This window comes from Lagenorhynchus albirostris, chromosome 1 (genome assembly GCF_949774975.1).
Source record: "Lagenorhynchus albirostris chromosome 1, mLagAlb1.1, whole genome shotgun sequence".
Classification (NCBI taxonomy): Eukaryota; Metazoa; Chordata; class Mammalia; order Artiodactyla; family Delphinidae; genus Lagenorhynchus; species Lagenorhynchus albirostris.
This window is the reverse complement of record NC_083095.1, coordinates 153,062,066-153,638,781: the sequence shown is the minus strand read 5'-3', so window position 1 is coordinate 153,638,781 and position 576,716 is coordinate 153,062,066. Positions and strand designations below refer to the sequence as shown.

The following is a 576,716-nucleotide window of genomic DNA, read 5'->3' as shown; positions in this document are numbered from 1 at the left end:
AGGAACCTACAAAGGACATTGTGTAGTGACCACAGGTCTGATGGGCTGCCCAAGAGGCCATTATGCAGGCTTGGGCTGGGGTGAGGCTGGCTGTGCAGTATACCCAGGTCTTCCATTAAAAGGCTTGGACCAGCAGCTAATCCTAAGAGCAGTGACCAGGCTATTTTTACCTCCAGGTGACAGAGCTGGATCTACTTCTCTTCTTAGAGGAGCAGTCTATGCTGGACATGGCTGTACCTCTGAGGCCCCAGTCCACTTCTCGTCACTGATGAGTGAACTCCATTGACAGTTATTCCCAGCCTTCCCAGACCTCTTAGGTTTCTTCGGAATTACCTGGTAGTCTGGCATGGATTAAGGGGGATGTAATTCTTTGTGGGCAGGACTTTTGGCCTCCCCTGCTTAAGCCGTCTCTTGGTTCAAGTACAGGTATGCCTGTACTAGTCTCTTCACATAGCCCTAAATAGGAAAGCAGAAAGGGCTGGTGACCTAAGCCAGGTTTTGTTCTTCCATTAGTAGGGAAACTGAGGCAGAATACAGGGCCTTATCTGCTTACAGATAGTGTGAACTTTGGCTATATTTGGAAAGTTCCAGCCTCCTGGAAGTTTCAACATATGAAGATACTCATGAACTGACTGTTCTGTGTGTTCTTTTCTGCCAGAAGCTGAGCTCCTGGGGACTGATGACAAGGATAAAAGAAGTTATGTAGTTCTAGTTTCAAAGGGTCTAAGTTCAAGACTCAAACTAGTTTTGCAATATTGAACTTAGCTTCAAAAAGAATGTCCTTTAAATGCTTGTTTTGCCACTATCTTGCTGTGTTACTTAAGGCAAGTAAGTTCACTTAACCTATTTCAGTATTGGCTTTCTTATCTGTGACATGCTTGTATCAGTCAGCATAGGCTCATGCTGCAGTAGCAAGCAACCCTCAAACCTCAGTTGCTGAATACAGCAAAGATTTATTTCTTACTCACTTTTTGTGTCCATCTTGGGTCTACTGAGGGCTCTGCTACATGTTGTCTTTATTTTAGGACAGAGATGGACAAAAATAGTTACCATCAGAAACATTGCTGATTTCTGTGGTAGTGGGACAGGGAGACTGGGCGCAAATGATGGTACTTCCACCTGGAAGTAACACACATTATTCTGCTCATTTTTCATTAGTCAGAGCAAGTCAAATAGTCATCTCTAATTCCAAAGGTGAAGGGAAGAGCAATCTTACCATATGCCCAGAAAGGGGGAGATCTGGAAAGGTTTGGTGAACAGCACTACTGGCTGTCACAATGAGTATTATTATGTCAACTTTCCCTCCAGGTTATTGAAAGCATTAAAGGAGATAATAGAGGGAAAATCACTTGCAAATAGTAGACACAAGTAAGATGTTGTTCAAGTAGCATTTGGTGTCAGCTGTTGTGTGACAAACACTATATGCTAGACATTTTGTAACAGCAGCAACCCCCAGATGGAACTCTGGAAGGCAGTGGCTCCCCTGGCTTTGCTCCCTCTTGGCACTGGAGTCCTGACTGTAATCATCAGGCAAGGCGCACTAGCCCAGGTATGTGTGTGGAATGAGAGCTCTTCTTCAACTGGAGACTTCTGGATGTCGTCCAAAGTATTTCCTGGGAAGGGCTCACTCTTGTGACAGCTGACCAGTGATCTCCACAAGCAGAGACAATGTGGGCTGTCCTGATGTTGACCTCTGCGTCCTCTTCACTAAGGAGCAGGTCAGGTCTCTTAGCTCAGTGGATTTGAGACTGGTCGTGGTCTGGTGTGGATTTTGGTCCAAGTGCCCCTCTGTATTCTGAGGTCCACTCTGTGCTGAGATGCCTGCTTCTTGCTTTGAGGCCCTTGGAGTGGGAAGTCTTTGGTAATCTAGGGAGATCCTGTGATATTGCAGTGTCCTGTCCCCATCAGTGGCTTTTCTGGCTGGAAGAAAAAGCCCGTTGAGATCAGCAGTGTTGTGTTGGCAGCTGCACTCCATGCTGTCTGACCATTGGAATTTTGGATGTTAAGCAACTCCCTTTTTTTTGATGGGAAGAGTCTTAACTTGAAATTTAAACTAAAAAGAGATCCCTATGTCCTTAACATTTTGTGTGGGCCAATAGATACACCCCTGGCAACAGTAGCTCAGAACTTAGTCACGCCTGTGCTCAATATACACTTGCAAATGCATTCTCTTGTTAGAATTCCACAGGATTATTCTACTAAGAATTTTATTAGTAGTAATAAATTATTAATTTATTAGCAATAAATACTACTAATATTATTCTACTAATAGTCCTGTGAAATAGCTAACATTCTTATCCCCAATTTACAGATGAGGAGACTGAGGCTCATGTACCTTATCTGCCTTGTCCAAGGTCCCACAGGTAGCAAGTGGCCTGCATTTAAAGACAGGTCCTCAGACTCCAAGCCCATTGTCCATTTCACTCTACAGCTCTCCTTCATAGTGCTGTTTGCCTTTTTTTTTTTTGGATCCTGACTAACCATCAAAGTTTTAGAGCTAAAGGGGATTTTAGAGGTGATCTAGCCCAACACCCTTGTTTTATGGAGGAAGCTCCAGGCTCACAGATGGTTGCCTGATGGCTCACATTGAGCTGTGTCTCACTCCTTTGCTTTTTCTACTGTATCCTAACCATGATGATAGTTTTTTTTTTTTTTGCTTTATTTCTATCCATTCCCTGTCCCCCTTCTACAGCATCTCATCCTCATTTTGTAACATCACCTTCTAGAAGCCTCCCCTGATCATCCTTCTTCCCCCAGGTTAGGTTTGGTGCCTACTCAATGCAATGTAATAGTCCCTATAGCCTTCCAGATTATAGGATATACCCACTGAGTTGTAATCATCAGTTTACTGATGGATAACAATGGACCTCCCCCTCCACCCATCACCCTGGGGACAGAAATTATGTTTGTTTTGCTTGCCACTCCATACTTGGGGCTGGCACTCAATTGGTGCTCAGAAAATGTTCATAGATGGAAGGAAAGAAGAAAAGGAAGGAAGGAAGGGAGCGAGGACAGCTGACCAGGTGTGACTTTCAGTGTGGGCCCTCTCTTGCAGGGTTGGGGGGTGCCTCCTGAGGGGCTTTTCCTGTTGGGGTCTCCCAAGGGTCAGGGAGCAGGAAAGCCTCTCTGCTGCCTTTGTGGGGCCTGCCCCCTACCTCTGAGTTGTTCTTATTCTTACCAGCAGCTCTTGGAAAGGGAACTGAGCTGAGCAGGGGAGAGATCAAGAGAGATTGAGGGGGAGAGAGTAGAGGAGGGTGTGCTCCTCCAAGACAGGAGAAGAGCACTTAAAAAATGTCACTTAGAATCCCTGAAAGAATAAGCTGTAAAAACAACCACACACTCTCTGCTGGGTGACGCAAGTCAAAGAGAAATGCGATGCAATTAGTCACTGGTTCTGAGTAGGAGGCGGGGAGGGGGCAGGGAGGCAGAATGGGAGAATGGTGAAGGGCTGGGGGGCGGTGGCAGCCTCCCTCACAAACTTTGCATCATCTGCTCAGAGACAGCCTCCGTAGCCCTGGGGAAATGTTATTTCTTTTCTTTCAGCCCTCTGTGCTGGCCAGAGCCCCTCCTCGCCTTCTCCTCTTTCTCTCCCAAGAGGTGGCATCTTCCCCCTTGGTCAACACAGTCTTAGGTCTAGAACTGGGGAGCCCACAGTTTCTTGAGGGAAGGAGGAGGCTGGGAGACCAGAGTTCATGGGATTGTAAAGAGGGGAAACCTTTGACCTTGGGCCCACCCTGTGGACCTCAGCTCCCCACTTTCCTGCCCAGAGTGAAATGTTTTTCCTGTTCAGGACTTCAAAAGGGGTAATTTGTTCACCCTATTATGTACCAAACAGTTATTAAGCAGTCACTATGTGCCAGACCCTGCGCTCATGGAGCTCACAGTTTAAGTCGAAGAGATGGACAAGGCATTAGGCAAATAGGATGCTGAGTGACGGGAAATATGCTGGTGGTTTCCCATTTTATCCATCCATGAAGTAGCCTAGCTGCTGCACATGGGTCTGAAGGAAGGATCCAAAAGATACTTTCTCACAAGGTCCTCCTTGTTTTCCTGGGTAAGGTAGCAGTCAATGATGATTAGAAGTTCTGGGTATTACACGAACCTCACACTGCATGGACTTTTGGGTTCCCGGGCAAGAGAGGTAGATTCAGGAAAGACGTGTCCTAAGGGTACTTTTAGGGGCTGGGGTCATCCTATCTTTTAACCACTGTTATTCATAGCAGCATCAGCACCCCCTGGGAACTTACTAGAAATGAAAATCCATGGGCCCCACCCAAACTTGATGAATCACACTCTCAGGGAGTGGGGGCCAGAAATCTATGTTTTAATAAGAATCCAGGTGATTTCATTGTGCATGGAAATTTGAGATGCACTGTCTAAAGGACTAGCTGAAGTTGACTCAAATCCCCCACTCCTCTGTCTTTGGGAAGGTGAGGCCAATGTAGCTCCCTCTCTTGGTTTTTGTAAATTTCAAAAGCTTTCCTAGTCAACAATGGCTCTGATTTCAGGGGCAGGGGTGGGGGAGGGGGAAGGGCTGGGGAGGTTGATAATTCTTGTTATGTATTTAGTGCCATGGACCTTTATCTTCACCTGGGTTACAGCTCTGATAAGGGACACAAGCTTTTCTTCTTTTTTTTTTTTTATAAATAAATTTATTTATTTTTGGCTGCATTGGGTCTTCATTGCTGTGCGCAGGCTTTCTCTAGTTGTGGCGAGCAGGAGCTACCCTTCATTGCTGTGCACGTGCTTCTCATTATGGTCGCTTCTCGTTGCAGAGCACGGGCTCTAGTCACGTGGGCTTCAGTAGTTGTGGCATGCAGGCTCAGTAGTTGTGGCTTGTGGGCTCTAGAGCTCAGGCTCAGTAGCTGTGGCGCACGGGCTTAGTTGCTCTGTGGCATGTGGGATCTTCCCAGACCAGGGCACGAACGTGTGTCCCCTGCATTGGCAGGCGTATTCTTAATCACTGCACCACCAGGGAAGTCCCAAAAGCTTTTCCTGATCTGCCTTTTTGCACCTTCACACCTCCCAAATACAATTCACATGAGGTAGTTGTGCATAGTAGATTTTGCCTTGTGATTTGAAGGCATATTGTGGAAAGGAACATCCCAGCACTGCAGCCAGATAATTTAAAGTCGAATATTTCCCTTCCCTGTCCCTCAGATATATATTTTTTTCCTGGCCGCGCTGCACAGCCTGCAGGATATTATTTCCCTGACAAGGGATTGAACCCACGCTTCTGCAGTGGAAATGCGGCGGAGTCTTAACCACTGAGGGGAAGTCCTCCCTCAGCCATTTCTTACAACGTAAGCCCCCAGTGATGTTCCTAGGCCTTCTCTCTCCTCTGTCCTTTTTCTCTTCTCTACATCTAAGTTTCTATGCATTTAACTTGCCAAAGAGCTTAACTTTCTCCTTGTTTCCTTCCAATCCAGTTCTCCAGGATCCCACCTTGCACCACCTAAGAAACTCTGATGATATTTTCACAAACAAAGATAGTTCCTTCCCTAGGAGGTTCTCTGGTGCCATCTGGTAAAATAGTAATTTTCTTTATCCCCCTACATTAGCAATCAAACTTCTTATTTAATCCTAAGGGTGCTCCCACAACCATGGCCTTGGTAACTTCCTATTCCTTTAGGCTGAAGGGTTGTGGTCTGCCCTTTCCACACGAGCATTCTCTCAACCTGGGGTGCTGTCCCTTCATATTACTGACTTGGTTCTGAAGTGGATGCTTCACCCATTAAACAAATTTCTTAACAGTCTTTCCTTCCCTAGCTTGTCCTCTTTTATTGTTGTTTTTCTCCCAAAGACCTTTGTTCATTCAGCAAACTCTTCTTAAAATTCTTCTCAATCCCTCAATCCTTAAATGCTGCCTCCTTCCCCTACCAGCTCTGACCATTCCCTTCTTTCTGGAAGGAAGAATGTCTCTGACCCCAGCCAGGCCATGAGCACTGCCTCAGTGGTGACTTCTTATGCCCCTCAAACTTGTACCCATTTTACCTCTTCCAAATTATTGATTCAGGGGCTTCCCTGGTGGTGCAGTGGTTGAGAGTCCGCCTGCCGATGCAGGGGACACGGGTTCGTGCCCCGGTCCAGGAAGATCCCACATGCCGCAGAGCGGCTGGGCCCGTGAGCCATGGCTGCTGAGCCTGCGCGTCTGGAGCCTGTGCTCCTCAACGGGAGAGGCCACAACAGTGAGAGGCCCGCGTACCGCAAAAAAAACCCCCAAAAACAAAAACAAACTATTGATTCAGTTGATTCAGCTGATGTTATTTAAGCTTTCAGGGTAATAAATGAAGGTAAACCATGTCACAGCCTCATACCCACTCCAGAATAAGCATTAGTTAGAAAGGAGGACAGGTACTTCACCAGAAAGGAGACTCTACCTTCCATGAATATGTAGAAGCTCGTTAAACTTCTGTGCACACATGGGTGTCAAAGACTTTTTCCATCCTCACCTTCTTGACCTGTCCATCATCTGCAAGACTGTCAACCTCACTCTCTCCTTTCATTCTCTCTTCAGGCTGGTCCTGATGTTGGATCCTTCCGAGGATCTTCTCCTTCTATTTTGAGCATCCCTTTGAGTGTTCTTGTCTTGTAAGATGGGCACCTCTACTCCTCGCCCAACTTCTCTTGCCAGGAGTAAGACCAAATATTGGGAATCAGCTAAGCATAATGAGGAACGTGGAGGGCTGAGCCCTGGCCACACTGGAAATCATCTGGGAAAAAAAAACACTGGGGTGTTTCCCAGGACAGGTCCTTTGGGGCACGTCAACGAGTAGACAGAGATGAGACTGGGTTTTTCTGCATGAACAAGCAAGGCTCCTCCCTATGACCTACCTCTTCTTGGTCTGGAGACACCACATCCTTGAAGTGAAATCAACAATCCTTTCCTTAGATCACATCCTTTCCTGATGCGAAGACCAAGAGAGACTGATCATTTGTAATCACCTCTTTCCAGTTGATAACAGACATTGGAACCTTAACCTGGAGGATCTGAAGATCCATGATGAAGAGGAAGAGCATTTCCCTGGGAAACATCTGCCAAGTAAGTCTTTCCTCCAGGGTAGTTGTCAATGAAAAGCCTCCTTATCACTCACCCAGGCACAAAGCCCAGCAGACTGGGCAGGGGTACCAACTGGGAAAGCCAAAGTCATCCAGTCTCCTCCTCACATTTGTAGTGATTGCACATCTAGCCACTGTGGGAGTATTTTTCTCTGTCCCTTGTGCCTCTGCTGCCCCTACCCTCTCATCCATGGGGCTGAACCCTGGGGTAGATTTTCTATCAGTGCAGGGGCACAGATCCTTCTTTTCTTGGAAGGCCTTAAGGAGATGATTGTGAGGGTGGGGAGAGGGAAGCCAGAAACTCACAGATGTAATGGAACCAGATCTCACTGTCCAGAGATCATTATGCTAGTAGCAGCAGCTGAGATGCTTTCCCTCTGGGATGGAATCTTGGGCTAACATGAATCTAGATAAAAGAATAAGTCAGGCTCTGCTCCATGACCTCTGGGACACATGATCCAAGACTTAGAACTGAGGTGTGGAGGCCAAGAATGGAAAAAAGGAGCAGACTTTTTCTCTACATTATAGGAAAGCTTAGATTGTAGGGAACCCAAGGACTGGAATGGGGTTGCATCTCTCTCTGTGGTCCCAGAACTCTTGCCCAGAACTTAGCAGACCATTTAGTAAATGTTGAATGGATAAAAGAAGTGGCTTGGCTTCAGAGGAGTGTCAGGGAGGAGCTGATGTAGGCAACTACAGCTCAATCGTCAGGGGCTTCCATTCTTCCTATGTTCCAGCTGTGAGGCCTGATTGAGTCCCGTCACCTCCTAGAGTCCCCAGCTTCCACATCAGCAAAATGGTAAGTGTTATTGACTTCATGGGCTTGCTGTGAAGGTTCAGTGAGATGGCAAGTGTGCAATGGAGGGAGCACATCAAAACCACCCCCATCAAAGAGCAGCATGACAGAGTAAAAAAAGCCCTGGATTTGGAACAGTCTGTACATCCAAATTCCAATTTTTCATTGCCCTTCCAAGCTATATGATCTTAGACAAGTTGCTTTATATCTCTGAGCCTCGATTTTCTCATCTGATAAGAGTATCCATTTGTATTTGTTTTCTATTGCTGCTGCAACAAATCATCACAATCTTAGCGGCTTAAAACAACAGAAATTTATTATCTTACATTTTTGGAGGTCAGAAGGCCAAAATGGGTCTCAACTAGTTTAAAATCCAAGTGTTAGCAGGGTTGGGTTCCTTTCTGGAGGTTCTATGGGAGAATCTGCTTCCTTGCCTTTTCCTTACCCCCATTCTGTAGCTTGTGGCCCCTTCCATCCTCAAAGTCAGCACCAGCTGGTTGAGTCTTTCTCACATGGCATCTCTCTGACACCCACTCTTCTTCCTCCAGAATAATTTCCCTATTTTAAGTTCAACTGATTGGTAACCTTAATTCAATCTGCAACCTGAATTCCCCCTTGCATGTAGCATAATATATTCAGAGGTTCTGGGGATCAGGATGGAAACATCTTTAGGGTCCATTATTCCACCTGCCACACCTCAGAGTGTTCTTATGAAGATTAAACAAGACAATACATGTAACCTAGGCCTGTGATGACTTGTGATAAGAGTTTAGCAAATTGTGGCAGCTATCACCATCATCATCACCACCATCACCATCCTCATCACCATCACCACCACCACCATCATCATCATCACCCCCCCACCATCATCATTATCATCACCATCATCATCAACACCATTACCATCATCATCACCACCATACTATCATCATCACCATCACCATCATCTCACCACAACCACCACCACCATCATAATCATCACCACCACCACCACCATCATCACCATCATCACCACCACCATCGTCATCACCATCATCACCACCACCACCAGCATCATCCTCACCATCATCATTATTCTACAGTCATCTTAGTCCTCATTCCCTCCTTTGCTCTGCAGAAGGAAAGCTTGCCCCTCTGTGAGGACCACCAGGTGTGTTGGGGCAGACGAAGGCTAACAGAGCTCCCTGCATGTCTTGCCCTTGACTTCCTGGCTCACCAAGCCTCCAGCCCCAGCTCTCCCTCTTCCACAGGAGCTGTCCTGATCCTTGGGCCCTCACACAGGGGCCCAGGGACAGCTTCTGCTTCTAGACACCACATCCTGAACGAGGGGGAGACCAGCTTTGTCTGTCCCCCCAGCCCCACCGAGCTCTGTCTGCAGTCCTGGTTGGAGAAATGCTCCTGGACACACAGAGCAGTTGTGAGAACACATTTCTCTGGAAGTTCACAGCTCCCCTGGGCTCTTCCTGAGCACGAGGGGCTGCGCACAAAACCCCAATGCCAGTTAAAGATGAGTTAACAAAACGGCCTCTTATGTAATCTGCCTGATAATAATGGAACATGATATTCATTCGGGGAGGGGAGGGGATGCCCCTTACTTTCCTCCAGCTGTGGGGAGGAACTCTGTGGACTCCAGGATACTGGTAGAGTGAGGTGAAAGAACTTTGTTGAGAGAGCATGATTTGTGTCCTCCAGCGTTTGTGGGTATAGGGGTTGGGTCTGACTCTTGTGAAAAGCATCTAAAGGCTGGAACTGGCTGGAAATGCCTGTCCTGTCAGAACACAGAGAAAGAGTGAGGTGGGAGGGGCTTGCCCTTCCCAATTCCAGTGAACTTTTTCTGAGTCTTATGAGGGTGATGGGATAGAAGCCATTTGGAAAGGGCTCCATGCAAGATGACTCCCCCAACAAAAAGAGGTTGTGTGGTTGTGCCCCTGGATGTGGGCTCTAGAAGGAGTGGTGAGGCAGTCACCAGAGAGCACTTCCCTTGCATAAGGACGCCACGCCGAGAGAGAGGCTCCCAAAGGGGGAGGGTGGGGCCCTCAAAACCCCTACAGACTCCTACAGCTCCGCAGCAAAAACCCAGATAACCCGATTGAAAAACGGGCAGAGCACTTGAAGAGACATTTCTCCAGAGAAGACATACAAATGGCCAACAGATATATGAAAAGATGCTTAACATTACTAATTATGCAACTCAAAATTACAGTGAATTATTACCTCATACCAGTTAAGATGTCTATTATCAGAAAACAAAAAATAACAAGTGTTGGCCAGGATGTGGAGAAATGGAACTCTCATACGTTGTTGATGGAGTGTAATATGGTGCAGCTGCTATGAAAAACAGTATGAAAGTCCCTCAGAAAATAAAAAATAGAATTACCATCTGATCCAGCAATTCCACTTTAGGGTGTACAACCAAAAGAATTGAAATCAAGATCTCAAAGAGATTATCTGCATTCCCATGTTCATTCCAACATTATTCACAATAGCCAAGATGTGAAAACAACCTAAATGTCAATTGATGGATGAATGGATAAAGAAAACGTGGTATATACATGTAATAGAATATTATTCAGCCTTAGAAAATCCTACCATTTGCAGCAACATGGATGAACCTGGAGGACATTATGCTAAGTGAAGTAAGCCAGGAATCTATAATAGTTAAACTTACAGAAACAGAGAGTAGAACAGTGGTTGCCGGGGGTTGGGGGGAGAGGAAGATGGGGGTTTCTGTTCAGTGGGTATAAAAGTTTTCGTTATATAAGCTGAATAAGTTCTAGAGACCTGTTGTATGCAACATCATGCCTATGGTTAACAATACTTAATGTGCATTTAAAAATGTGTTAAGCATAGGTCTCATGCTAAGTGTCCTTACCGATAATAATTTTTTAAAAAAGCCATCGGTGGCAGATGACATCAGTGGCAGACCACAACAGAACCAATCCAATGAGAACTTCTCTGACCCTTATTTCCCCTCCCTTCCTAGCCCTCTATCCTGTTCTTAGAGGCACTAGAAGCAGCTGTGTGAAGGGGGCGGAGAAGGAGACAAGAAGAATGGAGGAACCCACTATGTCTTTGGGCTCCGGGCAGGGGGAATGGAGCCATTTAGATCAGATGAGACCAAAGATTTTCTATTAGACTCTTCCAGCCTTTCACTACATGTAAAAACTGTTAATACCTGAAAATAACCAGAAAACACAGGCGATCTGCTCAATGTACCACGGGCTGAGAAAGGAGGTCAGACAGTGTGGAGAATAAAACAAAAAGCAAAGGTGTTTGTGTTTGTAAGCCAGCAAGTGCAGCTTGTCTAGGTTGCTGGTTACAGTAATAATTGTTCACTTCATGGTCCTACTCAGGGGTACCTCCTTCTCTCATTTAATGCCTCCCACAGCACCATGAGATGGATCATTGTTTTACTGTTCCACGTTGGATGCAAAAGGCTGGGGCTAACGTGACACATCAAGGCCACTCCGCTGGTGAGGAGCTGAAATTTGCTCTCTGGGTCTGGCATCAAATTGCAGCATGAGCCACGGACACATATCAGTGGGGTGAGCCCACAAAGTCACGTGGCAGGAGACTTCCTTTTTCTGACCTCAGTGGTCTCCTTTCTTTGTCTGCCATTTCCCAGCATTTAGGGGGGATGAAGAAGAGGGTCTCCGGGAAGTGTGCTGAGCTTGTCAGAAGAAAGAGACAGAGGACTCAGAAGGTCTTTTCTGACCCCTGCTGTGTTCGGGTTTGCCTGTCTGCCCGGTGACAGTGAGACAGGTTTCCTTGGAGGTGCCCTGCGGTGGCATCAGGGAGTTCTGGAGGAAGCTGGGCTCCAGGTGAGCATGTCAGCCGCCATAATAGGAAAAGCATTGTGCAAACAGAGGCAAGGCCCTGGGTCCTCATCCCTGGCCCACACCACCTCTTGGCCAGGTGACACATCATCTCCCTGAACCTCAGTTTCCCATCCAGAGCCAGAATCCTAGTATCTGCTCTGTCCACCTTCCAGAAGTGTCCGAGAAAGCCCTTTGTGAGCTCTGTGGCTGTCACAAACCTGGGACAAACAGTGGCTCGGCATCTCAGGTGGACATTGTCTTTGTTTGGCTAGCCAGCATGCAGGCACACTTTTTATTTGGGAGAATCCATGCTTTGAGAAAATCTTGGTGGGAGGCAGGAACCCACCTTCTACCATGGGAGGCAAAAGATGCCAACCACTTCTTCTCCTGGAATCCACCCCCTTGTCTCTCTCTCTCTCTCTCTCTCTCTCTCTCTCTCACACACACACACACACACACACACACACACACACACAGCCCTCCTAGTCTGGGCTCCTTGGAGGCCGCTACCTGGACCTGTGAATGTGGAGGGAGTGGTGCAGAGACATAGGAGCGGCAGAGATGAATCACTGGGACAGGATGGCTGAGGAGAGTCAGTAGCCTCACCAGTGGGGTGTTGGTGCCAGGGTGAACTTGGGGAGCTCGTGGCTGCCAGGTCTCTACTGATTGCTGCCAAGTTCTCTAGGGCTGCCATTAGTTCTTCTGATCTCTTTCCAATATACTCCTTTCCTGTATCAGATATACTAACCAGAGTTGGCTTCTATTGTCTGCATTAAAGGACCTGTTGGGTACGGCTTCCATCCGTAGAATTTCAGGGACATTTACACAGACCATTGCCAGCCCTGAATTCCTCCCAAGGAGTTCCCAGAGTCCTTCGGGGCTGTGGTCCAGGACACAGCTTGCCCTCCTGCTTCTCCTTCCTGCATCCCTGATGGCTCCACTGGAAATGTTTGGTGTCTGTCCCTGCACAGGACGTACACACTTTACCTGTCCTCTTTGAAACCTTCTCTTTGCGTTGTGCAGTAGCAGAGACCTCCAGCTTGCAAGCTCTGTGGACAAGCTTTGGTTTCAGTAGGCTCTGTCTGGAATCACAGCTCTGCCACCTACTAACCCATCATGGATGAACTTGTTAACCTCCCCGGCCTTAGCTTCCTCATCTGCACAGTGAGGATAATGATAGCACCTTTTCATAGAGCCGTGGAGGGAATGAAATGAGAGCTCCCACCTGCACCCGATGCTCTCAACCAATGACTAGAGGCTGTTATTATTACTGACTTTAATGTTCTGCTCACACTAGAATGCTGGCTTCCTTTTCCTGCTCTGCTGTGAGTCTAATTTAGGGTCCTCCATAAACCCAGCTTTTTTATCTCGGAGGCATGGGAGGAGAGGTCTGAGGTTGAGTTCCTTGAGCGCTTGGGCTTTGCAGTAAGAAAAGGGCCCTGGAAGAAGGAAGCAAGGGGTTCAGGGATTGAGCCAAAGTTTTTGAGTTTCCAAGAGCCTCAGATCTGCTGCCATTAGCAGTGGATTAGTCATGCCTATGGCTAAGAGATGCCTTGCGTAATGGGCACTGCTGGCCTCCTCACCCTATCAGCTTCCCTATGCCCTCCCAGGACACTGCTGAGGCCCCTGTGGCATTGTGGTCTGGGGCCTGGGCAGGAGAAGTCTCTGTGCGCCAGACTTTCAGGGCACAAGGGGCCACCTTTAGGGCCACCTTTTTTGACTTTCTTGCTTTATGGATAAGAAGACCTAGATGCAGAGAAGGAAAGAGCCTCATGGAGCCCAGTCTCCTGACTGGAGAGAGGACCCTCTCTGCTCCCCATACTGCTTCCCAGAGCATCCTTGAGGCCTGAGCTTACGTGTGTGTGTGTGTGTGTGTGTGTGTGTGTGTGTGATCCTCCTTCCTCCTCCTCCTCCCTGTCCCCACCTGTGTGACCTCCCACTCCCTGTGCAGCCCCCTGGTTTGTCTCACCACGAGACTCTCAGGTGAGCTGCAGCATCGAAGGTGGATATGTTCCCTGGAACAGCTTCAGCTGACTGCTAGCTTGGGGTGTAGTAACATTTATCACAGGTCTCCTTCATAAATAGATCTCTTTCCTGAGCTCGCAATCCTAGTTCAGATGCTTTTCAGGGGCTTTGGAACAGACAAATCCGCAACCTAAAAATAAAGCCCAGTCCAAAGCAGGTCTTCACATAGTGGGAGAACAAGGGGAGGGAAAAAATGAACATCTTTTTGAGTGTCTACAAGGTGCACAAGACAAGCTCTCACTGAATTTTCACAGCCTCCTACAAGCTATTTCCCCACTTTACAAGGAGGAAACAGGTCCAGAGAGGCCACAGAAGCCACAGAGCAGGCAGAAGCCAGAGCCAGGAATCAAAACCAGGTCTGTCTGCCTCCAGGGTTCATGAGGACCTTTGATTACAACTTATTCAAGTTTCTGGAGAAGAATTTGACATGTTTGGGAAAAATTCATCATAAGAAGAAAGAGTTTCTCACTTTGTCCTTTTCTCTCCTCCCACAGAAATCCATTCCTTTTGAAACTAATGTCCATTTGTCATTTCTTCTTTTTCCGTCTCTCCTTCACACCCCCTTGCTTTCTTTTTTCACTCTTATGGCTGTCTACGGTCATCAAATATCCTGAGCTGAGTCCCCTGTTGAATCCAAAGCCCAGATGGGCATTTCTCTGGGTGGAAGGCTGGTGACAGCTCTGGGCAGGGAGCCGAGGCTGGCTGGTTGGTGTGGTCAGGCTGGGGACAGGCTGGGGATACAGCCGAGGATGTGTCCTAGCTGCTCCTAACTGCAGGACTGGCATCCTGGAGAGACACAGTGGGTACCTCTCACTGGTTGCCTGGTACATCTGACACTTTCTTGGCCTAGGGACTGCTGGCCACATGGAGGCACCAACAGGCTCATGGATGGAGGGATGCCCGCCAGGCAGAGTGCCAGACATCAGGAAGCCCTGTGCTGTTCTCGGGAGGAAGTTACCCTGGTCCAGGTGGTGGGCAGTTGGGATGGGAAGTCTGCAATTGATTTGGCTCCCTGAGACTTCACCAATGAAAGAAAGATGCCATTCTATAGTGTAGGAGTAAAGAATATGAACTAGGTTATTGATTCATTTACTCAACAAGTAATTATTGAGGATGTACTCCATACTAGATCCTTTTTTAGGTGCTAGAGACTGAATGAACATGGCAGATAAGTCCAAGGTCTCAAGAAATTTCACTCCCAGTGGCAGAGAGAGACAACAAACAAGCCCCATCTTCTGAGTGGCAAGCAGATGGAGAAAAAGTGTACGGCTGTTCAGATCTCAGACTTTAATTTCTCTTCTCACTGCCTCTTTAACCTGTTTCCTACCTGAGTGTTAATTTTCAACAGTTGTAGATTGCTGCCACCATCAAAGACGCTGGATGTGGATGATCAAAGATTCAAGATTTAAGCAAAACAGACAGTTTTTGGGCTTTCCTGGTGGCGCAGTGGTTGAGAGTCCGCCTGCCGATGCAGGTGACACAGGTTCGTGGCCCAGTCCGGGAAGATCCCACATGCCGCGGAGCGGCTGGGCCCATGAGCCATGGCCGCCGAGCCTGCGTGTCCGGAGCCTGTGCTCCGCGGCGGGAGAGGCCACAGCAGTGAGAAGCCCGCATACTGAAAAAGCAAAAAACAAACAAACAAAAAAACAGACAGTTTCTCTCTTGTATTTCAAAAGTTGATGATACCACTGTTCCCTTTGGGCAAACACCCATGCAGCCCTGTGTCTTCAAGGAACATCCATGATACCATGTCCTGGGTGGATAGAATGATCTGTGGACAATTTTTAAGGAGTAACTTTTAGGTCAAGGCATTTAATAGCAGGTCTTTTTTCCTTTTCCTTTTTTTCTTTCTTTTTTTTTAAATTGAGAATCATCTGCCATTCACAGGGCACTGCAATGTTCATGAGACCATCCAGGGGTCACTGGGGGCCATGAGGAACCTTGGCGCTCTTACTCAAGAGTGTATTCTTCCTATTGATACACCTGCTCTGTTGCCTTCAATCACCACCTGTATGGCTAAGAGGAGATTAGGGCCAGCACTTATTTTAAACTCTGGTTCTGTCATTTCCTAGCTTTGTGATCTTGGGTAAATTACTTAATCTTTCTGAGCTTCAGTGACCCCTTGGGAAAGAGTGTAATTGAATGGAAAGAACAGAGTCTTTGAAGTTTGATTCCTGGCTCTGCCACTTACTTGCTGTGTAACCTTATGCACGTAACTTACCTGTGGGAACTTGGTTTCTTCATCCAAAAAATGGAAATGAAAATACCTACTTCACAGGGCTATTTTAAAGATTAGATGAAAAAACGCATTTCAAGCACAAAGTCTGTATATTTGTTACTCAAAAAATGTAATTTTCTTTTAACTTTTCCTTTTCTATGAAATAAAACCTTCTGGGATAACTTCACCCCATCTCATAAATGGCACTATCATCTATCCAAATGCTCAGACCAAAAACCTAGAAGTCATCTCTGATTCATTTTTTATATCACCCGCTCCCCGGCTTTTTCTTGAGCACAAAATTCAATAGAAAGGTCCTTGGCTTGTCTTCTGAATGTGTCTTGACTCTGTCTTCTCCCACTATCTCTACTTCTACGGCAGTAGTCGTAGCCACAATCATCTCTCCCTTAGCAGTTTTAAAACATGGTCCTCAAATTCTTTGACACTCCTCTCATTGAGAGGTGAAGGGTGGTGTTCCCTCCCCTTGAATCTGCAAGGACCTGAGACTACTTTGACCAGTAAAGTATGGCAGAAGTGATACTATGTGACTTCTCAAGATAGGTCATACAAGGCTTCTGACTGATTCTCTTAAAACACTCCCTTTGGGACCTGAGCGGTCATGCTGTGAAGAAGCCCAAGAGAGGCACAAGTAGGGGTTCCAGTTGACAGTTCCAACTAAGCCAAGCTTTTGCAGTTTTCAGACGTTTAAATCATCCCCAGCCATTTGAAGCCTCCCAGCTGAGGATCCAGACATCACGGAGCAGGGGGAAGCCATTGTCCCTGTGCCCTTTCTGAATTCTTGATTCACAGAATCCATGAGCATAATAAAATGGTTATTGTTTTAGTGCTACTAAATTTGGTTTGTTGTGCAGTGATAGATAATCAGAACACTCCCCTTGTCTACTGCAGTGCCCTCCCGACTTCTTCCCCTGCTTCCACTAACATCCATTTCTCCACAAAGTAACCACAGGAATCTTTTGGGAATATAAATCAGATAACGTCACTCTGCCATATAAAACCTTTCCAAACTTCCTATCTTGGCCTACTGGGCCCCACATGACCCAGCCTCTGCTCTTAGGTGCTTGCTGGAGGTGGGACACTGCCACCTTCTGCATGGAAATCAGAGGCTGGCCAAAGCCGTATGACATGCGACACAAAAAGCACGTCTTGCAGCTCAGTCCCAGCTTCCTCACTTCAAGAGCCAAAGCAGGATTTCCTCTACCTATGTGGGTGTTGGAACCCTGGTCCATGACGCCAGACACTCTGTGGGTGATCATGACCTTGCCTATACCTTTTTAGCTCCGACTGCTCTCTCGATTGCTGGCACTATTATATCCTTCCCTTCCTCCATCTCCATCTCTCCCCCTTTCTTTCTTCTTTCTTTCTTTCTTTCTTTCTTTCTTTCTTTCTTTCTTTCTTTCTTTCTTTCTTTCTTTCCTTCCTTCCTTCCTTCCTTCCTTCCTTCCTTCCTTCTTTCTTTCCTTCTTTCCTCCCTTCCTTATGTTTTTCTTCCTTCCTTCTTTCTTCCTTCCTTCCTTTCTTTCTTTCTTTCCTTCTTTCTTTCCTTCCTTCCTTCTATTTTTCTTCCTTCTTTCTTTCTTCCTTCCTTTCCTTCCTTCCTTCCTTCCTTCCTTCCTTCCTTCCTTCCTTCCTTCCTTCCTTCCTTTCTTTCTTTCTTTCTTTCTTTCTTTCTTTCTTTCTTTCTTTCTTTCTTTCTTTCTTTCTTTCTCTCTTTCTCTTTCTTTTGGTGCAGCCATATTTTTCAAATAATATCATGCATTTCCATGTGTTTGTGACTGGAGGGGAGAACTCCATCAACTCAACAGCCCATGTTGCAAGAAGCCTTAAAACTCTCATTATTTGTATACAATGCCATCACCTACTTAAGAAATGAACTGAGAAGTAGTTAAAAGTTAGAGCATTTGGTAAGGTGGCTAGATATAAGGTCTACATACCCAATTGCCTTTTTGGTGAAAATGGTATTAATAGATTAAGCACAGTCATTTAAATTCACTGTGTTCTGAAATGCCACTAAAACTACCAGTAAAGTTTTTTTTCCCATAAATCCACAAAGATGAGGAGAACGAGAGTGGAGACAACATCATTTGGGGAGTTAGAAAGCAGATGGAAAAATGGTAATTTATGTAGCTAACATAAGAAAGAAGAATCCTAAGCCAGCAGAATCCTAAACCAGAAGAATCCTAAGAACCAACCAGATTTACACTGCAGAATGTAAAGGCTCAGAGATTGATTGCACCAGAAACTTTTAGAACTTGGAGATGGGGGGGGGGGAAGAGGATTGGTAGAAAACTGTTTAAAAAGCAGTTAGGAATGGGAGTTATTGCTTAATGGGTACAGAGTTTCTATTTGGGGTGATGAAAAATTTTGGAAGTAGGTAGTGGTCATGGTTGCAACAACATTGTGATTGTACTTTATTGCCCTCTCACAACGTGGCAGTGTACTTCTTCAAAGCCTACAGGAAAACCTTTCACTCCAGTCTAAGACAGAGTCTTATATAATGTAATCACATGAGAGACTGTCTCCCATTACCTTTGCTATAGACTGTAACCTAATCAAGGGAGTGACTCTTCCTTCACCTTTGCCATATCCTTTTGGCTAGAAGCAAATTACAGATTCTGTCCACACTCAGGATATACAAGGGTGTAACTCATTGGAGGTCATCTTAGAATTCTGCATACCATAACTGTAGACCAACAGAAGCTCTAATAAGCTCTCAGAGAGAAATCAATAGGTTCAGTCAAATAATCAGGAAGTAGAATAATTCAGCTTTCTCAACAACAGTGTTGGAAGCTATGGAGTAGTGCTATCAAAATTCTAAAGTGAAAGGATTTCCTACCTGTCATTCTATACCTAACCAAGCTATCCATTGAGTGTAAAAGTAGAGTACAGACATTATTGGAAATAAAAAGTCACAAATATTTACCTCCTACACACTTTCTTAGGAAGCTATGACCTATAAATCAGAGGAGTAACCAACAAAAAGGAAGACTACTGATCCAAAAGACACAAAATAAGGTCAGAAGGCTTGGGAAGGGGGAATTCAACAAGATGAAAATAATAGAACAGCTGAGATGAGTGAATGTGATGAAAAAAGATTTAGACAACTGGCAATGAGTTTTGAGTTGAATTAGTGAAGAGAACATAAAAAATTAAACAGAGTAACAAACAATTATTAACTCCAGGGATATAAAAAATTATTCAGGAAAGGAAATGGAAATACATGGCTCAGCTCTGAAGAATTGAGTGGTAGGTTCATTACAATGTAAATAGTGCACATTAATCTAACCAGAGTGATGATGTAATTATACAGTTCTGAAAGGATGGTGTTATGGGTTGAGGTCCTAACCCCCAGAACTTGTGAATTTGGAAATAAGGTCTTTGTAGATGATCAAGTTAAGGTGAGGTCACCTTAGGGTGGGCTCTGCTCCAATATGACTGATGTCCTTATCAAAGGGGGAAATCTGGACATAGAGACAGAGACACAGTGAGAACACCATATGAAGCCTGGAGTTAAGCTGCCACAAGCCAAAGAAGGCCAAAGATTGCTGAAAATCCACCAGAAAAGAGAGAGAGGCTTGGAGGAGATTCTTCCTCACAACTCTCAGAAGGAACCAACCCTGCCGACACTTTGATTTTTGATTTCTAACCTTCAGGACTATGAGACAATAAATTCCTGTTGTTTAAGATATCCAGTTCGTGGTACTTTGTTACAACAGCCCTAGTAAACTAATGCGGATGGAAAGTGTGTGTGTATCGGGGGGCGTGCGGGCAGGAGAAGGACGAGGAAAGAACTAGCCCTTCATCTTCAGTGGGACGTTAACAAATCATTCTTGCAAATAATGAATCAAGAAATAGCAGTATAAGCATGGTATTTATAAATAGCAAGGTAAATACCAAAATAATCATCTAAAAGAATTAAAATTTGTTTCCTGTGTGGATGAGTTAAGGAAGTAGGGAGGAAGAGGGCTGAAACTTGACGTTTATCTTTGAACCAGCTGACTCTTTACCTTAAGTGTGCAGAAGGATAAAAATAAAAACACAGAAAGTCCACTATATCAGCAATTATTAACTAGAAAATATAATAGGGAAAAAATTCCATTCACAAGGGCAGTAAAACCTAGATAATGGCACCCAAGAATAATTCCGAACAGGACACATGCCAGATCCTTCTGGAGAAAACTCTCAAATATTACTGAAGGACAAAAGTAAATAGAAACTGGACCCTGCCTCAAGCAGTGCCTGTGATGAAGGAAATGGCAGATGAACATTACAGCATGACATGCAAGGAGCTACTTGATTAGGTGGGAAAAAGCACCCAACTCTGCCTGGGGAAGTCAGAGAAGGTTCTGCAGAGGATGTGGCTCTAAGTGAAAACTTGAAAGACAGAGAAGACAGGGAGACCTTCCAGGCAGAGAGCACAGCCTGAACCAACCCACTGTGTGTTTGGGGAATCGTAAAGTGCTTGACCTGAGGGAGAAAAGTGGGCATGATGGAGAGTGTTGGCAGATGAAGCTGGCTATCGAGGCAGAAATTGGATCATTAAGAAGCCATGTACACAGTGGGAGTGTTTGCTCTTTTTTATAGGAATGGGAGTTTTCAAGTAGCAGAATGAGAAGAAGGTAATATGTGTCTCGTGGAATGAGCATGTGGGTGACTTCTCAATATAAGGTGCCGCTGTGGACAGGGAGCCTGTGTTACTGGCTTGAATTCTTTGGGCAGGCTCCTTACTAATGCTTCTTGACGGCAGCCCCAGACCTCAGTGAGCCATTGATCCAGGGGGTTATTAGGTGCTGTTATTCATCCACCTGAGGTGGGGAGCTCCGTGTCCATTGCAGACACACCCCAGGAAAGAGGCCCCGCCAAGCACTGTGTGTGTGGCAGACCACTTGACCGCTGGGAACTCATGGTCAGGAGGGTGCAGAACCCGCCCGCTGAGACACTGCAGTACAAACACAGGGACAGGAGGTGTGGGCTCTTCCTCCAAGGAGCCCCAAAAGCACCTGTGATCAGCCACCATATAAAAGAGAGAGATTATAAAAGCAAAAATGGTGCCTCGACTTCAGGAACAATAAAGTCTTTTGTATCAATGTTGGCAGATGGTCCCGGGTGCTTTGTGGCTGAGTGTGTCTCATCAGTGTCACACTGAGAGGGGCAGAGTGGTGGGAAAGAAGGTGGCACATTAACCTGCTTCTGTGCCTGGAAGTTTCTTACCTGGGTTGGCTTTCCCAGCCCCGGGGTCAGCAGACCTCAGTCTGTTTCTCTCACATTCTCTGCCTAACTGGCCACCTCCAGTCTTCAGCTGTGCTGACCTACCCTTGGTTCTCCAAACATCCCAGCTTGGTCCAGCCACAGGGCCTTTATCCTTGCTAATCCCATTTTCTGGAATGTTCTTTCCCCAGGTCTTCACGTGGCTGGCTCCTACTCATTCTCTCAGAAGGATCTTCTCATGTAACCTTAATAGCAAGTACTCTGGAGCTAGCCTGACTGGGTTCAAATCCCAGCTCTGCCACCTTGAACAAGGTGAGTATCAGGTGTGCCTGAGTGGATGAATTGTTGTGGGGATTAAATGAGTTGGTGTAAATGTAAAGTCTTAGGATAATGCCTATCCCATAGTAAATTTATGTGAGAATTAGCTATTATTATTGGTCAAAAATATATGTCACCTTTTATTAGAACGGTCCTCCACCCACCCTAGTCATTCTTTCCTCTTACCCACTATCTGTGAATATATTATTGATTTCTTTGCTTGTTTATTGCTTCCCTCTCCACCACTAGAATACAAGAACCATGAGGACAGGGACCCTGTCTGTCTTGTTCACTGCTGTATGCCCAGTACCTTAGTAGTGTCAGACACATAGCAGATGCTCAAGAAATAGGTGTTGAGTGAAGTAATATAGTCAATGAACTTCTCTGAACCAATAATTATTTCTTGGGGATTCTAAGTGGGTAAAGGGCTTCCAAATTCATGTGAGGCATAACGTGGCTTTTCCTTAAAAATTAATTCCCTACTTTGCTCCCTTGCTCAGACCCTTTAATAATATTACCACTTCAATCCACAGGACAGTGGACATTAAGATGGTAAATGATAAATTTATAAGCTACTGCAATCTAGACACATGTTTTTCTTTATTTTGTTTTATTTTCTTTACACCTTTATTGGAGTATAATTGCTTTACAATGGTGTGTTAGTTTCTGCTTTATAACAAAGTGAATCAGTTATACACATATATGTATTCCCATATCTCTTCCCTCTTGCGTCTCCCTCCCTCCCGCCTTCCTAATCCAACCCCTCTAGGTGGTCACAAAGCACCAAGCTGGTCTCCCTGTGCTATGTGGCTGCTTCCCACTAGCTATCTATTTTACGTTTGGTAGTGTATATATGTCCATGCCACTCTCTCGCTTTGTCACAGCTTACCCTTCCCCCTCCCCATATCCTCAAGTCCATTCTCTAGTAGGTCTGTGTCTTTATTCCTGTTTTACCCCTAGGTTCTTCATGACATTTTTTTTTCTTAAATTCCATATATATGTGTTAGCATACGGTATTTGTCTTTCTCTTTCTGACTTACTTCACTCTGTATGACAGACTCTAGGTCCATCCACCTCATTACAAATAGCTCAATTTCGTTTCTTTTTATGGCTGAGTAATGTTCCATTCTATATATGTGCCACATCTTCTCCATCCATTCATCCGATGATGGACACTTAGGTTGTTTCCATCTCCGGGCTATTGCAAATAGAGCTGCAATGAACATTTTGGTACAGGACTCTTTTTTGAATTATGGTTTTCTCAGGGTATATGCACAGTAGTGGGATTGCTGGGTCATATGGTAGTTCTATTTGTAGTTTTTTAAGGAATCTCCATACTGTTCTCCATAGTGGCTGTACCAATTCAAATTCCCACCAGCAGTGCAAGAGTGTTCCCTTTTCTCCACACCCTCTCCAGCATTTATTGTTTCTAGATTTTTTGATGATGGCCATTCTGACTGGTGTGAGATGATATCTCATTGTAGTTTTGATTTGCATTTCTCTAATGATTAATGATGTTGAGCATTCTTTCATGTGTTTGTTGGCAGTCTGTATATCTTCTTTGGAGAAATGTCTATTTAGGTCTTCTGCCCATTTTTGGATTGGGTTGTTTGTTTTTTTGTTATTGAGCTGCATGAGCTGCTTGTAAATTTTGGAAATTAATCCTTTGTCAGTTGCTTCACTTGCAAATATTTTCTCCCATTCTGAGGGTTGTCTTTTGGTCTTGTTTATGGTTTCCTTTGCTGTGCAAAAGCTTTGAAGTTTCATTAGGTCCCATTTGTTTATTTTTGTTTTTATTTCCATTTTTCTAGGAGGTGGGTCAAAAAGGATCTTGCTGTGATTTATGTCATAGAGTGTTCTGCCTATGTTTTCCTCTAAGAGTTTGATAGTTTCTGGCCTTACATTTAGATCTTTAATCAATTTTGAGCTTATTTTTGTGTATGGTGTTAGGGAGTGATCTAATCTCGTACTTTTACATATACCTGTCCAGTTTTCCCAGCACCACTTATTGAAGAGGCTGTCCTTTCTCCACTTTACATTCCTGCTTCCTTTATCAAAGATAAGGTGACCATATGTGCGTGGGTTTATCTCTGGGCTTTCTATCCTGTTCCATTGATCTATATTTCTGTTTTTGTGGCAGTACCATACTGTCTTGATTACTGTAGCTTTGTAGTATACTCTGAAGTCAGGGATCCTGATTCCTCCAGCTCTGTTTTTCGTTCTCAAGATTGCTTTGGCTATTTGGGGTCTTTTGTGTTTCCATACAAATTGTGAAATTTTTTGTTCTAGTCCTGTGAAAAATGCCAGTGGTAGTTTGATAGGGATTGCATTGAATCTGTAGATTGCTTTGGATAGTAGAGTCATTTTCACAGTGTTTACTCTTCCAATCCAAGAACATGGTATATCTCACCATCTATTTGTATCATCTTTAATTTCTTTCATCCGTGTCTTATAGTTTTCTGCATACAGGTCTTTTGTCTCCTTAGGTAGGTTTATTCCTAGATATTTTATTCTTTTTCTTGCAGTGGTAAATGGGAGTGTTTTCTTGATTTCACTTTCAGATTTTTCATCATTAGTGTTTAGGAATCCCAGAGATTTCTGTGCATTAATTTTGTATCCTGCAACTTTACCAAATTCATTGATTAGCTCTAGTAGTTTTCTGGTAGCATCTTTTTTTAAATTTTATTTTTCTTTTCTTTATTTTTTCTTTATTTATTTTTGGCTGTGTTGGGTCTTCGTTGCTAAACATGAGCTTTCTCTAGTTGCGGCGCGTGGGGGCTACTCTTCGTTGTGGTGCACGGGCTTCTCATTGCGGTGGCTTCTCTTGTTGTGGAGCACAGGCTGTAGTTGTGCAGGCTCAGTAGTTGTGGCTCATGGGCTCTACAGCGTAGGCTCAGTAGTTGTGGCACACAGGCTTAGATGCTCCACGGCATGTGGGATCTTCCCGGACCAGGCCTCGAACCCATGTCCCCTGCATTGGCAGGCAGATTCTTAACCACTGTGCCACCAGGGAAGCCCTCTGGTAGCATCTTTAGGATTCTCTATGTATAGTATCATGTCATCTGCAAACAGTGACAACTTTACTTCTTCTTTTCTGATTTGGATTCATTTCCTTTTCTTCTCTGATTGCTGTGGCTAAAACTTCCAAAACTATGTTGAATAAGAGTGGTGAGAGTGGGCAACCTTGTCTTGTTCCTGATCTTAGTGGAAATGCTTTCAGTTTTTCACCATTGTGGACGATGTTGGCTGTGGGTTTGTCATATATGGCCTTTATTATGTTGAGGAAAGTTCCCTCTATGTCTACTTTCTGCAGGGTTTTTATCATAAATGGGTGTCGAATTTTGTCGAAGGCTTTCTCTGCATCTATTGAGATGATCATATGGTTTTTCTCCTTCAATTTGTTAATATGGTGTATCACGTTGATTGATTTGCATATATTGAAGAATCCTTGCATTCCTGGAATAAACCCCACTTGATCATGGTGTATGATCCTTTTAATGTGCTGTTGGATTCTGTTTGCTAGTATTTTGTTGAGGATTTTTGCATCTATGTTCATCAGTGATATTGGCCTGTAGTTTTCTTTCTTTGTGACATCCTTGTCTGGTTTTGGTATCAAGGTGATGGTGGCCTCGTAGAATGAGTTTGGGAGTGTTCCTTCCTCTGCTATATTTTGGAAGAGTTTGAGAAGGATAGGTGTTAGCTCTTCTCTAAATGTTTGATAGAATTTGCCTGTGAAGTCATCTGGTCCTGGGCTTTTGTTTGTTGGAAGATTTTAAATCACAGTTTCAATTTCAGTGCTTGTGATTGGTCTGTTCATATTTTCTATTTCTTCCTGATTCACTCTTGGCAGGTTGTGCATTTCTAAGAATTTTTCCATTTCTTCCAGGTTGTCCATTTTATTGGCATAGAGTTGTTTGCAGTAATCTCTCACGATCTTTTGTATTTCTGCAGTGTCAGTTGTTATTTCTCCTTTTTCGTTTCTAATTATATTGATTTGAGTCTTTTCCCTTTATTTCTTGATGAGTCTGGCTAATGGTTTATCTATTTTGTTTATCTTCTCAAAGAACCAGGTTTTAGTTTTATTGATCTTTGCTATCATTTCCTTCATTTCTTTTTCATTTATTTCTGATCTGATCTTTATGATTTCTTTCCTTCTGCTAACTTTGGGTTTTTTTTGTTCTTCTTTCTCTAATTGCTTTAGGTGCAAGGTTAGGTTGTTTATTCAAGATGTTTCCTGTTTCTTAAGGTAGGATTGTATTGCTATAAACTTCCCTCTTAGAACTGCTTTTGCTGCATCCCATAGGTTTTGGGTCATCGTGTCTCCATTGTCATTTGTTTCTAGGTATTTTTTTATTTCCCTTTTGATTTCTTCAGTGATCACTTCGTTATTAAGTAGTGTATTGTTTAGCCTCCATGTGTTTGTATTTTTTACAGATCTTTTCCTGTAATTGATATCTAGTCTCATAGCATTGTGGTTGGAAAAGACACTTGATACAATTTCAATTTTCTTAAATTTACCAAGGCTTGATTTGTGGCCCAAGATATGATCTATCCTGGCGAATGTTCCATGAGCACTTGAGAAAAATGTGTATGTATTCTGTTGTTTTTGAATGGAATGTCCTATAAATACCAATTAAGTCCATCTTGTTTAATGTATCATTTAAAGCTTGTGTTTCCTTATTTATTTTCATTTTGGATGATCTGTCCATTGGTGAAAGTGGGGTGTTAACGTCCCCTACTATCAATGTGTTACTGTCGATTTCCCCTTTTAAGGCTGTTAGTATTTGCTTTATGTATTGAGGTGCTCCTATGTTGGGTGCATAAATATTTACAATTGTTATATCTTCTTCTTGGATCGATCCCTTGATCATTATGTAGTGTCCTTCTTTATCTCTTGTAACAGCCTTTATTTTAAAGTCTATTTTGTCTGATATGAGAATTGCTACTCCAGCTTTCTTGTGGTTTCCATTTGCATGGAATCTTTTTCCATCCCCTTACTTTCAGTTTGTATGTGTCTCTAGGTCTGAAGTGGGTCTGTTGTAGACAGCATATATATGGGTCTTATTTTGGTATCCATTCAGCCAATCTGTATCGTGGGAGCATTTAGTCCATTTAAATTTAAAGTAATTATCGATATGTATGTTCTATTCCCATTTTCTTAATTGTTTTGTGTTCATTATTGTAGGTCTTTTCCTTCTCTTGTGTTTCTTGCCTAGAGAAGTTCCTTTAACATTTGTTGTAAAGCTGGTTTGGTGGTGCTGAACCCTCTCAGCTTTTGCTTGTCTGTAAAGGTTTAATTTCTCCATCAAATCTGAATGAGATCCTTGCTGGGTAGAGTAATCTTGGTTGCAGGTTTTTCTCCTTCATCACTTTAAATATGTCCTGCCAGTCCCTTCTGGCTTGCAGAGTTTCTGCTGAAAGATCAGCTGTTAACTTTATGGGGATTCCCTTGTGTGTTATTTGTTGTTTTTCCCTTGCTGCTTTTAATATGTTTTCTTTGTATTTAATTTTTGACAGTTTGATTAATATGTGTCTTGGCGTATTTCTCCTTGGATTTATCCTGTATGGGACTCTCTGTGCTTCCCGGACTTGTTTGACTATTTCCTTTCTCATGTTAGGGAAGTTTTCAATTATAATCTCTGCAAATATTTTCTCAGTCCCTTTCTTTTTCTCTTCTTCTTCTGGAACCCCTATAATTCGAATGTTGGTGTGTTTAATGTTGTCCCAGAGGTCTCTGAGACTGTCCTCAGTTCTTTTCATTCTTTTATCTTTATTCTGCTCTGCAGTAGTTATTTCCACTCTTTTATCTTCCAGGTCACTTATCCGTTCTTCTGCCTCAGTTATTCTGCTATTGGTCCCATCTAGAGTATTTTTAATTTCATTTATTGTGTTGTTCATCGATGCTTGTTTCATCTTTAGTTCTTCTAGGTCCTTGTTAAATGTTTCTTGCATTTTGTCTATTCTATTTCCAAGATTTTATATCATCTTTACTCTCATTATTCTGAATTCTTTTTCAGGTAGACTGCCTATTTCCTCTTCATTTGTTAGGTCTGGTGGGTTTTTTATCTTGCTCCTTCATCTGCTGTGTGTTTTTCTGTCTTCTCATTTTGCTTATCTTACTATGTTTGGGGTCTCCTTTTTTCAGGCTGCGGGTTCGTAGTTCCCGTTGTTTTTGGTGTCTGTCCCCAGTGGCTAAAGTTGGTTCAGTGGGTTGTGTAGGTTTCCTGGTGGAGGGGGCTAGTGCCTGTGTTCTGGTGGATGAGGCTGGATCTTGTCTTTCTGGTGAGCAGGTCCACGTCTGGTGGTGTGTTTTCGGGTGTCTGTGGACTTACTATGATTTTAGGCAGCCTCTCTGCTAATGGGTGGGGTTGTGTTCCTGTCTTGCTAGTTGTTTGGCATAGTGTGTAGCTTGCTGGTCGTTGAGTGAAGCTGGGTGCTGGTGTTGAGGTGGAGATCTCTGGGAGATTTTCGCCATTTGATATTATGTGGAGCTGGGAGGTCTCTTGTGGACCAGTGTCCTGAAGTTGGCTCTCCCACCTCAGAGGCACAGCACTGACTCCTGGCTGCAGCACCAAGAGCCTTTCATCCACACGGCTCAGAATAAAATGGAGATAAAGTAGAAAGAAAGAAAGAAAGAACAAAAGAAAGAAAGAAAGAAAGAGGGAGGGAGAGAGAGAGAAAGAAGGAAAGAAAGAAAGGAGGGAGGGAGGGAGGAAGGAAAGAAGGAAGGAAGGAGGGAAGGAAGGTAAGAAAGAAAGAAGATAAAATAAAATAAAGTAAGATAAAATAAAGTTATTAAAATAAAAAATAATTATTAAGAAAAAAAATTTTTTTAAAAATATAAAGAAAAAAAAAAAGGACGGATAGAACCCTAGGACAAATGGTGGAAGCAAAGCTATAGTGACAAAAATCTCACACAGAAGCATACACATACACACTCACAAAAAGAGGAAAAGGGGAAAAAAATCATAAATCTTGCTCTCAAAGTCCACCTCCTCAATTTGGGATGATTCGTTGTCTATTCATGTATTCCACAGATGCAGGGTACATCAAGTTGATTGTGGAGCTTTAATCCGCTGCTTCTGAGGCTGCTGGGAGAGATTTCCCTTTCTCTTCTTTGTTCTCACAGCTCCCGCGGCTCACCTTTGGATTTGGCCCCAACTCTGCGTGTAGGTCGCCAGAGGGCGTCTGTTCTTCGCTCCGACAGGACGGGGTTAAAGGAGCAGCTGCTTCGGGGACTCTGGCTCACTCAGGCCGGGGGGAGGGAGGGGTACGGAGTGTGGGGCGAGCCTGCGGCGGCAGAGGCCAGCGTGACGTTACACCAGCTTGAGGTGCGCTGTGCGTTCTCCCGGGGAAGTTGTCCCTGGATCCCGGGACCCTGGCAGTGGCGGGCTGCACAGGCTCCCGGAAGTGGGGTGTGGAAAGTGACCTGTGCTCGCACACAGGCTTCTTGGTGGCAGCAGCTGCGGCCTTACTGTCTCATGCCCGTCTCTGGGGTCCGCACTTTTAGCCGTGTTTCGCACCCGTCTCTGGAGCTCGTTTAAGCAGCGCTCTTAATCCCCTCTCCTCGCGCACCAGGAAACAAAGAGGGAAGAAAAAGTCTCTTGCCTCTTCGGCTGGTCCAGACTTTTCCCCGGACTCCCTCCCGGCTAGCTGTGGTGCACTAACCCCCTGCAGGCTGTGTTCACGCCGACAACCCCGGTCCTCTCCCTGCACTCCGACGGAAGCCCAAGCCTCAGCTCCCAGCCCCGGTCGCCCCCGGCGGGTGAGCAGACAAGCCTCTCGGGCTGGTGAGTGCCGGTCGGCACCGATCCTCTGTGCGGGAATCTCTCCGCTTTGCCCTCCGCACCCCGCGGCCCCGAAGCTTACCCCTCTGCCACTCGCAGTCTCCGCCAGCGAAGCGGCTTCCTAGTGTGTGGAAAACTTTCCTCCTTCACAGCTCCCTCCCACTGGTGCAGGTCCCGCCCCTATCCTTTTGTCTCTGTTTATTCTTTTTTCTTTTGCCCTACCGAGGTACCTGGGGACTTTCTTGCCTTTTGGGAGGTCTGAGGTCTTCTGCCAGCGTTCAGTAGGTGTTCTGTGGGAGTTGTTCCACGTGTAGATGTATTTCTGGTGTATCTGTGGGGAGGACAGTGATCTCCGCGTCTTACTCTTCCGCCATCTTCCTTTTGTCTAGACACATGTTTTTCTAATAATTCATGGGACATATCCTAGTGTCTGAGCTTTTGCCCAATGGGCCATTTTCAGCTCTGGCAAAATCACAATGTGTCTTTTCCTCCCAAAGAAGAAGGAGATATGACCTCTCATAGACAACAGAACCCAGAGGGAGCTGAGGTAGGGATACAGATGAACAGCACAGCAGAGCCATGGAAACTGGGAGACAAAACTGGTAACAGATAACTTGCAGAGCTTGTTGGGTGAGGCAGCCCTTTCTTCTTCTATTTTTGATAGAGAATAAATTTACTGACTCCCTTGAAGCTAGGTATGGGCTATGAGTGGTCCTAGCTAATGGGATATAAGTGTAAGAGGTAAGTGCAGCTACTAGGAAGGTTCCTTGAAAGGACTTTCTTTTTCCTGCTCTCTGAGGGATAGATGGCTGGAGCTGGAGCAACCATGTTGGCTCATGAGGTAAACAGAGGCCGTGCTTGGGGGAGCTACAAGAGAGAAGGAGCATGGCTTCTTGAGGATTTGGTGGAGCAGAGCTGCCATTATCCTTGGACTATTCATCTCTCAGTTTTTATTTGAGAGAGAAAAAAACTTTCATCTTTTAAAACCTTTGTTATTTTGGATTTGCTGCTACTCATATGCAAGCCTAATCTTAGCAAACACAGCATCATAAATGGACGATGGATAAATGCTGAACTAAATTTTGACCTGTTAAATAAAAACTAGGGATTGTCTGCAAACAGAAGACCATGGCAAGGAAGTGCACACCAGTCTGGGTCCAGATCAGTGTAGGGAGAACAGCAGAGGCTCAGCAGACTCCTAGGTGCACAGGAAGAAAAAACCCAGATCAGGTTAATAGACAGTTCTCTTAGCTAAATCTAGTTAAACACTTCCTCGGTTCTTTAGTGGTAAGAAATTAAAAATTAGCACCACAGCCTTGCTAGTTAGCACACAGTACCTCCTCTACTTAATAACAGGTTACATTCTTCCTAAGTCTATTTGTTTGAGTCCGGAGGGACTGAGGCCCTGGGAGCATAACTTAATCAGAGAACGAATCCTTGGAAACATTAAAACCAGCAGACTCTTCTTCATGCTGATAAGTATTTCACAGGCAATCTTTTCTCCAAGTAGTTGGGGGCACTAAGGGAGTCTGCTGATAACTCCTTCTTGCCTCCATCCGCATCTCCTGGAGCACCACAGCCACCGTGATCATTGCACTTTCCACCTCCCCACTCACTCTGACGCTGTGCAGATTCGAAGGGCCTGGAACCTATGATCCTCCCCTGGTTATCAACTGTATACCACCTCCCACCCCACTTCCCCTTCCCTGGCTTTCCATCACTGCCTCCTATTTTGTTTCTTTCATAGCCCTTACAACATTTACACTTTAATGTTTTTTAGTTTATTACCTGTATCTATCCCCATCTCCCACTGACTGTAAGTTTTTCTTTTTTTTTTTTTGCGGTACGTGGGCCTCTCACTGCTGTGGCCTCTCCTGTTGCAGAGTACAAGCTCCGGGCGCACAGGCTCAGCGGCCATGGCTCACGGGCCCAGCCGCTCCGTGGCATGTGGGATCTTCCCAGACTGGGATATGAACCCATGTCCCCTGCATCTGCAGGCGGACTCTCAACCACTGCGCTACCCGGGAAGCCCGACTGTTAGTTTTTCAAGGGGAAGGACTGCGTTTGGTTTAGTCACCAACATGTTCCCAGTAGCCAGCAAGTATGTTTGGCTCATATTAGGCATTCAATAAAATAGGTGGTGAATGAATGAATACACACTTCAACAGCAGCACTTTCACCACACTCTGCCATTAGGTCCTTGAGCAAAGTCCCAGCTTTGTCCTGCATTAATACCTGGCTCATGGGCAGCCCATGGGGGTGCTCATCTTATAGCCTCCTACTCTCAAGTTCTTGCCTTGTTCTTTTCCCTCCCCTCTTGCTGATTATCAGCGATGGCGTAAGCATAGCAGGTTGCATGCTAAGCACTTTGTCCTTCCAAACTGTGCATCCTTTTGCAATGAATCAAGGCACATGAGCACAGCAGTCATTATTTTTTTTCTCAGCACTTTAAACCTTTTATGATTTCTTCTTTTAGTTTTACCACAATCACATACCTTTTATTTCAGGCACTTTAAAACTTTTGCTCTTGTACTTGCTGGATACAGTGGGATTAACCATGCTTGCAAACTACCTCAAAACTAAGAGGTAAGATTGCCACTTATTAACAAAGGTTCTATGGTCCAGACTGGAAGGAACTTGCACTACATCTATCGCCATCTGTTAGCAGGAGGCCGAATTAATGTGATCTTGTTTTGTAGCTTTTGTTTGTATCTATGAAAGTTTATAACTTGGAAATTCATAAGTAGAGTAGTTTTTTTTTTAATCTGTAGTTTGTTGGATTCAATTACACTTAAATTAAACCCGGAGTATAATCTCTTCTAATCTCTTTAGATAGTGCGTGAGTTCAAACATTCTCATTTATTCCTTTGTGTTGAATCCCCAAGTCTGGGGATCAAGAATTCTAGTGAATATTGTTATAGCTCAATTTGTCCCAAATTGTGCCCCATGGGGTATATATAGGTATCCCCACCTAAAAATTTTGATAAAATAAATTTGGGACTTCTGGCATACCTCATTCACAACGTGCATTATCATTTAAAAGGCTCTCCTTAGCCAAAGTGTATTATCACCTAAAAGTCTTTTTTTAAAAAAAACCTAGTGTTTTTCAAACTTGCTTAATTATAGAACCCTTTCCTCATATAACAACCCGTGTTCCAACATTACTAGGGACACATAGAAATCTATTATCTATCTATCTATCTATCTATCTATCTATCTATCTATCTAATCTGGTTTCTTGGAGTCAAGATTCTGGTGCAGAAAGGGCCCAGAACCATAATCATAGCACTCCTGAAAGAATACTCCCTTTGCAAAGTTTATTTCAGCCCTTGTGTGCATCACTTTAAACTAGCCCAGCAGCAGAAGACAATACCTGTTTGACGTTCTGGAAAGGGTCCTCATGCTGTCTAGTTCAGTAATACTGAAACACCTTTTCCCAGCAGGTAATACAGTATCTCAGCAATCATTACATTTTGTGGAAGAGAAACATGAGAAAATTCCAGCAGCTACAGGAAAGCTTGGAGCACTTGCTTTGTTTTTTTGAGTAGGCTCATCTTGGCTTGCACACGTCTTAGTTTGAGTTAGGCAAATATTATTCACAGTGTGGGTGTGGCAGCCCAGGAGGACAATGATAGAAGTTCCAATTTCACATTTTCCTTTATTTGGTCATACATCCTATGCATCAAAATGATAAAGAATGTTCCAATGGCCTTCTAAAAGTTCGAAGTGGGAAGACTCCATGGTTGAGGCATCCTTTAAATAATAGTCCTCATACCAGAATTTGTGTGTTTGCGTGGTGTGTGTGTGTGTGTGTGTGTGTGTGTGTGTGTGTGGTGTGGGTGAGTTATAAAACATTTCAAAATTTTCTTGGTGTTAGGAATTTAAAATTGAAGGACCCAAGTTCAGAAAACTGTGGGAGTGATGATATTATTGTGCAGTTGCACTCTCACCCTTGAGGTCTGCTTGCAAATGACCTTGTGAAAGGTCAAAGTGTGTGACTATCAGCTTCTAACTATTTTGTAAGAACAGTAGGAAATCAACCAACTGTGGGTACTGGCTGTTTAATTGCATTTCATTATACCTAATGCTCTTAGAGCTCCCTTAAATCCATATAAGTGATAGGTGTTTGTCTGGCAATGTTGCTATTACCAAGTGGCCACAGATGACCAATTCGATGATTTGTTTGACTTGATGATCAATATCTTCAACTTTCTAAACACATTTTTAAAGTTAAATTTCTGACTTTCAAGTGAACTGTTGCCTTGGATGAATCCAGAGGAATAATCCTTTTATGCATTTAACTCCACAGAGAATACTTTTGGAAATCTATTGATAATTCTGGTCCTTGGGCTGTTCCATTGACATAAATATCTTAGACATGAATTCCCAGAGTTGTGATCCAGTTCCTCTGCAAGAGGCTTTTGTGCTGCTCTTATAATAATCATCATCAGTATCATTACCAATCCCTGCATCTGTAAAACAGTACTCATCAAGATGCTTCGTGGCAACTGATAGCAAACCAATTCAAGCTGGCTTAGCGCAATGAGCCTTTATTGGCTCACGAAGCTTGAAAGTCCAGAGGTAAAGCTGGATTCTGTCACTCTACTTAAATAACACCTACCCTTCAGTCTTCATCTCTTACCCTGCTTTAATTTTTCTTCATAGCACTTATCATGAGCTGGCATGGTATTCCATGTCTACTTGGTACTTATTGCCTGGGGTTCCCACTGGAATGCAAGCTCCAGGAGCGTAGGGTCTTCCTTTTGTTCATCACCTAATGCCAAGCATCCAGAAATGGACATGGAATATAGGAGGAATGTGATAACTAGTTGAATTAAAGAATGAAAGAATCAGTTCATGCAGGTGCTCAAATGGCTTCATTAGAAATTTGTCTTTAAACATCATTTGTTCTGCTTCTTTCTGTGTTGCTTTCATTCTTTGGACTGCCTCTTCCCTGTGGGGACAAGATGGCTCCCAGCAGAAAGAGAACTTCTTTTTCTCAACAGAACCAGCAGAAGGCTCACTGACCAGCTTAGGTCATATGGCTATCTCTCAGCCAGTGAGCATGGCCAGGGGGATGCAGTTGGCCCAAGTGAACCACAGTGTCTGAGGGTGGGAGGATATAAGCTGGGCAGACCTCACAAGAACTTGGCTAAAATAATAAGAGCTTAATAATTGCTCTCAGATGCACTTTATCAACTGATCCTCACAAAACCTTGTGAGGAAAGAACAGATATTATTCTCCCCATTTTACAGATGAGGAAATTGAGGCTTGGGTAGGGTATGCTTCTTTAAGCAATTAGGAAGCGGTGGAGCTCTGTCTTGACCTCAGGTCTTCTTGGGCTTCACCCAGAATTCTTTCTAATGCAACAGACCTGGTGGGATAGCTTGGAAGAAAATGGCATGTGGCTTGTCTTTGCAGAAGGGGCTGAAAAGTGGGAAAGGTAAGAGATTTGATAAAATCCTTGAAGGGTTTTTACTTCTCTGGCTGAGTGACTTTATTTCTCTCAGTGGAGCCAGCTGGTTGGAAATGGCTGGTAATCACTAAAAGGTTTTGCCTTAGTACATGGAAAGCAAGGACTCAAGATGGTATGAGGAGGGAGTGGCAATAACAGCAAATTTTCTGAGCCCAATGACCTGAATCTGGAAAAAAGAAATGGCATCGTATTTAGGCAATGAACAATACCCTCTGAACCATGTGGAAGCACAGAGGTTTCTCTTTCTGCCAGTTTTGCACACATGTATAGAACACCAATTTTAAGAGATGAGAGGAATCTCAGGGAGCATCTAGACCTATAATTCTCACCCACTGTTTTATGGCCTCGTGAGCCAAATTTTTAGCACTTCATGCTTGTTCCTCTCCCTCTACTCTTTGTTGGTAACAGTGGCTGTGTTGCTTTTACTCTCTCATTCTGGGGTCAGCGGTAGAACGTTTATAGGATTTTCCAGTTCACGGTGTAATTTTGTCTAGAAAACATTGTACTGGTGGTTTCACAGTTAAGAACTGGGCTGGAAAAAAGGAAAGTCACTTGTTAAGATTGTCTGGCAATAAGCAGAGGGACTAAACCTTACACCCAGACTTAAAACAAACAAACAAAACCCCCCTTCCAGTTGTTTCCAGTAAACCAGTGCTTCTCAAGAGTTTGACCTGGCTGGGTCATACTCTAGGGGAGCTGATGTAATTGCTCTGAAGTGCAGCTGAGGTGTCTGGACTTTCACAGTTTCCCTGAGGGATTCTGATGGACAGCCGGGTTGAGAACCTGAATACTATCCACTGCCACTCCATATGCTGAAGGGCAAGGCTGTTGCCTGTTGCAGGGTAGGATAGAGGGTGTCAGGGTAGAAGCAAGTTGGAGATCATGTGAGAAGATTATAGGAGAAAAGAAGAGAGCTAAGACCTTTTTTTTTTAATAGTGTGTATCAGTAATTTATTCCTTTTTTTGAATTTTATTTTATTTGCTTTTTTATACAGCAGGTTCTTATTAGTTATCCATTTTATACATGTCAATCCCAATCTCCCAATTCATCCCACCACCACCACCACCCCCCCCCCCGGCGCTTTCCCCCCTTGGTGTCCATATGTTTGTTCTCTACATCTGTGTCTCAATTTCTGCCCTGCAAACCGGTTCATCTGTACCATTTTTCTAGGGTCCACATATATGTGTTAATATATTATATTTGTTTTTCTCTTTCTGACTTACTTCACTCTGTATGACAGTCTCTAGATTGATCCACGTCTCTACAAATGACCCTATTTTGTTTCTTTTTGTGGCTGAGTAATATTCAATTGTATATATGTACCACATCTTCTTTATCCATTTGTCTGTCAATGGGCATTTAGGTTGCTTCCATGACCTGGCCATTGTAAATAGTGCTGCAATGAACATTGGGGTGCATGTGTCTTTTTGAATTATGGTTTTCTCTGGGTATATGCCCAGTAGTGGGATTGCTGGGTCATATGGTAATTCTATTTTTAGTTTTTTAAGGAACCTCCATACTGTTCTCCATAGTGGCTGTATCCATTTACATTCCCACCAACAGTGCAAGAGGGCTCCCTTTTCTCCACACCCTCTCCAGCATTTGTTGCTTATAGATTTTCTGATGATGCCCATTCTAACTGGTGTGAAGTGATACCTCACTGTAGTTTTGATTTGCATTTCTCAAATAATTAGTGATGTTGAGCAGCTTTTCATGTGCTTCTTGGCCGTCTGTATGTCTTCTTTGGAGAAATGTCTATTTAGGTCTTCTGCCCATATTTGGATTGAGTTGTTTGTTTTCTTAATATTGAGCTGCATGAGCTGTTTATATATTTTGGAGATTAATCCTTTGTCTGTTGATTCGTTTGCAAATATTTTCTCCCCTTTTGAGGGTTGTCTTTTCATCTTATTTATGGTTTCCTTTGCTGTGCAAAAGCTTTTAAGTTTCATTAGGTCCCATTTGTTTATTTTTGTTTTTATTTCCACTACTCTAGGAGGTGGATCAAAAAAGATCTTGCTGTGATTTATGTCAAAGAGTGTTCTTCCTATGTTTCCCTCTAAGAGTTTTATAGTGTCCAATCTTACATTTAGGTCTCTAATCCATTTTGAATTTATTTTTGTGTATGGTGTTAGGGAGTGTTCTAATTTCATTCTTTTACATGTAGCTGTCCAGTTTTCCCAGCACCACTTATTGAAGAGACTGTTTTTTCTCCATTGTATATCCTTGCCTCCTTTGTCATAGATTAGTTGACTGTGGGTGCATGGGTTTATCTCTGGGCTTTTCATCCTGTTCCATTGATCTATATTTGTTTTTGTGCCAGTACCATATTGTTTTGATTACTGTAGCTTTGTAGTATAGTCTGAAGTCAGGGAGTCTGATTCCTCCAGCTCTGTTTTTTTCCCTCAAGACTGCTTTGGCTATTCGGGGTCTTTTGTGTCTCCATACAAATTTTAAGAGTTTTTGTTCTAGTTCTATAAAAAATGCCATTGGTAATTTGAGAGGGATTGCATTGAATCTGTAGATTGCTTTGGGTAGTATAGTCATTTTCACAATATTGATTCTTCCAATCCAAGATCATGGTATTTCTCTCCATCTGTTTGTATCATCTTTAATTTCTTGCATCAGTGTCTTATAGTTTTCTGCATACAGGTCTTTTGTCTCTCTAGGTAGGTTTATTCCTAGGTATTTTATTCTTTTTGTTGCAGTGGTAAATGGGAGTGTTTCCTTAATTTCCCTTTCATATTTTTCATCATTAGTGTATAGGAATGCCAGAGATTTCTGTGCATTAATTTTGTATCCTGCTACTTTACCAAATTCATTGATTAGCTCTAGTAGTTTTCTGGTGGCATCTTTAGGATTCTCTATGTATAGTATCATGCCATCTGCAAAAGGTGACATTTTTACTCCTTCTTTTCCAATTTGTATTCCTTTTCTTTCTTTTACTTTTCTGATTGTCATTACTAGGACTTCCAAAAGTATGTTGAATAATAGTGGTGAGAGTGGACATCCTTGTCTTGTTCCTGATCTTAGAGGAAATACTTTCAGTGTTTCACCATTGAGAATGATGTTTGCTGTTGGTTTGTTGTATATGGCCTTTATCATGTTGAGGTAGGTTCCCTCTGTGCCCACTTTCTGGAGAGTTTTTTATCATAAATTGGTGTTGAATTTTGTCAAAAGCTTCTTCTGCATCTATTGAGATGATCATATGGTTTTTATACTTCAGTTTGTTAATATGATGTATCACATTGATTGATTTGTGTATATTGAAGAATCCTTGCATCCCTGGGATAAATCCCACTTGATCATAGTGCATGATCCTTTTAATGTGTTGTTGGATTCCGTTGGCTAGTATTTTGTTGAGGATTTTTGCATCTATATTCATCGGTGATATTGGTCTGTAATTTTCCTTTTTTGTAGTATCTTTGTCTGGTTTTGGTATCAGGGTGATGGTGACCTCATAGAATGAGTTTGGGAGTGTTCCTTCCTCAACAATTTTTTGGAAGAGTTTGGGTGTTAGCTGTTCTCTAAATGTTTGGTAGAATTCACCTATGAAGCCATCTGGTCCTGGACTTTTGTTTGTTGGAAGAATTTTAAGCACAGTTTCAATTTCATTACTTGTGATTGGTCTGTTCATATGTTCTATTTCTTCCTGGTTCAGTCTTGGAAGGTTATACCTTTCTAAGAATTTGTCCATTTCTTCCAGGTTGTCCATTTTATTGGCATAGAGTTGCTTGTAGTAGTGTCTTAGGATGCTTTATATTTCTGCAGTGACTGTTGTAACTTCTCCTTTGTCATTTCTAATTTCATTGATTTGAGTCCTTTCCCTCTTTTTCTTGATGAGTCTGGCTAATGATTTATCAATTTTGTTTATCTTCTCAAAGAACCAGCTTTTATTGTTTTCTTTGTTTCTATTTCATTTATTTCTTTGCTATTGTTTTCTTTGTTTCTATTTCATTTATTTCTGCTCTGACCTTTATGATTCCTTTCCTTCTGCTAACTTTGGGTTTTGTTTATTCTTCTTTCTCTAGTTCCTTTAGGGTGTAAGGTTAGATTGTTTATTTGAGATTTTTCTTGTTTCTTGAGGTAGGCTTGTATTACTATAAATTTCCTTCTTAGAACTGCCTTTGCTCTATGCCATAGGTTTTGGATCGTCGTGTTTTCATTGTCATTTGTCTCTAGGTATTTTTTGATTTCCTCTTTGATTTCATCAGTGATCTCTTGGTTATTTAGTAACGTATTGTTTAGCCTCCATGTGTTTGAGTTTTTTACATTTTTTTCCCCTGTAATTGATTTCTAATCTCATTGCATTGTGGTCAGAAAAGATGCTTGATATGATTTCAATTTTCTTAAATTTACTGAGGCTTGATTTGTGACCCAAGATGTGATCTATCCTGGAGAGGGTTCTGTGCGCACTTGAGAAGAAAGTGTAATCTGCTGTTTTTGGATGGAATGTCCTATAAATATCAATTAAATCTATCTGGTCTCTTGTGTCATTTAAAGCTTATGTTTCCTTATTAATTTTCTGTTTGGATGATCTGTCCATTGGTGTAAGTGAGGTGTTAAAGTCCCCCACTATTATTGTGTTACTGTCGATTTCCTCTTTTATAGCTGTTAGCAGTTGCCTTATGTATTGAGGTGCTCCTATGTTGGGTGCATATATAATTGTTATATCTTCTTCTTGGATTGATCCCTTGATCATTATGTAGTGTCCTTCCTTGTGTCTTGTAACATTCTTTATTTTAAAGTCTGTTTTATCTGATATGAGTATTGCTACTCCAGCATTCTTTTGATTTCCATTTGCATGGAATATCTTTTTCCATCCCCTCACTTTCAGTCTGTATATGTCCCTTGGTTTGAAGTGGGTCTCTTGTAGACAACATATATATGGGTCTTATTTTTGTATCCATTCAGCGAGCCTGTGTCTTTTGGTTGGAGCATTTAATCCATTCACGTTTTAAGGTAATTATCGATATGTATGTTCCTATGACCATTTTCTTAATTGTTTTGGGTTTGTTTTTGTAGGTCCTTTTCTTCTCTTGTGTTTCCTACTTAGAGAAATTCCTTTAGCATTTGGCGTAGGGCTGGTTTGGTGGTGCTGAATTCTCTTAGCTTCTGCTTGTCTGTAAAGCTTTTGATTTCTCCATCGAATCTGAATGAGATCCTTGCTGGGTAGAGTAATCTTGGTTGTAGTTTCTTCCCTTTCATTACTTTCAATATGTCCTGCCACTCCCTTCTTGCTTGTAGAGTTCTGCTGAGAAATCAGCTGTTAACCTTATGGGAGTTCCCTTGTATTTCATTTGTTGTTTTTCCCTTTCAATAATTTATCTTTGTCTTTAATTTTTGCCAGTTTGATTACTATGCGTCTTGGCGTGTTTCTCCTTGGGTTTATCCTGTATGGGACTCTCTGCGCTTCCTGGACTTGGGTGGCTATTTCCTTTCCCTTGTTAGGGAAGTTTTCGACTATAATCTCTCCAAATATTTTCTCAGGCCCTTTCTCTCTCTCTTCTCCTTCTGCGACCCTTATAATGCAAATGTTGTTGCGTTTAATATTGTTCCAGAGGTCTCTTAGGCTGTCTTCATTTCTTTTCATTCTTTTTTCTTTATTCTGTTCTGCAGCAGTGAATTCCACCATTGTGTCTTCTAGGTCACTTATCTGTTCTTCTGCCTTAGTTAGTCTGCTATTGATTCCTTCTAGTGTATTTTTCATTTCAGTTATTGTATTGTCCATCTCTGTTTGTTTGTTCTTTAATTCTTCTAGGTCTTTGTTAAATATTTCTTGCATCTTCTCGATCTTTGCCTCCATTCTTTTTCCGAGGTCCTGGATCATCTTCACTATCATTATTCTGAATTCTTTTTCTGGAAGGTTGCCTGTCTCCACTTCATTTAGTTGTTTTTCTGGGGTTTTATGTTGTTCCTTCATCTGGTACATAGCCCTCTGCCTTTTCATCTTGTCTATCTTTCTGTGAATGTCAAGAGCTAAGATCTTTATGGAAGCTGCCTGCTCTGATGGAGGAAGCTGATACTGGCTTCTCAATGCAGACTATCTTGGGGACTGGGGACACTGTTACTGCGAGCCCATGGGTATTTCTGTGCAAATTAGAAAATCATTCCCTGCAGAGGCCTCAGTCCTGCAGGCACCCATCCAGGCTCACGATAGGATGGTTGCCTTGGAAATTTTCAAAGGAAACCTTCTGCATTAAGGATCCAGCTATGCACCAGGCACAAGCCCCAGTTAGCAAAACAGGGACTGAGTCTCGCCCCCACTTGCCCCCTTGGATGCGTGCCTTGTGCAGTGAACAACCTGCCCGAGAACTGAGGCAGCCCGGGATGGGGAAGTCCAACTAGAAATTCCATTCAGCTACAAGCTGATGTCTAACGCTTTTTTGACTTGCCTTACTGTTAAATTCATCTATTGTGGACAGGGAGAAACACATGGGGCCCTGCTATTCTAGTCCTTGAACTGATAAGGAGAAATTGGTTGGTAAAGAAGAAATGACTAGAGTCTTTGGCAAGCTCCTATGGTAACTAAGGGTGGATGAAGCTGGGCATAATCAGACATATTCCCTAAACCTTAAGAAGGTGGACCTGAGTAGAACTAAGGAAAATATGGCCAATCCATAGCATGAGACTTAGAAAAGAAGATGGCTGAAGAGAATTGAAAGATTGTCAAAAGTATAACTCTTTTAAATATTTTTTTCATGTTACAAAAGCAATCCAAACTAATTGCAGAAAATGTAGAAAATAGAAATGAGCCGAAAGAAGACAAGCCATTTGAAAACTTACTACTCAGAAATAACCACCAACAGTTTTTTGTTTATCCTATCAGTCTCTTTTCTATGCTTATAGATACATTCATACATACTGCAAAACAGGATCATTACGTATAGAATGTCTTGTAAGCTGCTTTTTAACTTAACAATATTCCACATTTTCCATGTCATTCACTGTTCCCCTACCTTGTTATTTTATGGTTGCATGGTAACTCATTTAATGATTGTGTCATAATATATTTAATTAGTTTCTATTTTGAAATATACATTGTTTCCAATTTTTTACATTATAAATAGTATTTGATGAACATTCTTTGAGTTATACCTATTGCCGTATTCCTGAATAAATGCTTAAAGGGGATATCAGGGTCAAATACATCTTGCCAAAGAGCTCAACAGTAAGAATGTACCATTTTCCGCTCCCACCAGCGATGGATGAGAAGGTGGGTTTCCTAGAAGCTCCTCCAATGCAAGTCAGAGCAATATGTCTGACTTAGCAGTTTGTTGGCTCTAAATGAGATGGAGTGGGATGTCCTTCCAGGGATAGAAGGGCAAAAATTGAGACCTTGAAAATGGGCAGTCCCAAAGAGCTGGTTCCAGGAGCGTGTTCTCACACTGCAAGGTTTCAGAATGATGTTCATCTCTTCTGCACTGAACTTACTGGTCAGAGGAAGTGACTAAGCCTGCATTGCATTTCCTCCCATGGTCACAAGACCAGGGGCAGAGTTCATTCTAGGCAATGTCTTCATAGGTGTCCTCACCGCTTGGGCCTGGGTGCCCAGTACCGCCTGCGAGCACAGTGGGAGGGACAGAGTGTGGGTGCGGACATGCTTCTCTAGCGGAATAAGAAGACCCGAGAAGGAAACGACAAGCTCCCTTTCTGAGAGCGCTAGGAGGCATTCAACACATTGCCAATTGAGGAGGACGCAGGCTTCTTTTCTTAGACACTTCTTTTCTTATTTTTTGGTAATAAAGTTTAATTTTTCATCATAAAAGTAATGCACATTCTCTAAAGAAAATGTGGAAAATATGGGATATAAAGTGAAGGAGAAATCATGCACAGGCATATTACCCAAGGATGAATGTCAGTACATGTCTCTCCAGTCTTTCGTTGTGTGAATGTGCATGTGTGTGTGATTGTTCTTTTGGTATAGTTGTAATTGCACTGTCTCAATTATTTTTCCATCCTGCTTTTTTCACTTTAACATCATATGCATTTTCCATGTTATTACATGGTCTTGATAAACACTTTTTGATTATGTAATTCTCAGTTGTGTGAATGGGCCACCATTCATTGTTCAGTGTTAATATTTAGACTATTATTTCTGTTTTACGGATGAGAAAGATAAGACCCCTAGGAGTTACAAGATTTACCCAACATCACAGGACCAGTAAGTGGTACCACCAACATTTCATCTGTTCATCTATTATTTAATTATTCATTAATTCAGCAAACATCTATAGAATACCTGCTGTCGTATCATGTACTATAAAGCCTCTGGGAGGCAAAAACGATATTCCTGCTCATGTGATTTTTATAAGTTAGTGGGCAGTACAGCCTCATTGGAGCTTTGACAAAAGAGTTCCTTGGCTCTTTTAGAGCTCAGAGAGGGATACCTATCCAGCCTGGGGTCCAGGAATGCTTCCTTGGAGGAGGTGATGTTGAAGCTCACTCTTACAGGAAGGCTGAGAGCTCCGGAACAGGGTAAGGGGGTGGCCACATAAACATCTCAACGTGAGAGGGAGCAGGGTGTGCTCTGGAAACCGCAAATCACGGGCCGCGGGGTTTGTTGGGAGTGATGGGGTTGGTAGGTGGGAATCAGCTCATGATGAGCTTCTGTGGCCCACCAAGAACTTTGCACCTTTTCCTGCAAGCAGTGGGAACCCTGGGTACAATGTAGGCAGGAGATTTGTACATCCTATTTGGATTTTAGAAGGAACCACTGATGTCACGGAGGAGAATGGACTGGGGAGACTGGAGTGAAGTAAAGCAGCTGGAAGAATATTCAGATAAGAGATGTTGGGGCTCTCAATGAGGGAGGATAGCTGGGGTGGAGGGGAAGATATGGATTCAAGAAATAACTGGAAAGCAAGACAGAAAGCAGACCCAACTTTGTGAAGTCTGTGCAGAAGACAGGGCAATATGATGAGGTCATTGGATTTGAGAATCCATGAGGAGAGGAGACAACTGGCGCTGCCTTACCTGCCATGGATTTGTTTTGAGGTGCCTGTGGGACTGAGTGGGTAGTTGTGTGGAGAGAGGTGAGAGGTTTGGGTGGAATAAAGATTAGGAGCCATCAGGGCATACGTGATGGTCAAAGCCTGAAGGAGGATGAGAATCAAGCAGGAAGAGTACACAGCAGTGGTTGGAGCCTACTGGCAATCCTGAACCCCTCCGTGGATTGTATGAAACCTGGGGACCCTCAATTCAGAAATCTACAAGCAGAGAAAAGTTCAAAGAGTTTAAATAACTTTCTTGGAGTTTGTAGGTATGCTGAAGCTCATCTGTGGTGTGGAGTGAGAAGTGAAGTCTAAGGCAGCATCCTGAAGGGCACCAGTATTTCAGGGGCAGGTGGTGGAAGAAAAACCTCCAAAGGAAACTGAGAAGGGCCTGCTTGGGTTAGGGGTTGGGGGGCAGGATGAAAAGAGTAAGAGAATGATGCTCTGGAAAGAGGGAAAGCAATTTCATGAAGGAAAAGGTCACCTACAGTGTCAGAGTTTAAAGTTAGGGTCAGCCCAGTGTCAAGTGGAGCTGAAGCTCAGTAGATTGAACGCTAAGAGCAATGAAAAGACCCAAGGCTTCCAGCACATAGGCCAGCGTTCTCCCTACACCCTACTTCTCTCCCGTGACTCCTGTTCCGTATTTCAGGGGAGAGAGCATTCATCCATCACAAGGGGCACCTCTTAGCTTACAACATGGCCCTTTTTGAGCACAGTTGGTATATGAGACAAGGAAATTGCAAATTGCTTTGGGCTGAGGCTCTCAGTCCTCTACCCGGGCATATATCTAGGTCCCTTGCTATGAAGCTTGGTAATTCCCCCCAGAAAAGGGCAAGTATATTTCCCTGCCCCTTGACTTTCGGCTCAGCCACATGACTTGCTTTGGCTGGTTGGATATTAGCAGACCTGGTGTAAGACGGAGCTAGGAATGCCTTGTGTGGCTCATCTTGTCATCGTGAGCATCTGCCGTTGCCCTGAGAAAAACCCGGCCAGCCAGCTCACTGCTCCTGGGAGGCAGGTGAGAGACAGGTGGAGCAGAGCTACACCTAGGCCACCTCCTGACTCATGAGTGACAAAGACATGCTTCACATTGTAGGCCTCTGAGATCTTGGGGGCCATCAATGAGTCCTACAGCACTCCTTCATAAAGCGCCCCATACCTCACAGAAGCTTTCACCTGTCTGCCTTTCCTGGGTCCTCTCCCCAGTGTCCCTCTGCCTGACTCCCAGCTGGGACATTGTTCCTCTGTCACAGACTCAGCTCCCCTAGCTCCTGGTCATGATATGGAGCAGGAGGGATTGAAGCAGCTGTAGCCCCACTTCCGTCACCCACGTCTACTCATTTCAGAGACAAGCCCAGTATGATTCAGCTCTCAGATTCATATCTGAGGTTTCTTGTTTATTCCCAAGGCCCAGTCCCAGTCAGGGGCCCTTCTGTTCTACTTGGGATAAATTTAATAATTCATTCAACACATTTTATTGAACTGCTACTAGACACCAGTCCATTAAAAGCAAAGTCTCCTCTTTTTTTTCAAAGAAAATACTTGTTTGTTTTCATGTAAAACACCCAGTGCAGTGCCTGATGTGTAGTTGGTGTTCCACTGATGGCAAACACGTTGCTATTCTAGAAAATACTATAATGGATATATTTGTGCGTAAATCTTGGTTTCCATTTTTAAAAAACTCCTTGTATTTTTAATTGCCAAAGTAATGCATGCCTGTCTTAACAAATTAAAATATCAAATTACATTTAAATTTTAAATTAATTGACAGGAGCTTGGGTTTTGTACCTCCCAGAGAACTGTCTGGTGGGTAAAATGAGGCTCAGCTATGGCTCAGTCTTGTGTTATATGTTTAGCACCAGGCCTGGCACAGGGTAAACTCCCAATAAATGGTAATTGCTATTTTTTTAAATTAATTTTTATTGGAGTAGAGTGGATTTACAGTGTTGTGTTAATTTCTGCTGTACAGCAAAGTGAATCAGTTATACACATACATATATCCATCCTCTTTTAGATTCTTTTCCCATATAGGTCATTACAGGGTATTGAGTAGAGTTCCCTGTGCTATACAGTAGGTTCTTATTAGTTATCTATTTTATATAGTTTAGTAGTGTGATTATGTCAAGTAACTGCTATTATTATTACCGTCACCATCAACATAATCAACAAGTAGAGCCAGATGCTCAGTCTTTGCTTTCCTCTGCCAAGGCGATGCTGTTCAGGCCCTTCCAAGCCGGCCTTCCTGCTCCATCTTCCTGGCTCCACCCTTTGTACCACGTTTGTGACTGCGGGTGTTGCCCACTTGCCAGCTTTCTCCCAGCAGCAGCGGGTCATGGTCAGTGGGAAGCATCCCTCCAGGCTCCCTCAGCTCCCTTCACTTTGTGGCCTGCGTTGCTCACTGCTCCCCAGAGATGAGGATTCCCCACTCAACCCTCCTCTCCTCCTCCATATCCTCTCATGGCTGCAGTCAGGGGCCAGGTCCTTGCAGTTCCCAATCCTCCTCTCCCTTGGGAGTCTCAGGGGACTGTTCTCTCCTCATTGTGGCTGCCACTCTCTGAGGTCAGGTTGGCAGAAACTCCTGCCAGGAACAGAGAAACAGTCTCCTCACTGGTCTCCCTTCCTCCAGCCTCTACCCACATTGCCTGATTAATTAATTAGAGCCTGAGAAATTAAAGTGTATCTCCGATCCTGTCTCTTGGTGCTCAAAGCCCTTCCATGGCTCCCTAATGCATTCCTGAATCACTCTCAGTGCTTTAGGGCTCATGAAGATCTAACCCTAAACTAATTATCCAGCCCCTTTCTCTTGGCTGCTCCTCACGAGGTACATGGCCAACTGGACAGTTCCTTGAATACACCCTTCACTTTCCACCTTCTAGGTCCTGCTCATGCTCTCTCCTTTGCTGGGGATGTCTTTGCCTCCATCCCCACATGTGCACCCTACCGATTTTTGAGAGCTGCTCAAGTGCCCCTTCTCCATGAACTCTTTTCTAATTTCTTCAACTAGAATTGATTTTGCTTTGCTCTGAGTGCCATGGCACCATCACTCCTCTGGATGGGGATTTCTCCACCTTGGCTCTATTGAGATTTGGGTGCTGAATAATTCCTTGCTGTGGGGGTTTCCTGCATTTCGTACAATGTTTAACCACATCCCTGGCTTTTATCCACTAGATGCCAGTTCCACCTCCTAATCCAGTTGTGACAACCAAAAATGTCTCCAGACATTGGTCCAAATGTCTCCAGACAGAGTCCACTGGGGGGGTGGGGGGGTGGAGCAAATCGCCACCCTCCCCCTCCTCCCCCAGTTGAGAACCACTGCTCTAGAACAATATTTATGCAACAAATCACCTGCCACACTCACTCGTGTCTTGCCTGGGACTATGCTACCTAATTATGTTAGGCCCTTTCAAGCCCCTGAGCATTGGCACATGCTGTTCCCTCTCCCAGGAATGCCCTCCCCCTCTCTCCTTCATCTGATGAGTTCCTCCTTAGCCTGTCAAGCCTGGATGACAGGCTGCCTCCTCTTGTAGCCCCTCCCAACCTGCCTCCTCGCTCCCTGGGCAGAATGGATGGTTCTGGTCGCTGAGTTCCACAGCATTTTGCACAGACTTTGATCATAGTCCTTACCAGACCATGTGCTGCGTTATAGAAAAATAGTTTAAGTATTTGTCTCCTGAAGTAGAACATGAGTTGTGACATGGCAGGGACCTCGGCTTGCCGAGGCCTCTGCAGCTGTGCCAGGGCAGGAGCTCACCAAGGACAAGGCTGGGGCACTGGAGTGGTTACGTGTGTCTAGGAAGAGCAGTGTCTGAGTTCAAGTCCCAAGTTAGGCATTTATAGTTGTGTGATTTGGGGTGATTTATTAAGCTTCTCTGGAGGCTTAATTTCACTCCCTGTAAAACCACCTTCAGGATAACATCTATCTTACAGGGTTTTTCCAAAGATTTAGCAAATTAACACATGTAAAATGCTCTCCTGGTACCTGGCAGATAGTAAGTGCTCAGTAAATCTGCGTAATGAATGAAGAATGAATGAATGAGTGTTGAACTGGGCAGTGCGAGGACGTGGATCCCATGGGCTGGTACACTCTCAGTAGTGCAGTAGCCTGGGTGCTGCTCCCGGACCTGAGCCTCTGTCCCGCCCCACCCCCGGCCCCTTCCAGCAGTCCTCACCCTGTCCTCCCAGCCTGGGCAGCTTGGGCTATGAGCACAGCCTGCTGGGGAGAGAGGGCTGTGGGCTCACTTCATGGTGAGGTAGCCAGTCTGGGCGGAACAAGGACAGATGTTAAAAACCTATTTTCTCACTGAGCATAAGTAATTGGCAAAAAAGCTCTAAATCCATAGCTGTCAGGTGAAGTCATTTCCGAGAAAAAAAGGAGCAAAGGAGCGAGGGTGGCAGCCAGAGGGAGGGAGTGAAACGCAGAACAAGGGTCTGGAGAGGCCGGGACAGAAAACCTTCTCCTTCCCTCTCCCAGACCAGACCCTTCTCCCGCTATCAAACTTCCCTCATTTTTTCTTTTTTTTTTTTCTTTTCTGGAAAAAGAGATTTCTAAGGTGGTAAAAGCAACAAAAGCCAGCCCTGGAATTATTTAATGAGCCAGAATGAATTGCACTTGAAATAATTTAAATGGGATCTGGGAGCATTTAACTGCAGCTTGGGATCTTAACTAGAGTGGGAAAGGATCTTTGTGCTAATTGCTGGCAGTGATAGTCCTACAGAGAGGGAGAGATAGCAACAAGCAATTAACAGACAAGGGGTAATTTCAGAGTCTGGGCTGCTCAGGCGGGGAGAGTAAGCACCTTGGTGTTGCTGCCTGGGGAGCCCAAGTCCCCCAGCAGGGGGCAGACACGGCCTGGGGCCCTGGGTGGGGAGGGAAGGGGGAGGGGGGATGTGGGGGGATAGGTAAGGGACCAGGACAGGGCTTCCAGCAGTGGAAGCGGGTCCATCATCTTTCTGAGGGATGGGCAGATGGACAGGGATCTCGAGAAGGGGGATAAAGTGAAGCTTCCCTGTAGTCCCCTGCCCCACCTTCTGGAACACCAGCTTTGGGAAGGCAGTGGACTTTGCCAGCTTCCAGGTGAGGGAACAGAGACAGCCACATTTGGGTTCTTTCTGTTTCATCCCACATACCTTCCCTAGAGGTCTCTCTACTGGTTGCACCTTTAATCACCAGTTTTGTTGTGGAGTGTAGGATTCTGTTCATTAGCTTTGGGATTGACAAATGACCCTGGGAAGGTATTCTTAGCCCCATTCTACAGATAAGAAACTGAGGCTTTCAACTGTGACTTAGTTGAGGACGCATAGTTGATGAGTGTCAAAGGGTGTGTCCTGAACCTTCATCAACTAGTAGTCATGGTTACAGTGTGCAGGCAGATGCGAATGTCATCATCCCTGTCCTCCGGGATGAGTCTACAAGGCTCGCACTCTAGAATCACTAATAATTACGACAGATTGAAGATGCTAACTTCCATAGGAAAGATACAAATGAAAGCCAGAGGAGAGAGGGCTCACTTCTGAATGGGTGACCAGCACAGGCATCACCTCGGAGTGTGGGTAGAATCTGGATATGTGGAGATGTAGAGGAGAGAGACTGCCGTAGAGGGCATTACTTGAGCAAAGACAGGAAGGGGGTAAAGCATGGGGCATGTATGGGAGACATCAGACATTTCTATAAGTCTGGAGAGGAGGGTAGAGCTAGGGGAAGAGTCGGGGTCAGATAATGGAGAGTTTTGCATGCTGGGCTGATAAGTTGTAAGCTCGCTTTGCATGCAGTGGGGATTTCTGGGTGGGTTTTGAGCTGGGGAGCAGCCGTGGGGGATTAATCTGGCTGTAGTGCGGGGGAAGGGCTCTGCGTGGAATGATGATGACCGTTGGAACCAGGTAGAGATCCTCATAGTTGCCTACAGAAGAGGCAGTGAGAGTCTGAATTGGGACAGTGGTGTGGGATGGAGAGAAGAGGACCCCCTGCCCCATCCACTGCTCTGCCCTCAGCACCACACTGACTGTCCTGGGTGTGTTCCGTGGTCCTCAGCATCAGTTGGGCCACAGCCTAGGTTGGAAATACAGATCACGGATGACATGTGTGTAACACGTGGGGCACAAGGCTGGTGTAGCCGGGAGGTCATCTGGGCATCTGGACTGGTCCTTGCTTTTGACAGGTGACGACCAAAGCCACCCAAAACCATGGTCACTTACCCTGTTTGTAACTCCATAATCTCTCTTCCCCTCAGAGGTCTGCATTTAATCATTTTGACAGTCCAGAAAGCCTACGCTAGAGCTTCCTCCACTTTGAGCACAAGAATTTTCTAATTCCGAGTTGTTGGCAGAAGGAAAGCGCTGCCTCCAAGGTGTGGTTTCGACTCATCCCTGGAACTGGGCAAACAAGACAGACCTGTGTGGAGCAGGTTTCCATTTAAGTGTGGGAACTGGGGGTTGGACTCATGATCTTTACGTCCCTTCCCACCCCTGATTCTTAAATTTCTCTCATTGTACTGTCTTTTCATTTTATTCTGTCCTCTGTGCCATCTCCTCCGGGAAGCCTTCCCTCCCCACAGCCACCTCGTGCCTCTCTAAAGACCTGCTTCCTTGGAAAGTTGCCTATGATAGATTTGTGCCTGCTTTGAGGGCAGGGCCCATGTCTTGCACATATTCCCTGTAAGACCACCTGAGGCATGACGGAGAGAAATTTGTTATTAATACTTTTTTTTTTTTTTTGCGGTACGTGGGCCTCTCACTGTCGTGGTCTCTCCCGTTGCGGAGCACAGGCTCCGGACGCGCAGGCTTATCGGCCATGGCTCACAGGCCCAGCTGCTCTTCGGCATGTGGGATCTTCCTGGACCGGGGCACGAACCCGTGTCCCCTGCATCGGCAGGCAGACTCTCAACCACTGCGCCACCAGGGAAGCCCTATTTTGCTATTTTTAATAAGGCTAATAATAATAACAGTTAAAGCTACCACTGCTCTGACCACGTGGTGAGCATCTCAATACATTATTTCTAATTCTCAAACAAACTGCAAGGGAGGGATCATTACTGCCATTTTCCAATGAAGGAAGTGAGACTCAGGTCAAGTCACTTGACCTCTGTCCTACAGTTAGGACAGGGAGTCATCGGGATTTGCTCCCAGGCTGGCCAGCTCCAAAACGCTCTTCCTCTCCCTCTTTGGTGGAATGGAATTATCATAATCATGCTTCCAAATATCATCTCATGGTTCCATAGCATAATAATAGCAAACCATATTGAGAGGGCTGAGCTTGGGCTATTGTCCATCTGAAGGTCCACCCAAGGGTTTAGCCCACGAGGAGAGGTTTGCTTGTTGTTCTAAATCCTCTGACCATACAGCTTTCCACAGCTCTATGTCACCAGGCAGAATGTTGGGGCTGGAAGCCCTACACTAGACTTTCCAACTCCGGGCAAAGAAGTCGCTGAGGAAATGCTATTGCTCTGGGGTCTTCCAGCCCATAGGTGGAGCTGTTGGACGCTGGGAAGTCCCAGGTTGTGAGGGATGGAGGGAGCGATGCAGGCCAGTCCCAGCTCAGCTCTGGAAAAGGGAAGGCACACATTGATTTTAAGAACGGACCCTGGAAACATCCTAAATGACCATCAAGATGAGCCGAGTTAAATACATTATAATATACCCACACAAATGGAATGCCATGTAGCCATTAAAAATTATGACATGGATTTATGTTGATTGTTATAGAAAGATACCTCACAATATATTTTGCTGAGGAAAAAGCATGCCTCGGGACATTTGATATATATAGAATGATCCCCAAGATACAAAATTGTGAAAGAGAGACAGAAATGGATAGTAAGCATGGATGTTCACCAAAATTATTAACAGTATAGATCTTTTTAGATGGTGGGATTTCAAATGATTTTTACTGTAGTCTTTTTATCTATAATATGTGAGTTTTTAAAATAACAAGCATATATTATCTTTGCAAGTGGGAAAAATAAAGCCTTTTCCATTTGAAAATGCATAGATCAAACCAAACTGAAGGTGTTACCCACTCTTCCCAAAGCTAGTCCTGTTCAGAGTGTGGCACCTCTGATGTCTCATCCGTGTGTCAGTGACTAGTTACTCCCTTGCAGAGGAGTGGAGACATTTGTCACCAGTGTTAGAGACAGAAAAAGCCGAGGAGGACTTTCCTGGGCCAATTCCAGGACCTATGTGGGAGCTGAGGGCCAGAAGGCGGTCCCCAGGACTCCCCACCCCTCCGTTCCGTCTCGGCCCCGCCCCTCCCTCTCCCGTTTCCACCCCCAGCCTCCTCTCCCCCATCCTCACCCTCCTCCCGGTGTCTCCAGCAACTTTCATCTCCACAAATTCTATTCAGCAGCGAGTCCCTGAACTTTCTAATTGAGATCAGAGATAAATATAGTGGGGAAGAAGGGAGGGAGAGGGAGGAGGCCTAGTTTTAATTTGCAGCATTTCCCATTAATAACAACTTCTAATTAAAAAGTCTATATCTCCCAGCCGGAGTCCAAGAGAAAAGTCTCCCCAGGTCTGTCTGGCTGGAACCTTTGTGCCAGTGAGTTCAGAGTGCAGATTTCTGCACCAGCTGAGCCCTCTCTGTCAGAAGCCATAATTAAGCTGGAAAATAAAAAGAAAGAAAGAAAGAAAAAAAAAAAGGATGTCATCTAAGACCACGGGGATCTTCCCTTGATGCAGTCCTAGAAGGAGGCCATACACCTTCCTCGGACAGCGGTGCCTGCTGGGCCAGTCCTGTTAGAGGTGGCCAGGCCAGATGAACGAGGAGGAAGCTGAGGGGGTGTGGGACATTTTCTGGAGCCGGAGGAACTGTCACAGGAGGTTGGAAACAGCTCAGAGAGAGAGCTCTCTGCCTCCATCCAGGGTGCGTCTGCCCCATCTTTTCCCTTTCTCTTCTCCCCCCATTTCCTCTACAGAGGCTCCATCCTTCTGTGGTTTGTGAGCCTTGTGTGTGTGTGTGTGTGTGTGTGTGTGTGTGTGTGTGTGTGTGTGTGTGTGTGTGTGTGTGAAGCGGGTGTGCTGGTGCTGCGGATGGAGAAGCGATGGCTGTTAACAGTCTAAGATAGTAGGACGTGCCATTTAGTATTGATCTAAACACAAGTACCAGTTTATATTTTTTCCCCAGAAACATTTTTATGCCTTTGCAACTTGCTGAACTGAAGTAGGCACTCAGTAAACAGCTGTGGATGAATGAAGGGCGGAATGAACATAAAGATCCTCTCTGAGCTTCAGTCTCATAGGCATCTCAGACTTCATGTGTCTCAACTAAACTCATGATCGTCCTTTCCAGACCTGCCCCTCACACAGTCTTCTCCCATCTCAGTTGAAGGGAACTCCATCTTTCTAGTTGCTCAGGCCGGAAATCTTAGTGGCATCCTTGACCCTCCCCTTTCTCTCACATACCACATCCTTTATCCACGAGGAATTCTTGTTGGCGTTGCCTTCAAAATATACCCAGCCACTTCCCCCCATGTCTCCTACAGTGACCTTGGTCCAGACCACCATCATCTGTCTTCTGTATCATCTCAGTAGCGTCCTGACTGCTGTGCCTGCTTCCTCTCTTGTCCCCTAAAGTCCATTCTAACCCCAGCAGCTGGAGGGAGCCATTTAAAGCACAAGTCAGATGATGCCCCTGCTTTGCTCAGATTCCCTCCAGTGCCTTCCCTTCATCATCCCCAAAGCCTTACTGAAGCCTCAAGCCCTGTAGGGTCTGATCCCTTGTTACCCCTCTCATTGTCTTAGTTCATTCATGCTGTTATAACAAAATATAGACTGTGTGGCTTATAAGTAACAGAAATGTCTCTCTCACACTTCCGGAGGCTGGGAAGTCCAAGATCAAGGTGCTGGCAGATTTGGCATCTGGTGAGGGCCTGCTTCCCGATTCATAGACAACCGTCTTCTCAGTATGTCCTCATGTGGTGGAAGGGGCAAGGGAGCTCTCTGGGGTCCCTTTTAAAATAAGGGCACTAATCCTGTTCATGAAGGCAGCAGAAATCCCTCAGATGAGAGAGCGTTGAGACTGAAAATCCATTTGCAAGAGCTCCTAGTCACTTCCCAAGTGCCCCACCTCCAAATACCATTAGGAGTTAACATACGGATTTTGGGGGTGAGGGGGGACACAAACCTTCACTCTGTTGCACTTACCTCACCTCCTACTACTATCTCCTTGGTCCTTCTGCTCCAGCCAGCTGGTCTCTTGGCCACTTTTTGACCCTGCTGGTCATGCTCCTGCCTTAGGGTCCTCGATCTTGTGCTTCCTCTGCTTGGAAGGCTCTTCCTCCAGGGGCCCATGTGGCTCAGTCCTTCACCTCCTGCAGGTTAGCTTCTCAGCAAGGCTGTTCTGACCACCCTGTTTTGTGACCCTGCCCCACTCCAGCAAGCTATTACTTCCTTGTTTATTTTATTTTTTTATTTTTTTACATCTTTATTGGAGTATAATTGCTTTACAAAGGTGTGTTGGTGTCTGCTTTATAACAATGTGAATCAGTTATACATATACATATGTTCCCATATCTCTTCCCTCTTGCATCTCCCTCCCTCCCACCCTCCCTATCCCACCCCTCCAGGCGGTCACAAAGCACCGAGCTGATCTCCCTGTGCTATGCGGCTGCTTCCCGCTAGCCATCTACCTTACGTTTGGTAGTGTATATATGTCCATGCCTCTCTCTCGCTTTGTCACGGTTTACCCTTCCCCCTCCCCATATCCTCAAGTCCATTCTCTAGTAGGTCTGTGTCTTTATTCCCGTCTTACCCCAAGGTTCTTCATGACATTTTTTTTTCTTAAATTCCATATATATGTGTTAGCATACGGTATTTGTCTTTCTCTTTCTGACTTACTTCACTCTGTATGACAGACTCTAGGTCCATCCACCTCATTACAAATAGCTCAATTTCATTTCTTTTTATGGCTGAGTAATATTCCATTGTATATATGTGCCACATCTTCTTTATCCATTCATCTGTCGATGGACACTTAGGTTGCTTCCATGTCCTGGCTATTGTAGATAGAGCTGCAATGAACATTTTGGTACATGACTCTTTTTGAATTATGGTTTTCTCAGGGTATATGCCCAGTAGTGGGATTGCTGGGTCATATGGTAGTTCTATTTGTAGTTTTTTAAGGAATCTCCATACTGTTCTCCATAGTGGCTGAACCAATTCACATTCCCACCAGCAGTGCAAGAGTGTTCCCTTTTCTCCACACCCTCTCCAGCATTTATTGTTTCTAGATTTTTTGATGATGGCCATTCTGACTGGTGTGAGATGATATCTCATTGTAGTTTTGATTTGCATTTCTCTAATGATTAATGATGTTGAGCATTCTTTCATGTGTTTGTTGGCAGTCTGTATATCTTCTTTGGAGAAATGTCTATTTAGGTCTTCTGCCCATTTTTGGATTGGGTTGTTTGTTTTTTTGTTATTGAGCTGTATGAGCTACTTATAAATTTTGGAGATTAATCCTTTGTCAGTTGCTTCATTTGCAAATATTTTCTCCCATTCTGAGGGTTGTCTTTTCGTCTTGTTTTATAGCATTGCCACCTTCTGATTTCTTTCTTATCTTATTTATGCCTCTTCCTCTCTCTCCTACCCCACTGGAAGGTGAGCTCCACCAAAGCAGTGATTTTTGCCTCTTTGGTTCACTGTTATTATCCCAGCACCTAGATCAAGGTCTGGCACATGTCATTGCTCGATGAGTCTTTTGTTGTATAAATAATGATTAAGTGAATGAGTGCAAATGAGCTAAAGTGTGAAGTGCAAGTCAAAGTTTACTGGGGACCATAGCTAAATTAATAACCCAACAAAGTCCTAGCACCTGGGAAGAGGAAAGCTGTTGTCATATAAGGAGTTTGGGAGTCAGTGGAACCTGAGTTTGAAATCTAGTCTTGTCCTTTGTGAATGTTTGACCTCGGGTATTTACTTTTCTGGGCCACCATTTCCTCATTTATTAAAATGGGGGTAATGATAGGATCTTCCTTGTAGGGTAGTTGGATGGAAACAAAGCCGTGATCTAAAATAAATGCTTATCACTGGCCAGGCTTATAGCAAGTGCTCAGTACATGTTAGCTAGTAATTGTGGTGTGATTTTGTTGTCAACAGGGAACACCTTGTAAATCAGCAGTGACAGTTGACCATGAGGAGGCCAGTGCAATCTTCCCCTGTAGAAAGAGGGGCTCACTATTAAGAAAAAGCAAGGAGACAAGTCTTATCCAGCCCCTGCAGGAGCACAGTTCTGGGATCACCTTTTTAAAAATGAACATAAATTAATGGGAGCTGTTAAGAGGAGAGTGATCAGGGCAGTGAAGGTGAAAAGACTCAAAACCATGCCCTATGGTGGTCACTGGCAAGAGCTGGTTGGTTCAGCACAGTGCTGAAGGAGGTATGGTCTATAACAGGGGTTGGCAAATTTTTCTGTAAAAAGCCAGATAGTAAATATTTTAGGCTTCTCAAGCCATATGGTTTCTGTCACAACTACTCAGCTTTGCTGTTGAAGTGTGAAAGCATCCATAGATGATACATAAATGAATAAGTGTGGCTGTGTTTCAATAAAGTTTTATTTATAAAAACAGGTGGTGGGCCAGATTTGGCCCTGGGCTTGTAGATTGCTGATCCCTGGTCTATAGGATTCTATCATAAGATGGTTGAAGGAATGTCTGAAAGAGGACTGGACTGTTCTGAGGGTCCTCAAGCAGGAGAAGTGGGGCTGAAGGTTGGAAAGTATAGGTCTATAGATGTTGTTCCCTTTAAGGAAGTTGTTTAAACAGCCAGGACTTCTGGCTCTGCACTGGACAGAAGGCTATAAGTCCTCATCCGTGGATCTGTTCAGACAAAAGTTAGGGCAACTTGGCAGAAATGTTGGAGAATGTATTCAAACATTGTGTAAGTGGTTGATTCAATCTTTCAAAAGGGGACTTTCAAAATCCCTGATTATTGGGATATTCTAAGGTATGTGCATATTGACATTCAGGGAAACAAAGTCGTCACAGGTTTGGCACCTCTGCAATGAATGGGTCATTGAAATTTGCAGATTGAAGACGGTTTTACTTTTCAATTATATCGCCAAACAGAATTTGTACACGTATCTACGGGTGAAAAACCACAAGAATGCATTGTCAACTTCATTTAGGATATAATCCATCTCAGTACTCATTTGGGTCTCTCATGAAGGCCCAGGCACTAATCATAAACTCTAGTCACTGTCCTACTAATAAAATAGCATGAGGAATGTATAAGAATTCATTTCCTTTTTAGATGCAAGAATAGAAAACATCTGGCACAGGGGCCACTACTCCCCTCAACTCTATGTATTTGAAAATATTGCTCATTGATCTTGACTCTCTTTCTTCCTGAACCTTGGCCTCAAAGAGTTAAGATTCCAGAATTTTTGTAATAAGAGAGATTTAGGGCCAGCTGCCTACTTGGAATAAGGGTTAGGCTATAGAATCAAAGCTGAATTATGTAAAGGAATGGAGGCAGAAATGATTGAAAACCCCAAATACCCCCTCCCCAAGGACCCTTCTTGGTCCCCGCTGCCCACTTCCCCAGAATTCTTCACAACACATTGCTCCAGGCAGCTAGCATCAATTTATTGGAGGCAGCTGTTTGTCATCTCAGGCTTAGAAAGTTCAAGTGCAAGAATTGACATTTTCTATAACCTCCTAGAAGTTGGCTAGTGGACAGTAAGTTGATAACTTAAGTTTCTCTACTGAGCACCCTGTACAGAAGGAATCAGAAGGATGGGATCTCTCAGCATCTTTGACATCATGACACCTTAATAAGATACTGGAAATGACTCCAAACTTTTGGGTGCAGGCATATCCTTTGGTCAGTACCCTGAGCCAGGTGCTAGCAAATGTGGGGTGACACTCATTCACCTAACCTTTTTCAGTGTGCTAGGACCACCTGTGTTTGTGCCCAAGTGAGATGTAGGCCTGAAGGATGAGACCTTTGGGAGGGCGGGATTCTGGTGAGAGACTTGGAGAGTGGTTGTCTTAATGATGTGTCCACACTTCTAGCCGAATATAGGGTGGAGGCAGGAGACCAAGGATGGGAGCAGAGGTAGTCGGGATGCATATTTGTGGAAATGGGATGAGCCCAGTGGGAACGTGTTTCAGGAGGGCAGCCCCAAGTTTAGAGGATTTGGGCATTGAACGGGAAATAGCCAGGGTCCTGTCATAGAAAATGGTACCCAACATCAAGCCCCAAAGGCCAAGGTGACAACGTAAATGGTAGAATAGGCAGCAAGATTATCCTTTGGAAGGGTTGGTCGCACATTGGAATTAGATATGATGGATGGATGAAGGAAGGTGGTTCTGAATTAAGGCAGAAATGGTGAAGGTGCTTGTGTTTGCATCTCACTCAGAATAAAATATGAAGACATCACCATTGTCCAGGGTTCCTTAACCTTGACATTGTTGACATGTTGGACCAGATAATTTTTTTTGTTGTGGGCGCTGTCCTGTGCATTATAGGATGTTTAGCAGCATCCCTAGCTTCTACCCACTAGATGCCAGTGGTCCTGTCCCCATTATCCGCCTCCCACATTGTGACAACCACAAATGCTCCAGACACTGCCAAATGTCCTTGGGGGGCAAATTGCCCCCAGATGAGAACCACTGCATAGCCTGCCAGGCTATGGTACACAATGCATATTCTAGGGTGTAGAGGAGACCTGCCAGTCCAGACTGGGATGGGGGATCTGGAAGAAATGGAAGAGGCTTGTGGGCCTGGAAATTTACTAATTTAAAAGCTTAGGACAGGTTTCCTTAGATCAAATTGGGTTCCATCTTCCTGACTTATAGAGGTTTCGTCTTTATCTCCTGTGCTCCCACTGTACCTCACACATATTCCCAATAAAGCTCCTAATTTCTTGTATTGTCAACGTTTGCATGCTTTTACCCCCATAAGACTTTAAATCCCTCTAGGACAAGATTACACTCTTTTATCTTTGTGTTCCCAGAACCTAGCATGGTTCTTGGCATATAGAAGTTGCTTATTACATGTTTTCCAAATGCATGCATGAATGAATGAGTTAGTGATTCAGGGATTGCTCCCTGGCCCTCCAGCACCACACACAGACAAGAGATGCAGATCCTGAATTACTGACACAGAGCAGATATCAGAACTGGAAAATGATAAGTCTTTCCCCTCTTCTGGAAAAACATAAGTCAGCCTAGGAATGAGGTTCCTGAGTCACTGAGGGGAAATGAACACAGGGTGGGGACAAGCGGCCTAGCTCGGGTTTGGGAACAGGCCAGGGAGATCAAGTCAGCAGGTCTGACATCCTGAGAGCAACCAAGCCCCAAGTCCCACTCCCTTCTGCGCGGTCCACAGCTGTGCTGACCACTGCAGCCTCGGCTCCCCCAGTGCCGCCGCTGCTCCCCTAGCCCAGCTCTGGGAGCACATCCACCAGTTAATGGACCTCTTGAAGGGGGGCCGAGACAGGAGCCATCAGCACAGCTCCCTAACCAACAGTCTACTGAAGCAGTGATTTCAATTAAAGGACCATTACCATGAAATCCTATCCAGCCCCAGATCCCATCGGCCAGCGGTAGGCCTTTCTTCTCCCTGTCCCAGGCCCTGCTCTGTGGTTACCGAGCGGCCCTCTCACTGGGGCCCACCGCCTTTGCTAAAACACAGCAGCTGCTGCTAATAAACAAACATATTGATCATACAGATATGGGATGTCAGGGACTTAATTCACGAATGAAGTGAGCTTTAAGAGTGCCCAGTGGGAGCTGGCTCTGTTTAAAGGGCCAGCAGCTACCTGAGTACCCTTGAGGTGGATTCCCGGACAGGCCAGAGAGGGAGCGTCTCCCTGACTCGTTGACCAGTTGGTGTGAAATGGAATCTTCTGCCCCATGGATACCACCTTACCTAGCCCTCTGCCCTTCTCCTCTGGGGCCCTCTTTGCAATCGGGAGGTAGTCAGGTGAGGCTGCAGTGCTCTGAGAGTACAAGCGCTGGAGCCAAGGCAGAGGAGGAGGAGAAGAGGGCTTGCCCAGGCTCCCCTGGCTTGGGTTCTTGGGGTCCTGCCCTGATGATGGTGACAATGGCCTCAGTCCTGATGACCGGTCTCCACCAGGACCTGCTGTCTCACTGGAATGTACTGTATAAGAGCCCTGGGAACCCTGATGAAGGGTCCACTTTGGGATACTGGAGTTGCTAGACATCCTTAATGCAATCATTAAGTGAGGGGCTGGGGACCCAGGTTAAAGAAAATGTTGTCTTTGGCCAACAGTAAAGTGACGGAGAAGCAAGCAAACAGGCGATTTGAATGCAATGTGGTAAGAGAGAGGGAGGAGCAACGTCTGCGTGGCTGTGGGAGCCGAGAGGCTCTTTGCCAAGGAAGCTTCCTGAAGCCAGTGGCTCTGAAGTCCAGATGAAATGGTTGCACAGCAGCGGTTGGCAGTGGAGGTGTGGTGGGCACAGCGGGTGCAGGGATGTGCCCTGCAGAGCAAAGGGGTGATGTTCTAAAGCAAGCCGGGAACACTGGGAAGCACACACGGTGCGGTTCTGCTGGAGGATGAAGGATTAGGGTGGCTGGAGTGGAGGAGGGAGGGTGGTCGAGGCTGGAGAGGGGCAGGGGTCCAGACGTGGAGTCGTGTCTGCCGTGCTGAAAACTATGCTACAGTGAGAAAACTCCTGAGCGGTTTGAGGCAGAGGGACAATGAGATGGCATTTGTGGATTAGAAAGATCACAGAAGCCCTGTGGTACAGAAAGACCTGGAAGGCAGGGAGGTCATTAGTGGTGAGTGCACAAGCTCAAGGAGAGAGGGTGCAGGCCTGGACACTGGTGGCCTGGTGCGGGGGGAGAGGAAGAAGAGCTTTGAGGATAACAACAGTCAAGCGTTACCCCGCCAGCGATGGGTCTCATTAATTTCAAACTTGAGATCACTTTTTTAAAGGCCTGAGCTGAACTTTACTTGTGTTCAGGAATCTTTCTGCTGAAAGGGCCTAGGTCCCCATATCTATCAAACACAACAAAAGCTGTTTGCAGAGGAGAACTTATAGCCTTAAATGCCTTCATTATTAATGAATAAAGCTCCCTTCCCCCCAAAAGGGGTCGCATTAGGTAATCATCTCAAGAAATTAGAAAAGGAACAACTGAATAAACCCAAAGAAAATGAGAATAAAGATAAAAGCAGAGATTAATGAAATAAAAATGAAAGTATATTAGAAAAGATAAATAAAACCAAAAGTTTGTTCCTTGAAAAGTCTAGCAAAATAGATGAATCTGTTTTAAGAGCCTGCTTAAGGGGAGGGAGAGATATTGAGAGAAAACAGAGATGATATAAATTTAATTGCCTCAGCAAGAATGTGGAGAGGAAATTAGAAATACAGAAACTGAGATCCAAGAGCCTCCCGCACTGTTCCTGCACCAGTAATGGATACGGCAGCCCCGATCCACACTTAACCCTCCCTTCCCAGAAGCCCAAGGAGACCAGCGATTTTTTATTAATGTGATTCTCCTTACCGTCATATAAAATAATAGTGACTCACATTTATCGAGCTTCTTTTTCTTCCTTTATGCCAGACACTACGTTAACTACTTTGTATGGATTTTATTTTAATCCTTCCAATAGCTGAACCAGATGAATCTGTGCCTCGTTTGACACCCATTTTACAGATGAGAAAATCAGATTTAACATGACATAATAATTTACCCCAAGCTCCTACATCTCTTGAGAGGTGGAGGCAGTCAGTTTCGGGCAGCCTGACTCTTGGGCTGGTGCCCTGACCCTGTTTAACTCACACCTCTCCTGTGCACAACATCGCCCCTGAGTGGGCATGTTTGGAGCTATTAAGGGTGTAGGAGCAGTATCTGGGTGCCCAGACAGAGATGCTCTGGGCCCTGGGTTCCAGTCATGGTTTTGTCACTTAGATGCTCAACTTTGGGGAGTTATTCAGACTTTCTGGAGCTCAATTTACTTTTCTTTAAGGGAGTTGGACTGGGCCCCTATGATTTAGAAGTTATTTTATGTCTTTAAAAATGCTTCATATTCAGACCTCATCACTCAGACAAGCCTCGGCATTCAGTGTCAGTAGGAAGGTATGAATGTTCCAGAACTATGCATCTTACTCACCTTCCATCAGGGACGCCCTGGCTGCCCTCTGAATAAACAGACCAGGACAAAAACTGCCACAATAGGTAGTGCCAGGGGTGGCATATGGCAGTACTGCCCGTAGAACTGGCAGCCCGGGCTCCTGTCCCAACCCCCAACCCACTCTGGCCCTCCTCTGGCTGCACCCTTCCCCAAGGGCCAAGAGGGACACACCTACCAGAACCCATACTCTTTTCTTCACCTCGCCACCTGGATGCCCGGAGCCCACTGCCAGGGCCTGTGTAGGCCTCTGGCCCTGGGCTGCTTCCCCAGAATGAACCTACTGGTATTTGCACCCCCCATTCCAGGGGGTGTCCAGGGGCACACAGGGCTGTGAACAGAGCCTGGCTTGGCTGGTCTTAGACTCTACAGGCAGGAGGGGACCAGGCCCCTTGTGGTGTGAGAATGAATGGGAGTGGAAAGAAAAGGGGAGCCAGGGCAGGGGACCCCCATGTGAAGTCTTATCCTGACATATGGTGCCCCAGGTTTTGTTAATAGAGGAAAATTTAGTTGTGTGGTAAGAGTTAAGGCCCCACAAAAGACATATATAGATGCGAATGGTAGGCAAAATGACAGGTCACATTGAGTTGAGTCAAGTCAACTTGACGATTAGGGGGCCAGGTAAGTTAACACCCTTACAAATAGAGAATCCCTCAGAAGGGAGACAGACTGCCTACAAGACGGGAAACCAGAGCTCAGGAAGCAAACGTAGGGAAACCAAAAGAACAGAAATCTGTCTTAGCTTTCTGATCTCAAAACCAGCTCATGCCTCTGGGCTCTGACTTGAAGCTGACCAGAGCAGTTCTCTGATGAGAATCTGGCCCTCCAAAGAGATGTGCCAGGGTGCATTCACATCTCCGTACGGTCATCAGCAAATATTTATGGAGCCCGCCCCAGGTGTGAAGCACAGTGCCAGGCCCAGTCCCTCCCAGAGTGGAAGTACAGCCTCATGGTGGAGGCAGGTGCTGGTAGAAGAATCGTGCAGATGATGTGGAACCGTGCTTGTGAGACACCCAGGGAGGGAAAGGACCAGGGTGCCCCGAGGCAGCACAGCACAAGCCCTGACCCAGCCTGGGAATCAGGGCTTACCCAAGGAAGTGGCGTTTGGAGGTGGGACAGTATGTGTGCAGCCTCTGGGGTGGGCAGCAGCCGATCTGGCTAAAGGCAAGCTATGAAGGGGGAGAGAAGTACCTGGAAGGTAGGCAGGGGTCACAGGGGAAGAGGCAGCATCAGGAGAGCCTTCCAGATTTGAGTTCACTTAACCGATTGCAGGTGATACCATTTCCTGAGACAGAAGGACACTGGAAGCAGCCAAGCTCAGGGCTGGGGGTTTGGGAGAGATTGTGTTTGGTTTTGGACCTGTTGATTCTGAAGTACTAAAAAAAAATTTATTTTGAAATAATTTCAAACTTAAAGAAGAGCTGCAAGAACACAAGGAACTCCTGTCTCCCCTCCTCCCAGACTTTCCTAAATGTAGTTAGCAGTTAATTGCATCTGTTCCATCACCTTTACTCCCTCAACAAAGACACTCTTCATTCCCATCATACAAGCTCCCTGGTCAGGAAATAAACCACAACCTGCATTCAAATGTCACCAATCCTCTGAACTAGGTCTTTTCCTTTCTGGCCCAAGATCCCATCCAGGGATACATGTAGCACTTGGCTGCCATGTTGTTTCTGTCCCCTTCAGTCTGGAGCATTCTCTCAGTACTTCCCTGACTTTCATGGGCAGTTGGAAGCGTACAGGCCTTTCCTCCGTAGGATGAACCTCAACCTGCTTTAGCGAGGCTTCCTCATGACAAGACTGAGTTTTTTGTGTCAGGTTTATTGAGGTTTAATTTACATACAGTAACATTTATCCTTTTTAGTGCATGATTCTGTGGGTTTTGACAAACACATAACCCTGTGTAACCACCACCACAATAAATAAATAGAACATTTCCATCCACGGCTGCTTCATGGGCACATGACCTGTGTAGTTACATAAGGCTGTGCTTTGAAGGGCCTGTGCTTGGCTTAATGCTGTCCTGTCACCGTCTTGAAATACTTAATAATTTTTAACAAGGGGCCCTGCATTTTCATTTTGCACTGGGCCTTGCCAATTATGTAGCTGGTCCTGTTTCCCATCACCCCCAAAAGTTTCCTCCTGCCCCTTTCCAAGATCTTTGGCAACAATTGATCTGTGTTCTGTACCTAGAGTTTTGTCTTTTCCAGGTGTCATTTAAACAGGATCATGCAGTGTGTTGTTGCCTTTTGAGTCTGGCTTTTTTCACCTAGCACAATGCATCTGAAATTCAGATCTGTTGTTTCATGGATCCACGGTTGGTTCCTTTTTATTCCTAAGTACTATTCTGTGATATGGCTATATTGCAGTTTATTTATTCATTCACCAGTTGAAGGACACTTGATTTGCTTCCAACATTTAGTAATTATGATTAAAGCCACAATAAATGTTCACATACAGGTTTTTTTTATTTTATTTTATTTTATTTAGTTATTTTTGGCTGCGTTGGGTCTTTGTTGCTGCACGCAGGCTTTCTCTAGTTGTGGCGAGCTGGGGCTACTCTTCGTTGCAGTGAGGGGGCTTCTCATTGCAGTGGCTTCTCTCGTCGTGGAGCACGGGCTCTAGACACGTGGGCTTCAGTAGTTGTAGCACGTGGGCTCAGTAGTTGTGGCTCACGGACTCTAGAGTGCAGGCTCAGTAGTTGTGGCACACGGGCTTAGTTGCTCCGCGGCATGTGGGATCTTCCCGGACCAGGGATCGAACCCGTGTGCCCTGCATTGGCAGGCAGATTCTCAACCACTGTGCCACCAGGGAAGCCCCACATACAGGTTTTTGTGTAAGCATACGTGTTCATTTTTCTTGAATAAATAGCGATAATCAATAGAGTGAGATTGTGGGTTGAATGGTAAGTGCATGTTTAACTTTATGAGAAACTGCCAAACTGGTTTCCCACGGGGCCGCACCATTTTGCATTCCCACCAGCAATGGATGAGAGGCCCAGCTGCTGCTCATCCTCACCAGCACTGGGTATTAGCCACATTTTTATTTTAGCCATTTCAGTAGCTGTATAGTGATTTTATTTTGCATTTCCCTCGTGACTAACATTGTTGGACATCTTTTCATGTGCTTGTTTGCCATCTGTATATCTTCTTAAAGTGTCTATTCAAATCTTTTGTCCAGGGCTTCCCTGGTGGCGCAGTGGTTGAGAGTCCACCTGCCGATGCAGGGGACACGGGTTCGTGCCCCGGTCTGGGAGGATCCCTCATGCCGCGGAGCGGCTGGGCCCGTGAGCCATGGCCGCTGAGCCTGCGCGTCTGGAGCCTGTGCTCCGCAATGGGAGAGGCCACAACAGTGAGAGGCCCACGTACCGCAAAAGAAAAAAACAAAAAAAACTTTTGTCCATTTAAAAATTGGGTTTGGGGGGCATCCCTGGTGGTGCAGTGGTTAAGAATCCTCCTGCCAATGCAGGGAACATGGGTTCGAGCCCTGGTCCGGGAAGATCCCACATGCTGCGGAGCGGCTGGGCCCATGTGCCACAACTACTGAGCCTGCGCCCTAGAGCCTGCGAGCCACAACTACTGAGCCCGCGTGCCACAACTACTGAAGCCCACGTGCCTAGAGCCCATGCTCTGCAACAAGAGAAGCCAACGCAATGAGAAGCCCATGCACCGCAATGAAGAGTAGCCCCCGCTCGCTGCAACTAGAGAAAGCCCACACAGCTATGAAGACCCAGTGCAGCCAAAAATAAATAAATAAATTTAAAGAAAAAAAAATTGGGTTTGGGGACTTCCCTGGTGGTGCAGTGGTTAAGAACCTGCCTGCCGATGCAGGGGACATGGGTTCGAGCCCTGGTCTGGGAAGGTCCCACGTGTTGCAGAGCAACTAAGCCTGTGTGCCATAACTACTGAGCCCATGTGCCACAACTACCGAAGCACGTGGGCCTAGAGCCCGTGCTCCACAACAAGAAAAGCCACTGCAATGAGAAGCCCGCGCACCCCAACAAAGAGTAGCCCCCACTCGCCGCAAGTAGAGAAAGCCTGTGCGCAGCAATGAAGATCCAATGCAGCCAAAAATAAACAAACAAACAAACAAGATAAAAATTGGGTTTGTTTTTTATTATTAACCTTTCAGAGTTTCTGAATGTATATTCTGGATACATGTCCTTTATCAGATATGTGTAACAAATATACTTTGTCCTGACGCACTTTTGAGACACTCAAGTGATTAGAGCTAATGAACAGAGGAAGGTTCTGGGCTGGTGATATGAAAATGTGACTTAACTGGTGTGTAAATTGAAATTGAAGACATGGGCCTGGGTCTGATTGCCAAGGAAGAAAGCAGAGAACTGAAAGAAGAGATAGCTTAAGAATGAGTGTTTAGGAATAACAAAATTAAACAGCCAATGGAATGGGATGAGCTAGAACAGGAGATTGAAAAAGAGGTGTCACAACTGTAGGAGAAACCCAGGAAAGAATGAAGCCACAGAAGAAGAGAAAGGAGTGTTTCAAGAAGAAAGGAATGTTCAAGAGTGATGGATGCAGTTGAAAGATCGAATAAGATGAGGCCTGAAAATTAGATTTAGAACAGATTTAGAACATGGTGGTCACTAATGACCTTAGCAAAGCTATTTATGTGGAGTCACAGAGCAAGGCCAGTATTCACACCATACCTAATGACACAGCCATGACACTTAATATTGGAATGATTAAGTATCGATTGGCAAATGGCTACCACCCCAGCCCACTGGCTGTTTCCCTGGCTCACCCTTGGACCTCCCCATGATCCAGTAGCAAAGTCAACCTCCCAGCCAGCAGGGGATCTTTAGGATTCCACTAGAATCTCTAGGACTCTGCTAGAACTCTGGGAGCCCAGAGCAGGGCTCTGCTAGGGAAGATGCTTCCTGTCTGCAATGTAATTGGGTGTCCTTCTCCCTAACCCCGTGTCTCATCCTCCTGGGACTCCATGCACCATTATTCATGTTTCAGACCCAAGAAAGTTGTATCTGGGGTGGCATCCCCGACCTTGTCCTTCCATCTGCCCAGCTGCACTGGGTCAGGATTGGGTCAGACAGCCATGTGCTACTTCCGGGACTTAGGACCTCACATCCTTACCTATTACTGTAGGGGCAATGAAAGTGGCAAATAGATTTTCGTTCATTTTGTTTCTCAAGGGGTAGACTGTTTTTGTACTTTGGTATGTATTGATTCTGGGTTCGAGTAGTAAGTGTACTTTGAGATTTTTAGTTGAAATATAGTAAACAGTGCTAGAAATATAGCTAAAATGCTAATTAATCAGGCTGATGTGTCTAATTGCGGCATACCATTAAGGAGAGTCTTAGCCCTCAGTCTTTAACTTAAAAGGTTAACGCTACCTAGCTTCTAAATGAACTTACAGCATTGATGCGGATCATTTTGCAAAGTATTTTAGGGGTCCTAGTTCAAGGACAATAGGCATGAAGCTATGATTTGACCCACAATCTCTGAATACTGTCCGTAATACAAACCTGGTTGTGTTGGTATTAGGGTTGTTTGATTTAGGCGTCCTGGGATTGCGTCTGTTTTTAGGCCTAAGGAAGGTATGGCTTGTGAGTGTAATACATCTTCGGAGGAGCTTAGTATTTGGATTGTTATCTCTATGGGTAATACTACTCGGTTGTCTACTTCTAGTAGTCATAATTCCCCTGGTTTTAAGTCTGATGTTGGGATTATATAGGAGTCGAAACTTAAATCTTCGTAGTCAGTGTACTCATAGCTTCAATACCACTGGTGACCTACAGTTTTTACAGTAAGAGATGGGTTATTAATCTCATCCATCACATAGAGGATTCATAGTTATGGCAGGGCAATTAAAATCAAAATAATAGCTGGTAAAACCGTCCAAATGGTCTGTACTTCATGTTCGTCTATTGTGCTGACATGTGTTAGCTTAGTTGTTAACATTAGTGAGATAATAGAAGGACCAGGGAACTAATTAAAAAGATAATTATTAGTGTGTGATCATGAAAGTGTAGTAATTCTTCCATGATGGGTGATGTTGCATCTTGAAATCCTAGTTGGAAAGGATGTACCATAGAGATATACAGGATTTTCACCTGTGACTTAACTTTGACAAAGTTATATAATTTTTTACTAATATCTCATTTATAGAGAAAGACATAATGGCTATGGTGTTGGCCTGAAACCAGTAGAAGAGGGTTCGATTCCTTCCTTTCTTAGTCATTTTAGGTTAACGTAAGGAGGTTCTTCAAATGTGTGATATGGTGGAGGACATCCATTTAATCACTCTAAATTTGTGGTAGTTAATTCTAATGTTAGGACTTCTCATTTGGATGTGAATGCCTCTCAGATAATGAAAATTATTAACATGACTGCTGTTAGTGAAATGAATGAGCCTATTGATGCAATGGTATTTCATGTTGTATAGGCATCTGGGTAGTCAGAGTATCGTCGAGGTATACCGGATAGACCTAAGAAATGTTCTGGGAAGAGGGTCATGTTGACACCTACAAATATGATTACAAAGTGGATTTTTGCTCATGTTGAGTTGAGTGTATACCCTGAGAATAGTGGGAATCAGTGCACAAACCCTCCTATTATAGCGAAAACAGCCCCTATTGAGGGTACATAGCGAAAATGTGCAACTATGTAGTAGGTATCATGAAGAATGATGTCTAATGATGAGTTACCTAGGACAATACCTAACTAACCTAGGTATCTCACATCCCTTCCTTCCAACTCTTCAGACCCTCCAAACACGGCAGTCCACCTTTGCCCACCCCTCACAAGTGATTTCTCTCCGCCTTATGAAGTACTGCCCCCACTTCAATGACTGACGGTTAGTAACTCTTCCAGGGTTGACTTGCCAAATCCTCAGGAAGTTTTCCCACCACCTCTTTCAGTAGAAAGAGAGGAAAATGCAAGCTTAATTCTCAGTGGAGCCTCTTTTTACAGAAAATATTTGCTTCATCCCAAGGGGAAGGCCAAGTTCCCTTTTTTGAATGAATTTTCTGTAGACTTCCATGTAGCTCTTTGCTCACACTGACTTACAAATTCCCAAGGTTTCCTTCCCTCTCTGCTCGCTTTCCCCGTCAAGCAAAGGAAGGAGCTGTACCAGATAGTACAGAAGGCCTCTTCCGGCTCTGACTTACAGAGACTTTGTCCTTTGTGGTTTGCATCCACCTTGAGCCAAGGACACCCAGGCACTGTCATAGTCATTGTCTACCTGCAAAAGCCGCCTACACGGGATACCACCAAGGGAGGCCGCTGTGGTCTTGTGGTGCTTCAATTGCAAGGTTACACAGTACGGATAATGGCAAATAATGCCTCCTCATCGTTTTTAACCTCTCTGAAGAATGCCTCTGTGCATATGCCAGAGGTTTTTATTTTAAAATCAATTGTGCTTATTGTGCTCTTTGGAAAAATAAATGAGAAGCTTGGAAGAAAGAAGTGGGATCCAGGGCTTATTAACACAAAGAGGTTGGAGTGGATGGAGTGTGGTTACACGGGCCTGCCTAGACGAGACTGCTATTGTCCTGGAGGACAGGGTTAGCAGCTGAAAATCCCAAGTGGTTGCTATGGGAGAAGAGAGCTTCTCATGCTACAAAAATGTACCAGACTTATGTGGGCAAAGCAGCTGTCTTCTATTAGCCTCAGGCGTCCTGAGAGCCTCCATCCCCATCCTAGGGAGAATGGGGCTCTCGTCCCACCGAAGGACTTTTAAGTCACAAAGATCAGATATCCAATCCAAGTTCAGCCATTTACTAGCTCTGTGGCCTTGAGAGGGCCACTTGACGTCTCTTCTGTACAAGGGAGGGAGCGACACCCACTGCGTAGAGTTCAGAAGATCATGGGAAACTTGGAAACACTGAGCCAATGGCTTGTAGGGGCCCATGGCTGTGAAAACCCCACATAGGCTCATTCCCAGGGTAACATGTGGATTGTTGGGGCTGGTAACCTGAGAGAACCAAGGCAAGATCTGTGGATACAAGACGGGCTGTAATTTTAGCTCAGACCCTAATCAGTTCTGCAGCTGCCTTGGGCAACTATGGCATTCCAGTGACAGCACTTGGCATAGTGGAAATGCCACCATGCTTGGCTCCAAGGTATTTGTGCTCCGTTCTCTGTAGAGCCACAACACACACACACACGCCACACCATCTGCCCACGTCCCCATCTCACCACTCAGGACCTCCTACTGCTTTTCCAAACCCACTTCCACATCTTAAAGTAGAAAGGAAGGGAACTCTTTCTATCACTTTTGCAGGGGGAAACCATGAAGAGGGTGGTTGGCATTAGACTCTGTACTGGGGCTTGTTCATTTTTACTAGTTACATCACTGTACATAAGATAACACCCTTCTAATGCATGGCACAGAGCAGGCTCTCCAAGAGGCCAGCTACCTTTTCCTTCTTTTTTTTTTTTTTGGCCCCTACAGATATCGATATGAGTAGGCTGGTCATTTGCCAACCTAGGCCTCAAGGATGGCAAAGAGATCTTACTAGAGAGCCCACATCCTCAGTTTTGTCCCAATGATGTGCATTTATCTGTTCTGCTCTTTTCTAGGGCTCTCATTGTAACCTAAGTCCTAATGGGACCAAAGGCAGAAGGGGGGAGTGAGGGATGAGGATGCAAACAATAACTGTTTTTTCTTGCTCATCAGAGATTAGTCATGAGGTTTGATCCATTGGGCTTAGGGGTCATTTTCATCGCCTGCCTGGTAAGAGGGGTGAGAGTGAGGGCAGAGTTGGGATGGGGAGCAGATGCTTGGGGGATGAGACTCTGGCAGGGAGACCTCAGACCAGGGGCAGTGTCGAAGGTTCTAATTGTTCTGGGGACCAAGGCCTTCTTCTGAGACTCTCTTCACTAACATGGACACCTTCTCAGTGCTCTGTCATTGCACCCTGTGTGGATGACACCCCCTGGAGTTGTGCAGCACGGAAGCCCTGATGCTCATCATTCCTCAAACTCCAGCTGCAATAGGCATCACTCTGTAAGTCTGCCATTTCTGCCTGCCATATGGTTAAGCCTTATGCCTGGAATGGCCTTTCAAAACTCATATCAACACTTGTTACCTAATATTTACACCATTCTGGACCCCAAATTCATTCGAGAAGCAATTTCACATACCTGAAAGACATTCATGCTCAACTTTACCCAGATAAAGACTGGTTGGGGCAGACACTGCTGGTTGCCTAACTATCAGAACTCTCTGCATCCCAAATCCTTCTTTGTTGGTAGAGCTAGACTTCTACTATAAGTGTTAATGTCACATACTCATGTTCCCAGTCTCCTTTGCATCAAGAATATTGACAGCAGGATCTAATCTTTGCCAATGGAAACTAAGAGGAAAAGTGCCAGGAGGTTTCTGAGAAATGTTTTCCTCCCTGATGAAAAGAGGAAGGAGGAAATGTTTTTCTTTCTATGAACATGGTTGTGTAAGGATGTGATGCCTGGAACCACAGCAGTCATCTTGAGACCATGAGGAAATAAGCCTGAAGAAAATTGATGATAATGGAAGAGTAGAAGGAAAGAAAGAACCTTGCTTTTTGATGATATTGTTAAACGAGTAGTTAGACCTTTGAACTCCCATGCTTCTGTAACTTGTTAGGTTAGGTAATTAAGTTCCTTTCTTGGTTAATCTTTGTTGAGTGTTCTTCCACATGCGTCCAAAAGCATCATAACTGCTGTATATTCATCTTCCCATCTATCGCTATGAGTGTGTGGAGCTGTGTGGTGGGGGGAAAGGAGTACAGGGTTAGGAATCTAGGTATTAGTTCCAGATCTTCTACTACCTTCTTGTGGCAAGTCAGGGATTGGTAGGAAATAGCTTAGAGGGTCAGGGTAGACCCCTATTTTTGATAGAACTGGAGTGAATTCAAGAACCAGACATCAGGGCAGAAGGTCATTCCCAGTGTGCTGAGCAAAGAGGATACAGCATTACCGTCTTGAAAGTGTTCAGGGAACTACTCTGACCCCATGTCCACCTAGAAGATGACATTCAAATTCTAGACACCTCTAAATGTCCTTCTTATAATGGAGTGGAGCTCTGAATAGGCTATGTGGCTGGCTCTTCTTGGCTCAGGGACTGGCCAGGATGAGCCTGCAGCTGGCAGGGTTTAGAACCCACACAGGACGTAGAGGAAATCTGAAAAGGCTTAGCTGGGGTGTGGTCTGAGACCATTGGCTAAATTCTGATCTTTGCTTTTTAAATTTTTCATGCTGTCCCTGCCCTCCATCCAGCTGGCCATGAAAAAGTTGTCTATGTTATACTTTGTCGGCTCAAGCTCAAATTACCCTTTGAGAAAACATCCTCGTCTAGAGCAGGAGCTCTCCCTGCAAAGCCAGGACCCTTAAAATTACATCTGCCAAATGGAGAACACCTTTTGGAATCACAGAGCATTAGAGCTGAGGATGCTTAGGCCCAAATGGGAATAGATGATTTTCTAAGGCTACCATCTGGTTAGTGGAAAAACCTGCCTTGGGTTAACATCCTGGACTCCAAGTTTAGTGTAACCTCCATGACACTAAATAATACATGGATCCATTTCCTGGGTGCCGAGAACAGCTGAAAAATGGACATGAGGAAGTGTGCTCATGAAAGCTGGGACTGAGGGCAGACATTTATCTAAGTATCTTACCGCCTTGGGATTTTTATTATCTTCCAAGACTTGGGCTCAAGTCACTGGGAGAAAGATGATATCAGAGCTTGAGAGTTCTCAGATATCCACATAAGAGGCCCTCCGATTTTGCTGTGTGCATCTCTTTTAGGATTAATTTTTATAAGATGACAGTGGATCCAATTTGCTGTGGCATGGATGAATAATTGACCTCTGGTATTTTCTGAAAATCAGACACCACTCCTTGGTGTTCCATCAAAAGCAGTGCCGGTCTTGCCATTAATTCTGGTGATGATTCTCATTTTCAGGAACCATGCAATAGGTAGCTGATGGGATCTTTTCCCCTGCTGAAGTGGTTTACAGGCAAAAATAATTCAAGAGGTGCTGTCATTCTTTGTGCTTTGTAGGTCACTCAAATGAAAATTTAAGGACCAATGAAGCAATCCATATTTGTCAGGGAAAGAGCAGCCCCTGATGTTAAGAAGTCCTCGGGAGGATAGGTTGAACTCCGAGTGACTGGAATAACTTACTCCAGTATGCTTTGAATACCGATGGCTCGCGTCTGCTGTGTGGAATGTAGATACACCTCCACACAGTCATGTGCTTATGACTGTAGCACCACCCACAAATTCACCCCTATACCTGCAAAGACTCCCAGAACTGGGACATGGTGTGGTGAAGAGAAAAGCGCGCAGACCTTAGAGTTAAGCAAACCTGGCTCCAATTCCAGCCCACCAGCTGATTGTCTAGAGCTAATCTCTTTCCTTCTCTGGGTCTCAGTTTCTCCATCTGAAAAGTGGGGATATTATATCAACCTATCCCAGTTTCAGTCAAGATTAAATGAGATCCCTTAACAAAAAAAGTGCATAGCATACAGCAGGGCTTCAATAAAGGCCAATTTCTTTTCTTTTTTCCTTTGCCCTCACAATCTACCAGCTGCTTGGGGAAATTTGGTCCCCACCCACCCAAAGTCCCCAGAAGTTCTGCGTGTCAGAAACTTCACAGTCATGTGGTAAAGACCCAGTGCAGCGACTAGAGAAGATGCAGGGAGCAAGGGGCTTTCCTTGGCTCTTCCCATCCCCTTAAGCAGAAGCATCTGCTTCTTGGCAAAAAGCAATCACATCCCTCTTATCCCCAAAGGGAACCTGACTTCTGAGACCTTTTTAGGTATTGGGTATCAGAGTAATAATAATAATAGCTTCCATCTCTTGTGTTTTTACTATGTGCCAAGCATCACGTTAAGTGCTTTATGCGCTTTCTTTCCACAGGCCTATCGGTGGTGCAGGAACGGGCAGCCTCAGTACAAGGAGACCCCGGCCTGGAGAGGTGAAGTTCCTTATTCAGAGCTATGCAGCTAAGAAGAACTAGGGTCAGGATGTGAGCCCCAGACAAAACCTTCACTCTTAACCAAGGGTCCCAGTAAAACGTAAGTCCATCCACTTTTTCATTGGTGTAGCATGTATTGTCTTACATTTATTGTCAATATTGCATTGGCATCGATAATGTGCATTTTAAAATTTCAGACTCTAGCATAAATCACACAGGTATTAGATAATGTTTGTCTCCCTCTCTCCCACTTGTTAAAATATATGTTTATAAATTATAGATAAGTGCTGCTCAAAGTGTGGTCTCAGCTTCACTGGGGATCCTGTTAGAAATGCATATTCTCAGGCTCCCCCCCAGCCCTGCTGAATCAGACTGGGATGCACCCAGAGATCTGTGTTTTAACAAGTCTCCAGGTGATTTGGAAGTGCGAGACGCACTGGTATGGATATTTCTTTGAGCCACTAGGTATACAGCCATGCAGGAAAAAGGAGAATTTAAACCCATCTTCCTCTGATTGGCCCAATCAGCTCTGGGAGTTTCCTGCATTGTGTTGAAGACCTTGCGATGCTCCTGTTTTGTGAGGACCCAGGACAGACCTGTTATTTTGCTGAGAGCTGATAAATGGAGAGTGAAACATCCGTTTCCTCTTTGACCAGGATGCTCCTCGTACCCCTTTCATCCAGCAACAATGGCAGCAAGCATGGCCACACTCTGAAAGATTTAAATACTCAATTAATCAATGGAATCTTCCATTAGTGGGATAATCAGTTGCCATTGCCCTGATCTATAGTTACATCTCGGCTGGGCCTCACAAATTGATTTCTGATGAAGTTCTAATTGACTGGACCATCTGATAAAGGGCCAGTTGGAGTTTATTGAAATACCAGTGAGCAGTCCCTGGGGCCGGGGCCTTCCTTAGGGGAAGGCTGGGGGTGGGAAGAGGGGCAGAGGAACATAATTTATGCCCAGTTCTCACTACATCTTCTCTCCAATACAATGTTTATGAGTCCCAGGTGAGGGATGTGCACTCACAGCTGGAGTACACAGATGAGACAGCCTCTCTGAGCCCATCCCCTGATCTGGGCGGCAGGTGGCCAGAAAGGGATTTGCCCAGGAACCCTTGGGGCAATGGTTTTCAGACTCGCGTGTGCTTCAGAATGACTCAAAGAACTTCCTAGAATGTAGAGTCCAGGTCCTAGTCTCAGGCATTCAGACTCTCTGGGTCTGGGGCAAGGACCTAGGAATCTGCATTTTGATCAGTTTCCCAATGATTCTGATACAGTGGTCTCCAGGCCTCCCTTTGAGAAATTCTGCCTTAGGAGCTGGTGGCTCAGAAACAGATTGTGTCTCCAGGGCGCTGCTTCCCCGGGGGGATTCGGGTTTCTTAGGCTTTTTGTGTGGGAACAAATGTGTATGTGTACTGTCAAAGGCTCCCAACCTCTTCATTGCCTAGCACCCCTTTCATTATTTTTTTCACTTATTCTGAGTGATTTTTCCTTTCAAATAATCTGCTACCCTACTGCTAATGGATTTGCCTTCATATTTTTATTACTCAAAGACACCAAGTATGTAAAACAGTATAGCGTGACCTTTATTTGTTTCATTCACTAATTCACTGGCTTATTCTCAGACATCTTTTAAGGATTATGTGGCAGGCATTGAGGATATCTTTTTTAAAAACATGAAATCAGGCAAATATATGGTTCCCAATTGCAAGGAGCTCATACTTCTTTGGGGAGACAGGCAGGAAAATGAAATGCAGCATTAGAGGTAAGTATAGGACCCCACTATGGGACTGCAGGTCATTTAGTAGGATTTGTTGCAGGAAAAAAATATATGATACCCATTAGGTTTTTTGGAAATTTGAAAACAATTCCCAGATCTCTGTATCTATCTTGGAGAATTCCCTCAGCCCAGAAAGTCCTGGTGATATGAAAGCCTTGTCAGCTAAAGATGCCCCTGGGTGGTCCATGAATGTGCATGGGGATGGCTTTTCTTGGCTCTTCCTGTGGGGACCTGAAGGCACTGGGTGGTCTTAGGAGGCTATATTTTGACATAAGTGGTCCAAAGTTCTACGTATCTAAAAAGGAGCTTGGATTTGTCCATATTATGAAGGGAAAATCACTGTAGAATTTCATGCTGGGGAGAGCCATGATTAGATTTCAGATTTCCTCCATTTTCCATTCCTTCTTTGCCTTCTCTCCTCCTGTTCTTCTTTCTCTCCCCCTCTCTTCCTTCTCTCTAAATACACTGTTTTGTATATATGCAGCTTGAATTTGTGTTTAGATAGAAATGTTCAATGTTCTCTCTGTGAAAATACATTCTGTTGTTTTGGATGATGTGGGACAGAGTTTGGAGACTCAGAATGTCTTAATCTGGCCTGGAGCTATTGAATGTTTTAATTCCTTTAGACACAGCCCTGCCCCAAAGTGCCACAGGAGGTTTTTGGTAGACGGAACCTTTAGTGTGGTTTAACATTCTGGTTCCATTTCCTTTGTCATGATGTTCTGCTTCTGACAGAAACCGCCAACTAGGTCAGAGAATGTTCCCGGCCATGCCGTCACTCATCTAACATTTATTAAGTGGCTCTGATGTATGAGGGTGATGTGACTGTCCTTAGGATGTGGTCTTGGCCTTCAGAGGTCCATAGTCTAAGATAGAGGCCCCCGGGTGGGTGTGGATTCCACTGGTGGGCACTGGGGTTAACTTAAGGTAGGATATGAACGGGCGTTGAAAGGCTGAATCACACAGTGGGAAAGAGAGTTTTCTTTTGGACTCTTTTACAATCCTTATGATTATTTTAAGGTGAAAGTCTCAGTGTAACATCGGTGTATTTTTAACACTTCCCCAATACTTGTTAATCTCCCTTTTAAACAGAGAAAAAAATAGCAAGTCTCAGGCTCAGAGCCTAAGACAGGCTGCAGATTCCAGCTAGATGTAAGTAAAATTGTTAGGTCCTAATTGTATTTACCTTCTGTTTGTGGCAAGTGTGATGGCTACTTTCATGTGTCAACTTGACTGGGCCACAGGGTGCCCAGACATTTGGTCAAACATTATTCTGAGTGTGTCCAGATGAAACTAACATTTGAATCAGTAGACTCAGAAAAGCAGATTGCCCTCCCTCCCATGGGTGGGCCCCATCCAATCAGTTGAAGGCATGAATAGAACAAAAAGGCTGACCCTCCCTCAAGTAAGAGGGAATTCCCACCTGCCTGACTGTCTTGAGCTAGGACATTCGTTTTTTTCTGCCTTTGGACTTGAACTGAAACATCTGTTCTTCTGGGGTCTTGAGGCTGCTGGCTTTTGGACTGGAACTTACACCATTGTCTCACCTTGTTTTCCAGCTTATCAACTATAGATCCTGGGACTTGTCAGCTTCTGTAATTGTGTGAGCCAATTTCTTATAATCAAGCGCTCTCTCCCTCTCTCTCTCCCCCCCCCTCTCTCTCTCTCTCTCTCTCTCTCTATATATATATATATATATGTGTATATATATATATATAATTGGTTCTGCTTCTCTTGAGAACCCTGACTAATACAGAAAGTAATACTAGTATTCCATTTAAGAAGCTACATAAAGTGTCCTTATTCAATACATTTATTTAAATAAAAAAGAGTCCATTTAAGGAAAGATATGACATAAATGACAATGGCAGTCACATATGGATTTGGCAAAAATGGTGAAAAGGGTTTGGGAAATGCAGAAGTTAGGACAGAGATGCAAGAGCCACAGACCTAAGCAGGAAGGAGGAAGGTTCAAGAAGAGAGGCTGAAGTCCTGGACACTTGCCCCCCCGCCATCTGGGAATAGGGAGGGAGGTACAGATGACAGGCAGCGGTGCTGGGCTCTGTGTCTAGAGCATTGGACAAGTGCGTTGTGGGGGAGTGTTAGGGTCTTTTAACTGCTGTCCCAATCAATCTCAAATCTCAGCAGCTTACCCAGTCAAAGGTCATTTCTTGCTCACTCACATTAGCTCTTGTAAAGGGCACTTGAGGAGAAGGAGATGATTTTGTTCTGAGCCCTTATTCAAGGGCCAGACTTTGCTCAACAGGGGTTCCATGGAGCGGCACCGTCCTAGAGCTTTCTGTGATGATGAACATGTTCTGTAGCTGCACTTTGATGTTGGAGTACTTGACATGTGGTCAGTGCACCTGAAGAACTGAATTTTAAATTTTCTTTTGTTTTAAGTAATTTAAATTTGAATAACTACATGTGGCTAGCTGCTACCATATTGGACAGTGCAGTCTGGAGCCTCATCCTTATTTGCAATCATCCAGGGGGAGAGAGAGAAAGGGAAAGAGTGCAGAAGAAGTTTTATGGGCTGGGCTTGGAGGCGAAGTACAGAAGTTCATCGCTTTCTCCCACATTCCTCTGGCCAGAATGCAGTCATTTGGCTGCCCTTTATTCCTCAGAAGGAAGTCTAGGTGTGTGTCAGGAGGGAGGGGGAGTGGGTTTGGTGAGAATCTAGCCAGTCTGCCACTACGGATTTGACAGAAGAGAGTGATGTTCCTGGAAACAAGCAGTCTTGGGGCAGGCACTGGGCAGTGACATAGTCAGGGGGCATCAGACAGGTTGGGTCCCTGGTGGCAGAGTTCTCATCCTGTGACTGCGGTTCAGGGTTGGAACTGTAGTCTCTGGGTAGAAGGAAGCCAAACTGTGGAGGATGTGGAGAACTGAGCCCACAGGTACGTTTGAGACTTGAAAAAGGATAGGTTTCAGGGTCAAGGCAGAAGCTGACCAGAACAGAGACAAGGATCGGAGTGGGCCCTTGGCAAGCTGACCCACCCCTGAGTCACTGCCTATAGGAGGGCAGCCATAGGCTCCTTATATTTCCTTCCCTTCTGTTGTCTCTTAGAGGTGGGGAAGGGTGTGGAGGGCAGGAGGGGCAGGGGGTTCTAGCAGTGGCGAGGGGCACGGTGGGAGGTACCGTGAGGGATCAGGTTGCTTAGCTCAGAGTGAGCCAAGGAGGGGAGAATACACCACTTATTCAGCAAACATGTGGAAGACATATCATGGGGCAGGCAGAGGACAGGAGATCTTGATGCACTAGTTTCAATGGTGAAACATTTTGATGCACCGTGAAACCAAACTTTTATACTCCCAGCTATTTTCCAACTAAGAAATGTACACACCAGATATCTGCACCTCATCTCCCAACCTCACCCCCTGGTCAACCCTCACCCCTAGGGAGAGTATCAGAGATGGGATGGGAATTAGGATAAGCTGGGACTCTGGGGTTCTAAGCACAGACATGGCTGAGCCAGATCAGTTGCTTTGCAAAGCCTGCGTCAAATTGGCCATGTGAAAATGTCTCGCCTTTCCCAGGTGCTAAGTGTGGGCAGTTTCGTGGAGGAGGTGACACCTGAGCTGGGCTTTGAAGACCAAGTGGGATTTGACAGGTAGAGATGGAGGGGAGGACACTCTAAGCTGAGGATTTGAATGATCAAACTCACAGGAAGGACGAGTGTGGGTGTGTGAGCAAGAGATGGGGAGTAGACCAGTTGGCCAGAGGGTGTGTGGGTTCTGAGAAAGATCCAGCTGGAAAGATTTGCCGGGACTAGGTTCAGAAAGGTCTTGAATGCCTGGCTAAAGGCATCACCTTTATTCTGGGGGCCATGGAGGGCCACTGAAGGGTTTTGAACAAGGCACTGGTGTAACCAACCTGGGCTGGACTGGCGGGGAGGGATGAATGGTGTGAGATGTGATAGGAGGCTGTTGCAGTGGTCTGGAGAGAGGCCTGGACACCAGTGTGCTGGCCTAGGCAATGGAGAAGTGTGTGAGAGAGAGAGTGTGTGTGTGTGTGTGTGTGTGTGTGTGTGTGTGTGTATAGGGGAAACGGGGAGAGGGGTTAGTCATTCAAGGCCCTAATGCAGGATTTACTTTGACATCTCAACAAATATGTATTTATGCCCATTCTGTGCTTGCTTGGCCGTCCCTGGCTCTTGAGTATGTGGACAGGTCAAGAGAGTGGAGATTGTCACATAGTGCCATCCTTCTTCCATAAGAAAAACTCAAGGAATGTGCTGCTTGCTTAGGGGGAAAAAGGTGGATCCCGGTGATTTCTTGTAAAACAGCCACCTCAACCTGAGAGAGGCTGCTACTGGGATGAAAGTCCCATGATTCTGTGTCTTGGGGGATTAAGAAAGGGCAAGGATGGAAAGTACTTCTCAGCATGGATTCCCCATGGAGATGAGAAGCAGTTGGTTGGAGAGGCTGGGAGGGAAACGGAGCAGCAGCTCTGAGCCAGGTGAAAGCACAGTGGTGGGCAGGTGAAATCCTCCTGGCTGCCTTGATGCCTGAAATGGCAGCAGAAACATAGTAGAATTGGGTGTTTTGCATCACATTACTGGACTGCCTGTGCAGGAAGCTGTCCTTTTGAAAGGAGAAATTTGGTGGTTAAATTTGAATCTACGACAGCAACCTGATTCTTTTTACCAAGGCCAGCTGGGGACTCGGGGAGAGTGACTTTCTTTGCCACTAAAGACTTTCAGTGTGGAAACCCAATTTCACTCCAGCAGGAATAACAGCCATTCCGTATAGGATCAAGAAGGCAATAATTTCCTCATTGTGTGTGTTTCTGTAACGGCTGGGAGAAGCCCACATTCCCGCCTTAGATAATTGCCCAATTAGAGAGATTTCAAAGAGGGGAAAGTCTTCAAGGTGCTTGGTTTTCGGGGCCTTTATTTATTTTATTATTTTTTTTGCAGTATGCGGGCCTCTCACTGTTGCGGCCTCTCCCATTGTGGAGCACAGGCTCTGGACGCACAGGCTCAGCAGCCATGGCTCACGGGCCCAGCCGCTCCACGGCATGTGGGATCCTCCCGGACCGGGGCACGAACCCGTGTCCCCTGCATCGGCAGGCGGACTCTCAACCACTGCGCCACCAGGGAAGCCCCGGGGCCTTTTTTGATTCCGTTTTTCTCTTCTTTTTTTTTCACTGTGGTTTTAATCCCAAATGGAACTGGCACGAAGAGGCAGTGTGTTATCTAGGCAAAGTTTATCTCCGGCTCATTACAGCACAGGGAGAAGCGGGTCCTCTCCTTCTCCAGCTTGAGTGGGTTATAAATGCACGGGCTGGGCTGGAGCTGCCCAAGCACCTACTCCCAGATTTGCAGAGAAATCCTGGACCAGTGATCAGCAATGCACCTCCAGCATCAGCATTACCTCCAGCTTCTGCATCACTCTCCCCGCCTCTGGACCCACAGTGATGAGCCCATACCTCAGGGCAAGTTCCCATAAACATCCCAGTGCCTCTTGCTAGGCCTTCTTCAGCCTTCTGCTCCCATCTCTCAAGGACTGACCAGTCAGAAATCTGTGACTCAACATCATCCACAGACGGGTCCTTGGAACCCGAGCTCTGCTCTGTGACTTTGAGAAATTGGCTTAGCTTTTCTAAACTTCAGGGTCCTCACCTGTAAAGTGGGGGTCTTTAACAAAAATCCAGTTCCTGGGGCTGCTGTGAAAACCAAATTGGTCCTGGGGTGGGGTGGGGGGCGGGCAATGACCTTGAAAGTTGGGCTTTGGCGAGGCTGGAACCTCCTGCAGAGTGACCTTGATGGAACAGGGCAGACACAGCCTGGGATGGCTCTTGTCTGTAGCGCCTATGAGCTGTGGGACTTGGGACAAGTGATCTCAGCTGCAGGAACTTAATTTTCTTCCTCTAAATAAGGGGAGTAATAATAGTACCTAAGGCATAGGGAAGTGGGAAGATTGAATGAAGCAGTCAATGAGCAAGAGCGAGAGGAGCGAACACAGGGAGTTTAGCACGTGCAAGGTGCATTTCCATCACTTCCCACACGTGGCCAGTTGACCAGGCAGACATCCAACCTGTATTATGCACCTGTGGCACACCTGGCGCCATGCCAGGCAATTGGGACCGACTGGGAACATGGTGGTGTGGTCTCTGCCCTCCCATGTTACAGTCCATGCGGGGACACAGGGTGATGGGATGCATCCATGAGGAGTGCTGTAGTGGGGGAGCATGGGTGCTGCGAGGATGCAGAAAGGGGACTCACTGTATCCGAGACACACTCAGCCCAGAAGAGAGGTTAGAAGGATGGAGTCTTTCTGGGAGCAGCTGCCATCTGCCTATAGGGTCTGGGGTCCTGCGCAAGGGGAGCTGACAAGCGTGGGTGAAATGGGGCTGCCTTTTGAGTGCGATCTGAACTGAGAGACAGGAGCCCCTGAAATGCCAGAATCTGATGCCAGGAGTGCATCTTGGAGGCCTCAGTTTTCTTGGCTCAGGGGGTCTTGTAAGGAACTGCTAGTTGCCCAAGCCTTGCCGGTCCCAGGGAAGGGTGGGTACAAGAGCACCCCCCAACCCCCGTGGCTGGTGGGCTGCATCTCTCCTGTTAGCCTTGGGCAGGCGTTTTGTAGCGGACATCTCTTCCCATTAAGTTTTCCCTCCCAGACCTGCATTCCTGAGCAGCTCAGCATATGGACGGAATCCTCAGGAGGCGGAGGGAGTGGGGAGGGGTGTCCAGCCCCAAGCATGTCGCAGATGCCCATGGAGAGCTGGGGAGGATTAGAGCGAATCATTAATTGCCATTAATATGCTGGGGCTTGACAGCCCCAGGTTTATTTTTACACCGAAGCCCAGACGTGCCTTGCACATGTCCCTGGGTTCCGGGCTCTGGGAGAGAAGGGGAAACTGGTTGTACTTATCATCTGCCAGGCTCTCCGGGATTGGACAGCCTGCTTTCAGCTTGGCTCCCTGGTCTGGAAGAAGCCATGGCTTCCTAGGGTCCCCTGCCTTCCTTCCCTCCTTGGCTGTCTCCCCTCCCCAGAGAGACTTCCTGCCAAAGAGGACCTAGATCTCCAGAGCTCATGGAGTTGTGTGCCAAGACCTTAGGGAGGAGGAGGGAGCCATTCAGAGAGAAGATGAATGACCTCACAGGGAACAGCATTCAAAAGGTTAAACTGCCACCAAGAAATGCATTGTTTCAGAAAGAAAATGCTGTACAGCAAGACTTCTAGAGCTGCTAATGTCTCTATGGGCAAATGGATCTGATCTGGTAGCCCTTATGAAAAGCAGATAGTTCTAGTGCAAGGCGCTGGTGGTGTCATTGCAGAGACACTCTGTGAGCCCACACTGTCCTGCGGTCTAGAGGCCCCATAGCGGGTCACCGTGGGGTCCAGGAAGCTGTGAGAAGCGGTGTTGAGCCTTTACTCTGTGCCAGCGCTGAGCTGGGCCCGAGAGATAGTCACTCTCAGCAAAGTGAGATGTGAAATGTTCCATCAACAGAGAGCAGTGGGGGCTACTCTCCCAAGTGGTAGGGGACCTGCCGTCTCTCCCCTTTCAATCCTTCTGCCAGCTTTCCTTCCAGCGCTGCTGTCCTTTCCCCTTTGTCAGCGTTTGGGAGAACTTCATCAGTTTCTTGTATTAGTTTCCTATGGCTGCTGTAACACATCACCACAAGTATTATCCTACAGCTCTGTGGGCTAAAAGTCCAACTCAGATCTCACTGGGCTGAAATCCAGGTGCCAGCAGGGCTGCCTTCCTTTCTGGAAGCCCTAAGTGTGAGTCTGTTTCCTTACCTTCTCCAGTTCCTAAAGACTGCTGCTTTCCTTGGCTTGTGGCTCCTTCCTGCATCTCCAGAGCCAGCAACACTGCCTCTCTGTGCCTTTCTTCTATAGTCACAGCTCCTTCTGACTCTGCTCTCCTGCCTCCCTCCTCCCCATTTAAGGACCTGTGTGTTTATACCGGGCCCACCCAGATAATCCAGCATTGTCTCCCTATTTTAGGGTTAGGTGATTAGCAACCTTAATCCTATTTGCAATCTTAATTCCCATTGCCATGTAACTCAGTATACTCACAGGTTCTGGGTTGAGGGCGTGGCTATCTTTGGGAGGCCGTTATTCGCCTTCTACAGTGGTGCATTGATAACCATCACTTGGCAGCATTGCTAGCCCCTCCTCCGTGCACACGTGTGTGTGTGTGTGTGTGTGTGTGTGTGTGTGTGTGTGTGTGTGTGTGTGTATGCAGAGGTCCTGGCACCGTTAGGGCAGAGGCTGGAGGAGCACAGTCATGACCTGGAGAGGGAGTCCTGCACTGGGCAGGGTTGAGAGCTGGTGCCCTCTGAGACCCCTCCAGCTCTAAAGGCTATGATTTGATGACCCTTTGCTGTGGACTGAATTGTGTCTCCCTCCAGATTCCTATGTTGAAGCCCTAACTCTCAGTGTGATGGTATTTGGAGATGGGGCCTTTCAGGAGATAGTTAAGGCTAAATGAGGTCATAAGGGTGGGGCCCTAATCCAATAGGACTGGTGTTCTCATAAGAAGAGGAAGAGACCCCAGGGATGTTCATGCACTGAAAGAAAGGTTATGTGAGGACACAGCAAGAAGGTGGCCATCTGCAAGGCAAGGAGAGAGGGCTCAGGAGAAACCAAACCTGCTGACACCTCAATCTCGGACTTCCAGCCTCAAGAACTGTGAGAAATACATTTCTGTCACTGCAGCCACCCAGTCTGTGGTACTTTATTATGGTAGCCCTAGAAACCAAGACACCCTGACTGGAACAATGTTCATCTTAGTCGACATCGCCATCTCGCCTGTCTCAGTGCCCAAGGAAAAGGTTTCTCACTGGCGTGCAACCTAATGGCTCCGTTGACCCGCCCCCTCCCTTCAGTCTGTGTTCTTGCAACTTCCTTCATCCAAAGCTGATTCTTTGGAACAAACATCACTTTCTCTGCCTGCATTCCTGTGGGTTACTTTTCTGGATTCTGGAAGGGTTATTGTGACCTGTTTGAGGCTAGCCTTGGTGAAATCAAGAACTACACATATCTGGGAGTATCCTGGACATGGTTTATAGTGGGAAGAGTCAAGAGACCATAGTAAAGGTCACTTAAAACACTTACGACACAAATTTACTTTGGATCTCACTTTTCTTACCTTGAAGCAGAGGCAGGATTAGATCAGGGATGGCAAAGACCAGGGATGACCAGTTCTAATCAATGCTGAGTGACCGTGTGGGACTAGTAGGAAAGAATCCTATAACCAATTAGCCATGTTTGCCAAGAGAGAAAGGTAGTCTGTACGTCAGGGCTGCCATCCCAGAATCAGATGAGTTTTAAGGTCTCCTCTAGCCCCAAGTTTCTAAGACCCTTGTTAATCAGAGGTTCATGCAGACCTAGGATACAAATGTTCCCTGATATTGTGCCTGCAGTCATGTCCGCATCCTGCTGCCTTGGACCACCCAGGCCCTTACACTGCTGCCGCTGTTGCTCTTTCATTGGCTCTCTTTCCCTGCTGGCCACTTCACCAGGTCCCAGGGATGCTCACTGCAAATGTCCTTCTCACTGCTAATTAAGGAATTTCTACTGAGCCCTATTGTTTAGCAACTCACATTGCTCTTCATCCCACAGTCCCAGGTTCCCACTGGAATCCAACTCTGATTTCATTAAGATTTGCTCTGTTGCCAATGACCATCATCTGAAGATCAACGTTTGGGCTGGAACACTGCAGAACCCCTTTGAAGTTTATCTTCACCACAGTCCAGTCGGGGAATGCAGGGGTTGGATTTTTTTCTCTTTTTTTAAAGGGAAGAGTGATGTGTGTATATGTGTGTTTTTTTTTTTCCAAAGAAAGCATTTCAGATGCTCATTAGGCAAAAATATCTATTTTACATACACTGTAATCATTCTACCTAGGATGAAATATGTTATTTTTCTTAACTAAAGCTACAGGCAGTTTATTAGCAGAGCTAATTAACCCACAATCAGCAACTGGCTCACCTCTAATCACAACCTGCTTGCATTCTTCGCAGGCAACGTGGTGGTGCTATAGCACTTATATTTATAAATATGTGCAATGCAATATGAACTATATTCATGCAGATGGCATCCATTTTTTTAGCCACAAAATCTGACCTACCTAAAACAGAGGCAAGAGGACTGGACTGCAGGTCTGAGGCTGGAGGCTGAGGCCCCTCATCTCGTTAGCCAGAGTCCTTCTTTTTTTTAACCTTTCAGCCTGTTAGGTTCCTTTTCCTCCTAACAAGTATTCCTGGGTGAAGGGTTGTCTTGTTCATAGCCTGTTGCAAGCTGGCTGTCTCCTTGTGGGTGGGTGTCAGCCTCTTCCACGCCTCCCTCATTTTCTACTGCAGGGAATGAATGGAGGCATCCTAGCCAGGGGAGTTTGTTGGAGGAATGTGGACAGGTCAGCTGTGGCTTGACCAAAGGTCAAGCCCAAAGGAATTCCTCCAAGCATCCAAGGAACACGGCAGGTCAGGCAGAAGTGTCCCATTGGTGGCATATATGAGATTAGAGTTTGATGGTATATCTGCCAGAGACCCCGGAATTCTCATGTCATGACTTGACAACTGTCCTTTTACAGGATTTGAAGGTAATAGATGGGAGTGAAGAACTAAAGGGAGAGAAGAACCACTTTACTGGTGCTGGGCTGATGCCGGGCTCTATGGTAAAGAACGCCTTAAAGCCCAAATGTGCATCTTAGGTGTTTACTACTTGTGGCCAGCTGAACAGAAACAGGCAGTGGAGAGGGGGACAGCCAGGGCCCAAGAGGGGCTCCTGCATAGACCGGAGGGAAGAGAGACCTGAATGTGGACTCACAACCTTTCAAAACAGTGACCCAATGCATGTGGCCCAGTGGATGCTCTACGCCTGGACCAAGCAGATACAGATCTCTTTCTGGGCGTGGGGTGGTTGAGAGGCAAGCAGGAAGGCAAATGCCGCGGGAGTCTCATCCCTCCATAAATTATGGCTCATTTGAAGAGAAAAGGGAATGAAGGAAGGAAGGAAAGAAGGAAGGAGAGGGGAGGAAGAGAGAGAGAGGAAATAAAGAAGAAAGTGATATTCAGAATCTACAGCATGTCAGGCAATTTGTCAAACACTTCTACATTCACTATGTCACTTACTTCCTCAGCCCTTTGAGTAGAACTACAATACTGCCTACATTTTATGGAAGTGGAATTAAGATAGAAGAATCTTAAAAACGAAAAATCAACCTTTGGACCTGGGTTCATCCAGACCTCTTTCTACTTCTCATTTTTCATGTGTCCACTTAGGTGGGACATGTCCATTTTATGATCATGTTGGATAATAAAACCACAAGGTTCTCAGTACACTTCTAATCCAGACTCTCATTTTTCACATCAGTGGGGCAAAACTTACCCATCAATTCAATCTGGGGAGTGTCAAGGTCTCACAGAATTTCTAGTTATGTCGCACCTGGCTCTTGGATGACCAGGCGATTTCACCTAAGTTAAAAGGGAATGTCAGGTATTGCATTGATTTTCTAATAGACAAGTATGGACATACTCGGTCAGTTTGGTTTTAACTTCCTGGCTAAGCCAAGGGGTGTCCTGTAGGGACAGGAGATAGGGCATGGGGATTTCGCTAGGCTTGCGTAGTGGAGAGAGACTTCGGTAGAATGGAATGGGAACATTCCGTAGAATGTTTGTGCCAGTGTTTCCTGTTGTTCCCCTGTGGGCCAGGATCGGGCAGGTGGGAGAACTGACTCTCTGGCATAGTGTCCATCCCCCCTCGCTGGCCTTTTATTTTGAAAACTGGAACTGGAAGCAGCTGGGCTCCAAGGGTGAATGTGGGCAGTGCATAGGGCCAGAGCAGGAGTCTCAGAAAACTGTCCAAGGGGATGCTGTGTTAGGGCTGGTGAAGCATCTACAAAGTGCTGGGGGCCTGAGACAGGGAGTGGTTCCAAGCTGCAGTAATAACTCACATAGAATCCAGGACAACTGGAGCAAGAAGCAGTGACTCAGGATGGATGATCTGGAAAAGTTTCACAAGTGAGATCCAGCATCCTCTGACGGAGTTTCTGTATGAGTGTGTCCGTGGGTACACCTGGTTTGCTTTTTTTTGGTGGGAGTCTTAGGAACAAAAGCTCAATTCTTTTTAAGGCCACATGAATTCACTCAGATAAGGTTTATTTTCTGAGACTGAGGCAAGACATCACAGTCACCCTGATGATACCTTCTTTAAATCAGCATCCGAGGTTGGTTGGAAATGGGAGGAGAGAGAAGCAAATCAATAGGTAGCTAAATTGTTCTTAGGGTCCGGGGACTACCTTCCTCTATTTGGGGAGGGAGGTGGTTTCCTGGGTGGAGTCAGCAACTGATTCCTTGTTGCTTATCAGAAAAGGATTTTAAGAGGGAGGCTTACCAGCTGTTTGAGGAAACAGCATCTCAGTTCCAGGAGTATTAATTCAGGTCTGCTGGAATTTTAGGGTGCTGGACCTATATTTAGAAATAGATATTCTCTTGTCTGAAGTTTACCTTCCCCAGGTGTGAAATAAAGCAGGTGAGTTGGCTATCCTAGTAAGAACTGAAGCTCCGCACTTAGTAGGTATGTTCACAGAAGATCTCAAAAGCTGTGTTGCATGGTTGAACCTTAAGAACATGCTCAGTGAAATAAACCAGTCACAAAAGGACAGATATCACATGATTCCGCTCATATGAGGTACCAAAAATAGTCAAATTCATAGAGACAGAAAATAGAATGGTGGTTGCCAGGGACTGGGGAGTAATTGTTTAATGGGCAAAGATGTTCAGTTTGGGAAGGTGAAGAAAGTTCCAGAGATGAATGGTGGTGATTGTTGCACAGCAATGTGAATGCACTTCATGCCACCGAACAGTAAACTTAAAAATGGATAAAATGGTAAATTTTATGTTGTATATGTTTTACCGCACACAAAAAAAGATGAGCTGCCTACAGTGGGGCCACAAGGTCAAGAGACCCAATTTGCAGAACTGAGACACGTTTGTGATTAGATGCATAGGTCAACCCCTGTCCTAGATAAGGCTAATCATGGCCTAAAAGTCACTTAAATTTGAAAAATAGTGGTGAAATCTTTTTCTCTAAAAAACCAAAACTTTCTTATAGTCCCATTACATTAAACAAGGAACAGAGTGGCCACAACTTAGTAGGGTGAGGAGCCATGCACAAAAGTCACAGTTGCACAGAGCAGGATGGGATCAGCATTTTGTGCTCTAGGGGAGTGTACCAAAGGGGAGAGGCCACCGCTGCCATGTGAGGCTGGACCCCAAACACTCAGAGAGTCCCATGTTGTAAGGGGACATACAAGAGGCTTGCGTCTGTAACCCTTGGCGTGCAGCCTGGGCTTCCATCAAGTGCGTCTCTCCGGCGACAAGGAGGCGAGACCAGGTGACAGAGATGCAGTGAAACCCCCCTCATGGCCCAGTCTGCTGGCCCTTTTGGCCTCCCATAGGATGCCCTGTGGAATCAGCTCCAGAAATACTCTGGGAAACCTTTCATCTGGCTAATGGACTTTCTGCTTCCCTAGTGTAAGTTACCTGGTTGGCATCAGCTAGAGATGACACCCTGTTTGGTCCTCTTTATTGGAGTATCTGGGTGAATCAAGACCCTTTGGGTTGCAAGTGACAGAAACTAAACCCAAAGTGGCTTAAACCCAAAAAAGATGTGTCGGCTTGCATAACTGAAATGTCAGGTACAGCTGGCTCCAGGGGTTCAAATAATGCCATGAACTCACTCTCTTTCTCTTTTTCTCTCTCACTCTATGATTTCTTTTCCATTTGTCTACTTATCTCTCATTCAGGCCCTCTTCCCATGGTGGACCTTTGGTAGCAATAGGCTTATGTCACGCTTTTGGCAAGTTTGTTTTTCTCAACAGGATTTACTCTCAGGCCTATCCATGGAGCTATTGGCATGGACAGGGGGATGGAATACTCTGATTGGCCAGGCCTAGGCCACTTGCTTACCTCTGAAGCTAGAGGTTGGGGCCGGCATCTACCCCCCTCCCACCCCCCACCCCAATCATGGGCTGAGTGTAGGGGAGGACTTGTCCGCGAAGGAGAAGGGAGCACCATTACCAGAGCAGGGGGTGGAATCGGACCAGGCAGTGACAACAGACGCACCTTTCAAAGCCCATTCATGATGTGTGTGAGGTGGGCAAGAGAGCTACCGTAGGTGCAGGATTTCTCCTGCACGGCCCTGCCACAGGCAGTGTCTCTCCTGGGTTCTGCACCTCATTTTAGCTTTTCTCCTGGACTCCTGCTCTGTCTCTAGCCCTGGGGTTGGTGACCCCATTGCAGGTCGTCTGGTCTGGTCCGTAGCCAACCTCCCTCCAGACAGGCCCCCAGTGCCTGCCCTCTGCATCCAGTGCTGTGCCCCAGCCCAGGCCACCTGACCCAGGAGGATAGTCCAGCACAGAGCCACAGGGATGGCACCCTAGTTTGGGGGAATTCACCCTTTGGAGACTTCAGGCGCAGCTCCCTTGCCCTGCCAAGACTCGGAGCCTTAAACTTTCTTTCCCCCTTCCAAGTTATTTTCTTCATTTGTCAGGTCCCTGTTGTGACGTATGGCGTTTGTTGTTGGGGGGTGTTGGTTTGTTATTTTCACTCTGCTCTGTGCACTGACACTTCCCAGAGGTGCGGGCACATTCTAAAATAATGATCTCTCCATGGTCAGGAGAGCCTGACCCCTCTGCAGGGGTTGTAGCAGCTCTGGTCTGGGGGAGGGGCCAGGGTTTTCACTTGGGCCCCAATATGGGAGGGGCTGGGATAGAAGAGCATGTTCAGTGCGGGTGCAGAGAGCCTGGGCTGGAAGGTGGAGGGGAGGGGGAAAGGAGTGTAACAGGTCTTGGTGCTGGGTCTTAGAGATGCTGGTCTGTGGGGACAGTACCCTGTCCCCCTCAGGTGAGCTCAAGGTCATCGAGGGCACCAGACCCTGAGGAAACCTGATGTCTCAGCTCACCAGCTGGTCCCGAATAGCAAGGCTGATTGACCATGGAGGGTCTGGGTGGGGAGAATGGGGTCGGGGGCCAGGAGCTGGAGTCCCAGGTCATGAATGCTCACAGGTGAGCCCCCATCTTGCCAGTCTCAGGGTTCAGGGGATCATTCTATGATTCAAAGGTGGCCCAATGTCTGTGCTGGTGGCATCTGCTCTCCCAGATCCGGTTCTTGTTGCGAGCAGTTTCCTGACCTCAAGGGGTCCCATGTCCTTACCTCAGGCATTTCCACAGCTACCGGCGAAGGGCCTTTCTCCATTCTGGGCCATGTGCATGCCATTCTGGACAGAGGAGGCTCTGGGGCTCTTTAAAGACACCCCCCATTCTTCCTCCCTCCTGCCAGTTCCCCACAAGGCCTCCATCCCCTGGCTGGTTCTGGCCATGGCAATTCACTCCGTTTATAACTCAGTGATATCTTGTTTAACATGCTACAAATCCCAAGTTTAAGATGAGGCTTCTTGGATTATGAAGAAAGAGAGCAGAGTGTCAGGATGAGGATGGACGTGAGCCCTGGAGTGAGATGGACATGGATGCAAGTCCTGGCTCCACTCCAAGTTGAGTGGCCTGGTCTAAGTTATTCAGCTTCTGCAAGCCTTAGTTTCTTCATCAGCACATTGTGATGACAGAACTGTCTTCCTTTGAGGGCTGTTGGGAGGATTAAATAAAGCAAACATTTATTCCCTCAATAAGTATTTACTGAGTGCCTAGTACATGTCAGACACTGTTTTAGCTCTTTGAGACACTGAAAAAATAACAGTTCTAGTGGCTGTAATGCATGTAATGGACATGAACAAACTTGCAGACCAGCAGATCCTCGATGAAAGAAAGAGGGGCACCGTGATCCCACCACACAGCAGGCCATTGCTTTTGGAAGGGTTTCCATTGTTGTGAAAGCTGTTGGAGACCCTGATGCATTCCTGCCCAGAGGCTTAATGGGACAGGCTTGCCACTAGGCATGGGACAAAGTCTGCAGCCCTCCCACTCCAGTGTGCAGACAACCCTGGTTCCCCAGGACTCCCTGAGCCCATGTCCCACAAACCTTTGGGGTCTTGTTCTTCAAACCAAAGCCAGGTGAAGATGACAGTGTGTAATCCATCAGCTTATGGCTGGGCAGCCTGCTTCTCTCCCAAGGAACGGGCTACAGTTGACTCCTGCAGCTTGACGCTTTGGTGCAGCACACACACCCACATACACACACCCTATTTCCCACACTCAGGCCTACGCTTCCGTATTATGGTCACCTCTGTGGATGTAGCACTGACCATGACCACACAGCTCAGCCAAGGATGGCCAGCTCAGGTACTCCTTGGGGGAAGCCGGGAGGCGGGGGGCGGGGTGCGCGGAGAGGGAAGTGGATGGGAGGGGCCTCCAAATTCAGAGAGAAGGAGAACTAGTTGACTAGCGATTGAAGATTCCTTTTGGGTTCAAAGCAATGGAGCAGGGCCTGGGGGGCTGCCTCCACCTTGGGCCTCCTACAGGCAACAGGCTTACACCTACTCCTTGCCCAGATCGTCCCCACCTCTAAGGCCTTACTTTAGAGGCAGAGTCTCAGGACCTGCCCTCCCCCCGCTTCCCACTAGGAAGGGAGCAGAGGTGCTAAGGGGTGAAGGAGAAATGGAGGATGTGTGCTGCCAGTGGGGCAGCTTGGCAGGGAGGGCACTGCTCCCCTGGGACCGGATTTTCCTGTTCTTTTTACATGCCTCCCTAGGAGGCAAGGGGCAGCCCTCTGACCCAGGAGCACTGAGCTCCTCCCACAGAGATAAGGCCTCTCCCCTGCTCTGGCTTGTTTCCCTGCCATGGTCAGAAATTCAATTTGCAAAGATTTTCTCTGGTCTGGGCTATGACTCCTTTGCCTTGTCTCTCTGGCTACTGCTGAAACCGGCCCCTCCCTTCCCTGTCTCCTTTCACATTTCTTGGATGAAATTGATTCTTTAAGCTTCTCACCCCAATGCAGCTCAGAGCAGTGGGGCCAGTGAGCATTTTCTTCAGCAAACTGTCTTCCTCATCTGATGAACAGTGTCTATTAAACCCTCAGATCTGGTGTGTGTGTGGGTGTGCCCGTGTGCGCCTGTGTGATGATGTATATGAAGGGTAGGAATGAATTGAAGGAAGGAGCACAGCTCTCTTAACAGAGGTGAATGTGATGCCCCCAAAGACAGCTGCTTCCCCTCCAGGACTGGCCAGGACAGGATAGAGCAGTAGGCTCTGCTGTGGTCATCTGCGTGGTATGCCCTTTCCCCCAGAAATTGATGGAGGCAGACAGAGGAAGTTTCCATCCTTGGAAGACCAGAAACAGATACTTCTAGGCAAAACTCAGGCTTGAAATGTAAAATCCCTCTCCACTTCTCTCCTTCTCTCTCTTTATCCCTCAGAGGTTGTTGATTGGGGTATTTCTAACGTCTGTGCCACTGGTGTCTTTTTGGGTCCCACGGCCATGAGCATCTTACCTGCAGGACCCCACATGCAGTTTGTTGCATTAGGCTCCCAGTAGGACCCTTCTCCTCTTTCATCTTCCAATCCTCCAACCACCCAGGATTTCCAGAACCTGCCACCTTCTTGCTCACCTGTGCCTTTACTCACTCTACCCTCCCTCCTCCCCTGTCCTTCCTGCATATCTGAGTCCTCTCCTCATTCAAGATGCTGGTAAAGTTGTGCCCTCTCCATGAAGTCTCTGTGGACCACCATCTCCATCAAGGTCTCTACTAGTAATTTGCCTCAAGTCTGCAACCTTGAGTTGTCAGAGGGGACAGCATGGACTTTGGTGCATTACCACTAACTTACCATGTGATGTAGAGCCAGTTTTGTTTTTTGTTGTTAAGTTGTCTGAGCCTCAGCTTTCTCATCTGGAAAAGGGAAATAAAAGTACTTACCTCATAGAATTATTGTAGGAAATCCATGAAATAATATACATGACGATCCTAGAACAGAGACTGGCACATAGTAGGGGCTCAGTTACTAGAGGTTCCTTTCCCCTCATGGATATGTATCATTTCTCCAATGAGATTGTAAAGTTCTAGAGAGAAACCACTGGATCCTATTTTATCTTTGGGTTCCCAGTGCCGAGCACAAAACTTACTACAGAGTAAGTGCTATGGACTGAATGTTTGTGTCCACCCCAAATTGTATGTTGAAATCCCCAACGTGACGGAATTAGGAGGTGAGACCTTTGGAGGAGATTAGGTTATGAGGATGGAGCCCTCATGAATGGGATTAGTGCCCTTTTAAAAGAGACCCCAGGGAACTCCCTTGCCCCTTCTGCCATGTGAGGACACAGTGAGGAAATAGCCATCTGTGAACCAGGAAGTGGGTCCTCACCAGCCAAATGGATTTTGGAGTTCCCAGTCTCCAGAATGATGAGAAATAAACATTTACATTTGCTGTCTAAGCCACCCAGTCTATGGCAATTTGTTATAGCAGCCTGAACTAAGATGGTAAGTGTTCAATAAACGTGATTTGCAGTCTTTGATCTAGCTCCTGCCTACCTTTCTGGGATTATCTCTCATTGGTTCCTCTTCTCTTCACACCAACCATCCTGAACTATCTACTGTCCTTCTAGACCAGATTTCTCAGTTTCTCAACCTTGGCAGTATTGACACTTGGACTGGATAATTCTTCTTTTGGGGATGGGGGCTGCCCTGTGCATTGAAAGCAGCATCCCTGGCCTCTACCCACTGGATGACAGTGACATGTCAAAGTTATGACAATCAAAAATTTCTCCAGACATTTCCAGATGTCCCTGCAAGGGCAAAATCACCCTAGTTGAGAATCACTGCTCTAGAGCTTTGTATTCTCTCATGTTTTTATGCAACACATGCATTCGCCTCTGCTTAGCACTGATTTCCCTTGTTCATCTACCAAACTCCTAATCACCTTTTGAAACCCAGGCCAGATGTGAGTTCCTAGGAGAAGATCTGTGATCCTCACTCTGATCCCCACAGAGGCCCTTCTGTCCTCCTAAATCCCACTCTCTCCCACTATGCCATCCCTCATTATTCCCTATTGCAGTTGCCTATTTTTGCATCACTCTCTTATCCATTGTAATTTGACCTCTTCAAAGCAGAGTCTGTGATTTTTTTCCACCTGTTATCTTCAGCACATAATATAGGGTCTGGTGGTCAAAATGTGTTGAGTGAATGGAAGAACTGATGAATGACTGGGTGAGTTGATGGATGGGTGGATGGGTGAGTTGATAGGTAAACTTGTAGGTAGGTGGGTGCGAGAGTAGTTGCATGGAAAAGTGAATTGGTAGATAGAAGAATGGATAGGATTTATGAATAAATTAATAAATAGATGGCCGAATAGGTGTGTGATTTGATGAATGGATAGGAGGATAGCTAGATGAATCGGTGCACGGAGAGATAACCAGGTGGATAAATGGATGGGTGATTAGATAGATGGGTAAGTGGATGAATAGATGGATGAATGAATAGGTGGAGGTTGGGTTGATGGGTATATGGGTGAATGGATGTCCATGTGGGTGGATGGATGGAAGGATGGATAAAATTTATGACTGAGTCAATGAATGGATAAATGGAGTGTGTGGTTTGATGAATGGATGGGAGGATAGATAGATGAATGAGTGAATAGATAGATAGGGGAGTAAATAGGTTAGTGGATAGATGGATGGGTATGTGGGTGAATGGATGTATAGGTGGGTGGATAGGTAAATGTTTGAATGAATTAACCTAGTTAAAGGATAAAAGTAGTGTATAAATGGGTGGATGAATGGGTGGAATGAATGGAATGGGAGAATATGTGAATGAATCAATGTGAAGAAGAGAGCACATCCTCCTGTATTGTCTCCTCATTCAGACAGACTGGAGGGAGAAACTGAATCAGTGGGATGGGGTGGGGAGGGCATCCTGAGGATCTGGAATCATGAGGGAACCCAAAATTCCAATGTTACATATATAGGCAATTTTTCCATATAGAATCTCCTTTTGAGTTTCCTCTCTTTATAATCCCTTGTACATTGGGTTAAGACAGGCTCTTTTAAGAAGGGTTCTTTTGTCCCATTTTAGAGATGGAAATTGAGCCATAGAGCAGGTCAAAGCCATTGGGTTTGGATTCCAGATTCCTAACTCCCAGGTTGCTACTCCCTGGAAAAGGATGCCCTGCCCTCTGCCTTTGGGGCTCAAGACAGCCTGGCCAGGGACTGGCAAAGTCTTCTATGTATAATAAAGAAGGGCCTGGAATAGTGGCCAAGAGTACAGTTTCTGAAGTCAGAGAGCCTGGATGTGATTCCTGGCTCCAATAATATCTTGCTGTGTGATCCTGTGTAAGTTGCAGAGCACCTCTGAACCCCAGTTTCCTCATCTGTAAAACAGGAACAGTATTAGTTCTTATTGACGTAAGGGTGAAATAATATAATCCACGTGAAACACAGCACAATGCCTGGCATGTAACACACTCTCAATAAATGTTAGTCTTCTTTTTTGATATATTTTTATTAATATCATTAGCATCTTGGTCATGATCATGTTCATTATCACCTCCTTGTATAAAGAATCCATGTCCCAGTGTTGAATGATGGAACTGAATGGGGATGTGACAGGTCATCTCGTCCAGCCTTCCCCATAATGCAGACCCCAAGGCTTAGAGGTGAAATGACCCATCTAGACCCATGCAGCTGGTGAGTGACAGAGCTGGGGTGCTTAAGACTCTACAATCTCTTTCCATTGCCCCCCACCCTACTACTGCCTCCCCTGAGAGCCCAAGCTGTGCTATCCTGGGGAGGAATAGTTACTTCTGTTAGGGTTGAGTGCTTCCCCAGGAGTTAAGAGACGCACCTTCCTTCCCGTGGGGTTTCCATGGAGCTGCAGGCTGAGGTCTCATCCTGCTCACCTCCAGAACACCCCTTTGGTCTCCTGAGTCATTCAGGACTCAGTTGCTCCTTTTTCCTGAGCTAAATGAGGTCTAGCAAATGAATAGGGGCACAGGTGACCTACTGAACCCACCAGAGTTTCAATTTCCTCATCTGTGAAATGGTCACAAGGATATTTCCAAGGGTTGCCTCGAGGATAGAGACCCTAGCACAGCGCCTGGCACATGGAAGCCGCTCAGCGAATGTTAGTTCCCTTTGCTTTTCTGAGAGGCTGGGGCCTGGGAGCCATGAGATGTCCAGCCGACCATCTCATTCTGGATTCAAATGGGAGGAAAGCTTCAGGACTCAAGGCTGAGCACCAAGAGGTGGAGAAGTGAAGAGACAGATTCTGGAAAAGTCAATGGCAAAGAAGACTCCCCAGCACCAGGGAGCCAGAGCCAGAACCTCGTGCTGGACCCTCTGATGACGGTCTGCCCGCCCAGCCAGGCTCCGGTCCGGGAGTGAAGGTGTTAATCTGCCAGAATCAGCCATGCAGGACTCAGATCCATTTGCCAGGCTCAAGGCTCCCAGGAACCAGTTGAGGAGGAGGCTTCCTAAATTAGAATCAGAGTGCAAAGCTGGGGTCACACCTCAGAGCAAAGGTCAAGCCGGGGAGCTGCTTCAGTCTGCAGGCTGGTGGCTCAGACAGGCTGCTGGGGAGCAGCCACTTTTGCCTCTGTTTACAGAAAGCAGGCTGGAGACCTGTGACCCGGAGGCCACACGTTACTCAGCCTAGGGACCTCACCCACGCCTGCCGCCCCCGCCCCCGCGGCCCCCCGCAGGCCCCTGGGGTGTGGAACCCAGCCCATTTAGCTTCTTGTAGAGCCAGAGAAGAGGGGGTGAAGGAGGGAGCCAGGGAGGGGCTGAGCTGGGGGGACAGGCAATTAGGCTGCCTGAGCTGCCAGCAGCTGGGATGCACATCCTCCCCTCCAGGCAGAGAGGGCCCTTCATTAGCTGCTGAGCTGTTGCCCATCTCCAGCACCTTTGGGCGGCCTCGGGAGGTGGGGATGGAAGAGCAGCCTCAGGTGGCATGGTTGCTGATGAATAAAAACACATGAAAAAAAAGGGGGTCATGAAGAACCTAGGATAAGACGGGAATAAAGACACAGACCTACTAGAGCATGGACTTGAGGATATGGGGAGGGGGAAGGGTAAGCTGTGACAAAGTGAGACAGTGGCATGGACATATATATACTACCAAACGTAAAATAGCTAGCTAGTGGGAAGCAGCTGCATAGCACAGGGAGATCAGCTCGGTGGTTTGTGACCACCTAGAGGGGTGGAATAGGGAGGGTGGGAGGGAGACGCAAGAGGGAAGAGATATGGGAACATATGTATATGTATAACTGATTCACTTTGTTATAAAGCAGAAACTAACACACCATTGTAAAGCAATTATACTCCAATAAAGATGTTAAAAAAAAACAGAAACAAAAACACGTGGATGCCACGCAGCCAAAGACTCCAGACACTCAAGGCTCCTCCAGCGCTGTGCCCGCCCAGGGCAGGGAACAGGCTGTGGCTGGAAACCAGTCCCCTGCCCAAGTCGGTTCCCTTCTCCAGCCCTTTGGCCAGAGCCTGAGGCACCTGGGCAGGCTGGAGAAGTAGGGCTGGGGAGTAGGGCTAGAGTTTGAAAAAGGAAAGGGAGCGCTCGAGGTTCTGATTCTAATTCCACAACAAAAGACGTGTGATTGGTAGGATCTGTTTCAGAACTGAAGACAATTTTGATTTATAGTCTATATTTTTGAGGGATATTCAGGTTCGTCTCATGTGTGCCCATATGCCTTTATTACTATTTTTTGGCAATCAAGTTTAAAGGATATTAACAGAGCCCTCTGCTTGATGTACCAGTGCTGTGATAGGTCTCCCATGTTCCTTTTTATCAGATACCCTGAACCCGACACAGGGACTGGTCACTTGAAGGGGTAAAAAGAAACCTGGCATGATCCAAGGGAGCCTGGGATGTTCCAGAATGGGGGGCTGTTGCTCTGGTTCCCGGGGAAATTTGGCTGGAGTTTAAACTGCAACTTTACATCTGTTGGAGGACAGGTGACACCCTCTGTGGACAGAGTCTGAAGATGGATCTGTGTCCTCCCAGCCCCTGAGGGAGGGGATGTGGGAGCCTGAGGGGCTGACGCCTCCCTCAGAGGCAGCAGCCCATCTGAGGGTCCTGTCTCTCCAGGCTCGGCAGGGGCATAAAGAAGTGAGCCCCGGGGGCACTGTTTGAGGTGCGGAGAATCTCAGAGCCAGGTGGGGGGAGCTTCGAGACCTCTAGCTGTCTCTCTCCATTTCATAAACTGGGAACATGGACACCTGATGCGGTAAAGAATTTAGTGATAATCTAGCAGAGCCCAGTGCAGAGAAGAGCCTTATGGTGAGGCCGAGGCCTTTAGGGGACCTGGGCACCCATGAACATGGAGTACAAAATTAGAATGGGTGTATGCATTTCCCCGGGGAATGGTTCTGGGGAGCTTTCTATGTTTGCAAGAAGCCTGCATCCAGGCTGATCTCACAGTGGACCCCAATCTAACGGGGGGCAGGGAGCAGGGATTGGAGGTGTCCACTAGCACAAGCTGGGTGGGAGGGCACCTGCTGCCTGCCAGGGGAGGGATGGGGGCTCGGGAGGCAGCCCCACGTGGTGAGAGCCCCCCTCCCGACTCTGAACAGCGCCCCACCCCCTCCCACCCTCTGAAGATACTGCAAGGCCCCAACAGATGAGCTGTGTTTGTGGCCAGACCAGAGCCCTTTTGTTAAGCAAACACAGTAGTCCTCCATTTAGCAGAAGTAGCTCTGGAGCAAAGAGAGAGTGAGTGTGTCCACAAACCCATTTGCCGTTTAGGTGTCAGAAATAAATTTTACCACTGGAGTCTGTAGCATCTGATTAGTGAATTATTCAGTTGGGATATTGCGTTCCCTCTGACCTCATTAGTAACCCTGAGGTGAGAGGGATGCATTAGAGTAACCACCAGGCTGTCGCGGAGGAGCAGAGTGGGGGCATTAAAGTGGATTAAAGTGCTTTACCAAGAACTACAGCACAACTCATAAAAACAGCGCATTGTTAAACCAGGGCTCAGCAAATAAACAGGCGGACACCACTGGGAGGGGGGCGGTGGACAGCAGGGCCGGGAGGGGGAGGGTGACAGCTTTGTAGCCGTGTTGGCAGTTCTGCCTGTCTGGCTGATGGCACTGGGGACCCGAGTCGGGGACAACGTCCTCTCCCAGCCCAGTTGATTTCTGTCTTTGTGTTAAGCCCTTTCTCAAAGTACCTGACTTCTTCCATGGTCGTTCTTTTTGCCCTCTTTCGCCAATGGGTCTGAAAGTGCTGGAGAGTTGACAAACTCAACGAGACTTTATTGCACATCTACTATGTTCTGGCCTCTAACTAGGAGTTTTCCATTTCAGCAAAACCTCCTGTTCCCTCCAGTTGATACACAGTCAGCCGGCAGAGCTAGGAGGCTGGGCTGGTCCTCCCAGAGCTCCAGCTTTCCTATTTACCTGCAAAGTGGAGAGACCCCAGCCCCCAGGTTCTGGAAGGTGTGCTAGAAAGATCTGGCTGGTCCATGGATCAAAGGGAGGCATTGGGTGGGGGGATGGATGAGCCTAATCTTTTGCTCCTGCTGAGGAATTCAGATCCCCTCTAGGAGTTCCTTGCGGCTTTACGTATTCCACACCCTACTCTTGGCCTGCAAACCCAGCCTAGTTGAGCAGACCTTTGGGTCCAGCACCTTCCAGAGTGACTGGAGTATGGAAGGGAACATTGGAGGACCAGCCCCCCTTCTGCTTATCCAAATCAAGGGCTCTCCAGACCTCCTGGCCTTTGTTTCAGGGGATGGAGCCTGTTGCCTTATCCTTAACACACAGAAACTGTGCCTCCCTCCAGCAAGGGAAACCCTAAGCCATGGATGGATTAGGTAAACAGGATCTGATTCTGAAAGCTGATATCTAAACAGTGGCTACTGAGACAGCAGAGCCCAGGAACTCATCTCTATTCATGGCGAAGCATTGCTTATGGAGCAAAAGGTGTCGGGGGCTCCTTGGCAATGGGACGGGAACATGAACGGGGAAGGCAAGGAGATGGAGGACTGCAGGGTTCCAGGTCTGGATCTAGCTACAGAACCCAAGACAGGGCTGCTGAGGGCACATCCTCTCTCCTTTGTTTGGGGATGGGGCTCTGGGCTGGAGTTCAAGGCTGTCTCAGGAGACCCAAGCCCCAGTTCGTGACCGGTGTGTTTGCAATTGTTTGTTCAGCAGCAGTCGCAAATGGATGCTAAAAGGCTTTGTGGTTCATTGATGGTCATGCTCCTCTCCAGCTCATTCTTCATCCATTTCTTAGGTGAGCCACAAGCCCTCCACTGGCAGCCCTCACTGCTCTTGCTTGGCGCTGGGTCCTAAACCCTGCCTGCTCTCGGCCCTCTGTGCCAGCAATCCTAAGAACTGGATTCCTCCATGCCTGTGTTTTGGAGACCCTCGGCAAGGCTAGGGTCTTGCTGTCTTTCCCCTGAGCTCCTGGCCTCCTCTCTGAGCTCATGGTAACTGGTGGGACAGGTTCATGTGGGAGAAGGTTCATGTGGGAGAAGGTCCAGTGTAGTAAGTAGTTCACTGAAGACACCCACGAGGCACTTAATCACACAGGGAGGGATGCCAGAGAGGGGGCTGTTGGGAGCTCCATTTCCCATTTCGCTTTGGAGCGTGGCCCCCAAATTTGGGATCCCGTTGCTGATCCCGCTGCAAAAGTCATAGGTGGAATGACTGGTGTGGGTGAAGGCAGGACCCCCTTTTCACACGCCAAGAGCATATTCCCCACAATTTGGAACAGAGGTGAGGGAAGCTGGAAGGATGTCTTTGTGTTATCTGCGCATCTACTGCAACACGGATGAACCTTGAAACCCTTAAATGCTAAGTGAAAGGAGCCAGTCATAAAGGACCACATATTGTATGATTCCACCTGTGTGAGATGTCCAGAATAGCGATATCGATAGAGACAGAAAGATCGCTGGTCGCCAGGCATTGGGAGGTATGGGGGACTAAGCAATGATGGCTAAGGGGTATTGGGTTTCTGTTTTTTTGTTTTGTTTTTTTCCTTCCTTTGCCGTACGCGGGCCTCTCACTGTTGTGGCCTCTCCCGTTGCGGAGCACAGGCGCCGGATGCGCAGGCTCAGCGGCCATGGTCCACGGGCCCAGCCGCTCTGCGGCATGTGGGATCCTCCCGGACCGGGGCACAAACCCGCGTCCCGTGCATCAGCAGGCGAACTCTCAACCACTGCACCACCAGAAAAGCCCGGGTTTCTGTTTTTGAGTGACGAAGTGTTCTTGAATTGACTGTAGTGATGATTGCACAACTCTGTAACTGTATATACTAAAAATCACTGAATTGTATACTTTAAGTGGATGAATTGTATGCTATGTGAATTACATCTCAAAGCTATTCAAAATAATAGATGCACCTTTTTTCCCCTCCCAGTGGGTATTGCACCTTTCCCTTCTCCCACTGAATTACGTCCCTGGCTCTGTGCTCCTTTCCCCAGGGGAGGGATGGTGGGAGATGTGAAAGGCCTGAAAGTCTCACAGGCTTTTGTGCTTCAAAAGCCTAAACCCTCAGCAAAGTTAGATGAGTTATGGAGATGATCTCAGGCAGCCTCGGCCTGTAGCCTCTTGAAGCAGGGTTTTGGTTTCCAGCCTGAGATTGAGGTTGGGCCACGGCAGTGAGAGTGCTGAATCCGAGCCACTAGACCACCAGGGACCAGTGGCCAGTGACAAGGTCCTGGCTCTTCGGCTTTGCAGAAAAGAATTCCCACAATGACAGAAAGTAGTGAAACAAGCAAAGTGTTTATTAGGAGGAAAAAGAATACAGTACATGTGGAAAGATACACGAGCGGACTCAGAGAGTCGCGCCTTCGTGATAGTTTGAATCACTTACATGGGGCATTTCTTCCAGGTTTCCTTTGGCTAATCATCTTGCTTTGCCTGGTTCTGAGTCCATATTTGGTTTATCTCAGGGTCCTCCCCTGTGTGCGGGTGCATCTCTTAGCCAGGATGGATTCCAGCGAAGATTCCTATGGGTAGGTTGACATCACCTACTATGGGATGGCACTCCCTCCCTTTTTGACTTTCAAGGACCTTTATAGTTGGGAAGGTCTCCTTGACCTCAAGAATGAGAAATATGTGGTCTCTATCTTTTATCTGGGCAGGGCTCAGCCTCTCCTATCTTCATCTTAGAGTACAAACTCCAGCTGCTCAGCCTGGGGCCCATCTATCTCCTGCCTCATAGACATGAAAGGAAGAAGGAAGAGATGCTTGGGTGCAAACCAAGTGTCTTGGAGGAGCAAAAAGGAAAGCTAGACTTTTCACCCTGGACTGCAAAGAGATCCCCAGGCAGGAGCAAGGAGGAGAGAGGTGTGCAAGTTCCAGATCAGTGAGGACTCCTGCCCTGTTTTTGGGAGAACCCCCAGCAACGAGGCAGGACCCCATCTGCATGGTGATGTTCTGGTGGGCGTTCCACCTACTATTGATACATAACAAACCACTCTGAATTTTGTAAAACAATCACTTTGTTATGCTCATGGGTCAGGAATGCAGAAAGAGGACATCAGGAACGGCTGGTCTCTGTTCCATGAAGTCTGGGGAGAGTCGAAGCCTGGGGACGACTTGCCAGTGGGGGACTGGAATCATCTGAAGGCTGTTGACTCCCACGTCTAGCAGTTGTTCTAGTAGTCGGCTGGGGTCCCAGCTGCGACCGTCGGCTGGAACACCCACGGGTGTCTTCCTTATGTGGCTGCTTGGCCTTCCTCATAGCATGGTGGCTTAGGATCCAAGAACAAGCATCCCAAGAGAACCAGGCAAAGCTGTACCTCCCTTTAGGGTCACATAATGTCACTTCTGCCATAGCCACAGGACCGCCACCTCTCGGTGGGAGGAGTTTCAAAGTCACACTGTAAGAAGAACGTGTGGGACAAGATGGACTAAGATGCCGTTTCTCCCAGCCAGGAGGGAAGGTGCTCAGCACTGGAGCTTAGGCAGAGTGTTAGAATTAACGTTTGCAAAGAGCTTGCACACTTGGAGTTTGTAGCATGAGCTTGGTTCTTGCTCTGCATTCATTCATCTCTACAAAGAGCTAACCAAGGGGACAAGGGAAGACACCCAACATGGAGGTAGGATTAAGGGCTAGATCAGCCTTTCAGCCTCCCCAAGTTTCAGGCCCTCCCCTCCCCGCAGCATGGCAAAATTCCATGATGTGTGATATGTAACCCATGGGATGCTGTCTCTAGCTCCATGCCCAGAACGGGATGAAGCTCAGTGTGCAGGAGCTGTCGTCACGTGACTGTCCTACAACCCGAAGGAGCCCAAGCGAGTCATATTCCTTCCCCGAGAGCCTCAGGAGTTGTCCAGAGCCACCAATCTCTCCCCTGTCACTTGAAATCAACCTGCCCACTGTCAAGTCAGTGGTCTTCAATGAGAGGCGATTCCCCCCCCCCAGGGGATGCTTGGCAACGTCTGGGGACATTTTTCATTGTCACAACTGTGAGGGTTGCTAGTGGCATCGAGTGGGTGGAGCTCAGGGATGCTGCTAAACATCCTGCAGTGCCCAGCCAACCCCTCAACAAAGAATGATCCAGCCCGAAATGTAGATAGTGCTGAGACTGTGAAACCCTGGCCCGGGCTTCCCAGTAAGAAATAGGTCTTTAAAGGAAATCTGGGAAACATTTGTCCGCTTTTACTCTTCCTATCAGAATGGCATCCCTGCCTTCACCCCAAGGTGGTGACAATTTTTTTTACCATATTCCAGAAGGAAGCCCAGCCAGGCAAAGTTCCTTGGACGTGTGAAATTTGAGTCAGTGGGTGATTTCTTTTTGACTTTTGCAATCCTTCTTATGCTAAATATAATTTTTTTATTTTTAAGGCATCATGAAATCTGCCTTCCTTATAGACCAAAACATTATCCAAGGTAACAGTGAGTTTTATAAATGGGAAAGATACGGTTGCTGGACAAGAAAAAGACGGCAGGACCAGGGTCCAAGCCACTATACCCAGAGGTGAGGGATAACGAGTTTGGAGAAACTGAAAGGGAGTGAGTTGTTGATTCTGGTTGCAGGGATTTCCAGGAAGGAGTAGTCAGAAGAGGCTGACCGATGGAGAATGCAGGGAGACAGAGGCTTCAGGAAGGGAGAAGGGCCAGCTGGAGGGGCAGGCAGTGCTGTTCTTGGGCCAAGTGCCAAGGGGGAGACTGGTCCTGGGAACTGCAGGGACCAGAGGTGGAGAGGCAGGTGAGGGGTGGCTTTGCGAAACTCAGAGTAGACAGAACTGGAACGTGGATGGGCTTCCTTGGGGATCAGAGCAGGATCTGAGCTGGAGAAAGAAAGGCAGAGAAAGATGGAGAAAAGAAGAGAAAGAAAGAAAGAAAGGAGAGGGAAGGGTGTGAGGGGAGAGAGGCAGAAGATAGAGAGCGTTGTCTGGAAATGGAGATGGAGCAAAGGGGTAAAGTGGTTGAGCGTGTGAATGACCCAGCTTCCCGTTTTGTTCCAGGTCTCTGTACACCTAGCCAAGGAGCTTTGTGTCCCAGACTGGCTTCCAAGGGGTGGTCTTCTTGGAGGGACCCCTACAGAAGGGGCAGAAAAGGAAGCAAAGACCTGAGATCAAGGTCAGGACATTTGGAAGACAGCTCTAAGCCCCTAGAAGTCTGGGCGCACTCAAGGGTGCAGCCTAGGAGCCTCCTGCCCCCAAAGCCGATTCCTTTGTGTTCAAGGATGGAGCCGTTTTTCTAGGAGACACACAGAGACATGGCAGAACCCACCAGAGTGCCCTCCCTTCCCCAGGGGATCGGTTGTCAGAGCCTGTCCCTCCCTGAGAGGAGGGGGAGGGAGGTGCCTGTGCAGAGGGAGGAGGGCTGGGGGCAGGGAAAGGTGGTGCCCCTCCCCAGCATTTGCTATTTCGGACCCACCAAAAGTCAGTTTCTCCTGGGTCTCTGCTCAAATGCGAGTGACAAGACTCCTCACAGCCATCTCTTTCCTTAACCCCTTTTGCTGGGCCATCTGTTCAGAACACTGATGTGTGTCTCTCCTCGGAGCCGGCATCCCATTATTCAGGCTCCTTGCCTGGCACAGACTCTGTCCTTCACAGCTGCCCCTGCCCCACACAATAAAACCCAGCCACTTGCTCACGTCCCGAGTGACAGGGTTGCTCACGGGTCCCTGGGCGAGCAGATCACAGTTGAACAGAAATCCCGGAGGCCTGTTCCCTGCTCAGCCTTCTTTCAGATCTTAGCTTGTGCCTCACCTCCATCCACTCCCCAAGCTGGCTTTAAGAAATGTCCGTCCTCTGCGTTGCCGTGGAGCCTTGTGTTCCTCCATCATGGTCAGCGGGGAGCTGGGCCATTTCACATCACACCCTGATCCAGCTGAAGAGCCTTTGAGGGACCTGCCTTCCCCCATGGGTTCTTCAAGCTTCCATAGTCTCAGTCTCCTGGGTCTTTAGACACACACTCTTTTTTCTCCTAACCCTTGTCTCCCTTGGTAATCCCACCATCAGGACGGGCTTCCTAGAGCAGCGTTGTCCAACAGAACTTTCTCCTGTGATGGGAATGTTCTTTATCTGCCTGGTCCAATATGGTAGCCACTGGCCGCATGTGGCAATGGAACCCTGAAATGTGGCCAGTGGGACTGAGCAACTGTATTTTCAAATTGTATTAAATTAAATTTTAATTGACTGAAATTTCAACTGACATAGTCCCAGAGCAGCTGCCACAGCTGCAAACCTAGAAACTTGCTAGAAATGCAGAATCTCGGGCCTCATCCCGGACCTCCTGGATCAGAATCTCTGGGGCTGGGGCCCAGCACCCTGGTGCCAATTTTAACCTGCCCTCCAGGTGGCGTTTATGCACAGAGGTTTGAAAACCACTAATCCAGAGCCAAGTCACCCACGACCCCTGGGCCTTGGGAAAGCCAGGGGTCCGGAAGTTGGCTCAGACCCAACGTGGGGCCTATGCACTGGGTTTGCTGTCCACACCTCAGGCAGAGAAGGCAAAACTGGCCTCGGCTGGTGCTTCTTACCTGCCCCCATAGCGGGCGCCAGGCTGTGGGAAGGTCTGAAGAATGAATGCAGCAGAGGGGCGCTGGCTTTTTCCATTCGCTTGCTGCGCGCCTTTCCCCGTGGGTGAGGTGTGCAGTCAACACCCACCCAGGAGCAACCTTCCCCGTGAGAACAGGCCTGGCCCCCGCCTTTCCCTCCTCGCCCACAGGAGGCTGGGAGCTGGCTGGGGGAGGCTTCAAGCCCTGCCTGGGAACGCCCAACAAGGGGCCCCAAGGTGCTCAGAGACAAAGTGGCCTGGGTCCTCTCTTTCCTTTTTTTCTAGCCAATATTTATTGAGCTCATCATCTAGGTCCTGTGCTAAGTGGTTTGTAGTGTTTACCCTTTACATCAGTCCTATGAATTGGCATTATTGTTCCTATTTCTTTATTTTTTGACTGTGCTTTGTGGCCTGTGGGATCTTAGTTCCCCGACCAGGGATAGAACCTGTGCCCCTTGCATTGGGAATGCAGAGTCTTAACCACTGGACCACGAGGGAAGTCCCAATGTCCCTATTTCTTAGAGGAGAAGCCTAAGGCTCAGAGAGGTGAAGGGATTTGCCCAAGGTCAACAGCTGCTCTGTCTGACTCCCAAGCCTGAGCTTTTGCCTACAGCCCCATATGCTCCTCCACAGGAAGCAGGTCAGGTGTGGGCCCCTCTTTCGAGCCCCAGGAATAGGAGGGTGCAGCTTCTGTTAGTGCCCAGGAAGCTCTCTTCTCAGCAGAAATTCCTGAGCCAGTGATTCATACCTGAAGGATGCTTACTTGCAATTTCCTCTTCCATAGGGAACTTTATATGTGATTCACTTAATATCAGATTGTGTTGAAACCTCCACCCCTGTTCCTTCTCCCTTTCTTGTCTCTTCCCAATCTTTTAAAATTTATTTATTTTTGGCGGCATTGGGTCTTTGTCACTGCGCACGGGCTTTCTCTAGTTGCGGCGAGCGTGGGCTACTCTTCGTTGTGGTGCGCGGGCTTCTCATTGCAGTGGCTTCTCTTGCTGCGGAGCACGTGTTCTAGGCGCACAGGCTTCAGAAGTTGTGGCACGCGGGCTCAGTAGTTGTGGCTCGCGGGTTTAGTTGCTCCACGACATGTGAGATCTTCCCTGACCAGGTCTCAAACCCGTGTCCCCTGCACTGGTAGGTGGATTCTCAACCATTGTGCCACCAGGGAAGTCCCTCTTCCCAATCTTGGTTGCTTTCTTCCAACTCATAAGAGTGGGAGCTGGGCATCAAGAAGTGTGCTTCCTGACACCAGAGGTGGTCCCGGGAGCAGCAGGGGCTAGTGCAGGCCTGCTTGAAGTTAAAGGCTGGGAGGAGTTGCCCAGAACGTCTGGGGCAAGAGGAGTGACATTGTCTAGCATGAGGGCACCTTTTGGCACCTGGCCTGCAGTGGCCGGAATGTGACCCCTTCCCGGGACATCAGAATGCCCATGGGAGCTTAGTCCTTCCTTCCCCAGGAAGACTCCATGTAACCTTCCAGCACCTCCCCTGTCTGGTTGTAACCCTTGTTCCCTTTCCTGCTCTCCCTTTTGTCCCCTTTCCCAGCTCCTATCCTGCTCTGCCCTCTTTGTCTCATTTCCCTCAAGTTCCTGGACACAGACTGTCCCGGGGATTGACAGATCCAGCTGTCCCCGTGACCTCCTGTTTCCTTCAGAGTGTCCATGTCACCTTTCAAGGTTGCCTTCTGCCTTTGGGATGGAGGATAGGGGTCGGGAAGTGATCGGGGTGAGAAGGGGTGTGACAGCCAGGCCAGGAGCGACTTCAAGGAGCTTTTCCCTGTGTGGCCAGTAGGTGGTGCTAGATGCCAGCCGAGGCCCTGCTGGAGCGCTGGAGCCAACCGCAGCCCTGGCTTACAGGAAGGGGCCCTGCCTGCCCAGCAGCCCTTCTGGATGCGGTGCCCGGCACCGCGGGCTGGAGGACTGATTCGGGACACCGGAGGGGCTAGGGGAATGTAATTGGTCTCCCCTCTAGGAATCAGAAATGAGTTGAAAAGAACCTGCCTCACCTTTTCCTCCCCAGAGAGGTTAGAACAACTGGGATACAGGAACTTGCCTCCACACTTGCTCAAATATCACCCTCTAAGTGCGGGTAGGCTCTCTTTCCTCCGGGAGCTCAGAGCAAGCTTTACTTCACCCTACTGGGGCACTTCACACATGGCAAAACTGAGTTGTTTCCACGGCTCCCTTCTCCAGGAGACTATCAGCTCCTGGAAGCCATTTCTAACCACCCCTCTATCTTCAGCACCTATCCAGGGCCTGGCGCACAGCACGTGCTCAGAATGTGGTGCATGACTGAGGGAGTGAGTCAGTGGCAGCATGGAGGCCATACTGCCCCTCCCCCTTGGAGGTCTTTAGAACATGGTAGTTCCTCTGCCTCGGGGTTTTAGCAATGATGGCCCAATGGAGAAACAGTGGGAAGGATGCTGTGATGGCCTTGAAGGCCATTGGAAGCCAACGCCTAGCTCCAGACTTCACACATTTGTTGAATATGCTTTATTTCCCTTCATCTGATGGACATCTCTCCAAGCAAAGAAGCCTCCTCGTATCTACAAAGAAACCTCCCCACATCCTCAAGAAGAGGAATGACAGGTAACCTGAGCACTGGGGCTCTGGGACTTTGGTCTTAGCTTCCCAGGTGCACAGACCTTGGAGAAATGCTGAACTTTGGGGGCTGGGCAATCAGAAAATGGAAAGAGAGGCCATCCTTGGGAGCTCTGCTGGACAGGAACTGGGCTGGTGGGTGCGTGTGCACATCAGCACCCAGAGGGAGGGGGATACTGTGTAGGCAGGGACATGAACAAGGATTGAAGTGGTCCGGGTGGGCACTGGCTCCTCAGACAAAGTTCTTTTTCTCTGGCTGAGACTCCAAGTCAGCAGAACGTGCAATTTGATTGAAGACTTGGATAAAGTAAGCCAAACAGACTTGTAACTGACCTGAAGTGGGAAAGGGGTAGGTGATTTTCTGGACCTGGAAAGATCTGGACAGACAAGAACAGAAGGATGTATCAATGAGGTGTGAAATAAGTCAAGTTCTAAAGACCAACTGGATGCGAGAGGCGAGGCTTCAGGGTTGCTCGCAAGAAGGCTTCGGTGCTTCTAATTGATCCGAGTCAGCCGTGGGATGGGAATGCAGCAGACATGAATTCGTGCTGGGAGAAGGTTCAGAGTGAAGTTCCGAGCTGTGGTCTGCTCTGGTCAAGCACTCTTGGTTGTTCTGTTCAGTTCTAGGGAACATTCTATGTGATCCATTTCATACCAGCTCACGTTGAAACCCTCACCTCTGTTCCTTCTCCCTTGGTCACTTTCCAATCTTCATTGCTGTGACCCAATGAAGAAGAGCCAGAGCTGTCTTTTAAAAGACACGATGCACTGAAACAGACACCGAGGGGAACAAGCAGGACAAAGAGACTCAAAACTCGAGAAAGCACTGAAGGAACCCGAGCTCTTCATCGTGCGGAGAACCAGGCCTGGCGGTGGTGGTGGTGGTGGTGGGCACTGGCTGTGAATGAGCCAGTCTCCTTGGCTTGTGATGACCGCGGAGCAGATGTGACAACAGGAGGGGTTGAGTTCCCTGGAGGTTTGCCAACCCAGGATGGGGTTGAGTCTGAAGCCCCTGAATTTCCCTCTGGGCCACAGAGACTAAACAAGTCTCTCTCCATCCCTCTACACCCGGGGCTGCCTTGGGGCCACTTAGCCACAACCTGAAGCAGCTGTAAAGGTCAGTGGCCTCACAGCTCTGTCTCTCCCACTGGCCCTGTGGCTGCACCCAGCTCTTTGTTGAGGCTGGGATTGCTAATTGTGATGAATTCCCTTGGGTCTCAGGATGAGGACACGGGCCATCAACAGAGCTTATGTGCTCCTAGGTCCCAGAGGCAGGACAGCTCAGATACGAAGGTTTATGCCACTCCCCTCTTGCCCCCTTCCCAGCAAGAAGCTGGGGTTCAAATTCTAGCTCAGTGATCTGGGTCAAGGTGACCTTTCTGAGCCTCAGCATGGGCACTGGCTGGGTGGTGGCAGGTACCCTTGACATTAGCCATCCTTAGGCGCCACCCTCTCTACCTCCCAGACTGTAGTATGAGCCCCCTACTCAGAGTCTGTTGTGTCCTGGCCCAATAATATCTGCTTGCCTAGAGTCAGGGTGACCAACCTGCCTGGTTTGCCCTGGAAGGAGGGCTCCTGGGATGCAGGACTTTCAGTGCTAAGACCTGGGAAGTCCTGGGCAGAGCAGGACCAGTTAGTTCGCTTAGCTGGAGCCAGTGGTTCTCTGAAGGACAGCTTGGGGCCGACGTTGAGGACTGGTGCTCTGTCCCTGCACTCAGTGCTGCCTGAAATCCCCCCACAGCTCAGGGACGGAGGGCAACACCTCTCGTGCTATGGGTTTGCCCTCCCTTTCTCATTTGCCAGCCCTTCATTTTCCCCTGGAATGTCTAATGCATCTGGAAATGAACCTGCTTTTCCCCCTCTGGTCACCCCATGCTGGGAAACAGTGCCTTGGGGTGTCTAATACTGGGGGTAGGGGGAGGGGCGGGAGGAGTTACACGCTCAGGCCGACCTTGCAGGGGGACAGCAGCCTCCGCTTTCTGTAGCCCTGTAAACACTGGTGGCCCTGTGGCCTCTAGGTGCTGGGCTCTGCTTCTGGCAAACTCCCCTTCTTTCAGGATGGGCAGAGTTGACGTTGGACTCAGTACCTGAATTTCCTTGGAGCCAGGAAATCATTGTGGTCGCTGGCTCTGTTCTCAGATATGCTGACTTCCTTTCAGGTTGTCCTGAGATCCTATAGGAACATGAGGCCAGTCTCCCAATGCCCAAGAGACCCACATCTCTGAGGCCCTATCTGTAGAAGCACAGTCTCTAACCTCACACGGAGTTGGGAAGGGCACTCAGCCCCACCTGCCTTCAACTTAAAACTCTGTCAAAAGACCACACTGCCCAGTGTGCAAGTTTTGTCCCTGGGACCCCAAGAAATATTCTGCTGAGGTAGAAGATGGGAGAAGGGAAAGAATAGGACACATTCTTTCCTGGTTTAATTTTCTAGTTTAGTTCAATGCATATTAGATCGACACAGGTTCTGTGCAAATGCAATAGGCCTGGTTTCAAGGCACCTATAGTTCCAGGAGGGAGGCAGAAACACGCATGGCTGCCTCGGAGCGGGGAAGGCTCTGATCGATGCTGTAACAGATGCTGAGCCGGCACTCTGAACATACAGGGCCAGAGGGGTTAGTAGGAGAACTTGGGGAGGCTTGTTAAGGATGTCCAAGGCTTTGAAATCGAGGCAGAATTTTGACAGGCCGAGGCCGCCGGGCCCTAGGAGCAAAAGGGCAGAGGTGAATGCAAGTAGGGAAGGTGAGGCAGGAAGTGTGCGGGAGCTGGGCATGGGGACCGGGCAGTCTGGGGACCCGAAGGCAGAGAAGAGAGGAGGGCCAGATCCGGGAAAGCGCTGGGTGCTGGGCGATGGAGCCTGGAGTCCTGCAGGTGGTGCGGATCCACAAAAGGTTTTAAAGCAGGAGAGAGCTGGAGATCCAGCCATCTCTCGACAAAAGGTCAGCTGCCCTGCCACTTCCACCCCCTGCTGGCATTGCCTTTTTATTCTTTAATGAGGAGCTGGACCAGCCTTGCCCCCACCCCCCGCCCCAGGGAGGGTCTGGCCATGGGCTCTGCTCCACTCCCAGGTTGGGAGCGTGACGAGGGCCCCGGGGCTGGAGTTGCCTGTTCTCTCCTTGCCTCTGACCCAGACGGAATCCACGGCTAGAGAGCCGTGGAGCAGGAAGTCCGACCTGGAGTGGGCAGGGCTCCTGAGCCCTCACCACCCTCCCTCACCGCTTCTGCTCCTGCTTTCTTCCTCCAGCTTCACCCCGCCTGCATCCCTTCCCTCTTCTAAATCCTCGGCCTTACCTTCCTTCCCCTTGTCCTGACAGCAGGGACCCTTCTCCCTGCTCTCATCCCTCTGTCCACTAGGTCCCACTGTCCCTAGCCACGTAGGAGGCAGGGCCTTGAGGTCAGACCGACTGAAGCTCGTGCCTGTCCTCACAGCGCGACTTCAGTCTCAACCTCTCCAAGCGGTTCTTCACCTGTGGAGGTCGGATCAGGAGAGCAAGCTCCCTGTGTGGCTGGAACTCCGCTGTCGCCTGCGCTGTGGGCATTGGTCACCGGCCCTCCTCGCCCCCACTTCTCCCTGTTCAGGCACGCTCTTGGCCCTTCAGGGCGCAGATCTCTCTGGCTGGGGAGCAGTGGGCAGCTCCAGATGGTGTGGAACTCCTTACTGGGCTTCCTGGGATGCCGCTGGCCTTTTCAGTTGCCTCCCTGTCACTCTTACAGGATAACAAGGCCATAAATCAGGAGCTCTCAGTGTTCATTTCCATCCTGGGGTGGACAGCATCCTCTCCTAGCGAGGCTCCAGGCCTGTCTGCAGAGGACCAGCCAGGGAGGACCACAGGCCAGGGCTTCGGGAGTCAGTTCAGGCCAGAGCCAGACCCCAGGGGGTTCACAGAGCTGCGTGAGGATAAGCCAGCATGTGCCATGACTCCCACATGTGTCCTCCTGTTGGGCCCATCCGTCTGGCCCACATCAGTCCTGGGTCAGAAACCATGAGCTACACACAGGTGGAGACTAGAACCTTCTCCCCAGAATGCTGCTGGGATGAGACCCCTAGGCTTGCCAGGGACTGTCTCTGCCAGAAATGGAAGAGGGAGTGTCTTCTACCATGAGCCTCGGGGAGAGAGAGCCCAACAAGGAAAGCTGCCCCTGCTGTGTCTCCTTCTAGGGGCTGGGAGGGGGCCGGAAGCAAGGCCAGCTCTGAGAGAGTCAGCGAAGATAAAGAGGGATAACACAGAACTTCAGGACTTGGTAGGAGTGCCCTGAACTTCAGCCAGGACCCAGCTGGCTGGCTGTCCCAGTTGGGAGGAGTTTGTGAAATCCCCCAGTTTCAACCTGCCCATTTTACAGATAAGGAAAATGAGAGCGGGCAGTACCAGACTCGGTGACCAGCATCTTATTCCCAAAGCAGCTGCAAAGGATCTCAGTACACAGAGCTGTGTACAGCGAACAGATGAATGAATGAATAAAAACAAAGGAAAGGACAGCTCTCTCCACCCAGAATTAACCTCTTCTTCATACCCCCTGCTGTTTGTCATCACAGGTGACAATCTGTTGTCCTCCTTGGCTGGCTGGCAGACCCTGAGGTGCATGAGAACAGAGACCAAGTCTGACTTTCCCATGATCTTGCCTGGCCTGCGGGTTGCTCTCTGTCAAGTCTCGGGATGGTCCAGGGTTCTTCTTTATCATTCTCACTGGATCCATCTGAGGTGAGGGATCCTGGGAGTGAGAGGATATTCCCATCCTGCCCCACTTCAGCCCAAGAGTCAGCTGGAGAGAAACAGGCGGCCTTTCTGCTCACTGGCCCCCAGCATGGAGTCAGCAACTTGGCTATGCTTAGGAAAGGTCAGCTGAATCAGGCCCCCCCACCCCTGCAAGAAACGTGCTTGGTATTTTTAGAAGCTTTTGTTACTGAGCTCAGCAGGAGGCACTCAGAGCCTTTGCCCAACCAACCCCAGCCCCTGCCCAGCCCCTGCCTCAGCCTCGCTATCTCATAGCTCAGGCTAGTGAAGGTAGCTGCCTCTGTGCAGAAGCGGATACAGTCATTCAGCTAGGGCTGGTGGGTAAATCCTGACCTCCTTTAAACTGTATAATATGTGCCTGCGATCCCATCCACGTCACTGCCCCAAATCTATCTTGTGACCTTGAGAAAGTCACGTTCCCACATTATTTCCACCTGTACGATGGAGAGGTCATCATATTTACCTGCAAATCCATTTTGCAGAGGAGGTGGGATAAATAGGAACCCTATAAGCACCAAAAATTGCTGTATTCTGCTGAACTCTGGGAGATGGTTGTAAGGCCAGGGTGTGGTGGTATTGGAGAATTTTGCGTTCCTTGGAGAAAGATGCTTAGAGAGATGATGTCATAAAAATCTGTCATAAAATGATGTTGTGCTAAAAAGGTAGCTCTCTGGTTGAGAAGAGAGGTATGTGGTCCAGGAGGGGCCAGCTGCGTTTGGGACATGAGGTTCTGAGAGCTCTAGCCTAGAATCTGTTTTTTGTTGTTGTCTGTTTGTTTGTTTGCTTGTTTGAACGGCAAAATGGATGCTTTAAATAGAAGCCTTTGGCTCTGGTCCTAACTAGCTCTGTGGCCTTGGGGACATAACTTAGTCATCTCGGGCCTAATTTTTCTACCTATAAAATGACAGGGATGGGGGAGGAAGGGCTTGGACTAAATATGTGCTTCCGAAAGTGGTAGGTTTCCACAGAGGGTTTTGTGTCAAAACCCCAGGGGGTCTCTGAGGGCCCAGGAGTAACACACATGACATGTACCTTCCAGGGCCACTCATTTTATTCCGTGGAGAGATTTTAAAACATTAGTTCACACCAAAACACACACAGACCTACTAGGCTGTAGAATGACACACTCGCTCAAATTTTGAAAGTAACATGTGAGACTTCAAAGAAGTTTCATGACTGCTGCAGCCCTTCCCCCAACTCCTCCTTTCCCTCCGCCACCCACGGTGAGGAGTTCATTTTCCTCTGGGCTTAGGGGTTCTTGTTGGAGAAACACCAGGCTGGTTGATCTAAGGTTTCCTTTTTTCAGATGTCAGCATTCTCTAATTATAATGTCTGCTTTATTATTATGGTTATTATTTGGCGTATATGTGCCGGAGGAGGTGGGGTTCATGATAAACTGACCCAACAGAAGACGACTGCATGTTTTCTTTCCTCTTCCCATAGTCCCAGGACTGGAAACTTCCAGTGAACTTAGAAGTTGAAGGGAAAGTGAACTGCCTTCCTCAGGCAGCAGGGATTGATGGGAGAAAAAAGTGGGAGTCCGGAAGGAGGGTTGCTATTTAAGATGTTCTATTCCACAATCTTCCTATCTGAGAGCTAACAGATTAAAAGCACGGCTTCTAACCCAGTCTGGCACAAGGCAATGAAGATTCCCCCCAGCATCCCGTATTAAGCAGCCTCATCTGCCCGGGCCCAGCAGCTGCCTTTACCACCCACCCACCCAGCCACGCCCCTCGGCCCCTGCCTTTCCTCCCCCCCTGCACATATATGTGCGTGCCCAGCACAGTCTAAATGCTCGCCCACCCGCCACCCGGCTCCCCCACGCTCAGCCTGGCCCTCACAGGTGCCCCCATGGGCTGGAGGCTCCCGCGCGTCCTCTCCCGCCCACCCCTCTGTCCACCCCTCCTGGCCCCCTCTCTCCCTTGCTGCCCACAGCCTCCCCGCAGGCTTCACACACACACTCATTCACCTCGTGGAAGATCAAAAATAAACACTCTCTGGAACCTGTTCAAAGGCTAATGTGCATCCTCTCTTAATTATTGATTTGTTTATTACAGACGCTCGGGTAGGACATTCAATGCGGCCTCTGTGTCAAAGGGTCCACCTCTAGAATTCCTACCCTTTGCCAGGAGAAAGCTGGGGCAGCGATCTCCTCCGGGAAGGGGTTAGTTGGACATTAGATGAACCCACCCATGAGGCAGGTGGCAGACTGATCATCCCCCTTCCCCCCGACAAAGGGCGCCTGAGCCCCCCAGCCCAGTGATAACAACTGGAGTCTTCCTTCCCTCTGTCTCTTCCCTTTTACTAGGGGAAGACAAGAAATAGGAGAGGGCTGTCAGGATGCAAAAGGGCAGTGTGTCCTAAGATGTCCCTCTCCCCTGCAGAGGGGCAGCCTCCCCTTTCCTCATCGCCTCACCAGGGGCCAGTCTAATGTAAGCGGTGGTTCGGTGCAGTGGGTGTGTTGTTAGGGTTTAAAACCGGGCTCATACCACATACCAGCTGAGTGACCTTGGACGAGGGATGTAACCTCTCCAGTTTGGTTTTCTCATCTGTAAATGGGGTTTGTGAGGATTCAATGAAACCGTGCCTATAAAGAGCATAGAGAAATGTTACATGTAGAAGCCAACGTGTTGCAGCTGCAGCCGTCACCATCTTCATGGTCAGCATCATTCTGCTCATCTTCATCCCTGGAACCCCAGGATCATAGGAGGTGGCCTGCTACGGTCCAGGGTGAAGCTCCCCTTTTAGTACGTGGGTGCAGCCTCTGGGTGGCCCCTGCTACATGTCAACACAGTGGGGCACGGAGCCTGGCAAAACCATTAACTCTGCAGGAAGAAGCTGGATCCTTCAGACCAGCGTGCTGGGGAAGGCTGTCCAGCCCTGGGCAAGCGGAGGGCAGAGCTGTCACTGGGTGCAGAGGAAGCACAGCCTCAGGCACACTGGGAAAGGGTCACGGCCATTCAAACACAGTGTTGGGCTCCTGGGCTCTCTTTCTTGGAGTCCTGAGGATGGCTCTAGATCTTGACACCAGGAAGAGGGCATCCAAGGGGAAGACCAAGTGTCCCCGCCTTTAGAGGGTCATCTGGCTTCTACCTGTTGGGTGAACTCATGGTGTCTCCCAGGTCTGCCTCCAGGCTGGGTCTCTGGGACCCCCTCCCCAACACCGCACCCTCACCCCATAGCTCTGGGGGTCCGATCCCAGCTCTGGTTAAGGCGCACCAGGGCTGGTTGCACCTTCCCCACACTGTCACCTTCGTTCCGTGTCCCACCCCCATCCCGGAACTCCCTGGGCTGGGCTTTTGTTTCCTCGGTTCCCAGGCAGTGCAGCTGGTGCTGTGGGCTGGGGAGGGGGTGGAGGATGTGGCAGAAAGCCCGTGGGAGGGAGCTGTCTCTTAGTTTCAAAGGCGAGCCTGGCTCCTCAGGCCCCACCCCCCATCATAACGCTTCCCCCAAATTCCCACACTGGTGTCTCAGCAAATAAGACTAATTTTTTTTTTTTTTTTGGTTTTCCACTTGCTCTTGATACCTATTTAAGTGTGTGTGTGTGTGCGCTATTCCCAGTCATCATCAGCACCAGAGGAAATTGGAGCCAATTTGCTGATTTTTTGCTTTGAGTCCCCGGTATGCTGGCAATCTCTTCCTCTCTGGTCCTGAGGACTTTGACACCTCTTCAGCCCTCTGAGCTGCTGGAGATCTGTGTAGCTTTAAAGAAATAGAAGCCAGGGTGGCTTCTAGCCAACAGGCAGGGCAGAATTTGTAAGTACCCTAGATATGGGGTCTGAACCACCTGGTAAAGGTTGGACATCCCCCCCCCCACCTCGAAGGGAGAATAGAAAGAAAAAGAAAGGAAAGGATAGCTACTATATGCCAACCCCTGGGTTAGGTGCTTCACGTACATTTTATGATTGCATTCCTGAAACTACCTCACAGGGGAAATATCCGTGAACAATACCCAAAAGTACATTTCTTTTAGGTGAGGAGGATGAGGCTCAGCAAGGCGACATAATATGCCCAGGTCTCCAGCTAGCAGGTGCTGGAGCTGAGGTCTGAATCAGATTTGCCTGGGGCCGACACCCAGGCTTTAGCTGTGCCTTTGAAGAGGGAATGTAACGTGTGGTGTGGATGGAAGCTGTTGCCTTGTGTTTCCCTCTCTCTGAGATCATCTGGTTGATAATTGCAGGCGGGTCAGGTATGAAATGCTGATGGAGTGTGCAAAGGTCCTGGGGTCCTCTGCCTGGTTAGCAGGAACCTGTGTCTGTCATCTGTACAGTGTTCAATGTTCATGAGGTGTTTTCATGTGTAACATTTTATTTGATCCTTGGGATCCTTGGGCCCCCAAGTTGTGGAGGAGGAAGTGGAGGATCAGAGAAGTTAAGTAACATGCCCAAGGTGACACAGCCCAATAGGCTTTTGATACTAAATGAGCGAATTAGTGCAGAGCTGGGTCTGAAAGACAACGTTCTGTGAGTCTGAGCCAGGCCAGGGGAGGGTGTGACATGGGCTGCTTTGGTGAGAAGCAGGTGGAGAAAAGGGCACCATGGGAGGTGTTGAAGGCATAGCAGCAGCCTGGGTGCTGAACAGGAGTTGGCTGGATTGATTAAGAAGGACAATGGGATATAGTGGGACCCTGGAGCTGGGGAGAAGGGTTTGGCTTTCTGTAGGACGGAAGCCACAGTAATGGGGCTGCTGGGCCTGGGTGAGGGGGGCCTAGTGAGGGCCCAGGAAGTCTGGAATTGCCCTAGAAGCCGCTATTGCCAACTTTCTCCTGACTTTGGAGCTGAGAACAGGAGCTACTCATCTTTCTGTTCCTGGAAGCCCCTTGCTATTTGCCCAACCAGGGACAAGTCTGTAGCTGCAAGTGTAACTCTGGGGTGTGGAGGAGGTGGTGAGCTCAGAGCACCCACTTCTGTCCCAAACTTCTCTTGGGGATATACATGGGGTTTGGGGCAGCAAAAGTGTACATTAAATCACCCCCAAACTGTGTGGTGTCTACTCCTGAGCTGGCATTGAGGTAGGTCCTGGCTCTCTCTTGGTGCTTACAGCTCTGGGGAAACAGACACCGAACCTTCATTTACAATGTGGTGAGTGGTTCAAAAGTGCGGGGCGTTGTTTAATAAATATGTACAGAGCATCTTTTATGTTTTCAGTGTCGTTTCAGGGGCTGGCAAATCAGTAAATAAAACAGGCAAGGTTCTTGTCTTCAATGAACTTACATTGTAAAAGCTGATAACAGGAAGAACATTCCCTTGGGAATCAGAAAGGCACCCAGATGTCTTTGCCTCCCACCTTGTCAATTTCAGCTCACCCCTCTCCAAGTGAAGATCATGGCCCCTGGCTACCCTCTGGTCAATAAATAGGTAAATGGCTGGGTATTGTGCAGAGGGGGGTGTGATGTAAGTTACTGTGGAGAGCTTATCCGGGAAGGCACATGAGGGTTGTGTCTATGATGAAGGTTGGGCGTGAGGGTGCATCCTGGGGTTGCGGGAGTGCGGTCCTCCCTGCCAGTGATGCTGCCTGAAGCCTCTTCCGAGCACCTTTCTGGTGCTCGCTTCTCTGGCTCCCTAGATGCCTGCTGATTACTGATTTTATTCCTGAATCCCTCTGACTGCTCTGGGCCCTGCTCTCTGCAGGATGTGCAGCGGCCCTGCCCTGGGAACTCCCATGTGCCAGGACGGGTGCCACACTGAATTCCCAGCCCAGCCCAACTGCTCCCAGCTAATGGCGACTCAGCAGGGGTTACCCCACTAAGGGCAGGCCAAAGCCAGCACCATGCCCTCCCACCTCGCCCCACTCCTGAAGGAGCAACAGGCTGGCAAGGGAACCAGGGAGGGCCGAAGGGTTCTTTCTCAATGGAGACATACCCCAGCCTGGACCAGCGCCTTCTTCTGCAGGGACCTGGGACTTGGACCCTCGCCATTCATGGCTCTGGCATCTAGGCGTCTGGCTGAGAGCATCCATGGGCAAAGGCTGAGCTCCTCAGCCCAGCACGATGCAGGAATTTGCCAGGGGGCACTGCTCTGCACACATGCAGGACGAGCTTTATGGGGGCAGTGTTTTTGGCTGTGAGTAGACAACCAGTGCTGGGGCTTCCTGGCCGGGGCAGCACAACCCTCTGGAAACCTCAAAAATGGAAAAATGAAGTTAACACTCACCAAGTATTTACGGTGTGTCAGGCACTGCTCAAAGTGCTTTACTGCATGATCTTACAATAACCTTGTGAGTTAGATGCTGTTAAACCCCTATTTTGCAGATGGGGAAACCAAGGCACAAAGACCTAAGTGCCTTGCCCAGGCTCAAACGCTAGTGGGTGGTAAATTCAGTTCATGACACCCTATTTAGTCCCATTAGAGCTGCTGACTCTCTTGTCCCCAGGGTCAGAGCACCAATAGCCTGCATGATTTGGAGCCATACTCTAAAGGGGCTATTGACAAACCTGAATGCATCAGGAATGACCAGAGTGGGGAAGGACCAGAAAGCTGTGCTTTTGAGGTACAGGGCAGGAACTGAGGATATTTTGCTCAGAGAAGAGGTGGATGTGGGCAGCCTCCTGATTGGCTTGCAGAAAAGTGACAAGATTTTCCCCTGGGCTTCTAGGTGCCAGCACTAGTACCAAGGGTGGAAGCTTCAGGGAGCCTGGCTTCATTCTTTCAAACTGAAGGCTATTCAAGGAATAAAGCTATTTGAGGACAGAATGGGAGGCCTTGGGTGGTATGAGCTTCCTGTCCCTGAAGGTGTTCAAGAGGGAACAGGCTGGATACTTGGGGATGTTGTTGAGGGGATTTCTACATCCAGTGGTGTTGCAGGTTGTTGGCGGGAGTCATTTCCAGCCCAGAGACTCTATGAATCTATCATTCTGGGTGAGTAGAATAAATGGAGAATCACCTGGGTAGCATCACTGGTCCCCTAAATGTCTCCAGACACTCCAACCAGGGCAGGAGAGGAGAAGCTAGGTATCCTTCAGGGAATCTTTTTTAATGGACCGGAGTAAGCAGTAAGGGGCTCTGACCCCTGGCAGGTAGTTCCAATCCCTGGCAGGTGTGTGCCTAAAATCTTGGGACTTAAATCTGGGTCCTGAGCTGGGACCTCCTGTGGTTGGATTTTCTTGCTTCCTTGGACCACCTTGGTGCTTGACTGTCTCCCTTCATGGGTGGGCTTACATTCTCCATATACAGTTGAAATTCCCTCCTTGGCTCCGGGCCTTCTGGATACCATTACATCTTCTCAGCCTCCAAATGTGCCTTTTCCCCTTGCATCTTGAGTGAAGGCCACCCAGAAAACAGGACTTTCTTTGACCCAAGTCCAAGCCTGCCAGCCCAGATACTCTTTGCAACAGCAAATTCTTCAGGGCTCAGTTTTCCCTTTGTCTTCTCCTGTGCTCCCCGCTCCTCACCCAGTCACCACCCAGAACCACAGTTCCCCTCCCAGCTCAGAGTTATGGTGGTGGGTCCTATTTCTGTTCAAACTAGAAAGTTCTGCAGCATGGTTCTTGGATTTAGGCTGACATCTTAGGAGTAGGGCATGGCGGGTAAATCTGAAATGTCTGGGGTCCGGCCTGCATCCCAATAACGTGGCCACTGACTCGGAGGTGTGGGTTCATTGGAAAAGGGGAGGTGGCTGGGTTAGAAAGGTAGACGTGTGAGCAGCAGGCCAGCAGGGGTGGCACTGGGAGGTGATGGTTCCCCAGGCAGCATGTCGTTTGTTATGCCTCCTGAGTCTCCACTCCCTTCTGCCTTTTCGAGGTGGCAGAAGATTTGGCTTTGGGGTTATCTTATAAACAAATAGTCAAGGAGAAATCTCAGGTGCTCACGCAGCTGGTATATGCCCTTTGGAATAAGATGTGTTCAGTTTCTCTAGATGTCACGAAACTTGGATCACTGTGCTCTGGAAGGCAGCCCCCGTTCTGGCCTGACTGGTGGGCGACCACATCCAAATCTTAGTAATGTTCCTGTCTTCTCCATACCTCTGGTATCAGATGGCGACTGCTCAGCTGTAAAAGGTTTCTAAAGCTTTACTTACTGTTCAAAGAACTCTGCCCATTCCTGCTTCTTATTGATCAGCATGGGATCCACTGGGAAGTTTCCTCCTTTCTAAGATGCTAGCTCTAAGAGATGGGAGGGATTATCCCCTGATTGGCAGGGTGCTGAGCTGGGTCACGATCTCTCTAGGACCCAGTGACGGCTGGAGATTGGGAATCACGGTGATGTGACAGCCATTCTTCCTTGTCAACCAGGACATTCTTGCCAAGCAGACAAGACACCTCAAATGTTCCGTACCCCTACTGACCAAGAGGAGGGCGTCTATGACACTTTCTCCTGCCCCCTCATCCAGATCTGGCTGTTCTCAGAGGTTAAGAATTAATGAAGCATCAGGATAGTTCCCTTGTGCTTGAAGTGAAACTGCACAGGTCTGTTTTTTGACAAGGTCCTTGCATCTGAAACACCCACTTTTTGTCACCCTGAATAATATCCTGAGAATCTACATCACTGAAACCTCTTTTTTGTCTCAACAATCCCTCCCACCCAGGTCCATGTAGAATCAGAGACTATTCAAGCTGGAAGGGACTATGGGAGTGATCTCAGTACTTCTCAAACTGTAGTGTGCTTATGAATCACCTGGGGAGCTTGTTAAAATGGATATTCTGGTTTAGTAGGTCTGAGGTGGGGCCTCGGATGCTGCCTTTCTAACAAGCTTCTAGGTGATGTGGATGCTGCTGGTCAGAGGGTCAGGCTTTGGGCAGCGTGGACCAACCTAGTCATTTTACAGACTGAAAGCTAAGGCCCAGAGGCTTAAGTGATTTGCCCGTGGTCCCAAACAGAACTCTGCTCTCGCCACTCCCGGCCCATCATCTGCTTTAAAAAAGGCCTTTCTCCTTGTAAATTGCCACTTCCTGCTCAGGCTCAGAGCTCTAGCATAAACGTAACATAACGTTCCATCTTAATTCCCATCTTACTGTCAGGATGAAAGACTTCTTGTCCCATCAGGGCCTCTTGCTTCACAGCTGCATTTGTACCATCTCCAAAGGGGTTTTACAAGTTTTTAAATTTGTTCTGATTTATAGACGCCTCCACTTCTCTCCTGGAAGTGTTAAAAATCATTTCTTTCTCAAAAAAAGTGTGTTGGGCACCTTTAAGACACAACCATCTTAGTTCCAGGCTGGAGAACTGATGCTGGGCTAAATCCACATGGTGTATTCGAGTCTTTACTTGGGCACACACCTGCCAGGGGTTGTAACTACCTGCCAGGGGTCAGAGCCCCTTACTGCTCACTCCTGTCCGTTAAAAAAGATTCATCCTGCTTATTGGAGTCTCCCCTGACATGGTCTGAGAAAGGTTCTCTGTGTTTCTCTGCTAACACCTGCCACCTCCTGAAGAAGGCCAAGTGACAGCTTTGACTACACCTCAGTTTCCCTGATTCTCAAACATATTCCAGAGCCAACCACGGATTGGCACTTATGGTGGACTAAGGCTATCAGAGATGGCCTTGGGCCAGTAGGAACTGGTTTGAGAGTCTAAGGAGGTCTCCACTCTCTGTCCCCTCCTGCTGGTGGGAGGGCAAAATGCCAGTCTGGCAACAAGGTCACACTGGCAACAGGGGGTAAAAGTCTCACTGAGGCCAAGGGAAGGTGGAATGTAAGGGGGAATCGGGAAAACTGCCTTTTATAGACACGTTCTTTTCTTCCTTCCTTCCTCCCTCCCTCCCTCCTTTCCTTCCTTCCTTCTTTTCTTTTCTTTTCTTTTCTTTTTTTTTTTTTTTTTTTGCTTCCAAGTTTACTCACAGCGACAGTGTCACTCGCAGGCGCCCAGCCAGTCTGTGATTGAGCCCGGGGCGGGCCGGTGGCCCCCCGCATACCCCTTCCCCCATCTTGCCCGCAAGTTGCATGACCTGCATCGGAATCCACAGGGGGGCGGGGGAGAATCCTTTCAGATGCTGGATGCAGTTGAATTCAGTGTGTTCGCTTCCTCGCCTGCCCTCCTCCAAGTCGGCGAGGAGAGCTGTGCTTTCTTCTGCGTGTGAATGCCGTAGTGTGTCTGCCTTCTCGGACTTCCCTAACCCTTTCTTTTCCTTTCCGGCAGCGAATGCTTCCGTGTTCTCAGCAAACATCTAACATTTGGCATTCTGACGTTTTATTAAAAAGAAATATCTCTACCAAGGCAAAAAGCGGGGACTCTCTCCTCCTCTCTCGACGGAAACTGAGCTCGCGTAGAAGGCTGCACCTGCTTTGCGCCCCTACCAGGAAGGGGTGCTTGTGTGGGAGGGAAGGAGGGAGGTCCTGCGCCCCCGAATCCGGAGAAAGCAGCCCGCCCGCCCCCTCGCCCGGCAGCCAGCTCAGCGCACCCGAGAGAGCCGAGCCCGAGAAGCCGGCCTCTGACGGTACTGGCCTGATGCTTGCCAAAAATTGCCCCTTGCATCTCAATTTCCCCGGCGGTTTCTCTCGCACGCGCAGCTCGCCTGGGGCCACCTCGGATCTGCAGCGCAGCCCTTTCGGCGCTAGTTCCTTCCTTCCTCGCTCTCTGTCTGCCCAAGGACGCAAAACCCACCGCCAAGAAGGCGCAAGGGGCGCGGGGGCACCAACCCAGCGGTGCCCCGCAGTCCCTTCCCAGCCGATCCTAGCTCCCGGACTCTCGATTACGGGAATGAGTGTCATTTAGACCGAGGACCGGGCGTCCGCGGCCCCGGTCCCCGGCTCTGGGTGCCTCTCTGGGGGTCCTGTGTGCTCCCGCACCCCTGATCGCCGTCTTCAAGCCAGTGCCCCCCACCCAGGCTCGGGAACGCTCCCCGATCACCTCGGCCGCGTTCATTTCACTTCCTCTCGCGGTCCGGATTGCAGCAAAACCGGGCAGCGCGAGGGCCAAAAAGTGGAAAGGAGAGCGCCTTTCCGCGTCGCGCCGCCAGCTCTCCAAGTCCCCCTCCCCAGTCCAGACCCTCGCAATCCCAACTGCAACTTTTTCCCTTCCGTCTTGCTTTCCTCTTGGCTGCGGCGAGCGGGCGCCGGGCCGCTAGGCTTGGAGCTGGCGGGCGGGCGGGCGGCCGCGTGGCTGCGGGTGGCTGTGCGGGCGAGAGCCGCGAGCCGGCGAGTGGGTGGGTAGGTGGGTGGGTGGGGAAGGAGGAGGGGAGAGGGCGGGCGGGGAGAGAGAGAGGGGTGTGGGGAGGAGTGGGAGAGGGAGGGAGGGGGGAGATTCCGCTGTCTTGCCGCTCCCAGCCGGGGCGGGTGGCGGGGGGAGGAGGCCGCGAGGAGGGAGGGGAGGAGGGTGGGGGAGAGAGGGAGGGAACCGAGGAAGACGCTCGGATAACCCGTGCGTTTCGTAAGGCTCGGAGCACTTGTACATTTCTGCAGGCGCGCAGCGAGCCATTTGCGGCGGCTGCTGCAGCTCCGACCGCATCTTCCTCCTCCTCCGGGCGCCGGGTGTGTGGATGTGTGAGTGTGTGTGAGTGTGTGTATTTTGCAGGTGTGTCCGTTTTAATTCTGCCCAGTAGGTGGGACTTGGTGACTTTAGCACCATATTTTCCTTTTCCTTGTATTTTTTTTTTCCTTTTTCTTTTTTTGCCTCCCCACCGTCTGTTGCAACCCTGCAAAGTCTCGGAGTCGGAGAGCGCGGCTCGCTTCCCGAGCCCCCGGACCCGGCGAGCCGGCGAGCGCAGAGCCGGCCACCATGCCAGGCAGACCGCGCCACTAGGCGCTCCCCGCGGCTCCCACCCAGCGGCGGCGGCGGCGGCGGCCGCGATGGTTTCAGACGCTGAAGGATTTTGCATCTGATCGCACGGCGTTTCAAAGGCAGAGGCCCCCCTCCCCCTTCCCCCCTCCCTCGCCGTCTTTGTTTCCTTCCCCCCCAGCTCTCCCCACTCCCCCCACCCCACCCCCCTCTCCTCTCCTCCTCCTCTTTTTTAGAAGCAGCGATCGGAGATGGATGTCTCTCTTTGCCCAGCCAAGTGTAGTTTCTGGCGGATTTTCTTGCTGGGAAGCGTCTGGCTGGACTATGTGGGTTCCGTGCTGGCTTGCCCTGCAAATTGTGTCTGCAGCAAGACTGAGATCAATTGCCGGCGGCCGGACGATGGGAATCTCTTCCCCCTCCTGGAAGGGCAGGATTCAGGGAACAGCAATGGGAATGCCAGCATCAACATCACGGACATCTCAAGGAATATCACTTCCATGTAAGTCAGGCGGCCGCTCCCCAGCCCGCCTCTCCCCTCGCTCCGCGTCTCCCTCTCGCCCGCCCGCCGACCCGCAGGGCGCGCGTCAGGCTCGCTGGCCCTCCGCCCGCCCCAGCTCGCCGCTGCCCGCTGCCCGCCGCCCGCCGCCCGCCGCCCGCCGGGCGCGCGTCAGGCTCGCTCTGGCTCGGGAGATGCTCTCGGGCTGCGTATTCCAGGTGACTCCGGCCTTGGCGAGGCGTGATCTGGTGATGCGTGTGTGTGCCTCTCCCGCGAGAGGACCCCAGCCGGCCGGGGCACGCGGGGCCCGGCTCCCGCCCCCGCCCCCAGGCGCTGCGGCTCGTTTCGAGGGTGCGAATCGGGTTCTTTGCCCCCCACTAAATAGCAACAGTTTGGCCACGCTCAAGTGGAATAAAGTAGACGAGGTTCAATTCCCCGGCAGCGGCGCCGGCAGCGACAGCGGTGGCGGCGGCAGCGCTTAACCGGGAGGGAAGGTGACAGGGACTGCTCGCGATCCAGCCCAGAGGTTTAACTGTTTCCTTTTGGAAACAGCAAAACACGCTGTCAAGTAAACAAGTTGGGAGTTGGCTGCTCGCAGGGGGACTTTGGACATGTCGAGGCCGTCATGGACGCCTACCTCTTCCCTTTCCTTCTCGCCCGCCCTCTCCAACCCCATTTTGGGCATTTCCGAGACACCCCCCACCCCCCCCCCCGCCCTTTCCCACCCTCATCTGCATCTGGGCGCCTACAGATCCTGTTCCTGTTTGAGCTTTGATAACTGTTCCAGTAATTCCGAGTCAGGATGATGAAGGGAGGAGGGAAGGCTTGCGTGTTTTGGGGATGGGGCTTCTTAAACGATCGTGCAGATCCCTTTATTTGGAAAATTGAACTCTGACTAGCGTTTGCTTGGTTCTGTCCTGTCTGAGTGAGACCTGTGGTGGCCTGCTCTTCCCCCTACCCATGGCCCCCCGCCGTTATTTTTCTTCGGCAGGGATGTGGGTTAGAAGCATGGGCGGAGAGAGCCTGTCCAGATTATCTTCCACTGACCTCAGCCAGGTGACCCCCATCCCATCCTGCCATCCAGAGAAGGGTGTGGATGGCACTGGGAGTGTTCAGGGGGTAGCTCTCACCTGTCTCCCCTCAAGGTCCCCACCCCTTGGAGACCCCTGAAGTGGGTGGGATGCTGAAAAGGGTTGGCACTGAAGTCCTGGCTGGGGTCTGAGGCAGGCATTTGGGCAGACTCCAGAGGGGCTGGATTCTGCCGTGGGTGCTGCCCTCCCAGGCATCAGCTCTCCCTTCATCTCGGCCCCAGTGCGATGGGGCTGTAAAGCCTGGAGGGACTGCAGTCCTGCTCTCTCCGAAGCCCACCACCCTCTTGGCTTCATGGAGACTCTGCTCGTGTTCTTGCAGCTAACAGTTTGAGGGAAGTGTGCAGCCCAGGAGGTGTCCCTGACTCCTGGCCCAGGAGACAAGCTTGACCCATATCTTGGCTTGACCGTTCACCCCCTCACCACCTTCAGCCCGGCTGGCCTGGGGTGACAAGATAAATAGCCAAGGGTGGGGTGGAGGGGAGGGCAGGAGAAACAGGATGGACCCAGTGCAGCTTCTCCCACCTGCAGGCCACAGCATTCCAGCATCCCCAAGGATGCAGCCAGGAGGGCGGGAGTGAGATTGTCAGGGAACCTCTGCCTTGGATGTGCACTGAGGGGTGGGGGTAGGGGTGTGTGTGGGATGGGAGGGGGGAGCCTAGCAGTGGGTCCAGGAGCTCAGGAGCTGGACCTAGGGATTTTCAGGGGATCGGGTGGGCCAGGGGTTGGAGGGACGGTGCCCCAGGTGCCCAGTGCGGGCCTCTGGGAGCTGGTGAGCCTCAGCCAGCTTGTTCTCTGTTCCAAGGGTGCGTGTCCCTGTAGGAAGCTGGTGGGAGGTGGGGAGGGTCACAATCACGTAGGCTCTTTATGGCCATGCAGAGGTGTCCCCCCTCTGAAAAGAAAGCTAGGGGAAGCAGTCTGATAAAGAAGAGTTGGGTTGAGCTTTCCAGGCAAAGGGCCCAAGGTGGGGCTGCTGGGAAGGTAATGATGGGAGGGGATGGGGTGGCTTCTTGTCCCCTTTGCCACTGAAGGACCCCAGAGGGGCAGCTGGGGTAGGTAATCCGGGAGTAGATTGGGAGTCCCTCTGTGTGTGTCTCCATCCTTGTTTCAGGACTCAGACACTTTGCCAGGAAGTCAGGACTCCTTTCCTTGAATCCACCCCAACACCTAAGAGCCAGGGAACTGGATTCCCACCAGAGCTGTGCCGGGTGGCAGGTGGGGGAGGGTAGAGGTCATGGGTGGGATGGCCCTTCCTCATCCCATCTTCTCCCCAGTGCCCTGTTATATCTATGGCTGGTATTGATGGAACTAGGGAAGGGCCTAGCCTTCTGGCCTGGAGGCAGAGCAGAGAAGGAGGGGAGTCCTGCTTGCCCTGGGAAGCAGGTGTCACCATCCCTGTCTTACCTCATGATGGAGGCTCAGGCTACAAAGTAACTTTCCTGGGGGCACATAGCCCCAGCAGTGAGCCAGGCTTAGGCCTTTGTCTGTTGGACCCCAAAACCCAGGTCCCCCACTCTGCAGGGCTACCTATGGACGTGGGCTGGAAGGAGGGGCTTGAGGACAGAGAGGAGCCCTCCAGGTAGGGAGGGGGGGCTTCCTTTAGTGGGACCTGGAGGTGGGGCTTCAGTCCAAGCCCGGGCTTTGCTGAAAAGGAATGTGTTCTTTAGATTTCTGATGCTATCAGAGATTTGGAGATCAAGGGGTCCCCCAGCCTTCCATCAACCTGAAGCTCTTGATGCTGGTGTATGTCTGGGGGTGCAGCTTGGGCAGACTCTGGGGGCCGAGGAAGAGGCTGGGGCAGAAGCTGGAGTTCCAGCGGGCCTAGCTAAGGGAACCTGGGGTGACCGCCACCCAGCCACCCTCCTGTTCTCGGGGCTGTGGACTCCTGAGGTCTCTCCCTCAGGTGCTGAACTGATCGCCCCTGAGTTTTCAGAGGGACCAGAGATTCCCTGTGGTCCTTCCTCTCAGGGGTGGCATGTGTGGTGGCTCCTGTGTCCCCATCGGAGGGCGCCTCTAATGGGGTAGGTGGCTGCCCCATCAGTATCAGGAGGAAATCCTCTGCAAGGCCTCAGGGCAGAAGTGTGGGTCTCACCTCCGCCCTCCCAAAGTGCCCTCCCTTTTGGCTTCTTTCTGTTCAAGAGGCCGATCCCTCTGCCGTTGGCGCTCTTGACACGCAGTAACCTTACCTAGAAGGGTCCATATGCGGCCGCACCCAGCCAGGCTCTGACGTCACAAAGGCAGAAGGGTGGTGGCTGGGAGGGGGGGCCCTCTGGCGTCTCTAGGCCAGGCCTGCCTGGGGTTGGGTTGGAGTAGCGCATCCTTGGACTGCTAGAAAGAAAATCCAGGGGGAGAAGATGGCATCGCTGGGCTGGGTGTTCCTGGGCTTGTGAAGACAGTGGGCTCTTGGCTGGGACCCTGAGCTGCCACCTGCGTCTCCACACGAGCCACCACAGGGTCCCTGGTGTTTACAGCACTCTGGTCCCTTGATTTCCCCTGTCTTCCCTGCAGGCCCTCCCCTGGCTAGGTGAGGGATCATTTGGGGCTTTGGCTGCTGTACTGACTTCCTGATTCTTAGCCTTTCTAAGGGTCAAGGGGAGAGCCAGCCTTGACAATTACCAGTGAGAGCTGGGCTGCAGTCAGGGGTGTGAACCAGGCCCCAAGAACATCATAGGGTTCAATCAGGAGCCCCCCACATTGGGGCTAGGCCTGAGGGAGGGAGGTAGAGATGTGAGGGGCCTTTGAGGTGAGATTTAGAAGGGGAAGTGGTTATAGCCCTGGGGAAAGAGGTACTTCCAGGATAAAAGCTGGGGACCCTGGACTGAAGAGGCCCTGAGATTTTGTATGGAGGCCAGGCTGTTGGTGGGTGGAATCCAGGCCTTCCCTGGAGGACCCTCCCTGGAGCCAGAATCCTCAGCCCAGGTCAGTCTTCCGAGGCACAGCCCGAAGCCCAGGGCATCAGCTCTGCAGCTCCAGGGGACCTGAGCACATGATGGATTTGGGTAAACCCAGCCCAGCCCGGCCCTAGCTCTGAGAGTTCTTGGCCTGGCTACCAAGGGCTGAGCATGCAGCCGGGGAGTCAGCCCAGCATCCTGCAAGAGGCTGACCACTCTCCTGCGGAGCGGAAGTGGAAAGAATGGCTGTGAAGAGGGACGGGCCTGACATCCGCTCCCCTGGGCAGCTCTCCATCCTTGCCTTACCTGTCCCTGGTGGCTGACTCCTTCTCTCTGACTGTAGGGGTGGACAAAGGCCTCCCTTGGGCTGGCCTTTGCCAGTATTGTGGCATCTCTGCTGCTGCCTGGGCTGGGGTCCCCATGTAGAGGGCTGCGTTCAGTGGACTGTACTGGGATCACAGACACCATCTCCAGCCTCCCTTTGGGGCCTCCAGTTGGCCATTGGCAGGGTAGGATTGGAGAAAGGGATGAGACACATGAGTCCCACACCTGGATTTACCCTTTATCCTCTGTGAGCCACAGTAGAAGACTGTAGTCTTTCTGAGCCTGGAAATTCAACTGTGAATTGAGGCCATGGAGCAGTGTCCTTTCCAGCTCAGACATATGCCATCCCGGGGCCCAGGGAACATCCCCAAGGAGGTTCTGCTAGGCCACTTCTAAGGGCACCATCCCTGGGCTTGGTGCTGACCCTTGTGATGCCACCCAGAGGAAGACAGCAGGTGCTCCCTCGCTGGCCATTTTCCCTTCGTTCCTTCCCCTTCCACCTCTAGAGTACTCTGGGCCACCCAGTTTGGAGTCCACTGTCCAAACCAAGTGCCACCCCTAGCAAGAATGCGCTGAGGCCTGCAGCCTCCCATTAGAGGCTGGATACCCAGCTTCGCGGCCCGCCCCCATGCCCCCCGTGTACCGTGAGCTCAAGGCAGGGAGATGTCCTTCTGCAGAGTTTCAGCTCATTGCCAGAGCAGGGGCCTCTGCTGGGTGTGAGAAGAAAACGTTAGAGCTTCTATTTCAAGTTATTCTCGTTGAGAAGAGGGAATATTTAATGTTTAATATATGAATCGAAGAAGTATAAGCATATAATTTAATAAATAGGAGTGTTTGGGGGTTACGAGATGAATTTTTATTGCTAAAGCATGCATAATCAAAAAAGCTTGGTGCCCAACGTTGTCGTGGCTGGAAGGGCCTGGGCTTGAGAGGGAGCTGGGTTGACAGTAGGAGGGGTGGTCCTGAAGCCCCTGGCTCTCCTTCTTGGCTCTGTTCCCAGGAGGGGTTGATGAATTGGGAGTAGGGGCAGGGGCATGTGAGGAGGGAGCAGGCTGGGTGGCAGAGGGGATCAGGATTCCTAAGCACCCCTAGTCCCAGGGCCAGGCCAGTTCTCAAAAGACGGTCCCTAGTAGCCCTCTGGGTCCTGCCCTTTGTCCCTTGTAGCACATCCTTCACCTCCATGAATCCCTCCCCCCCCCAAATTCATTTCTTCCTGCTCTCCAGTTTACAGTTATTGTGTTTATTATTTTTTTAATTAATTGATTAATTAATTTTTGGCTGTGTTGGATTTTCATTGCTGTGCGCAGGCTTTCTCTAGTTGCAGCGAGCGGGGGTTACTCTTTGTTGCGGTGCACGGGCTTCTCATTGCGGTGGCTTCTCTTTGTTGCGGAGCATGGGCTCTAGGCACACGGGCTCAGTAGTTGTGGCATGCAGGCTCTAGAGCGCAGGCTCAGTAGTTGTGTCACACGGGCTTAGTTGCTCCGCGGCATGTGGGATCTTCCCGGACCAGGGCTCGAACCTGTGACCCCTGCATTGGCAGGCGGATTCTTAACCACTGCACCACCAGGGAAGTCCCTGTTGTGTTTATTTTTTGCCACAGCTACTTGAAGTACCTAAGCAGCGATTATTAGCCCCATTGTCCTGATTAACAAAACAAACAAAATAAAGGACAGAAATTGAATCCCAGTGGTTGAGTGTCTCACAAAAGGAAAGATCCAGAAGGGTCTTGAGGCTCCTCCTCTGATGCTCCCTTCGTGGCCGCTCTGGTGTCCTGGACTCCATTCTCTCCCCGGCAGTAACCCTGTAGCTGGATACCCTCTGGCTGTTGGGAACGGAGAAGCAGACTATCTTCATCCAGAAAGTTCCTTCTTTCCCAAGGGGCAGCGCTATGGGAGCGGCCCATCCATGAGGGCCTTGTGGAGGGCAGCTGAGTGGCCTGGTGGTTGGGTCTAAGCGTGGCCTGAGTGGAGGCTGGACTCGGTCCCCCAGATCTATCGATGAGCAACTGAGCCCTCAGCTCAAGTCGTCTGTCATCCCCTGAGCCTTGCTGGCCTCCACTTTGGGAAACCTAAATACTCCTGGGGGCTGGGCATGCTGGCAGGTCCTCTTTGATGGACTGGATGTCAGACCGTCAGAAATGAAGACTCCAGATTCTCAGTGCCCAGTGGAACTCCCATGAGGATCCTCAGATCTCTGCCTACTACCTCCGAGGGCAGGGCTCCCCGGAATTCAGAGTTGGAAGGGACCCCTGCAGTCAGCTCCTCCCTCACCTTACCTGCGAGGGTCCCAGGAGAGGCGCAGAGAGAGGCGGGGACTTAGGGGTCCTCGGGCTGCTAGAGGACGTCCCTGCCCAGATGGCAGCACCGCCTTCTCCTACTCAGCTCTGGCACCCTTTCTGGGCACTCTGTCAAAGCCAGAGCCTCGCCCACGACTGTGTCTCCCTCTGGGGCAGTGATTCCAAATCTGGGGTCCCCAGAGGCAGCAACTATGCAAGGCTGGCAGCCCCAGGGCTCTTCGCAGCCTGCATCCCATGCCAATTAAAACTGCTCTTGGCGAGGGCTCTGCTGAGCTCTGTTTACACACAGGGCTCAGGGATCTGTGGGTGCAGCCAGTTTGGAGCCTGTCCTTTCTAACTTCACTTCTGCCCCTGTTCCCCCATCTGGCTTGTCCCATCATAAGTATCCCCCGTCTGGGTGGTGGAAGATTCAGGATTCTGTCCCCAGACAGAATCATCCAGCAGGGAGAGAAACCTGTCCCCAGCAGCTCCTCCAGACCTGGCCTTTTCCTAGCTTTGGACAAACCCCTTCCCTCCTCTGGGCCTCAGTTGCCTTCTCTGTGAGATGAGGATAATAATAACAACTACCTTTTAGCAGCACTCTGAGGGTCAGTGGCCTGTGTCATGCCGGGTAAAGAGAAAGCTGTCGATACATGATAACTCATGGCAGCTAGCGTTTACTGAGCACTTACTATGTTCCAGACACTGTTCCAAGCAATTTGGAGGTAATATAACCCATTACGGCCTCACACCAACCCTAGGAGATAAGTACTATTATTCGTCCCATTTTACAGATGGGGAAAATGAGTCCAGAGATGGAATGTGACTTGCTTCATTTCACGAAGCCAATCAGAGGAGTCTGACATTTAATGTTAAGCTCCATTGCCTATACTCTTTTGCTATATTCTTATACATGTGGATATATACTGCTATATATACACATTCACGAATCTATGATCATCAAGATAAATTAATAATAAAATAAAAGGGTAGACATGAAGGTCTAGGAGGATCCCTTATTTTATAACATTCCAGTTCCCTAGCTGAGAATTCCCCTGGCTGGGGTTGGAGAGGAAGGCAGATGAGACAGTGGTGGGTCTGGTGTTGGCCAAGCAGCCCTGGCCAGCACTGTCAAAGCCAGGTGCTAATGATGGGGAGGCTTGGGGAGGCCTCCCATGAGGCTCGTCCCAAGCAAGCCCTCTCCCCAGGCCTCGCTGACCACCCCATAGCATCCTGGTTTCTGAGGTCAGGTCAGCTCCCCCAGGAGACCAGGTGCCAGCTGAGGCTGACGAGTATTCAGGAAGCTGGTGGCTGGGCCCCAGCCAGCTCCACTCTGGGCTGAGACACGGTCAGCAGGACTGTGTCCCCAATTGCCCATGGCCAGAGAGAGCCTGGATGGGAGAATAGAGGGCAGGTTGGCTTCTCCCAGCTCGAGTTTTGGAGTTCCAAGGCTGCCACTGGATGTAGAGCAGAAGGGGGATGTCTGATGTGTCCACCTAGAGCTGGAAGCGGATATTTAGAGCGTCTTTCCTGGAGGGTGAATTCTGGTTCTTCCTGGCCCTTCTCTTCCCTCCTCCTCAAATGAGCAGCCTTTACTCCTCTCTACCCGTCCTCTTTGCTCCATCTCTCTTCCCCCCTTGCTCAGGGAAGCTCCATCTGTCTCTCCATAGGGATGAGCATGGGGGATGGCTACAGCTGTCCCTGCAGAGAGAGCTGGGGTACCCAGCAAAGTGCTACAATTGCAGGGCAGGAATTTGTGGAAACACCCCATTTTGCTGCTTCTTGGCTGGAAGAGTTCACCACATCCTAGAGCCTCTCTGGCCTTGGTTTCCCCTTCTGGGATTTGGGGTCACCTCTGGGAATTGGAGTTTATCTCCCTCTCAGGGTCACTGTCAGATCAGGGTGATCACATACTCGATGGGCTCCTCAAGCGGTAGGGCACTATGTTGCTTATTTGCATTTCCAGACGTCTGAGAGTGTTTTTGAGTTAGGAAAAAGATCAAGACTTTGAACCATAAATCATCTGACCTGGAAAGGGGCTCAGAAATAATTGGGGCCAAACACAGTTTTACAGAGAAGGAACCCAAGGCTCCAGAGAGGTGAATGGACTTGACTCAATCACCCAGCGAGTTCCTGGCACAGTGGGACCAGAACGCCTCGGAGGCCACCTCCCCAGCTGGTGTGGCTCTCATCCTACCGCCCTCTGCAAGCCTCTGCTCTGGGGCTGAGGGATCTGGGCTCTTCCAGAGGCAGCGAAAGGAGCCCTTAGCCTCCTGCAAACAGAGAAGGAGCAATCTTAGATGCGCAGTCCTAATCTGGGCTGCTTCCCGCGGTAAAGTGGGCCGTGTGCGCGCATCTGGAGGCGTCTTTGCGCACCCACAATTGCATCTCTTATGTGTTCCACGCACATCACGACTGAGGTCTCCCGTAAACAAGCCCTGAAGCCTTTGGCTTCCTGCCTACAAAGATCGTCTGCGTCTAGACTCCTGGTGGCCACCAGAGGGCAGTGCTGCGCACGAGACCGACCGAGGCTGGTGGTGGCTGCCTTTCCTGCGAGCTGGGGCTGCGGCTCCAGTGTGGTGAGATGTGCACCGGCTGACCTGGCTTTCAGAGCCTTTTTTGAGCCAGGGCTGAGCAGGGAGGTCAGCTCTCCCCTAGGCTGGGCCTCTCGCAGCCCTCATCATGGGGTCCTGCCTCCATCATGTCTGCAGCCCAGACATGTGAGTCTCCTGCACCTGAGCTTCCCAGGAGGCGGCTGGGAGAGTGCCCTGGGTGACCAGAAGTGGGCTGGAGTGCTCTCCTTCCCACCAAGTTTGTCTCAGCAGCAGCAGGAGGGGTCAGTGCATCTGCACGAGGGTCATGGAGATGAATGAACGGGACATCGTTCCTGCCCAGGAAGATAAGTCTTGATGGGGACACAGAGAAGTTGACAGACGGCTACACTGCAGAGTTAGTGTCATGGGAGCTTTATGAACTCCCTCAGGCCATTTCATATGGCGGTCCAAGTGTGGAGGCATCTCTCCCGTCTCTCCCCGCTGCCCCCGACCCCAGCCATGCCAAGCTTGGTAATTACTTAGACACCAAGTAGCTGCTCAGGAAGCACGGGGTCCTGATATTTACCAGACATGAGAGCTTGGTGCTGTCTCTCAACCTCTCTAGACCACCTCTGTTCTCAGAGACACCCATCTAAATTGATGGGTATCAAAGTGCCGTGCAAACCAGGGTCCTGGGCCCTGCCTGGACTGGCTAGTTTTGACTGTTTCCTTTCTGTGCGTGCTTTGAGCTCTTCTCTGGCTGTTCCAAGCTGTCTCGTATTTGAGCAGATGCTGTCTTGTTCTTTGCACTAGTTGGTTCATGAAGGAGCCTTGTCCCACTAACACAGCTATTCGTTTTGGAGACGGGATCTCCCTCTTTTTTAGTGGGTCCTGAGCTCTCAGATCTGGGGCCTGCAGCTCTGCCCTGAGGGCCATCCATAGCTGCTGGACCCAGGGCTGCAGGTGGGACCCTCTCTGTTGTGGTTAGTCTTTTCCCACCTACTTATTTCTGATACTTTTTTGAGGCTGATCCCTGAAGAACAGGGATGAACATAACATTTATGGCCGTCCTACTAGGCTGGAGATCATTTGCGTAGACAACCTTGCTAATGGATGGCACCTGCTAAATGAAGCTTGCGTTCACAACTCTGCCTCTTCCCAGCTGTGTGACCCTGGGCTGGATACTTTTTTGATTTCCATTTCCTCATCAGAAATAATACTGATAATACCGGGTTATTTTAAGATTTTGATGAGAACGTGCACTCCAGTCTGTGTGTGTAAAAGTCTTAATGCTTGTCTCTCCCTCTCGTTTTCTTCCTCTTCTCATCACCACTCTCCAGAACATCATTCCCACAGGTGTGGTTACTTTTTATGACCCTCATCTGTTCTTCCCGAGTCCAGCCTCTCCTACTTCCAGCTCATCCTCCACATCTTGACTGATTAATCTTTTAAACCAAGGGCTTCCATTAGAACTATTCCTGGGCCCCAAGACTTTCAATGGTTCTTTTGCCTCAAAGGCAACCCAGTGTCATAGGAAGAATAGTGGCTTCTTTGGCCAGATAACCTTCAGTTTAAATCCTGGCTCTGCCCCTGTGTGAGCTTAGGCAAGTTACTTAACCTCTCTGAGCTTCTGTCTCTTCATCTGAAAAACTGGGCTAACTAGATCCGTCTTCCTAGAGTAGTTGTGAGGATTAGATGAGATTATAGTAAGTGCCTGGCATATGATGGGTGCACAGAGGCCAAACTGGCAAATGGTACAATAGGAGTCTCTCAGAGGTGAAGGGCAGGGGGCGTTTCTGGGTCCTTGAAGAGTGGGATGAGAGGGGAGCTAGGACCTCCCCTAGGGCCAGAGCTCAGGGAGGCAACAGAAGGACTAACATGGCATGTATTTGGAAAAGGTGACAAAGTGGCTGAGGCACATGTCTGCCCAAGAACAGGGAGATTGTAATGGTTGCTACTGATAGCCTCAGCTAGGAAACCAAGTGGCAGTGTCCAGGCAGAGCCTTCCTGCTGCCCGCCTCCCCCACTCCCCAGCCTTGGGAGTTGGGATGCCAGGAACCTGCATGCAGGGTGACTCAGGAGCACCCAGCCCCTTGCAGGTGTTGCTCCTTTTGGTTTTACTGCTGTTCTTGCTCTATGTAGCTTCCCACTCACTGGATGATTCTCTTCCGGCTATTGTAATTGACTAGGCCTGTCAGCTACAGTTGGGGCTCCAGGACCAGCCCTGGGAGAAAGAATGGATGAGTCCACTGGGAAGGGGGTGACTGCTCAGTCCCTCCAATCCACCCTGAAGAGCCTCCCATGCGCATTCATTCCAGTTCTATGATCAGCCACAAGAGGGCACTAGACCATGATTTCTGCAGGAAGGGAGGTGCTACTTATCCTGCCCTATTATGATTGTGCCTTTGAACAGAGCTGCACGTGGTTTTCTCCCAGCACCTCCGAGGGTCATGGCAAACCAACTTGATATAACCAGAACCCATAGCACAGAGTCTGATAACTCAAGGGAGGCTAAAGTATGTTGTGAAAAGGTCATGGAATTTGATGTCAAACTCGGGTTCCAATTCTTGCCCTCCTCCTTGCTTGTTTTTTTTGAACTTTGAGTAAATTGCTTAATTTCTCAGGGTCTCATTTTCTTCACCTGCAAAGTCAGGTGTTGTTGGGAGGTGTTGCTGTGATGATTAGTTTATATGATGTGTGGAAAGTGTCTGGAACATGATGGATGGATACTCCATGATGGACTGTCTCTTTCTGGAGGAAGGATGGAATTAGGACACAGTGCAGGGGGTATGTATGGGATCCTGTTGGCCTGGTAGGATCATTTTACTTCCCAAGGAGCCCGCTATGGTTCTAGTTCATTGGGGACAGCAGTGACACCAAGTGGCCAGAATGGAGAACAGCAGTGTATTCTGATCTGGTAGGGTGGCCATGGTGGGCATTGCTGAGGCATATGAGACTGACTCGGCGTCAGGCTTCAGAGGATCCATCAGATGAATTTCTCTCCCCTTCAAGTGTGAGCAGATAGAGATGATACTCTGAGGACACAAGTGTGATGATGGCCATTGGGAGTGTTTATTGCTGGGCCAATGGCATGAGGCCACAGCTGCAGAACACACCTGTGCACCTGACTGACTTCATTGTAGCCAACCAATCCCGGCATCTAACAGCCAGACCCTTTCTGGTATTTTCCTTGGGTATTACTCTTCTTGAGATTCTTTAATCCCCAGCCTATCTGGTTGGCCTCAGCCATGAGACTCAAGATCTCTGAGGCTCAGTGTGTTTATCTGGAAAACGGCGAGAGGAGGGTAGGGCTGGTTGACATGGAGGGCTCTTCCAGCGTAGATTTGAGTGTCAGACGTCATTTCATATCCTTTACTCAGTGTGTGTGTGTGTGTGTGTGTGTGTGTGTGTGTGTGTGTGTGTTTGGGGGTGTGGGATCACATAGGAAGGAATTACTTTAGGCTCTACTGGTGCAGAAACTCCAGCCCAGAGAAGGGAGGGGCCTTCCCCCAGCAGAGGCGTGGCTCTGGGGCTGGAATTGGGGTGCCTCTGGCTCCTTATCTTCTGTAGTTTCTTTATGATCCACCTGAGATCCAGGAGGGGGGCTTGGCAGACATGCCAGGCTCAGGAAGTTATTTAATATCAGCTTTGCTCCAGATTGCGTTTTTGACTTCTTGCCACCTCTTAAGTGGCAGTCATTTTAACAAGTGTGGCTATAAGACACCAAGTGGGAAATAACATGATAGATGGGGAGGGGGGAGGGGCGTGGAGGAGGGGTGTAGTTCTGTACCCTTGGCAGAAACCTTGTCTTTGAGGCCCTTGGAGGAGCTAGGGCCCCTCGAAGCCCCTGGCAGTGAAGGGGAGGGTGTGGAAAGAAGTGCCTGGCTCCTAGGGCATGTGGCCTATGGCTGAAGTGTTCCCTCCTCCGTGGGAGGGCCCTGTGTCTTCTGGGAGCCCCCGGCTTCTGTCCCTGGGGCAGGAGTTGAAGGGGAGGCCTTGTATTCCATTTGTTTTCAAAGGATTGTCTTCCAAGTGCGTAACAGACTGCTAACGGGGGCCTGAAGCTGGCGGTGTGTTCCTCCCACCATGGATGCTGAGCTGCATCTGGCCGCCCGCCTCACTGCCTGTCCAGGCCTGTCCCAGCATCTGGACTATTGGGGAAGGATGGCCAGGGGCGCTAGCTGGCCTTCTCTCTGCAGCACAGGGAGAGGAGAGGCTCAACCCTCTTCTGTCCCAGCTCTTGGCTCCAGCCATGTGCTAAGGATGGTGCTAAGCCTTGGGACACGACACTGCAAAAATAAAAGGCCATAGTCCCTCCCTCCTTCTTGGAGTTTAGAGTCGAGTTGGGGTGGCCAGTATTATTAGCCAAGACATCTACAGCTGGAAGAGCTGTCTCAAGAGAAGCAGGGGCAGAATTTTAGAAAATGTTATCTAATGGGAAATTGAAAGAAAAATGTATAGATATGAAAATAGGGCTTCCCTGAGGAGGAGAGGGTGCAGTTTTTTCTAAATGGAGATTTAAAAATTCTAGATTTACCTGCTTTCGAGTTCATCTGATTGGAAATAGTAGAGCTGGTTGTCAGGGTGTAGTCCTGGCCGGCCGTGACCTTGACTCACCGTCCTGCTGCTGGTCCACAGAGGCCCCATGGTACTTTAGCAGATGCAGCATATCGAAGGCAAGAGAGGACAATTGTGTTTCGTCTCTTGTCACTTTCCAATTGTAAGAGACAAAGATTTGGGGGCTGGTGCTTATGGGGAAGGTGACCCCGGGCAGCCCGGAGGAGGGGGCAGTGAGAGGGGAAGGGAGAAACCCAAGGAACAGCGGGTTCCAGGTTCCAGAAAATGTCACCGAGTCTCTTCAAGGCACTCGCTCATTTCCCTATTTCTGCATTTATTCAGCATGTTTATTTGAGAGCCTCTGTTGGGCCGGCCCCTTTGGTGAGAGCTGGGAAAACATCAACCAGCCGGACAGATGGATCTGTGTTCTGCCCATAGTTACAGGATGTGTAAGGTCAAGCCCCTCTCTTTTGCCACCTGGAATCTACCTCCAGGCTGTGCGGGAGGTGGGCTGGGGTGCCGAAGGTGCAGCCAGATTCCCTGGGTCCCCCAGGCCAAGTTCCTGGGACAAAGTTCCGTCAGAGGGTGACTTGGCGGGGGGCGGGGGGACGGCGGTCAGCCTTCCTCCGCCATGTGATGGGGGGGTGAGCACCCGGGTGGGCAAGCGAAGACTGGCTGCACGTGCTGGTCCAGGGCTGGGCCTGGCTTCCCTCTCCCAGCAGCCAGCAGACCCTCTGTCTAGCCCGCTGGGGGCCTGCCCCTGCCCTGGCTGCGACCAAGACAGGCCTACCCTCCCTCTTTGCAGTTCAGAGCAGCGCCCTGGGACCTGGGGCAGCCATGGTGGAGGAGGAGCAACCTTATCCATCCCTGACCCTCGTGCAGGCGTCATTATCCAGGGTCACGTCCTGTCTCCGTGGAAATGACTGGTCACTCTTCCCTGCTTCCCACCCCGCCGCCCCCGGTCCTGGGCCGCAAGCTGTGTCCCCACCCAGGTGACTTGCCTGTTACCTGGACTCTGATCAGGCACCTGGCCTTGAGGCTCCACCCTGTTACCTTCCCAGGTACCAGTCCTCACCTGCCCGGGTGGGTCGCTGGCCAGAGAGGGTGGCTCAGCCAGCATCTTAGCCCAGGGGAGGCTCCCTGGAGCTGCACCCACACGCCCTGGGTGGCATCAGGCTCCTGGATATTTTTGTTTTCTCTCTGTGTGCTGTGTCAGAGGCAGGGACTGTGTTTTATCCTGTAGCCAGCACTTCACAGGGACTCCATAGAGACCTGCTGAATAGGAGGGGCTGATTTCTACCAGCATATCTCGCACACCTACCGCAGAACCCAGCTTGGGGACAGTGCATGCATCTGCCCGGAGTGCCGGGCACCTTGTTCTCATGGCTCCCACGCCTCTGTGGGCCTTGGCTTTGCCTTCAGTGGAGCAGCTGCTGAGGGAATCTTCTAGGGAACCTTAACTCATCATGGGGATGACAGACGCTGTGCTGTGACCGGGTCCCACGTGCTCTTCTCAGAATAGTCTTATTTTTTTAAATTTATTTTTTATTGCAGTAGAGTTGATTTACAATGTTGTGTTAATTTCTGCTGTACAGCAGAGTGACTCAGTTATACACACATATACATCCTTTTTTATATAGGACAGTCTGATTTTAACCATCCTTCATTCTCAGCACAACCCAATGAGGCAGGGACCATTAGCATCCTCATGTTAACGGTGGGGAAACTGAGCACAGAGAGGCTACAGCACTTGTCCTGGGTCATGCAACCAGGAAGTGGCAGACATGGGGTTTGAATCAGCAGGTCTGCTCCAGAGCCCCTGCTCACGCCCCCGCCCCGTGTCACAGATGCTCTCAGGTCCTGCCCCCCGCCCTGCAACCTGTCGTCTCTGCTTCTAGTCCTGGGTCCAGCGCCCTCCCACAGCTCCCACAGGGCACGAGGGGTTCTGTGCTATTCTGTTTTTGACACTGATAGTGAGAAGGAGGGAGGGGCAGAAGGGGTCCTGGGACCCAGTGGGGTTTGGCACCCTGAATTTCGTGGGCACAGGTATTTTTGGCTACATCCTGAGAACGTCCTCTAAGTGAGGACACCGGGGCAGGACGGAGTGACCTGTAGGGTCTGTCCTGTCACTGCCACCAACCTACTGGGTGATTCTGGGCAAGGCACTGGCCATCTCTGGCCCTCCGTTTTCTTACATTTTAAATCAGGGGCCTGACCAGGTGATCTTTGAGGCCTCTTCTGGCCCTGACCTGTCATACGTCTAACGTGGTGGTTGCAGACGGGGTGGAAGGTTGGAGGGCGCTGAGGCTGCAGGAGGATGTCTTTGGGGGTGGAGCCTGTGTGGGGGGAGCGGTGTGGGATCAGACCCTGGTGGTCCTCCTACTTGCATGCGTCCCCTTCATCGGGAGGCCTGGCTAAAGCACAGATTGCTGGACCCCAGCCCAGAGTTTCTGACTCCGATTTGTAGATCTGTGGTGGGGCCTGAGGATGCCATTTCGAGTGAGTACCCAGGTGAGGCAGATGCTGCTAATCCAGGGACCGCACTTCGAGCACGACGGTCGCATTGGCAGCTCTCCAGCTCTACTCCCCGAAGTGAGGCCAGAGGTGGTGTGGTATTCTGAGTAAGACTATTATGAAGTTTCCCAGGCTACAAAACGTTTGAACGCCCCCATTCCTGAAGAACACTACCTGCTCCCCAGCACATTCTGACAGCGCTCGCCCAGGTGCTGAGTTCTCTCTCCATTTCCCTTTTATCTCTTCTCTCTGCACCCCCCAAAAAGATGCCTGGCTCTGTCCTGACCTTGGCCTCCACTAACCTTTCCCCACAGGGCTGGACTTGACCGAACGTGCTCTGACCTATGTCATCTGATCTGCAGTTGAGAAATGAAAGCACAGCTGGTTTTGAGAATGCCCTCCAAGACTCAAAGTTGATTTTAAAAAACTATTTGGGCGGCAGGGACATAATTCGGTAACTGCAGCTCAAGAAACTTTGTTGGGTCCTAATTGGTCCCGGCGTAAAATTCAGCCTTCAGTGATCGTGTTCTGGCTGCAACATCTCTCTGGAGGCTTGCCTCCCATGATCCCCACCATGGGAGCCCTCTGCCCCAGCCAAACTCATCTAGTGGGCATTCCTGAAACATTCCCAAGCATTTCCCACTCTTAGTCTTCTGGTCAGGCCACTTGCCTTGCCTGGAAGCCGTCTGGATTTCATTCTGTCCACCTGAGTCCTACCTGTCACTGGTCCCATTTTTGAGATGGTCTTTGTTGTCCAGACTTGTGTTTATTGATTGTTCTGTCTTCCCAGTCTCTGGAGTGCACAGTAGTAGCAGTGGCTGGTTTTGAGCACTTGCTCTGGGCCAGGCAGTTTATGTGGCATCTCATTTAATCCACACGGTCGTATGAGCGGAGAACTGCTCTCATTTCACAGATGAGGCAATTAGGCCCAAAAGATGCAAGAGCTTGTCTAAGACCATAGCTGTCAATATTAGGGTTAGGATTCAAACCCAGGCTGACTCCAGAGCCTGCTGTTCCACATTCATCGCAAAATGATTGGGAACCAGCTCACATGTCTTCAGGAGGGCAAGGGGTGAGGAGCCACGTATGTTGATAGGCTGGAATCCTGCATAGCAGTTGCTTTGAAAACCTCGTTCTCTGTGCAGTAACATGGCTGCACTTTGAAAAAAACAGGTTGCAGAATGACATACCACATATGTAAGGTAAAAAAACACCATGATCTATATTCAACATCCTGGGATAAACTATAATGGAAAAGAATATAAAAAAAGAATGTCCATATATGTATAACTGAATCACTTTGCTGCACAGCAGTAATTAACACAACATTGTAAATCAACTATATGTCAATTAGAAAAACCTCAATGACCAATATAATGCACTGTTTATACACATAGATATATAGTAAAAAGATAAAACCATTGGACTGGATACAAATCAATTTCATGAGAGGCTTGGCTCTAGGAAGAGGGGAGAGGAAATGAAGGTAAATAAGGCTCTTAACTTCACCTATGATGTTTTCCTTCCTTTTTTGGAGATCTTAGCATCTGACAAAATGATAATATGTATGTCAGTTCCAGGTGATGGATAAATAAGGTGTTCAATATATAATCCTTTGGTTTTTTTCTCTATTAGAATAACACTTTAAAAGGTTTAAGCAATAAACAGATGACCACACTCACCAGATTTGTAATTTAAAATAAAAACAATGTTAAGCCTTTCTTCTTGGTTTGCAAATGGCCAATTCCTCCCTGTGTCTTCACATGGTCTTTTCTGTGTTTGTTTTATGACCTCAGTCATAATGGATTAGAGCCTGATGACCCCATTTTAACTTAATTACCTCTTTAAAGACCTTATCTCCAAATAGAGTCACATTCATTCAGAGGTACTGGGGCTTAGGACTTCAACTTATGAATTTTGGGGGGGATACATTTCAGCTCAGAACAACGGTAAGACAAAAACTTTGCATGTCTGCTGAAATGAAAATAGAGTCTCTCTGAGTGCAGAAGCCTGCAGAAGTTCATCAAAGCTGAATTGTCCTCGTTTTTTGGTGCCTCTCGCTGCTGGTGCCTTAAACATATCTATCTGCTTGTTTGGCCCTTGTGGGAGCAGCCAAGGAGCCCTATGGGGAGGGCACATTCGCAGGAGAAACCGAGAGGTAGGGGGAGGGACACACACAAACCAGTGCAGAGTCTGAGAAGGGCCCCCGAGGACGGCTGTCTGATGATCTGATGTTTAGGAGAGTGCAGGTGGAAATCAGAAAACAACTCATATCAAATGCACTATGCACTCTCTCTTATTAATTAACTAATTAATTATTTCAACAATTACCGGTGAGCATCTGATTTGTGTCACCACCAAGTTAGACACCCCTCTCATCCCACCGAAAATGTCAGTGGTCTGTGACCACAGCCTATGGGGATCTGGTAAGCAGTAAGGAAGAACTTCCCCAAAGAATGGGCCACAAAATAGGGCTATGAAATTGCTTTCCTTGGGACATGTAAATAAGGAGGATTCTCCCAATTCTGCCATTTCATCATGGAAAGCAATTTTCAAGCATACAGAAAAGCTGAAAAATTTACAGTGGACATCCATATACCCACTCCCTGGAATCTGCAATTAATATTTCACTTTCTTGCTCTGTCATAGGGTCTGTCCTTCTCTTTGTCCCTCTAGCCACTTATATCCACCTTGTTTTTCTGATGCATCTCAGAGGAAATTGTAGGTGTTGGTACACTCCCCCTGGATACTTTAGTATGTATATCATTAAACTAGCATTCAGTATTTGTTTTCATTGGAGGTAGTGTTTCCAGTCAATGAAATGTATAAATTGCAAGTGTATATCCTCTGAGTTTTGACAAATGTATACACCTGTGGAACCCAAAACCAGAAAGATCGAGAGTATTCCCATCTGCTCAGCAAGTTCCCCTGTGCCCCTCCCCAGTCTCTGCCCCCCACCTCCCCAGAGGTAGCCACTGTTCTCATATTTTCCCACAATAAGTTACTTTTGCTTGATCTACAGCTTCATATAAATGGAAACATACAATGTGTATTTGGCAAAATGTTTTCGAGGTTCATCCACGTCGTAGATAACAGCAGTCTGTTCTTGTCTATTGCTGAGTAGTACTCCACGTTATGAAATACCCGAGTTTGTTTAGTCTCCTAGCTGTTGGAACCATGACTGTTCCCAATTTTGGACTATTATGGATAAATCCACTCTGCACCTTCGTGCACAGGGCTTTTTGTGAACAAACACTTTCATTTCTTTTGGGTCTGTCCCCAGGAGTAGAATTCCTGGATTGTATGATATTTAACTTTCCAAGACACTGACAGATCTGTTCCAAAGTGGTTGCACCAGTTTACACAATAGGGCTGCTTTTGATGAATCTGGGTTAGGATAGACACACGTACATGACTCATCGAAACAGGTGCTATTGTATCTTTGTCTTGCAGATGAAGAAATTGAGGGGGACAGGGGTGGCAAGGTCACCCAGCTGGTAGGTGGCAGAGCTGGGCTCCTGTCTGACTCAGAGCCTGTGAGGTTTCTGTTGTGACACGCTGCTGCTTGCAGGAGGGGGGCTGAAGCAGGCAGAAGAATCAGGGTGCTGTTCTTGGGGGCACCTTCTGGTGTCTGCAGCCCAAGGATGTTCCTGGTGCTCTCAGAGCGCCCTTTTTCTCTCTGACACTGTGAAACCAGGGCCAGGGGGTGCATTTGGTGCTCTCTGGTCTGGGGTTGGCCTCTTTTCTTTGTGTTCTCCATCACCCTAGTCATGTGGCCCCTCTCAGGGCCCTGGGCTGGGTCCTGTGTACAATGGACAGATAAAGCCAGACCACAGCCCTGGTTCTGCATCTCCGTCCCGAAATGATGTAACCGAGAGGCCTGCTTGCTGAGTGCTCAGACATGGCGTATGGGGGAGCCTCAGCCCAGCGCGTGTCCACTAACTCCTTCTCAGTCTGAGGTGGGTGCTGAGTGCAGGGCTGTGGCATCAGCCTGCCTGGTCCTGCCCTCAGAGCCCTAAGTGAGTGGCAGGTGGGGACACAAACAAGCTTCATTCCTTCATGTTGGTGATGCCGTGATGCACAAGACAGATAAAGTTTCTGGCCTGGAAATTCAGTGGGCAGGGGCCATCAGTGTTGATATCTGGCACTCAGATAATGTCAGAGAGCCACAAGTCCTAGGAAGGAACCAAGCGGAGACATGTGATGGGAAGCCTGACCGGGAGGTGGGAGGTGGGGACTTCTCCTGGCAGGGGGCGGGCTCCAGGAGGAGATCGCAGCCCAGCTCTTATCTGAAGAATGAGCAAGAGGCAGAACTTCGGGAATATCCTCGAAGGTAGAATTTTCTGGCAAGCACAGCACTTTTGAGTTGGGAATGGACTAGATGTTGTTGACATGGAAAGGAGGCTGGAGGAGCGTAGGGGGCGATGGACTGGAGTAAGCAAGGGGGAGGGATGAGGCCGGTGAGGTCGGAGAGGTCTGCAGGCCATGGGAAGGGGATTCAATTTTAATCTGAGTGAAATAGGAGGCTCTGGAAGGCTTTTCCTTTTAAACAGGAGATGATTCAATTTATATCTTAAATGGGTGCAATAAATGTGTTGGAGAAATCTCACTGGCTTATAGGATCCTCTAGCTGGGGCACGCGGAGGAGGTCCCTAGAGGAAGGGACTGCTAAGTTGAAACGTGAAGGGTGAATTAGCCCCATGGTGGGGAGCACAAGCCATGGATGATACTCTAGGGAGAGGGAACAACATGAAGAAGGCCCTGGAAGCAAGGGAACCTTTAAAGAGCTTGAGGACGTTCATTCTGGCTGGAGAGGTAGGGAGGGGCCAGGCCAGGCCAGAATGAGGGAGGTGGGCTTCTCCTCGGGACAGTTGTGAGCTTGTTGAGGATTGGGGTCCCGTCTTGATTATCTTTTTTTTTGAAAAATTTTTTTTTATTAAAAAAATTTCTTTTTGGTTTTTTTTGTTTGTCCTTTTTTGATGTGGACCATTTTTAAAGTCTTTATTGAATTCGTTACAGTATTGCTTCTGTTTTATGGGTTTTTTTGTTTTTTTGGCCCCGAGGCACGTGGGATCTTATCTTCCCAACCAGGGATCGAACCCACACCCCCTGCACTGGAAGGGGAAGTCTTAACCACTGGAGCTCCAGGGAAGTCCCTTGATTATCCTTTTCTTTCCAGTGCTCAGCATCTGCCTGGGTAGATCAATGCTGGGCAACACGTGAATGAATGAATGAATGAATGAGGGGACCTGGAGGGGGTGGGACTTTTTTTTTTTGCGGTACGCGGGCCTCTCACTGCTGTGGCCTCTCCCGTTGCGGAGCACAGGCTCCGGAGGCTCCGGACGTGCAGGCTCAGCGGCCATGGCTCACGGGCCCAGCTGCTCCGCGGCACGTGGGATCTTCCCGGACCGGGGCACGAACCCGTGTCCCCTGCATCGGCAGGCGGACTCTCAACCACTGCGCCACCAGGGAAGCCCCGGGGTGGGGCTTTTTGAAGGTCAGGGGAGCTAAGAGGGAGCCTTGGGTTTTGAGAGGAGCAGATGTGGGTTGGACGGGGGTGGAGCCCATCACACGTTGATGCTAAGTCCGGGCTGCCAAGGGGCAGTGATCCTGGACCTCATCCACCAGCACGTCAGTGGCCCACGAGGAAGGCCCGGTCCCGCCTGGAAGGCCCTGAGGTGTGCGGTGGTGGGAAGGAGCTCCGACTGAGGAATGCCGCTTGCTAAAATGTATTTGTTTATTCAGAGATTTAATTAACATGTTTAAATATTAAAGAGTAAACAACGTGTGTCTAGTGGGACTCAACACTTACAACAGGAGTGCTGACTTATTTAATTATTTGTGCTTTCTAGGCCCTAAGGGTCATGTTTCCAGCTTTGTTCAAGGGAGGCCTTGTTTCTCCCAGGAGGAGGCAGGGAAGTGGGCTGAGCAGGGCTTGAGGGCTGGAGTGAGGGAGGAGCAGGGGGTGGGGAAGGAAGAGGGGGGAGGAGAGAGAGGAGGGAGGGGGAGGGAGGGGGAGGAGGGGGAAGAAAGGGGGGGAGGAGAGAGAGAGGGGGGAGGGGGAGTAGGGGAGTTTTGTGAAAAGGTGGAGCTGTCCAGGCCAAAGAAACCAAGATGCTGGATTCAGTGGTTTGTGCCGAGGGATGAGAGAGAGTGCTGAGTTTCAGGAGAGTGAATTAGGGAGTCTTTGAGGGAATCTCTGTGTCTGGGGGTTTGGAGGGTCTTTCCTCTGTTTTTGTGTGCTGACGTTTGCTGGGGGGCAGCTTCTCACAGCGATGCCTAAAAGGCCTCGCAGCCCAGATGGGAGCAGCCCTTAGTTGGTTGCCTTTGCTGGGAGGGACGGAACCAGGCAGGTGATAAGACCCCAGCTGCCACAGCAGGCGGAACTCTGAAACCGGAGGTGTTTTACAAGTGATCTGCATTATAGTATCTCTGCAAATGAAGTCCTGGATGCTGAGAGATTACTGGAGGTTATTTATTGGCAATGCGCTCTGCGGTTTTAATTTTTTCTTTTAACTTATTCAGGCTTTAGCTACAGAGGAAAATAGCCTGAGGTGGCTCCGAAATAGAGTCTCTCTGCCCCATTAACTTATTCAGTGAGTTTAATGGTCCTTTTTCCCCTCAGCCTTGAGCCATCATTAAAAGGCAGAGATTTATAAAAGCAAAGACACTGAGCTTTAGTCAAACTTCCACTCTGGGCCGGGGGAAGGGCAGGGGTTGGGGGGAAAGGGCAGGGGTGGGGGCAGCCGAGAGCCCCCTGCGCCCCTTCGCTGTGGGTGCTGCCCGTGAGTGAGGAGTGGGTCCTAATCCTCAGACAGAAACTCGAGGCTGGATGGATGGTTTCTCAGGGCTTGGGGTAGTGGCATCGCCGCATAGCAACTCTTTAAGGGTGAGTGTCCCCCGGCTTTCCCAGCTCTCCCAGGGCTGGGGTGTCTGGGAGTGCTTCTGAAGAGTCACTGAAGGGCTGGGGTTGAGCTTCCCTGGTCCTCAGGGGCCTCTAGGGCCTTTGCGAGATCCATCCCCCTGCCGCTCACCGTCTGCTCTGGTCAGTTCAACAGAAAATCAGGTCACTGCATGGAGGGATCAACCTGTCAGAAGCCAGTCCCCCGAAAGCCAAGTGACAGAGGGCCAGTTGCCCAAATGACCGAGGAGCAAATGGCTAATTTGCCTAGAGGCAACTCATTGAAAGCCTTACTGAATGCACAGTTTGCCAAATTTACCAAAACTTTGTATTAAGGAACAGAGCTATTGAATCAAGTCAAGCCAGAGCTGTCCAATTCAGTTCAATCCAATTCGATCCGCTTCACTTGCTCCATTATTTGAGCATCTGTGGTGTGCAAAGCTAGGTATTGCAGAGTCTACAACAGAGGGATAAACTATTCTGGGGGGAGGTCTGACTAGTGTACCAGCTCTTCCAGAGAAAGTGGATATGGGGAGTGGGGTTGCCACAGAACGGGATGTAGTGGTGGTGGAGTGGGGTTTAGGAAAACTTTGGTGAAGCAGCTGATATGGGGGTGTTCCTTGATGCACAGGTCGCATCTGGATTGGGAGGGAAGGGTGGGGAGGACATTTCGGGCTGAAGGTACAACAAAAGTGCCCAGTGCATTAGAGGAAATGCAAGGTTCCCATTCACGAGTATGGAGGGGTGTGAGGGACACAGACAGATGTGCCTTGAGACCCACTTGGGCAGGGCTTTGAATGCTGGACTGAGGCATCTGGACTGTATTGGGTTAGTGATTGGAGTCGTTGAAGGTTTAGCAACATCATCTTAAATAAAAAAAAAGTTCAAATGGCTTTAAAAGATGATACGGGGCTTCCCTGGTGGCGCAGTGGTTGAGTCCACCTGCCAATGCAGGGGACACGGGTTCGTGCCCCGGTCCAGGAAGATCCCACATGCCACGGAGCGGCTGGGCCCGTGAGCCATGGCCACTGAGCCTGCACATCCGGAGCCTGTGCTCCGCAACGGGAGAGGCCACAACAGTAAGAGGCCCGCATACCGCATAAAAAAAGATGATAAGTATGTTTGCTAATGGAAAATTAGAAATAACCCAAAGTAGAAAATAGACAAAGAAATCACTCAGAGTTGCAGCAACCTGGAAAAAAACCCATACTTTGGGGTGGGTTTCCTTCAAGTCTTGAGTAGGGTTGATTCTAGAGTCTGCATAAGGCAGAAGGTGACCTCTGAAGCCCCTTGTGCCCACTGTGAGGGGCACACAGGAGCTGGGGCCGGCCATGCGTACAGTGGTGGATTCAGAGCTTAGCCGGACAGAGGCCTTTATTGAGTGACATGGGGGGAGAAGCGCCAGCATCTTAAAAGTAGTTATTATTTTCCTTCTCACTCTTTCTGGGTGTGTAAGCTAAATTTGCATAAGTTCAGTGTATGGAAGAAAGCACACCATTGTGTGTGCGTATTTACATGTACCTGAGCAGGTCATTTTGATGTGCGTTTTAAGAAGAATAAGCAGAATGCCACGTGTACCACAGCTTGAGGAAGAGGAGAAGCAGATAGTAGAGAAGAAAGGCAGGAGGTGAGTGCAGTAACTCAGGGATGGGTGATGGGGGCAGGAGGCAAAGGGGATGGAGAGGGAAGGGATTTCAGAGACTCTACAAATATTTTCAAAGAACAGATTACACCTGTTGAGTGAGTGATGGAGCTGTTAAGAGGCACTGAGGTTTCCAGAACTTGGGTGAGGGGAGTGAAACAGGAAGGAAGGGGGCAGGGCACAACCTTTAAAAGAATAGCATAGCCATAGGACATCACAAAAACTGGTTAGAACCGACTAAGTCCAAGATGGCGGAAGATTCGACTTCCAGTGGATCTTGAGCCTCATTATATGCTCATTGTAATACATTAGCATAAGCTAAATGACACACCCACCAGCACCATGACAGTCCCGAGGCTGACCATAAAGGGCCAAAAAGGGGGCAGTGGCCCAATTCCTGGAAATCCCCGCCCCTTCCCTGAAATAATTGGAATAATCCTCCCACTCATTAGCCTATGAAATTACCCAGCCCATAAAAACTAACCACGCCATATTTCGAGGCTCTCTTGCCTTCTGAGATGGCCCACACTCTGTCTGTGGAGTGTGTTTCCTCTCTAAATAAATCCACTTCTTACTTCTCACTTCATCTCTGAATTTTTTCGCAACAAGGCAAGAACCTTAAATTCACTAGGAACAGGAGGACATTGCTGCCTTGAGCAGGTAGAGGTGAGGGTCTGAGATGGTGACTTCTGTTTGGGACCCCTGAGTCCGTGGGACTTGGGAGAGATGATTAGCATAGGTCGGGAACCGCAGCAGGACTTGGTGTCTCTGATCGGGACCCTTCTTTGTGAAGTCTCACCAACCAACAAAGCAGCCAGGATGCTTGTTAAAGAAGGGGCCGTGGCCACCAGGCAGCCTTCTTGATGGGTGTCCAACCAACCGGCATTTCTTCGGGAGAGGGGCTTTCACCTGGGAGAGCTTTGTTAAAAACGGTGACTCCAGAAACATCTTACCTTTCTGTCTTTATTTACGAGGTCCTTTTGGCTTCTCTGCCCCTCTCCCCCTTCCAGCCCTCGCCTCACCGCTTCTGCAGGTAGGATCCTGCTTCTTATCCCAAACAGGTATAGCAAGGTAATAGGAGTCAAGATGTTGGCATTTAGGTAGAATAACAAGGAGCTTGGTTGCTAGATGGGTATTAATAATCATGGGGAAAGTTCAAATGATAATTATTGACCTACACTCAAATGACTTTTCACAATCACTTTTTATTTATTTATTTATTTATATTTATTTTATTTTTTTGTGTGTGGTACACGGGCTTCTCACTGTTATGGCCTCTCCCATTGCGGAGCACAGGCTTTGGACGCGCAGGCTCAGTGGCCATGGCTCACGGGCCCAGCCGCTCCGTGGCATGTGGGATCTTCCCGGACTGGGGCATGAACCCGTGTCCCCTGCATCGGCAGGTGGACTCTCAACCACTGCGCCACCAGGGAAGCCCCACAATCACTTTTTACTACTCTATGAGGAAGACTGGCCAGACCTTATCATTCCATTTTCCAGAGAAGGCAAATGATTTATCCAAAATCCTCTGTGTGTTAAGAAGGAAAAGAATCCTTTCCACAATTTCCAGTCTTACCATGATCCTATTCTCTGACTCCAAAATGGGAACATGTGAGCATACTTACGGGAACAAAAGGATCCCATATGTGAACTCTGAAAATCTAGACATTCTCTTATCCCCTCTGATCAGAAGAAGTCCTTATAAATAATGATGTTGATGATGATAATGATGATGACAATGACAGTCATAATAATACAGTCACCCAACCTGGGGTGCTTACTATGTTCTAGGATCTATGCTGAGCACTTTTCATTTCATAGCCTTAATCTTCACATGACTGAATGAGATAGGCATTATTGGTCCCATTTTCTAGATGAGGAAACTGCGGCAACGAGAACTTAGTATATATGCCCAAGATCACGCACCTAGCAAGCAACTAAGAGGGTTGGAGCTCAGGCTCCCATGCCCACCTTTCTGGATGACAGCCTTGGCTGGCTCTGGACTCCCCATCCAGGCTACACCCAGGGTTGCTGGGACCACCCTTCACACCCCAGCCCCGTACCTCAGCAGCTGCCTTATAACTTGCTTAGATTTTCCAAACAAACATCAGTTCAATGAGAAATCCTGCTCCATGCTCCCTGGGCTACATTGATCCATTTGCCTCAAATAAAATAACTATGTGGGGAATGATATAAAATATTTGTACCATTGATTGCTTCATTTCATGTGGATGGGAGGTGGGGGGGAGCAAGTGCCCGTGAGCAGGTGAGGGAGGCTGCACCTGCCTTTGTGCAGAGAGCAGCTGGGACAGAGCCTCAGGACTGCTGAGGTCCCCCGGGCATTGCCTGGTATACCCAGATCGACTCTGACAAGGGACAGCACTGGTTAGAGACCACATTAGCTGCTGACCAGGGCACCTTCTTTTGGATGGGGAGGGATGAGGGCACCCAGCTGGAGGAAGTTATAGCCCTTTCCCACATCTCTGAGGGGGGTCCTAAGGAGGAGGATTTGCTAAGTGCATAATCTTTTTGCTTCTTGAGTCACTCAACAAACACTGAAATATAGCATGGCGAAGCAGGTCAGAAACAGACTGGGTTTAAGAATCAGGCAGATTTGATTCTGATTCACTCACTCATGGGCTCTGGGTTGTTGGGCAAGTCGCATAACCTCTCTGAGCTTCAGTTCCTCGTGTGAAAAATAAACGACCACCTTGCAGGGTGGCTGTTAGAGTTGAATGAGATCACATGTATGATCTTGCATTTGGCTGCAAGTAACTGAAAACTGACTTGGGTGATACCCAGATTTCTATGTGCTCCAAAGGTGGCCAGGGTGGCTGAGCGAGTGAACATGTGGCTCTCAGGCCTCTAGTGAGAAAAGGCAAGGGAGACGGTAGTTGAGAGAGGTTTCTGGGAACTGGAGGACGGTGTGTGCCACCATATCTAGAGGGCTTGTGAACGTGCATATGCTTTAGTTCCCTCTCTTACCTTGCTGAGGCACCACCCACAGCGTCGTGGAAGTAATTTTGAGCATCACAGTGATGTCCTGTAGGCATCTGTCATCCAAGGGAGGAGGGGAAAAGAGCTGGGGTCGGGTGCTGTGGGACTCCTGGGGAGGCTCTGGTCCTGCCCAGGGGAATCAGGAAGGACATGAATGGTGAGTCACACTGGACAAGAGGAAACAGGAGGACCAGGGCCAGCAATCGCCAAAGCTCTCAGGGCATTGGGTGCAGGCCAGGGCAGTGGGGGTTTCCCTATGGACTGGAGGCCAGGGCCGGGACAGGCACATTGATCTGAAAGCAGTCAGAGACGGATGCAGAGCAGCGGACATCTGGGGTGGGCAGACTCATTGGAAGATGGAGAATCTTCTCCAGATGGAGGGATGAAAATCAGACTTAGGAGGAGGGCATTTAGGGCGAAATTGAGGAGGGCATGGGAGAGAAAATGGCGTGGGGGTCAGACTGGCAGGATATGGGCCGAGGGGGCGTGGAAGGAGTCAGAGAGCTGGGCTTTCCAGTGAAGAGCCTGGGAGAGAGAGGTGTGATTGCCAAGAGACAGAGGCAGATCAGGCTGAGAGTGGGTTGGGAAGGAGCGGGATGCCTCTGGGTTCACACATGGGATTTAGGTTTGGCTTGGAAAATCCAGCGGCATACATCTGGCTGGTGGTTGGAATTTCAGGGCCGGCCTTGGACTTAGCTGGAGATCTGCAAATTCTGTGCCTAGAGGTGAGAGCTGAAGCCAGGGGTGTGAGTGAACAGTAAGAAGGGACAAGGGCCAGGGAGAGAACCTGGGCTGTCTCAATTTGGAGCTAGGAGTAAGGAGAGAGGCCAGGGAGGGAGCACGCTCGCAGGGACAGTGTGTAGCAGCCTCCAGGGTGAGAGAAGTCCTCAGCCAAGTCCATGGCCAAGTGAGGGTGGGCTGTAGGGAAGGGAAAGAAACAGGCACATGAATCAGTGATGCAGATCCTTCCTTCGAGGGCTTTGGTTGCCCAGGGACGGCCAGGGGTAGGTTGGGAGGAAACACATTTTTTTTTCAAGGGATGGGGAGACCTGAACGTGCCTGTGGCCAGAATGGAAGAGCCAGTGGAAAGGAGAGGCTGATGGAGCAGGAGACACTGGTCAGGGAGGAGACAGGGCTTGCAGAGTTGAATTGAGAGAGTGAGGGACACAGACCGAAGCTGTGCTTCCTGGAAGGCTGGACACTGGCTTGTGTACCTGAGTCTGCCGGACCTCACACAAGGCTGGGTCTTGAATGAATAAAAGGAAAGGGACCTTGTTTCTCCGGGAAAGGAAGGCAAGTGGAAAAGGTAAATATCCAGATTCATTAGTAAAGTGAAAATAGATGAGGAAGCTCAAATCAGATGTCCTAGATCTTCTCAGTGAGTTACGTAACCTCTCCGAGCCTCAGGTTCCTTATCTGTAAAATGGGGATAATCGTAGCACCTTCTTAATGGGTTCTTGGGACGATTAAGTTAGATAATGCCTGTAAAACGCTTGACACATGCTGAGGGCTCTTTAAAAGTTCTGTATTATTATTATTGTTACTAATTTTATTAAAAAATTTTTTTCACATCTTTATTGGAGTATAAATGCTTTACAATGTTCTGTTAGTTTCTGCTGTACACCAAAGTGGATCAGCTATATGTATACATATATCCCCATATCCCCTTCCTCTTGAGCCTCCCTCCCACCCTCCCTATCCCATCCCTCTAGGTCGTCACAAAGTACCCAGCTGATCTCCCTGTGCTATGCAGCAGCTTCCCACTACATTTGGTAGTGTATATACAACAATGGTACTCTCTCACTTCATCCCAGCTTCCCCTTCCCCCACATGCCCTCAAGTTTGTTCTCTACATCTGTGTCTTTATTCCTGCCCTGCAGCTAGGTTCATCAGTACTGCTTTTTAAAATTCCATATATGTGTGTTAGCATACGGTATTTGTTTTTCACTTTCTGACTTACTTCACTCTGTATGACAGATTCTAGGTCCATCCACCTCACTACAAATAACTCAATTTTGTTCCTTTTTATGGCTGAGTAATATTCCATTGTATATATGTGCTACATCTTCTTTATCCAATCATCTGTTGATGGATATTTAGGTTGCTTCCATGTCCTGGCTATTGTAAATAGTGCTACAGTGAACATTGTGGTACATGTCTCCTCTTGAATTATGGTTTCCTCAGGGTATATACCCAGTAGTGGGATTGCTGGGTCATATGATAGTTCTATTTTTAGTTTTTTAAGGAACCTCCATACTGTTCTCCATAGTGGCTGTAACAGTTTACATGCCCACCAGCAGTGCAGGAGGGTTCCCTTTTCTCCACACCCTCTCCAGCATTTATTGTTTGTAGATTTTTTGATGATGGCCATTCTGACCAGCATGAGGTGATACCTCATTGTGGCTTTGATTTGGATTTCTCTAATGATTAGTGATGTTGAGCATCTTTTCATGCATTTGTTGGCCATCTGTATGTCTTCTTTGAGGAAATGTCTATTTAGATCTTCCACCCATTTTTGGACTGGGTTGTTGGTTTTTGTGATACTGAGCTGCATGAGCTGCTTGCATATTTTGGAGATTAATCCTTTGTCAGTTGCTTCATTTGCAAATATTTTCTCCCATTCTGAGGGTTGTCTTTCATCTTGTTTATAGTTTCCCTTGCTGTGCAAAAGCTTTTAAGTTTCATTAGGTCCCATTTGTTTATTTTTGTTTTTATTTCCCTTACTCTAGGAGGTAGGTCAAAAAGAATCTTGCTGTGATTTATGTCATAGAGTGTTCTGCCTATGTTTTCCTCTAAGAGTTTTATAGTGTCTGGCCTTACATTTAGTTCTTTAATCCATTTTGAGTTTATTTTTGTGTATGGTGTTAGGGTGTGTTCTAATTTCATTCTTTTACATGTAACTGTCCATTTTTCCCAGCACCACTTATTGAAGAGGCTGTCTTTTCTCCATTGTATATTCTTGCCTCCTTTATCAAAGATAAGGTGACCATACGTGCGTGGGTTTGTCTCTGCGCTTTCTATCTTGTTCCATTGATCTATATGTCTGTTTTTCTGCCTATACCATACTGTCTTGATTACTGTAGCTTTGTAGTATAGTCTGAAGTCAGGGAGCCTGATTCCTCCAGCTCTGTTTTTCTTTCTCAAGATTGCTTTGGCTATTCGGGGTCTTTTGTGTTTCCATACAAATTGTAAAATTTCTTGTTCTAGTTCTGTGAAAAATGCCATTGGTAATTTGATAGGGATTGCATTGAACCTGTAGATTGCTTTGGGTAGTATAGTCATTTTCACAATATTGATTTTTCCATTCCAGGAGCGTGGTATATCTCTCCATCTGTTTATGTTATCTTTGATTATTTTCATCAGTGTTTTATAGTTTTCTAAATACAGGTCTTTTGCCTCCTTAGGTAGGTTTATTCTTAGGTATTTTATTCTTTTTGTTGAGATGGTAAATGGTATTGTTTCCTTAATTTCTCTTTTTGATCTTTTGTTGTTAGTGTCTAGGAATGCAAGAGATTTCTGTGCATTAATTTTGTATCCTGAAACCTTACCAAATTCACTGATTTGTTCTAGTAGTTTTCTGGTGGCATCTTTAGGATTGTCTATATATAATATCATGTCATTGGCAAACAGTTTTACTTCTTCTTTTCCAATTTGTGTTCCTTTTATTTCTTTTTCTTCTTTGATTGCTGTGGCTAGGACTTCCAATACTATGTTGAATAAGAGTGGTGAGAGTGGACATCCTTGTCTTGTTCCTGATCTTAAAGGAAATGCTTTCAGTTTTTCACCATTGAGAATGGTGTTTGCTGTGGGTTTGTCATATATGGCCTTTATTATGATGAGGTAGGTTCCCTCCATGCCCACTTTCTGGAGAGTTTTTATCATAAATGAGTGTTGAATTTAGTCAAAAGCTTTTTCCGAATCTATTGAGATGATCATATGGTTTTTATTCTTTAATTTGTTAATATGGTGTATCATATTGATTGATTTATGTATATTGAAGAATCCTTGCATCCCTGGGATAAATCTCACTTGATTATGGTATATGATCCTTTTAATGTGTTGTTGGCTTCTGTTTGCTAGTATTTTGTTGAGGATTTTTGCGTCTATGTTCATCAGTGATATTGGTCTATAATTTTCTTTTGTGTTATCTTTGCCTGGTTTTGGTATCAGGGTGATGGTGGCCTCATAGAATGAGTTTGGGAGTGTTCCCCCCTCTGCAATTTTTTGAAATAGTTTGAGAAGGATAGGTTTTAACTCTTCTCTAAATGTTTGATAGAATTCTCCTGTGAAGCCATCTGGTCCTGGACTTTTGTTTGTTGGAAGATTTTAAATTACAGTTTCAATTTCATTACCTGTGATTATTCTGTTTATATTTTCTAATTCTTCCTGGTTCAATCTTGGAAGGTTGCACTTTTCCAAGAATTTGTCCATTTCTTTCAGGTTGTCCATTTTATTGGCATGTAGTTGCTTGCAGTAGGCTCTTACGATCTTTTGTATTTTTGCGGTGTCAGTTATAATTTCTCCATTTTCATTTCTAATTTTATTGATTTGCATCTTCTCCCTTTTTTTCTCGATGCATCTGGCTAAAGTTTTATCAATTTTGTTTATCTTCTCAAAGAACCAGCTTTTAGTTTTATTAATCTTTGGTATTATTTTCTTTGTTTCTATTTCATTTATTTCTGCTTTGATCTTTATGATTTCTTTCCTTCTACTAATTTTGGGTTTTCTTTGTTCTTTCTCTGGTTGCTTTAGGTGTAAGATTAGATTGTTTATTTTAGATTGTTCTTGTTTCCTGAGGTGAGCTTGAATTGCTATGAACTTCCCTCTTAACACTGCTTTTGCTGTGTCCCATAGGTTTTGGATCGTCGTGTTTTCGTTGTCATTTGTTTCTAGGTATTTTTTGATTTCCTCTTTGATTTCTTCAGTGATCTCTTGGTTATTTAGCAGTGCACTGTTTAGCCTCCATGTATATGTGTTTTTTACTGTTTTTTTTTCCTGTAATTGATTTCTAATCTCATAGTGTTGTGGTCAGAAAAGATGCTTGATATGATTTCAATTTTCTTAAATTTTCCAAAGTTTGATTTGTGACCCAAAATGTGATCTATTCTGGAGAACGTTCCGTGTGTACTTGAGAAGAAAGTGTATTCTTCCACTTTCGGGTGGAATGTCCTAAAACTATCAATTAAATCTATCTGGTCTATTGTGTCATTTAAAGCTTGTGGTGTTTCCTTAATTATTTTTTGTCTGGATGATCTGTCTATTGGTGAAAGTGGGGTGTTAAAGTCCCCCACTATTATTGTGCTACTGTTGATTTCTCCTTTTATGGCTGTTAGCATTTGCCTTATGTATTGAGGTGCTCCTATGTTGGGTGCATAAATATTTATAATTGTTATGTTTTCTTCTTGGATCGATCCCTTGATCATTATGTAGTGTCCTTCTTTATCTCTTGTAACAACCTTTATTTTAAAGTCTATTTTATCTGACATGAGTATTGCTACTCCAGCTTTCTTGTGATTTCCATTTGCATGTAGTACCTTTTTCCATCCCCTTACTTTCAATCTGTATGTGTCCCTAGGTCTGAAGTGCGTCTCTTATAGACAGCATATATAAGGGTCTTGTTTTTGTATCCATTCAGCGAGCCTATGTCTTTTGGTTGGAGCATTTAATCCATTTACCTTCTAGGTGATTATCAATATGTATGTTCCTATTCCCATTTTCTTAATTGATTTGGGTTTGTTTTTGTGGGTCTTTTTCTTCTCTTGTGTTTCCCGCTTAGAGAAGTTCCTTTAGCATTTGTTGTAAAGCTGGTTTGGTGGTGCTGAATTCTCGTAGCTTTTGCTTGTCTGTGAAGCTTTTGATTTCTCCATCGAATCTGCATGAGATCCTTGCTGGGTAGAGTAATCTTGGTTGTAAGTTTTTCCCTTTCATCACTTTAAATATGTCCTGCCATTCCCTTCTGGCCTGCAGAGTTTCTGCTGAAAGATCAGCTGTTAACCTTATGGGGATTCCCTTGTATGTTATTTGTTGCTTTTCCCTTGCTGCTTTTAATATTTTTTCTTTGTATTTAATTTATGATAGTTTGATTAATATGTGTCTTGGTGTGTTTCTATTTGGGTTTATCTGTATGGGACTCTCTGCACTTGTGAACTTGACTGACTATTTCCTTTCCCATGTTGAGAAGTTTTCGACTGTAATCTCTTCAGATATTTTCTCAGATCCTTTCTTTTTCTCATCTTCTTCTGGGACCGCTATAATTCAAGTGTTGGTGCGTTTAATGTTGTCCCCGAGGTCTCTGAGACCGTCCTCAATTCTTTTCATTCTTTTTTCTTTATTCTGCTCTATGATTGTTATTTCCACCATTTTATCTTCAGCTCACTTATCCGTTCTTCTGCCTCAGTTGTTCTGCTATTGATTCCTTCTAGAGTATTTTTAATTTCAGTTATTGTGTTGTTCATCACTGTTTGTTTGCTCTTTAATTATTCTAAATCCTTGTTGAATGTTTCTTGTATTTTCTCCATTCTGTTTCTGAGATTTTGGATCATCTTTACTATCCTTACTCTGAATTCTTTTTCAGGTAGGTTGCCTCTTTCGTCTTCATTTATTTGGTCTTGTAGGTTGTTTTACCTTGCTCCTTCATCTGTAACATCTTTTTTTGTTGTTTAATTTTTTTTTTTGATGGGTGGGGCTGTATTCCTGTCTTACTGGTTGTTTGGCCTGAGGCGTCCAGCACTGGAGTTTGCAGGCAGTTGGATAGAGCCAGGTCTTGGTGCTGAGATGAGGACCTCCAGGAGGCCTCACTCTAATGAATATTCCCTGGGGTCTGAGGTTCTCTGTTAGTCCAGCGGTTTGGACTCGGAGCTCCTGCCACAGGAGCTCAGGCCCGACCTCTGGCCTGGTCGCCGGGGGTTCCTCCCGTCCCTTTAGGTGTCCATGGTCCCCCACGGGTGCCTGGTAGGTGCCCTAGTTGTGCCTATTGTTTTTGATTTTATTGGTAGTGGAATGGGAAAGAAGATCCTTTGCTGACGTGAGTGTGGGAACAAGGGCAAGGATGGGAGTTTGCTGGAGATTTGCATCAGCTACAGGTGGTACACAGAGAAGGCTCAGCGCTGTCCTGGGTGCTGAGGGTGGGCCTGAGAGCAGGGAGGAGGGCCTTCTGAGGCTGAACATCCCAGATCCCAAGATCTGCCGTGGTCAGAAGGGCCCTGGGCAGCCGACATCCTCTAGGAACCCACTAGGGGCCACATCTGGAACAACTGTGTATGGAACTGATGGAGCCAGATAGTATATTCTGGGATGAGAATATGGTAAAACTTGTAGGCCTCTTACCGTATGCAATCCCAAGCCTCCCTGGACATCTTAAGGCTGATGACATCCACTCACACCATCTACCTGGAACTTCCCAAGATCTACCTCTGAATGAGATCCTCTGGTGGCTGCAGCCTCTGCAGAGGGGAAGAGAGCAACCTTAGTGGTATGCTCAGGGGCCAGGGGTCGGGGGTGGGGAGGGAGGGAAGGACACGGGAGGGGCGCTGTGCTGCCTTGGGGCAACCTATGTGCTGCTTGGGTGTTAGGCCTCTCAGCCTCAGAGCTGGAGACCTCGAGATGGTCTGGTTCTCTTCCTTCAGTCCACAGATGAGGAAAACTTGTGACCAGAGAAGGGAGGTCTTGCCTGGAGTTACAGTGCGGACACGACAGGGTGAGGACTCACACCCATGCCTCTGACTCCATATCCAGTGCTCTCTCGACTTCTGGGTTGCTTCCTGGGATCACCCTTTGCTTGTCATATCTGCCCTTTTCAAGGGCCATCTGTCTGGGGTAGAGGGGCTCAAGGCCGAGGCAGAAGCAGCCGTGTACATCAGGGCAGCAAGTGACCACTGACTGCAGCCCATCAGGCCCCTAGGGTGGCATCTGGGCCTTGTTGTTTTGTCCCTTACATCAGCCTCCCAGGGCTCCGCGCCTCCCTTGCCTTCCACGAGGTGTTGCGTGCCAGGCCGTCAGGGGTCCTTGCAATTCTGGAGAGGGCTGAGGATCTGGTCTGCGTGTGGGAAGCACTGGTGCTGTCAGGACAGGGGAAGTGATCTGCACCTGGCTGGTTCCCATCACTGTGGTTCTGCTTTATGAACTGGGACTGTGGGATGACTTACAGCAGAGATGTCGAGAGAGAGGCCTTAGCACACGCTGCAGTCCTGCCCCAGATCCTTCTGCTTCTTTTCCCTTTTCCTCTCCCTCCATTTGCTTCACGCTTCATTCATCTGAAGGTCACCTTGGGGGCCTTCTCTGAACAGCATCCAGGGGTTCCTCCTACGGAGAGCGGAGACCGGAGCATTCTTGGGATTTGCCGAGAGGGGGCGGGGGCAGTGGCCTCTGTAGCTCTGACTGGTTTCAGATGGGGCAGAGGTGCAGCCTCTGGTCTCCCCAGCCCGGTGGAGAACCCACATCTGCGTCAGCCCCATATTTGATGTTTTCTGTGCCGAAATGGCTTCTCTTACTCAAGTGAAACCCTGACCCATATTGGAAAGAAACCCCGTTGGTGGAGGGGGTAGAGACCCACTGCGGTTTCTTGGCGGGTACCCCTCAGTTTCATCTTAAGGCTCTGTCCCTCTGATTCCCAGGAGCATGGCCCCCTACACAGCCCCTGTGAGAAACCCCATCTTTCTTGAGTCCTCTTGGTGGTACTGGCTGACATTTAAAAGAAAAAAATAAATGACTAAATACTAAGGGAGAATAAAGTGGGATCATTATAGGGAAAAAAAAGAGTAAACATTATCAAAATAGTCAGCGTTTCAAAGAAAAGGGCTGCAGTTGTGCACTTGCTAACCCTCCTCCCCGGAGCTCGGTATCTTTCTGTAGAGCCCGCCCCCAGGGGCTCCCCCCTGGAGCATGGGGGCTCCTGCAGACATCTGCCTGGCTCCGTGGTGCAGGACTGTTTGCGTAAAAGCCTCCCCAGCGAGGCGAGGACTCCTCAAGGTCAGGGGCAGGCTGGTCTGAGCGGCACTTGCCTTTTCAGCATCATAGCTCTCCTTCCTTGTGGGCGCCTGGGCCTGCATTCCTATTCAAGAAGGGGCGTCACTGGCCAAAAAACCTAACGAGAATAATAGTGACGGTTGTGAGAGCTACTGTTTATTGAAGTCTTAATATGATCCAGGCCCTGCTACCCACTTTACAGAGATGATCTCAGGAATTATTACTGTGCTGGCTGAAGTGGGAATTAATAACGTCATTAGCTCCATTTGACAGATGAGGAAACTGAGGCTCAGAGAGGTTTGTGGGTAACATGCCCCAGCCAGCTGGGAGGTGGGGGAGTGAGTCCCTGGACCTGGCTTGTTCAGGCCCCGAAGTGCAGCCTGCGGGGGCTTGTCTACAGTACTGGCAGGCAGGAGCTTGGAGATTCCTAACTACTTGCTGTCGGGGCCTCAGACTCTGACCTCCCAGCCTGCCCTGACCCTCCCCTTCAGTTCTAGGGCCTGAGCTCTGGTGCCAGGCACAGGGGCAGCCCCCCAACCTTGCAGGTAGAACCCTAATCTGAACTTAGGGCCTCATTTCTCTGAGGCCGGATGCTCACAGAGGGGCTTGACACTAACACTGCACGGTCTGTGGCGGGGTTGTTCCAGGGCTGTTGTCCTACAGTCTCTGCACCTGCTCGGAGAGGCGGAGTCTGAGACCCGAGCTAGGTGGGCATGTGGATATGTGGGTGTTGCTGGTGTCCCGTTAACTCTGCAGCTCCCCAGAGTACACAGAAGGAATGCACCTGACTGCTCCACCCTGCCTGCAACTCCACTTCCCCTGCTTCTTGTCCCTCGGTCCTTCGGTCCTCTGCCCATGGGGCATCGCCTCTGTCTCCAGTCTCTAGGCCGTAACTTTCCATGCCTTCCCCTCCCACCCCATTGATCACACTAACGACCACCTTTATCAAGCACTAGTTCATGCCCAGAGCTCTTGGTGCGCAACGTCTCATTTAACCCTCCAATGGCCCAAGGAGGTGGATGCTCCTATGATGGCCATTTTACATGGAGGGAAATAATGGAGATGCGGGAGTCTGGCTACCTTGAGAGCACACGGCAGGGCAGTGGGGATGCTGCCTCTGTACACAGGGCCTCCCCAGCCCTGCTGCTGGGCACCAGGCCACCCCACTGCCCCGGCCGTCCTCTTTGTCCCTGGTGCAACCCTCCGCCTGCCAGCTGCTCTTCTGCCTCCGAGGTGTGTGTGGCAGGGGCTCCGGGGAGAAAGGGAACAGGGCGGCAGCAGGGACACAGCTGTGACACCCGCCCGAGCACTCACGCCTGGTGACACAGGCCAGTGAACCCTCCTGGGTGGCCTTGCTGTGACACTGTGCCCTGGCCAGCTGGTCAAGGACAGTCCTCTGGGCTGATTCTGGGGAAGGTCACTGTGTGCCATGGGGCCCGTGTTCTGGGGGTGTTCCAGCTGGAGCTGCTGACATCTGCCTTCTGCTGACCGAGCCTCGACCCCCTCCCCGGCGCGAGGGCCTTCTCCCCTCCCCTTCCCTCCCCCCCACTGCTTGCTCTGAGCTCAGGGGGCACTGAGTGCAGGGGGTGAGGCAGTCCAGCATCCCAAAAGGATCCCGGTGGTCCCACAGTGACCCTTTAGTCTCACTCGGCCGCTGCCTGGCCATCAGGTCATGGCCTCTCCCTGGGCCTCAGCTTTCCTTGTCTGCTCTTTTTTTTTTTTTTTTTGCTGTACGTGGGCCTCTCACTGTTGTGGCCTCTCCCGTTGCGGAGCGCAGGCTCCGGACGCGCAGGCCCAGCGGCCATGGCTCACGGGCCCAGCCACCCCACGGCATGTGGGATCTTCCCAGACCGGGGCATGAACCCGTGTCCCCTGCATTGGCAGGTGGACTCTCAACCACTGCACCACCAGGGAAGCCCTCCTTGTCTGCTCTTAATCACAGCACTGACCTCCCGGAGTCGCGGTGAGAATGCCAGGTGCCTGGCACCTAGCCCTCTAGAAGTGGGTACTCCAGCTGTAGATTATGACTCTTTCCTCCAGGAAGCAGTCAGTCGGCATCAAAGTGCTGATAACCACTTCTGGTCCCCATAACGGCAGATTTATACAATTCCAGCCTAATAACTGGACAACCTGAACATTACAGGCAAGTCTTTGAGTACCAAGCGTCTGCCTCAGTTTCCCCACCTATCAAATGGGGTCACAGGACATTTCACGAGACGGCAACAGGCAGCTCTGTGTGAAACGGCATGTGAACGTGCTCTGTATACTGAAAGAGATGAGTCCAAGGAAGGGGCTGTATCATTATTATTTTTAAAATTATTCTTTTATTATTGAAAGGCCATTTCGGAGGCAAGAGCACAGGCTGACACCTGCCTTAATTTGAATCCTAAGATTGCTCCTGGCCAGCTGTGTGACCTTGGCCATCATGGAACCTTTCTTTGCCTCAGTTTCCTGGTCTGTAAAATGGGGATAACAGTGGTATCTGCCTCATAGGCTTGTAGTGAGGTTTGAGTGCCGGTTGTGTGCCAGGCTCAGGGCCAGGACATGTTGGGAGAATGTGTAGATTCGTGTGTGTGTGTGTGTGTGTGTGTGTGTGTGTGTGTGTGTGTGTGGGAATTGGGCTCTGGGATCCGTACCAATGCCTGTGTAACAGAGGATGTCTGGGTCCCAGCTGGCTACCACGCAGCCCCTTCCCTACGGCCCCACCCTGCCTGGGCTCAGAAGTTTGCTTTCTGGTTCCTGCTCTGAGGACTGGCTGGCCAAGAGATTCCGGCTGCATTTAAGGTCTGCAAGAAACCCTCGCTTAGGTTGCTATCTCTCCAGTGTCACATAAACTGTATTGATAAATTAATCTTATATTGTTGGGACCAAACAGCCCTGTAATTTTTCTATTGTGCAGCCTAATTGGTCTCCAGGACTGTGTCATTAGCTTGTTTGTTTGTAATCTGACTCCCTGAGCTGGCCCTGTGAGACAGCCAATAAGAGGACTCCAGCCTTGCTAGCCCCCTTCACCCATCCCTGGGGGGCTGATCTCAGTGCCTCTTCATCCTGGCCTGGACTCCTTGATAAAGTGTGACAGTTGGGGGTTGGCAAACTCCTTGGGTGAAGGAGTGAGCACCGAAGTAGGATCATGGTATCTGGGTCCCGGCCCTGCCCTTGGCATTCATTAGCTACTTACCTTGTTTTTTTACCATGTTTAAAATCTCTCCGTTTTTTCATCCTTATTGATTTTTCCTATGAATTTGTAATGACATTATAAAACACTTAACATAAAATCTAAGTGAAGGATTCAAGGATTCAAGGATTCAAGTTGTATATCCATAAGTATCTCATCTGCCCAAGAATGAAGATGAGAGAAAATGCCCCCAGCGCTGAGGGTGGTTATCTCTGGGAGACATGATTATGAGTGACTTTAATTTTCTTGGTATCTTTTCATTTTCCCCCCAAACATTCTGCAATGAGTCTCTATTCCTTTACAACCAGGAAAAGAATAATTGAAATTCATCATTGTTAGGTTTAGCAATGATAGAGTTTCTTCGTATAAAATGAAAGTGTTGGACTATGTTCCCAGCCCTGGCTGGCTGTGTACCAGAATCCCCAGAAGAGCTTGCTAAAAATTCGAGGACCGAGCCCCACCCCAGGGACTGTGGCCCCAGGAGTTTCAGATGTGCATCTGAGGTTTAGAGCCCCGGATGTGTTACTCTCTTGGGCCCTTTCTGCCGTGATCATTCCCTATGAATGTGTTGTCTTAGACCTTGGGCTGGGAACGGAGTCCTGTGGCCAGCCTCAGTCCTCTGGCTTGAGGGAGGTGCCTTATGAGGGTTCTTGCTCCAGCTGGGAAGAAGCTGGCTCTGGCGTGTGTGGCCACTGGCTGGAGATGGGTGGTCCAAAAGCTGCATGAGCTCCCGGCACTGCCTGGAGTGGGGCGGGGGGTTGGGGGGTGCCCTTCGCTTAGCCAACATCTCTTAAGAGCCTTGCAGAGCTGAGCCATTTCCCATCTCTGGTCATATTTCATCCTCAGTGACTCACACACTGGGGGTTTTCTCCCCATTTCCCAGGTGTGAGGCACAGGAAAGCTAAGTGACTTGCCCAACATCACACAGCTACTCAGTGGCAGAGCCTGGATTTGAACTGCCATCTGTACCTGCACATTTTTTTCTCCCTCTGTGCCCAGGCAGGTGCCACTGGGGGCTAGCCCACGGGTCTCTAGCTTGGGGGGTCTTTGAGGTCCTATTCGTCCCTCTGGGTAGCAGAAGCTGGGGTTTTATTTGTGGTTTTTCTTGTGGGCTGTCTCCCTTCTCCTTGCCTTTAGCTGGACCCCTGCCTCAGAGACCCGCCCCCATCCCAAATGCTTAAGCTGTTGGCTTGCTTGGGGAGATTTTGCAGTGTCTCTGTGTGTGGCCCAGTGCCACTGTCATTCTCATTGTCATCCCTGCTGCTGGCATTCTTCTTCTTTCTTATTTCATTTATTTTATTTTCTCTTATTGTATTTTGGTCTTCTGATGACATCTTCTCTTAAACCCAAGCCTGCTAAATTGTAGCCTGATCTACTTGGAGATTTTCTGCAGGCATTTGAAGCTCTTCTCTCCCGGCAGCATACAGGTGACATTGTAGGCTGGGCTAGTCGGAGTGAGGGAGGAGGTGAGGGCATTCCTGGGTTTGAAAGCAAGTTTTGCAGTGATTGCTGTGTGACTTCAGGCAAGTCACCCCCGGGGCCCTGGTTTCATCGTGTGTGCAGTGGGGTAATGTCATCCATCTCAGAGGGGTGTGCAGAGCACGATTGTAATTTACTCAGTTGCAGGGCCTGGACCTGGAAGTGCTCGATGTGTGTCAGTCACCGTCATCAATGTTCTTCTAGTCTTGATTTTGACCTTAATCACCCCTGGAAGCCCGGACAAGTCACCACTCCAGGAGCTTCAGTTCTCACCAGAATGAAGTGCTCTGTAAATGGAAATGCCCTCACAGTGGGGCTGGTGGAGGCCTGGGCTTGGTCAACCTTGTCCAAGGAGAATGATGACTTCTTGCTGAGTTCCACCCCGGGCGAGGGGAACAGGATTGGTTCTAACTCCTAGGCTTCTGCTGGGTTCCATGGCTGTAGAGCACCGAAGCCAGGAGGCCAGCCTTCTGCCCCGAGGGTACAGCCTCGAGTGGCTCAGGGATCCCAACACAGCTGCAGTGTTCTAGCTTCCCGGGATCTGGGTATCAGGGAGCTGCCAGGTAGGAGCGGAGAGCACAGTTATATCCGAACAGCCACACAGCTGGCTGGAGAGGATTAAACTTAATTTGCTGCAGATCAGAGGGATTTCCAGCCTCCCCTGTCCCTTTCCCGTTGATTATTTCCCTTCGATGTTTAAAGGGGAAGTTGGGCTTGGCTAATGGGGCTCCCTCTGTGCCCAGGCAGGTGGCGTCCCGCACATGTGTGCTCCTCTGGCCCTCTGCAGCCCTTCCTGCATACGTGGCTGGTGGTTGTTTACAAGTTTCCCATCGGTCTGTGTCCAAGAAGTTGTCTCGTGTCATCGTTGCTAGGGCTGTTGCTATGGCATCTGTCATCCAGGCTGTGTTGTGAGAGAGACCAGGTGGGTGATGTCACGCCCTCTTTGGTATGAAATGTTCTTGCAGCTGGGATGGAGAAAAGCCTTGATGGTGGGGCGCAGGCTGGGTTTATAGACAGGTGGGTTTGATGAGAATGAAGAACTCTTAGGCCAAGGGAGTCCCAGGCACCCTAAACCTCCTCCTCTCACAAGGGTTAACATAAAGTCAGACCCCTGTCTGAGGGGAGCAGATGCTGTGTCGATGCTGGTGGTGACGTCATCGAATTTCTGATCCTGGTGTGGGACACAGAAGCAGCACAGTCACATGTGGCCTGGGGGTAACATCTCCCAGGGACCCCAGCCCTGCAGTGGGCTGTGAGCCTGAGAGCAGGCACGTGGTTGCTCTGACTGACAGCTCGGGTGGTTAAAACTCAGAGTAATCACCATCAAAATACCACTTATTGAGTGCCTTCTGTGTGCCAGCTACGCAGCAAGCATCATCTCTCATCCTCAGAGCAGCTCTAGTTGATGAGCATTATTCTCCCATTTTACAGAGGAGGAAATCTAAGCTCAGAAGTCGCAGAGGGTCACAAAGCTAGGAAGTGGCAAGGGCAGGTTCAAATCCAGCTATGGCAGGTTCAAATCCAGTGGCAAGGGCAGGTTCAAATCCAGCTATGGACCCAGGTTCCATAGCCTGGGTCTCCTCCACCAATGACCATGGCCTTGTAGCAAAGGCCTGCTTATTTGCTCTGAAGCGGTTTTCTATGCAGGCTGCCTACAAACGTCCACAAGAGACCTCAACAAAGGGCACCTGCTTGTACTGAAGGCAAATGCCCTCCTCCTGTTTTACAGGTGGGGTGACATGTGACTTGCCCAGTGATGTGCAGTGGGGTTGGGCTAGATTAGAAATGACTCCTTGGGCACAGCTGAGTCCAACCTGGGGCCTGAGATGTTCTGGGCCCACAGAGGCCTTTGGGAAGAGCCAATTTCCTGTCCTCCAAGTGTCCTTCCAAGGTGGCAGCCCCTGAGGCCCTGCAGGATGGGCACAGAGTTTTGTTTTCCTTTTTTGCTTGTGGTAAAATACATAAAACATAAAATTCACCATCTTCACCATTTTTAAGTGTGCAGCTCAGCAGTGTTAAAAACATTCACATTGTTGTGCAATGGATCTCCAGAACTGTTTACCTTGCAAAACTGAAACTCTGTATGCATCAAACAATAATTCCCCATTCCCCCTTCCTTACCCCTAGCAACCACTCTTCTGCTTTCCATTTCTATGAATTTGACTGCTCTAGGTACCCCATATAAGTGGAATCCTACTATATTTATCTTTTTTGTTACTGGCTTATTTTACTTGGTATAGTCTCAGGTTTCATCCATGTTGTAGCACGTGTCAGAGTTTCCATCCTTAAGACTGAGTAATATCCCATTCTATGTATACACCACTTTTTGTGTATCCATTCATCCCTTGGGTTGACACTTGGGTTTCTTCAACCTTTGGCTATTGTGAATGTTGCAATGAACATGGCTGTACAAATGTCCTTGAGACATCCTGGTTTCAATTTTTTTTTTTTGAATATCCCTAGAGTGGAATTGTTGAATCATATGGTAATCTGATTTTTAACATTTTGAGGAAGTGCCTTATGGTTTTCCATGGTGGTTGCACCATTTTACATTCCTACCAATAATGCACAAGGTTCTAATTTCTCCACATTCCTGCCAACACTTGTTACTTTCTGTTGTTTTTTTTTTGATAGTGGCTGTCCTAACGGTGTGAGGTGGTATCTCATTAAGGTTTGCATTTCCCTAATGAATAGTGATACTGAGCATCTTTTCATGTGCTCATTGGGCACAAGAGTCAGGTTTTTGAAGATCTGTCAACTTCGAACCCTAAACTGTTGAGACTGCCTCACTCCACTGGTACTTTGGAGTCACAACCAAATATAGTTCTTATTCTGAAGGCATTTGTGGATAAAGACAAGTGGAGCTTGAAGCTATTCCACAGACAACTACAGTAAGGCTGGATGAAGTACATTTCCCAAGAGAGGGGCAGATAATGGATTCTGGAGTTCTTGGAGCAGGAGGAAGATGCGCATTTGACATGACCCTGGGCTCCCCTAAGAGGGAGTGAGAGTAATCCCCCAAGCAAAGAGCCACCACCTTTCTGGGTCACCCCCAGGGATGTGTCTCCTGGAGTCCTGTTCTAGGGGAGGATGGACGAAGTGACAGAAGGCACTTCCAGCCGCTGAGCTTGGATTAAGGAGACAGCTCTCCCTCTGGCTGTACCCATGTGTTTCAGCCCTCTGCCAGGTCTCCCTGCCAGTTTGGGGCTGGCAGAACTTCTTCCTCTACCCCGTCCTGGTGCTAATGGGGCCAGACGCTCAGGCTGGGCTGGTGAGCCCTGGGGAGCGCTGTTTGGGTGCATTTGATTCTGTAACCAGGTGTCTCTCCAGGTACTCGGGATGGCCTCTCTCTGAGCCGGGACAGGTGCCTGGGGCCACCCCGTGCGGGTTTTTAGTACCCAGCCCTGGTGTGACCAGGGTGTTGGACCTTAAGCTCCAGGGTAAGCAAATCAAATTTAGGAGGCTTTTTTTTTTTTTTTTTTTTTTTTTTTTTTGCGGTACGCGGGCCTCTCACTGTTGTGGTCTCTCCCATTGCAGAGCACAGGCTCTGGATGCGCAGGCTCAGCGGCCATGGCTCACGGGCCCAGCCGCTCCACGGCATGTGGGATCGTCCTGGACCGGGGCACGAACCCGTGTCCCCTGCATTGGCAGGTGGACTCTCAACCACTGTGCCACCAGGGAAGCCCTAGGAGGCTTTTTTGTTATGCCAGCAGTTTGCTTCTCTGGGATTGGGGATCAGCAACTTCTGCCCTCCTTGCCCCAGGTGACCTAGAACACGGCAGCCTGCCCCCACCCGTCATTTGATCGTGGATTAAATGGGAGTCCTGTGGGGTAGGACCACCAGCATCCCTGAGCAGACGTGGCACAGGCACCCACTTCACATACATTTCCTTACTCAAGTCCCACAACCTAATTAGGCCTGGGGTTTGTTTCCTCCCTGTGCTGCATGGCTTGCGGGATCTCAGTTCCCCGACCAGGGATGGAACCTGGCCCTGGCAGTGAAAGCCCAGAATCCTAACCACTAGGCCACCAGGGACCGCCCTCCTCTACTTTCTGATGGGAAGGCATAGAGGAGGGGTTAAGAGCAAAGACCCTTTGCATGAATATTTGCATTTTTATTTTATTTATTCTTGGCATATGTCACACTTTCTGGTTCAGTATTCAAAAGGTACAGTGAAAAGTTGTCCTCCCAGCTGCCAGCTCCCTTCCCCTGAGGCAATCGATGGCAAGTTTCTTACCAGAAGTGGTCCACCTTGCATTGAGTTTACAAAATGCCTCTTGCAGTCTATTGCTAGCATTAGAGCTGAAATTTCCCGATCTCTCATTCTAGAGTTCCTTAGGCCTCGTTTCTTCCCCTCTCTCATCCCCTGCATTAGCCTAACTCTGCTGAGAGCTGCCTTTTGACCCTCTGAGTTTCTCTCCCAGTAGCTCCCTCCCAGCCAGCACTGAGCGCTGCAGGGGGAGTGGGGAGGGGTGAGGAAATGATGGTGTCGAGCAGGGTGAATACTTGCACAGGGCGGAATAGCATCTCAAAGAGGGAGGGGGGAATGAGGACCAGAAGAAGCTGCGAGGGGCCTGCGTTTACCCTGCAGCCGGGCCTGCTGCTCTGGCCCATCCCTTGTGACAGCTGCTCTCCTTCCCGACCCCCGAGCGTGATGCTCCGTTTGAATTTCGGTTTGTCAGGGAAGCTGTGAACAAACTGGGATGTTTTCCCTCTGATAAACTGCCATCGCTGAACTTCAGAGTTGCTTCCTGAGCCTAAATGCTGGGTGAGGGAGGAAACCGGCACAGGGGTGGGGAAAAGAGAGGCTCAGAAAGCCCTCTGCTCCCCACCCCGTCCCTGAGCCCCTGCTGTGCGCCAGGAGCTGCTCTGGACACCAGACCGTGAAGCTGAGCCCTGGGAGTCCCCCGCTTAAGGAGCTCACCTCCTCGTGGATGGGCAGACCTGTGCCCAGCTGGTTATGAGGATGGGATGGCAAGTCTCTTCAAACTGGGATCCCACGGAAGTCGTGCTGGGTAAGCTGGTCTTACCTGGGAAGGATGCAGAGTGTTCAATGGGGGCTCATTTTCTGTCTTGATTCTCTCTGGCTTCATATTTTCCTGGCTCAGGGAGATCCTGGATCTAGTTACTTTTCCTTCTAGAAACAGTGTAGCATGGTGGTTCTACTGGGTTGAATAAAGTCCTAAAAGTCATGTCCACCTGGAAACTCAGAATGGGACCTTACTTGGTCTTTGCAGGTATAATTAGTTAAGATGAGGTCATCCTGGATTAGACTGAACCCTAAATCCAAAGACTGGTGTCCTTACAGGGGACTATACTCAGTATCTTGTAATCACCTATAATGGAAAAGAATCTGAAAAAGAATATATATATATTTGAACCACTTTGCTGTACACTTGAAACTAACGCAACATTGTAAATTAACTATACTTCAATGAAAAAAAAATAATAAGGGCTTCCCTGGTAGCGCAGTGGTTGAGAGTCCGCCTGCCAATGCAGGGGACATGGGTTCGTGCCTCGGTCCAGGAAGATCCCACATGCCGCAGAGCGGCTGGGTCCGTGAGCCATGGCCGCTGAGCCTGCGCATCCGGAGCCTGTGCTCTGCAACGGGAGAGGCCACGACAGTGAGAGGCCTGCGTACCGCAAAAAAAATAAAATAAAATAAAAGAAAATAAAAGAAGAGTGAAAGGAGAAAAACTATATTTAAAAAAAAAAAAAAGACCACATGAAGACCCAGACACACACAGAGGGAGGAAGGCATGTGAGGATGGAGCCAAGATTGAAGGGATGTAGTGAGAAGCCAGGGAACGTTAAGGATTGCTAGCAACGACCAGAAGTTAGAAGAGGCCAGGAAGGATTGGTCCCTAGAGCCGTCAGAGAGAGCACAGGCCCTACAGACAGCTTGGTTTCAGACGTCTAGCCTCCAGAACTGTAAAAGAATTATTTTCTGCTGTTTTAAGCCATCCAGTTGGTAATACTTTGTTGTGAGAGCCCTAGGATACTATACAGTGGCTAAAAGCATGGATGCCCAGGCCATATCACCTCAATTCAAACCCTGATTAAGCTGTGTGACCTTAGGCAAGTTACCTGGCCCCTCCCTCTGTGCCTCAGTTTCTTCTCATAAAATGGAGATAGTAGTAGTAGTGTTTATCTCAAGGTGTGTGGGGTGACAATAAGTTAGTGACTACCAAGCATTTAAAATAGTGTCTGGCAGAGAGTAAGCCTCATGTGCAGGCAATGATTATTTGAAATCCATCTACACATCTGCTTCTGAACCACAGAGCTCTCTTCACACCTCAGATGATGCCAAACTGCCTCGTCTGTCTGCCTGGACTTCGCAGTGTCAACTTCTGCGAGAGAAGGGCCAGGACAAACTTGAAAGGAACCTCAAGTGTGTGTGTGGGCAGCTTGTCCTTGTCCTTCCCTGTTTCATTCTAGGTTTCTTTATGTGTCAAACAGGAAAACAGGAATGATGCTCTGACTTTAGAACCTTGTGGGGATTGTGTGAAGTGAGATTTACTCCCCCAGGTCGTAGGTGATCAGTAAATGTTCCTTGCTGTTCCCTGTATGTCAGAGGAGGAGCCAGGCAAGAAAGCCAGTCCAGCTGATCTCTGGCCAACAGAGAAAAGGTATATTTTTACTACAGTGTAAACCTGGGGCAAACAGGTGCCCAGGGCAGGCCGCCTCCCGGCCCTGCGGAGGCTGGCCACGTGCATCTGTGTGTGTGTGTTTGTGTGTGTGTGTGTGGTGGTGGGGGGATGCTTCTGACCCAGGGAGGGGTGAGGATGGAGTGGTGCCCCACTCACTCCAGGGGCCCTGACATCTGCCCTTCAGGCACTGCTCTCAGCCCAAATATTTGGAGGTTTGCCTGCTGAGTTTCTTCTTGGCCCACAGCAGCCATGGGAGTGCTGACTGTAGAGGGCCTGGGGTGTGTGTGTGTGTGTGTGTGTGTGTGTGTGTGTGTGTGTGTGTGTGTGTGTGTGTGTGAGATGCAGAAACCAAAAATAGCTTTGATGAAGCTTGGACCAGGTTGGGAAAGAGGGAAGAGGTGGGAGAGGGTAGAGTCGGGGGCAGCCAAGCACACAGGTCTCAGTAGTAACATTGTTGCGGGGAATGGGGGTTCATTGACATAGAAGCTTCTCGTAAACCCATACCTGAATGACTGCTTTCCCTCTTGCTTGTCTCATGTCTAAGTTTAAGGTGTTCCTTGTAACCAGCTGCATAAAATATCTGCATCACAGGCATGTGTTAAAGAATCCGTGTGTTAAAAAGAGACGTGTGCTGAAGAAACCAACTGTTAGAGATTTTCATGGATGCTTCAAGGGTTATTTCTTTGGGCTGCTTCACGTTTGATTCATGTATTAAATTGGGCATTTAGAAAGCAATGTGTCTGGGCTGTATTTTCTTAGCCTTATCCTGCAAAATTGGCTTTACTGAATTACAGTTGAAATGTGGTCACGAGCCATATAGAGTTGATTAAAAAGAAAAAAACAAAACCACTCATATGAAGAACATTTCTGTCTCTTGCAGAAATATATAGAATCCGTTTTCTACAATGTCACAATCTTTTATACAAGGATCCGGATTACGGATGCCTTTCTGGATTTAATGTCAGGGAAAAAATGTTTATCTCTACAAATGACTTTTGGTAACTTGATTTGTTTTCCTTTTCACTTTAGCTGCCAGGAAACCCATGGCAAAATTTAGTGCTTGATCGTGGGAATTAGCTCATCTTGGATTCCTGTTAACATACACTCCTTTGTTCCCTTTTAAGTGTATGTTTTGCTTATGTACCAGATTTGCTATTTCATATTATATCTACATTATATGGTCCCTCAAATCCTTTGAAAGTTAAGTGGAATTCTGGTGTATATACCCAAAAGACTTGAAAATAGATACTCAAACAAACACTTAAACATGAATGTTCATAGCAGCACAGTTTTAAATAGCCAAAAGGTGGAAACAACCCAAATGTCCATTGACTGATAAAGGGATAAACAAAATGTGGTACATCTCTACAAGGGAATGTCATTTAGCCACAGAAAAAGAATGAATTTCTAATACAGGCTACAACATGGATGAACCTCAGAAGCATTATGCTAAGTGAAATAAGCCAGATACAAACATCATCATACATTGTATGATCACTTTTATATGAAATTTCCAGAATACGTAAATCCATAGATACAGAAAAGAGAAAGGTAGTTGCCAGGGAGTGGGGAGAGGGGAGAACGAGAGTGACTGCTTTACGGGTACAGGGTCTCTTTTTGGGGTGATGAAAATGTTTCGGAAGTAGATAGGAGCAGTGCTTGCATGACATTATGAATGTACTAAATGCCACAAAATTATATACTTTAAAATGGTTAATATTATGTTATGCAAATTTTTTTTCAATAAAGAAAGAGAAAATATTGCATTGAAATTTTAAAAAATGAGTGGAGTGTAGAAATCCAATTGGAATCTAAGTGAAGTGTTGGAGATCTGGATGGAACATCTATCTGATTGCTCTGGGTCGCGGGCAGGGCATGTCCCCCTCATTCACTGCTCCAGGTCTCCTCCAAAGCTGTGTCCTTTGCAGATGGCACCTGCCCCTGGTGCCCGGTCTTTGGTTAAAGGCATGGTACTGGTTGTACTCATTGCTACAATCTCAGGATGAGCTTTCACGGCCATTTGCAAACAAATAAGCCAGAAGGCTTTGGTGAGATTGGCTGTGGTGAGGGCAGGCCTGGGCTTTCTCCTTGAACTTGAAAGAGATGCACTTAGGGGAATTTCTAAATAAAACCAGAGGCAAGTGGCTCTGGGTCTCGGTGACCTTCTGGGCCTGAGCAGGACCCGGCAGCGCCCCCTTCAGGGGCACCAGAAGAGTTATTGCTGCTCTGAGCTTTCCCTCTGGCCAGTTTGTTCCGTTCCAAGCCATCATGGTGCAAAGCCAAGAAAGGAATTTAGGGATCACAGAGCAATAACTGCTTGAGATACAGAACATTCTGCAGTGTCCCCTTACTTCTTTTTTTATTTAAGATTTTTTTTTGATGTAGACCATTTTTGAAGTCTTTATTGAATTTGTTACAATATTGCTTCTGTTTTATGTTTTGTTTTCTTGGCTGCAAGTCATGTGGGATCTTAGCTCCCTGACCAGGGATCGAACCCGCACCCCCTGCATTGGAAGGCAAAGTCTTAGCCACTGGACTGCCAGGGAAGTCCCCCCCTTACTTCTTTCAAAACTTGAGGGTGGGGCAGTTTGGGGTTTCATTTGGAGAATTTCTTCCATCTTCAGGATTCTATGAAGAAGACAGGGCAGGCCATGCTTCCGCTTTGGAACCAGTTCCCTCTTGGAATTGCTTCTCTACTGTTGCTCCCAGGTGGTCTGCACAGTTCAGTGGGTCTGAGGCTGCCTCACCTTGACAGGCCGTCCCTGTTCTAGGAGAAGAACTCTCTCTTCCTAGGTGTGGCCTCCCTTTAATCCCTCTTTCTTAACTTTTTCTGAGAGCAGTGCTTCCCAAACATTTGTGTACCATTGCATACTGAGAAACTGATCATATTTGCTAGCAGCATGGGGATAAATGGGGAGGGTGTTTGCAGCTAGTGGTAGTCGGAGTCTCCCCAGCCCCTGTGTGGACAGTGTCTTCAAGATGTTGGCTGGGGAGCTGAGCTCCAGGCCAAGATGGAGTTTTAAGTGTAGGGAGAAGGGATGGGGGGAGGTAGGTATCCTCAGCCCGCTTTGGCCAGAGGGCCAGAATGAATCTGTCATTTCCCTGTAAGTGCTCAGATCCATTCCCTGCCCTTCAGGGCCTCACCCGTGACAGCTACATCTCCCAGGCTCCTTTGCCAGCTGGCTCTTGGCTGGATTTGGCTAGTGGGAGGCACTGATTGAGCTGGGGGGGAGGGGGAAGGGAGAAGGCCGGCACGCCCCCCCCACCCCCCCCACCGGGTATCATCTTTGCATCTTTGGCAATGACTGCCTCTCTTAGTAGTTCCGGCTCCTGCTGGGCGATCCCCACTGCTGCCAGCTCCCACCAACCGGCTCTGACCCTGGGCTTCATGACACCACCTCCTCCTTTCATCCCTTCAGCCTGTGGGCTTCCTGCTGTTGCTCGTCTCTGGGTTGCACTGTGGTTCCCTCTTTGGTTTTTCAGCCACTTTAACATGTCACTAGTTTCTCCATGAACTTTCCTTTATGAAGTAGAAGGTGTGGACTCTGTTCTCCTGATTGGACTCTGGCTTGAAGAGCATCCTGGGTGCTCCCGGCGGCCTTCTAAATAGCACCAGCCAGTAACAGAGAACATGCATTGGATTGACCTTGTACTTTGGGCTACACCTTCCTCAGGTACCTGGGGCAGCGATAGGCAGCTGGCCCAGAATACAGGACCCTGTGTCCTGGCCACACATCATCCCCTTGTGACCAAGAATGGGGAAGAACAGAAGTTTGGGACAGCTGCTTCCCTTGTCTACCTAGAAAACTCTTATTCAGGCTTTAAGGTCCAAATATCACTACCTCTTGATCTCTGCCTTTTTTTTCCCCTCTCTAATTTCCCCTAGACTGGATCAGTTGCTTCTTCATCTGTTATTCTCAATACAGCTTAGCTGAATAAGCCTTTTATTACTCTTTCCATTAGAGTCATGAGTGGACCTGTTTCCCTCATTAGTGGACACAGTCACCGAAGGCGGGGACCTGGCTTGCTCAATTCTTTGTGCCAGTGTCCCACTCAGTGCATGACGCCTGGCTCGGAGCAGGCAATGACACAGTCTTCCTGAATTCAGTGGGACTCGAAGCAGGCTTCATATTAGGATCACCTGGGAAGCTTCAAAAAATTCAAATGTCCAGGCTCTACCCTAGACCAATGATGTCAGAATCTCTGAAGGGGGGGCCCAGGCACTGGCATTTTAAAAGGCTCCCTGGGTAATTTTAATGTGCAGCCAGTGTTGCTAGCCGTTGGTTTAACTACTTCAATTTATCACTTGCTGTTTGTTAATGATTTCTACCATTAAACCCGGGTCCTCTTACAAAGTAATCCAACCTAACAAATCTTTTTGAGTGCCTGCCTTGGGCCAAGCTTTGTGTAGACAGATTCCTGCTACTCAAATTACGTTCTGTGGACCACCAACATCTGCATCACCAGAGCTGGTTAGAAATGAAGATTCTTGGGCCCCACCCCCGACCTGCTGAGTCAGAACCTGCCTTTTCCTCAGCTCCCCAACTGGCTTGAATGCATGTTACAGTCTGAGAAGCAGTGATGCAGGTATCACACAAACATCAAATTTCTTGCTCACCGTGCATTGCGCTTCCTTTCTTATCCACCCTGTTTTGCTTCCCTTTACGAGGGTATCATCTCACATTTCTTTCTCCAGCTCAGATGGCACGTCCCAAGGAAATGGAGACCAGGCAGGAGTTAGATGAAGTGGTGGATCCCCCGAGTGTGGAGGGGAGACGAGGAATGGGTGGTCTTTGGGAGATGGAAGCCTTTCAGGGCACACTGGGCATCAGTGTTTGGGAGGCCTCCGGATAGGCTGTTTGGAAAGAAAGACTCCCATTTCTGACATTGCCATTTCCTTGGGAATGATCCAGGCGTGCTGGAGGGATGCTCTGGCTGTGCCGGATGGAGGACTGCAGTAGATCCGATTGCTAGGGCGCGGATTGGCATTGATGCAAATAAAGCAGCCTTGCTTGCCTCGTGCTTTTGGGGTCCAAGCACAGTAGGGAGTTTCTGGAGGTTGGCTTATCGAGATCCGCAGGGTTACCTGTTGTTCAGGTTCAGATGGAACACAATGATCTGTGTCCACAGGAGTGGTGACTTTTTTTTTTTTTTTTTAAAGAAGATGTTGGGGGTAGGAGTTTATTTATTTATTTTTGCTGTGTTGGGTCTTCGTTTCTGTGCGAGGGCTTTCTCTAGTTGTGGCAAGCGGGGGCCACTCTTCATCGCGGTGCACGGGCCCCTCACTATCACGGCCTCTCTTGTTGCAGAGCACAGACTCCAGACGCGCAGGCTCAGTAGTTGTGGCTCACAGGCTCCAGACGCGCAGGCTCAGCGTGGCTCACGGGCCTAGTTGCTCCGCGGCATGTGGGGTCTTCCCAGACCAGGTCTCGAACCCGTGTCCCCTGCATTGGCAGGCAAATTCTTTTTTTTTTTTTTTTTTTTTTTTTGCGGTACGCGGGCCTCTCACTGCTGTGGCCTCTGCTGTTGCGGAGCGCAGGCTCCGGACGTGCAAGCTCAGCGGCCATGGCCCACGGGCCCAGGCGCTCCGCGGCATGTGGGATCCTCCCGGACCGGGGCACGAACCCACGTCCCCTGCATCAGCAGGCAGACTCTCAACCACTGCGCCACCAGGGAAGCCCAGGAGTGGTGACTTTTAAAAGTAACCTGGAGCGGGCAGAACTCTTCGCATATCCGACTACATCTCTGCTGTCTCCCCAGAGCCCGGTGCCTCTGGCCACAGTGTGCATTCAGGCCAGATTGGAGAGTAATGCTGATGGCGGGGCCGGGAAGCTGGGAGGGACAGTGACTTGTCTGGGAGGGCAGTCTTGGCTGGGAAGCTGCCTCTTCTGCCTCTGCGCTATTGCACAGTCAGTGCTGGGATTAGGTCATGGCGATAACACATAACATGCTTCAGAAGGACCGCTGTGTGTGTCTCGTCTTGAGCTCTTCAGATACGTTTAAGAGATGCTCCGAGAGAAATCAGGATTCATTTGAGAAATGATGTAGTACAAGGTGTGGTTGGACTGTGCGCAGGAAGACAGAAAGTTGGGGTGAAGGGCATCTTGCACGTGGCCTCGTTGTTACAACCGGCCCAGCAGTGAAAACTGGCTCCACCGCCCAGCTCACAGGACACACACAGCATCACCCCGGGGACGGGTGCTTGGGTCGTCCCTCCAGGAGCTGAGGCCACTGTCCCAGCAATCACCCTCCTGTAAAACTATCCCGTGTGGGTCAAGCAACTTGGCAAATTTCGTTGAGCAGGCCTCGATGGACCCACAGTCGAGTAGGGGAGATATGCGAAATCAGTGAGTACGGGATGAACTATAAGTTCTCTGAAGAGGAGCGTAGGTTTCTGTGATAATGTAGGTCTGGGGGGCCTAGCCTAGTCCTGGGGGTCTGGAAAGGCTTCTCTGAGGAAGTGTGTGTCCCCTGAAACTTGAAGGAGCTGGCCAGGTAGGGAGGGGTGTGGAAGGCTCATCTCCCAGGCAGGGGGACTAGTACACAGTCATGAAGGCCCCGGGCAGGAGGGCCCTGTGGCTGCAGGGCAGGGGTGAGGTGAAGCCTGGAGAGAGGGGCTGAGAGACGGGCAAGGTCCAGCCCCACAGTGCTTGGCCATGTTAAGGAGTCTGGGCCTATCCTCAGACCCTGGGGCCCCATTGAAGAGTTTTGCTAGTGTGCTTCCGGACCATCTCCAGCCGCTGTGGCGGATGGATGAGAAAGGGACCAAGCATGTCCTGGAACACAAGGAAGGCAGCCATTGCAGCTGGGACACCTTCTTTAAGCCATCTCTTCCCACGGTGCCTTCCGGTCTCACGGGTGAGGGCAAGACCCAGCCTCTAGACTCTTCATGGGAGGCCCTAGGCACGCGGTGGGGTGGGGGCCTGGGCAGGCTCAGCTATGGTAGGTCAGGGTCCTGGGGGACATCTATACAGCCTGCGTGCCCTCCCATCCCCAAACTATCCAGGATCCGTCTCTTGCAGTCAGGATCACTCTTATATTTATTCAAGGCCTGGAGAAAGAGGAGGGATCAAATGGGGGTGAGAGGGCTGAGCCTGGGGCTACCAGTGCAGGGGCTTAGGGTGGCCATTGCTCAGTAGGGCTGTGTGTGGCTGAGTCACATGTTGGGGCTCTGGGAACCAAGGGCTCTGGCTGGATACATTTCCTGGATCCCTAGGAAGACTGCCAGAGCTCATGTCTGTGGAAGTTCATAGCCTCCTATCTTTGGCAGATCCGATAATAAGTGTGAGTCCAAGTACGCATCAACGCCCTGCCGGACTCCCAGTTCCTGTGGAAGTTTGGACAAGTGCTTGCAGGAGAGTCCCCAAAGGCCTCACTGACGAGGGGGCCGGGTCCGAGAGCCCAGGTCCACATCAGCCAATCTGGACACAAGACATATCTTGATGTTGCCCACGTGCTTCCTGGGGCCAGAGAGGTCTGTGCCTGCCCCTATTTCTCACCTCACAGGGACGCTAAGTCATCAAAACTCCAGCTGAAACGTGTCTCAGAACCTGAATCAAAATCTGTTGTCTTTCCACCCTGTACAGAACCACATGCTAAGTCTAGCAGCAGGGGGAGAAAACCCCTCTTAATGAATGTTCCATGTCATCCCTGAATTGCTTTCTCCTTTCCCTCAGATTTCACGGCGCTCCTGAGGAATGCTTATTTCCCTGTGGGAAAAGCGTGGGTGAGGGGAGATATCGCCCAGATTATAAACTTAGTTTTTCATTAACAACGAATCTTAGAAATGCATAATCTCTGCCATCACCCCCTCCTGTCTTTCCCCTCACTTCCCATCAAAATGGAGCCCAGAGGGGCAAACTGGGTTTGATCCAACGGGACAGGGGCTGTGTCTCCTGGCCCAGATTGTCCTTCCCTGCTGAGAGGTGACACCTGATGAGTGTGTCAGAGCCAGGGACTGTGCCCAGCAGGTAGCAGGTCCTCGGTGGATATTTGCTCAGTGCCTGCAGCCTGCTTGTCTTTCTCAGCTTGTGGGTGTGTGCAGGGACAGCACCTGGGCTGTGCAGGTTCCCACCATCACACCTCCATATAATTGATCGGTTCATTCAGCCAGGATTTTTAGTACATCCTGTGGTGCAGGCAGGGGGCAGAGAACGGGGCCTCCTTAAGGGGAGACGAGATACACCCACAGAGACCTTCCCCACCAACCGGAATGTGATAAGGCTGGAAAGAGAAGCCCGACCAAGGGTCAGGAGATCAAGGCAAGACTTTGTGGAGGGAGCAGCATTGAAGGATAAGTAGAAATGATCAAAATATGACTTCCTGACCTTCCCATAATGTGTTATGGTTTCATATGGTTTTAGATTTTTTAATATTAGTCCTCGTAATAACTGTGAAACAGGCAGGACATATTTTTAGCAAGGAGATGTGGGGAGGGTAGACCAGAGAGAGGGGGAGTACAAGGAACGGCGGGAGGACCACGTTGACTGGGTTGCTGAAAGAACAATAGAATGTCGGGAATAAGAGCAGCTGCTTCAGAATCCGGCCAATGAGAGCTCACATCTGCTTCACATTTCTTAGCTGCAGGACATTTGGGAAGGTCACCGAACCTCTGGGAGCCTCAGTGCCTTTGTTTATGAACAAGAATGATAAAATCATTTTGTTAGGGTGGCTGTGAGATTAAAATGAAGTCTTGGGGGTAAGTGCAAGGCTTGGCACACAGAAAAGACCAGACAATATGGCTCTTTATTGTTTTAAGTGGTTTGTTGGGGTCCGAGTCATGTTGAAGGAAGGACAGCTGGAAAGGCAGATGTGGGTTCCTGTGTCTAGTGACTGATGGGCAAAAAGATGTCTTAGTTTGGGAACCCCTAGAAGCAGACTGAGAAAAATAGTCAAGGCAAGTAGTTTATTTGGGACACAATCCTAGGAAACCGAAGTGGAGGGGATGGAGAGCTGAGACAGGAGGCCAGAGAGGGTGTGATACCAAGCCAGCAACCACTACGGGATGGCTGGCCTTTAATCCCAGGAGGAAACTCTGGGAGGTGGTGTAGAGGACGGGCCTCGGTGTTATCCTACCTGAAGGAGAGGCAGGCGAGGGATCTGGGCTCTTTGCCCACTGTCACCCCTAGGAGGGTGCTTCTGGGGTGCTCAGTCCCCCAGACACTTGGCCTGCCCTGGAGAAAACTCTCAGGCAGAGATGCAGATGCTGGCAGCTGGGACTCAGCCAGCAGCATGAAGTGGGACGGTCCCAGGGACATCAGGGGGCACAGGACACGTAGTGTAGTGTTTGCTCTGGAAGGATTGCAGTGTCTTATCCAGCCCGTTCCTGACCGTATTTTTCCTGCTAGCTATTTCCATGTGTGTTTCCTAGTCTCTCATCTTTAAGTCTGTGGTCTTGAGCCTTCGCTGTTCTAGGCTTCCACCTCTGAGCTGAAACCAGGCCCATGCTACCTGCCCAGCCTCTTGGAGACATAGATTACCTCCTGCAGTTGGTAGGCACGCTGCAGACAGAGATGCTTTCCCTGGCAGCATCCTCCTCTCCAAGAAACATGCTGTTGTGAGAAGGGGGGCTGGACCAGTGATGGAGAGGTGGCCCCTGGAGGAATTCTAGGGCAGGGTCAGGTCTGGGCCCCAGCTGGCCACACCCTGAAGATGAGCTTGGATGGATCTCTTAGCAAAAAGGGTATGTTTAGGTATCTGCGCCCCGCCCCCCCACCCCCCACCCCCCCACCCCCCCACCCCCCACCCCATGACAGTCCAGAGGAGCCTGCTGAGTGCGTGCGGCCTTTCGGAAACACTGACTCACTCTCTGGGTTCTCTGAGGCTTCTGCTTTAGAGAATGGGGCATTCTGTCCGTCACCGCCAAGTATGATTTCAGACTGCACAGATCGGCTGGCTGGGAGAGGAGATGAATGACTAAAGGGAGAGGAAGCCAATGAACTGGGGGCGGGGTGGGTTTTCGACGGAAGTGAGGTGGGGAGAAGCTGGCAAAGCTGCCGAGAGGCAGGCTGGTGGTGGAGAGAAGCTTCCCCCGCCTCCCACCCGGGGTGAGATTAATTAGGAGAGGACCTGGAAGGCGAGAAATGGAGACTTGGAGGGGAGCTCCTGCAGGTTTGGGGCAGTAGTAGTCACCTGGGGAAAAGCCATTAAGGGTTGTTTGGGAATGCTAATCTGTGGACCCCTGACCTTCTTTGAATGCAGATAGATTTGCAAATTTCGACCCTAGTGTGATCTCTTTTCAGGAATCCAGACCTCTTGGAAATGTGTTATCTTTTACAAAGGAAAGAAGGAAAGAGGGAATAGAAGAGGTCAGAATAATTTAGAGCCCCTCTCACATTTATTTCGTAAAGCTGCTGTCCCTAAGAAGAGCTTGGTGTGTCCTATGCAAATGTTTATCCCAGGGAAATCTCTCAGGCCTAGATCCAATGGACTGGGCCCTCATTAGCAAACAGGCAGTTTCCATTAAGAAAAAGCCCAGCCTCTTGGTGTCCTGTCCTAATGTTCTGAAGGGTTGGGGCCCCCAGGCACCGTCAGGCAGTGGCAAACATCTCACAGATTTAAGCACTGGGCCTAGCAGACTCAGCACCATCTCCACCTTGGTGGGCTGGCCAAAGCCACCCGTGAGTCCAGATGGTGTGAATTGGGAGTGTTTGTTTGCCTCGGGCTCATTTGCACCTTAACCCCTCTGCACACACATAGCCTCTAGGAAGTACCCAGGAAGTGAGAGTCTGGTGTCACACGGTTTCCTTGAGGGTCTGATCTGAGTCCTAAACAGTTTTTCCCCTTCAGGAAATGCACAGGCAAGTGCTGTGCTGGCCTGGAACTTGCATTCTTGAGTTGCACGTGGTGGTTGTGAGGCTTGAGTGGCCCTACCATACCCTCACACACCCAGGGACAGGGCCCTGGGATCCATTGGTGGTAGATGCAGCTACTGGGCATTTCAAATTCCCAGTGCCATGCTGGTGAAGGAAAGGAAGAAAGCTAGGGACAGGGGAGTTCAGGTTTAAGGGAAACTGACACAGCTGTTGGGCTGGTCCCCAGAGTATAGCCAGCATTCCCTTTCCAACCTGTCATGGCGGAGTAGGGTATGGGGGCCTTGGGTCTGATCTGGGCTGGTGTGGCTGACCGTGGGCTCTAATATGGGGGTTCTGGGCAGCAAAGCTATTGATAACAGGAACCGATAATGCTGCGATTCCAAGGGGCCAGACAGGAGTCCACGTGATTTGAAATTGGTCCCATGAGCCGTTAGCAAGGTGGTGATGAGAAATCGTGAAACCTGGGCCCATCCGCTGGGAAAAGGAGGCTGATGTGTCCTTTCTGGATCGTTAGGGCCCAGCTGAGTGGCTAGAGTTTGGGCAGGACCCCCAGCATCTCACTGAAGTAACAACCAGGACCTGGGAAGAGCTTCTGTCCTATTGATGAGACACAGTGAGCACGAGGCAGCGACCACGGCTTGGTGCCACGGGAGGCCTCTCGGGGTACCCCAGATGCTGGGTGGAGGCAGCTGGTGCATAGTGGGTCCTTTATAAATGAATGACTGCAGTGGAGCTCCAGCCCCACCTGTGCTGAGGTTCGGCTCTGCTGGACCAGCCTGAGAAGAGCCCACAGGGTAAAGGTGCTCCAGGCAGCCAGAGACATCAAGTCCTTCCTCGTGGTGAGAGTAGCTGGGCACGGTCCAGCCCAGCAGCAGAGGCTCTGGTCAGTGCTCAGTCATGCTGTCAGCTTAGTCACTGTCACCCTCCATCCCGACAGCCATGGGCTCTGTGTTCCTTTCTCCTTGTGCATGGCTTAAGAAGAGAGCTCAAGCTCTCTTGGAGTGTGCCGGGAATATCCCGTGTCTGTTGTCTCTAGCTCCTGCCCCAGCTTGTAGATGTTCCTTTTCCCGTACTCACTGGGCATCGCCGCTACTTTCTGTCCTGTGCCATTTCTCCTGGAAGGGGGAGCCCGGGCCATCCCGCGGCTGAACTCCAGCTGGGGAACCTGCAGTGCAGTTCCACATTGCCAAGGCCCTTGGTGTCCTGAGCAAACCCCGCTGTCAGCAGCCTGGAAAGGAGGAATGCCTGCAGGGGCGGGGCCATAGGCTGGCTTCCCAAGAAGGTTCCCCCAGGTGTTGGAGCTGGAGGCCGAGGCACCACCTTGACCTTGGGGTTTCTATACCTCCAATGAGAGGGTTAGTCTCCAGGGATTGTGCGTGACCACGCTCCCTAACAGAGCACCACCAGTGTCTTTGTGGCATTCAGTTTTCCTGTCCTACAGGGGACTCCCAGATGGTGCTCTCGCCCCAGGGTGAAGCTGACAGCACAGGAAAGGAGAGCTCCTGCTGCATCCATGCCATGTTTATTGAGGGCTTTTTGGAGCTGGGCGCCCGACTTGGTGCTGGGGATGCTGAGATAAAAAACACAGTCCTTGCCCCGAAGGATCTCAAAGTCTTATGGGGAGACAGGGGTGTCACAGGGTACAAGACAACATGGTGAGTGTCCTGTGAGAAGCACAGCTTGTGTGTGGAGCTGATACTCTGTCAGCACATGCCAGCTAAGGTCTGGAGGTTGTTAAAATGGTGAAGTGCTTCCATGGCAGTGGTTAAATACCTGCGTCCTGAGCTCCCTTAGTGATCACACCCGATTCTCCAGCCACCCTGGCCCCTCCGGGATCCAGGAGCTAAGTAAGCATCAGTACCGGGCTTAGACGGAGGCCCTCGGGACCCTGATGCAGCCCTTTGGCTGGAGTCCTTTTTGGTCGGAGTTTGTGCTCTACTAGTTGTTACCTATCTTGAGTATCAACCATGGTTCTGGGGTGGACAGCATAGCCAAGTACCCAACATTCGTTGGGTACCCAGGAGCGGGCTGGCTGGCAGACAGGAACAGTAGCTCAGAGGAAGCAGGAGGGAACGAGTCCCAGCGGCAAGTGCTTTGTTGGGTTGACTTGTAAAGTGCAGCCTGTGTTCTACTAGAAGGCGGGGTGTGTGAGGGGAGAGATGGGAAAGAGGGTCTCACACTACATGCATGTCACAGCCTCAACCAGTGAAGCACGGTCACTCTCCTGACCAAGGAGGCCCCAGTTCCTGACCTCAATGCCTGTACAATCCAGTGACAGCTTGTGAAGAAAAAAACTCACTTCTTTTTCTCTGCTCTCAATACAGTTCTTCACTTCTGGCCATCTAACATGTGATTTCCCCCCATACTAATCAGTCATGTAATTCTCTCTGGTCACTGAGTGGGTGTCCCACAATTCAAAGCAATTCTGACACCACCTACCTGGAGTGAGTGTCAGATCCCACAGGTGAGGACTTGGTCTCATAAGACTACATCACCCCACTACTTCTGATGCCAATCACAAGTCCAGGTTGTCACCTGAGCTTCTGACTGACAAGCTATAGATCAGAGGTTCCCAGGACCCCCTCCTTGGGTTTGGTAATTTGCTAGAGTAGCTCACTGAACTTGGGAAAACAGTTTATTTACTGTTTATTATTACCAGTTTATTATAAAAGGATACCACTCAGGAGCAACCAGGTGGAAGAGATGCAAAGGGGGAGGTATGGATGGGGTCACGGAGGTTCCACGCCCTCTCCAGGTGCACCACCCTCCCAGCCCCTCCACGTGGTCATGAACCCAGAGGATCCCTGAACCCCACTTAGGATTTCTATGGAGGCTTCATTATGTAGGCATAATTGATTAACTTCTTGGCCTTTGATGATTAATTCAACCTCCAGTCAGGTGGGGCTGAAAGTTCCAACCCTGTAATCACTTGGTTGGGTTCCTTGGCTACCAGCCCCCATCCTGAGGCTCTCCAGGAGCTCCCAGCCAAGGGCCATCTTATTATCATACAAAAAGACACATCACAAAAAGACACAGCACTGGAGATTCCAAGGGTTTTAGGAGCTATGTGTCTGAAAATGGGAGCAGAGACCCAGTATATGTATTTTCTTATGATGTCACATTGCTTTTCTTTTTGGAAGGGACAATCATCATTCTTTGAGCTCTGGCATATTCCAGACAATGTGCTACGTCTTGTACAAACACTATTTTAATTCATCTTTATGATGCCTCCATGAAATTGGCATCACTATCCCTATTTTATAGATGCAGAAATTGAGGCCATGGGAGGTTACCCAGCTAGTCAGTGGCAGGCTGGAGATTCAAGTTCATTGCTGACTCCAAAGCCTATTATTTTTTATTGCACCAAACTGCTTCCAAAAGTCTAGAGAAGAACTAGGGAGGAGAAGGATGGTGAAGCTTGACAGGCTGGCTTCTCTGCTGAGGTGAGCACACCTCCCTCACACAGCCTGACTTTTTATTTTCTGTGACAGAAGCATGAGGGGATATATGGAGGATATATATGGAAGATGAGAGTTACAAAAGCCATTCATACAAGTCCAACTCGCAATCTCCCCTTCCTCTCAGCTTTGGTTTGGAGTTGAGCTTCAGGGAAACATTTCACCAGTGCAATGGGTTGGACACAGGAAATAGAGAAAAAGCTGCTTCTTTCCTCCAAGGATCTGTGCCCCTTTGTCCAACCCCTTCTCCTCAGCTACAGCTTTCCCTACAGACTTTAGCTTCCTAAGATGTTTCAGTTTGGCGTGAGAAGCATTTGTTAGCCATTGGAGGGTCTTGAGCCTTTAAGGGACAGGTTCAGTGTCATCATTGGGAGAGTAGAGCCTAGAACAGGCTGGAAGCTGAAAGGTCTGCTACGAGGTTGTTGTATCCATCTGGACATGAGGCTCTCTCAGGTAGGGGCTGTGGACATAAAAAGATGAGGGGAGCTACTAGAAATATCAGCAGAGGAGAGATTAGTAGGACTTGAATCTGAAAAGGAGTGAGAGAGAGATATCAAAAGTCTTCTTGGATAGATATGGTTAATAGATGGTATTTATGTTGCCCTTCTTTATCCTGTGCCCTTCTTTATCCTGTGCCCTTCTGTATCCTGTGCCCAGGGCAGACATCACTAATCAATCACAGTTCTTTTTTGGGCTCAACCACAGACTCCTTCTAAACACAGCAATCTGTGTTAACTCTCACTAACCCACTGGTATTGCACATAAGTTGAAATCTACTCGATCTCTGCTCTAATGTTTCAAGTCAGGAGGACTCAGCAGAGGTAGTTTGGGAGAATTCAGGAGGTAAGAGTAAGCTGTTCTGTCTATATTTGTGTTCTTAGGTGTCCAGGGGAATGCGTATTGTGAGAACAGGAAGACAGGACAGTGGAGAGGTTAGGCATTAAGGGTAGAGCTGTAGAGCTGGAATTCATCTCTAATTAGGCAGTAATTGAAGTCATATGAATGGAGGGATGTCTTCCAACAGAGTGAGTAGATGGGGAAGAGAACAGAGAGCTCATTGCCAGAGGATAGGAAACTGCTCACGATGCTGAAGCAAGAAAGTGAAAAAAGTTAACAAGAGAAAAAACTGCATCTCTCCAGCCCCCAAAGTGGAATCCTTTGGAAACTTAAGGAACTGAAGTGCTGGTTTCCTTACAGATTACAAGGGTTAATGCTGTTGACGCCTTCCTTTTAGGTCTCGGATATGAGCCAGTGTTTCTTCCAGCAGTGATGCTTTAAAGGAGCCTCTCTCCCTGCAGTCTCCCACTCCACATCCTGTTTCCGGTCTTGGGCCAGCTCACCCTTCTTCCTTTGTGCCGTGACTTCTCTCTTCTCTGTGGTTTGGTCCCATCCCAGCTTGCCGTGCAGAGGGAAGGCTAGGTACCACACTTGTGATCTTGTCTTCCTGATGGCTACCTTAACTAATCACTCTGAAACCCTTAGGTTCTGGGGATAATTATTCCCGCAAAGTCAAGGACTCCCTTTCCTTCCAGTGACCTGGAATTACCCTCTCGCAATGAAAGCACCCAGAGCTTTGGAGTGACTTCTCCGCATTAACTCTGAGGCCGAGTTGCAGCGAGGAAGTCTACCCTTTTAATAGGGGAAAATATTGCCCTCGTAAGTCTTTATGCAACACACTTGAGCCTAATGCTCACTTACCAATTTGCCTTTATAACTTCCATTTTGAGTGAATTAAGTCCTCCATACGGGTAGTTATTAAAGAAGTGATAAGTGCTTTATAATTCAGTAAAGGGTAGCCTGGCCATTTCAGATTTTCCTAAGGAAATTGGCCACTCGAAAGGCAGCACTTTCAGGACCGCTGCGGCCAGCTGCTCTTAGGCCCAGAGCTTGCACTATTGGATTACTTTCAAGCCAGCTGCTCCGGCCTAGACTAGACTTTCCTTCTCACTCAGACTTTCTCCTCCAAGGCCCACTGGGGAGAAAGGGTCAAAGCTAATGTGTCTCTCCCTGCCTCAGGCTGTTTCTGCTCTTGATCAAAGACCTCCTCTTTCTCTCCTAGTTCAAAGCTGAGATGTCTAGTAGGGACTGGAGGGTTTATGATCAATGTGGTTTGAGTCTCATCTGTAGACAAGAGGGGACTGTCTCCAAGGGGCCACAGGGCTGTGCCTCCCTCCCCTACCCGCCAGGCACAGCTTGCTTCTTTACACCTTGGTCTTTTCAAATAGTTGGAGAAAATGCTGGTCCCGTCAAGACCTTGGGAACCATAGCCTTTTCATGACTTGCTGCAAGGTCCCAGGGTTTTGAGGAAGTACAGTCATTTATTAATTTGTTCATTTAAATCTTCTACCTTGTACTAAGAACTGGGCTGAGGGTTGTGGATACAGTAGTGAACAATATAGGTTGCCTGCCCTCAGAGAGCTTGCATTCTGTTGGGGGAGAGACACAGTCAACAAGTAAACACATACATGAGGTAATTATAGATTTTGTCAAATGATATAAAGGATGTACCTAGAGTGACATTTCTCAACCTTGGCACTATTGACATTCTGGAGGGGATAACTCTTTGTTGTGAGGGGCTGTCTTGTGTTGTAGGATATTTAGTTACATCCTTGGCCCCTACCCACTAGATGCAGTAGCCCCTCCCCAGTCATGACAACCAAAAATGTCCCCAGACATTGCCAAGTGTTCTCTGAGGGCTTAAATCCACCCCAGCTTGAAAACTATTGATCCAGAGGAAGGTGATACAGAATGTCTTTAGGTGGTTGGTCAGGGAAGGCCTCCCTGAGGAGATGACATTGAAGGGGAGTCCAAGTGCTTTTAAGGGGCAAAACGAACTGCAAAGGTCCTGAGAGGGGGGAGGGAGCTTGATGTTTTGAAGACTAGAAAGAAGACCAGTGGGAGGAAAGCCAAGTGAACAAGGGTAAGGTTAGTCTGAGCTGAGGAGGGAGAGAGATGAGCCAGACATGGAGGATCTTGCTGGCTGAGGTGGAGTCTGAATTCCATCTCAAGTGCAGAAGCCATTGGAGGTTTCTTTTTGTGGGGAGTGGGCGGGGGAGGGGGACATGATCTGATTTATGTTATGAAAAGCTCATTCAGCCTTCTGTGTGAGGACAGGTTTAGTCAGGGGGGAGTGGAAGCAGTCGTCATGCTTTTGAGGCAGTGGTCTTTGTGAGGGGCGATGGTGGCCTGGGTGATCAGGGGTGATAAGAGTGGAGGTTCTGAGGAGCGGACAGAGCTGATGATCTCCTGTGGAGGTGCACTTGCTAAGGGGCGGCTGTTGGAGGGAAGGAAGGGAGCAATCAATGATGAAGTTTGACTTGGACAACCGGGTGGTACCAGTGCCATTTACTGAGATGGAGAAGCCCAAGTGGGAGGACAGCAAGGGCTGGTGTTGGACCTGCGGACGTATCAGGGAAGAGCCTGGAGCTCAGTGGAGAGGTCCGACTAGAGACACCTTGGGGCGCTTGGATGGTGTTTGGAGCCAAGCACCTGGGTAAGATCCCTGTGGCTGGGTGGGGGCAAAACCTGGAGACTCCACCATTGAGGGATCAGACAAAGACTATGGAACCAGCAAAGGAGACTAAGAAGGGCTAGCCAGGGAGATAGAAAGAAACCCGGCAGAGAGTGGAGTTAAGGAATTCCTAGAGAAGAGAATGTTTTCAGAAGGAGAGAGTAGTTAACTAGGTAAAATGCCACCAAGAGACTGGGAAACTGGGTGGCAGAGAAGAATTTGCCAACGTGGAAACCGCTGTTGACTTGACAGTGTAGTTTCAGAGGAGTGGTGGGAACAGAAGACAGATTGGGGTGAAGAATCAAAGGGAGGTGAGGAAGTGAGGCCTGGGAATGTAGACAATTCTTTTGAAAACATTTGTCCTACGGAGCTGGAGAGACATGAGTTGGTAGCTGGAGAACATGGAGTCCAGGAGATTTTCTTTGAAATGGGCTCTCCTAGGATGTGTTTGTATGCTGATGGAAAAATCTAAGAGGGCGAGAGTGAGGGGACAGAGGAGAGAGGGAGAAAATAGGAATGAGTCCTCGAGAAGGTGTCTCGAGGGGTGAGGGCAGGGGAAGGTCCACAGCGGGGCTGGTAGAGGGCTAAACACTTAAGCTCTGCTGTTGATCACTTCGGGGTTCATTCATTCATTCATTCCTTCAGCCAGATGTCACTGAGCATTTGGTCAGTGCCCTCCGAAAACTCATGTTCTGGTGAAGGTCATCGTCACCTGGGGAAGGGAAAGATGGAAAAGCTGAGCTCAGGTGTCAAGAGCATTCCCATCTCATCTGCTGCCATGTTTGCTGAGAGGAGGCCCTGCCCACTCCCCCACTCCTGATCCCCGTGGTGGGCAGTAGACATGACGTCTGGTCCTGCGGGGGAGATCTGGGCCTCCTGAGACCTCTGGGATCACCCCGTTTCTGGGCTCTGTAGTGATGCCCCAAGTTGCCTGTTCCCAGTTGGGATGTTGAATGGTGTGCCCTGGGCCACATTCCTCCTCAGAGATCAAGTTCAGGGTTCCTGTGGGATTGGCCCAGGGCTCTGGGCTGCTCAGCTGGGCCCAGGGTGAGGACCTTGCCTGTGCTGAGCCTGGAAAACCTCTGGCATGAGTTGGGGCATCGAGGCGGCTATTTAGCACCAACCTGGATGGCTTCCCAGTCAGGTACTTATCCTGGGGTAACTGCCCTTATTTGAGATTCTGGAGGTGAGGGAGTGGGGAAGAAGGCAGATAGGATCTCTGTTCTCAAGTATCATAGTTCTAGAGACACGACAAACACGTAATCAAATAAGACAATTACAGATGGTTATGAAAGGCTGTGAAGGACATAAACGGGCTTGCGTCAGAGCAGCTGGCGGGGAAGGGAGGGTGGGCTCACAGAGGAGCCGGCTTCTCTGAGAAGGTGACCTTGGAGGGGAGACCTGAGGGATTAAAAGGAGTCAGGGAAGAGCATTTCATGGAAGTTCTGACCGGGAATAAGCCTGGCAGGTTTAAAAAACAGAAGGCACGTCAGTGTGGCCAGGGCCTAGAAAACCAGGGGAATGTGTTCAGCGAAGGGACTATGGAAGCGGCTAACAATCAGCTCATGAGGGACCTCGTAGGCCACGGCCCGGGTTTTGGATTTTATTGTAAGGACCAAAGGAAGCAGTTGGAGGGTTATAAGCAGGGGAGAGGATGATCACTCTGGAGCAGAGACTGTGGAAGGAGAAGAGTGAAAGCAGGGAGGCCAGTTAGGAGGCAGTGGCCGTTTGCAGTTAGAGGCAGTGGCTCCCTGGCGTGCAGATGTGTGGACAGCAGTGAAAATAGGGAGAAACAGACAGACTGGTGATGGGCAGGTCAGTCTGATCACAGGCTGGGACCTGAGCGGGGCAGCTTGGACTCCCCAGTGAGCTGGCTGAGTTCCAGATGTGTGCCCTTGACCTTTTCTCTGTTAGGAGACGCAGCATTTCAGCACCTGAAGAGCACAGGTGTGCACACAAACATACCCCGTTCGTTCCTGGCACGAGCTTTGGAATTGATCAGGAAGCCAGCACAGATGCTGCCATCTTCCATCTGTTCACCACACGATCTGAATGTTCCTTTCTGCAGTCCCGGGGGTGTCTGTGATGTGGGGCTGGTTCACCGTGGTCCTTGGCGGGCAGCTGCTTGTAGAGCTGGTGTGCTCACGTGCTGGCATGCCGGGGTTGCCAGCCCAGGAAGGCTCCCCAGGCTTCTAGTATCCCCCTTGACAGCTGTCAAGGGAGGGAGAACCGGGTGACTTGGCTGGTGTGATCCGATGCAGCTCTCCTCCAGCCCCCTGGTGCCTGCACTCCATGGAGCTGTTGCTCCAGACGGTTTGTTTATAATGCTAAACATATCAGATAATTGAAAACTAATGCTTCTGTCTGGATCACTAGACATAATATGCCTGGATAACAAATCAATTTCCTCCTTGGCCTGCAAAGCTGGGAAGTCAAACACCCGGCACATCCTTTGTGTGTGCGCAAGTATGTGCGTGTGCGTGTGTGTGCACGCTCATGCATGTGTGTGCTCCAACGCTGACTTATTAGAAAATGAGGTTCCAGGCTAGTTTCTCCAGGCACCCAACTCTGTCTTAGAACAGGATTCAGGTGAGAAGGTGATGGGAACCTCAGGTCTGACAGGGGACAGGGGCATCTGGTGATGAAGCCACACCTGTCGAGCCTTGTTATCCAAAGCTCTTATGTTCTGTGTTGGAGGCGTGGAGAATTCGTATACAGAACATCTGAGAAACACCAGTTTCAGCTACCTCCTGCCAGGATACAGCTCCAAGAATGAATATACTGAATATAATACACTAGTGATGGTGCCACCAGGAAAATGTGAATTATGAATTACCAACAAGAATGCTTACTTATCTGGCGAGCTCAATTATCCGGAAAGGGAATGCGAAACAAAGAAAACAAGGGCAAATATCTACCTCTCTCTCTATGTGTGTGTGTGCGTGTGTGTGTGTGTGTGTGTGCACGCGCACGCATGTCTGTGCCTGAAGTTTTTCATATTCCCTTAAATCCTTATTCAGATTCCTTTTACTTTTACTGAAGGCACAGTTCCAAAGACGGTCATGGAATCAGCTATACATTGCACTAGTGCTAGGCGTCAGAGCCGAATGGAGGACGTGGGCATGGCCTCATCTAATCCTCATGGCCGTTGCATTTCCTATTAGGAAACTGAGGTCTGGAGAGGCTGGAGTAACTGGCCCAGAGGCATCAGGCTTCTAAGCACAGAGCTGGGTGTCCTCTCCAGGTCAGCCTACCTTCAGGGTGCCTGCTCTTGACCTCTGTTCTCCAATGGACTGCAGAGCAGACTGGTCTCAGCACGTTGCAAGGTCCCCGGGGGCACAGCCCAATAGCAAAGAAGAGCCAGAAAACCATTAAAAATGAAGGCAATTGCGCTTAGAATTCAAGAGTCATTTCAGGGTAGGACCACTTTGGGTAGGGGCGCAGGTTCTGCTTACTTTGAGAGCCTCTAGTGATGTCACTGTGCTACAGCTCAGTGGGCTAGGTAGGTTGATCACAATGATCCAGGATCATCAAGGAAATCTAAGCCATGTTCTGTTTACTCTGCTTCAAAAGTCAAGGAGGTGTGTAATGAATTTTTTGGGAAAAAAGAAACATTCAGCAAGGGAGTTGAACACGCAGAGGGTTTTTTAAAATAAATTTATTAATTTAATTTATTTATTTTTGTCTGTGTTGGGTCTTTATTGCTGCGCATGGGCTTTCTCTAGTTGAGGTGAGGGGGGGCTACTCTTCATTGTGGTGTGCGGGCTTCTCATTGTGTTGGCTTCTCTTGTTGCGGAGCACGGGCTGTATGCGCGTGGGCTTCAGTAGTTGCAGCACGCGGGCTCAGTAGTTGTGGCTCACAGGCTCTAGAGTGCAGGCTCAGTAGTTGTGGAGCACGGGCTTAGTTGCTCCGTGGCATGTGGGATCTTCCCAGACCAGGGCTCGAACCCGTGTCCCCTGCATTGGCAGATGATTCTCAACCACTGCACCACCAGGGGAGCCCCATGCAGAAGTTTTGCATTTAAATTTAGTTGTCTGGAAAATTTGGTTATGAAGAACAGCTCATTAATAGCAGTGAGGAATCACAGTGAAAATAACAGCCATCTGACAGCAAGGGAGGAGAGGAAAGCTTGGGAAAATGAAGAAATACTGGGCCTGCCACATCTAAAGGAAGGAAGGATGCTCCCTTGTCCCACCAACCAATCCTTGTCTTGCTGATTACCCAGGTGAGGAGGAAAGTTCTGCCAGATGAAGGGTGCTTTGCCCCTCTCATGGGCCTCCCCAACAAACTTAGTCCCCTGGTGTTGGATGGACTTGAACATCTCAGTGTTCTAGGGTTTTCTGTGTTTAGGATTTAAATATTGGAGGTATAAGCAACTCTTAAACATATCCACATGGCATATTTTTAATTAAAATAGGGACCACAGTCTGTACCATCTAATTTTTATATGCTTGGAGATTGCCAACTCATTACCATACTGGCCCAAGCCAAACAGAAGGAAGAAGAAGCAATGGTACAAAAGCACAATTGGATTTAATCTAGCACGAAGGATTTTTATATTCTCTGTGAAAGTATTAATTAATACTTCATTTGTATCCTAGCTCATTTCCACAGGGCTCCGAAGCAACTATGGATTGGGTTTATCTGCTCCAGGAATGGTTGCTGGGTGAGCCACTGGGAGTGGCTCCTTTCCTCCCAAGTCCACCTGGAAGCAGCATGTACTTTGACCATGGGACCCCCAAGATCTCATTGAAGTTTTCTGAGCTGTAGCCCTAAGCCCAGCTCCGGCTTGGGAGCTCAGTGTTGTCATGAATTCAGCCTCACTTCCTCCCTCTCTCTGGAACAGTGTTGCATATCGGCTCCTGGCAGAGTCATGATTCTGTGGTGTCAGGGAAGGGCAGTGGCGAGAGGGCAGGGACAGGGCATTGCGTTGACTCTCTGGATGGCACATTTCGTATTTCCATGCAATGACGAGGCCTTAGAAATGCAGAAGGATAACATTCAGTGGAGGGACAAGGCACTAGGCAGTGGCTTCCAGCCAGAGCTTGGTGAGAAGAGACCATTATTGCTTTTAGAATGTGTAACCTGTCTTGGGCCAAGGTCCAGCGGGCCAAAGACCCCTCATTTCCTCTCAAGTAATGCCCTTGTCACGGGAGTGTCCTGAGAACCATGGCTTTTGATTTTCTTCTCTCACCTGGACCCTGTGACCTAGAGGCAAGCTTTTTGGTGTTGGCCTGGGGCCTTTTGGTGTTTGCTGCAAAACAATCATTTTCAAAATTATGTCTGAAGCCATGAAACTTTTTTTTCAATGGAATCTTAGGTAGAAGCCTTGTATAATAAAGCAGGGTTTCCCAGCCTCGATGCTGTGGACATTTGGGGCTGATAATTCTTTGTTGTGGGCATGCTGCCCTGTGCATTATTGAAATGTTTAGGAGCATCCCTGTGGATGCCGGTGTCACTTCCTGTCCCCCAGTTGTGACCACCAAAAGTGTTTCCAGAGACATTGTCAGATGTCCCCTGGGGGGCAAAATCGCCTCCAGTTGGGAACCATTGTATTCAAGGGACTAAAGTGGAGGTAATTAAAGTAGGGATGGGAGCCTGGAGTCACACTGAGAGCAAGGCTTCAGGTCTCTGTGGGGCAGCTACCACCACACACTGCCTGAGCAGACAGACGCAGGATCTGGCGGTCCCACTGACCCATGTTCCTGGCATCGCTCTGAGTTCTCGTCTCCCCACAGCGGCAGCAGGCTCTGCTCGGGGGGGCTGGTGCAGCCTGTGGTCCTGGAACAGGGTGACCAGTGACTGCCCCATACAGGGCTCAAGGGCCTAACCTTCCTTCAAAAACATCATTCTTGATTGTTTTTCAAATGACAAAATCAGTGCTCCGTGAAAACAACCTGGACGACCCAGAAAAGCACACAAAAAGAAGTCACATGTAACTGTACTAGGCGGAGGAACCACTGTTTACCACAAACCAAACCAAAGCAGACTGCTCTCATACTTTATCCATTTATTATTTTTAGAGCCTGCCTTTTAAACTTAAAACTCATGGCCTCCCTATTAGCACAAAGCAGCCAGCAGAGTTACCATAACTGACCCCCCGGGCTGGTACCAAGCGGTGAGTCATCGAGAAAACTTGGCAGGTGCCCTGCCCACGTCAACTGCAAATGTCAGGCTGCACCTTCGCCACCCTGCTTTTCCCTGGGAACCCGCTCTGCACTGCCGTCTGTGCATCCTCTGAAGCTGTTTATAATTTCTGCTTGAACAGTTTTCCTGGAGGTCATGAATGACAGGTTTACTGTCCCTCCACCCTTCTGCCCCTTGGAGTTTTTAATCAATGATTGCTGAGAGGTGACAACTTCCAGCAGAACCAGCTTGCCCTTTTTAGCTTGAAAACTGAGAAAAGATTGCTCAGCCTTTACAAAACCCAGGTTTAAAAACAATCATCACAGGCACTACCTGAAGACTGACTGTGCATCCCAGCTGCCGAAAGGGCTTTTTAAAATAGCCTTTCAATCTTCATGTCCTTCTTATGATGAAGGTATTTCATTGATATTATCCCCATTTGACAGATGACGAAACTGAGGCACAGACAGGTGAAGTAACCTGGACAGGGTCACATAGTATCCTGGCAGCCTGGCGCTACGCAGGTCAGCAACCTTTTTCTGGAAAAGGCCAGAAAGTCAATATTTTAGGTGAGTCTCTGCAGCTCCATCTCACCTCCATCTTTGTGGGGAAAAGTGGTCACAGAAAAGAGTAAATGAGTAGATATGAAAATGGACATTTATATTTCATATACTTTTTTTATTTTTGCCGTACGCGGGCCTCTCACTGTTGTGGCCTCTCCCGTTGCGGAGCACAGGCTCCGGACGCTCAGGCTCAGCGGCCATGGCTCACAGGCCCAGCCGCTCCACGGCATGTGGGATCTTCCCAGACCGGGGCACGAATCCGTGTCCCCTGCATCGGCAGGCGGACTCTCAACCACTGCGCCACCAGGGAAACCCTCATATACTTTTCACATGTCACAAAATAGGATTCTACTTTTGATTTTTAAGAAAATGTAAAAACGATTCTTCCTTCTCAGGCTGTACAGAAATGAGCGGTGGGTTGGAATTTGTAGTTTGCTGGCCTGGCTCTGGAGCCCCAACTCCTAACCACACTGTTGCACCGTTGCTGTAAAAGTGCTATTCCCCCATGTAGGAAAACTCAGACCCAAAAGAGGATGCAGGGACCATATGCTATTGACCAGGGAGTCCTTTGCACCAAGGACTTCAGCCATTGTCCTGCCATGTCTCGGTGTGTGCCTATGCAGGGGAAGGGTCATTTGTGGGCATAAGGACAGGAGGGCTGAGAGGGGTAAAGTATTAGAATGCAATAATGACTGACAACTCAGCCATAATAAAAACACATTTCTGGATTTCTAATGTGGGCTCAGAAAAATGATTTCATTTATTTAAACAACTTGATTGACAGCTGCTTGTTGGAAGTAGATTCTTGTCTGAAGCTGGGCTCCCATGAATGAATGGCCACCTGCAGAAACACTGCAATCTATTTGGTGGTTTACATGGACCGAGGCACCAGTGAATACTCTGGGTGGGAGTGGGGCTGGCCCAGGTCCTTCTACCACTTCTGGCCTTCCTTTTCATCTGACGTGGAGCCAGGGTCCCTGCCCTGGCGAGACCAGACCAAGCAAACTGTCGTGGGGCCATGAGGCTTCCAGGGAGAAGGCTTTGGAGTTGGAATTCAGTACTGACCTGGCCACCTGGTCCATGTCCCCAGCAGATGCCAGTGTGTCTGGCTGCTTAGCAGGGGCTCCGAGAGAATGTGGTACAAAAAGGGCTCTTGGCATACCTTGTTACTGCGCGACTCTGAAATGCTTCCAGAGGCCCTGGCCACCACCTCCCTGTGGCCTTCCTGGCTCCGGCTCCAGTTGATGGCAGATGGCAGAGCCACGGGTGGGGTGGGGCTAGGGAGGAGACGTCTGGGGGAGGTGGCTGCCACTTTTCTGTGCCTCGGGTAGCTCTGTCCCAGGGTGAGCTGTCACTTCTTTTCCCTCCTTGCAAAGAGCAGGCTTAGACTTTGGGGGCACTGACAGGAGAGTCAGATCCCAGGAGGGTAGCTTGGGCAGCGGGAAGCCTTTTCCCGTGGCCCCTTGAAGCTCCTTGGGGTAGCGGGTGTGTATGAATGGTCTTCGCTCAGACAGCTCTAGAGCTGGAAAGGACCTTGGTAATCAACAGTCTGATGGTTCTCCACCTTGACACCAAAAGCAGTAACAAGGATGTTTGTCCCTGGTGTTTTGTCAATATAAAACAAATAAACGAACAAAGGAAATCAAGTGCATACCCATGATAAGCCCTTCCATGGTAACAGTACTTTCAAGAATTCCTTTGCTTTGGGCTGGAATTTATCCACTGGGTGAGTCAGCGCTGCTTTATGCCTGTTGATAAAAAGCTCTGGTTAACAGTGATTTATATCTTGGATTAATAAATCCGAGAAGATGAATTAATTATTACTTAATAAATGTGTGTGCTTTTTTGATACATGTTTAGGGAGCTAAATATGAAGACTCTTGGGAGTAAGTTCTAAAACGAGATCTTTGTGAAGAGATGGGGGTGAAACTGCTGATCTGGTGCAACCCTCTGTCTTTACAAATGAGGACACCAGAGGCCCAGAGAGCTGAAAGCTCACGTTCAAAGCCACAGCTGCTTAAGTCACAGAGATGAGGCTGGAATCAGGCTTCTCGGCTGCCAGCCTCATGTTCTTTCCATGACACCCAGGCCTGTGGTCACCCCTCCTTTGTGGAGTTGATTCTGCCTTATCAAGCCATTGATGATCTTGAACTCCAGATGGATTGGGCCGTGGTCACCCAAAGGGGGTCATCAATGTCTGGCCCCTGGGGGACCCTGAGGAGGTGTGTGTTCCTTCTGGGCTTTTCCACTCCCAAGCCATGTTCACCAGCAAGCCCCCCTACACACTCCCTTTATTTAAACCATGTCATTTGTATTGGCTTTACAGGCAGGAACTTAAGAAAACAAGCCTGTCCTTTAAACAATCCTATATATGAAAAAATGAAAGAGAATGGAAGGAAACTAAGTCAGGAAGGCCCACAGGGAGATTGGATCTCAAGAATTTAAAGAGTAGTTTTTCTGGAGCTGAGGGGGGAACGTTAAATGCTGTCCATGCGTTTGGCGCTTGGGATCCCACAGTGAGCCCATCAGCCAGGTGGCACGCGTGACACCACACTGGGGAAGAAACCGGCTCAGAGATAATTGGCGACTTGGTGGAAATCCTGGCTCATGGGTGGCTGCTCCAGGATTTGAACCCAGGTCTCTGGCACTAAAGCCAGTGCCTTTCCCGTGGCCCCTCTGCTGACCTGAACCCTGCCTTTCCTCTCCCCTGCAGACACATAGAGAACTGGCGCGGTCTGCACACGCTCAACGCCGTGGACATGGAGCTCTACACCGGCCTCCAGAAACTGTGAGTGCACCAGCTCCCGGGGTGTGTGGGGAGTGGGATGGGCTAGGGCTCAGCCCATAGTTTGGGTTTCAAAGCAGGACCTGAACCCAGGTCTCCTGGGCTAGTGTTCCTTTCTCAGCCCTCTGCTTGGCTGATGGTCCCCATGGAGCAGGAAATTTGCAGTCACCTCCTCCTTTGGATTCAGTGCAAGTGGCTGTGGGAGATTTGGGGTGGAAGGGAAGAGGCACAGAGTGGGTGGCAGCGCAGTAGTCGTGGACCAGATTCTTACCCACTTGCCAGGACGGGCACATCCCTCACCCTGACCCAGGTCCCAGTGGGGTGTGAGCCCAGATGCCTCCCACTGGACCTCCTCAGTTGGATCACCCAGTGACGACTGCTGATGAAGAGATGCGTTCAGTTCACCGGGCGGCTGCCGTCCAGTCTTGGCCTCACTGGCTGTCAGCCTTGGCCCAGAGCAGAGATATTTCTCTGCTCCATAAGCTCTGCTGAACATCTTTTTCTCTCTCTCCAGGACCATCAAGAACTCAGGACTTCGGAGCATCCAGCCCAGAGCCTTTGCCAAAAATCCCCACTTGCGCTATATGTAAGTAGAGCTGAGAGCTGGGACCCGGGCCTTAGAGAGTGGGTGGGTGGGGTCATAGGGCGGGAGAGAGTCCTGGGCTGTGAAGCCCAAGGCCTGAGATCTGGACCCGGCTTTGCCACTGTGTCCTGGGGCAAGTCCCTTCACTTCTCTGGACCTGAGATTTTGCCTTTTAATACAAGGGGTTTGGATTTGATGATCTGTAAGGTTCCTGTTGGATGGAAGAGCCTAGGACCAAGGATTAGCGGGAGGGAGTGTCTCTTCACTCCCAAGTGTGTTCACTTCCTGTGATGAAATTTGCAATCGTATTGGAATGTAAATGAGAGGAAATTCCCCATATAAGTGTAGTGTGTGATGTGAGTACTATACTTCTGAGACCATGTGTAGGTCCGTAAGTGTGTGTGTGTGTATGTGTGTGTGTGTGCACTGGGGTGGTGGCATGGGGTTTGGAAGGGGGAAAGCAGGGCCAGGCCACGTGTCATGTCGAAATAGATTCTGGGTTCAGTGGAGAAGAGCTCTGAAAAGCAGAGACACCTGTATATAAGGTCACACAGCTTTGGGACAAGCTGGAGGTGACATGACCCTGGTGGGATCCCTATGTCGCCTGATCCCCTGGGGGGGTGTGCCCCCCTCCTCTCCCCTCTCCCCTCCCATCACTGCCATGTCTGATGTGGAGGGGCCTCCTGGCATTCGGCTCTGTCTAGACCTGTAGGGGTGGAATCACACGAGCTTGGTGTTTCCTCTCCAAGCCTAATTCTGGGCTGAAGACTCTGGGATTAGACGGGAGGACCACCATTTCCTGGGGAGAGGTGGGCTTGAAAAGAAGCCTAGGGCCAGCGATTAGGGGAAGTACCAACATGCTGCACCTGTTGGGGGTCCTTACTGTTCGGTCAAGCCTTCTTTTCAGATGGTGACCATTTTGGACATCTGCTGGGCATGTTCTCCAAGAGCAGAGATTCCATAGGAACCAGGGGGATGGAGTCTACTGTATTTGGGGAGAAAATGGAGGAATGGTGTGCAGATGAATCTTTCCTTTGGCCACTTGAGAGTTGTACTGGCCCAGGCACTTTGCACTTGAAGGGCATCCCGGCTGCATAGGAGTCTCACAGGAAGAGACACAGCACCCAAGGGAAGTGGAGGGGAGGTAGAGAAAAAGAAAAGTCGTGGAGAATTGCAGCGGGTGAGTTGTTTCTCTTCTGGGGGGCCCTGGCCTCACCCCCGAGCCTCTGTCTGTTTTCCCAAGCACGTAGTGAGTGCTTGGTAAGTATTTTTTTAATCAGTTATGGCCACCCCTGCTTTGTGCTGAACTTTCTTTCCTTTCTCTGGACATAGCACACTGTATGGCCACTGATGTAGTACCTGTGGGGAACTGAGGCCTCCCCTGCAGCTGTCTCATTTAGCCATTGCCGCCTTGCCCTAATTGAGCCTCTGTGGTGGGATTCTTCTGATGTGTGTTCTTCGCAGCTAGGGGCATAGCTGGGACCAGAGGAGGGCCTTGGACCGGATGTTCCAGGTGTTTATTTTATTGGGGATTTGAGTTTCAATGTAAACTATCCCAGGAGAAGAAGCTTTTGACCTCTGAGAAGTCTCCTTTTCACACTAACTCATACAAGGGTCACAAAGCCAAATGCCCACGGCGGACCAGGTGGGGAGAGTGGAGGCTGGGGACCATGTGTTCCCCCCGAGAGGCAGCCTGTAAGCAATTCCAGCTGACTGCTGCCATGAGGAGGCGGGGCCTCGGGTTGCCAGATTTACTGCTTTTTTTTTTTTTCAAGAAGAGCTGGAGGTCCAGTGAAACCTTTCAAGTTTTAAATACTGGTAACTAAAAATAAAATCTCTCAACTCGTGGGCCAGGCAGAACTACTCTGTGGGCAGAATATGACACATGGAGTGCCAGTTTGCGGTCTAGGGTCATACTTTGGACAGAAGCTGCCAGCATAGGAGAGGCTCTGTCCCTTTTGATGACAGTGGCTTGGTGCTCAGAGCCTGCTAGGGCACTGTGTCACCCGAAGCTCGTAGGGCAACTGAGAGGGCTTCCGGACCCATCATGTTTCCATGGGCCACAGAGGTGGGGGGAGATGCATCTTGGGTTAAAGGTGTCTCTGAAGTTGGGTTGTACTAGAACCTGTCTTTGAATTACCCTTGAGATCCCAGAAGAGGGCTGCGACCCACCATCTCTTCTGAGATGATCTGGGTCTGCTGGCTGGTGGCAGTGACGGGCTGGTGGGGCTTTGCAAGATTCCCAAGACTTTGGGGGCAGGAAGGGTCTGGGTGGAATAGGTTCTGATGACACCAGTGAGCCTGCCCATGACCTTGGGCACTGTTTTCTCCTGGATACATTGGCCGGCTCTTGACAAAGTACTTGGTATTGTCCACAAAGGGATCAAGAGTGAGAAAGATGGGTCACCATCAGTCCAGCCCCAGTTTGGGCCTGTCTGCATATTGGGGGCTAGTTGGATGCTCAGATCAAGGTGAGAGGGTCAGCACCTGGTCCAGGGGCTCTGATAGGCACAGTGGGGCTGCTGGAGGAGCCTGAGGATCGCAGAGAAGTGAGTTAAGAGGTCGAGGCATATGCACTGGCTTCATCGATGGGTTGGTTTATTAACTTTTACTCCTTACGAAGACAAACCCCAAATCCTGACTGAATGAATTTCCCGGCAGCTTCGGGACATTTTCTCCTGGCAGATGGGCCAGGTTTCTCTGCTCTCTCACAGCATCTTCTATTTCTGTCCTCTACATGCATTTACAAGTCTTCAGGCCCCAGCTGAGCAATCACAAGATGATCACTTACTCCAGCACTAATTGCCGAGCCCTGGCTTGGCGGCTTTTGTTTTCCCCCTTCTTCTTCTTTTTTCTTAGGGTGATGGCTGAGAAGTCTTTTCTTCTCCCCTCTGTACCCAATAAGAAGCCAGAAGTGAGATCATTGCCTTCTGTACCAATGTCAAGTTATCCAAATTGTTCTGATTGGTTCAACTGTCTCCCACCTCTAAGCTGCTGTTGCATCAGTCAGTGTAATTCTTTCCTGTGCCAGAAAAGGAGCCAACGATGTGAAGGCCAGGTGGTCTGCCACAAAGAAGGCTGGAGATTAGGACTCTTCAAGGTTTACGAGTGACTGACCATCTATTTTTGACCTCTTCTGTTTTCTCTGTCTTTTCTGGAGTGTGAAAAATGAAATACTGATTCCTACACATCGAGGGAAATACTTTTTTTTTTTTCTGCGGTACATGGGCCTCTCACTGCTGTGGCCTCTCCCATTGCAGAGCACAGGCTCCAGACGCGCAGGCTCAGCGGCCATGGCTCACGGGCCCAGCCGCTCCACGGCACGTGGGATCCTCCCGGACCGGGGCACGAACCCGCGTCCCCTGCATCGGCAGGCGGATTCTTAACCACTGCGCCACCAGGGAAGTCCCAAGGATTCTTAAGGATAGGAATTTTCCAAGTAGGTAATTGGAATGGCTATTTGCTAATGGATGTAAAAATGGTGCCTGTTCTGGTGATGGGATGTGATAAAGATTAAATGATACGAGGCACATACAGCACTTAGCCCAGTGCCTGTAAATAATCAGAGTTTAGAAATGGAAGCTGCTAACAGTGACGTAACTATTGTTATTACTGGCGGTGGTGATCGTGGAATCAAAGAAGAGAGATTAGGTGGCCTTGACAGGGATTCTGACCATTACTTTATTCTGGAAAAGCTGGATTTCTGTCCTGCATCTCTCTGGTGACTAGAATACTCCTATCTACAATCTCTCTGATGACTTTCTTCCTTGAATACTGATGAATAAACTCTGATAGATTCTCTGTGGTCTCCGTTTAGTCCCCCTTGCTCTAGACTGTATGTAGACCCCTCTTAGCCCTGGTAGTTTCAGAAAGGATCCACCCAGTGGCAGTTGATGAGCTTGCGCTTTATTTCCATCTTGAGACCACACCCACTAACACTAGTGAACTTGGATCGGTTGCTGAATCTTCTACCCGCCCCCCCCCCCCCCCCCGCCGGCAGCTGACTCATCTCTTCCTTCCTGGGGTTTGTTTTCTCTGGGGTGTCTCACATAGAGACCAGATTGCCACAGTCTGGGGTCCCCATAAGTAGAGTCATGGCGATGTCTACCTATGAACTGCACTCAAGTGATGGTACTTCCTTTCATCTGTAGAGCGCTTCATGGCTTCAAAGTACTTTCTCCTATGTTATCTCCTTTAATCCTCTTACCATCCTGGGTTGGGGAGTGCGGTAGGCAGCCTTCTTTTATAGCCCAGAAGACAGGTCCAGAGAGGATCTGATTTCTAAGTACCAGAAATACAACTGCACCAAAGTCCTCTGATTCTCTTTCCAGAAATCTTTCTACTGTAGCTCATGGGCCAGAAGGGACAATGTTTTTCACTGAAGCAATTAAAAATTTTTCTTAACATTTTTACAGAATTGCATAAAAAATGCAGGTATCTGAGGAGAAGAGGGAACAGCTAATACTGATTGAGAACTTTACTACGTGCCAAGGACTGGACCTGGTGCTTTGGCAAATATGATCTCACCCCCTCAGGGTAACTATAAGTTAGGGTTCCCCTATCCCCATTTCATAGATGAGAACACTGAGGCTCAGAAGTCATAACTGAGTTCCCCCAAGGTCACATAGTAGTTAGTGGAACAGCCAGGATTTGGACTCTGATCCTTTTGACTCTGAAGTCCCTGGACTTTTCTACTTCCTAGGCATGTTTTGTTTCTCTGTCTAGTTTTCACAGCAAGAATTCCTTATGGGGGGCAGGTGGAGGAGGGTCTTTAAAGTTTTATTAGAGAGCCGCTATTTCCCCTGGGAGATTTAGCACCATCCATCCTCAAAGAGCTCTGTTGAGAAAGCTCTGTTTCATTTCTTTTCCTATTCAGGTCAAATCCTATAACAACAGCTACGTTACGACCTGAATATCTTTGCTGTAAGAAATTTCTTAACGTTAGCCTGTGGCCCACTTACTTCCAAGAATATGTAATGTAAGATTCCAGCAAGCCAAAAGAATTTATTTAATCCCTTAGAGTTGTTGTGCTGGGATCTTTCTTGTGTTCAGTTGCTTGATTTCTCTCCCTGAGTCACACTGTTATCCCTCTTTGTTGTAAGCAAACATACACGAGGTCTTCAGCTGAGAGAGCCAGCCCAGAGCTGACCTGTGTGGGCGGGGAATGGGGTGGGGAGGGGAGAATGTCCAGATTTGGGCACGATTGTGTCAACAGTGTCATGTTCACAAGGAGAGAAAGGCAACGACACTGGGCAGGTAGGAAAAGAGGAAGTGGCCAGAGTCCCTGCCCTTTCAGGACATGGCTGAGTCAGCAACACATTTCTCCTGAGACCACTGGGGTGAACATGTGGTGAGATTGATTTATTACCCATTGTAAATTACTTGGTGTTGTCTCTCCTTGAAATAACCACCCCATCCTGGGTTCCAAGACAATGTGTAGATATTGTATCAGTAGACTTTTGCCTCTTCTTGCCCCTTACCTCTGCACTGATTTTTCTCCAAGTCCCAAAGGGGTTGTAACTGGTACACTTGTCCCATGACCTTTTCTTCGCACGTGCCCCTCCTCCTCTCTCTTAGATGCAGCACTTAGCCGTTGAACGCTGTGTAGCTAACAGTTAGGAGTGTGGGCTTTGGAGATGGAAAGGCCAGCGTTCAAATCCTAGATTTACAAGTCCATGTCCTACAGCGTCCGTGAGCTTTGAAGGGAATATAATAGTTCCCACTTCATGGGATTGTTCTGAGCTTTAAATGAGACGATGCTCGAAAAGTGCTTAAGGCAGTGCTTTACGAAAGACTCAGTAGTTTTGCTGTTATTAATGACTTCGCCCCTGCTCATTGGTCTCTGATTTCACAGAATCATAGATAGTTAAAGGTGGAAGGGACTTTGGCGCTAAACCTGTACATTTATATTCCTAGCCCTGTTCCCATCCTGGCCCTTTGGACTCATAAATCAAACTGCCTCCCTGGCATCTCTACTTGGGTGGCTAAGACACAAGGCAGACTTGACTTGGCCAAAACAGAATTCGTGGTTTCATTCCACATCCTCACTCCAAACCCTCAGGGTTTCGTGTTTCTCTAAGTGGTACCATCCACCAAATTGCTGAGGCCAAAACCTTAGGAGTCATTTTTGACTCTTCTCTTCCCTTTCCCTGCCCTCCTTCACCCTTCCACCATTCAATTCATCAAGTCCATAGGATACTTTATAACCATCCACTTCTGTCTCCCTCCACATAGACTGTCTTGATCCAAGCCACCTGGCTCTATGATGATGGCCTCCTAACGGGTTTTATTGCCTCCGCTTTGTCGCCTACATTTCATTCCCAACACAGTTGCCAGAGTGATATTTTAAACACATAAATCGGATCTTGTCACTCTGCTGCTTAAAGCCCTCCAATTACTTCTCGCTTTACTTATAATAAAAGCTAAACCTCTTACTGTGGCCACGGGATTCGAGTTGATTTGGTTTCCATCTCCCTCTTCGCCTTCCTTGCTCTCTTCTCCCTGGCCCTCTGCTGCAGCCTATGAACGTTTCTTTCAATCCCTTGAACACACCAATCTCATGTTCCCCTTGGAGGTTTGGTGCTCGCTGACCCATCCAACCCAGATGAATATCCTGCCCCAGATCTCTGCAGGGCTGGGTCCTTCTCATCATTCCCTCCAATGTCTCTCTCAGCAAGGCCTCTCTGGCCTCCCAATCTGAGTGGCCTTTCTTCACTTCACTCTTTGCTACATCATTTCCTTGGCCCTTATTACTTTTTTTTTTTAATCATTATCAGTTTATTATAAAGGATGTTAGAAGGGAAACTCCTTGGCCCTTATTACTTTTGATGATCTGAAGGTATGTCATCATTCAGTTACTTGTCTATACTCTGTCTCCCCCACTAGAATGAACTTCCTTGGAGCAGGGACTTGGGGCCACTGCTGTGGCTCCAGCACCTAGAATAACGCCTGTCACATGGTCAGTGGCCCTCGGCTATTTGTTGAGTGTGTGAGTGACTCTGCTCTGCCATGATCATTCTATGGAGTTTCTTCCCATAAGAATCCTCATACACACATGCATACATCACTTCTCACGCATTTTCAGGGATTCACAGACTCCCCTTGGACCCTGGGTTAAGAACCCTTTCCAAGGACGTCCTAGAGAGAGGTGTATGGTTTCTGGGATGTGAGGTATTATACCTAGCCGGTCTTAGCCATTTAAAAGTTATTATACCAGATGTGACAAATGAGATTTATATTATGCCATATTCTCATGGGCATAAAAGAATGCCTTCATAGTTTATAATCTCCAGTATGGTAAAGATAAGTCAGGAATATACTGGTGTGGGGTTTCTTTGGGGGACAATGAGAAAACATTCTAAAATGGATTATAGTGAGGGTTGCACAACTCTGTGAATATACTAAAAACCAGTGAATCGCACATTTAATCAGGTGACTTGTATCATATGTGAATTATGTATCAGTAAAACTGATGAGTGTGTACATGTGTGTATGTGTGTGTGTATCTCACATCCTTCCTTAGCAGAACCTTTCAGGGCCTGTGTGTGGACCAGGGCCCCTGGTCCATCGTGTCTTTTTGCCCTCTGCCATGGGACAGAGGATGTTAATGTTCCAGACAGAGGCTGTTCTATTAGCCTGAGCCTTGCTGGGGAGATTATGGGAGCAAAGCCACAGCTGACCTTCTGCGGACACGGAGTATGAGAAAGAAAGAAACTTTTGCTGTGGTAAAAAAAGGAGAAAAGGATAAACCAGGAACGATGGTGGCTGTGATCAGTGCATGGGGTGGGTAGGCTACCAAGGAGTGCATACTGTACTCACTCTTGGCGCCTTTGCTGCCATCCTATTTCTTTCAGTCCTACTCGAGAGGGTCTCAGAACACAAGTGAGAGGGATGCTACTGCAGGATGGCTTTGAACGTCCTCTAATTTACATGTATAGAAAGGAAAATCGTGAGCAAGTGGCAGTTCTTTATTAGAGCTTGTGGGTTGTTTGTGACAAAGCTGTGATCGCTCACAACTTTGAAGCACTGTACCTTCTCCAGTCTTCCAATACAAGGCAGTGGAGGGGCCACTGGTTTAACCTGTAAGTGTGACAGTGGATCAGCGGTGGAGCAGCTTAGAAGGCTTCATGGAGGAGGTGGCCGTGGGGTTGGCATTGTAGGAGGTGTGGGTTTGGATGGGTGGATGGCCTGCTTATGGCACAGGGGCTGCTGCTCACCGTGGGATGAGTACAGCCCTTTTCCTGTTTTGGAATTTCTCCCAGAGCTGTGTAGACACATGTTCATGGTTCCAGGCCATCTAGTCTGGCCAGCAGGTAAATGCTGAAAGAATTCCAAGGGAACAGGACTTGGAAATTGAGCCATGTGTCAAGGCGGTGGGATTTTTGCAATCTAATGATGTGGGAAGCTTGAGTCAGGAAGGGAGAAGATGCTGAACTTTGGGTCCACACGCGTGTGGGGAGGGGCTTGGGCCCTGATTGCCTGTCAGTTGTGAGAGGTACTATTTGGCTATGACAGTGCTGGATGATCACACCTTACACATGGCTTTGCTCTTTCTCTGGGTTATCTGTGACCCTGGATAAGCTGTGTAGCCCATTTAATCTGTTTCCACATCTGTAAAATGAGGTAGTGTTACCAAATGGCCCAGACTTGGCCTCATCGAATTTTGGGAAGCTCTTCCTGGAAGAAAAGTGGCATCTGGGGCCATCAAAGACGAGGCCAGAGGAAAGCTATTTTCAGCTTATTCTGGCCCTCGCCTCCGCACTACTTCTCTGGTAGGCATTCCAATGCAGTGAGTTCCAAGGACATCTAGAAAACACTGATTATATATCAGGCATTAGCCTATATGCACATTATATGTCATTTTATGTTCATAGCAGCAAGTGGCCACCATCATTGTCTCCATTTTACAGATGGGGAATTAAAGGCACAGAGAGGTTAAGTGACTTGCCTACATTTACACAGCTTCTGGCAGAGACAGAAGCCAGCCCTAGGTGGGCTGCCTCTAGAGCTCCAGAACCTGTTGTCTTCATAACTCCACTCTACCATCTGTTCACCGTGGCCAACTCAGGTCCGACCAGGGCTGGTGTCAGTTCTCTGGAACCCAGCTGGAGAGGAAGGTCAGGCAATAAGCTTCAGAGCAGCACTTCTCAGAATGGGGGAATATTTTGGCAGGACTGTGGGAGACTACTAAGGAAGTCCCTGAAACCAAGTCCTTTACACGTGGTTGCCAGCAAGGTCTAGGGGAGCTGGCAATGCCCTTTAGCCTGCTGGCTGGCACTCAAGAGGGCCATTATCAGGTAGTCACAGAGTATGAGTGCTCAACAAAGAGAACAGCGCAGGTGGGGATAAATCCACACTTATGATATGTGCCTGCAGGAACACCAGACATTCAATCTGCCCATTTCCAGGGCAGCATGGGGCTGCTTTCCATGTCACCAGCCCTGGCTGTGTTTGGCCCCAGTCCCAGATAGGACCATATCTGTAGGTGGCAGACCCCATTACAAGATCTGGCTATGGGAGTGGGAAAGGAGGGCATGTGGACCAGATTATGTGAACTCTGAGGCCCGAGCTCGGCCATCTCATGATTTCGCGCCCACTTTTGCAGCTTCAACACCTGACACCTCCCAGTGCAGTCGAGTGGTGTTATTTCTGCCTGGATCCCTGCATTCTTCCCATATCCCAGCTCCTGTGACATCTGATGACTTCAGACAGGGCCTTCGCTGTCTTTTAAATGGATCCTTTTTTGGTCCTATTGAACCCAAAATGTGTTTCGTACCCTAGAATTCACCAAGCTCCAGATTTTCAACTTGGAATTTCTTAGTCTCTACTCATTTATTTGCTGCCTCCAAAAAAAATGTCGATTTCCAGCCCACTCACACCCTGGGTCTCCTGGGTGATTGCCCCTCTGGGACTCTGGGAAGGATTTGCTCCTTGGGCCCTCGTGACGCAGGTGGCAAGCTTCCTAAATAGAGTTTCTTTTTTCTGTTCCATTTGTGTCTCTCCTCCAGACTCCCCGTGGTCCTGGGATTACTCACGTCTTCCTTGATAATTTCTGTTCACTTTGTTTTGCGGACAACATTCTGATCCACCCGGGACAGACCCAATGTGACCCAGACTGTATGGCCACACACCTCCCTTGCCGGCCATTGTCTGTGATATTTATTTTGCATTTTTTTGTAGTCAAAGCCCTACGTTCAATGTAAAGGTTGTGTTCTTTCTGATTTCAGGTATTTCCATTCTCTAGGAGCCTCCAGACTGAATTTTAAGAGTTTTCTGTAACTTCATCAGCTTTGCCTTCAAGACTCAGTCTCATGCTGAGTAAACACTCTGGCCTCTGGGCTGCGTGTCTCCTAGCCTTGGGGATTAGACCATGTGCCCGTATTTTCCAGCCTTGATAATCCTAGATTTTCTTTTCTTTTCCTCCCCCCTCCCCTAAGGCTTCATTACTTCCCATTTGTCCACATCTCTTCTCCGTTTTTCTTGTTAAGGACAGATTTAGAAAATGAGATTAGTCTCGTGGCTATTTTGGAGTCATCATTAATTTTTGTCCCTCTTCATGCTTTAGCAGGCTGGCAGTCTCGTATTTCTTCCTGGTTTCTTCTCGATGGCTTTGCGAAAGTCTCTTTTATTCCTGGGTTAACCCTTTCGTCTCTCGGGACTTGCCTTGGTTTTGAGGAGCCCCTGCCTTTTCTGGGTGGCCGTCTAGGCGATGCAACCATCATGACTATTCTGGGTTGGAATGGCATTGGGTCTTCCAGAGCAGGGGTAAGCCATGTGCTACCCCTGACCTAAGCTATGGCAGTCCCCTGGCTCCCAATAGGGGCTGCTCCCCACATTGACCTTGAAACCCACCTGAGGAGTCCAGGTTAGACCTGAAATACACTTTGGAGAGGTATGTCTCTCCCCCATGCTGTGCAAACTCTAGGTCTTATGACATCATGCTTCTTTCATATTAATTGCAGGTTTGAAGAATGAATGAACGAATGAATGAATGAGGGAGTAAATGAATGAGTGAAAACAGCATGTACTTTGGAGGGGACATTGAATCTCCAGCTTTGCCAACTCTTTTACTTTGTGTTCTCGGCCAAGGAATTACGTCTCAGTATCCTTCCCAGGACATTGGGAACGAATTCCTACCCTAACCCTACGGGCCTTTCTGTGAGGATTGAAAGAGTGAACGAACATACAGCACCTCCCCTAGTGGCTGCCCATGGTAGGTGCTCAGTAAACAGTCCATCCTTATCCTGGAAGCTATTACAGAAGCTCAGAAGTTCAGTCCTTGTTTAAGGCATTTGGAAGCCCAAGCTCTAAACAGGTGGATCTGAGGCTCCTCTGGAATTCTAACCCAGTATGTGGGGAGACCAGAAACTCAAGGTTAAGGGAGTTATAAAGTTGTGTTGATATGCTGGTTGGAGCCAGTGGATACCACCCCAGCCCCTGTCCTCTGGGGCAGTGTCAAGGCCATGCACCCTTGCCAGCTCATAGGATGTATTAGAATAATGTCATTGCCAGGGAGGGGGCTTTATTAGTGTTACATTGCCGTTCTCAACAAAGGAATTGAAACAGAAAAAGGGGTGGTAGTGACGTGGGGTCAGGCACGTGGGGCGATGTAAGGGCCGGATTTAGAGCATGTAACTCTCGGGATCCTAAAGTCTCCATTGCTGCTTCTTCAGCCCTGTGTCCCATCCTTTTCCCTGATAGATGTTTCCATGGGTCTGTTCATGTCTCCACTGCAGAGTTTACACCTGCATCTCTTTAATGTGGTTAAGACTCTGGCATGATCTGTGATTTTGAAGCCTCTGCCCAGAGTAACTCCTATCCTATTTGCATTTAGCCAGGGCTAGTTTTTTCAGCCAGAGGAGCGGAATTCTCTCGAGCTCTGCCCATGCCTGTGGTGGAAGGCACCCTTTAGGGCCACCTGCTTCTCTCTGCAAGATGGTGGACTGGTTGGATGTGGCTGCATCTGTCTTGCCTAAGCTGGGGCTTTTGCTAACAGCTGGAGTTACCCAGGGTTGGGCTTTAGGGAGGTCCTTTCAGTTCATCTGACTTTACAGAGTGATGAGGCCCCAGGAGTCCTCAGGGACCCTCCGATGGGCCTGATGGGAATCTGAACCCAGAGCCCAAGGCTTCGAGGGTGTGGTGGTCTGGCCCTTCCGCTGCTTCTCATGCCCTGGTCATGGTCAACATATTGCTACAAGGAAGCAGAGCTAGCGCAGAGCTGTTCTCTTTAGATAGCAAACAGGAGACCTCCTCTTCTACACCTGTGTCTTCGTCTATAAAATGGGTCTAATCCTGCTGTCTGCATGTCCCCCCAGAGGGTTATGGTGAGGGTTGAGTGCATAGTGTTGGGAAAGGACTTTGACGAGAGTGGAACCTGAGCATCATGTTCAAGGGGACGTTGTGTCTGTAATTGATTTCCTGGGTTTGGACAGACAATACTGGGTTGTCGTATCCTTGCCAACCTCCTGGGAGCTTGGAACCACAAGCGGATGCTGCCGTGGGATGTGGTGAGGGGACCTCACCCAAATACCAAAATCTGGGAAAACATGACCAAAACACTTTATCCTCTTGGGTTTAGCTAAAAATGGAGGCAAAAAAGGAACTCTGACTCGGTTTGGTGATCACGTTATAAGGATTTTGTAAAGAGTGTCGCTGATGCAGATGACGTCAGCCTCATCCCAAAACAAGCAACCCTGAGCCTGGCATTTAACCACTGATGTTTTGTGTCTTAGAGTCCTGTGAAGTCCACTCCCACAGGGTTATGTAGCATTTTCCCAAGATATGCATTCATTAATTCCCAGCAGATACGTCTGTTGAGGTCCTACTGTGTCCCAGGCAAAGCTGCCAAGGTAAATTACACTTAGGTCTTTGGCTTCCGGGGGCGAGAGAGAGAGGCAAAGGGTAGAGGCAGTTACTCTTCAGTGTGATGGGGACTGAGGGCTCCTGAGGAGCATTTGGCAAAGGCAGGTGTTGCATCTTTGTGGGGGGCAATTGTAGCAGGGAAGGCCCCCTGGGGTGATGACAGACAACCTGAAACCTGAGGGTGGGTGGGAGTCAGCAGCTGAAAGAGCTTGGTGGGGGGCTGGGTGGTGGGGTATTGGACGAGGACTATTGCAGGTAGAGGGAGCTTCGTTCTGTACGTTCAGAGGCTTGGCAGTGAAAGAGGAAGTATGATGTGCTTGAGGGACCACAGGGCCCCACTGAACCTGAAATCAGGCTCAAAGCATGACTCCCGCCATCATCTTGCCTTCTGGGCCTTAAGTAGGCGGTACTAAAAGGTTAGAATCTTGCTTCCAGCTCTCCTGTCTCCCAGAGTGGTCCTCTGATCTAGGACCTCTGTCGCTAGGGCAGCAGAGCTCTGGGGAGTGGTTCACGTCAGGGAGAGCCAGAAGAGGATGGGAAGCCAGGGCTGCAGGACAGACCCCCCCTGCCCCGCCCCGTGTGCCCCATTTGCTGCCAGGCAGTAGGTGTCTGATGCCTCCTCACCTTCTTCCAGAGGGAGGGCTTCGGGCTTCCCTGCCCAGGGCCCCAGTCTCTTTTATACGCCAGTGTCCTAAGAGGTCTCCCCAGAGCTGTCATGCTTAACCCCATCCCAGATTGGTTTAAATATTTCAATCTGATCCTCATGAATGTGCCTCTGATGCTCCTGGGCTAAGAGCCAGATTCCCTCAGTCTACCAGGTGAGCATGCAGCCTGGACAGAGACCGGGGTGGGACAGCGCAGTACAGGCCTGGGACCAGCCTCGGGACCTGTCCCAAGTGCTCTCCACCAACATCTCCCACGCTACCTCTTCTGCTCCCGGCCCCCGCTGCACTGTGCTTCCCTCCAAGCCTCCATCGTGCCATGCTGCCACCCTTCACGGCCTTTGCCTGTGCTGATCCCTCAGGGTGGAAGGCTTTCATCCCATCCCCAGGCTCTTTAGTTACTGCCTACCGCTTCTTCCAGTTTCAGCCCAAGGATTGGTCGAAAGCTTTCCGTGACCCGCCCCCCACCACCAACCGCCGCCATAGATGCTGTTCCCATCACTCTTCTTAGGTCCCTGTTCTTTTTCTTCCATGGCACCTGTCTCATAAAATATACGTTTGAATTTAATAATTATCTTTCAATTATGTGATGTTTGTTGTCCCTGCTGGGCTGAAAGCTCCCTGAAGATAGGCATCCTGCCTCTCTCCTCTGCCACCCAGTACCCAGAACTTGGCAAGCACTGGCATGTGGCAGACACATCAGTGGATGAATGAACGGGTGACTCGATGGAAGCGCTGCATGGTCATTTGTTTCCTTTTTCTCATTGGGTAGATCCGAAGCCCAAAGGCCTTCAGGGCAATAGAAAGTAGGCTTCTGCCTTTGAGAGGCTGGACAACCTCCCCAATGCTGGTTGAGTTTGGTTCCATACCGTGTCCGTGCTGCTCAGAGCCCGTTGCCCCCGGAAATGCCTGCTCCACAGGGGGAATAAGGGGCTGACCTCACTCATCCACCCAGGCACCTCAGTGTTTTCCTCCAAGAATGAAAGGGCACCTTAGTTCCTCGTCCTTTTCCATACCTGGAGAGCCCGGCTGTGGCCCAGGGGGCAGGCAGCTCATCCCTTCCAGGTGGCAGTGGGGCTGCCCTTCTGAGTGCCAGCTGTCCGTCTGCGATCAGGAGCCTCTGCCGATGCCAGCAAGGGCAGCGTTTGCAAAGAGCAGCTGTATGCTCCTTATTTATTGTGAGGAAAAGAAAACAACTTAAGACCTTGTAATTACACAGCCAGACATGTTCTTAAATAAAGCTTAAGCATTCAGAACTCCAATTAGAATATTAATAATTGCATTCCCCAGCAGCCTTCTCTCTTTCTACTCCTTCCCTCTCCTCCCATCCTTCCTTACTCCTTTTCCCCTCTGTCTCTCTCATTGGTGCAGGTCTCTGCTGGGACCTCAGCAATCTCTGGAAAGCCTCTCTCCCCGGCTATGACTGGGCATACTTGCGAGCCCAGTCTTTTTAAAGATCATCAACACTGATCTTTTTAAAGATCATCAACAGCATTTCTTTTCTTTCTTTCTTTCTTTTCTTTTCTTTCTTTCCCTCTCTCTCTCTCTCTCTCTCTCTCTCTCTCTCTCTCTCTCTCTCTCTCTCTCTCTCCCCCCACTTCCTTCCTTTCTTTCTTTCTTTCTGCGTTGGGTCTTCACTGCTGTGCGTGGGCTTTTTTCTAGTTGTGGCGAGCAGGGGCTACTCTTCACTGTGGTGCACGGGCTTCTCATTGAAGTGGCTTCTCTTGTTGCAGAGCTCGGGCTCTAGGCGCACGGGCTTCAGTAGTTGTGGCATGCAGGCTCAGTAGTTGTGGCTCGCGGGCTCTATAGTGCAGGCTCAGTAGTTGTGGTGCACGGGCTTAGTTTTTCCGTGGCATGTGGAATCTTCTCGGACCAGGGCTAAAACCTGTGTCCCTGCATTGGCAGGCGGATTCTTAACCACTGTGCCACCAGGGAAGCCCAGCAGCATTTCTTAAGTGATTTCAAAGGCATGGGGCTGTGCTAAGATTTTCTTGACCACCCCCCCATCCCCATTTCTGTTAAGCCTTGAGAAGAGGGTAATGTTGTGTTGAGGACACGAGGATTGGGGTCATTCATAGCTGGGCTCCATTTCCAGCTTGACTGCTGACCAGCTGCAAGACTTTGGTCAAGTTCATTAATCTCTTTGAGCTGATTCTTTCTCTGGTGGTAAAATCATCTCCATCATAGGCTGGTCTTGGGACTTGGATGAGGTAATGCATTTGAAGTCCTGACATGTAGCAAGTTCTTTCCAGATATTAGGTCTTTTCTTTGCTATAGCTCTAGATCATACCAGAATTTTATGGAGTTTATGTCTGTTGTCCTGGACCCACACTTTCATTGATGTACCTAGAACATGCTAGGCACCTAATAGGTCTCCCCAAGTATCTGTGAAATGCGTTGGATATGTCTTTGTGGGACCCTGAAGGTGGACATAGAGAAGGGCTGTCACTGTTGTGCACGGTTTACTGTTATGAGAGGCCCAACGACATGTTTCCTCTTATGACTACTGCCCAATTCCTTGAATAATATGCTCTCATAACCAACATGGCTACAGTGCTTTATAAACCACTTCTCAAAAATACCATCTCATTTAACATGCAGTGTTAAGGTGAAATAGCAATTACTGGCATCCTCATTTTATTGCTGAGGAAACAGAGAGTGGATTACCCAAGGCCACATAGCTAGAAGCAGTGAAGTGTGTATCAGGACCTGGGTCTGACTCCAAGCTCTCTGTCTTTTCTGCTACACTGGGCTGTTTCCTAAGTCGACGCTGACCCCCGGGTGGGGACTCACCTGGTTTCTGGACCTCGGGGTCTTGATGCTGCTCTGAGACTTACCATAGATTCATCACCACCTGCTCTTTCTTTTAGTTTCCTTTCCTGTGACATGGGAAATACGTACCAACACTGGTTTTACTGGCAATGTGATAGTAGTTGGATCATTGCCAGAAACTAACTCCAAAGTAGTTTGAAAACATATAGGTTAAACATATAGGTTAACATATAGGTTAAAAATCTATATTAGGGCTTCCCTGGTGGCACAGTGGTTGGGAGTCCGCCTGCCGATGCAGGGGACACGGGTTCATGCCCCGGTCCGGGAGGATCCCACATGCCGCGGAGCGGCTGGGCCCGTGAGCCATGGCCACTGAGCCTGCGCATCCGGAGCCTGTGCTCCGCAACGGGAGAGGCCACAGCAGTGAGAGGCCCGCATATCGCAAAAAAAAAAAAAAAAAAATCTATATTAGTTGATTGTATGGATGATGCTATGAAGGGCCTTGTTAAATGCAGGTAACAGGTGCTCTGGAAACGTCTCCCTGTGGCCAGTGCTGTGACTTGGGGGAGGGAGGAGGAATGGAGATACTAAGACAGGACTTGGTCCAGGTACAGTTGAAATGTTCAATCTAGTTGGGAAGATAAAATTAGCTTTCTTAGGCCAGAGATGCCAAAATGCTAACATCTGCTGTTTAGTGCTGACCATACCAGGCAGAGAGATTCTTGTATCCCAGGGTTGCTGGGGAAGGATTCAAGAAGGACATGGGTCTTAAATTTGTCTTTGAAGGAAGACATACAACATTATATAGGAAGAGGGAGAAAACTCGTAGGTTGTGTGTGTGTTTGTGTGTGTGTGTGTGTGTGTGTGTGTGTGTGTGCATTTGCAAGCAAACAGGGAACAAAGCCAAGAGAAAAAGAGAAGAAATATTTATCGTGCTAAACTCTCTACTAGGCACTCTTCCAACAGTAATCCTGCTCAAATAAGTAATATTCTTCCTGTTTTACAAATGAGAACTCTAGGGCTCAGAGAGGTTATGTATCTCGTGCAAGGTCACATAGCTAAAGATATGGACTCATATCTATAAATTGCTTCTGAACTCATGTTCTTTTTGTTGTATCATGGTGCAAAGGCCAGGTCATCTATCTGAGGGTGGTCAGGAGCCCAACTTTCCCAAAAAGGACATAGGAAGATTGTTTCTTCTTGTCAGAGAAACTGGTATCTCACTACCACTTTTTTTGTTTACCATGTTCTCAACCTCCATGTGCCACTCCCTGGGGATTCAGCACCATGGCCAGAGCCCAGGGAGCCCTCTTGGGCACATGGGCTGTGAACAGCTCTCCAGAGAGAGGCTCCCGGTCCCTGGCTTCCCCCTTATCTTCTCTCTGGCATCATCACAGCCGCTGACCTGTGACCTTAAGAGCCACGTGGCACTGAGGAAGAGCTTAGTACATGTGGTGGACAGGTGGCCTGCTCTCAGCCATCCTGCCCAGTGGGATCCAGATGTAAACGGGAGGGGATGTGAGAAAGGCCTGCTCCTCCAGCCTCTTCTCCTCCCAGGCCCCATACAGAGGGAACAGGGACTGTGATTTATGAGTGGGTTGCCCTCAACTGGGGCATCATGAAGTTGGGAAGGGAATGGGAAGCTGGAGTGGGGTTCTTTCCTCCGGGGCAAAGCCCCCAGGGTCTGTGTCCAGGATTGCTGTGCTCAGTCCCTTTAGCCAAGACTGTTCTGTTTCTGTTGAATGGGGACCCTGAGCAAGTGCATTTGTCATGTGCTTTCTCAGAGGAATAGTCAGAGGGGACAAACTGTGGGAGAAACAGCAGAGCAGGCTGAGTTATGGTGCTGGTGGGTTTGTCCTTCGAGGTGATGTGCCTTCTTCATTCTTGGAAGGCTTTCACCTGAATATGCAAAACAAAGTCCCAACTGGAGAGCAAGACAACTTCCGGCTGATGAGTGTCTGCATATGTACAACTCATACAATACACACAGGTGTACACTATGGTAGTGTGTTAAAGGCATGGATGCTGGAATCAGACACAATGATTCAGGTGCTATTTTAACATTACCAGCTTTGTGACCTTGAACTAGCTACCTAACTTCTAAGCCATGGATTTTTTTAATCTGTAAAATGAGAACGAATCATAACAATAATGTGGACCAGGGCTTCCCTGGTGGCGTGGTGGTTGAGAGTCCGCCTGCCGATGCGGGGGACACGGGTTCGTGCCCCGGTCCGGCAGGATTCCACATGCCGCGGAGCGGCTGGGCCCGTGAGCCATGGCCGCTGAGCCTGCGCGTCCGGAGCCTGTGCTCCACAACGGGAGAGGCCACAACATTGAGAGGCCCGCGTACGCAAAAATAAAAAAATAATGTGGACCATAAAAGGTTTTGGGGAAGATTCAATGGACTAACATCTTTAATATCTAATATCTTTAGTATTAGTTCCTATCAAGCACTCAATAAATGTTACCTATTATTTCTATTTCTCAGAAAATTATTTCTGTATCCCAATTTTCTTTAGTTTATTGACATGATTATTGTTAATGATTCTGGAAAAATTCCCATAGCAGGGAAAAATGATTAGCAAGTTAATTAATTGTTTGCACTTGTCTTTAAAGCTCGTGGTTTAAATTAAGCTGAGGTCAGCCGTAGTAGTGCTGGGATAAGAAAGAATTAGTTGAGTTTGGCACCCTGATCAGTGCAAGATTTGTGAAATTCAGACCCTTCGGTGAAATGTACCTGCATGCTTTCGTTTAACTGACAATGATTGTGATCAAAGTGGGAACTACATCTTCCGTCTTCCGCTTTTTGAAAAGAGCTATCAGCAGAAACGCAGTTCACAAATGCTAGTGTGGGTGGTCACCCCTGGGAGTGCCAGCCTTTGTCAGGCCCAGGCACCATGTGCTCTTTCCCTCTGTTCCTCTCTCTCTCTCTCTCTCTCTCTCTCTCTCTCTCTCTCTCTCTCTCTCTCTCTCTCGTTTCTCTAAGTCTCAATTTAAAGTGCCTCGTCTCTACAGGCGAAGGCCCTCCCTTCCCAGTTGAGCTTCCATCCTCACGCAGCCTGGGGGAAGGTGAAGAAACAGCTTCTTGGAGGTCGTTCCACTCTACATGAAACCAAGTGGAGTGAGGGGCAGTTCTGGGTTCCATAAATTCAAATGAGATAAGAGTTCTTGTCTCATCTCTTCCTTCCATAAAAGTCCCCATGGACTCGGCCAGGTCTCTGCAGGAGGGAGGCCATGGGGAATAGGAATGAACGATGCTTTTCTCAAACATTTTGCAGAATTGGACAATAGAGACCAAAAGACTGTGCATGGTATAAATTACAGAAAACAGTGGTGTAATGACATTGTTTGGTGAATAAATTAAAGCCCTGAGTCAGGAGGCCAATAACAGAGAGTGAGCAAGCAGAGAAGTCTAATTAAAAGGAGAAAAGAGATGTTTTCAGCTGATACTGGAAATGAGACCAAGATGGCGGTGGGGTGGCTGGATGGGGGTGGTGGGCCTCTTCCTATGGCTGTAGCTCAGCAGAGAGGATACAGCTGTCATAGGTAATCGCACAAGGTGAGAGGCGAGGCCAGTGCTTCTGAAACTGAGTAGGAGGGAGAGTGGAGACCCGGAGAATTTTAGTAGAAGGAAAGCCACATGAGCTTTGGAAATAGAGAGAGCTGTAGGTTCCTGAACTTCGCAATGATTTAGAATAAGTGGGGATAGGAGAGGTCTGTGTGAAGACAGATGAGAACCTGGGGAATGAGGAGGGAGATCGGGAGTGAGGCTGGGTGGCTTCGGGGTCACGGGCTTCTGGGGATGGTTCTGGGTCTCATGTATCTGCAGCTCTGGACTTTCTTGAGAATACCCTCTGACTTGCCCTTTCTAAAGATTAGAAGAAACAAGATATTTTATGCAAGGGCACCCGACCTGGGCCAGCTGACGTGCATGGACATGGGGACCATGGCCAGGCTGACTGCATCCCACCACCCTGTGGGACCAGAAAAAGTTTTAGGCAATGGAAAAAAATTCAAATTCTGAGCCACAAGCAAACCTTTTCGGACAGGTCCCCTTCCCCAAATTCTTCCAGAAATATGGTCCATGAAGAGTTTTCCATGGAGGAACGTGTCTTGTTAACCCCATGCACCAGTGCCTAGCATTGCCTGGCATAGACTAGGTACTAAATCAGTATGTGTTGAATGATGGAGGGGGTGGCGTTTGCCTTTTAACAGAGTAAAAGCTGGGATGAGACTAAAACTCATCTTGTTTCGAGAATTTGCTCATCTCTTTTGTTCTGTGCTGTAAACCAACACCTAGAAGAGGGCGTGGCACATAGTAGGAATTCATTAAAATTATTGTCCAGACTGGAATGCTCTGAGAGCACAAGAGGAACTAACTAGATGGGAGTCTGGGACCACAGATATGAACTGGGACTGTTTGGGCACACCTGGCCATGTGGTTGCCTGTCATCAGTACTTATTGAATGAATTAGTCTTGTATCCATGCAGATATTTAAGGGAAAGTGAGGGTTTTGTGGTGTTTTTTTTTTTTTTTTTTTTTTTTGCGGTACGCGGGCCTCTCACTGTTGTGTCATCAGATAGAATATCATCTAATCCATCAGGGCTGCGACAGGGGAATTATGATGTGAGATGGGAGGCTGGAGGCTTCCTAGGTGCTGACCCTGGCAGTGCACTAGGTAGGGAGAGAGGCTTCCAGATCCTCAAGTAGATTGTGAAGGGGGTACTGATGTGCCCCTTTCAGCATCCTGCCTCCCATATGGTGGTGTGAGGTAGCTTTCACCCGGCCCTCCTTCCTCTGCTATTGTTGCTGGGCAAACAGAGTGGCCACAGGATTGGACCAGGGCAGCCACTGTCCATGTGCAGAGGTGGGAGGTCCAGAGGTCTCCCTGGGCTGCCTGGAAGTCTCAGGATCCAGAGGAAGAGGCTGGGGGGGAGGTGGTGGGTAGACAGGAAGCCAGAGCAGGAGGGAGCTGGGGCGTTGCTTAGATAAGGCCCATCTGCCTCTCCATCCAGAGCGTTTGAATGTAATATTAAAATGTTCCTCATTATTTTCCTTGGATGGGTTTGCTATCCTGATATTAATTATTCTTAAAGGTCAACAGCGCTCTTTTGAATCCCCTTCTGTTCTATCGTGTAATCAGTTAATTAATTGGAAACCATTTAGCAGCGTCTGCCGAGCGTGTTGCTGGGTGCGAGTTTTCTTGTTTTGCTGCTCCCGCAGTGATGGTTCCCTCCGTGTGCCTGTTTTCTTCCAAGGATTTGTGGGCTGCACCCTTCATCCCTCCCTCACCTGATGGACCCCCACTTTGCTCACAGTAGCTTCAGAGGTGTCATGTCATCAGCTTTTGTCTTTGTGAGTCTCTGCGAGTAGTAATAGCCCATTTCTATTGAGGACCTGCATACGCTGGGCACTGCAGGGAGTGTCTGTATGTATTATTTAATTTAATTCTCACCATCTAATGTGGTAGAGATTTTGCTCCCATTTCAGAGCTCAGCGTGGTGAAGTGAGCCATCCAAGAATTATAGAGCTAGAAAGCGGCTGAGCAAAGATGGAACCTTCTAGAAGCCTTCTATCCTTGTTTGCTAGGATGCTGGTGCTTCAGAGCATCTGGGAGAGGAGACTTGGGTTGTTGCGGGAGAGTCTTAGTCGCAGGTGCTGCTGGTTCATTACAGGTACAAGCATTTGATATGAGACGGGAGCCCTGTTAGTTCTTTATTGAGCTTCCATTTTGCTTGCTGTCTCTAAAATCTGATGTATGCAGAGGGCATTCCTCAGCAGCTTGACGGCAGAGCATAAGTGGGAAGCAATGCTTGTGGGTCAGAATGCATCCAGCCCCTGAACCCTGTCAGCCCCCCAGCACTACGCAGTCACATTGAAAGGCTGACCTGTGCTAGACTCATTGGCAGCTCGTGTTTGTTCCAGCTCAGATCTCCTGCCCACGCCTCTCCTGGAGATGGGCTCCAAGGTGCTCCAAGCCTGGGCGTGTTATCATGTGTATGACTCTACCAGCCCCCTCCCTGCCTGGGCTCTGGGCTGCCCCTGAAGGGGGAATACAAAGGTCAGCTCTGGTTGACGGTTCTCCATGCTTTTCCCTGGTGCTAGCACATGGCTCTCCATCCTCTATGGAGTCTCAGTTAGCTCAGGGGACACAATGGGAAATTTGACTCAAGTTCCTTTTTCAGAGACCAGGATGTCAAGTCCTCCCAGATATGGGGTGGGGAGGGTTTTCCAAATTCTGCTTAGGAACGGTAGGATCCTGTCCTAGGGGTGGTGACAGGTGGGAGACATTGGGAGCACAGGAGGTGGAAACCCCAGTAACACAGCTCCTCCTGCTGTTCCTGGCAGGTGGTAAAGAACACAGACTCTGCAGCCAAGCTGCTGGGGTTCAATTCCTGGTTCCCCCAGGCAGCAGCTGCTAACCCAGGGCAAGCTATCTAACCTCCTTGTTCCGTGATCTCCCCTCTGTAAAGTGGAGACCAGGACAAGGATGCTGATGATTTGATGATGATGACGATGATGGTAGCACATGGCTGGTGGGGTGGTTGCAGTGTTTAATTGGGCTCGTGTGCAAAACGTTTAAAGAGCGCAGGCCCAGAGCAAGGACCACTGGGCGTGTGAGCTCCCATCATTACTACCACCTGCAATACCTCAGCCACCCCAGCGAAGCATTGAATACTTACTCTGTGCCAAGAACTTGTTTTGGGCAAATGTATTAATTCATCTTAATCCTCCAAGCTGCTCTTTAAGCCTTCTGCTTATGACTTCTGTGGTTAGGATGCAGAGACTGAGACCCAGAGAGGTTCAGTCACTTTTTCAGGGAGGGTCACCCAGTTCGGGAGTACCAGAGCCAAGCGTCTAGCCTGTCTTCTGGCCCCAGAGTACAGGCTGTTTATCACTACGCCAGTGGTTCTTACGCTCGAGCCTGAGTCAGCATTCCCTGGAGGGCTTGATACAACACAGGATGCTGGGCCCACCCCAGAGCATCCGACTCAGCAGGTCTGAGGTGGGGGCCCTGGGAATGTGCATTTCTAACAAGTCCCCGGTGATGCTGATACTGCTGGTTGGGGACCACACTTTGGAAATCTCTCTCTGCCCGGCACGATGCGGCTTCGCAGAGCAGTACAGCGGGGATGTGATTAGGTTCTCCATCACATGGCCTGACCGGGCTCTTCCTGCACTAGATCAGCTGCCCATGGACTCCTTAAAAATTCATCTGTTACCCAGTTCCTCACGTGATCTCTGTGTCTGAGCCTCCTGGCCAGTGGGGGCGGAGGAGAAGGCCCCGAGCACCAGTGGCATTCATGTGTCCTCCTGACAGCGTCCAGCTACGGCTCTTTATCCCTGCAGACTCTGGCCTGAGAAAGGGGAGGGACAGGGAGACCTGAGCTGCTCCGTTTCAAAGGCACCCAAAGCCTTCAGGCCACTGTCAGCAAAGTCGGCTGTGTTCCGCCCTGGCTACTCCAGAGAGAGGCCTCAGTTAACCTTTTGGCCCTAGTTGATGACACTGTGCTCCAGGCTTCTCGTGGGGACCCGTCCTTGGGCAGCCAGGAGTGTGGCCTTTGTCGGGAGGGCCGGGCGCTGTCGTTTCTCCCGGAGCGTGGTTCTGGCCCACTGTTGCCATGTGCCTCCTCTGTCTCCATGCGTAGCACCACCCTCTCTGCCCTTGCCTGGGTGACCCCTCCACTCGCCAGGCTCCCCGGCCCCAGCCTTGATCACACTCCTCGGTTTTGAGCTCTAATCTTATTATCTCCCTCGCTCTTCCGCTGCTGCCTTTCCGCAGGTCCATTTCCCCCATGGCAGCCTGGACTTCCCTCGCTGCCTCTCCCTTTCTCAGATTCCTAACCCTCCTTCATCCTCCAGGCCCACCAGGCACGGAGTTCCACAGGGACCCCTTCCTGGAGGGACCCCCCACGGGTTTCCCTAAAACAGTCTCCAGGTGGTAACCCCACGTCGTACACTCAGAAATCCTGCTGAGGAGGGGCCGGGGGGTGAGGTGAAGGAAGCAGACAGATTCATCCTGCAAATCCAGGAGGCACTTTGGGTAGCCAGGGCCCAATTTGTTCATTTTAGTCAATTTCCAGTGTGGTGACAGCCCTTCTCCAGACTTCCTGGTGGCACCTCCCCACTGGCGATCCTCCACCAAGTTTCAGGCGGGGATTGCTAAGTCCCCTTCCTAGCTATGAATAATGACATTTGTTCCCAGGAGCCCTCGTAGGAATGCCTTAACTCCTGACAGAGTGCCTCTTTACATCTGGACACATGACTGTTTTATTCTCTTATATATGTAGGATCGTGCAACCTTTCAGGACAGAAGGATTTGATAGGAACCAAAGTAAACTCATTTACTAGATTTCTCTAGATCTGTGGTTCTTGAAGTAGGGTTCCCAAACTAACAACGTCAGCATCCCCTGGAAACTGCCTAGAAATGCAAATTCTAGGCCAGACCTACTGGATCAGAAACTCCGGAGGGAGGTGGAGCCTGGCTGTCGGGTTTACGAGCCTCCGGGTGATTCTGATACCCAGACTTGGAGAACCTCCCTGTGATGCTGTTCTCAAATCCACACCTGGCCTGTGTTTCTTCAACCACTCATCTTGAAGGAGGGTTGGGATGCAATGTCGACCTAATCAGATTTCTTTATAAAAAGGCCCAAGGCAACTTTCTGCTCACAGTTTTGTTGTTTTTAAGAGAGCCATAGATTTTCTTTGAATCCCAAGAGTAGATCTCAGAATGAGGACAGGTGCCTGGCCTGGTAGACAGGTAATTAGCAGGATTATGCTTTCTGTATCTTGAAGAGCAGCATGGTACTCCTGCCCGTCTCCCTCCCCACACTGCCTTCCCTGGACTCAGGTTTCCCCGGTCCTGACAGCACCCTAGGCAGTTGCCTGAGTGTGGCCTGCAGCAGGCTCACCTCTGGTTCCCTCCTCCCTCAACAGTCCCCCCATCACTTTAGTCAGTAGGGTCGTCCTTTGGTATCATCTGGGGGGATTGGTTCCAGGACCCCCGCCAGATACCAAAATCCAAGGATGCTCAAGTCCTTTATATGAAATGGCGTAGTACCGTCTGCCCTCCATATGTGCGGGTTCTGCATCCACTAATTCAACCAACTGCGGATTCTATCCACGGTTGGTTGAATTCGAGGATGCGGAACCCGCAGATACAGACGGCAGACTGTCACTGTGGTTTCTCGATTTTCCCACGGATGCTCTCACAGATGGTCTCTGCATCTTTGTTTTCCTCTTGTCACGACAGCTCTGGAGTAAAAAATGAGTGTGAGGCTTTGGTCCCATCACCACGTCATCCTGCATGTACCAGAGCTTCTCCTGGGGCGGTAGGCTCCCCGAGCCAGGCTGACTCACTCTGCCCCTGAGTGGCCACTGCTGGGAACGCCCGTATCTGCTGGGCTGTGCCCTTCTGGGGCTCCAGAGACAGCTCGTGTGCTTCAGGGCAATTAGCTTTTGGTTAATTGTCTGAAAAGAAACTCCGAGGGAACAAAACCCCCAGAATAATCTCAATGACACTGAAGGTCTGATATAAAGCAGGCGAGTGAAGGAACAAAGTTGACTTTAAGGCCTTTTCTGGGGTTTGCGGCCTGGTGAATACCCAGATGCAGGTTGATCTCTGACCACACCTCTGACTCTCAGGCCTCGGGGTGAGGGCTGCTTCTTCCCTGGACCTGTGGGGACTTTGGGCTCTGCCCAAGCACGTGAAGGGTGGGCTGTCACGGGCAGGGGCGTAGACACCAGCACGTCTCCAGGGGAGGAGATGCTACCTGTTCTCTCATTAAAATGGGTTTCCATATTATTTTGTTGAACTGAGATTTTGTCAGTGTTGAACTAGGGGGCATTGCCTGGGCCTCTGGTATTTGTTTTAATGGGCTTGGCCTGTTGCAGCTTTGGTGTCTGGAGATGAGCAGATAAGGGGAGAGACGCCATCCATGAATGATGATAGATTGTGTTCATTGAGGGCCAGGCCTTGTACCACCTGCTTTCTGCACCCCGTTTGCCATACCCCATTTAATCCTCACCACAACTCCAAGGACTGAGGCACAGAGAGGTTAAGGAACTTACCCAGGGTCACAGAGCATGGAAGTGGCAGTGGTAGGACTGGCCTCCAGACCCATGTGATGCAGAATTTTTGTGGGAATTTTCAGGTGAACTTGCTGCACATTTACTGAGCACTCACTTACCGGATTCCAGGTGCTATCAAGGATATCACACTGAAAAGAAATGGTTGCCTTCAAGAAAAGCAGTCTGATGGGGGAGGCTGACACATGCACAGCTGCCATTCAAAGCTGGCAGTCTGAGACGTGGGCTGTGCTCAAGGCCCAGGAAGAATGCAGTGAGAGAAGGAGGAGGGAAGAAAGGTTTCAGAGTGCGTGGCACTGGCCATACGTAGAGAGAACCACTTAAATGTACCTGAAGCTGGGGAACAAGAACACGAAAGGTGTCGAAAGCACTGGGCAGTGCCAGGAGAGAGGGAGGAGTGTCAGGAAGCTCCAAGGGTACAGGCAGCCCGCTGGGTGATACCCTTCTGTTCGTGGTTGGTCTTTAGTGTTGGTTATGGGGAGGGGATGAAGGATGGGGGAGGGACTTGGGTGGTGCGAGAGTATATGGGAACAGGAGGTTGAGGTCATCGTCTGAAAAGATTTGAACTTCAACGTAGAATCTGGACCTGATTAGGTGGGCCAAGCATTCTAAGAGTCCAGTAATCTGTGCCCAAGTCTGGTCACCCATGCGTCCTTCTCCACCCCCCTGCCCCCCAGCATGTGGCAAGTCCTGTGCCCTCTTTCCCTTCCTGTCCTGAGCTTCTCCAGTCCAAGAGGACACTGGCAGTCACTCAGGGATGTTGCCGTGTACTTGAGGACAACCGGCGTGATTTCCTTCCGTACAACAAGCTATGTGACTGCTTGATTGTGGGACAGATTGGCATCTGGGGAAGAGACACCTGATGACCTTGGTGAACTTACAGTTATATTTCTCCACCTGTTGGCTGCTCCTCTCCACTGAGGGCCTCATCAATGCCTGGCTTTGATGGATGCTCTAGGCCTGTACCTTCCAATATAGTAGGCTTGGCCACCCGTAGCTATGGAGCATTTGAAATATGGCCAGTCCAAACCGAGAAGTTCTGTGAATGTAAAATACACATGGATTTCAAAGACACAATACAAAAAAGAAAAAAGAATATGAAATAGCTCATTAGTATTTTTTTATATTGATCACATGAACTGATGGTATTTGTATAGATTGGGTTAAGTAAAATATATGAACACAACAAATTTCACCTTTTTCTTTTCACTTATTAAAATGTGACTCCTAGAAAATTTTAAAAAGTATGTGTGGCTTGCGTTATTGGCGAGTGCTGGTCTAGCTCGGGGATTGGCATACTTTTCATAAAGGGCCACATACTAAATATTTTAGGCTTTGTGGGCCATCTGGTCTCTGTCACAACTGCTCAACTCTGCTGCTTTAGTGCAAAAGTGACTTGTATTTGTTTTCTATTGCTGCTGTAACACATTACCATAGACTTTGTGGTTTAAAAACACAAATTGCGTGTCTTACACTCTGTGGGTTAGAGGTCCCACATGGGTCTCACTGGGCTAAAATCAAGGTGTTGTCAGGGCTGGGTTCCCTTCTGGAGGCTCCGGGGAGAATCCGTGGCATCACATCTTCCAGCTGCTAGAGGTCATGTGCATTTCTTGGCTTTTGACCCTCTTTGCCTCTGTGCTTTCTTCTGTGTCTCATCTCTCTCTGACCTCTCTGCCTCCCTTTTCCATGTTTAAGGACCCCTGTGATTACTTTGGGGCCACAGGATAATTAAGGATAATTTCCTCATCTCAAGATCCATACTGTTAATCACATCTGCAAAGTCCCTTTTGCCATAGAGGTTGACATATTCACAGATTCTAGAGATGAGGCCGTGGACATTTTGGAGGACTGTGATTCCACCTGGGCCATAGATTTAGACAATGTGTAAACAAATGGACGTGGCTGTCTTATAATAAAACTGTATTTACTAAAACAGAGTGCTGGCCCACAGGCCACAGCTTGCTGACCTTGGCACCCAACGATTAATGAATCTGCACACAGTTCCAACGTGATTTTTTCCCCACATCACCAAGCAGTTCTCGGACACCAGCTGGGTGTCTCACAATTCAACTCAATTTTGACATTATCTACCCAGAGATAGCATCAGACTCCACAGGCTAAGGGCTCAGTCCCACAAGGCCACCCCCTACTACAGGTGCTAATCGCAGCTCCAGGTTGTCACTGGGCTTCTGACCAATCAGCTATAAATAGAGGTTTCATGACCCCCTCCTTAGGTTCGATCAATTTGCTAGAGTGGCTCACAGAACTCAATAAACTCATCTACTCACTAGATTACTGGTGTATTACAAAGATATTAAAGGATACAAATCAACAACCAGATGAACAGATACAAAGGGCGAGGTCTTGAACAAAAAAGCCTCTGTTCCTGTGGAGTTTGGGGCCTGACACAAAGGGAAGTGTTCTGGTTCCCCAACCCCTGTCCTTTTGGGGCTTTATGGGGGCTTCATTGCTTAGGCACAATTGTCCATTGGTGATTGATTTCCTTTCCTCTCAAAGTAAATCGAGGGGTGGGAATGAAAGGTCCCAACCCTCTATTCATGGTTGGTTCCCCTGACAACCAGACTTCCATCTTTAGGGGATTTCCGAAAGTCACTTTGTCCTCTGAAGCAATTTTAGGAACTGAGGACAGGACACCGGGTGTTATAAGAAAGGGTGCTCCTGTTGTTCTTATCCTTCAAGAAATTCCAAGCGTTTGGGGAGCTGTGAGCCATGAACCGTGGATAAGGACCAAATATATACTTCTTATCACCATGATCATTTCTCTAAGTATATTATGTGGGGTGATATTTTTGCTAGAATTCCATGGAGGAGATTCTGTGGGCCAATAAGCTTGAGAGATTCAATGGGTCAGATCCTTCATTTAGTAAAGGCTCTGAGAAGTTCTGCAGTAAATAAGCCTGTTTAATTTTATTTAGTACCACATTTTTCAAGCAACATGAAACTTTTTCCCTTGTAATACCCATTAATATATGGCAGATCTCAGATTCCTAGGAACATTCTCTGGGAAACCCTGGTTTAGCTCAGTCCAGGGCCTTGTGGAAAAGCTGCCTGCAGTCTCCTGATCTAAGGTCAAGACACCACTCACGTCACTTGAGATTTGATTAGAGAAAGCATTTTGGCTTCATTAAAGTTCATTAAATGAGCCATCCAGTGTAATTTAGCTGAATAAAAATGGCTCATATGGCTTTAACCCACACCCCCTCTTACAGCAATTTAATTGAGGGAAAAGCAAATATGTCAATGATGTAGAAAAATACTTCTTGGCCTCCAAGAGGGACACAGGGCAGCAGCATCTGCTTCCTTGTCACAGGCGCTGGATTTTAAGGGGTTGGCTCAGGGGGGCTCGGGGGTGGGCAGCAGGCCTTGGTGGAGAGATGGCCTGGAGCCTCCTTCCTTCCCACTGGTTGGTTCAACCTGAGGAGGTTGATGGCAGCCACCAACTGCTCCTCATGGGGGGCTGCAGGCATCTTCGGTTTGGGCCGATATGCCTAAAGTCCCAAGTTCAAGATCATGACGTGTAAGTTCCCTGGTTCTCGGAGAAGTGGGGAGGAGACTGTCAGCCTTCTCTGTCTCCATGGTTTGTTCCTTTTTAGCAACTCTCTGCGGGGTCAGTGCTGCATGAAGGAATTCTCCTTTCTTGACTTTTTTTTCCAGATCCTTCAGAAATTTCAAAAGAATCTTGGCGTGGCATGGCAGGGGAGGGAGTTGGCTGTCTTCAGGAAGAATGAGGAGGGAGTTCTTTCATAGGGAAAGTTAGAAGGGGAGAGACAGACAGCTGAGGAGGTGTTGGGTCTTCAGGAAGGAAGAATTGCATCTTTCTAATGCTGCCTTCATGGATGGAGGAAATCATATTTACATCATGATGTTGGCAGCCAGCAAGCCACAGCCCCCATGGGAGCCTGTGAAAGCAGGAGGGGTTGGACCTTTGTTGCTCTCTGGGGAGCCATGCTTGCTGCTCTGAGCCCATACGGTGCTTAGAATAGTGCTTTCTGCAAGCAGCAGCGTGAATCCTCTAGGAAAAGTCAGTGACCATGGCATTCACCATTAAGGATGCCAGCTGAGCATACCCCTGGGTCTCTGTGTTCTCTCATAACCATCTTTTGCAGCAGGAGGCTTGCGTATGCCCAGCAGGGAGCTGACTGAGTGGATGGATGCCATGTTGCATCTTCATGGCTGCACCCTGGTTGGGAAGCTGGTTCCCTAGAGCGATGGGACATAGGCAGAGTGAGGGAGGGACTGAAAATCATGACTTTGGAGGCTTTCAGGAATCACAGTTGGGCAGCCAACTGTCAGGACCTTAGGGCAAAAGAGGGGCTGAGGACAGGTATACTAGTTTGCTAGGGCTGCCGTAACAAACACTGCAGACTGGGTGCTTTAAACAACAGAAATTATTTCTTCACAGTTCTGGAGTCTGGAAGTCCAAGATCAAGGTGTCAGCAGAGTTGGTTCCTTCTGAGGCCTCTTACCTTGGCTTATAGATGCTGACTTTTCCTCGTGTCTTCACATCATCTCCCTCTGTGCATGTCTGTGGCCTAATCTCTTCTTATAAGGACACCAGTTATATCGGACTAGGGTTCATTTCAATGGCCTCCTTTAACCTTAAGTACCTCTTTAAAGGCTCTGTCTCCAAATACAGTCACATTCTGGGGTCCTGAGAGTTCAGACTTCAACATATGAATTTTGAGGAGACACAGTCCAGCCCGTCATAACAGAAGATAAAACCCAAGTGAGAGGGACTAAGGAGATGCAGAGGTGGAGTGAACGTCCAGGAGCTGAAGTGGCAGTAGGGCGAACCCAGCAAAGGTCTGTGGTGTGGACAGGGGAGATGCACAACTGAATGGTGCCAGTGGGGCAGCCTGGCTTAATAGCACAGGAACGACGGGGCACCTGCATCCAACAATCCCTTACACACTCCTCAGTGTCCTAAGACACTTAAGACCTAAGACACAGCCTGCCCCTGGGCCTGCCTCTGCTGGTACAAGAGGAGGTACTTCCAAAGTCAGCCGCACCCTTAATCTGGGAAATCCATGGTACCTTCTTCAGGATCACTGTGGATGGGAATCAGTGTCTCCTTCTCAACTGTCAGCCCCAAAGGATGCAGTTTGTTTTGGGGCAACAGAAGGATTCATCTGGTCGGCTTCTCTTGGCTGCAGGGTCCATCTCGAGTGACCCTCTTGTTGGATGGTAGAGTTCCCAGGGTAGAGGGTGACATCCTTCCCAATTGTGGGGCCCCATCCTGCTGCAGTTGGGCACCCCCTTTAGGAGGGCCATGGACTGCTTCCCATCCTGAGGTTCCCCTTGTTCACCACAGGGCTAATGCAGGAGGGGCCATCTCAGCCTGTTCTTCCTCAGGTTCAGAGTTTGGCCACCTGTGTGCCTGGCTCCCTGTTTCCAGAGGACCCAGTAGCTGCATTGCCATGGTTCATTGCTCTGGGCCCCAGAGTCTGGGCTGTGAATGAGCCAGTAGTGCAGGACAAAATTAATGGCTTTGTTTGGTACTCTCAGGTGGGAGATACGGGGGCGAGGTCATGGAGCTTGATTTTGGGAAAGTGTTTGATGCATCATCTCGTAATATCTTGCTCACCAAATTAATTCCAATGGTCAGGTGACTTGGAAACTGGCCATTGACTCAAGCACAAGTCAGAGACGAGGGATAATGGATCTGTAAGGGAGGAGGCTCAGGGCTGCGGTGAGGCCCAGAGGTTCTTAATTAAACCTTTGTCTGGTGAGGGGGGTCACTGGCCCATCAATAACTGATGACAGGTGAACACAGGTGAGGCATCAGCTAGAAGGAAAATCAGGGGAAGTGAGTTCTGAGTGGGTGTTAAGTTGGTTAAAGCCCCCTGCCTCTTTCCCATCTGCCCAGCACATGAGCAGTTATAAATGCCTCTGAAGGCAGGATGGCCAGAGGTGTGCCCTGCTTGCCTTGTTGGCAGTGTATGTTTGCCTTTCTTGTCTTTTGTGTGTTTGTCTGTGTGGCTGGATGCTTCTATCGTGTGTCTCTGGCAGGGTGCTGTGTACGGTTGCCCAGGTTGTGCGCACTGCTTTCCTCCTGGGACTTGTGCAGCACAGCGTCTGTGTCTCTGGGGACACACACTGGGTTGTGTGTATGTGTACCTGGGCGTTTACATGTCTGTGTGTTGGTTGCAAATGTTCCTGGGTATGCCTCTTGTGGCCTGTTGTTGGAGTCTTCACGTTAAGGCTACTCAGAGATGTTCAACTTTCATTGGCCACCTCTGAGCCCCAGTTTCCTCATCTGTTGCATGGAGATAATAGCAATACCCGTCTTGTAGAGTTGCTGTAAAAATTAAATGAGATCATGAATGCAGAAGTGGGTAACACAGTAGCTGGTGCTTAGTAAGCCCTTGGTGAACGGCAGCTGTTGATTGTGAGATGGTGCGGGGGGCAGGAGGGGGTGAGAGAAGGAGAGTATCTGGACTGCAGAAGGAGAAGGTGGTCTGTGCACCACTGGGACCGTCAAGGAGGAGGGAGGGGAGAGGGCAGTCGTGGACAGAGCCCACGAGTGTTGCTGTGGCCGCTCCATCTGGCCAAAGAAGCGGAGGAATCCAGAGGGGCCCTTTCTCCTCCAGGTGGGGCTTGGTGGGTGGGGGGAGGGTGGGGAGAAGCCGCAGATGAGACACCCCTGGGAGAGCCAGAGCCCATCTCCCCCCTTACCAGGTGTTCCAGGCCCCCTCTCCCCTCTAACATGTAATAAGGAGATAATGCTATTTCTTATTCTTTATTTGCCCAGAATGCCTGTTATTTTCTTTCTTTCAGAATCCAATTTTCTCTTGACATTTATGCCTAATGTAGCAAAACATGACCTTTGTGAAAGGACATTGCTGGCAACCCGCTCCCTGCCTCGGGCCCCCCAAGAACTACTGGCACACTCCTGGGCTGCCTCTCCCTCGGAGGTGGGCAAGGCTTCCATTTCCCCGGGACCGCTTCTGTGTTCCCGCCTCCTCCTTCCGGCCGGGGGCGGAGCCGGGGACGGGGCGTGTTTCCCAGGGCTCAGTGCGTCTGGTGTTCCCGGCGCTCTCACAGGAGCTGCTGCTCAGTTTTAGAACCAGGGGCGTTGTTCCAGGCTGCGCTGGAGTCGGGCAGAGAGCTCAGGGCCCCCGGGCCTTGTCTAACTTCTGCTGCCCCTGATGCTGTTGTGCGTAGACAGTAAACCAAGAAAAGCAAAACAAAACAGAAGACTTCTGTCTGGGTGAGGCACTCACCTTTATTGAAACATCATAGCGGCTCATGGTAATGGAGAATTACCATGAACAGGTAATGAAGCCTGTTATCCTTGACCCCGAGTTCCAGCTCCTGGTGTAAGGTCAGCGCCTTTGATGAGCGTACGTGTCTGATCCCCTGTTCCTCCCTCCCAATCAGGAGTTGCTCTGCAGGGAGCTGGGTGCCTGGGTGTCCTCAAGTGGCCATCATGCAGTTCTTCTGTCACCCTTTTCCTTCCTGTCAGTGGGGGAAGGAGACCGTTTGTAGGAATAAGATGCGCCATGGTTAGGGGTTTTGTGAAGCTGAGCATGTGGATGGGTTGAGGTTTATAGTCTTTTAGTGAGAGCCTGTGTTGTCACACACACCAGTGCTTTACAGTCCTGCAGAGAGGAAGTGGGTGACAGTATGGGGCTATGGGAGGCTCTCCTAGCAAGGGCTATGGGCTTAAGGACTCTGAAAGGAGAGAGTGCTGGGGACTGGGGAGAGAGTGGGACAGTAAACTTGGGTGATACCTACTGGACACCTTCCCTTCGCCCCAGTCCCCTGCACCCCAAGAATGGGGTCTTCCTCCCCCACACAGTCATGGGCTGTCACCCATGAATATGTGTATAAGCAGGAGTCTGTGTTTGCATTTATTACCTACATGTTTAATGGACATAAATACACATGTGCTTATACACACGTGTGTGCATGTGGATAGGTATTTACCTAAGTGCAATTCTTACCGCTCTCCTTTCTCATCACTAGATAAGTACGTGGTTCCTGGGTGCCACTTGAGCTCTAGCTGTCTCCAGCTGCTGCCTTGAAGGGCTGTTACCACATCAAAAGTTGTTTGTTGAGGGGCTTCCCTGGTGGCGCAGTGGTTGAGAGTCCACCTGCCGATGCAGGGGACACGGGTTCGTACCCCGGTCTGGGAAGATCCCACATGCTGCGGAGCGGCTGGGCCCGTGAGCCATGGCCGCTGAGCCTGCGCTTCTGGAGCCTGTGCTCCGCAATGGGAGAGGCCACAACAGTGAGAGGCCGGTGTACTGCAAAAAAAAAAAAAAAAAAAGATGTTTGTTGAGCCTGGCAAAGGCAGAGCTGCCTCAAATGGGAAGGGGAAGCCCTATCCCATAGCTTGTCCTTGTGTTTGAATATCTGCTCCTCTGAAGAGCTGTGTCTACTGTCTGTACCTCACCCAGCCTGAACTTCTCCCCTGAGCTCCAGACCCAGGCATCCAACACTATCTTATCTCTCTTCTTTGGATGTCTAACAGGCATCTCAAACTTAGTGTCTGCAAGGGGGAGGCTCTTGATCCCCACGCTGCTCCCCAGTTGGGACTCCTTTGAGCCTTCCTTGGCTCACTAAATGACATCACCACTCTCCTGGTTGCTCAAGTCTCCCTCCTCTGCCCGATCCAATCCCATAGGAAGTTCTGGCAGCTCTCCCTCCACCACCTAGCTTGAATTCCATCAGCTTAATTGTCTCTACTCTCTCTTTTTGCCTGGAATACTGCAGCAGCTCCTAATTGCTCTGATGACTTACAGTCTTGGGTTCCTATTTTAAAAAATGGTAATTAGATGATGCCACGTCCCTACTTAAACCCAGCCAGTGCCATCCCGTTGTTCCTTAAAGTAAAATCCGTGTGGCTTACCTTGACCAGCAAGGTGGGTGTGGCGGGTCCCCTCTCCTGCTTATCCTAGACCACTCTTCTACTTCCTTCCTCACTGGGCCCTTTTCTGGCCCCCTAGTCCCTCTCAGGCCTTTGCACTTGCTGCTCCCACTGCCTGGAACACACCTTCCCTGGCGCTAGGCTCATTCTTACTCCTCTTCTAAGCTCCGACATCTCCTTCTCAGACGGCATTTCTGGAAGCATCTTCTGACGTAGCCCCGTCTCTCTCCGACATCAGTTACTTACCCCACTTTGCTTATTCCCTTCCTTCTGCTCATCACAAACTACACTTCTCTTGCTTATTCATTTGTAACATGAACATAAGCTCCAGAGGGACCTTATCTGTCATCCACCCCCTCGTTCCTTAGTGTAGCCTATATTTGGCTCTCAACAAATATCTGTTATAGAAGTCCTCTAAATATAGGTGCACCTGTAAGCATATGCATATGTGTATAAGCAGGAGTCTGTGTTTGCATTTATTATCTACATGTTTAATGGACATAAATACACACGTGCTTATACACACGTGTGTGCATGTGAATAGGTATTTACCTAAGTGCAATTCTTACCGCTCTCCTTTCTCATCACTAGGTAAGTACGTGGTTCCTGGGTGCCACTTCAGCTGTAGCCGTCTCCAACCACTGCCTTGAAGGGCTGTTACCACATCAAAAGTTGTTTGTTGAGGGGCTTCCCTGGTGGCGCAGTGGTTGAGAGTCCGCCTGCCGATGCAGGGGACATGGGTTCGTGCCCCGGTCTAGGAAGATCCCACATGCCGCGGAGCGGCTAGGCCTGTGAGCCATGGCCGCTGAGCCTGCGCTTCCGGAGTCTGTGCTCCTCAATGGGAGAGGCCACAACAGTGAGAGGCCCGCGTACCGCGCAAAAAAAAAAAAAAAAAAAAAAAAGTTGTTTGTTGAGCCTGGCAAAGTAATAACCGTGGGTGTGTTTCTTCTTTTATTCAGAAGACTAATGACTACTCCTTTCCCCTGTACATCCTAATGAAAAAAAAAAAAGCCATTAGGAGGAGGACAGAAGTGTGAACAAAAAAGCTGATGTCTTGATTATTGATGGACAGGATTGCTGAGGGAGGGACTAGCTTGAAGGAATTGTAGGTGACCTGCGGAGTATTTTCGACTTGTGTGAATGTTAAGAATGTTTGCTGAGGGCTTCCGTGGTGGCTCAGTGGTTAAGAACCCGCCTGCCAATGCAGGGGACATGGGTTTGAGCCCTGGTCTGGGAAGATCCCACATGCTGCAGAGCAACAAAGCCCGTGAGCCACAACTACTGAGCCCGCACGCCTAGAGCCCATGCTCCGCAACAAGAGAAGCCACCACAATGAGAAGCCCATGCACTGCAATGAAGAGTAGCCCCTGATCGCCACTACTACAGAAAGCCCACGAGCAGCAATGAAGACCCGACGCAGCCAAAAATAAATAAATAAATCTATTAAAAAAAAGGAATGTTTGTTGGTAACAGGGCACAATAGTTTCACTTATGCAAGGTGAAGAAGTCCTAGATATCTCTAGTACAGAGTAGTGCATAGTTAACAATACTGTATTGTACACTTAAAAATTTGGGAAGAGGGTACGTCTTCCATTAAATATTATTATCACTAAAAAAAAAAATAGAGAGGGAAGAAACTTTTAGAGATGCCAGTTAAGTTTATGGCACTGTTTATGGCGATCATTTCATGGATGTATATTATCTTCAAACTCATCAAGACATATACATTAAATATGTACAGCTTTTTTGGTAAGTCAGTTATACCTCAGTAACTAAAAAAAAGGGGAGGGATAAATTAAGAGCTTGGGGTTAGCAGATACAAACTACTATATATAAAACAGATAAGCAACAAGGTCCTACTGTATAGCACAGGGAACTATATTCAGTATCCTATAATAAACCATAATGGAGAAGAATGTGAAAAAGAATATATATATATATATATATGTATGTATAACTGAATCACTTTGCTGTACAGCAGAAATTAACACAACATTGTAAAACAACTCTACTTAAATTAAAAAAAAAGAATGCTTGCTGGTTTGTATACCTTATACTCTGAGAGTTCTCTGTCCTCCTGTAGAAGGGTGGGTTTAAAAAGGCTCTCTGAAATTTCATTGTGGTGAGAGCATATGGGAGAATGACCAAGAAGTTTTTATTTATTTCATTTGATTTGTAAAACCTTGCCTTTTAAAAGGTCTCAGCATCCTCTCCAGACATGATCTGTAGCCTCGACTAACTGTCAGATGTACTGTTAGCCGAAGGGAGCAGTGGAGAAGAACAACAAAGCCAGGCTCCCATGAGATGACCACACTTACTACGGAGAGCATGACATGCCACATTGTCCTTTAATTTCCTCTTTATTTGTCAATCTTGCAGAAACCTGTCGAGTAACCGGCTCACCACACTCTCATGGCAGCTCTTCCAGACGCTGAGTCTTCGGGAATTGTAAGTTCAGTTTTGAAGACTGTCCAAGTTGGTGGAGTGGTGGTCAAAGGTTGGGTGGAGCCACCTGAAGCTGGGAGTACACCTGAAGGGGCTCCTTGGGTTGGATGGTGTGGGTGTACCATGTTCAGTGAGAGTGAGCCACCCCATCCCTTGATTTCTGATGCTCCTTCTGGGCGCAATACATTTCAGAAGATAGGAATCTCATCTCTTAGCAGGACCTAGTTTTGTGATCTGTTGGTAGTTAGTAATAACATTTATATTTATATATATTTATAATAATAAAGATAATTTATCAAGTTATAATAACATTTGCAATATATAAATAGATTATTAGGTGTGCTTTCATTTACATGACCTTTGATTTATCATCACATGTCATGGGAGGTAGGTATTATCATACCTCCTGTATAAAAGGTATCTCTACACTTTCAGGTAAGGGTTCTGAGCTCCAGAAAGGCATGTGAAACACAACCAAGATCACATTGCTAGGGATTGGCAGAACCGGGACTTGAACCCAGGGCTTTGACTTCAGATTGCATGTATTTTCCACTTCTCGTGATCTTCTGTCAGCCTATTTGGCTTGAGTATGGGCATCCTGGAGGGACTAAGCCCATATATTTATTCAGTCTGCTTGTGGACTGCTTAGATTTGCTGCATTCCGAGGCTGACCAGTGTACTCCCACCCCAGCCAGCCATTTTGCACAAACACACATTGGATGGATGAATGAAAACTTGTGACCCCTGCTGGAAAAAATAAGTCATGTTGATGTGTGAGTCATCAGGGTCATCTCTGTGCATGAAGGACGGCATATTATGTTGAGGGGACAAATCAAGGAATAAATTGAAAAGGAATTGAGGCATGGATGGAGTTAGGGAGTCAGGGTTCCAGAGACACTGCTCATGTGTCTTCCCTTTTACTTGATGACTCAGATCCAAATTCACTGAATGCAGATTGCTTTCTATCCTTTACCAAGAGGCAGTGAATGGCCTTGGATCCCCGCCCATGCTGTTGGCCTTTCAACTTGTTCTCCCTCCACCTGGTAAGACCTGAGTTCAAGGATGCGTCATAACCTTACCTTTTCTGACCCAGTTGGTCAGGAAAGGGAATATTTACATCTCCATGACAGTCTTGTACATACCCTACTCATCCTTATGGACCCAAGTGCCTACATGATGCTTAAAAATGCCATTCCAGGGATGGGAAGTACAGAGATGGTCTCTGACAGTGTTGGAGAGTTTAGGACAAGACTGTTGTGGGTTGCTTTCCTGCTTTAGGATTTTGCCCCTCCCACCAGGCTTCTCCTCTGCTATGAGCACAATAGCTCTAGTGATCAGAGTTCTTTAGTCATACATGGCTGCCACCCAGCTGTACTCAAATAAAAACTCCTACCTGAGCTTGGGAAAAGGTGCATATGTACTTATTTTTTTATAAAACACTGGAAAACTGGACAATGTCACAGACATCTCAGTGTCAAACTGTTACACTTGATGCATTGTGTTCATTCCCTTCTTTGTAGGTGGAAAAGACGTTAGAGGTAAATTAACATGACTGCTTTGATCACCACTAACACTGATTTCTGAGATCTTACTCTGGGCCAGGCAGTGTGCCAAGTAATCTATCAAGTTACGAAAGTTATTTAATCCTTATAACAATGCTATCAAGTCGGAATGGCTACTGTCACTTCAAATTTGGGGACACTGGGGTACTTAGCAAGGTTTAGTATCTTGGTTAAGGTCACCCATTAACTAAATGGTAGCACGTGGACTCAAGATCTTGACCACTATGCTTCGCCGTCTGCCAACTTTCTCAATCTGTTTTCAGTCCAACGATCTGTTCTACAGTAACTTGAAATAAAAATGCACAATTGCAGATTTTCCTTACATTGCTCTAAAACTGACCAGGAACCCTGCCCTAAAGGAGCTAATTGGAGTCTTTCATCCAGTTCTCCTGGGACCCCTGCCCCTTCATCTGTGGGAGGCCAGGGATAGCATCTCTCCAGGGGACATCTGGGTCTACTGTTGGCTGAATTATTGCGAAAATGTTCAGTGCTCCTTCTAAAAAAATCATTGGCTGCGAAATCGATGGCGTGCTGCCCCGGTGACCTGTTTCGTGGAGTTTTAGAAACAGTTGTTCCGTGGATATATATTTAAAGAAAATGTCAGATTTCTCCCAGAGGATCATGGGATTCTGCATTCATCTTTGCCTGTGAATCAATACACCAGTGAGCTGGATGTGACTTATGGGGGAATGAAGACGTTCCCTCCAGGGTGAGTCAGTGTGTGAGAGCCACCATGTCCACGGAGTATTTTATTTCTGTCATATTGTTAAATAAGTAAAAAAAATATGTTGGAAAATAAAGAAGCCCCCCCTCTAAGGAGCAGTCACCCTGGTAGGGGTCTATTTTTTTGAGGAAGAATTGAATGTTGAGAGTGGAAAATTTATCTTTTGGCTGGAGGGGCCGCGTGTTGGCTCTTAGCTGTGGCTGTGATTAAAATCCAAACAGTCCCAGTTCCTGGCAAATGGAAGAGTGGGTCATATTTTCTTGTCTGACTTCCTGGTTAGTCCACGTGATGCCATCTGCCATGAGCCATCTAGACTGCCAGAGTCTGCCCAGGGGAGCCTGTGGGCTGGGCTGTGGGCATGGGTCGGGTATTTCCAGGAAGAAAGAATTTTGGCCCTAGAGGAGAGAGGCCAGAGGGAGATGGCTCTGTGAGCTGTGGCAGCCAGAAGAACACAAGGGCAGAAGTGTGAGGCTTCGAGCGACCTTCTTCAGGAACAGAAGGAGCAAGCTAGGGCATTCAACAATTTCTTAGCATGTTTTATTCCATCACTGAGGATCTCTGCCTGCCCCAAGCAGCCCCTCCTCTGATCCTTGATAGAAGAACTAATGCTGTTGGGATTCCCCGTCAGAAGGGCTGAGTGTCTACAACTTTTCCAGTAGCAGAGAAGGAGAAAAAAGAGGTGTATATTGAGTATCTAATATATACGAGGTCCTGTCTCACCCCTGGAACAATCCCACAGAGGAGGTATGCTTAAACCCAGTTTGACAAATGAGGGATTGGAGGCTTGGCCAAGTGAAATAACTGGTCCAACATCACATGGCAAGTAAATGGGAATTAGTATTGTGATTATTAGCATTGCCACCATCCAGGTCTATTGTTTTCAAAGACCAGCTCTTTCCTTACCCAACTCAGCATCATAGCCCTCATGCTATGCGTCCCCTTCCGCCAGAACTCAAGATGGCGGGTCCCCTCAGAGGAATCAAAGGGGGAAAAAATCCAAACAAGTTAGCATCTCAGAGCCCTTACCGTGTGCCAGAGACTTCCTTCACTCATTTCTCATTTACTTTTGTGAGATGAAGGGTGTGGTCTTGGCCGGGCACCTGGCCCGCCTCTCAACTGTCCAGGCTGTGTTTTTCTCTTACTGATGGAACCAGAAGCATATTTCAAGACTGGCTTCTGAGTAGCCAGCACTCTTTCAATGGCACGGGTTTGGAGAAATTTGAGTTGGTGTTGCAAAGTGCTCTCCGAAGTTTCTGTTTATGGCAAGATGGTATTTTCCCTTTACCGAGAAGATGGGAACAGTCTGTCCAGAAAGCTGAGCAAGAATCAAAGAGATTGACTTAGAGGTAAAGAATGAGTTGGAAAGAAAAGAAGCTTGGATTCTGAATCCCATGATACCATTTAGGCAAAGGCAAGAGGCACCAAAGGATATAAACTCACAGCACAGAAACCCTCCAGAAATACCCTAAGGACCATTAGTGTATCTCGAATAGGCTTCTCTTAATACCCTGCATGCATGGAGCAGACATGATTAAAATAGATTGGAATATTTCATTTTCTTAAAGCAAAGTGATAATTACCTCTGGTATAATTTACAGATTTAATCGACTTGGTAAAATATTAACTCAATTTTGGGGATGGGTTTGTGCTGATCCTGTCACTTTCCTTCCCCCAGTCCTGGCCCTGACCACTTGCCACGGCTCTCAAAATCACTCAACAATCATGTTAATAATACTGTTATTATAATAATAATTTTGGGCCTCTTTATAGCCCCTTTTACTTCACAAAGCACGTTAACATATATTATCACTAATCCTCATAGTAACTGTGAAGAAGGCAGATTGAGCACAATTACCCCATTTTACAGACATTAAAACAGAGCCTTGGAGAATTCAGGCTGAATGAATACTTGCTGTATTCATTTCCTAGGGCTGCCTTAACATATTCCCACAAATCTGGGGGCTTCAAACAATAGAAAGTGATTCTCTCACTCTTCTGGAGGCCAGAAGTCCAAAATCAAGGTGTCAGGAGGACTACACACTCTTCCAAGGCTCTAGGGAGAATCCTTCCTTGCCTTTTCCAGCTTCTGGTGGCTCCTGGTGTTGCTTGGCTTGTGGCAGCACCACTCCGGTCTCTGCCTCCATCTTCATGTGGCCATCTTCCTCTTTGTCTTTGATCTTTCCCTCTTTTCTCTTATATAGATACCAGTGACTGGATTTCGGGCCCACGGTAATCCAGAATGATCTCATCCATGATCCTTAGCTTGGTTATATCTGCAAAGACTCTATTTCCAAATAAGGTCACATTCACAGCTACTGGGGCTTAGGACTTTGACATATTTTGGGGGATGGGGGAGACACTATTCAATCTACTATAGTTGCCCAAGGTGACACAACTGGCTCAACTCAGATCTTTTGTTTGGATATTTTTTTTAACCACAGGACTGGTGGCATCTCCAGGGTGCCCTTTGGGCATGTTTTCTTCTGTGACAACAGATTCGGGCCCCCTCCCCATATTTCACTACCTGGCCATGGATTGCCACTGGCAGCACTGATGCTGCGGAGGGAAGAAAACCAGAGTGATGACTAGTGGGGAATCAGTGTTTTTTAAACACTCAGTCTTGGCCTTGGCTGTTCAGCAAAGTGTCTTTGTGCACAAACTCGGATGGGGCTGAGTTAATCTGTGGGAAGCCCCAAGGGCCCTACGATTAGGCCCTGGGCCATCTTGAGGAAAGGGCTGGGTGTTGGTAATCTTTGCTGTGAAGCAGCTGCTGTTGTATTATTCATGGGGCCGCCTGCATTATTTTTTTTTTATTTTTTTTTATTTTTTTTTTTTTGCGGTACGCAGGCCTCTCACTGTTGTGGCCTCTCCCATTGCGGAGCACAGGCTCCGGACGCGCAGGCTCAGCGGCCATGGCTCACGGACCCAGCCGCTCCGCGGCATGTGGGATCTTCCCAGACCGGGGCACGAACCCATGTCCCCTGCATTTGCAGACGGACTCTCAACCACTGTGCCACCAGGGAAGCCCCGCCTGCATTATTGATGGAGCAGGGGAAGGCTTGCTTTAGGCTCCTTGAGTCTGCCCCTGAAGCCCTGGCTGAAGGCCCCTCTGCTCCAGACCTGATTTGATGCGAGAATGGACAGCATCATTTAGACCCAGGACTTGCCCTTCTTTGCTTCTGGTCCACCTCACTGTTTGACCCCTCTTGTCAGGATATGAAGACGATAGTGGATTTGCTCGGTGAGATGCCCAGGGCATCTGTTCTGAGACTGAAAATGCTTTCTGCCGTATGTATGTCTTGTCCAGGAGGAGAGTCCAGAGGGATGGGGGGAAGAACGCAAAGTTCTTCTGCAGTTTCCAGGAGACCCTGGGTTGGAGGAAACGACCAGGTCGCATGGTGCATGCCTTCTGGAGGAAAAAGTCGGAGGGAAACAAACAAGCTTTTAGCGTGCCCATGCCTGGAAGGGTCTAAGACACACCCCACATATCTCACTGGATTCCCCTGCCAGCCTCAGGACGCTGTGGCACCGTCCACCTTTCTGGGGGACCCCTGAGATGTTGGGATACGCAGTAGTGCAGGGCTCAGACAAGAGGCAGAACTGAATAAAGCACATGTAGCTTGAAGCAGCCTGGCCAAGACTCTCACTTGTCTAGTATTTTCCACCCAGGTGGGTAATTTGTATTTTTACAGCTACTTAATAATGAATGACCACATCTTGTCAAGTAAGCCACTGGGAAAAATCAGGCTGACCTGGTTCAGTGTGCATGTGTTCCGGCATCTGGACCCTCAGTATCCTTCCAGCAGGGCTGCCAGGCCTCTCCTCACAGCCCCTACCGCGTGACTCCCAACCACTGTTCCACTCCCCTTCCCCAGAAACGCCGGACAGGGAATTTGACCTCCTGTGTTTCCTAAGGAAGCCCTCAGACGTTCCCTTCCCCTGCTTCCTCCTTGTTGTGAGGGTCAGAGCTGGTGAGGCATGTAAGGCCTTCAGCGTAGTGCTGGGCACAGAGTAAATGCAATGCAAACGTTATTATCCAATTATTTTTTTGACTTCTCTCTCATTTTCTCCTGTCTACCTTTTCTCTCTCCTCTCCCTCATTTCTCAGCTGCAGAAGCATCTGCCTTGACTCCAGGGCAAACCCCTCCAAGGGTCCTGGACCTCATCCGTCACTTTGCTGCTCTAGGACCTTACCTTTCCCTCCCCACCCCCAGCCCTGCCCTGACCCGATTCCTAATATGTTTCCCCTCTTCCTTTCCGCTGGTTTTTCTCTTCTGTTTTCAACCAAAGATACTTCTGTCTTCCATTGACTTCCTATTCCCTGGAGCTTAAAACCTTGGGGTCATCTTTTACTCTTTCCTTTTCTTCTACCTCCAAGGAAGCACCAAATACCACTGTGTCTTCCTTTATGATGTTTGGTCCATCTTCGCCTTCCTTCTCCCCAATTTTTACCTCTCTACTCCAGGCTCTTAGTAACTAGACAGCCATTCTCTCATGGTGGTCCAGGGTCCCATGGGGATCCCCAAGACCCTTACAGGGAGACCAAGATGTTAAATCTATTTTCATAATAACCCTGAGACGTTACTTGCCTTTTTCATTCCCGTGGGCAGTGGAGTTTTCCAGAGGCCACGTGACATACGTTAACATCTTTCCTCTGATGCTTGATGGAGTTTGTGCTAATGCGTTCTTGTGTTTTAAATTTTTCTCAGTTTTAATTTCTAATATGGTAAATCGTGATAGATATAATCCACCTAAAAGTTCTTTGAGACTCTCAGTCATCTTTAAGAGTGAAAAGGAGTGCTGAGACCAAAAAGTTGGAGAACATTGACCTGGAGCCTGCTAGCCTATATGGTACCTATATGTGAATGAGAAAAGATGCCTCTTCTGGGTGGATAGAGCCCCATGCCAGGTACCGGGTCTGGTCAAGGGTATGCAGGCTGGATTTCATCCCCCATACATCCCTTTGGCTGGGTGCATTGAGACATGCATGAACTTCAGCACTGTACACGGTGACCCTGTGTTTATCAGACATCCTAACTGGGGTCCCAGTCTCCGGCTGTCCTCCTCTCTGGTTGATCCTGTTCAACATTGCTGGATTACTCTTCTTACAGTTTTGTTCACTTCATTCTCCAACTACAAGGGCCTCGGTGGTTCTCACTGCCTCTTGGATGCATTTCAAGCTTCCTGATGTGGCAGTGAATGTCCTCCACCATCTGGCTTCCATTTGCCCTTCCAGCTTTATTTCCAGGTGCTCCTGCTGTAGCACAAGCTTTCTTTCCTGTTTCCACAGTCCAGCCTGCATCATCCCTCTAACTCTTCCCCTAGTCTTTCCCTCCACAAGCTTCCAAAGTTCAGGGATCCTGCTTACTCCTCCTAGAATCTCCCATCTAGCTACGCCTTACACGTGATAGATGGCGGGGAAAGTACGTGAATTTTGGAGTCCAACAGGCTAAGCTTTGAAGCCCTGCTTTATCACATACCAGCCGAGGGACCTTGAGCACGTGACTTGACTCCTCCAAAGAGGGAGGGGGTCCCTCTTGTGCATGACGACGAGAGACTGGCTGGCTCTGAGTGCAGCTGTGAGAGGCAGATGCTTGATGAAGGTTAGTTCTTGTCTCCTTTGCTGAAAGAGTGTGGTGTGCCGAGCAAAGTCATGGGCACTTTTAGACTAAGAGGATATCATACAGGGGTGTTTGCACATTCTACCTGCACTGTCCTGTTGGCTAGAAAGCACTGATTCCTCCCTTCCAAGGGCCTCACTTTTTTCTGAAAGCTGGTTAATGCTGATGTGTGCTTCACTACTTTGGAATTTGCCAGTTGTCAAAAATATCCTGGGTCTTAGTGCAGTTACCCAAGTGGCCCTCCCTCTGGGCACCAATAGATTCATCCCCTTACTGGTCCAGAAAGAGAAGCATGTTCCCCTGAGTGATCCTGGCATTCAGATTTATCAGGTGCCCTTGCCTTTAAGAGTTTTACATCAGCTTATGCCCTTCAATTGTCCCCCTAAGGAGATGACTCCCTCTAAGTCACAAGGAAAATGAGTGGAGAAGGAAGGCCTTGAAATCTTCCTCTATCAGACAGTCTTCTTTACCAAGATGAGTGCTCCTGGAAAACAGGGACTGATTATTCATTTCTGTTTCAGCAGCACTCAGCCCACAGCCAGACATGGATGAGGTGCTTATTAAGGATTTTGTTGAATTTATGAAGGAATAAAGCTGGTCCCAAGATAGGCTTTGAGCAGATATTGGAAACAGCGAATCACCTTCTCCCCAGGGAGAATAGCTTCTTTCTTCCTTCTTCCCTCCTTCCCTCCCTCCCTCCCTCCCTCCCTCCCTCCCTCCCTTCCTCCCTTCCTTCCTTCCTTCCTCCCTCCTTTTATTCATTCAACGGGTATTTATATGCCAGGCTTAGTTATAGGTACTGGGGATATAGCAATGAACTTAATAGGCAATGTCTCTGACTTTGATGGAACTTAATTTTTATTTGGGGAGACAGATAATAAGCAAGCAAATATTTATTTTTTAATTTTTAGATTTATTTTGTTTATCCGTTCTATATATACTAATTTGCATCTGCTAGCCCCAAACTTCCAAGCAAGCAAATAAATATTTAAAGTGATGCTGGGCAGTGACAAATACCAGAAAGAAGAAAATAGTCAGGCAAGGGACTGGGCAGTGTGAGGGCAGGGGTTGGTGGTAACTTTCCTATAGAAGTGGTCAGAGAAGGCTATATGATTCCTTAATGAAGGGAGGGAGTTGATCTAGCAGATATGTTCTCAGTCCAAACTCTGTAGGCAGAAAGGACAACAAGTGCAAAGGCCCTGAGGCAGGAGCATACAGGTCATCCTGGTAAATTTGACACACAGCAAGGTCAGAGTGGCTGAAGAAGAGGAGGAGAGGGTGAGGCAGGCAATGAAGTCAGAGAGGTGACAGAGGGTGGTATAGATCCCTTAGGCCTTTGACTCTGACTTTCAAAGAGTTGGGAGGCCAGTGGAGGGTTTTGAGAAGAGGAGCTTCCCAAGCCGATGTATTTTAAAGGTCTCTTTGGCAGGTAAGTTCAGTGGAGTGGATTTTTTTGGAATGAGTTTATTTGTTTAAAAACTAAATAAATTCATGGACTTCTATAAGTATTTTTTATTTCTTTGGAGACCTTGCTAAACCCTTATCTCCTTAGTCCCTGAGGAGCAGGTGGGGGCCCATGCATGGCCTCATAGCCCTGGGAGGGAGCTGGGCCACCTTCGGTTCAGGGGCTCCCTTCCCTCGCTTCTCGCCCACAGGAGGTTGGAGCAGAACTTCTTCAACTGCAGCTGTGACATCCGCTGGATGCAGCTGTGGCAGGAGCAGGGGGAGGCCAAGCTGAACAGCCAGAACCTCTACTGCATCAGTGCCGACGGCTCCCAGCTCCCACTTTTTCGCATGAACATCAGCCAGTGCGGTGAGTGAGCCGCCCGGTCCCAGCTGGCTCCACGCAGGCCTCCCTCAGACACCAGGGACGGTGCTGCGCATCAGCTGGGAAAGCCAGGGCCTTCCTTCCCCACTGTCCTCCCAGCCTTGAACTCTGCATTGGGTGCAGATCTGGCTCCCCTCTTACCTCCTTGCTCATTCTTGTCTCTTCATGAGCCAGCCGTGGGAAGGTTTGTTCCAGGGATGCAGAAAGGGGTTAAGTGTGCTCTTTGTCATTGGACCAGAGTCCTTTCTCTCTGTCAGTTCCCTGTTAAGCAAACCTGAAGGAGTGTTATGTCCAGGAGTGGTCTCTGGATCTCCTGTATCAGGAGCATCTAAGGCACTTTTAGAGAAGCAGATGTCTGGGTCCATCTACAGACTTAAGAGATCAGAATATCTGGAGATGAGTTTGGAAATCTGAATTTCTAGCAAGATCCCCATGGGAGTCTGAAGCGGACCAAAGTTTTGAGAACCAGTGCCCAAAGTGGAAGATGTCATTTGATGTCATTGTTAGAGCTACATTCCTTCAGCAACTGTCCTCCTCACCAATCCCTGCTCCCCAACCACCACGTCCAACTGCATGGGCTTAAATCTTGAGTTCTACCGTCTGCTTGGGAGGTGGTGTGAAGCTTCTGGGACTTGGGGGACTTCTGAGAGGTCAGGCAGGTTTTGTGGAGTCATTATTGGACAAACTAAGCAGTGCCACCATTGCCCCCACGGACAAAGTTTTGGTAGCAAGTATTTGCCTGTTTTTTCACCCACCCTGTCCTCCCTCCCAGACCTGCCTGAGATCAGTGTGAGCCATGCCAACCTGACCGTACGGGAGGGTGACAATGCTGTCATCACTTGCAATGGCTCTGGATCGCCCCTGCCCGACGTGGACTGGATAGTCACCGGACTGCAGTCCATCAACACCCACCAGGTAGGCGTCCAAAGCTCGGGACCTATCATCTCTTGGTCTTAATGAGCTAAAATCATGAATAGAAGCAAGAGACGTGAGAATAAGGAAGAAGAAGAAGGGAAGTTTGTGGTCCTATTTCTATAGGAAGAAGCACATAGACATGGGTTCCACCCAGCTGCAACATTTTCTAGCCAACTTGATCTTGAACATGCTATAAACATCTCTGTACCTTACTTTCCTCATCTGTGAAATGGGTATAATGCTACCATTCATCTCATGGGATAAGTGTGAGTGTTACCTGAGCTCTTGACTGTAGAGAGCTTGGCCCTTGGTCAATGTGCCTTCACCAGCAAGGCCTCCTTCACCTACTGCTCAGCTTTCCTTTTGATTCCTAAAGGTGTTTGGGGGTTAGATGGGGGAGCCGCCCTTGTAGAAACTGTTTGATTGTTGTCTTTTTTTTTTTGTACCATCATCTAATTTTTCTTTTATCTTTTCCTAAATTTTTATTGTGGTAAAGTATACATAACTTAAAATGTACAGTCAAACATTTTTTTAGTTATTGTAAAATATTAGCTCTATTCTCCATGTTGTACAATACATCCCTGCAGCTTAGTTTATACACATGATTATTGTTTTTTTTATTGGGTTTTTAGACAAATCTGAACTGGACCAACGTACACGCCATCAACCTGACGCTGGTAAATGTGACGAGTGAGGACAACGGCTTCACCCTGACGTGCATTGCAGAGAACGTGGTGGGCATGAGCAATGCCAGTGTCGCCCTCACTGTCCACTGTGAGCGGATGCCCTGTGGGGGGCGGCTGGGACCCTGGGGATCTCAGCATAGGAGGCTGGGGCTGGGCAGAGCTGCTGCAATGGGCCTGGTCCACCAGGAGGGGCAGAAAGACTCCTGTGGGGCAGGACTGAGCAAATCAGGCCAGTCCTTGGCTAGTAACCCCAGAAAGGGTGTCCCTGTCCCTCAGAAGATGATGCGCCTCCAACTCAGCTCTGACTTTACTCCTAAGTTGGCCCAAGTCTGCCTTTTGCTAAACCCCTAAAAGGTCATGAGAGGGAACCCTCCAGCTGTAGTGGATCCAGGAAGCTTGAGTGAAGACAGACATCTCTTCCCCTCTTTGGGGGTGGTGTTGGGGGGGAAACCTCTGATTCCCTCAGGTCTTTTTAAAGCGGGGTGGGGAAGAATTGGGTTGCCCACCCCAGCTCCTGGAAGGCTGCTCTGGGACACCAGAGGCTCTGTGTTCTGGGTGTCAGCTGGCCTTTCCCCGGCAGACCCCCCACGCGTGGTGAGCCTGGAGGAGCCTGAGCTGCGCCTGGAACACTGCATCGAGTTCGTGGTGCGCGGCAACCCGCCGCCCACGCTGCACTGGCTGCATAACGGGCAGCCGCTGCGTGAGTCCAAGATCATCCACGTGGAGTACTACCAGGAGGGCGAGGTCTCCGAGGGCTGCCTGCTCTTCAACAAGCCCACCCACTACAACAACGGCAACTATACCCTCATCGCCAAGAACCCCCTGGGCACAGCCAACCAGACCATCAATGGCCACTTCCTCAAGGAGCCCTTTCCAGGTGAGGGCAGGGCTGCTCTGGGGTGACTGATCCCCTCCAGGAGCTCAGGGGGACGGGGAGTGGGGGCTTGAGAGGAGAAGCAGCATCAACACAAATACCGTCATCGACAACCAAACACACACCGGAACATATTCAGCCACCACCAGAATTTTGTGTAAACTAGATGAAGTCTGATTTCCAATAGCAGTCACAGTGAAACCCAAGACCCCCTCAGAAATACACAGCTCTACATATAAGGGCATATGGTGCTACGGTAGAGAAAGTGGGGACTTGAGAGGTGGATAAGAATGGCGGAGAATCTGGACCCAATTCTTTTTTTTGTTGGGGGACTCTGGGCATGATCGTTGCCTCAATACCCTCATCTGTGAAATGGGCATGATTGTACTTCTCCCATAAGAATCTCGTAACTTTTAAATACTTTTAAAGTAGACAAAGCATGTATCACAGGCTTTGGTACCTAACGATGGTTTGATGACCTTCCATTACAAGGGGCTTCAGGGTCTATCTGGTTCAACCCCACATGTAACAGGCCAGTGAACAGAATCTTTCCACTTGCTGGGTAGTAATAAGGCCTTGGCTGGGTTTCCAGGTCTGTGGCTCTTTTCCTCTAGCTCCATGGTGAGCTGATGGGTGGAGGGTACCTGATGCTGTCAGCCTGGATGGTGCTGATTCTAGTGGACGGGGTCATTGAAATGATGAGAGAACTTTGTTTGAATATTTGGGAGGGGAGTCTTGTCTTTCTCTGTCTGGGCTAGAATATTTCAAATACCTTCCTGAAGTTAGAGGAGAAGAAAATACTCCCAAGAGTTTAGTGAAAGTGGTTGCAGCATCTCTTGGGGGTGGTTTTGGTAGCTGATAAGTTTCTGTCAGTGAAGCCATATATCTTTGATGACCTTGGTGATGTCTGCTGGGAACAGACCTCTTGGCCTTCAATTCCTGGAAATCCGGGATTCTAATGAGATAAAGGGGAGTGTAAAGACTGATCTCCATCTCTCAGTCTCTCTCTCACACACACACAGGGCATTGGAGTACTAGCACTGTGCAGCATCTGCTTCTGTGAAGGTGATTTCACAGCATACAGGTAATCAGAGGATAGCAGTTCCAAGAGGCCTTTTTAATCTTAGTGCGAGGAAACTCGAACTTTAGAGGCTTTGAGAGAAACTCTGGAGAGATGAGGCCGCCTGGGAAGCTAAATTCTTGCCACTGAGGGCCAGGGGATGGTGGAGCCATCACTCAGGAGAGGACTGAGAACGTGCCGATGTTTGAGACCCTGGCCATCCCATATGGTCCTACACTTCCAACATCATTCCAAGTATGCCCAGTGAGAGGCCTCAGGACACTTCCCACTGTGGGCCACACGGGAGCTGAAAGAGTCCTGTCTTGCACTGCAGAAGCAGCAGCTTTTAGAAGCAGAGATACTTTGCTTTTTGGGGCCAAAGTCAGGCTAGGCTTTGTTGGCATAAAGGGCTGGAGTGGCCCTTTGCCCTGCTTGTGCCCATCTGGTGATTAGAGAATGGAATCTGTTTTTAAAGAGGAGAGTCGACACTCCCTGATGGGCGAGGAGTGAAGCCCTCGCCAAAGTCATGCTTCTGTTTCCAAAGGGAAGCTTCTGGGGCCTGGTGAGAGCAGGGAGCCCTGGAATGCTCGGGAGGGAGGGGGAGCCACCCTGGCTTCTGCATGCAGAGGGTGTCCTGGCCATGGGGCAGCAGGAGCAGTGGCCACGGCTTTTCCTTTGTCCTCCCTCGCCTTGGGAGGGAAGCAGTTCTCTGCATCCGTGCAGCCATACAGACACCTCCTCTGTCCCCAAGAGACACAGCTGCCCCTCCTCTTCATCTCTGGATACGCCTGTCACCTTTCAGTTCTCTTCAGGCCAGTGGTTCTCGAAGAGTGGTCTCCAGACCAGCAACATCAGCATCACCTGGGCAGGTGTTAGAACTCAAATCCTGGAGCCCCACCCAAACGTACTGAATCAGAAACTGTGGGGTGGGGCCCGGCAGTCTGTATTTTAACAAGCCCCCCGCCCCCGAAAATTCAGACACTCCCTCATTTGCCATCTCCTGCCATGACACTTGTGGGCCCAGGAGGCCAGAGGGAGGGTGAAGTTACAGAGGAACTTGAAGGGAAACAGCTCACCTGCAGTGGGTCCCTCAAACCCATCTACACCCTGCCAGGGCCATCCTGTGCGAAGGTTTGCTTGTTTGTAAAGGAGTCAGTGGATGATGGAAAGGCAGTGACAGGGAAAAGATGGGCCAGTCATGTCAAGAGACAAAATATCTAGGCGTCAGGAGAGTAAATTATCCAGGGGAGTGGACAGTAAACCTCACACCTGCTGAGCCTGGATACAAAGGCTCTCAGTGGACTCCTGCTCTTCTCTTGCTGTGGTGTGGGGACATTGTATTTGTCATCTGTACCCCTCTCACTCCCAGGCAGCAAAACAGACATTAAGAGCAAGGGTTCTGAAATCAGACAGATGGAAGTATTATCCTATCTGTGGCCCTACTGGCCCCGATAATGGGGCTTAGCACATGGTTGGCGTGAGTTGAAGGATGATCACTGCTCGGTGCCCCTGTTTCTTCATCTGTGAAATGGGAATGATAACCAGAGCTCCCGCCTAAATTGCCCTGAGGATGAATGAAGTGATGTCCACCCAGTGTTTAGCTCTGTGTCCGGATAGAGGGAAGGTTCAATAGCTGTTGGCTACGACTAGGATTCTAGGTGGAGAGTTTAGGAGTTGAGTTTAGGAGTTCTAGATCTGGTCGTTGCTCTCTAATCAAGCTGGTAAGTTCTAACAGACAGCTTTCAGGTAGTTTACTAGGGTAGTGGTTATGGAGTCACAACGCCAAGATTCAGATTCTCATTCAATTGCTTATCAGCTCTGTGATCTCAGGCAAATTACTCAATCCCCTGCTTCTGCCTCAAAGATTGTAGTGAAGATTAATTCGCACATAGTAGATTAATCCACCTAAAATATTTCCCACAGTGCTTGGCACAGAGTAAGCACAGAATTACACCCAAGGGCAACTGAAAAGGGATTTGTTTTGGGGGAAAAACAGAGATCTGAGGGTGAGGGTCTCCTTTCCTGACTGTTCATGGGCTGGAGACCCACAGGAGAGCTTTGATTGCACTGAATATATTCAGTGGAGCCGTCTGTAGATGCAGAGGCCTCCATCAGAAGGATTTTTTCAGAGCAGGACATTGAAATGAAAATGTTCTGGAAAAGCTTTTTGTAAACTTCACATGCTATACAAATGTTGGTGTTTCCTTCTGCATTTCCAAAGAAGCACTAGAATGTTCAGCCTGGAGTTCAGCCTTAGTGTAGGGACCAGTCTCTGGAAAGGGAGATTTGTTCTAGGAGCATGGAATCCTCTTTGGTGTTCCAGGGATCTGGGCCTAGGAGTGGGGACCGTGAGGAGTCAGGGATCCGAGTGTCAGGGGAGGCTGGAGATCATGTTAGGGTCGAGGTGGCACCTGGAAGGTTGGAGATCCTTAGATGATGATGTGATAGAAGGAGGAATGTTGACAAGGTATATGTGTGTGTGTGTGTGTGTGTGTGTGTGTGTGTGTGTGTGTGTGTGTGTGTGTGTGTTTGCCTGCACATGTGCAACAAATATATGAGAACACTTGACAAAACGTTTAGGAATAAGTGAGCTGCCATAACTCTTGAATTCTCATTTCTTTTTACCTGACTGGGAAGCCTCTTCATCATGATCTTGTGACAGCAGAAATCAGAATTCCGTCAGGGCCCTGGGTACAAACCATGGGGGACACCATCGCCCCAGTGTCCATAGCCGCACTTGTTGAGACTAGAATGTGGTCCCAACCTGCCAGTGCTGGGGGAAAAGAGGCGGCAGCAGCGTGTGGCCTTCTGTGCTGGGTGGGCAGAGCGTGTGGACGCCTGGCGCAGCTCCCCACTCCCTCCTCACACCTGAAGCCAGGGCATCTCTTCTCCTTATCACGTCTATGTGCATCTCTCTCTATCTGGACGCAAGCTGCTGCCTCTCTTCTCCATTCTCTGGATCCCACTGGCTTTTCCCACTGGGTTTTTCTTGAGGCTTTTGGGATCTGGAGGACACATGTGCATTGCTTTCATGCCCAGTTCCTGTTGGGATTCAGATGCTGCCTTGGCACACTGGTCCGGTTGTCCTCCCAGCCTGCTGGTGCGGGTGAGGTGAGGACCACTCTCGGGTACCATCCTTTTCCAGGGTGAAGTTCTGAGTCCTCCCACAGGTTAGAGAGAACCCAGAAGGTCTGGCTGTTCCAAGGCTTGTGTGCTTCCTGGGTGTATAAATGTTTCCAGGCTCTTGCAAAGGAGATAAGCATTCATAGGCTGATTGAGAGATTACCGGGTTTACAGATTCGGCCAAAACATTTGGCTGACGTGAGCATATTCTCTAATAAATGAGAGCCTTATGAGAAATATGCAAATTGGTGTTAACTAGGAATTGATCTGGCACCTCTCTTTTCTCAGGCTCTGAAGCCAAGGCTAGGGCCCCCTTGCCTCCATCCTCCTCCCAAATCAGCCGTTTGGTCACCTGAAGTTGAGAAGAGGGTGGGGGGCCTGAAGGGCACACTCAGGAATCTAGAGAAAGCTGTATTGCTCTCCCACAAAACAACACAAAGTGGATGATGAGTAAGCAACCTATTAGCAGTGAATTTACTGTGAGTAAGGCTTTCTCTAAGGGACTCCTTCACAGAAAGGCATCAATTTTCCCCCACGGGTAGCTAGGGAAGAATATTTGCTGGCGCGTACTTGATAGAGCTATGAGTACAATGACTGTGAAAGCCTAGCCAAGGGCCTGGGTAAATGGAAGACCCACGGTGAATGAATGAACGAATAAGTTCTTATTTTTCAGGGTGTGGTAGGCTTGTGCCAGGAGGAAGTGGAGTAAAATGCAGTGGTTCTCAAAGGGACCAGCAGAACAAGAAAACTTGTTGGAAATGCAAAATTCTCAAGACCCCCCCCAGACCTCCTGAGTCAGAAACTCTGGGATGAGGACCAATAATCCATATTTCTTTAAAAAATTTTAAAAGATTTTTAACTTTTCATTTTGAAATAGTTTGAGATTTACCAGAAATGTTACAAAATAGTACCAAAAAAGCTTCCTTATACTGTTCACCCAGCTTTCCCCAGTGTTACCATCTTACGTAACTACAGGGCAGTGATCAAAACCAGGAGAGTAACGTTGATACAACCCTATTACCTAATCTACAGACTTTATCTAAATCTTACCAGTTGTCCCACTGCTGTCCTTTTCTTCTCTGAGATCCAATCCAGGATTATATTGATACATTGTATTTAGCTGCCATGTTACCTTATTCTCTTTAAATCTGGGGCAGTTCTTCAGGCTTTCTTTGTCTTTCACGATCTGTGCACTTTTTTTTTTAATTTATTTTTTTTACATCTTTATTGGAGTATAATTGCTTTACAATGGTGTGTTAGTTTCTGCTTTATAACAAAGTGAATCAGTTATACATATACATATGTTCCCATATCTCCTCCCTCTTGCGTCTCCCTCCCTCCCACCCTCCCTATCCCACCCCTCTAGGTGGTCACAAAGCACAGAGCTGATCTCCCTGTGCTATGCGGCGGCTTCCCACTAGCTATCTATTTTACGTTTGGTAGGGTATATATGTCCATGCCACTCTCTCACTGTGCACTTTTGAAGGATCCTCACTAGTTATTTTGTAGACTGTCCCACAATTTGGGTTTGCCTGATGTTTTCTCACAATTGAATGCCAGTTAGGCATTTTTGGCAGGAACACCACAGAAGTGATGCTGTGCCCGTTCAGTACGTTGTGTCAGGGGTACACGACGTCTGTACGTTTTATTACCAGTGATGTTAACTTTATCACTTGGTCAGAATGGTGTCTGCTAGGTTTCTCCACTGCAGAGTGACTATTTTTTTCTCCTCTGTAATTAATAAGCATAATATTTTGAAGCTTTGTAAATATCTTGTTTCTTATCATTCTTTCACACATTAGTTTTAGCATTCATTGATGATTCTTGCCTGAAACAAATATTAGTGTGCCATTTGTCAATGGTGATTTTTCTATTTCTATTCTTTTCCTCTACATTTATTAATTGGATCTTGTTGTAAGGAAAAGCTTTCTTTTCTTATTTGTTGATTAAATTACTTCGTTATATCAATATGGACTGATGGGTATTTATTTTGTTCTATGAATTATAACCCATGTATTAACTTGCTAGGGCTGCTGTAAGAAAGTGTCAGAGACTGAGTGGCTTCAACAATAGAAATTTATTTTCTCACAGTTCTGGAGGCTGGAAGTCTGAGATCAAGGTGTCAGCAGGGTTGGTTCCATCTACCCTCTGGGTACGTCTATGTCTTAGTGTCCTCTTATAAGGACACCAGTCATATTTGATTAGTTCCCACCTTAATGACTTTATTTTAACTTAATTACCTCTTAAAGACCCTATCTCTAAATACAGTCATAGTCTAAGGTACTGGGAGTTAGGACTTCAACATATGAATTTTGGGCAGATATAATTCAGCTCATAACAATCTATGACTGTCATTATATTGTCATTATATTTTGTTGCTCAAATCATCCCCAGTTTGGCCATTGGAGACCCCTTCATACTGGCTCCTGTGTCCCTTCTTCATGCCCCCATTAATTCTTGAGCACCTTCTTACTTTCCAGTACTGCAAGCTGTTCCAAGCACATCTTGTACTTTCTCTGCCCCAGCCCTGGAATTAATGTGTTTCTCCAAGGATCCCTCATTCTTTTTACTGGAGAATGGTAGTGATCACCTCCTGGATGGTTCTGTGGCATGCTAAAGTTTGAGAATCTCTGATAGAGTGGTTCTGAGCCCAGACTTGGATTTGAATCCAGCTCTATCCCTTCTTAGATGAGTGACATTCAATTAGTTACTTAATTTCTATAAGTCTGTTTCCTTTTCTGTTGAAAGGGGATAATGCTACCCACCTCCTAGGGTGGTTATAAGGATTGATGCATTACATAAAGCATTTTGCACAGCCCCTGGCTCATAATCAATGCCCAACGATGATTGGCTTTCATTATTAGGTGAGCCATTTCTAAAGGCCAAAGACCAAATAACACATTTTCGTCTGGGGAGTGGATAGATTCTAGAGGGATTCCCAAGAACGTCTCAATGACCTACTAGAATAAACGCTACATATCGATCTGAGGAATTGTGTCTTGAGATCATAGCTGGCATTTTCCAGGAAGATCCATGGAAGCCCATCCTGCAGCATTTCTTCTTGGCGCTAATGTACCACCAACGTTCCCAACACTCTGGGCACCTGAGGGCGGGAGGAATGAGGGTGAGATGGTGAGTCTGGATGTAGTTCCTCATCTCATAGTATGGTTTCTAGTCTCCAGGTGGACCAGGCCACCTCCCTTGAAACCAGGAGTTTTAGCTCTTATTCCTTCTCCATTTGGAAGACCACCTTCTAAAGAGTGTGGGGGAGGGGTGACGAGCCAAGGATTTTAGTTTTCAGTTGCCAGGGCAACGGGATCATGGTGAGTGGGAGAGATCATAGCTATGAGAAAGGCAGAGTGCGACTGTTCTGGTTTTTTATTACGTTTGTTAATGATCTCTTTGTCTTTTTTGCAGAGAGCACGGATAACTTTGTCTCTTGTAAGTCTCTTTTACCTTTTGCTTTGAAAGTGATTTATTCTGATACTTTTGGTAACTACTGAGTCCAAATAGCCCTCTTTTGTATTCTACCAGCATCCTCAGACTCATGGCCGCTGAGAGCATCTGAGTGAACTGTGAAAGGAGAGTAGAAATACTTGAGCAGTTCCAAGCCCACTCCTCTTGGACAGTCACTTGCTGCCTCAGTTTCCCTGCAGTTTTCTAGGGTCTGACCATGTTGTGGGTCTTCCCACCCAGACAGACAGAGGTGGTGTCAGGAAGGATGTGGGGTTCACGTGCCCCAGTGGACCCCTGTTGAGCATCTCAGTTGTTCTTGCAGAGAGAATGTGGAGCCTATAAACATGTTAGTGTTTGTCACCTGCTTTGAGAGCCAGGACCTACCTCGTGTGGAGCTGTGATTGACAAGGTCTCCTGAAAGGTTCACCTGTCCTCAGATGAGATTATTGAGGCTCAGTCTATAAGTGATTTGGGGCCAGGACTAGACGATCCCCAGAGGATTTGGTGTTTTGCTCATGGTCTGTGGGGAAACATATTTATTCCTTTTCCTTTTGTCCCCTGTGGGAGAGGAACAGGGACGGCTGAGGCCATTTCTGCTCCCTGTTCGGCCTGAGACAGTAGACAGTCCTGTTTAGAACGCCCCTTGTTGTTTGGCACAGATGTAAATATAACCTGGATTCCTTTGTTTGTCCTCGGTCTTTGAGGACTTGTCATCTCACAGGATGTCCCTCCAGAGAATTTTGAACTGGGGCTCTCTCTGGACAAGGAGTTGATTCTAGAAGGAGGACTAATGGATGCTCGGCTTCCCATCCAGGCCTTGCTGGGAAGAGCAGATGTTTCCTAGTCAGATAAACTTGCTGCCAACTGAAGCTGCCATTGTGTTCTGAAATCTGCCGTAGGGCAACAGATAGTGGGTTGTTTATGGGGCCACAGGCCTCCTGGATCTCACTGAGGAGTGAAGAGGGAACGAGGAAGGGCATGGAGAGTCTGGGACAGGATAAGGGGTGCAGAGAGGAGCTGAATGTCAGCAACAGCTACCATCACCCACGAAACTGGCCGAATCCAGACCCTGGCTGTGATCCCAAACCATTTTTTTCCCTCTTATTTATTCAATATCTCATGGCCCACATTGTCCAGGTTACATTATTTACTCTGTGATGGGGATTGGGGGACGGGAGCAAAGGTTCTTTATACCTATGGAGTCTGTCTTTGAGTCATCAGTACCCACCAGGCAGCCACACGGGGATCCGATCTCTGGGGACCCCTGCAAAGCCTGGGGAGGCCAGGCAGTCAGAGTCTAGCTTCAAGGGGATGTTCTCCAGCAAGAACTTTCAAGAGGACTTGGGAGTTAGGCAGGGACCGTGGCTGAGGCTCTCGTGGCCAGGAAGCTAACTACTCTTCTCTATTTATGTTTGGTTTTCAGTCTACGAAGTGAGCCCCACCCCTCCTATCACTGTGACCCATAAACCAGAGGAAGACACTTTTGGGGTGAGTCACTCCTTGGTCAAGAGGAAGGTGTTTACTGATGCAGTAGTTTTTCAGGCTTCTGTTTTAGTAGCTAACTTTTCCCAATACTGCCTTATTTGGAACTCTAGCATACGTGGCATAGAGAAGCCGTGATGAATGACCTCCTTTCAGGTGGTTAAAACCTTCCTTGTTTGATGAGAATAATTCATTGTTTGAGGAAGTCTTTGAGGATCTGCTTTAAGCCCTAAGGCTCGGGAGGAGAACAGTTTGAAACTTCCCACTCCATTAGGAGCCAGCTGGGCCTGATTCGAAGGGGCTGCTAACTGTACAGACTTTTACAAAAGTCAGAGTTGCCCAGGGCATCTTCTTGAGTGGGAGGTGACCCCACCTCCCGCTCTCAGAGCCTGAGGTTTCTCTGGGGAGAAAAGGAAAGGAGTCTTTTTAGAATCTCCTGGATAAGAATATTATGCAAAGAATGTCAATGTGAAGATGCAAGATTTGCTTGCTAATTAAAACCACAATGGAACAACAGGCAGAAGCATCTCTGGGCTTCCTCCTGCATCTCTTAGGATGGTCCCCAGATGAGAGGGCTCAGAACACTGAATCATGGAACTTTCTCTAATCAGTCTGGGTAATTTATTTTTTGATGTTCTTAGAGTCTCATAAATTCCATCTTCTCAAGACTTTACTCAGTCTGAGAAGTTCTGAAGTTCACTGAAGTTATGGGAGGGCTACAGTTGCTACTGTAATAGGATGTTCTCATCTGAGCATGCATGTTACTTCATACTCCGGTTTTCTGTAACTGCTTGACTGTCTGTTTTTGGCTCCCAATAGGTATCCATAGCCGTTGGACTTGCTGCTTTTGCCTGTGTCCTGTTGGTGGTTCTCTTTATCATGATCAACAAGTATGGTCGACGGTCCAAATTTGGAATGAAGGGTAAGGTGGAATTTTCATTTGCGAGGGTCTCATGGGGGAAACATGGCTCCTTTTGATCAAAAGATGCTGTTTTAATTTCTTTGCTCTCTGAGACGGCTTCAGGGTGGTGGGCTTAAGTGGCCCTGGTAGAGACTCCCATCTACACGTTTATTATTGGTAGTGATGGATTGAAGGCAGTGTTGGTGTGAGGACCAAACTGTGGACCACCTGGTTTTTCTGTAATGACTAAAAACATTGCTTCACTGGGCTGGTACAATGAGGATGATTTGGGAAAGAAGTTGGGTTTGAGGGCAAATGAAGAGGACTTACCTTTCTTTTTATTTTTGGTGGGTAAAAGGACTCTTTGTTTGAGTAACTTGGTTTTTCTCTTGTCTGCACCCATCCTTGGAGTTGTGATGAGAAGGTATTAGCAGAACTAAATGTAGGATGGTAGACTGTGGCATTGAGAGGTTGCCCATGCGTGGTATCTCAGCACGTAGCTCTACACAGAGTTCCAGAATGGATGCCAAGAGCAACGTGATTGCTAAATCTGCTGGCCAGTTTCCACAACACAGAGTACTCAACCCCATTACAGCTGGGGTGGAATGTGAGACGTGGCTCTCCACCAAGGCTTGGGAAAAGGGGGCTGGCACAAAAGGGGTTAATGTGGTGAATTACCATCCATCTGCCTGGTCCCAGGATGGATCTGACCAAATGGCACAAGGGAGGCTGGATACCAGTGCTTAAACAGAAACTTGAATTTCAAGATATACTCCCAGCTGGGGTTTCCATTTATGGCTGATGTTAATAGGAGAAGGGTGGGGAGGGAGTATGAAGTATTTGACAAGCCGTCAGGTTCCTGAGCAGGGATTCAGGTTGGAGTCTTCTGGTGAGATTATGGGATCCAGAAAGATGAATTTCGATGACTTCTGCACACGAACTGGTATCTGTGGTTGGGGTCTTGACCTGGGGGCTCAGGAATTAAGGGGAAAGCATGAATGAGATTCACAAGGTTAGTGGTCCCCTGAACTTATATGTAAGTGTTTAATTGTTTGTACATGGTGGCAGGGGGCGGGGTTGGGAAGGAACTAATCCATAGCTTCTGTTATATTGTCAGAAGAGTCTGTGACCACCCTACAAGTTTAGAACACTGATATATAGCAAGGGATAGCCATAGAGAACTAGAAAGGCAGAAATCATGGGGGAGGACTGTCTGGCTTCCCAGAAGCCTCCTGCCTCTTTCTGCTCTTGGTTAAGCTGAACAAGTCCCAGAAGAGCAAACCAGGTTTTCTTGAAGCAAATGAAATATTTTGACCAAGAGAAATAACACGTAAAGGCAAATTATAAAACTTCTCTATATATTAGAAGTTTGGCCTGAAGCCAGATGACTTAAACAAGAGGAGACCACGGTCAGCCACCTTGGCTGGAGAGGTTTTATCTACCAGTACCCCACGGGCCAAACAGGGCTTCACAGGTTTGGAAGATCAGTGACCCCCATGCAGGCTCTGAGCCTTCAGTCTTAGCATCATCCCTGGGCTCCTGGCTTTGAGGACCTGGCACTAGTACTTGTGCAAAATTTTCCTACCATGGGAGGAACTTTCCTAGCTCTTCCTCCCTCCACCTAAGGAAACAGCAGGGCCTTGACCAAAGGGAAAAACGGGGCATTATTGCTCTCCCCTGGAGAGGCACGCCACTAGCTGAGACCCTGCAACAAGACTGGCACCACCAAACAAGCAGATTTTTCCTCTTAATTGTCATCTGTTTTCTGGAAGAGCGTGTCCCCATGTCGGATGAATTAGGCAGCACCCAGCGGGGTGCTTTCCCCTCAGCTGTCCTTGGAGCCTCTCCCAACACCCACTCCCCTCTCCCGGGCTGAGCTGCCTTCATTGGCCCTGGTTGTGCCGCAAGAACACATCCATAAGTTTGGAAGTGAAATATTCCTTAATTTAAAGTCAGGTGACCTGAAGAAGTTTGGCTAGAGTGAGAGGCAAGATAAGATGTTGTATCCAAGGCTGACCCTGTTTAGAATTAAGCCTGCATCTTTCTGATCTTTGTTATGCCTGACTGTATTTAGTTCTCATCTTAGGATGAAACAGCAAATGCCCTAGGCTGCATACACCCTTGATCTTTTATTAGCAGCGGGTCTCCCAGTCCAGAAAAAAGAGCAAAGTTGCGTGTACCAGAAGTCCCCCAAATCTGACTCAGGCAAACCTCCATCTCTTCAGAGCCACCCGTTCCTCAGCTTTGAATTTTCAAATCTGGGTTAAAAATCTGTGATGCCACTTAATTGCTCTATGTTTCCAGCAAAGTTACTTAACTTCTCACAGCCTCTATTCCCACAACTTCAAAATGATGGAATGATACCACCTCCCTCATTGCATTGCTCTGAGTGTTGAGATCTGTGTGTAATTGACGTTTAAAAGGGTCCCTGTGGTTGTAGTTTTCTTCTTTCTTTGTGTATAAGCCTGTCCAAGCTTCTTTCATTGTCCTTCCAGGAAGGGCTGCCCTCCCAAGACTTAATCATGCCCTCTTTTGTCCCACACAATATTTAGTAAAAATGCTTTTCTTCCACCCTAATCCTGGGGCACTGTCATCATCTTGCTCACACATCATCTGTCCTGTTAGACCAGGAGTGACTTGTTGCAGAAACCCGCAGTCACTCAGCTGAGTATGCCTGAAACTTTGCACAGTCTTTGACAAATTGTTTCTGAACTTAGAAATGAATGACTTTAGTTTTACTCAGAAAACAAGCACAGCTTGTTAATCAGTAATGGGCTAGTTAGGGCTCATTTGGAAATCAGAGATGTCTGGGCAGTGGAGGTGGAGCGGAGATGATCTGGGAGACTCATAAATAATTCCCACCCTCCACATCTGAGGGCCTGGAACACAGTGTATGGATGAGGAGGACTTATTAAAATGAACTTCCTTCTGAGAAATAAAAAAATATATAGAAAAATACGGACATTAGTATGACAGACACTCATATTCCTGTCACTTAGAATAAGCAGCTGTTACTGTTTTGTCTTCTGTTGCATCTAATGTTTTATTCCTATTACTGATAAAACTAAGATGGCTTTAACTGTCACCCCGGTCCCATTTCCGCTTCCATTTCCATAGGCAGTCATTAGCTTGAGTTCACTGTACATCCATCAGTCCACTTGTTTTTGTCTCTCTCCCTGTATCTCTGTCTCTCCTTCTCTGCTGTCTCTGCACACCCACCCTTCGCGCCATGGCTCTCTCCCAGCTGACCCCATACCCTGCAGACTGCCAACTTAGCAACTGCCTCTACTCTATGGCAATCCTAGTGGCCAAGTCTGGTAACCAGCTCAATTTTATAGTTCTACTTACATATATGTATATATATATGTTTTGTTTTGTTTGTTTTTTCCAAATCACAATTGCATTTATTCATAGACATCTAGAAAACAATCAAAAGTATATTTGTCTCTTATAGACCTTATTAATAAATTTTATGTGGATGAGAGAGCTTGTGTCCCGAGAGTTTTAAACAGCATGATTAAAGACTGTAACACTCCCAAGAGTGGTCACAGATAGGTACAGGATGTGAAGAAAGATATACATATATACATACACATATATATGTCTACATATGTGAATACATTTACAAGATGCATTACTTTGTGTATGTTTTAATTTGTAAATGTGTTTATACTCTAAACACCCTTTTGCATCTTCTTTATTTGCTTGTCATGTGTTAGAGATCGCTCCATGTTGGTACATATAGGAATTCCACTGGGGACCTATTTTATGGAGGTTGAATGTATTAACCAGAGTTTATAGAAATGAACTGAAAATGCGTTGTCTCAGACACTTTTTTACTGTTTTCAACTGCCATCTAGTTGATCGAAATTCCGGCCTGGGGAGAGGTCAGGATTCTGCCCTGTGGAGGGTTAGGATTCGAGCTCATCTTCTCTTATAATCACAAAGGTTCTAAAATGGGGCTGAGTGTCCAGTGGGCTTTCTTTGAGCTGTGGATGAAGCCCCATGCTTTAGAGTGGCAGGATGATCCTGAAGTATTTGGCATGGTGTGGGCACTGACCAGTCAGAGCACATACTGCCCTCCTGCTGGAGCCGGCACCCGGGGGCTCCCTGCTGTGCCGGGTGTTAACTCATAATCATGCTGGATCACAGGGTGGTTGAGTGGTGGGTGGTCGGGAGGTTCAGGGCAGGGGTCGTTTACTGGGAGGGACAGAAATATATCAAAATATGTCAGTATCTTAACTAATTATATTGTGCCGGTGCATCCTGGGCCTGGAAGTGACATGGCTTAGAATTTATTCCATGCTCATCCTCATATAATATTTTAAAATTAGACATTGAAAGATCGTGACAATGATCTAGCCGGGCCCTGCAGTGTCATTATTTAGAGATGAGAAACTGAGGCATAGGAAGCCCAAGAAAGGAGGTGACCTGCTCTGGTTTTCAGTCTGGTTAAGCTGAGTGGGTTCTAGAACGGACGTTCTACCTTGCATTCTCAGTCACTTCTCATGGCAACTATCGATAGAATGACCTAACTCCTTGGTCTTGGCTGCCCCACCATGAACATCCACAGTGCATCTGCCATCTTTATTTCACGTGGTTGTTAGAACAATAACCAGGTAGAAGATGCTAGTGTGTCTTTAAATACTTAAACATGCCCTATAGTTTTCATATAAGGTGACTATCATTATTATTTAATGGAGAAAGAAGCAAACGTGTGGGGTTTTTGCAGGCTGTAAAAAGGGCATACAGTATTTGGTCTCTCTTGTCTGACTCCCTCTTAAGCATCTTTATATGTGTCTAGATCAGAGATACTGTGGGAGTGAACTTCATACTTCTTGGCTCCCTCTTACTGTCACAGAGGAAACAGAATAATGGTTTATTAGAGTTGAAACAGACCTTAGACTTATTAGGCTAATGTCCCCATTGTACAGGTAAGGAAGCAGACGCAGAGAAATGAAATGGCATGCCAAAATGCACGGCTAGCTAGAGCAATGCTGGCCTGCTTTCCCACCTGCGTGCTGTATGCAGAGAGCCTGGGAAGGTCTGGGAAAGGAAGACGGATTGTGAATAAATCAGGTCTGCTCTTCCAATACTTTATCTAATTATCTTTGAATGCTGTCCTGCTTCAAAGGGGCTTTCAAACATGTCTCTTATTAATCCTCTTTTCTCAAGCTGGGACACACCTGGCCTGGGGAAAAGGTGGGAGCTGATGGAGGAGTCTTGCTTCCCAGGCTTAGAGGACTTCCTCTGTCTCTTTCTGGACATGTTGGGGACTGCATGGCAAGGCAGCAGAAGCCAGAAAGAAGGCTGGGAAGGACAGGAGTCTAGAAAGGCTGGTTGGGCTTTCGGTAATACCTTAGGTGCTTCATCTGCTTGCCGTCCATCCTAATGGTTGGACGTGTGCTGGTGCCCCTGATGGGCCCGTGGATGGGCGCTCCAGGATTGTTCCATTGTGAATTAGCATCAGCTAATAGGTACTTAAAGTGGTTGCCTATTTGATTATGATTGGGGGTTATTAACATTTTTTTCCCCATAAACAGATGGTAACTTCTCTCCAAGTGGATTGTCAGAGTCAGATTTGGAGGGACTGATTGGTTCCGGCCAAAAGATCTCGGGGGTGGCTGCCTGCGTTGAATGGCCCTGTTATCCCTTTGGTTTAACTGCTCGGTTAACAGGAATGATTAGACTTGGGAAGGAGTCATTTCTGCCCGCTCTCCTAACCTTGGAACATTGGACTGAGAAGGGTTTCTTCCAGCTGGATGGAGGTAGGGCTGGGATCCTGGCCTCCTAATGTTTGATGCTCTAACTGGCATTTCTTCTTCAGCTGGGATAGAGGGTCCCTGTATCTATAGCCGTGAGCACAGAGCCAGGGAATTGATACAATGAGTGTGGGGTAGAAATAGAGAATTCTGAGACTACTGAAAGGTGACCTTGACCCTGGGTGAGGTCACCATTAGTGCCACTGATAAGGCAGCTTTTTTTGCCCTGAGAAATACACTTATCTGGCCTTGATTTAATGGGGCGTCAGAAGCCAAGAGCAAGGCAGAAGTGAAACTGAGTGGAGGACTTGGGTTTCCTGACTTCCTGAAATAAGTCTATTTTTCCTTCTTGCTTGTTTTTCTTTCTTGACTTCCTTTGCTGTTTCCTCCTCTGAATTGAGGTACGCAAGTGAGGAAGCTTACCCCTGGCCTTGGCAATGACCCTGTGCTTGGGATTCCTGGTGGAAGATGCCTCTTTGAACATAATTTTGAGACTGCTGTTATCCTCAGGCCCTTTGCCCTTTGTGCTGTGCATCCATCATGGGGGATGAGCTGGATGGGGTAGGGAAGGAGCATCCTGCAGGAGGAGAAAGGGGAGCCTGCATCCGGCTGGGGCTCAGCCACCAGTGGTGTCTGCCACTGCCTCCGGCCCCAGAGCATCCCGAGGAAAGAGAAGAGCTTCCGGTTGGTCTCTTCCTGGCTCTTTCTCTTAGAGGGTTAGTGACACCCTCTCTTCCTCCCTTCCCTGATACCCCCGTATGTTTAGTTTAGAGAGAGATTCACCAAGTCACTCTGGTGCACACCCCTTTATTTTTTTCTCTTGTATTAGTTCTGCTGCCACAAGCCAGAGAGGGATTTGCTGGCATCCTTGCACTGGTCTCCAGACAAGCTTTCTTCCTGACAGGCCCGGCTACCTAATTTATGGGACCCAGTGCAAAATCTTCCTAAAGCACTAGAATTGCAGGACAGCTACAGCAGAGACTTATACCCCAATCATGGGGCTCTTCCGAGCATGGAGTTAGAGTCAGGCCCGTGAAGCCAGCTCTGTTCCCTGAATACACATTCCAACGTGGTTTCAAGCCCTAGCGCCTTCATTTTTTTCCTGAATGTTGAGGAGGGAAACCGATATTTCTATGCTTCCTGTTCAGAGAGGAGCTGGAATTTGGGGTAAAGATAAGAGTATCAGCTGATTTTTCACTTCTAATCATAGCAAGGAAAGAGAAAAGGGGGCATGGGCATTTATTGAGTACCTACTGTGTGCCAGACACATATAGGCACATGTAGGCATATAAGGTCTAATATACCTTATAGTATTTTGTCCTGATGAGTGGCTGTTCTCCACATTGTAAAGGCAATAAAGCCGCTCAGAGTGGTTAAATTGCCCCATGTCATGTGGCTGGTGATCAAGAAAACCAGGTTTTAAATGAGGTCACTCTGAATCAATGGTTCTCAATCTTCACTGCACATTCCAATCACTTGGTCAAATTGTATGACTCCCTCGGCCCAGGTGGCACCCCATACTGATTAAATCCGATTCTAGAGGCGAAACTCTAGGCATGGGCATGCTTTTTTCAACACCTCGGGTGATTTCAGGTGTGCAGCCAAGGTTGAGAACCAGCGGTGTAAGGCCAAGATGCAGCTGCGCATTTAATTAGTGGCCCAGGTCATGTATGCAGTCTGCAGACCAGTGTATCTGGTCACCTTGGGACCGTGTGAAATGTGTAGATGCCTGGGATCACTCCACACCCACTGGGTCAGACCTGGGGTAAAGTGGGGGAGATTTTTGATGCTCACTAAAGTTTAGGAACCACTGCACTGAATCCTGGGGGATGCTGGGGATCTTATGAAAATGCAGATTCTGGGGAAGGGCTGAGAGTCAGTGTTTCTAACCAGTTTCCAGAGGATGCTGCTCCGGGGCCCACAGTTCAGGGAACAAAGGACGAAGTGAAAACCTCAGGCCTGGGACCTGGGGACTTAGGTCACATCTCTGTGTTCCATTTCTTCCTGTGTATCATTAGCAAAATCAGCCGGCCTCAACCCCTGACTCTGCTAGTTGGAATAATATGACTGTACAATTACAAAATAGAACCACGACTTCTAAGGCAATTTTAGTTCTACCCTCTTTGGGTAAATAAGGCTTGCTTCTTTCCTAAAGCAGTTCTGCAGTGGCTTCCTTGGTTCATAGCGAACTGCCACCTCCTTCCACACAAGGGCACTTGTAAGGCCTGCTGCCTCTGTTGATCTTAGCACAAGCGTGAGGTCCATCAACACAAGGGCTGGAGACAGAGCCCCAGGGAGGCCAGCAGTCAGTGGGCGTGCAGCATTCCCAGCCCAGAGTCCCTTGTGTGGCTGGGCAGGCACTCCTCTCCTCTTCTAGAAACTTCCACGTCCCGTTTCCTCTTCCTCCCATAGCTGATCTTGGAGGTAATGTTGGGAGCTACAGGAAATGGGAGCAGCTTGGGCTTGGCAGGCCCTGAAGTGGATCAGGGCATGTTGTTTGGTGGAGGAAGCCTAGCGGGTTAAGTCAGTGGAGGCCCAGGGCACCTGCCAGCCTCAGAGGCACTGCTCTTGGTGGCTGGAATTTTGTTCTCCTCAGTCCTGCCGCTCCAGTGGTATTTACATTGGACACCTGCCCTGCCCTCCCAATGGACTGTGGAATAAGAACTGCATAGTTGGCCAAAGACTGGAACGGTTTCCTTAGCAGTCCCAGCAATGCCGAGCCTCCCTACCTGATGGGGATCTTGAGTTCAGAGGGGCCTCTGTGCTGTAACAGCGATGCACACCTGTTCCCAGGTGGGGGAGAAGAATGCCAGCATCGGTCTGTCTGCCAGCAGGTCTGACATGAAGCCCCGGGGAGGGTGCCCAGGTAGTTCCAGGAACTACCTTTCCAAGTGAATCCTTCCAAATCAGTTGAGTTCAGTGGGCTGGCCTTGGGCCAGTGGAGGGGTGCCAGGGGGCACCCCCATTGTTGGCTTAGTCTTTAAGAAAAGCAGGCAGGATTTGAGTACTGTTATTGGCCATGATGTGAGGAAATGGCTCCAATCGTCCCAGCCACTGCCTGGGCTTGCTTTGCGGGGCTGGAGGTGGGGGGCGTCTGGGGGACACGCCAGCCTGATAGGGCTGTGTTTGGAGCTGGAGGCCTTCTAAAGAGAAGCACTGTCAGAAATGAGGGGCCATCCGAGCGAAAGGGAAAATGGACATTCACGTTTGCTGTTGCTAAGTGTGTGGACAGAGCCTGCCTTTCTGGAAAGTGGTTTGGCAAATTTTATTAAAAGGCTAAAATCAGAGGAATCCCATGTCCCAGAAACTCCACTTCTGAGAATTTAACCTCAGGTAGTGATCACCAACGGCTGCCCATATTGATGTGTGTGGGCGTTCATCCCACTGTGACTTATACAGTCAACTCTATCCACTAAGAATTGCTTAAATTTAATAAATGGTTAGTTGAGCACACTGTGGTTCATACAAATGATGTAATTTCAATGAAGACATTAAAAATGACAATTTTTGAGGACTTCCCTCACAGTCCAGTAGTTAAGACCCTGCGCTTCCCATGCAGGGGATGTGGGTTCCATCCCTGGTCGGGGAACCCAGATCCCACATGTCACCCAGCCAAAAAATGAAGAAAAAAAAAAAAAAAAAAGAAAGAAAGAGAAATGACAGTTTTTAAAAGCAAATTTTTAATATTTCTTTAAGGATATACATGCAAATAGTAAGAAAGCCCAATAATGTAAAAGATAATGGAGTAAAAGTTACTCTCAATGTGCCTAATTTCCTGCTTCTGAGATAATAACTATTTAGAGGTTCTGTGTATCCTTGCCGAGATAGTCAGTGCTATAAAAGGAGAGATGTTTCCCGTTGCCTTTATACAAATGCCAGCTTGTATTCACGTTGTTTTGGACCACATTATTTTTGGTAACTATCTTTGAGATTATTTCATCTTAGTTCATAGAGATCTACTGCATTCTTTTTTTCTCTTTTTTCCAGCTATATTGAGATATATTTGACACACAACAATGTGTAAGTTTAAGGTGTACAGGGTGATGATTTCATACATGTATGTATTTACTGCATTCTTTTTTTAACAGTTGAATATCAAGAGTGATATTTGAGAGTAATATTTATTGACATGTGAACGTGTTCATATGTATACATATTTTTAAATTGGGGTATAGTTGCTTCACAATGTTGTGTTAGTTTCTGCTGTACAACAAAGTGAATCAGCTATACATATACATATATCCCCTCCCTCTTGGACCTCCCTCCCACCCCCCACCCCCATCCCACCCATCTAGGTTTTCACAGAGCACCGAGCTGAGCTCCCTGAGCTATACAGCAGGTTTCCACTAGCTATCTATTTTACACATGGGATTGTTAATACCATTCTCCCAATTCATTCCATCCCCTCTTCCCTCCCCACCGTGTCCACACATTCGTTCTCTATGTCTGTGCCTTTATTCCTGTCCTGCAAATAGGTTCACCTCTACCATTTTTCTAGATTCCACATATATGCGTTAATACACGATATTTGTTTTTCTCTTTCTGACTTACTTCACTCTGTATGACAGACTCCAGGTCCATCCACGTTTCTACAAATGACCCAATTTTGTTCCTTTTTATGGCTGAGTAATATTCCATTGTATATATGTGCCACATTGTCTTTATCCAATCATCTGTTGATGAACATTTAGGTTGCTTCCATGTCCTGGCTATTATAAATAGTGCTGCAGTGAACATTGGGGTGCATGTGTCTTTTTGAATCATGGTTTTCTCAGGGTATACGCCCAGTAGTGGGATTGCTGGGTCACATGGTAGTTCTATTTTTAATTCTTTAAGGAATGTCCATAGTGTTCTCCATAGTGGCTGTATCAATTTACATTCCCACCAACAGTGTAGGAGCGTTTCCTTTCCTCCACACTCTCTCCAGCATTTATTGTTTGTAGATTTTTTTCATGATGGCCATTCTGACTGGTGTGAGGTGATACCTCATTGTAGTTTTGATCTGCATTTCTCTAATAATTAGTGATATTAAGCATGTTTTCATGTGCCTCTTGGCCATCTGTATGTCTTCTTTGGAGAAATGTCTATTTAGGTCTTCTGCCCACTTTTTGACTGGGTTGTATGTTTTTTTGATATTGAGCTGCATGAGCTATTTGTATATTTTGGAGATTAATCCCTTGTCAATTGCTTTGTTTGAAAATATTTTCTCCCATTCTGAGGGTTATCTTTTCATCTCGTTTATGGTTTTCTTTGCTGTGCAAAAGCTTTTAAGTTTCATTAGGTCCCATTTTTTAATTTTTGTTTTTATTTTTATTACCTTGGAGGTGGGTCAGAAAACATCTTGCTGTGATTTATGTCCAAGAGTGTTCTTCCTATGTTTGCCTCTAAGAGTTTTATAGTGTCTGGTCTTACATTTAGATCTTTACTCCATTTTGAGTTTATTTTTGTGTATGGTGTTAGGGAGTGTTCTAATTTCATTATTTTATATGTAGCTGTCCAGTTTCCCCAGCACCACTTGTTGAAGAGACTGTCTTTTCTCTATTGTATATTCTTGCCTCCTTTGTCACAGATTAGGTGACCGTAGGTGCATGGGTTTATCTCTGGGCTTTCTATCCTGTTCCACTGATCTATATTTCTGTTTTTGTGCCAGTACCATACTGTCTTGATGACTATAGCTTTGAAGTATAGTCTGAAGTCAGGGAGCCTGATTCCTCCAGCTCTGTTTTTCTTTCTCAAGATTGCTTTGGCTATTCGGGGTCTTTTGTGTTTCCATACAAATGGTAAAATTTTTTGTTCTAATTCTGTGAAAAATGCCATTGGTAATTTGATAGGGATTGCATTGAATCTTTAGATTGTTTTGGGTAGTGTAGTCATTTTCACAGTTTTTATTCTTTCAATCCAAGAGCATGGTATATCTCTCCATCTGTTTGTGTCATCTTTGGTTTCTTTCATCAGTGTCTTATAGTTTTCTGAGTACAGGTCTTTTGCCTCCTTAAGTAGGTTTATTCCTAGGTATTTTATTCTTTTTGTTGCAATGGTGAATGGGATTGTTTCCTTAATTTCTCTTTCTGATCTTTCATTGTTAGTGTATAGGAATGCAAGAGATTTCTGTACATTAATTTTGTATCCTGCAACTTTACCAAATTCATTGGTTAGCTCTAGTAGTTTTCTGGTGGCATCTTTAGGACTTTCTATGTATAGTATCATGTCATCTGCAAACAGTGACAGTTTTACTTCTTCTTTTCCAATTTGGATTCCTTTTATTTCTTTTTCTTCTCTGCTGTGGCTGGGACTTCGAAAACTATGTTGAATAATAGTGGTAAGAGTGGACATCCTTGTCTTATTCCTGATCTTAGAGGAAATGCTTTCCGTTTATCGAAATATTAATGTATTTTCCAGTAAGTAAAGACTGCAAACAGTTGCCCATTTGTTTTTGTTGTAAAATAAAGAGAAAATATTTTCATATATATACCTGGGAAAAATACTGGGATCATATAGACTGAAAGGTTAGAATATAAATGATAGTTATCCTTGGATAGTTGGATTATGAAAGCTTTTTTTATTTCATCCTTTGTGACTTTTGTTTTCTTTGTCGTCCAAGTTTTCTGCATTGAACTTTAAAACAAAGCAGGCAGCTGCTGGGGAAAGGGGGCACAGGCTGCATGCACCTCCTTACTAGATGCAGAGTGCTGACTTTCTCCCAACCTAGGCTCCATCTGCCCCTTCATGGGGACAACCGGGGCTCTGGTGTCACTTAGCATTGCTGATTGCACAGACCAGGGTTCCTTCCAATGTGTCCTTGGGACACTTGCATCAGAATTATTGATGGTGATGGGGGCTAATTAAAATGCAGGTTCCTGGGCCATGTCTCCTGAATCCAGTGCTCTGGTGGTAGGCCCTGGGAATTGGTATTCTTAAAAAACACCCTGGGTGATTGTGATGCTCATTAATGTTTGAGAAACTTCAGTGTAATTAGAAATTGGCAAACTTTTTCATTAAGAAGCCGGATAGTAAGTATTTTAGGCCTTGCTGGCCATATCGTTTCTGCTGTAATCACTCATGTCGGCTGTTGTAGTCACTTTGTAAATAAATTGGTCTGGCTGTGTTACAATAAAACTTTATTTACAAAAATGGGTAACAGACTGGATTTGGCCTGTGGGCCATAGCTTCAGATCCCTGGTTTAGACTGACCTAGTACCCTGAAAAATTAATCAGAAGATGGAAGAGCCTGCCAAGAACTCTTTATATATGAAGAAACAGGTCATATTATAAATAGGGATCATTAATAGAGTGCTTATTATATGCCAAACACTTTTTCAGACACATACTAAACCTTAAGACAATGCTGCACAGTAGCTATTATCGGTATTATCCTGGCAAGGCAATTGAAAGAATAAGGAAGAATAAGAATTGAAAGAAAGTGATTAGCGCAAGGACATGTGATCAGTGATGGCAGGTCTGCAAAGCTGAGGAGGAAAGTTGTAATGCTACAGTCCTATTTCTCTCTAGCCTTTGGGAAAGAATGTTTTCAAAATTTGTTCTCAGAGCTTCAGATGTCCCCAAGTCCCTCTAAGTTTTCAAGCTAAGGAGGAATAGTCACAGCTCTGTACTTCGTGGTAGTACAAGTCCTGGGATCACTCTGCACCTCACAGATACCTCAGTAGAGTGGAGTCCTGGGAAGTCTTGGGATCTGCCAGGTTCTGTGGGCATCAGGAGACTTTTTTAAAAAAATTAATTAATTTATTTATTTTTGGCTGAGTTGGGTCTTCTTTGCTGCGGGCGGACTTTCTCTAGTTGCGGAGAGCGGGGGCTACTACTCTTTCATTGCGGTGCGTGGGCTTCTCATTGTGGTGGCTTCCCTTGTTGCGGGGCATGGGCTCTATGCGCGTGGGCTTCAGTAGTTGTGGTTCACAGGCTCAGTAGTTGTGGCTTGCAGGCTCTAGAGCACAGGCTCAGTAGTTGTGGCGCACGGGCTTAGTTGTTCCACGGCATGTGAGATCTTCCCGGACCAGGGCTCAAACCCGTGCCCCCTGTGTTCGCAGGCAGATTCTTAACCACTGTGCCAGCAGGGAAGTCCATCAGGAGACTTTCTTGTGGCCCTCCCTCAGTGCAAGTTTCCAGATGGCTAATGCTAAACATTCACCTTGCTCGGAGCCCATGGAGATAGGCTGGTACCCAGCTAGTCTGCAGCAGGGCTGAACAAGAGGGAACAGTGGTGCTGGCCAGCAGGTGGCCTTTTGCCATCTGGGCCATTGCTTTCCTCCTCCATCTCCCTACCCCAGCCTGCCTGAGCCTCCACCACTTCCCTGACTCAAGGGGAAGCAAAATCCCCTCGGCTAAGGTCAGCCTCTGAGGCTGGTGGTTCAGCCTGATGGCTTTGCCAGTCAGCAATACGGGTGGGCCAGTACCCTCTGAGGTTATTCTAATAAAAATACCAAGAACTACCATCTTTTTTTAAACTTGCTATTTTATATTGGCGTATAGTTGATTAACAATGTTGTGTTAGTTTCAGGTGCACAGCAAAGTGATTCAGTTATACATATATATGTATCTATTCTTTTTCAAATTCTTTTCCCATTTAGGTTGTTACATAATATTGAGCAGAGTTCGCTGAGCTATACAGTAGGTCATTGTTGGTTATCCACAATAGCTGCTGTCTTGAGAGAGCATAGTTTGCCTTGAGATGTTGGTTCATTACATAAAATCTTGAAGGCTTGGCTTATTCACTGGGTGAACTGAGATAATATATATAAAACAGAACCCATAACCTAGAACCCCGTACCCAAAGCATAGTAACTGCTCAACCAAATAGCTAATTATATAATTCTTGCCATTATTTTGACAATCAGGAATGCTCTGAGATCAATATTATCATCCTGAGTTTTACAGATGAAAAAAGTGGAATTTTGAGAATCCTGATAGGGTCATTGGGTCTGTCTGACTCCAAGGCTGCATGCTCTAAGCCACGATTTTGCTTTTGAAAGTCAGAATAGAAGAGGCTCCAGGGCCGCTGAGTGGTTTGGAGGGTCCCCATCCCAGAGAGCTGCAGAGACCCCTTGACAGATGGTCCTTTCCTTCCCTCCATCATCTTGAGAGCCTCCTGCTTGCTCACAAACCAGTGACAAAAGCTCCCCAAGCTAACAGCTGCATACTTTCCTCTTATCAGTTCATAAGCTGCTTATCCTGCCTCAGGCGGACACTTGGCTGCAGGTTAATGGGGTCTTTTGTGGCCCTTTAATCTCAGCCCCCACTGCTTTCTGCTCTCTCTTCCTCTGTCTCTCCAAGTATACAACTCCCAGAAACAGTGTAGCACACCCTGGCAGAAAGCCCACTTCCAGATTCTACCTGAGGTCATAGTGGGGAGCTTGGCCCAGGTTCAAAGAGGTGGCTGAGAGAGGTGAGAAAGCAGCAGTTTCCATAGATGCCTTGGCCATCATGCCCCAAACTGTACTCAGGGGCAAACCCCCATCCTTTGTGTCACAGTGAATGTCCCATACGCTGAAGATACAGGAGTCATCCATCCTTGGCACCTACCTCTCCTCCAGTCCCCGCCATCCACCCCTGCCTCCTCTGACACAGCCCTCTGACACAGTCCTGTCCGTGTCACGTCCTACATAGACCCTGAAGCCGCCCCCTGCCCCCCATCTTTGTACACTGCCCCCTCCACTCTCTCCAGGGCTCCCACCTCAGCTTTCTAAGCAGACTTCCCACAACCCTCTGGACCTGGCCCTCTTGCTGTGTTTTCTACACTGCAGTCTAAGGATCAGAGTCATACTTTGCAATGGAAATTTGCTCGTGTGTCCCGTTCTCTGCTCCAGACCCTCCAGGCTTCCCCTGGCTCTTAGGAGAGATGCCGACATGCCCGACAGAGCAGCCCAGGCCCAGCATTGCCTGGGCCCTCTGCTACCTCCCCAGCCTCACCTTGCTATGGGATTTCCAGTCCTGCCATGGGGGCCTTGCCTCTGCTTCCTCAGTGTTTCACTCTCCCTAAGGCCTCAGTGCCTCCGCCTGGACGGCCTCAAAGGCTCTCCACCCCACAGCTTCGTGGGTTCCCAGTTCCACCTCCTTCCTGTTCCAGCCCAGTCTTCTCTGCCCAGCCACGCCTGCCCCAGCCGCCCAGAGCCAGGGTAGCCCCTGTGACCCCTCTTCTCAGCATCATGTGCTTTTCTTCCATAGCATCCTGCCCCATTATTCAAAGAGTATTTGGTGATCGCTCGCCTGTCCCAGTAGAGGGACAGTGATGGGCTAACTCACACAGCTTTATTAATGCTGGTAGGCTGCCTCAGGCAGAGGGGTGCGTGAATGTCCTCTAGTCCCCCTGCGCTTTGCCTCTGCAGCGCTGGAGCCTAGCCCTCCTCCCCTGTCCACTGGCGCCCCCAGTTTTGTGGCTACTGTGATGGGGCATGTGATCTGGATATTTTCTTTCGGTGCCTGTTGATTACCTGTAAGCTAGAGACAGGAATGTTCTCCTCCAGCTAACAGCTCTTCCCCTGCCTCGCTTTCCTCCTCCTACCCCGTGGCGTTCCATGGACAGGAAGATACTGGATGGACCTGCCTTTCCCTAAGATCACACCGTGTTTACCTACCCCTCCCTCTCCCTCTGCATCTCTTCCTTTAACCGCCATCTTGTGTGGAATCAGACCCATTGTATGATTCCTTCCTCCGTCTGCATCACTGAGACCTCTTCCCTAGCCATGCGCCTGGTGCCCGTTACAGCTTAGAGTCAGACAGGCCCGGGGTCGAATCCCACTTCTGCTGCTTGGGAGCTGGGGCACTTACAGTGACTCATTAACTATCCTGGGCTTCCGTTTCCTCAGCTGACAAATGAGAGGGCTAATTCTTACTGTACAGGGTTTTGTGAGAATTAAATGAAATTATGTATATAAAGCAATTAGCTTAGTCCCTGGCCATGTAGTAATCACTCAGTGAACGTGGTGAGGGGAGAAATAATTATGACTTTCGCTCCATTCAGACGAGCACCGAGTAATCCACAGATCCCATAATGGCTGTGCTTTGCAGCCTTGATTCTACGTTAGAATTAACCTGAGGATCTTTTACAAATTCCAGTGGCCGGGCTGCTTCCCAGACCAATTAAGTCAGAATCTCAGTGGAAGGGACCCAGACTCTAGTAGTTTCTAAAGCTGCCTAGGTGATCTCAGTGGGCAACCAAGGCTATGAACCTGCCTTGCGACCTCCCCTGCCTCTTTCTGACAGAGTACAAACACTTTGGGACAGAAGGAGGTAGGAGGGATGGAGGGATGAAGACATGGCAGGGAAAGCTCTTGTTTATCGGGCCTCAGCTACGTGTCAGGCATTGTGCTTGGCACTTTATATGTTCCCATTTGCTTTTCACCGTGAACTTGTGACGTACAAATTCTCGTCAAATAAGACCTGTTTCTTATATGAGCTTTAGGAAGGATGAGTGGCTTGTTTCATGTCAGGTATCATCTGGCTTAAGGATGAAGGACCAAGAGATGAGGGTGGGACCAGGCTCTCTCTCCTTCCGTTTTGGCTTCTTCCCTCCCTCCTTCAGTGAGGTGATGGAGCGGCCCGGTTCTCACCCCGCTGCATGGGGGCCGGCTGCCACATCTGTGCCCCTGCAGTATTTAATGACCCAGCCCTCTTGCGGCTCCTCGGGGCTCTCGCAGGTGATCTGCCACCTGTTCTTACATGTGTAGTCGGTCGTGCCGTTTGCTTAACGGAGAGATTTAAGTGCCTCACAGAGGCTCCCCACGGATAAGGAGAGAAGCATCCACTGACCAGAAATGGGAGCGTTGTTGTTTTGGTTTTTATTGCCATCAATTTCCAGGTCCTCTCTTGGGTTGGGGAAAAGTAAGGCGTGGGCTGGGCACAGAGAGCGAGGGACTCTTTCTTGCCTGACTGTAGATCAGAGGGAGAATTCTCTCGTTCAGGGTGTCTCCAACTTTACTGTGCATGACAGCACGAGGGCATCTTGGTAAAATGCAGGCTCTGACTCAGTAGGTCTGGGGCAGGGCCTGCGATTCTGAATTTCTCACCAGCACCCAGGGGAGGCTGCTCCTGGTGTTCTGTCAGCTACACTTGGCTTAGCAAGCCTCTAGCTTCCATAACGGACCCTCAAGTCCATTTTCTGACCCCTGCAATATTTACTTTGGGAAGTGTCATGGAATAGTTTAGAAATCTGTGTTCTAGCCCTGGCTGTACTCTAATTTATCTTTGGGTACCTTATGAGCTTCACTTTTCTCCTCCATGATAAGAAGGATTTGAATTAAGTGTCTTCCAAGGTCCCTTGTCCTTGTAATATCCTATGATTTGTCAGTGGATTGGGGAAGGGAGTCAGGGTAGATTAGAGGGAGCGTGGAGTAAGGAGGGTGAGAATTCCTTGGGAGATGGGAGTTGAGAGGAGTGTGAGTTGCATAAATTGGTTATTCCTTTAAGATCAGCAGGTCTGAATCATGAGAGGTCAAAGGTTGAGGGAGATGGGCAATGAACTTTCTTTTGTGCTGTGTGTCCACAGCCCCAGGGTAGTCTCTGAACTCCTGGCAGGTAGGGGTGGTGGCTCATGCTTCCTCACTCACACTTGGCTTCTCTGAATGGCTGGAGTATACTTTGGGACACTTCCCACCCATAGGCAGAAACCCAGGGTTTCTGCTTATGGGGTGCTGTTGGTTTCTCCTGATGCCGTGATGGTTAGCCCCTCGGTCCAGCCCCTACTTGCCTGCCATCACATCTCTAGGACGTCACTTTCTCCCTGCATTGGATTCCCCCACTGGTCTACGCTTGGAATGTTCCCCAGTTGCTTTCCTTTCTCTATCTAGTTGATCTATTGGGCCCCAGGTGGCCTTTCCCACTGCCAGCTTAGTGATGATACTGCACTTTATTTGGTGAGTTCAGGTCTCAGAGTATGTGATGTTTTCACTTCACCACTTCCTACAGAAGATTCTGCACACTTTATCCATTCTTCCCAACTGGACGTGTCCATCTGTCAGTGGATGGACTCGGGCTCCTGTGTCTGTGATTGCTCTTGGCAGACCTGGGATGGGCCCTAGTTGGGTCAGGGAGGCCAGGGCGGCTTTCAGAGCTGGTTGTTGTCTGTGCCTGGCTTTCCCCAGGGAACCTGCGAAGTTGTGGACAGAGTCCAGTGTGATGGGGTGGCTGCCATCACCTCTGGAGTCTTTCTGGACCAACAAAGGCCCTGGAAACCAGGGATCCCAGTCACATTGTAGCCCCAGGAAGGCTCACACCTTTATTTTTATTTTGTATTTTATATTTTAATTTTTATAAAAGGAGTATAACTCCATCATGGAAAATCTAGAAAATACTGAAAAAAAAATCAGTGACAATACTGTTGGATGTGAATACATATGCACACACACAGATACACCCAGATCTATGTAACTACCGACCTATATACCTAAATATCTATATTCACATTTATATTTTACACATATATTTCAATGAAATTAGGCTTGAACAATCCATACAGTTTTTGACCTATTTTTTCCACTTAATATTTCTTAAACATCTTTCCATGTCATTCAATAGACCCATGTCTTTAGCTTTTCCAATACTCTGCAGAGCTTATTTTTCTTTCTTGCTTCCTTTCCTCTTTTCATGTTGCTTGCTTTCACATTTCATCTGGTTCATTCAGAATTTAATCCACTTTCCCTGGGGCTCCATGGCAAAGGGGCAAAGGCTGCATTTATAAAATGTGAATGAGTGTAAGAAAGACACAAGCCAGGCCTTCTCAGTTTCTCAGCTCCTCTCAGCTCCCTCTGTGGGTGTTTCCAGCCTGGCTTTGTCCAGGAAGCATCAGGTATGAGAGGCTTGGCAGTAGCCAAGCTAAGCTTCTTCTGTCAGCAGTGGCATCAGTCCTTAATCATGGGTCCCACACTGTGGGGCATTTCAAAGGCCTTGAGGGACACGGCTGAAATCAGTGTGGAAGCTGGGATGCACTCAAATGAAACATGTCATCTTAGTGACAGCATCCTTAATCGTATGCATGTACACACTCCAGCAAAGGCTGAAGGGTTGAGATGGGGGCTGCGGGAAGCTGTGCCTGGGGGCACAAGCTCTGGGCTAAGACTGGACCTGGAGTCCCAGACCTGACACTTGATGTGTGTCTTGGGCGAGTCCCTTAGACTCTCTGAACCTCATTTGTCCTCATTTGTAATGTAAATGTATAGCGCTGACTTGATACCATTTTGAGAGCATTAGCTGGGATTCCATGTGGGAAGCCCTCGGTGCAGTGACAACCACCTGGGCAAAAACATGGCCGCTGGCATGTTTTTAGGGCTCTCCTAGGTGGGAGGAAGGCATTGCTTCAGCACGCGAGCATGTGTGTATGTGTATTTCCACTCATGAGGTCCCTTTCTTTTGAGGAACGTAAAGTACTTGATGGAGTTATTTTTATTCAACCTCTGTATGAACCACAGGGCAAAGATATAGCCCTGCTCTCATTTTACAGAAAGATAAATGCAGACCCAGGGAAGCAGTAGTGTGTCAGGGCTGGTGGAAGAGTATCAGACCAGTTTAGGGAGGTGTGGGTCCTCCTCCTGCCTCTGGTACCGAGTGGCTGTGTGGCCTGAGCGGTCACTGCTTTCTCTGATCCCCATTTCCTTGACTCAGAGTGAGCCAACTGCTTGGGCCACCTCATCGCTAAGGCCTCTCCCAAGCCCAGCCCTCTGGCTCTAAGGCAGCAGTGACTGGGTCAGCTGCCCCGCCTTGAATGATTCCCTCATTCTGGGTGGACGTTTCTGAGGCATTAAGAGTGGATGGTCAGGCCAGCACTCACTAGCACCCAGAAGAGCCCCGGCGGTTGCCTGGACTTGGCAATGTCCAGCATACACGGGGGGAGCTGTGGTAACCATCCCTTCCACTGCCTCACTGCAATGTGCTTTCTCGTTCTAAGCATAGCTCAGTTTGAATTATGTATGATGATCCTTCCTAGTCATTTGGGAACACCAATGAAGTCTTAGTTATCAGAGCCCTTGCAGTCTTCTCTTGGCTAGTGTCTGTTGAGACATCAGTCCATCCAGAGTGCCAGGACTTGAAAATTTCAGTCTTGCCATTGAGTCGAGTGAGAACCAGGAGTTCTCCCAGGCTAAGCAGTAGCCCAACCTAATGAAGCAGCGTTAACTGTGTTCTAAACTTAAAAGGGCAAGTGAGTCAGGAATTGACCCCTTGGCTCTGGCCTCATGGCCCCTCCAGGTAGATAACTCCCCTGCCATGTTCTCTTCTCATCTCCCTGCCAGTGCCCGTGAGCTGTTTAGGAATGCTTTATCCTCACTCTGCAGCATCCCAGTTTCCAGCCCTGCATGGAGCTGGCCATGGGAATGAGGAGACAGTACAGTATGGAGATGCAGGGCCTCAGACTGCAGAAAGGGCTGGGAGAGGACAGTCAACCGGTAAACGAGCATGCACGCGTGTGCGCACACACACACACGACTCAAAACAACTGAATTTCTGTGTTGATAGCTGGGAAGTGGTAACAGCATGAGACTGTCAAGGGCAACTCAGCCAAAGTCAAAACATGGTGCTGATGGCAGAGTGGGAAGCCAGCAGATCTAATTTTCATCCTCGTGAAAGAGTGTTAAGGGAGGAATAAGTGACCAAACATTATGGAGACACTATCTCAGGTTGCAATAGGGAAGACAAAGATTTTTCTAAGGAAACGCACATCTTCATTAGAAACAATAGAATGGATTTCAAAAGGAGATGAGAAGTACCTTTTACGTATAAACTGTAACCTACCCATGTCTGAGCTGGAAAGAATCTCATGCAACAGTTCTCCTTGACACACCTGCATGCAACAAAAAGTCGTCATCTTTCAGTGTTAAAGGTGGATATGTGTCATACACCTCTCATCAAACCTTGTCTTGTTGAAACCAGCGATCCTAAGTTAGTGTTATTTGTAGCTAAGATATTCTATTGGAGGCAGGCTAGGCGTGTTCCTCCAGATATCTGGCTAGCTGGGGAGGGAGAGGGTCCGTTATAGGAGGCAGGCTAGACTGGGGAGGAAATTCAGCAGCACAGCAAACCTAAGTCAGTAGCCAAGTATATAGGAAGTGTGTCTGTAGTCTAGAATTGTCCATTGGTGTCCCGTGGCATGGAGTTCAGGGCCTCTGGGATGCATCTAGAATCTCTGTCTGTACTTTGACTCTTAAATGGGATGGAGCCCCTTTTCTCTGGTTAGGCGGGGGCCCTGTGGGGGAAGGGAGGCTGTGGATGGATTGCCACATGCCTGCATCCCTCACCTTCTCGTGGGAAAGATTTATGGCCTGACCACTGAAGACTTGGAGCCTTTGAAAGTCACTGTCTCCTATGATTTACCTCCCAGCGGTTTTATAGAGTGGAAGACTGTCATGGTGAGATGGGCTTTTGACGCAAAGAAAGGAGGAGGTTTCTGTCTTTGTATAATCTAAGGTCTTTCTGCCTCTTTAACTCATGGGCAGTATTAAAGCTGCCCCATCTTTTCATCACTCTTTTGAATCAGAAAAATCACACTCTAGTCTGCCTACCCACACCACTAGGAGATCTGTCTCTCTCTCTCTCTCCCTCTCTCTCTCTCTCTATTCATCCTTGAACAGCATGAGTTTGAACAGCAAGGGTCCATTTATACTTGGATTTCTTTCAGTAGTAGATACCGTAGTACTACATGATCCACAGCTGGTCGAATCTGTGAATACAGAACCATGTATGTGGAGGGCCAACTAAAAGTTGTATGGGGATTTTTGACTGTGCAGAGGGTTGGCACCATAACCCTTGAGTTGTTCAAGGGTCAATTTCTGTGTATAAGTGAGTGCATATAAATATATATATATATATATATATATATACACACACACATGTATATATACATACAGCAGTCCCCAACCTTTTTGGCACCAGGGACCGGTTTTGTGGAAGACAATTTTTCCACAGACAGGGAGGGGGGGATGGTTCAGGCGGTAATGCGAGCGATGGGGAGCGGCAGATGAAGCTTCGCTGGCTCACCTGCCGCTCACCTCCCGCTGTGCAGCCCGGTTCCTAACAGGCTGCGGACCAGTAGCGGTCTGTGGCCCGGGGGTTGGGGGCCCCTGTATATATATGTGTGCATGTATATATATATACACATATGTAATTATTTTAAATAATTGGCTCATATGATAGTGGAGGCTGGCAAGTCTGAAATCTGTAGGGTAGACTGGTCGGCAGGAAACTCGGGCAGGAGTTAATGCTACAGTCTTGAAACAGTTTCTTCTTCTCTGAGACACCTCAGGTTTTTCTCTTATGGCCTTTCAACCAATTGGACCAGGCCCAGCCTCATTATTGAAGAATCTCCTTTACTTAAAGCCAACTGATTGTAGATGTTAACAACATGTATGAAATTCCTTCAACCGAAACCTAGACTGAGGAGCAATTGAATGAGTAGGTACTAAGCAAATTGACACATAAAACTGACCATCGTATTGCCTAACTTCCTTGAACCTCAGTGTTCCTTATCTGTAGAGTTGCAATGTCTATAATGTGGGGTTGTTGTGAGGATTAAATGTATTGATCTCTGTAAAGTTCTTAGTCTGTGCCCAGTAGACACTTACTAGTAGGTAGCTATTGCTTTTAGTATCGTCCACAAAGACCATGAGAGAGACACCGGGGACCATCAAAAGCCTCTCCATCAACTGTGACTGGAAGGTGGTTATAACTTTGTGCAGCAGGACCTTTGAGCCAGTGCAGACAGGCTTTGAAGGGCTGTGGGATTCTGGAAGGTAATCCTCAGGCAGGTGTAGGAATATCCCTCAGCTGACTGAAGGATGCTGATGGAAATGCAGTTATTGATGGCATCTTCCTGGGGAGGTGTTGGGGGAATGGCAGTTTCTTTTGATAACCTTTACGCCAGTTCTTTATTCCCCAAGTTTCTTTTTGCTTTGTCCTTTCCGGGTGGTCTATTTATAGAAAGATTTTTTTTTTTGGTATAACTAAATAGAGATGCTTAATTCAGGTCTAGCAGCTCATGAGAAGTTAGAAGCATCTTCCTGAATGCCTCGTATCCAGAGAACATCATGAAGAACCACTCCTGCTTCCTCTGTTAGCATCCTCTCCCCATCCATCAGTAATTCTGTTGCGTAGGCCCAAGGGAGATGCTGTCCTGAAGCTGGCCCCAGAGGTCACTGTGGTCCTGGGCAGGTCTTTGTGCTGGTGGGTGGGGATCCCCCATCTCCTCTTCCCCTTGCCAGCAACTATCCCAAGCCAGGAGGATTTTCTAACCTGATTGGAGAGAGCCCTGGGCATTCATTCATGGGGTCGTGTTTTGCTAGTGGGCAAGTTTCTTGTGCCTCAAAAGTCAGTACCTATGTGGTGTACTCTTCCTTATGACCTTCTTCTCTGACATAATCCTGGCTGGGTGTCTTTTTCTCTTCCACCTGCTTCTGCCTGCTCTCAGGTAGGTAAGTTAGCCAAGACCTACTTAATTCACAGAGGGTGGAGTAGTAAGCTCTGTTTGGACCATCTAAGGTTTACCAGAACTCTCCACTTGGGGCAGTTGGCTGCTGGCTCAGTGATTAACCACATGATGCCTGCTTCCCCTCTGCCCACTCTTTCTTGCATGAGATTCTCTAAGTGGGCGCCCTGTGGGGAGAAGTGGTAAATGGTAGGATCAGTCCTTTTCGGGTCCTTGGTTATAATTTACTTACGACACCACCAAAACCCCTTGAATTGTTCTCTGGAGCAGTGCTTGCTTCCTGTCTCACCTCTTTGCCTTGTCCTTTCCCAACAGATTCTGAGGAGACCTTGGTGTCTGTAAGGGGGCCGACCTTGGGGCTGGGAATGGGGATGGTGGGACAGAGAGGAGTGAAGAGTGAACCTCAGGGAATTCAAAGTTAAGCCTTCATCCTCATCACTAGTAGAATAATTCAGGGGTCCACACAATCCACAGTTAGACTTTGTCTGCCCATTGCTGCCTTGGGGAGTTCCCAGCTGCAGAATTCTCAGAGGGCCAGAGAAACACCCAGGCCTCCTGGCCAACTCTGTACTCCCCTCCCCAGATCCTGAATCTTTTCAGTTGGTGCTTGTGGCATTACATTCCACTTGTGAGTTGTCAACAAGTGCGTGGGTCACCCCATTATAACATCCAATCTCTGGTTTCCATGCTTATTCCCTGTTCATGTGAACACTTAATAACTCTTAGATCAACCTGGTGATAGAATAAGAGACAAATGGTTTTAAGTCCTCTCCCCCACCTCCTTTGTGCTGCAATATTGGAGACTTGGAGAGAAATCAAGTGAATTCTTGGAGAACAGTGTTGGTTGGGCCAGAACCAGGATAGAACCCAGTCTCTTGACTCTTGATGCTCTGTTCCTTCCACTGTAGCATTTTGTACCTCTTTGAGCTTAAATTCTTGGCCTCTTTGTTTCATAAATCTTTAAGAATTTCAGGGAATACTGGGGCAACTAAGGGATGAGGTAAATCAGTAAAATTAAGGACCCAGATTTTGAATTCCTGTCCTTCTTTGGAATATTCGCCTCCAAAGGCTTTTCTCTCATCCAGCTCCTATGGTTATGGACTGCATCAGCTTTTAGCAGATACTGCAACCAAGGCTCCTTGTCTCTCCCATGTACCTTCTCCAGATTGTCATTTTTTTTTTCCTTTTATCAGCTGGGGCATGTTTTCCCTTCCACTTCGAAATTCAGTCATGCTTCACATTTTGACTGCTTTCCCTGGTTCTCTGAACTCCCTCCAAGTTGCTGCCATCTTTTGGCTAACAAGCTGCCCAATATGCTTCCACTGGTCACCTCCCCAGAGCCTCTCACAGCTTCCTTGATGGTCCTCGGCCCTTATTCTGGAATGTCCAGGGCTTACCCCACTCAGTACATGCCCTGCTCTTTCCACCCTTAGCTCTCCCTCTGGCCTTTGCTCTTATACCTTGTCATTCACACAGAACACCTCCTCTCTCCTGAGTGTCTTTCAGCATTAAAATTAGGTGAGTGAGGCTTTGGGCACAAAATTTAAGAGGATGCCAAACCCCCCAGTAATCAAGGTTAAAAAAAAAAAAGCCAGTGGTTTTTTTTTTTGCATTAACTTAGATTTTTTTTAGACTGTTACATCATGCTGTTATTTCTCTTTTGATTACTGAGCCTTTGGGCACCTCCTGAAATTTTGTGCCTGAGATGAGTGCCTCGTTCATTTCACCCTAGACCAGACCTTTCATTCATACTCCATCTCACTGTGTTCCTTTTCTCCTGGCTTTGCTTCTAGCCATCCTTTCCTGTTATTCCTCTAGCCTTCTGGTCCTTGCTGATCTATTCCTTGTGAATTAATGTTCTGTTTACATCTTTTTCCAGATAGTTACTAAAGATGTTAACACATTCTCTAGGCCTAATTCCAACCTCTCCATAGCCTGTGCACTAACTGGAGGCTTTCGCTCAAGAAAAGAAACTGCATTTTATCATCAGTTCTGTTGTTTACAGTCTCCTGGTGAGTGTTTCCATCTTACCCAGATCTCTCTGTTATCCTCGTCCAAGCACCTTCATGGCTCACCTTCATCCTCGTCCAAGCACCTTCATGGCTCATGCTCATGGCTCATGTTCGAGCTTGCTGAAGCTCCACAAATGGCTTGAGAGATAAGCCCCTGTAAATAAAGCTTATGGTCCTTGTGAACGATGGGAGCTGATAGCATGCCTATTCCAGCCAATTTGGTTAATTTTTCAAGGAAGATTTGGGTAGAGGCCACGTCAGTATCTTCTCTGAAGTCCCACTCTCTCATCTCGGCTTCAGTCTCCTGGGCCACCTGCTTGTTTTGGTCAATCAGGAAAAGACATTGCTGCCATTGTCAGGTGTGACTTGCTCTTTATAAACCAAGTTGTTCTTCTGTGCTTAAAGGCTGCATTAAAGTGTCCTCCTCCTGTTGGCCTGCTTGTTTCAGAAGCACCTTGAACTAGATTTACCTTTGTTTCTTTTTGTCAGAGGAAAAGATAGATTTTATAACATAAATTTGGCAAAATAGAAGGATACTGTAGTCCATGCTTTTAGCAGCTCACATATTAAAGAAGATGGTCATTTTCTTTGTTCTTCATTAAAGCAGAGAATGCCTGTAAAACGAACTTGGGAAATAGAGAAAAACATTAAATCATCCTTGTCCTAACACCCTCAAAATAACCACAGTTTACATCTTGGTCCATTTCCTTCTCGTCTTTTTTACATATTTATTTATGCTGTAGATCAGTTTTATATCTTTGCTTTCACATAGCATGGTATCAGAATTGTCTCCATATCATTACCTGATCATTATAACCATCATTTTTAAGGATTGCCTGCTTTTTAATCCACATAAATCTATCTTTTTAAAATTTAATCACTTGACCTTTATTGGTCACTTAGGTGATAAACAACAATGAAGTGAACATCTTTGTGCGTATCATTTTCCTTTGTTAGGATGAGTTGCCTGGCTTAGATTTCTGATGATGGAATTATTGTATTAAGATGGAGGATGAACATATTGCTAAAATGCTTTACAGAAGAGTCTGACCAAGCGACAAAGCCGCCATCAGCATATGAGAGTACCCCTTCCTAATCCCGTTCTTGCACTGAGTAAAAGTAATTTTTAATCCGTGAGTTACTGTTACCCTGGGAGTTCCTCAGTTAGACATATAAATAATCATGGTAGTCTTTAGAGTCCTCTGGTCCATTCAGTTTATCATGCTAACAGCATCAATGATAGTAGCAATAACATCCCAACTGTTAGACCTGACACATTCCTCCCGGCTGTGCTGATAGAAATATATTCAAGCCATGTATGTATTGTTAAATGTTCTAGTAGCCATATTTAATCAAGGTAAAAATCCAGCAGGTGAGAGTAATATTAACACTATATTTTATTTAACCTAATATATTCAAAATATTATCAGTTCAGCTTGTAGCACTAGCCACATATCAGGTGCTCAAACACAGCCTTCCACAAAGAAGCCTAAAGGCTCTGTCAGATTTTCTCTTCCTTCATTTAGGTAGGCTGCAAAAGTCTTTTCTGTGTTTTTAGTCTTGAGTTCAGGTGTCCCCAGAAGCTGACTCTGAGACAGGGACTTACTGTGCAGGTAGTTTATTTGGGAGGTGATTCCAGGGAGCAGAGGGGACAATGCTGAGGGGAGATGAGAAAGCCAAGAGCTGGTGACAATGAGCAGTTCTCGCTGTGGGTCCCTGGAGTGTGACCCTGCTGGGGACCATCTGAGAATCTGGGTGGGGAACATGCCTCAAAACTGCTCCCATGAAGGTCGAGGGACTGGGGCATCGACTCACTGACCCTTGTCCTCCCTTCATTGGTTATGCTTGTCCTCAGGGGTGTTAACTCCCCCGCACTTCTGGGTTGTACCTGCTGGGGGCCAAGCATACTTCCTGGTACTGGAGAGGGCCCTCAGGCAAAGAAGAAAGATGCAGGCTCTTGAGGGGTATGGAGACTGTCTGTATGATTGCTAGTAAACCCAGGTGGGCCAGGGATGTAGGGTGGGGCCTCAGTAGCATCTGCCCTTGAGTCTATGTCAAGATTCACTGAGATCTTCTTGAATGGGCATGACCCCAGTCAGGTCATTCCCAGTGGATAGTATTCATAGGTGACTCAGTCTGCATTCTTTTATATACAAGCAACGGAAACTGATTCTGGCTAACCAGACAAAAGGTAATTGATAGAAGGATGTTGAAGACTCTCAGGATGTAACAGGACCAAGGAGGAGGATGCTGACCAGGTTTAGACATGTGATGGAATAAGATTTTGCTCAATAATATATGTAGTAAGCTGGCAGCATAGTTAACATCTTGTAGTGGAACAGAATTGTTAAGATATCCTGTAGTCCCCTTGTTTGTTCTGGGACAGGGAGAAAGGTCACTCTGGTTTATTTTCAGAAGGGCACCATCTAAAATTATCCTCCCACTATACTACACACAATGGAAGAAAGATGATGCCCCAATCGGAAATCAAGTTGCTATTAGGGAATAAATGCTGGGTAGCTAAAAATGGGCAAAGGACACTGCAAAAGGGGATCGGGCTTTCTGGTGAAATCTGAGTAAGATTGTGCTGATCAATTTCCTGGTTTTGATAATTCACTATGTTATGTGAGATGTCTCCACTGGGGGAAGCTGGGTGATGGGTATGGGGGACCACTTCTGTACTATTTTTGCAACTTTTGTGGGTCCATAATCATTGCACAATAACAAGTTAAGAAAAGAAAAAGGGAAGGGCTTAGAGATTTAGATCCTCCTTTGGAGTAGAATTTGGAGAAATTGGAGTGTCCTAACTTCACCTTTACTCCCAACCTCATCCTCAAGGGCACCAAAAGCTAAATCTTTAGACCTAAGCGTTCTCTGCAACCTTCTAAACCTGGGAAGAATGAGGCACCCATTTATTTGGACTCCAATGGGTTTCTTGTCCCAGCCAATTTATTATGTTTTTTGAAGTTTAACTTTGAAGATTTGATGTTGATCTACAATTGATTGGGTAGGATAGCAGACAGGTCTGAAATGGAACTGAGGGTTTACAAAGCTGGGTTTGTACAACTCTCAGTTCTGCTTCAGTAGGAAGGGAGTGTAGCAAGACCACTTTTGTTGAGACATTCTTCCAAACAGCAGCTGTTTCTTCAAGTGGCTTCCCAGCCAGAGCATATTCTGAGGGGATTATTAAGTTCTAGAATGTGACCATTGACATGAACACAGTCAACCTCCTAGAGAATGTGAGATGTTTCCATCCTTTCTTCTTAGAGTGGTCTAATGTCCGTGGAAGTAAGAGAGTCTGGACCCTTGGTAACAGGTACACCTAATGCTGGCTCAGAGTGCCATCAATTTGCGGTATGTCCGCAACTGTCAGGTAATGGGTACCGGGGAGCCCATCTTGTCAAAACAAGATCTATGAGACCTCCACCCTCATTTAGCCGTTAAAATTTCTACTAATAGTTCTGTAAGAAACATTTGGCCAGTCAGACTCATTCTGTTATGATGGGTTTAGACAGATTTAATCTAAACAATAATAATAATTCATAATGATAGAAAACACTGAGCTGTAATCTTCCCACTGTCTAAGTTATCCCCTGGGAGTAAATCAAGTGTTTAGGGAGGTGCATTCATGTCTGCAGGGCACCGGGGCTTTGCTCAGTCAGTGAACACTGCCCGGGGCTGCAGGTGGTCCCCCAGGGCCTGGTTTCCTAATCTGTGCCCCACCCAGCCCTGGAGTAGGGGTGAGGGGCTCACACTTTCACATCATCCTTCTTCCCCGGAAGGCGGAGTATTTTATGGGTGTGATCTCATTCTTGCTCCCAGCATTCTCTGGAGGCTGGGCGGGATCTGCTTTGGGGTTGCTGACGGAAGATTCCTTCTTTCTCCCAAGACCATTTCCACAGCTTACTTTCTTCTGAAGGCTGCAGCAAGAAAAGCCCACTTTACTGGCTTTTTCTAAAGACTTTCCAAGGAACCGCACAGTATCTACGCAGAGGATCAAAAATGCATCCTCTCCTTGTGTCATGGGATTTGGAGCTGAGGAGGGCTCCACCAGGATGGTAACCTTGCCAGGGCTGTTTGCCCTCCCCAGGCCTCAGTTGCCTGTGGGAATGGGAAGAATGGTACCAACTAGTGCTGTCAAGACAGTCAGTGAATGATAGCTATTTACACAAGATAAGCAGAGGGCTCATATTATGTTAACTTTATAACAAAAATACTGAAGTCCAGAGAGGGTTAAAGGGATCCTTACTGAGTCAGTAGCAAAAGCCCTGCCTTCTAGTCCAGGGTGCCCATAGCGGGTGATGCCTGCACGGTCACGGTCACAGTCATGGTCATGGCACTGCCTCCGGGATTGGATTCCACAATTGCCCTTACGATAATCACTTGCATCACCAGAGACAAGATATACTGTGGTGACTTTTAGATGCAGACAGAGCATGTCTGTTCAAATCGTGACTCTGCCATTTATGAGCTGTAGGATCTGGGGAAGCCATTTGCCTTTACAGGGCTGAGTTTCCTTCTGTTAAGTAGAGAAGTGGATGCCCACCCATAAGGATAAGAGGCGTAACTGCAAATAAAGCACCTAGCAGGCTGCCCGGCATGTAGTAGGTCCTCTAGAAGTGTCCCTTCTAGATTTTTCCCCTTCCCTACACCCCAGTCATGCTGCCCATCTGGTGGTTATGTGAGAATATCCTCCCTTTTTTCCTCCTTTGTTTCTTACTCCCTTGAGAATTGACTTTTTCCAGGAGAATAGATGTTTGACTTTGTGATCCAAAAGGAGGTTCCTCCTGCCAGAAAATGCTTCCCCATCTGTTTGAGATTCCTTATCAAGGGAAAAAAAATTATGTTTACACTGAAGTACAGTGACATTTGGTTTTACCTTCTGTGGTAGTCAAAATAATGCCACCTTCACCTCCATCTACTGCCCCCCCCAAATAACATGTCCTCCCCCCCGGAACCTGTAAATGTTACCTTCTAAGGAAAAAAGAATCTTTGCAGATGTAATTAAATTAAGGATTTTGAGATGAGGAGATTCTCCTGGAATTTCCAGGAAGGTCCTAAGTGAAGTCATATATATCCTTGTAAGAGAAAGGCAGAGAGAGATTTGACCCTTCACAGAGGAGAAGGCAATAGGAGGATGGAGCAGAGAGAGATTTGAAGGTGCTGGCCTTGAAGGTTGGAGTGATATGGTCACAAGCCAAGGAACGCCAGCACCCACCAGATGCTGGAACAGGGCAAGTCCAGATTCACCCCTGTAACCTCAGTGACCAGAGCTGTGGTCCAGCCCTTAAAGGTTATTTAACACTGCAGGGCAGCATTGCTGGTCGAGTTTCATCTGACCTGTCTGTCCTGATTGCCTGGATGAGGTTGTCTGTCTGTTGAGGAGCTTGAGGCGGGGTCTGGGCTGCAGACAGGAGCTGCTCAGGTGGCTGTGCCTTGGCTTGCTGTGTCTATGCAAGGCAGGACGTCTTAGATCCGTGGTTCCCGTTTGCCTCCTTGTGATGTATGATCCACTGTGAGATGGGATGCACGTAACTTGTTAGCAATATTAAAATGCCGGCTTTTGTAGATGATTTACTTTGTTCAGTAAATTACCACAGATTCATGGTGCTTTCACTGGCTTGCATTCTGAGATGCTCTCTTGAGTAGGGCAGAAAGGGGTGGCATTTTAGTTAGCACACTGGGAATTGCTCACAATTTGGGGGACGCTCATCTGGCAGGTGAGCCATGGAGATAAAAAGAGTCTGGGAGCCATGCCCAAGGACCACTTACCCCTTCCTTCCAGTTCACAAATGTGGGTCAGAAGTATGTGATTTTCTCACCCTTGTGCCTGTGGCAGACGTCGCTAATTGATCACAGCACTATTAGGTTTAAATTCAGGCACTGAATCCTTCTTAACACAGGGCTTTAGTCATCCACTACCAATTGATCTGGGTTTGATGTTTGAGGTGACATACATTTGCCATTCCTGCTAATTCTTTCTCCAACTTTAAGACATCATGAATCTGCCCTAATTCCCAGCAGGCATGCTGTTCTTTCCAAAGTCCCTTTTAGGCATCCATTTAACAAGAAGTCTGGCCTCTTTCTTTGATCAGGATAAGCTGCAGGTAGTAAAGCCATTTCCCAATTTACCCCGATTTCCCTTTCGGACCCATGGCAGATGTCATAGTAGAGATCATGCCTCTGGCTTTTCTCAGGGTCACAGATCATAGGGGAGGCATGGGCACTAAATTTAGAAATCAGCAGCTCTCCTGTGATGGGTGTTAACTGATTTTTTTTTTTAAGGTGAGAATCTTGGTCAGATGCCTTGAGCACCACTGTGCACCAGGCACCCAGAGTGGCGGTGAGAGGAGGTGTGTATTCAAGTTGTCCCGGAAACAGTCCTTTCCGCCATCACTTAGGGCTGGAGGCCATGGACTGGCCACCTGGGAGGAGGTGATAGGAAGGGACAGCAGTAAGAAAGGAGACTTTGCCAGGGGCTGGTGACTGGGACTGTGAGTGGGTCAGCTGGCTGTGGGGGTGCTGGGGGCTGAGGAAGGAGGAGGGGGGGGAGGACAATGTAAGTCTGAGTCCTGGACATTAGCAGCGAGTTGGTTTGTGAACTTATTTATCTGTTTGGCATTATACCCCTAGGAGTGGCTGGAGAGAGATCTGGGACATGTCATTGCTAGAGGGAAAATGACCATGGCTGGATTTGCATTAAGGATTTCCTACCGGGCTTGCCCAGTGATTTTCTGATAGAGAGTCTGAGCAGATCTCACTCTTTCCCCTTCTTTATGTAGATATGGATGGAAGAATGCTTGTCTGTGAGGTCTAGGGGCCCCTCCCTTCCTTCCTTCCTTCCTCCCTCCCTCCCTCCCTCCCTCCCTCTCTCTCTCCCTCCCTCCCTCCCTCCCTTCCTTCCTTCCTTCCTTCCTTCCTCCAACATTTCTGAGCATCCGCTGTTCACCAAGGGCTACTTTACATATTAGGATTCAGCGGTAAATAAAAGTCTCTGCTCTCACGAAGCTTCTGTGCTAGTGGGGAAGGGCAGGAAGGACAAACAATAAACCCACAAATACAGATATAGCCTGTCAGATTGTGATAAGGGCCAAGGTAGAGGAGACTAAGGTTAAGAAGAAACAGCCTGGTGGAGGGGCTGGGGAGCTCTTCAGGGTAGGAAAGCCTTTAGAATAAGGAATATGGGCCACCTGAGCAAAGAAGGGCACTCCTTACAGACATCTGGGGGAGGAGTGTTCCTGGATAAGGAACAAGAGCAGAGGCCCCAGGATGGCTCCAGCAAGCTTGGCAGAGGTGACAGGGGGTGATCTAGGGGGAAGTCAGTGACAGGGAGGGCTGGCGATGAGACAGGTCTGGGTCCGGGGATGGGGCACAAGGACAGGCCTCCACCCCCGGGAGGGTTGGCAGGACAAAGCAGGGTCTTGGTTCTGGAGAAACTGGAGACAAGCAGGGATTTTGGGTTGAATTTTATAGCTAAAAACCGACATGATTTTATTCTCTTTTGTGATTCCCCAAGTGATCCAGACACTGACTTGCCTTCCCTAAAGTGCCATGTCTGCTGTGGGAAGAGGAGTTAAAACTCGCCAGCCACCATGTGGTGAGGTCTGCTTGTTGTACCCATGGAAAACCAGTGCCATGGCTTTTCTTCTTCATTTTGAAGGCTAAAGTAATACACAGTCATGGAGCACTTTTGGAAAATACTGAGAAGCACAAGAAAAGAGTAACAATTCCGTGGTTTCCTACCACCCTGAGATAATTCCTATCAGTGAGTTGCTTTATATAAAATCCACATTGGATTCTGCTGTGCCTACTTCATTCATTCAGCAGAAATTTATTAAGCACCTATTATGTACCAAGAACTGTTTTCAGCACTGGGAACATAGCAGTGACCAAATCAGACCAAAAAAACCCCTGCCCTTTGGGGATCTCACTTTAGAGGAGGGAGAAAAGGACAACCCAATACATAAGCAAAATACATAAAATGTCAAGTGGCGATAAGTGCTAAAGAAAAAAATAGAGTTGGGAAGGGGGACAGAGTGTGTTGGGGGGAGTCTACAATTTTTGATAGGGTGGCTGTAAAAAGTCCTGATTGAAAGGATGTCATTTGAATAAATCTGACAGAGGTGAGGGAGGGAACCCTGTAGATATCTGGGGAAGAGCATTTCTGGCAGACATGCATAGTTCAGAGGGAAAGGCCAGTGCAAAGAATAGCATGTGCAAAGAACATCAAGGACAGTGTGGCTGGAGAGGAGGGAGTGAGTGGGAGAGTAGCAGAAGATGAAGTCAGCAAGATTACATGGGACCAGACCACACATGGTCTTTTAGGCCACAGTAGAGACTCTGGCAGCCATTCTGAGTGAGTAAAGAGCTTGTGGAGGGTGTAAAGCAGGGGAGGGACGTAAGCTGACTTGTGTTTTAGGAGGGGCTTCCATGTGGGAATAAACCTCAGGGGAAGCAGGAAAGGCTGCTGTGTCCAGTGGTGCAGGTTGCACCCTGCTCAAGGGCAGAGAGTCGAGGCTAGAGATGGTTAAGCGGCAGGGTCCATCAGAGGGGAGCATCTTTCTCGAATTCATCCAGGGTACCCCAAGGCTAATAGTGACCCAGCTAGTTTTGTAAACCACTCTTTCCTCTTAATAAGATGTCATGAACATTTCCCCCGAGTCTTTAAATAGTCTTTGACATGTTTTTTTAATGGATGAACAGTATTACATCATTTGGATGCACCATAATGTAATTAATCTCCTATGTTAGACATTTCAGTTATTCCCAGTTATTCACTATTTTAAAAAATGTGCCTTTGGATGTCACTGTATATAAATCTCTGATTATTTCTCTGGGCTAAATTTCTAGCAATGGAGTGGTTAGGTTAAATAATATGCATTTTTAAGGCTCTTGGTTATTAAATTATTTTTTTAGATAATGGGGCTGAGGTCAGGAAGGTTGAGTAACTGGCCTCCAGGCGTGCAGCCAGGAAGGAGTAGAGTGAGATTTGAATGCAGGCATGTTGGTTTCTGGACCCATCTTCCTCCCATCACACTAAGGAGAGCTCAGATGTCACTCAGCCCACAGCCACGGGCCACGTGGTCTCAGCTTTGACGCTGAGGAGGAGACACAACTAGCCAGCTTTCTTTAATCAACTCTGTGCCAGGAACTGTGCTCAGCATGGAATGTGAATGTTCCCACTGGATCCTCAGAGGAACGCTGAGAGGCAGTAGAATAGATTTAGCTCCATTTAGCTTACATGGAGACACTGAAGGTCAGAGTAGGGAAGCAGCCTGGCTGAGGTCACAGAACTAGAAAGTAGGGAAGCCAGGATTAAGCCCTGTCTAATACCTGCGTTCTCAACCATCCTCTGCTACAGGGCCTTCCAAGACAGGAACAGGAAGTTCCTTGAATGATAAATTCTAGCTCGTGTAGGCTGCCCGTTCATTTCACAGCCCACGCTTGGCCTGACAGCTTCCATGCTGCTCTAGCTTTAACAATAATAATTGTCACTAACATAATTACTACATTGCTTTTATTTTATTAATGAATTTTATACTATTATGAGTATGTTATCTATGCTGATATCTGTATAATATTATCTTACATATACTAACATTTATGTATATTATATTACTGTTACTACATGCTCTTACGATTACTGCTATTACTACATTAATACTACTGGTACTATATTACTGCTATTACCACAGTCCATGTTTCTCATTCTGGGGCCCCGGCCGAAGGGACAGAGCATGGTCTTCTCAGGGCAGATGGCAGGGGCACAAGAGGATGAGCAGAAATCTGTCATGCCTCTTAGCTCATTGCCTCATGGTATTGCTATACTTATTATTACTATGATAATCTTCATCATTATTATTACTATACTAAACATAGGAGCTGGTATTTCCAAGCCAATCACCGGGCTGTGTTTTGCCGGCTTTCCTCACAACCACCCCGCGAGGCAGGTACTCTTATTGTCCTTATTTTACAGTTGGGGCAACCAAAGCCCAGAAAGTTTCAGGACTTATCCAAGGTCTCACACCTCAGCATTGATATTTTTTAAAGCAGCTTTATTGAGGTCTAATTTACACACAGTAATCTGGAAGCACTTACAGCGTGCGACGTGAGGTTCTGGCATTGTACCCACCTGTGAAACCATCACCACAATCGAGGTGGTGACCGTTTCCCGAGTCTGATGTCCCTGGGCTCCAATGATGCTGAGGCGGGGTGTCTCCTTTTGAGCCTTCCTTATCAGTCTGTGCACATCGCCTGGTTTGGGTTATCCTCGTCTGTCCCGTTGATCCCAGGAAGAAGGTCTCGGGAGGGTCCAGGCTTTCTCCCGTCTGTGTCCACTTCCGTTTCCTTCCTCCCGTCCCCACTTTTTGTGGCACTTTCTGTGGCCAAAGAGCAGAATTCTTGAGTGACAGCAGAAACTTATTCCAGGGATGGTGCCTCTAGCAAGGGGGACTCACAGCACAAGGAAGATGAGACCCCGAGAGGAGAGCAACCCCTCCCGGGAACACCTGCACCCAACACTGCCCCCTGAGGCCAGTTGGGGAGTGGAACCCGCCACTGAGTGACCCTGCGGAGCCTCCCCCAACCTCCCACTTTTCAGCTGCTGAACCTTGCTGAGTCTGCAGGACCAGCTCTTTTGCTTCCACATACACAAAAATTTCCTGACTCCCTGCGGCCCACACTTTGCCTCTGGGGAACTTGCTGTGTCCAGTTAATTGTTATATGACCTTTACATGGCTGGCCCTCAGTTAATATTCAGATGAACTGTGTGAGCAGAATGATTGTTAAGTGTGTGTGTGTGTGTGTGTGTGTGCGCGCGTGTGTGTTCCATTGCTGGAAACCGCTCTGTGACCAAATAACGTGATGAGTTGAGTCTCCTCAGGTACAGAGAGGTTAAGAGCCAGGAAGTCTGGGGACTTACCTGGTGGTCCAGTGGTTAGGACTCAGCGCTTCCAGTGCAGGGGGCACGGGTTAGATCCCTGGTTGGGGAGCTAAGGTCCCACATGCCGCGTGGTACAGCCAGGAAAATATTAAAAAAAAAAAAAAAAAAAACAGAGTCAGGAAGTCGGGGAGTGCAGGGCTGAGAAGGGGGCCTGGCTGTAGGTGAGCTTAGGCTTGGCCTCTGAAAAACCACTCTCTGGATGGCTATGGATGTGTGTGAGGAAAGGGACTGGGGCAATCAGCCCACAAGAGTCCCAGGCGAGGAGAGGAAGAGCTCTGAGAGGCCAGCCATCTGCCCTTGAGGACCCAGCACATTGTACTTGTCATAGTCGACGGTGTCAGACAGTGACCATGTCTGTGTGCCCACTGGATGACAAGAGGACTGTGCCTTTTCCCTTGCATCTTGCTAGAACAGTGGTTCCTGCGTTTGTCTGCACATTGGAATCACCTGGGGAGTTAATAAAATACTGATGCTAGGGTGCCACCCCTGACATTTGATTTAATTGGTCTGGGGGGGCAGACTAGGCATTAGAATTTTTAAAAGCTCACCGGGGGATTCTCCTGTGTGGCCTGATTTAGGCCTAGAGTCTAGCATAGCACTGTCTTATTGAAATATAATGAGGGTCATGTATGTACTTTTAAGTTTTCTAATAGCCCTATTTTTTTTAAAAAAAGGAAAAAGAAACAGGTGAAATGAATTCTAATAATGTATTTTATTTAACCCCACATAGCCAAAATATTATCATTTCAACAGATTTCCGACTTTAAAAATTAATGAGATGTCTTAAATCTTTTTTTTTGTGCTAAGTCTTTGCAATCCAGTGTGTTTTTACAATTATATAACACATCACAACTTAGACTAGTCACCTTTCAAGTGCTCACTACAGAATCAGACAGTGCAGGTATGGCACATAGTAGGTGCTCAAGGAAAGTGTTGCGAACATGTGAACAAGGGAAGCAGTCATGGCCAAATCTATACTAGTGAAACTGGGCAGTTGCTCCAAAGGTTTGGAAAAGTGTGGTTTGTTGGCAGAGCTCTGCACAGAGAATAGTCTCTCTTATTGCTTAGGATTCAGGCCTCAGACACCAGTCCTACCATGAAGCCTTCCCTGATCACCCTTTGTCCCCCTCCTGCACTTCACTCCAACCCTTACTTAGGTGTACCTCTTAGATCGCAGAGCTTCAGTATCCTAGGCTTGTTCAGTCATTGCCATTGTCTCCCTTCTCTGTGTGACTGTTGTCACGTAACCTATAAGCTCCTTAAGGCCATGGATATGTCCTAATTAATCTCTGTATTCCCAGTGGCCAGCCCAGTTTAATTCAGTAGACGTTTGTGGAATGATGTAATAAACTAATAATAACATAGTGATCCTACTGCCATGGAGACCAGTTTTAGGGAATGACTGGCCCAGAGCAGGTCTTATATAGAAGGCAGAGCTGACCAAACTGCTTTCTCATAGTCTGGTCATTAGAGATTATAATCATGTGTCTTAGTCAGCTGTTGCTGCATAATGTTGGGTAATTAACATCCCCAAACTCAGTTGCTTCCAACAAGCATTTATTAATAAGAAATAAGTGCCTGTGAGTTTGCTAGGGTTTGGCTAATTCCAGCTAAATTCAGCTAAGTTTTGCCCCACACTGTGGGTTAGGTCCTGTTCTGTTCCACATTTCTCATTCTGGGGCTCCAGCTGAAGGGGTAGAGCATGTTCTTCTCGTGACAGATGGCTAGAGTGCAAGGAAACATGCTGTGCCTCTTAAAGCCTTGACTTGGAACTGTCATCATCACTTTCTCTGCATTTCATTGCCCAAAGCAAGTCACCTGGCCAAGCCCAGCATCAGTGGGCAGGGAGAGAGAGGGAAGAGAATATTAATAACCCAACCTACCCCACTGTAATATGCTTACCTGGCTGTGGGTGATGGTGTTCCTGCTTTTAAAAGTCCCATCCCTTATCTTGGTGATGTTTGACTTTAAGCCCTTTTCTCAATACAGGAAGAGAAGAGGATTGGGGGTTTTATCAGCCATAGCTTCTCTGCTGTGCTAAAGTTGCCTCTGCTTTATTTGACATTGACTACCTTGTTTTCTACCCTTTTGACCCTAAGAATTAGTTAACATAAGCATTCACTCTAAATTCTCTTCTTGCTCTCTAGGGAAGCAGTCAAGGATTGACAACCCCTGAAATAAAGGTTATCCAACTGTGCTGTGTGTGCAGACCATGTGCATTCCCATACTGGGGTTTGCACATGCTTTGATTCTATGGTCTCCTTGTTGAAGAGAGGTTGTGGCTGGCCACAGGCCTGCCAGAGCTTAAGGTGGCCCCAGCACATCTTTCTCAGGATCCCTGCCTACATTTAAAGGCTTCTGAGGTTTAAGGAAATCAACCCACTCATTTTCCATCGCCTTGATAACCTTTGGCTCCACTGGGCCAGGGACAGAGAGACATCTTTGTGTATGTGAAACCGCAGAGAAAACTCAACAAGGTGAGAGAGAGCACACAGAGGGGGAAGGGGAAGCCAGAGCAGAGTGTCATCCTTGCATCCATCTAGTTTGGACCTTCCAAGTTCACTGCCGTTCCAGAGACCTTGCCAAAGCCCACGACTGAGCTCAGCGCCAGGTGCCCCGGGTCATTTCCAGAGGAACCTTCTTGCAGGGATTCTGTTTTGAGTAAAGATGCTACTTCTAATGAACCAGAACAGAGCTCCTGGCCGGCTTTCTCTCCCTCCTGCAGGCCTGCAGGCCTCTGTAGGCTCCGTGGAGCGTGGCCTTGCTGTGAACGGAATAGTGTGACCTTGACAATAGCCCAATGCTGCTTCTCTCTCCTGGCTTCTCCTGCTTTGATTTGGCTGCTTTCAGGTTCTCTGCCTCCCAGAGAGGTGAGGGGGGCAAGGGGACAGTGGACGCACTTCCAATTGGTTGGGGTCTCTGGGGAAGCAGCAGCTTTGAACCCAGTTTGACCCTCTCAGGGTTCAAGTTCCTGTTCTCTTGGCACAGTTGATTTCCCGTTTTGAAGAAAAAATCCGGGGTTTTAAGAGTTTTTTTAAAAAAGGCACTTGGACATGAAATGGCTCTTACAAAACAACATGTTGATGAGTTTAGTATAAATGAATCAGAGACATATGGATTAAATTTCCCTTGCAATCCATAGGGGCTTCAAAATGAGGGGAAGAGTGTTTGTCAAAATGTGTGTCTGTCTCCCGCCAGGGTCTGGGGCAGAATCAGAGGCTGTGGAGGGGTTGGAGAAGCCTTGCTCAGCCCCCCTTCCCCATGCCTTTCTCCTCTGATGCTGGGGCTTAGAGCCAAGGATGTTAGGGAAGTCTTAGGTTTGCTCTTTTCAATCCTCAAGCCTGCAGTCCTTTTGCTCTTAATTGAATTGTTCCCCACCCCTCCCCTGTGCCTTCAACAGGTCAGTGTCTGACTCCTGCAAAGACCCTGAACTTGTGGAAGGAAGAGAAATTGACATGAGCCACCTTGACAGGTGGGATGTCAGTGCCACTCCTTGACCATGGCCACATTGGCCATCCTATCTTAACCTTTCTTGGCAACATACGGATCTATTATTGTTTAGACGTGGCCATTAGAAGTACCACCCCTCTGATGGCCAGGATAGGGGGTCCATAGCAAGGAGTGGGGTGAGGGTTGGCAACCTATGTCTTAGATTTCCCAGATCCCATTCTTGCGGTCGGAAGAGGGTGGGGCTGGAAGGTCTTCTGTTCTCATAATAAGAATAAGGATACTTGAAGGAGGATGGGCTTTTTTATCACCTGGAATCATCCAGATACCCAAAGTGTGTTGGCCTTGGTGTTTTTATCTACCTTCTATCTCAATTTTTGACCAAGGAGCAGAGAAACACGGTGTATTTGGAGAGAACCTGAGCAGCTTCTATAACTGCGTTGTTGTTGTTCGGCCTTAGAACTCTGGTAGGCAAGAGAAATCTTAATGGAAGCCCTCTGTGTGAGACAGATAAACAGCTTCAGCAGAGGAACCCAGAGGGTAGCTCACTCCCCCCATTATAACCTCCTGCCCCTCCCTTCCCTGCTGAGTGGGAGTCATAGGTCCCCTTGGAACACAGCTTGAAAGCACAAGCAGTGTTCTCGAATAAGAATCACTAAATTCTTCGGCCCTTAGTGCCAGCCGCGAAGTTAATAAATGTCTCACAGACATTATGTTGAGTGAAAGAAGCCAGATGCAAAAGAGAACATGCTATGTGATTCCATTTATATGAAGTTCAGAAATAAGCAAAACGAGTCAATGCTAATGGAAATCAAATGGTGGTCACTTCTGGTAGTGATTGGGAGGAAAGAATGAAAGAACTTTCTTGGGAAATGTTTTGTATTTAGACTTGGCTAGTGGTGACACAGGTGTACACCTATATCCAGATTTCTTGAGCTGTACACGTAAGATCAGTACACTTGATTCTCTTAATTGTATACATATGCAATTACAATACAATTGTGTTACATAGATACAATACAATACATAGATGGTAAACCAAAAACCAGAAAAATCATCATCACCTTCTTCCCCCGCTAAAGTCTGAGGGCACCACTGTCAGGTGGACCTCTTAGCACAGTGATTGAAAATCTGGGCTGGGAGATTGTTGGTGCGGGGATGAGGGTAGAGCCTGGGCGGAGCAAGGCACGGGGAAAGGTCAACTCAGAAAGCACAAGCAGGGTCTCGTGCTCCAAGCAGGGCTTGAGTGACAAAGATGGCCATGGTGGAGCTGGGAGAACCCAAGTGGGTTCTGACTGAATAGCCTCAGCCTCATCACAAAGGTGAAACTCAGTGAGGCTGTGGATGGGGTCTTAGCGGGCCCTGAGGTGATTGCAATATGGTGGCCACTCGGGCAGGGGAGCCAGCCCCGCCTCAGGCACTTCTCGGCAGTCTATAGGGAGGGATGACCTAAGCCCCTGTCGTCACCATCTTGATATGCAGAGAAATCTGGGGGCTCTGAGGATAGGGGAACACTGCCTACACAGCCCTCACTGCTCCACTCTCTCAGATTCAGAGGGACTTGGCAAGTTGGAGGCAGACAAGAGAACAGAGCGTCCACAACCAACCTTCCACGCTTCCAGAAAGGGGCTGCGCCTGTCACAGACAGTTGGAAGGTTGCTTGAAGAGATGGAATTAGCCTTGTTGGGCTAGCGTGTCTGGGCTCTGGTTGGGAAACGGAACAAACCATTGTCAGTGGGATTGAGGAATGTGGCCTGGACAAAGCATGGCAGCAGTTTGCAGAGGGTCAAGGCCCTGACGGGAGTAAGGGGGCACGTTGGGCTGTTCCCTGGTGGTCCAGCAGGTGTGGGACACACCTCACCCCACTCTCCCATTCCCTCCCCTCCTGAGCCTCCACAGCCATCATTGGATCCAGGCCCTGAGGCTTTCGGTCCCCTTTCTAGGGTTCCTCTGTGGAGGCCTGAACCTCTGCCAGGCCAGCCACTCTCGTGCACAAGGGAGATTTCAGTTCTATTTTAGAAAACAGTTTTCTTTCCAGCCTAAGCAGCTGCCCTCTGCCAACCAGTGCTGGAAGTGAACTATGTACAGCTCTGCTTTAAAATTACCCTCCCGGCTAATTCATCCTAGCCTCTTTTGGTTTAGTGCTAAGGTAGGGAAACCAAGCACGGTAATTCTCAGAGACTTATGCTGCCATGTATTGACACTTTCATTCTTGAGAGATACGTCCTTTTCTGGTTGGACCAACAGGGCCAGTTATATGTGTGTGTGCCCACTTCCTTTCTTTTCTATGGAGATGCCAAACGTCTGCCATATTGAGGCCACAAATGCCGTGCTTGTATACCCCCCCACCTGGCCTACTGCTCTCCACCTCTGGTTCCCAGCTCCTCCCTTCACCAACCTGGGGTCCTTTGGCCCCAAGTTTGGAAAAGCCATGTCATTATGGGATTTAGCTAAACACACTGGGGCTTGCTGTAAGTGATGTTTGGTTCTCAGACCCACGGTGGCTTTTGGAGTAACTTTTCCTTGTAAATTGCCTGTGGATCTAATAAACTCTCAAAAATCAGCATGAAGAAGATAAACAAAAGGTAGCAACAGGCAATTCCCAGAATTAAAAAGGAAAAAAAAGTAAAATGGCTAATAAAATATGGAAATTTGTTTAGCTTAAGTAGGAATCAAAGCACCACTAATTAAATCAGTCACAAGATTCTGCTTCCTCCTATTAAATTGACAAAAATAATAATACATGGTGGTTTAGATGCGGAGAAATGGGGGCTCGCATTCCCTGCTCTGGGGGTATATAAATGGGTACCAACTCTCTGGAGGGCTGTTTGACAGTATTTTTCAAAAACTTATAAATGGATATTCTCTTTGACTCAGCAATTCCGTGTTTTGGCATTTCTCTTACCTTAAGGAAATAATCAGAGATGTTCATGAAAGTTCATGTACAAGGTTTTGTATTGAAGCATTACTTGTAATGATGGAAAATTGGAAATGACTGAAATGTCCAACAATACGGAATTTGTTATGTAACTCATGGTTCATTCAAATAATGAAACACCATGAAACCATTAAAACATGTCATAGAACAATGTTTGATGGCATGAAAAATATGTACAATATTTGCTACATAGAAAAAGTCAGATTGCAAGTCAGTATATTCAGTATGATCCCATTTTTATATCAACAACAAAAAATTCAAATAGATGCATAGAAAAAAAAAAGTTGGAACGATATATGCCTGCAATTTCCTTATGGTTATTTCTAGGTATGGATATTATAGTGAATTTTATTTTCTAATTTGAGCTTTTCTTTTGCCATTTTCAAATTAGGAATTGAATGCATCCTTAATTGTTTGAAATTTAGATTGCTTCCAATTTTCCATTATTGATAATGCTTTGGTGAATGTCCTTTTACTTAAATGTTTTGCACAGACTTCTGTCAATTCATATAAAGTAGAGTTGGGGGTCAAATGGCACGCCCACTAAATTCATGTAAAACAAAATTGAGTCGTCCGTGGAAGGTTTTGTACTAGAATATCCTTGCCCCTAGTCAGCTCTGTATCAGCGGGCCATACCCCCACATTTGCTCTCCTCTTAAGCTGTGAGCTGAGAGTTTGTGACTGCCAGTGCTCTGGAGACAGGATTTGCTGATGACATGGGCTCTCTCACTTTTTGCCTCGAGTTCTCTCCTTTCCCATTTGTCTCAAGCTTCTGGAACCAGGAGGCATCCTGGGTTCCTGCTCCTTGAGCAGCGTGGCTGCTGGCAGGTGGGATCAGGAAGGGAGAAAGGCTCGAATGTATATTGAGCATCTGCTTTGTGCCAGGTGCTGGCCTGGCTGTTATTTAAGCCCTGGGACATCTTTGACACCTTTTCTTACTCCACGTCTAACCCAGTCCTTTTAGCTTCGCCTTCAAACTGTATCATGAGTCTAACCACTTTTCAGCATCTCCACCAATACCTCTACCTCCTGCCCCATCACTTCCTGCTGCATAGTTGTAATGGCCTCTTCTCAGCCAGCCCTGCTCCCCACATTCTAATCTCTACCCAGCAGCCAGAAGGGCCATTTTGGAACACACTGCAGATCTCTCTCCACTGCCCCAAACCCACGGTGGTTTCCTATTTCATGCAAAAAGCCCAAGGCCCTACATGTTCCAACCTAGACCACTGCCACTGTCCCCGTTGCTTGTCCACCAGCCGCCCTGGCCTCCCTGCTGTTCCTCAGACATCCTGAGAACATCTTCCCTTAGGACCTGTGCCCCGTTTCCCCCTCTGTCTGGAATGATGCGTCCCCTGCCTCCTCACTTTATCAAGGTCTCTGTTCTGAGGTCACTTGATTGCAGAGGTCTTCTCTGGCCTTGCTTTCCCCTGACCCTGCTTTATTTGTCACTGTACTACCTATCATGACTTGCCACACAAGATATCTGTCTGTTTCTTCTTCCCCAGTTAGAATGGAAGTGCCTGACAGCAGGGACTTAGCTGCATTGCTACAGCTCTGCCCTCACAACCTACCATGGAGGATAAGTTCTCACAACAGTCCCTGAGCCCCATGCTAGGATGATGAAGCCGAGGCTCAGAGATATTAATGCACCCACCTGTTCAAGGCCATGGCATTAGCATGTTGCAGATCCAAGCTCTGGCTCCTATTAGAGGTTTTCTCTCTCTTCCTACAGGCACAGCCCCTGGTTTGGGGCTGCTGTCCTGGCTGCCTTTCCCAAAGCAGTGGTAACCGTGGGTTGGATCCCTGTAGCCCAGGTGGCCTGTAAATCCACATCAGTGTGAGCTCTGAGATTCCCCATTGGATTCTGTCTTTCTCCTTCGCAATCCACATGGGTCTGTCCTCTGTCCGCATTGCTATGTGTTTGTTGTGCCGCTGTTCCTACATCACAGTTGTCTGGGAAGGAGATTTACCTGCTTTTTATCAATGGGGTAAAGTTCCTTGACCTCAGGTGACGGTCTGGTCAGGGCTCTGGTTTCAGGATGCTCTGAGACACAGACTGAGAATGAAGCCACATCTCAGATCTGCACGCAGGAGGGCCATTTTTTGCAGTATTTTACCCATTCTTCCCACTTGCTGCCTCCTCCCCAGGGTTATTTACGATTTGTTGAGTGCCCCCGCTGACAGCGCTCTAGGAGACATAAAATTCTCGTTCTTGGCCTGAGACCTTGCCGTCTAACGTAGCCAGACAAATGACTACAGCATAAGCCACCTTCCCGGGGAAGGTGCTCACCTTTCCAAGGCACTGGGTTTCTCAAGATTTTCATCTGCATGTGGCTTTCCATTTTTAAACTCCCCTTGGAAGAAGTGGAGACAACTCTGGCAGGGCTGGGAGGGCAGAGTGGAAAATGTTGTCTGCGAAGGGTTTTTGAAAACAAACGGCATTCCAGGAGGCGTTTCCAAGGCATGCAGTTCGTGACTCGAGACAGCTTTGGGGTGGGGCTAAGATGATGTTGAGAAACAGAGAAAATGAAGGCAAAACCCCAGTGAACGGAGGCAGGTACGGGAGTGAGGGACCAGAAGCCAAGTTTAGTAACTGAAGGTGTAGCAAAAAGGTTTACGTCCATACAGCCATCCATTCCTTCATTAATTCAGCTAACCCTTAGCACATTTTCCATCTTAGCTGGAAACTCTGCTAGATCATGGGAACTGGTTATTTGCCTGCCTCTCCAGGCACTCAAAATCTACCTGCAGAAATGCAGTTTCATCCTCGGAAGTATTTTAAAACCTGTGATTCTCGGACTTAACGAGAATCTGTGATTCCCTCTTCTACTCTGGACTCTTCCACCATCACATTCATCACAATTTTAAATGCTTTTGAGTGTGTGGTGTGTATGCTTATTTGTTAAATATTCAGCTCCCCTTCTGCAACCTTTATGAGGGTAAGGACCTATCCATTTTCTTCATGCAACCCCGGCCTGAGGGTAGTTTCTGGTGTTTGGTAGGCATTCAATAAATACAGGGGAATAAAGCAAATGTAGTGGGGAATCAGGAAGGGACTCGATGGAGGAAGTACCACTTAATGATGCCTCCTATATAATAACAACTATTATACCATCAACAACAAAACCAGTTTTTCCCATACAGTGAGCCAGGCTCTGAGCTAAATTCATCATATACATGATCTCATGTGAGGTGAGTGTGACTATTCCTGTTTTGTAGGAATAGAACCTGAGGCCCAAGGAAGCTGAATAATTTGTCGGTGGGCACGGACATTGTCCATGGGCTGGGATTCTCATATAACCCCCCCCCACCCCTGCCATGGTGCTAAAGGTCCCTCTACTTTATTGCCTGTAAATTGGTGTCAACTGTTCTTGCAAATACCTATCACAAGATTGAAGCAAGAGAGGTTCCAGCTGGATTGAGGAAGCTTTGGGGTGCATGGATGCTCTTCAAGAGAAAGGGATGTGTTCCCTTTGGAGACTTTTAAGAAGGGAATGCAGAGCGGTTAGTGTCAAGTGGTTCTGGTGGGGTCCTCTTTAGGGACAGAGAGGGGCTGGGGATTCTCCTGGGGTTCTGTTCAGGGCTGTCTCTCGGGTCCATTAAACTGCTCATGGAAAGTGACGGCGCTTGACATATGGTAATTAAAACATCCACTGACTGAATAATAACTTTTTATTGACAATCCTACTGGTGAAGGCAAAATTAACTTGATTTTAGACATCCTCGTCGTAGACTCGGCTGGACAGAGGCCACCGTTGTGTGAATGGAGTTGTTGGCCCTGTGGATGGCAGGGGTGGCCTCTCAGGTGGCCTGAGTTCAGGCCAAGCATGAAGCAGCCGGTGGGGTCCAGCCCGTGTGGGGAGACCCGGCTGATTCAGGCAGCTAAGGTGCAGCTGCTGGGGCCCCTGGGCAATTGCTTGTGGATTCTGGATTCTGACTCTAAAATGCGTTCGGGGAAACATTATTTAAGGTGGATATATGAGGTGCCTTATCATCCATGAAGAGCCAGAACAACCCCCGGTGGTGGGAGGCTTCTAGACCTTAGAGCACTCATGTAGTGGAGTGTGGGTTTAGGGGGTAAGGATGTCAGGAAATGGAGGAGGTGCCTTACATTTTACATCAGCTCTGTTCATTCCAATAACCATCCAAGCTAATTATTTTTTCCTCATTTTTACAGATGGGGAAATGGAGGTTCTAAAAATTCAGTAGTTTGCTTAAGGCCATCCTCCTCTTTAAGGACTAGGGTTAATGTGTGACTAAGACTGGCCAACTCTAATCCTGGGAAACCTTTATGACAAGATGAATTTCCCCAGTGTGACGGTGGGATGGGGATGCCCCAGGAAAAGAGAGATTTGCTTTGTCAAAGCCACAGGAGAGCCAGGTCACGTATGGCCATTGACATCACCATTTACCTGCAAGGGGATGCTGGGTGAAGGTGATCTGGGCAAAAGGATGTTTGCTGCTCTGTTCTGTGACCAGGGCCAGTCCTAGGATTTTGTCACCAGTTCTCTCAGAGCTTGAGTCATCCAGAGAACAAAGATCAACTTGAAATCCGAGATGTGACTCGCCATTGGTCTAGAGCTGCACTCTCCAATACAATGCCCACTCACCACGTGTCGTTATTGAAATTAATTTAAATTAAGTAAAATTTAAAAAGCGGCTTCTCAGTAACACTAGCCACTCTTCAAGGGCTTAGTAACCACACATGGCAAATGGCTACCATATTGGCCAAATATTTCCCTTCTTACGGAAGTTCTCATGGACGGTGCCAGACCAGAGGCCACTGGCTGTTTCCGACAGTGAGTGTGGTTCCCGCTCTTCACTTTCGAGTTGTGAAGCTTTGAGTAAAATGCTTACTTTCTCAGAGCCTCTGTTTCCCCCATTATAAAAAGGGAAGGTGGGGCTATCGTGAGATAAACCGTGTGTGAAAAGCATGGCCCGTGGTGCTGGGCATACAATCGGTGGTCATCAGAGTCTGGCATTGACTTCATATTGAGGAGAGACAAAGACAAGCCCTTTTGGTCTGGGACGTTTCTTCTACAGACCGATTTCCATTTGGTGAAGTTACCTGAGGTCTTCGGTCTTCCTGCTATTTAATCCTGATTGCTTCTGGAATAAATATCATCAGAAAAAAAACGCTCATTGGAGGCACACTACTTTTTTCTCAGTCTTTTCATGTGAGAATGGCCCTGTTTCCATCATGCCAAAGCTGTTTTCCCTTCTGGAGGGCTGCAGCCCTCTGGACCTCGCCCTGGGTCTTGCATCTTCAGATTTTTCTCTCTCACCTTCTTATCCACGTGCCCTCTATGCACCTATAACAGATTAAAATATTTCATTCCTGGAGCTTGTTAATTAGTGACAGATGCCCATCATTTTGCACTTGGACAAGCTGAGGGTGTCTGCTTTTGTCCCACTTTGCTTATGAGGAAGAGGCAGCAGAAGGTGAAGTGGTTCTCAAACTTGGATGCGTATCGGAACCACCTTGGAGGGCTTGTTACACTAGTCCTGGGGGTCCCACACCCTGAGTTTCAGAGTCGGTAGGTCTGGGGGTAGGGCGGCAAGAACTTGCATTTCTAACGAGTTACAAATGCTGCTGGTCTGGCGACCACACTTTAGGAATCTCTCTTTTTAGGCCATGCCTGTCCGCTGAGTGCCCCTGAAGAAATATCTGTGTCAGCATTACCTGGAGGGCTTATTGAAACACAGATCACTGGGCCCCCTCCCCACAGTTTCTGATTCATTTCTGGGGAGGTAGATAGAGCCTGAGAATTTGCATTCTTACCAAATTCCCAGGTGAGGCTGATGCCATTGGTCCGGAAACCACACTTTGAGAACTGCTGGTGTCTTTATACCAATGTTGGCTCTGGGATTTGTCAGATGTGAAGTCAAGGCTGGTCTCTGCCATTCTTAAGCTTGAACTTAAGCTCTCTGGGCCTCAGTTTTCCCATCTGTCAAATGGAAATAAGGGCTAAGGTTGTTGTGAGAATCAAACAGACCAAGAGTAGGTGCTAAATAAAAGCTTGATTTCTTCTCCCCTAAACGTGAGCTGTTTTGGCTGGGCTGCCGTGAGGCTGCTAGGAAACAGAACATACATGGCTCTGGATTTGCCCATCTATGGCTTTCTGCCGTCCCCCAGCCAGTGCTGCCTGCCCCTCACCCTGCTCTCCAAGCCTGGCCGTCCTCATCAGCCCTCTCCCCACACAGCCAGGCTGCCAAATCTCAAATGCCCCCCGCACCTCTGCCCTCTCACTACCACTTCCTCAGATTTCCCAAAAAAATTGTGCGTCCCATCAAATTGTGCGTTAACTGTGTTACAGTAAGAATAAAATGTGTTTATTTCCAGATGACCTGGAGTTTTTGGCTGCCTTGCCTGAAAGTAACTAAAAGCAGTTCAAAAAAGGAGGAAAGAAAATGGAAAACAACAACAGGAAGGAAAGGAAAGGGCAACTCCAGCCTGAGGCGAGATTTGGGAAAGTGTAGTTTACTTGCCCCCCACCATCTCCCCTCCACCCCGACCCCGCAGTAAATTCCTAGCTGCTTTGCAGTGCCCTACGCTGTAATGGATCCAGAGAAAACCCGGAGCGTCCCTGAGCTCAGCCTGTTGGGGGCACGTGGCCTTTCTCTGGGGCTCCCCCTGAGGGGGCGTGAGGTGGAGGGTTGGTTTTGTCCTGGGGTCTGTGAGAACGAAGATCACCATCCCAGGATGCTTTGTGGACAGGCTACTGTGCCGGGGCAGAAACCGTCAGGAACTGAGGCGCGGAAGCAGGACTCAGAAGCTGGGCAGAGGCTGGGAGTATGGGGCCCTGCGGCAGAGCAAATACAGAAGCAAGGATTATATGTCTGCCAACGCCTGCTTCTAGCACAGTCCTGGTGCTTTGTGCATAGCTCCTCAATCCATTTTTTTCTAGCATCCTCTCATCAGGCATGTCAGTGCTTTCCAGCTCTGTGATTTGGAGTGTGTCATTTAGTCTCCCCCAGCTTCCATTTTCCTAGCTCTAGAATGGGCCTAGTGACCTCTTGTCGGGTGGCTGCTGTTCAGACTAAGTGAGAATATGCATAAAATCAGACAGCATGGAGCCCAACATATAGTAGGTGCCTGATAAACATCCGTTCCCTTTTCTTCACCTCAGCTCTATTGGAAGCCCTGCTCCAGACGTGCAAAGATGAATGTGGTGATCTCGAATGCAATGGCTTGTGCCAACCCACCTACCTCCCTGGCATTATGGCCTTGGCCAGCGAGGACAGAAACACCAGAAGAGAGACCCAAGCAGAAGGGACAGGTTGGAATCTTCTAAGCAGCGGGCACTGTGGTTCCCTCAATCCCCACTGCGTCCCGTGCTCAGGCACGGTGGCAGGCAAGCCGGAGAGGGCTCCCCAGGCAGGCTGCTCTGCAGAACCGGAAGGCAGCGCCCACCCCTCGCCCTCATCCCTAGGAGGCAGTGAGGCCCTGGGCCTCAGTTGCAGGGCGGCATGTGCAGCCCGCAGCTCACTGGGCACTGGACTTAATCGGAGCTGCCTCCTCCGTGACTGAGGTCCATCTTCAGAAGGCAGTTGAGATTCAGTGAAGATGAGTTAGGACATGAAGAATGTGGTAGGATTAAACCCTTATCAGATCATTACTGCAGCGAGAGAGAAAAAAATCATACCAGGCCAGGCTGATGTCTCTGTCTCTATCTTTTATTTCCTAATAGCCTGTATTTATCTATTTTTCTGCTAGAGGGTTAGGAGTCTTCCTTCTACTCCTCCTTTTTATCTGGTTCTCCTTTTCTCTCTCCTTGACTTTTAGTAGTGGCTTTTCTTCTTGGGTCCCAGTGGTCCTTAGACCCCTGGTTGCTAAGTGCATCATTCACTGACTTCCAGTTCAGGATGAGAAGAGACATGTCGCTGTGGCCCTGGTCCAGGTTCCTGCTCCCAGGAAGCCCTGCAGACCTCAGGTGGATGGGCTGGGGTTTCACTGGGCCTAGGGGAGTGGTGGTGGGCATCAGGGAGGATGCTGGTGATCAGGGAGGTGGGGGAGAGTGAATACGGAATGGGAGTTAGAATAGAAAGAGCAAAGAATTATGGGAAGAAAAGGATTAGGGCTGTTTTTTGGCCATCTGAATTTCATCAGTGTCCTAGACAAGACCCTCTTAACTGAAGGGAGGAAAGCTGAAGTTCTCCCTCTGCATCCCTTGTCATATTTCTCTGCCCCTCTCGCCACATTTGGATCATCTGTGATGAACCTGTATGTCCCAACCAGCTTGATGGCTAGATGGAGTGCCCACAGCTACCTTAGTGCCCCTTTCCATGGGTACCACCTTGCTCTCCTTCTGGGCTCAAGTTGGTGGATGATCAAGGCAGGACTCGTGCCGTCTATGGCACACCTGGCACGGGTAATTCTAAGGAAGCTGCCCCAGGCTGGTAGACCCCAGGGCACCTGGAACTTCCCAGTTCTCCTTCTAGTATTAACCTTTTCTCCTTCTACTTCTTCAGACTTCTTTCTGGAATAGTATTGCCCATGGAGGCCAGTTTTCTATTGAATTTGCCGATGGGGTCTTTATTTTTCTCACTGATGGCCCTGCATCACACGGCAGCACTAAGAATGACGGGAGGAGGGAAGAAGGAAACAGGACTGAAAAGGCTGCAAGATGGGTTGGTGGCAGCTGAAGCTGGTACACGGTCTATGGTAGTGAGTATAGCTCTTGCTATGGCATCCCCGGATTTTTCAGAGATCTCTCTAGACTCTAAACAGTGCCCTGTGAATTCTGGCTTCTGGGCATGTGCCGGAGAGAAGGCAGCTTGCATTTTTTGAACTGTTTGAGTGCTGAGGTCCCTGACCTTTTCACCAAACCCACCTGCCTAGGTGAGGTCAGCAAATGTGTTTGGATGTGTACCATGTAAACAGTGAAACACTAAAGGAGAGGATGAGAAAAGGCAGATGGAAAGCTGTAGCTGACATCTGGCAGTTTGGAAGCAGAAGTGTGCAGGTTCTGTGCCAGCTTCCTCCATGTCGTGGCCCCATCTGTCTGCCAGCCCTGTTAACATGGGCCTGGGCTTCTCTGGGGCCTGAGTGTCAGCATCCTGCTTCTTACTAGTCATCCTCTGCCATTGGCATTACTCCACAGGGAGTAATGCTTCTTCATGGGAGGAGCCAGTGTGACTCTGCCTGCACCCAGGCTGCCTACATACTTCGCTCCCTTTGATACCACTGCACAGTCATTGGAATACCAGGTGTTTGCCTCAGTTCTCTGCCTAGGCTGATGTCACCTCAGTTCTCTGCCTAGGCTGATAGATTTGGTTAGCAACTTTTGTTCCCCTCTGGGCAAACTTGTGCAAAGTTGAATGTGACTCATAAAGGTTGTAGCAACACCAGGACTTGGAGTAATCATCACAGATCTTCAAGATGCTCCGCCATGAGCTCAAGTAGCCTCATTCCTGTAGCTTCTTACATTGTGATATCATCTTGGATAGAGAAGGCAAGTGGGACTTGCCCAGAGGTTGTTATGATGGATCTCTTTCTGCAAGGTTGTTCTAAAGTCTCACTCTTCTGCTGTAGAACTTGAGAGCAGCACTGAAGTTCTGAGATCAGACACAGCACTGATGGCCCTTGACACTTCTCCTCCACCCGTGTCTTTTTAAAAATTTTATTTATTTATTTATTTTTGGCTGTGTTGGGTCTTTGTTGCTGCGCGCGGGCTTCCTCTAGTTGAGGCGAGCGGGGGCTACTCTTCGTTGCAGTGCGCAGGCTTCTCGTTGCGGTGGCTTCTCTCATTGCAGAGCACGGGCTCTAGAGCACAGGCTCAGTAGTTGTGTCACATGGGCTTAGTTGCTCCGCGGCATGTGGGATCTTCCCGGACCAGGGATCGAACCTGTGTCCCCTGCATTGCTAGGCAGATTCCTAACCATTGCACCAGGAACCAGGGAAGTCCCTCTCCCCATGTCTTTGACCCCTTCCTTATCAATGACCTTCACTTCCTCTCCATTTCAGCCATGCAATAGCAAGGCCACTTCTTGGCTTGCCCTATGGCTTGGAATTTCTCTAAGATTCAGACCTACCTCTGTCTTTCTACCCTCCTTCTTCCCACTGTACCTTCTCTTTAGAGCTTCTCTTGACGCCCAGTCTCTTGGCCCCCTGTGACCTCTGAGTGCTCTTGGCTCCATTTGCTCCCTCATCCAGACCAACCCCGTTGTTAGCCGTTCATGGCATCTCCCTGGGACTCTAGGCTTCCCCAACTCTTGCTGTTCTTGCTCGGCCTGCTTTAACAACCCTTGCTCTGCTGATCCCCATTGTGTGATTTTTTTTTTTTTTCCTGTCCTGAGTTGCTGAGCAGGACAGCTATAGACGCATACTAGGTGGGTCCACTGCAAATCTGGCATTCGCGCCCCAGCAGGATCCCCACTGCTTTTTGGCAGGCCTTTGAGTTGGTTCCTGCTCACCCCATAGTAGCAGTTCCAGGCCTTATCTACCCCCTTTTAAGCCCCGTAGCTCAGCTCTTTAACTCTCAGTGAAATGTCTGGCATACATGCTTGACCTTGAAGCTGCCCAGTGCTGGCAACTAGCAGCTTTCCTCCTTCCAAACCTCACTCTTGTTCTGTATCCTCACCTTTCCTCTCCTGTATCACTTAAAAGTGTCTGGGGCCTCCCTGGTGGCGCAGTGGTTGCGAGTCCGCCTGCCGATGCAGGGGACACGGGTTCGTGCCCCGGTCCGGGAAGATCCCACATGCTGCGGAGCGGCTGGGCCCGTGAGCCATGGCCTCTGAGCCTGCGCGTCCGGAGCCTGTGCTCCGCGACGGGAGAGGCCACAACAGGAGAGGCCCACATATCGCAAAAAAAATAAAAATAAAAAATAAAAGTGTCTGGGTAGGTTTGTCCATTTATTAAATGTTTATCTGTTATCCACTATATTCCTGAGCTAGGAATATACATATCACTAAGTCTCCATCCTAAGACAGTCACAGCCTATGAGGCGTTGATGCTCATAAAAACTACCAAACAAGGTATCAGAGCATATTGAGAAGAATAACAATAATTTTAAGAGCAGTCGTTTTCATTAGTGAACACTTACTCTATGTCAAGCCCACTGCTAGGAACTTTTCATGTATATCACACTTCATCTTGGCCCCAAAGCCTGTGAGTTAGGGACTTACAGGATTCTCATTTTATCAAAGAGAAAACGAAGGGAGAGCTTAACTAAGAGGTAGAGTTGGGATTTGAAGCCAGAATGTGCCTCCAGATTCTTCCATTCTTCCCATTCTTCTTTGAGGGTGGACTCACCCCAGGAGGGTCTCAAGACAACCTATAGGCCCCTCCCACATCCTCTGTGCCCTCTTGGCTTTCCAAATCCATGCCTTTCTGCTGAACAAGCACTGCTGCTCCGACCCACCACGAATTTAGCTGCTGAGCACGTGTAGGATCACATCGTGCTTTTAACTGCAGGCAAAATCCATCCCCTTGGGAACTGTCCCAGTTTGAGGGTTAAAAAAGAAAGCAGTCATGTTAAAATAGAGATAAATACTACAGACAGAGAGAGACATGAAAATAGATCCAGGAGGGATGGTAGATACCCTATCTAAATAGATCTCAGAGATAAATACATGGAAACCATAGATAATTATTGTAGGGAGTAATGCTCCATGGGAGGCTCTATGGGTAAATATATAGACCAGGGATAGTGGAATAATTTAGAGGAAGCGAAATGAAAACAGTGCGTAGGAGTCCACAAGTCTGAGAGCTGTGCTGAATGGGCCTGAGCCCTTTGGTACCGGGCATTCAGTGGAGTAGTTCCAAGATAAGGTCAGAAATCCGTGGGCGGACTGCAGACTTCCAGAAGCCATGCAGCGTCCTGGGTAGAGTAAGAGGGGGATTAATTGACAACTGTGTGAGTGGGGCTGGGAGTGGGGTGGGAGATACTGAGGCCGACTTGGGACAATGTGTCATTGCAGTGGGCCTTATAAGCTGACACGGGGATGTTAAAGCCGAGTGGAGCCGGGAGGAACGGGGCTAAACTGGAAAGGGGAGTGAGGGCCAGGCTCTTCCCAGGGACCTATGGAGAGAGGCTCAGGGCTCCAGTCCTTGAGGGCGCCTGGAGAGGAGAGCCAAGTTCCCCAGTAGGTGAATCAGTGAAGCAGGCTGTCTGCACAAGTGTGGGACATATGTCTGGAGGCTGCAGCTCAGTGTCGTAACCACACAGAGAAAAATCCATCCCAGGATAGCACTGTTCCTGTGGTTGATGACTGTGGTTCTGTGGTGACTGTATATGGACTTGCCCACAGGTAGCCAGGGAAGATTATGGAAAGATGGGGTGAACTTGGGACAGACAACCTCTCACATGTTCTTCTTCTCCCCACCCTGGTCCCTGCCATGTTCATCCAGAGCTTTGCAGTTCTGTTGGGCAAATATTCCTGACTGTGCTGTTTGGCTGTTGAATTTCCTATTCAAGGGCATACAAAAGAGGCAGGAGGAGACTGTGATTCAGAAAGGTGGGGCAGTGTTACGGACCTCCCATTGTTTCTTAGAATGATTGACTAGGAAGAGGATCAGCAACCATCAGGTGAGGACTTTCACCCTGGACAGTGATTCCATCTTTACATCCCACCCCCCTTTTCCAGGTAAAGCAGGAAGCAGGTGTTCACTGTCTTTGAGAAGGACCTTGCCTTGATAGTCAATGATGCATAGTTCTCCCATGTATGTCTGGGGTATCCATTGATTCTCTTGCCTTGTTCTAGGGTGGGTTACAGGCTGTGGTGCATAGGAATGTAATGTTTTTACCTTCAAGGGGTTTGACATCAGAAGAGTTTATGTCAGAAAGCCAAACTGTGGTCCTCTCTGCACTGGGGAGAAAGAGCCCAGATGGTTGTTTCTTTTATATCTGGAGTTTTGCCTTTGATGCATGATTTAGCTGCTCTGGTGTTATTTCAAATGTCATAAGGCCCAGATGTCCTTTCTCAGGGATTAGCCTTGACAGTAGGCCATTCTGGTGAAGTCAACTTTCCTCTCTGAATCAGGGTCTCTCTCCCCCTGTTGGATAAGAATTATGGTGGTGTGACTCATGTGAGGGTGTCAAAAGGATCAGGCGAAGGATACACTGGAGAAATCCAACAAGTCCTAAAGCTGCCTGATGAGAGAGTTTTAGTTCAGCAGAGAACTTGGAGTATGGAACTTCTGCTGGGTTAAAATTCCTGCCCCGTTTGTAGAGGAGGGAGGTTTGCATAAATAACAAGGGAACAGTTCCAAGGAGAACTTTTCCAGTACAAATTTGGCTAATCAAGTCTCTAGCTGGACTTGTCCCCAGAGGATTCATGAGAATAAAAATTGAGGGGACAGCCATCCAGATGGCATCTGGGAGGGGTGTAGGTTGTGCTCCAGCAATATTCTGGGGTATCTGCCCAGTTCTGGCCGTCTGGAACACCCTTCCCTCCATTCCAGGCAGGGGGGTGTCCTAGAGAATGGGCAGCCCTGAGCAGCCATCTGGTCACCGGGCAGAGCCTCAAACCACCTGACTTAGGGACAGGGACCATATGGGCTCCTCAGTGTTCTACCTTGCTTACTTTTGACTTTAATCTTAAAGTCCTCTGAACTGGAAACAGGACTCAGTAGAAAGTTTTCTGCTGGAGAGCCAGAGGCTATGATTGCCATGGAATTTTTTTCTCCCTGGTAATGGAGTGGTCAGACTGATGGGCAGGACGTTGACCCAGTAGACAGAGGAGAGGGATAGGACTGGAAACACTGGGCTTCCGTGCTAGGTTGGCTGCTCATCAGTAGTGAAAAGCTAAGATGGCCTCCATCTCCTCTCTGTAATGGGTGGAGGAAATACAGTCATGGAGCTTGAGTCTGTAAAATGCATGGACACCATTGAGCCACGGCATTAGAGTAGTTATAGTTGCCTAGTTTTCATACCCCCTTGATTCAATACAAAAAATCCTTTCTCAAGCGTAGGTTATGTGCCAGGTATTGGAGAGCCAAGAAAAACAAGATGAGGTCCCTGCACTTAAAGAGCCCACAGTCTAAAAGACATTTTTCTCATCCATGATTCCTCCCTCCTGACCCTCAGGAAACCATGTGGTCCATTGTTGTGGGTAGTGGTGAAGGAGACATTGAGTCCCAAAGTGAAGGAGTTACACAGACTGAAGGATGGGACTTGGGGCTCAGTAGCAAAACCCCCAGAAACCTGTTTTGAACTAAGTTTTGGCTCTTCGTTAGGGCTCTGGGGTTCTTGATCTAGACATTGAGTCCCACTGCAGTGGAGGGGAGACCCAGCCGTGCACCATGGAGCAAATGGCTCACCTCTCTAAGACTTAGATTCCTCCTCTCTGAAATAGGGATAATGATAGAAGCTACCCCCAAAAGGCCGGGGGAGTGTTTAACGAGGCAACGCATGTGTCTTCACTGGCATTTTAAAAAAGAAGAAAGGAAAAGATCAAAAGCAGAGGATGTGGACGTTGTGTATGTGAAGTTTAGAGCTGGGGTAAGGGAGTGTGTGGCCTTGAGGGACTGTCTGTAAAATCAGCTGGCCCATCCCTAGGTGACTGTATTAGTTTCCTAGGGCTGACATAACAAATGATGTAAACTGGGTGGCTTAAAATAATGGAAATTTATTCTATCATAGTTCTGGAGGCCAGGAGTCCAAAATAAGGTGTCAACAGGGCCATTTTCCCTCCAAAGGCTCTTGGGGAGAATCCTCCCTTGCCTCTTCCAGTTTCTGGTGGCTCCAGACCTTCCTTGGCTTGTGGTTGCATAAAACCAATCTCTGCCTCTGTCTTCACATGGCCTTTTTCTCTGTGCCTCTCTGCATTCTTTTCTGTCCCTTAGAAGGACACGTGTCATTGGATTGAGGACCCGACCTAAGTCAGTATGATCTCGTCTTTAGTCTTACCTTTATTACATCTACAAAGAGTCTACTTCCAAGTAAGATCACAGTCTGAGGTTCCAGGTGGATCTCTCTCTCTTTGTTTGGCAGCAGGGGACGGGGTTACTGTTCAGCCCCCTACACTGACCAAGACAGAAGCAAGGGAGGTTCTTTCTCTTTTCATCCAACTCATCCATTTCCTACTTCTGGGCTCCTGGTTACTTGGACTTCCATGACCAGAGAAAAGCAGTTCTGGGAGCAGTTCATTCAGGCCTCCGCCCATGCCAACGTGTACTTGTTGAGCACTGGTACATGTGAGATGGATGCTGTGCCAGGCATTGGAGCGTGAATATAAACTAGGAGAACAGAAGCATGCTGCTAATGACTGGGGGTCAGCCAGGGGCCGTCCCAGTGCCTGGTGCTGGGTACAGATGTGAACCACATGCTCCCCACCCTGGTAGGACTCACAGTCTTCAGGGGAAGGGGAGCAGGTCATGAGTCGAGGAACAGCCAGAGAACTGAGAGTTCTGGCAGCTACCAGCCCAGGGCTCTGGGGACACAGCAGAGACAGCTAACGGAGCATGGAGTCATCCATAAAGGCCTCCCAAGAGGAGTGGCACCTGGACTCAGTCTTCAGGGACATGGCAAATCTAATAGCTGGAGAAGCTCTTTCCAGACAGATTGAAAATCTGCAGAATCAGGAGGCTTGAGAGAACAGGCCCGTTCAGAGAGCCATCAACAGCTCTGTCTGGCCATGGTGTGCTCGTAAGTTGGTGGCGGGGAAGCAAGAGAAGAGGCTGGGCACGTGGGCCTGATTCTCACCACTGTTGTCATCATTATCATCAACAGCGCTGACATTCAGGGAACTATGGAACCTGGCTTTGAGCCCCAGTCTAAGAAATTTGGGCTTTTCCCCCCAGAGCAGTGGAAGTGTGTGTGTGTGTGTGTGTGTGTGTGTGTGTGTGTGTGTGTGTGAGAGAGAGAGAGAGAGAGAGAGAGAGAGAGAGAGAGATGGAAGGTACCTCATTCCCCAAATGCCTTTATATGCAGAAAACAAGAAGTTCTAAATGCCTGAGATTCTGGAAGTGGAGGAGAACAGGGGGCCTTGGGCCTTTGGCACAGGGGGGATGACAGAGCAAGCACATGGAGAAAGAAGCCCGGGGCCGGCCCTCAGTAGCCCAAGGAAAAGGAGTTTCTTACCTCTCTGCCAGATATAATACTGAGAACAATGATAGTAATGATAATAATGATAGACTTAGTTTGGCTATGAGTAGCAGAACCACCACCCCCCACCCCAAATAACAGTGGATTTAAAAACTCGACATTCATTTTTCTCTTGTGAAAAAGTAGTCTGGAGGTAGGCAATCCAAGGTTGTTATTTTGGTTCTGTGATCCTCAGGGTCTTTCTGTTGTGCTGCTTCACTATCTTTACCATGTTGCTTCATGGGCTAAGTTGGTGGCTAGGGCTCCAGCCATCACATCAGCATTTCAGGGGCAGAATTCCTAGAAGCTGTCACCCAAAACTTCTGATTACATCCCATTGACCAAAATGGAGTCAAATGACCATTCCTAGCTGCAGGGTGAGCTGGAAAATATAGTCTTTATGTTGGGAAAACATTTGCCCAGCTAAAAATAGGATAAGAGGTGAGCAACTATTAGTTAATGCCCAGCTGACCCTCCCCATGTGTTGGGGAGGGAGGCATGAGCATTCTGTGTTACTGTGACCACTGGGGGTCAGGTAGGGGGTCGGTCAGTGATGGGGAGGCCTTGGTAGGGCTTTGTTCTCCGAGCCAGTTTAATCATCAAGCATTCAAACTTGACCGTGCTATTTTACCTTAGCAAGTGTGCGTTTCATGGTCGGGTAAAAGTTAAATTTATTCATTTATTTAATCTTTATTAAAGGCATCTCTAATGACTTATTGATTTTTTTTATTAGTGGGGGGAAGGGGAAGCTCCCTTTCTTGGCAAGCAAGCTATTACCTGATACCAGGTTTGAAAGCCACTAAACGACGGGTCTGTTTTTGAAATATTAAAAGAAATATTTCAACATAAAAATCAATAAAGGGACATGAAACAATTGAAATGGATGAGCAGATTAAGAACAGCTTTTTTCTCTTAATGAAGAACTTTTGAAATGTTAAAAAAAACAACAACAATAAAAGAAAGAAAAGGGAAGAGAAGCATCGCAGTCATTTGTCTGATGCCCAGATGCAAACATAAACCACTGTGAATATGCTGAGAATAAATGTGAAGATGGTAGCAGTGGCTGAAAGTAAATATTCTTGAACAAGGATAACTTCTCACACTTGGGTTATGCCTTCATCTTTTTTTTTCTTGCATGATTGAGATAGCCTTTGAATGGGGCTAATGCTTTGACTTCTCCTCTGGACCCACAGTCCCTGTGCACAAAGCAGCCCGGGTGATCCCGTGTGAAGCACGGTCAGATTGTGCCAGCCCTGGGTGTTCAACCCCCGATGGCTTCCCAGCATGTGTAGAACAGAAAGCACGCTCTTCCCCACAATCCACGTGATCCTGCCTGGCCGGGCCCAGGGTTTCCCCTCCTACCCTCATCTCCGCCTTCACTTCCCATCAGCCCTACCAACCTCCGTGCTATTCCTGACCATGCTGAGTGTGCTGTTTTCTTGGGGAACTTTGCACATGGTGTTCCCTCTGCAGGAACTTGCTTCCCCCAGCTGGTCTCCCAGCTCCTCCTTCATGGCACTCCGGCCACTGCTCAGATGCCACCTCCTCAGCGAGGCTTCCCGACCACCCCTCCACCATCACACCTAGCCCCTTACCCTGCTTCACACAGAGCTTAGCAGTTCCTCACCGTGTGCTGTAGTTCCCTCTTTCCTCTTTATCATGGGCTTCACCTGCTAGGATACAAGCCTAGAGAGGGCAGGGACTCCGGCTTTTGTGTTCCCAGAGCCTGGCTCCCGGAAGGTGCAGCAACATTTGTTATATGACCTGGTAGGTGTTTCTCCCCATTTTATCATCTCATGGAGCCTCAAGTAACCCTGGGAGGTGGCCAGGACAGATATAACTGTCTCCACTTTTCCGATGAGGAAACTGAGGCCGAGAGCTGGTCAGCAGCTGGGCGGGCCTGGGACTAGACCCAGGTCTCTGATGCTCAGGCTGGTTCTCTTCCTGCACGCCCTGCTTGGGACATCATACCAGAGACCTGAAACTTCTGCTGTGCCCGCAACAGCCTTCAAGGGACAACTTGTGGGCCCACACCCTGTACCTGATGGGAACTTATTTAGCAGGCCCCTGGCTAGAAGCACCAGGCATCTTCCAGCACCTCCCAGCATGGGACCTGGAAAAGAAAACAAATGCAATCAATATTTGTGCGACCGAACGGAACCTAAATTATCGTAGTGATTAAGTCAGGGGCTTGTGTCCCAGCTCATCGCTTACACGATTCCCTTAAATCTCTCTGAGCTTCAATTTCCTTGACTCTAAAATAAGGACGGTAGCTGTACTTACTTATATAGATAGGGTTGTTGGGAGCATTAAGTGGGGTAATGGATTGAAAGTGCTTAGCACGGGCCTCGCACGTTGAGCGTTTCAAAAAATGCTAGTCGTTTTATCGCTGTCCTTGTTATTGTCCTTCTGTGGTCTTTGGATGCTCTAGGAATGCTCAGACCTTGCTGCTGAGTTGGGCTCACATATGCAGTAGTACTTATAGGAGCAGCAGCAGGAAATCTCTGATAGTACGGTCTAGCTGGCAAACCTTTTTAACATCCATGTGGCCTTTGGTGATTACACCATCAAAGACTAGAAGGGTCCTCCAGACAAGTGTCCTTGTGCAGAAGTTGACCAACATTTACTGATATAGGCTGAGCCCCCTCTATGGTGGCTGTGTGACACCCCGAGCACCAGCTGCCACCTGGCTTAGTGTGAGCTAGGGCTGCCATCACAAAGCACCATAGACGGGGGGGTTAAGACAAGAGAAGTTAATTTTCTCCCAGTCCTGGAGGCTACAAGTCCAAGGTCAAGGATGGTTTCTTCTGAGGTCTCTCCACCTGGCTTGTGGATGGTTATCTTCTTCCTGTGTCTTCACATGGTCTTCCCTCTGGGTGTGTCTGTGTCTTAATTTTGTTTTATAGGACACCAGTCATGTTGGATTAGGGCCCATCCAAATGACCCCATTTTAACTTAATTTTCTCTTTAAAGACCACGTCTCCAAATCCAAATACACCTCACATTCTGAGGTGCTGGGGTTTAGGACTCCAGCATATTTTGAGGGGACACAATTCATCCCATAACAGGCTGTCCCCCTGCCCCCAGACTTCTGCTATAGTTTAGAGTGAAGGCAGATCTCTGAAGACAGGGTGGGTGTTCTGGAAGATTGTCCAGGGCGTGTGTTTATACAGTTGGAGCTGTGCACAGGATGGAATGTGTGTGAGGCAGGTATAGATGTGGGATGTGCATGGGCTGTATTTCCGTGGGTCTGGGTTAGTGTGTGTTTGTCCCAGGCAAATCACTGGGATTTGTGCCTATCACTCAGGGTTTATAGGTGATAGAGAGAGAGTAGTGACCACGAAATGAACACATAGGACATGTGTGCTGCTTCCCAAGTGAAATCCCCGGCTCTTGGGAGACAAAATCATTCTACATTCTGGACTCTTGTCTTCCAGCAGAGCCACCCCTGGTCTATCTGAATCACAGATTAACTGGCACTGAGGGGATATCAGAATCCATTTAAATGAATAGCTCTCTAATTTATTAACGGGCTTATTTATGCTGCTGGTATCAGACGCTCATCAAATTCTTCGAGTGGCACGGGCCCTTTTCCTGCCCCCCTGACCCATTGCTGCTAGAATATTTTATCTTCTTCCAGGGGAGCTGTAACAAGCCTCAGACAGAGGGTATGAGTGAAATAAAGGGGCCGCGCACCTTCCGTGGGCTTGCTGGGTCTCTTGTAGATTAACAATTAGCTTGCTGCTCGTGAGGAACATCTGAATCCTCGGGAAGAGGCCAGAGTCCCGCACTTTTCTCTGCTGCTTGGAGAAGAGAATGCAGGGGGCGCTTCCCTGATGACCAGACCCTCCGCTTGGCATCATCCTGTGTGTTGTGATGACATAGAGATTTCTGGAATCTGACACACAGCTCTCGAGTTGCTCTCCTGAACATGATTCCACTTCCCTTTTCCAGCCCTGTGGTTTAGGTCAGGTTGCAGAAGGATGGAATAGTTGAGCATGGCTGCATCTGAATATACAGGAGGCCTTCTGCTGGGTTAGCTGGCTGGCTCTTTTCTCAGGAAAGGGCACTGGACCATCGTGGGGTTCATGGTGCCAGGTTTGCTTGGGGGTGGGATTTTGGGAAAAGTGGTAAAAAATGGCAATGCTAGGAGTCCTTCAGGAATGCAGAGAGTCTCAAAGACAGAACTCCCCATGTTTGACCTTAGACTTTTGTTAACCTTTGACCTTTAGAAGGAAGATATTCAGTTCCACTTATGATAATAACCTAATAAATGTTAAACACTTTTCATTTAACCCTGGGTTCTGCTGTCTTATCAGTACCATTTTATAGATGGAGAAACCGAGAGAGAAACTCAATAACCTCCCCAGGGCCACTCAACTAGTAAATGAGAAAGTGGGATTTGAAGCCAAGCTCAAATCTGTCTGATGGCAGAGTCCTTGTGTTTAACTGCTGTGCAAAACCCTCAACCTTTCCCCTTTGCCCAAAGCAACCTGAGTTCCTGCACACTCGCTCCAGACACTATCAGAGTCCAAGGCCCTGGCCTGTGCTCTCTGCCATCTGCTCTCCCTTCCACATGCCAGGGAGAGGGATAGACTTGGAGAGTCACGAGGTCTCACCCTGGGAGAGTGAGCTTTGTCACCCGTGGCTTCTGGGGTCAGAGCATCTGCTCAGCTCTTCATCCCTGGCCCTTCCTTTCCCTTTGCAGGTGATTCACTGTGTCAGTGGTGTGTCAGCCCCAGGCAGGCAGCAAACTTCTCCCCAGAACATCATCAGAGGCAGAGGAAGAGCAAGATGGAAGAGGTCAATCTTATTCTCCCAGAAAGATAGTGGGAGTCATTTTGAGTGGGCTTGAAAAAGGGCTGGGCGGTAGCTCAAAGGTGTCATCTGAGTGAGCTTGGGTGCAGCCCTGGTTTGCTGGAGGTGGGAGTCAAGGTTGTAGCAGCATCTCACAGCCCCTAGGGGGCACAACCCAGTGCTGGGAGGATAGACCCTGCTTCCCAGGTGCTCTCCTGAAGTTGTAATTGACAGCAACATAGAAACACCTTTACCTTTCCTTGAAGGTCACCGTGAGTGTCCTGTCCCTCCAGCTTCCGGGACTGGCCAAGGAACTCAAATAAGTGCCCTTGGTCAGGACACTTCTTTCTGCTGCTGATACCACACGAAGGAGGCCATCACTCAAGTGAAGGTGATCATCCGAAGGGGCTTGGTCCCTCCCTAAAGCCCATCAGCCCGAAGGAGAGCTCTCTACCTTCTGTCCAGGGAGGCATCGCAATGGGAAGATAGCAGGAGAGGGGCCACAGAGTCTCTTAATTAGAGATTTTCTAACGCTGAGGAAGCATGCTAAGGTTTTGTGCAGGTCGGTGACGAGTGAGTTTTGCATTTTTGTGAAAATGCCGTCTCTTTGTCATATTTGAAATTTGTGTGAGATTATTTTAATTCTTGAAACAGGTTTCTTCCCAGCTCCAAATTATGATCTCATTGTTAAGTGGAAGCAGTGCATTTGTTCCCAGGCGGAACCAAGGCCCTGAGGCAGATGATAAACTATATAAGTATTGCCAACTATAAGTAGAATATTTACTGTATTTATTTTTCTAAATTTGGACCATGAAGAAAAACATAGAGAAATGTTATCATCTCCCTTCATCTGCAATCTTATGCCCTAAACATTTACTTATTATTAATATTTAAGAGCCGTCACTTCGTATGAATCATTGGCTATAAAAAGATATATATTTTGCTCGATTTCCATTTTATACACATATTTCTTCAACTCTCTACCATATGACAGAGGTTCCACATTAAAAATACGTATATAGGAAAAGGGTCTGTGCTTGTAATGTCTCCCGCACCTTGTCTTAACTGATTTGTTCAGTTGAAAGCTCTAGGAAAATTTTACCAATGGAACTCAGGGGCCTGCCACTCTGCTTTTTTATTCCCCCTGTCTGCCTGCTTTCTCTTTAGTTTGACCGCAAGTCATACCTTAACCTACATCTAATGCCACTCTGCTGCCAGGGCACTTTTCTCTGCCCGTTTCCGGCTTCTGCAGTTTGGTTGTCTCATTTCAGTGATGCTGGGGAGATAAGATATGAGCCCCTTTCCATCCTATCCTCCCTTCCTTATCAAGGCAACCTGAATTCAAAACTTGCTCCAGCTGCTGGGAGGGGGAGATGTCTACTTTGGGTTTAACGAACTTAGTGACTGCCCTGTTTAATGCCTTACCCCCTAGGCTGGGTATTTTGCAGCATGGAATCAAAGCATAGGAGCACGAGGTCAGAAATCCTGGCTTCTCATATTAGCTGGTTGATTGTGCAATCCTGGGCAATTCACTCGGTCTTAGTTTTGTCACTGGTTAGAAGGGCAGGACGTTACCTGCCTTATCTCTGGGAGTAATTGGAGAGGGAAGCAAATGAGCCAGTGAATGTGAAAGTGCTTGGAATCATCCAGTGCTGTGCACACGTAAGGTCTGAGACACTGTGATGAAGATTAGAAGGAGGATGATGATGATGCTTCCAAGGGGCGTTGGCTTAATATATTTTATATTTCCAGGAAGTATGTTATTTGGTTGTTCTTATAAAATTGCATTATGAGAATCTGAGCTTGAGCCCGATCCAAAAATTGGGAAGTGCTTTCTCTCCCAGAGCTGCCTCTGGTTTCCCCAGCGCTATTGGTTGGATGTGGTCACTGAGACACCACATGTCTCCATCTGCCTACTCCTCCCGCTTTAATTTTTTAAGTGGTACAGATTTCCTTTAATCTCTTTCCTATAGAGAGATGGGGAGGGCTGAAAAGGATGGTTGGCAAAGAGCTTTGAGTTATCTATAGAATTAGGAGGCCCTGGGGCTCCACTGTGGGGCCTGGGACGTGCATTTATAGCCAGAATCTAAGCTCACAGGATGCATCACACCCTCCCCCATCCCTCCTTCCCTGACCCTCTGCCACCTCATGGCTTTGTAAAGCACAGGAAGTGTTTAGGCTCTAGACATATAGACGTTGAAATCCTAGCTCTGTGAATTTCCATCTGCTTGATGTTGGGCAAGGGACTACATTTCTCTGAGCCTCAGTTTCTTCATCTGCAAAATGGTGATATTCATAGTACCTAGCTCACAGAATTGTGGGACTATCCAGTGAGGGGGGAAATGCCTGCAAAGAGCACAGTGCCTGGAACATAGTAAGCACTGCTATATTTTCAGAAGCCAGGGGCAGCTTTGTGTATCCTACTGACCCAGGAGGAAATGGAGTCCCAGGAATATTTTGGCTGGACTCCTGTGGTTGCCACCAGAATGTCAGCTACCAAGGACTTTGCAGAAACTCCAGGGCTGAAGTATGGAGGTGCCACGTTCTTTTGCAGTGTCCATTCATTCAGTTATTCATTCATTCTAACCATATTGGATGCCTGTTGATGCACTGCTCATTTTAAGGACATGGACATGGCTCTAACACGTCCCTGCTCTGGAGGGACCTGCAAAGGCAGGGCACCTAAGGCCCCATAATTAGCTGTAGGGCAGGATAGACTGTGTACCATAGTCTGGGTTGGGGGTGACGATGCATGCCAAAGCAGGAGGGGTCCCTTCCCTTGGAGCAGGGGGCTGGGTGAAAGTAGCGAGGGGCTCAGACCAGAATTCACAGAGGATGAGGCTATGAGCTGGGTCAGTAGGATGTATAGAATGTCACGCCTGGCTTATATTAAGTTCTCAACAAATGGTAACTACTAATGTTATTATTTAATGCTTTACTCACAACTAGCATTCAGTATATTTTTGGGATTGACTGGCTGCCTAACTGGCAGTACGAACAAATGAGGCAGGTTTTATTATTCCCATTTCTTTTTGCCCAGAAGGGCCTCCGGCTTTTGCTGAACTGATGCGCCATCAGTTGCGGCGCCGGGGCCTGTGATACCTCCATGCATTGAATATTCTCAGCCTGATTTCCCCTCCACAGCAGGGCACATGCCATCTACCTTGGCACAGAAGGGGGCCAACCTTCTTCCGTCAACTTCCTGTAGTGTCAAATGAAACAATCAGTGCCTTTCCGCAGAGTCGAATCGCAGAGACGAGAACTCAGGGCAAATTGCTAAAGGACATGAAATTCCAATCCTTAGCAGTTCAGTTAATCACAGCCTCTCATCTCAACATATCCATACATGTATCCCCACTTAATAACGCCATTCCTAACAGCTCCCATTTATTTAGCCCCTTCTGGGTGCCAGGTACTGTGCTAAGTATTTTCCAGACATTTCTCCATTTAATTCTCACAGCAATCTTAGAGTCTTGTAAGGTAGGTGCTATTATTTCTCCCATTATTCAGGTGCAGAAACTGAGGCACAGGAGAGGACAAATAACCTGCCCAGCTGAGGTCCAAAGAGCCTGGACTTGAACTTGGACAGTCTCCCGCCATAGTCCTTACCCTGACTATGGCCTTGCTGGATGTTGGGAGTCAGATTTATGGTTGGCTTGCTTTTGACAAACTCAGGGTGAATGGCAGCATCTGGGGTTACAGGTTTCAAAGATTGTTCCTGAAAAGTACCCTTTACACGATCTTGTGTATCAGTCCCAGGAAACTGATTAAGCCCTCCCCTCAAAGCTCAACAGTTCCACTACTTACGAGGTTCCAGGCCTCCTGCCTTGCTTACCTCAAGGAGCACCCATGTGCTGACTGTAGGGCAGGCCCTTTGAACCCACTGGATCCTATAACCCTCATGACCATCCCATATATAAAATTAGCTTCCATCCCTCTCTTCCCCCCCTTGCATTTTATGGCTCTTATTCCTTCCTGACATGTATTTATTGACTTACTTATCCACAGTCTGTCACATTCCCCTGGAAGGTTAACTCCCCATGAGAGGGGCTTTGTTCTGCTCACTGTATTCCAGTCCCTAGAACAGTGCGTGGCACATAGTAGATGCCTAATAAATGTCGAAATTGGTGAGTGGACTGTCTTAGACTTATTACCTAGCTTTACTGATGAGGACACCAAAGTTCAGAGAGGTTAAGTAACTTATTTAAAGTCACACAGCTGATGAGGCCCCCAGATTTTGTCAGCTGATACCCTTGGGCCCAAAGTATCTTTAATTTCCAGCTCCTTGGTGGTCAAATACCTGGAGTCTGACAAGCTGTTCCAGGAGTGAGTGCTTCTGTTGCTGTGACACCTTGGCTGTCGTGTCTTATGGCAGCTTTCTGCACATACACTACCTTCCCTACCACTTCCACTCCTGGCCCCATTACCCAAAGACTTTTCACTTTCCCTTCTCATTGCTCATTGATTTATTAGCATAAGCCATTTTTAGCTCACTATTATAATAAATCTATTAATTCCTAGTGATTACAATCAGCATTAATTACATTTAACCTACAGTATCATACAATGCATGGTTGGAGGGGAGACTCAGCTTTTTGACATGATGGCCCCTGAGACCTCTGGCATCAGATGCCCATGGCCTCTAATATGTTGGGGTTATGGCAGTCACGTGCCTGCGCAAAGACTAGAGATGTGGTTTTTAAGTCTGACAGATGTGGGTTCAAATTGATCTCTCCATTTTTTAGCCATGTGTGCTTCCCTCTCTGAACCAGTTTCCTGTCATTGGGAGATGAAGAGATGCCCCCTATGCTCATTCATCTCCCAGCCTCTCCCCAGGACATGATATGGGATGAGGAATCCTGTGTCAAGTTCTGTGTACTTCCTGCCCTGTTCTTTTAGCTATTTCAGATGAACACCTGGAAATATTTATTACATCCCTTACTCTGCACTTCCCCTTTATGTATGGAAATTAGGGAACTATGTCCATCCAGCACAGAGGGCAGCACTGCCCTTTAACATTTATTGCATCCCTACCAAATTCCTGGATAGGTGAAGAATCAGGCTGAAGTCCATGAAAGCCAAGAAGATTTAGCCAAACTGTCATTTCAGATCCTCTTTTCTATCTCTAACAAAGCTCATTTCTTTTTTTGTATCATTAAGTACTCTTTCTTTGATCAGAGATGAGAAGCATTGGTTAATTCTAATTCCCCAGCATGGAGTGGGAGACTTTCAGAAATGCAAATGCTATCATTAGCGGCCATATTAAAAAAAGAGGCTCTCAAATCAATAATTAGTGCAGAGGTTAAAAGTATCAACAGCAACATTCTTGAGTTAGCTAACTGCCATTTGTTTTTGTTTTTAATTTATCAGTATTATTATTAACATTTACTGAGCACTTATACCAAGCCAGGTGGTTTACATAAATATTTAATTTAACTCTAACAATAGCCTGATGAGGCAGTTACTATTATTAACCCCATTTTATAGATGAGGAAACAAATACTTAGAGAGGTTAAGTGGCCTGACTAATTTCATAGTAGTTAAGACAATGGTGGGAGTACAGACATCGTGATAAGCACTCTTGTCTTTTCTCAGTGGAGAGGAATAAAAAGATGGCATCAGAACCAGCCCCTCCCTTTTTTAAAGGCTTATCCTTGAGTTGCAGAGGATAAGGATCAATAGAAGGACACAAGAGGAGTGACAGGAAAACCTTGGTTTTTCAGAAGTGCTGCAAGAATTTAGAGAAGGAAGTGGCCAGGTGGGCTGGATGGGGGGAAAGCAGAGGGAGAGGTAGGTTCAAGAAAGGCTTCAAGGCAGTGGTGGGAGTTGAGCTGGCTCCTGGGAAGTGTGGGGTCTGATGGGTGCACTGGAGGCATCAGGGCAAGTGGCTTGGGCTGGAACACAGGTGCGACTGGGGTAGAAATGTAGATCGTTTATATGGGGAATAACGCAAAAGGAACTTTTACTCAGTTAATAGTAGGAGTTGTGGTCGGTAGATAATTAGATACTGACGGGCTTTGAGTATCAAGCCTAAATTGTATATGTGATGAATCAGGACACACCTTAATAAAATTAGAGAGTGAATTTGATGGAAATTCTGCAACAGACCCAAGGGAAATGTTAAATATGCTCTCTCATTCTTCATATTGTTTTTTTTTAGGTTCTCTTAAAATGATACTTTGTGGCAGACTACGTTACAGGATGAGTACCGGCCTTGGCATGAGATGGTCTTAGATTTGAATTCAGCTTCATCATTTATCAACTGAGGGACTGTGGACAGGGTGATAAAATAGTTCTGAGCCTCCGTTTCTTTGTCTATAAATTGGAGACGATCATTGCAAGGTTATGAGGGTGAAACGAGGCAATATTTACAAATTGCTTGGGACAATTCTTGGCCATAATAGATACTCATCCAAGAGTAGTTTATTAAATGAGAAAATACAGGAAAGCATAGTCCAGTGCCTGGAGTGCAGAAGATTCTGCATAGATAACATCTAGTTCATTGGTGTGTGTGCGTGTGTATGGCGTATGTGTGTGTATGTATATACACACATATATGTCGTATCTATGAATCAATCTACCTAGTGAAACTTTGAAAAGACACATGTACCACATCTGAAATCAAAAACATTCCACGTACAGGCCCTCTGAACCCAAGTGTGTGCCTAACAAAACTTGTTTACTGTCTAGTATATTCCGACAGTTTTCACCAGCCATTCCAGAGATGATGAATCATTGATTCTGAGCCATCTTTGATTACCGGGAACTTCTAACATGTCAAGTTTCTCTGCCCCCAGCCCCTCTTCCAACTGGTTAATGACCTTAAAAAGACCCTTAGCTGCACTACTGTGCCTTTTTTAAAGGGTCTTCTATTTGAAGGCATCTTGGGATTCACACATTTGCGTATTAGGGCAATGTTCTGAGTGTGTTTGGGAAGTCAGCAGTTCCAGATAATATTGACAACAGCCTTCTGGCCAAGGTTGACATTATCCAGCTCAGGCTTGCTCCATACTGGTCTTTCCCATATGTCATTTTGCTTTGCGTCACCACTTAAGTCAGTGACAAGATCAGCGAATTAATATTGGTGTTCGCTAACCCCACTGACACACACATATTCTGAAATGGACACGTTACACTAAGGTGAAATTTAACTTCCATTATGAATCACTGTAGGGTTTTTAATAGAATGCTAACAAAAAATATGGTTAAGCAATTAAAAAAATAATAAAGCAAACCTGCTTAAATAGCTATTATCTCAGGAGCTCAAAATTATGCCTTTTGTCCTGGGAACATAAGCTCATGAGTACTAGGGAAAGTAACCTGTTAAGCCGGAGGATTTAAAATAGTCTAGGCGTACTAGAAAAGTAGTTTGAGCATCACTTCCATGCTCCTTGCACATGGTTCACTTAGCAGGGGACAAGATTGGCTTTTCTCTCTCGTCAGTCTCACCATCCACGGCATCCCCAGCTCCAGGGTTGCTTCTGTGCATCTTCTACCAAACACAGAAAAAAAACAACAACAAAACAATTTCTGCACAGCTTGCTGGGTCTTAAAGAATCTCTGATCCCTCTGTTGCCCTTGGCACTCTTGGCATTTCATTTCCTCACAGTGCTGCCGGGCAGCAAGAGGTTATGGTTGCCCTTACGCGAGGCATTTGAAGCCCCAAAGAAATGACGTGATTGCAAACTGTTGTATTCACAGCAATGCTGGGCTAAGAACTCAGATTAGAACCTGGGACCCTGTGGCCTCCAACTGTTGCTCCTGTCTTCCTTGACAAATCTCCTCTCCTGCTAGGATGATTTGACTTTTACCGGATCTTGATTTCCATTTTAATAATCCCAAGACGTCCTTTGACTCTGCAAAGGAATTAAATTTAAATACATAGGCTACATTTTATCTTGACATTTTCTTTAGAAGGCAGGAAAAAGATAAAAAGGAAAACGGGGGCCAGGTAGTCATTCTTCCCATCACCAGAGCAAAATCCTTCTCTTTCGTTAGAATCATTTGCTCAGATTCTCTTGGGACAGGTGTAGGGCCAAGGGCTGCTCTGCAAGCCTCCAGGCTCTCTAGTTACCCCTGGAGACACCGGGAAAACTCTGCATCTAGTATTCTAAATCTCTGTGGGGAACATACAGTGTCAGCATTAAGTGATATGGCTTAAAGATAGGCTTGTCAGTCTAATTGATCTTGAGTCATTGCCTTTCCTGTCAGAGCTGTCTGTCTCCTTACCCATAATCCTCATCACTTTGATAACCTGCCAGGAATATGGGACTTGGCCCAGCCTTGCCTTCATCCAATAACATTATGAAATTGATACTGACACTTCCATTGGCACTAATTTCTCTAAGAGACTGGAGCCAGAGGACAAGTGGTTTAGCTTCATGGCAGTTAAGTTTTCCAAGTAGATCAAGACGGCCTAAGATTGATTGACCTGTACCCTGAGGAAGCGGGGAAGGAGGAGGGAACAGAGGGAGAAGAGGGAATGGAAAATCAATGGCTGCATCATCATTATCATCAAGTGATATTTATTGACTGTCCAAGGAGGACAGTGTCCTATATGGATAGTTTAAAGATACATGCCAGGTCCCTCCAAGGACTGCTTCAAAGGGAGTTTGAAAAGTTAGAAGGGAAGCAAGTTGGCTAGAGTGGTTCACTGCTTCACTTGTGGTATCGCCCCCTTGTGTCTGGAGTCTGGAACAGCAATTGATTCTACCCATGACCATCTTTTCTCCAGCCTCCACTCCCATGCACAGGAGGCCCAAGGTACTTTTATTAGGGAGACTATATCATTTATCATCCAAACCAAAGGAGGCACTATTGATAAATATCCTGGAACAACAGGTATAAACAAGGACAGTTTTGGGAAAATCAGGATGTATGGTCACCCCTTTCAGTAATTAAGAACAAAGCATATCTGAGCTAAATGAGGAGATGCTATCTCTTTGACAGGGTTTAATTCCTTACCTGAACCTCCTTTAGGTTAATGGATTCACCAGGAAATAGGGTTTTGATGAGGAGGTACCGTGAAAATAATAAGTTTTTATGAACTGGGAGGGTTAATAATATTACCTAATCTGGAAGTCAGTATAAGAATAACTCCTTAGGGTGGAATAGGGAAGGTGAGAGGGAGACGCAAGAGGGAGGAGATATGGGGATGTATGTATATGTATAGTTGACTCAGTTGGTTATAAAGCAGAAACTAACACACCATTGTAAAGCAATTATACTCCAATAAAGATGTTAAAAAAATAAAAATAAAATAAAATAAAGTAGTCTTGGCTAGGACTAGGAAATGGAAATCTCTGTTTTCAGGATTCTGTTGCAATAGGATGTGACAGGTAATCACACAGAGGTGGGAGAATCTGACTAGTGAACTTAAGGTTTAGTCAACCGTGTCTTTTTTTTTTTGACTTCTTTTTATTGAGGTGTAGTTGATTTACAATATTGTGTTTACAATATTGTGTTCAAGTATACAGCAGAGTGATTCAGTTATATCTGTATCTATATCTATATATAGATATATTATATATAGGTAGATTTATACACACACAACATATGTATTTTTTTCAGATTCTTTTCTTTTATAGGTTATTACAAGATATTGACTATAGCTCCCTGTGCTATACAGTAAATCCTTGTTGTTTATCTATTAAAAAAAAAAAGAAGAACACCTGAAAAGTGATTGCAGGAAGTCACAAAGTTGAAGAGGAATGTGCATTTTCAGATTAGATGGCTAGAGCTTTGGATTCCTTTTCCTTTGTACCAATCTGGCTCATGTGTCCATCTTTAGAAAAACTAATGGCTAACTCACTACTACTAGAATCTCCCTCACCACCCCGTTTTGGGGTATTCGGTTTGAGTGTTTGATGTCCTTGATACATTATACTTTAGTACAGTATATACATTACCCACAGACATACTTTGGTGAGATGGAGAAGGGGTGAAGTTGTAAAGAAATGTAGACCTTAAACACCTGTTTAATGACCAATAAACTAGCGTTGCTTTATGTGTGAGTTCATACGTATTCTTGCTCAGGAGTGCATCTGTGTGAGCACGCATGGGATTTCCAGCACGTTTATGAGGGTCTGGTGGGAAGCATGCATGCGACATGATTACCTTGCCCTGTGTGACTAAAGGGGCTCCTTAGAGAATGTGGCACTCTGAGTGCTGGCCTGGCCAGTGGAGCCCTTGCAGGGGGCTGGAGGGCAGGTGTGTAAATGGGCACAGATACTACAGTATATAAAGCGTGCCATACAAGGGAGGCGATCACAGAGTTGATATGATGTTATTTTGATTGATTTTGGTGTTGTGTTTATACCTTCACATGCTGGAAATCGATGGATCCTCTGCACCTTCCCCAGTTCCTGCGGCAGCACTGCTTGAATGAAATGCTTATATCATATTTACGGCTTTGTGAAAGGGATGAGTGAGCCAAGAGATTAATAGGGGCCGCGAGGCCCTTGCTCAACTGCTGCCCAGGCATGTGGGGAGAAGAGGCAGTGGCCAAGGTTCAAGGTGCCTCGGAGGTGATGGTCGCCGCACTAGGGGAGACAGTGTCTGTAGGGCAGGAGGGAAGGGGAGCCCTCTGGGGTGAGGCACTGACTGTTTGCGGGGATGAAGGGTGATGGACCTCAAAGCTAGAGCATTTGTGGGGCTGGAGATCTTCCTCCGGGCTGCCTTCCTTTCTCTCCTGCCCTGGTTTAGTGTCTCCTATGTGCCACCCCATTGCCCTGGGCACATCTGTAATGTGATCCTCATCACCTGTGTCACGTCCCCTGGTCTATTGTGTGCCCCTGTTGTAGACCTGGGAGTCTCTTCTTGGCCAGGCGGCATCTTCTTTTCCCTCCCTAGTGCGTGGCTCAGAGTCTGGCACAGAAGGTAGTATTTGGGAAGGATGTGGGTGGGAAGGCCTGATTCAGAAGGTGTAGCATGAACCAGGAATTCAAATGTTAGGATTCTGGAACTAGCTTAGTGCTAGGATCCCTGGGAACTTGCCCCTGGAAGGTTAAATGCCCGTGACATGCATTCCCAACTCAACCCAGAGCCTGAGGTTTCTCCAGTTTTATCACCATCCTTATAATGCCCTTTTGTTCCTTATGCCCGCCCCTGCCATTCAGACCCAAGCTGAGAGGGAGACAGATGGGAGATTTGGCGGTGTGAGTTGAATTGTGTCCTGCAAAAAGATATATTGAAGTCTTAACCGGTACCTGCAAATGCGATCTTCTTCGGAAATAGAGTCTATGCAGATGTGATTACGATGTGTGTTAAGAGTAGGTGATACTGGAGTAGGGTGGCCTTCTAAAAAGAGGAGAAGAAACGTGGAGACAGACACACACACAGAGACGAAGGCCACATGATGACAAAGGAGTGATCCAAGGACTGCCAACCACCAACAGGAGGGAGGAAGGGGCAAGGATGGATTCCACCTGGAGTCTCGAGAGAGAGCATGGTCATGTTCAGGGACTTCTGGTCTCCAGAACTCTCAAAGAATACATTTCTGGTGTTTGAAGCCACCCAGATTTTGGTATTTTGTTACAGCAGCCCTAGGAAACTAAATGCACTCGGGGCGGCAATGCTTACTGATGCCTGAGATAGCACACAGACAACACATATTTTCTAACTGCCTGCTGTATTAAAAGCATTTTACTAGGACCTCAAAGAAGTTCAAAGACATACAGGAGAGAGTTCTTGATGTTTAGGAGTTTATGATCTAGAGACTTCAGGACCAGCCGAGGAGCTTGAGTTCGGATGAGCTAGGAAATGGGTCAGTGTTGACCCCAGGATAGTCTAACAACAGGACAGTTCAAATGTAGGGGTCAAACAGAGATATGACTTCCTCATAGTTTTCTAAGGACGCTGTGTTTCTAATGAAAATCATAATATAGATGATCCCTTACTTAACAATGATTCGACTTACGATTTTTCGATTTTACCTTCGACTTACGATGTTTAGATTTTACCGTGGTGCAGCATTCAGTAGAAACCGTACTTTGAATTTTGATCTTTTCCCAGGCTAGCCACATTCAGTATGATACTCTCTCGTGATGCTGGGCAGCAGCAGTGAGCTGCAGCTCCCAGGCAGCTACGCGATCAGGAGGGCAAACAACCGATACACTTGGAACCATTCTGAACCCATGCAGCCATTCTGTTTTTCACTTTCAGTACAATAGTCAATAAATTACATGAGATATTCAGCACTTCATTATAAAATAGATTTTGTGTTAGAGAATTTTTTCCAACTGTAGGCTAATGTAAGTGTTCTGAGCCTGTTTAACGTAGGCTAGGCTAACCTATGATGTTCGGTGTATTAAATGCATTTTCAACTTATGATATTTTCAACTTATGATAGGTTTATTGAGGTGTAAACTCATCGTAATTCAAGAAAGAGCCATACCGGTCAATGGCATAACTAAGTTCCAAAGTAAAATTTCAAAGGACGGCTCAGTGACTTGTCCGTGGAGATATCCTTGCCAAGGATGCAGGGTGAAAGCCTCCTGTCATAGGACCCTGAGTCCCGGATGTACAGTCTTTTTGGAACTCCTGCCTTGCAGATAGCTGGGTCTGGGAGATGTGCCAACCAGGGCAGGCAGGTGCCAACCCCTGGTCCAGTAAGCAGTAGGTGAGAGGCCACAGAAGGGCCGGTGAGCACCAGCAACTCCCCATCATCTCTGCCTCTCTGCTTGCATCTCTCCCTGCATCTCTCCTTGCATCTCTGCAAGGGCAGGGAATATGGTCCCACGGTGAGAGGGTGTGAGGTTCAGGGCATCAGCAGGTCAGGAACTGTTGACCTCTGTGGGCACCAACAGAGAACCCTGGGTCCCCGTTTGGAGACCACAGAGAAACCTGGGCATGTCTTGACAGCCCTGTGTGTCTTCCAGTGACAACCACAAGAATCTGTGTTCTTTGGGATAGTTTTGCTGGACACTCACAGTGCTGATTTTGACCTTGTACTGCCTTTTGCGAGGCAGGGTCTCCTTTTGTCTGGGTTTATTATGCTTCTCTTTCACGTGCGTTGGCCCTGTGGTTTCTAAGTCAGTCTTATGAGTTTCTAACTTTAGAAGAAGAGATTCACAGCTAAACTCATGAAATCTCCAATCTTCCACAAAGATCCACCTGGTGGGGAGTCCTCGCAGCTCCCAGAGACGCCACTTTGGATCTTACTCCCTAGATGGAGAATTGCGATTCTCCATGGCCACCCCTGACACTTCTAGAGGAATTAAGTTTGATGTGAGCTCCAAAGAACATTGGATGGGGAGTCAGAAGAGCTGGGTTGAAGTCACAGCTTTCCCCTGAATGTGCGGTAGGTCATTTCAACAGCTCTGAGCCTCAGTTTCCTCATCTGTAAAATGGGCAATGTAGTCTGTATCTTGAGTATCCCATTGGGTTGCTGTGGTAATTAAGTCCATGGATAAGAAGGTGCCTTGGAGCAGTAAAATGTCACACAGATCCGAGGGTTTCCACTGCTATTAGATTATGGGGTTTAACACACCAAATCATGAGATCCCCATTCTAAAAAGCTCTAGGGTCTGTAACTCTCATTTTCCTCACTAACTTGGGACTCCTAGGAGGCCTCAGACCTTTCCACTGAGCATTTTCTAGCAAAGGGAGAAATGTCTTTTTGTCTGATGTAAGGCGATGGGCTCTGTACCAAGCACAGGGACAGCTGCGTGTGAACACTCAGGGCTTGGGAATGAGTTTACAATCTCAGACTGGTCTGGAAGAAGCTGTTGGACTTTCACGGTTTCTCTCCAATCTAAATTCAGGCCTCATTTCAGCATCTTTGATTTAGGGTCAATGTAGTTCAAGTGTTTTCATTCTAGGCCTCACTGATTTGAGGCTGTATAATTATGTACCATAAGGTAGGTAGGGGGGTAATTAATATTATGGACTCTGGAGTCTGACAGCCAGCTACGACCACGATGCTGTCACCTACTACCTGTGTGACTTTGGGCAGACTACTCAACTGCTCCGACTCTAATTATGGGACCCACTTCCCTGAGCCACTGTGAGCCTTGAATGAGACAGAACAGTACCCGCTGGTCAGAAAGTGCTCAGCAGACATCAGCTATTTTTTACGGTGTTTTGTTTGAGCCTATGAGGCCATCACTCTGCAGAAGGAAGCAGGGTTTTCTATAGGTGGCACTATGCCATGGCATCACTCCACAGGTACTTAGAAATACCAGGCAAGGGGTTTCCTCCTGACATACCTTGGATAAGCTATGGCCCAGAAAGCAGTGTGGCAGGACCAGGCAACTGTGGGAAGCTTTTCTAGTGGGGAAGCCCCCCGTGAGCCAGTGCCTGTAAGGCCCCAAGTTTCTCGTGAAAAGAGTTTTGTCTCTACCTCTTCTAACTAGTCATGCCTCACTTTAATTTAAAGAACCTCACATTGAAACCATCCACAGGTCAATGGATGGGGTTTTAGATATTGTTTCCCACTTGTGAACCAGGTCGAGTCAGAGGCATCTGGGCTTAGCCCGCAGGAATTTGGACTCTCATTCTCTTGGTCTTAGTGTTGAAATTAGATTATGCAATATAGTTAAGGGAGTGAAAAAAGTGACATGAGCGAGTGGGTGAAGGACATGGAGACATCGGTGATCCAACATGGCAACACCTAGTACAGCGTGCTCAGCATGCTTCCATGCACACACAGTCCCCAAGACGATGGGGAAGATCTATGGATAATTCTTTAGAGGAAATAAATGCCTCTATTTTGGGGTAACACTGACTAGTACAGTGGCTAATGCTGAATTTAGAAAGTTGAGATTTGAGCTATAATCCTTGGACAAAAACACCAGCATACTGTACTCCAGTTGGCTTATACACGCATTCGGAAGGTGACTACTCGCTTCCTGTTCGTGCCTGGGATGTTCTGAAATATTATGAGTGTTATAAAGTGTATAAAGAGTGTTTGGAGAAAGCTAATGACAATTGCCTTCCCTCCAGGCTGCATACTTCTGCCTTCTCAGGCCCCTTGCTGCCTGCCACTCTGTCTATGAACTCCTGGTTGCCTCTGCCGGCTACAACCTGGTGCATGGGTCTAAAGTTCCCTGGAAATGTCATGAGCTGCCTCACTCAATGAAGCCAGTTCTCTTACAAATGAGTCTCAAGGGAATAAAGATTGGGCATGGAAAGGAGCTGTGGCTGACCCATCATAACTTGTCCCAATATCAGAAAAACAATGCTGGAGGGCCAGGGAGCATGATGCAGTGAAATGAGCCCAGACTTTGAAGTCAGATAGACGTGAGTCTGTCTACCATTTATTAACTGTGTGACCTTGGGCAAATGATGAAACCTTGAGCTTCAATTTCCTCCACTGTGTTACTGGGATAACAGGATCTAACACCAGGGTTGTTGTGTTGATTAACCGAGATAAGGGAAATCAAGTATTCAGCGAGCCAGTCCTGCCTTCCCTTTCCTTAAATGTGTGTTCTCTGGCTGGTTGTTCAGTAGCATCATTTTCAATCTCCAAGCAATACCTCCAAGCTATGAATGCTTCGAGGCATGAACAAAGCCTTTGGTTCCTGTAAGAGGCTGGGAGGGAATTGGAGCCAGAGAATAAAGCTTACCTTTTGGGAAAAGATTCAGGGAGAGAAGCGCAGAAGTGAGGAGAGCACGCCTTGTTGGGCAGCCTGCAGGACCTGGCGAGCCCCAGAGATCACAGTGGCAAAGACTTGTCAGGAAGCTGGAAGAGGCAGAGAGGGGAGGGACCACAGGAGCTGGTCCAGGAACAGTTGGTGACTTGCCCCCAGGTATGCTCTTGGGCACAGCCTATGTTCATTTGGCCTCTGTCCCACCTCTGCCAATAAAAATTAAGAAGCTGATTTTCTTTTGTTTGCCTCTGAGGACTAAGCCTTTTTTATGAGACTGTAAATGGAATCCCTCTCTGAGCATGGCTGGATTTTTAATTGTGTTTGTTGTGCTTTCACTTATTTTGTTTTATGAGTTCCGGCTCTCAGATTTGTTGATGCAAAGCTCTCACCCACCAGGGACACGTCAATGTTTGATTTTTATCAGTAGGAAAAGGTTGAAGTTTTTAAAAAATCATTTTCTTAATCCAAAGGTTGGCTTGTTTGCTTCATTCTGACACATTAAAAAACCATGAGACCCATCCAGGTTTGTTGTTTTCTTATACTTCCCAAGTCAGAGTGAGGTAGGGCGGAGTTTTTTTTCAACAAAGGAGGCCATGATCTGGCTCTTAGTGGAACTGTATTAGATTAGATTAGAACTTAATTTGGGGACAGAGTTGGGAATAGGCGTTTAAGATGAATCACATCATTAAGGACAATAAGTCCATCCTTTTCATAAGACACTTTTGTAGAGATTTGTTGAGGATGGTGTGAAGCATGCTCATTGTCTCAAGGAAAGGATTAAAGTAAAATGGTTAAACATGAGACGACTTCATTCCTGTATTAGTCAGCATGAACTGGGTTATGCTGATAGCAAACAGCACCCCTGCCAATCTCAGTGATTTAAAACAACAAAGCTGTATGTCTCACTTATGTGTACCAGGTGTTGGCTGGAGACCCCAGCTCTGTGTCAGCCTCACTCAGGACTGCCTGGCGCTCTGCCTCATGCTTCCACAATTGCCAAGGCAGGAAAAAGAAAATGTGGCAGATCACACACTGGATTTTTTTAAAAACTGAGATGTAATTGACATATGACATTACATTTTTATATTAGTTTCAGGTATACAACATAGTGATTCAATATTTGTGTGTATTGTGAAATGATAACAGCCATCACCACACATAGTTACACATTTTTTTTCTTGTAATGAGAACTTTTAAGATGTACTCTCTTAGCAGCTTTCAAATACACGGTACAGTTTTATTAACTATAGTCTCCATGATGTACATTATATCCCCAGGACTTGTTTTTGTTTATTTGTTTGTTTTTTATGATTTCACACATAAGTGAGATCTTACAGTGTTTGTCTTTCTCTGATTTATTTCACTTAGCATAACGCCCTCAAGGTCCATTAATGTTGTTGCAAATGGCAGGATTTCCTCCTTTTAGTGGCTGAATAATATTCCATTTGATATACGTATCAAATTGGTTGATATATACCAAGTCCATTTGGTATATATATACCACAGCTTTATCCATTCATTTGTCAATGGACACTTAGGCTGTTTCCATGTCTGGTCTATTGTAAATAATGGTACTGTGAACATAAGGGTGCAGTTATCTCTTTGACATAGTATTTTCATTTCCTATGGATATGCAGTAGTCCCCCCCCCATCCATGGGGGATACATTCCAAGATCCCCAGTGGATGCCTGAAACTGAAGATAGTACCAAACCTTATGTATACTATGTTTTTTCCTATACATCCATTCCTATGATAAAGTTTAACTTATAAATTTGGTACATTGATAATAAAATAGAACAATTATAATAATATACTGTAATAAAAGTTATATGAGTGTGGTTTCTCTCTCTCTCAAAGTCTCTTATTATACAAATGAAATGCCTTTTCCATGTTAACTGAGTATTTACCATGCACTGTGGTAGTAACTTTTGCAGTCTGAGGTGCAACAGCAAAACTAGCATGAATTTCTTTTTCCTTCTTCACTATTTTACCGATAGAAGATTGGTTCTTACTGTAGATCTTAGCAACCTCAGTGTATGATTTTTTTCTTTCTTTACTAAGTCGAGAACTTTTACCTTTTCAATTAAAGGAAGCACTTTACAGCTTCTCTTTGGCATATCTGAATTGCCAGCATCCCTACTCTTGCATTAGGGCCCATTATTAAGTAAAATAAAGGCTACTTGGACTCAAGCACTGTGATACCATGACAGTCGATCTTTTTTAACCCAGCGGCTACTAAGTGACTAATGGGTGGGATGTGCTGGACAAGAGGTGATTTATGTCCAGGGTGGGATGGAGAAGGGACAGTGTGAGATTTCATCACACTACTCAGATCGGTGCACAACTGAAAAGTTATGAATTATTCATTTCTGAAATTTTCCATTTACTATTCGGACCACGGTTGACCACCAGTGACTGAAACCACAGAGAGCAAAACCGTGGATAATGGGGGGACTCCTGTATTCTCTGAAATGGAATTGCTGGAATATACGGTAGTTCTATTTTTTAATTTTTTGAGGAACCTCCATATTTTTTTCCTGCAGTGGCTGCACCATTTACAATCCCACCAACACTGCACAAGGGTTCCCTTTTCTCCATGTCCTCACTAGTATGTGTTATTTCTTGCCTTTTTGATGCTAACCATTCTAACAGGTGTGAGGTGATATGTTATCAACACACTAGATCTTCAAGCTTGCATGGGGAAGTGATACAGATCACTTCTGCTCATTTTCATTAGCCAAAGAAAGTGATAGGGCACCGCCTCACCTCAAGGAGTGCAGAAAACTGCCTTCCTACCAGGGGCCTGGAAATACTTGGTGAACAGCAGTCATGATGACCATAATTTCTAAGAGGGTTTTCTGAATGGCTAGGCGAGATTGCTGCCTCTCCATGCCCCACTTTGGAAAGAAGTACAAGGATAAATGAAGGAATATAGAAATGGTTGGATCCTGGCTCCAGGATTTTACAATCTAGCCATAAATATTGGCCTTGACTGCCCAAAGTTATCTTATATGGGTTGGTTCAGCCTTGAAAATATTTGGTGATGTATTCCTAGGTGACTTGATTCAGATGTGATGTTTTGGCTTCCTTAATGGGCTCATGTGTTCACACCGAGTTCTGGCTATTTATAAAAAATACTAGGTGTCAGCCATCCTATTGAGAAATTGGGTAGTTTGGTGGGAAGAGGAAGAACTTTGGAGATGAACATAGGTTCAGATACAGGCTCCATCACCTCCTGGCTGAGTGATTTTTGAAAAACCAAACTTATTTGAGTTTTCCAGTTGATTGCATGGGGATAAAAGTATTTTTTGGAGGATCAAATGAGAACAAAATGCCCAGCAATATTTCTGGCATATAGTAGGTGTTTAATAAAAGTTGGTTTATTTTTCCTCCCTTTCCCTTTCGTTGTAACCACATCCTTGGGACTCCAAGTCATTCCTTTGGAAATTGGAGACTTCCACTTCCATACATTGACTGGGCAAATGCCAGAGTGTAGAGTCAATGACTGGGTGTTCTTGGGGCCAAATGTCTGAGAATTGTTAATACTTTGTAAGTTAGGGTGTTCGTGGAACAGAAGGGGATTTAGGTGACAAGGGTAAGAAACACTGGAGAGATGATTCTAAGGAGGTTCTTCCTCGGATCTGAAAGAGGCAGTGAGTGTTTCTGTGGTCATGCATTACCAGGGAGGCTACTGCTCTTTCCTCTTTCATTGTGTGCAATGCACCCCTTCCCTCCTCCCCTCCCCTTTTGTACTGTGGACCCTGAGTCTCCAGAGGCTTCTGAGGATGCCATGTCCCTGCAGGCCTTGTGGTGGCTTGCATCCCCCAGCTTCCCTGCGATGGGGGCCCTGCCCACCTGGATCAGAGCTCACTCTACTGCAGTGAAATTCCACCTGTGTTCCCATCAGAGACCTTTGCTTTCTGGGGGAAACTGAGCCCTACAATGGAATCAACCACTTATGAAAATCCGAGCCATCCCTGGCTCTGCTCCCTTATTTTCTCCTATAGAATGAGCAGGGAAGGAAAGAGAGAGACTCTGGAAAGACAGTTTGGACCATCCTGCTGGGCAGGACACCTGTCGGGGCCATCAAGCTGTCTCTAATTATCTAATGCTTCTATTACGGTGTGATTGGAGGAACAAAACCCACCATAGGTCTGAAGGGAAAAAAGTCACCTATTTGGGAAGAGAATCATGTGATGGGAGTGTCTGAGCAGACCTGTCTTCCTTCAGGTCTCTCTCAAAAGCTTGAACTTACCAGAAGGGCTATAAACCTGTTTCCTTCTTTTTGTTTATTAGTGCTGCATACCAAAATAAATGTGCAATTAGGAATGGATTAGTGACAGCAGAGAGGCCCATCACAGATACTAGACAGTCTGTGTGTGTGTGTTGAGAGCTAAGAAGACAGCAAGCTTGACTCCTCCTGACCTGCCTTAGGGCTCAGAAAATAGAAAATAGAAGACATCTCCCCACACAGCTGAGATGTCCCCTGAATTACTTGTCCCTTCTTTGTATCTTAATAAATTCTTTTCTGTGGATATTCAGGTAAGAAGAAATGCTTCCTTTCCCAGAGGGACCACAGGTCTGTGGGTTTCCCCCTGAGGCAAGGGACAGGTGAATCAGCCAGACTTGGGAAGGGAGATCGATTCTTGGAGTGGATGCTGGTGGCACATAAAGGTATAAAGGCAAAGAAGTTACCTTTCCAGAGCATGATACGTAGGAAGCACTCAGTGATAAAAATGATGATGATGGTGATGGTGATTTGTCTAGCTCTTCAACCCACTATATTTTCCTCTACTGTTCTGTGGAAACTGCTCTCATTAAAGCCGCCTTCTTATTGTCAAATGCAGTGGCCTGATTTCATTCTTCATCTTACTTGGCCTCTGTACATGATGCTCTTCAGCTTCCGGAAGTTCTCCTACTTTGACTTCTAAGACAACAGTCTTCTCTGGCCATTTCTTCTCATTCTCCTTTTTCAGCTCCCCTTTCTCTGCCTGCATTTTAAGTAGTGGGTCCTCCAGGGCTCCTTAGTCTGCTTTATTCTTTTATTTCTGTCAGGTCTCTGTGGGCCTCCCTATCCATCCTCTCCATGGCTTGGGAGACTATAGAAGGACACTTCTACCCATGGCTCTTTCCCCAGCCCTTTTCAGATTCCAGAATAAATAATGTCGAGAAAGCTGACACTGTTTTAAAGCACAGGCTTTTGGACCATTTTGTTGATCACTCGCTTTGTCCATTGACTTAATGAAAGCAGATTCAAATGTCCAATGTTCTGTCTTCTCCAAACTCCTCCTGATTTGGTGTCCTTCCTCCATGTTGCTGTAACAACCCATGTCCTGTAATGCTGAGAACAGAAGGGGCCAATGTGTCAGGGGCCTTCTGTTGTTTGGTCTTTTGAGAACTGGATCCCTGACTCCCCTCTCCTTTTTTTCCCCTTTGTTTTGCTGAACCTTCCACTTCACATCACTTCCTAAGAAAGGGTGAGGTAAATTTTTACATGTCTGCAAATATGTCCCTTTTGCCCTTACTATGGGTGGATACATTTTTAGGTATAGAATTCTAGGTTGAAAATTTGTCCATCAGAATTTTGAAGGAATTTGCTCAGTTACCGTAACAGTATTAGGTTTTCATGGAGAATTAGGCTGTCTTTCTGATTCCTGTTCCTTTTGAAATATGACCTGTCCCATCCTCCTGGAAGCTTTTAGCATCTTCTCTTTATCCTCATGGTTCTGGCATTTCATAACTTTGTGTCTTGGTGTGTGTGTGTGTCTGTGTGTGTGTGTGTGTGTATGCACCCGTGTGTGTATGCACCTGTGTGTACACGCATGCACATGAATCCATGCTCTCGTGTATGTGTTAATTGTTCTGGGAACTGCGTAGATAATATTTTCGGCAAATTTTTCCATATTTTTTTATTTTGGCCTTTCATCTTTCTCTTTCTGTCCCTCTCTCTCTCTGTCTCTCTTTCTCTCTCTCTCCTTTTAATCAGTTGTTGGATCTCTAGATCGAGTCTTTAATTTTCATATCTTTTCTTTGCTGTTTACCACCTTTTTCCTTTTTGTTTGACTTTCTGGGACATTTTCTTGACTTATCTTCCATTCTTCTATGACTTTCAGATTTTGATGATCACAATTCTCAAGGATTCTTTCTTACCTTCTAATTGGTCATTTTAAAGTATCATCTTGTTTTCTGGATGCAATGTCTTCATTTATCTTTCTGAAGATATTTTTTAAAAAGTCTTCTGCTAGGGCTTCCCTGGTGACGCAGTGGTTGGGAGTCCGCCTGCTGATGCAGGGGACATGGGTTCGTGCCCCGGTCTGGGAGGATCCCACATGCCGCGGAGCGGCTGGGCCTGTGAGCCATGGCCGCTGAGCCTGCGCGTCCGGAGCCTGTGCTCTGCAATGGGAGAGACCACAACAGTGAGAGGCCCGCGTACTGCAAAAAAATCTCCTGCTCCCTGAATTGCCTCTGCTTCCTGCAGGTCCCTGGTTATGTGTCTTGTGCCCCTCTTTCATGCTGAAGCTTTGCTGAAGTGTCTGGTGATCCTGGACTGTTTCTTCGTATTTAGGAATTGAACACTAGAAAGCTAATAAGATCCTGCTTTGTGTGCACAATGGGGCTTGTCAACTGTCCCGCTTCACTAAGGCATGATTGCCATGTAAGCTCGACTTCCTTGGGAGACCCTCACATGTCTCTCTCCAGAAGTCCATTCTAAGGCATTTAGTTTCTCCAGAGAAGCATTCTGTAATCTCCTCTGGGGTGGCAGTATTTGAGGCAAGACCAAGGGTGAGGTGGCTGGGTAAGCAGTGTTGTTCCTGGTTTCTGTTGTTTTATTTATTATTTTTAAAATATTTATTTATTTGGCTGCGTCAGGTCTTAGTTGCGGCACGCGGGATCTTTCATTGCATTGCGCAGGCTCTTCCTTGTGGCACGTGGGCTTCTCTAGTTGCAGCAAGCAGGCACCAGAGCACATGGGCTCAGTAGTCGTGGCGTGTGGGCTCTAGAGCGCGTGGGCTTAGTTGCCCCACGGCATGTGGGATCTTAATCCCCTGACTAGGGATCGAACCCACGTCCCCTGTGTTGGAAGGAGGATTTCTAACCACTGGACCACCAGGGAAGTCCCGTTTCTGTTGTTTTAGGAGCAAGAAGAAGGAACTCTGCCTCGTGCTTCACCCCAGCCCTCCTCTGAACATTTCAGGTTCAATTTCTCTGGGATGAAACCACTAGACTCTGACGGATGGGGTGGAGGTGATGGCCGGGGTGACTTGTTCCAGCCCCGAGCCTCACTGCAGCCTTCCTTGGTCCCCTGACCCTTCAAGTACTGGGTCTCCCCAGCAGAACTGACTTCCTGTCATGATTCCCTGCCGCAGACCTGGTGGTCCTTTCTTCCCTATCTTCCTCCTCTCTGTAAGCGAGCTTCTCCTCCTTTGGTTTCTCATCTTCCAAAACGTTGTTGAAACATCTAATTTCCTCTTATCTCCCCTGTTCCTCTTTGTGCACCAGTATTTCTTTAATTCCTTTGTATGTTAATAGCATTTGGGGTGAGCAGGCTGAAGACCAGTGTTCAGCATTTCATGTTTAACTGGAAATCACTGTGAAGTGTTTCAAAAAAGTTTACAAGGTATTTTTGAGAACTGGCCTCTTTTTGCAAGGCACATGATGCCTGCGAGTATTTGGGCAACCCCTTACTGCTCCTTTTTTCACATGGTCTCCAGGCACAGTCAGACATTTGTCGTGGATTGAAATAAGCCTGTCTGTGCTGACGGAGTGGAATTCAGGGTCCTCAGTTTGCATTTACCCATCCTCCACTTAGTTCTGCCTCATTGGCGCTTCACCTTGCTATTTGATGGGAAATATTCTCCCCATAAACTTCAGTAAGATGTAAGTGGATTTCTGCAGTGGAAATATTGTTCAAAAGCTGCAAAACCAAATCACAGCAGGTGTTTTGTCTTGGGACCATGTGTCTTGCAAAGCAGCCATTTAAAATGCCACTTGTAGAAAGCCACAAACAGTCACAGCTAATTCACTTTACAGGAGTTTTATTTGTACTTATGGGAGAATCACACCACCAAACAGAATCATTTCTCTACCAAGACAGCAGCATTAATCATCTTTCTCAACTTGTGTTCGCAAATCACCTCATTTACTGGTTTTTTTCTTTGGGTTAGAATATGGTGGCGTTAGGGTTGGTGAAGATGCAAATGGTGTTCTCTGAAGCCATTGGGGCAAATATGGAACTTTCAAGAGTGGGTCAGCTGGCCCAGCCGTCTATAGGCTAATAGTATTGCAGCCTGAGTGCTGTCGCTTGCGAAAGCTGGCCGGAGTTAGATCCAAGCCCACATTGGGCTTATCTGTCTGTGGACCGGGGAGGGTTGATAGCAGAATCCAGGGAAAGTTACTTCATACTCCTGTGGGCATCTGATGGCCACTCTGGAAAGGTTCTCAGCCTCCAAGGCCCTAAAGAGAGGCTCCAGATCTTAGCTGGACTTGGGACTCACAAGGGAGCTTTTAAGTCCTGATGCCCAAGTTGCATCCCCAGACCAACTGAATCAGAATCTTTGAGGGTGGGACCCAGCATCAGGAGTTTTGAAAGCTCTTGAAGAGACAAGGGACAGGCTGCATACTACCGCTAGGTCATTTTTAAAATCCTGTTGTTGTTATATAAGCAAAGAAACTTATTTGAACTTTTAATGATTTTGAACTAATTTGGATTTGGGGAAAGTGGGGATACTTCGTGTCATAATCATTTAGATTCACTCTTATTTTGCAGCTGTTTCCATGGTGTGATGAGGTCGATTTTTCTCCCTCTCATGAAAGAGAATTAAGCGGTTATTCTCAATTCAGAATCCAGAGCATTCGGGGAATACTCTTCCAATGGATTTTGCTCCTATGGAAAATGTGGTGGGAAAAATAGTGCAAAGGTCTGTGGGCAGGGCTGGGCACTGGCTGGATGTGACTTCACCGGGGTCCTGTGTCTCTCCTGGTGTGTGCAGGTCCTGTGGCTGTCATCAGTGGCGAGGAGGACTCAGCCAGCCCGCTGCATCACATCAACCATGGCATCACCACGCCCTCATCTCTGGATGCCGGGCCGGACACAGTGGTCATCGGCATGACTCGCATCCCGGTCATTGAGAACCCCCAGTACTTCCGTCAGGGACACAACTGCCACAAGCCAGACACATGTGAGTACCACAGTAGAATGTTGTCCCTTCTGGGGAGGGAGGGTGGCATGGCGATAGACCACGTAGCTGGGGTTCTGGAACCTTCTGGGGTGACCTACCACCTGCTAACCTCCCACTCTCTAAGAGACCCTCCCTCTTTGTTTCAAAACTTGAAGAATAGCCTGGGCGAGGGGACACCACTGGGACAGAGTCCCCTGGGCAGAACGGGCTCGGGGCGGGGCGGGGAGCAGCCTGGAGGCAGGAGGCCCAGCCCCACCTGGAGAGATGCTCCCAGTAAGGCAGGGGGCACAGACACGGCTGGTTGTACCTGTGCACCTGGCCTGTGTATTCAGGAAATGTAACCTGACTCTGTCCAGACAATAGCCCCTGAGGTCGTCAGACCTGCTGCCCCAGCCTCCACTAGAGGGGAAGGGAGTGAAGGGCGGTGAGGACCTTTCGAATGGAAACCTCTCTCTAGCTGCCCCTCCAGTGCCCCGAAGTGCACGTTCTGAGAATCAGATCATGGCCCCTGTGCTAGGACCCTTCCCCTCCCCGCTAGAGATGTCTCCTTCAGATCAGAGGGCTAGGGCACCTGCTTCCTAATCTCTCTTTCCTCCTGGTGGTTCAGCCCCTCCCTTTGTATTTCTGCTGAGTCTGCTAGGGCCTCTCCCCATTCCTGGTGCTTCTGTGGCTTGGCCCTCCATCCAGCAGCTGTTTCCCTTGCTGTGTCCCCAGGCTCAATCTAGGCTCAGCGACTACAGTGCACACCCCTCCCCTCCCATGGCTTCTGCTCCCAAGAAATGGTCAGCTATGTCAGGAGAGGGAACAGAGACACCTGGAGAGTGCCTTAGAGCTAGAAGGGACAGAAGGGATGGGGTAGGTTAAGGCCTCATCTACAGACAGGAAACCCGAGGCTCTGGGAGGCTGTGAGTCCCCCTTCCCTGCCCGTGGGCTTCTGCCTATCTGTTCTCTTTGTCTGGTCAGCTGGTCCCAGGTCAGCCTAGGAAGAAATGCCTCTGGTCTTGCTCTCCCTGCTGGCGGAGCTCTCTATACTTGGGCTATGCTCTTTGTAGCTCACAGAACTCTTGCTGCCCCCACTCGTCCATCTTATAGCAGAGTGGGCATCCAGCCACCCTGTCCACCTTTGCTTCTGTGTTTCTGCCTCTGTTTTTAGTGAGATGATCGCCACAGTGGGAGGGACTGGGCTAAAATCAGGGTAAGGTCATCATTTGCCTCCCAACCTTGATGTCCTCCAGAATCTGTCTCAGTGTTTATCAGACTCCCCCATCAGTACCAGTTAGAGGAAGGGTACTTGGGTTCTGGACCAGGGCTGGGCAAGGGAAGAAAGATACCTGCATTTCAGATAAACAGTGGGGAAGACAGTGCAAAGAATGGTTCTACTCTGGCTAAAGCACTCACCTCAGATCAGGGTCATCCTGGACTGACCTCGGTGAGGCTGGGAGGAAAGCCCTTCTGGGATGGTAGCATGGGTCCAAGCTCGGTCCAGGGTTGGCACTGCTGAGCTTTCTAGAGTGATATTGATATTTGAATAGAGGCTTGGCATTGCTGTTGAATATACAACTGATTCTCGTTATTCCAAGTATTCTGTAAAGTCACTTTGACCACTAAATTAGCGAACATTGGACCATTGTTCCTAGGGAGAATCCAGGGTTAGGTTCATGCAAGCCTCTGGTCACAGCACTTTTATCAGCTGATCAAGACGTAACCTGTAGTATGTGTGCTTCTGTTTAAAGACACCTTAATACATACTGTTGGTTCCTTAACATTGAACTCATAGTGGCCAACAGCACTATGACTCATGCCTGAACAAAGCTTATCAAACACACCTCTTTTCTCCGTAAGGCACATCGCAGCCTTCTCACTCATAGGAGCACTAGACAGAGCTTCAGCACTATGCTTGGGGGCTGCTTTAAACTGAAATCTCACCCATGAAAAGCACATATATGCAAAAAAGGTGGCGTTGGATAGACCACAAGAAGGACACTTGTTTACAGTATGAGAGCTGAAACGAGAAAGCAGAGCATGGCTTTTTAACCTCAGCCGGGAATGTGCATGTGGGGTGACTCAAATTTGTCACTGCTTCTCGAATGTTTGTGAATGACTGCGAAAGCGCTGTGTGTGTGTGTGTTCTGGGGTTGCACATAAATTGTAGTGAGTAGGTGAATTCATAAAGACAGAATCCGGGAAAAATGAGAATGGGCTTTATTCCCTGTCGTGGAAGCTCTGGGCCCTGGGGTAGAGTAGGGTCCCATGGGCTCCTGATACCAGGTGGTGGCATAGTTTCCAGATGGGGCGAATCTGGCATGTGGGGAGGAAGATCCCTCTGGGCCATCAAAATGAGTGGGCACCGTGGAGAGACCGGTGGGTTCTGAGTGTCCTTTGATGTCAGGACCCAGCACCCAGCCAAGGAGCTGTCGCCCTGGGAAACGGTGCAGAGGAGAAGCGTCTCCACAGCTCCTTGTGTTTGTGACTCAAAGCAGGCGGCCTTTCTACGTCCAGACAGCACTTCTGTGTACACAGGAAGGGGTCGGTGGAGACAGAGAGGAAGCAGGTTTAGTGACAAGACTTGAGGGAGTAGGGAACAAACAAGACCTCATCAGAGCAAAATCCCTGGATGAATCCAGCTTATCCAAACCCTCTGATTTTAGGGAAGATACCCTTTTCAGGGAAGTGGTACATTTTGTCCTCTCGGTAGACAATGGGTGGCTCTTAATTGTTTTCAGAAAACATGTGTGGCAAGGACAAACAACGTGCAGGAGCCTTGTAACCGGATTTGGCTAATCCGCCCTCTGCAAATCCATGGCTGACTCACACAGTCCTGGAAGGGAGCGCCTGGCCCTCTCCTCGCTGAGATTTACCGGCTGGGAAGCAGCAGGTCTCTGATTACAAAGGCTTCATCAGTCAAGGGAAGGGACTCCAAGACACATCCCCATGTGCGATGAAACACTATCATAAATAATTAAAACCACATGTGCCTTGGCAGATAAATAAGCAGGGAACGTTTATGATGCTGCAGACGGGGCTGGGGTCACTCCTTCGGGGGGAGACGGCAAGAAGCAGGGGATTAAGGGAGGAGAAATGCTCACATCTTGGGGCCCCGGGGTGGGAGGTCTTCCATCTGAGTCCTTTCTCGTCCCATTTAACAATGCGGACTGTGGGAAGAAATCGCAGGGACATAGCTACCTGACTTTAGGCCTCATTTCCGCAAGTCCTCCGTTGATGGATTTAGCACAGAAGTGCTTTTCTTTCTTTACACATGTGTTTATCATAAATGGTGGGACCTTTCTGGCTGGAGTGATTAAGACGCGGCTCCTCTCCTGCCCTCTCACTTTCTCTCTGTCTTCAGTCTGGTCCATAGCATTTTTCATAGTGTGTCAGGGCTGCAAGGATGTGTAGAGCTCACCTAGTCCCATCCGTTATCAGATGCTTGCAGCCCCTCACCTATGTTCCCGAGTGCTCTGCATTTGGCATTGTCTTTATTCTAAATTTATTCTGTCTTTCCAGGGGTTCTGGAAGAGCTGAATAAAGATGCTGCTCTTCCGGGTTGGATATAGAATCTGCAGTCTAGTGAGGCAGCCCTCATTATTTATTTAAAGCCCCCTGATGCTCGAAAGCATCAGGAAACCGGTACAGCCCTCCATGTCACACAGCCAATTTGAGGCTAGGCCCTTCTGAATGAGACAGCAAGGGGCCGGTCTAGGTGGGTCACTGGGGAGAAGTGTCAAGCTATTTGTAGCAACGTTAGGCATTGGTGACTTTTGTCCCCCTTGTGACTGCTCTGGGCTGCAGTTGTGGTGCCTGTGCTGGGCTGGACTGCAGGTGGCTGTGTTAGGAGTCATGCTTTGCCTCTTGCCCGTTGCTCGGTTGGAAGGCTCTTCGGCTCTGTTCAAGGCCCTGGGGTTCTCTGTTCATCCCCTTTTCCCAAACCCATTCTCAGAGGACAACTTTGCCTCTTGGTTGAGAGAGCAGAGGCTAGCTGGGGGGTGCTAAGCCATGTCACTCTCCCCTCCTGCCCTCTGTCCCCAGGCCAGGCTGTCTGCCTTTCTTCTCAGGTTGTTTCTGTCTCAGGGGGTACGGGGCCCCATCTTCCCGGCGTCAGCATTCCCAGCTCTCCATTCCTCCCTTTGACCTCTCCCCTCCTGGTGGGCCGGTAGTCAGAGACTCTCTCTGACCCTGGCCAGCCATCCTTTGCTCTCACCTCCCCTTTCAGACATTGTCCCCTTCCACTCAGCGTTATACCTCTTCGCATTCCCTGTCTCATAGCTCTGTTTCCCCAGGAACCCCTGAGTTCTCTTGGTAAAACTTGAGCATATTCCTTTGGGTCCATCCTCTTCGTTAGCATCTGAGTCATTCACACAGTGCTGATTTTTCTCCCTTTCATCTATTCAATAAATATTCATTGAGGGTTTGTGTCAGGCCTTCTTTTCGGCTTTGGAAACAATGGCGAACAAGGCATGCATGGTCCCTACCCTCAGGGGCTTACTGCCACCGGGGCTGATCTCCCAAGATGCAGGATGGGACCCTCTGCCCCCTTGGGGCCACTCCCAGGACCTCGTGTCTTCACTTCGCTCCTTTCTGCTGCTGATTCACCAGCCTCTACCCCTAGTCACTTCTTTCCAGGTCTCCCTCCAAGCTCACACCTCTGTTACCACAGTGTAATTCCCACTTGAAATGCCCATATCCCTCCCCACATCCCCTCACTCCCTTTTCTTCCTTCCTGTACCTACTCATCACTGGGCATCTGGCTCACTTCCAACCACGTGTGAGTTCTTCCTAGACCCATCCTATTGCAAAGTGACCTTTCCCTCCTGGGAACCCACGGCTTAGAGGAAAAGCCATGCACAGTAGTCTTGCATGATTTTGAGTGAAATCTTAGGTCGTCCTGTCCCTTCTCAAAGATGTGGGTCCTGTTTCCCAAACCTGACTTTGAACTTATTCCAAGAAGTAGCTCTTATGTGTCACCAGTCTTTTTAAAAAATTTTTTCCTTTATTTATTTACTTATTTATTTTTATTTCTGGCTGCATCTGGTCTTAGTTGCAGCATGTGGGATCTCTCATTGCGGCGCGTGGGCTTTTCTCTAGTTGTGGCACACAGGCTTCTCTCTAGTTGTGGCGTGCAGGTTTTTTCTTCTCTCGTTGAGGTGCGTGAGCTCAGTAGTTGTGGCGCTCGGGCTTAGTTGCCCCGTGACATGTGGGATCTTAGTTCCCTGACCAGGGATCGAACCTGCATCCCCTGCGTTGGAAGGCGGATTCTTTACCGTTGGACCACCAGGGAAGTCCCCTGTGTTACCAGTCTCCATTGTCTGTGGAAACACAACATGGGACTAGGGTTGGAGAAGATAGCAACCAACCGTGTGTCAGATGACGCTTGGTGAGTGTGTCTTCATTCCAGGCACAGGCTCTCGAGAGATGTCACAGACCAAGGGAAAGGTCGTTGATCTGCATCGACAGCCTCCTCTGGACCAAGCCCTGGGCTGGGCTTTCCATTTTTTACCTCATGCAATCTTTCGCCCACTCTCTGAGGGAGAGGCTGATATACCCATTTTATAGATAAAGAAACTGAGGCTCAGTGAGCTTAAGGGACTTGTCCCAGATCATACAGCTGTTAAGAGAGAGCCTGAGATGAAAACCCAGACCTACTGACTCCAGGATGCATCCTTTCCCTGTCAGATCACATTGCCTAGGATTCTAGTGGTCCACAAGCATTTACTCTCCACCTCCTGGACTCAGGAAAGCTGGCTTTTGAGGAACGCTGTATGGTGGAGGCTCAATGTTCTCCCTGTTTCCAGGATAAGGACAGCCCTATGGGGAAGAGAACCTTGGCTGAAGGTCCGTGTAGTCATGAAGCTGGGTCAGCCTTGGTCTGGCTGTTGGGACTTATCCTCCTGTCTGAATTCTTCCCCAAAATCAAGTTCCCAAGGGACCATGGTTGCCTTCAGATAAGGAAATACTTGGTCCTGGAGATAAGTCAGTTTCTTAATTTTAAAAAAAAATTTTAGAGCAGGTTTAGGTTTACAGAACAGTTAAGCAGGAAGTACAGAGTGTTCCCATTTACCCCCTCACACTTCCGCCACCAAAATCTCCCCTATTATTAACATCTGGCATTAGTGTGGTACATTTGTTACAATTGAAGAACAAATATTGATATATTATCATTAACTAAAGTCCATAGTTTATAGCAGGGTTCACTCTTCGTGTTGTATAGTTCTATGGGCTTTACAAGAGCATCGTGTCATGTATCCATCATTTAAGTATCACACACAATAGGTTCACTACCCTAAAACTCTCCTGTGGTCCATGATTCATTTCCCCTCCCCAGCCCCTGGCAACCATTGATCTTTTTTACTGTCTTCACAGTTTTGCCTTTTCCAGAATGTTGTTATAGCTGGAATCATACAGTGTGTAGCCTTCTCAGATTGGCTTCTTTCACTTAGCAATGTGTATTTAAGGTTCTTCCATGTCTTTTCGTGGCTTGATTGCTTATTTCTTTTTATCACTGAATAATACTTCATCGTATGGCTCTACCATAGTTTATCTATTCAGCTATTGAAGGACATTGTATTCGTGTCTAAGGGCTGCTGTGGCAAAGTACCACAAACTGTGATTTCAAACAATAGAAATGTATTGTCTCGTGGTTCTGAAGGCTGGAAGCCTAAAATCAAGGTCTCGGGGGACTCTGCTCCCTCTGCAACCTGTAGGGGAATCCTTCTTCCCTGTTCTCAGCTTTTGGTGGTTTGCTGGCATCCCTTGGCTTGCCACTGCATCACTCCAATCTTCTGTCCTCACATGGCGTCCTCCCTGTGTGTCTGTCTTCACAAGGCCTTCTTCTTACAAGAACACCAGCCATATTGGATTAGGGGCCCATCCTATTCCAGTACGACCTCATCTTGACTTAACTAGTTACATCTGCAATGACCCTATTTCCAAATAAGGTCACATTCTAAGGTACTTGGGGGTTAGGAATTCAACCTGTTCTTTTGGGGGGGTGTGGGTGGACATAACTCAACCCACAGTAGACATCTTAGTTGCTTTCTAGTTTGGGCAATTATGAATAAACTGCTAAAAACATTTGTGTGCAGGTTTTGCATGGACATAAGCTTTCAACCCTTTTGCATAAATGCCTAGGTGCACAATTGCTGCATCGCATGGTAAGAGGATGTTTAGCTTTGTAAGAAACAGCCAAACTGTCTTCCAGGTGGCAGTACCAAGGGAGATTAAGTTCTTTTCATTTCATATTAGACTGGCCTCCACTGCTTAGCTCCTGCCCCAGGGTCTCTTGGACTTGTCAGTGCACACTCACCTACTCTGTGTGCTTTCTCGAGTGTGTCTATGTATGTGTGTGTACACACAAGTGTGTGCATCTATATGTCTTCTGCTCTAAACTATACCAGCAACTGATGATGGTATAATTCTCACCGGATAGCTACTTAGCCTATAGTGAGCATACTTCACTTGTAACTTGTCATTGGTCAGAGGCCAATTGCCACATTGACTACAGAACTGACGCCTTGATTTTCTGACCAGCGTGCTCATGCCTTCACAGCGTCTCAAAAGCAGTTTGTCACAGTGACTCTCTATGGTGCCCACCCGGAGCCCCCAGTGACCCTCACCTCTTTGGGCATCCAAGCCCTTTTCTGTTTTGGTTTCCCAGAAACCTTGCTAATGCCTTCTCTTTCCCCATGTGTCATTTGCAAGCTGGCCCTGGTCTTTCGGGCCTCCTTTCAGGCCTTCAGGACTCTGTTTTCCACGTGAGTCTCTACACTTTGAACCATACGTGTGCGTTCAACCTTCAGCCTCTCCTGGCTGGTCACCTCTACATCCTGCTTTCTTAGGCCTGTCACTCGCCCTCCCTGGCTGAGCCGGCAGCTCTGTCCTGGGGTCCCTCACAGCACATCGTTCTCATTGGGCTGTTGATACCCCATCTGTGTTGGTTCCCTCCAACCCCCTTTTCTCCTTTATTCCTCAGTCAGTCAGCAAACATCCATTGAGCTCTTAGTAAGTGCCAGCTACTCTGACGTGGGCCCTGGGATGGGGTGAAGGACCCACCCTTCCTTACCTCTCTTTGGCTACATTGCAGCTGTTTGGAGGTCCTGTCCTCACTCTCTTTCCTCGGGGCAATTGCTTGATGCACTCCCCTTATCATACCAGCCTAAAAGGCGAGGACGTCCACAAAGATGACCAAAGCTGGAACCAGTAGGTCTGTGAACTGTGTCCCTTTAGCTGGGACCAGTGTTTCCTACATCAGGAGTGAGGGAGTGGCTTGTCTCTTCCTCCTCTTCTGGGCCAATCAGCCACGGACCCTGTCTTTTCTGGAGGAGGAAGTGCCAGGGCCGATTTACCAGCTGTGGTGGGGAGTATGGAGCCTGTGGACATAATGCAGTATTAATAGTGCATTGGCATGATATAGATTTCTGTCACCTTCTATACTAACAAACATTGCTTAGCGCAAGGTAATGATGGGTGTTTATTCCCAGCCACTTAGCTCAGCGTAACGGACTTGCAGATGAAATATGGAGAATGGGCTCCTTTGTCTGGGAGGCCACCCGCTCCGGAACCAGGAGCAGAGACAGCAGTCGTAGCTGCTGCTACTGAAGAATATACCTTTCTAGGTTTTTCTCTAGCACAAGTCCTGATGGACTTGCCTGATGGAAGGAATGGTCTCTGGTTACAGGGCTGGGCTAGGAGCTCTTCCTCTGGGAGTGGAGCTGAAGTGGAGGCTGGTTTACAGGGTGTGGGGGGATTGCTGTTTGCTCCCCTCTGGTTGGTTTAGGAGGGAGGCCTGGCTAAATGTGACATGAAGAGATTAGGACCAATGTGGGCGTGGGCCGTTCTGATATATCTCTTCCTTTATTCTGCTGGTTGGATCTTGATGGTCCCCATTAAGGGAACTATAGGTTGAATCTTGGTGAAGGTAATAGTGATATTTTGCCTTAGCCCTTTTCACCGATTGGGTATCTCCAGGCTCTGTCTGCCAGACAGTCTTTCATAGAACTTTTTTTTTTTTTTCGGTACACGGGCCTCTCACTGTTGTGGCCTCTCCCATTGCAGAGCACAGGCTCCGAATGCACAGGCTCAGTGGCCATGACTCACGGGCCCAGCCGCTCCGCGGCATGTGGGATCCTCCTGGACCGGGGCACGAACCCGCGTCCACTGCATCAGCAGGCGGACTCTCAACCACTGCGCCACCAGGGAAGCCCCATAGAACATTTTAAACAAACAAAAATTAGGATTGCTCGCCTTGGATTTTTCTTCAATCCTATTTTCAGATCTGGTTAGAATAAGTAGCAGACCCCTGAGAAGGCTGTGCTGTTAGGTTTGGTGAGCCCAAGGAGGAAAGGAGAGCTCAGACACATTACCAGTTTCTTTTCTTTCCAGACAAAGCTAAATGATTCCAGAATGCGTTATCTTGAAAGCCAAGGCAGTGAGTCCTGGGCCCACATGCTTGAGCTTGTCCTAAGGGTTTCAGTCCCTGGAGAGTAACCTCTGTGGTTACTGACTCCCAAATCCCTTAGATCTAGGCATAATCTAAGCATAGCATATTGCCATTTCTTTTCTCTATCCCAGGATTAAAAAAAATCATGTGATTGCATTTCCCCCAAATTATCTGAAACGCTAGAAATTGCTGAGCATGTACTTTGGAGCTGTAACCAAACTAGTCCAAAGGGACAGACTCTGGTCCATCTCCCTGAGCCAAGACAACCTGCCTTCCTATTGAGTCTCATGACCTCATATGTTCTGTGCTTCACCGCCATAATCACATACTCAGAGTTAGTAGCTGCATGCAGTCATGCTAATTAAGTAATTAGGTATAATTATGCTCACTGTAAATACACGGTAATTGGCTTAAAAATAGTATTTAGGGGGTAAGCATGTGCTCCGTGGTGGAGAAGGTGGTGAGGAATGATAAGACCCTCAGCCAGCCTGTAGTCATGTCATTTTGTGGGGGAACATGAACGCAAGGGAAGGTGCACCCAACAGCTGAAAGTGAGTGAGATGTGGAGTGTGTCCTTCCCTTCCTGTCCAGAGCCCTGGGAGCTGAAGGACTCTTTGTCTTCTTGGCATGTTTTGGCCTCAGTCTTGTCTCCAAGGAGTGGGAGGATTAATTTCCCTCCAGAGATCCTCTCCAGCTCAAGATTTCCCAGACCTTTACTCTTTTTTCCTTCAACTGGATTCAAGCATCTAAATTGGATGGGAGTTTTTAAGGGTGATCATTCTGAACCAGCTGAGAAATCCACACAGCGATCAGATAGGAATCAAAAGTTGGGCTTTCTTGCTAGACTTAAGAAAGTTGCTTAGAAGTAAAGCCAAAATGGGCTTCTTGATGCCTCTCCCAAGCTTTGAACTTGGGATGCACAGACAGGAGTTGGGTCTCAGAGCAGATGTTGTCTATCTGGTTGCATGGAGGGTCATGGTCTGCCTCATTTTTGCAAGTCAGAAAGCTTAGGAGCTCCTTGGAAAACCACAGAGGCAGGAAGAGTCTCCCTTTTCTGCATTAGCCCTACCTGGAAGAGAATATGATGGGAGATGATGGACTCTGCCCACCTCACCCATCAGGTAAATCACTCACTTCTCACAGGGAGGGACCAAGCACACAGGTTGGGGGAAGAGCTGGGGGTTATTTCCTGTGTCTCTGAGGAGAAAGAAATTCCTGTTTTATGGGCAGAGGCTAAAAGACAGGAAAAAAGAACCCCCTCACCATCCTTAGAGACAGCAAGGGGTGCTATTGTTAGTAGCAGTCCCTATTAGTATTCTCTTTCCAGAAGCCCTTTCCAGGAGAAAATGGTCATCATCTCCATTTCCTCTGAATGAGCACATGAGTCATACTCCAGATGGGAGATGTGCCTAAGAGCTGGGAAGTTCTCCTTCTCATTGTGCTGTCTTCTTAATGGTCAGTAATTAAAAACCCAAGCTCTACTCACCTGTTAGCCAAGAAACCCTGGGTGCAACTGCCCTTCTGTCTTCTCCCCAACTGCCTTTAACACAGGATTTCCCAAATGGTGCTCTGGGAGTTTTTCAGAAAAAAAAGTTCCATGGTCAAATAAGTTTGGGAAAACCCGGATTGAATATGTTTTTTGTTTTACTGTGGGATTCTGAGAGCTTCTAATGGTAAAGGTCATTGCAGTTTTGTAGGAGAACACTTGGGTCTGCAGCATTTCCCAAATTTATTGGACCCCCGAACTTGATTTTTGAGGTACACTTATTAGCATCTCTCTGTGGACACAGATGTTCAGTGGATCGCATTCTGGGCTGTTCTGGGGGTTTGGGGTTCTGTTTTTGCCTCCCCAGCAGATGTGATAACTCATGTGACAGAGTGCCCAGATGGGCCTGAACCTGTTTGGCATGTGTTCTGTCCCATTTCTTCCCAAGCATCTGGGAGGGACAGGAAGTGGCTGAATTCCGTGGGAATGTCCCAAGTCGGGGTGGTGGCATTCTTCAGGATTTCTGGCAGAGCACTAAGTGCCCTTCATGCAAGTGGATCAGGGGTCTTTGTTGGTTATTCTCTGCCTAGAAGCTCTTGCAGATGCCTCTAACACTTCCTAAACCCCCAGATCCAGAGATGCTGGTCATGGCCAAATTTCACTGCATTCCTTGTTTCCAGGCAGATCTGCCACTTAGGATTGGAATCTCAGGGAGCTGTCTCTAAGGAGAAACGCACAATCCAAGATGCAAGCTGCTGCCCCCAAGCCACTGTTTCCAAACCATTGGGTGGAAGGTCAGAGCACCTCTTTATTTCAAGAAGGGGATCCCTTTTCATTAGAAAAGAAAGCAAGATGAGTATGGGTGGTCCTAGACCCTGGTCCCAGCCTACTGACTCAGCAGCCACATGACTGTGGGCAAGGCATCCACCATCTCTAAACTTGAGATAAGAAAATGTGACCACCTTAGCTGGTATTTTTTGAGATGACGTGGCATGAGAATTTGAAAGGGCTCTGTCACCTTGCCAAAGTGGCATATACATGACCATCCTTGCCTTGACAACGACATTCTTACAACGATAGTTACAATTCCTGCCTCAAATATGCTGTTGGAGGAAACCAGATTGATGGTGTCAAAAATAGAGGTTTGCAAAGCTTGAAGTTATTTCTGAAAAGATAAGAATATTTCCCTCCAATGATTTCTTTCCCCCAACTCTAAGAAATAGCAGTTTATCACCCAGATCCGCAGCCACAGAGATGCTCTTGGGAGTCAGGACTGTAATATGTTGGTTGTCAGGAAACGATCAATGCAGATGAGCAGAGTGCTCAGGCCAATTTCCTTTTGGGTTTATGAGACTGCAAAGCTGTGGGTGCAACTAGGGGATGGTGGAGAGATTCATGGTGAGATTCTTGTGTTGGTTTTATAGTCTTTGTTTATTCCCCCTTGTCAGGAAACATTATTTTGTTGAAACTGCAGTGCCCCTGCTCCCCCATATACCTGCCCAAGTGCATCACTTGAGTTACTTGTATGTCTGTGCCCATACGGTTAGGGCTTTAATGCCTGGCTGCTCAAGTGGCCTCCTTTTTCCCTTGTTCTTTTTTTTTTTTTTTTTTTGGCAGTATGCGGGCCTCTCACTGTTGTGGCCTCTCCCGTTGTGGAGCACAGGCTCCGGACGCGCAGGCTCAGAGGCCATGGCTCACGGGCCCAGCCGCTCCGCGGCATGTGGGATCCTCCCAGACCGGGGCATGAACCCGTGTCCCCTGCATCAGCAGGCGGACTCTCAACCACTGTGCCACCAGGGAAGCCCATTTTCCTTGTTCTTATACATAAGTGCACAGCCCCTTCATTCTTCCTCAGCAGACGTACACGTGGGACTTTTAGACACAAATGTACATGTTTATGGGTCTTGTTTATATTTGTGCACATAGCTCATGTTTTGGGCACTGATCGTATCAGTTCAGATCTTTTGGCTGAAAGTACTAGGCAGTCGTGACTCACTTGGGCTTAAACAAGAAGGCAATTGGTCATCACATAACTCAAGTAAATAGGTAGGGAAGGCTCCTGGTTAAGTACATTAGGACTCTAGTTCTGCTTTTCTGAGGTTCTCTTGCCTCTGCCTTTCTGTGTTTGGCTTTACCACCACGCTGGCTCCCCTCATGATTACGGAATGGTTGCAGGAGCTCCAGGCATCACAACCAAACACATGGCCCAGGGACAGCACAGAATTGTCTGTTCTTGTGGGTTGATTGAAATTGAGAAAACCTTTTCCCAAGTTCCCCAGCAGCCTTTCCCTCCTGTCTCATTGGCCAGAATTATGTCATCTGTTTATTCTTAAGCCAGTCACCCATAAAGAAAATGGAACTAAAACAAACACCTAGGCTCCTCCAGATACTCCCCTGGGCTTGGGGCTGCAGCTCACTTCCCCTGAGGCATAAGGCTGCCCGGAGGGGTGTGAATACCCTCCACAGAATCAGAGTCTGTTAGCAAGAAAGGAAGTGAGAAATGACACTGCCCACCACCCCAGTTCTTCTACGAGGGTCAACTCCTGCTCTGCTAGGAGTACGCAGAGGCCTCTTGGGGTAGAAGTGGCAGGAGGAAGATGAGAACATTGATCTCATGCAAATTTTACTTCTCCTCTATCTCTGCTGAGGGAAAGCAAGCTGGTAATTTGTGGTCGTTGTCAGTACTGTTCTGGTCTGGGAAATTGTCCTGCTAATTTTCAAGGCTATACTTAATATGCCCAAGCAAAGACAAATTTCTTCATGTGGTTTTAGCTGGATCCGGTTATCTTGGTTGAGCAAGCTGTGTGAACTCCTGGGAGCTGCTGTATGATCCTTTGGAAGCATCGTTTCTGGAGAGTAGGTCGGGGCAGGGGCTGGTGAAGAGAAAGAAAGGGGCAGAGTAGTGAAGAGAGGAGAAATCACATTTACTCAGTACCTCTCAATACCTACTCAGGGCCGGGGACTGAGCTTTAAGCAGGTGAAAATAATAATAAAATCGTACACAGCGGAATGCTTACTGTTGGCATTGAAAACTCTTTAAATATGATAAATTGTTTAATCCTTACAAAAACCATAGGTGCTATTACTTCCCCCATTTGGTAGATGGGGAAACCGAGGCACTGGGGAGATTAAGTCATTTCCTGTAGTCTCAGAGCTAGGCAATGACAGAACTGCGGTACAACGGAGCCCACCACCTCTCTTCCCCTCATCAGTCCTTCTGTCTATGTTAAATCCACTTGTCATGTAAGTGTTATGGTCCCCATTTCACAGATTGGGAAACTCAGACTCATGGAAGTTAAGGAACTTGTCCAAGGTCACTCGCTGGTCAGTGATGGAGTCAGGATTCAAACTCAGGGATTTAGGAACATGCCTCTTGCCCTGGCCCAGGCTGTGTCCTCTCACTATTAGCTGACCTCTACTTCACCTGCACCCCACCTTCCGGGAGACTGAGGATGAGCTTGGTGATTGTCAGACAGATGCTGGCTTGGATGGCCCATGGTGCCCACCATCGAGTCAGCAGAAGGGAGTCCCTTTCTAGCACTTTCGCGGCTCCCATGTAGGTAGCCCCCTCCTCACTCCTACCTCAGAAGGTCATCTAGAACTTCAGATGCCTGGAAGGCAGGCCTCCCAGAGTGGGGTCCAAAATCGATGGGCAGTGCAGGGGATGCAGCAGCTACACTGGGAGGAAGAGAATGAGAGTCCTTGGGGTCAAATTGGCTTCTTTCTTGGCCAAACTTCCTTTTCTCCTGTCCCTGGTGGCTGTGTAGCTTAATTTGTCACCCAGATTGTAGCCAGCCGGGCCTCTCACCAGGCACTGTGTTAGCTTCCGTCCCCAGACCTAGAATTGCTGGTGACACAGCAACTCTTCGCATTGGATTCTGCTAAGTCGGGTGGCCCTAATGCCACTGGTAATGAAGAAGTGTTGGGACTAACCTCCTAATGGCTCATTGATTGGTTGAATTATGCTCAGTGTAATTCTGAAAATAGATTTTAAATATGTGCTTGGGGATTTGTGGGGATTTGTTACTTAGGAGGGTTAACTCAGTTGTGGCTGGTTTGACAAAGATATCAACGCCAGTAACCTGGGTTGGGGCCATACTGTTTGTCTCGGGGAGACCCCCCAGGACCAGGACAGCTTGCCAGAGGGCAGAGCAGGCAGGTGTGGAAAGGTCCCCTTCCTTTCATACACAGCCCTTGGTAGGTCATCTGAGGAGGTCATCTGGTTGACCCAACCATTGCAAACCTCTCAATGTGCCCAAGGTGGGGAGAAGATGCACATATATTCTAGATTCTCCCTTTTACTTCCTCTGAAGCCAGGGAGCACAGAAGTTACCCTCTTTATAATCCAAGTTTTTGCATTTCCTAGAGCTGCCACTCAGGGGAAGAACCAAAGGGAAGCATTCTCAGAGGATCAGCTTTGCAGCCTCTTGGCATATTCCAGCATCGTCTGGTCTGCTTGGCATCTTTGATCCCAGGCCTAAAGCAGGGAGGTATATGAAGGGTTCCTGTTCTGGGCCTGGGCTTCTAATACCCATACATCTTTTTTGGTGAATGCCAGATTAATTTGGAAACATTAGAAAAGCTACATGGAAACTTTGTCAGTGAGAGCCAATGCCCCATCAAGAGGGAACAAGTTTGAAAAATGATGGTGCATCTATATAATGGAATATTATGTAGTCATTGAAAATAATAAAGTAGATCAATATGTATTGATGTTAAAAAAAAAAAAAGAAAAGCTAATGTAGGTCCCTCTGTGAGGAAGCAGCCAGCCACAGATGGGGCACAGAGACCTCCCAACACACCTAAAATCACCTGTCGTATGTATTTCTTTCTCTCTAGCCTATCAAGGACCTAAAATCCTTCCATTTTTGATGCACGGTGGGTCCGAAACAAAAGAATAATATCATAAATGAGCTTCCATGGGGCAAAATGGGAAGGTTCCGTAAGAACATATTTCTGAGGGGAAATTAGTCAACGGTCTTTTTTGCAGAGCTTTGATTCCACTGCTCCATTGTAACCTGTCTGAAAAAGCTATATTTCCTGATACCTTTCCCTGGGGTAATTTATACCCAGCCCACTGTGAGAAAAAAACATATCCTCAGGGAAGGGAGAAGTAAAAAACAAAACCTGGAAGAAAAGAAAAAAAAACGACATGCTACTCTAATAAAGAAATTACTGACGTTCTACATTATGAACTGGATTAATTTTTAATGACTGAGAAAGGAGTTGATTTATAATGCATCCTTCTGTGCTGCAGAGCCTGTCCCCAGCTAATAAATAAATGACAGGTCTCTTGTATTAAAAGTATCCGTCATTTCACATTGCTGGAACGCAAAGGGTGAGAGGCAGTGAGTGAGAGGCCCCTGGGAGCAGGCGTGCCCTGCTGGGCCCAGTTGGCCACAGCAGTTGGCCTAGTTCTGAAACTAGAGTTAAGCTCATTCCTTTCTCTTGGTCTCAGCAAAATGACCCAAATAGCTCCAGCTCTTGTGGTCCAGGAGAAAGTTCATAGGAAGAGGTGCTGGAACACTTAGGAATACTTAGCCATGCGAGTTCAGATTCCTGGTCCTTAAGCAAAACTCTATGTGGCTTCTCCCCACATGTGCTGACCATGTACCATGGGAGCTACGTGTTCAGTAGTTGGTCCTTTGTTGATAGTGATGTGACTCACAGCTCTTGTTCACCTCTCTTTGCTTCTTAATAAAATAAAATAAAATAAAATAAAATAAAATAAAATGACACCTAATATTTAACTCCAAAGTAGTATATGCTCACTGCAAATATTTTAGGAAAAATCTAGAAAAGTACAAAGAAGAAAATAGAAATTACCATCAATACCGTCCCCGGTGATGAATCTATGAACACGTTGGTGCGCTGCCTTCCAGTGGTTTTTTTCCCTTTTTTTTCCCTAGATTTATAACAAATCAGACAGACAGACATGCCTATGCCAATACATACACGTGTATTATGCAAAAATGAGATCACATTCTGCATACGGTCTTATAATCTGAATTTGTTGTTTAACAGTACATCATTGACATTTATTTCATCTCATTAAAAATAATGCAGCAATTTTTAGTGGCTACGTATGCGTGGCCAGGGCCCTTTTCACGTTGGTGCCCTTGTAGAGCTGGCAATCAGTCAATCAAAATGCACTGCTTCGTTCTCTATCACAATGCCAACTCCAGAGTAAACACAGTGCAGGAGAAAAATGAGGACGGAAGATGGTTTTTGCACAGAACTCATAATTATGGAGCAACTACTGTGCTGTAGAGGCACCGCCGTGAGGCTGAGAGAGAGGAACAGAGCGGCGTGTGATCCAGGCATAAGGCACGTATCGGGGATGCTGTCACAGAAACCTTACAAGGAAAGGGCCAGGTGTGCTCAGAGAGTGCCAGCTTGTTTAAATTAGGGGAGCAGAGGCTTGCCACGGAGGAGGGAGGGTTTGAGCTTCCTAGAAAGCTAAGGAGGATTTAGGTGGGCAGAGGTGGAAGGTCAGGCCCCTCCAGGCCACAGCAGCAGTAGCTGGATGCAGACAGGGGCCTTTGAAGGGACAGGGATGGAGGTCATGGGTGACTGGAGAAGGGTCCCTGGGTAGAGGAAGCATCCTGTTGACCTATTACATAGGACAGGTTTTTGTCCTGGCTATTGTAAATAGTGCTGCTATGAACACTGGGGTGCATGTGTTTTTTGGAATTACGGTTTTCTCTGGGTATATGCTCAGTAGTGGGATTGCTGGGTCATATGTTAGTTCTTACATAGGATAGGTTTTTGAAACAGCAATGATGCATTTATTCACAGAATTTGCACTTAAGTCATTCCAATCTTTGTTTCCCGCACTTGTCATTGTTATCAGTTTCTCAGAAGTAGGGAGTGGCTTGAGAAGTAAAGAAACTACTCATTTTATCATCAAAAAGGTCAAACAGAGTAGGTGATTCTCTCTGAATTTAGGGACAGTTTCAAGCAGACACAGAAAGCCCCCTGTCCCAGAAAGGAGAGAGATGAAACAGTCACTGCATATAGCTTTCAGCACAAGGAAGGTTATTTAGAAAATGACAGAGATTTAGCAATTGCTGACAGCAGGTTTGACTCCTTCTGATTTATTTATATTGTCTTCCTAGGCTTATAAAAATGGAAGTTTTTGCCCGGATTTTAAGACTAGCATTTCTGTCCTTCCACATACGAATTTATTTCTTGATTTGTTTTGTGCATTTCTAAACATACATAGACCAATACTTTTTGCTTAAAAAAAAAAAAAAAAGAAGGAAATTCTCTGGAGCTGGTGAGAAGAGGAATCAGAGTCCGTGTTTCTGTGAAGAGTCAGCTCCTGTGTTGCAGGATGTGCCAGGCAGAGTCCCAGAAGTATTCGTTCTTGAAGCACCTGGGAGAGTATGCATGTTTGCCATGTTGAAAAGTGGCAAAACCTGTGATCAAGTCATAGCTGGCCTTGGTTTTATAACTAGTCAATTGCAATATAATCCTCACTTACATTTTTACTTTCAAATTTTGGACCCCAAATCATTCTAGGAATAGGACTTGGCTGAAAGCAAAATTTTCCTTTCCTGTTCTTTCTCTTTCAACTTAACTTCCTGATAGAACATTGAATTTTTTTTTAATCTAAAAAAGACCGAAGAGATCCATTAAGACCAGCCTCTTCATTCTACAGATGAGGAAACTGAGGGCCAGAGTCATAATTCTGTGAAATAAAGCCACAGGATTTTTTGGAGGCAGGAGGGGGACTCTGTCCAATGGCTCTTCTCTCTTGATGTTTCTCACTTCTCCTGAGCCTATAAGTGGAAATGCAGTCTTTTCATTTCCCTCACAGAAGTTGATTTTGTCTGGGTCATTTAATAAAGAATGTCTGACAAAAGTGAACTGTCTGACTTAGGTGCAGTAATTGCTACAGAAATTGGTTTCAGTGACTTTGGGGAATTCTGCAGTTGAACTCAGAAGTCATCCTTATCAAGTATGGTTTGTTCCAACAATTCCACAGATTTAAAGCACCTCAAATATCACCATTTCTCTTTGGAGTGATTCTTTGTTATTTTAGTAAATTTTCAAGGGGCGCTGCCACACTGCCTCGTCGGATTCCTGGTGAAATACAGTGTCACTATCTTAATATTTTCTCTAGTTTCTTGAAGTCAGGCACTGCTAAGAGTGCTTGCACATGATCTGAAATGTCATTTGCACACAATAGATCTTTTTGAGAAGACTGTCTGAGTTCCTAATGGCATTAAAGAGGAAACCAACGTGCGGCTAGGCATCTATTTGATTCCCATGCAGCTTTCATGTTACTTAATGCATCCGTTCACAAAGGGAATTCGTTTCTACTCCTCAGCTTCTAAATGGCCTCACATGATTTGCAGTTGACAAACAGCACACTGGGATGCTTCTTTATTGTTTCTGTGGAAAGCTGGTTGTGTTAGCGTCACCGAGCGTATGGCTTTGTATCTTTAGGTATTCCATTGACAAACACTGGCTGATGGCCCACTGTGTGCAGAACCCATGCTAGGCAAGCACCATGTTTCCATTGCACATCTCCATTGCCTGGTTAAACTCTGACCCAAAGGAAGATGGTGTTCATGATTTTTAAGCATCCTATCACTCTAGAGTTGACAGTGGAATTTCAGAAGACCTTCATTCCTATAAGATAATGGTTCTCAAGGGTGGTCACCAGACCACCAGCATCAGCATCACCTGGAAACTTGTTAGACATGCAAATCCTCGAGATTTTTTTCCCCAGACCCACTGAATCAGAAACTCTAGGGGCAGAGCTCAGCGATTTGTGTTTAATAAGCCCTCCAAGTGATTCTGATACACACCCAAGTTTGAGAAGCACTAAGTAAGATATTTATGGCTGCCTTTTTTCCTTCCATCTAAAATATTTGGGGCTTCCCTGGTGGTCCAGTGGTTAAGACTCTGCGCTTCCACTGCAGGGGGCGAGGGTTCGATCCCTGGTTGGGAAAATAAGATCCGACATGCCATGCGGCACAGCCAAATAAATAAATAAATAAAATAAAATAAAATATTTGAAGAAGTTGAGATGGGTTTTAGTACAACTGTTGGCAGTATTTTAAAAATTTTTATTCATTGAGTAGACATTTATTGAGCATCTGCTAAGTTCTAGATACTATATTGGGTGCTGAGAACACAAATAAGCAAACAAATAGGTCGTTTTGCTGTGGTTGTTTTGATATGAATGTGTAAAAACACTTTTCTGGGTAATAGTAATATAAACAAAAGACCTTCATCCCTTACCTTCACACCATCTGTGACTTCTGTGCTGTCCTAGGCCCCTCCAAATGGGGGACTTTGTCAAAGCTGGGGGTCAGAGTGTCATGACAGTGAGAAATGGGGTAAGCAAGGTGTGGGGAAGGATCAGAGATGGGGTAAGGATGCCGGCTTTGCATGTTATTTGGAAATAATAAGAATGCAAGTATGAAGATTTTGTATTTTAAATGGTGTTAAAATGTTTCTTTTATATCAAATCCACCAAGTCCTAGCAGCCATGTCAAAATGGCTGCATTGGATTGTCCCAATCCACTCAGGCGTCCATTGTTTTGTGGGTTTGAGGACGACGTAGAGATGGCAAGATAGGAGTTAGACAGCTGAATGTTGAATTCCTCAAAGAACAGTGGGTGCCTCTCCCTCATGGTCCCCTAGGCCTTCCCACGTGTAGGCTTTGATGGACATTGGAGTTTGGGCCTGCTGCTCTGTCATCTCTCTAAGTCCCTATGGCAATAATGGGAGCACCTGCCTCATTAGGTCTTTCTGTGTATTAAATGATGGGACATATACAAACAGCTGCCTGCATTTAGAAAGCTATCACTAAATTCTAGCTATTAGGCTATTGGTACCATGATAACAGTCTGCCTTAGTTACACTAAAGAAGGAATTTGAAATGTCATTAGGACACTTCTGACCTACCAGATCATCCCAGGAGTATTTATTTGGTCATGCAGATTTGGTTTGACATCATTGGCAAATCACACTTTCTCCTTGGTAGAGAAACGTGTGATGGGAAATGTCTCCCTTTGTCCAAGCCAGTGTCACATTACAGTGACATTGTTCAGTGACCGGCTGATATACCCACAGCCAGGACCTGTGTATCTCCAGTGCTGGCTTCTCTGCCAAGTTAAGCCTGAACCATGACCCAGTCCCAGAACTTCACTTCCTTGCCAAGGTCAAGGAGATGATTTTGCCAGGAAATATCAGATTAGTGAGAATGTAATTATGATTTCCAAAAGTTCAGAGAATATACGAGTACAGTGAATGCCCCTTAAAGTATTGAATTTAGGTACATCTAACCTCTTCCTGTTAAATATGGAAATACATGCATTTTGTGAGTCCTTCATAGAATTAAGAGTAGAGCCACATTCTAATGAGTTTGCAGCTAAACTTTCTCAAATCCCTTTCTATTTTGATTTTTTAAAAGCCAGCCACGGACAGAGTTTTTTGTTGGTGAACACTTACTGATGAGTAGGAATTATAGGCAGCAAGAGTTGAGAGGCCCCGGACAGAAGGAGCAGCACATGAAAAATTATAGAGACATGTTCTGGGGAGAGTCAGTAGTTCTGGGTGAGTGGAGTGAAGGGTGTGTGTCAGAAGCCAAGAGGTAATGGCCTGGGTGCCGTGCTTGTTTATTTCAAACCATTTGAAGCTAATACTGGGGTACAGAAATATCCCCCAACAAGCTATGGATCAGAAAGGAACAAGAAGAACATTTGCAAAAAATAAAATGGATTTTTTTTTTCCTTTTCTTGGGTAGTATAAGGGTGACAGTGTGTGGCATGAACTCTGAATTAAACATTGGCAAACCAGGCCTAGGTAACTACTATTAACCCACAGTATGGTATCAGGTGAGTGATTCAGACACACTAAATTGTGTCTGTGAATGATACAACCAGACCTGTTAACCAACCCAAGTTATTTGGGGTAGTGTGGGAGGTCGGTGAGTGGATGTGTATAAACCCTAGCATTGCTGGGCATATATTTTGCTCTTTTTTTGCTCTTACATTTGCAAGTTCTGTTATTGGATCTTAGTGGACAAAAACAGAATGTATATCTTTTAAACTAAAACCCTCCTTATTCAATAAGTTTATTAAATTGTTTTTAGGAGTAAAATCTGTTAGCAATATATGCATATTTTCAACACATTCATCATTTAAAATAAAAAAGAATAGTTTTTTTTTAACATCTTTATTGGAGTTTAATTGCTTTACAGTGGTGTGGTAGTTTCTGCTGTATAACAGTGAATCAGCAAAAAGAATAGTTTAATTCTTCTCAACCTTTCCTTTTACTTCAGGAAGAAATATTAAAAAGCTTGGAGAAAGAACTACCAATTTGTTTTACATGAATTTTTCTCCTTTCCCCAGGATATTCATACCTTAAATCTTGATTGGGGATCAGCTTTGAGAGCAAAGTAACGCGGAAAGCATAGATAAAGCACAGCATAGAGAAAGCATAGATGAAGCACAGAGCCATGGACTTGGGGTCGTATTTTAGGGAGAGGAAAGGACGGGAGATGGAGACAGAGCGGAGCTTTTGGAAAGGGCTGCTGAATCCAAAGGTAGAAAGAGTTTGCAAAAGAAGGGTGGTGTCAGAGGCAGAAGCAGTAGACCGAGGTCAGGTCACCAGATCTGGGGAAGAGCTGGGTCCTGGAAACCTGGAGCAGAGGGATGAGGTGGGTCCCCCCATCACAAGGATCAAGGGGGGACTGGTTGGGGGAGACAAACCAGAGAGCAGTGACAGGATGGTGAGAAAAGGACAAGGTGACCACATAACCTTGCCCTCTAGATTTGAAGACGATTTGGGGCCAATTCCCATGCCTGATCGTTTGAAAGAGGATTTCTTCTTTCTATACCAGATGTTTTGGCTTGGATCAGTTTGGCCACCTGGAGGACAAAGGAGTCCACAATATCATTGGGAAGGAAAATCGTTCTATGGTGTGTTCTTTCCTGACTGGATCCGAGGAGGCTCTGAGAATAGGAGCAGAGGTGCCTCTTATAACATTAGTGATCACATGTCCTAGTAGAAAAATCTGGGCTTGAGTTCCAGCCTCAGCTCCAGTACCTACAAGCTGTGAATGCTTAAGTCATTTAACTTCTCATCTGCAAAATAGCGCCTTGCAGCTTAGAGGTGCAAACCAGCAGCCCCGGGGCCATGTGCCACCCACAGAGGTGTGTTGTTTGGCCTCTGCAGAGCCTGTGATTTTTTTCTCATTTGTTGCTAACAACTGAGACTTGGGAAAGTTCACATAACAATTCTGCGTTTATAGTTTCTCTTGAAACATGGAAGGATCTGGCAACAGGTGCTTGCATTCCTGCATGGCAATTATTAGCGAGAGCCTAGAGGCAGCAGCCTTTTCTAGACAGAGTGTGTCTGCCTTTTGCCAGAGTCCCTTCACTCCCTGTTGGCTTACACCTGACTCTTGCCCTTCATTTACATTGCTCACCTGCTTTTTGTGGTCATTTTAGTCTGTGATCCACCCCCCGCTTTTTAACGTAAATCATTTATTGCGGTATAAACCAAGTGGGCAAATCATAAATGTACAGCTGTGTGAGTGCTGGTTACACCCATGTAACTAGCACCCCAGAAGCTGTCTCATGCCTCTTTGTCTTTGTCAAGGGTAAGGCAATTGTCTTACCAATTGTCTGCCTTCTATCATACCATCCATTAGTTTCGCCTGATTTTCAACTTTATATGAATGGAATCACACACTATGTATTCTTGGGTGTAGTTTCTTTAACTCTCACTTTACTTGTACCATTTATCCACATTGTGGTATGTATTAATAGTTGGAATTAGTTTATTCTTACTGCCCTGTTGTATTCCATCATGTGAATATACCACAGTTCATTTATTCATCCTACTGTTGGCTGACATTTCAGTTCATTCTATTTTTTTTCTTTTTCTTTTTTTTGCTATCCAAAATAATGCTGAGTGTGGACATTAAAATGCTAAAGCATATTTTTTGGTGAATATATATATATATATATATATATATATATACACACACACACATACACATATCCACATATGCACGTTTCCATTGGAGGTGTACTTATGATTGAAATTACTGGCTCTGTGGTTATGTGCATGTTCAGTTATAATAAATTTTTAAAATAAGGATAAAGGAAACGTCTGCAGAGAGCTTGGCCCATAGTCATAGCTCCATAATTTGGAATGTTAGCTAATATTACCGTCATCATCATCAGAATTATCCTCATATTTTTAACGACACAGAGAATTAAACTCCTTGAATATGCCACTGGGCCTGAGGTTTCTCCCAGCCCTCTTAGCTATAAAGCCTCAAAAATTTATGGGCAATGACAACTTTTTTCCCAGTAGACTAACCCCTCTCCCTCAACTAGAGGGCCCTGTGAGGCAGACAGAAAAGAGCACCAGGAGTCTGTTCCCCTTTAGCTGAGTGTTGACAGCCCTCCACTTCGGTCCTACTTTATTTCTTTTCTGGGCCCAAGAAAGGGACTGGTCTGCAAAGTCGGGGATATCTGAGCTGTTGCTAATGGAAGGGGCATCTTCCAGCAGGGAGAGCAAAGGGAGACGGTGCTCATGGAGGTGGATCTCATTTATTCCATTTCCCGGTAGTGGTCAAGATAATATTTCAGTAATTGATATGACTTTATGAATAATGGAGCATGGATCAAGGGGATTGGAGCATCTGTTTAATATGAAGAATTGCTGGGGACAGAGCCCTGATTCCTCCTCAGCATCCCTCTACTACCACCAAGAACCCTGAGTGCCAGGAGACTGGGGTAAGGACCGGAAAACAGACTCACTTGCTGGAGGCAGAGAATTTAAAATGTGAAGTGCTTAAAAGTTACCGAGTTCCGTGGATACCAAATACATGTCCTCAGACATCTGCATTGGAGTCACCCAGGAGCTTTTAGAAAACATTGGGTCCTGGACCCCATCCCAAGATCCTGGTTGGTAGTCTGAGTGTGGGCTGGCTAGCTTCTTAGGGATTCAGATACTGATTCCATCTAATCTGTTGCTTTACAGATAAGAAACTGAAGCCTTGAGTGGTTAAGACACTTGTCCCAAGAGATTCTGTGACTTGGTGGCATTGGTATAATTAGAACCAGATGCCCTACCTTCCTTTTTCACTGAATTTCCTTCCTAACATTCTACACAAGGAACTTCCAGAATCACCGCTCTTCCTCTCGCAGGTTCTGAAAGTATATCCCCTCTCAGTTAGTCTCAGCATTCTGCCTTTGTTTTTTCTCCTGGAGAGGCCCAACCCAAACTAATTTTAACTTCTTTCTTTCAGGGGACACCTCCCTTCTGAATAGGAGCCTCTTTCTTTCTAGTGTATTTTGGTTCCCTTGATTCTCTGCTTCTCTAGAGAGAAGTGGTCGAGTCATCCTAGTAGATAATTCCTTGGCAAATCCTCTCCTCCCGTGAAACTGCAGAGCTACAGTTGTGAAAGAACATTTGCTTTCACAACCAAGGATGCCTGGAAGTGCAGCATCATGAGGCAGAAGGATCCTTAGGTGTCCCATTCATCTACCCCTTGGACAGATGAGGTCACTGAGGCATAGAGAGGTTGAGTGGCTTGCCCAAGAAATACAGCTGGTTTGTGTGCGGAAGAGAGGAAGAATAAGAACTCAGGTCTTCAGATTCCTCTGCCTAATCCTTGCCTTGATTCAAATGAGCACATCTTTAATGTGCTCATTAAGAATTTCACATATCTGGAAACAGGCTGAAGGCAGGAAAAAATCAGTTTCCTAAGTACAGGTCTTTGCTTGTTTCTCAGCAAAGAAAATCTTAGAAAATCTTAGTATTGAAGGAGATTTGAGAGATGTTTCTAAGCCTGGGTCTCCTTCACGTCCCTTGCAGGTGGTCATCCATCTCAAGTCCTTCTTCTAGTGACCCAAATCTCCTCTTTCCACCATGGTCCAGCCCACGTGCAGGAAGATCTAGTTGTGAGAAAGGCCCCCTTGTCTTGGCCTAAGAATCAGGCTCCTGGGAACACGCTACCTGGACATCATTCTTCTGCCTGGAGACACTCAGCAAGCAGTGCCATGTTGAGAGCAAGCCCTGGCTTTGACCTTGGGTTTTAGTCCTGCTCTGCCAACTACCAGTTGTGTGTCTCCAATAATCCCACTTCAGCTTTTTGAGCCTTGTCTGGAAAATGGGGGTCATAAAACCCCACGTCGGAAGAGTTACGATGACCATAACACCAGCTATCATGCACAGCACCCACATGGTATAAGGCACATTCTAGCACCAGGCAGGCCCTTGACTCCCCGTGGCTCCTCCCAGTGAGGTAGGGCTGGGGCCGTGTCTCCCTCTTTTCGTACCAAAGCTTCACACATCCTTCCATTGCTTCTCATGTGGCCCCATTTGCAGTGCTCCACGTGCTTTTTGGCAGTTTTCACATGTGTTTCTCAGCTAAGCAGACTCTCCCAAGATGATCTTTGGTCACTTTTCCATGCATGAGGAAGGGAGTGTGAAATTTACCCATGGCATAGCTTCCTGTCTCTAAGGCGGTGCTGTATTCTGGAATCCAGTTTGGGGACCGTCTGCATTGGGCTGTGCAGGTGTGAGTCTGTGTGTGTGCGTGTGTGCAGAAATCCAACTGTGTCTCTCTCCGAGAGTGTGCATGTGTCTGTGTTCGCACATATCTTCCCATAAATCTCTAATGTTATAGCCTTGGATGTCCCGGCCCATTTTTCACATCAAGGAGATGCTCCCTGTTTCTTCAAGTCCCAGAATCAGCCCATGTATGCCACAGGGCAGGGCTTTTCAGTTCATCCTTTTTTCCACCTGAAGCCACATGTGCTGTGTGCGTGTGGAGGGCTGTTGCCCCCCGATGGAGCTGTGTTTCTGCCGAGGCCGCTACTGGCCACCAGCAGTCCCTTTTCATGGGACCTGTGGATGGGCATAATGATCAGCTCTCCCTTCACTGTCCATGGGCTCCTGGAAGGGCAGAGCAACGTACCAGGCACTCCACAAGCAGAGCTGTCTCAGTCACTAATCTGAAAAGCACTTTACCATGAATGATACCTGAGCCATGTAAGATATTAATAGCTGCAGAGGTTTCGTCCCTGTGTCATTTAAATCCCTTTCCTGAGTTACACTCTTATGGAGGCAGTGGGAGAGAAGAAGAAAAAACGCCCAGAATAATTATAAGAGGTGTGAAAAAACATTTTTTTTGATGATTGAAGTATTCTTGTTTCATCACCCACCCTACTGCCTGCTGGATTTGGGAATAAGCATTTTTATTTTCTTGCTTAAAGTTGGGGCTATTCGGACAGCTCCAAGGAAATTACGTGTGTTCTGAAGATCACCGGTCCTATGAGAAGCTCTTGAAGAAAGGGTTCCTCTGGGAATAAGTTTGGGAAATGCTATACATCCTGTCTTCCCCCAAGCAAACCTCAGTGTCCCTCAGCATATTCAGGGATGAGAGGTCCTTCCCCGACACACCTGTTATGCTCTGGTCTGCCTTGGATTTACCATATGTATTTGAACAAAGATCCCTCCAAACGTATCACCCCATCTCTGATAGGTTGTTAATGATATTCAGGGGTAGAAAATCAAGAAAATCTTAGTTGCAGGAAAACCGGGTGCTGTGGAGATTGAGGTGTAGACTGTGCAGTTGTGGTGGGAGAGGTAAGTCCCGGGCTCGTGTCAGTAAGAGGGGGAAGTGGCTACTAGCATCTTTTTCTGCTCTGTCTGCATGTTAGGTTGTAGCATATACAGATGCCAGGTGTCCCAGGATTGGGGGAATACCAGAGGCCCCTTCAGAATGGAAATATTAACTAGAATTGAAGTAACCTATTCTATCCATGAAGTCTAAAGGTTTAGCAGATAGAAGGGGGGCTTCCCACCGATTGCAGGGGGAGATCCCATGCAGAAGGTAAAATCAGGTGACTTTGTAAAGGAATTCATGAAAACCAGTGTGACTTTAGGGTAGGTAAACTCTGAGCTTTAGGGACAGGCCCATTGCCAGACCCTTTGATGGACACTGATGGCTGTTTGGGGTGATTAACAAGGGAAACCTGTCCCCATGAGACTTTGGTCTTAACACAAGCCTCCCAGGTGATGACATTATTACCTCATGGGCCTGTCTGGGGCCATCACATATCTTGACTCACCTGGAGGTCAAGCACATAAGGTGCCTGGTTCCTCCTCAGGGACCTCAGAGAAACATCGTGGGCTCTACTTAGGCCTCCTCTCTGGTGTATCATTATGTGTCCAGAGGACATCAATCAGGGAAGACCAGTGTGAGTGTGCCCAAAGGGGTTGGATCCAGTGAGCAAGGAGCCTAGGGTCCATATAGGGAAAAGGATGCAATAGAAAATCTTTGGAGTTATAAAAATGTAGGTTTAAACCCCAGGTGTACTACCATATCTGCACAAATTATGCTCACTGGACCTCATTTTTTTCATCTGAAAGATGGTAATAATAAATGCCATTGGAAGGGTTAAATGACATGCCATTTCATGTATGGAATATGCCAGTGCTGTGATAAACGCCATCCATTCCTTCTGTGGGCCCAGATCAAGAGGAACTGAATACTGGTGACACCATCACCCACTTGAGTTGATCCTTCCCCTGGTTCTACAAATTCGGTATTGTTCATATTTACCCCTGTAGTTCAAGGCTGAGTCACATAGAGCTTTTAAGTTTGCTCTAAACACCTGCTAAATTCTTTTAAATGTTTTCTTGCCCTGTGGAGGGCAGTGGTACACACACTTTTCTTGATGGAAATGCTCCTTGAATTTGCACAAGAGTAGGACATTGTGTTCTTTTTCTAATAGCTGTTTTGATAATGCTCAGCAGTGTGTTGGTATTTTTGGCCAAAGTAGCACATATTGAGACCATATCCTCAAGGAATACTTTTGAATCTGTCCTATGTTTCTTTTCTAGGCTGCCTAATTTAGATTTTCCGTTGAGGAGAAGCCACTCCCCTTTTCTTGTCCACATGAAAGCTTATCTGCCCATTTTCTGGGCTACCTCCTTCCTGTTGTTCAAGGCGCATTCAAAAAGTCTCATGGCATCTTCCTACACTTTATGCCTTTTGTTTTAGCATTATAGTACCTGGAAGAGCTCAGGATCATTGAAAAATCCGAGGTACTCTGGTGTAATCCCTCTTGGAGATCAAGGGTACCAGAAGGTACATTGAGAATGGAGGGTACAGGTAAGGAGTGAAGGAGCTTATGATGGATAAAGTGTGGGCATCAGACCAGGTGGAGTATGGCACAGATGCTGAGAGACAAGATAAGGATAAGGTAGAGCCCACAGTCAAGTCAGGGGCACAGCAAATGGAAGTACCCCAAGAAAGCTAGGTAGGCTAGGGAGGATACTTGTTCTCCTGTCTCTTTTTTGTTATGTGGCCCTGACGCAAGAGATTCTGCTCTGTTTGAGGAAGGATTTCCAAGAGACTCTGACCAGTTTCCCATCCATGACAGCATATCTCCTCAATTACCATGGAGATTTCCATTTTAAAAATAGCCATGGGGTGGATAATCTTAGTGCAAAAAAAAAAAAAACAAAATCCAAATATATCATAGCAGTTGGTTCTCCACACCCTTATGCCTATTTACTCCTTTGAGGATTTTCATCAGGTTTAACTTTTCCTTATGGAGAAAGTGTTTATTCCTCCATATGTTATACTGGCTTAAGCAATGAGTGATTCCCTGGTTGAAAATGTGTTATGTGGTCCTCTTGCTTCCCAGAGGAGCAGAGTATTGTTGTAGTTAAGGTGTGTGGCTTCTGGAGAAATCTCACCTAGGTTCAAATCTCATCTCTGCCTCCTAGGGACCGTGTAACACTGGGAAAGTTACTTAAGCTCTCTCTGCACCTCGGTTGTCTCATCAGAAATTAGACCAATATGGTACCTGCGTCTTGGAGTTATGTGTTGTAAAGGAACTAAAGCCTGGCAGGTGCTCAGAACAGCATCTAGTACACAGTAAGTCCCCAGAACATGCCAGTCAAGATTTTTTCAAGGAAGCTCTGAAGCACACGGGCTTACAGTTTCCATGAGGTATATGAATGGTTTAGTCAATAGTTCTACAAGTTCATAGAGTTGCTTCAAAGCCCAGAGGTGGCTGCTTTGAGACCTTCCAACTTATCTCCATAGAGTTGTCAGTTAGATCCAGAGCATTCTGTTTGTGTTCCACATTAGTCTGCTTCAAAAGACAAGAGAGTGGCTAGCATTTGATTTTCTCAGTAAAGAATTAGTCAGATCATTCATTGACTTTATCTCCTTTGCTGCCTTCTCAACCCTAGCCCTATGGTTTGCTCTGGGATTATTGGGTGGAACTAAGGATTCACATGCTGTCATGATGCACTTGGTAGATTTAAAGTCTTCTCCCTGGCCTTGGAGGGTTTTTCAAAAGCCATTTGAGTGTTGAGGACTCATTTAATGTCTGGTTTGGGCTTGCTTACCAAGCTCTCTGGGCTTCCTTCCTCTTCTCTTTACTTGGGGAGTCTGCTTTTTTGTTTGTGTTTTTAAATATGCTCTAGTTATTGTGATAGGCTGAGATTTACCTGGTTAGTCATGCTTGTTTTTATTTTTTTGTTGCTGGTTTTTCAGAACCTGGGTATTTTGATTCATAAGAGTCTTGTTTTCTCTGGGCTTCCAGTAAGTTGTTGTTGCTGTTGTTTTTGCATAGCCTCTCAGGTTTTTCTTGGGTCTTACTTTTGTAAAACTGTTCCTCTCCATTTCAACATGAGGTTAACAATGAAATTGTACACCTATTTGTTGCTTTGCTTTGTTACTCCAGTATTTATATATATTTAAAAAAAAAATCTAAAGATTAAAGCAGAGATCCCGTAGATTCCCCAACTGGCAGTTCCTAGTTTGGTGGTAGATGGGTATTGGTTGGGTTAGGGCTCCCCCATCCTCCTGTAATTCCTAGCAACCTCATCCAGCAGGGATGAGTGTCAGCACACATAAACACTATCAAGAGATTCACCATTTCTTTGAGGGCAGTTAGGGCAGAGGCAGGTTGCTAGTGGAAAGGTCTTGAACAGGTCTTCCATTATCCATCCTTGACTGAACTTATGTCTGTCCTTTGAGATTTTATGGCAGTATAGTTTCATGTATGATCCTGAATTCTTAATAGCTTGAGGAGTGGAGAAAACTCAAAAAAATCCAGCTCTTAGATTTTTACTTTGAAAGGAGTGATATCCTTCATGTAGAGGAAATCCCTTTTACACTGCACCTGGCCAAAATTATCAACGTTCTCTGTAAATACTTTTCCTAATGGGGAGTTCACAACCTCCCATGGACCATTATTATATCAATGCATAAATAGTTATACTTTTTTTTTTTTTTGGCCGTGTTGTGCGGCTTGCAGGATGTTAGTTCCCTGACCAGGGTTTGAACCCAGGCCCTCAGCAGTGAAAGCACGGAGTGCTAACCACTGGACCACCATGGAATTCCCTATTTATGCTTTTTAACTTTATTTTTTTCAAATATTATTTTCATTTAACAACTGTTGCAGTTTTTGGATTGCAAGACTTAATATTGCTAAGATACTCCCCAAGTTGATCTACAGATTCAACACAATCTCTATATCAAAAATCAAGGATGCCCTTTTTTGGCAGAAATTGACATACTGATCCTAAAATGTGTATGGAAGTGCAAGGGACTCAGAATAGCTGAACAATCTTGAAAAGAGCAAAGTTGTAAGACCTAAACTCCTCAATTTCAAAACTTATTACAAAGCTACAGTAATTGAGACAGTGTGGTACTTGGCATAAAGACAGACATATAAATCGATAGAATAGACTTGAGAGTCCAGAAATCAACCCTTACATTTATGTTCAATTGGTTTTCAATAAAGTTGCCAAGATGATTCAATGGGAATATAATAGTCTTTTCAACAGTGGTGCTGAGACAAGTAGACATTCACATGCAAAAGAATGAAGTTGAACCCCCTACCACACACCATATACAAAAATTAACTCAAAATGGATCCAAGACCTAAATGTAAGGATTAAAACTATTAACCTCTTAGAACAAAAAATAGGTGCAAACCTCTGTAGCCTTGGATTAGTTAATGCTTTCTTAGATATGACACCAAAAGCATGAGCAACAAGGGAAAAAATATATGCTTTGAACTTCATCAAAATGGAAAACTCTTGTGCTCCAAAAGGGCACTGTTAAAAAGGTGAAAAGATAACCCACAGAATGGGAGAAAATATTTGCAAATCATATCTGCTAAGGGAGTTATTCCAGGATATATAAAGAACGTTTACAACTCAATAACAAGATAACTCAATTGAAAAATAAGCAAATGATTTGAATAGATATTTTTCCAAAGATGTACCGATAATAACATGAAAAGAGGCTCAACATCATTAGCCATTAGGGAAATGCAAAAGCATATTGAAATATCACTTCACACCCACTAGGATGGCTAGAATCAAAAAGTTGGACAACAGCAAGTGTTGGTAAGGATGTGGAGAAATTGGAGCCTTCATATGTTGCTGGTGGAGGGTAAAATGGTGCAGGCACTTTGGAAAACAGGCATTTCGTCAAAACATTAAACATAGAGTTACCATGTGACCCACCAACTCCACTTCTAGTGATACACTCAAGAGAATTAAAACATATGTCTTTGAAAAAACTTGTACGTTAAAGTTCATAGCAGGATTATTCATAATAGCTAAAAAGTGGAAACAATGCAAATGTCCATCAACTGAAAAGTGGATTTTTAAAAATATGGTATATCTGTACAATGGAATATTATTGAACCATAAAAAGGAATGAAGAACTGATATGTCGGACTACATGGATGAACCTTGAAAACATTATGCTACATGAAAGAAGCCAGACATGAAAATCATGTTTTATGCTTCCATTTATATGATTTATCCGGAATAGGCAGATCCCTAGTAACAGAAAGTAGTTTAGTGGTTGATGGGGGCTGAGGTGAGAGAAGTGTGGGGAGTGACTACTAATGGGTGTGGATTTTTTTTCTGGGTTTTTTTTTGTGTGTGTGGGAGGATAATGAAAATGTTCGGGAATCACATAGGGTGATAGTTGTACAATTTTTTGAAATATACTAAAACCCACTGAATTATACAATTTTAAAAAGTGAATTTTATTGTATGTATATTAGATCTCAAAAAAAATTCTGAAAAGAACCCCAAACTTACATGGACGCTGCCCAGTTTGAACAGATGTGTACACCCGACCTTGCATGGGGCCCTGTTGATGAATTGCAGAGATTCTCAGAGGAGGGACCGGGGCTGGCTCAGTGGTGTTGAAGGTTTGGCCACTCAACGCAGTGACTAGTTACCAACTGGTGTGGATATACTTTACATTTGAACAATGAACATACTGGTACATATCCACCGATTGTTAGTCCTTAGCTGTGCCTGAATCCTGTGACTTCCACTCAGGGCTCCTCTGTTATCCCACTGGGAGCAACAGAAAGCCTATATCCACATGCCTTGAATAGGACCATCGTAACACCAAGAAGTCTGAGCTCTGATACTTAGAATCCCCAAGTCTGTGGATCAGGAGCTGATAAAAATCAGCATTTCAATCAATATTTTTGAGTAGGGTCTCACAGAGAAGAGTGTCTAGTTCTACTGAATCATATTATAATACAATATAAAAGCCTCTCTCTCTCCTTCTTTCTCTTTTTGTCTCTCTAAGGGTCATTTGCATTCTCCAGTAAGCCTCTGTTGTCTGTCCCAATGCCATCTTCCTCATCTGAGTTCAGACTTCCATGAGCCAATCCAAGGTGTCAGAGATACAATCTTGGAGGTGAACTCGCCCAGTTCAGCTACTCATCAATCCCATACCCACAGCAGCTTTTTATGATGTGGCCACTGTATCCCTTCCAGAGAAATATCTATATAGCTCAACACATGGGAAATGAAATTTACATGGGAGAAGGGAAAACGTCTACATGTTATTTATTCAGTGATATTCTGTCTCATTGCAAAAAGTTTTAGAGGTGGTTTGCAAAAATATACGCAGGCAGTGCGACAAGATGAATGAAAGGAATGATAATATCTGGAAATAGGGGGAATAAGTATAAGGAAATAAAATAAAACTAGTGGCAAGATTAGACTGTTAAGTGCCTGATGATGGAAGAAGCTTGCAGATTTGGCTCCAGGCATCCTAATGGCCAAAGCACAGAGGTAAATATTTTAGGTTACAGGCTGCTGTTCAGAGGAAGAATAACTTTTGCAAATGTTGTGGTCTAACAGAAGCTTCTCCCATAGCACCACATAAAGAGCAGCGTGTGGGGTGCAGAATTACACTCACCAGCAACCTGAAAATAGATCCAATGGTGCACCCCTTAGGAATGTTGGTTAAAATATCCCCTTGATGCAAGTCAGTGGCTTCATGCCCAAACCCACTTCACAAAGTGGGTGGGTGGAGGAGAGATGCTTTTAGAAGCACCCATGGAGCCTGGTCTTACCGTGGGGAGACCCAGCATTGCCTGGAAAAGGGGAGCCTTTGGGGAACTCCGTTGCTGAGGATTGATGGAATTTCCTTCTCCATCCCAGTACATCACACTGGGGCCTTGCAGGTCAGCTTTCACAGCCAGCAGCACACATCCCATCCCACCCCCACCTCCCACTAAGACTTTTCTTCTCAGGCTTATTGGAACTTGATCATGTGAGGCCAGAAATCATTGAAATCCAGAACAAATCTCATTTGACATTTTTATCTTGACTCTTCTGGGGGCCTTAATTAGCATGATTGCAGCACGACAGATTGCTCCCATGGAATCTGTCTTACTCTTGGTTGGCATAATGGCTATTGAAGTTTCTCTAGTTTGTGTTTCTGGTCATCTAGGAAAGACTCTGATTAAAAGTGATTAAACCCCTTAATATGGTATAATAAGGGGTGGTTGGCAATGAGTTTATGGATTAAAAAAATGCATCAGAACGTGAACTCATATAATTGTACTAAGCTCACTCCTAAGACTCCAATATGGGTTGTTTGCCAGCCTGGCTCCCTGGCCATGGCACACACCACCACTGCGTAGCCATCCGCTCCCAGCGTGGCCACCACCCCACAGCTCATGCAGCCAAGGCGTCCTTGACCCCCTTGCCGACAGCCAGGGCACACACATCGCAGCAGGCAGCCATGTTGTTCTCAGTCCTATTAATGGTCCATGGCTTTGGGGAGCATCAAAATATATTATGGCTGAAGACAGAATTTTAGTTGGCATTAAGGATACTGATTTATCCAGTTCTTGAAGTACAGCGGGTGGTGAGGTCCTCTACTGGTATAGAACACATTGTAACAGTGGTTTCCATCATGGATGACTCTGCCCCCCACCCCAGGGGACATTTGAGAATGTCTGGAGACATTTTTGGTTGTCCCAAAGGGATGGAGGGTGCTACTGGCATCTAGTGAGGAGAGGGATGCTAAACATCCTACAATACACAGGACAGCTGCCCACAATCTAGAATTATTTGGCCCCAAATGTCAGTAAGGTAGAGACTAAGAAATCCTGTACTCTTTCAAGGCAGACTCCGACAGACTCTTATTTGAAGTTCATAATGGCCTGGTGAGGGAGAAGGTATAAAAGTTTTATTTCTATTTTATAGATTGAAAAACTGAAGCTTAGAGAGGTCATGAGCCTTCCCTGTCTCTCAGGATCGGCCCTCTGCTTGATTGTCCAGTTCTCATTCTGCCACCACTGGTACAAATTGCATGGGATGACATGGACTTTGGGGTCCACAAGTGTTCAGAAGAGGTGCAGGTTTTATCTAAGTGCTTATGGCACATCTCTGGAGAAACCATGACCCCAGGTGTCTTACGAAGGAAAAGTACCCCAATTTCATATCTTTCCCCTAGGTCTCAAAGCACACATCTCGATCAAAAGTACTAGATGTTAAGATAATGGTAAGACTTGATCACATTTGATACTTGGGGAGGAGTAAGGTCTTTACAGTGGGTGAAAACATGGTGATTCGTACAGTCTGATTCCAGTTCACGTTCAAATGTTTTGGGAGCCCTGGTGGTTACATGAAGTGTGACATGACCTGTTGTGACAATAGGGAAAGGTGGCGTTTTTGGAATTAAGAACACATGACCTGCTAAAATGCAGTCATATAAAAACCTCATGCACCCCTCAACTCTCTGTGTCTGTCTGGGTGTATATTTGCAGATGGAATACCTTCCAGAGCCTGTTGATTTAGTGGAATAATAAAGCTGAGAAGGGTCGCCCAGGATGATAAGAATATAACTGTCCTCACACTCATTGCCTGGGAGTTTTGAAGGATTTGTAGGACTAAGAGATTCTATAACTGAGTTCAAACCCAATGTCTCATCATTTCACTGCCTTGTCTCTCTTCCTAGGGCATCTATGGCTTCATCATTGCACATTGCTTATGGGTCACATTTGGAATTAGAATCTAATTCATTCTGCTTGTGGCCAGGCACCGCCCTGTGCATTTCACATACATATTTGTAACCCCCCGGGCCTCCAAGGGAAGTAAAATTATCCTTATTATACAGTGGAAAGCCTGAGCTCAGGGGGTGACATCACTTGTGTGTGTACCCACACCTGGTTGCTGGCAGAACAAGAGGTGAAACTTAGGATTTGCTTATTCCCTTTACCACGCTGCCATGTTGAACAATCAGGGCAATTACACCTTTCTCTTTGCTCCTCAAGCAAGAAAGATAGTCTCATCCTCATTAGAAGAGGAAACAGGGCCCCTAAGGTGTTGAATTAATTGACTATGGTGAGAGTCCAGAGCCTAAAAATCATATCTCCTGACTCCTAAGCCAGCTGGTGTGCTTGGGGGATGATAGGAACAGGGAGATCCCCAAAGAATTCATCAATGCACAAAGTTTCTGCAATAAATTGACCTAACTTAGTCTCAGTTCTTCCACTGATCTTGTCATATCTAAAGCAACTCTACTCTGACTGGAGTAGACGACAGAGCTTTGAGCTGAGAATTACCCTGCGTGCTGTAGTGCATTGCTTGAGGAGCATCGCTTAAGGACAGGTGTCTTTCTTCCGGTCTGATGAAATAAAGTCAAGAGTGTAAGTTTCCTAATTCCGATTCCAAGTGTTGCTACACTTCCTTTAAGGGCTGCAGGATGCTCTTCTGGGCTTGTTCTGAAAACATCACCTGCTCTCCCATACCTACTCCTTTTCAGGTGCTCTGCAGTGTTGCCAATGGTCCTGTCATCAGTCACGCTGGAGAGCCCTGGGGCTGCCTAGACCCCACCTCCTCTCCCACCTCCCACATTTAATGAGATGTGAAATGCCTGATTTGCATAAGATACCTTTGCATTTCTCTGGCATCCATCTCCTTGATTCTCCTTTCATGATCCCAGCCCTAATTGACCACTGTCACCCTTTAACCCAGGGGTCTGCACGCTATAACATGCGGGCCTGGTCTAGCCCACCACCTGCTTTTTTGGGCAGCTCAGGAACTAAGAATCATTTTATTTTCAAATGGTAGGAAAATATCAAAAGAACTATCATCTTTTGTAACACGTGAAAATGATATGAAATTCAAATTTCAGTGTCCATAAATAAAGTTTATGGGAACACAGCCACGCTCATTCATTACCTACTGTCCGTGGCAGCTTTTACGTGATGCTGGCAGAGTTGCGTAGTTGCAACAGAGACCGTATGGCCTGGAAAGCCAGAAATACTTACTATCTGGCCCTTGACAGAAAAAGCTTGCAGGCCCCTGCCCTACCTCTCCACTCATCCCCTCTGTCACATTTATCCGAACTCATCCATTGCTCAAGCTCCTGAGTTCCTTCAACATCTGCCCCAAGCTAATCTCCATTTATTTCCCAATAGGACCTCCTTGCACTCCTCAGACGTATCTTATACCTCCCCACTAAGACCATCACTCAAGTAGTTCTTTCTGCCGGAAATAACTTTTCCTTCCCATCTTCTCAGCAATCTTCTCTCTCTCATAGATGTAGAGAACAAACTTATGGTTACCAAGGGGGGAAGGAGGGGTGGGATGAATTGGGAGATTGGGATTGACATATATACACTACTATGTATAAAATAGATAACCAAGGAGAACCTACTGTATAGCACAGGGAACTCTACTCAATGCTCTGTGGTGACCTAAATGGCAAGGATATCTAAAAAATGGTGGTTATATGTATACCTATAACTGATTCACTTTGCTGCACAGCAGAAACTAACACAACTTTGTAAAGCAAATATACTCCAATAAAAATTAATTTAAAAAAAAAAGAAAAAAAAAGAAATCTTCTCTCTCCTTCCAGCCTCACAGCAAATGCAATCTGCTCTGAGGAGGTCGTCTCCCACTCTAGTTAATTCCTCGGAAGGCCCTAATGCTCTTCCGGTCCTGCTTTTAAGGCATGAGGTCGTTTCTGTTATACCTGGCTGTTTCAGCCAAGGTCCCTAAGGGCGGAGGTGCCCCACAGCTGTCACCTAGAGTTGCTAAGTGCGGGCTGAGTGTGTCTGCCTGAGCAGGGGCTCCCTGTCCCTGGGACTGCTTTTCCAGGTGTGTAACTCCTGTAAATTTATAAGACTTTTGTTCTCCCAAGCCTATGTGACATTGTTTTGAAAGTGGGAAACAGGATTCAACATTTAGAAATTGATTTTTAACATTAAGTAGAAAGATCATGGTCATTCACTGATACGTCATTGAATCTAAATCTCATATCCATGTATCCACCTATACCATATCTATTGATCCCTCATCAGTCTTTGTTTATCTATCTGTCTGTGTTCAGCTATCTGTCCATCAATTTCTAAATTCTTTCCACAGTGCAGCCCAAGTACCGTCCCTTGATTGGAGGTGTCACAATTTTATAAGGTTACCCACAAGAAGTGCCCAACACTGCTTTCCTAATGTCCCCTGCTGAGCTGGTTCCCCATTTCTCCCTTATTCCTGCTGTGTTCCAGCCAAATTATACTGTGCTTCTCTGGAAAAAAAAAAACAACCCTGTTTTTAGTTTCCTAGGGCTGCTCTAACAAAGTACGACAAACTTGCCATATTAGAACAATAGAAATTTATTGTCTCACATTTCTGGAGGCCAGAAATCCAAGAGCAAGTTGTCGGCAGGGCCATGCTCCCTCTGAAAGCACTAAGAAAATATCTGTTGTGTGTGTATCTCCTAGATTCTGGTATTTTGCTAGCAATCTTGGGCATTCCTTGTAGATGCATCACCTGAGTCTCTGCCTTCGGGTTCATGTGGCATTCTTAGTGTGTGTGTGTGTGGTGTGTGTGTGTGTGTGTGTGTGTGTGTGTGTGTGTGTATCTGTGTGTCCAAATTTCCCGTTATAAGGACAGTCATATTAGATTAGAGCCTACCCTAGTAACCTCATCTTTTTTTTTTTATTGAAGTACAATTGATTGACAGTGTTAATGATTTCATCTTAACTTGATCATCTGCAAAGATAACGTTTCCAAATAAGGTCACATTCTGAAGTAGCGGAGTTATCTTTTGCAGGGGCACAAATCAACCCATAACAATCCCCCACTTGCTATACTTCACCCATGCTTCTCCCACCATTTGCAATGCCCCCCACGCATTTCTGCCTAGTGACCATCTTTCCCACCCCCTCTCCTCCTCTCGCATGGGATTGCTCCCCCACTGAACTCCCACAGCTCTGGGTGGGTACCTTTCTCTCAACACTTGCTAGAGTAGATCCCACATTATAATAATTTATTTTAGGATCCTAGTTGACTGTACACTTCTTTTTCTTTCTTTGCTCGTGGAAAATTGCTACTCAGATATTTGCAAAAATTATTGCTAGGTAAGCTTAGAAAGGTCTAACCTTCACGTACATGGCACTGGATTTTAAGTTTCTCTAGGGTAGTCACTGGGTTTTACTCATCTTGGTATTCCCCTTCCCACCTCTGAACATAGTGCCCGTGAGCACAGGAGGCCCCTCAATACGTGTTGGCAATTTGGAGATTTGGAGCTCAATGAAAGCAGGTATTTGAATCTGCATTTGCCGGTGTCTGTCATTGCAAATGATGCTTTCTGACCTGTATAGCATCTATCTACTACCCTTAATGTGGTTCCTAGCTAGACCATGACACCGCCACTGCCCAAAATGAATGAGTCTTTTTGTGTGTGTGTCTCTGTGTGTATGATGCTTCCCTCTAGTTAAAGAGAGCAAACCCCAAGAAAGGTTAAGAACCATTGCTCTATAGAGACACATGGTGGGACCCTTCTTGTCTGTCTTCTTTTCATCTTTCCCTTCACCATTATTTTCAATACCTTCATCATTATCACTAATCATAGGAATTCCAAGTCAGAAAAGCAACTCATAGGTTTATATTCTTTAATTGTTAGGGCTATAAATTTAGAATGTGCCAGCTACTTGATCCTATTAGCCATACCCTACTCTAAGATAATCTGCTTAAAATTTATACCACTCAGGGATTTGGACTTTATTGATTACATTTCCTGCTAGATTCAGGCCTTTGCCTTTTGCTCATTGGAGCCTAAACAAAATGGCTATGACCCTGAGGAAAGTCAGGCACCCTGGGATAGCAGATAGACTTGAGGACTTGGGTTCTGGGAGAGCCACATGATCAAGAAGGAGGCATTGATGTTAAGATAATTTTTTTTCTCTTTCCTTACCTAACAGAGTTATTGTAAGGTTAACATAACCATTTAAAGTTTTGGAAGAAGAAATGCTTTGTAAATGCCAAGATACTATAGTAGAACGTCAAAATAATGTGGCATATTGTTATACAGATTCACACACACACACACGAGTCATACCACACAGTTCTAAAGAATAAGTTTTCTATTCTCTAAAATGCTAGTCCATCAGGTGAGAAATAGAGGGAGCTGTTGGAAGTGCTTCCTGATTTGGTTTCAGTATAGCAGAGGGGTTAATATAGCACAATTCAATATAGCACAAGAGCTGGAATGAGAAAGCCTAGATTCAAGATGGCGCTGCATCTTATTCACAGGGCAACTTGGCATGAGTTACTGAACATCTTCACTCCTTTTTTTCTTCATCCACAAACTAGGGACCATAACAGTTCTCCCCTCATAGGGATGCTGTGAATGTTAGATGAGGAAGTCCATGCACAATACTTCACTCATTGTCTGGGCATGTGTAAATGCTTATAAATACTAGTCGTTAGGTTTTTTTAAAAAATGATCTTACTGAGAAATGAAAAAAATATATCCATGAATAGTTTCACTGTTGTATATTATATTTAAAACAGTTCCAGATAACAGGAGAAGAAATATCACACAGAAAGTCGCAATTAACTGGCAAATGACTTATACAGACAGTGAGATTTGAGCTGGTTATTGAAGAATTCATGGGAATTGGATGGGGAAAATAAGTTAGAAGATAAACACTCAGGACAGCACAATACCATGGAAGTGAGGACGGAAACTAAAAACTGTAAGATATGGTCAACTTAGAGTTTATCTAACCAGAGATTGTGAATAGGGGAGGGGTGGGCAACAAGGGCAGAATATCTGGCTGAAAACAGGGTGTGGCAAGACCAGGATGGCAGCCTAAGCCATCTGGGGTTCATAGAAAGGCACTTTCAATCTGTGTTGGCCCTTGAACACGGTGGTGGATTGGTGAACATGATGTTTTAGTGACATAATTTGACAATGGTGTGTCAGAAACCTTAACCTAGGGACTGGAATCAGAGGAATATATTACAAAGCCCCAAAACAGTGGCCTTAAAATTGAAATGGGGGTTGAGGAAGCCTAAACCAGTACTTGTTAATCATCTGTTTCATGTGCCAGACTTTGACCTGATGCTTTTTTTTTTTTTTTAAATCACAACAGCACCTGCGAGATAGATAATGGTATTTCCAATTTACAGAAAGGGAAATCAAGGCTCTGAGAATTTAGGTAATTTACTTAAGGTTTTAAAGTCACACATACCTGGTAGGTAGTAGAACAGGAATTTGATAGCCAGTCAATCTGTCTCCAGATCTTTCTGCCATGCTTTGCTGAAGTAGGGAATCTAGTAGAAGCATGTGTACATGAGATACTGTAAAACAAATATTGAAACCTGATGTTTGATTAGATATGGGAAATTAGAAAGACACTGGCAAGAAATCAGGATGGTTCCAATAGTTTGTGCCTAGGTGATTATAAGCATGGTAGAGATTTTAAAGAATTGGCCTATCAGGAAGGGAAATTGTTTGGGATGGGGATTATAGAAATGTTGGGTTTGTGGTTATGATGCACAATAATGGAAATGCCAAGTAGCCAGTTGGCATCGTGAGAATGGAATTTAGAAGAAAGTTTTTGGCTGGAGTTAAAGGGTTAGACGTCACACCCCGGATGTGGACATTAATGATGGATCGTACAAGGAGAGAGAGAGAGAGAGAGAGAGAGAGAGAGAAGATGGCTAGAACAGCATTCCTACACTTTAATCACCTGAGGATTCTGTTAAAATACAGGTTTTGATTCACTAGGTTTGGAGTAAGAGCTTGAGAGTCCTCATTTCTAGCAAGCTATCAGTTGCTGGTCCAAGAAACACTCTGAGTAACCAAGGGTGAAAAGACTGATCCTTGAGAAACCACCATAGGTACAGGTGGAGGAAAAGAAGCCAACAGAAAGAACAGGAGTGGAAAGGTAGAAAGATGACACAGTATTATAAGTGTCATGGGGGATGTGGGATGGTTGAGATACCACACTCTGTGGAATGACCAAGGTGAAGAGGAATGGAGAAAATCTAGTTATGGAGTAACCATTGGTGACCTTCAAGAGGTCAGTTTCTGTGGAGGGAATAGAACTTGGTTTATGGGAAGTTAAGCATTAACGATCTGTGAGATAGTGGAGTTACAGTTGGAATTGGGTCATGCAAAATGTTGGTACCCAAAGGAACTAAGGAAATGGGATGATAGTAGACGGTATGTAAAGTGGAGGACATTGCTCCATCATTTACTAGGTGAGAGACTAGGAATGTGGGCACACATGGATTTGGTACATGAGCACATACCAAAAGATAGAGATGACCATATGTAGATTTCTGCAGAAAGGGGAATAGAACAGGATTTATGGAAGATGCTGGAGAGATAGGAAATAATTGAGGAAAGAAGTTGGAGATAGGATTGAAGGCACCAGTTAAAGAAAAAAGAAAATACATTTTTCTCTCATACAGAAATAAAGAAAAGTAATCAGGCTGTGGTCAAGATGGTGCAGTGGGTTCATGCTTTAGTGCACCTCGTCTGCTCCAAACACATCGCAGTGACAGAAAAATATGAGAACACATAGCTGGGCCTAAGACCCAGCTATGTGGGCCTAAGAGCAAGATAAGTAACCTGATGAGTCAGAAATAGTACAGAAACAAAAGGTTGATGAGCAGAGGTACATTCATTCTCAGGCTGGGCTCCAAGTCTGGAGGCAAAAAGTAAGGACAGAAATTTAGCTCTCAAGGGTCCTGCACAACTATATGTGGTCCAGATTGTCAAGGGATCAGGGCTAGCGTCACTGCTTGAAGCCATGGGTTGGGGACAGGCTTCCACACTGATGAAAAGAGTCTGAAAAAATAGTGTTGCCAATCCCTATCTGAGAGTACAGCTAATAGGAATCTCTGAACCTAAGGAGGTAGGGGAGAGAGGTAAAGATGTAACCATGAGATGATGAACTGACTTAAGCCACTCACCTAGTTGAAGACGGTTCTGCTATATCCCATTGCAAATCAGTATGGAAGGGAGAAACTATTCAACATGAGGAATAATAAAGTTATATTATTACCTCATACCAGTCACAAAGTAAGTTATAAATTCTGGTTGAAATTTAGAAGTAGAACTTTTTGTTTTCAGCAGCTTTTTATTTTAAAATGTTATCACCCTTTAGGAGCCCCAGGCCATCATTATAGGATGGGTTTGGAATTGAAGTTCTAAGAGCCTTGGTGGAGGCAGCAATAACAACAACACCACCAAAAGCATTAGACAATGATGACTGAGCACAAAAGGAAAAGAGGGAAAAAAAACCTTCCTACTCAAAATGAACTACAATCCAACATTATGAACCATGTAGAAAAAAAAAAACAGTTAACAATAAAGATGTTTGTTATCCTGACTTTTACTCAACGATGATCTGGATATTCTACCCAATGCAATAAGACAAGAAAAGAAATATAAGAATTGTGGAAAGACATACGACCATCTTTTTGTGAATGATATGATCATCCTACATAGAATATCAAAAGGTATTTGTAAAGCTAGAACAAGTTAGAGAGCTCAGCAACGTTACTAATACAAGATCAGTAAACACAAATTAATATATTCCCTAAACACAGTTAGAAAATTTTAACTGAAAACAAATCACACTTACAATAGCAAAAATGAAATAAAACAAAAAAAGGCAAAAAAATATAAATTCTACAAAGGATATGCAATATCTTCTAGAAAATACAAGACACTATTAAGAGTATAAAAGAAGAATGAGAAAATGGAGCATATATCTTATTCATAAATTGGAAGAACCAATATAATGAAGATGTTGATTATCCCCCAAGTTTATAAATTAAATACACTCCCAATAAAAATCCCAGCAGGGTTTTTGAAGACACTTGCTTGATAAGCTTATTCTATAATTTATATGAGAAAATGAAAGACAAAGAATAGCCAAGGTATTTTTTTAAAAGAAGGTTGAGGAGATTTGCTCTCATAGACAAAGACAAAAAGACTTATTATAAAGTTCTAGTAATTAAGATGGGGAGACAAATAGGCCAAAGTATAATAATATGTTTTTAGCACTCAGAAAACATACATGTGTATGTATGTAGATATATAGATAAACAAACAAACAGAAAGATGTGTGGCTATGTGTGTATTTTTGATGTGTCATTGCAAATCAGTATGAAAGGGAGAATTTATTCAATAAAACCACATGAGGAAAAATAATCTCATACCAGCCACACAATAAATTATAAATTGTGGGTGAAATTTAAAAGTAGAACTTTTTGCTTTAGATAAGGTTTTTGTTTTAAAATACTTTTAGATATACAGAAACATTGCAACAAGAATGCAGAGAATTCTCTTATACTTCTCACTCAGTTTTCTCTATTGTAATCATCCTAAATCACCATGACACCTTTGTCACAACTAAGAAGCCAGCTTTGGCACGTTATTGTTAACTAAACTCAATACTTCTTTCTGATTTCACCAGTTTTTCCTCAAATGTCCGTTTTCTGTTTCAGAATACCACATTACATTTAGTAATCATGGTTCTTTAACCTCATCTGATCTGTGACAGTTTCTCAGGCTTTCCTTGTCCTTGATTACCTTGACAGTTTTGAGGTCAGATTTTATGCAGAATGCCTCCCAATTTAGTCTTGTTGGCTGGGGTCATGAGTTTTGGGGAGGAAGACCACAGAGATGTGTGCTGCCCTCATCACATTATATCATGCTTATCACATGGCATCACTGAATATGCTAGCCCTGATCGCCTGGCTGAGACCAGGATTCTCCACTGTAAAGTTATGTTTTCCCCTTGCCATACTCTTTGGAAGTAAGCTGATAAACACAGCACACAAGGTGGGGAGTTAAGCTCCATTTCCTTGAGTGAGGAGACGCTACATAAATTTTTGGAATTCTTCTCTAAGAGAGATTGTTAAATATAGTACTTTTAGAGGAAAAGAGTATATCCTTTGACATTGAGGGAGGAGAATCTTAAGATACATATTATAAATAACATAAAGGGAAAGATTAATGCATTTGTCTACATTAATTTTTAAAAATCTTTAATTTTACCATATACAAAGGTAAAAGATAAACCATAGACTGAAAGAACATAATTCCAACGCATACAGCCAACAAAGAATTTACATGCAGAATAAATAACAAATTCCCACAAATAAAAAAGACCAACTTATATACAGTGTATGTATGTATGTATAGATATATATAGTATGTGTATGTATTATATATTACATATTATTATATAATATTATTATATAGGTAATATATATCCACACATACACACATAATATATATAATGCACACACACATATAACACACACACAACACAATGAAGAAAGTATAGGAAGAGACACTTCACAGAACAGGAAACTCCAATTGAGACGATGTGAACCTCAGCAGTAATCAGGGAAATGCACCTTAAAGCTACAAGAAGATAACATCTATCACACATCAGATAATATCATATGTGGAGATACAGGGTAAGACGTTCATCCATTTAGTGATCGTAGAAATATGAGTTGGTCCCATCAGTTTGGGGAAACGTTTAGCAATACAGTGAAGGATTTCTACACACTAAATTATAAGGATATCCTCTAAAGCCATTCTTCTGAAATATTTTTTTGTGCATAGAAATCACCTGAAGAACTTGTTAAAATGAAGATGTTGATTCACTGAGGTCTAAGAGTCTCCATTTCTACCAAACTCCTAGCTGATGCTGATGCTGGTCTACATGCCCATAGTTTGAGTAACAAGCCTCTAGAGGTCAGCAAACAGTGGCCTGTGGGCCAAGGCCCAGATCTGGTTCCTGTCTGTTTTTATCATTGAAGTTTTATCGGAACACATTTGTTTGTTTCTGTGTTGTCTATGGCTGCTTTCAGACTACAATGACAGAATTTAGTAGCAGCAACAGAGACCGTATGATTTGTATAAAGCCTAAAATAGTATTTATTATCTGGGCCTTTACAGGAAAAGTTTGCCAACTGCTGCTCTAGAGAAACTCTCCCACATGCACGTAAAGAGACTTGTGTAATAATATTTATTGCAACTTTTTTTGGAGTAATGACAGAATGGAAATAAGTGTCAGTTAGTAGAACAGACAAATAATTTGTAGTATAGCCACATGATAGACTACATCAGTTACAAGTTACAGAACTACAAGTCTTAATGTGGATAAATCTAGAAAAAACATCCCTTGTTTTAAAATTTAAACTTAGCCAATTTTCTTACAGATATATACCTCTGCAGGCAAATTATTAAAAGATGCCTGGAAATGACCCTCATCTATTTCAGGGCAGTGATTACCTCTGGTGAGGGATTAGGTTAGGGACAGAATCATGGATGCATTCATATGGGCTCACAACCATAGGTGTCATGTATTATTTCTCTCAAAAATTTGGAAAGAAGATATCAAAATGTAATAAATTGTTAATACTGGGTGGTAGGTACACAGTTTTGATAATCTCTACGCGTTCTTATTTCAGATATTTCAAACATTGGAAAAGAATCAAAAGAATCAAAAAGGGGAAAATATGCTGAATATAAAGACAAGTATTTTGAAGTGCAGGGAGGGAGTGAACATAGAGAAAAGTTATTCATACCTGAGGCGCTCTCTCCTCTCAATTAAGCAAGAGATATTCTGGTATTACAAATTGTCCCTTATATAGTTAATTTTGAGAATGGTAAACAGGTTTTACCAGGTGACTAATTTTACTCCATGGCTTGTGAAGTATTTTGATTCTAAGAGGTCACTTCATCCAGGTCCTGGAGTAGAAGGAATTTCCCTTTCTCTGGAACTAATATTTCACTCCTTTGATCCAAGCTCAGCTTATTGTTGGGACAATAGTGATGCCAAGAGCGAAGCCCCCAAGCACATTCCTCCTCCTTTTGAGTGCGAGCCTTGCAGTATTCCTCAGGGAAGAGTCAGGAGAACCTTCAAGATTCCTTCAGGGAAGAGCCTTTGGCTTTTGTCTGAGAATCTCGGTGTTCCATGCCCTTTTATTTCGCTTAGGTGTGGATGCCCTCCCACTGTGACTTCTCCTGGCATGATTCCCCGAGCTAACTCACATTTGGGTTACATTCAGCAGCAGCCTCCTCCCTGAGAGCATCTGCGCACAGCTGGAAGCCAGCTTTGCACATGGGCCAGGGCAGTCTCATCATTGATTTTCCCAGCAGTATTGAGTCAACTTTACAGGAAAAGGTGCTGCGTACTGAAGCTGGGGATCTCAGTTCAGCACTCTTAGCCATAAAATATACAAGAGGGACGTTTCAGTTCCAAGTACGTTTGCATATCCTATAGAAGCCTTTGTAGCATGTTTGTTGTTGTAAGGATATGGGAATACTTTGAGTCAAATCATACCCCATGAAATTTAACAGCTGTATTGAAAAGTCCTGCTAGCTGGCACTTGGTAACCTTTGGTCAAGTGCCTTCCATGTGTCAAGGAAAGCGGAAGTGCAGCCAGCTGATGATACAATACCCAAAATACCATCTTCTCACCCAACAGTAGCATTATAAGTGGTCTCTAGCATGCTTTCTTCTTGGGAACCTGATTTCTGAACACAATGCCCTCTTACCCATACAGTTCAATTCCTGAACTATCTCCTCTTTCTGAGATAGGTTTATCCCTCTGATGGACGTTTCCAGCCACTGTGTATCATTTTTAACCATAACCAGAGGGAGCATAAGTTAGGTCATTATAGGGATAATCAGTGAGGCTTGTTGAGAGGGCATTCCCTGGTCTTTAATGCACAGCCCATAACCTAGTGCTGGCTTTATGTTTATTGTAAAGTTTTCAACTCAAATGCTAAGACAAACCATGCAGGGATTGTAAATAAGTGAAGGGACCAGGTGGAGGATAATAGGGAGTGGTGTGGCATATGGCGAATTAGAGAACACATGCCCTGTCTAAATGGAGTGGCCACCACTTTGCTCTAGCTGATTATCATTGTGCAGAAATGCTGGCCCAACATTGACAGAACTCTTGGATTTTTAAGGGAAGCTAGAAATAGGGATATTTTAAATGTGAAATCTTCCAACTTTTAGATGTTGGCAACTAATTCAAAAATTTTTTAAAAATCACGCTAAAATGAGACACAACCCAGAGCCACAGATGGCCCATTGGTTAGGTTTGCAACCTCAGAATAACAGAGGAAATGATCTGAGAGCTTTAAGTTAGATCATTTGTGGCCAGCAAGTCTAAGCATTTGGGTCTCACCCACGTGGCTCAGTGCCACAATCTTTTTACTGAATCTGATGGCAGGAAAGAACTTAGATTGAGAGCAACAATAACCACATCAGGAGGCAAAGGTACAGAACCACGTAACAATAGTCATAACCCGGGATCACTGGGGCTCTTTGATGACCTTCTTCCCATGACCTTAGAGAGGTCACCACACAGGCAGCAAACGAAGCAAGCGACATTTATGAGGGACATTTTCCTTACCATAATGTACCTTTTCCTGTCACTTCTTGCTCACATAGTGACCCAAGGGGAGAGTGCTGGGGAGAGAGCAATTCTGGGCTCCGTACTTGGCCTCCCAGGAGGATTCTCAGATTCTACACTCTTGCTCTAGGTGTGACTATGTTCTGAACAATTGCTCTTCTCTACAAATTCATGATTATCTCTCTTTCATCAGGTTTACTTTTCATCCTTCTTAAGCTGAACTCCCAGAAGTAACATCAAAATGAAGGGGTCAATGTCTAGATAGAGTTTGGGGTTCTTTACTTGGTAGGTCCTAATACACACCAAGTGGTAGGTGTGGCTGGCTAACACTTGCAGAAAATGAGGCAGCGTGGGAAAGGGTTGAGCTGGGCATCTACTGGAGGAGGGCAGTGGCGGGGCATGGGGGGCACTTGGCTCCCTGGTAGGGAAGCTGTTAGTGAGGAAGGAACACTCTAGCCCTCCAGCCAGGCCTTGCAGAAGGAGCCGGAGGTAAAGCCCTGCTTCCCCTGGAGAATGTCCCCATCACTGTGGCCTTGACCCCCATTTCTGCCTCCTTTTCCATACATTGATTTTCAACAAATGGAAGCCATATTGCAAAGCAGTTAATTATAAGGAGTTTAAGGTTATGAAAAACTTGGTTCAATGTTCAATATCAGACTCTGCCACAAAGTGTACTTGGTTGTTTTTTTTTTAGTATATATTACTGAGCCTTAGTTTTCCCACATGTAAAATAGAGTTAATAATATCAACTTTTAAAAGATATTGGAGGGATTTCCCTGGTGGTCCAGTGGTTAGGACTCTGCGCTTCCACTGCCAGGGCCTGGGTTCAATCCCTGATCGGGGAACTAAGATCCCGCAAGCTGCGTGGTGCAGCCAATAAAATAAAATGAAATAAAATGGAGACAATTAACTGTAAGCAATGCCTGGCACCATCACTAACTTATATAGGTCTTTGGATTCCAGGGTGATCAGTGATGCATTGGATGGTAGGGCTGTTATAGCTGGGCATTGCTTGAGTCTCCCTTCTTTAGCCCATGCCTGCCCACAGCACGCTTCAAGACATTTCACATCTTCTCACCCCTTGGGGAATGGTATAGAGGGTGTGGCTAGAATGCCCCCTGACCGGGGTGGGTACAATGCAGGCTCCCCACCCTGACATCTATCCTGTGGACCCCTCCTGCTCTCACTCTCTCTGGACAAGGATCTCAATTGCTCTGTGCCTCTGATTCCCCATGATTAAGCCACCCATGACCTCAGTGCCAGGACTCCTGTGTATATCAACCTCCTCTTTCTCACAGCCAATGCTATGTAAATGCTAAGCGTTTCTGTGATGTAGCAACTTTAAGAGGATGAATGAATACATTTGATGAGGGAATGTTGGGAAATAATCCAATAGGGCTCCATTTGGTATTGGGCCTTTTATCAAGGCCGTAACCCAAACCCACTTTATGGGGTTAGGGAATAAAATTACCATGTCAGATAACAAAAAGGAAGAAGCAGGGACAGAAAGGCAGGCCTTGAGAATCCAAAGTCAAATGAGTGTTTAGACAAAAGATGCAAGGGAAGTTCTCACTGGTGAGTGCTGGAAAGCTGGTAGCGCTAGACTTCCAAGGCCAGAGCAAGAGAGTGGGGCTGGGATGAAACCCCAGAGAGGGTGAGATGATTAGGATTTACAAGATTGTCAGAAAAACAGAAAGGTGTGAAGGTCTAGGCCATCCTTTGTGTTGCATGGCCATAGAAGGCAGCCCTTCTCTTGATGCAGTGAATATTAAAGAACTTGCCCTTGAAGATTTAACCGGCTTTTGGCCCAATGGGATTGGCTCCGAAAGCTTTCATCCAATTCTCTGGGTGCCTAGCACCCCCTAGCCTCTTCCTTCACAGCTTCCCTCCCTTCCCAAAACGATCCCAGAGTCTCTGGCTTGCTTCTTAGGAAACATACACCTAGACAGTCCCTGAAGACCAGGCTCTGTTCTGAATTACAGAGGGCCTACGAGTAGCTTTGTGCTGGATGACTCTGGGGACAGCTGTTGACAGATGGAGGAAAAGGTTAGACGTGAGGGTCCATGGGCCACTGGGGGGCGAGGCTTTCTTCAGAAGTATATTTGCTCCTCTTTGGCCTTTCCTCCAGCCATCTCTCCCTTTCGCAGTCCATGTCCATGGTGGTCCCTATCCCCCCTGCCCTCCCCCGAGCGTATGCCTTTTCCTTCCTGCTCCGGGGTTGTTCTGAGTGAAAGGGGGAAGAATGGAGGATTTTGGAGCGGTGCCTCTTATGCTATAAGGCTTCAGCATTTAGAATCTTGGAAAGGCTCCACCTGGGAAAGAGTTCCAGAGAAAACAAACTTCAGACCCAGGCTCGTATGGGAAAAGGCTCATGTTCACGGAGGTGGCTTCAGGGACCTTGTTAGAGGCTTGGCCCCTGCCTTTAATGGATCCGACGTGGAGCCTTCCAGGGCCCACGATGCTGCATGGCCTTCAAGGGAGATTTCACTCACAAGCTATGATACCTCTTTCATAGGACTTAGAGTTGTCAGGTCTCTAGGGAACCACCAGCTTTTGTCGTTCTGTTTATGCCCTAACTGAGGCAAGAACGATTTCAAGGGGCCAAACACCCCATCTCCTCTCCTCTTCATTCCCCCTTGTCATGTTGTTCCCTCTTGGAGAGTAGCTGAATTTCTTTTCTAGGAGAGAAGGGGCCAAAAATGTATTTTCAAGACCTGTGGGATCATCAGCTCAGTTCATAGGAATCATCCTTCCAGCCCCAGAAATGGCATTGACAAAAGCAGTGATCGGCACAAGTTCAGGATTCCCCCAGGCCAAGAAGAGGGATGGGGGGGGTAAGCATGGTAGGGAAAGGTTAGACAGAGTTTATGGTGATACCCTCATGCAGTTCCTTAATGCCACTGTGTGATACTCAGGGGACCATGTATCTAGATTTTATGCCTAAAATAAAGCAGGTGCCCCTACAGGTAAAGCAGTGTGAGTACAGGAGCTGGGAACACCTGGATTTCTGTTTCTGGCCTTGTGCACTTAAGAAAAGTACTTCCCCATGTCTTTACACATGGGGCTCAATACTGACCATTAATTCCCCCATGTCTGCCTCTTCTGCCAGGGGTCTTTTCAAACATAGACAATCATGGGATACTAAACTTGAAGGACAATAGAGATCATCTAGTCCCATCAACTCACTATATATATGAGGAACCTGAGGTCCAGAGTGGGGAAGTGTCTTACCCAAGGTCACATGGTGAGTTACCTCCTTTGACGTCTTTGTATGCAGTACAGACCCCCTGTCCCCCTCACCAATTTTAATTCTTAAGATCTTAAGACCTCATGAGTTTCTGTAGGTCCCAGAGGACTCAGGGATGACTAGATGCCTAGTATGGGATTGGTACTAAAATCCCTTAGGTGAGGGAAATATTCCAGGCCAGGATACTTCACAGGGCCTAGGTGAGGCATCTGGGAGTAGTGAGAGAGGGACCATTGCCTGGAGAGAAACAATGGAGTCACAGACCCTCTAGGCCAATGGCCTGCCTTCCCTCTGCCTCAGACCCAAGAGAGCCCTTGTCCTGGGTTAGCATAGTGATGCTAGCACAGAAACATCTCATGTTGAAACCAAGTCTCCCTCTAAACATGACCTCATCAGTGAGGAACTTTCCTCCATCTCCACAATCTAACCCCACTCCCTGCAGAAGGAGGGCACCCAACATCCAAGATGACTCAACTCTGTTTTGATCGTAATATGCCCTCAGAATGAGGAGGGGAAAGTCTCAGTGCTACCAACTCGATCTCTCCCCATCATAGCCTCAACGTCTAGCTGCCATTACGCTCTTCACATACCTGCACACAGCTTTCCTAAAAAGGTTGGCTTACTCCTATCTTGTCTGCACACGCACGTAAACACCCACGCACTCGTTACAGACATTATTTTATAGACATTATTTTAATCCGGGGTTGACTGAAAAACCTCCTTCTGGAGATTTGATCAGGAACACCCACGTCTCTGGACATCCTAATTCCGTCCATGGCAGGGTGGGGCCAGAGAGGAGCTGAGCTAGCATGGAAGTCCTCCTTGCTTGAGGCTGCCCATGGCTTGATGGCCACCAATGCTACTCCTCCAGGGTATTCCATCCGCTATGAGACTTGGAATTATGGGAAGGCTGAGAGATCAGCCATCATTGCACTGACTGGGTGAAGTGAGAGGAAAAAGTGAAGGAGAAGGAGTTTATAGTCTTGGAAGTACAGTGCCCCCAACCTGGTGCAATCAAAGGTGGTTCACATTATCCCAGCTCCTAGGGTTAGAAATGGCCCTCAGGTATCCCTTAAGAATGTAAGGTCTGGAGAGCATTTTCCTCCCACCCCTTTGCCCCCCAGGGACCCTAGCGATTATGCCCTGTTCCCACCTCCCTCTCAAGCTCATCATCAGGGCCTCCTCCTACTTAGATGAGGCTGCCCCTCCCCTCCTCTTCCAGGACAATCCAAGGCCAAGCCCCCAAACGTTTTGCTCACGTCCCTTCCTCGGTTCAGTGGAGGCTGCAGCAAAGGTGGAGTGTTTCCAGTTTCTCTGACCATGCTTGGTTTTAAGTTAACCCCCTCCTGCTATCCTTCCCTTTTGCTGAGAATTCATTTGGCTGTTCCCAATATATCTGTATCTGTGTCCCGTATCTCTAGTTCTTCCCCCTACCTTTCAAGCTCCCTCTCTGTTTCCCCTTCTAGTTTTGATCTTCTTTGGGGGTTTTGGTTTTTACTTTATTTTGCTTTTTTCTGTTTTTCTGTTTTTTTGTTTTTGTTTTTTATAGGTTTCAGAGAAATTATGTTGAATCCAATAAGCCTTCCCGGACATTCCAAGCCTCTTAACCATGGCATCTATGTTGAGGATGTCAATGTTTATTTCAGCAAAGGACGTCATGGCTTTTAAAAACTCCTTTTAAGCCTCCCTGTTTTGATGTCACCTTGGTAGGCTGGGCCCTCTGAGAGGTTGGAAGCTCTAGGCATTGTTCTGTTTGGATCCGGGGATGCTAAGTAGAAACTACACGAGCCGCCGGTGCCCCTGCATCCTTTATCACCACCAAGACGGGTGTTTGCCCCCATCCACCACTGGCAGGGTTGCCCTTTCCCTCCAATCATCACTGTGCTCCTTTTTTTTCTGGCCTCCAAGGCAGCTCCTGCCATCATCTTAAGAGCCAATAAAGAGAATTAAAAACCTGTGCACCAGGAACCATCTCTTAAATACACTAGCCATTCTCTTGCTTTCCACAAACAACCCAACCACCACGAGAAAGCCTGATGAAGTCCAGCCGTGCTCCGGCCTCACTTTCCCCGCTTGGAAGCGTGGGGTCTCCCTGGCTCTCCCTAGGATACCAGGCCATCCTCTTAGTGACCTCGTCGCCCTGCAGCCTCCCGTGGGGAAGAACATCTAAGCAGAGGTGGAGACGGCGCGGTGAGAGGAGAGGGAGCCAGGCCCGAGTATTGGCACCAGATTAGGTCTCAGAGGAAAGAATGGAAACCAATCATTTTCTATATATATATATATATATATATATATATATATATATATATATATATATATATTTTTTTTTTTTTTTTTTTTTTTTGGTGGAGAAAACCATACCTTTTTTTTGGACACACTTTCCCCCTACTTCCTCTTCTCTCTGGAACGGCTCACAGTGAGTGGTATTAGAAAACTCCTTGGAGAAGAGGATTTCTCCAGGGCTCCTTCTTGGCCTCTAGATCTGCAGTTCCGACAAGCTTTGGCTGCAGGAGGTCTTGCCTGTGAATTGGGCATCCTGCTAGGACCACAAGGGACCAAGGGAATCAGGGACCAAGGCCCTTCCTGCTGTTCCATGATCCCGGGATTGGCTCTCTTCCCCCACTTTTACTTATTCTTGACTCTGAGAACTTTTGGCACCCAATGGAATCACCATTTCAAGGCCAAGATGAACTGAAGGGGAAGAGAAGTAAAAATTGGCCTCCTCCAGCCCCTCTCATGGCTCCAATGGAAGTGTCATCCTGTTCTCTGGTCAATATATGTGTTTACTTTGCTTGCTTTGACTCATGCCTTACTCCATGGCCACCCTCTCCCAAAGAGGGAGGTTTGTTTCCCCCATTTTCAATTTGATCCACTGGGGAGAGGGAAAGGGATGCTTTTCCCCCTGCTTCAATAGGAAAGGTACAGTTGTAGGGCCTGAACCTCTCCCAGATTTGCTGCCATGTTGGACTTCGGGCTTGGCCTAGTTTCCACCACCCCCCCACCCATGGTGCCTCCGTTGTAGGGGGTCAGCACAGGCTGCCCCCTTGAGGGTGGAGCATGGAAGAGGGGGCCAACCATGGGGAGATCGTAGGACAAAATGGTGGTGGTTTTAACCCACTAAGTTTTGGAGTGATGATGCACAGTAATACATAACAGATTCTCTGCCTTGGGAAATTTCCCTGGGGGTTAGGATTCCCACTTAGGGTTTTAGGTCCTGAGTCCCGTGGATGGTGGTTCTTCACGTCGGGTTCCCAGCCTGATTCTGCAGACACCTCCATGGGCTTTAAAAATGCACAGCTTTCCAAGTTCTTGCCCAGTATCTGGGGTGGCCTCCCGGGCGCCTGAATGTTCAGAGTATCACACGGGGATTCAGCTTCTCTCCAGGGCCTAGAAGTGTGTTTATTTAGCCCCTTCCAGCTCCCCGCCATCCTGCTCCCCATTGCTTCATGTCTGGCTATTCCCCATTGTGTCCTGCCAACCCTTTGGGCCAGGGCCCCCTCCTGAGTGTGGCTTTAAGGAGTAAGCTTGAGGATGATGTTTTTTAATTATTGTAAATCATTACCTCATTTCCAGCCTCCCAGGCTCCATCCATCCCAGCATCTTTTATTCTGCCATTTTCTTCACCTTGTGCTATGACCATGGGGCGTTGTGTTTCCGCAGAGACATATAGGAGTGTTCAGTGTATAGTTTCTTAATAAACACTTTATTTTCTAATGAAATGACTGGATCAGACCTCTTATTTGGCAGTTTTGCAAAGAATATTAAAGATACATAGACATTTCAGGCTACCCCGGTTTTTAATTCCCCCCAATTTTACTATTACTCTTTTAAAGAAGTTTCTTAGCCAAGTCCTGTTTGCAAAGGATTTTACAATCTGTTCCATTGGTTGCTTTCACTGAGACCCCTCCAGATACAGGCTGAGTCCATACAGTGAAGGGTTTCCTCATCTTACTGAGAAAGAATTAGAGGCACAGAGAGTTGAATGGTTCACTCAGGGTCACACAAGCACAAGAGACAGAAGCCAGGTTCAAACCTGACTCTTTCAGATACAACTCAGGTTACTGAGACCCTTGTCTCCTCGGTGGCTGGGGACTCGTCTATTGTCCGGACAGCCAAGGCTTATGGAGATCCTTTCTTCAGAGCTGATGTGTAAGGGGGTCTGGGAGTGGGGTTGAGGGATCCTTTATCTTTGGTGCACCAGTAAGCCAGTGTAATTTTTCCCTTGGTTGCAGTGGCTTTACATCTCCCTTATGGATCTTGGGGAAGTGACTTTGCCCAGAGGAAGATGGGGTTCTGGGCTTGTAGGCCAACATGCCAATCATCCAGAGACCACTCCCTGCCCCCCCACAGACACATACACACTAAGGTAGGCCAAACTCTCATGTCAGGTCTCATGTGGGCTACCAGAAAAGGAGAGGCAGAAGAGTCCTGGGGTCCTACTGAGGCTAAAATGCTTAGATGAGCTGGCTGTATCTGTCTGCCCTTGGTTCCTGGGCCCTGACCCAGCTAGAAGGGTCAAAATGCCTTCTGTAACTTACGATATCTTCCTTTTAGGAGGAAGGGACTTTGTATGTAGGAGATTTGGAACAAGAGAGGAGGTCAGGGGCTGGGAGCATTTTGACCCTTCCCTTGGTCTCAGTAGGCTTTTTGGGGGCTTCTTACTTAGGAAGTAAAGATGAGGCATGCGGAAATAAGGTGGGTGAGCTCAAGGTGGAAGTCCAACAGGGATTGATTCGGCTAGGTTGGTGCTTTTTCTACTTACTCTTACTCAATCTCTTATTTAAGTCTAGCTTGGTTTGAGCCCTCACCTCACCTCATCCCCAATGGAAGCTCCTTTTCTATAGAGTGGCCTGGGTAGGGGGTTGCCCAGCTCCACATTCTCCTGTTCTCAAGGGTTCCAGGATTGGACCAGGGATGCCCCAAGCGTTGAGACTGTCTTTGGGACCTTCAGGCTGCATGGATTCTAGGGAGAATTTCATTATTAATAAGTAGAGATATTTAAGTTTTGTTTTATCAGGATGCGTAGAGCCTGCCAATGCTTGGGAGAAAAGATGATGAATAGAAACGGCCCCTGGGAAGATGGGAAAGAAAAGCGCCCATCCTCAGGAGGAAGGCTCAGCCACATGGAGGGAGAGCTGTCCTGGTGCAGCAGGAGGAAGAGGAAAAGATGAGGGTTTAGAGGTTTGGGGCGGGCAAGAGAGTGAGAGAGTTCTTGTCTGGTGGCTTCTATTTTGCCTATCAAGTGTAAGGCAAGGCCTTGTGCTGCAAGTGAGAACATCTAAGAGCGTTGAGAAGGTCTAAAGCAGCAGAAGAGACCACGGCAGATGGCAGGGAAGCATGAAAAAGTTGCCGGGAGGAATGAGGACTGGCTGAGCCTGGGGAGCTGTGTTGAGTGTCTAGGACTCTGTTCCCTATGCTTTCCTGCTGGGCTTTGAAGTCCCATGGCATCTACCCCAACGTTAGAGACTCTGGGGCTGTCAGAGCTGGCACAGGGGAGGTGTGGAGAGAGGAACTCAGCCCACCAAGGATGCTGGGTTGGACTGGCTTCAGGCAGGGAGGCTCAGGGGACCAACAAGACCTGTAGCTCTGTGTTTGGAATCTCACCCACAGGATTTCACAGTGGCTTTCTCGGACTTGAGCTTACGTTTTGGTCCTAGGGGATTTCATGGCAAAGCTTCAGTCCATGAAACCAGTGTGCTTGCCATGTGCTGTCTGGATCTTCATTCTGGAAGGAGTGATTGAGGGGCCCTGGTTCTGAACCCTGTTCCCTGAAGCTCAGAGGGTGGGGAGCTCACTGTACCCTTAAGAAGCTGTAGGACAGTGGTCAACTCAGTTGTAGGGCCTTCCAGGGACATGCTCTGGAGAGGACCTGAGTCTTTCACTAGGGTTGTGTGGCCAGATCCCGGAACTGGTTGCCAAGCTCCAAAGAATGGGCTTTCCTGGGGAGCATTAGTAACGATCATTATGTCGAACTTATGAAGCACCTATTCAGAGCCAGGCACATTTGACCCATGAGGACGCTGAAGCTCAGAAAGGGTTAGTAATCACTAGGCCAGGTTTTCACAGCTGTGAGTGGCAGAGCCAGGACTGACACGGGGTCTCTTTGACCTCCTGGTGCTCGTGGCTGTTCAGCTGCCCCATAGAGCAGCCGCATCTTCTGCTCCTGGAAAGCTGCAGTCCTGGGATCTCCACAGTCATAGCCTCCCCGTGGCTCTCTAGATGAAGTCCTTCAGGGGTCTTTGGGGCTAGATGCTATCCCTAACTTCCTCCTGGAAACACCCGAACACAGTGATTTTGAAAAGAACGTCTGCCACGCTCCTTCTTCACGCATTCTAGCATTTAGTGACCCTTGATGCCTGAAAATGTAGTTGTTCTTACATCTAAGATGAATCATCTGGTTTTCAGTTGGTGAGATCCCCAAACAGATAAGGGTGGCATCTTTGCTGTCAAGAACGACTTGTTGGCTGAGACACATCTGATCCTCAAGTCGGTAGGTGAGGCTGCCCAGGTCTGGGCAAGCGGGAGCGGCTTCAGGCAGGAAGGTAGTGGAAGGAAGATCCTTGCCTGCCTTGTGCACCCCCATCTGAACTTTGTTCACCCTTCCTCAAAGACCTCCTGATGTGTGGAAGCTCAGCCATGTGCTTCTCACCCAGGGAAAGAGCAGATGCCAAGCATCTTCAATTTGGACGCCAAGAAGCTGGGCTCTGGGCTACCCTGTCGCTCCCTTCTGACGTGGGAATTCTTTTGTGTAGCCAAGCTCCCAGGCACCACGTGCTCCCCTCCCCAGCCGCAGGTGTGACCTCAGCCTAGCACTGGGCCGTGACGCTTCCCCTGGCTCTGCCCAGCTCCTGCAGGTCAAGGCCAGGCCTGAGCAGAGGCTCAAGCGTCTCAGATACAGGAGCTAGACGCCAGGGAGGGTTTGATGCTGTGGAGACAGCACGGGGAGCCAGCAGATCAATGCAGGGTGACTTCATTGTGTGTAGCTTCCTGGACTGCGCCACGTGCGGATTAGGCAGAGGGCCTTTGTTCCTTCAGTGTTTACCGACTCGGAGCTCCGGCTAGACTCACAGGTGGCCTCCAGAGTGACTCTGAAATGGAGAGCAAGATGAGGGTAGCAGTGAGGGACAGACGGGGAGGCGTGAAGGTGAAGGGATGCTGGCTGCTCTGAGGCTCCTTTGGGAAGGACAGAGGGAAAACTCTTCAGTGTGACAGCGGAGGAGGCGACGGGGCAGTGAGGAGGGTGGGAGCTTCAGGGGAACCTGGTCTGCATCCAAATTGTCCAGGAGGCCTGAAGCTCTACTCCCCTGCACCCCTAGCTTTGCCCCACCCCTGACATCCCCACTGTGCTGCTGGGGAGCGGCCGAAGCGGCCAGTGGCCTCAGTTGCCTTGGATAGCTCTGGTTCTGCATTTTGCCTTTAGAAATCCCGTACCACCCCCACCCCCACACACCGCCCTACTCACCTCTCAAGAAAATCTCAGCCAAGATCTAATCATATATCCCAGAGCTAAATAAGCCTCCTTCCACTCTCCTTGAACCCAAAGTGAGTTGAAGATCTCTTGCTGGCAAGGGATCAGGTTTCTCGGCTGCTTTTGCACATGGTTTGGAAATTTAATCAGGATTCCGAGGGTAGGATTTTAATCCCAATTCCTCCTTCGATAAAGTGACCCCAGTTTGCCCCTGGGACTTAAGCTCTGCTTGCTCGGGGAGGAGATTGGGTGGGTGATGAGGCCTAAGAGCTCGCTGCCTTTTCGTCTCTTTCCATCAGGACCCTGTCCCCTCCTGGGTGTGTACCTGAGAGCAGTAGCTCTTCCTTCCCCACCCCCTTTGCCTTCCAGCTGGAGGTGGATGCATTGCTCAGATATTCTGCAGGTTTGGGGGTGGGGCATTGTGAGAACTGGGGAGAGTGAGGGAGATATTGGGGTTATCCTTTGACTACAGCCTGTTCGGCTCCCGTGCAAGAAAGAAACCAGAAAGGCAGGAGGATCTCTGAGAAGCACCGATCCTAGAGGGACACAGAGGATGCTGATGACTCAGATTCTGTGCCAAAGGCAAGGCCAGGTCCATGCAGGTCCAGTTTGGGAAGGAATGTGGAACTACTTGGGTAGAGGAGAAAGGCAGGATTTCCAAGTTCCCAGGGAAGATCCGAGCTGTAGAGAAACCCTGGTGAGAGCTTTGTTGAGACTTTCAAGCCTGGAAAACAGGGGATGCATGAGCTTCCTACTCAGACCAGAGGCAGCCCTGGGCATCTCAGGATCACGTGTCTTCCCACGACCCTCTGCAAATAGGAGCCGCTTAAGGCCGCTCTGATGTCCATGAACCTGACTTTGATTTGGCTGACAGTGGTGGGGGGGGGCATGTGGCATAAGGCAGGAAGAATGGAGCTTGGCTTTTCTGAGAGGGAAAGAGCAATTCTCCCTTCACATCCTGTCTAAGAGCAATGGCAGGCGCTGTCTCAGAGTTTGGAAGGTGGATCAGAGTGGCCTACATGGCTATGGAGAAGGTTTGAAGACCGAGGGTCGAGGCTGCTCAAAGGTATGAGTTCCAGGGTTGTGTCCGACTTGTGGCTCCATCCAAGTTTGAGGAACAGAGTGTCATGTCAGTTCGGAAAAACCCCACCAAGCCTGACTTGGGTGAGTAATGGCGGAGGCCTTGGTGGCTGACAGTGACACCCAGCTTGTCTGTGGAGCTCTCTTTCCTCCTCCCCGTTTCTACCTCCCATGTGCTGTTACCATGGCAGCAAAATGAAGCCTGGTTCGGCCTTTGGGGACCTCAGTGGAGCAACCGGCCTATTTCCCTTCAAAAGACAAGGGACAAGGCTTCCCTCTCTTGTCCCTACGTTTATTCTGCAGTGAGAAGGGCAAGGACCTAACCCCTGTAAAGTGACTTCACTGCTGTCAACTATGGCCTGGTGATGCTCTGAAATGCCACCTACTTTTTTACTCTGAAGCACACACCAGCTTTGGTCTGTTTTGGTCCTCGTGATAATGTTTTAAAATTGCAATGCAATGTCCATTACATTGCAACGTTTGCAACAGCCTTTGGCCAAAGTCATGTGATCCTGACTCCCAGATGGACTTCTCAGGGGAAGAGAAGGTGTGGGGCTGGGGGGAAGGGGTCCTGGGTGCTCTTGGAGGAATGACATCTGTCTACAGTCTGTGCCACCGTTCTTAGTAGCTAGACAGGCCTAGGGAGATATTTACTACACACAGCCAGGTTCTCGAGGGTGTTGGGAGCAGGGAGACACAGAACATCCTTGAATTTGGAGCTGAGAGGGTTTAGATTCCATAACACAGGAGACCCCTGGACATACAGACGCTGTCTCACTGCCAACCCTTCTCAGCACTGGCCAGACAAACTGTCTCCAAGATCTGCCCTCCTGCTGCCACAGTCAAGAAGGACAAGTCCTAAAGTCTGTGTCCCATGGGCCAACCAATGGAGACAGCTCTCCCAGGGCCCTCCTACAAGCAATCTTAGGGAGAAGGAAAATTCCGGAATGCAGGCTAGATGCTAAGTCCAGCCCACGTATTATGTATACACCAACGTGTCAGCCTTCTCTTACTGTTAATTCTGAGAAAAAGACTCACATGACAGAGAACCTGAGAGGAAATCTCAAAGCAATTTTTGTCATGAGCGTTAGGTCTCTGAAAACTCACGCTGGCTGAGAGGGCACAGCCAGGATCTCTCTTGTCGCTCCCATCTTAGAGCCACAGCTCTGGACCAAAGCCTTCTGCTTCAGAGGGAGCCAGATGCAGAGCGACCAGTGAGAACTTGACTCTGGTGGGGAGGGTGGGTAGGAGAGGCACCATGAATAAAGAATATATTCTGAGAATGTCCTTCCTGCGAGAACTGAAATTCTGAGTTCATGTGTGAATGACTCATGGAATCGTTCAATCTTTATGGCTGTCAACTTGACATTTCCCGGTATTATAACAGGCAATTGCTGCGTAGTACCTTTGATACCAAATGGACAATCTGGTCATTAAAAAGACCAGAATGACACCACTGCGCATTTCTAGGATGGTATCTTTGGCCATCTTAGTAATTTTGTGGGTCAGCCACTTGACCAACTACTGCCCTACATGGATTGATCAGTTTTCTGGGAAAGCTTCAGTTTCTACAATGGGGTCCTGTCTTCATTTGAATGCCCAACTTGTTATTAAATAAATCATGCTGTAAGGATCAAGTGCTCTCCTTTTCCTTGGCTGTGGAAATGTTTCCCTCTAGTTTCATAAGATGCTAAGAGCCCATCAAATAACGTTGGAGAGCATTGTATGGTATAGCCAACCTCTCGTAGGTTTACCATGCATGTTAGGATACTAAAGGCTCTGAGAAGTCCTCCTTTAAATAACCCTTTTTATCCTACCTCTTTCCCAATCTAATTGAACATAAAACACTCTTCACTCTAAATAGACTCATGCATACACTCTAGGTAACACTGGGTCAGGGTGTGGGCAGAAGCTTTTTGAAGAAGAACCAAGCAAGATGGGTTAGTCAACCACTGACCTCTTACATCAAGATGAACCACCACACACAAAAAAAAATAGAGAAAAATAAAGGTGAACCACAATATCCCGACACCTTTGCCCAGCTTTAGGCTCGGTCCCCCAGTTTGGCCCTCGGCTTTGTATGGAGGAAGAAATGATTCTGGCAGCTGGTGGGTAGGTGCTCTTGTGAAGTGCAGGAACCCTTCACTGCGATGCCTCGGAAGAAAATGGTAAGTCGTTTCACGTAAGAGCTTAAGACTTCAGCCCTAAACCTGGTCACCCTCCCAGGCGGATGGAGGTGACATCATCTAGCAGTAGTGCACGGCAGTGAAGAGCTGGCATCAGTCTCAGCACTACCGCCAGCAAAATGACTTGGGTAAGTTACCTTTCCTTGTTCCATATTTGTCTCTGAGCTTGCTGTCCCTCAGATAAAAGATCCTACCCAGACAGGTGTCCCAAATACCATGTCCCTACGAGTCACTGTTGTCTCCTAGTGGGGGACATCTTTTGGTTCTGGGGTCTGTCTCTCTGTGCTGAGTGTCTTAGTGTATCACGTGGGAAGGGTGACCTCTGGCCCCTCCTGGAGTGCTGGGGAGGGAGGAAGAGGGAGAGGATGGCTGCCCTTCTGGGTGAGGGTTGGTGGATTTCTCCCGAAGAGGAATGAAGCAGATGCTTGGAGGTTAATAGACCCTCGCTGTCACAGTCGGACAGGGCCAAGCGGGAGTTCTTGGCAAGATTTTCCAACTTTGATCTCAAGAAGGCAGCTCTGCCTAACAAATAGTCTGAAATGTCAAAGAATAAATGTTAAAGCTTGAGGGGTCGTTCTCCTGGGAGTTGCCTGGGCTGGCTAGGGAGGGAGAGGAGGAGGGAGAGAAGGACACAGCAGAATCCTTCACATAAAGATTCCGACTTGGTTTTGTGATATTTAAGAAAAAAGAAAACTCTGAATTATTTATAGTGCAGAAGATGGAAGCTGGATGTAGAAAAGTGGCTGGGCTTGAGATGGTAGTTCACGATCCAACTGCCCCAGCTTTGAAATGGTAAAACTTTTCTTGTTGGTGACACGCTCTTGACCTCTCCTTATCTGTTATTATGATTACTATTATTGTTCTTTTAATTAAGAAAATGTATGGCTTTTGCTTCTGTGAGTCGGGGAGAGGCAGTTTCTAGAAATGACCCCATCAGCTTCCAGCTTGTGCCTCTTCAAACAAGGATCTGGGGACCCCCGCTCCAGTATGGGTAGGTAGCATCTTGGGTAGCAGTTGGTGGCCTGGCCATCAGTTGGCCGTGTTGATCTGGGAAGGTGGATTTCATGTGTCAGTTATTCCATCTAAAAAATGGAGCCAATTGTCATATGCCTCTTCTAGGTATACTGGGCATATGAATGACGCCATGTGGTCAAAACACCTAGGCACTTGGGTGAGGGTGGCAAGAAAATAGCATCTCTGTTACATGAAGGGGGAAAAGGAATTAAAGAAATTTAAAAAGGGAAAATCAGATGTGATGGAAGGATTGGTGTTAAACCTAGAGGGAATGGGGTCTTTCATCTGTTTATTTTCCTCAGTGATGTTGTTTAGATATTAATAAAAATACTTCTGTTTGATAATGCATCCTGATTCTATAGCATGGGTAACTGAAAGCCACTGATAATCTCAAAATTTCAGTCAAATTTAAAATTGCAAGTGTAATTGACACTCTCAGGGATGCCAACAAATAGAGCCAATCTTTGGACAGGTTGCGGGTGTTTGAGCTGAGGCTGGTCCAGGTGCAAATCAGATCATCGGTAAACCTCCAGACAAGCAATGTTGTGTTTAAGATGTATTGCTTTTACTGAAAATATTAATACTTTTGCTTTTTTTCTAGACTTGTTTTTTTTCCACTTTGAAGAACCTAGAGAACATTTTGCAGTTAAAATGTCACAGTGACACTCCTGTTATAAAACTCTGAAAGTGTACTTATTTTTATATTCGGTAACTTACTCTACCTCACAGAAAGGTCTTCCAAATATTTTTTTCCCCACTCCCTACTTTCAATGCTGTAGAAGTATGACTAGCATTCTTGCTCTAGGACAGTGGTTCTCAAACTTTCTGGGCTTGGAACCCCTTTACACTCAAAAATTAGAAAGACCTTGAAGAGTTTTTGTTTATGTAGGTTATATTCATCTACAATTACTGTAATTTAAATTAAAACTGAGAAACATTGGAAAACACAAGTGCGCACACACACACATTTTATTTAGCCGTCAGAGCAATGATGCCATCACATGTCAGGAAGTCACTGGAAAAACTCCTAGTATACCTGTGAGAGAATGAGAGTGAACAAAAGGACAGACCATCTTAGTATTCCTAGGAAAATAGTTTTGACACGTGGATCTCCCGAGAAGGTCTCAGGGCCACAAGGGCTATTTGGACCACATTTTGAGACCTGCCACTCTAGGGAAAACTGAGGCATGAGCAGATTCGGAAATCAAGTCTAGGTCCTCTTGGTACCAGTGAATGGTACCAGTTTATGCACTTTGCTCCAAATGTCAGACTCCATCAGAACTTCATTTCTTAATGCAAACCTCACCACTGCCCCTAAAGTGCCAACCCAAACCCAACTGGATATAACCATGTATGCTCGGTTGCTAGGAATGTGGGAACCGTACAAGAAAGAATTCATCTATTATAAAGAAAACTGGGAGGTTGGGTGCATGCTTGCTCTGGAGAAGGAACGTGGGCTTGATGCAGCAGTAAATATTATTGGCCGATTGAAGAGACTCAGCATGAACAGGATTTGCAAAATCCCAATGTTGAGGACAGGGAGAATGAATGTCAGGGGGATGAAGAGCTTTTGCAATCAGCACCTTGCAGGTCAGAAGTCTCATCATGTGCATCATAGCCCTCATTGTGCATCACATTTGGATTTGTCTAAGGAACATGTAGGGCTTAGCAGTGTTCTACCAGGTCCCTTAGGAGTGTCTATTTAAGTTTAGAGACCCTGGTCCCTCCCTCATTCACCTAACCTGGGCAGCTTTGGTGGAGAAAGATTGGACCATGAAATGCATAAGGTCTTAAGGAGCCTCGTCGGGTCAACTCGATACATGCGTCAGACAGAGGGAGTCGTCCCGTCCTTGGGGTCCTGGGCGCACGACACCGTGTTTATGCTTCCTAGCGTTTTTACCTGTATAACCCAGATTTATCATTTATATCTGGGGGATCAAGAAAGGCTCTCAGCTTGTTCTGAGGAGTCCTTTGTCCCCAGTCTTTCACAATCCTCACCAGGAAAATAAGGTCTTTCAAGAATGCTTGATTAATGACTTCGGAATTTTTGAACATGCGAGATGTGAGCTTCTAATTATTCTATTGTCCCAGGTCCTACAAATGTAAGGGACAGGCCTGGTACAGACAAATGAGTAATTATGAAGCAATATGATGAAATTGTGAATGAGGTAAACATAGAGGAAGGACACTTAGTTCTTAAATGTAGTTCTGGAAAATACTGAATCATGACATCTGTTTGCAGCTGTATAAATAGAAATGGCAGTTCAGGGAACCCACAATCAGGATGATCAGTTCAGACTTTCAATGTTCCATCATTTAGAGAGATGTCTGCCTCTTTGAGTCTGGGAAGCCTGATCCCATTGCCACATAGATAAATACTATGGTCCATTGGCAGCCTCGGGCTGTTCAAGTCAGGCGTTCTTTGTGCTGGACCATCTCCACCCTGAGGTGGTGCTCATATAGTGTCATGCCCTTGTCAGGTTGCCATGGAGACTGATCTTGAGGTCTCCAAAATTGATTTGTATTTATTGGGGATCTACTGTTTTCCGGATGCTGTGACCAGCATTAAACAGAGAGAGAGAGAGAGAGAGAGAGAGAGAGAGATAGGATGCACTCTCCCCTCCCCTACGTGGGGACTATTGGGAGGGTATCTTTCCGCAACAGAGAGGTAAAGACCTTGGAGAAATTGCATGGGTATGATGGTGTTTTTCTTCTAATAGCATTGTGGTTTGTTTCTGATTACAAAAGTAATTTATATTCACAGTAGACAATTTGTTGAAATACAGAAAAGCACACAAACACATAAATTATCCACAGTCCCATCACCCAGAGACAACACCGCTAACATTTTAGCTTTCTGCCTTTCAAATCTTTTTTATGTTCTTATTTAATTATTAAACAGAATCAAATCATTCTATGTGCACGTGCACACACACACCCATTGCTTTGCTACTTCCTTTTTTATAAGATTGTTTCATGTGCCATTTAACTAACTTTTTGCAATTATTAAAAGACTTTTTATAGATAATCTATTCACATGGTTCAAACACATATACACACACAAACACACACACACACACACACACACACACAAAAAAAAAAAAAACTTGTGCGTGAATGTTCAGAGCAGCATTTTTTCAAGATAGCCAAAAAGTAGAAACAACCCAAATGTGTATCAACTGATGATAAACAAAATATGGGATACACAAACAATGGAATACTACTCAACAGTAAAAAGGAATGGAGTACTGGTATATGCTACATGAATGAACATCAAAAACAATATACTAAGTAGTGAAAGAAGCAGGACACGAAAGATCCTGTTTTGCACGATGCAACTTCTATGAAATGTCCCGAAGAGGCAAATCTATGTAGACAAGAAGTAGATTAGTGGTTGCCTAGGTTTGGGGTTGGGAATGGGGATTACCTGTAAATGGACCCAAGAGATCTTATTGGGGTGATGAAAATGTACTAAAACTGGATTATGGTGATGGTTGTTCCACTGGTAGATTTACTAAAAATCATTGAATTGTACATTAAAATGGGTGAGATTTATGGTAGGTAAATAATACCTCAATAAAGTTTTTTTATTTATATGTAAATATATATGTAAAATAAAGTTTATATGTATGATATATATAATAAATATATGTAATATGTTGATGTAAAATAAAGATTTTATATACAAACTTTATTGAGGTATTGTTTACCTCAGTTATTATATACATGTTACATATATACATGAATTCTTCCTACACCTGTCCCTCATCTGCAGGTTCATTGTACCACCACCACCATCACCACACAGGTAACCACTGTTACTGTGTGTCCTTATGAATTATATCTAAACAAATTATATCTAAACAAATATTAATATACACTCTTGTTTCCCCTCCATTTTGCACATGTAAAACTATATCACACATATTATCCTGTGCTTTATAGTATTCCCCCTGCAAGCTTTTTGGAACTCTGAGAGAAATTGCTCATTGTTTTTTTTTTTAGAGATACATGCTATTCCATTGCCTTGGTGTATCCAAATTCATTTAATTTCTTTATAATATTTTGCTCTTACAAATAACTTCAATGGATTGATCAAAAATGTAATGAACCTAAATAAATGTGGTTGAACCTAAATACAACATTAATACAGGGCCAAATAATCCCCACAGGCTATTTGGTATACCTATTTTGTACCTATAACCCATATGAGGTTATACCAATGTGTACCCTCAGTAATAATATATGAGAATGAGGTTCTCCACAGCCTCAATGAACACAGAGTTGCAGCATGATTTTTAATGTCTGGATAAGGTTCCACTGTGTGGATATACCATCTTTATTTTACTGTTTGGAAACTTGGCTTATTTTGTTTTATTTTTCTATTCTTATGAATAACAGCAGGCATTTCCACACTTTTGGTAGCTAAGCTGAATGAGGGGGATGGCTGAGCGGCAGCGCCCACCAGAGGCGCTGTGTGTCCCTGCATCCATGCCTTGTGGCCCACTGCAGACACCCCTGGGTATTTAGGGACTCCCCAAGAATCCCCAAGTAGCCAGTGGGCTCTCCTTAAGACAGCCGTCCTCTTGTAACAGAGAGCTAACTTAGGGAAGCCATCTCCTTCTAGAACACGATGTCTTCAGAGCCCAGGATACAAAGTTGGTGAGTGTAGGGGTCCTTACCTTTGCCCAGGTGACTTCAAAGCGCTGCCAGTATTCCCATAATGTTGTTCTCCAAAGGGCTATTCTGGCCAGAGTCTTGCCACATTTTAGGTTTGGGGATTCTGAGCTGCACAGTTGAAATGTTAATGGGATTCTGAGTGAAGCCTCTAATCTCATATGTCATTCAGATGGCTGACCAAGCGTGGCAGCTTGACTTTCTCAAGGTCAGGGTGAGGGCTGGGAGGCAGTCCCCATGTACCCTGACCTCCTGCCCTGGCCTTTAAGCAGGTGGCCACCTGGGAACATACTGAGTGGGGCACAGCAGTAGAGGTTGAAGCTGGCTGCAAGAAAGGCCACAGACAATTCAGAGCGAGACATTTCCAGCCAAAAAAGAGGGGCCCAAACTGGAGAGAAGTCAACCAGCTGGAGCGGATTCAAGGAAATAGCAACAGGAAAGATGAAGAGGTGGAGAGACTGATCATGAGATTATCTAAATCTGCAGCTCTGGAGGCCAAGCGACAGCCATGTTTTCTCTGTGGTAGCTCTCAGTGGTGACAGCAAAGAGCATGCTGGGATTCCAGTGAGTTCCCTTCTCTTTTCCTAAAAGGGCCCTTAGTGTCCTTCTGAGGTGGGCGTGGGACAGAGGCTGACCAAGAGGAGAAACTGACCCTCCCCTCTTCTGAGTTCCTGGGCTCTTATCTGCTGGAGAGGAGGTCCTGGGGAAAGGAGAGGTACATGGACAGCACAGCAGATGGTCCAGAAAGAACCCAAACATATGGGGGCACAGACAAGCATAAGGGGCTGATATTAAGGATTGAGATCGGGTGGTAACAGGGAAGGGAAAGGAAAACTGGGCCTGGGAGGAGCACTGAAATGGAGACCAGTGAGTGCAATTAGGTTTGTGTCACTACCTACAGCCCGGGCAAGCTGTTCGTGGGTCATCTGTTAGAGGCGGCTGCCAAGATGCCATGTGTATTCCAGGATCCCTGGGTGCTAGCCCTTCGTATCTGCCAGGCTGAGGGAGGGACCATGGATGCCAGCCCTGGAAGCCCACTCAGGCATGTGTGGCCCACCATATGAGGCTCTCTGGCATTCTTCTGGAAGCCAGGCTAGCTGGGAATCAAGGAAGTACAGCATGGGAAGGACCTCTGAGAGACCGTCTTTCTCCCTCCCTGCAATGGGATTGCAAAGAAGCAGTTGTAGGTGATTGGAGCAGCCACTGATGCCCAGGCCATAGGGGGCCTGGTGCCCTCACTGACATACTAGTGTCCATTTCTTGCTTATTTCGTCCAGTCATGCCCTCGGCAGGACCTACCCCAGCCCAGGAAGCGGAGAGCACTGTGCGCACCCAGGAATCCGCCCTGCCACTGCAGCCACCTCAGGTCTGGCTTGCTTCCTGCCTGCCTAACTCCCCCCTCCCCTTCCCCAAGCCCTGCTGCAGCTGGTGCGCTGATCTGCAGAACTGCTAATGCCACCGTGCTCAGCACTGTGTGTGCTTGATAAATAGCTGTTCATTTTCAAAAGTTGTTAACTAAGGCATTAACTAAATGCTCCTTTCCTTTGAAAGATCTCCCAGGAAGGAGTATTTCCAGTTTCCCTGGAAGTTCACCCATATGACTCACTGAGGATTTTTCTGCCTCAGTGACACACATTCTCTTGATGATATTCCAGGATTGAATGGGTATCTAAACTTAATTCAAAGCACAGGGCTATGCATCAGGGTTGCAAAGAGAATTCAGCTCTGGTCACTGAAATGGTCATGCACAGTGAAGTAATACACAATATTATGATAAGTCTCTGTGTGTTCTCTGCTTCCTGGAATTCCAGAATCCTCATCATATCTATGTCTGAATAGATAAGTGAGTGCCCCTAGTCATGGGCAAGATAGCTGTTGATGAGAGAGCTTAGGTGAGCTTTGGTCAGACCCTGAAGGACTTGGGATTCATCTGTGTTGAATGAGGACTAAGAAAAAGCTGTTGGATTTGGGTATCAGGAGATCACCATGACTTTGTGACAGGTCAGGGAGTGAAATGGTAAAAGGAAGAGTTTAAAGGCTTGAGAAACAAATAGGGAGCTGAAGCTTGGTAGCCTGCACGAGCAGGTAAACTCCCTATCAATGAATCTGGTGATGAAGTGGGGCATGGGAGAAATTTCCAGGGCAAGTAGGGTCAAGGAATGCTTTTAATTAGGAATGGGGAAACCTTATTCTGTAGGTGAGAAGTCAGTGGGAAGGAGAGATTTATGATATCGAGCAGAGGTAAATACTAGATGGGACAATATCTGAAAAGTAGATGGATAAAACTGAAGATGAAAGCTTGGGTGGAGAGGTTATCCTTGGAAAAAAAAGAACTATCAATTCATCTAAGACGAGGGAAAAATAAAAGTGAGATAAGTAGAATTGAAGAGAGGGAATTGAGGGAATTTCTTTTTGTTTCATTAGCAAAGTATTGAACAAAGTCACTGAGAATGAGCCAGTTTACACTGGGAAAGTTTTTTCTATGGTTCCCCTGGAAGGAGGTCCTGGGCCAGTCTTGTTTGGGAAGGAGACCCAGATCGTGATGAACTTACATTCATAAAGGACGCAAAATACCGCCTATTTCCGCTACTGTGAGTGTCGGCTGAACTCAATTTCTATGCACATTTGATTGTGGGTGCTTCGTAGCGAAACTTGGTGGCTGCCTAGTAGGGTGCGATCTGGGAAATGCAGTAGGCAAACCCCTTCATCCTCAGTCTCCCACCCTGCTGAGGATTCAGCTTGGCAGGCTGTGGCAGGATATGCTGGCCCATACAAGGATGCCCACCCTGTGTCCCAGAGACGGAGTGAGGTTCCATGCCTGGCCTCCTAGCCATTACCCTTGGAGACATTCACAGAACCCACCTAATTGCAATGCGGTTCAGGGCTTCCCAGTTGATGAAATGGCTCTTTATTTTGTCTGTGTCAGTGGTTTAATGAGTTAATGTTGTGATCAAGCCCTCACTTGGGTGCAGGGACTCAGGTTAAGGAGAAGATGGGATTTCAGGGGAGACGGAAAACCTGAGGTTCTGGTTTTCAGTAACTTTGACATTCTTGTGTTTACTGGTGGAATCTATGCTCAGATGACTGCGGCCTTAAGCTTTATATTAACTCAGAGCTGTGATTGCCCTCCTGCTGGGAACTGCCCTGGCTTAATAATTAGCACGTCCACCTTGGCTTCCGAATTTGGTTCTGCTGAAGCCACAGCCACCATGGATGGTGCTCGATCTCCAGTTTTCAATGGAGGTTTTCAGAGTCACAGGAGCCTATGGAATAATGATAATCAAACCCACCCGTGCGGTCACTCATCTATCCCTTGAGTTGCTGGGGCACAGTTCTGATGGGGACACAAAGATCCTTATCTCATGGAGCTGGCATTCCACTGGGGAGGCCAGTGGATAAACAGACAAATAAGTCAGGAACACAACTCTCCGATGGCAGCAGTGCCATGCATGAAAGTTTAAACAGTGTCTTGTGATAGAAGTGTCCCTTCTATCCAGTGTCCCTTTCAGTTGAATGGTCGGAAAGTGGGCATTTGGGGACAGGTAGTCAGGAGTCTGTCAGGGCTGCTATCAGGGCTGTGAGGTGGCACTGAGCTTGGAATGTGTGAGAAGGAAGGAAGCAGGGTGCAGGAGGGGTCGGTGGTGCGGTCAGAGAGCAGGATTACATCCCATAAGCAACGATAAAATGAGTTTGGCTTTCATCCTAAACTCAGATTTGAAGTAGGGAAGAGGTAGTAAATTTCGTTCTTTACTTTTTATTAAAGATGACCCTGGCTGGCCAACCGTGTTCCAGAAGGGGTGGAGGCATGGGAGTGAGGGGTGGGAAAAAGAATGGAAGCTCAGTTGGGAGACCATTGCCCAGGTGAGGATGGAGGATGGTGGCAGCGGGGTGAGAAGAAGTGGGGATGCAGACACATTTGAGAAATGTTTGGAGGTTGGAGTCAATAGGATATATGGATGGGTCTGGTGGACTATGGAAAAGAACCATCGAGTAAAACGGGTGGATTGGGGGTCTGTGCCACTGAGTGAATGGGAATGTCATTTCCCATGCTGGGGAAAATTGAGGCCCTGGGGAGGGGCAGGGGCAGGGTAAAAAGAGAGAGTTCTCTTCTGGCTGTGCAACATGTGAAAGACCACTAGACACTCAAGCTGAGATGTCAGGTAGGGATTGGGATAATGAGGATGATTTCACAAGCCAGATGACAGCTGAACATCCTTCACTTGAAACTGTGGGAGCCCCATCCCACATATACATTCCAGCCCATCCTCCAAGGATGCCCAGGGATGGGGTAGGCTGAGGGTGTCTTGTTCTTCTCATAAAGACTTCCAAGTTCCTGCTTTCACTGGATGGGTGAGTTTACAGACCTGCCTCAGCATCTACATGGACCACAGCTCTCCTGAATCTTTATCCTTGATATGTGAAACGTGCCTTTTGTTCAGTGTTTTATTCTCAGAACATCACAGAGAGTGGCTTTTGCTATAGTTTTGATGTTACAGGGGAAGGTTATGTGGAAGCAACACAAATTACCAAATATGAAATCTTAGACATTTCTGTTCCTGAATGGCCCTCCAGCCACCAAGCCACTTCCATGATGCTAGGCCCCCCTTTTTTCTCTTTCAAGTTCTCCTGGCTCATCTCCTCTCCAGGCACCACATTTCAACGTTCAGTGCAGTTTAGTTCTTTCCTTACTCAGCGCTGAGCCTGCTTTTGCATTTACACAGACTAATTAATGTGCTCTGCTAAATAATGGGCCAGCTACTTCGGGTCCAACTTCCAGTATCAGGGAGAACTAGAAGGAGGCTAAAATGTTTTTGTCTTCTTTCACAGTCTCTGAGAGGCCAAGGAAGCAGTAAGATTTATTTCTCACTTCTATGAAGCATGTCCCCCCCTTCTTAAAGGAGAGAGTGACTACAGTCGGATGAGACGTAAACATTGACTTCCTCTGTGTTAACCTAGTAGCAACCCAGCCATGACCATTTACCAAGAGCTCCTTTTGTTCCAGGGGTTCTGCTGGATGCTTTCTATCGGTGAGCTCATTTAATCTGACAATACCATACTATGGGTCCTCTTATGAGCCCATTTCACAGATGAGAAAGTTGAGGCTCAAAATGACAACACAGCTAGTGGCAGTGAAGCCTGGGTTTGGGTCAAACCCAACATCTTTTTTTATTATTGAAGTATAGTTGATTTACAGTATTGTGTTAGTTTCAGGTGTACAGCAAAGTGATTCAGTTATACATATATATATTCTTTTCTTAAAATTCTTTTCCATTATAGTTTATTACAAGATATTGAATATAGTTCCCTGTGCCCTGTGCTATACAGTAAATCCTTGTGTTTATCTATTTTATATATTATAGTGTGCATCTGTTAATCCCATACTCCCACTCTAGCCCCCCACACCCAACCTCTTAATGACACTACACAAGGAGGGTGCTGCCAGTGTAAATGCTTTCTCTGTGGGACTGTGCTCATCATATGATGAAGATCTTGATGAACAGGACGAGGACAATGGTGATAGTGAAGATAATTAACATTTAATGATGCTTGCCTAATTTAGGTACTTTTCTAAGTAGTTTGCACACGCTAACACATTTATACTCAGAACAGTTCTATGAGGTGGGCACTATTATTATATCCAAATCTTGTATAGATAAAGAAACTGAAGACCAGAGAAGCTAAGTAAGTTTCCCAAGAGCACAGAGCAAAATGACTGGTGTAGTCTGAATTTGATCCCAGGCGGTCTGGTCTATTCGTCATGTTGACCATGGTTGGCTGGAGCCAAGTAGGTAGGATAAGGAGGCAATAAAACCCTCCTATCTGCCCCAGTGGTGGGAGATTTTTAGGCACAGCCAGAGGATTGAGGCGCGGTGATCGGAGCAAGGCTGACTTTCCTGGGTAGCTCTCCTTTAAACGACCTCCTCTACCTCCACTAAAAAACAGAGCGGCACAGTCTGTGAGCACTTACTGGAGTAACTTGTAGCATGCTATTCAGGCATTGTTTTTGCTATTCTCGGAGGATGACAGAAATGGAGCATTTTCTTGCTGATTGCTGGGGAAGGTCACTTTTACATATACTTTCCCATCTATACGGGAAGCAATGTAGGCTCAGAGGGAAGAGATAGTTTCCCTGCACAGTCTTCCCTGATCCCTCAAGACCCAGTTAGATGTACCTTCCAGGTGGCGCAGGAGGCTTCTCCTTACCCCGCCCCTCTGTGGGGCTTATCACAGCGTGTTGAACTTGCCCGTGACTCGTCTGTCTTGGGTCTAGACTAGTGGGCTCCTGTAGACCCAGGACAGTCTTTTGTTCTCCACTGTGTCCCCAGCACATAGGGAGACACACTGTAACTTTAAAGCACATTTGTTAACTACATCACAGATTGAATGACTGCGTGGCCCCAGGAGAGTCCAGGTGGGTAATCCAGTTTCCATCTCTGTCAAAATGACGTTTTTTTTTGTTGAAATGGCTTCTTTTCTGTGCAGGACCACCACTACCATGCAGGGGGCTGGGGTGGGTCAATGGCTGTACTTGCCAGGTAGGTTTGGAGCAAGGGTTACTTACAGGCTCTGTGGCGGGTGGACATTTTCTAGCTCTTTCCATGCTCTTCTTAGCCAGGACCCAGACACAGAGTCACTCACTGGCCAGCGTCCCATTCAGCCACTCCTACAGCTCCATAAGCCGAGGTAGAGGCTACTCCAAGTAACTTCCACCTACTGTGAGCTTATCATGTGTCGCCTGCCGCCCTCCAGCTTCCCTGTGCCTTGCCGTGTCCCCAGGTCTCCTGACCCTCCTGACAGCAGATAACAAAAAGCCTCCATCAGCCAAGCAAAGTGCCCTTTTGGAAGGCATCTGGCCTGGAGCTATTGGAGTTGTCTATAGCTGAAAGTGGCAGGCAGAGGCTTCTGAGGACAAATTCCTATTTCAGGGTAGGTGGGTAGGCGGAGTAGGCATGTACTTAGAGAAGAGAGGACCTTTGAATCTATCCCTCTCTCTGTGTCCACGAGTGTCAGGGTGAGTGAGTGTGTGTGAGACAGCCCAAACTGAGCAATCTGGGCTTAGAGAGTAGAAATGAAAATGTCTTAGCAGTCTTAGGACTCAGTAGATGCCTGGTACTGTGCTAAGAGGTTTACAGACTGATATTATCTCATTTACTTATATCTAAGGTGGATCACTCTAATCAGAAGAGATATCATCTCAGAGAGGTTAAGATGCCCAGTGTCACACAGCTAGTCAGTAGCAGAGCTGGGTATGTCTAATGCCAACACTGGGGCCTTTGACCACCAAGGCATAAAAAGTGCTTCTCCACCCCCTGCCCTTTCCACTCCCACAAGACCAAAAACCTGCACCATCTCACGGTTCATTCTCCCGACCACACTCCTGGGAAATCTATGGCCCCCAAAATTGCAACATGAGCAGCGAAAAGATTTATATATATAAAAAATCAGACCCCTGTAGATCATTGTAGCTGTCAGGGAACTTATGAATGCACTTACAGTTGATTTTATTTATTAATCTGTTTATTTTGAACATCCATGAAACTAAAACGGAACAGACAGCACATCAGGTGAAGAGCATGACATAGCTTTTCACACATGTTAAATTCACTGGGCACTGTACAGCGAATTCTATTTATTAAACTCTGGTCTGCTACAAACTTTTTTGGGGGTTTCCTCATTTCAGTGAGACATTTATCAAGCGGTTTTGATCTTTTGCAGATAACATTTTTTTTTTCCATGACTGGTCTTCCATCCAAATATTTAATTCCTTCCTGATTTTATAACTTGGATTTCCTAAATCATTCTGCCTAAATCATGACCTGGAGTAACTGGAGATCCACATATGTTTGATCCAAAATCTCACAGATATGGAAAAGTTATAGAGGATGACATCCATGTGTAGTTGACAAAAGACACATTTGCAGGAGAGGGCCATAGCTGCCTGGCCTTTCAGCTTCTGTACTTTTTGTGCTGAAAATGAGAAAATGGGTAAGTTCCCAGAGAAGAGACTTACAGGGAAAGGGTAAAAGAGTTGGTGCGGGAAACATCTGATCTCAAATAATTCCTCTGCCTGCAGTCAGTGGGGCCAGGATGGGCTGTGCAAAGGGAGCCCTGCTCAAAGGCTGGCCTCTCAGAGAACTGGCAGGAGGGAACAGCAGCCCACGCCTGTGGACCCTCCTTGCACTTTGTGCCATGGAGGTTCAGGAGCCCTTCACTCCTGCCTGGGGAGCCTGCAGTGGGGATCTATTTCAGAGAAAAAGAAAGCATACACGTGCGCGTGCACACACACACACACACACACACACACACAAACATGCACACTGAAAAGGTCAGACAGGAGCAGAGCAGCTGCGCAGAGGAGTAAAAAGCAGGCCAGCAATGAAGGCTAATAACCCACAAGGAGAAGGGGCAGGTGGGCAAGAGGTTAAGAACAGCTTGTTCTCAGAGAACGAGAAAGCAGTGGTAAGGGTCAGGAGAGGGAGGTCGCAGTGCTCTCCGGTGGAGGCAGCCACAGTAGACAGAGGGTATATAAATGCTGCGACATTAAATGAAAATCTCCTATGAAAAATGAGAGGGGAGGGATCCCCCATCTTTTTTTTTTTTTTTTTTTTTTTTTTTTTTTTTTTTTTTTTTTTTTGCGGTACGCGGGCCTCTCACTGTTGTGGCCTCTCCCATTGCGGAGCACGGGCTCCGGACGCGCAGGCTCAGCGGCCATGGCGCACGGGCTTAGTTGCTCCACGGCATGTGGGATCCTCCCGGACAGGGGCACGAACCCACGCCCCTCACATCGGTAGGCAGACTCTCAACCACTGTGCCACCAGGGAAGCACCCCCCCATCTTGATGGGAAGGGAGAGTTGGGGTCCACCTGCAGGAGATGGGAACATGGCGTCTTGTGGAGCTCTTGAGTGTGTCTTATGTGGATTCCCGAGGCTGATGCTTTTGGGGGCCACCCCAGGGCGTCCAGACCTAACGATGACAGCTGCCCTCTTGTCAGCAACACCGGTCTGGGGTGTGTGATATTCAATGAGGTCTCTTCTCTCCAGATTTTCCACTGACATTAGTCCCAACAGTTACTTAGCCCCCAAATTCTGGGATCTTCCAAAGGACTGGTAAGAAAAAAATAATACTGACATCGTTCAAAGCCCAAACTTCTATCTGGCTCCATTTCCTTGGGCACTAGGAGAGCTAGAAAGAATGAGCTTCTGATCCAAGGCACCATACGAGGGTTTGCTAATGCCTTTGGCCAGTGCCCGAGAGGCAGAAATCTTGGAACTTGGTGAACTTGATTAGACCTAGTCTGAGCTGCCAAGTGTGGCACCCGGATTTCCACCAGTTCAAACTTTATCTTTTCTGTTTGTTTGTTTTTGGTTGCAGAATTATAGAGTAGGGGGAGGTTCAGGAGAGGGGCCAGGAAACCACCGGCCAGTGCTTTTAACATCTGGTGAGGGGGGAACTCTTGGAAGTCAGCTCAGAGGACGTGGTGGGAAAACACCTGGCAGAGCGAGCGGGCTTCCACAAGGGAGGCTGGGATTCGGGATCGCAGAGGCTGTGCGGAACGAATCTGCCGGCTGCACTGAGCTCAAGCTGCCCACACCCAGGGCCTGCGTGGCCGGGACCCACAGGTTCCAGCCTCTGACCTTGAACCCTATCAGATACAGGGCTGAAGAGAGTGCGGACTAGAGCGGGAGGCTTAGAGAGGGAGGGGGCCCGTGACTGGAGGACGCCTTAGCTCTGGGAGGGGGAGCTGGAAATAGGAGAATCCCCCTTAGAAGGGGCTCAATCACGAACCCCTTAGGCCCCCCGACGGCTTCCGCAGTCTGTGGAGGTGGGCTTCAGGGGCCTCCAACAGAGTCTGGAAGAACGGGGTGCAAACCCTGAGCCCAGGTGAAGGGAGGCCTGACTGGGTATAATGGTGTGGGCAGCGATGAGCCTGCAGCAAAGAGCACTTTGTGCAGATGGGGCTGAAAAGGAAGCATGTCTGAGCCCAGCTGAGTTGGGCCATGTTATCACAGTTCTCAACTATCAGAACTAAGATTAAAGATTACCCTGAGGGCACTGACACTATAGGCTAATGTGTATTGAGCACCGACTCTGTGCCCCTGCCCTGTTCTAAGCATTTAACACTTCATATCTCATTTAAAGATACCACACCTCCATGCAATAGGCACTTTTTTCTTTTTTACTCTCCATTTTACAGGTGAGGCAATCGAGGCTCAGAGAGATTAAGTCATCAGGGAGCATCACTGGAGGGTTGAGGAAGGGGTGGGTGAAAGGAAGGAACGGGTCTGTTCCTTTATGAACTGTTACAGCCATGAGTTCATTCAACGTACTGCAAACACATCACTGTACACGCACATAATTTCATAGACTCCTCATGACAATTCAATGAGATGGACACTTTTTTTTTGAAAAGAAGAAATAAAACTTTATTTGAAAATAACGTTAGCATGTTTGTAGAATGTTCTAAGGAATTTCCAAAAAAAAAAGGAACTAGAACTAAGTGAATTTAGTAAGATTGCATGATACAAGATCAGAAAACCAAAGTTAGCTGTATTTCTGTATACTGGCAAATAACAAGCCAGAAATAAAATTTTAGAAATTTCGTACACAATAGCACAAAATACTCAGAAATAAATTTAACACAAGCTTTGTAAGACTTCTACACTGAAAAAGATACAACATTGTGAGATGGACACTTTCTTAATTTCACTCAGGAAAACATCGAGGCTTGAGACTGGTTTAGTAAATTGTCAAATGCTCCTTCCTAAGATGTGTCATTGAATGTGAATCTGTACCCAGTCCTGTCTCACTCCAGAGCCAAGCTCTTCTTCACTCCCCTTCCTCTAATACTGGTGTCTTTTCTTCCTTTTGTATTTGTTTTGTATATTTGGATATATTGTTGCTTCTGACTACACAGGTCTCCTAATGCCCATCTTCCAATGCCCATCCTCTTCCTGTCTGAAGGGGTTCAGTTTTCTGTTGGATCCAAGGTCACTGGTAATTGTCCAGGCCAGTGGCATGTTCCGTGAATGGGTGATTGTGGTTCTGTGGTCCACCTTCCTCTGTTTCACCCTGGGGTTCTCATAGGTGTTTCTGCTTCCTGACCTCAAGACTTCCTGTGTGAAGATGCAGGGCTCCATGGTGCCCTGCAGTCTATGTCTTGGCCCAGAGCTCCAGAGCTGGAAGGAGCAACCTTGAATATTGGGAAACCATGTCTGCTGTGGGAAACCATGACATCACCAGATGCACTTGGGGGAGAGAGTTATATGCCAGGGGTGGGAGGCTGAGGCAGCATCCCTGCACTGATGCTGGAGGAGAAGGACCTCTGGGGAGACTGAGATGCAGAAGAACCCCTTGTATGGGGATTTTGAGTGGGAGTTTGACATTATCAAGTTGGAAAGGGAACACCAGAAGAAAGGGGGAGGAAGTGGGAAGCTGGGCAAGTTGTTGGAGGGACAGATTCCCAGTCGGAGCCTGAGCTTCATCTTTCAGCACCTAACTTCTCAATTCCAGATGCTCTCCTTGGGGAGTTCTTTTGCTTTTTCCTCTTGGCTCGGGCGGTCCACACTTAACGAGAGCCAGAGGGGTACTCTCACCATGGGAAGAGCTGACACGGCATGGAGACGAAGGAAGTGGGTAGGAAAGGATGGGCTTGGTTAGGGAGGCTGATGTCAGGGCCCCCGCGATGTCAGTAAATGTCTGAGCTCCTGTGATTGAGCTCCGAGGGGTAGCACCTGGGGGCAGAAGCACATCTGAATTTTAGCCTCACTCACTGAACTTCTTGTGTCAGGAAACGTGAGCTGGAAATCACCCCAGAACAGAGAGTCCTCTGCTGATCCTCTCTCTTCACTGCTTCCAGAAACAGCGGGGTGTCTTGTTTATTTATTCATCTTGGTGGGAACACGGTGTCTTGCAGCCCTAGACCGCTACCTCTAGCCTAAGGGTGCACATGTGCCCTGGAGCAGAGACCTGGCGTTTGCGGAACTTTGGCAGACGCAGACCTGCAGGGTCACTTTGCTCAGAAGTCTGCAGTGCCAGAGACTGAGAGGTAGGATGCGAGTCTCAGAACTGTCTTGGTTCCATGTGATCCTGGTTCCTGGGGCCAGTCTCGGAGCCAGGACATAAATAAGTTTGCTCTTTGGAACTTTCTTGTTCCTTTCCCCTTCTCACTCATCTTTCTTTTCTTTTTACTACTTCCTCAGCTTCCCTTCTTCCTCTCTCTTAGTAGTGTTTTTCTTGCTAAAGTCTCTAGCAGCGCCGTGGAGGTGTTTTTTGATTCATTCATTCATTCATTCAATATTTAGTGAGTACCTACTGTGTATTGGGCCCTGTGCTGGATCCAATCTACAAAGTCAATAACACAGGGTATCGCCCTTTTGATTTTAATATCTGCTAGCACCCTCCAGAGCCCCTTTGCAAAGCCATCAAACTGAAAATAACGTGGGGTGTGGAATTCAGTGAGAAGAACCTCGGGATGGGATATGGGCTGGACTGCAGAAACATCAGGGTCTTAGACAAACAATCCACCGTGGGGCAGCAACAGCAACAGACAACGCTGGTGTTCCTTCAACCTGGAATCCTTTTCCATTGTCCTTGTTACCTCCATTTGGTTAGTAACTGGGGACTAATTTAAAAATCTATACCTCCAAGAGAAATCCTGCAGAGTTCTTCTGTTGGCTCTCTAGCCTTGGAAATGTCTTCTCTTGGAAAATCCTTGACGTGGACCCAGGAGGTCCTCTTGTTTTCCTAGTCCATAAATCAACCAGGGATTGCTTTTCAAGAGCAGTTATTGGGACAGTACAGCCATGCTCTGTTCTGTCCAGGTGGAGAACTGGCTGGGTTGACTGCAGACCACAACAAAGGGTCAGTAGCTGGCTGGGAGGGCACATTTACCTGTCATGCTCTTATATGGTACAAAAGGGGAAGTTAGTTACACTTGTCCTGCCACGCATAAGCATGATGCAAGACGCAGCCAGTTGGGCCAGGAGGAGGGGCTAGGGTAGGTCTGTGATGGCAGGCGGATATTCCCACCACTAGCAAAGGCAGGGGTCCTGCCCTCTCGGCAGTCACTTTCCCCCTCCAAGATTCAGAGCTGGCCTTCTATCTGCCTCCTGCCGCTTCAAAAACCCACAGTTGGAGCTCCGGGAATGTTATTCTTTTTCATTTAAAGACATTCCATTTCATGTGTAATTAAATGTGTGGTATTGCATTAATGTTTTCTTCTGAGCATTTTTGGCAGCCTGAGACCCTGGGTCTGGCTGGTGCAAGGAAAACACACATTTCTCAGAGATCGTTCCTTCCTCTCCCTGTTCTCTCTTCCACCCTTTCCTGCCAAGAATCTGCCTCCTCCTTTGCACACGGTTGCTCTCAGGACTCACCTTGTAATGCGCGAGCCTCCAAGGCTGGGGAGACCCTCTGTTCTTCTACGGGGCATTGGAGTCTCGGATTTCTGCCTCTGGCACCACCCTCATCTCCAGAAGGCATCCTCACTGCTCACCTGGACCTCAGGTGGTGACGACCAAGGGTGGCAGAAGTGGGTTCCATTGGAAGAAAATCTCTGTTCTTTTTTTTTCTGTTCATCTTTATTGGAGTATAATTGCTTTACAATGGTGTGTTAGTTTCTGCTGTACAACAAAGTGAATCAGCTCTATGTATGCATATATCTCCATATCCCCTCCTTCTTGAGCCTCCCTCCCACCCTCCCTACCCCACCCCTCTAGGTCGTCACAAAGCACCGAGATGATCTCCCTGTGCTATGCGGCTGCTTCCCACTAGCTATCCATTTTACACTTGGTAGTGTATATATGTCAGTGCTACTCTTTCACTCCATCCCAGCTTCCCCTCCCCTCCCCCCTCCCCCGGGTCCTCAAGTCCATTCTCTATGTCTGCATCTTTATTCCTGCCCTGCCACTAGGTTTGTCAGTACCGTTTTTTTTTAGATTACGTATATGTGCGTTAGCATATGGTATTTATTTTTCTCTTTCCGACTTACTTCACTCTGTATGACAGACTCTAGGTCCATCCACCTCATTACAAATAACTCAATTTTGTTCCTTTTTATGGCTGAGTATATAGATGTGAAATCAGTGCCTCTGTCTGGGGTACGAGTTACAGAGGTGAGGGGGCTGTGACAGAAGGATGGGCTCAGTGGCAGCCATCTGCTTATCCCAGAGTTTAGAGTCTGGTGGGCCACTTCTAACAGCTGGGTGATCTTGGGCAATTGCTTCATCACCTTGAACTTCAACTTCCTCATCTGTAGCACTTGGGTAGCAATGTGCTGCGTTTAAGAGAGTTGTGAAGAGGAGGTGTTACTTAGCGCGGTGCCGGGCACAGGGTAAGTGCTCAGTCAATGACAGTTATTTTTACTATTAATAAGGGCACAAAGGGATAACAATGAGCTAAAAGAGACAAGTGCAGGGTGAGATAGAGTTGATGGGGGAAAGATCTGAGGGGTCTTAGCAAGGAGCCTAGGAACCAGTTAGGAGCTGGGTATTACAATGGGCCAGGGAAGAAGGTAAGCCAGGGTGGTTAGGAAAACCCATTAAGGCTCAGCTAAGAGAACTCATGGCCAGCCCTTGGGAGTGCTGGGAAGCCTGCTTCTGCAACCCCTAGGCGACAGCCTTCAGGGAAGGACAATCTCAGTGCTGCATGAATATTTGGCCTCCTAGGACAATAATTAGCCAAAGTACCGAGGTGGCCAATGAATTTCTCTTAAGGAATTTTGAGTGTGACTGAGGGAGCATGCTGGCTTTGGGGGACTGACTTTACTGTTGACATACAGCAGAGTCAGGATCACCATTATTTATAACTGCCAAGCCTGGGAAATCTGTTTTTTCTCTGTTGATCAATAGCAATCTTTAGTAGGTGGCTGTCTCTGCCTTTGATGTCTTTATTCCATTGTCTGACAAACCTCCTCCCGCAAACTATTTTGGACCTGAAGGAGGAGGAGGTTGGACATCGCGGTGGCAGGCTCAGATAGGCTGCCAGTGACCTCCTGAGTCACTGCTGGCCCCCCACCCCCACCATGCAACCTCATGTCATTTTATTTCAGGAGAATATCACCACCCTTCTCCAAGTTTCTTTCCAGGCCACTATTTTGTTCACAGGTAGATTGAGCATTTAGTTAAAAGCAAAATCTTGCAGAAAGGAAGGAGACATACTGTTGTTAAATGTCCATTATGTTTCAGATATTTTCTATTGTCTTTTACCTAAAATTTTTATATCAGTCCCCTTAACAACTCTGCCAAGTAGATATTGAAGGTTTCCATTCTACACATAAGGAACCAGAGCCTGAGGGAGGGTAAGGCACAGTTAGTGGCAGGGTCAGGATGAAAATACCTGTCTCTTTTCCCAAGGTCTCACTCTTTCAGCAACATAATGTTTTTCCCTGGGTTTTATGCTTCTTCTTCATCCCTGGTCTGCAGGGATGAATAAGTAGTATATGGCTGCCATACCCCCATTTTCCTAGAACACAGAGGTGAAGCTGACAGTGGTCACCCGTGTCTTGGGCCACATCTATGACCAGTGGGTCTCTGCAGGTCACACTAAGTATTGCAGAAAACCTCTACCTGCCAGGATGAGGCAGCCCAGGTGAGCAGATTAAGGACAAGGGTGTAAACACAGCCTGCGTGCCGACTTCTCAGGGCCCCAAGGTCTTTTGAACATAGGTAGCTTGTGACCTCCTTGGATTAGTGATTCTGCCCTAAGTCAAGCTTGCTCCGGGCCTAGAAGACCTCCCCAAAGTGAATCCCACACAGATGGAATGAGTATCTTGGTCCTCAATATAGAGAAAAATTTGTGTTGCAGTAACCATTTCATAGAAATCCTCAGTCTGTGCTTGTCTGATGAATCGATTAGCTGTCCTATGGGAACAGGAGGCTGTACAGGTGGCTTCCTCTGGGGGAATCCAGTGGTGGCTGTCCCGAAAAAAGGAGTTAGGGAAGAGCCAGGCCAGAAGAGGTCAGGAACCCTTTCCATTTCCCAAGAACGCTCCTTACTGTATACCAGCCCCTTGCTCTCTCCAGCAGCCCCCTCAGTGCAGGAGGCTGGGAGGTCTTCCCACGGCCTGTGCTGTGTATCCACCTCTCTCCTCCCCTGCCCATGTCCCGACGTCTGAGCCTTGTGACCCAGACTCTGCTGAGCTGGCCAGCCAGGCAGGAAAAGGAGATTGATGCCCCTGCCTCCTAGGAAAATCCATCAATTTGTGGCCTGTGGGTCAGATGGCTTCACCAGAGGCAGCTCTGAGCAGTACTGTGTGAGCTAAAAATCAACACACAAAAAAGGCCCCAATAGACATAGGGACGTCAGAAATGAAAATGGCTCATTCCTGCCACTCCCCAGGGGCCTGAACAGTCAGTGCCCTTTCCTCCCACACTCTTTCCCCACCCACACCCTCCTCCCCAGGGCCTCCTGGGTGGGTGGGTGGGGGCTCTTACCCTTTCCCTTGGCAAGATGTTGCATCACGGTCCAGGGATGGACAGGGTTAGAGAAGTCAGGCAGGAGTAGGGGAAGGGGGAAGACAGAGGGTTGAGCTTCTGTGGACCGATGGTCTTGGCGGCCACAAAGTGGGGGAGGACAGAGGAAAGGCAGCCCCGGGTAACAGAAAGCACACAGGCTCAGGAGTCAGAAAAAAAAGAGAGAGTCCTTTGGCCACATTTTAGTTCCGCAAACTTTGGAAAGTTACCCGCGCCCCCCCTCCCGCCTCCATTTTCTCATCTGCGAAAGGGGTACAATCACACATACCTCCCAGGGTTATCGTGAGAATGGAATGTTGAACAAATAGTAGGATTGGGCACAAATTAATGCCCTTTACCTGTGTCTTCCTATTTAGGTTCAGGGAAAGAAGCTGCTCGAATGGTATTTTGGAGTCTAGAGTCTTGTTGGTACACGGGGTTCTCCACATGGAAGTGATTTGCTTTATGCATTTAGCCCTAATCCAGCCTCTCTGTGCCGAAGCCGAAGCTCCCAGGTTACCTTGTGGAGTTCTTATCCCTATGGCTGGGAGGAAGTTCTCTCCTGGGGGAGGATTTATGGTGGGATGGAGTCTGTTTTTATTGTCCCTTCCTTCTGCTGCCCCTTCTCAGATCTCACCACCCCATCCATGGGCTTAGCTCAGGTATTGGTCTCAAAATACTTCTCCCTGCAGACAAATTGAGTGAGCCCCAGCGATTTCATTCTGAGCCACTGGGCATTTCCATGTCTCTGAAAGAGATCCATTTGCAGATTGAGGGCAGACACTGGTCCGTGGCTGGCTCTGCTTCGTGCTTTCAGAGAGCAGACAAGTTTCCAGCATCATGGTCACCTGCCCCCTGCCACATTCAAGACCCACAGCTGTCAAAGCTCTGACCTCCTGAAGCTGGGGTTTGGCAGCTGCCCCCAGGCTCTTAACTCCTGGCATGTGGAGGGAGGGTCAAGAAAAGGCTCCCTCTATGCGGCTGCCACGTGACTTTTCTGAACTTTTTTTTTATATATCATTATTGGAGTATAATTGCTTTACAATAGTGTGTTAGTTTCTGCTTTATAACAAAGTGAATCAGTTATACATATACATATGTTCCCATATCTCTTCCCTCTTGCATCTCCTTCCCTCCCACCCTCCCTATCCCACCCCTCCAGGCGGTCACAAAGCACCGAGCTGTTCTCCCTGTGCTATGCGGCTGCTTCCCACTAGCTATCTACCTTACATTCCGTAGTGTATATATGTCCATGCCTCTCTCTCGCTTTGTCACAGCTTACCCTTCCCCCTCCCCATATTCTCAAGTCCATTCTCTAGTAGGTCTGTGTCTTGATTCCTGTCTTACCCCTAGGTTCTTCATGACATTTTTTTCCCTTAAATTCCATATATATGTGTTAGCATAGGGTATTTGTCTTTCTCTTTCTGACTTATTTCACTCTGTATGACACACTCTAGGTCTATCCACCTCATTACAAATAGCTCAATTTCGTTTCTTTTTATGGCTGAGTAATATTGCATTGTATATATGTGCCACATCTTCTTTATCCATTCATCCGATGATGGACACTTAGGTTGTTTCCATCTCCGGGCTATTGTAAATAGAGCTGCAATGAACATTTTGGTACATGACTCTTTTTGAATTATGGTTTTCTCAGGGTATATGCCCAGTAGTGGGATTGCTGGGTCATATGGTAGTTCTATTTGTAGTTTTTTAAGGAACCTCCATACTGTTCTCCATAGTGGTTGTACCAATTCACATTCCCACCAGCAGTGCAAGGGTGTTCCCTTTTCTCCACACCCTCTCCAGCATTTACTGTTTCTAGATTTTTTGATGATGGCCATTCTGACTGGTGTGAGATGATATCTCATTGTAGTTTTGATTTGCATTTCTCTGATGATTAATGATGTTGAGCATTCTTTCATGTGTTTGTTGGCAGTCTGTATATCTTCTTTGGAGAAATGTCTATTTAGGTCTTCTGCCCATTTTTGGATTGGGTTGTTTGTTTTTTTGTTATTGAGCTGCATGAGCTGCTTGTAAATTTTGGAGATTAATCCTTTGTCAGTTGCTTCATTTGCAAATATCTTCTCCCATTCTGAGGGTTGTCTTTTGGTCTTGTTTATGGTTTCCTTTGCTGTGCAAAAGCTTTGAAGTTTCATTAGGTCCCATTTGTTTTTATTTCCATTTCTCTAGGAGCTGGGTCAAAAAGGATCTTGCTGTGATTTATGTCATAGAGTGTTCTTCCTATGTTTTCCTCTAAGAGTTTGATAGTTTCTGGCCTTACATTTAGGTCTTTAATCCGTTTTGAGCTTATTTTTGTGTATGGTGTTAGGGAGTGATCTAATCTCATACTTTTACATGTACCTGTCCAGTTTTCCCAGTACCACTTATTGAAGAGGCTATCCTTTCTCCACTGTACATTCCTGCCTCCTTTATCAAAGATAGGGTGACCATATGTGCGTGGGTTTATCTCTGGACTTTCTATCCTGTTCCATTGATCTATCTTTCTGTTTTTGTGCCAGTACCATACTGTCTTGATTACTGTAGTTTTGTAGTATAGTCTGAAGTCAGGGAGCCTAATTCCTCCAGCTCCGTTTTTTGTTCTCAACATTGCTTTGGCTATTCGGGGTCTTTTGTGTTTCCATACAAATTGTGAAATTTTTTGTTCTAGTTCTGTGAAAAATGCCAGTGTAGTTTGAAAGGGATTGCATTGAATCTGTAGATTGCTTTGGGTAGTAGAGTCATTTTCAGTGTTGACTCTTCCAATCCAAGAACATGGTATATCTCTCCATCTATTTTGTATCATCTTTAATTTCTTTCATCCATGTCTTATACTTTTCTGCATACAGGTCTTTTGTCTCCTTAGGTAGGTTTATTCCTAGATATTTTATTCTTTTTGTTGCAATAGTAAATGGGAGTGTTTTCTTGATTTCACTTTCAGATTTTTCATCATTAGTGTATAGGAATGCCAGAGATTTCTGTGCATTAATTTTGTATCCTGCAACTTTACCAAATTCATTGATTAGCTCTAGTAGTTTTCTGATAGCATCTTTAGGATTCTCTATGTATAGTATCATGTCACCTGCAAACAGTGACAGCTTTACTTCTTCTTTTCCGATTTGGATTCCTTTTATTTCCTTTTCTTCTCTGATTGCTGTGGCTAAAACTTCCAAAACTATGTTGAATAAGAGTGGTGAGAGTGGGCAACCTTGTCTTGTTCCTTATCTTAGTGGAAATGCTTTCAGTTTTTCACCATTGAGGACGATGTTGGCTGTGGGTTTGTCATATATGGCCTTTATTGTGTTGAGGAAAGTTCACTCTATGCCTACTTTCTGCAGGGTTTTTATCATAAATGGGTGTTGAATTTTGTTGAAAGCTTTCTCTGCATCTATTGAGATGATCATATGGTTTTTCTCCTTCAATTTTTTAATATGGTTTATCATGTTGATTGATTTCAATATATTAAAGAATCCTTGCATTCCTGGAATAAACCCCACTTGATCATGGTGTATGATCCTTTTAATGTGCTGTTGGATTCTGTTCGCTAGTATTTTGTTGAGAATTTTTGCATCTATGTTCATCAGTGATATTGGCCTGTAGTTTTCTTTCTTTGTGACATCCTTGTCTGGTTTTGGTATCAGGGTGATGGTGGCCTCGTAGAATGAGTTTCGGAGTGTTCCTCCCTCTGCTATATTTTGGAAGAGTTTGAGAAGGATAGGTATTAGCTCTTCTCTAAATGTTTGATAGAATTCGCCTGTGAAGCCATCTGGTCCTGGGCTTTTGTTTGTTGGAAGATTTTTAATCACAGTTTCAATTTCAGTGCTTGTGATTGGTCTGTTCATATTTTCTATTTCTTCCTGATTCAGTCTTGGCAGGTTGTGCATTTCTAAGAATTTGTCCATTTCTTCCAGGTTGTCCATTTGATTGGCATAGAGTTGCTTGTAGTAATCTCTCATGATCTTTTGTATTTCTGCAGTGTCAGTTGTTACTTCTCCTTTTTCATTTCTAATTCTATTGATTTGAGTCTTCTCCCTTTTTTTCTTGATGAGTCTGGCTAGTGGTTTATCAATTTTGTTTATCTTCTCAAAGAACCACCTTTTAGTTTTATTGATCTTTGCTATCGTTTCCTTCATTTCTTTTTCATTTATTTCTGATCTGATTTTTATGACTTCTTTCCTTCTGCTAACTTTGGGGTTTTTTGGTTCTTTCTCTAATTGCTTTAAGTGCAAGGTTAGGTTCTTTATTCGAGATGTTTCCTGTTTCTTAAGGTAGGATTGTATTGCTATAAACTTCCCTCTTAGAACTGCTTTTGCTGCATCCCATAGATTTTGCGTCGTCATGTCTCCATTGTCATTTGTTTCTAGGTATTTTTTTATTTCCTCTTTGATTTCTTCAGTGATCACTTCATTATTAAGTAGTGTATTGTTTAGCCTCCATGTGTTTGTATTTTTTACAGATCTTTTCCTGTAATTGATATCTAGTCTCATAGCATTGTGGTTGGAAAAGATACTTGATACAATTTCAATTTTCTTAAATTTACCAAGGCTTGATTTGTGACCCAAGATATGATCTATCCTGGATAATGTTCCCTGAGCACTTGAGAAAACTGTGTATTCTGTTGTTTTTGGATGGAATGTCCTATAAATATCAATTAAGTCCATCTTCTTTAATGTATCATTTAAAGTTTGTGTTTCCTTATTTATTTTCATTTTGGATGATCTGTCCATTGGTGAAAGTGGGGTGTTAAAGTCCCCTACTATGAATGTGTTACTGTCGATTTCCCGTTTTATGGCTGTTAGTATTTGCCTTATATATTGAGGTGCTCCTATGTTGGGTGTGTAAATATTTACAATTGTTATATCTTCTTCTTGGATCGATCACTTGATCATTATGTAGTATCCTTCTTTGTCTCTTCTAATATTCTTTATTTTAAAGTCTATTTTGTGTGATATGAGAATTGCTACTCCAGCTTTATTTTGGTTTCCATTTGCATGAAATATCTTTTTCCATCCCCTTACTTTCATTCTGTATGTGTCTCTAGGTCTGAAGTGGGTCTCTTGTAGACAGCAAAAATATGGGTCTTGTTTTTGTATCCATTCAGCTAATCTGTGTCTTTTGGTGGGAGCATTTAGTCTATTTACATTTAAGGTAATTATCAATATCTATGTTCCTATTCCCATTTTCTTAATTGTTTTGGGTTCGTTATTGTAGGTCTTTTCCTTCTCTTGTGTTTCTTACCTAGAGAAGTTCCTTTAGCAGTTGTTGTAAAGATGGTTTGGTGTTGCTGAACTCTCTCAGCTTTTGCTTGTCTGTAAAGGTTTTAATTTCTCCATCAAATCTGAATGAGATCCTTGCTGGGTAGAGTAATCTTGGTTGCAGGTTTTTCTCCTTCATCACTTTAAATATGTCCTGCCACTCCCTTCTGGCTTGCAGAGTTTCTGCTGAAAGATCAGCTGTTAACCTTATGGGGATTCCCTTTTGTGTCATTTGTTGCTTTTCCCTTGCTGCTTTTAATATGTTTTCTTTGTATTTAATTTTTGACAGTTTGATTAATATGTGTCTTGGCATATTTCTCCTTGGATTTATCCTGTATGGGACTCTCTGTGCTTCCTGGACTTGATTAACTATTTCCTTTCCCATATTAGGGAAGTTTTCAACTATAATCTCTTCAAATATTTTCTCAGTCCCTTTCTTTTTCTCTTCTTCTTCTGGAACTCCTATAATTCGAACGTTGGTGCGTTTAATGTTGTCCCAGAGGTCTCTGAGACTGTCCTCAGTTCTTTTCATTCTTTTTTCTTTATCCTGCTCTGCAGTAGTTATTTCCACTATTTTATCTTCCAGGTCACTTATCCGTTCTTCTGCCTCAGTTATTCTGCTATTGATCCCATCTAGAGTATTTTTAATTTCATTTATTGTGGTGTTCATCATTGTTTGTTTCATCTTTAGTTCTTCTAGGTCCTTGTTAAATGTTTCTTGCATTTTGTCTATTCTATTTCCAAGATTTTGGATCATCTTTACTATCATTATTCTGAATTCTTTTTCAGGTAGACTGCCTATTTCCTCTTCATTTGTTAGGTCTGGTGGGTTTTTATCTTGCTCCTTCAACTGCTGTGTGTTTTTCTGTCTTCTCATTTTGCTTATCTTACTGTGTTTGGGGTCTCCTTTTTGCAGGCTGCAGGTTCGTAGTTCCCGTTGTTTTTGGTGTCTGTGCCCAGTGGCTAAGGTTGGTTCAGTGGGTTGTGTAGGCTTCCTGGTGGAAGGGGACTAGTGCCTGTGTTCTGGTGGATGAGGCTGGATCTTGTCTTTCTGGTGGGCAGGTCCACATCTGGTGGTGTGTTTTATGGTGTCTGTGGACTTATTATGATTTTAGGCAGCCTCTCAGCTAATGGGTGGGGTTGTGTTCCTGTCTTGCTAGTTGTTTGGCATAGGGTGTCCAGCACTGTAGCTTGCTGGTCGTTGAGTGAAGCTGGGTGCTGGTGTTGAGATAGAGATCTCTGGGAGATTTTCGCTGTTTGATATGTGGAGCTGGGAGGTCTCTTGTGGAGCAGTGTCCTGAAGTTGGCTCTCCCACCTCAGAGGCACAGCACTGACTCCTGGCTGCAGCACCAAGAGCCTTTCATCCACACGGCTCAGAATAAAAGGGAGAAAAAGTAGAAAGAAAGAATTAGTAGAAGTAGAAAGAAAGAATTAGTAGAAGAAGAAAGAAAGGAGGGAGAGAGGGAGGGAGGAAGGAAGGAAGCAGGGAAGGAAGGAAAAAAGAAAGAAAGAAGATAAAGTAAAATAAAATAAGATAAAATATAATAAAGTTATTAAAATAAAAAAATAATTATTAAGAAAAAAATTTAAAACAACAACAACAAGGACAGATAGAACCCTAGGACAAATTGTGGAAGCAAAGCTATACAGACAAAATCTCACACAGAAGCATACACATACACACTCATAAAAAGAGGAAAAGGGGAAAAAATCATAAATCTTGCTCTAAAAGTCCACCTCCTCAATTTGGGATGATTCGTTGTCTATTCATGTATACCACAGATGCAGGGTACATCAAGTTGATTGTGGAGATTTAATCCGCTGCTTCTGAGGCTGCTAGGAGAGATTTCCCTTTCTCGTCTTTGTTCTCACAGCTCCCGGGGCTCATCTTTGGATTTGGCCCCGCCTCTGCGTGTAGGTCGCCGGAGGGCGTCTGTTCTTCTCTCAGACAGGACGGGGTTAAAGGAGCAGCTGCTTCAGGGGCTCTGGCTCACTCAGGCCGTTGGGGGGGGGGGGGAGGGAGGGAGGGGCACGGAGTGCGGGTCGGGCCTGCGGCGGCAGAGGCCGCCGTGACGGCGGCGTGACGGCGTGACGTTGCAGCAGCCTGAGGCGCGCGGTGCGTTCCCCTGGGGGAGTTGTCCCTGGATCCCGGGACCCTGGCAGTGGCGGGCTGCACAGGCTCCCCGGAAGTGGGGTGTGGATAGTGACCTGTGCTCGCACACAGGCTTCTTGGTGGCGGCAACAGCAGCCTTAGCGTCTCATGCCCGTCTCTGGGGTCCGCGCTTTTACCCGCGGCTCGCGCCCGTCTCTGGAGCTCCTTTAAGCGGCCCTCTTAATCCCCTCTCCTCGCGCACCAGGAAACAAAGAGGGAAGAAAAAGTCTCTTGCCTCTTCGGCAGCTCCAGACCTTTTCTCGGACTCCCTCCAGGTTAGCCGTGGCGCACTAACCCCTTCAGGCTGTGTTCACGCTGCCAGTCCTCTTCCTGCGCTCCAACCGAAGTCCAAGGCTCAACTCCCAGCCCCGCCCGCCCCGGCGGGTGAGCAGACAAGCCTCTCGGGCTGGTGAGTGCTGGTTGGCCCTGATCGTCTGTGCAGGAATCTCCCCACTTTGCCCTCAGCACCCCTGTTGCTGTGCTCTCCTCCGTGGCTCCGAAGCTTTCCCCCTGCCACCGCAGTCTCCGCCCGCGAAGGGGCTTCTAGTGTGTGGAAAGCTTTCCTCCTTCACAGCTCCCTCCCACTGGTGCAGGTCCCGTCCCTATTCTTTTGTCTCTGTTTATTCTTTTTTCTTTTGCCCTACCCAGGTACGTGGGGACTTTCTTGCCGTTTGGGAGGTCTGAGGTCTTCTGCCAGCGTTTAGTAGGTGTTCTGTAGGAGTTGTTCCACATGTAAATGTATTTCTGGTGTATCTGTGGGGAGGAAAGTGATCTCCGCATCTTACTCTTCCGCCATCTTCCCGGAAGCTCTACTTTTCTTAACTTTTCAAGGCTTGTGATTCTTGCTGCTGAGGGAGGGAGAGGAGATGGAGGGTTCTGAGACGTGACACAGGAACAGCAGCTGGAAAATGGAGCCCCACTCTCCTTAGAGGTCCTCCCTGCTCATTCTGGACTGACGGTGGCTGAGAGTCAGAAGCTCTGGCGGGGGAGCTGGTGACGTCACCCAGTCCGGAGTTGGATTTAGGGACCCAGGAACATATATAGCTCTGTAGCTCTGCCTTTGTAGAGGTGCGTCCAGAGTGTAAGAAATCAAGAGAGGTGTGATCTCCATCGTGAGGATGAGGGGTTGAGGCTCTGAGAGGGGGCTTGACTCTGCCTAGGCCACACGGGTAAGTCCGGGATTGCAGGCCTGCTCCTGGTCTTTGAGTGGTGATGCATGTCTCACGTACCTGTGGCTGTGGCGCTTGTTGAGGCCAAGCTGTTAAAGTGAACATTAAAGCAGAAGCTAACACACCATTGTAAAGCAATTATACTCCAATAAAGATGTAAAAAAAAAAAAGAAAGGGGCAGGAAGAGGAGAGGATCTTCAAGATGGCGGAGGAGTAAGACGGAAAAAAAAAAAAAGTGAACATTGGTCATCGGCTGACTAATTCCTCACCCCACTCATGTCAACCTGTTCCAGTGGTTCTTAAAGAGGGGTGCCGGACCAGCAGTATCAACATCACCTGGGAACTTGTTAGAAAAGGCAAATTTGCAGGCCTCAACCTGGACCTCCTGAACAGAAAGCTCTGGGAGAAGGCCCCAGTGAACAGTTTTCATAAGCCCTCTAGGTCATTTTGATTTTTGTCCTATTGCAATGTCCTGGGAGGCTGGGGTTGGGGAGGGGTCAGGGGCCAAAGGGCCCTCAAGTGGCCTGGCTAGTCTGGTCTATCCTGATGCTCTGGATTCAAGCATCTCAACACAGTTGGCGATTCCTGACTTGGCCCTCATTTTCCCCTCTTGTAAAATAATATCAGTAATGGTGAAAACACACACCATTTCAGAGGACTTGAAGGTTTACCAACTTTTACATAGAATAGCCCTTGTAGCAGGTAAGTAGAACTTATATTATCCTCCCACACCCATTTTACAGATAAGGAAACTGAGACTCCAGATGTTTTGTGAGGTGGGCCAGCCCATAGTGGGGGAGGATCCAGGTCCTGAGCCAAGTGCCCTTGACTTTCCATCCCTGACTGATCCCTGCGGGCTCAGAGGCGTGGGCATGACCCTATAAATCTGCCATCCCATCTCCATTCTGAGGCTGCGTCAGAATGCTCATCTCACAGGAGCCCATCAGTAGTCACCTGGGAATGACTGTGCAGTAATGAGCAGATGGCCTCCCTGGAGAGGTCCTGACATCCCATTTTCTCTCGGTGTGACACCCTTAGCCTCCCCTTCAAGGCCAACAAATACCATTCCTCAGAGGGCTAGGACAGAGCAGCAGAGGGTGTGAAGAGGGAACCGATTTCTAATTCCCTTGTAAAGATGGAGGCAAAGCCCTGCAGTAAGTGGCAGCCCCCTGGCAGCCCTGTGGCCTGGGAGCCTGCAGGTCTGTCTTGCTGGGAAGAGAGAATAATGGTCTGTAAATGCTTGCACCCACAGATGCTGGCCAGCAGGTCATCTGGGACATGGCAGGGCTACCAATAATTCTGATAGAAAAGAATAAGATTTGTGTAGTCTATTATGAGAAGAATCCCCTGGCCAACCAAAACACTAACTACGGCCCTGCAGTCACACCCCTCTGTCCCTGTAATGTGTTCTCTTGTTTTTGGGGACAGTCTGCCATGGTCCTCTGTCCTCAACTATTATTTTTTTTGACAAGGTTGAGAAAACCCTCTTTCCTGGCTCTGCAATGCTCTTCATAATGTGAATACAGGTATTTAATGGGCTTCTGCCTGTTGGACGATTAATGGAAAGGTCGGTGAGTAATCTCCGGCTCACTCCCCACCTCAGCAGCCCACTTCTTGTACAATTCCTTCGAAGCATTCTTTCCAAATAGGTGGGAGGGCTGAGGTCACATCTTTGCTTTATCCTGGCAGGCAGACTTTAATTAGGTTGCTAAATTACCCAAGGCCGCGGTAGCCCTTCTCTTTGCACAGAGCCTGGTTCTGGGGAGGTCTCTGGACTTGATTTTGTGATTTCGTTGTTTTTTCTCTCTCACAGGAGAGGGACTTGTCAAGTAGAGGCTTCCCCCAGATAACTGTAACTCCCACTTAGTGATCTCTATCACGAACCGGACACTGTGCTAAGAGCACTGTAGTCATTATGTTATAACAAGAGCCAGTGTGGTGTGTCCGTGTGTGTGTGCATGTGTGTGTGTGTGTGTGTGTGCATGTGTGTTGGGGGGGAGGGCACTGGGCCAAACTCTCATGTGAATTATCTCATTTAATCTTCCCAAGAATTCAGAGAGTAAGGTATTGGTGTTAATTCCATTTTACAGATGAGGAAACTGAGGCTCTGGGGTGAAATAACTTCCCGAAGCTCAAAAACTAGCAGGGAGAGGAAACCAGGGTTCAAACTCGATTCTTGACTACTCAGTGCAGTCCACGGACCCACAGCCCACAGACATCCTCTGAGAGTTTATTAGCGATGCAGATTCTCAGAGCCACTTGAATCAGGACCTGCACGATGCCCAGGGGATTCCCATGCACAGTAACTGTTGAGACTGCTGTATACTCTCTCCAGCAACTATAGCTGATTATGCCGGAATCCTGGGTGTTAACGATTACTCACTCTGGTTTAGAGAGGTTCGGGGCTAGTCGGGGACAGAGCTGAGATTTCATTCTGGGTGGAGCCCTCAAACCACCATGCAATGCCTGTTTTCACGCCCAAGGTAAGGTGCTAGAGCTTGCCTGTCCCTACCGTGGACTCAAAAGCAGAACTCCCTGCTCTAGACCCCTGTGCTCCCCTGTCCCCCTGAGCCTCCAAGGAGGACAAGTGCCTGGGACTGACTTGGCTGCTCTCCTCTGTCCCCTCCTGCAGACGTGCAGCACATTAAAAGGAGAGACATCGTGTTGAAGCGAGAACTGGGCGAGGGAGCCTTTGGAAAGGTCTTCCTGGCCGAGTGCTACAACCTCAGCCCCACCAAGGACAAGATGCTCGTGGCCGTGAAGGTAATTCTCAGAGGCGTGTGGGCCCCAGGAAGGAAGAGGAGTGGCTGGGGTCAGGTGGGAGGGAAAGAGAGACTCACTCCATTCTGGAAGATGGTATCAACTAATGTTATCAGATGCAATCAAGATGGTATAAACTAACGTAATCAGATGCCCTTGCTCCAAGGTCAATGAAGTTTCCTTAGGACCCAAATCAGCTTCCTTTGGCTTCGGAGGTCAAGAGCTGTAGCGCATAAGGGGGCTGTGCCCATGGTGCAGCCGGAGGGACAAGTTATGCTTTTGATGGGCCCTGGTTTTATTCTGGAGGCCCTGGGCTCACCGCTGTCCCCAGCTGGCCCTCCTCCCACCTCAGCAACTTTGCAGGATGTGCTGCCCGTGCCCAGAAAGTCATTTGACCATTTCTCGGGAGTACAATTGCATGAGGGGCGGATAGCTCACAGAGGCCCTGGGAGCCACTGCTCAAGTCAGCAGACGTCACTGGGCATAGGAGATGGGCTGGGGGGTCAGGTACTGAGCACAGGGAGGGACAGTGAGTGAGGCTGGAGGACATTCTTAGGTACCCCGTGGGATCCAGGTTCAGCGCCCAAGGGGCAGCATGCCTGAGGGCTCCTGCCTTCTTAGATGGGTCGTTAACCACGGGGCTTTGGTATTGCTGAGCCAGCCCTGCAGATTTGCAGTTGGAGCCGAATTGCTTGGGGCAGGAGAGAAGGAACTTTGCTACTACCAGTTACCTTCCTCCAGCAGGAAGCAGCTTCCCTCAGTCACTGTTAGACACGTCTTTGAACACGACTGGCACAGACAAGAGTCAAGTAGCCTCGCTGAGGCACCCACAGGTCTGGGGTGTGGAGTGGCCCCTGTGGGAGTGGGTGCAGCAGGCAGGCCTCTGAGGCCAGCGTGAATTCTGTGTGATGTTCTGGGCTGAGAGCAGGAGATACCTCCTTCCCCACGAGGACTCTCACCTGGGCCTCGAAAGGTCCATCCTTAGCACTGAGGGCTCATGACCGAGCCACCTCTTCATGGCAGTTGCATATTTCTGAGACTTTGGGGTCTCTGTATTCACAGTTTGTTGTGTCTGCAGAGGGTAAGTGCCCTCCATGGATGCAGGCAGTGCTGTGCAGGCTACAGGCATAGGGTAGGAATCAGAGAGCTGGGTGGGTGCCTGGCCATCACTGATTAGCTCTGTGACCCTGTGCAAGATGCTTAACCTCTTTGAGCCTCAGTTTCCTTCTCTGTATAATAGGAGATATAATATCTCCTCTTTAAAATTTTGGTGATTAAATTACATAACATATGAAAAATTTTTAGTGTACTGCTTGGGACACAGTAAATGCTTAGTAAAGACTCATTGCTATTTGTTTTTATCAACATCATTATTCTTGATGTTGATATTATCCAATGTGCTTAGACACACGACATATGACCTGCTGAGCTTGCATTGACCGTCTAGAACAGGGGTTGCCAAACTCCTGCTATACTAGGCCAGATAGTAAAAATTTTAGGTTTTGAGGACCATACACTCTTCCTTACAGCTACTCAACTCTACCCATGTAGTGGGAAAGCAGCCTAAACCATACATAAATGAATGGGGGGGGTGGCTGTCTTCCAATACTTTTTCTTTTTTTTTCAGAAGTGGGCATTGTCTGTTGACCTCTGCTCTAGAAAATAAATAAGGAACTAGCATACTGCCCTATAAAAGGCTAATGCTTATTATTGCTGGATATGCTGTGAGTAAACTTGCTCAGTGTGTCTCCATAGACATGGGATGGTCAGATTAGTGAGGGTGTCTTTAAACAGTTTGGACCAGGGATGTGGAAAGCTTTCTAATTTTGTCCCTAAACTTAGAATCTACCCTGCCCTAAAAATTTTAATTTATAGGATGACACTAATCGACTGGGTGTTCCAGCATCCATCTGGGGACTGGTGGATGAACTTAATATTTTTGTGCTTTGAGCAGGAAATGAAATGATGGCCTAAACCCTGGGAAACGTTTCCCGATGAGTGGTCTGGTATTAAGGGGCAGTACCCAGATTGGGTAATGCAGAAAATGTGTTTCTGTTGTCACCCTTTTTAAAGGGTTTCCTTTCCTCCTTTTTGGTCTGGGAAGCTTGAGAAGATGAATGTTCTGGGATTTTACACCATTTGCCTCCCAATGGATCCGCCCAGCGACCAACCCCTGGAGGAGATGCTTGTCTTCTCTGGAGAACAGCCAAGAAATGGTGTTTCCTGCTTCTCATCCTCTTTAGATTGTATTCCTATTTGCAGGCTTCCTCCTCCTGAGTTTGTTCTCAAGTTGATGCAGGGTAATTATGGACTTCCAGAGAACACATCCAAGTATAACCCCAAATTAAGTTTTCCCACAGTTGTGGTTTTTAAAGCAAGATTTTTTTGCCCAGCAGTTGCTATGGTGGAAACAAAGAGCCGAAATCCCAGCCTCTGTTCTGAAGACACTTGCAGTCTGTTGGGGAGACAAGAGAATACCCATGAAACAAACGCAGAGCAGGACAAGACAGAGTGTAATTTGTATATATGTGTAGTGTTAAGAGTGACATTAAAAGCATGTAATTCATGATATTTTTAAATAGGTAGTGCAACTTTTAAATAGTTATTTGACAAACAATAGACTTGCTCAAGAGTCTCCTCTGACAGACAAATAGCCGATAAGACTATGAGAAATGTGTCCAGCCTAATTAATCATCAGAAATACGTAAATTGAACCATAATGAGATACCACTGTATACCAAGCAGAATGGCTAAATAACAATGACAAAACCAAGTGCTGACAAGGATATGGAGTGATTGCCACTTTCATACTCTGGTGGAAATATAAAGTGGTCTAATTGTTTTGAAAAACAGCTTGGTATTTTAGAACATTGGCATCTGTGTGACCTAGCACTTGCACTCTAGGTCTAGACCTGACAGCTATGTATCTATCTGTCTGTCTATCTATCTATCTATCTATCTATCTATCTCTATCTTTCCACAAAGAGATGTGTTTAAGAATGTTCATAAGCATTCTTTATAACAGCCAAAAGCTACAAACAACCCCAGTGTCCATCAGTAGCAGCTTGGATAAATAAATGTGGTATATTCATTCAGTGAGAAACTTTGCAACAAGGAAAATGAATGAACTACAGCTGCATGCAACAATTTGGAAAAATCTCAAAAACACAGTGCTGAATGAAAAAAGACAGATATAGAAATACACATATATTATATATATATATATAGCACTATATGTATGATTCCATTTATTTAAAATTCAAAAAATAAGTACAACTAAGCTCTAGTGTTTATGGATGTGTGTATCTCTGCACATGTACTAAAATGGGTTTTAGTATATTAGTAAAATCTGAAGCTGAGCGTCTGTTGAAATATCTCCGCCCCAATAAAAGAAAAGGAAAATGGAAAGCAGCAAAACCCCTAGACTGGAAATGATGATGTGAAGTGACTCTGAAGGAGATGGCAGCTGTTGAGAAATTTGAATGTTCTTGCCATCTAGACTGTTTCTCCCCCAACCGACGAAACAGCCCCACTGAAACCCAGGGTTGGGAGTGGACATGAGACCTGATGTACATAAAGGAGAGACTAAAAAGGGCAATGTCTTCAGACTTTGGGGGAAAAAGGAGATGAGAAGGGAAAATTCCAGATCTCCTCTTTGCTCTATGGATACCACTGGAAGGGCCTGGACACAACCTCCCTGGCTTCAGAGACTCCTTGGCAAGCCCTGTCTTCCTGCACCAACAGTTGGCAGCTGTGAGGAACACCCATTCCATCCCATGCCACTGGCTGGTGACCCATTTTGAAGTTTCCCGTCTCCGAAGAGGTTGAGCATGGACTCTGCTGAGAGGTGCATGAGAGTCTCTGGGCTGATTTTCCTTCTCAAGATTTTTTTCCTGGCATCTCTGTCCCAATTGCATCAATCCCTGGGGACCTGGGCCACTTGCAGTTCTGGACCCCAGTTGCCACAATAGACCCCTTGCCAATTACATAGGAACTTCAGGTTTAACCCAAGAGCTGGAAAGCCCATCATAAAAGTAGAGAGATAATGGGTAGGAGAAGGGGTGTGGAAAGACCAAAAGAGACAGCAGTTGCTTTGTGCCCCATCTTCCAAATGAGGAACTCCTATCTGCTCTGCAGAGTAGATGCCAGCCCTGGGAATGATGGCTGCGACTGCTCGAGAGCTGAGAATGGAAATATCCAACGGCTGCCATTGGCATCCGGACTGTGCGAGAGACTGATTTACAGAGATGGAGGGAGGCCATCTGGCTGGCCCCAAATTTGATCTACTTTTCCCTCTCGTAAATCCAGTGTTCACATAAATCTCTGTATTCTCATCCCACCCATGCTGGGTTCCTTTTTTTTTTTTTTTTTTTCCTTTTTATTCTTCATGAAAATAAGTAAATCACTGACAGTCATCCTATACCCATGCCCCAGTCCATGAAGCTCAGGAGCTGGGTCACCGAGAGAGGCTCCCTCTCACCATGAGTCTCTGCCTCTGCCTTCTTCCACCCGTAGAAAGAAGGCTTTGCAGACATCTTTGTTCTGGTTGCATGTGGACACACGGCAGCCTGTGCCTTTATTATCGGGTAGATTTTCTGAGAAGGCAGCCAGAGATGAAGTGGAAAGCACATGAGATCAGAGCTGGTAAATCAGTAATGGACCAGGGGCCCTCCCACTTCCCTGCTGGCCTTGGCCTGCCCTCTAGGCCTGGTATCCTTGCTGGGCCCAGCCATTCTGCTGACTGCCCACACGCCTCACCTTTCCTGACCCTCTCCTCTGCCCTTTCACATCTTTTAACTTCCGTGCCCACCATTCCCCTGAGGACCTGACCAGTGACTAATTCATCTGATAAATTAACGCAAGCAGGTATGCTGGACAGGAATGTATCCTGGGCTCCACACTCAAGCTATTACTTCTTACATGATCTTTGACAAATCATTTCCCTGTTCTGGACCTCAGATTTCTCACCTGTAAGATGGGAAAACTGTATTAGACAGCTTCCAACATTTTGGTCAAGAGTAGAATCATTTAATCCAACACTTTTTTGGTGAAACCTCCAAATTTTGAAAAGAATGCAAGGTGGTGCTTGTTGAAGTTGGAGTGGGCCTTGATCGCTGGCTGAGACACCATGGCTCTAGAGGCATTGCCATTGAACTTGGTGGTACCAAGAAGCCCAGCGCCAAGAGATTACTGTGGTATAATTAAATTCTAGCTTCTATCATTCAAGTTGTGTGAATGTGTCCTGATCCCCAGAGGAAACTGAGGGCTGAGCCACCAGAAATGAGCAGGTGGAAACACGATATCTAGGGCCCTTTTAAAGCTATGAGTCCACCATCTCTAATGTATGCTAATGACTGACGGAGGTTTGATGGGCCCCTTAGATATGCTTTTTGCACATTCACATTCCTGCAGCGCTGTAAGCCCAAAGCAGCCCCGTGGATTTCAGCTAGTGGGGATTGCAGTGGCAAGAGGAAGATCTCTGGTTCGGGAGGCTTCTCAAGAGTAGCATAATTTACAGGGGAGCCTAGTCTGCCTAAATAACCAGAAAAGGCCAGATGCTTGGCAGAGGGAATGCAAACCAATCGCGTCTAGATTTCCACTACCCTGAACATGATGTGTAAACCTCACACCCATTCCTTCATTGCCTCGTGTCTTGTCTTTTGAGGTTACTAAACTCTGTCATTTGAAGCAAGTGGATGTTTGGCTCCACTTGCCTTCTGACCTCATGAGGTGGATGGGGAAGGCTGAAGACATATGTGAGCTCAACTGTGCAGGCTGCTCCTCCTGTAGAAGTGACCCTGCCCTTCACAGTTCATCATTCAGCATGGCTGCGTTGGTCATTGCTGGGCTGTATTCAAGGTCCTGTTCAAGGACCCTTGGAGGTGGTCTGGTCTCACCCTCCCCTTCTGGTCTACAAAGTCCACATTCACTGACACCCCTTTGAACCATTGCTCTTCCATTTATCTTCCTGGGTCCCAGGGCAAGTGGCTTGGTCTGGTGCTTCTCCCTCACACCGGGTCTCCCACTCCCACAGGGGCCAAGTTGTGACATTTCTGTGGCCACCAGATGCCCACCCTCCCATCCTACCCTGGGACTTTGTGATACCTTAGCAGGTCCTGGTCCTGGATGGGTCCTAAGCCTTCTGCCCATTAACTGCTATTCCCACAGCTGTAGTCACAGTTACACCCCAGTACTTCCTTCAGCCCCCTAAGGGAGGACACAGGTGCCTTCTAGAAGCCAAAGTGTTCATGTTTCTCTGCAAATATACACTTTTTCATAATCTAAAATCAAGAAATAGAAAGAGCAAGGAAACTTAATTACATTGTCAGCCTGATTTCAGATGGGCTGTGAGCATAGGCTAATTTACAAAGATAAAGCATTTGGGGCAGTGGTTCCCCCACTGTTTATTTTAGCTGTGAGACCATTTCTTTGGGGAAATCTTGGGGGCGTGGGCCTTTGTCAGGCCTTCTACCTCCCAGCTCCCTCCCTCCGCCATTCACACTGATCTCTGAGGAAGCCTAGGGCTCTGAGATGAACAAAGTTTGAAATAACTGGCTGGCAGATGGGATGGGACGTGGGTGTCAAAAAGTTGGTTTCTGTTTCTACAAGGTTCAAAATGCTGAAGGAAGCAGGAGTCAGGTCTGGCTATTGTGATTTAGCCTCGTGATCTTTAAAGGCCGATTAGGATCGTACTTGTTGGGAATCAGCGTTGTCTTTATTATGGGCACCAGCTTTCTTCCCAGGAGGGGAACAGACAAACCCCTGCCCTCTAGCTGCTAAAAACCAGTATCCCGGGCTTCCCTGGTGGCGCAGTGGTTGAGAGTCCACCTGCTGATGCAGGGGACACGGGTTCGTGCCCCGGTCCGGGAAGATCCCACATGTTGCGGAGCGGCTGGGTCCGTGAGCCATGGCCGCTGAGCCTGCGCGTCCGGAGCCTGTGCTCCGCAACGGGAGAGGCCACAACAGTGAGAGGCCCGCGTACTGCAAAACAAACAAACAAACAAAAAAACAAAAAAATAAAATAAAAAAATAAAAACCAGTATCCCATGTTGTTTCCAGGCCCTGAAGGATCCCACCCTGGCAGCCAGGAAGGATTTCCAGAGGGAAGCTGAACTGCTCACCAACCTGCAGCACGAGCACATTGTCAAATTCTATGGGGTGTGTGGCGATGGGGACCCCCTCATCATGGTCTTTGAATACATGAAGCACGGAGATCTGAACAAGTTCCTCAGGTAAGCGAGGATGGCCATCCCTGCCCCTAACCCCCACCGAACCCCTGGGGTTCTCTCTGGAGCCAGAAGTCCTATCGCTCCTCTGAACACTTCAGTCTGGAGATTAGAAATGAAAACAACCTTTCATTCTTCTACATTACCTCCTGAGCAGTTGGATATAGGCCTTTGCCCCTGATTTCTAGGGGGGGATGTTGAGGATGCTATGAAAAGGAACCTGTACTCTTCTTCCTGATTCTAAGGTAGACTAAGAAGAAGGGCAGGGTGTGAAATGGGTCCAAGGAGGGAGATCAGAGGACCTGCCAGCCTGTAACTTCCAACTTTAAGATTCTAGGGCCAGCCCTTCCCCTGATGCCGTGAATAGCTTTCCGACTTTGTGCCTTATGCTCTCACTAGCAAAGTGAGGCTAGCACCTTCCACACCTCCTGAAAACCTTTTGGTCAAGAGACTTTTTGATGATGAATAAAAAGGTACAAGGTTACAAACTCACTGGGAGACAGAGATGGTTGAATTCAAGGGCAGATTTTCCCCCAGATAAATTTAGAACTGGGCTATCCAGTATAGTAACCATATATGGCTATTTAAATTTAAATTTACAATAACTAAATTTAAATAAGATTTAAAAAGTCCTCTGTCTCACTAGCCACACTTCAATTACTCGATAGCCACATGTGGCTAGTGGCTACCATATTGGACAGTGCAGTATAGAACATTTCCATTAATAGAAAGTCCTGTTGGCTAGCACTGTTCTAGAAGGATTGGATTTTTTGTAAGAAGGGTTTCCACAAGCCTGGAGCAGGATCATCTGGATTTTGAGGGGCTCCTGATGGAACTTTTAAGAGACTGAGACCCCAAGCAGATGTTCTGGATGGAGTTACAGTGGGGTTTGGGGAGATGTGAAATCTACGTTCTCCAAAGAAGATAGCATCTCACTGACAGAGCAGAGTTAGCACTTCTCTGCCTCTCATACCTGTTACCTCCAAGTAGTGCCCAGATGTGGAAGAAGCAGGCATGTGTGAGCGTCTGTGGAATCCAGGGTCCCAGGAAGCACATTGAACACTCGGGCCCTGGACGCTTTTAGGGTGTGGTTCCACTGCTGAGAATGAGATTTCCAGAGCTCAGATGTGGGTTATGGCAAACTCTAGCGCACTCTCCAAACCTTGATGAGCATCTCCTTGAAGTGGGACATTCAACTGAGTGCTGTGGTGTTTTGAGGAGGGAATGGAAAGGGTTGGTAGCAGGTTTCCAAAATTGGCCCTAGAGGAATTGGAAGGTATCTGTAGGCTTTTCTAAACTTCCTGAACTTGGTTTCACAGTGAAATTTACTCCTTTCCTGAAGAATTGAGTCCTTAACATAAGACAGACTTGGGTTCATATTCTGAATATGTCTTAGTGATGTAACCTGGAGCAAGTTATTAACCCCTAATTCTCTCTCCTAGAAAATGAGACTATTCATAACTGCTTCACATGTTTGTTGTTATGAGTATTCAATGACTATATTTGTATAAGGCCTGGACAAGTTTCCCATGTAGCTAGGTGTTCAGTCAATCGTAGCTACGATTAAAAGTATTACAATTATTATTTTATCAGAACTGTGAACCATGGTAGTTTCTAATACAGGCAGCATCCTTTCTCAGGACTTGGGATCTTCTTCCTGTGCTTCCATTTCCGTGAGGTCAGAGGGACATGGTCCATTTTCCATCAAGCCCTCCCCATAGATTCAGTGGTGCCTTCAGCCCCAAGTACCACCAGCAAGGCTAAAGAGAGGTCCCGAGTGCCACTCCGTACCACTGTCATGCCCGCTCTAAGGGACAGGAAGAAAAAGAAAAAGAGAGAAGAAGGCCCTTCCTGCTCTTGCATCTCCCAGTGGGTGTGTTTTAGGGGCAGGCTGCAGTGCACTCTCCTGGTAAGTGGGAGTGTGGCTTGCCTGCTGATCCCTCTTCCTTGTGAGCTGATGTAGTAGTTCTCCTTTGGAGGCATGAGGTAGGCAGAGCCCACAGGAGATAATAAAATGAACGTGTTATATTTAACAGTACCTTTCAGTGGTAACCGGAGAAGCAGTAAAACAGGCTGAGGTCTCATTGTACACCAGGGCTCCTTGGCTCACAACTACATAAATAAGGGCCCTGGGTGTGGTTAGAGTTGACTGGGCTCTTTAGAGAAAAGAGTGAACACTAAAAGTGACTGATATGACAGGGCAAGTTGCTAGGATAACAAATCTGGCCCATGATTTGGGATGGAGCAGGTGCTGTGGCTCCCCAGGTCTCTGCCTCAGGGTCACAGGGTCTCTTCATCCCATCTTGCCATTAACAGAAGTTATCCAATCCTATACAGTGTGGTGGAGAGGTCAGGAGGTAGACTGAAGAGCGTTGCTACCCGAAATGTGGACTGTATCAGCCCTGGAAGCATCAGCCCTGGGAAATGCAAATGAATGAGCTCTGCCTAGCCAATCAGAATCGTAGGGGCCCAGGAATTGTATTTAACAAGCCCTCTGGAAGCTTAAAGTTTAAAACTCTCTTCCAGAGCCACATGTCACCCATGTGGCCACTGTGGGACCTCTGTGACTTTGACCAAGTGATCTGATCATTTCGTGCCTCAGTTTCCTTATCTTCAAAATTGGGGTGGGAAGATTGAGTGAATTAATATATAATATTTAAGATACTTAGAGCAGAGTGTGGAACATAGTAAGGGCTGTGTAAGAGTTAATTGTTCTATTAATTTTTCTGTAGTAGACATCAAGAACCTGGGAAGCCCCTGGATAACCATACCATATTCAAGAGTAGGTTCATTCCCTGATTCGTTAAAGCATGTCTGCTGTCATCTTAGTTGGGAATCTGGTTGTAGAGTTTGACCATATCCATACTCACAGAGTATAATTTTGGGTAGATAGAAATAGTCCATAAGTAGACTGAGAAGAGATATCATTCATTTCTGTGGTGCATTCCAGAGAACAGGAACTCAAGAAGACATTTCCCCTTGATCTCCTTAATTCTCTCTGCCCCCTCTCTTCTCCCACTAACCCCACAGGGCCCATGGGCCAGATGCAATGATCCTTGTGGACGGGCAGCCACGCCAGGCAAAAGGAGAGCTGGGGCTCTCTCAAATGCTCCACATTGCCAGTCAGATTGCCTCTGGCATGGTGTACCTGGCCTCCCAGCATTTCGTGCACCGGGACCTGGCCACCAGGAACTGCCTGGTTGGAGCTAACCTGCTGGTGAAGATCGGAGACTTTGGCATGTCCAGAGATGTCTACAGCACTGATTACTACAGGGTAAGGTGGCTTCTCCAGATGCAGCAATCCGTGGCAGAGCTAGTGCCTTCTCACATGTCTTTGTCATTGTCCATTAACCCTGTTACTCCGGAGCACACATATACACATCTGTGCCCAGATATACATCTGATGCTTATCCTTTGGCCACTCCTGCATCTCAACATACCTGTTAATTATTCTCTGGATAGCTCACTCCTCCCTTCCACCTGGATAGGGATACTTGACTGTATCCTTACATTGCAATGACATAATGCACTGTGTTCTTACTTCCATCAATACTCATTCTTCATGCAAACAGATACATACACACACACACACATATATATATATATCCCCAAATGCTCACGTGGACAAGCTCAGCTTGGTGCTACATTTTAACATCTTTCAACTGAGTTCCGTATCCAGCCTCACCCACGACACATTTTATTCTTTAACATCATTTGGTGAGCTTATAGGCTTGTTTTCAAAGGTAGATCTTGATAAGAAGTCAGAACCCAACATAAAGAAGCAAAAATGGTTAACGTATTGCTGAGCAGAATTATCGAAATGGCATAGGAAAGATGAGGGAAGGAAGCAGGTTCTCATTGCCAACTTTGGAGAGAGGTACAGGTGGGCCTTAGGAAAAGATTTTTGATTGTGAGAGGAGATAGCACGTTCAATTTTACCTCTATAAAAGTATCTACTTTATATTAATAGGTGTCTTATTTTGCTCCCCTTTGTATTTGGGAATCATCTTCCCATGGATCAGTGAGTGGTTCTGACAATGTTATTATTGCCAGGGAAAGGACGGGTGGGCATGAGTGGCATTTATTCCCAAAAGGAGAAATATGGGTGCAACCTGTATACAGAGATAGGATAACTTCTGCAAGTTGATTGGGAGGCAGATGCCTCAAATATATGGAAGATTTACTTTGGGGTCTTTGAATGGGTAAGGAGTTTGGATGATATATAAGGAGAGGGTGGGGCAATGTTTTGGAGGTTGAGAGGCATGGCAGCCATTTCCCTCATCTTCTTTGTACAGAATGAATGATCATATTGTGAATCAAAGGACCTAGATATATGTCTTTTTGGCCTGAGCACGGTGGGTCAGGAGGCTGTGGGTTTGGGGTTGGCATCTGTAAATCAATTCTGTCTGGATGCTCTTGATGGCTTTGCCTAAACAACATTGCCCAGACGTTATAAGGGATCACTCAAGACACTTTATTTTAGCCATAACCTGGAGAAAAATGGAATATTTGAGAAATTCCTTTTGTGGCTAAAAATGGACGAGTTCATGGTACAGCCAAAAGATGGCAGATGGTAGACCATCATGAGAATATGAAGCAAAGTAGACGAAAACAGGAGTGAAGGTAGAAAGTCTGCAGAAAACTGGGCAGTTTCTCTAGCTACCTGCCCAGTCCAACATCCCTAGATATGGAAAAAGGAGCATGATGTAGCAGTAGGCACAGACTGGTGGGCAGGGCAGACCTGCCAGGAAATATCAAAGTGGAGTCTTTCTTTTGCATCTAGACCAATTTTTTTTCCAGTCATTTCCAAGAGAGGCATCGGTGTGGTCACTAAGGGCCCATGGGTCATAGATTTCTTAAGTCTAGCTGGAACTGGCACCGTTTAATTGCTTCTGCACTCTGCATGATGGGGTTTGCTGGCCTGTCTGGCTGAGCTCAGATTTATGTTGGTGTTGATAAAAGCAAGGGATGAATCATTGTTTTTCTGTGTGAGGCAGATGTTTGATTATACCAGTCTGGTCTCCACTGGCTTTACCAGGGTGTTGGGAAACAATATCTGACCAGAATGTGTGCAAACTCAACTTTAAGCTTGCTTCAAGGAGTGCAATTGATATTTCTTGATTTTGATTTAAAAGAGAGAAGAAAAAAAAAATTACATCTCCAAATGATCCTGCTGTGCCCTGACTTGAACAGTTGTGAACTGTTGCTCTTTATACCTGGGAGAGCTACAAGGAGTAAATCCATCTTGTTTCTGTGGGCTCCAGGGCAGATTGGAATTCAAGGATGGGAGAGTGAGGTGGGAAAATGTTCACATACCAGGTATCCACAGTTCCCTTTTCATGAGTTCTAAGCCAGGTATAAGCAGAGGCCAGCTGGCCTGAAAATGTGTGTCTTTGGTCCCAAGGAAGTATAAAATAAAAAAAAGGATAGCTGGGGCTTCCCTGGCAGTCCAGTGGTTAAGACTCTGCCTTCCAATGCAGGAAGCGTGGGTTCGATCCCTGGTCGGGGAACTAAGATCCCACATGCCATGGGGTGCAGCCAAAAACTTAAAAACAAAACCAAAAACGGACAGCTGTTGCAGTAAAAACACAATGCACCATCAGAGAACTGCATATCCACTCATGATGGGTAGATATTATACTCTACATATTCAAAGAGCAGCTTGTGTCGTATCTTCATGTTCAGTACAGGTGCCCACAAGGTCGTCATGTGTACACAGTCCCACCCCCTCCCTCACCTTCTGTAAAACAAAAGGCAGAAGTAGACTTGCCTGAGGTCATATCAGTAATAAACTGTGAAGTCTTATTATCCGTATTGGAAGACATCAAGGTGACAAGGGAGTTCTGTATTTGGGCCCAATGTTACCTATGTTCACATCCTAACACTGCCATTAACAGCCATGGGACCTCAATGTGCTTTCCTGAAACCTCTATTTAATTTCCCCGTTTTTCAAATGAGGACAAACATGGTCTCTCAATCAGGTTATTTTTGATGTTAAGCAAGTTGATCTGTGTAAAGAGCCTGGAATACACTACTTACTGGATAAACTGTTGTTTATTTTCCTTAGTCCCCTTCACACCCAAGGCAGGAGAACCTCAGGGATAATCTTATTTCCACATGTAGTTCTCAGGTCAGAGAGAAGGACCTCCTGACCATTGGAAAATAAACTGGGATCATGTAGCTGCCCCAAAGGAGCAGAGCCTTTATGTTGACCACCTCTGGAAAATTTCCTTCCCAAGGTTTCAACTTAAATAGAAATACTGGGTCATCAGTACTTGCCTGTTCTTCTGGTCTGTGTTTATGTGGTCTTGCTCATGAATCTTAGAGCTAAGTCCATGTTCAGGTGATTTATGAAAGATTTTTTTTGTTTGGTACACCGGCTGAGACTCTGGGAGAATACAGTGGTTTATTAGATAGCAAGAACGCTGAAGGATTCTCTCTGCAAGCTGACACCCGGGACAGGTTTGCACCTCTCGGCTACCATACGTTACTGAAATCTGTTGGGCCTAGGAGTTTGCTGATTTCTGGTACCTAACACAGCTAAATGCAGATAATTCAGGCGTGTGTGTGTGTGTGTGTGTGTGTGTGCGCGCGCGCGCGCGTGTGTGTGTGTGCGCGCGCGCGCACATGCGCTCATCTGCCCAGTGTAGATTCCAGGGTGTGTATAGGAGGGCAGAGGGGGAGGTGGAGATAAACTCCTCCTTTTATTCTTTCCTTTTTAATTTTTTAAAACAAAGAGCTGCCATCTGGCTCATGCACAGGTGGTATGAAAATGATGTACAAAGGTGAACTGCTTAATTTCCTGTTACATATTTACAGAGAGAAAACAAACATCTCTGCACCAGAGTGAGTGCCAGAGAGATTTGTTCTCGCTTCCTAAGACTATGCCCCATGACAGATCCCTTTTCCTTGTATGGGTCACTGACTCATACACTTCTGAGACTGCCTTTAACCTGGCTTTGACAAGGGTGGGGTTTTGGTACCATTATATCTTTCTCAGAATATCAGACAACACTAAGAGTTTAGGGCTCAAATCTGGAATTAAAGAAAGTCCTGAAGAAGACGAGGTTGGAATTCCAGAATAGAAATGTTTTCAGATGTTTTGATTTGGAGGGGAGGTGGTATGCTGATACAGGAAGAATGGGGGTGTAAGAGATTGGTGCTCTGATCCTACTGATGCAGAGGGCCAGGGGTGCACCTTCCTGTTCACTCTGCTGTCCTCTGTGCCTGGCACAGGACCTAGAACTTGGCAAACACCCAATAAACATATGAACAAATGCATGAAAGAATGAATGAAGTCAGAATGGGAATTCAGAGTTAGGCAGGAAGTGGATTAGGCCAGACCAAGAGGAGCCTGAATAGGCATCACCTTTGTGGAAGGGCTTCCATGCCCTGCAGGGCCAAGCATCGGGATCCCTTCAATAGGCTCCCCAGTTAAGATCTAGGGCAGATCTTATGTGTTCCAGCTACACCTAATAGTGACAGAGGTGACAACCAGAATGGTAGCAGCAGAGAATCAGTGGATGAATAACTCTGCTCTTGAATCCCGCCTGATTCTCCTGTGTCCTGGGGCTCCCTGCTTGATCATGTAAGCCCTCACACCAAAACCAGCTGAGGGAGGCATGCTCATTTTACACATGCTGATTGTGGAGCTTTGCACTTTCTCACCAGCCTCTTAGTGCTCTACTGGGAAAGGAAGAGGGTCTTCTGAAATCTTCCAGGTCAGCTATTATTGGCCTCCGTTTTATAGTTAAGCCTTGGAGAGGGTTGGTGATGTGTTCAAGACCTTGAGATTCTCCAGCAGCAAGTCAGTGTTAGAGCCTTTATACAGCCTTAGGATGAGTGATCCACTTTGTACATTTGCTAAACTTGTCCATGCTGGTTTATTTCCCCTTGTGCCAAATACCCTAGCCATTGAGAAGGTCCATGTGCTGGGGACAGGATTCAATACAATTCCCTGACTATGTGCAAGGATGAAGAGAATGTGATCTGTATTCCCAAGGAAATGAAATTTTCATAGGGAATATAAAACAGGATGAAAATTTGTAATTCCACCATAACACAATAGGGTTACCAATTTCAAAAGCCCATGTAATTAGAGGGATAATTTGGGTCTTGAGGCAGTCAGTGGGTTGAATTTTAGGAGGAATAAAAATAGTTTTGAAATAGGCAAACCAGGAGAGTGATCTGGAACAGTGTGTCACTCAACCAGCCAAACCTGAAGGTACATGAAGGATGCATGGAAGGATGTTTGTAAAGGAAGGATGGGACCACTATGGCAGCTCTTGAAAGGCCAGCTAGCTGTTCTGACGTGGGTAACTGAAGGACAGTCATGGGAAGTTTGTCATCTGTTTTAGTGTAAATGAGGCTCTGTGAGGACCAGTCATCAGGCAGTGGCATGAAGGAGAGACGGCTGGGACCCGAGGCCACTAAAGCCATGGCAATGGTCCAGGGAAGAGACAATAAGGCTGTTTGCTGTGGGGTTAGCAGTGGAGTGTGGAAGAGAAGCCATCGGAATTAGTGGGGCTGGGAAAGGTGAACTCAAGGCTAGGGCCTGAGAACTCAAAGCCTCTATCCGTTTTGTACTGTAAGCTTGAAAAAGAATGACAGTGAAACGGAGGGTCGGGATGGATTTTATACAAATGCATATTTTAGGCCACCTAGTCCATTCTGCATCCCTAGAGTGTTAAAAACAGATGAACAAATGCCAAATCATTCAATTTTAAAGAAACATGAAGCTGGAAGGAGCCTTAAATGTCATCTATTTCACCCCTGTGGCCCCAGGCAGAACAGCTTCAGAATCATTCCCGAGAGATGGTTTGCTTGCTCTATTCCGGTGCATCTCCTGGGATTCCACTGGCTCCCCCTTATTCTTTCCAGCTGTGGCAAAGGGAAGCTATCATTAGTGAGAGATTTATCTATATTTTTCTTTCTAATTCGTAACACCCTTTAGAAGTGGGAAGTTCTCAGTTATGTCTAGCCAGAATTTTACCTGCTGCAAAATAAGTCTATATTTTCCTATATCCTTAGAGGAGATAAACACAGTTTATATTATAAAACAGACATTATAACACTCAGGAAAACGTGAAGATGCTCAGTGAGACCAAAATAGGTAATTGGTTGTGTTTTATTTGCTGGAGGGGAATCAATGGGATATAAATATCTCCCTTCCTTGACATGCCAAAAACATAATATCCTCTTTCTGAGAGCAGTTTCCAGGGGTCTCCTAAATTTGGTTTCACTTCCCTGTAATATTGAAATCTAGTTGTTTCCTTTTGTCAGTGACAGTGGTGCAGGCATGAGATAGATGCTATCATAGTCAGCCTGATCTCCATGGGGACAGATATTGCGGAAAAATAAGGACAGGCAGAATCCTCATCAGAAAGTTTCAAGAACATGAGGCATGTTTATACTGGAACCCAACCTCAAGAAAGGAGAGGAGAAGGCTGCAGGGTGTTAATTCACTTTATCCTTCTCTGCTCCTGTGGACGGTGGGGATAGCAGCCTCTTTATAACTTGACAGTGGCGAGTATTATAACAGACCCAGTTTGGGGTCCTCAAGTATAAAGGGTTGTTTTTTTTTTTAATGACAAACTGAATATATAACATATAAAAATACATAAATTTCCATACAAATATCTTCTCTACCAGCTGTAATTAAGATATTTGTATGTGGGCTTCCCTGGTGGCGCAGTAGTTGAGAGTCCGCCTGCCAATGCAGGGGACACGGGTTCGTGCCCCGGTCAGGGAAGATCCCACATGCCGCAGAGCGGCTGGGCCCATGAGCCATGGCTGCTGAGCCTGCGCGTCCGGAGCCTGTGCTCCTTCCGCAACGGGAGAGGCCATGGCAGTGAGAGGCCCGCGTACCACAACACACACACACACACACACACACACACACACACACACACACACACACACACACACACACACACACAAGAAAAAGATATTTGCATGTAAAGAGAACAGTATGTTCCCTTGACTTCCTCCTAGTAGGGGACTGTATTTCTCTCCTAATCCTTAAAGCCCAGGACTTTGTGATCTGAGTCTAAACAGGAGGAGAGGGAGGAGGACTGGGTCAACATAGTGTTTGATATTCAGAATTTTAAACAGAGTTTTTACTCCCGGTTGTTTATTTTTTAAGTTTAGCCAATCCCACAGGACAAAGCTGAGGTGGGGATGGGAAGAACCCAGGAGAAAATGGGTAAAGTACCCACTAATTCTGGAGTCCAGCAGAGAGATATTCCTTTGAATCCTGAGCTTCTGCTTATGAGCTATGTGACCTCAGGAAATTTTCTTAAATTCTCTAAGCCTTAGATCCTCATCTGAGAAAAAAAAAAATGAGAACAATTTCTTCTTTTGTGTGGGTTAAATAAGATAATGTATGCAAATTGCCTGGTACCTATTAGGCACTCAATAGATGGTAGTTATTATTCTATGTAAATGAATAAGGTAGAAATTATATACAGATCTTCCTCGACTTACGATAGGGTTACTTCCTGATAAACCCATTGTAACTTGAAAATATCCTAAGTCAAAGAGGCATTTAATACACCTAAGCTACTGACCATCAGGGCCTAGCCTCACCTACCCTAAACGTGCTCAGAACACTTATATTAGCCTACACTTGGACAAAATCATCGAACACCAAGTGTATTTTATAATAAAGTATTGAATGTTTCATGTAATTTATTGACTACTGTACTGAAAGTGAAAAATAGAAGGGTCGTATTGGTATAGAATAGTTGTAAGTGTGTGGGTTGTGATCTCATGGCTGACCGGCAGCTGAGGCTCATTGCTGCTGCCCAACATCACGTCAGAGTATCCTGCTGCATTATCGCTAGCCCAGGAAAAGATCAAAATTCAAAATTCGATGTACTATTTCTACCTAACACGTATCACTTTCACGCTAAGCTGAAGTTGAACTATCATAAGTTGGGGACCATCTGTATAAGAAATTTTAAATAATTTAAAGTTACTTACAAGCCAAGGTATTTCCTATTATGGTCTTTGGTGCTAGATCGTAACATTGAAGGGGAGAAGCGCCTACTTAAGAGAACTCAGGGAGATAAAAACAAAGCCACTCACCCTTCCGGGACTGATGTAGACTACTGGAGTTGGTCTGTTGGAAGCCCAGGAGGAAAAAGAAAGCACTTCTAGTTGGTCAGAGGAAGAATTTTCCCATTTTGGACCTGGTAGCTCCAAGAAGAAGCTAACTTTTGATAACCATAACCATGAATTCTGTGGTAGACAAAGGCCTTCAGAACTAGGGCTGATTCTCCAGGCCAGGCCTCCTAAGTGTGTGATGCCCCTTGTTACCCTAGAGGAAGATGTTAGGGTCATGTGCCCTAGAGCCTTGGGGATAGAGACAAGGCTGGTTAAAGCCCAGTCCTCCCTCCTTTTTGTCTCTTATTATATGCAACTCGATGGCCACTGCTCATTCCTGTGCATAACATGAGATAATGGATATTCAAGAGCTTTGTGAACTGTTGGCTTGGGTGCTGCTGATTTTATCACCACTGCCACCACCACCATTACCACCATCACCAGCAGTATAGTCTGCTTAGTAGATGATCATGTGCACTCTGGAAAAAAGTTCATCATCATCCCAAACTTGATTGGCAGTGGTTGTCAGTAGGCCATCTCTTCCACTCTGCCAATCACCATGACAACCTCTCTTCCACTGAGTCATGCTCTCCAGCCTCTGTAGCCAGGATGGAACTTTGAGTTGTGGCCCAGTTTGTTCTTGAAGTTGATCATTTTCTTACTCAATGGGTCAATCCCCAACTTCCTGATCTTTGTATTTATTTAGTTAGTCATGTCCTTGAGTCATTTGGGTACATGCATGTCCTGTAGCCCTCTACGGCATAAATTCCCTTAAAGGCAAAGGAACCCACTCCATTTTTATCACAGTGATGTTTCACACAAAAAGTGCTTAATAAAAGTGCTTAATTAAAAAATATATTACCCTATGCCAAGTGTTTGTGATGGGTAAGGAATAACGGCCATTATTCCTTAACGGTCCTATAATGGTCCCCACTTGCCAGGTACCAATAGTCAGTATGTGGGGATTCTGGGTAGGTATATCTGTAAAATGCAGTGGTGTCACCTAAGAAAAAGCCAACAGGATCTGACTCCCTACCAAAGGCCCAAACATCTGCTTATCAGTGAAAAGGCCTGAGAGAATGTCTCACAATAATTAAAACACCCATGAGACTGCAGTTAGCACCAGGAGGACAATTTATTAATGTGCACAGGGGACCAGATTATTGAAAGGCTGTGTGATCAAAGCATTCACTCCCAGTAAGCCAGCCTGTGTGGGGAGCCAGACCACATTGAGAAGGTTACATGAGGAAGAAGTCAGAGCAAGGGAGTCAGATGAATCAAATGGTCAGTGTCATCTAGCTAAGAAATTCTGATATATCCCTATTGATCTGATAGCAAGGACTTCTTGGCTTCCTAGTCTTCTGCTTAAATCCTCCTCTCTCCCCTGACTGAAGCCACCCAATTGGACTGTCCTCCTACATCCATTAACCTCTTTTGTTCCTAAGCCAGTTGTGAGAGCCCTTGATAAATGCCATGAAATTTGGGTAAGCGATCTACACTGGCAAACTCATGAAATCCTGGCTAGAAATCAACTTGGAGGTCATCTTGTTGAACCCACTTATTTGAGAGATGGAGACACTGAACTCCAGAGAAAGAGCAGGTGTTTCTCAAGCTCATGCATCTATTTGGTGGTAGAGTTAAAATAAGAACGTTGGTCTCCCATCTCACAGGTCCAATGCTTCTCTTTGGTCATCATCAAAGGACTTTGAGGTCAACCAGGCTATTGTTATTATTCCTACTTACAGACCAGTAAACCGAGGCTCAGAGAGATTAGTTGGTGTTCCTCAGATTGCACAAAAAAGTTGGGCAGGGCAGAGATGGTTTCCGTATTCTGATTCCTAAGTAAGGTTTTCTAAAGAATGTGAGGCCATTTGTGAATAGACATTTTAAATGGTCTAACAGTATAGTACTGTCTCCATAAAGTTAGGTAGAGTTTAAAGTTAGAAGTGGCAGAGTAATTTAAGGAACTATTATGCTTATGCCAGGAACTGTGTCAAATATGTATTTTTGTAATGCTATGAAATATTAGGCCAGATTCACCCTCTCCATATCAACAGATTCACACATCTGCATTCTTTCTCACTTCCCTCACACCTCACCATCTGTCACCTGCCCTGTTTCTAGCCCACCTCTTGCTGTGACTGTTTGTCTCACTCTATCTTGAAGTCTTTCTTTCTGTCTTCTATGATCTCTTTTACTTTAAAGAAAACTCTTCAGTTGACCTTTCTGCCACCTCCAACTTTCATTTGTCTCCTCAACTGCTCTAATGGGCTGTGTTCATCTTCTGTCTTAATTTTTAAGCTTCTGATCTTACCCCTTCCTTGACTCTGCATCTTGGGGTTCACTAATTATTTCACCACGGCCAAATTCAGATTTCTTTCCTCTAAAGAGTCTAATCCTTTTTTGAACTAACTGTTGAATGACATTATCAATAACTGCCCCATTCTTTCTCCCGCCCCTCCGCTCCCCCACTGCTTAACATCCTTGTTCAATGCCTTAATGATGCTCTATGATCTACTCCCCTTTATAGCCATTCTTTACCTCTTCCACTGGTTTCTCTCCTTCCCATTGGAAGTTCTAGTGCCACCATTTTAGACATCTACTTTGGAAAGCTCACACACTCACATGGTTATAACCCTTTCTTGCTTTTGTGCAGAAGCTGTTTGAATTTACATTTTTAGCTTCTACCTCTTCTCTCTTTGATTGCTTAACCAGTAAGTCTCCCCTGGACAGTTCATTGGTGATTGAAACTTGTCTCATTGGAGATACTACTCACCGTGGTGACCTCCTACTTCTCAAATAGCCACTCCTCAGCAGTCTGTTGGCATGAACAAAAACTCTTTTGGGAGGTTCCCGGAATAGGAGTCATTTTTGAACTTGTCTGTCCCCCATTTGTACCTAATTCTTCACCAAATCCTGTTATATCTTTCTTCATAGCACCTCAGCATCACTTGTTCTTTGAATGTTGGCAGGAACGATCCTAATTCACACCCTGATCAGACCAACACTTGGATCAGTGTGTGCACCTTCAGTCTCAGAGCCCTCCATCCCATACTTCTCAAACTTTTCATCATTCTGCCTGCTTGTTTAAAGGCTTGGGGAAATATAATTTCTCAAAAATATACATTCCTTACCCTGCACTCTGCCAGTCTCCTTCCTGTCCCATCCCACAAGAAGCCCCCTGACACCTAGCCAGCCTGTCCCTCATTCCACAATGGCACTTGCTCATTCCCATTGTTTCATAAGGACTTCTGCATCAGTTTGCTAGGGCTGCCATAACAAAGTACCACAAAAGTCTGAGATCAAGATGTTGGCAGAGTTGGTTTCTTCTGAGGCCTCTCTCCCTGACTTGTAGACGGCCGTCTTCTCCCTGTGTCGTCACATCATCTTCCCTCTGTACATGTCTGGGTCCAAATGTCCTAGTCTTCTAGGCACCCAAGTCATATTGGATTAGGGCGCACCCAGATGACCTCTTTTAACCTTAAATACCTCTTTAAAGGCCCTTTCTATACATCTAGTCACATTCTGGGGTACTGGGGATTAATACATAAGAATTTGGTGGGAGGACAGAATACAGCCCATAACATCTTCTCTTCCCAACTTCCCATGTGCTCTTTTTCTCATATCCCCCTTTGTTTTTTCTCTCTGTCTGTTCTTCACCGTCATCAAAACCCAGTGATGCCCATTTCATTGTCCTTACGGGATGGTCTCCTTGGCATCGCCCTATTGGTTTACACACACAGATGTATTGCTTCATGAATGTGCTTCTTCTTTTTTTTTTGCGGTACGCGGGCCTCTCACTGTTGTGGTCTCTCCCGTTGCGGAACACAGGCTCCGGACGTGCAGGCTCAGCGGCCATGGCTCACGGGCCCAGCCGCTCCGCGGCATGTGGGATCTTCTCAGACCGGGGCACGAACCCACGTCCCTTGCATCGGCAGGCGGACTCTCAACCACTGCGCCACCAGGGAAGCCCTGAATGTGCTTCTTCTTTTTTTTCTTTTTGATTCATTCCTGTGCTTCTCTGCCTCTGGTTTGACTGAGAGCAGGGACTGTGTCTCTTGTCTTCTGTCCACAGCTCTTGATTTGGGAGGTGCTTGAAAAATGCTATTGCTAAGGTACTGTAAGTTCCTTCTCTGAGGCAGCCTGACACACCCCCCCTCCTCTGACTTCTCAAGAGGCTTTTTGAGGGAAAACGGTTTTTCCCAAGTGGTAACAGGGAAAATAAATGGTGATTCTGTTGACAGCAAGGAGGAAGAGGGCTGAGGCTCTATACAGATGACGTCCTGTTAGCTCACCTCCTTTCTAAATTGGAAAGGCAGGAAAGGGCATCTGGGAGAGAAACCCCTAAAAGTAGTGATAAATTCAGTGATTTTTCGCTGAAGACAAATATTTCCTCAGAAGCTTTGGAGAAGGTGCTATTTCTTGACCTAAAGGGATGAAAATTCTAGGTAAAAATCTACCTCTTTTCAGAGAGTCAGTTGGCTGGAAGGCTCATCTGGTCAGGAGTAGAACCCTTGGAGGGAAACCAGTTGGATCTTGGTGGCTCACAAAGGAAGAAGCTGGTTGTCGTGTACTAGGAGTGGTGTGATGGTGTGTCTGCCTAGCCATGGACTCCTGAGTGAGGGCAGTTGGGATGAGTTGATGCAGTCAGCCTTTCTCTCTAGTAACATGGGAGAGGTGTTTGGAAGCTGTGGCCAAGAGAGACAGGCCATTCAGTTAAGGATATACCCACCTCCCTTCTCCTTGCTTTCGTCCTTCCATGCTTCCTTCCTATGCCTTCATCCCTTTCTTCTCTCTTCCCCTGCCCCCCTCTCTCCCCCATTCACTGTCAGGAAGGGCTATGCCAGAAGGGCCCGCTCAGCGTGTCATGGCAGCGGCAGAGGCTAGAAGCATCGGCAGCTTCCACAGTGAGTCTGGATTTCGTTTCTGGGGTCAGGGGGCTGGGCAGTCCACACACAAACTGACAGCTTGCAGACTTTGGAGAGGAACTTCCATGGGCTGGGGCTGCTCCCCACATCTCCTCCCCTGCCTCCCATCATGGGGACATCGTTTAACATTCATGGAAGTTTCCTGCCAAAGGCTTTGATGTGCTTCGGATGTCTCATGGGCAAGAAGCATGGTGGTGGTGGTGGTGGTGGAGGGGCCGGGGCCATGTTCTGCTAAAATGAGGTGCACATCTGGGAGAGCCGCCGGAGTTCAGATGGCTGCCAGGGATTCTGTCCGGGCCTGCGCGTGTGGTAGAGGCTGGAGGCTCTGCATGGACTGTGGTTTGGCTGCTTTCTTGCGTTTCAGGAAGGGTGCCTTGAGTTTTGAATACACATTGGATGCCTACACTCCCTAAGAGACTCCCTTTAAGGAACTAAGAGTACCACATAGACTTCAGGGTCTGAAAAACTGGAGGTCTCCCCGTTGACTTCAGGTGAAGCTTAGTCTAAGAAATTTGATGTTCAGGATAGCTATTACAGAGCTCCATGCCTGAGTCATATCCCTGAGTATTGAGGGGAAGGTTTTCCCCCTCCCCATTGTAATTTCTACAGTAGTTTCTGGAGTGGAGATGGACATACTGCAGCGTTAGTCAAAGTTCCATCTGTCTTGCCTTGATCATCAGACAGAAGTGGATCGCTTCCTTCCACTTTTTGCCTAGAGGCTGTTTCCTTCTGTTTGGGGAATGGTCCACTTGGGAAAATAGAAACACAAAATTTACCTACCCAACCTTAAAATCTCACACAGACTAGGAAATACGAGTCCTTCTTGCCATCTCGAGATGCTTTCCCACAGGCCAGATGCTGTTTCCAGACACTAACTGGGTGTGTTGTAGTTCATTTTTAAGAGAGAAGCCTCTGGTTTCTATTACATGACATTATCCTGACGTCAGTCTTCTGGGCAGGTGAACGGGGTTGCTTTTACAATTCCATTCATTTCTCTCATGATTTGGTTAAGGAGGTAAATTAAGCATAGCTTCCCAAGTTCTCTCAGGATCCCATTTTTATAGGTATCTCTTCTTGGCACTGTTACCAATAAAGGCATTAATGTTTAGGATTTTTCAATGCTAACAGCTGTGTAGAGCTTGAGTTTATCAGAACATGTTTGCCAGTCTTGTGAGAATTTTGAAAGCAGGACCATTATAAGAGATTAATCACTCTCATGCTTTTAAAACATCATATGCATTTCATTCACATCAAGGTAAAACTCTTGGTTTCAGGAGTTGATGGGCTTAATTAAAGTATCAAATTGGTCAAATTTATGAATTAAGTTCAACAAATATTTATTATTAATCAACTATGTGTATTTGACTGGCTAAACTTGGATGTCTCAGAGAATGAAAAGAGAAGCTACTAATAATTAAATAGATACCACAGGCATAAACTGGGACCTTCCCTGAGAAACTGGGACATACAGTCACTCTCTTCATGTACTGTGAACTGTTCTAGGTGCTAAGGATACAACTGTGAATAAAACAGACAAAAATCTCTGACCTTAATAAGGAAGATAGAAAATAAAGATAAAGTAAAATATATTTCATGTTAGAGAATAACAGGTCCTTAGAAGAAAAATAAAGCAGAGGAGAGAAAAAGAAATTCTTGGTGATGGTAAGGGTGGTGGTGGGGTGGTGGTGGTGGTGGTGGTGGTGTGTGTGTGTGTGTGTGCACATGTGTGTTTGCAGTTTTAGACGGGGAGGTCAAAGCAGTTGAGTCTCCTGAAGACTGCAATGTATTTTAGTTTATTTAATTTAGCCAAGGAAGGCTTTAATGGCTTGGCTTAAATTTTTCTGAAACAAGTCAAATCTGGAAATTCTGAATCCAAAGCAAAAGAAACCTCAAAAACTTCAGAATGACCCCCCAAAATTGAGGAAACAGAATCAGGGGTGGCCATGGCATTGGAAGCATACCTTGTCTGTTTGATAGGTTTCATCTCCAACTAACCTCACTGAGAGGGTGTCAGAAAGTGAATGAGGCTGTGGCTTTATCCACTTGGGAAGCATCTTTGTAGAAAATCCCTCAATCTTTGACTTGCCCTGGCCATTCAGGATAGTTCGAGGCTTTTCTTCTTCCATCTGGTGTCCTTGGGGGCAGTAGGGGATGACAACTCACATTTATTGTGCACCTACACCTGTCAGGCACTTTGCTAGGGGCTCTGAGGATGTTTATTTAATTTACACTGTTCTCACGAAGAATTTATCAAAGTCTTACTTTATGGATTAGAACACCGACATTTAAACATGGAACTAGACAATTGTGCAGCCAGGATCTAAACCCAGGTGAAAGTATATCTGAAACCCTGCTTCTATCAGTTAGTCTCAGCATCCATCCATAGATACCAGTTGGCAGGAAGTAGTAGAAAGAAAAGAGAAGTAGGACTCGCTGGATTACCACAAGGTCCTGCGAACTGGCTGACGCGCATGGCTGGATGAGGAGTAGATGTATTGGGGTGATTGTACATGTCTTTGCTGACTGTGCATGACGTACAGCAACTTTTGCTGCTTCTCCTTATGTTGTTGTCCTTGGGAATGGGGATAGGCATGGACCATTCGGGGGGCATGAGAGCTCGTCTTCCCATTGGGGCATCCATCCTAGGCAGAGGTGGAGCTTGACTTCAGTGTGTCCTGGGTTCCTGGGTTTCGTGCACGTTGGAAGGAGGGCGGTGCATGGGTCTCTGTATAGATAATAGGGTTGGGGAGAATGCATGCAGACGTCTGAGACCAGACAAAGGTTTTTCAACAGGGGATTGAGTGAAGAGTTGAGTTTGAAGAGAATCCTAAGTTTCCTGCCTGCCTTTGTGAATGGAACCCACAGACTGACTTCATCCAGTCTTGGGACTGCTATTAACAAGAAGCAGGAAGTCTCTGGACCACATCTTCTTATGGTTATACTTAACGTTGATATCACTCTGTGACCTTGTGTCTATTTGTAATGTACATTTACATACTTCTCAGAAAAAAAATTAAGTAGAATCTTATTTTATGCATAAGGTGGGCTCTTGATAAAGTGGTGTGGTAAGCAAACCACCGTTTATGTGCACCAGAGAGAGCTGCTGTAGCAAAGTGAAGAATTATTTTGGGATCTCCAATAACCCTCTCCCGTTTTCCTTTTACTCTAAAGGAGGATCTTTCCACCTGCAATGCAGTTATTTCCTTGGACTTCTGTAACGTATTTATCCAGAGGTCTCAATCCACGTCAAGGCAATGTCTCTTAGTTTCACAATATGTGTCATATGGATAGAGAGAAGTTATTACTCTGTCATTTACTCAGGATTTTCTTTACCATCACAATGTCAGAATCACTTAAGAATATACTCCAGGCACTTGAATGTCCCTTACTGTGGTATTCCAGCTATTGGATGATGGCTGCCCCGTCAAATCCTGGTTCTTTTCTGCTTATAGCCTGTTATCTAGTTTCCCTCCATCACTTTGAAACTCACGAGCTAAGGAGAAAATCATCATTCATCTTCCTCCACAGGATACTCTTCCCTGACTTGTCTCCGAGTCCCCTCCCTGGCAGGGACTCGGAGACAAGTTTTCTTCTAAAATATGAACCCGTTTTCTTCTAAATATGAACCCGTTTCATATTTTCTTCTAAAATATGAACCCGTTTCAACATCAGTTGACTTCTCTCTTCTGCATCCGTGTGCTCTGTGGTGTACCAATTTGGAACAGGAGTAAAGGTTAGAAATGTCTGCTTATCTTTTAAGCTGACAAGGATATTCCTTCTTTCACTGATTACATACTGCCCACCCTGCCAGTCACACATTAAATGTCTTAATTCTAGAAAGGACTTAGTTGCAAGACTTAGTTGCAAGTTGAAAGACAATGCTGGGGTCTTTGACCCAAGTCTGTGAGGGTACATGGTCATAAGTGAGTCCCAGTATGGGAACTCACTTGGAGATCCAAGGCACACCCTTTACACCAGCATGCTGGGAACCCAAGGATGTATCTCCTCACCCCAATGAACCCAGTTTTTCTAATTAACCTGAAAACACATACCTGTCTCTTTGCACACCCAAGGCACAAAAGGAGAACTCAAGATGAGCTTTTTTCACCCCCTCTCTACAGGTTAGTGTTTTTCAGCCATCACGGACGGAGGTTGTAGGGTGAATCAAGTTGTGGTGAAGTTGTCTATGAGCTAGAGAGTATTCTAAAACACACTAGGACTTTGACGGAGTCAAAAACCAACATAGTTGAACAGCGTTGAAATTGTGGGATATGATTTTTCACCTTTTTGTTGCTATTCCAAGTCTTGCAACGTAAGAGAGTGAAGACTGGCCTTTTGGGAGGGAGCCTAATACATTGTCCTGTGGGAGGTGCCTCTTAATTATGTGGCGTCTCATGTCCTTAAGTTCAGGGAAATTGGTTGTGTGTTCCCAGGGTCAATCCTTTGGGTTCTCACCTGGAGATTTATCCAGAGATAGGAGCTCTGCCCATTCAATGGTAATTAATCTTTGAACTCCTGGTTCTCTTGGCATTGCTCTCTGATGATCTGAAAATAGATGTCTCAGATCAGAGCAAACCCCCAGAAGAGCATGCTGAGAGTTGCCTGGTATGGGGCAGGGCCCAGGGCTTCACGTGAAAGGGCTCTGGGGAGCCAGAGGGAAGATGACAGAGAAAAGAAGGGAACCGTCTGGTTGTGCCATAATGCCGCTCATTAGCAAAGGTGCCCTAGCATTTTTGATGGGATTCTATACTCCTTGTTCTGGATCTTATCTTCAAAGTTGGTCAAGTCCATTTGCTTCCACAATTCTTTGGGGACAGATGACTTATGAGAACTCCATATGTCTGGAAGGATTGTGACAAGACCTCCTGTCTGGAGATGCTGGTGGAAATAACATAAGTTCCGCTATCTCTTTTGCCTGGGTCTGCTGGGCTGGTCCCTACCTCTCTTGAGCATTAGCTAGTTCCTCTGATTTCTGCCACCTCCTCCCATGCTGGCATTTGTGGCTAACCCTAATGGAAACTAGATGTCTGATGCGACCTGCAGCCAATCGCACTGGTTTCCATACAAGGAAAGCTTTCAGTTCAGGTGCTGGTCTCAGAGCCACATGTGTGTGATGCTTGGTGGCTGGTGAGACCCTGGCACGTGGGTACAAGCACGCAGAGCAGGAAAGAAGAAAAGTGCACTCAGAGGGTGAGAGAAGGTATATTGCAATTCCATCCTAGCTGGGCAAGCTGGTTTCTATCTGGGCCTCTGGCATCTCTCTGAGTCTTTCTTCTTAGGTTCATTTCTAGAAATCGACATTTTATTCCTAGAAATAAAGATGAACTTGAGAGTTGAATTTTCGACTGTTAGATCAAGATTCTTTTGGCTACAAGTGACAAAAAACTTAATCTATCTTAAGCAAAAAGGCAGTGTATTGTCCCAGTAATCACCAAATCCAGGTTTAGAACTTATTTCTGCAGTGGCTTAATTCTAAGACCCAAATAAGTCACCAGGCTTGACATGTGTTGCTAGCTCTCTCCCTCCTTCCTTCTCCTCTCTACTCAACCTGCCCATCATCCCTCCATCTCTCTGTGCCTTCCTCTTTCTCTGCCCGAAACGATGATCTTAGAGAAAGAGACATTAATGGGAAATAGATTTCCAAACAATCAAGGCTAATGAATTTTGAAAATTATGATGATACATGCTGCAGGAGCTGAACAGATTATCTGGGACCTAGTTGATCACTAACAAAGACTTGTATTCATCAGGGAGTCCTTGCCATGGGGAGCCCAGCTGAAATAATCAGGCTCACTTCTACAGGAGTCAGGCCAGGCGTCACGCAGAGAAAATCTGCAAAGCAAAGACCAAGGAAGCAAAGCCCGTGACTGACTGCTTTTTCCAGTCCGTCTACGAGGAGGAACATATGATGTTTTCCAGTGTCATTTTTATGAGCATTCTCTGGGCCGATGTTGGCTTCCATCTTCCTTCATTGAATCTGCAGATTTAGATATTTCTGAATGAAAATCCTCTTTAGCTTTTATGGGTGTTTTTACAGAAATCAAATTCTGGGATTTCTATCATACTTCCCCAAATCTGCCACCTCCAGCCCATCAATTTATAGGCTTGAAAACTTTTTTTTACAGGTGAGTCTCCCTTCAACTTGAAAATGCATAAGACCTCTGACTTGGGGGTGCAAAAGAACATTGGTTTTGGAATCAGAATAATTTAGGTGTGAGGCTTGGATCTTTCACTCTTCAGCCTTTTGAACTCATATCAGTTGCTTAACCTCTTCCTCCCTTTCCTTCCCTTCCTTCCTTCATGCAATGCTTTTGATAATAATAATTTCCAGAGCCAAGGCATATTGAGAGGAGTGGATGAAGCAGTGCATTTCGTCTTATTTATCACAGATCCTGGCCCAGTATAAACACTCAGTAAGTTTTTGTTCTGTATCCCTGTTCACTGGGACAAGCCTTCCACCTCTGCCCCAACCTTGAAATAATGAAAGAATCTCTTTCTACCTCTGTTGCAGTGGAGACCAGAGGTTTAAATAAATTAAGATGAGGGCACTATGCTTGAGGATTGCCTACCCCAGACTTAGTCTCGCTCTACCTCCTGGGGACTCACTAAGTGACCCTGAGTAAGATGTTTCATCCCAGTTTCATTAGAGACAAGAAGCCCACTTGCCCTTACCCTCCTTCTACGCTTTTGGAAACATGAATGTGTACAATAGAGTAGGAATGCCTTTGAAAAAAACCATCCAACTGTGATTACTGGCTTAGCATTTAAGACTTTCTCCTGGGTTCATCCTCGGAGCAGTCTTCCCCCTCCTTTTGACCTTGAGGGAGAAGCCAAGAGGTAGGGCCTGTTTATAAAGGGAGAAGGGGCAGCCCACAGCTGCAGGCCTCAGATGATAGCTTGGGATGCCAGATGCTGTGTGGAGGGAAAGCTCCTCCAGCCCTTTCATCTGAGATTACCCTTGGCTCACACCCTTCACTGCAAAAAGGCACCCTGGGATCCAGTTGTAGAGTAGTGGGCTGTGTGGAACTAGTGGGTCTCAGAACTCTAACCTTCTCCCAGGGCTGGGAGGGGCATCCAGAGGTCATCTAGTCTTTGCTTCATCGAATCACTGTGTTTTGGAACTAGATGACCTAAAAGTCAACTAGCCCAATTCTCTTCGCTCACCCTACCAATTTTATAAATGAGGACCCAGGGGCCCAGGGATGAGCCAGGTGGTGTGATGTAAACCTAAGGCAGGGCCCTGGAGCTCCCAAGTTCTGGCCCATTGCTCTTCTTGTCTTTCTTGGAACACACACACACACACACACACACACACACACACTGGAAAGCCAGGCTGCTGAGGCTGCTGTTGTTGGGAAGGACCTTGAGATGAGCTTTTGTTCAGTGCTCCTGGTATATTGATGGAGATAAGAAAATTTTGCTTTGGGCAATCTCATGCCGATTTCACATGGAGAAGAAGCGTAGCAATCCTCTGGTCCAATTCTTTCCTTATTGCAGATGTGAACATTAAGACCAAAAGGAAGCACAGGGTGCCAAAGCCGCAGGGCGACACCCTGGTGGAACTAGGGTAAGAACTCAGTTGACCTGAGTCTCAATCCAGTGTTCTTTCCACTGGGTTCCATGGCTTCCCTTGGTGTCAGATCTTCCTTCCTGCTGCCTTCCTCCCGAGATGCTGGAGGCCACCCATCACTGGAAGCGGGGTGTCTAGGTTAACTAATAATCTTTCCTGGAATTTCGTAGGGGAAGGGCTAACTAAGAACCTGTGATGCATAAAAATAGTAGTGGTATTAACAAGTTGATTAATCACTTGGCAGTTCGAAGAGTGATTCAGCTGCTATCACCTAACCGCAGGCTTCCCTGAGAACTTAATCCTGTTAGTTTTTTCTAAGTTGAATCCCCACCTTTACATGAGGATGGAGAATGTTATCCACTGGTTCATGTTTGTGGTCCTGCCAGAGATCCAGCCAGTGATCTGTGAGCTCTGTCCTGTCAGGCACCAAGTGTCCTGCCTTTAGAATTAAAGGGGCTCGTTTCATGACTCCGAGAAGAATCCCTCTTTCTGTTGGGTGAAGAGGAGCATTCAATTCTCCAGAAAGGTTTGAGTGTGAAAAGTTGTGTATTGTTCACCTTCTTGCCCTAGTTGGAGCTGCTCCAGCAACTAGTCTGTGGAGGGATTGCAAGTTTAACTCCAGCTCAGGGAAGCTAGATAAGGCAGCCTCTAGCCTAAGGAGGAGGTGCATGTTTTTTATGTCAGGTCCCATGATGCTCTTCCAAATTCCCTTTGCCTGGGACGTAGCCATTGATGGTAGGCTTCTGCTGTGATATGTATTGTTTACTGAAGTAATTAAAATATGCAAAGTGTTCCCTGTCCCCCATTTTGTGCTTCTTCCCCAGCCACTTCTGGCATTTTTTGTTGGCAGTTAATAAAACAAAAAGGTGGGCCCAAAGGCCCAAGTCTCCCTCAGGTTAGAATGATTAATTTGGAGAGGTTTAGAAGTAGCAGCTTTTACCTCTAGCTACAGCCGTGCCTTTCTGGCTGATGTGTTCTACCTGCACTAAGCACTGTAACTGAGGGATGGCAAATGCTTCATTAAGAGCACAGGGCAAGTGGAGGGAGGCGGGAGAAAGGAGGCAAGGGTTTGTTTGCTTCTTATGGCAGCACAAAACCAAAAAAGACTTCTCTTTCTGGGAAGCCCAACACTGAACGAGCCATACCCAAGGACACCTGAGATTTAGTTCCTAATCCGGCCTCAATCTTTACCATCACCAAATACCCCCGTCTACCTGCACCCACAGAAGCTCAAAACCTATCCCCCTATGTTATCTAAATCCTCGATGTGGAGAACGCTTCTTGGAAATATGTGCTAAGATAGCAATGCTACTAGCACACCCATAGTGCTAATGGGGACCGTTGTATTGACACTTGCCACGTGCTGGATACTGTGCCAAATGCTTTACATGGATTATTTTATTTAATCCTCATGGTCATTTTAGGAAGTAAATACCAGTTGATGTTTAACATATGGAGAAACCGAGGCTCAGAGAGGTTAAATGATTTCTGGAGGTGACATGGCTATGAATTTGCGGCCTTGTGTCTAACGCTATATCATGATGTTATACTGCCTTTGCTGTGCGATCTGCTTAAGGGTGGGCCACCTTCTGTTCCCATTCTGGGGACCAGTTTCTGCACCCAGCAGCTTTTTTAATGGGAGATTTTATGCTTTTTCAACAGCATTGAGTAGAGCGTGCAGGGTGCAAAGATTGTTAGAGGCTTTAGGTCTTACCTTCCACTGACCCAGAAACAGCTACCTGCCTTTTCCAACCTCTGGCCCAGAGAGATGAGAGATGTGTGAGCCACATGCATCATGACCCGAGGGTTCTCACAGTGAGGGAAATGGGAAGACCGCAGCTGGCCAAACCTCTTTTAGAGACAGTTCAGAAGCAGCCCCTCATGATGGCAGGTGTCAGACCAGCACAGAAATCCCTGTCATTGTAGGAGATAATACTATACATCAGTACTTTCAACGGTAGTCTCGTGCTACTGGCTAGGCTTTATAAACATTCTCTAGTCCTCACACATTCTGTCTGAGATAAAGATCAATAGCACCGAACAGAGGCTGTTTTAAGCTGTCTGTTTCTGGGACAGCTGATTTGGGACCCTCGCAATGGAAGGGCAAGAAGGTGTTCCCACAACGCAGGCACTGGGTCTGCATAACAGACATTATAAATGACGGGTCAAGTGTGCCAGGCTGTTGGAATCTTGAAATTAGAGGGGAAAAAAGCCTTCAGTTAAGAAGGCCACATAGTCTAGCGTCTCATTCAAAGCTTAAGAGGTGGGGACTCAGCCTGAGCTTATCTACAGATAAGACCTCATTGGCTTTCAAGGGAGGCTATTCCAGTGATTATTAGAAAAGCTCTTTCTCTCATGGAGCCATTGGTGCACATCTGCTGTCTGGTCACCCCTGCTCCTGGATGGAAAGCCCAGGCTTATAAGATGATATCATAAAACTAGAATCGTGATTAAAAATTCAATGCTGTCGTCTTAAGGCTGGTGGGATATTCATTCAATAGGAAGTCTTATTGCTATTGTTATTAATGTCTCTGAGAAGGTGGCTGGAGGAGACAATTATAATTCGGTTTGCTTTTGGAGGAAAAAGATCCCATCTTAGTCTTTGCTTTTTAAAATTCAAATTATCTTGTTCTTCCTTTTTTCCCCTGAGGCCTCTCTCATAGGCTGTGCAGCCACTAACTGGCCCGGTCTTGTCTTCCCTGAGATTCACATTAGGTGCACTTCCTAAGTGTCTAAACCCTGCTTTGGTAAATAGCCAAATATTCCAAGGATCCGGGTCTGGTGGCCACACTGATCCTGGAAGCTTCTTTTAGCCGTTCCCAGTGTTTGTAGGTCGAATTGTCTTGAACCCACAAAACCCCTAATGAGAGAGATTTGGAGTGTGGCAGTGGATTGACTTTTAGCTTGGCCTCTATCCACCATGGACTTGCTGACATTCCATTCTTGAGCTGGTTTCCTTATCCATAAATCAAGAATGGTGTCTCTTTGTTGTAAGGGTCACTGAGCAGAATGTCCAAGTCCCTGGAAAAATTGAGAGGTGCTATTCATTCATTAAACATAGACATTGAGAAAGTCGCATCTTTCAAGAAAGATTTTGATCGAAAGTCACATGCATGAGCATGTGTATTGAAAACCCACCATGTCTCTGTTCCATTTAATATCTCATTTAGTGTCTGTACATGTTCTGTGTAGCTGCATTATTGTCCCCATTTTATACCCTAGAAAGCTGAGTCTTCAGAGGTCAAATACATCCCCTAGGGTTGCTTAGCTAGTAAAGGGTATTGGCCAAGTTATAAATTATCCTTTTTGCTCTGTTGGATCTTCTGTTTCTTCATCCTACACACACATTTTCAATAGCAGTTGTTGTATTTTTCAGATTTGGGGAGGCATCTAAATATTTAGCAAAGCCATTCTTGCTGAAAGGGATTATCTTATTTTTGCTAAATAAATCTGAATCTAAACCAAAACCTATCAGTGCCTGAGCTGTACAGGGTAAATTAAAAATCTAGATTGATCACAAAGAGGCTTTATCCTCCTGCCTTCCTTTACCTATTGATGTTTAGCAAGTACTTGGGGTCTGAATGGATCAGTCTGGATCCAGTGTGATCCATGGATCTGAGCTGAGCTGATATCTCCAGCTTTGTTCAGCAAGTTGGGCCCTTTTAACAACATCCCTCAAGTTTGCTTCCATGAGAAGATATGAGTGCAGCCAGGAGGCTCCACGGCTGGGCATTTGGAAAAGAAAACCAGAGCCAAGTCATTTTTCAGCCCACATCTTTGAACTTGCAATGTAGGCTCTATAAAAATATACATTGTTTGGGGCAGTAAAGGACAATGAGCTCTCAGAATGAGTGCCAGCATTTAGACAGGATTTAGAAAGAGGAAAACAAAAGGGGAAGTTATAAAAGGTATGTGTCCTGGGGCTTCCATCTGAGAACTTGCTCCCGGCAGATGCAGCTGTAGGTAAAGAGAGTTGGGCAGAATCACAATGGGCCTCTTTATCCTCTAGGCTCACACTGCTGAACAACTTGGCTCTTAAAACTCCTTGTATTTTTGGAAAACTCCAGTGGTTTTTCCTAATCCTGGAGCTAGAGGCTCAGCCTGAAACATCCATTCCACCAAAGTTCTCTTAAACGGACATTTCTTGCTTAAGCCATCATAAAGCCCTGCTTTGAGGGAGCAGTGGTATAATAGTGTCTTTGTGAGTTTCCTCTGCACTTTCCCTCCAAAGAGTTCCAAGCACCCATTAGACCTGGGGCCGTGATCTTCAGTTTGTGTCTATAAGAAGTTACATAATAATTTGCCCTACTTGATTGGGAAGAGGAAGAGAGACAAAAAGAAGCCAAAACAATTTTGCCTTATTAAGTCAGAAGTCTGATGTCACTATAGAAAATCTCAGTCTTTGTGTAAAGGTTTCATCCGTGAAATCTCTGCAACTGGTATGAAGCCACAGACAGACACATATTTATGAATGCACACACACATAGATTGTAGATCTAAACCAAACAAATACTCAAGCTAATATATCCCGAAGGCACACACCATTACAACAGGAGGAAACTCAGCGTTCTGCCAGGTGACCCAAAGTCCGTACACATCAGTGAGGAAAGGAGACTATAGATCCAAAATTTAAACTTCATAAGATTCAATCTGTGTGTTTTTGATTTGTACACCTTTCTGTATGTATGCCCTTCTCCACTAAAAGGTTCACACTGAGAACAAGACTCTTTGGAACTTCAGTTCCATTTCATTTAACTTTCCTTAGTGACCTTGGACAAGTCACTGCCTCTCTTCCAGCCAAGGTTTCCATGCCCTTAGGGGGGTTAGGTAATTTCCAAGGCCCTTCCCAGCCCTGTGTGTTCATGAGCTATAGCTTTAGTGTTGAATCTCTCCTTTCAGACCTTGGATTCTAAAGAACTTGGATTTGAGGGGCTGGACAGTGTGCAGTTGCAGCACAGACTGGTCCCCTAAAGGTGCACTAGGAATCCAGATGGCATCTGGAAGGAAAGAGTATAGGTTCAGACACCAAAGAAGCATGCCTAGTGAATGATCAAATTTTAGAGCTGGGCAGGGAGGTGAAAAGCTGGTTGAAAATACAGTATCCTCAACTCAGAAGACCACACTGGAGAAAGTGAGGGGAGAAGGAAAGAGGAGGAGGAGAGAGAAGTTAGAACTGAGAGAGTTCCCTGAGGGCAGGCTGCCATTTCAAAGGCTCCGAGGGCCTCCCATATATGTGGGGATGGAGCTATTAGGAGAGCCCAGCAGTTGGAGTGGGGCGGGCAGTGAGAAGGGTTAATTCCAGGAAGGAGGGCTCTGCCATTCTGGCGAGTTTTGAGGCCGTCAGCAAAGCTAACTAACTGGTTTAGAGTGAAATCATTTATTTTTGCTATCTTGGAGACAGGATGCAAGGACTTTGATACATATATATATATATATATATACACACACACACACACACACACACACACACACACACACACACACACAATGGACTATTACTCAGCCATGAAAAAGAATGAAATAATGCCATTTGCAGCAACATAGATGCACCTGGAGATTATCATATTAAGTGAAGTAAGTCAGAGAAAGACAAATATCATATGATATCACGTCTATGTGGAATCTGAAAAAAATGATACAAATGGACTTATTTACAAAACAGAAACAGACTCACAGACACACAAAACAAACTTATGGTTACCGAAGGGATTAGCAGGGGGCGGGTAGATAAATTAGGAGTTTGGGATTAATATGTACACGCTACAATATACAAAATAGGTAAACAAGGACCGGAAATTATAGCACAGGAAATTATATTCAATATCTTGTAATAATCTATAATGGAAAAGAATCTGAAAAACTACAGGTATGTGTGTATATATGTGTGTGTGTGTGTGTGTGTGTGTGTGTGTGTGTGTGTGTGTGTATAACTGAATCATTTTGCTATACACCTGAAACTAACACAACATTGTAAATTAACTATACTCCAATTTTTAAAAATGGTTAAAATGAAAAAAAAAAGCAAAAAAAACCTTTGGGCCTTTCCTCCTACATTTAGGTCATTTATTTCAAGAGGTGTCAGAGGGAGATTTCACCAACTTCATATGTTCGGGGCATGAGTGACAGACCTGTTTGTATCCATGACTGTACTCACATGCATGTGATTGACATGCACATATGTTCATCTAAGCAGTCTCCTTCCCGATGTATGGATGTATGTGTCTGTATTGGATGTAGCTAATACTGATATGCAGCCCTTGAAAACCCCAGACCCTCGGGAATAAGAGTGGCAGTGATTTTAAAGACTGTGTTTAGTGGCTGGGACTCCTACCTGGGCATGTTCAAGGTGACTGCCCCCCGCCTGGCTGACGAGCTGCTCAGAGGAGCAGAGCTGGGTGTAAGATGCAAAGCTACTGGGGCATTTGGGAAACCAGGAGACTTTCCAGGGGATGAAGAAAGCATGTATGCTAAGCCTTTTATTTTCCTTAATGGATATGGAGACTCTTCTATGTGCTGAGACATGCAATTAAGAGAGATTAAAATTGAATAAGTAAAAAATAATGGCACCATATATGACAATCTTTATGATAATCTCCTGATTAGGGTATTTTGCCATTAATGTACATTGCAAAGTTTCTATAACTCTTCAGAAAGCACCTGCCATTCTCATCTGCTTTAACAGATTTTGACATGGCCCATATAGATTAGTGATGACAGAGGAAGCTTGAATCCTTCCATTGGTATCAATAATGCCCTGTATTTGCTCACCTTTGCTGGGTCCTTATTTCTTTATCTGGAATATATGGGTCACTTTGTCTCCTTTATACCTTGTCAGAACTATGTGAAGATAGACATTTTGAACTTCTGGGAGAGAAGCGGGCTTCCATATGTCCTTTGAAGAAGCTGCCTCCTTTTCTGTGTAATTAGATGCAGAGACCTGAGAGCTTTCTCGAGCTCAGCTGAGTTTCTCTTTAACCCACAGCAGTGGGTTCCCTCTGACTGCAGGGAAGTTGACATCATTCTATGGAAATAAGCAAGACAATTTCCTTGTTCAGGAAAGGCAGGCTTCGAAGAGAAGGGATGGCTGTGGGGAGGGTGGAGGTGTGCCTCCTACCAGGAACACTCTGCCCCAGGGCATCCTGCCCCCAGAAGGAAAAGGAACCTGGCAGCCTCTGCAGCCATCCTGCTTTTCCACCCTTCAATCCCACTTACTCCTGATCCTCAGGGCAAGGCTGGGAGTGAGGGCTGAAGGCTTGAATGAAAGAAAGGAGGCTGGAGGATTTCAGGCAAGCACCTGAGGCTGGAGGTGAGGCTGTAGTTGTTGCTTTCCTCTTTTCACATCCTCTCCCAGGATATAGCTGCAGGCCTGAGGATGGGTGACATACAGCCTTGGGGAAAGATAAACTTTACACCCTAGATGCCCAGGCTCTATACCTGTCATCTTCAAACTTTAATACCCCTAAAATAATTTTGAAAAACCATGTATGTCCCTTTGCATGTTTTAAGTTGCCATCTAAAACTGTCACCATACTTTTAAGTATGTCATTTCCACAGCATTGTAAATATTGACATTAGAAAGATACATCGCTCCTTTAATGCTAATGAACTTTAAATACCAGAGCAATTTGACCTATCATCTATAAAACACATGAACAAGTACTTAAACACTCAGGTTTACATGGTTCCTTTTTCTTCTTGAATTTATATTTTCATTCCAGTTTCCCTACCAAATTTTATCCTTATGGATTCTCGTTTTATGCATGAAAGGCTTTTATTGGCCATTCTATCATAATTTAGTGTGACAGAAATATGTACAAAGATTTAAATATAATTTTTAATGCCCAATGATCATAAGTTTCTAGATGTTAAGAGATTTGGATTGAGTTATCATTACAATTATTAGTAATACACAGAAATAGGCAGTAGATCAAAATAATGTATATCTATCACAACTTTTGATGAATGTGAAAGATAAGGTGTACAATATTTTTGGAAATACCTCTTATATTTTTCTATTAGTTTGTATTCATTGATGAATATTATTTATTGCTAAGGTAAGGAATTAGATTAAGGTTCAGGATCAATTCTATTACTGTTTTTTTCATTTTTATAAATATAAGAAATGAGAAACGTTATTCACAATAAACCGGATGGGAAAGGAAAGAATTTTGTTACTGTAATGTGACAATTCTTTGAACTCATATCTCATTTTTTGCCTAAAATCACATGTTGGTCTCTTATCAAAATTTCTTTTTAATCTTCTCTCAGCTGATAATTCTTTGAAGTCTGTCCCCCTTCAGTGGTTTGAAAAGAATTGGAAACCACCAGACTTGCAAAAGAATTTATTTCCCAGTTACTAGAGACATTCATTTTCAACACCCATACCAATATTTCACAGAGTTTATTCATTTGTCTTCTGTAGGTTTTCTATCCTAAGATTTAGAATGAGTAAGAGATTTGTCTTTCCTTTTGAGAGTGGCAGGCATGTGTGTGTGTGTGTGTGTGTGTGTGTGTGCATGCACAATTGGGCAGGGAAATTGCTGGACCACAGCGAGTTCTCAGTGTTAGAAAAAATCCATAGGAGACTTGAGGATCTGCATAATCCTTCAAAACTATCCTTGCCTGGGTACCCATTGGAAAGACTTCATGTATCTCCAAAGTTATGTTATTGAAAACATTTCAGTGGGCACTGCAGTCTATCTCTGCCTGTTACACTCCATGGAAATTTTAGGCAATTACCCTTTAGCGGGAGTGAGAACCACTTGAGCTATACAATAACAAAAGAATGGAAACAACCCAGTCCTATCAATAGTGGATTGATTGGATAAACTGTGGTGTTATCATGCACATGGAGTGCTATCTAGCTATAAAAGGAATGAGAGAACCCCAGTGGGGGAAAAGAAGTAAAGTATGTAACAGGTATGGTATCCTACTTTCATTTATGAAAGTGAGGAAAATGAATATAATCCATATTTGCTTATGTTACAAACAATAAAAGAATAAACTAAAAACAAACATAAAATGGTTGCCTCTGGAGGGAGGAGATCAGGGTGAGGAGAGTGAACAGAGATGGAACTAGACTTAGATTTCATGTACCTTGATTTTTTGGTTTGACTTTAAAACCGTGCAACGGTTTTTGCATCTTTGTAAAACATTATGTCGAATGGGAAAGAAAAAGCAAAGCCATTCTTAAAAATCAAAAGGAAAATGAAATGGATTAACCTGTGTATTAGGTTGGTGACTTCGTCACTCAGAGAGGAATTACTTCACGTGACTTTAAAACATAGCAATGTTTTAGGTATGTCCCTAGTAGGTGTGTCTTAAAGATGAAAAGAACTGCAAAGACTGTAGACAGCTTTCAGCAATCATGTTGTTAGTAAAGATACTTGAACTGAATTTGAAATATATATATTAGGATAAAGCAAATAAGTAATACTACTAATGTAAGAATCAAGATTTTCAGCATAAGAAAAAAAATATGGATATAAAACCAAAGTCAAGTAAAAGCTCTGTAATCCTAAATTTGAGTTGGAAAAAGCAGTATAAACTCATGAAGTATTTTCTTTCGAAAGAAAAGTTTTTCCTAGTTATTTCCATTATAAGGACCCAGAAATACTGACCAACCCAACAGCAGTGAGCATTCCTGGCTTCCATAGTGTGGTCTCTAAATTCCATTGTCCACCAAAAGGATCCAGGGTTCCTTGAAAAAATGACAGAGTCTAGGGCCAGGGCAGCAAATGGACAAGATGAGCCTAGGATATTTTTTCTTGTCCAAAAGCAAGGATGCTATCAAAGACCACTGGGGTTTGGTGAGAGGTGCCAACTTGAAGAGGCTGCTACTGGCCAAAGATTGAACAGTTGAACATCAAAAAGAGCAATTATAATTGATGGAAACACTTCAAATGTATTCACACACACACACACACACACACACACACACACACACACAAGCGCACACACAAAGAATTGATGATGCTTCTCAAAACCAAACTAAAACAAAACAGTGTAACCAAATAGTGAAGGAAAGTTTCTAGTATAAACTGTTATCAGTGTAACCAAATAGTTAGTGAAGGAAAGTTTTTATTCATAGAAGATTTCCAGCTAATCTATGCAGAGGGAATGCTAGAATTAGAATGTCACCCTTTTAAAGCCACTAATGAAATAATGGATCTGGGCAATGATCATCAATGGCTGCTGACATTTTTAGGTAAAAGGGAACTTTTTTTTTTTTTTCTGGTACGCAGGCCTCTCACTGTTGTGGCCTCTCCCGTTGCGGAGCACAGGCTCCGGACGCGCAGGCTCAGCGGCCATGGCTCACGGGCCCAGCCGCTCCGCAGCATGTGGGATCGTCCCAGACCGGGGCACGAACCCGTGTCCCCTGCACCGGCAGGTGGACTCTCAACCACTGCGCCACCAGGGAAGCCCTAAAAGGGAACTTTATAAAGGAAGATCAGGCTGACAGTACCCGAATCCACAATAACAGAGGTGGTGGAAGGTATTACTCAAGGTAGTGTAATCCGAAGCTCTCCAAGAAGTTATTTTATTTTTAGACTCATTTCTTGGAATTTTCGTCTTATTCCTATATATTTCCTATTTTAAAGCTCAGCTTTCAGATCCTTAATGTATCTCATTGAGAGCTTGGATCATTAGCAAGAATTTCTCAGGCAGTGCCTAGGCAAATCACCTTATCTTCATCTGTGAAATGGGGCTACTAGGGAATTCTACCACATAGGACAAGAGAGAGGATTAAATGTGGGGTGTGTGTAAACATCCAGTGGCTGATATTTAGTGTGCATTAATTAGGACTATTTTTATTAAGATTATTATTTCAGCCCATTGCTTGCCTGGCTAGGTTTCGCTATGGGGATATTTGTCAGTATTTTTTTTTACCAAGGAAGGATTTGACCACTACCTTTCCCAGACTGTATCTCTCCAATGTGGGAGAAGGACACAAGAATGCAGGTAGCTCTGAAGGAAAATCAGTGTAGTCTAGGTGGATCTATGGGAAATATGGACAATCTAGGAAATCAGGTTTGCTCTGCTGCTCACTACACATAGGGCACAGTCATTGCACTTTACGTGTATTATTTTTTGTATTTAGTGATGCTCAGTTGGTTTTTATATACATCATCTCACTTTAGATACGGCTGTTGCTTGACTCCTATGTTGAAGATGAGGAAACTGAAATTCAAAGAGGTTAAGAGCTTGTCACAAGTCACATCAGGGCTTCCCTGGTGGCGCCGTGGTTGAGAGTCCGCCTGCCAATGCAGGGGACACGGGTTCATGCCCCAGTCTGGAAAGATCCCACATGCCGCGGAGCGGCTGGGTCCGTGAGCCATGGCCGCTGAGCCTGCGCGTCCGGAGCCTGTGCTCCGCAACGGGAGAGGCCACAACAGTGAGAGGCCCATGTAGCGCAAAAAAAAATAAGTCACATCAGAATACAAGCTTCTGACTTCCAACTTATTACTTTTCATTGTTATATCACAGTTCACTTGAAATGTTTTAGTCCACTTCTGGAGGAATGTCATATAAACTTCACCTACATTGGTGGTGCTGCCCAGAGAAAATCTTGATAAAGTTCTTCTTAGTGGTACCTCTGTGGCCAATTAATACCCTTCTGATAATTTTCTGCCCAGACGCTTAAGCTCATCAAAGTTTACACCAGCACATTCAAATTTCTCTTATGGTAAACTTGGAAATTTCAATTTGGAATGGCTCTTTCAGATTGTGTATAAAATCATCAAATGAGGCAAACAACCAGCATCAATTTGGAGGAATCTGTTATTTACCATTTTTCATCAAGAAAAATGTTCCCATATTCCTAACCTCTTTTTCTTTTTATTCAAGAAACCAGGTACAATAAACCATTCCACTAGATTCTATTAAAAACCCAATTTTTCTTCAAAAGTAATATTTTGATTTAGAATGTAAATAAATTAGGTCCACTGGTTTTCCTTTAGTCATATGTTTATTTTTTTCTTTTATTGTTTAAAATTTTCAGATGTGGCACACGATTATGATAAAATTACAAACAGCATAGAAATACATACTATGGTAAAAAAAATGGAAGTTTCTCTTTGGTCGGTTCTCACTCTCCTTTCTAGAGAAAACCACTGGTTTAATGGCTATATTTCTGGACCTTTTCTATGCATTTACAGAGTTATATAATACATTATTGCCTTTTAATATATTTCCTTATGCATACACTTTTTTTTTTTTTTTTTTTTTTGCGGTACTCGGGCCTCTCACTGTTGTGGCCTCTCCCGTTGCGGAGCACAGGCTCCGGACGCGCAGGCTCAGCGGCCATGGCTCACGGGCCCAGCCGCTCCGCGGCATGTGGGATCGTCCCGGACCGGGGCACGAACCCGCGTCCCCTGCATCGGCAGGCGGACTCTCAACCACTGCGCCACCAGGGAAGCCCTATGCATACACATTTTTACATAAATGAGAATGCTAATATATATTTTTAATGTTTTGCATTTTCATTTACTATATCCTAGACGTATTGACATATCACTCTACATAACTCTACTGTATTCCTTTTAACTGCTGCATATACATTTAATGATGAACAAATTGCTGCCCTTAAAAACAATGAAATAAAATATCTTCAACGAAGTATTTTTGCTTACATGAGCAAGTATTTTTCCAAGACTTCTAGAAGTAAAATTACTGGATTAAAAGACACTTAACATCTTTAGTGTGGACAGATTCTGCCAGGCTGCCCTCAAAAAAGGCTACCCCAGTCTTAGCAAGGAATAACTCTTCCTCAGGACCTCTCATGCACTGGATAATACCAGTCTCTTCATTTTCCCCACATAATATTAAAAAAATGTGTCTTTTATTGTTTTGACATTTCTTCATGTGTTTGTGGCCATTTGTAGCTGTTTTGTGAATCATCTACTCTTACCCTCGATTCATTTCTCTGTTGGATTTCTTGTTTTTAACTAATTTAAGGAAGCACTTTATAATATATGGATTTTAATTCCTTGTTACATATATTGCAAATATTTTCTCTGTCATTTGTCTTTTAACTATGCTTATTTTGTATTTTGCCATGAAAAAGTATTGAATTTTATACCAGTGGTATCTCTGAATTCTGTCCTTTATGGCTCCTTGAACATGTGTCTTATTTAGGAAGGCCTTCCTCTCCTGAGGTTATCCAAATACTTTTCTAAGTTTTCTTCTAATATGATTATTGTTTTGTTTTTTATGTTTAGCTCTTTAATCCATCTGGAAATGATTTTTGTATATGGTGTGAGGTAGGTATCTAAGTGTACTTTTTAAATGAATAGTTCATTGTCCCAACACTGATTACTAACCTATCATTTCATATATTAAATTCCAGTATTGATACATGGGTCTGCTTCTGGACTCTATTTTGTTCCATTGATCAGTGAAATTGTCTATTGCTATACCAGTAACACAGTGTGTTCATTCCTGTAGTTTGATAATATGTTATGCTATCTGATACAGCTAATATCCCTTGTTGTTCTATCTCAAGTATATCTTAGTTTTTTTAATCAAATATTTACTCCTCTCGATGAATTTTGGTATCATATTGTCAGTTTCCATATATCATTCCATTGAGGGTTTTATTTAGATTGTGTTGAATTTTTAGATTAATTTTGGGGAAGAATGAGAGGTTCATGATATTGAGTCTTCCTATCCAAGGAAAAGACAATCTTTCCATGTATTCAGATCTTCTTTTATGTTTTTCAGTACTTTTCTTTACATAGACCTTGTATATTTTCTGCTAAAGCTATACCTAGGAATCTTAAACATTTTGTTGTTGTTGCTAATGTACAAGCATGTTTATTGAATTTTGAAGTCATTTTACTAGTGCATGAGAATAGTCTGATTTTTGTATATTCATTTCATGTCTGGGTAGCTTACTAAACCATATAATGGTTCTAATTGCTTTTTAGCTAATTGTCTTGAACTGTCATATCATATGCGAACAATGGTGTTTTGACTCCTCCTTTTCAGTATTTTTACCTTGTTTTTATTCCTGCTTTATTGTAGTGGCTAGGGCCACCTGAAAAGTATTAAATAAAATCAGTAATAGAAGATACCTTCTAATATGATATTTAGTATATTAAATACAGGAAGTTACCGTTTATTACTAATGAATTAGGGCTTTTAATCAGGAAAGGGTGTTGGTAATTTTGGGCATCTTTTGAAAGAATGGCTTTTCTTCTTTTATTTTTACCTTATGTTTACTTTGTTTCTTGGAATTTCAGAGTTCCTGTGAGGATAATATGTGATTGGTTTTCATAAACACCTTTTAGATAACTGAAATTAATATGCAGCTTTTTCAGGAGGCTGAAATGTACACGCATCACTCATATATATCAATTAAAACTCATTATTTTTATTTTTTAAATGTATCTTTATTTTTGTTGTCTTCTTGATCTATCATTTTGCAAAATAAGTGTTTTAATTTTCCATTGTAATGGTAGCTTTGTTAGTTTTCCTTTATTTATAACCTGTTTTACTTTTTATACATTTTTGTTGCTATCTTAATGGAGCAAAAGAGTTCATAATTTTCATAATGGCGAATTTTACCATCTTCAAATATAATATAGACCACTTTGTATCCATTTAGTTCTTGGCTTTCTAAAATTTTTTCATATATGCATTCAATTTTGATATGTTCTATATTGAATATATGACATATATTCAATATACTATATATGAATTATATTTTCAATGTATATTATACATATTGAATATTATCTATTCAATATATATTATATATTCAATTATATATTGTCATTTATGTATAGTGAATATTATACACATTGTATATTCAATTTTTTTAATGTTTGTTATATTTTTGTATTCTTTCAAAAGTTTCAGTATTTTCAAAATTCTTTCAAAATTTTCAGTATTTTCTGTTATTTCCTTTTAAATATGTCTTTTCTAGATAACATGCATACTGATTTTTTAACATAAATGTTTCTCTTATTTAAGAGGTGTCATATATAACCCATTAATTCTTATTGTTTATAGTGATATTATTTAAACTTCTTTTTCATTTTGTGCTATTCACTATTATCCCTCTCCCCTTTTGTACTCTTTTTGGTATTGGTTAGAGATTTTTAGTTCTATTTTCCTGAAACTGGTTTGGAAGCTATATGTACTATTTCTATTCTTTTAGAAGCTACTTTAAAATTTTAGCAAGCACATTTAAATTTAAACTGTTATAATCAACAACTGATGACTTTCTATAAGCTCCCTTGCCCTTTCTTCTAAAAGACAGAGCCCTTATCAGGCTTTTGATTATTTCCCTACCTACTCGTCTGTGCACTTATTGTTGAAATTATCTGGAAGTTTCATTCCAGAATATTGTTAATAATAGCAGTGATAGTACTATTTGTATTATTACTATTATTATTTACTTTATGCCTCTATTTTACAGAAATCATTTATTAGTAATTATATTACATTTTACTACCATATTAGTGACCATTATTTAGATTTAAATTGTGTTTTTGTGGCTTATTTGCTTTGCACTCTTTGTTATATTCCAAGTCATCGTATATTTTAGATTCTTTTTCCGTTTTTCTGGAGTACATTCTCAATTTTTTCTTCTTTGTTTTTCTCAAAGGCTATGTGTGGTACACTTTCTGAGTCTGCTTGTCTGAAAGAAACATCTTCATTTGTCTTTACATTTGATACAGAGCTACCTTGATTATAAAATCCCAGGTTGAAAACAACTTCTGCAAATTCATATTATCATTTATCTTCTAAAATACTTCAAGTGGATAAGGCAAACATGATCTCTTTTTTTTTTTTTAGAAACAAGGTTGCCCATCGCCAACAAGTCATTCTTTCTTAAGTGTTTATGATTATAATTCCTCCAACTGGCCCATCATAAAAATGAGAACTTTGATTAATACCAATAGTTCGTCAGGACATTTATACAGAGCTTTTTCTATCAGTCAAAAGCAGTTTTCCAACAAGTTTCATGTATTAGCCAGAAGTTCCCATTTCTGATGCTCTATCTATGAATGATACAGTTAGTTCCTGTGTTCTAAAACATGCTGTGAATTTTCTTCCACTTATGCTAATAATATCTCTAACCTCCTGGGCAGTGAGGATTTCCCTAACGTTTTTTCTCAGGAAAGTGTACCCTGAATGTCAGTAACTTCCTCTTGCCCTTGGCTGTCAGATCTGTAAACCCACAGGTGGCTGATGTCCTCCTCGGGCTATTTAAAAAAAAACACTTTCCTTACTGGTCTTTGAGATCTTGATAAGAACGGTTGTGAATTCTCTTCTGGTCCACCTGATTTCTCATTAGCATGTGGTCTTTCATACTTTTGAACTTCCCTATCCCCTTCACTCAGAACACTGAGTTCTAAGTAGCAGTGAGAAATTCAAGATTGTCAGATAAAGCTAAAGTCATAGTAATACAGATTAGATGCACATGGACCATGCTGTGCTTTAACCTCCTTGGCCAAGGAGTCTAACCTAATGTCTGCAAATACTCTGATACTTGGTAGCCTTGCTCAGTGATTCTGTGACTTCCCTCTGGACTCCCTCTCAAGGTTAGATTAGATTGTAGTACCAGATTCTGAAATCTTCTCTCCCACTTCAAATCATCTTGTAATCTTTCTTTATATTCCATGCCAAGGAACATACCTTCCCTTAGGTGTTATCTCTAATTGCTACTCTAGCTGCCTGCAGTATCGTAGGCTTATCTCCACTGGCCCCCCACGCCCCGTCACAAAAGTTGCATCACGTTTGGTTATCTTAGAATAAGATGCATCAAGAGGGCATCTGCCTATGAAGAGTGCAGACTGATGTGACTGATTCTGGCAATCTGGTCACTGTGTGTGCTTCTGTCTCGACCCCTTTTAGGTGGGAGGACACACCATGCTCCCCATTCGTTGGATGCCCCCTGAAAGCATCATGTACCGGAAGTTCACTACGGAAAGCGATGTGTGGAGCTTTGGGGTGATTCTCTGGGAGATCTTCACCTATGGAAAACAGCCATGGTTCCAGCTCTCAAACACAGAGGTACAGAAAGGGGACAGATGGGAAGCTTGACTTGAAGGAAGGCTGATAAGAGACATCTCAGGCCAGCACTTAGAGTGTGTAAAACATTAGGTGGGGTTTGGAGCCAGCAGAGCAAATGCTGGCAGAAGCAGAAGGAGAGACCTTCTTGGTAGAAAAAAAATTATAGCTGTAGGAAATGTGCTGTGATTGTCAAGAGAGCATGAAATTAGATGTTGAAATTGAGATGCAAGTCACGGTTCTGTTTGCTCTGCTACACTTAAAAATCACAAATGTTTCACTAAGAAAGTGAAAACAAAAAACAACTATGAGTTTTTCAATTGTGCCATCTTGTGGAAACACCTACTATGCCCAAGTCATCTGGGTCCCCAAAGGCTTTAGGTAGACCAGGCCCAGAGATGTGCAGGAACGTGAACTGGCAAAGCAAATTTCATGTTACTGACAGAGCTGTGTGTGGACTTCCAGGAATAAGATGAATCATAACAGTAAATGTAATAATATACACATTATGTATTTTATACTTTTGATTTACAATATTAATAAAAAATGCTAGTCATCAAATTTAATAATAGCTAACATTTAGTGCCAGGCATTTTCCTAAGCACATTAGCCTAAATTAACTCAGTACTTTTCACACAAACACTTGTTGAAATTCAGGACAAAGGAAGGGGCGCTGCTTGGGGTTCTGGAATGGACTGGCCAGAGGTGAAAGCATCAGCCTGGAGAAGGCTTGGGCCGTGGTCCAAAGCAAGATGCTTCTCAGTGCCATTGTGTCCTCCCAGGGAACTCAGTCCAGTCTGTAGGCAGTAAAGGGCTTGGTCTCCCAACCCAGCAGACCTATAAAAGATTGCAGTTTATGGTCTTCTGTTTTCCGGGAAAACATGAACATGAGGACCTTTTAATATTAGAATCCTATCTGAATATTCCAGAAAGTGTCTCTCTTCTTGGAAGCTATGTTCATTTTTGCTTTCCTATACCCTGACCGTTTAATTAAGTAAATGTCAAAGACTGAAAAGAAGGCATTTCATTACATTTGTAACGTCTCATCATTTGCAAACTGAATGGGTCCTGACCACATTTCCCAAAATAGGACAAAATATTTTGACGACCTTTAAAAAAAATGTAAGTGGGTATATTAGAACTCATTTGTTATGATGCTTTAAAAAATTATTGTTTTCCTGGGTAGGGGGTAGTGGTAAACATACACACACATACAAACGCATGCATGCATATATACACATGCTCGTGTACATGTGTTGGCACATTTGCATGCACTCAGGCACACAAGGTACCCTGATCACAGCCCCTATGTAGTTTGGTTGCCCTAGTAAAGAGGGGAATCTGGGCTGAGGGTTCTATTGGTCTCAGCAGATGATCTGTCCTGGTTACCTAAACTGGCTTAGAGTAGCTAACGGGGCTCTTGTGGTCGTCTCTGACACTGCTTGGTAAGGCACTGGCCTTGAAGATGGGCTTCCTACCCCCAGCCACCGCTTCCACTCTACCAACACCAGCAGTGAAGTCCTGACAGTCACTGATAATGAGTTGCTCTATTGAAATTGACAAGCTGGAGAGCCCCACATTGGAGGAGACACCACCCTTCAGTGCTTTTAATCTTAGCACTAGGCAGTGGCTACTGCAGTTTGAACTGGACCCCTTTTCATGGAGGTGAAGGTAATGGAAGGTGGAGACAGGGTTCAAATAAAAACGGGACAGGAACAGCTGGAGACCTTTCAGGCTGGCAAAGAACAGAGCCTAGTGGGCCTTTGCAGACTCTGGGGTGACCAGGACCAGGAAAGTCCTAACACAGTGATTGTTTGACAAGCCATCTCGGAGTCAGAGTGACATGAGCCCACACTCTAGACAAGGCGCTGTTGGGGGCAGCCTAGGGAGATAAAAACTATATACAGATTAATGGGGGCAAAGAGAGGGAAATAACATTTTTCACATACTCTACTAGAGAAAATTCTGTGTGATTTTTATCATCACGGTCTGTCTTCAAAATGAGGAAACTGTGGTTTGGGGTACATAAGTTGCCCAAGGTTACAGCGGGAGAGTTAGGCAGAAGTTAAAATAACCTGAGAACTGTAAGATAGAATCTTGAAAATTCACAATGTCAGCAAAGAAATCTTTTGGGGGAATTGGAATTGAACTGCAACTTACAGGCGTGGTCCTGAGGGGCCAGCTGGGGATGGTCCAGGGGTATGTTATTTGCTTTCTTCCTACTCCTCCCTATGGCCTCCCGTTTGGTACAGTGGCTCATACAATCCCTTTCCCTGGCCTCATTTGGTCCTTACAGCAGTCTTAGGAGGTGGTCAAGGGAGACATTTGATCCGCATCTTACAGGTGAGGATGCTGAGATCCTATGAGGTTAATTGACTTTCTCCGGACACCCAGCTGGGCAGTGGTGAATCAGGCGGTTAGTCCTAGTGTTAAGGACTTTTCAAGAAACAGAATACATGGTTTAGTGCAAAGAGCAAGGGAGGATGAGCCTCACTGAGGAAGGGACCTGTGTAATGGCTTAGAGGTAAGCATCACATGTGCACCGAGGCTGTGCCTGGGAGGGGAGCTTGACAGGAAGTGGGAGCCATGGAGGGGCAGAGCTCCTTCAAGGGGGTTTCAAAATCATGCAGGCTCCTAAGAGGGGGTGGGACAGACAGGTCAGTTGCCAATCCCCACTGCCAAGTGGGAAATGAATGCAGCTCAGTCATCTAGATAAGATTCAGGACTAGAGAGGAAGAGAGAAGTGAAAGGAAGAGTGTCTGTGGGAGTTGGAGGCCTGGCCTAAGAGATGGAGAATAGACGGCAGCCGTGGGCTGGACCAGCTAGTGCTGGATCATGGCCCTTGGAACCCATGCACAGGACAGGTGAGCAACTCTGGTCTCCAGCCCAGCCTCAGGAGGGTACCCCGCCTCTGCACTGAAGCTCATCAGTGATGTCATTGCCTTCTGCTGCGCCTGAGCCACAGGGCCAAGGCTGAGCTTTGGTGATAACTTCCCTGTTCTCCTCCCTTTTTCAGGTCATTGAGTGCATCACCCAAGGTCGTGTTTTGGAGAGGCCCCGAGTCTGCCCCAAAGAGGTGTACGATGTCATGCTGGGGTGCTGGCAGAGGGAACCACAGCAGAGGCTGAACATCAAGGAGATCTACAAAATCCTCCATGCTCTGGGGAAAGCCACCCCCATCTACTTGGACATCCTTGGCTAGTGGTGGCCAGTGGTCGTGAATTCATATTCTGTTGCCTCTTCTCTCCCGGCCTCACACCCCTTCTTTTCCACTGCACAGACTCTTTTCTTCCATCCTTGACTGAAGCAAACATCTTCATATAAACTCAAGTGCCTGCTACACATACAACACTGAAAAAAAAAGAAAGAATAAAAACCCTGTAAGGCAGTTTGGCATATATATATATATATATATATATATAATATATATATATTTATATATCTAACTATCTATCTATCTATATCTACAAAGAGATAACCTCTTCTCTAATGCACAGAGAAGCTGCTGATACACAAACCATAAGACTGTAACAACAACTCAGAAAATCTTAAGTATTATGAATGCAATTGAAACTTCCCTTAGACGCAGGCTGTGGCCCGTGCTTCTTCAGCTCCGACTTCTGGGAGCAGAAGACTTTGACGATGCACAGAGACAATCTTCACGTTGGGACTGGAGGAGCTGGGGTGGAGTGCCAGTCACTGCTGCACAGGTGATCATCTGCACAGGTGTGTTAGCTCCAAGCTCTGCATATGTGCATGGGCAGACCTCATCGACAGGCTCAGCAAGGAAAGAACACCGAACCAGGGGCCTCTGGGACGCCTCACACATCCCCTGACCATCTGCTCCACGCCTTCCTCCTTTCCTCCCCCTCAAGACAATTTTCTAATTTGTCTTTTCTAGAAAGTATAGTTCTGATGCTTTGGGGAGTCAGCAATGGCGCCTACAGGTAAACACTGAACAAAACAACAACGACAGCAAAACACAAAACAATGGCGACAGTGGACTACATCCATCTTGTTGTAAACTATGCTCAAGTTCCTTCCTGAATTTGAAAGAGTTGTGTCATCTCTCCTCTGGACTTCAAGAACTGGACTTTCTGGATTTAAAGAACCACAGAATTAAAAGCTGAAATCTGAACCCTGCAACGCACTGCCTCCTGTCTTTCCATCATTGGAAAGTCTCCTTGGCCGCACCTCCGACATTCAGGCTATTGGGGAGTTAAGGGGGGTGTCAGACATCCCCCGTGTTGTCTGCACGTGTGGGCACAGCAGGGTTCCAATGGCAGGAGACTTCATTCTTTGCAGGTCTTATAAGGTCTGCCCCTCTGGGTCGTCTATTTCTCAACCCGCCTTCTCTAGATTCTAGCTCGCACTTCCTGGGCCTCTAGGAAGTCCCAGGTAAACCCCACTGCCAAGAAAGGGGCCCAGGTCTGGCGAGAGGCTGGGGCAGTGCTTGCTTCAGGGAGCCAGGCAGTGGAGTGGGCAGGAGCCGGGGGGCGGGGCGGGGAGAATCTGTTGGGCACCTACATCCAGCCCCTTGTCATTCTCCTCACGTTTCCAGCCCCTGGAAGGATTGATGCATCTGCCTTTGAGTGCTGTGAAAATGCAGGGGCTGAGAAATCACTTCTGTGGACTGGGTGCAGGGGGAGGGGCCGAGGCTGCCTGGGGAAGCATCCAACGCCTGGCCGCTGCCGCAGGCTTGGCATCTTAATGAGGACGGAGCCCTGACCAGGGAGAGAGAAGGAAGCATTTGGGCTGGGGCCAGCTCCCTCTGCCCCGACACCAGGGGAATCACTGCCTTCCCAGCTGCCGCTGTCAAAGACTGCGACAGGGGTGCACCTCCGGGCCCCCCTGACCCGTGACAACAAAATGCCCGTGGAAACCCACAGCCTAGCCCCACAGAGCCCTCCAGCTGGGGAGAAGAGGATGTGCTTCTCCCAGGCCACCGGTCCCTCCGCCTCACCCAAGCACAGAGCTACCGAAGGGACTGGCTTTGCCCAACTGGAGCCTCTGGGTCCCCCGACCTGCACCCCTCTTGGCCAGCTTAAGGGACCATCAGCCGCCTGGATGTTCTGGTCAGCTGCAGTGCAGGCATCCTGTGTGGGGTTTGGGACTGAATTTTGTGTTGGTGGTTTTGCTTCTTTTTTTAGACCCACAGATATTTTTTATTCCGAGCTGTGCTCGGACTGTAGGCCACGGTGGCGGGGGCTGGGGGGAGGTGGGGGGGGTGGGGGGGGTTGGAGGCATGCTTCAGGGATGGCTGAGGCTGCTGAGTGGGGCCGGGAGGGGAGGGAGGGGAGTTGGAGTTGGGTGTGTCTTTTCTCTCTGTGCTGTGTTCCCAGCCCCGAGGACTTTGGAGGAGAGCTCTTGGGATGCACCCCCTCAAAAGAATCCTGTGCTATCCTATGGCAGTCTCCCCCCTTGTCTTTCCACCTGGTGGGCCTTGGTCTCTTCCGGGGCTGTTAATGCTGGGTTGAACTCTGCAGTCTGGTTTGGCCCTAGCGAACTAAGGGAAAGTTGTTCAAGGAGGGAGCGATCTGGGGCAGCTGCAGGGAGGTGTCTCTTAGTGAGAGATGAGGCTCCAAGGCTCCTGTTGCTGCCACGTCCTCCCCCATACAGACACTGTGTAGCTTCCATCTTCTTGGCTGTGTGTTCCTAGAACCTCAGAGTCCCTGATAGTCTGGAAGAAAGGGAGGGTGGGGAGGGATTGATGGGCAATTGGGAATGCAGAATGTAGTAGGGTTTTAGCTCAGGGCGCTGCGTCCTCATGGCCTAATGGAAGTACGCAATTCCTTTGCGGACAAGGAGACTGGTGTTGTCAGATTGCCCTTGTCTGAGTCTCTTCAGCCTCTGTGTAGGCCTTGGGGTCACACCCTCTTCACGTCCATCGTAAGCAGCTGTCTCCTGTAAGACTCCAAGATGAAGGGTACGGGGTTGGAGGAACAGAGGGGGTGGGCCTGCTTTCTCACTGCCCTTGCTGTGCTCTCTGTGTAGAGAGTCTGCATGTTGACTTACTAACCTCAGCAGGTGGAAGAAATAAAAAGTCTTTTTGGAGAGTGAAGGAGACAGAGAATGGGGCTGTGGAAATGGAAAGGGTACTCAGGGCTCTGGGGTGAGCAGAGGAGGTGGATTCTTCTGTAGAGGGAGGACCGAGAAGACTCCCCCATGTCTCCGTTTCTCCATCTGCAGAATAAGAGGTGTGTTTGCTAATCTCTGGCCCCTTCTACATTCTGGAATTCTTAGACTCCAACAGCACCGACTCTCTGTGTCCCTTTTCTCAGGACCACTCTGGAATGCCAGGGCAGCCCTCTGCAGGCCTTGCATGGGTGGGGGCAGTTGCCTCAGAGGGCTCATTGGCCTGAGCACAGGTGGGTTCCAATAAGACTGTCCTCTCCTCCTTTGCAGTCACAACGATGCAGGAGCTGAAGTGCCCGAGGTTACTTTACACCTACAAGGAGCATCTGGTCTCCTTCACCCTCCTAGACTTCCTACACAGGCAAAAGGCCCTGGTGAAGTGTTATTTACTTATTTATTTTTAAGGAGCCTGAGGTAGTTAAATGGGTGTTGAAATGACATCCCATTAGCCAGTATGGCCACTCCAGTCTACTTCAATCTCATCGCCCCCTACCAAACTCCACGGTTTAGAAGTCCATGTCTGAGCGACCGGGAAGGGGTGTAGCATTATGCAAGCTCCTTTGTAGCTGTGATAGATGCTCCAGGTTCCCCAGGCTGGTCTCCCTGCCATGCCATCCTCACCTGGTCCCCTCCAGGACTGGGTGTGAGTGACCTGCTGTTGGATGCCCACCTTGGAGTAGGGTGCCATGGCCAAGGGTCCTTCCAGTTCTTTACTTTGGATGTGAACCGGATGCTGCCCTCTAATTATATCCCTGACCTCTGGGTGGATCTTGATTTAGTTAACAGACAAAATCTTGATGCTTCCTCCGCTCAGAAGACTGTGCACAAATCATCCCTGGAGAGAGGCTTCCCGCTGGAGGCAAAGGATCCTTGGTCCCTCGGGGTTCAGCTTGAACATGACTCTTTTTCTCTGGTGATGCTTACTTTGCAGACTACACCAGTGCATGTATTTTTGGTGCTAAATACTACAGAAATCAACACCAATGGGAGAGCAGACTGCAGGTTTCTGGGGTTGCACGAGACTCAACTCAGAAGCAAAAGGGGTCAGTCATGCCTGGAGAGTGCAGGATACATGGGAAGTTAGGTGGCAACATGGAGTGGTGGAAAGACCATCGAAATTCCTGGCTTTGCTCTAGTTACTCAGGTGGCATTGGCCAAGTCAGCTAACTTTTCAGATTATCAGATTTCTCATCTGAGACATTTAGAAGGTGGAAATAGATATCTTTAAGGTCTCTTTCAGTTAAAAAAGATTATGTTCTGGCCTCACTTTTTGTTTTTTTAAACTTACTTGTTAGAAATAAGAGAAAATAAAAGGTCGTTAACGATGGGGATGAGGGACAGTTATCAATGGTAAGAAATTGATTATAGAAGGCAACAAGAAAGGCTCAGTGACTGTTAGATTTAAGGGCTGTTGGTGGAGGGAGGCCAGGCAGACAAGCCCAGGACCCGATTTTCATGCTCTTCAGGGAGGCTGCCATCCGGCCCCTTGACTGACTGTCAGCGGCCTGTCCTCCTCAACTGGCCATCCTACTCCATTCAACACCAACATACCCAAAGTTGACAGAAACTATTCCAAGATGTGGAGACGGGCCTGCCTACTTCCCAGACAGGCCACTGGCAATCTGCACTCTGGGTCAACATCCAAGAGATTTTTACCTTCACCTGCTATTGTGAGGAGCTAGGATGTTGGAAAGAGGGCAGCATTTTAAGGTACAGACCATTCACTAAAGTTCTTCTCCATTCAGGAGTGATGAGCGGCTTCTTTGCCGCACGTTTCCAAACCCAACAGCAGCAGTATTATTTTGACTCGAGGTACGGTTATTCCAATGGACAGTCTTGAGATCTGGGGTCTTTCTTGTGCTTTGCTCAGAGTCTGGAGCAGAGAAACATCTATAGACGTTTGTCCCATGCGCCCGTGTGTGTTGGCAGTCTAGACAGCTGCCCTCTAATGTCCCTGGGATGCCTATTGTCAACTTTGGGTGAGAGCCAGCCTGCTAGAATACTCCATGCCATTTGCCTGAGAGCCAAAAATGCTGCTGTAGCTACTATGTTTTTGGTTACTGGAGCACCATTATCTTCTTTGACACCATTTCTTTCTTTCTTTTTTTTTTTGGCCAACACTTACTAGGTTTCAAAGGAAGATTCCAAGTTTTTGTATCATCATTAATATATCAATATAGGCTTCGGAACATGTTTTGGGATGCATAACATCACCGGGAATGTCATCATAAGGAGAGTATAGGCCTATATACATTGTATGCTTATATCTATATATTTAATTGGGATGGCTTCATGGAAGTTCCCCTTGGAGTCAGCAAATTGATTCCATCATTCTTCATCTCTTTGACCCTTACATTTCTCAGGGATGAGAAATCCAGAGATGGACTGGCCTAAGACATTCAGAAAGGTCCTGATGGGAAATCTGGCATCTTGTAAAGTTTCATCATTTGGTGCTCCCTGAATTAAATTATGCTGACGACAACATTCTGAGCATCTGAAAATCACTCTTCCTGGTTGATAGATCACACAAGAGCTAACCGTTTCTACCACATCACATCCCATTTTCGGGGTTGCTATTGAAATCACCAGCACTGCAGGTGAAACCAGCGCCTAGGAGGGACGGGACAGAGAGAATGTGAGATGACGATCATTGTTTACTCTTTCTGAAAGGCATTGCTGACTGTGGGAGATGTGGTGAATATCTGAAGGCCTGCATTGGGTACTAGGACTTTTGCTGTGAACATAAGCTGTTTCACCCTAAGGTTCTGTGTCTTGGCTTTTGACAGTCTCTGTTTTCCTAGTGCATTCCTCCTAATCATAGTTCTGTTGACTGTCTAAACACATTCTGTACTTTGCAACAAGAGATCCTCTGGCCCAAGTCTTGGTATGCCAACATAGACACTTTTCTGTTTCACGAGGAGATCCAAGGGGATTGGGGGCCTCTCTCAAAGTACTTGGAATTCTTGGGCAAAATAAGAAAATCAGATTCCCCTTCATCTTTAACTGACCAAGTTCCAAATTTATAACAAGACCTGGTCTGATATTTGCAGTATGGATGGTGTCTTAAGCCAGTGAGCTGGGCTATTTCCCATCCTACAGAGGCAGGACAGTGAGCTCTATTTTTTCCGAATCACCAAGGTAAACGATGCTTTGTGTGCAGTGCCATGGCCCAAGCTTGTAGCTTGCAAGAGATACTTATGGCCAACAAATCTAGAAGTTTCTAATAGAAGATGTGTCAAGATAGTGTAGTTGGGGAAAGGCCTGTTGGATTCTCCTTCTGAGAAACGCCTTGTCACTCAAGTCTTGTTTTTCAGTTTAACATCTCACGAGAGAAGTTGGTTTCTTCTCAGTTTATACTGTGACAAATTTATGTATCCTTCCTGAACGTCCGAAGGTAGACTGAGAGCCTGGACAGCCACTAACCATGGTCTACTCTGACATTCTTATGGATGCAACATCTCTAAAGCCCAGTGAGAAATATGAGTGCCTAAGCTAAGTCTGGTAGCTTTTCCTTCTTCTAAGAAGAGTACATGGGGGCTTCCCTGGTGGCACAGTGGTTGAGAGTCTGCCTGCCAATGCAGGGGACACGGGTTCGTGCCCCGGTCCGGGAAGATCTCACATGCCGTGGAGCAGCTGGGCCCGTGAGCCATGGCCGCTGAGCCTGCGCGTCCAGAGCCTGTACTCCGCAACAGGAGAGGCCACAACAGTAAGAGGCCTGCATACTGCAAAAAAAAAAAAAAAAAAAGAGTACATAGGAGTCATAAAAACAAATTTTGTAATATGTTAACAGGTAGGACATACTCAAATGAATAGCTTCCTGACATCTTTTGTTTTCTCTTGGAGAAGAGTTTATGTTCCATCTCCATTTAACAGCTTCCCGACATTACTTGATGCCTCTGAGCTCACGTTCGGAGTGAATAAATAAACCTGGTCCAGATGATTTGATGACTGCTTTCCACAGTAGAGAAGTAAATCTCAGTAAAGAAGCTTGTCTTTCATTTCTGTCCTTTTTTTCCTTTTTCTTTCGACTCCTATCCTCCTGCTTCCATAGGACTGACAATCCAGTTTCTTAAACTTCATGAAGGTCTTGATACGAGGTGAATCCCGGGACCACAAACAGTTGGACTTCAAACGGAGAAAATTGGCACTGAATGATTCGGCACACAAAGCAGGAAACTTTCATTTCCTGCAGGCAGGATGGAAATGACTGTTATATTAAGACTTCTGAAGGAGCCCTGCCCTGGAGTAATTTCAGTGCTGTCAGACAACGTTGACATCTAGATTAACCTTTGTGCAGTGAAGTTTACTGCAGAGCTCATTGAGATGCATGCGGTGGATCTCTGCAAATCGCATCTGGAATCCCATCAGCCACACCCCCTGCCTTCACTCCGCACCCACTCTTCTCTGCATCTGGGCTCTGACCCCAGGAGAAGGAGTTTTGACCTCTCTCTGACCACGGTGCTGAACCAGGCTTTGTGCTCAGAGTGACGTGTTTGTCATCGTATTGGTTTTCCCCTGAGGGGACTACAAATCAAGGCACGAAAGCCACTCTACTGATGACAAACAGCTTTGCCGTGTACCTTTATGCTGCACAAAGTGAAATGGTTTATAAAGAGTTAGTGTGCCCCGTGTCCGTGAGCCCTGCTCTGGGCTCTCCGGTCCTGCAGCATTTCCAGGTTCAGATGTAACAGGTCCTGACTGCAGCCCGGTGGTCAGGTGGGGACAGTGGGTTCTGATGGACAAAGGGCTTGCCCTATGTCTGAGTAGAAGTTTCCTATGGTCCTAACAAAAGAGACAGCCCAGCTCCTTTTTCCCCTGGTTGTTACAAAGAATGCAGCTGTCCCCTAAGCTCCAGCTTGCCAGCTCTCTCCTTATGGGGTGGTGGGCTCCAGAATGACCCAGACCCCTTCTAATTCACGCTATGGAACCACACAGGGGTGCAGCGACTGGCAGAAACCTCAAAGCTGAAATCACAACTTCTCTACAAACTGGGGCCATTCATCACATCAAAAAGTCTTGAGAAAAGTCCTTTAGCTTAGATGCATCCACCACAAATTTCCCTGGGGTTTTACTGATGTCTGTTTCTCCCTGAAATTGTTTTTCCTACTTTGCCTCTTGTCTTTAATATGAGTAACAAGAATCTCCTTGTATTCTCTTAGATATTACTTCAGGAGAAATGAAAGTTGCCAGTCAAGGACATTGTGTTTATTGACTGGAAAAATGGATTTCTGGGCCAAGTGATGTCACAACCATAAAGAGGCAAACCTGATAACTTTATTTAAAAGCAGTTATCAGTGTTGTATTTTGTGCTGGGTGCTCAAGCTCACATAGGACAAACTACATTCATCTTTCTATTTTATTACTTAGATTATACTTGTTTGCATGCACACACATACACACACAAATGCCTCTACACTCCCCGAAGGTCCCAAAAGGTCCAACAAGCAGTGTGCCCCATTTGTGTTTCTCCCACCCATCTCCACGCGTATGGATGTGCAGACTAGTGTGCACCAAGCTGTGGTTTCTAGAGCTTACTATGGCTCACCTTTTCTGATCAGCACACAGTCTTTGACTTTCTAACTTTTTGCACTTTTTGATCATTTATGAAATTAGGGCCTTTTCAAGGGCAACTAAATCCTGAGTTTTCAGAGCCTTCATATTTAAAGGCTGGACTTGTTTTCTCAGAAACACAAAACCAAACTGAACCTTGATGCAGATTTTACTTACTTAATTTTTCGGGGTGGGGGAGAAGCACTGATTTGGGACCTGTAGTACATATTAAGTATAAATAAAAATGTAAGTTGGTTCAAGCAGATTACTGAACCTATCTTGGGGCTGAAACAATGAGATATCAAACACAAACATTCAAATAGAATGGGAACATGAAGGGGAAGGGTTAGACTTTCCTTGGGAAAGTTCAACGTCCCAGAGGACAAGAACAGAGCACCGGGCAGGAAGTCAGCTGGCTTCACTGGGTGTCGCTTGAGTGACTGTGCCCAAGTCACTTCAGTTCTCTGGGCCAATGTGCAAGAGTCCTTAGTCTACAGTGGGCAGCTGGCAGCAACTTGCAGACCTGGGGCCTTCCTTGTTGGCAGTGATGGGGCAGATCAATCTATGTCTCATCTGTTGTTCAGATCAGTTCTGAGTGAAGGATAGCTTCTCCAGGTCTCACCTAGAACAAGTTTGCGAACGTCCCCACCCTGAAGTCGGCCCCACTTTCATCTTGTGTTCAGTTCATCTCTTGCAGCTCTTCTTTGAAAGCTCTTGAAACTCTGAACGCTTACCATCCATCCACCATCCCTTACACGCCCCCTCTAGATTTTTGTCATTGGCATTTTCCTCTTTGAATCGCCATCGAGCACGGAGGGCCAGAAACGCCTTTACAAAAATCAAAGTGGAAAGAAGATGTTCTACCCATTTGGCCCGGTCACTGAAAAGGCAATGATGGTAGATTTTGTTTTCAGGCCTGGAATCCTGAACGTTTTGTAGCAAAATGGCATCTCCTGCTGTGTTTAACTCCGTATTATCCATTGTTGCTTTCATGAGTTTCTGTAGATTTAAATGTAATTTTTTTTTAAGTAGGACTCTATGAAGCTTTCTTGATAAATTGGCTAGAGAAACCAATCTTGAAGGAAAGCAACCAAAGCGTTAATGATCCTGAAGCAGTATCACGTGTATTATGGGGCCAGCATTTTGTATACGGGGAAATAAACTTAAGATGGAAAAAAAAATAACCGCTGGAGTGAAGACCAAATGCCAAATCACATTTCCAGTAGCCTTGAGCACTAACAAATAGGTGTGATTGAGATTCCCACGAGAAACACATCTGATTGGAAATGAAACCCCTGACAATACATCCTGAGGCCAGATAGCCAAGGTTACAACAGTGATGTCATTTACAGCCACTTAAAAAAATCCCAGCTGTTTGTGACACCAACCACTATTTGCAATGGTGACTAGTTGGTATGTTGAATCTTTCAAATGTGATTTCCTGTAGATCTCCAAGAAATGATCAGGTGTGATGCAACTGACTAAATGCTGTGCATGCTTCCTTTTTTTTTTTTTTAATTTCTTACTCCAGAGAGAAATCAGAATAACACTGAGTAACTGAAATCCTAAGAAATTCACAAATCTTTTGCTCAAGTTCAGACTATCTCAGCTTCCCTTTTCTCTTTTTACCTGGGGCTCAATTTTTGTTTTTCTTAGATAGAAAAACAACACTTTTGCTCTGAAACTCTGTCCCAGTGATTTTCCCCCTGCAGCTGTCCAGCAGACAGAAAGCATTCTAGCTTTCTTTGAAATGAGAGTCCAAACTGGGTTATGACTAGGATTTTAAATTATGATGTGAGATTGGAGAAGTCAAGCTGGTTCAGGGTGATGTTCCATAATTCATTCTGATAATCCCAAGGAGATGACCACCCTCACAGCACTGTTGAAGGCCTTCCTTGAACAAGCCATTTCCCTATGTAACTTCTTAGGGACAAGACTTGATTATTTAAGGATTTCAGAGGTATCATATGAGAAATAACTCACCGGATATGGAAAATTTGATTTAATATATTAACAGGAGCAACAAGAACTTGTTTTAATGCTTTTTTTCTTCCCTCTCTCTGAGAATTTAGCCTTTCTTGAGGCCATTGGGCTATTTCCTTTCCAAGGCTGGAAAAGACTGATTATAGTTCATGTCTGCAGCAAAGTCTCCCCCAAGCCCATTGCAGTTGGAAGCAGCCCAAAACAATGCATGTTAATCTTTTGTTACCCTACGGAATCAAGGACTTTTCTTGGTCATGTATGTGGGCCAAGGCAGGTGAGTTCAAGGGTATGTCAAAATAAAATGAAAAGAAAGCAAGTTGGGACAAGAAATTCTCTGTTTGAATTTGAGAGAAAACAGTAGCCCTGCTCTCTCTGGCAAAGATTCGTGTACTGTTAAGGGAAGAATCACATTCGTTTCTCAAGTAGGTTTTACTTTCTGAGATTTCCTGTGTGTGTGTGTGTGTGTGTGTGTGTGTGTGTGTGTGTGTGTGTGTGTGTGTGTGTGTTGGCTGGGAGGGGAGCTGGGAACATTAGGAAGTAGTTGTTTACAAGTTTAGATTTTCTCTTGAGCATAGTAAAAATTCTCTTCAGTTTCTCAGAATGTGACAATGAAATTAGGGGTGGAGACGAATTCAGAGGCCCATGTCTCAGTATATGGTAAATTTTTACCCAAATACTTCTTTCAGAAACATTTAGTCCTAGTAAACCTAATCAATCCTATGTCTGCAAAGGTATCAGGAAAAGGAATCAGTCAGTAAGCAGTTTCTGTAGACCTCAATGCTGCATCCACTTATAGGCTTCTTTTCTAAGAGTTTGGGGTCCTTGACTCATATGAGAGAATATACCAATAGGTCCTGAATGGGGAGGCGGTTTGGATGAGCTACCCCACTGGTATTATGACAATGCATTAACTCTGTCCTACAGGAAAACTAGGGTCACTTTAGGGCTGCTTTCATTTGGAATGGCATAAGAAAAGAGGCTTTTAAAACACGTTTTGAGTACTGTCACCCAAAGTCAGCCTCTGTTGAAAGAGTTTTCAGTTTGATAGGCAGAATTTCTCACTTCTCCCATCTGTCAGTGATTTTGGGGTATCTGTTTTCAGCACCAGGGACAGCAAACACCTCCCTCAATTGAACCAATGACTGCTAGCCTGATTGAACTGCCAGTCAAGAAAGGGTGGGGTTTTTCTTTTACTTTCATCCTTTGGGACCTCAAGCTGGAAGACTTTATTCTTAAGTTCAGGTGCCTACACCTTTTATTAATTTCCAAGCCTGTTTGTGTCACGTTCTCAATCTGCTAACAAATAATGGGTGTTGGACTAACGTGCCCAGGTCTTTTGGCTCAAAGCAGTGGAAAGAAAGACACTTAGACATCAGTGGAGGACACACTTTGGCACAGGGACCCACTGCAATAAGTCTTCGCAAGGCACCATGGACTTGTGAACTCCCAAATGGAGGATAGCTTATTGGCAATCACTTTGAAAAAAAAATTTCTGCACATTTCCCACAAAGTACAAGTCTATGTTTTACTCCATGTGCATTTGGAGGCAGTATTTCACAGGAGTTGAGCAGGAGCTATGAGCTCTGGGGACAGAAAAGGGCCCAGTGATGCTGTTGTTAGCATTTTGAAGACTCAGAGTGGGGCACAGCTTTGAATGCCAGCAGTCACCCTTCAATCCTGAATGCTGTTCAGCAGCTAACTTAGCCTTAAACAATCATAGTAAAAATGCAAATGGCTCCTTAAGGCCTCGGTCAGGCTAGACTGAAGGGTTGCACTGAGAAAATGCACAGCAGAAGCACATTTTGTCTCTTTGCTTTGTGATGGGACAGTTGTCATACAGCACAATCATACATAGATGTCATTTTAGAGACAACATTGCTTTCTCTTAACTAACTGGCAGCATTTGCCTCACTCATGTCAGGATGGACACTGTACTGGGAAGGCAAGAGAGTCACTGAGGATTTCACCTTAAATGCTGTCTTCTATTTCACAGATGTTAGATAAATTCCACTTCACTTGCCTCTGAACCATCCAGTCCAAGGCTTTGAACACTCCACCATACTCTCTCCTCCACTTTCTCCCCCTCTCTTCAGTGTTGCTTAGCATGATTCATAACACTTAGTAGTGTAAAACTATAAAGGATTTTTTCTAAGGTTAAGTGAGGTGGTAGAACCAGAGCCAGATCTCAGAGGAGCGAGTTCAATGGAGCTGTGAGTTGGAACTTTGGAATGGGTCTGAGGAAAAAAATCCATCCTTTCCCTGCATTCCTTGTCTTCTTGAAGGCATCCCATTCCAGTGCTCACACTTGCCCTGCAAAAAGGCCATGGCAAGAGTTTCTCTTGATTATTTATGTGAGGATGGTGGGAGAGCAGGGTCAAAAATTCTCTACTGGAGTACTTTAGAATAGAGGAGCTTTGTTTTATATTGAAATCAAAGAGCAACCCTAGTTTAGAAAGAATATGCACATGAATGACCAACCGCTGTAATAGAGTTTAATAAAACAAATTCTTTTCCCTTAAAACAGAGAGGAAGGAGTTGTAGATTGACTGGTAGGAAACAAATGATCCATTGGTCAGGGAGGAAGGTGGTCTGAGATGGAGATACAGAAGTAGTCAGCTTTACAAATGGAGGTATGCCCAGGGCAGCCTCAGGAGAGAACAGGCCAGAGAAAAAACTCCTATAGAGGTTCTCAGTACTTTTTCTGCAAAATTCCTAAAATTTCCAAGGGCACTTCTAGCCCTCTGCCTCCTTAGAGGCGAGCTCAGTGCTACTTCTGGGTTCTTAAGGCAAATGCCCTACAAACACCAAAGTCTTGTATTTTCCACTCTCAGCCGACACTGGCTGTCCAGAGTGGGATTTGCTCCCCTTCCCTATGTGAAAGGGACTTGTTTTCAGTAGAAGTGTCCTTTAAATATCCAGCTAAAGCTGGAGGTAATTTTTTGCATGAATGGCTTTTTACAGCTAGGTCTAAAGCAGAACAAAACTTGTATGAAACTAAGTGCTACTTTACATATCTTATTTCAAGGGAAATGAAGGATTTATTGCCTGTAAATGATGTACACTGATTTGTTTCCTACTGGACATTACATGTCCCTTTATCTTTAGGCTGAGGTTGGGCAGCAAACTTTCAATATCTGGAAAATCAGCTGGTACCTACTTCAGTGCACTAGTTGAAGGAATTTTGCAAATGAAGTTTAGGTGCTCTTGTAACTGATTTCCACCCCCTCCCTAAGCTTTCTGTATTAAATATATGTAAAGTGATTATATCTTGTCTGATTCCGTGGGTTTGTGTGTGTTTCCCAATGTTTGTGTAAAGATAGTAGCCATCTGAAGGGTTCGATGGATTACGGCAACTGCTGAGCAATGCTGTCTATGGCGTGTGGACGTATGATCCATCTAGGCACTTGTTCTGAGGCCAAGTTAATCTTACAGAGTTTAGAAAAGAAACTATGTAGCGTGGCTTGGGAAAAGTTTAATGAAGGATATAATATTGCCAACTCACCATTCATTGGTGGAGACCTTGGCAGCAGCCGAGTTGAGGTGTGCTCAACTGGATTTTACATCATTTATTTTAATCTCAATTGATTGTTCCTCAGGTCTATTTTATGACTTAAAAATATTCCTCCACAATGCTTGTTTCTTTTTTTTCCCAGGCCACTGGAAATTGCTGATCATTCTTGCTTCTCATCATTTGGATCCCAAAGTCGTTGACTTAAAATGGGTGGCTGAGGTTTTAGTGAAACTGGGTTTTACTCATAGTGCCCCTTCCTTGAGGTACTATTTCTTCCATTCTTTTCCTTTCTAACAAATACATCCATTGGCCATGCTAAGTTTATTTGCATCCTGGCAAGTCTTGGAGAGTCAGTTTAGTTAAAGTGATGATTGTATTTTATTTGCCTTTGGAGAAGAGGCTTATCATCTAAGTAAAGTTCTTATGTAAAGGTGTGTTTTATGCAAAAAAAAAAAAATCCACAAAAACAGATTCTAAATTTGGTAAGATAGTCCCAGAGTAGGGGGATGTATTCTCAGTTAATATTAAGGGATGTGTTGAAAAGGCAAGTGCCCTCCCTTTCTGTATTCCCCAGCCCACCCTTCCTTCCTCCCTAACCTCAAAAGAAAACAGAAAATTATTTTTTTAAATTGTATTAATAATTTATGTTTAATACAAAAGGATGATTTAATGGTATCACCAAAGGTCATTCTCCCATTGTGCATGTCCTTCACTCTTGGCCCTGTACCCATCACCCCGTTCTTCACCCTCACACTTCCATCCCAAGGCAACGTGTCTTCATTGGAATCTATCAGTGTTGGAGTTCAATGTGGGGACGGAGGTTTAACACCATGACACTAATGGAAACCAACCATTCTTCACTTTCAAATGGTTAATTACTCCAAGAAGGCAAACTCTTTTCTTGGTTTTTGCTTAAAAACATTTTATACATATATATGTATATATGTGTGTGTATGTATGGACATATGTATGTATATGCACATGTACATGTATATATGTATATATCCATCTCCAATATAAATATAGCATATGTGAGAGTTGTAAATACTCCTTGGTCATACTTCTGTCTTCCTCATGCTATCATATCTTCTGTGTTATGTTAACAACTCCATTTATTGACTGATGAAATCGTGTGTAGACCTGTATCCTCCTGACATAGTTTATGTAGGGTATCTTCTCAAATAAAGTATAAAACATCAATGTCTTTGTTTTATTTGTATTCATTATTCAGTAGGAAAGTGTGTTGAATTTAAAGGTAGGTTGAAGTTTGGGAAAGTCCAAATGTGTGCAAAGATTGTGGGATTCAATATCGTCTTGAGAGCTGGGACCCTGTTTTGCTGAAGGTCAAATAGCTTGCACAATGCTTAAGGTAGACCCTAAGTTGGATATTGGGTTGAGATGAATGTTTCAAGAAGGACGTACATATATTTATAATTTGAGGCAGGGCACAAGGAAAGGATTGACGACCTCCAGCTCTATGTCATGATGTCCTGTCATTCCACATATGTTGTTACTCAACTTCTTAGTTACAATAATTTTAGTTCCTAAGATGGGATAAAATATATTCCCTCGGATTTTTTTTTACCCCAAAGATTTTATGATCCTTTGGCATAATTACATTAAATCTCGTTTCTAGTCTCTCTTTCTCTCTCCTTCCCCTCCCTCCCTCTCTCTCTCTCTCTACTTCCCAATTTCCCTTCCTTTCCTTTTTTCTTCGTTACAATATATAATGTGTTTCCTTTAATGAGGAAGACTTATTTCCATTAATTTATTTCAAAAACATCAGTGGATTGTCGGGGAGAGACAAGGAGGCACAGGCTGTAATGTCACTCATGAGGGTTCACAGAAGTGTAGGAAGCTTTAAGGCAGGGTTCCCCGCCTCGTCCCTATTGACATTTTGGACCACAGAATTCTTGGTTGTGGGGTTTGTCATGTGCATTTTCTGATGTTTACCAGCATTTTCATTAGAGCATTAGTACTCCTCCTCTGTCCCCCTCCCAGGTATGTCTACCAGAAATGTCTCCAAACATAGCCAAATGTCCCCTGGGGACGGGGAGGGTGCGAAATTGCCCTGGTTGAGAACCATTGGTATAAGGGTTTAGACATTACCATGCAATGTCACACAGTATTAAAAGAGGAATTTCATTCAGGAAAATCAAGAGCTCCAGGTCGTGCGTGCCCCAGCCCTTTCTAGACCAGTGGCTTGTCTGTACCACGTGGTTAACTTGTCTCCTTCCTCTAAGCACATCTCCCTTCAAAGCCTGTAGCTAAGGATCAAGTTACACCATGTTTGGGTTTCAGACAGCAATGGAAATATCTTCCTCATCTCCATATATCAAACACATTGTTATCACTAGAATACCTGTTCACACCACCTTAAAAAAAGTGTAATTCGTAAAGCTCTGAGTGGGAAGAAACCCAAATAGGCTTTTTGAAGGTTCTATCCCAGTGAAGGAAGTTAGCATACCTAAAGGGCAAAAGACTTTTGTTCTTCAATTGTCCCTTGTAATAAATTACATTTTTCACCGGCCCTTGCTTCCTGGCCACATAAAACTATAAGTTCATGGGAATTCCCTGGCGGTCCAGTGGCTGAGACTCCAGCACTTCCACTACAGGGGGCATGGGTTCAATTTCTGGTCGGGGAACTAAGATCCAGCATGCCACGCAGAACAGCCAAAAATAAAATGTATATATATATATATATATATAAACTAAAATGCCATTAGAGTTAAAAAAAAAATTACAAGTTCATAATTAGGCCCCTTGCAGGCATGGGACAAAAGTCCTCAGTGTATAAACTCTTTTTGATGAGTAGGTGGAACATGCATTAAGTCTTTCCAGACAAGGGCTAATGTTCTCTGTGCAGTGATATGTATGTAGTACGTACTTAATAGACATTTGTTGCGTTGAACTGGATTTCTCATTCTCCAAGGCCCAGATCATTTGTACTGAATTCAAAGTGCTACCACTGTGCCTCATGAGCCTCACATGTGAAAATTCTCAGGATCCAGAATTCTGAACCACCTGACAACATGGAAGTTATGAGTAAATCTCTCTCTTCCCCAGCATGTGGCTGCCTTTACATTAGTGTCTTCCTGGGCTGCCTGAAGGCAAAAGTAATGTTTCTCAAAGTAGGAGTTTTAAATGCTCTCTGAAGTCCGGGCCTGGTGGCTCGGCCTATTTATTGCCTAGTCCAGTGATGGCAAATCATGGAAATGCAGTGAGAGACAGCGGGTCCCACGCCACATACATGAAACCCCCACCCTCACCCTTCTGCTGGGGACTACTCCTTCCTACTCCACACAAAGTCCAGGGAGGCCCTGGGGTCTTGCACCTGCACTTCAGAGCGTCCTCACATCCTTCTGACCCATTATATGGCATTTATTTTGAAAGACAGTTCAAGGACTGTATAAGGTTACAGACTTCTAGGTCTGGAAGGTCCTTGATTAATAATCTCATTCAACTACTTGCCCAAAGCCAGGGTTCTCAGGTAAACAAAAACTGAGACAAACTATTGATAGCATCTTCCAATGCCTGAAGGCATGGTCGATACTATTATCTTATAAAGACAACACGCCCCTAAAATACCGTCACCCCAGTGGTGACACAAAGAAGCAGTGGTCTAACAGGGAAACTTCAGAAATAGCAGCTGGCCATCCCTGAACCTGAACCTGGAGACTGCCTATCATGGCATCGATCACAGACATGCCAGGAAGGTACTCATTAGAAACAAGGTAGATTTATCAGACCTGATGTCCTAGGTGAGGGGGTAATTTTTTGGCATAGGTCATGAGCATACATATGAGGGAGCTCCCAGGAATTCTACTTGAACTTCTCAGAACCCATTCCTCTAATGTTTCAGGGCATGGAGGGGCACCTTGCCCTGAGCCATGCACTATTCCTTGTTCCTGTTGGGATGCTCAATATTACTTAGCTATTAACTAGGGAGATGTTCTATTTTAGCCTCTCTTTTCCCCCCATTTCCAAGGTTTGCAATGTTCTCAACTATTCAAATCATCAGTGTAGGGCTCAGCAGAGGGTCTAATTACTGCCCTGCTTGCCACTTGCTGATGAGCTGCAAGGGCCAGGGAATGGCTTTAAAGCAGTTAAGTAGAGAAGAGCAGCTTCTTTGGAAAATTCTCTGGGAGTTTGGGTCTTATAAGGGAAATCTGGATGGTATAATGTGGGAGAGTCACTGGATAAGGCCATCTTCTGACTACAGATCATGGCCAGATACCCATGCCTTAGAGGAAAGCACAGTACTTGTATTACATCAGCCAATCTCTATGAGTGTCTTAATCATAGTCCTTTCTCCTCAGACTTTTGAAAACATTCTTAAGTAGTAGCTCAAGTAGTCTTAGCAGACAAATACTCAACTATAAGGGAGAGAGGCCGTGGAAGAGAAAAGGTGCCAAGACATGGTCATGGACATTCATATTTAAGCCATATGTCACTATTTGCCCAGCAAGCTGTCTGCAAGAGCCCTGAATGAGTTAATTCTTTTAACTAGGACATATGTTAATATTTCTATTGTATAGATGTGCTAATCAAGCCTCAGAGGTTTAGATAACTTGTCCAAGGCTGTCCAGTTACTTGAGGCAGAGGTAGGGTTTGAAACCAGCAGTTGGGTTTAGTACACATCGTCTTAATCACCATCCTATCCTTCCTATCACATGGATTGAAGCTGCTGTCCAAGACCACAATGGAGGGTTGTAATCAAAGAGCAAACAAATAAACAAAAACAATGGGGAAAAAGCATTTTAGAATATATCACTTTCAGGATAGTCTTTCATTCATTTATTGATGTAATAAATTTAGGAGCAGTCTTCTATTAGAGGTACTATAATGTGCCAAAGCCTGAAGATGTAAAGGAGATTTAAGACTCTCTCCCCAGACCACACCCCTCTTTATCCCACACTCTGGATTCCACAGTGAATAGAAGAACATCTGGGTTACTAATATCAAGGCTATAAGAAGATTCAGAGAGCACAACAGAGGACAGGATTTCAGTTATGACTTGGATGATGACTAACAGAAGAGTTTTTGATAAAGAGACTTCCCCAGCTTCTCTTAGTATACAGCCAACTTCTCACTCCTTTTGCCCTTGTGCTGTGGCTGGAGAGGTCTAGGACTTTGAGATCTACCAAACCAGAATTCCGTGGATGCCTTGACCTTCTCCTGGATATTACTCCAGGTGGAAAGCCAGAACTCTTCTCCCAAGCCCTTACGCAAACATTGACCTAGAAAGCAGGGTAATGTCTCAATCATAGTCTGACACCCTTCGGTCACTGTTCCAGGGACACACTGCCTCTGCTCATTTCCATCTCTATGAGCCACAACAAGCCACTGCCTCCTGCTACTTAATGGAAAACCCCACTGGTAGAGTTAAGCGCAATAAATCACATAAACGTGATTTATGGAGTTAATTTATTGCCTCTGATGCCGGCCCCAGCTGCCAGGAGTTTGACTGACAATTTCTGTTTATCTATTTCTCACTATATAATACCTGAATTCACATTATAAATTCTTCTGATCGGAATTTCATGACATCTGCTCTGGTATTTATTGATGGTATACTCATCAGGGACTCTGTCCTTTGGGGGGATGAGGTAGGCTCTGAGCCCCTCGTTCTGTCTGTCGGGGTGAGGCTAGGACCCTGACACCCTAAAGTGAGAGGACATTATTTTTACCTCTTGTGCCTTGCGACAGATACCTGTGTATATGTTAGAGATATGGTCACCTATGACAGAAGTCTCTTGTGATTCAAAACAAGTGGAAATAAATGACAGAGAGTAACTCAGAGTCAAAGTGGTGTTTGACCACCTGAAAGTAATCTGGTAGGGTAGGATAATCCAGATCCTGCCTGGATCCACAGGTAGAACCAAACGACCACTAATCTCCAACCTTTGGATGGGGCTTCGGTTCATGCAGAGAGAAGAGAGTTGGACTCTCTCATCTTGAGTTGATGCTCTCCCCATGTTTAAGTTCCCATCATTCAAGCATAATCAGAGGAGTAGGGGTGAGAAGTCATTCTGAAATATCCAAGAAGATTCCCATACTAAATCAGGAGACTTCAAAGTTTGGCCAAAAGACCCAAGGAGAGTTATAATAGTGTTTATTCTCCTTCTATAAATGTAGGGTTTTCCATCCAGAAAGAATGGATCAGCAAATTTCCTTGAGACAAATGTTTTTTTTAAAAAAAACAAGGCTGCATCTCTTTCATAAGAACTTTCCTTTTTTTTTCCAGAGAAATGAGGCCAGTTTCTACCATGGTTTTTCTTGTTTTGTTTTGTTTTGTTTTTGTTTTTGTCCCTGCAGTGTTATACTCACAGCTGGAACTTCCCTCAGTTTTACTCTCAGTCAGCCCTGGCTGCCCAACTCCTGTAGTCCAGCTTCAGCAGAGCTGATATGGGCTCCAACCCTGAGCTTTCCCTGTTCTGGTCCCTCACCTGGGTCCCTAGAAGGAAGCTAAACTTTCATTAAGCCCATAATATGCACCAGATAGGCATCTCGCTAAACCTTCACTGAGCCATCATAACTATCCCCTATGAATTATGTATTTTTATTTTCATATTTCTAGATAAGGAAACTGAGGCTTGGAGATGCTGTCTCAGAAAGATTAATTTTCTTGTCAAATGACACAAACAAGTATTAGGCAAGGGCAAAATTCAAGCTTTTGTCTGACTAACTGCTCAGCAAATTTTGTTTCTGTTTGGTACCACCTGTGAGGTTTGTCCCCCAAACAGCGAGGAAGGAAAAATACCTCTCATTCTCCCAAAGTTTTTTTCATCCATTAATCAACTGGGGACCATAGCCAAGTCATTTAACTTCTTTGGGCCTCAGTTTTCTCATAGGTAACAGACACATAGTCATACTATGATCTGTTCTTATAGTATGGAGTCATACGAGGACATGCACAAAGTGCTTGGTACTTGGTCTTGCCCTTAATAAGCCTTACATAAATGGTAGGATCATTATCATAATCATCATCACCATCATCATCATTATTACCATGGTCATCACCACCATCACTATCTTGACCATCACCATCATTATTATCATTGTCATCCCCACCATGACTATCATCACCATCATTATCATCATCATCATCAGTTTCATCATCTGCTTGAGAGTGGGCTCCATATTCCCCTCCTCTAAGAACTAATTGCCTCTCTGACTGGCCTTAGATGCACTTTGGGAGACTTTCTCTCTATCGAGGTGGACAGGAAAGCCCCTGACAGCATGGAATTACATTATTGATTTGTGCCTCCCAAGGCCAAGCCCTTTTGAGATTCATTAAACCAAACAATAAAAGAAAACCCCAGGAGTTAGACACTTTTCCATGTATTGCCCAAATTCAGTCCATCTCTCCTCAGCTTCCCCAGCCTGGTCATGGCTATTTCTTTCTGACTGTTACACAACAGGAAGGTTACTGGCAGCCACTAATGGATCCAGGAATAATAACAACTCCCAGAGCTTCAAAACTAGAATACATTTTATAAAAGTGAAAATTGGTCCTACTGTCAAAAACTGAGTGATAGAGAGGGACAAGGGAAGGGCAGAAGCTATCATTTAAGGTGCATCTGTTTGTTGCTTAGCTGGACCTTATTATTCCCATTTTCCAAATAAGAAAACTGAATCATCAGTCTAAGAAAACTGAATCTCTTATGCTCATTTTAAAGACAAAGTTAATAAAGTTTAGGGAGGTTAAAAAAATTGTTCAAATGTACTCAGCTACTAAAGCAGGGTTTTTCAACATCTACACTGTTGACACTTTGGGCCAGATAATTCTTTGTTGTGGGTGGCTTTCCCGTGAGTATGTGAGCTGGAGCCAGATTGTACCCTGAAGGGTGTTCAGCAGCATCCTTGACCTAGATGCCAGTAGAAAACCCCAGTCATGATAATCAAAATTCCAAGATATTGTCAAATGTCCTTCATGGGGATAAAATTGGCCCTGGTTGAGAACTACTGTCTTAGAGGATAGAGTTGGGTTTCGGACCAAGGTCTGCAGACCTACTAAACTCAATGCCATTATGCCGCTTAAAGGAATAATAATCTAAGAAGGAGTTTTTTTGTGAAGATGGTGGAGTTAAGCACAGGAACAGAATCTCTCCCTCCCAATAATTAAAAAGGATCAGAGAAAGAACCTGAAAACAATTTACTAAGTAGGAAACAGATAAGGACTGGGGTGTAACCTCACGACATAAACTTCAAAAGGTACTGGCTGTAAATATAAACACTCTGGCGGACTTGGTATGGTTCCTCTTCCTCCCTCAGCCCCTAGAAGTGAAGCCGGAGAAAATGTGAGTTGAAAAAAATAATAAAAAAAAGAAGCTGATATTTGCAGATAAGTGGCTGAGCCAGTGCTGGAAAGTCAAGGGCAAACCCTTGTGTGTAGAAGCCCCTGGTTACTTGTGAACATTTCAACAGAGGCAGGAAAGTCGATTAGAGCTCCCCAGGGCTCAGGGCTCCACTCTGTCTGGGGAGAGATCCAACCACACCTCCCGGGTGTCCAGTTATGGCTGGGCTATCAGCCAGATATTCTGTCAAAGTACATTTGCACCCCACCGAGTCCTTCAAAACTCATTCCCTGCTGGGCAGTCCCTCTTTCCTCCCTGGATTTTCTCCAGCTACAGCACAACTGATGACACACATTACTCAACTCTCAAACTCCTGCTGGTGGATAAAGGTTTCAGTTCAAGTGGGAGGAGTGTCAAACAGAACTCACCCAGTCTAGATCAGAATAAATAGAAGGTTTGAACATAATTGCCCATGTTAGGAAACACCTAGTAAAAATGCAATATATTTATATATTGCAAATATTGCAGTATATTGTAATATATTACCAAGAGTATACATATATATATATATACACATATATATGTATGTGTATATATATATACACACACACACACACACACACACACACATATATATATATATATATATATATATATATATATACTTGGCAACACAAACCATAATGTAAAGTAACAAAAGGTGGTAGAAACCATTGCAAGTATTTCTCCATTTCTCCTAGTGGGGTATTAGTCAATATGATAGAAAGTGAAACAAGCAATATAAAAATGACTCCAACATTTTAATGTTTTTCATATTTGTGTATCAACCATAGATTAAGTTTTCAGTAATTATTGTTTCTTATGATGAGTAAACACTAATGGGGAAAGTTTAACTATTACTCAATTCAATAATTTTATCTAAGATAGAAAGTATACTAGAGTGTATTAAAAAGGTTATTTACCTACTGAATATGTATAGATGATGGCTTACAATGATGCTTATCTAGTTGGAGTGTTATTTCTAGGTGGTGAGGTATTCGGTGACATTTTTTGCATCCTTTAATTTTTTTCTATATTGTTAAATGTTTATAGTGTGCACATATCATATTGACAAATAAGAATAAAGTTGTTTAAGAAAGAGAATCAAGAGAGAGAAAGATGGAGGGAAGAAGGGAGAAAGAAAAAGGAAGAAAGGAAGGAAAGAAGGAAGGAAAAGAAAGCAAAAGAATGTGAGAGAAAGAGAAATTAAAGGAGAAGGAGTAGTGGGGCTAATATGGGGGGGGCACAGGAGGATATGATCCATTTATTCTGCTTGGGGGAGCTAGTAGAATATAGTTGAAAGTGTAGAATATGTATGGGCTTTGGAGTTTTAGAGACCTGGGTACATCTTACATCTGCCACTTAACCAGAGGGTCCCTAGACAAGTTCCTTATACAAGTCTGAAATTTCCTTATCTGTGAAAGGAACAATCACACTTGCTTTTACAAAGGTTGTTTTGAGTTTGTGCACGGTGCCTAGCATTGGATAGTCCCTTAAAAGATGCCAGCTTCCTTTCAAATTGCCTCTGGTAATTCTTTTCCAATCCATCCATCCATCCATCCAATTATCCATCCATCTATCCATCCATCCATCCAATTATCCATCCATCCAATTATCCATCCATCCATCCATCCATCCATCTATCCATCCAACCATCCATCCATCCATCTATCCATCCAACCATCCATCGAGAAGCTTTTATCAGACAGGTGTTTACTAACAGCTAGTAAACCTCAATATGAAAAGATTCAGTCCCTGTCCTTGGCAGAGCAAGCAGGCCAGAGAGAATGAGAAGAGGGAGACCCCGGAGCTTTGGAGTCAGAAGATCCAGGTGCTTCTGCAGAGAAGCCCCGATAACTGTTCATTAACCATTCGCTTCAGAGGAGGTCTCCTGCACCTTTGCTTGGCACATCTGAGTGGCATTTTTCTGGGACCTCAGGAGACAGTTGGAGAATGCATCGTTTTCATTTCACTTCCACCGCCTCTTCTGCCTCTGTTCTGACTCCCACCGTGAAGTCCTCTGGCTCTTTCTCATGGCTTTGAAATCGAGAAAGACACTTTGGAATTCAATTAGCCACACAGTTGCCACAGCAACGAAAACATATAAGCTTAAATGATTTATACGCACAGACAACACTTCAGAAAGGAATAAATTTAATCCTGCAGCTGGGAATGAAATGGACTGTACCATAAGAAAAGTGTATTCTTCTCTCCCCCATGAGAGGCTTCCAGGTCTTAATGTGATCTCAGTGAGCACTGAGGCCGAGGGAAGGAGGCAGCCCGTGAGCAGCTCACACCCACAGCCAAGGTTGGGTTTCACATGGAGCCTTGCTCTACAACTGCTGGGACATTCTGGGCCAGCAAAGCCAGGCGTGAGGGTGTGTATTAATCCATGGACCAGAAGCGTGTCTCCCATAAAGTCATCTTCCTCCCCTACCGATGCTCTATGTGGGTTTGTACACACCCACACCCATAAATCCTGAGACTGACTTCACATTAAAGTGAGATCCTTCACAGAGGCATAGAATCGAAGGAGCTGGTTAGAAAAAATAAAAGAAAAAGAAAATCCCTGCATATCAGGTATTGTGCCACAATTTCTGCTTTACTCCTGTATTACTCTCCTGTTACAGGTCACAGAACCCATTGGTACCATTGGGCTAGGAGCACTTTTTAAGGTGGATTAATATCTACCTGTACTTTATTTCTGCTATAAGAGAATGTTTAGTCTTTATGGGCCACATGTGTGAAGACAAATGAAAGCAGACAGTATCTTGAAGTAGTTATCTTTTATTTTTCATTTATTTTCCTATTTTACATATATATTGACCCGTTGGAATCACCTAGAACAGGAGTTTATTAATTTTCTTTCATTGTGCACTCCTATTAGTTGAACACATACATATGTATTTACTTATAAAATATGCACATACACTATGATCCATCCATATATATTCAAAGCTAATAAAGCATATATATTTTTTAATTTATTTATTACCTTTGGCTGTGTTGGGTCTTAGTTGCTGCGCATGGGCTTTCTCCAGTTGTAGCGAACGGGGGCCACTCCCCGTTGTGGTGCATGGGCTTCTCACTGTGGTGGCCTCTCCCGTTGTGGCGCATGGGCCTACTTGCTCCGCGTCATGTGGGATCTTCCTGGACCAGGGCTCGAACCTGTGTCCCCTGCATTGGGAGGCAGATTCTTAACAACTGTGCCACCAGGGAAGCCCTAATAAAGCATATTTTTAAAAGTTTTTTGAAAAAATGTATTGAAGTCAATATTTTCTCTCAGACCTAAATGAATCATCTTCACCCTAGTTTGGAAACCATTGAGCAGGGGGCATCTGCATTGCTTCAAGAAGAATTAGGGTGGTTAAAATGGGAGCCACAGAGAAAAAATAACTTAAACTTCCAATACAAGCTCTTGAGGATCAAACTGGAAGATCGTGAGGGGACTAGGCACCGTGTGCTCCATAATAATAGTGGAGAAGAACAGAACCAGGTGCAGATGATACTAACCTTAATGTTCTCCACCCACTCAGAGAACTGGAGAGGGGAGGGGCGAGGAGATCGTGGAAAGAGCCCCGTGGCTCTTGAGAGCCACTGAGACATAAAGCCAGTCTCTCCTTCACTCCCCACCAATTGGATGGTCACTGTGGCATCTGGGCTGAGGAACTGTTCTTCAAGTTGTTCCCTCTCCCTTGAGGGCTCTCCACAACAGCAACTGCAGGGGGCCACCGAGTGGTCCAGCTGATGGAAACCACCCGTGCTCCCAAGACTTTGCTGAGTCCATCCAAACTGCCCTGTCTGGACTACTCCATCCTCAAGTGCCCAGGACATGTAGAATCACTGCCCCCTCACATTACCCAAGTGGAAAATGGTGCAGGATCCCTGACACTCATAAGATGGTGGTGGCTGTGAGCAGGGGTAAGCCCAGCACCACTCCTTGATGGGACCGGAAAGTGATGAAACACATTACTAAGACCCCACTAATTGGTATCCACTAATTTAGCATTGTTGAATTTTGGTTTTTCTTTGCAAATATTTTCTTTTCCAGTGGTGAACATGTACGCCACAAATCAGCACACAGAAACTCACATTCCAGACAAAACCTTAGCATGCAATTTCTGTGTAATGCTTAACATCTAGGAAAATCATGAAATACTCCATTTGCCAGCTTTCGTTAATGTATTTTGGAAAAAAAACCGGCAGTAATTTATTCATATCGTATAATTCAGGATTTTCCCCATTTCAGACAGTTCTTCTCCTAGGTATGCATAGACCTTGAAGTTGGATAAAGTGTTTGAATTCTTGCTGTACTACATAGAAACAGTGTAGTCTCAGGCATACCACTTAACCTCTGAGAGATCAGTTTCCCAGTCTGTAAAATGAGGTTGGCAATACCACCTTTGCTGAATTGTTGTAAAATGTATATGTAATCAAAAGCACCTTGCCTCTGACCTGGCACACAGAGACCACTCAGTTTGTAGCTGTTCCTGTCATGGTAATTAGTATAAATGAATGAGATTTTCCTGTTTGCCCCATTCATATATGTTTCCATGTATTCATATGTATATATGCATCTCTTTCCTGTATTCATATGTGTATGTTTCCATGTATTCAAGGAGGGTAGGACAAACTCTGTGTGTGTGAAGGATGGTTAGTTTTTAAAGGGACAGACTCCCTTTACCACTGCACATTCACTGGGGTTGGGTTATTCTAGGCCTTCAGTAGAACTTTGAGCAGGGCTAGTGATAGAGGGACAGAGCATTGAGGAACTTTTGTGGATGTCTGCTACTGCTTCTTCCGCTGCAAGTGGGGACAAGACCCCTGCTGGGCTATCAAGGTAAAAGTGGATGATATTTTTAAATTTTTGTATTTTTTTATTGTGGTAAAATAAATACACATAACATTTGCTATTTTAACCATTTTAAAGTGTACAGTACCAGGTATTAAGTACATTTACGATGTTGCATAAACATCACTGCTATCTAATTCCAGAACTTTTTCATCATCCCTAGCAGAAGCCCCATACCCATTCAGCGGGAACTCCCTATTTCTGCCCCATCCCCCCTTCCTGACTACCGCTGATCTCTCTGTCTCCATAGATTTGCCTCTTCTGGACATTTCATATAAATAGGATCATACAGGACGTGGCCCTTTGTGACTAGCTTCTTTCGTTTAACGTTGTCAAGGTTCATCCGTTCCGTAGCGCGTGTCAGTACTTCATTCTTTTTTATGGCTAATGATATCCCATTGTGTGGACATATTGCCTTTTGTTTATCCTGTATTTGTTGTTTAATCCCATCAGCCCACATGGCATCCTGATGTGGTAGACTTGAGTCACGCAGCCCTTGGTTCAGTGACACGGTCTCAGGCACTCGTGTGTTCTGAGACTTTTGGTGTATGCCCACCTGTGAAATGAGCGTAATGATGATTGTCAGGGTTATTGGGGCAATTGAATGAGATGAGCATATGCATATGAGCGTACCTGGCACGTGGGAGGTATCTTAATCCATTTATGCTTTTTGTTTTCCTCCAATTTCTTTAGCTTCATAAATGTTCTTGATAAAACAACTGTCATGGAAACTGAAGGCTCCCAGTGGGGTGCACGCCAGGCAGGCTAAGCCTTGGTTCTGGACCTTACTCTGGCTCCTGGGGCAGGGCTGGACTCCCTGCTGAGCCGCTGGAAGCTACCCCTTTCACCATCAGTCTAAGTCATGCTTGTTCTTCCTCTCCACCCCACTCCTAGAAGGTTCCTGAAACTCTCATCAAACATTAAGTAGCAACACCTATAGGCTGATATAGGGTGAGGGGAGCAGCCTCAGCCCTGGAATGTCAGATGAGCCCACAGAGCTCCCGGGAGAGTCATGAGTGTCAGTGTGTTAACATATGTAAAGTAGCTCGCACTTAGCAAGCCACAGGAAGGTTATTCCCTTTCCTTGAAAACAGTGACTAGGTCTTATTCATCTGTGAGCTCCCTGAAGTGTGTAGACCAGGGCCTTGCACACAGCAGGTGCTCTCAACGTGTTCAGACCAGGCCTTTCACATAGAAGTGCTCATTTAAGGTTTGGGGGATTGAGGTGAATCTGCAGACCCCACTGGCTCAAGCGCCAGTACCTCATCAGAGCAAACCAGGTAGACCTCAGTCCACAGAGCCAGCCGGAAAGAGCTACTTGCCCCATGAGGCCTGTCCCCCCTGGGAGATGCATACAGGTGAGTAAACCTAATAAAGCAATGGCCTTGGGAACGAGGGAGGGTGAGGCAGCTCCCGGAAGCCCCAAGCTCCCACAGCAGGCAGTGCTTAATGAGGTCCTTTGGCACAAGGCCAGTGACTCTTGACCAGTTCCCTGGGGGCTGGATTTGCTGAATCTTGTGAGAAGAGGCATCGCTCTGCTGGAAGGTCAAGGGAGATGAGTGCACATGGACGGACGGGCAGTGAGTCACCAGAGCCCTGAGCTCTCCAAGCCGGGACGGTGCTGTCAGCAGGGTGTTGGCCACAATCCAAGGCCTCTGGCTGCTTGCTGTGTAGCCATCACCTTGACGGCCCAAATGGGCATCCACAGGGCCTCCTTGTTTTGCTTTAAAGAAGGCCCCAGACAGTGAGCTTGGTATTTCCCTGGCAAACACAACAGGCTCACAATTACTTATCTGCAATTCCGAAAGAGCTCAGAAATGGAAACTTTTTTCGTAACTTAATTAGCAGCAAAACCTGACCTGATCTGAACTCACTTTGCTGCAAAAATGTGACCTTATCTGAGGCGAGGTTATCCATGTAGTGTGAATATTTATGTGTTTGATTACAGGTGCTACCTTTGGCCCTGCTGAGGGTGCTGGAGGACATACAGTATGTGCACGGATTCTTTTCCTCAAGACAGCAAACATCTGCACCCTGAAATGCAGCCGGCCCTGAGGACTCCAGAAGAGGCACTGGGCACCAGGACTTACGACATTCTGTAATTTTCCAGCACGGGGGGAATGGCATGTTCATCTTCTAGAGTCTACTTTAGTGGGTGCTTTCTGGATGCAAGGACCAGAAATCTCAGAAAAGGGAGTTAGTAAAGCTATGTGGTTTTCTCCCTGGGAACTAGAGGAAGAAATGAAGGCACGTCATAGATGGAAACAGCTTTAGGCCTCTCTCTCTCTTCCTCTCTCTCTCTCGCTTTCCCACTTTCTCCTCTCATGGGGCTGCAGCATGGTCCTCCTTCTCTTTCCTTCCTTCCCCCCTCCCCCCACCTCTCTCTTGTCCTCTCTCTCCCTCTTCCCTTCCTTGCCCTCCTCACCCCTCCTTTTTTCTTCCTCCTTTTCTCCCCAACCCTGGCTCATCTCTGGGCATCTGCTCCTTTCACTCTCCCTTGCTTTCTCATCACTGCCAGGGCCTCATGTGTTTGGCTTGCACAAAGCTCATCGATAATCTGACTATATTTCCACACTTCATTCCATCCTGCTTTCTGCTGTGATGTGTTCCATCTTTCTGTGTGTCCCAGTTGGACAAAAAGAATTCTAATTGTCTCAGCATATTTTTTCATTCATGCCAGGTGTATGGAAGGACCACCCTTGTTAGGTGCTCGCCCTGGAGCAATCCGCTGTGTTAGGGGAAGGGATCGTGGGATACAACATATGGCTGCCTAACTTGACCCTTGGGTGGATGCAGGCATTAATTTCATTTAGATGAGACTATGGCTGGTCAGGTTCCAAAAGTCCACTACATGGTCCAGACTCCAGCATTGCTGGTAGATGCCAAAACAGGACCAGAGACTGAACAATATTTTAGCAATTTTCAGTAACCTTAGCTAGCTCTTTCCCTTTTTGCCATCCCCATCCCCACAGATACACAAATACTCTGTTCTTTCATGTTGCCCTAACTTTACAGGACTCCTCTTTTTCGCTGGTGCAGAGTCACATGCCACCAAGACTCACCATTGCAGACATTCCCCATCCCTGGGTCAGTGCTTGTCAATTCTATCCAACCCTAATGTACTGGTACTCCCCATGGCAAAAGACATTGAGACGGCAGCAAACTCAAAATAGGGCCTTCTCTAGGGTAGGTGTCTGATACGTATTAGTTATAGTCATTCGGATGAATACACCAAAGAGTCAAAGAATCAATGAATAATGATGCCTCTGTGAGCACATCTATTGCTTTTCAGTGCAGTAAAGTGGGGAGAATGGGTTTTGCTGATGGAGTAGACGTCAACGGAGTCCTTCAATAACACATCCAGGGGTGGTTCCTTCTGCATCAATGTGGAAAGTCAAAGCCAAGGAGACTGGGATTGCTGGAATCCTAGGCAGTCTGATCCTACAGTCTCATGCAGCCTCCCGCCCCTTCCCCGCCTCCCTCAGGGCTGGCAGACATGGGAGACCGTGGACTGGCAGGGCTTGGACAGAGCAAGGTCAGAGGCCAGGTATCTTGGGATCCAGCTGGGCCAGGACCCCACACCCAGCTATGCCATTGTCAGAAGCAGAGAGACTCCTCAGTGGAAGGGGAAGACTTGCCGTGTCAGCAGGAGCTGTTTAAATAGCTTTTCTTGCTGGCAGGGTGCTAAGGAAGTACTAATATGGGGGGGGGCGGGGATGGAGGCAGCAGGGGCTTTCTGGGAGAAAGAGCAGATCTGAGCCCACTTCAAAGGCGCTGAGTTAGGAGCCGGAGAAGGCGGCCCTGCCCACCTGCCCTGTGTCAACTGGGGCCCTTCTTAGAGAGCAGAAGAGGACTGCTCGGGGGTTCTGAGCATAAATCCCCTTTGTCTCACAACTTTCAAGTCGTCCTCCTCCTTGTTCTTTAGAAGCCAATGTGCTAACTATTGCTCTGGGCCAAATCTCATGTTAGACCACCTGGACATGGAGTGTCCTCACTCCTGGGCTTGTCTCCCATCATACAGAGGGGCTCTGGGACCTATTTCCTCTCAGAGGGACTCCATTCCCTGGGGGCACACTCCCTCCTTGCCAGGGGAGTCTGTAAAGGGCATACAGTTCTATCACTCTTTCCAGCTGGATTAAAAAAAATTTTTTTTAATTATTTAAAAATTTCTCTTCTGGAAGTCTAGCAAGGTACCTTTGTTTATGTCTCTCCATTTTAAGGACAAAAAGAGTTGGCATCTGTGAAATCAAACCATATGAAAGTCCCATATTTTGTAGGTCGGAAACAATTTTTTGTAGGCAATGTCACATTATTCAAACTATAACTTCTGCCTGGAGTTGGGCATCAAGCAGGTTGGAAGTCAAAATGCTGGGTGTTCTCGGGATGGTGTGTGTGTGCACCAGGGCACAGATTGGGGTGGCCTGGACTTGGAAGTTGAGAAAAAGCATAATGATGCTGATGCTACAGAACTAATGATCACATGTACTGAGCCCTTATCACCTTCCATAATAAGAGATTTCTTTGTAATAACTCATTTAATTCTCACAACATCCCCATGAGGTAACTATTGGGCAGGTGAGGGATTTAAGTCCCAAGGAAATTAAGTAACATGTCCAAGATCACCGAAGAAGATACCAGAATATGGTGGTCCAGGCAGAAGCACCCCAGAAGCTTAGCTGTCTCCCCAGCTGTGAGGGAAAAGGAGGAACTGCAAATATGAGAGGTATTCTGGAAGCCTCCCACCTTCTCACTGGCTGTAGGAAGTCCAGATAGGGTGTGCTATGGAAAGAACAGCGCTTTAGATGTTAGAAAAACTTGGGTGTATTGGGTTTGGATACCAGCTGTACTTTTACCCAATCAAAAGACATTGGGCTGGAGAAACCCTTCCACCCATTTCTTCAATAGCCTAGAGACATATCTTGACCCTACGTATTAGTTGCCTAGGGCTGCTTTAACAAATTGTCATGACCTTGGTGCTTATGACAACAGAAATTTACTCCTTCACAGTTCTGGAGGCTGAAAATTCAAACTCAAGTAGGCTGCAGGGCAGTGCTCCCTCTGAAAGGTCTAGGGAAGAATCTTCCCTTGTCGCTTCCTTGGCATTTCTTGGCTTCTGCCTGAGTCTTCACATGGCCACTTCCCCTCTGTGCATGCGTCTTTGTTCAGATTTCCTTCTTCTTATAAGGACACTGGTCATTAGGTGATGTCCCATCCCAATCCAGTATGACCTAATTTTAACTTGATTCTATCTCTAAAGATCCTATTTCCAAATAAGACCACATTCTCAGGTTTTAGATGGATAGAGTTTTGGGGGACACTATTCAATCCAGCACACCCTGCTTGGCCATCAGCTTTAGCTTAACACTAATTCATTCAGTCAGTCAGTCAGTCATTCACAAACATTTACTGAGCACCTAGTGTCAGACACAATGTTAGATACCGGGGAAACATGTTGAATAAGTCAAGGTCATTCTGCATAAGGAGCTCAACCAACTAGTTGAAGAGACAGATGTGCCCACAAGAAAGCTCAGTAGAGGCTTACAGAACCCATGATCGGACCCCTGTTCATAAGTCTTGGGGGAAAGGTCAAGTTGGCTGTGAAAGGGCATTGGTCAGAAAAGGTTTCATAGGTGAGGTGGTGCTTGTGCTGAGACTTTTCTGAAGTCAGTCTTTCCTGAAAGTGGTTTTCAGAATGGACAAAGTGGGAAGGTGCTCTGGGTGGTGCGCATGGTATGTGCAAAGGCTGGGGCACCTTGAAACTACCCCTTGTGTTTGGGGTTCTGCAGATGTTTCGGCAATGATCTCACAGCAGGGGTACAGAACACACTCACATGGAGAAAGGACCTTGCCAGGGGAGGCAGTGACTGACCCTGAAGGCCAGCACTGGGTCACATGGTGATGCCAACAAGTCTGAACTGGGGACAGGGCAGCAGGTGGTCTAGGAGCACCCTATCCCTAAACAACGCTGGTTACTTTTAGCATTTCTTGCCTTGAGAAATAAAAGAAAGGACAAGAAGAAAAGAAGCAGGGAGCCTCTATAGCCATTTGATCATCACGACAATCCCATTTTACAGGTGGGAACACTGAGGGACAGAGCTGTTAAATGATTTACCCTAAATGACAAAGCAAATAAACAGCAACGTTTCATACCTTGATTACCAGGACTGACTCAGTGTATTGTTCCGGTGTACCCCACTGCCTCCCAAGGAAGGCAGAAAAAACAATCCACGGTTACCAACAGGCCAATTAAAAGGCAATTCTTTTTATTACATAACAGGTCTTAGGCTTAAAGAGGGATTTGGCACCATCACAAAATTATGTTTAAATAGCAACCATCTAATAAGAGGCCCTGCCCTGCAGCTTCCCTCCCTGGGTATTTAAATGTGCCCGGATAGCTGCCCTGCAGCTTCCCTCCCTGGGTATTTAAATGTGCCCTGCTTATTTTAGGGAAAGAGAAGAGGAAACCAAAAGGCCAAAGTGTTAAAAGCTACCATCCATTAGAGATCAATCAGAAATGAAGAGGCATTCATTAATGCTTCCTGGGAATTATAAGTCAATGAAAATGGGATTTCATTAAAAAATCCTACTGTATTAACTGCAGATGCCTCCTCCAGCAAAAGCTGCCACCCTGGCTACCCCTCAGTGGGAATTCTTAAAAAGGAGATTTGGACCCAGAGCACTTATGAATCAAGTTTTCACCAGATGTACAATTTTTTCAGAAGCACACCTCTCCTTGTAAAGCAAGATGGACTGTCTCAGTGATTGAAACAGCAATAAACTCTCTGTAAGAATCTGGCAGCTGAAGACACGTGGTTGTGTTGCCAGAAAGAGCTTTGGCTGGAATTGCTGACATGTTGGGGTTACCCCCAGCGTGGTCGATCCCCTAAAGACCCCAAATGTCACTCGAGTCCCTTGAAATACGCAACCAAATTAAGAGCGCTGCGTGTATTACGGCAGCCCCCAGATTATTCCAGAGTAAACAGGGATCTTTGCTGCCAAAACGGAATGAAGAGTAGAGGAAACTGTTCTAATGTGAATCAGGCATAAAAAGTCATGAGCTCAAGTCCTAGCTCTGTACTAACTATCTGGGTGGAACTGGGCGGCCCTGGGCAAGTTCTTATGTCTCTCTTGAGCTTTATTTCCTCACCTGTTAGATGAGCAGGGAGAATTAGATGCTTCGGTTCTGCACTTCCGGCTCTGCCATTTTAGGATCTCTGGCCAGGCAGGTGTGATGTCAGAGGCCTCCATGTGGAGGGACTGAAGCCTGATCTACCAAGGTAGGACTGCTATTGAGGCCGAGGGCCAGGATGGGGGACGCGAGCTACTGCAGCTTTTATAACTTCAGGACCGGGAGGAAGCGATCGATACAAGTCAGATGGAAAGGACATAAGCAGCAGGGGAAATGTTATTGGCAAAGGGAGACACTTAAACCCGTGAAACTGAAACCATAAGGCAAGGACGGTGAGGCCTTGACGCACGGCCATAGCATCCTCAGTGTGCCCTTGAGCTGAGCTTCAGAAAAAGAGGGAAACGAGCCTCTGGAGGTGCAGTGGGTGTTAAATCCTCTCCTTGTTCAATTGGCAGCCTGTGCTCCCCTTAAAACCTCCCTGCCCTCCGACCCACGGCTCCCTGCCACCCCCTCCTCTCTCTCTCTCTCTCACACGCACACCCTCAATAGGAATATTATAGAATATATTACTTTCTGTCTTAAACAGAAGACAGTCATTACTGGAAACTCCGCTTCCCTGGGACTCTCAGTGATGCAGGGATGGAAGGAGAAAGCCTGCTTTTAATGAACCGCCCACCACAAGCCAATTCCAGAGTCAGGAAGAACTGACTCAGACCCTCTTCGAAGGGCACCCCGTAGGATAAATGAAGAGGCGGATGTACATGTATAACCGCTGTCAGATCCAATGCCAACGGTCACGGTGTTGACAGCCGTCATCTACAGAGGGCTGCTCTGTGCCACACACTGAGCTGGGCGGTTTCCATTGGTCGATGGGGATGGGAGTGCTATGTTAAAGGCAGCCTGGGTCTGCTGCTCACAACTGCACAAGAATTCTGTTGAAGAGGAGAAGGGCTTTCTTTTTTAGGAAAACAATTTGATGCGGTTGCTGATCATGAAATATGGGCTTGTCTAGGTAAGAGTGGGCAGAGAGTAAGAAAGGGTGAAATTACAACAGGCTGGAGCAGAGACAGATGGAGGGTGTGGCTTGCACGGGAGGAGGGATGGAGAAGAGGTCAGAAGAAGCATCCAGGGACTCAGGGGGAAGAGCCCTACTACTTAATAGAAGAAGATACTACTGTTAAGTATCAACCTGTGTTAGTTTCCCCTTATGCCACAGTCTCATCCCTCCACTGTTGCCTCCAAGAAATGGTTTTCAGGGGGAGGCGATTTTGTCCTCCATGCATTTGGCAATGCCGTCTGGAGACATTTGGGGTTGCCGTGACTGGGCGGGGGAGCGCTACTGGAATCTAGTGAGTCATGACCCAAAGATGCAACTAAACATTCTCCATGGCACAGGTCTGCCTCACAACAAAGAGCTATTCAGTCCCAATGTCACTAGTGCTAAGTATGAGAAGCTCTGCTCCAAACTCTTAGTCGACTCTGCTGCACACCCAGCCTTGAATTAGCCGAGCTGTGGGAATGAAGGAAAAGGGGGCTGTTTCAGGCTGAGGTGGAGTTGGGTAGTGACAGGACAGCAGCCACTGGTGTGGGCTACCCGGCAGGATGACTGGGAATTCACCCAGAGGGAGGACCCAGAAGGAGCAGAAATAAACATATGGTACAGGAAGTGACAGCAAAATCTATGTGTCCACACCCCCAGTTCCCAGGATCCTTAAAGTTCTAGAGGTAGCCCCGACTTCCCTCTCCCTGTGGGGTGGGTGAACTTTGACTCTTTTTTCTATGTTAATGGGAAGGGTGACTCCTGCCTGCTACAAGACTTGAGGACACTCGGTTAAACACACATTGTCTCTTTACCTTCATAAAAATCCTGTGGGTAGATCTATTGGCCCCATTTTATACTGGAGAAAAACAGACAGTGTTGTTAAGTAGGTTTGTGATCACTTGACTTGTCTGAGTCAGAGCTGGGATTTGATCCAGGCCAAGTGGACTGTGGACCCGAGCTGTCCACTATTCCACACGGCCCCCAAGGTGCTGGAGGAGGCATACCTGGGGCCGCACACGGGGCCTGAGCCATGTTCCGGATGTCAGAGCACACTGGTTGGCTGTGAGTTTCCAAACTACTCTCATGTACGGCAGATGATTTGTCAAGAGTTTTAGGAATATTTCCTAAGTGGGATTATTTAAGTTTCAGGTGTTATGAAACCACCTGATTGATTTTACTCTGATATTTACGTGAGGCTATTATTTCCAAATCTAGTTCCTTTCTTTCCTTCTATCTCTAAATTAAATTCTCACCTTCATGTAGTTGCAGGGCAGGACACTTATTCCCAGGAAATGAAGGCTCCTGCCAGGGAATGGCTAGGAAGGCCATTTCTCAATGGGGGAAGATGCTGCATGTGTGGACTGGGGTCAGGGTTGAGGTTATCAGCCAAGGTGGTGGGGTGCAGCCCTAGCTCTCTACCTTGCAGATTGGGCTCAGAGTTCTTTTGAGAATCTGCAAAGCCAGCCATTTAGAATTCTCAGACTTGGTTGTCGTCCCAGAGTCTAATTTGATATCAGAGTTAATCAGAAAAAAATGCTCCACTAACTAAAATCAACTCTGCTCTCTCTCTCCTAGGACAGACACGGCTATCAATCTCTCCAGGACTGGTGATGGTTTCCATATTGGGTTCAGTGACATTTCAGGCACTACCCTGGTGGTATACTCTACAAAACGCTTGTAGGTCAGTAGCAATCACCCCTGATCTGCTATCATAATAATTCATTTAATTCACTGACTAAAAAGATAAACAATGCCAGTGCACTCAGTAGTGTTTTGTTTTGTTTTGCGGTACGCGGGCCTCTCACTGTTGTGGCCTCTCCTGTTGCGGAGCGCAGGCTCCGGACGCGCAGGCTCAGCGGCCATGGCTCACGGGCCCAGCCGCTCCGTGGCATGTGGGATCTTCCCGGACCGGGGCACGAACCCGTGTCCCCTGCATAAGTAGGCGGACTCTCAACCACCGCGCCACCAGGGAAGCCCTTAGCAGTGTTTTTAAGTGAACTTGTGTTTTACCGATCACAACATCAACTCCAACCATTTGGAAAACTGTAGCATATGTATATATACATTTGGATTTTCAGCTCTCTGGAAGTAAGTCTTTGCCATGGCCTTCTCCCCTCACTGTTCACCCTCGGGCTTCACAGCTTGCAGATTGGGAAGACCATGTGAGTTTTCAACTTGGAAACTTTGCATCTCTGCCCTTCCCCAGGCAGAACCTGGGTTGCAGGACCTAAAATTCGAATAGCTGGTTTGCGTCGTTTACGCTTTGTAACACCAGTGGTATATAATTGTCTTCAAGTCTGGGTTTAAAAAAAAAATAGCATGGAAAGGAAAGAGAGTATCTATAGTCAAGTTTTGTACGTATTAATTCAGATGGGTTCCTCCTCAACCCTTCCCTTCTTCATTTCCCATCTCCCTATACCACAGCGTAGGGTTTCTCGCCCTGAGCACTCTTGTCGTTTTAGCGCATATAATTCTTTATCGTGGGAGCCTGGCCTGGGTGGTGCAGGCTGTTTAGCAGCATCCCTGCTCTTTCCCACTAGATGCCAGGAGCACCTTCCCAGTAGTGATAACCAAAAATGTTTCCAGACATTGGCAAATGTCCCCTAGGAAGCAGAATCTCCCCACAGTTAAGAACTACTACCATACTGCATGGGCCTTCTGTAATCACTTGCTTTATATATAAGTCATGAAAAGCAAGCCCTTTAAATAAGAGTTTGAAATTTCCAGAGTTTGCCCATTTAAAGGCAAAGCTTTATGGTATGTTAGAGCATTGGGCTTGGAGTAAACCCTGGGCTTGAACCTGGATTCTGCCACACCTTGGTTAGGTAAGTTAAATTCTCTGAATTTTAATTACCTTATAGTAAGATGTGGATGATATTGGTCTTGCAGAGCCGAATTTGTAACTGGATTTATTCCACTGGATATGGTGCATGCCACCATCTTTGTCTCCAATAATGTACTAGATGCAGCTTGTTTAAATGGCGTATGTTTCTAGGAATTTGCTAAAATAATTGAGAGGAATTTATTTCTAAAGACTATTATTTTGAAGTGAATTTGAAAACTCCTCCCTCTCATAGATGGGAGGAAACTCAGAGAAAATTTAGTTGATTAAGTCAGTTTAAGTTAGACTACATGCCTGGGGAAATTCTTTGCATGAATGGCTGACTGATTTGGGGATAATATCCAGCCCTGCAAATAACCATGACCTTGACCTGCATCTCACTATATATTTAAACCATGGAACTGTGAGCAGTATGAGAGGGGAATGCTTTGTGGAGTGATTCACACTTCACTCATAAGAGCCTCCCAGAATATGCCCATTAGAGATAAATAGCTCCTGTTTCAGCTCTTACTCCAGGCCTTCAAGGTACAAGATGCATCTTGTATTTTCTGGGGTTTGGAGGTCTCAGCTCTGCCCTGTAAGCAGAGGAGGCCACGTCTCTTGGGTTGGCTTCCTGGGCACAAACCTGGCCTATTTTTGGCCTGAGGCGGCCCTCAATACTACAACTGTGAATTACTTGGTGCTTCTTTCAACAGTGAGACTGCCTGAGTCTCTAGTCTGCAGTTGATGGACAGAGATATGGTGTGGCTGCAAAACAGTCATAGAATACACGAAGAGGATGAAATGGAAGGAACATGGATTTTGCAGACCAGCAGAAGTAACTCCGATATTGACCCCACTGGGGACCCCAGCTGGGGACCACGAGGCACTAACCCACTCTGAGCTTTGGTTCCCTATGTGTGAAGCTGACATTTAGGGTGTGTTTTGTTGCTGAGAGTTACTGTAGGCATAGCATGTGACTCAGCATGTGTCTACATATAGTAGGCACTCACAGTAAGTAGAATTTCCTCATACTGTTATTACCATATCCAGGGATTGTGTTCGAAACAAGAAAATGGCATGAAGCTTGCTCAAAAACGCTTTTCATGATATGTTTATGTCTTAATATGAAAGACTTTTAGCAAACACATCTAGAGGAATATGTAGCTGTACATTGACTGGGCTGCCTTTAACCAAATGAGCAAATTGCCCAACATGGAGCTGAACAGGAAAACCTGGGACATGGTGGACTCCAAAGCGACACCAACGCAAGATTGAGTTAACCTTTGAAGTCAACTTTGCGGTGACCTAAATCATGTTACCTCTCAACTTCTGTCTCAGTGCAGCATTTCCCTTCTTCCTTACATTTCTACCTGCAGCCCTCGTGTCAGCATCTTCAGATCCCCTACTGCAGAGAATCCTTCTACAAAGACTTTTATCTCCCAGAAGTGGATTGTTCAGTCTGGAAGCATTAATAGAGGGATTGCAGGTAAACTCCGACTTTACATGTACATCTGATATTTTTTTAATGACTGCAGGTTATTACTTCTGAAAATTATAATTGACTGGTTCTGTCAAAGCACACAATACTGCAGGCTCTAGCTTCTCCCCTATTGTTGACAAAAAGGCATTTGTCAAACTCCAAATATGTTTGTTTCTCAGCTTTTCCACTACTATCCCTCTTATGAATTTGAAAGCATAAATGAATGCTTAAACATTTGAGGAAACCATTGTATTCTAACTCATTTTACAAAGGAAAAGGGCCCTGGAAGGGAAGAGACCTTTTTGTCTGACTTTATAGCAGACTTTGGAAGGCAGCTGAGCCCTACTTCTTTTGTAGGGAGAGCCCTGGTGGGGCTGGTACAGCCAGGGTTCCTACAGGGTTAAAGCTTAAGAAGTTTTTGGAGTTGGGAGTCTCCTTCTTCTTCTCCTTTCCCCTCCCCTCCCCCAATCTCCTCCTCCTCCTTCTTTTTCTGTTTGTAGCATTTGATTATGAAAGATTTCAAACATACAGCAAAGCTTAAAGAATTTTGCAGTGAATACCCATATATCTACCATCCAGCTTCTACCATTAACATTTTTACCACATTTACTTTATCAGATATCAACTTATATTTATTTTATCAGATATCTATCAACTTATCCATTCTTCCATTAATTTATCTAATTTTTGATGTATTTCAAAATAAATTGCAGTATCAGTATACACACCCCTAAGTATTTCAGCATTCATGTCATCAGCTATAGTTCAATATTTGTTTACAGGATTTTTTTTCTTTGAAATAAAACTGACATACAATGAAGTGTGCAACTGTTGAGTGTACATGAGTTTTGACAAATGGTTATCCTTGTGTAGCTCAAATTCCTATAAAGATTCTGAACATAAACATCATCTCAGAAAGTTCTCTTGTCAAGTCAGTCTTTGCTCCTACCCTCCAGAAGCAACAACTCTTTCTAGTCATTTTCTACTGTGGATTGATTTTGTCTCTTCTTGGACTTCATATACGTGGAATCTCACAGTACGCACTCTGTCACTCAGAATAACATCTTTGAGATTCACCCATGCTGCTGGGGGCGTACATAATCCAATCCTTTTTTTTGATGAGTATAACTCCATTGCATGACTATAACCTATGTATTATTCACTCTGTTATTGATGAACACTTGGACTGCTTCCAGTTTGGAATTATTATGAATAAAGCTACTATGAATGTTATTGTACAAGTCTTATTGTGTACAAATATTTCCATATCTCTTGTGTAAATAATGGAATTACTGGGTGGTAGAGTACATATATGTTTACAGGAAACCGATAGACCTTTTTTCAAAGTGATTGTACCATTTTATATTCCTGCTAACATTGTATGAGAATTCTAGTTGTTCCACAATCTTGCCAAAATATGGTGTTACCAGTCATTTTAAATGTAACCATTTGGGCAAGTATGTAGAGATATCTAATTGTGGTTTTAATTTGCATTTTTCTGATGCTGAAGGATGCTAAATGCTTTTTCATCTGCTTTTTGGTCATACAGAGGTCTTATTTTTTAAAGTATCTATTCAACTCTTTTGTCAATTAGTAAATGAGTTGTTTGCCTTTTTGTTATTTGTTGTAGACGTTCTTTATATTCAGGATACCAGCAGTCCTTTGTCAGATACACTATTTAGAAATGTTTTCTCTCTATCTGTAGCTTGCTTAAGCATTTCCTTAATGCTATCTTTTGATAAGCAGAAGTTTTTAGCTTTGATGAAATAGAATTTATTATTTTTTTATTTTGTGCCAATCTTTTTCTGTAAACTAAGAAACTTTTGCCTACTCTGAAATCTCTTCTTCTATGTCTTCCTCTAAAACCTTTACGTTTTATCTTTTACACTTGTGTGTGTGTGATCAGTTTTGAACTGATTTTTGTGTTTGGTGTGAGGCAGTGGTGGAAGTCCATTTTTTTCCAGATGGATATCTAGTTATTCTGGAATCATTTGTTAAAAAGATCAATCTATCTCTATTGAATTGCTTTGTCACCTTTGTTAAAAACTAAATACTTGTAAAATGTGGGTCTATTTCTGGGCTCTCTATTCTGGGCTCTCCATTGGTGAGGCATGAGTTGAAGTCAATTTTTTTTTGTTTGTTTGTTTTTGCATATACACCTCCAAATATTCCAGTACCATTTGTTGAAAAGGCTATCCTTTTTCCATCAAATTGTCTTTGTACATTTGTCAAGTCATTTGGCCATTTATGTATGGGTCTGTTTCTTCATATTCTGTTCTCATCATTGATGTAATGTGCATCCTTTCACCAATACCACACTATCCTTATTACTGAAGCTTTACAGTACGTCTTGATATCAGGTAGTATGCATTTTTTTTTCTTCAAAATTGCTTTGGATAGTCTAGGTCTTTTGCAATTCTATTTAAATTGGAATCAGCGTGCCAATTTCTGAGAAAAAATAAGCCTGCTGGAATTTTGACTGAGAATTAATATTTATCGATCAATTTAGGGGAAACTGACATCTTAATAATCTTGAATCTTCTAATATATGAACATAGTATACCTCTTCATTTATGTGTCTTCTTTCATTTTTCTTAGATTCTTTTTTCTAGTTTTTTTTTTTCTTTTTTTTTTTTTTTTTTTTGTGGTACGCGGGCCTCTCACTGTTGTGGCCTCTCCCGTTGTGGAGCACAGGCTCCAGATGCGCAGGCTCAGTGGCCATGGCTCACAGGCCCAGTCGCTCCGCGGCATGTGGGATCCTCCCGGACTGGGGCATGAACCCGTGTCCCCTGCATCAGCAGGCGGACTCTCAACCATTGTGCCACCAGGGAAGCCCTCTAGTTTTTATTGTACAAGTCTTGCACATCTTTTAAAAAATTTTATTGCTAAGTATTTTGCTTGTCTTAATTCTTTTGCAATTGGAATTTTGTTATTTTGATGTTTGCAGCTAGAATACAAAAATACACCAGACTTTGTGTGTTACATTTTATTTTGTTATCTGTATACATTTATTTATTAGATTTACTAATTGGTTTTATATGTAAGAGATTTTGTATGTCACCTTGAGATTTCGTGTATACCCAGTAATGTCATCTACAGTAGAGGCACTTTTACTTATTACTTTTTTTTTTATCCTTTTATTTATTTTTCTTCCTTTAGTACAATGGCAAAGACATCATGTTGAATAAAAGTAATGTGAATGGTCCCCTTGTTCCTGGTTTTAGAGTAGAAGAATTCACTATATCATCATTAAATATGATGTCAGCTGTTGGTTGTTTTGTAGATGCCCTTTATCAGACTGGAGAAGTTCACTTCATGTCCTAGATTGCTGAGAGTTTTTACTGTGAATGGCTGTTGAATTTTCTTTTTTCTTTCTTTCTTTTTTTTGGTTGCATTGGGTCTTTGTTTCTGCACGCAGGCTTTCTCTAGGTGCAGCGAGTGGGGGCTACTCTTCATTGAGGTGCGCGGGCTTCTCCTTGCGGTGGCTTCTCTTGTTGTGAAGCACGGGCCCAAGGTGCTTAGGCTTCAGTAGTTGTAGCATGCAGGCTCAGTAGTTGTGGCCCCTGGGCTTTAGAGTGCAGGCTCAGTAGTTGTGGTGCATGGGCTTAGTTGCTCCGTGGCATGTGGGGTCTTCCCAGACCAGGGATCAAACCCGTGTCCCCTGCATTGACAGGCAGATCCTTAACCACTGTGCCACCAAGGAAGTCCCTGTTGAATTTTCTGTACACATTTACTTTGAGGTTGTACCTCTCTCACACTCCCTTTTCTGGGACTCCCTCTTTGCCAATCTTTTGGATGAGAAACGGTCTCATGCCATTGTTTTTATTTTCATTTAACTGATTATTTGGGACATTCAACATCTTTCTCTTGTATTTACTTGCCACTTATTTTATTTCCTCTTCTGTGTAATCCTGTTAACATCCTATGTCCAGTATTATATTGAGTTATTTTTTATTGATTTATAGAAACCAGTACTGTATTATGGATATCAAATTGTTCTTCCATGAAAAATAAATATTCTTCAAGTCTCTTTTTGTCTTTTAACTTTAAACTTTATGCTACTTTAACATGGATGTAGTCAAATTTACCAACCTTTTCTTTTATGGCTTGCCCAATTTGTACCTTGTTTAAAAAAGATTTTTGCTTTGCCAAGCCTAGAAATGAACCATAACAAGAGTATTCTGTAGAAAACCTGTGAGATGCAGGTAAATAAAAGCCAGAGGAGAATCTGTAGCTTTAAGTGCATTTGTTTGTCAATGATAAACAGCAAATGTTAATAAACAAAGTTTCTCACTCAAGAGAAGCTAGGAAAAGAACATCACAGTACCAAGGAACCCCTCTTCCTCATGGAGTAATAACTTAATTGAAAAGACAAGCCACAGAAAAAATAAATGTGGTCAATAAAACCAAAAGTTCTTTCTTAAAAAGACTGTAAAAGAGACAAATCTTCAGCAAATTTACTTAATGAAAGATGGGATAAGACCTAAATAAATAACTGAATTAAAAAGGGGACAAAGCTACTGATGAATTGAAAATTGCAAGTGATGAAAGAAATAAAAATATAAAAATATTAGAAAAAATATTCATATAAATCATCACACTAATAGACAAAGGAAAAATTCTTTGTTTATCCCAATTCATGTAAAAAAAGTACTTGTTATAATTCAACATTCATATCAAACAAACAAAAAAACCCAATGATCAAAAGAACCCTCTTAGAAAACCAGGAGTAGAGAGCAATTGCCTTTCTGGGATAAAGGCGTCTGCTGGAAACGTCAGCATTGTACTTGGAGCCCTATTCAATGAAGGAAGACAAGAAAAATAAAAAATGTTATAAATACCAGAAGAGCAGAGACAAAAACCTCCTTTTTATTACAGACAATATAATCTTCTATCTAGACTACTGACAAATATTAGAGCAAATATGAGCATTTAGTATCGTGAGTCAAGCTCAACAAACAAAAATCGTTTCAAAAACAAGTAAGTACCAAACATACATTGTGAGAAAGGCAAAACTTTACTGAAGGACATAAAAGAGGCCTGAGGGATGGACAGATATAACTCATTCTTGGTGTGAATATTTAGTATTGGAGGGATGAGAACTGTATCCAAATTTACGTATAAATTCAATGCAATCCCAATGAAAACCCAGTAGCGTTTTTCATGGAACTTGACAAGCTGACTCCCAAATTCATAGAAAAGGGGAAAATGTACAGCCAAGGCAGCTTTAAAAATGGACAATGAGGGGAATCTACTAGCAGGGGTGAACTTATCGTGAAGAGAATAATGCTTCAACCTCAGGACCCCTCTCCTGGGAGGAGCCTCACTGCATTCTGACGTGGTCATATGTTTTTGTGAAAATTGCCGAATTAAAATTTCTTAACTTCATATCTCTTTCTGCTCTACCTCCCCTTCTGTCACATTTCAACTTGTGTTCAGTGGTATTGGAGCAGTGACAGGACCGGTTCAAGGTGAGGTCATGGGCACAGTGGCCATTGTTGAAGGCTTTTGCTATACCAGATTGGCTTTGCAAGAGCCAAACCATACACAGAAGTGACTGTGAACCCCATGTGTCTACCTCAAACTCAACTTACCCTGAGCCAGAACCCCAGAACACACTACTATGTTTTTGCAATGTGGTTATGATGATATTTTCAGGACTCTAAAATTCATTTCGAAGAGAGAGATTGGAAAGCAAATGAGATGCAAAATTAATTTGTAAAGTTGACAAAGCTTGAATACACTCTTTTAACTGCAATTTGGGAAGAAGTTTTGGAACATGTCAATAAAATAGTGAGAAATTATAGACTTCTTTTGTCATCTTTAAATTTATTTATTAAAGTATAGATAAAGAAGTCAGAGAAAATAATGAAGCAGGAAACCCAAGCAATAAAAATGGGTTATAAAATTAACAGAAATTGTGCAGACACCAAGGAGAAAAGTATAACAAAAAATTGCCAAATTATATCAAAAGGCATAATTATCAAGAGAAAGAGTTATGTTTTAAACAGAAGTTACGAATAAGCTCATAGATTATTTGATGATCTAAGTCGTGAAGATGATGAATCATAGGGACACACTGGAAACATATTTACATTTATTGCTGGTTTGACACAATATGTTGATATCAACAAAAATAAATCTACATTTTGCCACTATGACAAGAATATTGACATGAAACTAGCTAATGAGTATTGTCAGTTCAGAGAGTCCTTCAGATTAATCACATCACAGAAAACTTGAAATGCCCTGAAACCTTACAGCTCAGGTGTAAAAAAAATTAGCTACTGCTGTATCACAAAGCTAACACACCATTGTAAAGCAATTATACTCCAATAAAGATGTTTAAAAAATAAATAAATAAAGACAATTGGGGAAAATAAATAAGAGTATTGGGAATAGATAATTGGTCAAAGTGATAGATAGGATTTAATGGAAGTTTTGTTGAAAATAATTACTTCTTATATGAAGCTATATTAAACTTTAGTTCCTAAATATTGCTTTTTGTTGGTCACATTTTACAAGATTTGATGGTTTAATAAATAGGTTGTTTCTTATAATTTCATAATGTTAAAAACATATTAAAAAAGAAATTAGCTAGAGTTTTTTCCAAATCTGACAAAAATCTTAAAACTTTAACTGTCATTGCCAATAACTATGCATTATACTGAGTTTTTTTTTAAAGCTATCAATAATAAAAAAAAACTAAACTTCAATTGACTCAAAGGAAAGTTTGAATAAGTTTTTAATTCTCCCTCTAGAAAATATTACAAAATGGTTGTCATGTGAGGAGGGTGATAAAGAGTATATAGCCTGAAAAATGGAGGAAAAAATTATCACAGAGATGTGTCAATTACTATTATTTTTCTGGATTTTGTGATGTTTGTAGTATTTGAAAACTTTTAAAAATTTGTAGTTTGTTGTGATCTTTTTCTCACCCAATAATTATTTCCTTTTATACCTAATTTTCTAACTGTAATTTGGTATTCTTTTGTTTTAAAGAGGATCTTCTAAATTATATAAGCTTTAGGCCCTACAATAATTGAATCCACTCCTGCTTAGTAGGTATCAAAATACATAAAACTAGACTAATTTAAAATATGCTATATTGGTTTGGGAATAGATTGGGGTAAGTAAACATTTTCTGTAAACACAGTAAGTATTTTCAGCTTTGTGGGTCTTATGGTTGCAACTACTCAGCTCTGCTGTGTGAAAGCTGCCGTACACAAAACATAAGAAATGGAGGTGGCTGCGTTCCAATAAAACTTAATTTATGGATACTAAAATTTTAATTTCATACAGTTTTCACGTGGCAAGACATAGTCTTCTTTTGATTATGTTTTTAAACAATTAAAAAATGTAAAACCATTCTTAGCTCATAGGCTGTAAAAAATCAGGATGTGGGCCAGATTTAACCCTTGGGCTGTAATTTACCGACCAGTAGAACAGATGAATATATCAGCAGCATAAAATAGTAAATTCTCTGAAAGACTATATGGATATTTTTTGTATGATAGATTCAGCATTTTTCTTTTTCTTTTTTTTTTTTTTGCGGTACGCGGGCCTCTCACTGTTGCGGCCTCTCCCATTGCGGAGCACAGGCTCCGGACGTGCAGGCTCAGCGGCCATGGCTCACGGGCCCAGCCGCCCCACAGCATGTGGGATCTTCCCGTACCGGGGCACGAACCCGTGTCCCCTGCATCGGCAGGTGGACTCTCAACCACTGTACCACCAGGGAAGCCCAGATTCAGCATTTTTAAATCAGTGAGAGAAAGATGGAGAGAGTTGGCTATCCATTTTGAAACAACAATCCACCACGAAGATAAATTTCAGATTGGTTAAAAATTTAACAACAAACACGATTTTTAAAGTATCAGAATGAGATGTAGGTGGACAAGTTTATCTCTCCACCATGTAATTTCCTCCTTTGTCTTCCCTTAGCCAACCCCCAACAGCACTAGGCAGAAACTTGTTTGGACTGAGCAAAAGGGATGTTTGTAAATGCAGTTAACAGCAACGACAACAGAGTATCAGAATGTAAAGACCAGATTAAGAGTTGACATACCAGGTAAAAGATCTTAGAGTTTCTCTTGCAGACAAAAGATTTTGAGCTGGAGAGTAACGCAATTAGATCTGAGCTTTTGAAAGGACGTTTGTCTGGCGATGTGGAGGATGGATTAGAGGAAGCAGGGTGTGGAAGCAGGCAGCCCACATTAGTCTGCTGCATGGCTGGGGAGGGCAGGCTGGAGTCGGGGAGGAGAGTTGTATGGGGTCCCCAAGTCTCACGGGACGTGAGCCTGGCCTCTTGGACTGGCCAAGGATGCACATCAGAGGCCCCATCCCTCTCATATTGGCTGGCTCTAGACGTTCTGGCTTCAGCCCAGGCCTTCTGAGGTCTATTTGGAGGAAAAGGCATCAGCAAAAGAAATCCCCTAGATGCTGTGGGATGGGTCTAACAAGGGGAAAAAAACCAACCCACCAACAAAAGACCCAAACCTCCCTGTGCTGAGAATGGGAGCCCTGTTGTGGACCCACAGCTTCTGGGATAAGCAGTTTCTTGGTGAGATGGAGTCTCTAGAAGTCTGGGTCAGGCAGAGAGGAAAGGCTGAGAGCAGATGGGGGATCAGGGCTGTCCACACTGGAAGAGGCAGAGGTGATTTAGACCTCCATCATAAAGCAGAGGCCATAGTGTTTCTGCACTTCACCCCTAAATACACTCACAGAACCAGAGGTTCTCAAGAGTCTAGCCATCTGGGATCTTGTAAAATACCAGGGGACTGGTCAGAGCCTCCCCCCTGTACTCCCCAGGGGCTTCTGGGGGTGGGGGGCATCTCCTGACTATGTTTCACCCTCGTCCCCATAGAAAGGGTCCCCAGACACCCTGTGTGTCTATTCACTGTAGTTTCAGGAAGACCTCATTTCTTCCTCTCACCAGTCCCCATCCAGGCATCCTTGCTCCCTCATCCAGGGCTGCGGAGCTAGCGAGAAGAAAACAACCCACATCTGCAGCTGGGTCCGGAAGACGTGATTGGCAGCCCCTGCCAGATTGGGTTGCACCAGGGTCTTTATTACAGGCTGTTTTGTTTCAGGTGAACTTGATTTAACCCTCCGTTTACTTAGAATCTATGAAATCATAAACTCTATTGTATTTGCACTCAGCCGATGCCTGGGGGAGAGTTTCTCTGGAATGTTTATATCAGGAGGCTCCAGGGCTCCACTTCACTTCCTGCCCATCCGTTGGCAAGTCTGCACATGTATACACACCCCTACCTGCCCACTCACCTCCGCACACAGTCCATATCCAGCCCCCCACCCCCCAACACACACACATACACACACAGCATGTAACTCCATAGACACTTCTTTATCAGCCACTCATACACTGTAGACTCCAACACACATTCTCACTCCCTCCCACTCTGCAACCTACACTGATCCATCAATCACACAAACACACATCTAGATTCTCCCCAACCTACTCATGCCCCAACACACACACATTCACATATACCCAGAAACACACACAGCAGCCCTGACACTCAGCAAATCCCAGGGACCCACCATTTCTTCCTGCTGCAACTCTGATCTCTACAGCTCCCTTAGAGCTCTTTAAAGGTTCCTTAATTTGGAAAATACTTATCCGAGTGGATGCCTAGCTTTCATCTGTAGCATATCCACGCATCCCAAGGTAAAGGAATCATACTATTTGACAACCGCATTGAAGCACCTCCTTAAGCAAGGGTGAAATCGTAATGTGAAGGCAATTTGTGGGTTAAGTTCATGGGCAGTTAGACCTGGGATTCCAGTTTCTTTACTATCAGGGACATTTTTTATTCTTTTCCGCACGTAGGCCCTATGCCTTGAAATATTTTGTCTAATGAGCAGACTGCATGTATAACTAATAGCTTCTCCTTTCTTACTTAACAAAGGCACACACGCCTTCCAATTCCAATTTCAGGTCAACACCTGATAGCTATAGCTACACGTTGAACTGATAGGATATGGGCAAAAAGCTAAGCAACTTGACATTTTAGTTAGCCTATGCAGCCTTATCTCAGATAATACACAATTTCTGTCAGGCTTTTGGAAATATTGAAAATAGCTCAAAGACCTCCACTACCCCTTTCATGGATCCCTTCAGGTCTAGAAACCCCAGGTTGGGAACTGCTTGAACTAATCCTTTGACCATTTTGCCAAGGTGAGTAACAATGTAAAATAGGGGATAATGAAAGGACGTGATTCATTTTTGAACCTATGTGGCTTCTAGGGGATAGTTAGGCTGACTGAAAAATCTGTACAAACAAAATCTGGATTTTGCTTGTAGAGTCTAAAGCCTTGCAGTATGAATGGAAATTTATTCACCACGTTCTATGATGATACTAGATTTGTGAATCATGCCCATTCTAATTAGAGGGGAGAATAGGTTGCCTGACCTCATATGAGCAAAGGAAGGTGGTCAGAGGCCTGGCTCACCCTCGGTGAAGAGCAGTCCTATGATTAATTGTTAAGAGATTGGGGGCCCAGCCCAGGACTTGAGCTGTAGCCAAGGCATGTAGAGAGGAGGGGCTGTAGGTTTCCCAAGTCTGTGTGAAATCTAAGTTGTGGCTGAGTTTCCATTAGGAATCCTAGCGTGAATGGACTAGAAGCGATGTAGAAACTCATCCAGTGAATTCCCTTTGTGTGAAACTCAGAGACTGGAATAAGTTGGCCAAAGACACATAGCTAAGAATCATGCCAGAGACTGCTAGAACCCAAATCTGTGGGTTCCTTGATTCTTGGGAAATTCCCACTAGGTGGAGATGGAGGGAGAAATTTTGTATCTATTGCTACACTTTGTACGGATTATGGAACAAAAGTTTCCTTGGGCAGGTCCTCTTCCCCTGTCTTAAATTACAGATGTCATAGGCACTGCAGATATGGTACTTGATTCATGCTTCTTTCAAGTACAGAAAGCTGAAGGTGAAACAAGTTCAAAGAGCCTGGACCTTCCTTGGAGACAAAACACCCCAACCTGGCTGATCACTGGAGTTACTCTGGGCCAGAACTGGATGTCACTAGCTCTTCAAGAGGATCCTCGCTATTAAAACAGGCACCCAGCAGAAAACAAAAGAAGAAAGGATGGCTAGTTAAGAATCCAGGTGTTATAACCTGTGCTCTTCAACTCTCCAAATGAAGTAAAGGCTACCGAAGAGGAAGAGAAAGCATTTTGCATCCTCTTGCAGACTCTCTGTCACTCATGGTCTCCCCAGCATGGGCATAGATTAAAAATGTAAAATTTTCTTAAGGAAGAAGAGAAAGTAGTTATGTATCATGGGTTTATCCAGTTAAAGGGACTCTAGAGTACAACTGGCCATGACTCCCATTTTACATGTAGGAAAAATGAGACTCCGAGGTAACTGAAAAGCCATTTGTATGTCCCCAAGGGTGACGGGGGCTCCAGGTGGTAGAAACTCCTCTCTCTGCAATGATCATAATTTGAAAGTCCAACTCTATCAAATCTGGGAGACAGCCAGTGTGTCAGAGTGTTAGACTGACATCATGAGGTGAGTCTTTTGCTTCCGTTCCCTCAATCTCATATGAATCAGATGGTTTTTACTCTCAGAATCCTGGCATTTATGAAGGTCTCAAGACCATGCTTTTGTGAAAGATAAAGGTCTGGAAGGATACACATGACATGGTTAACATTGGTGGCAGGTGGGGAAGGAAAGGGAAGACTACTTTTATTCATGCATCTCTGAATGATTTTGTTACAATAAGCATGTTCATTTGGAAGAGAAAATTTTAAATTAATTTTTTTTTCCACAGGAGAGTCCCGTTCTGTTCCAGACCACTTATTAAGCAGGGTGCATGGGCCAGTTATTTAATCCATCTAAACCTCAATTTTCTCCTTTATAAGAATGTAAATCATAATGTCCATGCTCAACAGATGTTCTGAAGATCAAATAGGAACCCTAGACATTATAGACAATAAGTCCAATATTACTATGCTAGAATTGTAAGTAACATGATTGCATGGCTTCAGCTTTTTTCTCATCCCTTTAATCATCTTTGCCACTTTTTTTTTCTAGCCGGAGGGCTGTTTTCATTGATGCCACAAAGATTTATATGCTTTATCTGAAAGGCTCTGTGGAAGAGTAGAATGGTGAGAGGTCACTCTTGTACCCTTACATTGCATTCATTCTGATTGGAGACACCCAGAGAAAAGGAAACAATTTAACATAAAATAGAAACTGCTGTAAGGGAGCCATCAAACAGACTATTCTAATTGGAAGGGCTTCCAGTTGATTTGCAGTTTTTGATCAAATTTGCTTGGTAAAGTGGTCATTTCTGTTGGGGGAAAGAAGATTAAAAAAAAAAAGGCATGGAGATATAACTACACTGAATGCAGAGGGGTTGAATTAACCCAAGCAACTTTTGAACACCATGTTTTGACTCTGTACCCTCAGGCTAAAGACAGAAAGAATTACAAATAAATACTAAATTATAGGGCTTCCCTGGTGGCGCAGTGGTGGCGCAGGTTTGTGCCCTGGTCCGGGAAGATCCCAGATGCCGCGGAGCAACCAAGCCCGTGCGCCACAACTACTGAGCCTGCGCTCTAGAGCCTGAGCTCTGCAACCAGAGAAGCCACCGCAATGAGAAGCCCGCGCACCACAACGAATAGTAGCCCCTGCTCGCTGCACCTAGAGAAAGCCTGCGCACAGCAACGAAGACCCAACACAGCCAAAAATAATTAAATAAAAATAAGTAAATTTTAAAAAATACTAAATTATAGTTAGTAGGTCTGTTTACACATGGGTTAGCAAATACAGAAACAAGTGTCCTTAGTTGAGAAAATTTACAAAATATATTGCAGAGGAGAGTGAGAGTTCTAATGTCAGAGAAGGAAGTTACAAATATGGAAAGGAAAGGCTAGAATGAACTCTGTGATGTTGGAATTGGAGGTGTCAGCATAAACTCATGGTTTTTAACATATATAGAAACACGTAGAAATAAATAGATGATAGGTACATAATTAGATATAGATTGTGTGTGTGTGTGTGTGTGTGTGTGTGTGTGTGTGTGTGTGTGTGTGTAAAATGACAGGGCCCTGCAGCAATAAGCCTACCAGATAACCAGATTTTAGCTTCTAGATATTATTCTCCATTAAAAGAAAGCAGGACCTCTCAGGAAATGGCTCATCCCAGGCATGACTGGGATAGGGAAAGTACAAGTTGAACCCAGAACACATTATGCCGAAAAGCATGGAAGTGCTCAAAGAATGATGGGGACAGCTCAAAAGGACACAGGATCAGAAGCCGGATTGGAGGGGCTCCCACTGACCACATCTCAGACAGCTGAGAGTCAAAATCAATAATGTAACAGGTTATAACCCACTGAATAAAATAAGAATCCATGAGTTCATCCTGGTTGTGGTAGGCAGAAATTTAATAGTCCTCAAAGATGTCCACGCCCTAACTCACAAAATTTGTGAATATGAGGCCTTAATATGTTACATGGCAAAAGAGACTTTGCAGATGTGGTTAAGAAATTTGGGCTAGGGAGATGATCCTGGATGATCCAGATGGGCCCATGTAATCATTGTCGTTCTTACAAATCCAAGAGGGAGGCAAAAGAGTCAGAGAAAATGTGATGATGAAAGTAGAGGTTGGAGTGGTGTGATTGCTGGACAGGGGTAGTGAGCCAGGGAATGTGGACATCCTCCGGGAGCTGGAAAAGGCAAGGAATGGATTCCTCCCTAGAATGTCCAGGAGGAATGCAGGCCGGCTGACAACTTGATTTTAGCCCTAGAAGACCTATTTTGCACTTGACCTCCAGAACTTTAAGATAACAAATTTTTAAATTTAAAATTTTTTAAACTCGACATTCCATGCAATTAGCTGCCAGGGCTCATACTTGGTGCAATGCCCATTTACATCATTCTTGGCCTTAGTGGAATACACTTCCAAAATCTCGAAGTAGGGCTCAAAAGGCCTTCAACATCAGAAGGTCCCTACTCGGCATCTTCCTCTTCCAGCCGTCCTTTCAGTGCCTCCCCTCTCCTCCAGGACCACGGTGGCACAGCACACGTTCTCAGCCAGCAGCCAGCTTCCAAGCTCCTTCCCTCAGACACTCTCTCGCCTGCCCAGCTCCTCTCCACCGTGAGACCGACTCGCGGGCCGCTGGGCTTGGGCCAGATTTGTATTGGTTTAAGTCACTATGTTTGTGGTCATTTGTTACTGCAGCCATAGGAAACTAATACACTGACATACATACATACAAGCATATATACACACGTATAAACATATATATATATATATATATATATAAAAATGAATGAGGAGAGAAAGCTTTTCTTCCTAGTAGAATTCCAGTTAATAAATGAAGAGAGAATGATGAAATTTAGAATTACCATTTGGCAGCCACTATAGTAATAGGTTTTTCAGGCAAGAGTTATCAATGTATACTCAATTCAGTGTGTGAAATTTTTATGAGAAATGGGATACCTCCATAGTCTCAGAGCACCTCTCTACAAGGCACTGATACATTACAAGAGAAAAATAGTACCTTACAATGGAGAAACCTGATGGACACCACCTTAACCAAGTGATCGACGTTAATATCACCAATCCTGGGAAAGCCAGAGGTCACATGCCCATGATGTGATGCTCTGAGAACACAGCATCACTTCTGTGTTACTCTATCAAAAATGCACAGCTTAAACCAAATCATTAGGAAACATTAGACAAACCTAAACGGTGGGGCTGTCTGAAAGAGAACTGTCCTGTACTCTTCAAAAATCATGAACAACAAAGAATGATTGAGGAACTGTTTCAGAATAATTGAGACAAAGATGTGATGACTAAATGCGATACAGGGTCCTAGACTGGATTCTGGACCAGAAAATTTGTTTTGTTTTGCTACAAAGGATGCTGGTGGAACAACTGGTAAAATTTGAAGAATGTCTGTAAATTAGATGATAATACTCCATTATGCTAATTTGCTGGTTTGGGGAACTGTACTACGGTTATGTGAAAGAATGTCCTTGCTTTTACGAAATACATGCCAAAGTAGTTAGACATAAAGGGACCACAAGTCTGCAAATTACTCTAAATTGCTTCAGAATTTATATGTATAGATAGACGCAGAGAGGCGGATGAAGCCAGTGAGGTAAACATTTAAACTTTGAGGAATCCGAGCAAAGAGTATAAATCAAATATTTGTATTATTTTTGTAACTTTTCTGTAAGTCTGAAATTATTTCCAAATAAAAAGATTTTTAAAAAGGCGTGGAAGTGAGCTGGGTAGCATCTGTTCAGAGCACGGCACTGAGGCCAGAGACAGGACAGGTAACTTTGGCTTAGTGATGTGGGGAGCAGCTAGAAGAGACCTTTGTGAGGACGGGGACCGCATCTTGTTACTAGTGCACCCTGGTGCCAAGCACACAGTAAGTAAGTAAATATCCATTGAATACAGGGAAGACAGGAGGATGGGGGAGGGAAGGGGACCTTTTCTTTTATGCTGAATATGGGCAGAAAGCAGCCAGCTCCAGCTGCAGGCTTATTTCCTGAGCATCACTTGTATAGACTATGGTCAGATATTGTTTGCTCCTTTCTGCATGGGCTCACTTGGAACTTTGTCAAGTCCATGGCCCTGCTCCTGAGTACTTGTCCCTACTTTAAACCTGTGACACTGGAGAGAGTCCTCCTGAAACTGGGGAGGGGCTGATACTGTCTCTCAGAGAAAATTCTGATCACGTGGCAATGACAGATATCAGTACTACTTACTGAATTTATAACCCACCATGTCAAAAGAAAAAGATTTCAGAGAGGTTTGACGAGAAAACATTGAGAAAAGAGCCTGGAAGTTTCACTTAGTAAGGTCAAAAGATCACTGAAGAATGAGAGAACAGAAAAAAAAAAAAAAAGCCTCGACTTGCTTACTCAGAAAATTGTCTGAAACAGAACTGCTTAAATCCAAGTCAAATATGCATCAATTCAGCTATTGATTGATTAAGGGATGACTATTCAGCAATTCAAGAATACTTTACTGAGTACCCACCATGCATGGAAGGTCCATTTATTGAAGACCAGCTATGGGCCAGAGCCTGAGCAGGGTAATATATATGTAAGCCTCCCAGCTGCCACTTTTTCTTCCTCTTCTTTCCTCTAGCCTTCTTCTTCTTCTTCTTCTTCAGTTTATTGAACACTTACTATGCGCCTGACTCTTTGCTAAGACCTTTACCCCCTTTATATTGCTCGATTCTCATCACAGCTCCGTGAGTAGCTATGAGTGTAACCCCCTTTTGGCAGAAACATTAAATAACTCGCCCAGGGTTACAAAAGTTGTAAGAGGCAATTCTCTGGGATCCGCAGGAAATTCTATTCTGTGACTTAAAATAAGGGATGGAGGTACAGTGTCCAGGACATTAACCCATGAGCAGACTAGAAGCTAGAAACTTATAGCCACTAAAGGTCGCCTGATTGTTTATTTTTCACCCTGAGTGCCTGAATCACACAGTTAGGGCCTCACAGAGGACTTACATCACTGGTGAACTTTGCTGATCTCTCTTTGGTCTTTTTATGGCATTTTCTGAAAGGGGAGACTGTTCAGATCCTTAACCACAAACGATCATCCCCCTGTCTGTCTACTCTGAGGGCTAGAAGAGTAACTATAATGTTCAGATGTCTTTTTCAACTCAAGTAAATCCAATACAATAACAATGACAAGTACCTACTATGTGCTGAAGTCTGTGCTGAATTCTGGGGACACAAAGATGAATGAAACTCTGCCTCCTGATTTCCCTGTGTTGAACAGAGGAGCTAGATCTGTACATAAATAACAGGGTGAGACGAGCTATAATAAGGGCATGCATAGAAAGTCATTATTTTAACTAAGGGTTTTTTAACAACAAAAAGATTAATTGAGAAAAATATCTATACTAGAGATTGAATTAGGAAAATGGATTAACAGCTAATGTAAGCAAACAGTATGTACAGCAAACAACGTGTGTAGTACAAATATGCTTGAAATGTCGCTCTCGGGTTAATTACAGAGGCCATTCTTGCCATATCAATGGGGGACCCTCACCCACGATAATGTTTTCTGATTCTCATCGAAATCATCCTCTTCTCCTCTTTTCTGTCTTCATTCCTTTGTTTGTCTTTCACTGACGGATCTCTGAGGCTATTCTGGGTAAGATTTGTTCTTTTTTATTTTTATTTTTTACAGAACTGACATACTAATCAGCCTCATTCTCTAGGTCTGGAATTAATCAGTGTTTGAACTACAGATTCTTTTCTACTTGCTGATTCCTGATGGCCAAGAGGTTTGACTCCTTTTTTTTTTCTTTAACGAGTTCATGGCCCCATAGAGCAGATGCTGGAAAAGGTCACTAAAAGAAGCACATATCTTGCTATTCTTATACATTTCTCTTTGATGAGGTGTTTCAGTAAAATCTTTAGAGCCCACACAGGCCTTGGTGAACACAGAAAGGGAGAATTTAAATCTCACTGAGTATATAACTATATGGAAACTTGATGCTGCCTTATATGAAGAGGAGTCTGTCTGTGGGTTATATGGGTATGTGAGTGGTAGTTGTTCATCTCATAATATTCCAAGTGCTGTGTTAAGTTCTTCACCCATGTTTTAATATTAATCCTCACAAGAATACCATGAGGTTTTGTTTTATTAGCTTTCAGATGAGGAAACTAAAGTTTGGAGAGATTAATAGGTTCCAAGTCACACAGCTGGTCAGTGGTAGTTTGGATTAGAATCCAGGTATGTTAGATTAAAACCCCAAGATCACTCCACCACAACAATAGTTATCAGACTTTAAATTTAGGAGGTCCGGGATAGGTTCCAAATTTGCATTTTAAATAAGTACTCCGGCGGATTCTATGGTTAAGCACCAACCATCTTAGAACTGCTTCCTTACAGAGAAGCACAGACAAACACATAATGACTCAGTAATTACTAGAGTGATGGTGAGGACTGTAGCCCAAATAAACCTCTTTTCCACATGACTGTCTTTGCCTTGTGTGACATTCAAAGAAACATATTCTAACCGCCAAAAAGTAATTATATGTAATTCCAATCTTCACTTGCATCTCTCAAAGAATATTAAAGGAGAACGAATTCCCAAATCTACTGTTGGGATTTGGGTGGCCAGTTTTCCCAGAATGAGGGTTTCCTGAAATGTGAGACTCTCGCTGTTAAAACCAGGAAGGTCCTGGGCAAACTGGGACCAATTGGCCACCCTACATGGGAGACTTGAATTCCTTGTGATTGAGGGGTCAGAAGAAGGGGAGATTCATAGGCCTGTGATGTGGACTAAATAAGTTCACATTTGAAAAGCAAACTCAGAACATTGCCTGACACAGTGTAAGCTCTATATAAATGTTTGTTAAATTAATTTAGAAAAAAAATGCCTTTCTTCCAAGTACTGGGAGACAAATTTATATCTATGAAATCATGGTAAAGCCACTGAATTTGTGATTGGGAGGGCATCGGCGACCAAATGCATGCAGGGGCAAATTGCAATGAGTTAAGATGAAATGAATCGTCAGCAATAGAGGCCCCTTTTATATATTATCCATTGAATGGCTGGAAGGGAAAGGAGAGAGTGGGCAGTAGATGTAAGTTGCTGAGAGGGCATGAAGGCTCCTGTAGTTCTTCTCCTGCTGGGACCAAGGATTCCACTTCCCTTCCTTCTAACTCCCTTTTCTGTTTGCCTGACCTTCCAAATGGACAAAACCCCAGCAGAACTCCACTTGGCCTGGGGCCAAGCCAGGGTGGAATCCAGCCACGATCTCTAGGTCCTATATGTATACAGTAGCTTAAGTGCTTACAGAAGAGAACAGGAAATTGTATCCACCTCGCAGACTAGTCACAAAGATTCTGTTTTCAAGGTCAGAAGCACCATTTCTCTACTGATTTATGGTTCCACTGACAGCAGAAACATTTAGGGAGCTGTCTTCCCATTGTCCAGTGCTCACACAAAGAGGATAGTCAGAACAGAGCTCTGATCATGAAGGAGGAGTCCCGGGGCACCGGAAGTGGGGGAACCATGGGATACTAACCTGAAGACCTAGAGTGGCCCAGGTAGCAACAGCTGCCATTTGCTGAGCAGGTACCATATGTAAGTATTATACAGATATGTAAATTGTGTGCATATTATGTATACGTAATTATGTATACACATTATGTTTTATTCTACCCCCAAAGCCCATTTTTCATATGGGATAACTGAGTCTCAAGGAGGTTAAGTAACTTGCCCAAGGTCACAGTGAGGTATGTGAGCTAGAGCTGGGATTTTTTTTTTTTTTTTTGGAAAATTTCTGTTCTATCCACTCTAAACTTCATGGTTTCCAAACAGTGGTCTGTTCATTGGTTCTGGGCTGGGCACAGAAGAAGCCTGTAAGAAGAAAAACATGAAATATATAAACTCACCTCCAAGGATTCTGATTGGTAACTCAGGAGGAACACAAAAATCTGTGCTCTGAAAAGCTCATCAGGCCATTCAGTTGTGCAACCACATTGGAGAAGACCTGCCATGGGCCACCTAGAATGTTCCCAAATTCTTGTGGCATCTCCAACTTCATAATGACCCTGGAAGTAGGTAGGAGCCACAGCAGGCTGAATCTACCCCTCTCCCCTTCTTCTTTTTTTTTTTTTTTTTTTTTTTTTGCGGTACGCGGGCCTCTCACTGCTGTGGCCTCTCCCGTCACGGAGCACAGGCTCCGGACGCGCAGGCTCAGCGGCCATGGCTCACAGGCCCAGCCGCTCCGCGGCATGTGGGATCCTCCCGGACCGGGACACGAACGCGTGTCCCCTGCACCGGCAGGCAGACTCTCAACCACTGCGCCATCAGGGAAGCCCCCTCTCCCCTTCTTCACCTCAAAAAAAGGAAGGAGAGAGGAAGAGCAGCAGAGACGGATAGTATAAGACCCATACTTCCCTATGCTTGTGTTTTCAGCTTTAAAAGGCAAACATACATTCTGGGGCAGGGGTGGCTGAATTCATGCCAGCGTGAGCCAAAGAAGGTAGATTTCTTGTGTGAGAAGTGAAAGTGAACTTAGTATTTCCCAGGAGACTAGAAGCCCAGGTTCTGTTTGCAGTGCCCGCCATGTGCCCTTGGGCAATCACTCACCTCTGAACCTCAGTTTCCACCATTGTAGAGCCAAGGGGCCAGATTGGATGACTCCACTGGGCCCTCCCACCACCAACATTCTGTGATCTATTACGTTTTGATCCTGAAATTCTCAGTCAACAAGAAGGGTTGTGACTCTCCTGCTCAGACTCCAGGGATATAGGAAAAGAGAAGAAGGCGGAGGACAGGGAAACAGACAGCCTCTGTCTCCCAGAGTGAGACCCTGCGTTGTCTGGGCAGATCAGCGCCGGGTGAGGGGGTGGGAGTGGGGCCGGGGTGGTGAGAGATCAACCAGATGCTATTTCTCTGGCGACAGAACTCTTCTGAACTAAAGAAAAGTAATTGAACTTAATGTCCAAACACAAAATCAGTCCATAAATCCAGGGGCTGTCTATTGGAAATTTCAGAAGGGCTCTGCTTCCCTTAATCTTATCTCTGCCAGACAGTTACTGTGTTCTTGATGCAATTAGAGTGATAAAATAATGTGACACAACTGCTGGTTTCTATCATGGCATCACTGCTGTTGACTTAACTGACAAGGTAATAATTTTATAAGAGGCCTTTTACTTTTATTTCTCTCTCCATCGTGGAGAGGTGTTTTCCAAATGGGGGGCATATCTCTCCAGATAACACCATATACAAAGACTGCTTCATTCATTACCATTTACTCAAGTACCTACATCTCCCAAGGGAACTTTGAGAATGTTTTTGTAGTTAAAATCACAGGGCCAGCTAGGGATTATCAGAACCATAACACATTTCTTGCAGAGCTGGGTGATTTATACATCCTTCAAAATTAACCCTGGAAGGAATAAGCCTGCCTTATCCAACTGATTCCCATCTCTTTTATAAAAAAGAGTAGACTTGCCTAGACCCTATGCCCCCGAGAGAGAACTGTCCACGTGGACATGGCAAGAAGGCAGACAGTCATTCTTGACCTGGTGGGGTCAGGCTTAGAGAATCCAGAAAGCAGTCTTCTCAGACAGTAAGGAATGGAGACTGATATCCAAAAGAAGTTTTGGATGAAACCAAGAAGCCACTGAGTCCAAGGAAAAACTCAAACCTTCTTTGGAGCTACAAAGAACCCAAGGCCATGACTGGGTCCAATTAGCATTTCTCTGGGAAGACATTTTGGTGGAAGCCCACGTTCTAACCAGAATAATCATGGACCGATGGTGACAAGAGCCTCAAAGTTAAAACTTCAGCATCGAAGGCTCAATTCTTTCCCGTCAAGAATAAAATTTAACACAGATATGCAATGTTTAATTACTTGTAGATATGACTGTGCATGATTTCTACTGGATGGCTGTGATGTATTTTCAGCGGTGCCTTTCCTTCAGCTCCTGCACATCCCAATGGCTGGAGGGCTGAGAAAGGAGTCACACAGCTCAGGGACAAGAGAAGTCAGCAGTCTCCCTTTATTCAACCTCCTTTTATTTCAACCCTGGAAAAATTTCCAGTCTCATTCCATATGGATGGCTGTTGCTCCTCCATTTCTCAAGAGAACTGGCAAGGAGGACTTTTTTACATGCCAGGAAGGGATGCCAAAAACGCACAAGTGCAGAGGCCCAGAGACAAGTGGTCATCCAGCTTGGAGGCAAATTACCCACTTAAACACCAGCAGACATCTGTTACTCTGCCCTGATGGCCTTTTTAAACTAAGAAGATAGCTTTTCATGGAGGAAGGAGGGGGGAGGCCCTCATGAAATAAAAGTGGGGATAAAAGTGGGGATCAGGAATAAAAGTGGGGATGCATCCAACAAAGCCATTAGTTACAATCTTTCATAAGGAAGTCAGGACTTAGAGACAAAAGGCCCATCTGCAACAGCTTCATGAGATTCTGGGACCCTGGACTTTTCCTCTGTCAATTTCCTAAAGTGAGTTATCCAGAAAACCTTTTAAACTGAAAGGATTTATGGCCGTGTCTTTAAGTGCTGGTAAGAAGTAGAGAGCTGAGGATACCATGCCCCCACCCTGTGGGTAGCTCCAGGGTTGGGCTGAAGAATCCACATAGAGAGTGCCTCATGATCCTGGAGAAGGAGAAGAATTGAAAACCCCAGGGGACCAGAGAAGAGGAAAGGAAGGGAGCCCAGGGAACTGGCCTGCATCTCAGAAGGAGATGTGGAGCTAAATCTGTCTCCCTGAAGCTGTAACCCATTAATTCCAATCACTGAGAGTCATTGCTCTCTTTCGTTCCTTGACAGCCCTTCAAACTTTTGGAGAGATTGAACAGTTTCCCATGAGTCTTCTTGAGGATAAGATAACTTCCCAAGTTTTACTCAATGAGGAAAACCACACAAATGACTCCTTCTTCTTCCTCTTAAAACGTATGCCAGCTGAGGACACCTTTTCACTTGTAAAACAGGGCTCAGGGACAGTACTAGGTTCCTCAAGCCCTGACTTATAATAATAATCATTTCCATTTATTCAGTGCTTACCTTCAGCTGAACATCAGCTAAGCACCTTGCATGTGTCAGCTCCTGTAACTCTCCCAATAGCTGGAAGAGGGGATTACTATTATTGTCCCCCTTTCATGTATGAAGAAATCAAGATTCAAAGAGCTTAAGTAGTTAGCCCAACACCTCCTAGCTATAACTGTCGAATTTGGGGCTTGAATCCATTTCTGTCTCACTCCAAAGTCCATGCATATTGTTTGGTACTGTATCCATCTGATATATCTGTGTGGTATCCACTTTTTACCTATAAGACTACTGGAATTTCCAAATTTTACCCTTTAAAATAATTTTCCAAAGCTTCTGTCGTTCGGTTCTGAGATGAACAGAATCACCACCATATCCAGACAAGAGCAATTTGGAACTTAAAAAAAAAAAAATCCATGTGATTTCTCTAAATTTATTAGAGAACAAAGAAAAATCTGAATTGAACAGTTAAAGGTTGTTAGTGAAGAGATCATCTTTACCTTATGCAAAATTGTCCTGGGGTGAGAGGGGGAGGAAGGAAAGCTCCCAAAATAATTTTTTTTAAGGGGATAAAAGTCAGACAGGGATTGTATAAGAAAATTATTACTCCATCATATTCAAGAACCTAGATGCAAAAAGTCCTAAAGACATTCACAAATAAATTTGAAAATGTGATGTGAAAAACAAAACAAAACAAGTATGGGATATATCTCAAGAGTCCAAATTTAATGGACAAAAAAGTTCATTAAAAATTCTATTAATCTAATTTACTATATTATCATATAAATCTTAAACATATGATCATCTCAAGATATGCTGAAAAAAAGCTTTTGAGAAATTTGAAGATCTATTGATGACTAGAAATATATCAAACTAAAAAGGAAGTAATCTTCAATATGACAGTATCTACCAAAAATATATTTGCTAGTGATACTTAGAAGTGAGCCCATTAGTATCAGAGACCATTCCAGAAGATTCTTTCCTCATTATTACTATTCAATATGTACTGAAGGGCTTAGTCAATGCTCAAAGACAAAATAAAGAAATGAGATATAAGGGTTATAAAGAAGGAAAATTTTATTATTTGCAGATGCATGAATGATTATCTATATAAAAATATAAGAGAATCTACTGAAAAATTAGAATAGGTGTAAAAATCATGGCTATAAGATCAACAGACAATAGCTAATAGATTCTATATTCTACCAATTAGATAATGTACTTTATAAAAAATTCATTCATAATAGTCACAAGAACTGTAAGGTAACAAGGAATAAATATAATAAAAGACCTGCAGAGAAAAATATGGAGAAAATTATAAAAGTTTATTAAATGATATAAAAACCTGAGTAAACCCAGAAATACATCACGGTCATGAATGGGAAGGCACGATATTGTAAAGATGTGAATTCCTCAGATAATAGCCTATAAATTCAATAAAATTCTAAATAAAATCCACATAGGACTTTTCATAGAACTTTATAAATTGATTTTAAAATTTGTTTTGAAGTATATATGTCTAAGAATAGCTAAGTCAATTTTGAAGTATAATAAGGAGGGGGAATTTGTAAGAGATTTTCCGCTATCTAGTTTCAATACTTATAAAGCCACAGTAACTTCTTAAGTGCATAACAGGATGAGAGTAGAACCATGTGACCAATATTATAGGAAAACCCAATAGAATTTTCTATGATGATAGAAATATTCAAACTCTAAGCTATCCAGTGTGGTAGCTACTGGCCACATGTGGCTTGTGAGACTAAAAAAATAAAATTCTTAATATCATGTACTTTTAATTAATTTAAATTTAAGTAGTCACGTGTGGCTATGGCTACCATACTTGGCAGTATGGCTTTATAATAAAGTTCCTATAAGCTGACAAAAACAAAAATGGTGGTACAGTATATCAGACTGAAGCGCTGTTACAAATCAGTGGGGGCAAAGAAATTGGCTGTTTACAGGGAAAAATATATTTGTATACAAATGTAATCCCCATCTTACCCCATCTACACAAATAAATTCCAAATGAATTAAAGATCTAAATCTAAAAATAAAAACTTTAATAAAACTTTTAGAGATAACATAGTAGAATACCTTTTAGAACTTATGACAAAATTTCTTAAGCAGGACCAAAAAGCACAACTCTTAAAGGAATTTATCAATACATTTAACAATATTAAAATTAAAAACTTCTGCACAACCAAAGATGTCATAAAATATAGTGAAAATACAAGCAAGAGAAGAATATATTTGCCACATATAACTGACAAAAGATGATTATCTAGAATATACAGATGACTACATATCAACTAAATAGCAAACAACTCAGTGAAAAATATAAAGAAAATATATGAAGCATGATTTCCAGAAGAGGAAACTCAAATGGGCAATAAAAATGAAAAAGATGTTCAAAATCCATAGTAATAAAGAAATGCAAATGAAACCAACAACAGTATACTTTTCATATTCATCAATCAATGTAATGGGTATTTGTCAATCTTGTCCATCTAGAATCTAAGCTCCCTTCCTATGTTTGGGGATTTTTCCTACTTTTTGTTTGAGGTAAAGTCAGCTTTCCTTTAGGAAGCTGAAAATGCTAGTTGCTAGTGCAGCTCAGGCATGGGGCACATGACGTGGGCTCCACCAATCAGATGCTGCTGACTGTGAGTAATTCTTCCAGGGGGTAGTGATACTAGTGGGGCAACAGAGTGTTGCGTCCACATGCGGGGTGATGACCCAGGTCTCTAGCAAGCAGTGTTAGGAGTGTAAGTGGTGTAGGTACAGTGTGCAGTGCTTGGAGTTGATGGCAGTCTGATAATGGTATCCTCCCTGGACTGGATTTTGAATGTTATGATGAGCTGAGTAGCTGTGAATCTTGTTCCCAGCCTTCATAGCAGTGGTTCTGTCAACCACTCAAAGTCTTTTACATAAGTTTTTTTCCCCCTACTTGAATCAACCAGAGTTTGTTTCTATTTAGTACAACACTAACAATACCAAATGTCGGTAAGGATGGGGGGAAATGGATCTGCCATACATTGCTGGGAGACAGACATTTGTTATAGCCACCCTTGAAGGCAAGTGTCAATACATAGTGAAGGTGAAGATGCACGGATCCTATAACCCTAACTTTATACATCTAGGAACATGCCAGATAGAAATATTTCCTCTTATTCAAGGTGAATGTGTATAAGGATTTCCATGCAGTAATGTTTTCAGTAGTCTACAACTGGAAACATTTTCCATCAGTGCAGAAATGTTATACATAAAGTGTGGTTTATTCATATGATAGATTTAACAGTGATTGTCATAAGTAAAATTGATCTTAAATGCTTCAATATGGATGGACTTCACACAAATGTTGACTCAGAAGAAAGTTTTAGTATGATACCTAGAACATACTATCATTTATGTACATTTATAACACATATACAACCATATTCTATGTGATTTATGTGTAAGTACATGTGTATAAAGATATTTGTAGAAAGAAACAAAAGAATGGAAACAAACGTCAGTAGATTGATTGTCTCTGGGAAAGGAAGGGGGTATAAGAAATCTGAATTGTATTGATCATGGCTTTTTTTTAATTAAAAGATATCAGAGCAAATATGTCAAAATTTTGATATCAAAAAATTCTGGGTAATGAGTATATGAAAGCCTATTATACTCCTCTCTCTACTATATATTTGAATTATTAAAGAAAAGCCCAAAGCTTTTGAGTTAAAAAATTTAAGACCGCTTTATTGCATTTTCACATTGTTCAGGTTACATTAATTAATGATATTTATTGGGTGTTTAGTATTTGTCATGCACTGCACTAATTGTTGTATCTATATGATCTCACTTAAGCCTTCATCCAAGTTTATGAAGTAGACCAGTGGATCATTTGAACAACATGGGGAGCTTTAAAAAACAAAACAAAAACTGATGCCTGGACCCCATTCATGGAGATTATTCTGGTCAGACCTGGAAATAGAGTGTTTTTAAAACTCCCCTTGTGATTCTAATACGCAGCCAGGGTTAAGAAACCTTGAAATAATTTATAGATTTGTTTCCCAAACTCTATCTGATTATAAGAATCACCAGGGGCAAATTACAAATACAGATTCTCAGGTAGCCATCCCAAATCCACGGAATTGAATTCTTTAGGGAAGATGTCAGAATATTAGTGTTTCAGTCAAGTGCTTAGATGATCCCTCTGATCAGGCAGGTTTGGTAAACCTGGGATTAGTGCTCTTCAACCTGGAAGGCCTTGGTCATCCCATGCCCATCCCACCTCACCTATACCTCTTTCCTGGAGATTCTGATTTAGGAGGTCTCAAGGGAGACCCAGAAAGCTATTTTCTTCAAAAAATGTCCCAGGTGATGATCAGTCACATTGAGGACTCAATAAAGTACATATTATTATTATTACACATGAGTAAACAGAGACTCACAAATGGGAAACACCAGCTTGCCCTGGTTCCAAAATGCTGTTTCCCCCACTTACTGTTTTGATGCCCTTGTGCTTGGAGTCAGTTTCCCCAGGCTCTGTCTCTGTCCTGATCCTAGCTCACATTTTCCATTCTGCCAGGACACCCCAGGAAACATATGTGCACCTCCCCATCAATGGGCGGAAATGTGAGTTGTAGAATCCAGCCCTTTGCAGTGGGACTGGTGGTATCTCCAGTCTGAAACAGGGTCGCAGCTAAACAGGCTGTGTGCCAGGACGTGGCTGCTGGGAGGGAAACAGAAGTAGCACCACCAGTGTGATGCTGTGGTTATCAGGGGAAGTGTGACTGGCTGAGATGTTGTCAATATAGACTCTGTCCTGGTCCTTTCAGGCTCAGGAATTGTGTGTGTATGTTGGGAAGAGGGAGATGGGCAGGTGGAATCTGCAGAGAGGTTGGGAGGAGCTGAAGAAAAACAGTTCTCAGAGTCCTTTCTTTTCCCATTCTTCCTTCCAATCCAATCACCCCCCCCACCCCCGCCAACCTGCCCATCACCAGATGAATCATTCTAAAGGTACATTTTCAAAGTGTGTTCAGTAGAACATGAGTGCCAAGAGTGACTTCTTGGGAAAAAAATAAGGCAGGAGGGTTTCTATTGGGAAATTCTGCTCATCGTATGCCCCTCTTGAAGATTCACAATGCTCATTAGCATTTAAAATCCCTGAGAAGTCCTTCAGTAATCTGTTTCACTTGGTATAAACCCTCTTTGTTAGAGATACATCTTAAAACTTTGTAGCTCTAGTGTTCTGGGGAACACATTTTGGAAAACTATATCACAAATGAGTATCTTTTATGTCTATATCCTCAGATCACTGGAGAATGCCTCCTATAGTGTAAGATTTTTAAAAAAGAAGAAAAAGAAAAAAAAAACACCTTTTGTCAATCATATTAATGACATTTAAATTCCCTTGCTTGGCTTCTTTTTTTTTTTTTTTTTTTTTTTTGCAGTACGCGGGCCTCTCACTGCTGTGGCCTCTTCCGCCGCGGAGCACAGGCTCCGGACGCACAGTCTCAGCAGCCATGGCTCACGGGCCCAGCCGCTCCGCGGCATGTGGGATCCTCCCGGACTGGGGCACGAACCCGTGTCCCCTGCATCAGCAGGCAGACTCCCAACCACTGCGCCACCAGGGAAGCCCTGCATCATTTTTTGACCAGGTAGGTATCTACCTGTAAAACCTCAGTTGTTCTTATGTGCCACAAATTCATTCTGATTTTTTTTGTTTGTTTTAACAGCACTTCATTTTCTGGGCAGAAGAAAGGGATTCATTCACACCCTAGTTTTAGTCCAGGAGTCCAGAAGTTGTGTGTATGTGATCTGTGCCTGGCCAATCAGAATATTCCATCTTCTCAGCTGGGCCAGGTACAGACATTTAACCTATGTCAAATCACCAAAATGTCAGTTCTGGGACTTCTTTAACTGTTCAGACAGCAAATTTCCTTTTTTCTGGGGTTTCTGGTTATAATAAAATTATAAATTTGAAATGTCAGGGGTACTATGTACAGAGAGTTTACCTGAAGGTGATACTAAGAGAGGAGAAAATGGGGCTTGGAAATGGAGAGAGTGGCTAAAGGCTGATGACATTACTTAAGCCCCTAGATCCAGCTGTGCCTGAAGCCGACGCTTGCTATGAAACTTTCTGTTTCAGTGAGCTAATGACTTGCTCTCAATTTTCTTTGCTAAAGCAAATTTGTGGTGAGTTCCTCTCACTTGCAGCAGAGTACTTTCTAATATGGTGGTTCTCAAAGTGTGGTCTCCAGACCAGCAAATTCAATTCACCTGTGAACTTGCTTTCAACATGTATGCCTCTCTTTTATCTTCCACCTTTACTTGCCTAAGGGATAGCTTGGGTGAACCCCTCTTGAAACCATCTTAACCACATGGCCATAGTAATCTATTTTTGACCTTAATAGTGCCTACTGCAATCTGCTTATTACTTGCCTCCTGTATTCTTTTGTCCACTAGAGTATGAGCTCTAGGGTCACGGATGTGTACTGATTTATCTCTGGTCTTCCCACTGCACTGAGAACAGAATCTGGAAAGCAATGGAGAATTGCTTAAGGCTCCCAATTTGTATTTTCAGAGAGCCTCGTCTTCAAGGGTCCATTTAAGAAGGCAGACCTTCTTAATTAGAGCTGTTAGGACCCATAAGTGTGTTTGCAGAGCCTGTCTCCCTGGGGTAATTTAAGGTTATGAAGTGCAGGCCCTTGTAAACAGCTCTTGTGAAGCAGCTGTCCTAACTTCAAACACGGGTCGCTATAATAAACGGTGCCAGAGAAACACAATTCGGGACCTTGCTAATTGTTCTCACCTCACTGAGTTAGACATTACGTCTGTATATGACCAAAGGTCGATGGAATGAAACAGTCCCTCAAAGAAGCTAATAGAAAGTCAATTACTTTGGCCCTTTAAATTGCTTTTGGAATAGACCGTTGCTGGGCCTTGTGGGAAGCTTTCGGCACTCAGCTCTGATGGGTGGATGGAGGGCCCTGAGGATCACTTTGGGGCCAGCCTCATGCTGCAGGAAGCTCCCCTCCATCCAGTGCCATAATCAGCTGCATCATCTCCGCTGGGTAGGGCGCCCGGGTCAACCCCTTGCTTTGAATCAAGATCAACAGATGACTAGTGTGTTTTGGAGGCAGGCTTCCCCTTAGCCAGGATGGACAAGAGAGTTGTCAGGAGTCTTCCAGAAGTGAGCAGGGCTCATCCACACCTGAACAAGCTGTTCAGTCAAGCCCCCTGGCCAAAGGGACTCTCCATGGGGCAGGGGTCGCTAACAGGTGTCTCAGCCCTCCCCCCTTATACACATACTGGGGAAATTGGCTTCCTGTCTCCAATCCAAAGCAAGAATGTGCAGCCCCACAGTCAGGGCTGGTACTGCTGTCCTCACCCAGCATATTTTTGTGCTGTTGAGCTAAGAGTGAATCGCTTCTTGTTTCGGCTAGAGCTCCAGACGCCCAACTTTTGTGTTTGGGGAAAATGCAACAAGAGTTTGGTGAATACTGCTTTCCGACCTTTGTGGCAGAGAAGCTCCCATTACCACATCAGAGAAGAAGGAGGGAGGCCATCCAGAGGTTAAAGGGCAGCGTGCTAAGCATCAGCTCGAGGCAACACCCAAACGGTTGTAGCGTTTAATTAAGAAGGACTTTGCACTTTTGTGGGGCAAGGAAATTCGCTTTTATTTCGATCTGGCTGCAAACACCCCAACCGCAGTGTCTCTGCCTCTTTTCTTGGTCATTGAGTTTTACTCACTTTGAGCCAATTAGGGTATGTTATTTTCTTTTTCTTTTTTTTTGGTATTGGGAAGAAATAACTGTGAGGACTATTCAAAAGCTCAGAAATAAGGGGCCATGCAGGGGATCAGGAAACTTCCACCAGCCTCTTAGATAGACTCATACACCAGAGGGCAGACAGCAGAAGCAAGAAGAATTACAATCCCGCAGGCTGTGGAACAAAAACCACATTCACAGAAAGATAGACAAGATGAAAAGGCAGAGGGCTATGTACCAGATGAAAGAACAAGATAAAACCCCCCAAAAACAACTAAATGAAATGAAGATAGGCAATCTTCCAGAAAAAGAATTCAGAATAATGATAGTGAAAATGATCCAGGATCTCGGAAAAAGAATGGAGGCAAAGATCGAGAAGATGCAAGAAATGTTTAACAAAGGTCTAGAAGAATTAAAGAACAAACAAACAGAGATGAACAATACAATAACTGAAATGAAAAATACACTAGAAGGAATCAGTAGCAGAATAACTGAAGCAGAAGAACGGATAAGTGACCTGGAAAACAGAATGGTGGAATTCACTGCTGCAGAGTGGCCAGGTTGAGGAGGAAGCTGTGATTTCCCTGCAGGGATGTGGAAGCCAGGGCAGTCCCAACTTCCTGAGGATTGTAAGTTTCAGGAGAACGGGGACAGCAGGGCTCCCCTCTGCAGAGAAGCCCCCCTCAGGTGGTTCTCAGGCAGCAGAAATCAACAAATGGCAGGTGGAGGAGAATGACAGGAGGGGCAGTCTGTTGTGAAGACAGCTACGGATTACCCTGTGGGCACATGTAAAAATTTGGGGGGAGCCAGTAGATACTCTTCTGGGGGTAAGTTCCTGTTTGGGAAGGGGAATGGGGACTTGGAACCATTGCAATCTGAGTACAGATCCAACCGTGAAATGACCAACTGGTGAGAGGCCATACATCCTGGTCACAAGTAATGACCAAAACCAGGAAAACGAGTCTCAAAGAAGACCAGCAGAGGGGGGTTCAAAGAAGGTTTTCTGTGAATGGCTTTGTTCTCAGGACTGTGTACGGCTGCTGGAATGCTGGCTGTCTAACCCGGCATGGCAGATTTCAGGAGAGCCCAGGATGGGGTCGGGGTAAGGAGCTGGGCTCTGCCCAGTTCTTTCTGAAGGAGGTCTTTACAATGTGTATATGTATACATGCCTATATTTATACATACACCGTGCAGCATTCCTTCTGGTACAAACAGTTTCTTCTTCTGTCGTGCTCTGGTTGGGATGCTTCCTCTCAACTCTGTGAAGTGGCTTCTTTTCCACCCCCAGCCACCACTCCTTCCTTTCTGGCCTCATCTCATTTCTTTGGAACCTCCTTTCTTCCCCCATATCCCTTCTTTTCCTCACCCTCCTGCACAGCAACACTGTTTTGTTTTGTTTTGGATCTTAATCACAGTCGGCTTTCAGGATGCATCAGGAAAGCTGGCTATGCAGGACTGCCATCAACAATGATTGGGGTGGCTACCCATCTCACGGTCATGGTCATTTGCCCTCCTCTTGGAAAGACCCAGTACATAGGAACGGGCCCCTCATGGCCATGTCAATGCTCCACGACCCCCCTCTATGCCATGACTGATGGCTCTGATGGGGCCAATTACATTATCTCTGCCTTGAGACCATGAAAGTTGGAACAGAGAGTTAGACAGTGGAGCTGAGCCACTTTGATGGCTGCACTGGAGCGAGAAGGTACACGATAAATTCCTGCCATTGTAGTGGCTGCTGCAGCTGTGGGCTTACACGTGTGCCAGGCCTGGCTGGCTTAGAGAAGAACACTCCTGTGACACCACACTGAACAGCTTTGGCGTTGTATTAGAATGGACTGTGCTGCAGTAACAAGCAGGCCAACGTGTCAGAGGCTTACACAATAGAAGTTTATTTCTTGCTTACCCAGTGCATAATGGCTGGGCGACTCTCGGAGCTGCCCTCTTCCAAGCAGTGATGGAGATCCAGGTGGCTTCCTTTGGGTAGACATGCCATCTGGAACATGGGGTCTCCAGAGCTGCTCCAGCAAGGAAAGAGAGAGAGAGAGAGGAAACATCAGCTGTTCACCCCTGTGGATCACACAGAAGACTCATGCGGAAGTGTCACCTGTCACTTTCGTTCCCATCTCATTTGCCACACTGGCCATGACATACCTGGGAACCACAGAGGAACACATGGACTATTCCATGAACACTACCCCTCTCTGCCACATATTTTTTGAAAGAGGAAGAGAAAGAAAAAAGAAACCTCTTTAAGATGCCAACATTTTCCTGTGATGAGAGTGGCTCTTGAAACCAATAGTTAAAGGCCAATAGAATCTTTAGGGTAAAGCAAGATATAAGATGACAGATACTATTTTGTTTGAGTTCAAATTTGCCAGAGCAAAGGCAGCCACTGGTGCCCTTTACCTCATCCTTCTGGTTGCTCAAAAAACAGCTAAGCACAAATAGTTGCAGCCTCCAACACTATAGAACTGAGATTGGGGTATTGGATGAAGTCGGTGGGGGGGCTGAAATGCCCCCCATGAAAAGTGAAATGTCCTATCTTCTTCCATAGCCCCAGGAGGATGTGTCTTGAATCATCAGGTAGCTGTCAACACCCCAAGTGAGAAAGCAGGCAGGAATCACAAGACTGGAGGGTGAGGCGGGCAGAGGTGCATGGTGGGGACAAGGCTGGGTTGGGGAGATTGGAGGCTTCGGGAGACTCCTTGCACAGGCCTGCTGTGGCCCGGGAATAAGTGGGAACACTGGGGGAGGATTTTCTACCTGCTGACTTAGGAAGGAAAGAAACTGGTAGAAGTCTGGTGTAGCCCACCCCCTTTTCTGCCAGCCCCTTGTACATGGCTTATAGGTGCAGGATACCCCATGAGACCAAAGATTCACCTCTCTGATCCCCACTTGGCTCACCTGCCCAGTGCCCTAGGAATTCAGAGGTGAGGGCTGTGTTGCTTTCTCTGAAGATTTCTTTTGCACACGCCTTACACTCTAGTCCTTACAGCACAAAATGCTAAAGCAGAAAAATAATAAAGAACATTTAATTCCAGTTTAATTAAAAGACGAAAGAATTTAGCTCAAGAGCTAATCTGGTTGCTGCCAATTTCAAAGGATACTTTTTTAAAAAAAATAAATATATTTATTTATTTATTGGCTGCGTTGGCTCTTCGTTGCTGTGCGTGGCTTTCTCTAGTTGGGCGATTGGGGGCTACTCTTCGACGTGGTGCGTGGGCTTCTCACTGTGGTGGCTTCTCTTGCTGCGGAGCACCGGCTCTAGGCGTGCGGGCTTCAGTAGTTGTGGCTCGCGGGCTCAGTAGTTGTGGCTCGCGGGCTCTAGAGCACAGACTCAGTAGTTGTGGTGCACGGGCTTAGTTGCTCCGCGGCATGAAGGATCTTCCCGGACCAAGGCTTGAACCCATGTCTCCTGCATTGGCAGGCAGGTTCTTAAGCACTGAGCCACCAGGGAAACCCTCAAAGGATACTTTTTTTAATTTTAAAGTTATTTATTGATTTATTGATATTCCTCTTAAAGGGAAATAGCCTTCCATTGCTCCCATGGCTGTTGCTATCACTGGCAGGAGAGGCATGATGCTATAAAGGTATTAAGCCTTCCCTCCCCCTCTTCCCACTCCCTGCTGTCTGGGCAGTCCTGCTCTCCTTCAAGAAATCACACCATTTGAAACAGACACTGGGTTTCAGCTCTCAGGGGGAAGTGGGTTCAGTGCTACTATGCAGCACTACATAGTAGGAGAATATAGGTGCAAGTTACAGGCACTTGAGTCTGAGCCCTGCCTCTGCCCATAAGAAACTTAGGGTAAGTGACTTCCTTCCTTTGTGTATTTTTTTTCTTATCTCATTTCTTTTAGGGACTTTGATGGCTACGCAAAGCACTTAGCATAATCTCTGTTGTATAGTAGGGATAAAACAAATAGAAGCTAATGTTATCATTATTTGGGGGGTGGGTAGGGATGGGGCTAAACAGGGCTTCTGGAAATCATTCATGCATCTTGTTTTTCCAGAACAGTTATTTTGGATCTTATCTGGGTCATAGACTCGTTCGAAAAGCTGATGAACTTTCCCCAGAACAAGCAAATATGCAGATGACACAAAATTTTGCATGCTTCTATTTATTGCTTCCTGTAGCTCAGTGGTTCTCAACCTGTTTGACTATGAATGTCCTTTTCTAATGACAATATTTTTTGCCTTTTATGCCCCTCCCCCAACCTGATCTTTTTTTTTTTAATGTTTTATTTTATATTGGAGTATAGCCAATTAACAATTTGTGATAGTTTCAGGTGCGCAACAAAGGGACTCAGCCGTACATATACATGTAACCATTCTTCCCCAAACGGCACTTCTCATCTTATGGATTGAGAAAATATCTAATGACACGCAGAGACTCTGAATTCTGTAATGCTTTTAAGAGATTTTGCATTTTGTTAACCACAACAGCATCTGCATGGATTTGAAATGAAAAGTTGTAAATATATCTATGGGCTGCATGATTGATTCCATCTGCATTCAATGCTTGGTACCCCTGTAGATTTCCTCCATTGTCGGAAATCTCTCCAATAGACAGGTTTACGGAACCCAAGACTGGAAGGAAATCCAAGGGCCATTCAATCCAGCTCCGTTAACTTGTATAACACAGAGGTCAAAGGAAGAAAATCAACTTTTTAGAAATCATGTAGCCAGATGATATCAGAGAGGAGACTGGAACCCAGGATCCCCACAGCCAGCCTAACAGCTGCCTGAAGCTGACTTTCTTTGGCAGTTCTGGGTTGGTGGAAATTCTTCCTTTTCCACCAGTCAGTGGTCAGTGGTCTGTAGTGAGTGAATAGGAAAATGAAGCTTGGCAAGTAACTGTAGTCTCAAAGCTAGAGTGACGGTATAATTTATCTTCCAAACTGGGACATGTTTGAGAGTGAAAGGGAGCGCTGCTAATAATTATGCCAGGGCAATAGGGGTAAACCAAGACTAATCTGGGCAAGCTGGGGCATATAGTCACCCTACTGAAAGCTGACCAAGGGCCTATTTCGGAGCACTTTAAAAGCCACTCAGCAATAAGGATGACTTGCTTGAAGGAATTTGGATTAATTATTGCCCTTCCCTCTGGCCAGTTTCACATCTTGAAAGCACAGCAAAAAAGACTTGAAAATCTGGAAACTCATTAGGAATTACTAGTCTCTTACTGTAAACTCCCAAGAGGTTTGTAGCTTGCTATTTCCCACTCCCCATGCAACAGCACACGTCACTCCTTTCCTACTTTTTCCTATCATGAGTATTAGCTCCTTCCCAGCCCCTCTGCTGGGAAACTGTAGGCATCTTCACAGAAACTTGGGCGATCACCTAATCAGTGCTTATGGACATAATAGGGGGCCTAGTGTCCCAGTGAGTGCTTGGGATAGGCCCTCTACTGGATAATCTCAAGCAATGACTTCTTTTCTCCTTAGTTTCCTAATCTATGAAATTAGAGGTGGGACTGATTCACTGCTGTTCTGTGTTAGTCAGGGCAGCATGGGCTGTGCTGTATAACAAATAACCCTTGATCCTAAGGGACTTAACACAGCAAAGGTTTATTTCTCACTCAGGCTATAACATGTGTGAGTAGGGGGGCTCTGCTTTTTATAGCCTCTCAGGGTCCCAGGCTCCACAACAGGGAATAGAAAAGTGGAATTCAAGCAACCACCACTAAATATGTTCATCTAAAAGTGACATGTGCATTCACATCTCATTGGCCCCCACCAGTCACAGGGCCACACCTTACCACAAGGAAGCAGAGAAGAGCAGTCCTACCATGTGTCCAAGAGTTGGGGAATCAGAGTATTTGTAAATGCTCTCCCATGGCTATTCACCCCACCCTCAAATTGTTTCTAATTTAAAATTTTACAGTGAAAGTATCATTTTCTTCCTCCCCATCTCCACCTTCAAATGAAATCTAATTGAGAAGCATATGACATAAAATGGGTAGAATTGAAGCTGATCTGGTTGAAATGGAAGTTGATGCATTAGACCTTCACCCTTTGGTGGCAATGTGATTATTGCTTTGTTTTAGTAGATCACTTGATAGCCTTGAAGATGACAGATTGAGATTGGAGATACAGGGGAGACCAATTAAGTGGCTCTTTAGAATCTTCTAGGCAGGGGAAAATGAGGGCTGGACAGAGGATGGAATGGGAGGGATTGTATTAGTTATATATGTTGCATAAAAATTACCCTGAAATGAGTGGCTTAGAACAATACATGTTTGGCATCTCACAGTCTTTGAGGCTCAGGAGTCTGGGTGTGGCTGAACTGGGTCCTCGGCATGAGGATCTCTCACAAGCTGCAGTTTAGGTGTCAACCAGGCTACTGTCATCTTGAGGTTCAGTTAGGGCAGGATCCCCTTCCAAGGTCTTTCGGTGGTTGCTAGCAGGATTCAGTTCCTCATGAGCTATTGGACTGGGGACCTCAGTTCTTTGCTGGCTGTTGGCTGGCGACCACCCTTAGTTCCTTGCACTGACCTCTCTCCAACAGAAGAACCAGGTGAGAAGAACCAGGGAGAGAGAATGTGTGAACAAGATGGAAGTCATAGTCTTCTGAAACCTAACGACAGAAGTGACATCGTATCACCTTTGCCATATTCTACTGGGTAGAAATCACTAGGTCCAGCCCACACTCAAGGGGTGTGGATTACAAAAGGATGTGAATACAGGAGGTGGGGAATCAGTGGGATCCGGGTTGGAGGCTGCCTGTTACAGGAGGATTTGGGAGAGGTTGAGAAACCTGAACCTCCATGAAGGAGACTGATGGGGTGTGGGTTACAGAGATGAGGAAGGGGCAGGTGATGCCTTCAGGGCTTTGGTTTGGATGAGGATGATTGGTGATGCCATTATTTGAAATGGGCAAAGCAGAATGGGGAGGTAGAGGCACTGTTAGGCTTGTGACATTAAATACCATCCTGGGCAGAGGTCAGTCTGAGTCACTGGACACTCAGAAACCCAGTAGAAGGGGCCTCTTGACTCCCGACTGGGCACCCACATCCATCCTGCTCTGGTCTCTGTTAGTCCTTGCTCTCCTCTGAGCTTGAGCTGACTAAAGGAATTCAGGGTGAAGTTCACAGCAAGTAGAGGTGATTGAAGTGGATTTAACATTCTAGTCCTTTCGCTGGAAATTACCAGTCTCTGACTCTTACTCAGGCATCCCCCCTATCTACATTTAGAACTGAACAACCAAAGGGGTCACAGAACCAGGATTTGCATGAGGCTTTAAGAGAAGATGAAAAGACACGAGGGCTGTACACAGTCAAGCCTACCAGGCTTGGCTCTCTTTGAGACAAAGGCAAGTGGCTTATTTAATTTTTTTTTTAATGTGTGTGTAAATTTCCTAAAAGGTTGACCTAAATGAGTTCTTACAAAGATCTGATAGCCCAGGACAATGGAATAATCCTTTTTAATAGGATTAGAGGCTGTGCTAAAAGAGACTGGCAGTTTTGGGGCTCTGCATTGTAATATGTGTTCAAAGAAAGCACAGGAAAACGAAGACAGAACCTTGTTTCCCGTGTTGTTTTACACCCTCTAAACTACTAATATCTCCAGCTCATAGCATCCTTGGCTGCCCACATATGGCACTTCTGGGATCCTGTTCCAGCATTGTGTCTAGTTCTGGGTCCTTAGTGGGCTTCTGGGCCTCTGTGAAAGGTGACATTCAACTACACTATCCCTCAAGGTCTATCGCAGTAACATGGACCTGATTTCTTTTTTTCTTTTTAAAGATTTTTTTTTTTTGATGTGGACCATTTTTAAAGTCTTTATTGAATTTGTTGCAATATTGCTCCTGTTTTATGTTTTGGTTTTTTGGCCGCAAGCGGGTGGGATCTCAGCTCCCTGACCAGGGATCGAACCTGCACCCCCTGCATTGGAAGGTGAAGTCTTAACCACTGGACCGCCAGGGAAGTCCCGGACTTGATTTCTTCAGTCTATCTTTACCCCAAGGTCTCTTCCAATCTCCATTATTTCAGGTTCTTTATTTCATGGGTCACTGGGGAACAGACTGCAGACCCAACTCAGGAAGTCTCAAGATGAGGCACTGTGTGTTGGACGTGGGCTTTGCATGGGACTGATGACCCCAGGCTTGGGTATTTACTGATAAGACATCTCTGCTGTATTTGGGGAAGGGGTGTGAAAGGGTTCCCTAGCTCAAAGCACCTCTGTGAATGCTTCACTTATGCTTGGAGAGGGAGTGCTGGCAGACATGCAGGAGAACCTGGTCTGAATACTAAAGGAGCTTCCTTCTAGAATAACGTGTTCTGCAAATGGCAAGGCAAATCAAGAAAGAAAAAAATTAAATTCCATCCTCACAAAGGCAGGTGAGACACATGTCAGATCAGTAGCAAACATTAATTAAGAAAATATTCTGCCAAAGGGACCACGCTGACTGCACTGAAATGCCTTAAGTTAGCACTTTAAAGGCAATAAAGCTAATTTGAAAATATATTCATTGAGTCATAAT

At 46.3% G+C, this 576,716-nt stretch overlaps 1 protein-coding gene, 1 long non-coding RNA gene and 1 pseudogene across 6 annotated transcripts; 2 read left to right on the top strand and 1 right to left on the bottom strand.

Annotated features, from left to right (window-relative positions):
- Positions 1 to 67,218: 67,218 nt before the first annotated feature.
- LOC132524313 (cytochrome c oxidase subunit 2-like) lies at positions 67,219 to 67,882 on the bottom strand (annotated as a pseudogene).
- A 57,726-nt stretch (positions 67,883 to 125,608) lies between these two features.
- On the top strand, positions 125,609 to 498,462 carry NTRK3 (neurotrophic receptor tyrosine kinase 3). 5 transcript variants are annotated; one of them, XM_060156174.1, is made up of 17 exons: positions 125,609 to 125,900; positions 201,076 to 201,150; positions 201,662 to 201,733; positions 239,388 to 239,456; positions 249,016 to 249,173; positions 249,961 to 250,103; positions 250,736 to 250,877; positions 251,370 to 251,666; positions 259,264 to 259,287; positions 260,726 to 260,790; positions 261,604 to 261,706; positions 350,611 to 350,799; positions 447,104 to 447,234; positions 454,291 to 454,463; positions 457,488 to 457,731; positions 494,928 to 495,086; positions 498,100 to 498,461. In XM_060156174.1, exons 1-17 carry the CDS (start codon positions 125,653 to 125,655, stop codon positions 498,283 to 498,285), a joined length of 2,478 nt encoding a protein of 825 aa, XP_060012157.1. In that variant the 5' UTR covers positions 125,609 to 125,652; the 3' UTR covers positions 498,286 to 498,461. The 5 variants fall into 5 exon arrangements, with proteins under 5 accessions (XP_060012157.1, XP_060012160.1, XP_060012163.1 ...); XM_060156177.1 differs by lacking the exon at positions 259,264 to 259,287 and having other exon boundaries at positions 498,100 to 498,462; XM_060156180.1 differs by lacking the exons at positions 447,104 to 447,234; positions 454,291 to 454,463; positions 457,488 to 457,731; positions 494,928 to 495,086; positions 498,100 to 498,461 and adding exons at positions 402,880 to 403,014; positions 404,567 to 406,736.
- A 10,284-nt stretch (positions 498,463 to 508,746) lies between these two features.
- On the top strand, positions 508,747 to 513,460 carry LOC132524358 (uncharacterized). The gene is made up of 2 exons (XR_009541844.1): positions 508,747 to 509,025; positions 512,405 to 513,460. It is a non-coding gene; the product is annotated as an uncharacterized LOC132524358 (long non-coding RNA).
- Positions 513,461 to 576,716: the final 63,256 nt, after the last annotated feature.

Excerpts from the sequence above, each read along its gene's own strand:
- NTRK3 (XM_060156174.1), top strand. The coding sequence starts at position 125,653 with ATGGATGTCTCTCTTTGCCCAGCCAAGTGTAGTTTCTGGCGGATTTTC. Across the intron at positions 201,151-201,661 it reads TACACCGGCCTCCAGAAACT|GACCATCAAGAACTCAGGAC; the intron begins GTGAGTGCACCA and ends CTCTCTCTCCAG. Across the intron at positions 201,734-239,387 it reads AATCCCCACTTGCGCTATAT|AAACCTGTCGAGTAACCGGC; the intron begins GTAAGTAGAGCT and ends TCAATCTTGCAG.